General features: G+C 37.4%; 4 protein-coding genes and 1 non-coding gene across 30 annotated transcripts; 4 read left to right on the top strand and 1 right to left on the bottom strand.

Moving 5' to 3' along the window:
* Positions 1 to 6,302: 6,302 nt before the first annotated feature.
* Positions 6,303 to 39,382, bottom strand: HAAO (3-hydroxyanthranilate 3,4-dioxygenase). Its single transcript, XM_031594967.2, has 10 exons — positions 39,180 to 39,382; positions 34,659 to 34,737; positions 25,334 to 25,417; positions 23,788 to 23,894; positions 21,115 to 21,204; positions 20,314 to 20,357; positions 10,511 to 10,656; positions 9,330 to 9,398; positions 8,099 to 8,181; positions 6,303 to 6,881 (listed from the first exon to the last, which is right to left on the bottom strand). Exons 1-10 carry the CDS (start codon positions 39,257 to 39,259, stop codon positions 6,803 to 6,805), a joined length of 861 nt encoding a protein of 286 aa, XP_031450827.2. The 5' UTR covers positions 39,260 to 39,382; the 3' UTR covers positions 6,303 to 6,802.
* Positions 39,383 to 42,771: 3,389 nt separating this feature from the next.
* LOC149918897 (uncharacterized) lies at positions 42,772 to 44,295 on the top strand. The gene is made up of 2 exons (XM_090136682.1): positions 42,772 to 43,311; positions 43,416 to 44,295. Exons 1-2 carry the CDS (start codon positions 43,299 to 43,301, stop codon positions 43,793 to 43,795), a joined length of 393 nt encoding a protein of 130 aa, XP_089992808.1. The 5' UTR covers positions 42,772 to 43,298; the 3' UTR covers positions 43,796 to 44,295.
* Positions 43,773 to 43,867, top strand: TRNAI-UAU (transfer RNA isoleucine (anticodon UAU)). The gene is made up of 2 exons: positions 43,773 to 43,810; positions 43,832 to 43,867. It is a non-coding gene; the product is annotated as a tRNA-Ile (tRNA).
* A 42-nt stretch (positions 44,296 to 44,337) lies between the features above and the next one.
* Positions 44,338 to 361,636, top strand: LOC116230059 (uncharacterized). Of its 11 annotated transcripts, none has more exons than XM_090135138.1 (9): positions 45,589 to 45,735; positions 170,204 to 170,249; positions 179,487 to 179,681; positions 180,113 to 180,163; positions 185,871 to 185,945; positions 236,960 to 237,089; positions 358,872 to 359,018; positions 359,541 to 359,688; positions 360,984 to 361,636. In XM_090135138.1, exons 1-6 carry the CDS (start codon positions 45,671 to 45,673, stop codon positions 237,032 to 237,034), a joined length of 507 nt encoding a protein of 168 aa, XP_089991264.1. In that variant the 5' UTR covers positions 45,589 to 45,670; the 3' UTR covers positions 237,035 to 237,089; positions 358,872 to 359,018; positions 359,541 to 359,688; positions 360,984 to 361,636. The 11 variants fall into 11 exon arrangements, 5 of the variants coding, with proteins under 5 accessions (XP_089991263.1, XP_089991264.1, XP_089991265.1 ...); XM_090135139.1 differs by having other exon boundaries at positions 358,875 to 359,018; XM_090135137.1 differs by lacking the exons at positions 45,589 to 45,735; positions 236,960 to 237,089 and adding an exon at positions 44,338 to 45,574.
* Positions 361,637 to 362,191: 555 nt separating this feature from the next.
* LOC116230043 (uncharacterized) lies at positions 362,192 to 471,122 on the top strand. 16 transcript variants are annotated; one of them, XR_016464051.1, is made up of 13 exons: positions 382,740 to 382,830; positions 384,069 to 384,181; positions 400,351 to 400,423; positions 401,519 to 401,608; positions 406,564 to 406,752; positions 409,408 to 411,648; positions 413,211 to 413,332; positions 422,360 to 422,451; positions 432,953 to 433,010; positions 447,523 to 447,613; positions 447,800 to 448,509; positions 448,671 to 448,814; positions 449,075 to 454,108. XR_016464051.1 is itself a non-coding variant. In XM_090135142.1 (11 exons), exons 2-6 carry the CDS (start codon positions 369,748 to 369,750, stop codon positions 432,971 to 432,973), a joined length of 360 nt encoding a protein of 119 aa, XP_089991268.1. In that variant the 5' UTR covers positions 362,195 to 362,436; positions 369,671 to 369,747; the 3' UTR covers positions 432,974 to 433,010; positions 447,523 to 447,613; positions 447,800 to 448,509; positions 448,671 to 448,814; positions 449,075 to 449,163; positions 469,288 to 471,122. The 16 variants fall into 16 exon arrangements, 10 of the variants coding, with proteins under 10 accessions (XP_089991274.1, XP_089991275.1, XP_089991276.1 ...); XR_016464048.1 differs by lacking the exon at positions 413,211 to 413,332 and having other exon boundaries at positions 449,075 to 454,106; XR_016464050.1 differs by lacking the exon at positions 413,211 to 413,332 and having other exon boundaries at positions 411,515 to 411,648; positions 449,075 to 454,101.
* The last annotated feature ends 20,046 nt before the right edge of the window (positions 471,123 to 491,168 follow it).

Below are 491,168 nucleotides of genomic sequence, written 5' to 3' on the forward strand. Positions count from 1 at the left end.
AAGCAAGAAGAATGTTAGCATCTTCTACAAAGACTATGGTTTGTTTTTTTTCCCTAGCAAGCAACTTTAAGATGACCATGCACGTGAATCACACAAACTGTATTTATCTCCAGCTTCCACTGGACTGATGTTGGTGTTATGAAAGTAGTGTTTGTGACCAACTTGGTGCCAGCAAAGGCCAGCCTCTAATAGAGGTGGGGTTGGCAGTAATGTGGATTAAAGCACACAAATGAGCAAGGAGAGAGTTCAGTTTGCCACCCGATAGCTCCCCCTGTAGTAGATAAAAGGAGTACTTCATTCTCTGGAGCTTTCAATCTCTCTCCATTCACTATACTTCCTTTTAAAATTGAGTCTATTTAGCTTCCCCTGCCAGACACTCTGGCACAGTTCCTCAGGCACTTAAATATCATTGCGGATTTGGGTTTCTGAGCCTACATCTTATTTCCCTCTGAGGGGGAGGAAGCTTTGCAAGTAGAGTTAATTTTGCTAGAGAGGAAATAAATGCCATGAAACCTTTCTATTAGATTAAAAAACTGATAATAAAAAAAACAACCTCTGGCCCATCACTTGGTGTGCCTGTGAGCTGCAGAGCCCTCGCTGCAGGGAGGCTGTGAAAAGGCTGATTTAGGTGGAGCTTCTTACAGAGCTGGCTTCCAGTGAAGCCCAGGGTACTTCCTTCCTCTTCTAAAATCTCTTGCTTTTTCTGTCCTCCAGCAGCATGTATGGAGTGCATCCAACCCACAGAGAGCGCAGATGCAGCTGCTCTGTAAAAGCTTCTGAAATATCCTGTGTCTGACATAAATAAAAGTGACCTTTAGTATCAATCTCCATCTCTGTCTGCCAATAATTGGCTAGCCATTTTCTAAAACAGCAAGCATACACAGCACTCTTGGCACAAATTTCACCAGAAAAGAAAGGGTTTCACAATTGTTCATGCCTTCTGAGTATCTTTATGCAGTATATAGATGCTCATATACAAATCTCCATGTGGCTATATATGTGTACACACATATGTACAGTGTGCAATGGTATTTTGCAAGCAGCAAGGCAACACTTGCATTATTTTAGTGTACCAGCCTGATTCTATTAACATACTGGAATAAATCAGGGCAGTTGCACCTAAATTGGCCAATATGTAAGTAGTGACAGACTGCTTTCAGTGAAGAATTGGGTGTAGATTGCCTAGCTAATCCAGAAGAAGGAAGAAAGAGCTTTCGACAGTTGAACACTGCCGTCCATCTTGGAACAGAAGCCAGGAAATTGGTTAATTTTCATTTTGAACTCTACATCTGAAAGGATAAGGCAGTCAAATTTTAGTGCTAGCATGCAGCTTTCTGCCTTGATTTAAAAATAAAGCTAATCTAATAGTTTGTGGATGAAAAAAAAAAATTAAATTAGAAATAAATTCTTGTCACTGCAGTTCATAATATTGATGAAAATCATTACAGGATTTACTGTGTGAACTCTAGAAGCTGAAAATATTATTTGGATATTAAAAATATATTGTAGGAAGTTACACATGTTTTCTGTGAAATGCTTATGGCAATTTCATTTCCTATGGTTCCACAGTTATTAAATATCACTTTTTGTTCTCAAGGTATGTGATCTCTGCTCTCTGAACTGAAAGCATGTCTGGAAGGGACTCATACAGTATTCTTGCTTTGTTTTGTATCTTTACATAAAATAGCTTTGATTTCATTGCTTTTTGCATCATTCAGTGCTTTTGATTATCTGCACTTTTAAAGTGAGTTACTCTTGCATCACACTGCAGGTTCACTATTGTTAGTCTGTTGGGGGTCCTTGATTAGCTGCTAGCAAGTTCTTCTTTTCTTCTGCTTCCACTTCCATGCTGTGGTTGGAGAGTCAGTGATCCTGATAAGAAATCTTGGGAATTCTGTGTCTCTCATACATCCACAATGTCATAAGAATAGCAAGATACTATCCTATATGGGGACCTCTGCATTTAATGTTTTCTTGCCATTCTCTAATAAAGCATACGGAGTTGGAACCATAAGAGTTGATGGTCAGTATCAAGAAGCAATCTCAACATTTTTCCCAGATTGTTGTAAACCATGTTGATCTATCTGTGGTCTGACAAGCTGCTGATTATTTTTCCCAAGTCCAAATGTGATGTTCAGCTTCTGTTTGTAATGTACGCCAAGACACTGACAAACAGCTCAGATAAAATGTATTCAGCCAAATAATTGTCACTCAATCAATGGCTTTGTAACGATATGTGCTTTCTGTCAGTATTAGCTTTTGTTTTATAGGGTAACATTTTCTGTAATTCTCTCAGGGGAGTAGGAATTATCCTTAAGCTTGCTAGCAGTACTGGGTGCTCCTTTTATGGCTCAATTTGTCTTACTATAGGTAGTGAAGAGATTTAACAAGAAGGTGCAGAGATTCCCAAATAGTGTAGCCTATGGTGGGGATGTTCCCGCAGGTCAGCAAAGATGAGGTTTTTGACATTCCCAGGCTCCCCAGGGAGGTGGTTGAGTCACCATCCCTGGATGTGTTTAAAGACTGTTTGGATGTGGTGCTCAGAGACATGATTTACCGGAGGGTTGTTAGAGTTGGGTAGTATGGTTAGGTCATGGTTGGACTAGATGATCTTTAAAGTCTTTTCCAACCTGAGAGATTCTATGATTCCCACTCACAGAGACTGAAGGTGTCCCTGCAGCTTCTTTTCCTGAGACTATTGGGTAAAGTGAAGTGATAGCTATCTGGCAGTGATTTGCAAGAAGAGAATGAACTTTGCTCAGGTCTTGAAAAAAGTAGAAACCAAGTCCTGTCAGCCCTCCTCAGTGGAGGTGGCTCTCTGCAATGTTCAGATCTTCAAGCATGTGAAGATGCAATGTAATTTAATTATTTGGTTAAAGATCTTGGAGGTATATTTAACCTAAAGCAACAGCAGTTTAGAAATAATTGTCGTATAGGATTTACAGATTTGGGAAACTGTCTGCAGAAGTGAATCTGATTTGCCCAATGACTTGGCCATTTCAGTGGTTGTTTCTGCAAAGGTGCTGAATGGGAACTGTTTGATATATATTGATTTGATATATATTGTCCCCTTAGCTTTCAAGCTTTACTCAAAATTTCAGTAACAATAAAAGGGAGAGTTTTTATGCACTTCCACAGTTTCTGGACAATCACTGATAATATAACTGTCTGGAGCCAGACAGTGCTAGCACTTGTAAGTTAAGGTATTTAACCTGGAGAGTAGATCTTAGTTTTAACTTCTTCATTACTACTTTAAAATTAACAATTTTATTTTGGGTCCAACCAGCAGTTATGCTGTATACTTGGATGCTGAACTATTTATTTTCAATCAGATACAGACCAGGATACGATGACCTTCATCAGCCTGAAGTGTTCATTGATGTACACTCAGAATTAACTGAAAATAAAATAAATAAAAAGAATCCCCAACCCACTGAAAAATCTGCATCACAAGCATAAGCTGTTTTTCTAGGTAGTTGTTAAAAAGCTTAAGTATTTTTTCCTACTTATATGCAATGGTGGTGGGAGGATTGCATTTTGCGCATCTGTTCTATAACATTAATATGTCTGGAGAGCTGAAATCAAAGTACTATGAATGCTTTTAATGCCAAAATGAAAGTATTATCTTAATGCAAAATCATAGGATTGGCTTATAGGTGTGAGTAAATTCTACATGGGCCTGAAGAAATGGTTTATTACAACACACCTTACAAGTTAAATGATCCATCTCGTCTTGTTTTCTGCATCTAGTAGTTTGTATTTCAAAGGAGCAAGCAACACCTAAAAATAAAGCAAGAATGGAGGAAGAAGAGTTCCTCTCTTGACTTCTGCAGGCTGCAAATTTATGCATTGTATTTAGCATTTGAAATATAGCTAGCATTTGACAGTTAACTTGCCTTAATCATTCTGTTAATAAAAATAATTATACAACCTTGAGCTCTGCTGCTGATCACTGCAATCTGTTTCCAGCATGATCTGTGAGGGTCACTGTTTTCCTGTGTTTTGCTTAACATTGTATTTTTTTACTAGTGCTGATATATAATGTGATCGTGCTGACAAACATGTTTTGTTATTGATCCAAGAGATCTTTAAGATGATCTAGTTCCAACCTCCCTGCTAAAGGCAGGGACATCTCCCTCTAGACCAAGTTGTTCCAAGTCCCATCCAGCCTGGCTTTGAATGTTTTTTTCTTTCTCCTTACAAAACTTATCAGTTTTCTCACCGGGTTAAAGGCACTGAACCACCACAGTCTCTCTTGAGACTTTGTCCAACAACAGGCAGGTCTGAGCTCTTTGCCTTTTCCCATTTGAGGTAATGAGGAAAGCTCCTGCTGACTTCCAGGCTAGGTGAAATACAGCCTTGGGTAACTCTATGGATGGTTGTCAGTAGACTCAAACTCCTCTGTGTGTGCTTCTAAGCTTTCACATCAGCACCTGCTTGTGACTGTGGACAGTCCTGAGTGTGTAATAATTAATGAGATGTAGTGCAGGTACGTGTTTTTTCTGGTCCGTGTGGGCTTTATTGTATGAAATTCTGTTTAGAATGCGTATTTGTATAAAGGCATTGCTTCTGAGTCTAAGAGAAATTGTGAGCAACAGATGGACTGTCTATGTATGAATGTATGTTCAGCTCAAGCCTGCCAAAATGCAGTAACAGAGGTAAGATCATTAAGTATGGGATGACACAGTATATGTACAATTCAGATTGAAAATGGCTACCCAAATCAGGACAGAAGTGAAATCTGGAGCCAAAGTACCTACTGAGCTGACCATACATACATAGTAACAGTGCCTGACAGCTAAAAAGTCTCCAGGGCTCACATGAGCATTTGGACCCCCTACCCATAGATAGAGAAGCATAGGTGGATCTCTGGGACAGTTTGCCATACATAGTGTTGTATACATGTGTACACACACACACATGCATAACATACAGAGAAGGAATAAAGCACCTGAAAAGATTCAGTGAGTATCATGAGCCTTCTGGAACTATTTTGAATTCATAGAAAAAGAAGTTGCAGGTTTCTAAATTGCTGTTGTTCTAGAAGGACTTCTTCACAAATATAGTTTGATTGGAATCTTAATTTTTAAACTCTGAAGTCTTTCAAGGACAGCATTATCAATAATCTAGAGATGCTTTAACTTGTATTCTGAAATTTCCACAGCTCACAGTGCCTCTGAATGTATGAACAGCTGTTGATTACTGCAGATGTTGCCCTGCGTGTTACAGTATTCTATCTACTCATCATTGTGTGAAATATGTGTATATGAAATGTTCATGTGATATGAAGTAAAGACTGAATGAGCACTGCAGTGGTTACCTCCAAACTGATAATATAACACTTTGACATCCTAGGCCTACATCCCTCAACCAGAGGTGCTCATTCAGGGAGCAGGCAGCCCTGCAGGCAGACAGGCATAGCAATCCCAATGATAATTGGATAAACGGCTCCCTTGTTCAAGGGATACTTTTATCTGTTGTAGCTCACATCCTTAACAACTCCAAGAACAGGATTGTTTCTTAAATCAGGTCCCCTGTTATTAGGAGAATGTAGCAAAGTTCTTCTATATGCTTTAATAGGAAAGATAGTGAACCTAGATACAAGTCATAGGTTAAAGCCATGCTGCTTGAGTCTTTCTCTCCAAAAGTATGGACACTTGCATAATACACATATGAGCTTTGTAGGTGATGAGTTAAGTATGGTTAAGTATTTAGAGCTTATACTAGAATTAAAAAAAGACTTTATGCTTTTTCAAACATGTAATTGATAAAAATCAAGAATGTAAATAATCTGTTTTCTAATGCTAGTAATGTGAAAGGTAATATATTAAAAAAAAAGAGAAAACAGAAAAAAATGAAACAACAACAAAAAGCCAAACTAACATAGTTTCGAGAACAAAAATGAGGTAGACAATTTGACACTTATTCAAAAAGAAGTGACAATTTAGTAGAAAATGGTTACAGCACCTTTTTCTTCTTCCTTACCCCACCACACTTTGGTTATTTTGAATAGACATTTCCACAGCTGAAAAAACTGCGAAGATGCCACAATGATAGTGTAGCTCACAGACGGATCCCATGTGGTATGTCTGGTGTGTTACTGATGGCTGTGATTGATTCTGCATGGCCAGATCTGGTAAATGCATAACAAGTTACCTGAAGCAAGTACAGTGATGATCTATGTAATGTTTGATATCAAAGCTACTGTTGCTTCCCCGTTTCATAACACTCCCTCCTCTTTTTCCCAAGGTATTGAGATCCTCAAGCAGTAGAGCAGATAAAGTTTATTTTTTTTTTAAAAAAAAGGTATTTTTATCCAAAGCTCTCAGAAGATCTATAACTTATCACAAACAAAAGCTTTGTGCTCTGAGGGCTAACATACCCAGTTTGTCACAAATGGCAAAACTGAGGCAAGGAGATAAAAAGAGTGTTATCTTTTTAAGTAAGAGTAGTAAGCAGGCACAGCGAGACTTGCACTTGAAAAACTTTTAATTTATTCTAGATAGTATCATTTATATTACTGTATATCTAATCCCGTTACTTGGATCTGTTTTCAGTTGCTTTCATGTAAGAAGTATGGCTTTGTTTGTTTTTAACATAATTACTGGTTGAAGATTTTGCTAAATTTTTACCTACTTGGGGAAAAAGAAGTTATTATAAGGCACAGCACTTGATTACACTTAATTCCAGTGCAACCATTGTGTTAGGTTGTTCATATTTCCATGCATTCTGACTAAAAGATGATTAAGATGAGACAAGTGGGTTAAAACTTCTTTATCTTCAACGTCAAGTGTTATAGAAACTAGTTATAAGGCTGCTTGCGTTTTGGATCCTGAGCAATATAAAGAGCAACGCATTCCTCAGACCTCTTCCAGCAGTACCTGGAAAACAGAGATAACGCAATGTATATGGGGGAATATTGGAGGACAAACCATCCATACAAACAACGAATGTGCTGATGCTGCTGAGAAGCAGAGAAATTACAAACAGGTTCCCTTCTGCTTAAACTTGTTCCGTATTGGTATGTCTTGTTATATTTTTGGGAACTACTCTACATCATCACCCATATAAGCCAAACATCATGACACAGGGAAGAATTTCTCTCCTTACAGATGAACCAAGAGAAAAGGCATATGTTGTGATATCTGTGACATGAGGGTTGAAACAGAATCACATAAGCACTGATATTTTTTAACAATATAAGTAACCAAGAGTTCAAGAGTATTTGTTTCTTGTGGTCAAGCACTGTTGCATTAAGTGTTTATGTTTCAGAGATGGCCAGAGATCAGTATCAGTGTACAGTAGCGACACATACAATAACATGTACCTGCTGTAGAAAACTGGTAAATGTCTTAAACCAGTATGATCTGTGCTGGCGGATCTCTGCACATGCATCATACCAGGACTTTGAAAACAGCCTCATTCACTGGACTGCAGGATTGGGAATTAAATAAAGTGATTTCATAGAGGTGGAGGAGGTGAGTACATATTGGAATCACAGGTGTAGAGAGGCTCTATGCAGCTGGGCAGGTTCAGGTCTTTCAACAACTCTTTCTGGTGTTAGTGATTAGCAAAAATAATCACTTATAATCACTTATAATCATATACCTTTAATTTGGATTGGCAAATACTTTCCTTCTCTGTTCTCTCTGGAAACTGTTTTCACCAGTTTTTCTTTTACTTATATCATGTGTGTCATTACTATGAAATAGCCCTACGAATCTTACTCCAGTAGGAGAGCTGTGCTCTTGGCCTGGCACCCAAACTTTGCCATGTTTTTGTTGATCAGGGCTAGTTGGAAGCTTAGAGTATCTGCTGTAATTGCTTATGAGTGTATTCTCACTTCACGATATTTTGCACATTGTTTTTTCTTGACAATGTTTTTCTTGTATTTTCCCCAGCTTAATCATAAGGAGAAAGCTAGATGAATGCCTGGCTTTGTTTGCTCCAGTATAGACTTCTGCCCTAAGGAGTAATACAGACTATTGCAAATCCTGTAGAGGCTGCGTTTCTGCATCAGGTGATGCACAGCTTGGTATGGACTAAATACACAGAATTTATATTGTTGGAGTCTGGGAAATCATTCATCTCTACTCACAAACACTGGGCACGGACAAGTAGGCTATCACCAGCAGCTAGAGTCAGAGTTTTGCCATCCACGGTAACAGTAGATGCACCCTCCTGAAGGGAAAGAACAGATAGTCAGCTTTTTTAGTTATATGTTCTCTCGTGAGTAGGAAGAAAATTCTGCAGGTAAGTATGGAAATATTTTCCACTGAAAGAGCACTTCTAACTTGCTCAGTTTTATGAGGACTAGCTAAATATTCAGCTGATGTTCCCTGTCTGACACTATTAGCATCAATAAAAGCATGCTTCATGGTTCATTGTTCCCCATCACAAAGCAGCAACTTCTTGCTTGATATCTTGTAGATATGCTGCAACCAATCTAACCCAGAGGTGCAACTGTCTGGAAATTTACAGAGAGAACATTCAGGAGTATTTCAAACTCCTTTTCAACTTTTCAGATTCCTAATGCCTTTTTACATCTTGAAAAGTAGTCCACAAGTCAGCAGGGAGCTGACAGAAATCACTAATGGGAGTCCATCTACACTGGAACACGCTTGTCATTATCTTGTCAAGCAAAGGAACCAGATTCCTGCCAGCAACACAGTCTTGATTGCAGTCTGCTGCGAGCTGCAGTGTAAACAAGTGTCCTTCAAGATTGTTACGTCTTTAATTAGTAGTTGATGGTCCCTGTGAATTTCAGCAGAACGGGAACTGATAGAAACATCTGCTTCACAAGCTAATCTGACTTGCTTTTCTCCACAGTGTTTCCCTCAAGCTGCACTTCCTAGAAGCCAGTAGAAAGAGGGGGACGTGGATCACCTACTTCTGCACTTTAGTGTTCAAGTTCTCACATTGTTATTAACTTTGTCTGCCTGATTCCAGTTGTCCTACAGTATAAGGACAAATGCTTCAAGGCAGAAGTAACTGGTGATGTTTTTTATTACATAGAGGCATTCTTGTATATTTACAAGATATCCCCTAGCAGAAATAAAAATCCTCACCAAGACCGGATGGAGGATAGCAACAGTTCCATACTTAACATACGAGGTGAGGGAAAAGAGACTATGGTGGTAGTAATTTACAGTTATTTTTCATGAAAGTTTAAAGCCAAACAAAGTTTCCTGTTTATGATGATTTCCATTAGAAAGAAAGTAATAATCAATTTCTGTTGCTCTTTCCAGGAGGCTGTACTACTGTTCAGTTTGCTCTGACTTGAAATATGAACTCAAGGGTTAACAGATATAAACTGAATTGTCACATACCAGCTGCCATATCCAGATATCTGAATTCTTTTTGCTTTTTTCAGTTGTTCCTGATCCATAAACTATAACCTGAAAAAAAAAAAAAAAAAAGTCAAGGAAGAAAAGTAATAGATTCATCCCCATGAGTGAAGTGTACAGATTCATCTTCCTACAGCACTCAAACATTCTATTTTTAAAGAAAAATGTTCATAGAATCTGACATTATTTTTACGGACATTAAAATTCACATTACGTTTTGTATTCTCATATTGATTCCTCCTGATAAGATAAAAAGGGAACTGATCACACCTGCCACTCCTTATGCTCCTCTGTATCCTCACTTATCTATTCCCACTGCCTCCTCCCACTCCCAGCTTGGCATCAACATCCTTCCTGCTTCTGTTCTGGGAACAGGCACTTCCTCCTCGTGAACTCTGGGCCCCGTCAAGAACCTGCTGAAGTAAAAAAGATTCTCCCAACATTAAAAAGGTTGTGGATCAGACCTTATTTTTCTTCACTGCCTACCTTCTCTGTGTTCTTCTTGACAGAACTGTGCTCCCTGCCACTCCACTGTCAGATAGATTCGATTCTTCAGAGTGTGACTTCAAGTAACCCAGGGAGAGAATGTTTTGTAAACTGTTGTGCTGTCAAGTGGTGACAGCTTCATTTGCACCCAAACTGGACTGTGTTTGACTGGCCAAGAAATGCAATACTCTAGCATGGCCCTGGCCCTTGGGTGCTGTACAGTTCTCTTTGTTTCCATATTATGTAGGTTAAGAAGAGAAAAAAAAAAAAAAAAAAAACCACTGTGTATTTACACGTTCAAATTAGACTTGGCAACAAGAATGCTATAGAAACATACTGGGAAGCTAAGCACACTCGTGAGTAGTATTTGCATCATGCTGGTATTTTTGATTCGAGAAATATGGGAGCGAGGGATGGAGAGAACTGTTTTAGTCCCAAAGAAAGTGAATGGAAATCAGACTCAGGTTGATTCTGCACACAGCAATGGCTGAGATGGCAGCCCCCTGCCCTAGATTCAGCAGGGCAATGGACAACAGTGAGCTTGTACAGGGGCCAGGCATGCTAAGGGAGTATAGTTTTCTCTGTTGTGAGGCCTGGATTCATTAAGTCTGAATACAAGGCACCTATTATCTGTACCTTTAAAAATCTCACACTTTTATAGCAATTTAAACTCCTACCTCTGTTTCAAAAGTATCTCCAAACATTCTCAAGGATTGCTTCTGATTTATTTCTCCCCGATGATCATTCAACCAGCCTTGGAAGGAGAATGGCTCCATTACAGAAGAACAATTTAGAGGGAAGGGTGTTTCTTTCAGGAGCTCATCTGTAAAAATGGCAGAGAGTTGTCAGTGACATTTCTCTGGATCTTCGCAAACTTTTGCTGTTGCTTACAGCTTGAAGGGCTCAATATACAGACATTGTCTAATTAAAAGATCATGACCATAGCACTGTTGCCACATTTATCATGACAGTACTTGAGGTTAAGATGTGTGTCTTATTTGGAGTCTAGATGAGGTTGCTTCTCTGTAGCTGTTGTCAGAATTGTTACATGTCCAGGCTTCTTAAAAATACATTTGATAAGTATGCATATAGTTCTTCTTAATGTGTTCTTTGTTTCAGACAAGCTTTCAGACAAGCTTGTGTCTTGGTAAAAAACTGGTATGTCATTTCTGACCTTTGCTGAGTCGCTTCTTACACATCCCCATGTGAGTGGAATGAGACCATACAACCACCCAGTTCTAACAGAGTCAGTACTGGCTTTTGTGCTTCTTCTCCCCTGGGTGTTATTAAATACACTGTCCACACTGAAGCCAACTGGGTATCTCTTTAAGTTTAATAAAAGGCTTTTTTTGTGGTGTTCCTGCATTTGTAGGTGGATTTAATTTCTAATAATTTTCCTTCAGAACTGATTTAATTTAAAATAGCTGGAGGACTGAATGCAATTTAACTGTACCTAGTAAAATTCAAGCTTTGTGCTGTGTGTTACTGCTATATGAAATTAACCTTAGTCATTTTCCAGCTCAAAGTGAAATGCAGAGACAGTGCAGTCACCTTGGGGATTCTAGGTAGTTTGTCCTGAGAAGCCACTGTGGAATGCCCCTAGAACAATTTCAAGTAATTATGCCAGCCTAGATGCAGGAAAAACTCACTAGATGGCTGTCTCCCAAAGGCATCAAGCTCATGACCTCACAGCCAAATTTTAGCCTAAATCATAGGAAGAGTAGGTTTTATTAAGTATCAGTATATTCCTTATTCAGAGTTGTTCTGATTCTTTCTAAAGCCATCCTTCACTGCTCTGCAGTGTTCTGAATGCATCCCCACAGGCTTTCAGGAAAAGCTATTCCAGATGCAGCCACTGAACGATGTATGAAAATGTGGTCAGTGTATCTAAGGCTCAGCAGTTTGCTGCATAAGATGCTCTCATTTAATGGATCATAGTATGCACCAAGCATCTATATTGATCTTATTAATCTCTAGAAGATCTGGATGGGAATGCCTTTTTTTTTTTTCTTTTTCCAGTGGAAACAGATTTTGCCATTAGAATTTCTTTCTTTCTTTTTTTTTTTTTTTTTTTTTTCCCTTATATTAAACTAAATGGAATAAGCCAATAAGTTCCTGCAAAGCAAAGCTCCTCTTTAAGGAGCTACAGAATTTGTACATTAATCTGCAGTAAAAAATAATAGAAATTGGAAGCTTTTCTCCTTTCTATGTTTAAAAAAATATATATCTACTTTTACATCACTTAACTCATATTTAGCATATTGATGTGGAATAGCAAACTCCACCAAAGAAAGTAAGAAGGGAAAAAAAAAATATCTTTATATTAGATTTATTCTAATTTGGTCCTGGAAGCATTAAGAAGCTAAATCTAAATACTATATACTTTCTTGCTTTATAAGATTACAATTTTGGTGATTTATTTTCACAGCAGTATGCCTGTTGTTGTTTTCTCACTTTTCAGAGGTCCATCAAATTTCCTTTGGAGGTCATTAGAAACACTGCACTTTGTCCTTAAATTATGGATACACTCAAGTGCAGCTGTACTGCAAAGTAGTTTTTTGGTTAGAGACAGCTACAATATAAATGTCTAAAATACCATTATGATTCAGATTCTCACACAGATGAAAATAAAAAAATATGAATGTCTAAAAAATCATCAGAAGGCATATTCATACACAAGAAGAAGAAAAAAATAAAGAAGTTTAATCAAAAGGTTTAATCAGAGCAATGAGTTTTCAAGTAGATTTTAAAATACTTTCTTTCACCATTGGTAACAGTCTTAATTTTCTAAATCAATATGAAGACAGCAGAGATTTTTCTCTTATTAGAATAAAGCAAACCCCTTCAGTGTAGGAAAGCCTTTTTGAATATAAGAAAGTTAGCAGCTGGTAGAGATTTAGTAAAGTATATATACATATAGTATTTAGTAATACATATATGTATGGGAATTGTTGAGTCTTGGCCTGAACCACTGATTGATCACCTGGGGAAAGGACCCAGTCAGCCCTGGGAGCACAGGTGAAGGCAATTCAGCTGTGTGACCAGAAGGTGTGGAGCCTGGCTGCACCTCTCTTAGACCTCATTTAAGGGCTGACTGCCAAGGGAGAAGGTTTCTGGAGTTCCCTTCTTTTGGAGTTTTGTATTACGAGCCTAGGATAGGTGTGAGTATTTCATTTTTGATAGTCTCTTCCCACCATGATAATCTTTCTAATTATAAAGCTGTAAAATATCATCCTAACCATGCCACTCTTTTAACTGTACATTTCTTAATTTTACTATGTGTACACAAAACCATGAATATATTATTTTCATATCTATCAGTATATATATAAACATATATGCTATATATGTGCATGATATGTATATATTTATATAAAAATACCACTATGCCATAAGAATCCTGCTCAGCATTGCAGGGTGCATCTTCTTCACAGATCAAGTATTCTAGCATCAAGTAAAGAAGTCAGTTCTGGCTTCCTTTGCTGGAGAGTGAAAAGCAGCAAGCTAAATTTCTAGAGTGGATACTGTGATATCACAGTGGAAGGATACTCTATAGATATCGCATTCAGTTGCAAGGAGTTTGGGGGTAAAAAAGCTAAAATATTCCTTTGTGAACTAGGCAAGAAGCAAAGGGAATCTAATGATGAAAAGTAATTATATACTTCTTAGGTAGTATCTTAGCTTCTTACTCTTAGTCAGACTAGTTTTGCCAGTTCTTCCTAGTTCTTGGGATCTCTGACTCCAGCTGTGCTGTTCAACAGTGCATCTCACTGTACAGGACTACAGGAAAGTAATTTACACTTTGCCTTGAGCATGCATAACAAATTCTATGCTTATTATAGTGCACTGTCCTTTTCTTTTTCTTTTTTTTTTTTTTTTTTTTTTTACTAAGTGCCCATGAATCACAAGTACAATTTAATTCCAAGTGAATACGAATAATCTTTTAAATTTAATCCTTGCCCTAAAGAACTGATGATCAATCTTCTGATGCTTTCTTGTTAGTGGGACATAGTGATGAGTTCAGAGCTTATTCCTAATTCTGAAGTTAATAACACTTAACTGGTGACAGTGTAATGGCCTCTGAAAACTGAGTCTGGACAAAGTGAATGTTTAACTTGACCCATATAATGGTTCTGTTACTGGTTACGGAAGGGCAAATAGGAGAGTGCTTTGATGATGAAAAACGTGACGTAATATGTCTGATGTTGCCAGTGGTCTGCTTGACTGGATTCTCATCTAGCACTGACATGCATTCCTTGCATGAAGTGGAAAGCTGCAGATGACCTAATGCTTGTGAACTTGAGCTAAAGAGCTACAACGAGGAGGACATGATATTCTGTGATCTTGCATATACTGGAGTTGAAGCATAATGTTTTCAAAGGAACGGAGTGTTTCTTATCAGCTTAATGCCTTATATTTAGATATTTTTCATGTATATATCTTTGCTTAGTCTTGTATGTTAGTTTTCAATAACAAGAAATCTGAGTTGGCTTGTTTCCAGAGTTCTTATGTTGCATTAGTACTGTGAAACAAAGCATGATGGTGAAGGTGAAAATTATGCTAACAAACTGTAGGAAGATGGCAATTCTAAGCTAGTCAGCTGAAAGCTCTTCATATTTATCTCAGAATGATGAATCACTGAGTGAAAAACCAAATCTAATACATTCCAAATGTACTGGTCAGGAAATCCATTTAAATAGTTCCATAGTTAAGTTCATTTTTGGACTTCATTATTATCAAATAAACATCCACAGCAACGTTCTTTACGATTTTTACCACTCTTTTCAGCTTTAAATTAGAATGTGGTGATATTGTGTATGGGAACTGTTAGGTCTTGGCTTGAACTAGTGATTGAGTACCTGATGGTCAGCCTTAGGAGCACAGGTGGAAGCAATTCAACTATGTGACCGGAAGGGGTGGGGTGAGGTTCACTCCCTCTCACACAGACCTCATTTAAAGGCTGGCTGCCACAAGGGAAGCATCTCTTCTTGGTGATTGTTGTCTTTGGAGTGTTTGGCAAGTTCTGATGCTTGAAAAGGGGTTAAGTGGTTCCTTATATATTAATAGATAATGACTTCTATTTTTGGGGGGCTAATTGAAACTGGCTTAAAGCAGCTATATTTGTTACTGCATACATTTGTGTTATGTTAACCTGAAAAAATGTTGTGTTTGCTGAAAGCACTGTTCTTGCTCGTTGTGAACACCCCTCCATCTTGAGTGGTGCCTATCTCTGTGGGCTGTGGTCTTATCTCTATGCAAAGGCATCAGGAAAGCCCTTTTGCAATAGTGTCATTTTCTGTAGTAGCAATAAATATCCATATCCAAAAGGGAATGTTTAGATCCTCTTATCCTTTAACTGAGCATAAACATGGTCTAGGCAAGGGGTAAGGAGTTATTTTAGAATTATGTGCTGTTTTTTTTTCTATCTACTTTATTATTATCCCTTCCGTCTCTTAAGGGATGCTATATAATAGTGAATAGTTCTGATGTGACTTTTCTTACAGTTTCATGTTAAATTGCCAATGCTGGCAATAATATATACCCTGGGATGCTTTTCCCTGCATGTTCTTACCTAATTCCTGGAGTAGCCATTCTCAATGTTAATGGAAATGTCAATGAGGCTAGTAGGAGTTTAATACCTCTGCAAATAAAATTATCTAAAACATGTGGACTGAAAGACATAAATTTAGGCACCTGGATTTGGAAAAAAAAAAAAGTAGTTAACCTACTCCATATAAAAGTCTAGAGCTAAAGCACGAACAATTACTACTTTGGAATTAGTTGGTTCATTTCACTGGTGCTCAGTATAGATGCGGAAACATTCAGCTGAAAATGCAGCATTCACTGGCTGTAATCATTCTTTTTCCTGTGTAACTGTATTGATTTTTGTAGCGTGTCCTGAGAACTGGTGTGACTGCTAACTTATGACTTGTCCATGTAGTTATTTCTAGGCACATTTTTCTTTGTGTCATTAAATCTGTGCTAGAAAATAAACACTTTCTTAATTGAGACAGAAGTTTGATGTGTAAAGCTTTGAACAACATTACTGTAATAAAGAAATATTGCCTCTCCAAAAAGAGATATCATCTTCCAGAAGGAAGAGGGTAAATTAAAACAACAAAATTGCAAGATTTAGTTTATCTTTCTGCTTAAAGGCTTGTCACAATATAGCAAGGTCATTGTAATTAAGAATGCCAGGCTTTAGCCTTTGACCAGGATTTGGAGTACAATCCTAAAATTGGGAAACTTACCTACTATTTCTGAATCTGCCTTTTATGTGGCTGTGGGTGTCACATTGTCTCCTTCTATGGAAGAGGAAGTGCCATAAGCCCTCTCTACGTTTGTGGGATGAGGCTTTGTACAGTACGTGTGAGCTATTATTACTAAATAGCCTTAGAAACTCCAGTGAAAATGTCAGACTGACAGTGTGAGTTGTCTGTTTCGGATGTTGCTGTCTGGGGAATGTTTAACAGTGAGAGGGAAAAGGTAGCTACCTTATTAGGGAAGATGTACCTGCTGTGAGACTGCTCTGAGCTTTAGATCTTTTTAAAATACTAGATTTTTTTTCCTGAAGTCTGAATGGAAAGAAAACAATTTTATATGGCACTTCTCCCAATTTTCATGGCAGGTTTATTATATACATTATGCTCTTAAAGGTCAGAAGTGTCTTGCTTCCTATGGTGAAGCACAAGGAGAGCTCTCAGATTGCAGTTCATGTTCTGCCTTCCCTGCAAGAGACTCAGCTGAGGATACTGCAGGAAAAGCACTCTTCTTCCTGGAGACCTTGGGTTTTTCTTTGGTGCTGTCATTAGTGGTTCTGAGTCCTAAATCAACTCCTGGCTCCAAGGAACTTGCAGCGCTACTTGCTTTTGGATGATACATTTAGGTTTCGGATAGAAGAATTTAGCAGCAGTTTCATATGGCAGCCAGTGTACTCTGGATGATGTAATCCTTCTTTATTGGTCTACTAAATGTTGCTAACTTAAGTTAGTTGTGATCTATTTGGTTTGTCTGAACTCTTCATCTCTATCATTGGCTGTATACTCCTTGTGGTGGTATATATCTGTGTGGTATGGAGTGTTGTTAAATATAAAGGAAGGGGAACGGATGAAGCAAACGAGAGGTTGCATAGTTAAGTGGGATTGTATGTATATGTTAGATGACTCTAGTCTCTTCCAGGCAGCCTTTGGAGAGAGATGAATATGGCCTGGGAGATTCTTACAGTTTCCTGGGCAGTTATGGTTGGTTCAGGCAATTCAAAATGCTTGACTGTTTTTAGTCAGCTTGAATACTGCTCTGTCCTGTAGACTTGCTGCTGGCAGTTTGCAAAGTACATTGCCAAGGGGAGTATTCCTACTATCCAAATGCTTGAATGCTACTTGTTTTAATATGTGTATGTGAAGCAGAAAGAAGATGAGTAACATTACAGATATGTGGGAAGTACCTAAAAGATGAGAAAAGAGAATCAAAAATTCCCTAGGTATTAAATGTATTCATCCTCCTTGAAAAAGGAAAGAGAAGTTTTCTTAAGCCCTATTACAAATGGTTAACAGAAGAGGCTAATAATTTGGTACAAAATCTTTCCAGGAAAGGTGCCTCAAGTAAGGGTTGCATGCATAGTATGTTTCTGACTGATTATATTTTACTTAAATGTACTTGTCTAAAAGCAGGTCTTTTTAATGGTACTCCTGCCTCTTCATGTATTCTGATTATCCTGCTCCCCCCTTGGAAGGAGACTTTCCCTACTGTTGGCTAAGCCAGAAAGCATAAATAAATAAGAAGTCTGGACATAGGCATGGAGGCTCTTTTGTTGGTTTTACATTTAAAAAAAAAAAAAAAGGCAATTGGACCTTGATTCCATTTATAGCTTTCCTGTATGAGTGAGCTGCAATCAAGGTATTCTTTGAAAATGTTTTTCTTCCATTTATCCCTGAAGAGAAAAGGCAATATTTCTGACTTATGTATAAATTAAGTTAAGAGTACTTCAGACGGCACTTTAAAAGTGAAGGGATTCTGGATTTTCTGAAGAGAAATTGAAAGAAGAGGCTGAAATCCAGCCCTTTGCATAGACTGATTTTAATCTTACAAGTGTTATGCTGGTTATTGACATCTGCTTCTTAAGAAGGAAAAAAAGACAAAAAAAAAAAAAATGCTGCTGAGGGAATAGATCCAAAGCATTATTTCTGTCACTGCTATAACTAAAAAATCTGCTATCTTTATTTCTCTGTGCACAAGATACCACTATGACTTTCAGCTTCTTAGTGTTCAAGAAAACTAAACACTGAAAAAGCTGAGAAGCTACCTAGGCTGAAATCCAGCCATATAACTTTGCCTGCCTTTTGCTTGTAGCAACAGTTAGGATACAAACATTTTAAGTATTTGTTGTCTTGACTTAGAGACTAATGTAAGGATTACAGAATAGCAGAATGGCCTGGGTTGGAAGGGACCTCCAGGATCAAGGATCTCCAACCCTCCCTGCCACAGGCAGGGCCACCAACCTTCACATGTAATACAAGACCAGGCTGCCCAGGGCCCCATCTGATCTGGCCTTGAACACCTCCAGGGATGGAGCAGAATCCAACTGGGGGGGAAAAAGGTGTGTTGAGTTCTGAGCAAAATATGAACACTTACTTGTTTTACTTATTTACTGTATCTTTAAAAGGCTTTTTTCAACTTTAATTGAAGTTTCTCATGCCTTTTGGCCTTGGTAAAGTTTATAAGAAAAAGCTCATTTACTGGATTTATCATTAACTTTTCAAACTTTTTTAAAAAAAGTATTGAGGGCATCAACTTCTGATTGTCAGGTCTATTCTTTCACTCTCATCTTCTGCAAAAGTATTGTCAAAATAAATCTTTGTTCTTTTTCCCTGTTTTGAAATAGTTCATTTGCTTCTGATGTTATGATTATTATTACTAGATGATCATTATGGTGCTTTTCAACCAAGGCCGTTCTATGATTCTATAATATGATTCTATGATATAAGCACTTAGTTCACACTGGTGAGGGACACTTAGTGGAAATCTATGTATTGAACATGGATAGTATGTGTGAGAGAATATTCTTTTTATTACAGCAGCATCTAGAGGCTTCATCTGAAATCATACTTTCTGTGCCAGTCAATGTGAAAGCACAGTGAAAGAAAGCAGCTGTCCTATATCTCCTCATTTCCAAAAAGGAAAAAAAAAACACACCATGACTCAAAAAGCAACTAGGCAAAAGATAAATATAAGGGTATTACTCTTTTGTGTTTCGGGGTAGCAAAGCATGTCATACAGGTCATCTAGACCTGTGAGTACTAATGTAGTGCTTTACCTGTAATCAGGACTATCTCAGCTGTGATGGTAACCTTCTGGGAGTCTGAAAGAGCTCGAAGTAAACTAAATACATTTTGATGTTGCATATAAAGTTCTAGGAGACAAGACTTCTTTAAGAAGCACAGTTTTCTGAGAGGCACACTTCATAGTCATTCAGAGACACAATGTTAAAGGTACAGGTGCAGTCTTTCAGGCAGTTTTTTGTCTGGCTTAATGTTTCCTAAATGCAGAGGATTGTAAGGCTGCTGTTCCATACAGGACTCTTCTGTGAACTTATTATTTGAGGGAGACCAACAAAGGCACCTATGTTTAAGGAATGTGCTGTCACAGAAAAAATCTTAACCCCATTTTAGTATTTGAGTAAAAACTTTGCTCCCGTACCAATTGAGACTAAATAGCTATACAGCCACTGACTTTATGGTGACTGTCAATCTGAGAAATGCAGTAATATGGAAATAAGGCTTTTTTCTCTAATCTCTATCAGAGTAATTCATAAAAACCATTTTGTTTATGGCATTTGAAAATGGATATGGAGATTAAGGACAAATTAATTTGAAAACTTTTTAGAGAAGGAAACTAAAATATACCTTTAACTTGTGATGTGCTGTGTAATTTAAGTTAGCTGTCCTGCAGCTGTAAGAGTAGTATAACTGAGTATCACAGCAGTGTATGTGTGCACATCCACAAATTTCCTTGTTGGACTATCTACAAACAGAGGCAAAATAAAAAGAGGTCAAGATAGCGTAGAAATAAAATGCTAAATAGATCATGTCCTACGTGAACTGAAAGCGTGACCATTCGCCTATGTGTCATTATTTCTCAAGTTCATAGGTGAAGGAGTACAAATATGCAGTTTATACATTCAACTCACTAAAACCACATTTTCTATAGTTGGAAACAAATTTTTCTTGGCATGAAAGAAAGTTACAGATACTGAGATTTTTGTACAGTTATCAGATGTCTTAATGTGAACAGCCAAGATTTTTTTGGTAATCATGTATAAAGATTTTATTTATGATTAATGAAAGATTAGTTATCAAAATAATTTTCATTTACAAATCTCACAGAAAAACAAACTTGGCAATCTGTCATACGGTCATGGTCATACGTGGACAGAATCAGTGTTCAATCAGATGCAAATTAATTTCAGAAAAAGACATGTTACCTGGATTTGGTTTTCCAGTTTTATATTGCCTGGAATTGAAAAACCTACAATAATAAATATTATGCATCATTTAAAAAGTTATGCTCATGTCTGAACAGTCATAGAGATTAAGCAGTAATACTGAATACAGCTATGCCTGGTCCTCATGTATTATCACATGTACTCAGCAGGGCTATACCAATTTTATTGGCAGAGGGTTGGGTTGAAAGTCCTCAAATTCATATCACTAAAAAATTCCCTACTCTGGTGCTGTACTGATTTTTTTTTTTTTGCTTGCTCCTTGTACGATTTTACTTGGATGCAGTTCATCATTAGTGAACATTTAGCAAATTAGTAAGTTTATTGACAACTTCTGCATATTTCCTGGGAAGCAGCTGCTTTTTACAATACTTAGCAAATTTGCCACTGTCCTGATTATTCATGTACAATATGGATTAAAAATATTCAAAACAATGAGTGAAAGAAGCCCAGAAACAGTTCATAGCTTTACCTAGTTAAACTAGACCCAAATATTCATTCAGTTCCACTCATACTTAGAAGTGTGCTCTTATTCATTCACAAAGTATGTTACAGGTGGATATGGGGAATTCTTTTAAGATCGAATGTAATGAGGTTTGGGATATACAAGATATGATTAAAATCTGCGGAGCAACGTTTTACTTTTAACAAGTCAATGTAAAATGCAGTATAAGAAAAAAGTGAAGCACATAGATCAGAGATTGATAATGGTCTATTAGATCATTTCTAATGCTCTTCTAAAATTTAAAAGTTTTAATTTAGAAAAGAAATTAACAAGCTTACTCTTGAATTATTGGTGCAAGTTGAGTGCCAAGATCTTCACAGTGAAACCATTTTTCAAAGAGGACATCAGTTGATGTTCCCACATAGTATCTGACAAAGTGAAAACATTAGTCAGTCTTTTATTAACTAACAGATCAGGTAGTTTGAGTCTTTTCAGGAAAGCAGCTACTTAGTGTGCCCTATTCTCAAGATTGGTGTACTTTGTTTTGACACATGGTTATTTAGGGAAGTTTTACACTTCCCTGATTAGCTGACTGATGGGGTACTTAAACTTGTGTTGAGGGCCTAGGAGTTTTGCTGATCAATCATAGCTAATTCATGAAATTCTCTTCACACTTAATCCCAGGAATTTAATTGGTCCATAATACTTTAGGATCAATAGCTCTTGCTTTAGGTAAAGTTACTACAAAAACAACTGTTATCAAATACAGTCCCCAATAACTGTTTCTGTTAAGTATTAGATAAATATTCCTTTTAATATTCCACTTGCTAATTGTCTGTGAATGGGGTGATAAGAATACAAGTTGTTTACAGACCTGTTTGCCAAAATTTATATGGCTTAAAATTGCATAAATTTGGGAGATATTTAGTTCACCCTCCTGAAAAGGAACTCAGTATTTTACTTGCATTATTTTGTCTTAACAGTTAAATTGTGCAAAGATCAGTTGGACACGATAGTTGTAGTCCATGGAATGGCACATATAGAATTTACCTACAAATTTTTAAAAAATATGATAAGGCAGGGATATTTCAGTACAGTCACGTAATACAAGTGATTGCAAGTAGATCTTATGTGCCCTTGGGGTTAGTGACTGGAATTAATGTTTGAAGAGGTAACAAGGCTTATAAGACTATATACTCTGGTGTATTTATATTAATCATGTCTGTCATATGACTATATAAGTATTGCCAGAAATTTTCTACAAGCTCCCTAGTTCAAGTTTTGCAAAAAGAAAGTTCTTGGAAGTGAGAAGCATCATTAATGCCTCCAGTGTGGAAAAAAAAAAACTGTGCTATGAGCACAAATTTTGGACACCTGTAAATCTACAGAGAAGAGAAACGTTACAAATGTCTTAGTCAAAGAAAGTCTATGAAGGGCTTTACAACTTCTGAAGTACTAAAGAATCCAATCTAACATCTAAAACCAAACTTTAACTTCTTTACTACAGGATTAAGTTTTGCTAGTGCATTTTTATTATAAAACAAAGAACGTTAACATTAATTAGGCTGAAACACTGGGACATGCTCTTTCACTTGCACAATAATCAGCATGCTGGGGGCTCTGATTTATGACAAGCTTGTTGGCATGGTAAATAATGTAATGACAGCATTACATTAGTCCTTAAGTCAGCATGCTTCAGAGCAATCTTTTGCTGTTGATGAGTGGAAGTTTGACAAGAACAGAAGCTCTGGTTGTAAATCCTGTTTCCCCATAGCGTGCACAGAGCCAATGTCACTTCAAAAACAAAAAAAATTACTTCCTGAACTTCAGGTCTTTGTTCGTAATTTCAGTATAAAAACACTTCAGTGATTTATTTTCAGATACTTGATTAATATTTTCAATGAAGAGCATGCTTTGTTTAATTATTTTTTTCCACCTGCTAACCATATGCTAGCTTTTAATTAGTTTAAATTTTCCCCAAGAACATGACTGTATCACACTGCAAATCCCTACTTCTATCTGCCTTGGAAAGCTATTCAACATCTATTCAACTTACGCCATTCCCAAACTTCATGTACAAGACATGTTATTTTATTTGAAGTTACATAAAGCTACTTAGGTCTTTTATTTCAAGTAAACGTTGTTTTCCAGATCACTAGTTAGTTTTCAGTTCAACGTATCTTTTTTAATAATGCCAATATTCAGAATTCAGGCCTGCTATGAAAATAATAATAATTCAAAAACAAACAAACCAACAAAGTGCATAGATAAATGCTGTTTCAAGTTAGCTGTATTTGATTTCAGCTTGGAATCCATTCCAGTGACTTTCTGAACAGTACCTTTATTAGTTTCCCACCTCTTTATATTTTTGTTTGAATAAAAAGTATTTCTAGCTTGCATATTCATGGTCACCCTGCTATGATACAGCCCATGCAACCACCAAAACTGTAGGTGAAAGGACAGAAACATTACAGACCTTGCTGAAATTTTAAATCTTTGTGAATTACATGAGTAACTATAATTTCACTTTGCATGTCCATTTAATGAAAAAACAACCTTTCTGTCTGCTGTGACTTGCCCTCCTAGACTTATGAAGGCTATAAGATAGCAGAACAAGGCTTATTCCTGCTCCCACTAGAACACTAAATAAAACTCTCATTTATTTGAAGACATTGTTCTTATATAGCAATGAAATCTAGGCAGGTGTGTTTACCATGTAGAGGTGTTGGTGTTAAGAAAACTGACTTTTATTTCCAGCTACCCGCACAGTTGGCAGAAAAACTCATATTCATCTTTTTGCTTTCAGTGCTTAAGAAGGAATTAATGTTCAACTTGCCAGAACTGATAGAAAAATCTTTTCTGATTTGTGCTGTTACAAAACTGAGACTTTAAAACTTCAAATGATAGTAGTAAGCAATATTACCAAGGAACTGAAACATAGTACTGTATTGACAAGATAAATTAATTGTGCATTATGAATCCTAACAGATTTGCCAACAATTATACTTCACCTGAGCCCATCCATTTCTGTCTTTTGTCTTTGCCTCTCAATTACAAGACCTACAGTGTCTGCATATCTTTGAGGAGAATGAGGTATCCTGGCAGGTAGGAGAAACATCTGTTCAGACAGAAGAAATAGGAAAGCATCAATGTTAGGAGGTCTTTGTTTCATCTGTAGTCCTTCTGCTGCAACCAACCTGTAAAGTCTTTTGTTCACTGCCCTACTTTCCTGCTACTCTGTGTTGATCTATATTGTTCCTTGCAGCTGTATTTATTCAGTATCAATAGTCTATAAGATGTTGCTTCTTGCTTTCCCAGTGAATGATGACCATTGATTTAACAATCAGCACTGCCTTTATTGCAGTGTGGTGCTGTCCTTCCCAGTTCGATCATCATTGTTAGACACAATTAAAACAAAAATCTAACCATTTATTCTCTCTGAAATCTTTAAAAAATGTATTTACTGCAGTTTCTCAATAGCAGAGATAGAAACAAAAAGCAAATTGGTTGTTAGCTCAATATTTCTGAACTAATCATTCACAGGTGTCCCTGCAACTTTGCAAGACATGTGACTGCACAATGAGGAGTGTTATTCTCCAGAAATAATTAACAAATACGAGGGACTACTAATTCATGCAAATGTCAGAAAAAGAATAGGTAACGTTTGGCTGGGAGAAGCCTTTTACTGAAGTCTGAAAGCAAATCTCTTTCTAGCAGCTATGTGACTATGTAAGAAGGCAGTAAGGCTGTGCTGTTCTTGAGTGCTACAGATTCCTATCTGAGTTTGGACAAGTCACTTCAGTTTCTCTGTCTGCGAGGCAGAACTAACAGTAGTGCTTCGCAAGGATTGGTGTCAGCCTTTCCACTAAGGCTGTTGTGTGCTCCTTCCCATTAATTCTTCTGGTATATGCCAAGGTGGATGTACTTGCCAGTGAGGAGTCTATTACTGAAATCCTCTTCTATAGGTTTGAAAGCTTATATCTTGATTTGTCATTGAAAAGGTTGTAATACTTCCTTTTAGTGACATTAAGTTGTTGGGTCTATTACATTCCCTTCTCTTTAAAGAGTGGTCTCACAAGATCTAATATTTAATCCTTTCAAAAGCTGAATGCAGTTCAAGCTTTGGACAATAATGAGTAGCAGTAGTAAAACATCTTTAGCAGTAACATCAAGAAAAACATCAAAAAAAGTCACAATCTCTTTAGCAGCATTGAACTACGTGCTGTAGCAAGTCAGCTACTATCTAGAGAAACATCTGAATACAGTTGGATATGCTTTATTTATAAATACACTTTAAAACTGTTCTGATATTACAGTGGTTGTGAAAGCTAGTGATTAGAGATTAACTGTTACTGAAATCGTGAAATGTTGCGCAGAGCATTATAGTTTGTTGCTAGTTATATGGAATTTGCTATATTGCATCCAAGCTTTTATTACATATATTTTTTCCAGCCCAGTGTCACCTCTTACACGGCAGTGATAAATTGATCTTGAAATACTTCATAAAATATTAATATACCTATGTAAAACAATAAGAGAAAAACAATCATGTTTTACCTCCCCTTCTCTGATGACAATGTCTTTATGCTTCTTATTTTCAATTATCTTCAAACACATGTCACCTTTCACTTGGTAAAAAAGCTGAAGGAATAGGAAAACATCATTGGGTCAGATGCTCCAAAATATTCTGTACTTCATCTTCTGTATAGAAAGGATATATGTACAAATACATTCGGCCTGTTTGCAAATAGATTCTAACTTCCAACCTTAACTGTTTTTTAAAATTTTATGAAATATGTATTATTACATTATCTGTGCATATACATATATGACGGTCTGTAATTGCTTGAAGAGCTCTACTGTAAATGCAGTGAAACTCTGTTCCACTTTCTCTATTCCTGTCAATTACATTTTGCAGGACTGGGACTTTATGGTTGAGATATCTGTTAATTCAGCTGGATATAAAGCTCCATTTCTGCTGTTTTTCATTACAGATGCATCAGGGTCTTCACTGTTAAATTCAGTCAAATTAAATACCACTTTTTCCAAATATGCTCTAAGCATGCATGCCCATTTGCCTGAGGTGTGTGGTGTTTATTATTTTTTCCCAGAGCTTTCTCATGTGGGAATAATTGCCTGTATAGAAGCTGTTCTGCTTTATTTCTGTGGATACTTTGAAGCCCTGCAACAGCTGCTCCTCTGTGTGCTCCTCTGCCTACTGTGTATGTCAAAGGATTATGTCCTAAGCTTACATAAGGACAGGACCACTGAACTTGTAATTCTGTCTTCAGTGACCTTTCCATAGTTCTGTTTTCAGAGCAGCTTTGTTGGGGCTCTGAGGTGCCCAGATCTGGCCTCAAGTTTCATGGCAGATTGTGCTACAATCTGAAAGCAGGTCTCTTGTTGACCAGGAATAGGTCCCTCATTGACCCCAAAATGAGTGCATTTTTAATAATTTTCCGTAATGATGGACAGCAATAATCCAAACAATCAACTTTTCTTGTTTAGACATGCTCTGGCCAGCTTCTCATCTCATATTCTCTGTGCCATAGCCAGAAACCAAACAGACCAATTTATGCAGTTGTTGAAATTCAGGTTGAAATTGCCTGAAATCTGACTCAAGTTAGAGAACTACAATGAAATTTTTGATTTATAGTCATTAACTAAAATTAAAACTAAATGGAAATAAAGAGCTGATGAAAAACAAAGACAAAAGAAACCACCCAAGTATAACAAAAACCACAACCAAGCCTTTTCCACCATTAGAAAAGATTACTCAAGTTTTTAAATCAGGGTTATTTTCTGAAAGTTTTGAGGTATTGATTGATGTATTTGTCTGAGGATCCAAGGAACTCCTTTACAAATGTAAGAATAAATACACTGGCAAAGGAATGAAATAGCAGGGAGAACTGAATATACAGAATATACACTGAAAAAAAGCTCATGCAGAGAGCTCTTATGAGCTCACCTTGTACCAGAGAGATAATCATGGCTAAATTATAACTCTCGTCTAGGTAGCCACAATACCTGGCTACTTATCCTCCTTGTACTCTATGTTCTCCTCATATCATTTTCTTGTGTGCTACTGAATGACTCTATAAATGTGACAGTAGCACTCATTACTGAGCATGTCAGTCAAGGCTAGAATTGCTTACTGTAGAACATAAAAGGACTGGAGGAGAGGAATGACCTCTCCTTTTTTGTAAAGGCTCACCTTATCTAAAACATAACATCCTGATGAATTATCACGCAGGCCCTTGTTGGTATGGCACTGGCAATACAGAAATTGAAAGATTCCTTTTGAAATGGTGACTTTTGGAGTGGTATCTTACCTATGGCTACTGAAGGAGCTACTCCTGGATGCTTTGAGGGAAATGCTGATGAGGGGAAGAACAAAAGGAGAATTTTGTTGCTTGTGATGGATGAGCATCTTTCTTGTAATGGAAAGGTAAGGGGAAAGGGACCATTCAGCTCAATAGTAGAGCATTGCAGTCAATAGGAAAGATTCGTCATACAACACTAAATTTCAATTTAAAGAATTGTTTTGTGGTGGGAAAGGAGCAGTGAGATGGGCTATGCGTTGTTAATAGAAGTGTTTTTCTGTCTGAATTTAATACTACCTTTCATTGTAAATTATGGTCTATTCTTCAAACTTTTTTGGAGGAAATGTCAAAATGATTTAGTCATCCATAAATTATCTGATGTCACTCTGCAAGGTAGTGATTACCAAACTTACTGATGTGCTTATATTATACCTGAACTTTATTGAGGAAACTGTCAGCTTGTTCAGCATGTCAGTGAGTTACAGTCCATGCCCATTTCACAGGACGGTTTGCCAATAGAGTATTATCCTGCTATTTTGCTGGAACTTAAATCTTTCCTCAGTGCTTACTAAGCTTTGCATTTCAACCTCTTCTGATGTGCCTCCACCAACCCTTCCCCTCCCTCTCCCCCCCCCAAAAAAAATCCACACCTAAGTAACCAAGTGCTGGTGGGTGTGTATGATAATGCTTCAAACTGGATAGTGTGTTTGTTAAATTTCAGTGAAAGGCAGCAGGATCAGTGCTGAATCAGTGTCAAGTCTGTAAAGAGGTATTCCACCCCAAACATGCAGACTCTGGCAGGCATTTCTAGCAGAAATTAGGTGGAGATATGGAGAGGTAGGATGTTTACTTCAGTGAGAGAGTAACCAAAGCTACTTGTCTTGGTAGGAATTCATTTCGCTAGGGGAGCAGAAAGTGTAAATACTACCTTCAAAACAGCAATATCATCCCTGCCATATGAAAGTGGTGGAACTACTGTCCTTTCATCCAGATGCATGCATCTTAGCAGAATAATAAAGCAAGTCATAGGGGAAGAACACATTATTTCTAAATGGTTTGCACAGACCAGCAACAAGTCTATTTAATGTAAAGCTGTGCAATAACAGTGAGTGTACGGCCTGCTAATTTATATCCAATATTGACATCTAGCTCTGCCTAGATATAGTAGCTCACAGTTTCGCGACTGCTTCTGTGGCTGAGCACTTATAAATAAACATCTGTAGATACCTGCAATTTGCAGTGTACTTCGTGTAATGCTTCTGAAAGTGGAATTTGGGATTGCTCAGCCACTTCAGGGATTAGACTCTGACTAGGCATATTCTGGCTTGTGTTGCATGTTAGATTGTTAAGTACTGAATTAATTTGAGGAGCAAAGCAAATTCTGATGTGGGAGTAGAGTCTCTGTATTCTCCAGACTTCAGTAGTGACTGATCCATGTGAGAAGGGAAAAACAATTTTTCTCCCTTACTCATTACAAGAAAGGTAATCAGCCATCAGAAGTCAGGGAGGTAAACAGTTGTGACAGGCAGAGAAAACTACATTGTTTTTTCTTCTCATTTACACATCACCTGTGAAACATGAATACTATCCAAGTCTCATCCCAACAACTGTATGCAGCAAACTTATTTCTAATTCGCAATCTTTCTGATGTGAAAGGATCATTATTCTCACTGCTTTGTAATAATAGAAGCTTTGTTTCTTGTTACAATACTCGAACAGTTTTCACCAGATATAATGTGCTTTTTAAAATACAGGTAGCAAAAAAAGGTTTCTCTTGCTTTGACTCATGTTCTCAATTTTATTAGAGAGAAAAGCACTACAGTACCATCTATGGCATTGATGTCCAACCTTTTGTTTTGCCTGGGCCTCACTGAGTAAACAGGAACTGTCTTGGGTTGCATATACGTGAGCTGCTCTGAAAGTAATATCTGTAATTTCCATGGAAACTACACCAGATACAAAGAGCACAGTAAGGCTATTTGATAGAGCAAATTCTCAGCTACAAAACACTATTTTCAGTACAGTCACCACCATTAGCTGAGCTTTTTCAGTAGTGGTGAGGAAGAGCCTGCATGCTAGACTTATTTAAAAAAAAAAAATCTGCACCAGTGAAGGTGACCCACTGTTGCTACTGCTTAAATGCACTCCCCCACCACCTCCCTGTGTTAACATCCATTTTTTGGTCTCCATAAACATTCAGCAAGCATTGATTAATGTCAGCAGGTGCCATTTTTTCTCCTTGGAGGAATTCAATAATGCACCTTTGTTCCATATGTGCTTCCATGTCAGACACAATTTTCTCAGTCTGCCCTTCTGCTGCCATCTGTCACATAGAACAACATGTAATGGGATATTGGTGGGAAAGTTCAGCATTTCCTGCCACACCACCAGCATCTGCCTCTGAAATTGTGACGAACATAATAAAAAAGGAGGCACTACTTTTGGAGCAGCCCTTGTAAAATATACAATACCTTTAATATTTAAGTAATAAAACATTTTGATTTTTAATATTTTTCTTAAAGCATTAGAAAGAGAGGAACCCAAACAAAACTGGTGGGATAGGTGACCCTGTTTTTATGAAACTAATGTATCAGTCTGGTTTGATGGCAGTAACTACAATTCTTAGTGACCTCTCAAGGTAATCATCAGATTTCTGATAAAATTTTACTCTCCCTATACTTCACCTTTGAAAATTCATGAATGTGTGTACTGCCAGAAAGTGATGATGTGAATAAGGTGTGGTTGTGAAGTGAAGAATATTTCTCTCTGTAAGAGAGGTTGAAATGGAAAGCGTAACTGCCTATCTTTGCTGTTTAGAGAACTGTGTATAGCCAATGTATCAAAATGCATACAGCTGTATTTGCCATCTCTTGAGTCAGCACCACCCTGCCCATGCCCTGTTTTTAGTTGACATGGTATTAATAGCATACTGATGGTTTAGTCGTTACTGAGTGATGCGTATGTGTCTGGGGAAGAATCTATGCCTTTATAGTGTGGGGCTGCAGGTTGGATGTGGCTGACCAACTGGAATGACTGTCAGAGCCCCTCCCCACTGACATCCATAAAATCTACAAGTCAGTCAAAGTTTCTAGGGGAGAGTTTCTCAAAAGCATGCTACCTAGAGAGCAGCATAAGCTAGAAGAAGGGAACAGCCTTCATTTGAGCAGATTTGTCAGAAATTGCAGCCATGTTCTGCTTGTGGTATGTATGTGAGGGGGAGAAAAAGAGAAAACAAAGCTCAGGTTGAGAAATGCAGATGAGCTCTGATAGACACATCTATGTCATATTTCAGAGACAAATACATCTCAAGCAGAACGGATAAATATGCTGGAAAAAGCTGAAGGGACTGGCCCAGGTATTCAGATGAGAGGGGAGCTTTCCATCCTGAGACTCCTCTTCAGGAGAGCGATGCCAAAGCTCTGATCTTTGGGGCTGAATCAGTATGTGCCTGGTTGTATCTATAGGAAACAATCTGGCTGCTGAGAACAAAAACTTTAGGTGGAATATAGCACAATGAGAAGCAGGGCTTTTAAAATCTAGTGCAATATTGTGCCAATGCAAATGTGTTGCAGGTGGCAGATGAAAGGCTGATTTGAATTTCTCTGCGTGGAAATGCACAGTTATCTCTAGACTCAACATCAGGTGTGAAGAGAACATGAATTGTAACAAAACTAAAAGCAGTTATTTGAGATTCATTTTGTTTAAGTGGTGGACTGGAGTAGGCAGAGAGGAGCCTAACTAATTTTGTGATACTACATTTAGAATATCTCGCCTTCCCCCAAAGCAGCCCACACAATGCAATAAATAAAATCTGAAAATGATTTTACTACAGTTAAATTTTGTTATGATCATGGTTTTTTATGTGCCATTAACTTCCTCTGAAACAAATTGTTCCCTTCAGTTTTCACTTACCTTATTTCTGGGAAGCTATAAGATGAATGAGATAAAATTAAGCTCTTCCCCCCACTCAGGCTTCTCAAGTAAGCAAAAATGTAGTAAATACACAATGAATTCTGTGAGCTGTATAAACACCCTAACTCTTTGTGCCACAAATACGTGATGTCAGGACTGCTGTACAAGCTTTCAGTACTTCACATAGGATTCATACAAAAACTTGCTATATAGAATAAATGCTTTCTTTTTAGTACAAACTAAGGAAACTTTTTCTGCATAGCTATCTAGGTGCTTTCTCACATGATTTTGTCACATTTTAGGAGAAGATGCATTTCCCAAAGCAATTCAATTTTGCTTTTAGTCTGTCTGAATAGATGTATGGTATTTTTTTTGTTATCCCTGTCCTGACAGAGAAGGCTGAAGATGGAGCTTAAAATTTGTATTAAAAATAAAAAAAACAATGAATATGACAGTCAAAAATTCAAGCCAAAAAATGTCAATGGTTTATCTCTTGTAAGGTGCAGCTTAGTTCTGCTATTTATAAAATTTGTCCAATGGAAAACAACATCCTGTGTAGGAGACAGTATTTCTGTGCAGACAGATTGCAGCTCAGTAGTGCACAGAAAATTAGGAATGAACAAATTGTAAAGCTACATATATAGGAACTACTGCTTGCTGAGAATAGGAAAAAATTGTGATAGACCAGCCACTGTTTTAGTCTAGTTGATTATAGACTCCAAATGAAGTGACCAGACTCCCAGCCATCAGAACAGATTTTTCTGATATACCTGCATGCCAAAGGTACCAGCAGACAACAGCTCGGGAGGAGGATTCTCCCAGGCAGTCATCTCTGCATGTCAACGGCTTCCTGCTGTGAACTGCAGACTGACTAGCATGCCTGCCATGAGGTACGAGCTGTGTGTGGTGACAGACATAAAATCATGTCTAAACAGATATAAACAATGCGGAATTTAACTCTTCTTTCCAAACCAAACCTTTTTGCCACCAGGATAATGGTTTAAAAAAAAGTTCCAGGTATATCTGCCAAGACAATTATGGGGTTTTTGCATTCATGATTTGGCCTGTAAACAGTATGTCTCTATTTTGGGTATCAAATTATCACTTGGTAATATAAATAACATTTTGTCTGCCAAAATAATTGCTGTACACTGTTTTAAATCTTTTTTTTCCTCTCTCTCTCATTTTTTTTAATCCCAAGTCTAATTCAGGAATATACTCTTATACTAGGAAGATCTATTTTTTTCATTGAAAAACTTGGCCTTAAAGGATTAATTAGATCACAGGAAGTCGCAAATGTCTGATTAAAAAGCTATCGTAAAATGCAACATTTGAGCATATTGCATCTGTGTAAAAGCCATGGCCCAATTTATTCTGATACTATGAGTTCTCCTATGGTATGGAGTACAAATTGGATCTGTGATGGGGCTCTTATGCTTCCATTTTTAAACACTAACTAATTGTAGGAGAATTGCTATATAAAAAAAAAAAATGTTAGGTATCAATACACCTGCAATGACTGAATTAGTAATAATTTACATACAGTAATAATTTACAGACATATTGATGTAAATTATTTCTCTATGGGTGTGGCTAAATTTTATACTGCTAAAATGTCATAGAATAGATTTAGGCTTATTAAGGGCAGGCCAAATTCCTCTCCAGCACATCTAGCAAAGAAGAAAATGTGATGTAAATGATATTCGATAATCAGTGTGGGTCCCTTTCAACTCCAGACATTCTATGATATTCATCTGAATTCTGTTTTAAGGAAAGAGGAGGTAAGACACATATTTAAAATGAAACCAGACAGGAATTGATTGGGGACAAAGGATAAAGTAGCATAAACTGAAAGATGCAAGGAGAGATGAGGCCATAAAGAAGAGGAAAATACATAATTATTGTCTTTATATCCCTTCTATGGAAGATAGCCTTACCCCTGGCAAGGGGTTGGAACTAGATGATCTTTGAGGTCCCTTTCAACTCAAACCGTTCTGTGATTCTCTGATATTTAGTATTGTAGATCAACTGTTATTCCAGATAAACTTGATCTTCTTCTTTTCAGTCTATAGCTCTCACATTTTTTCAAAGCTAGAAAATAAAGTAGTTGTACAGAACCTGAAAGGCTAAGTTAAGGACAAAAAATTATTTGGAGTCATTCACTTCTGTGCCTGACTTGGTTTTATGCTTTGCTAAACCTTTATGTTACTGACCTTTAGAAAATCCACTCTTTGTAATCTAACTTGTCAATGCTTACCCTCCTGTTATGGCATATTGTTACAGATGAGATTTTCTTTTCAGTGTTTTCTAAGCAGTCAGGCTACAGAATGTGGTACACAACCATGTTGGCAAAAACACATTTTATTTTCTTCAGCTAAGTATCTCTGGAATTTTCTTGTTAAATGCATGACAGATGAGAAATTTTTTCTGGCTAACAACCACCACTTAGTACCACACTGCCCTGCTTCTCACCCCCAAACAACTTGCTGGCATGACACCAGGTGTGGTCAGGGCTGTCCCTATGTAGCTGATGAGATTGAAGCCAGGGAGCAGGGTCAGACAGGGCTGTGCCCATAGCTGAGAGTGGGTGGTTGGTCTGCTATGGTTGTGCAAAGCAGGCAGGTGTCAGACACTGATAAGATGGCAACTGATCTTTCAGGATAGTAGTTATAACGACTACAGACAACTAACTATGCACCACAGCTTTAACAGAAAATGAACAAAGGTTTCTGTAAAATAATTGAGTTGTTCCTGTGAGAAATGATTTGGTGGTGAGTAAATTTTTGTTTCTTTTTAAAAGTAGTTATTGAACTCAACATAATTCTCCTCAGAAGTGTATATAAATGCCTAGGCTCAATTTTCCAAAAGTGCTTAAAATAAGGTGGCCAAAATTTATTGGAAATGCATGAAATTAAGGTACTGTACTGGGAAAAAAAGGTAAATAGTCTTCCATCCTAAAATCCTCATTGCCAAGCCTCTATTGTCCCCTTTCCATTAAGACTGCTGCAGAGATGCTTCTGTTACCTCTATACTAGTGCAAGCAGATAAGTCCGTAGGCCTAGTGAAGAATTTCATTATAAGGACAGTAAATAATGCAGACTGTAACAATTTTCTTTGATTTTACTCTTTCTTCCTATATTTCACATTTGGCCCAATGACTACTCACAACACAAAGAAGTAGGATGACTTTCTTTTATTACAGAAGATATGCAGAAAGAAGGTTGGATTTGATTCTTAAAGAATCTCTGTTATATACATTCTGAGTTGAAGAGGCCCACAAAGGTCAAGTCCACCCAAAATTCAAACCCTATGTCTGAGTGTTGTCCAAATGCTTCTTAAACTCTGGCAGGATTGGTGCTGTGACCACTGCCCTGGGGATCCCATTCATTTTGAAGTGTAAGAACACTTTATCTAGTTTCCCTTTGGAAGCTAATTATAGCAGAATAGATTTGATCTCATTGTGTTTGTTTAAAAGGAAGTGCACAGACTGTGCTGTTCTGGTACATAATTCTGTTTAATTATTTGAATAAACCTAATAAATACTACACCACCGAGATTGGTATTGCTTATTTGTAGATTCAAAATTAGCAATGTTCTAACCATACAGATCAATTAAAACAACAAAATATAAATGAGTTATTGGTTACCTCCTCTCCTTCTTCAATATGATAATCCTTTCTTTCGTTAGGCCCTCCAACAAACATCACATTCAGTTGATATCGATGCCTAGAAAAGAAAAGTGACTTTTTAAAGCTATCTCTACACATAGAGTTCTTTCTTTCTATCTAAGTTTTGTGGAGTGGCTTTTTTTTGTTTTGTCTTTTAATGTTTTGAGGACAGTATATTGGTGAAACATGAGCGAGGAGCAACATCCAAAATTAAAAAAAGACCTAGAGCATCTTCCCACTCTGCCACTGGCCACCTACTTCTCCTAGGAGTTTCAGTACCTTCAGCTATGAAAAGGGGACAAAGGTACTTATCAACAGCGGAAAGAACTTTGAATTGTAAAGACAGAAAATGGTATGCAAGAGGCACAAAACAGGAAAACGTCCTTTAAATGTGATCAGCCAGGAGAAGAGAAGGCTCTGAGGTAACCTGATAGTGGCCTTTCAGTATATAAAGGGGAGTTAGAGGAAAGAAGGGGACAGACTCTCTAACAGGATCTGTGGTGGCGGAACAAAAGGAAATGGTTTCAAGCTCAGAGGGTAGACTTAAGTTAGATATAGGGAAAAGATACTTTACAGTGAGGGTGGTGAGGCACTGGAACAGGTTGCCTGGTGATGCTCCAACCCTGGAGACTTTCAAGGTGAGGCTGGACCAGGCCCTGAGTAACCTGATTTAGCTGTGAATGTTCCTGTTCATTGCAGGGGAGTTGGGCTAGGTGGCCTTCAGAAGTCCTTTCCAACTCTAAGGATTTTATGATTCTATAAACTATCAGCTTGTTTCTCTTTTATTTATATTGCCTTTGCTGAAGTGAAACAGCATTGCAATGTTTTCTTTATGGCTGTGGATGATTAAAAAAAAAAAGAAAAGGAAATTCAGGTCCTTTATCTTAATTTGGTTTTTAAGAGTACCAGAGAATGTTTCTCTCAGTTTCCACAAAGAATAGGCATCACCCCAATTATCTGTCAGTCTGTCTATAATAAGAAAGAGATAACATAAGTTATCCATTCTCTTTGTGTGGCAAAACCTCCTATAATCCAGAATTGTTAACTGTGACTCAAAATTTGTCCTAAGACTTCTTTGATGTGTGAGCCAAGGGATGCTTACATCTATGTTTCAGTAAAAAGATTTTGCGTTGTACTAGAAATCATAATAATGAAGATCATAATAGTACAGAACCAGCAGGTCAATGGTCCACTGCAACACAGGGAAGAAATATGTCTCTTTGTCAGCATTTCATAAGCCTTCATTGAGAGAAGCCAAGTAACTGTGAACAGCTGAATGTATATATTTGATCTGCTACTGCTGTCATGTTTACTTTGTAACCTTAAATGCTTTACTTAAATGGTAAAGAACACCACAGTAAGCATTAGTAAAAGAAAAATCACAAGTAATAGGTACAAACATCTCCTTGATCAAATTCAAGTATAAAGAATTAAATTAGGTTACAATACTTAAATTGACTATTAACACCATGGGACACACGTTATAGCGCCTGGCTTAAATGTCAGTAACTTAAAGTAAGAAACCACAATCAAAGCTGTTTGTATTAGACACATTTAATGCTTGTGTTCAAGGACACATCAAAACTTCTGCATTAATGAATCTTTCTACTGAAGAAGGGTAGGAAGACCAAAACAATAAAAACATAGTGAACAGTTCATTAAATAAATTCAAAACAATGCTGGACAATAAGGGAGAGGCTATTTGAATATCTTGTAGCCTATTTTTAAGGTGAGTAAATTTTGAGAACCCCCCCCAAAAACAATTTTTTGAACCCCATGGTTCAAATCATTAATTTTATTCAGTCAATAATTACAAGGGAAAATATTGCTCTCAAAATCATTCTTTTAGTTACTTTTTGGCAAACCTGATGTTGGTTCTGTTACTCTATGGATTTAGCTGTTTTTTACATAATAAGCAGGCACTCATGAGTTAATTCTTCCTATTACTAACAATTAAATAATGGCCCCATCAAATTCTTACCATCAAATACAAGTAGGAACTCCAAGAGGTTTATTTGTTCACACTGCTAAACAAAGTTGTCCAGTTAATATAATTGCATTGAGTTAGGAAGAAAAAGCCATAAGAAATAAGAGGTTCAGTTAAGACCATCTGGGATGTAGTTTCAATGTCAAAGGTTTCAGGCATGTGGAAATTACTTGATTGCATTATTTTTAGATTTTGAATGAGATGATAATCAATGGCCTATTAAGTTTTACATACTCTTATTTCTCTTCCTAATCACATAAAGAAAATGTAACCAGCAGGTAACCTTTTAAAAATGTCTCAAGACTGTGGAGAATGAGATATTTCATGACTACAATGAGGTCTCTTTACTGTAAGTACCATACTCTGAACTCAAAGAGCTTTAGAAACGCCTTAGTGACCCTGTACAAATCAGCTATGTGATACGTTCTGATCTGGCACAAACTGTTCTTTGAGTTTGGAGGTAGTTCAGCTTGCAAGGCAGTGTAATTAAAATATATATCATTAAATTGCAGCTCTTACATTGTGTTGTTTTCTTGACTCTGGTAAAACTCTTAAGTAGATGATGATTCAGGAATTGAGGTTTTTTTTTGAAATCCCAAATAGGTATTTAAAATGTTGATTTTCTTAATTGAGTGGAACATAAAAGAATAAACGTTTGAAAGCCGTAGCAAATGTAGAAACAAAAAGTCCAACTGATGTGCTGTAAGACTTAGACTTTAACCATTAAATATCTTTGAAATTTAAGATCATAAGTTACTTAAATTTATTAAGACGTAGGCCACCATGTAATATAAAGGTTATGAGAAGATTTCTTTGCACAACTGTACTCAGCACATAAATGATCAAGTCCTTGAAAATAATCTTGGGAATCTATTAGTTAAATCTTGGAAAACTGCCTAAAGCTTTTTGGAAAATCCTTAAAGCACCAGAAGCAGGCGATGAAAGACTCAGAATCTATATAATACAAGGCTTGTCTCTCCTCCTCCGCAGACTGAAGTTTCAATTGGGGAGAAAAAAAAAAAAAAAGATTTATTTAACCTATACAAGTTTTATCATGAAAAATATACTTTGTTTCAGTGTGGCTTTTTGTAGTATTTATGGGGGAGACTCATCAACACTGACAGCTTTCTAACCGCTGATAGACCTCGTGTTTCACAGTTACTCCATGATTACACAGAGCTGCTGGTAAGTTGTGCAGAATAGTTCAGTAATAACAAAAAGGTTCAACTTACTGATGAAGAAATTAAAACATGAATGTTTCACATAGAATTTTACTGACATCACTGGTAAGCTTTAGAAATGACTGTGCTTTACAAAATGATTCCTAAATCCATTCTGAATGTGAAAGAAATGAGAGCATTCATAAAGAAAACTCACTGCAAAACTGCTGTGGTGATTTGTTTCATAATTTCTCAGTCAGAACATAGAACCTCAGTTTCAACAGCAACATCTCAGTAAGGATGTGCATTTTACTTTACTTATGCCTTGCGACCATAAGTTTGAAAAGCAAATGTAACTGTGAACAGAAATTTGTCATTGCTACAGTGCTGCTCATCCAGCTTTTGATTAGAGGTAGCCTTTCATGATAGGGCAAGACAAATTCTTTGCTTTTTTAATAATTAAAATTGAAAAGTAAGGAGAAAAAGCAAGTTTTCTTGCTTGCAGGTTTTCTATCATTCCTTATAGATTATTCTCTCATGAAAATTTTACACACAGGTAGTTTTAGACTAAATATAATGTCCCTGAATTCAGTGACAAAGGAAATCCCTGCTAATTTTACAACCAGAAGTTGTCACAAATTTGACTATTTATACTGAAATTTGTTCAAGGGCTTTGATACTGACAATATGCATGCTGTAAGCCTGTATAATGCCCATGGCTTTTTTCCTCTATTAGCTGGATAATTATTGAGTATACAGTTCATGACTCTAACCTGCTAATTAGTCCCCTGAAACATTTCCTGTTCAGCCTCATGCAGAACAGAGGGTCCTTCCCTGCCTTGTCAGCTCTGGAAATGCCCTGGAAACTGGCAATTCCTGCATTCCTCCTCTGCTTTTCTCCTTGTCTTCACATGATATATCCCATCAGTTCTGATTGCTCCTGCATATCTAGTCCCTCTGCAGAGTCAGAATGAACCCCAGCAGCTCTGATAGCTGCTTCAGGTTGTAGGACAGTACAGCACTGTCTAGCACTTGGTTTGATTTTACCATTTATTGCTGGGATGCCTCAGAAATCTCCTCAGATTTCTATGAGTTTATTTCAGAGGGCCTGATGCAAAGTTCCTCAGTGGCCTAACTGCCTACAAGCTGAAGTCAGGCAAGCATGCTCAAATTGATCTTCTGCATAATCACCACGAAATACATGCAAGTTACTTCCCGTTCTTCAAAGCTGCTGTATGTGTGACTGCTGTCTTCTGAGAGGAACTACATTTTGTTCCATTTTAACAATTTCCTCTTTTAGCTAAGAATATTTATACATCTAAGAACAACATAAAATTTACTTCATTTACTTACATAAGCTTGTTGCACACAGGTGGTAAAAAGGCTGCCTTGTTTTCTTCTATCCATTGTCTGACGTTCACAAGAAGCTCCATGGTCCACCAGCTACTACGAAACTTCTGAAGATGTTTGAGTTTGCACAGTGCTCTTTCTGTAAGCAAACCACAGACAACTCGGTCCCCAGAGCTCAGGATTGGTTGGTAGAGGAGGTGTCTTCAGGCTCGAGTGTCAAAGGGGACGGGTCCATCAGCCAAAGGTTACTTTGGAAAGAGTGCTAATGCTCACACAACTCAGCTAATAATTGACCAGTGTTTTTTAAAAATGTATTTTCATCTGAGGCTCATTCTACTCTAAAGGAGGTCGCTTTATTTTCTCAGCTGCATCAAATGTTACCTCTCTACAGAAATTGTCTTGTTACACTGAGTTATGAAAACTTGGGCACGTCTAATATAGAAACAGCAGGTTTCAAAGCTAAATGTGAATTGAGAGCCAATGCTCAAAGTTCAGTTACATGCATAGAGTAAATACATAATGTATTTTTGTACATTAACTATCTATCTCTGTGTTTCGGGCTTAATAACAGCCCTATTTCCTTTTCCCACCTCCCCTCAAGCTTCTTAGGCCAAATGATTGGGTATGTGACTGAAAATACTGGGAACCATGTTTGCAAGACAAAAATAAATGTCTCTTGCATTTTTAACACTAAAAGGAGCTGCTCATAAATGTTCATTTTAATTAGTCCCACTCCTTTCCAGTACCGTGGCAGGGCTTGTTGGAGAGCTGACTGTGGTTCTGTGATGCCCTTCAGGAAAACATAGCATGCTATCACAAAATTAGCAGGCAAACAAGAAATGAATTATTATCAGGCTTTCCTGGTCTGTATTAGTCTTTACCTCCCACTAATTTGTTTTCTGTATCTATGAAGTTCCTACTGGATTGCTCACTGCTTTCAGACCATCTCATTACTCCATTTTAACAACACTCTTTTCAGGCTTTGAATATATGAAATGGGTGATTGTAAAAAATAAAATAAAAAAAAATACTCATAACAAAATGTCACAGCTTTTTATTTGCTCTTACTGCAGCTTAGTCTTGTGACAATATCTATATTGTGCTCAGTGTGTCAGTGTGTGTGGGAGTAAGAGTATAGTATGATTTATTTAAAAGTGGACTATATATCCTTGATTTCCTATGCCTATGGGCTGTACAACTTCTGGATTGAAGAGTCAGGATGCTGGAACAGTGCACGCTGGGGTATTCAGCTTATACCAATGTAACTTTCCTATGAGAGGGGGGAGAAAAAGGCAACAGAGTATGAGTTGAAACTAATTCTATAACTCTTACTTTTGTAAGTATGAGAGTGACTCTGCTTTACTTTCATCATTACTTTGCAATTTAGTTGAAATTACTTATGTAATTGATCCAAGAAAATTCCACTTATTTTAGGAAAAAAAAGATTCGCATGGGGCTTATAGCTCTGTTACATTATTATTGTCAGTATGGTATTAGCAATACTTTCTCGTGAAATAAGCACAAGGTACTTATTATTTCATTCAATTATTATTAAAAAAAAACAAACATTATTTATTTAGTATGTGAAATTTCCACTGTTAGAACAACTAATGGTCGTGAGACATCACTGCATGACAGATTCATTACGCACAGTTTTGGACCTACAGACAAGAACATTTAGGTGCTTTTTGTTCTGTAGGCTGCTGGCACCCTATTTAGCTGCAAAGGAAAGTGATCTTCTATTTAAAAGGCACTTTCACTGAGAGGATTGTGACCCTGCCAGGAGAACTGAAGGCACTTTTAATGACAGTGGTTTTGTAAAGCTCTACCTCATCATTAGTAAAGGATTGCAGAGCAGGACTCCATTTGTCAGGCATGAAAGCAAAGAGACTGTCCAAATTCACAGCAGGGAAAAACACATACTGGATCTGATAAAGCCAATATTAATGTGCAAGTTTTAACTGCAGGGTTATTCTGTCTCAACCCCCTACTCTCATCTTTGGTCTCCACTATTTTTCCCACGAAGCAGCATCCAAGGCATTATTACCTGCAGAGAACACTATCTCAGTATAAGCTGATAAATCCATTTTATGGCTGGAGTGAGATATGAAAAAAACAAAATATTCAGGAAACCAATGAAGTTAACCTATAAAATTTACCATTGCTAGGAAGTGGAGGTGACTGTAAGAAGGCAGCTTTTTTTGGAACCTTTTGAAAAAATGCAATTAATGGGCTCTCCATTTTGTAGTGAATGTGAGGGAATGCTGCAATTTTTGAGGAGAGATAAGAAATGGTCTGTGCAACCTGGAAGTAGTGGGCAACAAAATACAATTTCTGTGCATTGGAGTGTATTGGAGAGGCAAAGACCAGACCTAGTGCTGCAGTCTCTGTGAGACTCAGTTAAGTTCGTATACCTCATGACTAGAATTGGACCTGTAATTTTATTCTTGCTACTCTGCTTTTCAGTAGCTCTTCCTATCCTTCAAAGTCTGTTCCAAAATCACAGGTTTCCACATCTGCTTTTGGCTCATATCCTTCCCTGAGGAGGGAGGGCATAGGTAATGGCTCAAGATTTGTCAGGTTTTGCTGAGAGAAATGCAAGACTAGTAAAAGTACAAAACTAAAAAGTAATCAATCTACCTTTTGCATTATGGGTGTGGGAAAAAGTGTTAATAAGGAAAAAAACACCTGAACATGCTTGCTTTTTTTTTTGTTGTTGTTGTCAGCTCTGTGCTTTTCGTGTCCAAAAACATTCTTCAAGAAACAATATGAAGGAAGTACATTTTAAACTGAAAGCATCATTTATATATTTATATTTTAAAAACCCTGCATAGTTGGAAATAAAAATTCAAATTGGTACTAGACTTATCACAGCAGTCCAAGTAAAGTTTTGTTCCTGATTGTGAACTGGTTCATGTGGACAAGTTTTCACTGTTTTATGTATTATCCAAGGCCTCAGTCAGTGCATGGAGGGACAAATGTAAAAAAAAAACAAAAAACAAAAACCAACAAGTGGATCACATTGCAAAGCAAGAGTTAAAGATCCTACAGCATCTGCTTGGATCTTTACTATCGCTATCATTTTTTATGGGAAGGCTGATTAAAACACAACAGCGCTGATTATATTCTGTATAAATATCACAGGCAGATTCATTGAGTCCTCCCTCTTGTCTAAGGCTGAATCTGCAATAAAGATCTTGCCTGTACATTCACAGCTTCAGCTTTAATTCATACTGACAATTTTGTACTTGCCAAAGATGCACCTGTTGGACGAAATTATATTCATGGCAATCTTTGCATAATTTATTTTATTTGGTAGTGTACTGATGCTCTAGTAAGGGTGATGAAGACAATTGCAGTGTTCTCGCATGCCATCTAAATATCCACAATGATGTAAAATTCCTCTGAGAAATGAACTGACAGCAGTTTCTTCTCTCTGCCAGTCACCTTCATCAGTGGTTAAGATACAGTGGTTGTGTGTTACTTCACCTGTCAATGCTGTATGCTACTGAATCATTCTAAGTAACGGCCACAGTAATGGCACCAACAGGAGAACAGCTGTCTTGACAGGCAAGAAGAGCCCTGTCTCCATTCGGCACAGCCTCTAAAGGTTTCAGCTCATTTACGAATCTTCTGTAGGGGAGGAGGTAATGAAACCACATGTACCTGACACTCAACCTTGGAGATCAGTGCCATCTACTTAAAGCTGGTTGAGTGCCCGTCACCTGTTGTGTTGGATCAGGAATATTTCATTTTAGAGGCCATGGAAACCCAAGTGCTCCTGTAGCACTGCACAACCATGCGCTCTGTTATGACAGGTCTGGATTGTTGATTTGCCCATAGTAAAGCAGATGCAGAAAACAACCTTTTCTTTCTGGTGATTATGTCAGCAGCCCAGCAGAGCTGTCACACATCTAGGAAAGTAAACATGATGTCAATGTGTAATGATAGGAGGAAAAATAGAGAGATTATGTCCTTGTGTCAACGTGTAGCAGTACTGGAGCACTGCTTGTGTTTAAATGTCTGCTGATGCCAATTCTGTTTACTATTTTCCTTCCAGATATAAAGTGACAGAGCTGACTGCAAAACCAGTTCACGTTAGCACTGTACTTCAACAAAAAAATGCATGCACAAGGTAGTCGGTTTTTCTAATAACTGTTTCTAAGTAATAAATCGTGTATATACTGTGCTGTTTCTGGGCATAAATAATGATTACATTCAGTGTTTTCATCTCTGCAGTGCTCCCGGCGTCCGGCCCCGCTTCCCGCTCCGGGGAGAGGCCGGACTCTCACCGCGACCGCCATGCAGCCCCGCAGCCGCCGGGGACCCGGGGTGGGAGGGCTTTGTGCCGGCGCCGCGGCTGCTCTCCGCCTTTCCGCGCTTCGTGGCACCGCCCTCCCGGGGGCGAGAAGACCGCCAGCCCGTTTCTCCCGCAGGACTGTGTCGCTGGTAACGGCGAGAGTGTTGCGTTGGCAGGAAGCCGGGGCGCGGCGGGGCCATGGCTGGACGTAGGGCACAAAGAAGCAGCTCACTGCCCTTCCCCCGCCCAGGCTGGGCGAGTGCTTGATAAAGCGTTCGGGAGAAGTTGGTGTCAGGGCTCCAGTGGCGCAATCGGTTAGCGCGCGGTACTTATACAGCAGTACTAAAGCCGAGCAATGCCGAGGTTGTGAGTTCGAGCCTCACCTGGAGCACAGTGCTTTTTGAGAGAAAGAAAGGGCTTTTTTTGAGACTGCTCGTGAGGAGGAAATGGAGGAACTGATAAGCTTATGGAAAAATTATATGCGGGCCTCTAAGCGCGTCCCTGCTGCCACGGACGTGTCGAACCATGTGGGTGGGTGGATCCTTTCTGCTTGTTCTAGAAGCGGGGGAGAAGTGGACACACAGAGGGAGCACTTGCATGGGGCACTTTTTCTATACATTCGGTTGTGTAGACACCTGCTTACGTATGCTTACGTAGATGCGCCTTTAATACTTTTATAGAACAGCTTTTTAGTGTGCAGTCAACGTTGTCCTGGTAAAGCTGTCTGTATGTGCCTCCTTGCAGGAAGTAAAGGTTGCTTTATAGTAGCTTATTTAACACAGCGCCGCCTATTGCCTTCTGCGATCACTACAAGCGATCCCTTCCTTTGCCTTCTTCAGTATGCATATTCACCGTAACTGCTCACTAATATGATAATGTTTTGCAAATGTGTAGTCCAGAGAAGGAAGGAAAAGAACTCAAATAGTTTTAGATTTGCTTTTATAATTGGAAAAGTGGCAACGTTGGAGAAAAAGGGCAGTTTCTTCTGGAAAGAAAATTGGAAGATACCTCTCAAGCATTTAGGCCCAGAGCTTGTAAAAATGCCTGTTAGCATCTATCTAACCTACTATTACAGCACTGTAACTTATATAAATAGTTAATTATTGAGAACCTTGGGATTGTGCAGCCAGAAGCATCACCATTGCCCAAATCAGCCCACAGGTGTGTTATGCAGGCACCTAATTCCTTGAAGCTTCTCTTCTAATTCTAGTTCTTCAGTTACCACATCTTCCCTCTCCTAGCGACCACCTTGGCTCCTCTGAATTTTTCAGGAAACTTCACCATTGATTTCAGTGATGGTACACTTGTGGCTGAGGTGTGCACCTTATCAGCGTGATGAGGCCTAAATAAACAGAGTAGAGATACAATTCACCTGCTTGCTGTTTCATGTTTCCTCCTTTGTGGATGAGTACATCAAAATGATGGGGAGTGAAGACAGGATGGAGTAATGTTTACAGAAGTGTTAATGTAGTAAAAAAAAAAAAAAAAAAAAGAAAGAAAAGAAAGCGCTATTTCTGTGCAACTGAAAAGGAGAATAACAGAAAGCATGTTGTTTGTGATGGCAGAGGCAACCTGCTCCCAAGGTTGGACCCACCTTATGAAGACCTGGGAAAAATACAACTTCCTCCTCTTCCTAACAGGTGCCTTCTGTTTGTAATAAAGGTTTTGGCTTGGTTTGCTGAGGGTGATAGCGCAATTTTTACCATATCCAAGGAGCACAAAATGGACGCTACTTACTGCATTCACAGCAGCGGCCCAGCTTCTCTGTAATGTGCTTCTGCTGTACCAGAGAGCAGCAGGACAAGCAGTAAGAATTGCACAATGCAAAGACTCAAAGACCAAAATTGCCATGTGAGCAACACCTGTTTGCATTCCTGCAGTAGAAGCTGACATTCCTGATTGCTTAACACCTGAGAGAGATATGAGATGAGGATTTCACACTGGAAGTCATATAAAATCAGGACAGTTAAGGGGGAATTCACTCAGCTTGCACAACAAAAGGATGTTATTTACCTGTGTATAACGGCTGTTTGTGAAACAAATTGTACAGAACTTTTACAAAAGACTTAGTACATCCTGAGGAATGCTGGACCATGAGGTAAGATAAATTAAAGCATCTGGGGAGGGGTGTGACTCTTTATGGCCTGTCTGGGGACACCTGGTGGTGCTAGGATATCCTTTTGTTCTGGTGTGGATGCCCTGGGCCTTGCTGCTAGTCTCTTGTGGCATAAGGAAGAAGGGTGCTATTTTGGAGCAGAGGTTAGTGAGTTTGTTTGTTTGCTGCAATTTGTTTTTCTCTGCTCTGGTGAAACAGTGAGGCTGGGTGCCTTGGGAAGGTTGCTCAGGGTGTGGGCTTGTGGAGCTGAGGGCTTGGGAAGCCCTGGTCTTGCCTTGTGTTCTTTCTAGCTCTGACGAAGTGCCCCAGTCTGCCTACTGTTCCTCCATTTAAAAGTATTTTTCTGAAAAGTGGATGTCTTAAGGCTTAAGAAAAAAAAGTATGTATTTTTGTTTATCCTAAAGGTTTCCTTTTTTGGTTGAGCTTCCAGGTCCTAAACTATTGGTTACTGCTTTAATTTTAGTTGGCAGTGGCTTATACATACAAGCATGTGTATAAGTGTTCGTGTATGTATGTGTGTGTATGTAAATCTACCCTTATGCTACAGTGTCTGCATATGATTGGTATTTTCTAGAACTTTAGCATAAGTATTACATTGCACAAATGTTTTCTAGTATAAGGTGCTAGATGTACTAAGGTGATGCAGAGAGAAGTAATTGCTCTTCTCCTTCCTGCTTCTTTTCCCTGGTAACAGTTTGTTCAGCTGCTTCTCATTCTCCTTTTGATAAGTAGACAGCCAGATGCTCTTTATGCCCCTCAGACCTGCTGCTGTGTGTCACTGTCCTCATAGGTGACCTCAGTTTGGCTAGAGCTGCAAAAGCTGTGGTTCAGGCTGTTCCCTGGGCATTCCTGGAAGTATTTTCAGAAGGGAGGGTTTTTCTGTTTTGGCACTGTGGTTTCTCCATTCTGGCCTGTTTACTTAGGGATGCAGGTCTTTATCCTATAGCACACTTTTTCATTTTTCCACATGTGAACATCATGCTTGCAGGCCTGTAGCTCCCTAGCTCTTCTGAAATCCTTCCAGGGTCCCTTTTAAGAAGGTCCCTCTCTTTTTAATTACTGTTGTTCTTCATTCAGTATTAAGGATGGTGTTACGCTCACTCTGTAGTGTTTCTCTAATTGCCTTGAGTTCCTTCCTGCTGACTGGAAAGAGATAATTTTATAGATTTATAGAGAAACAAAATATACCTGTTACTTATTTCTAGAGGAAGAATTTTATGAAGATCCATCTGTTGAGTGGTTATGAATGATAATTAAAATCATCTTATAGGACAGGTTTTACGTTTGCATATTTCTTGCATGGGATGTCCCATTAGAATGGGAGATGCAGGATGGTAGGAGAAGGTAGTACAGAGTTATTGCATGTAATTATTTATTATTTTGATACAACTTTTTGCTGTTTATTCTGCCTGTTGCATGTTGTTGTAGTCCTGATTTTTGTGAGGCTCTCGAGTGTTTGCTTAATACAATTTGAGTGTATTGATCTTGAAATTTCCACTGTATTGAGTTTTGTCTACTCCAAAAAATGTCTATAAAATATTATGAAGACTTGGTCTGCTTAATTGTTTTGAATCTGAAGTAGTATTTTAGTCTTAATAAATAGCAAGTAAGAATATGCTTTTCTTAACTTTTCCAATAGATGGCGCTGTGATTCCACAGTGAAAAAGGAAAACCCAAGCAAGTGTTCCCAGACATCCTAAAAATAGAAATTGCTTGCAAATGTTTCGTTGTGTGCAGCAGAGAACAATAGGCAAAAATTCCAAGGGTAATTCCAAGATAAATCAAGTCAACTGGAGGTATAGGTACTTTTTTGCTAGTGATTTGTTTTTCTTTTGTGTATAACATCTTGAGGAACTTTCTGAAATTAAAATCTGTTGATTAGTTGTGTTGAGAGTAACAAAGGTGTATAGGATGTGTCATGTTTTTTGAAGTCCATATGAATTCAGTACTGTTTCAAAGTGCCAGCACAGCAGGCCCAGCTTGGATTCTTCTAAACAAACCTGCTCAAGAAGAGCTGCTGTTAGAGACTCTCTTGCAGAGCTGCCTAAAGTCCAGTTGGCTGCTTCCTGTTGAGGATTCCCTGCTATGGAGATAGTAAACTAAGAAATAACAGCTGGGAGGAGAGGAATAGAGCATAGATGCTTTCAAACCAATGGGAAGGACTTGTTTTACCCAGATCTTAGTATGCAGCTGAGGGAAAGGATAAGAAAGGGCATTCCAGTTGAGAAGCTCATAAGGAGGACTTGTATCGCTCTTCGAACCCCAGTTTGTAGAGGTAACATGAATGATATGGCAGAGTGTAGGAAGACAAAGAAAAACAGAAGAGAATGGGAGGGGAGGTTTAAAAAATCAAAAACATAGATGAAGAAGCTTTTTGGGGAGCATTGTCTGGTTATAGGTGTATGAACATGCTTTTTTGGAGAGTGAAAAACAAATAAATGAGCTTGAGCCAGTTATTCTAGCTTAATAGATCCCCTACAGAAAGCAAATTAGCTTTCACGTTTTGCTTGAGCAAAGAGTGATCTCAAGAGGCAGTTTTTCTTTGTGTATTTTGAGCAGTTACTTCAGTGTACCAGTGTAAGAGAACCCTCAGCCTCTCTAGGGATTAGAGCGGGTGTGGGAGGACTGGAGAGCTCAGCTTTCTGGCTTGGAAAAGGAAGGAAGTGGATAATCAGTACTGGTGTTTGTGCCCATTTAATTTTTTTGCTTATGCTGAGTTTCCTGTGTTAGGTTCTGCTTTTAAGGTGGAAAAAGACTCCTGTTTTTTCCAAATAGTTTTGGTTCAGCCTAAATATTTGAAACCTTGGAAAAGGCTCAAGACACAGCAAGACAAACTAAACCAAACCCAGAGAAAGAAAAAGCTGGGAAAGTAGCTGAAATGGCAGGGGGTAGAGTCTGCGATTACAAATTCTGGTGGAGGCATGTTCCCATGAAGGAGGGAATCAAGCCTGTACTGCCTGCTTTAGCTGAGAGACCTTTCATTGTGAGACAACAGATTTAGGGTATTGTTAGGAAATGTATCTAAAAATTTTAACACAAAATACAGATATGAATGTTGTTAGGGAAACAATTTTTAATGGTTTATCTTTTGGGGGGGAAAAAAAAATGTATAAAATACCTGGGACACTGTGCCACAGGCCATGCGGGTTTGTAGTGTAGCTCGTAGTCGGGTATTTTTTGAGTATTGGAGAGAGGTTGTCAGATTGATCGCAAACATCAATAACTAAAATTATTTGCAAGGTAGAGGATAATAAAACTCTGAGTCAATTTACTTCACTGCATGCATTTACTTTATGTATATCCTAGCCACTGGGGTAAGCATTATAGTTAATCAATTCTAATCCTTAAAATTAAGTACTATTTGTTCACTGTTTAACGAAGGACATTCATCTGTCTTTAAGGAGAGTCACATCAGACTTGTTCAAGCAAGCATGAAGCTCAGTTAATATTAAAGCTGTTATTAATGCAATTGTATGTAGTTAGTGAACTACGTTCTGGAAAACATATCTTCTGCTTTTGCAAAAACTCACTTGCAGGATGAAAATATTTACAAGTGAAGATGAGTCCACCTCATTTGGGTGGTGGAGGGGGGGGGTTGTAGGAAGATAATAGATTTGAGGGTGCTCTCAGTCAAGGGGAGTAGGGAGTGTTTCTGCGAAGTACCTAGGCCTGAGGCTTGGGGATTTGCTCTTGTGTATGCTCAGGGGCACTTGCAGAAGGGCTCAGCTTCAGTAGGAGAGGGATGCCTTGAAGCTGGTGCCCTTCTGAGGAAAGCAGGAAGCATCCTTGCATATCCTTCTTTCTCTCTCTCTATCCACATTTTCCTGTGTGCTTCCTGCCTGCTTAGACTTGTTGCGCACTTGGGACAACAGCTCTAAGGATTTTACATTACACTGCAAGATCTATACCAGCTGCCTCATGTCAATTTGGCTGCAGATGTTGTCCTGTGAACCCTTCTGTGAATTGCTTTGGATGTACTGTGTTTCCCAGGGGGCTCAATGTGGACATGCATGGCTGCAGAGTGGTCACAGCTGGGGTCTTGAGCCAGCTCAGTGGCCAACCCCTTCAATTAACGTATTGTGTCTCTTATTCTAGTCCTCTAGAGCTCGAGACTTCTGTTTCCTTAGTTTCAAGTGCACTATGGTTTCTCTTCATTCTTGAAGACAAATTTATTTGACAATTTAAGGTATTTGTCCCAACACCTTTAGATGCCTGATTACCAGAATGCCCAACTGTATACTCTTGATCTGTATACTCTTGAAACACTTGGCCAAACTTTCAAGGTTGATATTGATGCTGGTCTACTTAGTTCTAAGCATCTGGATGTTGCAAAAACTGCTTTTCATTGCAAATATAATATATTTGAGGTGTTCTTATGTGCGAGCATTTACACTGAGGTTTGGAAAATCAGTATTTGCAACTCGTGCATTCTTTTTGCTGTTTCTTCTCTGTACATCAGGCTCAATTAGTGTCGGTACTCTGGGCAGTTATTTCACTTACCACTGCTGAAGAATGCTGACCTGTCTGAAAACTGTGGCTATCCCATGTGCTCTTGAGTACCCAGACTCACCAGCTGGGGCTTGCTGTTTCTGTGAGGCAAATGTAGAAACTGATCAAATAGCTTGCACGCGGGTGTGTGGATGTGGTGTGGATAGTTTCACTTTTTCAGGTGCATGAAGCTCAAGTCTAGTGAGATGGTTGAACATAAAATCGATGTTTGGATATCTCAGCATTCTCTCATGGATTACTGAAAGCTGAGGAGCATTCCAATTACAGCCTGTCATCTAAATGTTTCCAAAAGTAAAGATCAAACTGTCAAGCAGCTGAGATGAACTGTTTTTGGAATATAGTTTTAAAGTATAATACAAATGAGTACATTTTCACCATGTCAGTGTATTTGCCTCATGCTTTAGAAGTGGATGAAGTTTGGCCAAAAATAATGGGAAGCTTACATCTGGCTGAAAGGAAACCAGAAATTTAATGGGACTTTAAAGTATGACCCACTGGTTCATTCAGTATATGTGTTTTTTGGCATGATTCAGCAGTAAATACTGGTTGAAAACAGAATTGCGAGTTATAGGATAAATAACTCTGACCAAAGGAAAGCCTCCTGCTTATGCATATACAATACAGGTAATGGAAGTTGTAAAATACAATTGCTGGGAAGAAGAGCAGCAGTTTGGATCATATTAATTCACCATTAGCTGCTAATACAACATTGAAATGATACTTGGGGATAACATCTGAAATGAGAGGGCATAATAAACTCTTCTGCATCTATATGTGCGTACTGAGCAGTAAAAAAAATGTGAAGACTGCTGCACTTAGCAGGCATCATTTTGGATGAGACTTTCTGTATTGCAGACACCAGGTTGCCAGATATAAGTGGCATAATGCTCCTTTGATAGATGATCTAATGAATGACTGTGAATTGACTTCTTAAAAGCGTTATTTTTGAAAAAGTCGACCACTGGGCTAGATGCACTGTACTCTGGAAGAAGAGAATTTCTTTATACTTAATTGTTTTTCTTGTCTGATTCTTTGCATTTTATTTAGTATTTTACTGGGTAGATGGCACTGGTTACTGACCTAAAACTTGTCTTGTTGTAAATACATAGCTACCTGAACTGTGTTCTTGCATGTGATTTGAAATGATAATGCTTTTTATTTAGGCAAAAAAGAGTCAAAATTGTGCTGATAGAAGTATTTGGGTAGCACATTGCCTGAGTTGTCTGGATTTCATTTGGTTCAAGGGGAAAGAAGGAGTTGTTCAGAAATCCACAGGATCTTTGCTCAATTGCAGTGCAAATGCAGAATGAACTGTTAGCACAATAACTTCTCTAGTTTGGGCATATTTGAGTTGGTCTTTGAGCTCAGATTGCCTTGGTTTACTGTGCCCCAGGCTTTTCACGATGGGGGTGGGAGGAGTATCAGTGGGGCCTGACATCTGTAGAGCGACGGGCTGAGGAGAACAGCTAACAGTGCTGATCATAAATGGTCCATGATGAGCTGCTCCTTCAAGATGACTTCCTTTTGAAACATGATAATTAGAAGACTGCAGTTCCTTGATGTCTCTAATGAATTCTGGTTTGAAATACCAACCTGACTATTAATTTTTACATTGAATATTTCTGTGTATGAAGTTGCTTGCTTTCTCTGGAAGCTAATCCATTGAATAATGGAGTGAAAATTCCTGTAGCTTACTCTATTAGATGGCTACTGGACAATATAAGAAAGTAGGGTTTAAGGATCAATTTGGAAAGATACTTAAACCAGAAGTTTCCAATAACAGTTGTGGTTTGGATACAGTTGAAATAAGAACAGTACAACTGAATTCAGTTGTACTTGCATTGACTGAGTAATGATCTTAGAGTAGATGTGAACAATACACATTGGATACTAACAAACCATATCCTGTAAGAAAGCTATAACCAATACAGACAAATTAGAGAGGAAAAACTGGTAATCCTTGCTTCAACTTAGTGCTGCTGTTGACTGTATTTCTCTTTGTTTGTGCTTTTTCTGTTTGTGCTTTGCTTTACTGCTAAACTTTTTCCATCCTCTTTCTGTGTTTGATGACCTAACGATCATAAATTATAGTAAGCTGACATTTTACACTAAATTGATGTTTAATTTTTTTTACTTTGTAAAATCTTTTTTCCAAAATTTGGCTTTCTTCATCCCACAAGTAAATGAAACTATGGATGAGTGTCTTAATCTCTGAGCAAAACCTTCTCCCCACCCTGCTAATACTGCTAGAAATAAAACTGTCTTAAAATACACAGTGATAGTATTTCTTGGTATGCGATTCATCCTGTAATCAAACTGACAGTCATCAATGGAGCACTTAGGAGTTTATGCTTGGAATTAAGTTCAGTTAAGTGCTTCTGGAATCTTCTGGTAATTTCCTTTTATCAGTGTAAGCGATGCAGCATGAATCCATCATAATTACTGTGGAGCTATGTCAAATTAGATGATATGATTGAGGCTGAATTTTTCCTAAGGATTTGTCAAGAAATGAAAAACAATAACAAAGAGGCAGGCTGCTTGCTGATCTTGTTTGCCATCCTGTATGTAAAAGGGACCTACTGTTTTCTGTTTAGCATTCTCCCTTAGAGTTCTCACAGCTTGTTCAAAAAGAATATCAGGTACTATTCTAATGCAGTAGTGTTACGATAATTGTGTTCTTGTTTACTTCCGTGCAAGACATGGAAAAATCAGACTTGCATTTTTAGGCATCTATCTAGTAAGGCCATGCGTAATTAAAATTTGGTGTACAGGCTTTCATCCTTGATTTGTCTACACTGAAAGAAATGGAGGTGCATGTTCACTATATTGTTAAGTGGAGTTATTCAGATTTATACTGGTTAAGTGGGAACAAAAAGATCTGGCATGCACTTTAAGAGTTATACTAAGATAAACAAAGCTAAGGAGTTTACCCAAGAGGTAACAATCAAACACTGGAGAACAGCGCATGAATTGGAGTCTGCTTCATTGATAATACTTGTGCAGTACAGACCATGACAGAATTCAGTACTTGTACCTAAATTTGTTTGCTATAGCTTGTGTGGGTCACAGCCAAAATGACATAGGGGTACTTTAATAAAATTGCAGAGAGGATCCACAGATAACCACTGTGTATGACTTCAGACAGGACCACCCAAAACTCAAACTGAGAACATTGTCCAAACACTTATTGAACACTGCTCTGGGCAGCCAGTTCCATGCTCACCACCCTCTGGTGCAGACCCTGTCCCTAACCCCCAGCTGCCCTCCCCTGACACAGCTCCATGCTCCCTTGGGCCCTGTTGCTGTCACACAGAGCAGAGCTCAGTGCTGCCCTCCTCTCCCTGCGAGGAGCTGCAGCTGCCATCAGGCCTCCCCTCAGCTCCTCTGCCCTGGGCTGAGCAAACCCTGGGACCTCAGTGCTCCTCATACATCCTGCCCTCTAAGACCCTTAACGATTTTTGTAGCCTTTCTTAGGGTGTTTTCTGATAGCTTTATGTTTTACGTTGTGGCACCCAAACTTGTGTGCTCAAGGTGAGGATGCACCATTATCCAAAGCTTCGCTGAAATACAAGATCACATCTTTTGCCCTGGTCTTGTTTTTGTTTTTCTTTAATACTGTTTGGTGAGCAACTTGCATTATGCACACCTAAAGGAAGCTACAGATTTGGATACCTTGTTCCAGAGTTGTCACACTGTGCATGAAATACTAGTTAAGGGGCCTGCTGCTGACAGGAGCAACATTCAGCAAGGCTTTGGTGCTGTGTTGCATGCATTACATGCAGATCTGTGGGGTTTTAGTGAGTGTTGGGTGGTCATCACATTAGTGGTAGTAAAGCTGCTGTCCTTGGCTGCAGTTGAATCAATGCTTGACCTAAAAATATTTATTTTCCCCTCAACTTGATCAAATTAAAGAGGTGAATCTTGAAAAACGTGTGACTGAACCCTTGGAAATAGTAGAGAGAAGCAGTATTCAGCAGATGGCAGCATTGTACTCTGTAACTTCATTTTTCCAGCTGTGATTCTGAAGCTCTTTACTGTTGACTGGTAGGAGGAGGTGGCCAACTAAAAAGCAGTCCAAAACCACTTCTAAAATGTTTTGGAATACAGGTCTTAATAGATGATGATAATTAGGTATTGTTCCAGACGCACGGCTTTCATATGGAAAATACCATCGTGCTGTGTAAGAAAACACTACACTAAAAAGCAATACAAGCACGCCTAAATTTTCGTGTTAACTCTTTAAGTAATTGTTTTGAGATCGAATGAGGCTGTGATAGAAATGTTTTTACTTGTGAAAATATTAGCAAATCTCTTAAAGTTGCCAGACTTCAAACTGGAGCCATGTGTGTAGAGCTGTAAGTGACTATCCTGCGTATTGTGTCTTAAAGACTACAACCCCGTTTCTTCTCTAGAAAAAAGTACACTGACTTTCTAGTACTTTTTTTTGTTTTTTTTTTTTTTTTTTACTATTACTTACAGACAACTTGCGTGTGGATTGTCAGTATCATAACTAAGCAGATGTTACTTCTAAAAGCTACTGATTCACAGTGGTTAAAGATTCAGGTGCGATGAAGCAGTTTCATTTTCTTCGTCTGAGAAATCAGCTGAAAACATTGTTTGTACAATCAAGTATGTGCTTTGTGTTCATTGTATGTGGTCAATTTCTAGCACTAATGGCAAATGGAAAGGTTCCTCAACACCAGCCTTTGCTGATTTGTGGGTGTTTCAGTAAGTGGATGAAGGAAATAAAAGCTGTTGCTGCTTGCTACAGGACTGACTTCACTGTCTTCTTCAGAGAAAAACTTCTTGTTGCAGATGAACATCTATCTATGATGAACTATTGTATACCTAATCCTGAACTCTCTAAATAACCTACTTTGTATTCTCCCCAAGAGAACACATGAAGAGTTATTTTTAGGTTTGGCACAAGATAAATTTTGAATGGACTATATTGCAACCAGCTAGTGCTAGTGTAAATGGCAACTCAAAGCACAAAGCAATAAGGAATGGAAATCAGGTCAAACAAATGCCACTATTTAGATAGAGGTTAAAAACGTACTTATCTTGCTCATGAAACTGTTGGGCAGAAGCAAATATTATGAAATGAATGGAATTACAGTGGTCTTTTCTGGAAGCTTTATGAACCTACTTTAGAGTTTGGCATAAAAGTGCCTGAATGAGGAAACCTTCCTGCTTTTCTTTCCTACAGGTTTAAAAAAAAAAAAAAGTATAAGCAAAGTTCAGGCTGAATCATTTGAGTTACTCTCTGGTACAGTTCTGCCTTTTGTCATGCAAGTGAACCACAATCAAAATTATGAAACTAATCTCCTTGTTTTTTCAATCAAAGAGCAGTGCTGCAGGTGCCAGACTTACAGAGATGAACAATTGGTTCTTCAGCAATATACTACCAAAACATGATATTGTGGAACAAATTAAACATACATAAATTTCTCTTGCATGTGAGAATTTTGGGAATAGCAGCAGCTTGAGAAATAGACTGCTCTTATGTTAGTCAAGTCCTCAAAGCATGTTTTGGTGGTCAAAGCAGTCTGTAGTTGAAAATAAAGGCAGCAGTGAACAAAAATTGTGCTTTGTACTATGAGTCTGCGTTGAGGGGCTTCTTGGCCTCCCTGGGGATCATTTGCAACTTGAGTGGAATAATGAGAATTGGAATTAATTTCGCATCTTCATCATGGTTAAATGGAGCTTGCATAAGCCTTCTTAAAATACAAAGCAAAAAAAAGCTTTTGTTAATGTTGCAAGAGGAAATACTTTGAAAAGATTAGCGACCTTTATTTTTTTCCTTTTAAGATGCATTGGGAGACTTGGATTCACTGCTACTTGCACGCATACTGTGAAAGTGTATTAGTAATTATCAGTCACGTTGTAAAGGTTTGGCATAGGGATTCTGGATGCTTTAAGCAGAGTCATCCTTTAAGTCGTTAACTGCAGAGAGCAGAATATTGCTGTATTCTCATGTAAAGGAGAAATGTGTGTTTTGTAAAAAGGAGTCAATATTGTTTCTTTTGTATAGTAACGTCCTGTTCGCAAAATAGAGAGCTTTAAGCTCTTAGCTAAATCTGCCCTTAAAAAAATCTTGCAGAAAGCCAAGTAATGTCAAGAGTTCTTTTTGTCTTGGAATTAAATCGGGCTATCAGGCTCCTATGTCTGTTTTGGAATTATGCTTGTGAGAGAAGTCACTTGTTCTAAAACAATATTCACACATCACTCGAAGTAGCTCCTGTTGATGTTACTGCACGAATGTTTCTTTTTTTAATCACACACACTTAACAACAGAAGTCAGGTCTTACTTTAAGACTTGTCCTAACTAGGTGAATTCTCTTCCTTTGCTTTCTCTGAATGAAGGCAGTTTCTTTGCGTAGCTCATTCTGCTGCTGAAATTTTTTATGGAAGAATCTCTTCCAGAGTCTGTCACTGTGGGTTTTGAACAACATTTCTTATTAAGAAGAGTTGCACCACAGTAACAATGAGCTTAATGGGGTGTTGGTTTCTTGTGCTACTTTGGCAGTAGTTGAGTGTATTCTAAATTTGACGTGAAGTCTCGAACACAAAAGTGATCTTCCACATCTGGGATATGCACTTACATGTGTTCTTTCAGGATTGAATGACATACTTGCTTCTGGTCTGCTAGAATGACCATGTGTTCATATTTTAATGAAATACTGCATTTTGTGGCTCTGGTATTCCAGAAGATCTTACAAACTACTTAAATCTGGTTTATCTTTGAGGTGCTGAGCAGCACTGACGGTTGAAGTGTGTGGATATCCAGCAGTTCCCAAATCCTTGCTCCAAATTAGAGCTGATGTAGTAATTAAGGACGAGTCTAGATGATTTTACATGATACTTACCGTTCTACAAAGGGAATTCTGGGCATATGACCCATAATGTGGAGTACTGGCAGGCCAACTGTGTGTAGTCTCAGTATGGCAGAAGATGCCATCAGTTTCTCTTCGATGTTTCGGTATTTTAATGGCAGGTAAGCCTCCAATTTTGAAGGCTTGAGGGTTTGTTTTTTGTTTGATAAATATCTTTGTAAGTCACTGTTGCCTATGCTTCCTGAATACGAGATAAGTGTTCTTTATTTATATGTTCAAGAAAACAGTATGAAAGATATTTTTCTGTTGCGGCCCTGTAATTAACCTATTGTGTAAATTTAAATAGGAACCTATTCAGATTGTTATGTAAACCATTCAGAAAGACTCCCTGGGCTCCTTGTTTGCTTTTAAAGGGCAGATAATTTAAGAATTGTTTCCTTTTTAAAGGATTAACAGCTTTAAGAAAGTGCTTTCTAAAGAATTGCTTTTGTTCTCAAAGTGGAATGAAGTCAGCTGGCAGACAGTTTTCAAAGCATCTCGGTCCTGGTGTACTTTGGAACTTGCAGTCAGAAGTTTGCCTAACGAAATGATTTCCTGACCTGTGTCACCAACATTTCTTCTCGAGGAAAATGGCCTTTGAAAGCTTGCTAGGGAGACTGTGTAACATTTGGAAAAAAGAGACATCTTTATAGCTGTTAATAATAATGTACTGGGCTGAGAATGTTACATGTGTTTAACATGTTGAAACTGGACAAATATAGTCACAGAACTTAGTCTTTCTCGTTTCCAGAAAGTAAATCAGTGTTCTGGGATTTTTGTTGTGTGGTATATTGTTTGTGTCTGTAGTGCTTTCAGTAAAAGTGTTTAAGTATATGAGGAAGAAAACCTCTGCCTACAAATTCTGTGTACATCTAGTAATTGGTCTAGTGCAGCTGATAGAAGCAGACCAGATTTTTTTGGGTACCTGAGGCCATGTATCTTTTTGTGTGGGGGAGCGTTAGGCTTTAAAGTTTAGTACAAGGGGAGAACAGCACTGCTTAGATCAGTTCTGTCTGTTGGACCACTGTGTACCTCTGGAGCAATGGTGACATATTGGATGGGATATTTTAGGTGGTAATAAGGAACAAGCTGTTTCTGGTTGGGAAAGAGCTCTCAAACGTGAGAAGATGCAGTTTGTCTTAAGGAATGGGAGAGAGGCTGTATGTGGGAAAGCGCAGGAACGATGTCCCATCTTTATCGAGTGTGACGTGTCCAGCACAGCTGTGACTCTCATGTAAAGGATTACTGTTTGATGTGATAGTGTGAAAGTGCACTATGACAATGTATGAATCAGTTCTTATATTTTTACAAAATGAAGAAATGTAAAGGATTTCTAAAACATCAGTATTCAACTGTTTAGTTTGGTGGAATTAGGGGGTTGACTTAATCTACTCAACAAGAAAACATTAATGATCTTCACTGGTGGAAGGGTCTCGTTGGGACTTGATGCTGTGTACATGTCTGATGGCCCCCATTTCTCTCTGAGTGAGAAGTGAAGTATAAGAGTGCTCTGTTTCTCAGATGGGAAGAGTGATGGGCATAGCAAGAATCATCTTTTTAGGGTTAATTTTCAGCTAAAGCAGTAGATCAGACTAAGTTCTCTGTGGTCCTTCTCATCATGTCTGCAGATGTTTTGTATTCATCGGCTCTGTTTCCTTGCTGCTTAACATCTCACAAATGTTTAAAAGATTCATCCATAGTATCCCTTCAAAATGAAGTCATAATATCCTCTTCTTGCAGATAAGGAACATAAGCAAATGCATCTGTGTCTCCTTGGAGTCAGAAATTTAGCATGTTAAATTGTTCTGTTCTTGCCCAGAACAAGCGTTATAAAATATTTACTTCAGTTTAGGATTTTTTTCCCCTCAGTACAGTTTTAAATTCTTTCATTTTTGTTATGTTGGAGGCTGCAGTTATACATAGAAGTTGCAAAGAGAATAAAGAAAAAGGAATGTTTATCACTCGTGACATATGCTTTTTAAATTTGTACTTGGATGACTGTTTGTGTCTTCCAAAACATCCCATTTACCAGCAGGATAGTATCTTTATGACAGACTCGGCTTCTAAATGAGAAAACAGAGCTCTCTGCTATCTCAGTTGCTATCGTGGAAGTAGAGACCGTATATTTAGAGTGAATTGCTCTGGAATTTGTTTAGCCACTTGTTTCAAAGTAGTATTTTTGCTCTCTAGGCTGCTTGTTTTAAAGTCTAATTAAAGCCCTGTGTTTCAGATTGCCTGAATTTAGGTTAGACTCTTGTTAGGGTTTTGCGGAAGTACAAAACTGTGCCTACAAGGTTATCATTGCAGGAGATGGGAACTGGAAAGCTGTTCTTGAATAGTGAAATTATAAATTAGAGTGGGGAATTTCAATATTATCTAGTATTTTCTGAGACTGATTTCCTTTTTTATTCTACATTCTGGAATAGCAACAGAGCAAATCATTGTATAGGGAGCTTTGTTGTAATCGTACTGCTGTAATCCCTTGTTGCAATTCTTACCTGTATTCCTCTTTCACGTAAATGAAATCTTATCCATTGAAGTCTGATCTGACAGCTGCTTGCTACAGCACCCATTTCACCCATCCTTTTAAAAAAATTCCCTCCCTAAATAAGCATAACAAACAAAACTCCTCCAAAAATCTTAAGGAATTATGACAACCCTTATGGCAATTTTAACATTAAATCTTGACATTAAAATCAGAAGTGCGGAAGGGGAAGTGCTGCTACAAAAAGATAACCAGATCTGAAGCACTAGCAGGTCTTGTGGCTGTAACGCGTCCTAGAGCCAGAGGTTTCTCAGAAATAGAAATAGGGACACTCCTCCATTTAGGAAAGCAGGCAGATCCAGCTGGCCTTCTGAGAGGCTGTGGAATTCTTCTGTCCAGAGTTTCACTCTTCTCTGCCTGCAGTTAGAAATCAAAGTGGATGCAGCTGTGATTTCATTTTCATTGGTGTGTTTGTCATGGGCCTCCTCTGCAGATGGGGAAACGTATATGGGAATGAGACTGTAGGCTTTTCCTTTACCATATGGCTTTAAGCAGAAAACTAGATCTTATTTAACTGGCATTACTGTTGCACTTCTTTTCCAATACTATTAAAGTGAATTCCCAAGGTCCAGTCATTCTGTTCTTTCCAAGTCACGTTTTTTCCCTTGTTCTACTGGAGGACCTAATATAATGGATAGCTCATCTGCATGCTACAGACTTTATCAGTGCTCATGCTCTGCACTTTAGTGCGACAGCAGCCCTGTGCCTGCTGGACTTGAAGGAAGTCTGTATGTTTGTTATTGTCTATAGATTCAGGTATACCAATACATAATCTGAAAGTTCAGAAGATGAAACAGGTGATGATTTCAGTTGTGTCACTCTGCTTAGCTTGTCAAAATTGGTGGGGGTGTGATATATATTTGGATTTATATAGATGTGTGTGCCTTCCATTTTACTTCAGCAGATAGAAGAACCTGGCTGAAAAGTGGAGCCTGTTATTATGCAAGTTTATTATTTTAAGTGATCTGTAGCACAGCTTTGATTAAATCTAATGCTTACTCATCTATTCTATGTACAGTGATACTCAATGCAGACTTATTACTCTAAAGCGTTTTAGTTTTATGTTAGGGTTTCATCATTTTTTAAAAGCTCTTAAAAACCTAATAAATCATGATTTGAGGTATCAGTCCAAAAGATTATAAACGAAATTTGAGGCAACTGGGTGCTGACAGTCACTTACTTGACACTATCTTCTAAGCATTAGAAGGGGGGGAAATATGCCACCAACAAAAACCTTTGAAAGTTCAGCTATTCTCTGGCAGAGAAGTTGGTAAGATGTTAAAATAGGCCAATGTAAGCCAGAGTCTGGCAGTGACTTAGACTTGTGGTAGGTAATATTTATGAGAACTCACAAATGTCTAAGCGGTTCTGCCAGCTTATTACTTATCCTTTCAATCCTTAGAAAATTGAAGATGTTTCTTCAGTGTTCTGGCACTAATGGGCCATACAAAAGTGTTCATTTTTGTTTATTTTTACAGAATGCAATTTCTACAGCTTCTATGAGAGAATGATCATGATGGGATTAGCATTTTTTTCCCTTAATTGTTTTCTCTCCAAAATCTTCCAGTTACAGTTACAGAATGTTCTTTTGGTTTTCTTTTCCCTCCTTCCCTCATGACTCCAAGCAAAACTTAGTTTCGTATTTCTCTTTAATGGTAATACCAATACTGTACAGTCTCACTGGCTAGTCTTTTCAGTAATGAGCCTAGTGATGTCTAAAACCCAAATTCATGGAAAATTCTGCTGGAAAGCCTGAGAAAGCTCATGCTTCTAGTTTCTGCATTTTCTGAACGTATTCTGTGGAAATATCAGCAGAACATCTAACCAACTGCTTTACAGAGATGAAATAAAAGTGATAGGATGTAATAGGCTTCCCCAAGCCATTGATTTGGATTTATTTTATGCACTCTGTAAGCTAGTTAATGATGTTGAAGGCATGAAGCTAGGCAAGGACCTGCCACATGGCTGCTCACATTAGATTTGGACTTGAGCCTCCCTGGTCTTCCTACAACACTGTTGGTTGTTCTTTTTGTTGTTAGTATAGCTTCTTCATGGCAGAGGAAGCTGAAAAATGCTAAAGCTGTGCTTGAAGCTCAGTGAGTTCCTAGTCAAAAGAGAGACCCAGCAGCACTGGTAAATAATACAGGGGAGCTTTCGGTATCAGCTGGGAGCAAAGGCTGCTTGCTCCTTTGGCAGTGTTCCACTGAGATGCCCATGAGCAGTAATCACTGTGCAGGTCACATCCAGAGATGTAGGTGGTGATTCTTGTAATTGCACACCAAGTTCAAGAAATCTCTGAAGTTTAAAAATTGATACTCAAGTTGCGGGTGTTGAGCAATCAACAGCACCCATGTTTGAAGTTTTCTAGTAAATACTAGAAATTCTGCATCTAACACTTGCAGAAGAATTTTCATTACTTGATCCCTGTGACATTTCTAGACGTAGGTAGGTGGCTTGAAAAAAACACATATGAGGAGAAATGCCCTATTTTAAAGAATGGTTTAATGTTCATCTTGAGGTAGTGAGTACTATATCTACTTATTTACAAAACACATAGGAAGCCTGTAATTATATGGACGAGAGAGAGCTTTCTGATTTGAAGTGTTTACAGTAATGTCAGCTTTGTGTATGGTTCCCATACCGCATCTTTTTAAAAGTGGGAAGAAGTGAAACAGTGATGCTCTTTATGGACAACTTAGTCTAACCTTGCAGGGCGAGCTGATGTAGTTTGAAACTTTACATCCTTTATCTCTGTGTTCTGAAACATTCTCTATTTATGGAAAGTTGATGTTTCTCAGGGCAGCTCCACTGACCGTAATGCAGTTATCCCAGAGAAATACTGGACAATGCAGACTCTTCAGCTCAGTCCTGATCTTGATGGAAAACAGAGGGGCAGACAATAAACCCATTCTTAGCTTATTCTAATGCATTTAAACATGAAGAGGCTCTTAGTTGGAGTGACAGTCGTTGCAAAGAGTCAGACAAAGTTGCCCTTGTATTCTATTTTACTTATAAAAAGTGAAATGTGTAAAGTGCAGCTTTGCATTAGTAACTGGGCTGCTTAAAGCTTTGCTACATTTGCAACTTTGCAACAAGCACCAGGCTAGTTTATTCTGTATTATTGCTGTGTATTGGATGCAGGTCAGTAAAGAGGAACCGAAGTGAAGACCAGGTATTTTATCAGTTCAGGCACAGGACTGGCACAAGGAAGAAACTTGCTTAAGGTAGCTGGAGTATCTAGTCAAAATTAGATGCACAGGTAAATTCATCGGTATCTGTTCCAGTGAAGTTTAAGGGAAATGAAATTTAATAATTATTTTCACTTTCTTGGGCAAAGAAGTAAAAGTAAAATGTGTTACTGGATTCTTTGTCTTGAGTGTGCACACTGAACTCCTTAACTGTTTATGTAGAAGAGTCATGAGTGGTACTTGAGCTGGATAGAAAATAATTTTCCTATTTCATGAAATCTAGAGTCTGTAAATATTTGAACAGTCTTAACGTCTCCTTCTCTGTGAAAAGATAAATTTATTCCCAAGTGCTTCTGTTTCATTTAGTGATTTTTATTCTTATCACTTATTACAGTATTTAAACTTAAAAGTTGCATAAATAAAGGTTTGTTAGAGAATGATGCATTAGTTTTCGAATTTTTTCCCAAGTTGGTAGGTCAAATTTGGTAGACAATCCCTTAATTAAAACTCTCTTTCCCTGGCTTGCAGTAAAGTTTGGATAAGTAGAGAAGGATCTTTGTGCCCATTTTAAATTATTAACTCTGATCTGTTAGAGGAGAACAGTATTTAACAGATTAATGAATTATGTGTTTAATTTGGTACTTTTTTTTTCTTGGCTGTAAAGTCACACTGACAAACAGTGTTATTTCCCTTCTCGGCATATGCCACATGCTGCTGGAAAATATGCAACAAAATGTAGCATTAACATTTCCCTGACACTTCTAGAATTAAACAAAACCTTCAGGGGAAGGAAGCTTCATGTTAATTTATGTATTCCTCAGCTTTCATGCTAGAGAGTGAGGGTGGACACCACCCATAGCAACAGCTTAAAGCAAAGTTATTTCAAATACAAATACCAAGTAAAATCTGATGAACAGAGTGAGCTTAAGAGGTGATTAAAACAAAAACAAGCAGACGCTTGACTAATACACATTTGTCTCCATATGTTGACTATATTCCTTAGTATTCTGTACTTCTAATATAAGGTGCTTTTTGAATGAGTGCTTTTAAACTGGTAGTTTATGGATTATTGAACAAAAGCCACATTTGTATTTTATTTTTAATGGGGAATGACTACCAGTAGCTCACATTGTTGTAGTGGTTATACCTCACATTGTTGGGTTACCCCAGCTGGTTTGTATGCCCTTAGCCTGGGAGAGACTTTCAGCTTTGCTGGCTGTAGAATAAGACAAGATAACAGGCTACCCTGAAAGGAAGGTAGGCTTGAGAAAGCCTCAAAGACGACTGGTGCCTTTTTGGGGGTGGTGGGACCATTTTGTTAGCTCTTCTGTCTGCTAGAATGGGTCTACCTAGAAAATGATCGGCTGTTCATCTTGTACTTGGAGCTTAGCACTTTTCTGAAATGAAAAAGCTGCAGAGCTGAAACGCTGCTTTCAAGGTACTAGATAGGTAGAAAAAGTAGTCACTTTACCATAGTACACTTATGCTGATATGACAGATTGTGGGTTATGTTTCAATAGAAATTTGTATGAGAACAAGTTCTTGGGCAGTGATCCTATTCTTTGTGTGGAGATCACACCTTGTTGTTTGGACATTAAAGGAAAGGAAACTTTTGCTTTCAAGTTGTGTAAGCCAGTAGTATATTTTGTGCCCTACCTTAACTTCAGATTTTCTGGGAAGACTCTCATGAATTAATGAACGAGCTATAAAACAGCCAAGAATCATAAATTACCTCCAAGGAACTGCAGAGCACTATGATACATCAAACAAGTCTTCAGCCAACTCTTTATATAAGCAATTGTAGGTGTTTCCTCTCTAGCACAGTTTTGTTCTAAATTTAGGAATATTCTCTCATTGGTGTATGTGGAAATTTGTGTAATTTTTGTTAATGTTGATGGATGTCAGATGGGGTCCATGGAACAGCTAAGAAAGAATAGATTCCTTCAGTTTTTATTTATTTATTTTTATTTGGATGTTGTATTTTAGCCATTGCGCACTGTATCCACCAACTTCAGTGCCAGTGCCAAAGGTTTTCAACCACAGAGGTAGTCTTGAAGGAGATTTTCCTAAAGTTCAAAGCTCCCGAAATGTTTAAAAAAAAAAAAAAAAAAAAATTTCCAAGAAAATGTTACAGTAGTGGCAGCATTCCAATATCTCTCTTGTGCCATTTGCAAGTTTCCCAAATGAAAGAGGAAGAAAGTTGCATGGAGACGGCCGCAGTCCCGCAGCAGCACAGTGTCTGCCCAGAGCTTTTCCATTTGGAGCCAGTGGCATTGGCACTTGTGGTGTTCAGTGTGCGAACAGAGAACACCTCTGGTCTGGCATGGCTCACGAAGGATGTGGTGCATTAATTCTGTGGAAGAAACTGTTTGCCAGGATTACTTGTGCCTTGTGGGCTGCCAGAGGAGCAACTAGTACAGGCAGGCCTGTTGGGGATTGATAGCGAGTCGTGTACTGAGAGAGTTCTTGTGTTTTGTGCTGCAGGTGTTTCAGGCACACATGGTGAGCACTTGTCCTTCTCAAATCTGTTAATGCTGTGTAACAGACTTGATGCAGAAGTTTGGGAAATTTGGGGATTTTTCATCAAGTGCTGTTTGTATGTGTGGCTTAATTCCAGGGTATTTTGTTAATCACCAAATACAAATGCATTGCTTTAAGGCTTTGTTGTATCTCACCAGATTGATGACTGAAGTTCCCCCTGTTCTCTGAACGATGAGGCTGTCAGGGCAATAGGAGCTCACTGAGTGCTTATACCACGGAATAAGCCCACCAGATGTGAATGTACCTGTGATGTAGAGAGAGTTCTCTTTACTTGGTCTGTGAAAGTCAGGCTCACTTACTCCCTGCGCTACACAAATTTGAACCTTTAGAGATGGGAGTTAGGGATGGAGTTGTATAGAAAGTCAAGGAACCAGCAGTCAGCAACTGATTAAAGTTGTGCCTTAGGGAGGAGAGATGGTGTATGGAAAAATTTGCCCATCGGCTTTGTTTGGAAGAACTAGCAAAAGTAAAAGGGGGGTATTTGGCACGTTTCCCAAGTTTAATATTAAATTTTGGAAGAGATTTTAAGTGAATGGAGTTGTTAGAGCAGTTAAGTCAATATGTAATAATAATTTTTTTTTTACATACTGATCTGTGACTTACAACGTGTGTGTTCAGTGTATTGAATCAAAGGGGAAGAAGGCAGGTAATAAAACATTGTGTAAGGACTATGAAACAACTTCAGCAAAACATTCAAGTAGGTTAGAAATGAAGCACACAACCACGGTGAGGCACTTTCAGAATGTAGCCAATTCATTTCTGTTTGGCACGCAAAAAAGATTTGTAACTGTGCATCTGCGTAAATGGTATCATTCTGTCAGTGTTTATGGGCTGCCTGTGGGTCTAATTATTAACCTCATTGTGAAATTGGTTTGTTTTTAATTCTGAAACATGGTCTAGACTGGGTCTTGAATACCAGCATATTGCAAATAACGGCAGAGATCTTGATAAAAAGAACCATCAAAGTTGTTCAGGTATTATAATTCATTTATGTCTACAAACAAAAACTGGAGTTGTGCAAGATTTGCTCGAAGTTTGCATGCTGGCACTCCATGTGTTAACATAATTATGTTAGCTGCAGCATTTTTAATTTAAAGTCATAATTGTACAAATTATTTACAGACCTCTCTATAGCCACGGAAAGGAGCATAGGGGGTAGAACCAGTAGTGGGCAGTTTCAGTGTTCTTGTTCACAAGGCTTCATGTCATCAGGGATATGGTTTTAATATGGCTTCCTCTTTAGTAATGTAGTGGAAGTGGAAGCCATATTAAAACCATATCCTTGATCTTTCCACTTGAAGGAAAAAAAAAAAACAAAAACATACATTCATGGGCATGATCATACTTCAAAAGTATGATGAGACTTCTGTTTTGTCTGTGAAGAATGTTGGGGTGAAAGAGACAGCTTCAGATATTAAAATGTAAATAAATTGAAGACAAGAAAGGGAAGAATACTTATGGATTGTTGTTTGTTGTTCTTTTTCTTTAGTAACTTCACTGCTTCTAGGTCAATCTCATTAAGTCTCCTATTCATGCTGAAATGATTGAAATTATTTTGGGTCATATTTTTTTCGTATAAACCTGTTAATGAGCTCATGTGTTCATTCCATCCCCTCAAAATAGAATGCAATTCAACAGAAAGGTGTATGATGAGCACCTGAAGACTTTCCTTTCAAATTGAATTCATCTCAGCTGCACTTTTCAGACTTGGCTTTTTGTAAATGTGCAAGTAAGACCAGAGTTTGACAAAAAAGTAATTCTGCAACAGGAGAATTTTGATGAGAATTTTTAGTTGTTGAAGGCAGTGCTATATCTGTTGATGTTGAAGGATATGAATGTGAGAGAAACCATGAAATTATGTTATATTCCTGGGAAAGAAAAATTCTGTACAAGAGAGAAATCCTAGCGGCAGTCTTCATTGGCTTCAACTGTGAATGAACTTAATAGGCTTATGGTAAATTATGGTATAGTGAAGTAATTTGACAGGTCAGGTAACGTGAAGCCTTTAATGCTTGTATAGTTTCCCTCTGTACTCTTACACGCAGCTTTTTACAGACTTAAGCCTTCTCAGTGCTGTAAAACAAGATTTCAAATAAAAGCACAAAGACTATTTGGTCTGAAGTTAGGGATTTCTGTCTTTTATACCTCTATGGAGATTTGCATGGGTATTGCTTTCCGATTGTCTGATACTTCTGTCCTACTCTGAAGAGTTTTGCTCAGCTGAGAAATGAATTTGGAGTAATTATAAAATAATGTACTTTCTAAATATCAGAAATACTCATTTTCTCTTCTTAATATGGTTAAGTGAGAAATTATAGAATTGTTTGGATAGGAAGGGAGTGATTAAGATCATCTAATTCCAATCCCCTTGCTGTAGTAACCTCCCTCTAAACCAGGTTGCTCAAAGGCCCATCCAGGCTGGATGGACATCCATGACTCTCTGGGCAGTCTGTTCCAGTATCCAGTGTTAATTTGGTTTTACATTCAAACATCTTCTGGATTGAAATGAGTACGCACCTAGGCTTCTGTCATCCTCATCTTTACTTTGTGTTCCTAAAAGAATGCTCACCCCATTACTTTTTTCATAGGGCAGCAAATAAGCACACAGACGATCAAATGCTAATGCTGAGGAGTACCCTGCAATGCTATGTGTCTTTCACCAAATAGTAAAAGGAGGTGGATGTGAAGGCATACAGTGTTTATATATTCTGAGCTCAGTGAACGCTGTGCAATTGCATATATGTTGTTAAATATATAAAAATTAACTTCTGTGTTTTTATACCGAGATTCCTCTAGATTATTCAATTAGGATTTGTGAAGGTTGTTGACTTTATTATTTAGTGTTCTTAAATTTGTTTTATAAGCATCTTATTATGAACTTCTAAATTCTTTTAGTTAACCTTCAGTAGCACTTCTTTGCGTGTCTGTGCTTGAAGTCGCCTACCTTTATTCTACAGAGAGAATCTTTTGGGAAGTGTGCAGTAGGTTACCACACTTTGAACTGATGGAGAAAGAGAAGTTTCAGGGTCTGTACTCTGACCAGATGGTGTGCAATTGAAATCCCTGGGTATGGTGAGAATGGAAACAGACCACTAGCTTTAGATTTCTTTTACTGGAAATGTTTACAAGAGACACATTCTAACGCTGAAAATCCATGACAGATTAAAAACAAAAAAGCCTGCTTAGAGTTTGTCATGGAAAACCTACAGATTACTTGAATTACACTGATGAGGTTTGTTTGTTTGTTAGAAGAAAAGCAGCAACGAAAACCCACAAAAAATTCCTGAAACGCTTATTCTGAAAAGATAACAGTACTTGAATTCATGTATGACAGTATCTTTGTATAATAGAAGCTGTTATAGACCTACTGATTGCAGACCATTAAACTTCAGGTTTTTGTTAATGAACTACTTGCTCGTCACATCTGCCCATTCTGAGAGCAGTAGCATTTTAAGGATTCCTTTGTATTTTGGTTTGGCTTTCATGGTTAACGTTAATCTAAGCACGTAGGAAAGATTAAAATAGAAGCAGACCCTCTGTCTACTTCTCTTGAGAGTGTTTGAAATTTGTATTTAGCTGTGTCACACCGAGTGGTTTGAAGGAAGTGCTCATTTGTAATTTTCCTCCAAAGTTCATTTGTTGGTTTCTTTCTAATGTAGGGTGAAAACAAATAAAAACACAGCTTTCAGTTATGTTCTTAAAAAATGCTAAATGTAGCACTGATTTAAAAACAGTGGGAGAACGTGCAGGTAAACTATTCACTGGGGAGTGACTCACTGCTGCATAAATGGTATGAGCTATGAGATACATTGCATGTGCCACTGCAGGTTGGTCTGCAAGTTTACTGATCACCAGCAGGCACAAGGAAATCTGGTAAAGCTGACCAGGAGGATCACAGTGCTGTCATCTTGCTTGTGACTAATTTGTGTGGTTACATGCTTTATTCTGAAGCAAGTTTTCTTGTTCTTTTCCTTGGCCCTGACTCAGTTAATCATCCACTGAGGGAAAAATAAATATAAGAATCACAGAATGGCCAGGGTTGGAAGGGACCTCAAGGATCACGAATCTCCAACTCCCCTGATACGTGCAGGGCCACCAACCTCCCCATTTGATGCTAAACCAGGCTGCCCAGGGCCCCATCCAACCTGGCCTTGAACACCTCCAGGGACGGGGCATCCACAGCCTCTCTGGGCAGCCTGTTCCAGTACCTCACCACTCTCTATGTAAAGAATTTCCCCCTGACATCCAATCTGAATCTCCCCTCCCTCAACTTAAAATCATTTCCCCTCATCCTGCAGTTATCAACCTTTTCAAAGAGTTGATTCCCCTTGCCTTTGTAGACTCCCTTTAGGTATTGAAATGCTGCAATGAGGTAACCCCGCAGCCTTCTTTTCTCCAGGCTGAACAAGCCCAGCTCCCTCAGCCCCTCTTCATAGGGGAGGTGCTCCATTCCCCAATCATCTTCGTGGCCCTCCTCTGGACCCTCTCCAACAGCTCTCTGTCTTTTGTATACTGGGGGCTCCAGACCTGGACGCAGTATTCCACATGGGGCCTCACAAGAGCAGAGTAGAGGGGAGCAATCACTTCCCTGTCCCTGCTGGCCACCCCTCTTTTGATGGAGCCCATGATACCATTTGCCTTCCGAGCCGCAAGGGCACACTGCTGGCACATGTTAAGTTTTTTGTCTATCAAGACCCCCAGGTCCTTCTCCACAGGGCTGCTCTCAAGGACCGCTCCTTCCAGTCTGTATGGATGCCTGGGATTCCTCCAGCCCAAGTGCAGAACTCTGCACTTTGCCATGCTGAACATCATCAGGTTCACCCAGGCCCACCTTTCTAGCCTCTCGAGGTCCCTCTGAATGGCATCCCTTCCTTCAACCGTGTTGACTGCACCACTCAGCTTGGTAAATAAGTGTTCTAAGGAGTACACTCTAGTGATATCTAGTTTTCTCAGTTCCTTCTCAATTTGAAGAACCATTTTTAGGCTTTTCTTGGTGTTTTAAAATGTACTTTTCATCTAATCCTCTAAAATTGGATTGAGATAATTTGTATAAATGATTGTGTAGAATAAGTTAATCATCTATTCCATTTGTTTTCAAGTGTTGCTGTATCCAATTCTTGAAAGGATTAGCTGGTAATTGTCAGTTCTGTCATTCATCTGTTCCCCTTCTACATTAGAAATATCATACTGCAGAATGATTAGAATGATTGACATCATTTCAGAAGTGTAGTGATATCTTAATTCTTCCTCTTGAAAGTCACTGGTGGGGAGACAAAATTATCTACAAAGTAATCATCTTGTAATAAGGATGCAGTGGTCCATCTTAATCAAATATAATTGCCCTTTAAATTCTAAGTACGACATATAAATAGTACTACTTGAACTAGCTGTCAAAGACATTTTCCACTGGGATGTCAACTCCAGGGCTTCCCAAAAGATCTATCTGGGGTACTGGAGAAATCACTGCTCATCAGCTTGCTCCTTGAGAGGGGGCTGGAGCTGCTCTATTTATGGAGGAATCCAGTAACAATACCAGGAGCTTTCTAACCTCTTTGCTGCTACATAGTAAGCAAATGGTGTGCATGTGGTTCAAGACTGTGAGCAATATTTTCTTTAAGATGCAGAAACTGGGGACTGCTCAGTAGTTGGGCCCTCAGTATAATGATCCTGAACAAACTCTTGGACCAGCCAACTGGATGTCTGTACTTAAGGCTGCAGAGCTGTATTGCAGGAGAGATGGGAGAGGCATGCAGGCTCAGCTCTGTTCTGGGGTTCTCCTTGGGGCAAAAAAGGTTCCTGGAGGGGGCAGACTGATATCTAAGGATGCCAGTTCTCCATCTAAAAGTTTAAAGTGTGAGTCAATGCAGCCTGCTCCAAACTGCTGGTCTGCTCATGCTGCAGTTTTACCAGGTCAAAATTGCCATTTTTCTCTTACTCAATTTGTCCTTGAACTGTGTGTGAAGGCTTCTGTGCTGCTTGAGCTTTCTCATTGGCTTTGACAGAATGGCCTTAACAAATAAAGCTATTGCTTGTTTGTTTTCACAGCAACAAACTTTGTGAAATTCTTGTAATGTGCTTCATATTCAGCAACAAAAGGGGCTACAGGAACCCTAGGAAGGACTTCAGCTGTGATGAATGGAGAAAGATAGAGACCTGATAGAAGAGCAAAGTTCTAATTCTGGAAATGAAATGCAGAGGGAAAACTGGGATTATAGTCTCAGTCAGGATTATGCTTTTGCAATTTAACGTGTAATGTACAGGTAGCTCATAGCTTTTCAAGCTAGAATGGGTGGGTTGTGGAAAACTGGGCAGATACCAACTCTGAGTAAAACCCTTTACACAGCAGAGTAGATAACTTTGTTTGCTGAATGGATACACATAAGTATCTGCTGCTGGTTTCTAGAAACTCCAAGATATGTTTTTGTTTTGCTTTTTAAAGCCCTGATGTTTTCATGTTTGTTTTTGTGTGTATGTGATATAGAGATTTCATTATTTATTGTTCTTCAGATTTTCCTTTAATATTACAACTTGAACAAGTGGTAGAGAATTTTGTGAGCTGATGGTTTGATTCATTGATTAAGTAAAAATTTTGTGTAGGAAAGACTTGGTAATGACAATTGAAACTATACACATAATTGCATAGTTTCCACTCAATAAAAAATGATCTGCCAAGCTGGAAGATATCATTAGACTTGTGTTTATAACTCAGGATGGCCTCATTTCACTAGCTTTTCTCGCAAATTAGTTCCCAGATGTCAGAAGGATTGTCTGGTTGCCAGTTATTGCGTAAACTCCTGAAGTGTTAGATATGACTTACTGCTCTTGCCCTGACCTCAACTGTCAACAGGAAAATAGACGAGAATGAAATGGATTGGATGAAGCAAGATTCAGAAAAACAAATTTAATATCTAATTTTTGAGTGACCTTTCATTATGCAACTATCACAGTTGTGTCTGAGATGCATATTTTTAATGTTCCTGAATTGCTTGTCCAATAATACAAAGCTTTTTACTAACAGAAGATCTTTCATACAGGTTGGCAGCCCAGTTTGAAATCTCTAATGCTCTTTGACTTCTAACATGACTTTATGTGCATCATATAGAAATGAAAACCAATACTTTTAAAGTAAACTTCGTGCTGAGGAAATGGCTCCCAAGCCTGTATTCCAGGTTGCTGATCTTGGCTTTCTAAGATGAGATGCTTTTTATGAGCGCCCTATGCATTTCATTACAAGGTTATAGAGTATAAACGCTCCTAATGTTGAAAGCAGTGTCTGATCCACTTTGTATTCCAAAGTCAGCTTCCAACAAGAGCTCAGTCCTCATTAGCTCGCATTTCCTTTGGATGGCTTTCCTTGGTTGGCTTCAAGAACACCAGGCTGCCAGCGTGATACTGGTTTTTTGCTGGCTCCACAGAAAGGGAAAGTGAAAAGGACCCTATCACACACTGAACTTTCTGCTTGCTCCCAGAGAAGCCCTAAAATCCATTTGGTGAGACTGTAAAAGGACCTTGTTTACTGAGAAAGCAATGAGCTATTGTACCAAAGGCTGAAGGGGTTCCATCATGTTGAAGCAACTGAAATAAGCTTCTGTTTGAAGCTCAGAACTTGACAGTACCTGTTGTTTCCTTCTGATTTCTCCAATTATTACTTATATAACCTGGAGATTGATATTTTGAGGAATGGAAGTTGGTGTGTGATGGCACGTAATGGTTGATTTGTTTTGTTTATTACAGATATGAACCAAGTCAATGAACTAGATACAATGTTGTTGCTTTTTTTCCATTTGATTGCAGTCCTGCAGAATCTGCCTGGGTTGCTGTTGTAAATTTCAGTACTCAGAAATCATAAACTCAGTCCTACTTAGTGTATTAGTTAGTGGGATTTTATTTAGTTTATAGTTCTTGAATTTGAGGGAAAAATGTCCTCACATCTTTGTAATACGTGACCTGAGCCTTAAAAACTATCTAAAGCAAGAATCTTATGAAATCTCTATTAACAGGAATGCCCTCTCCAAGCAAAAGGGCCACGATAATAATAACTTGCAAGTAGTGTTCCCAATGTTTGCTGTATGATAATTTGCTATGTTTATTACATGTGTTTCTATGTCTGATTATTCATAGCTATCAATAGTTGTGCTATAGCTAGGTACCTATAGTACATGTAGGTACTGCACTTGTCTGTAAACATATGAAGATGTGATTGATTAAGCCATTAGTAAGATGAGCAACATATAAAGAAAATATTTTGCAGTAACTGGGCTGGAAACTGATCAAAAAGACTCATTCTTGTTCCCTTGGCTGTAAGCTTTGTTTTCAACCACGAGGCTTGTTCTCCTAACTAAAAAATTGCTTTCTTGTGTTACTCAGCAAAAAATTCAAGGGAGTCTACCCTAGCTTGCAACAGCATTGTTTTATTCCAAGTTTGCGGGCTAAAATGATGAACAGACAGATGGAAGACTGTTTACTGCAAGAAATGCAGGGTTGTCAGCTCAACCAGTTATTGAATCTCAACTCTAAAAGTAACATCAGGTTAACAATCCAATTTTGTATAGGTAGAATTACATTCACAAAGTAGTTTCTCAGTTAAATCATTTTGTAAAATGACTCCACTGTATCCCTTCTTAGACTAATGTCATTTCTCCATTAAATGTATTTTGTTGACTATTTGCAGACTGTATGCATTTGATGACCTCATAATCAAATTGCAAAGTTTGTCCTAAGTCAGAATGCTGTGAAAAGTGGCTAATGGTTTCCCTTCTATCTGTAAGTTCAAGATGAAGGAGGTTGTTCAGAAGACTTTTTGAAGAAATACTGAGTTCTTTGGAACTGAGAAGATATGTGCTAATTAGAATTTATCAGCTTCCTTTTTTTGAAAACTGTGTTACTAGAGATGTAATATTAAAGCAGTGTATATAAGCTACTGCTTTGCTTTGGTTTCAACCAAAATTCCAGATCTTAATGTAACAAATCTTGGTGGTGTTATAGCTCAAGTACACAAGGTTTAGGTAAAGAAACATCTGCAAATGTTGCAGTGGATTTTGTAATGTTTATGGCCTGGTGATTTGTTGGTGGAAAGATGGTCTTAATATTTTCTGTGATAATATGTATGTGGCTAACTGGAGGCTGTCCTAGATGAGAGATTCCCAAGACTAGTTAGTGGATGGAGGAGGTCAGCCAGCTGGTTTAAAGAGTAGAGGTGCTACGGGATGCTGATTCTGCCTTAGTTTTCTGCTGGAATGTTTCATGAAATTACTTTAAAAGTTGAATACATACTCCTGCTAATTTGGAAGGGATGTGTGAGGAACTGTAATTAAATACAAGATGCCTCTGTCTACAGTTCACAGTTGTGTAATTTGATGCAGAAGTTTCCCATACGCGTGTTTTTGCCAAAGTGCTTCTGTTGAGTGGTGAGGGCTTTTTTTGTTGCTATTATTACATAACAATAAGATCATTTTAGTTTGAATATCTTGTGTATTCAAAACTGTCAACAAATATTTTAGCTTGCTTGGAGGAAAGAGAGTACTTTTATTAATTTTCCTGAAGTCAAAGAATGATGGCACTAGTGAGTATAAGTACCCATGTTATACCAGTTGTGGATTTAATTTGGTACATGCTATATATGAACTGGCAAAACCATAAATAAGCCTAGGCTAGCATTCTCAAGTGATAAACAGTGCAACCAGAATTAAGAAAAACAATCTTGAAAACAAATAATACCACACTGAACAAAAAGATCAGCATTGTGACCAGCAGCTGGTAAACTGCTGTACTGCTTATAACAATTTTGTCTTAACATGTTGAGGTCAGATTTGTCATTGACCCTTTGAGCCACGCGTTTGGTGCTGCAAGGATTGTCGTAGTTCAAACTGGGCAAGCAGCCTTTTGCTCACTGCTCCCGAGCTCCCAGAGGGATGGAGAAGAGAATCTCAAAGAAAAGATAAACTCATAGGTTGAGATTAAAAACTATTTGCTAAGACAGAAAATAAAGAGGCAAGTAACAGTAATGTATATATATAAAATAGTATATATACATTTTATTACATGAAATATATATATAAAATAGTGTGTGTGTGGTGGTGGGGTGGGGTATCTATCTCTCTGTATATCTATACAGATACCTGCACACACAAGCTGTGCGGAAGTGTTGAGAAGAGGGTGGAAATAAATCCTATCAATTCTTGAATACTTCATCAGGAAAGTACTAAAAATAAAAATTGTTGCAAGGCCCAAGGTGATATTAAAATACATAGTGTATAATGTTGCACATGCACATATTTGCAACTATTCTATTAGGTATTGCAAGACACATTTCATAGTTTGAACACCTTCATTGGGCTCAAAACCAGAAAGCATTGTGGCTTGTTTCTTCTGACACTCAAAAACTTGATTCCTTTAAGTGCCTAAAACTTCTCATTTCCTTCTTTGGCAAGAACTTGGTAATTTCTGGCTCTTCTCTTAATCATCCCTAATTCTGATCTGATTGTTCCTGCCACAATTGAAAAAGGTGCAGATAAATTATGTAGGAAGCTTGTTATGTCTAATGAGAAGTGAATTCACATCTTCATAATTATCACATGCAGATGGAGTAGCGTTAGTTAACTGATGTCTTAAACTTCCACAACTGATAACTTTTATAACATATATTACAGTTGTTTAATTTTATAGTTTGCACTGAGCAATTGTTTAATGTTGCAAATGCAGCTCTTTTTCCTATTTAAATATTTGCAGGATGGACGAAAGGTCAAGAGAGCGTTCCTATGAACAATGTCTTTCTGTCTCTTCGGCCACTTGCTTGATAACATTGATGTGGCTGTTTATTGACTTGGGAGCTGAAAATATGGAATGTAGTTTTCAAGTGGCCCTGTAAATAGCAGGCTAGTGATGGGGTGGGAGGGAAGGGGACTACAAAAAAAATCAGTACTTAGAAGTACTGATGAAATCTGTATGCTCATCTGGGCCAGAAGTTTGTTCATTTCATTCCTGGCTTCACAGCAGGGGGGTTAAATTAGGCAGCCTCAGCAAATGAGATCTTGATATCCTAGTTTGTAAAGACTAATTCCTCTTAAATCTGATTCTATGATTCCATGAAATCTGCTTCAACAAAGAGAGTGTAGGTAATTGTGAGCTAAAGTGCCACAGAATGTAAGTCTATCCAGGTCTAATACAACAGAAGTAAGACCATCAGATGCTTGTACATTTTCTCAATTGAATGGAAGAGCTGCTAACAGCTGATATGCTGCTGCAACCATTGGACAGCCCTGAGCATGGACTGTAGCATGTAGTCAGAGCTGGACCTTTGGGGGCTTCTTGGAGACATCTCAGACTCTATGAAAGTTGTTTAAAATCTGCTTTCATTCTGTAAGGCCATTTATGTGATAGTGGTGTTGATCTGTGCAACACCATGTGCTTTATACATCATTCAAGTTGAGGCAGGGGAGAGAAAGCATTGTGGTGTATGTCCAGTCAAAAGTGCAGTGCTCACAGGGAGTGTAAAATTGCCTCCTGTGAACTACAGAGCCAAGAGCACAGCAGTAATCTTCCAGGATAATTATAATTCCTCTCACACTGATTTACTTCTTACAAGATGCTTGTGGTGTAATATGAGAAGAGAAAAACACATACTTCACTTGAACAAACCAATGTCTTATTTTGCTGCCCAGACTAAAGTTTCCATATGATTCTGTAGTAGTTCATTTTCTTATACAGCCTGCATTTATCGGTGGTCTTTGTAACTGGGGAAAAAAAAAAAAAGTGCCTTCCTTCATTCTACTCCTTTTAATTCTTATTGCACTTATTCTCCCCTCCATCTGTCCCCCCGCCTCCAGGTTTATTCATTATAAATCAGTATTGCACATATTCCAGATTCTTGTTACCCCTTTTTTGTTATCTTACATACTTCATGGCTAGATGAAGATACAGATTCGAATTCCATCTGTCCTCTAAATTATACCTCTTGGTTTTAGGAGTTTACTTGGTAACAAATACCAGAAGGGCACAGAAAGCTTTTCCCAACATAATTATCTGGTGGGAGGAAAGAAACACTAGCAGCATTTCATCACCCACATTTTCTCCTCCTGTTGGGGATGGATGTACATGGCTATGCATGAACTGATGAGAGGTGCTAGAGCTGCCATGGTCTTGGGGATGACAATGTATGAGAACTCTAATAAATTTGGCAATGCCTATATCCTCAGAGTTTTTAAGGAAGAAAGCTTACGAATGGAAGACTAAATCTTCTGTAACAGTAGCTATCTCAATTGAGATATTATAACCTCACAGAAGGCAGCATTTGTATGGTTGTTTTCTGTGCTAAAAAAAATATTCCACTCTCACCTACAGTGAACTTTCCCAGGGCAAAAACAGAAGAGGATACGATGCTTTTATGCAAACAGCTCCAGTGGTGTCAGACTTTTTCAGACAACTACTTAATTACTGCTCACAAGGCTGTGATAGCACTGCTGAGACTCGCTGTTGATATGATGTCTGTTTTCAATCTTTCCTTACTATTCCCCTATTCTCCATCATTCCTCAATCATGCAGAAATATCAGAAGTAAGTTTTGTCAGTCAAATGAGAGTTTCTTTTCCCCTCTTGCACTGGCATACCAGATCCAGGAAAAGATTGTTCTTGAAGAAATTTTTGTTTTTAACATTCCCTGTTGTTAATTGTAAAAGAAGTACATACCATGAATCTTCTAATAATTATGCCCATAATTTGCAAATTGCATGAGTGCGTAGCTTTACTAAGCGGACAGTCAGGATGTTTTTCTACAATGTATGCTTTCCTGTATGATGGGGCAATCTCTCATGACTGGTCTGGTTGAAATTTTCTTCTAGCTTTTTTCTTTTTGTTTTTAAGCAGTTTCCTTCCTATTTTGTTTAGTATGGTTATAGAGACTATAGTGTATTAGAGCAAAAAAAAAAAAAAAAAAACAAAACAAAAAAAAAAAACCAAAAAAAAACTGTCAGTGAAACGTGTTTCCTGAGGCTGATATTGAATCATTCTGTGATCTGGAGTGTTCAACAGAAAATTGCCTGAAAAATCTCGGTAAAAAAAGAATTCTTGCATGAGCTTTTAGCTGAAATCATTGAACTCAATGGAATATCCTTGCGGGCTTCCACCTTGTGAACATGTGAACATGGAAATGAACTATAAAATATATCTGGTGGAATAGGAACCAGAATCAGGTTTTCAATGTCCCTTTTTTTTTTTTCTGCCAGTGGCAGTTTAAGAACAGAAAACCTCCCCAGTTTCTAATAAGAGCATTGGCATTAGTGTATGTGAAAAATATAGTAATCCTTTAAGAAAAATGACCTGTTCACCTGTCGTAGCATCTGACAAACTTCCTGAAGCGTGTTTTCCCTTTCTAAAACTATGAACTTGGGGTAAATGTCTCTTGAGAATTCTCATCCTTTGCAGCAGACAGAGACTTGATGTTTTCAATAAATCAAAAGCTTGGGATACGGCAAGCTTGCTTCTGATGGAATTGATCCTCCTCTACAATAAGCATAATATTGTGCCTGACCATAGCCTATCTGCAGTACTGTGCCTCTTAATGTATGGATGGGTTTTGAGCGAGAGAGCAGTGTTTAGCAGTTGAACCTTGAGTGTCTAATTTAATAATGTACTAAGGAAATGAATAGGCTTGTTCATAACTTTAAGACAGGTCTAATAAGTGCATTGTGCTCTGTGCAAAACTTAGCACCTTTCATCTGACTTAAGCTTTGCAGAAGCACTGAAATTACTGTTTTGAGGGCCGAAACAATTCAGCATTCCCTTTGTATGAGCAGTTGTGCTTAGGAAGAGTTTGAATGTCATGCTTTGAAGTCATTAATGATCTCATGAAAATTCATTTTTCACCGCTGAATGAGACTTAATGTCTGGTGTAGGGTTGTTTCCTTTGCTGACTGAAGAATATCTTCCATAACACTGTGACTTCTCCCTCCAGTTGTACTAGAACAGCTCTGTCCTTCAACTTGTACTGCTGAAGCCTTTTCTCAAGCCCCGGGAGGCAACTGACATTTACATTCGTCTCATGTCAAAGCTGGGTGTTTCAGTGACTGGGGACTACCAGTGAGTTGGAAGAGCTCTTTTCTGTCATGTCCTCAGCAGGACAGAGCCTCATTATTGCCCTATGATGATAAAGCAGATGCCCATGCTTACACTTCCAAGTGTTCTGGCACTGTCTTGCAGTGCTCCAGTTCATACTTGCCTCATTAACTTGAGAGTTAAATACCTTATTAATCTGTTGCTTTAATTATACAATCAGCGTAGGACCAAAGAAGTACAATGCATCTTATGCTGAACTTTGTAGTGCAGTTGACAGAGGACACAGACAAACATATCTAATGCAAACACGTAATAAACACGTATGTCTGTGGCTTATCACTGGTATTTTGTTGAAACGAGACAAAATACTAAATGGTCTAGTATTCCCCCCTTCTCCCCTCCCAGTTTGCTTTTAAATTTATTGAGACACTTTACTGTGTTTTCCTTAAGTGTTGCTCTCCAGACTGTTGTGCACTCACAAATGTTTTTTGATTGTAGGTCATGTTGAAAAGTCTTTTCTTTTTTGCACTAGCAAAGCTACTTTGAAACAAACCTTGAATCGAAGCAGGGGTAAGTTGTTGTGCATGCAGATAGGTGCAGCTTTGTCTCCTCAGTGCCACAAACGCATTCAGTGAGTAGCAATGACTGGGGATGCGCAGGAGTCTTCTCATTGCTTCCTTCTAGACAGCAGGAGGATTTGCAAATCATGACAAACTTGCAATGCAGCTGTGTTTCCTAGGCAGTAGAACTGAATAATCAGCCTTTAAAGTGTCTGGTTTTGTAAATCCTTTTAATATTGGATGATGAGCTTAAACTCTAACACGTATTAGTGCAGTTTGCTGCTTTGTTGGCTCATATAAGTGCTGTATGTTTCTTCTTGCCATCAGGATCAATTGCAACATGGAGAATACAAAATCAGAAGCTGAATTTTGTGCTTAGGCATGTTTTGCAAGATGCTGTATTATGGGGGCTGCTCTGAAGGTAATGCCTTCTATTTTATGATGTTGAACCACAACATCAGAGGCAGATGCTGGTGGTATGATGTTAGAGGTTGAACCATTCTGCCAGAATCCCGTTACGTGCTGTTGCTGTGTGAGAGATGGCAACAGAGGGACATTCTGACAAAGTGGTATCTGACAAGCAAGCATGTGTGTTGTAAAGGTGTGTCATTGAATCCATATAGAAAAATGACACCCACTGACATTCATCAATGCTTGCTGAACATTTATAGAGACCAAACAGTGGATGTGAGCACTGAGGCAGTGGGTGATGCATTTCAGCAGTGGTGACAGTGACAGTGGGTCATCTCTGCTGGTGCAGATTGTTATGAGCACAGCATGCAGGCTCATGTTCATCACTGGTGAAAATGCAAAGCCAGTGGTGGTGATCATGTTGAAGAATAGTGTTTTGTAGCTGAGAATTTGCTCTATCAAGTAGTGCTCTTGGGCTCTTTCTATCTGGTATAATTTCCACAGAAATAAATAGGAGGCATTATTTTCAGAGTGACCTGCAATTGCACTGGGGTAGACTTAGTGTTATTTCCTCCTTTCTAATTCTCTAAAGCCTTTTTCTTGAAATCACTTTGTTTCATTGTCTTTGGCTCAAATAATTTGTTTACAGGCTGGCACAATTTTCTTATTTCCTTTATTTCTTTCTACCCTTTATTCTGTGACACTGCTGTAGCACTGGAAGCATGCTGTGATGTTCTAACAATTTTGACTTTGTGGGTCTTTTTAAATTCAAGCATTTCTATTTATATTAAGCTTCTGCCAGGTCTTTTTACTGCCTACTATGTGCTTGAAGCAGCAAGCTTAAACCAAGACACCAAACAGAACTGCCAAGACAAACCGCATATGAACTGTAAACCATTATCTCTTCTATAACTCATGTGGATTCCCTCTCTGAGTAAATTGACTTGTGCTGCGTATGCAACATTTCTGTTTTATGGATATTTAACAAATAGTGAATATATCTACTGAGAAGATGTAAGCCAACCAGGCAATGTGTGGTGTCTCGGAAGCTGCTCTTGCAATTTGCATCCTGTTTCCACTGCCAGTTTTGTGGTGGAGGTTCTGCCAGGTTTTTGTTTCTGTTCTTCTCCCACTGTACCACTGCCTTTTAGAGAGTAGGCTGGAATTGAAGCGTGGAGTGCAAATACTGCTGTGGTAGTTCAAAGTTGTTTAATGTGGGAGAACTTCTGCACTGCATTCCTTTAAGTCCATTTATTCAATTTTTTTAATGAGAAATAATCTTTTTTAAATAGCATTTAAAATTTTAATTTTTTGTTTGAAAACATGCAACCATTTCTGCAGGCTGCTGAAGAGCTTTAAACTGCTAACCTGCTGTAGTGCAATTGAATTAGGGATTTTCTTTTTTTAAAGCCAATTCAAGTATTTTGCAGTGCATGTCAGCCGGATTGAAACCTCTGTTAATCCTGAGTAATTACTGCAACACTCTGAACAATTAGCTTCAAGCTTTCAGGTCAACAGAATAATTACATAAAAAGATGAACCTGTTCTATTCTAATTTCCATTTAAGTGGAAGAGTAAATTTGACTAAACAGATGCCATGGATTTTTCTTGGTTAAGAGATTTATGGCCTCATGTTTTCATGAATCATAGTTTCATGTGCACCTTTCCTTAAAAAAAAAAAATAATAATAATAATAATGCAGATGTTGATTAGTTGCAGAGGTTGGTCCTTTTTGCACCATCCTTACACTTCAGCAATTTATTACATAAAAAGAAAAATCACCATAAATGCAGAAAATATTAATCAGTCAGAATTCTATGGATATGGAATACAAAGAGCTTTCTTCTCTTCTGCAGCATTAGCTCTATGGCTGGTCAAATGAAATATTTTTATTAAGTCAGCTTAGGTTATTTTTCACACTGCAGCTGGGTGTTTGTGTTTCTTTGAAAAGCAAAGGTTGGGATTTATTTTTTTTATTTTCCTGCTTAATACCTTGGGAAAAGGCAGATTCTACTTCCCTTTTCTTCCTTTGAAATATATTTGTATTAGAGAGAGGAGGGACGTATTTTAAAATATGACTTACAAATGGCTGTGTTTCGGATAGTGTTGGCAAGTTTTATCTTACCTGCAGCTTTTGCTTAGGGAAACTCATCAGGCAAAGAACTGTTGCTATGAGCAAGCAGAATAGCGGATGTCTGTCTTGACTGTCTCCCCAGTGGTTCCAATATTGCTACAGAAGTGACTTCTAGGTAAATTAGGAAGAAAGTAGAAAGAAGTAAACTATGCTAAATTTATCAGTGAAGAGAATATAAGGTCTGTGTGTGTGTGTAAGTCTTCCTGTGGGTAGACATATTTTTCTACCACTGTTCTTCTCAATTTCCCTTAGGCTTAAGTTCCAACATGACTTGACAAATAAAAGACATTAGAAGTAATTTTAACGTAACTTTATCATAACATGTAACTAACCTTAAAACTCTTTTTCATATTTTGTATTTTTTTTAATGCTTTGGTTTTGTTATAGTACTAGTGTATTCCATCATACTTGTTTTGATTTGTCCAGTATTTAGGACTGTATCTGGATTCATAGTTTGAAAATGAAGACCAAGGATTTTGTTTGAACAACTGGCATCTGAGGGAGCTTTTTTTGCTTTATAGTTTTGTTATAGATGTTATTTTATGCAATGATATTACAGTAAATTATTTTATTATTCAGGTCTATGCATACTATCTCTTAAATCTGAATTATGCATAGTAATTTCATGCAAGCACTTGTGTTGTAAAAGATTTTATTCTTGAGCAGCCCTTGGGCTGTTGGAGTGCCAGGAAGATCAGTTTTTTCTGCTCTTAGCTTTATTCTTAGTCATAATTTTTTTCTTGTCTGCCTTCATTAATTTCAAGCTCCTTACCTTTCATTGAGAAATCATGCAGAATAAAATTGTAGTTCTGTAGTTTCGTGTAGTTGTGTTTTAAGTCGCTGGGAATTTTTTCCTTTTCTTTCTGCAGCCAAAATTCCTCCCTGGCAGACAGAGAGCATTTCTCATGGCACCAGTATCTCTCTGAGCTGTTGATGCTGGGAGAATAGCTGAGAGAATTTCTGGTGATTTTTCTTTAACCGCACTCAGCTCTTTGTTGTGCTTAGTCCATTGGAATTAAAAGCTAAAAAAAAAAAAAAATCTTAATCTGCAGGGAAGCGTCCTAAACCTTCCCAGTGACTGGCACATATGTGTAGAATGAGACAAGGCCTCATGTTCACCTCTTCAAATGTTCAACAGGAATCCTTCGGTTTGCCTTCACAGACCTTTTTATTCAGTGGTTTGGTATGTGTAGACTTCAGCTTTACACATTTTTAAACTTAGGAAAGGCATCTGTTTTAGTATATGCAGGTGATTTATTCTGGAAACACCTTTGTTTGGTCAGGTGCTGGTGCATTAATGAAATTAAAGCCTCTATTCATCTTGCCAGCCTTGTCTGAAACAATTTGAGATGCTTGACACAGTAGACTTCACATCTCTGCTAATCTAAAGAACAACTGTGTACTTAAAAAGCTGTTATCAAATAGAGTGCTTTGTTTATTTTAATGGGAAGGTGTGCTTATTTATAAAATGTTGTCTCTACAAGTAGCCAGTTTTGGGGGGCAGTTAGCGCCAGGTACATTAATGCTTAATGTCTTCCAAGTACAGCTAACCAAGAGGTCTTTGTGTTGATTTCAGCGCTGGTAAATCCTTTTCTATGTTTATTTGTATAAGACTATACACAGTTATTCTCAAGACTTAGCTTAGTTGCTTTCTCTGCATTGGACTTATCCTATACAGAGAATGAAAATATATTGCATTTAGAGAAGAATTTCCTTCTTAAGTGGTTGTCTAAGGGGTGCTAGCTGTTAATAAATGTATTGCTGTTAATAAAAAATATTGCTACTTCTACTGTAGTACTTCACCATTTTTTTTATTTATTTTGACTTCATGTAATCCTGGCTAGATACATACAAAAAATTTGAAGTGCATATAGACTTCCTTGAATGCTTTCCTCTGCCTACAGGTAGCTATTCAATATTGTTAGCCTATTTAAAATTTCCACTTATAAAACTACATAATGTGTTGCTGTGTTAATTCTTTCATATCTTAATAAAAATAACTGAAAGTTTGTGTTAAGAGATAAAGAGGAAAAATACTACCCTATGTATGTAGTTAGGGTTTACAATCATTATGAAGATAAAGCAAAATTTCTCCTGTATTCATAAATTCCTAGGCTGCCCACAGATATAAATTTAAGCAATCTGCACAGTGATTAGAAGCTTTTTTTCTTTGTTAGTCTTTTGGTAGTGTAAGCATTTCCTTCCCAGGTTGTTTGTCTAGCTTGTAACACAAATACTGTGCTATACAAACACTACATTAGTTCGTGTGGTTTCAGAATGACATTTTTGGGGGGCAGCAGCATAATTTATATTTTGAAAAGAGTGTAATTTCCAAAGCAGTCTTGGAAAAGGGTGTGACTTCTAAAATATACTCAGTACCAGCAAGTCTAATCTTTGACAGAACCAGTGTTTCTCTCTCCTGTCTTTCCTTCTCAGGCTGACTTGCTTCAGCCCCTGTTGCAGTCACATTTACACTGTTTCTGTGGCTGTGCCCTAAGAATCAGTTGGCTTAAAAAGAGAGCAAAAGCAAAGAACCTGTGGGGCTGGGATCTTCCTCTGTCACCTTCGATGCCAGTTCAAACAGTTTTTTTTGTCAGATAATAGACCAACAGGAGCCTTTCTTTACTAGTGTTGCTGGAATGTGACAGCTTTAACAGCACTAATTAATGGGCTCCTGTGAGTAGGTCAACTTTCACATTTTGATGTGTGCAGCCACAAAGGTGGAAGCAAAGGAAGTGTATGCTTGCTTTTAAGAAACCAAACCCCTTTATGGTAGTTAAGTGGAACAGGCTGTCTTATTCTTCCTTTCCTTTTTTTCTATGTTTGAGGGAAATCCCTTCTTACTTTACTATTTCTAATGAGGTTTGTGACTAGGACAGTTTTAGCAAGGATTATTCTATGCTACTGGAAGGAAAGCAGTCAGGGAAACTGTATTTGACCATCTGAATGCAAACGCAAACAAAATAAAATACCAGTTCCATTAAAATGCTGGATTTTCAGCCTCACTGGTGTTTCTCACAGAAACTCTGCTTTTTAATTTTTTTTTTTTTTAACATTATAGATGAGAACTAAAAACCTTTCTTCAGCTTTCTCGTGCCCCTTCCACTTGCAAGTTAACGCTTGTACCGCAAGCCCAGGCAGTCTGGTTGGTTTGCAGACTACAGTCACGCCTCGGATGAGCTCCTACCCATGTCAAAACCCAATGAAACAAAATCCTTCTTGAGAAGGAAGTTCCTTGCCAAGCTTCAACTTGCTTGGCTGAACTGACTGTGTGGTGTTAGATTGAGCCAGCGGCCAGAGCCTGGGAGTACTGGCATTACGTAGATGACTGTAGAAATACCACCACGGTTGCTAAGGAACAGATAATGGAACTGGTCTGCTCATTTTGAAGTGCTTACAGCCAGATCTGTTCAAAGACAGCAGCCTTTTGAAGCTAGTACTTCAAGTTGCATTGCAAAGGTGTGCAACTGGAAATGCATGTGTCTAGAATTTCTTGTGCCTCTTTTGTCTTGGCACAAAAGTTTGTGGTGTTGTCTAGGGTAAATGTGGAGATTGATCCTTTGACTAAAGTGAGGGATGGCTGGAAGACGAGCAGGGACAATGCTATGTTAAACTTCAAACTGTGTGATCCATAATAATTATGAAAAATGTTGAAATGCAATGGTAAGCAATAACAGGGGGGAAAAAAGAACCCTGAAACCTACTTTGATTTTAAAATGCAAACTGTGTTTTGGTGATCCTGTCTGTTTCTTAGGCATAAGTAGTGCATTAGCACCAGCTAGTTATTTCTACAGAATTGATCTGACTAGGTTCAGGCATGCAGTTAGTTGCAGTCAAATCAGGAAAAGCAATCAAAATAAAGATTGCACATCTTACTGTTGTTTCTTTTGTAGATTATGGGAAGAAACATAACATCTGATGTGACTAACTTTTTTCCCCGTCAGTAAGCTTTTGTCTCTCCATTAGTGCTGTGAGTTCATGGTGAACATGATGCAGCTGGAATGTCTTTTATTGGAATACCTTTTACCACAGTCCCTACAGGCCAATTTTCTCTAGCATTAAGCCATGGCTTTCCTGAATTTTTCCCCTCTTCATATAACTTAAGGCAAGAAGGAGTCTTGTGGTGCTATCAGTCTGGGTTCAAGGGGCTGTTTATCAAGTGATGTACTGTGACTACTGCATAAGGAAGTCAGTCTGTGTGTTAGAATAATATGAAAGCTGATTTCATTAGCCTTAAGGGCTAGCTGCATAGTGGATCATTGGGTGGAGAACTGATCACAATCTAACAAAGCTGTCTGTGGGATCACTTGATAAAAGGGAACAAAGGCTGGAGATTGTGATTTGGGCTGGTGGTATTTTCAGAAAAAAAGGCCCAGAAGCTATGCAGAAAAAGAGAGTGTGATGAAAATTAGGTAAAGTTGCTCTGTGCAGTAAGGTATTTTGATATTTGGTCAATTCCATTCACTGAGAGAACTGTTTAACAAAAGTAGAGAAGAAAACAGTATAAGCTGTGTTTAAAAAATCTTCTACTTAAGAGGAGTCACTCTGAGTCTGCTGAGGGGATCTTGGCTATGGAGACGCTGGATTATTTTGGTAAAGGGAAATCTTCTGAGTTTTGAGACCCAAGCCCCTAAATAGAATTGTCTGTCTCTTTGAGTTGCATTTTCTGATGTCGTTATTCTTCTAATGCAAGGAAACAGATGAAGCAGCCTGATTAGTAGGACCAATATTCTGAAAATTTGTACCTACAAAAAACCATGCATTTCCTCTGGAATCAGACCTGTATACAGCAATTTAGCAAAACAAATGTGTGGATCAATTCTGTCAACTATCTCAACTAAATATGAAATGAAAAGTTACATAGAGTTGATGACAATTATCCTTCAAGACAGCAATTTTTCACAAAAGATTGCGTTTATATGTATAGCCTTATTTAGTCGAAATTAACAGCTTTTTTCTTTAATGAATTAGTTATTTCAAATACAGTGGAGTTATTTGTAGTTTCAAAATATTCAGTAGGGTTCATTAGTGGATGTCTCATACAATTGTGACTGTATGCCCTTGGTATTTTTCAGATGAATGTAAGGAAAGAAAAAAGCACTACAGATAAAAAGTGTAATTTGTAGCTTTCATTTGAAAGTATTAATAAATGGCATCCTGTAGAAAGTATGAAGTGGGAACAGCAGCTGGTTTCACGGACAATATGAAAATGGTAATTTTCTATTTCTAGTTGGAGCTGTCACCCCAGTAATTTTTAACTCTATTGTAGTGAGTGAATGTAGAAAACACAGAATGGGTATATATATTATTTTAATTGCATGTAACTTCAGTTCCTGGTCATAGGCAAGTAATGAAGCTCCAACTACTATCAAACAGAGATCAATCTCTTATTCTGTCGCTGTATCTATCTATGTTTGGTTGCTGTTTGTTGTCCTATGAAGTATCGTAGTGAAATGAGAACAGGAAAATACTCAAATTCTGTTTAAAAAATAATTTACAATAGAGGTGGTATGACTGAACAGTTATTTATTTGGAAATGGAAACAAAATCCACAATACCTATAGATCTAAATCTGTTTTTTTACTTATATGTGAAATGAAACACTTGTACACTTTTTTTTTGGTTCTAACAACAATCAGACACTTTCCCACATATTCATTCTCATGCTATTGCTGGCTAAGCGAAGATTTAACTATTAGTCAAAGAATAAATAAATCAATCACTAGGAGGAGTTCTCATCTTTGGAAAAGATGAGCTCTGTAGCTTGTTGGTAAAGGTACTTGTCAAGTTCCATTATTCTTCTTCATTAGGGAAGGTCCCAGAGCTGATCTCATCAAACAAGTGTCCAAACCCCCATGACTGACACAGTAACAGACAACAACAGAAGACGTTACTTTTTTTTTCAGTGGAAAAGCATGACTAACGTCTTGGCCTGTTACAGGAAAAAAGTGGATTTAATTTCCTAATGAAAATCAATTCGTTATTCTTGTTTTTTTTTTTTTTTTTTTTAGGTTTTCAGTATTGCAAACATGACTCTTGCAGTTAAACAGCAATTAGGCAGATGAGCTGTGAAGAAAGCAAGAACATAACCCGAGCTTTAAAAGCAACATTAGAAATGTCAAATGTAAATAACAATCTGAGTAGAAATGTTAAATGCGTCAGTATTTTTTTTATGAAAGCTCCAATATCATTAACAGATAGCTGGAAACTTATGTCTGTCTTTTCTCCTAAGCAGCGCTGATACATTACAGCATCCAGGGAAAGAAAATTTAGGAATGGATTTTACTGTGAACAGGTTTCTTCTTTTATTTTTGTCACATCCTGACTCTCTCAAGTTATCTCATAGCATGTCCTCAAGGCTTTGCTGGAGAAAGTGAGAGAGGCAGAGCACTCAATTTGAGAGACAGAAATGTCTTGATTACTGCCAGTGCTGGATGTTGAACTGTGCTTTAAGCTTCCTATATTTTTATAGCCGTACAGAGAGTGGCACTTGGCTTCACATCAGAGATTTGTGGGTTAATTCCACAGGATTCTACTGTGTTAATACTGCAATTGAGTGATACTGAGATTGAGTTGCAGCCATCTGTTTTAGGCAGAAACAAACCCCAAAACGTGTAGTTCCACATCACACAATATTTTAGAAATCAAGTACTCTAGTGTTCCTGAGATACAGAATGGAAATAAGCTACCAAACTGCTTAAACAAATTGAGAGGTACCAGTGTGTTGCAAAACTGACACTGGAAGCCACTAAAGATAAGTAGGAAAGGAAAAAAAGATAAGGATGAATTTTAAGGAAGGACCAAAACTAGTATTAAAGGAAGCGTATATTTTCTTTACAGGAATATCTCTAGAGGCTTACTCAGCTGAAAAATGGAGTGCTAAATGATCTTACTGGGACTAATGTTAAGGTAGTCTTGTGTTGTAATTTAGTGTACCATGGCACTACTTTTAACTGCTAAATTCCTCTTGAGTGTCCTTTAAGAAATCATGGAGGCAGAAGAATAATTTTGGTTCTTAAAAAAAAATGTTAAATGAAGCATTACATTTTGTGTTCATTAGCAGGAGAAAAAAATTACAAAATTAATGCTCATGCTGAGAATGATTCAGATATCCGTGTTCTATGTTTATGTATTTAATGGAATAGAACAGTTCAATTGGAAGGGACCAACAAAGATCACGTAGTCCAACAGCGAGTACTGATGTGGTCAGGCAACCAAAGCTTAAGGCATATTACTGAAGGTGTTATCTAAATGCCTCATTAGCACTGACGGACATGGGGCAGCAACTACCTCACTAGGAAGCCCATTCCAGTTGCTGTCCACCTTCACGGTGAAGAAATGTTCAGCTTGACACTTCCCTGGTGCAGTTTTGTGCTGTTTCCATCATGACATTCTTTTCCAAGAGCAAGGCTGGCACCTCCTACTGCTACCTCTCCTTAGGGAGCAGCAGAGAGCAGTGAGATTGCCTCTTGGCTTCTTGCTCTCCAAATTGGATAAAACAAAGTGGCCTCAGTCTCTCCTCGCAGAACATGCCCCTTTTTACGCTTGCTCTATACGCTTGTACATGAAATTTCATCCATCATGCTGTGCAAGCCCTGTCCTGAAGTACTCTACAAAGCCAAGCTTAATTTTAGTTATAAAGCTTGGTTCCAATTTTTTTGTGAATCATGAATATTGTCTGTGTTGTACAGGTGAAAAAGTTTGAGCAATAGAAAAAATGTCCTTGAGATCAAGCAATTAGAACTGAGACAGCAGCTTGGCCCTTGTATTGCTTATTTGTGCTGCTGTACTGAGAAAAAGGGAACATAAAGAAAACAGAAGATACTTTATTTTAGATAGATAACTCAGACAGGGACATGTACCGTGCAAAATATAACAGGAATCATGAGCAGGCCAACACTTCTTGTTATCAGAGTTAGGTAGATATGTCTTTTTTCTTAAGGAGGCAGTTTATTACTGATATATCTTTTTTTCCCCTGAGGTTGACAGGAAATTTCTACCATGCAGGGTGAGGAAAAAAATCTCAGTTCATGATCAGAAACTTCTTTCCCTGCCTTCTACTGTTTTTCCTCATGAATCCAGTGCCAAAAGAATGGTGGCCAGGTCAAGAAAATCAAGAGAACTGTCTTGTCCTATAAAATAGTCTTTCTTGGACTCTGTGCTTTGGAAAATGCTATTCCATACTTGTCTCCAAATAAGTTCAATTTGGCTTTAATTAAGATTATATTCAAGCTCTTTGGTAGACCTTCACTGTTACAATGGAAATTTTTAGCAGTCATTTTAAAGCAGTTCTGGGTTTGTTTTAGTTTCAGAGAATTTCTTATGATACAGTTAGGCTCCTCGGGTCTAACTTACATCCATCAATTAGTTGTATAATCAAATCCAGGAAGTACTTATTTCTGCACTGTATCATCAAGGAAAATTGTAATGGGACATATTTCACCTGCCTTTCCATTTACTGGCAGCTGGAACAACATGCTGGAGGTCTGAACAAAGCATTCCTTCTGGGATAGAGCTTCTGGAGCTCATGGTACTTCACAAGTAGCTGTTTGTTGTCAAAGCAAAGAAGTGAGAAATGGGAGTACTCCTAATGGTGGATCAACCGGTCCATAACTAGTGGGCCAGTCTGTTGTAGTGGCGGGGAATTTTTCAAGGTTTTTTGTTTTCTTAATTCATTCAAAAAGTAACAAGAAGTAATAAGGAGTAGGATAAGGATACAGGCTTAGAACCAGGTGTGGCATGCTCAGATTTTCATTTGGTTCATTTGTTTGATTTGAACTTATACTAAAGCATTTATAATTGCTCTATACTGTAAAAGTATTTTTCTGTAATGAACTCAGCTGTCAGAAACAGTTGCACATATCAGAAATGTTTATGATATTCAGATGAATGTCATACAGGATGAAAACACTGTTTCTGACTTTCTCTACGCTGTAGTTAAATCCCCTAAAGCAATCAGTTACTGCCAAAGGAACAGGAACACAAATGCCGTCTCTTAAAGAATTGCCAGTGGAAATACGGATGACATACTGAAGAACTACTCTCCAGAAGTTTCATTAGAGGGCAAAGGAGTGTGATAAAGTCTTTTGGCTGTATCTAGACTATCTTGATGTTGATGTAATTTGCCAATTATATTGTTCCAGAGATTAAGTGAAGTTTTGTTTATGGCAGCTGGTCAGTCTGGCGGTGAGTGATTATTATTATTTTTTTGCAAGATTATTTTTAAATCTCATAATCTACAGAACTATTTCTGTGCTACAGTTGTTTATTGCTTGCTGTTGGCTTTATTTGTTTTCACAAGGGACTGGCTTTCAAAGTTTGCCTTTTTTTTTATCATGAGTGTATTCAACTTCAGTTCTGTCCTTTTTAAAAAAAAAAAAAAAAAAAAAAAGAGTTTCGAGGTACCACATCTGGAGGGCTTTTACCCAGAGGTTCAGAGGTGATGATGATGTTCTGTGAGTTGGGCCAGTGCTAAAAGACAGAGTTCTCTGAATTCAGAAACTGGGCAGAAATGTTGAACAGGAAATTGTGAGATTAAATGTAAATTATCAGTAAATCATTCTACTGATTTTTGAAATCCTCTTGTTAGAGGAAATGCCACTTATCAGAAGTGGGGTGTAGTGTATGGAATTCAAACCTGTGGTGTTTCTTTCTAGCATAAGCCAAATAACTATATTAAAAAAAAAAAAACAAAAAACAAAAAACAAAAAACAAAAAACCTGGCCCAGCTCATTAACTGTCATGATTGGCAAGCTTTGGCCTTCCAAGAAGAAACTGTTAAGTGAAAAGCTGTTCAGGTATTATGTGTGATTGCATAAAGCCAATGTTAGCTTTTTTTACTTTATTTCAAGTTATTTTTCTGATTTTACTTTTTAATCCCAAATTTTTCTAAGGTTAAAATTCTATTTTAGATGTGGTTAGTATCTTGATGCAGCAATGATATCTTCATTTTCATCACTTAAAAATCTACAATTTTCTAACTGAAGACAAAATAAGCCAACTTAGGTATGGGTAAGAAATGAGAAATTCTGGCAATGGTTCAGATGCTTTGCCAAGTGGCCTAGCTTAAAAAATATAGTTTTATTGCCAAGGAAAAAGCAGCTCACTTATGAAAATGAAATGAAAAGGTATTTAAAAATGCAAGTATTAAATTGCGTGCCAAATACCGTTTTGGCCAGCATGTAAATAACATGCTGAAATCTGGTTGGAAACAAGCTTTGGTCTTTCGGTGCTGTCATTTGCTACCTTGATCATAAATTGTATGCTTTGAATTTCTTTTTTTCCTACTTGCTCCATTCCTCTTGTCTGATGAAGCACTCATCCCGTTTTCCTCCCCCAAAAGACAAATTGTGTATATCTTTATTAATTTCATATTTGTATTTGGAAAGTCAAATTTGCCTTTATGTTAAATCCAGAAGGAGGAAACTGAGATGAAAAAAAATTAACTCTGAATTTATTTATATTTCTCTATAGATTTTTTTTTTTTAAAGACTGATCTTAAGACTGAAGAGTATTTCTAGCAATTAGCAATAAAGAAATATGAATTGTTTTAGGGTCAAATTAATTTTGTAGCTTGCATTCTCACTTGGCTACCTAGATCCTGATTTTCCAAGAGCAGAGCTGAAAAGCTGATTTTAAAAGTTCTGAAATTATGAGTTGTAATAGTCCACACATATGAAGTTGTAGGGTAGGGCTTTTATTGACTTAAGTCATGAAAGGAATTGACTTTAAGAAAACCACAAATGTGCAGATTCAGGTATTTGGAGATAATACTTTCATTGAGAACTTCTCTAAATTATACGGGGGGAAAAATAAAATCTTTTGTTTAAAATACTGTAATTTATCTCTAGTGAGAGCTGAATAGAGCAGTCATGTAAATCCATCTAACTACATAGCTGGGCACCAATGTATCCATTAGTGTGCATAAAAAGTGATGTTTTTTTTCCTGAAATCAAGTACTTCCATGTGTTTGCATGTAGGATGAAATGCAAACTAACAGTGCATTACTGCATCGTTATGCCTCAGGTGAAAAGCAGTGATATGGTGTATAGTGATTAAAAAAAACTTTATTTGGAGAAGAAAAATAGGAAATTGTTACCTGTGCATCCACTAGAAATATACATATATATATATATATGTTTAGTAACTGAAAAAATTAAGTCTGAGTGCAATTGGATAGTTGGATAGTAAAAGTTGATGTTGAATTAGAATATTTAAGTTGTTCCCCACCCCCATGGAAATGGATATGCCATAAAAATAAAAAAAATCATGTGAAACAAAATATTTTTATGTGGTGTGAGGTGTTTAAAATCAAGAGCTTGTGAGTTAGAAATCTTGTGGAAGAGAGCACCAGATGAGCTGATTGGTGAGATGGTGTCTCCACTGTGGTGTGAAATACAGGGAAGAAAGTTACTGCAAAATCACCTTCAAGAAAATGTAAGATGGCATTATACAGGAAGATGCCTCCACGGGTTGAAGATATTTGGAAGATATTTATCAATAGTGATTTTTTTCTCAGCCAGAAACTAGAAGAAGACTGCTCAATATTCAAGCAATGAAATCCCCAAATGGCAATCTCAGTATTGTAGTAAAAGTAAGAAACCTAGATGGCTTGAAATGGTGTTGAAATAAAGGTTATAAGACAGAATTGTCATTCATAGGATAGTAGAAGGGATCTCAACGACCATCTTAGTTCCAGGTCCTTCTCTGCAGGGCTGCTCTCAGTGAGTTATCACAGTCTGTATGCCTATCTGGGATTGCCTTGACCCAAGTGCAACACCTTGCACTTGGCCTTGTTAAACTTCATTATATTCACATGGGTACTTTTCAAGCTTGTCTGTGTCCTTTTAGATGGAATCCCTTTTCTCTGTTATATCAACTGCACCACTCCAGTTAGTGTCATAAACAAACTTGCTTAGGGTGCGCTCTCTCCCACTATCCAGACTGTTGGTTGAGGTGTTGAAAAACAGCAGTCCCAAGATGGATCCCTAGTTTTATCTTTTGAATACAAAAAGTAAGAATAGTTTAAAAATATATAGTTACTTTCCATTAAAAAAAAAAAAAAATCTCTTCAAAATCTATCTCCTTAACAACTTAGAAGTTAATAGGAGTTTTTATTAAATTGAGTCATCATTTGTTATTGAGTTATCTTCTTTGTCTGTCATTAGACCACAGAGAGACTGTGTTTTGTTCAGTCTTAATCCCTGTGGGCAATGCAAAATGAGAAATAGAATGACTGGGGTTTTTTTTCGGTTATTGTTATAACCAAGTTGTTTATTGAGAAAATGAAGACTTATCTTTAAAAATGCTTTCAATGGGAGAAATTAAAGTAAGCATAGCTAGATCTATGATATTAATGCAATTCACGTATAATTCAGTAATTCTTGAGAAACAGCTCTGTATCAGTGCTAGTGCTGTTTTGTATGAAGAGGTAACTTGAAGTTTGAAATTAGTGTCTCAAAACTCACTTACTTGATAAAAAATTTAAGAAAGTTAAATTGAACTTTGTTGTGGTGAAGTCCAACAGTGCTAATATCATTTATTTCATGCAAATCTTTTTCATCAGATTTTTAAGAATTTCTGATAATGATTTTGGGGGTCTGTAAAAACAGCTAACCACAATTTGCTTATACAAGTGTTTTTGCTTAATGCCTAATGCCTCTAGAAAACATGAAATTTTTCTGAAATAGAGCATTTGGTTTACCCAGAAATATATATGACCTAAGTTATGGGTAATACTGCAAACCCCATTAACTGATCACCCACGTGGAAATGTATGCTTAAGAAGAAGAAGTGAGCTGTGGACAGAGAGCTGCAGTTTGGAGAGTTTTCAAAGGCAAATGTCAGAGTCTGGAGCAGCTCTGGAGCAGCAAAGGTGCCCAGCCATTTTTGTTAATTGTATGGTGCAGCAGTGTGCACTGTGATACATTCCTGCTGCGCTACACTTGATGTGCCTATGCAGCTTGATTTGTCCATCAAAAGCCAAACATTTGTTGTTGTGCGGTTTCTCTGTGTGCTTTCATTTGCTTATGGCTAAATCCTGTCTTGTGCATGAGACCTGGTTATACACCATCTGCAGAGAATTTTACAGGTGTTTAACTGCTGTGAAATCCCTCCTGTTTAGCAAGGGCAGGAGCTGGGAGTTCTAACAACATTATCTAATGAAACCCTAAAGCATGCTTGGTGAGAGGACTTAAATCTACACAATTGCCAGTGGCTTTGTGATATTCTCTGCCTTTGCTGAGGACACTTCCATCAGTGCCCTATCAGTATTCATATTCTTAGAAAGGAATCTAATATTTGCCCAATTTAATGCACAACATTAAATAGACTTGCTGTTCAGGAAAAGTAAAGTGTACTCAGTGTTCTTCAAGTGAAATAAGCATGCATGTACAGCAGCACGCACTTTTACTTCAACTAAATGAATAAATAAAAGAGATGGAAGGAGGAGAAAATCTGCTTTCTAAACTAAACTTTTAAAAGTGCTTAGTTGAAAGAACTTGAAAGTGATTCTGTAAGTAGACAGACTTATTGTTACAGGTGTAAAACCTGGAAGTTGTATACATGAAAGTGCAGGGCTAAAAGTGGTGAGTGGTGTTTACATGTATCTCTATATAAATTTATGACGTGTTTGTGAGCATACCACACATGCATTTCCTTGCATCTCCCAGTATACCTCTCATCGTTTTAACTTTTATCCAGTGGAACTTCATATGAAGTCAGTTTTTTCCCCAGAGCGGACCGGCTTTATTCACTATTACTAGTCTATAAAAAGACTGCTTTAAGTACAGGGCAAAACACAGATAATTTGAGATGATGATATCAGGGCTCTCTCGGTGCTCTCTGTCTTTAGGATCCAGGTGATGGTGATGCCATGGCAGCCGATCTACTAAGGATCAAAAAGATACAGATGTTGGGTGAACAGATGTTTGTTTGCCTCTGTTGAGCATAAGATTGCTGCTCAGTTTTCCATGTATGGTACTATTTACTTCATTCTAGCAATTCAGTTGCTAGCTTTAAAGATGGGAAAAAAGAGGAAGAAGAGCAAATTGTGTCTTTTATTTTTAAGGACTCCCAACTATTAGCTGCATTCAATGCCAGTTTCTTTCCAAATTTTTTGCTAGACTATGCTATAAAACAAGTTACTTTTATGTCCTGTGAGCAAGCATGTAAATCTACTGGAACAATCATAAAACAAACATGTACATCCAAGGAACAGTTCTCTTAAAGTCTCAGGTATATGTGCATAGGAAGTGGTTCTCTAGTATGAAAATGGAGGAAAACTGTTGCTCTGGTGCATTTTGGTTGCAGCTTTGAAATTATTTCTTTTTATTACAGTGTTAATTTTGATAACAACTGAAATTTCTTCTTCTGATTCAGCTAAGCTCAGTAACAAAGAGTTCACTATTTGTGATAATTTTGTACATCTTGCATGAAGTAGTGTATCTGGTCATGCTGTCCAAGTTGCTTCTAACTGTTCAATTTGAAAATGATAGCCTATATATCTTTAAGCACACTGCCAGACACAGGGTGCTGTTCTCCTGCCTTGTTTGATGTTATGCTATGCTCAGATAGTGATGAAACATGGTGTTAAATTTCTGTGCAGCCCACTACAGTGCTTGTATAGCGGAACTGATCATAGCAGGGTCACAAAGAGTCCCATGCTCCTGCCAGGTATAACCTGAGGGGGTAAGTGGGTTCATAGCAGCTAGCTTTTGGTACCACCTGGGGTTTGAGAGCTTTCTGAGGGTCCTTCCTAGGTAAGGCATGTGGGAGAGCCAGATAAATGATATCTAGAGACTGGAGGATCTGGAGAAGCTGTTGCAGGTGTCTGTGTACCAGAGCTGTCAGTACAGCTGGCACCAAAATTCCATAGCTGTATATAGAATGTAAAGTAATGTGGATGAGTATTTATGCTGCTTATGTTGTCTTCCTGTCTTTTCTGGAATTCATGGTTTTAACTGATCTATTCATAATTAAGATGGTGAAAATCTTTTATAATCTTTTCTATGGTAACAGTTAGTGAATTTCCTGAAATCAAATAAATAGAACACCAAAAAAAGGAATAGGTTTTAAGCTTTTTTTTTTTTTTTTTTTTTTGGATTACTGTGTAGAAAGAAGCATTGGTAATGGAAGAAATTATCCTTGATGACACGCACTGGCATGGTCCAGTCTTTTGCTCTTATTTACAAGCAAAAATAGTAAGTCTGTTTTTTAATAGTTACTCAAGCTAAAAAATAAAAAGAAATGCAGGTGAAGTTTTAAACCTGACATTCTCCACTTGCCAGCAAATTACTGAGGGGCATGCTCTAGTGGTTCTACATAATCAAATTCACAAAACTGTTTTTCAAAAGTCAATAAATTACAGCATTTCCTATTTTCACAATATTCTAAATTCTTGTTGTTGTGGCTTGAGTGAATTCCTGTCTGTTTTTGTTGGCTGATATCATGCTGTTTGTCTTTAAAGGATATGCCGGTTTGTGGTGGAAAAGTTTTTTACAACATCCTCTGATAAACAAGAGAAAAGTCTGAGGAGAGCATCCAGAGGTAAATTCAGACAATAAATAGGGTAAACCATTAGAAAAATAGGAGTGGTTGATACCAATTGGTAACATAAAAGAAATGTTAAATATTTAAAATGGTAAGTAAACATTTGGGAAGCTAGTGATTAAAATGTGCTGTTACAACAGCTATTCCTTTCAGTGTTTTATAACTTTGTCAGAACTTCAGAGAGTGTTTTCAATTTTCTGATGAACTGTTTCTGTGGCATTTGGAAAATGGGAGAAGGAAACAGAAAGATGAAAGAGGACATGAAAACATTTTGTGAAAGTTGCTTCCATCCTGGGTGCACATGTATTCTGGTATAGAATGCAGAATAATCCAAGCTGTGTGTGCCAATAGTATGCATGTGGTACCTGACACAAGCAATTACTTTTTTTTTTTGAACAGTTTTCTGTTTGAGACCTCTTTCTCCAATACCTACATTGTCCTAATTCTCTACATCTAGAAGCCTGTTTTCTGGCACTTCATAACATAAGTAGAGACTAAGGAATACAATTCACATTAGTTAAACAGTTTCTCTACTAATCCTTCATTTATCACAGCAGTTATAAACTATTCTTATGATTAGACTAGTTGTGTAAGTAATCAGAGATAATCAGTGATGATGACTTTGTAACATAATCACCCAAATTTGCCAGTTTCAGTACTCTTTGCTTTAGGAAGGATGGACAGAGTGAAAAACAGGTTGACTTCATTATTATTATTATTATTACTTTTCTCCTAATCACAAACAAATAACCTTTTCTTCCAAAATGTCTGCAGCAAGTGGAAAGTCAAGCCTGTGTGGGAGAGCACAGAGTACTCAAATTAAGACTAAAGTTGTATGAGTTTCAAGAAATTGAACAGAAAGCATCATTAAAACACTATTCTACTTTGAAGTTGACTAAGGAAATTCATAAGGTACTACTCTAGGGAAAGGGCTATTGCACCTCTTGGCTGGTACGCTGGGAATTGCCTGTCCCTTTTTTTTTTTTTTTTTCGCAGAAAGAACACTAAATTTTCTGAGACTGCAGTAGAGATGGTAATATTCTGAAGTGCCTTCGTAGGAAAGTTTGGAGATGATTTTTCTCCAGAAATGTCTGGTACTGGAAAAGTTGCATTGTGTAGGAGTTCAAATGTTTCAACAGCAAAATGAAATACATACAGAAACTCAAGCTTATGTTCCATGGCAAAGACTCTGTGTTATCTGGAACCTTTACTTTTGTGAGCTGGAGAGCAATGGGGGGAAGCGTACAATTGTATACTGCTGGAAAATTCTTACTTTAAATGAAGTGCAGACTTTTGCTTAATGTGAACTCCAAAAAACCTGATTCATAATTTTTGTATTACCTAACTTCTAGGAGAAAAAGGGCTTAAATGCTCCTGCACATGGATGCTAGAGGTATCTTAATATGTGAAATAAATATTTTGTTCTTTCTTCATGAGGAGTGTTGCAAAGCAGTAACAAAAGTATGTTGTCTACCTGCTTCCAAATGGATTTTTTTTTGGCTGCAGACAGATGCTATGTGATTGGATATGGAGGCAGCTGAGGAAGAGGAGGACTTGGAAAGAACTGGTCTCAGTGCTGACATTTTAATGATTTTTATTTTCCTTGAAAACTTTTTTTGCATACTTTTTTCCTTCTTCTGCCTATTTGTCTCTTGGAAGAATGACATGTTGGTACATAGATTTCTACCTCTACAGTGAGTTCTTCCACTACTTTACCCTCTTTGTGGTTGTCCCCCTTGTTAATCTGGTATGCAGAAAGTACTGTAGCTCTCTGGATTTCTAGGGTCTACTTTGAAGTCTAATGAAGTAAAACCTGAAAACAATCCACCAGGCCAAGACCACCTGCTTCAAAGAGAGGAGGGAAAGAATAAGAAAGGAATGTTTCTAAAGCTATATGCTATGAAAGCATATTACTGATACCCGTGTCTTTTTCCAGTGATCATATTTCTTTCTTTAAGATGTAATACATTCTTGCAGTATAATCAATCATTGCAATGACCTTTTAGTTTTCTTGGAATAAATTTACTCTCAAACAATTAACAAAAATACAAGCATTGCAGCATGAATTGAAAGAAACTACAGTCTGTTTTACTGCAGCCTGTCATAGTTACTCATTTAAGTATGAATATGATTAACTAGTCTCCCACTTAAAACAGAATTATTCCCAAACTTTGGATATGTTTAATGCTACTTGCATTTTCATCTCTGTATTGAAGACTGTAGTTCATTATGAAATATAGAAAGAGTTGTTCCCGTTTGCACTTAACAGTGCTATCAACAAGTCTTCTCATGAAAGAAGAATCTTTAAAATTCATTGGTTGTGCTTTCTCATTTAAGAGACGCTGTTATTTTAGCGCTGTATTTTTTTTTTTATGCCTTGGATTGCTTTATGACAATGTTTCTATTGTAAGCTGCCTCACCTGCATTATAAAATAACATGGCTTTTTTAAAATTCAACTCCTTGCTGAAAGCTTTGCCATGAGAAGCACCAACTCAAGACCAGATTTTCTAATGAGTATCTTAATTAGTTCATCTATGGATTACAACCAGGGATCTATGTACAGAGCTGAATATCGGCTTCAACTGGAAACAATTATGGCAATGTGGGAATATTTCAACATTTGTGCCAGGTGGGTCTCAAATGTTTGCACAAGAACAGAAAGAACGTGATATGCAAGTTTATCAGGACCTATTGAACTAGTATTAGGCTGAAGTAGATGTGATATCACCACTACGAGCTGGAGTCAAAACAGCAGTCCATGGAGTGGTGACATGTGAATTCCCCATCAAAGAAAAAGTTCAAGACACCACCCTTGGTGGATAAAGTTGTGTGTGCTGTCTTTTGGGATAGGAAAGGAGGGATTCTTCTGGATTTCTTGTCAGACGAACCATTAACTCTGGTTGATACATCACTAGGCTGACTAAGCTTAAGGCTCAAAATTCCAGAATCAGGCCAGACAAACTTTCTCTTACAACACAGTAATATCAGGCCCGATATCAGTCTAATGACTGTGGAGCATGTTACCAGTCTTTGAAGTGTCCTAACACACTTACTGTATGTCTGTGTTTGGTGCCTTCTAACTTCCATCTGTTTGGGCCAGTGAAAGATGGACTGTGTGGGCAAAAATTTTCCTAGCAATGATACCATCATAGCAGCTGTGAAGCTTGGTTAACTGCTGGTGCAGATTGTTATGAGCACAGCATGCAGGCTCTTGTTCTTGCTGGTGAAAATGCATAACTAATGGTGTTGAATGTGTTGAAAAAAAAAATAGTTTTATAGTTGAGAATTTTCTCTGTTGAATAATGTTATTGTGCTCTTTGTAGCTGTTGTCGTTTACGTGGAAATAAATAGGAGGCATTACTTTCAGAGTGAGCAGCAAATACAGAATGTATATAGAAATAGATGCAAAATGTGTAACAACTACAGAGGCCAAAGAAAGTCTAGCAACTGTAAGATCTATTTCACCCTGCATATAATCTAAAACAACCTTGAGAACTTTGGTTCTGCAACTGCAGTTTAGCAGTGTCTTTTAACTGTTGGTTTAGAAACTGAAAAAGGCTTTAGAAAGCATAATAATTGATTGCATTTTATTATTTGGAGGAAAATTGCTTTGAAATATAGGCTGAGTCAGAGATTATAAAGCAAACAGAAAGCAGGAATCTGGAGTCAGGGAGCAAGATTGCAAATGGTTACAGGTGTGATGAAATAGATGGAAATGATGGAAAAAAATTCTGTTTGAAGTATTTCAGGTTTTCCTACTGAATGCCGCATTTGCTTTAGCTTTACCTTATGGGCCTTGGTATTCTTTTTTTTTTTGCAGTTACAGTTCAAGGCTTTTGAGACTCTTAGAATAATAGAATCATAGAATCGCTAAGGTTGGAAAAGACCCACTGGATCATCCAGTCTAACCATTCACCTATCACCAATGGTTCTTGCTAAACCATGTCCCTCAACACAACATCCAAACGTTCTCTTACACTCTTAGTAGAAGGCTGCTCTTTTCTTTGCCTTCATGCATCTCTAGATATACTACAACCACTTCCATGACACTTGGGAATGTTCTTGTTTTGAATGAACTTTGTGCAATGAGGTAAAATATCATCAGTAGGACTGGCTTACAAGGCATTTTGGTTACTCCTGAATACTTGGCATCCCTAGGTACTTAATGATCTTCATGTTTCCAGCTGGAACATTATCCCCCAGATTCCAGTGCTATAAATCTGTAGACATTGATTTGCAATTACATTTTCATATCTGCTGTAAAAAATTCAGTATTTAAATGAGCTTGCTCACTGGCTTTTGGTCCTGTTTCAACTGTAAACATTTGTGTATTCTTTACATTATTTAAATGTCTCTGTACAGTCAGCGCATTTGGTCACCTCATTCCTTACTCCCTTTCCAAGTCACTTACGAGTATGTTAAACAGTGCAGTTCCTACAGTACAGAACTCTGACTTGCTCCCTGCTGTTTCTTGTCTTTAGTCAATATTATACTCTTATACACTGCCTGTTTAGTGTCTTTAAAAGAAATTAGGGACATTGTTAAATGCCTTCTGGAAATTCAAGTTGACAGTTATCCTTACATGCAAATGTGTTGTTATACTCATTTTATCAGCTACGTAATAACCCCATCAGTCAAGTTCAGTAGCCTTGTTAAGGGAAGTTTTTTTCTTCACAGAAATCATATTAGTTGTTCTATGAACAAAAGCAGTTTAATAGGTACTGGAATAAATGCTATCCTTCCCTGGAATTTCTCTCTGTAAACTCTTTGAAGAGTATGACTATGTGCTATAATGTACCCAAATACTATTTATTTGCCTAATGTGAGGCTTGTAAGCCTGTAGCTAATACTGTCACTCTAACCCTGTTTTAGAGTCACATATACAGTCCAGTTACAGCTTGGGTTTTGAGAAATGATGTTATGCAGAGGTGCTTTTTTGTTGTTGTTAAGGGCAAAAACAAAAATGACTTATTGGAAGCTTGATGGTTTGTTGTGACTCTGACCTCAGATTTCTTTTTTTAATGTAGGAAAGATCCATAGAACATGCAGAAATGCAAATATCTTCACCATTTCTTCTTGTATTTAGCACTTCCAGACTTTAAGATATTTGCATTTAGTAATTAAGTATACCAATATTTGACTCGATTTTGTAGAGCACTGAAAATTTAGATACCTTGTGAGCACTAATATTAAAACAGCTTAAAGAGAAATGATCAAAGAGCACAAATATGAGAAAGCAGTAATGAACAAAAGGAGACTTGCTATTTGTTGTATTTACGTTTGTTTGTTTTCCTAAGGGCTTCTCATTCACTGTACTTATTCTTATATTCTCATTTTTCAAAGTCCATTCTTCAATAGTTTAAGTAGAACTTGTACCAGTGAGGAAATTATGTGAAGACCATAATATCACTCTGCTGTAACTAGAGCTGATGAGATTAAGGGACGCTTGGCAAAGAGGTAGACTGGCAGTTGTATCTAACAGTTGAAGTAATTTCTTGTTCGAGTGCACAGATCATGCTACTTAAAAATTAATTAACTCACAGGAACTTAAGATTTTCCATGCAACTAAAGCAAAATGTGACAGCAGGAAAATAAGGGTAGCCTGGTAATTCTAATTGCTGATATTTCCTAATTATGTAATTACTAACTACCTTCTGTAGTAGAATTTTGGTAGAACCGTTGGTTTACTGTGCCAACTAATGTGAAGGAAGTGACAGACATCAGTGGATTGTATAAGGATATCTTCTTAGGTATAGGAATGTTGCAATAGCAAACATATATTAAAAAAAAAAAAGCACAATATTGGCATGCAACTACAGAAATCTAAATTTGTAGTAAGAAAACCAGAATTAGTTTTACAGCTTGAAGACTTTCTTGAATGAAAGTAATAGAAAGTAAACATAAGACTACTAAAGCATTCAATTTTTGTTTTCATTATGACCTTAAAGGGTTTAATGATAGATGATGCATAATGAAATTAAGTTACAGAAATGAAAGCCAGAAAAAGAAGAGCTATTTACTATCTGCTAAATGCTTAGTGTGAACCGGTAGTAGAGGTAGTAGGGACATATGAAGAATTGGTGGCTCAAAGACCTGGATAATGTCAAATCTTTGATTATTTTTACTCTCATGAAGCAGCAGCAGCATGACAGGTGGAGAAATATCCTGACTTTGGCTGAGACAGTGTTAATAGCTCCCCAGTATTCTGGTTGTTGCTTAGTATGGGAGCTTATGCTGAGCTGGGCTGGGCCAGGCTACTTGTTGGGGAAGAGCTGCTGCCTTTATGGCAACCCTGGGGGCAGAGTGGAGCCAGGACAGCTGGCCTAAATTTGGCCAGGGTTATTCCATACAGGTAACATCATATGGAAAGCTATAAAGCTGTGGGGAGTTGGTGAGGAGCTGCCTACTGCTGGGGGTTGTTGGGCAGTGAGGTGCTGTGTTGCTAGCAGGGTTGGCACTTGTGTTGTTAGTGGGTGGCAAGTGACTGATTGTATTGTAGATGTATATGGTTATCAGTGCATTGGTTTTTTTCTACTTTCCTCTTCTGAATTATTAAATAGTCTTTATCTCAACAGACAAGTTATTTTTTGTTTCTCTTCCTTATTCTACTTGGGGGAGTGATCAAATGGCTCTGTGGTGTTTAGTTGCTTGCTGGAATAAGGTGCAACAGGAGAGAAAAGTAAAAAGGCAGATCTGTGTACTAATTATTTATAAATGCAAACTGATGAAAGATTTTGTACTTGGAGAATAATAATATTGAACATAGCTGACTGAACTAATTAGTTTTTGACAAATCTGATAGCTTTTTTTTTTTTTTCAAGAATAGCATATCTAGCGGACAGAGAAGAACTATTGTGAGATACCATTTTGAATTTGACAGCATTTTCAATACCTTTGTGTGGTGGTGTTCTCCTGAGCAAGTTAAGGGAATATGAGTTATGGTGTACTTCTAATTGGAAAACAGTTCTCTCCCAAATGGCTTTTGGTGTTTAAGCTATCAACTCAGAAGAGTATCTTAGCGAAGAGTATCTTAGCTTAGGTTGGGTCTTACAGGGCTGCATTCTTAACTTTTTCTTGATCTTATTAATGATTGGGATTAATGGAACAGAGAAGACTTGTGGGAATTGCAACACTTGAGAGAACAGAATGATACTGTCTTCTTGAGAAGATGGTCTAGACAAACCAGAATGGTCATCTGAAAATAGGAGAACTTAAATAAACACAAAGATTTCTCCTTAGGATGATGGGAAGAAGAAAAGGAGAAACAGGAGAAGTTGAGTAACTACTTTTCTCATTAATAACATTAATATGAAACAGTGAAGCAGAGAGAAACTGGGCTTAGGCTAGAAGTTAAAATAACCAATACACGTAAAAAAAAAAAAATATTGGGCAACAAAATGTACAGAAGAGGAACTGATTATCCTCCTTCTAGTGGTGACTGTGAAGTCTCGGCTGGGAATGGTGTTTTAAGAAATGCATACCAGTTGTCCAGAGTCCAGAGAAGAACTTTATTAAGGAACACATTGGAAAACATGAGCTATGAGGAAAGACTGAAACTCAGAAAAGACAAAACAAATTGTCGTGGATGGATTAGCATTCCTCTTAAGTGAAAGAGTTGGGATAGATGGTTTATTTGGATTCTTTTGGTCCAACGTTTGAATGAATGGCAGTTGTTTTGGACTCCTCGATAGCCATATGTGTATGGTGTCAGCTACTTCAGTAGAATGAAAGAGTAGGCAAGAAGAGAAAGAAGAGAAAATAAATAGTGGTGATCTAGGTGCTTTTTAAAATCTGTTTTGTTCCAGCCCTAAATCTCTAGTCTAAGGTAGTCTTTTTCATATTTAAAGCCAGAGTTCTTAACCATTTTTGACCTCTGGGTAATTTTCAAAGATTCATGCTTGCTTCTTGTGTATAAAATGAATAGTAAGCACATAATATTGATATGATTAGGTAATAAAGTTTATTTGCATATTAATTGGCTATTCATGCTTCTAGCGTCAGGATTTTTTTGTCTGTGTGCGCGTATGCTTTTTTCCATTGCATCGTTAATGTGATCCACAATCAGATTTGATCTTTGTTCTGCCTTTCTCAACATATGTAAAAGCACATCCAGCAGTTACACTGTATGTTTTCTTTACCTGCTTTTTACCGGCTTAATGAGAGGATTTTTAAGAAAACAATCAGTTGAGGTAGAAGTGTTTGACATCCTGGAACTGAATGGCTATTATTAAAAAAATAATAATAATAAAATTAAAAATCACATATGTTATCCTGGGAATTCACCATTTGTATCTGTATGTGTTATGATTGACTGTTCTTACAATCAATCAGTGTGATACGGTCTTCACTGCTGTTATGGAATGCTTTCTGGAGCAAATAGTCTTGCATGTGAATTATCACTTCACAGAAGACTGTCAATATGGTCTCCTGATCTTTCTTTATGTAGTTCTAACTTGTTCAGAGAATGCTTACGGTTTTGTCAGAAATAATTTCCTGTCTTACCCACAAGTGTTTGTACATGTCTGTGTGAGTTCTAAAGAGATTGGAATTGGGACATATGGGGGACTTTTTGTTTTAAATACTCAGCAGGAACATGAGGAAATTCCTTAATCGTGTAAAACCCCTCACTATGTTAAAGTATGTAGGCTTTGTTCTTCTGGGATTGCTTTAATATTACTGGAACTAATCAAGGAGATACAGTAATATAACAGAAACAGCCACAGTTTTAACAAGTGTTATTCAGTGCTGAAGTCAGGTTACGTAGCATTTCAGAAGAGAGAAGTTTCTTTCAGGTATTGACAAATTCTTTAGTTGAAAGTCTAAATTTATTTTTCAGTGTTTGTGCTACCATAGGTACTGCATTTTGAAATTTTGAATAAGAATAAAAAATGCAGTACTAGGATACTAAGCACAGGTTCTGGAATACTGTTCGACATTAGCCTTTTTTCTTCTACAAAATTCTCTTTGGCAGTTCCTTTCTGTCATATTTTACTTCTGGGTCTTCTAAATGTGTTTGGTTTACATTTGTTCTCCAAAAAAATTTTTCTTTTCCTTTTACAATAATCTTGTGCTTCTCTGGAAATCAGCCCATTACTATATGCCCATTGCTTATAAATTTTTTCATAATGCTTGATACCCTCCATTTTTGGCCTAATCTCACGTGTTGGCATTAAAGTTATATATGCCAATGTATTCATGTAAAAATGAAATTCTCCATGACTGACATATCACCTATGTAGGAGAAAAAAGTTTTTCTGCCCAAATAATGTTTGTCTTCTCTTGAGAAGTATAATTCTCTCAGACTCTACCAAAACTAATGAATGCATTTGCCCAGAGGTAGTTCTCCCCTTTCTTTCTGTCCCTCATCCTTGTAACCTGAGCTCTGGGTTCTAAACCACAGGAAGTGCAGTGAAGTCTGTGTTAAAGAACTAGCATTTTTATTTAGAAGTTAACAAGCACTGAATGACTTATAGGATGAAAAGATTTGTGCTGATCCTGGTGGTATTTGGTTTATGATGAAATCTTGTGTTCATAAGGTCGTTGTTCAAGCTTTAAAAATGCCCCTCCTAGAGGTCTCATTGTTTGGTAAAGCATTTCAAGTGTATTAGTGATGCTGGTTTGTAGAGCTCTATTTATCTGACACTGTAGTTTTCGTAGCATGTTTCTAAAGCAGAATGCTGTAGGCACATTTGCTGACATCATTACTGTCTGGTATATTGTGAAAAGCCATATAGCTTTAACAGAAAGCAGATTGTGAATCTTTCGTTGGTGGAATTAATAAAACTACAAAGGCTTTTTATAATTGTAGGTAAGAACTTGCCTTGAGCTTATCCAGTCTTCCCTCAACCATTTTTTCGTACATCTTGTCTTTGTGATTTAGATAAAATCTTGATTCCTTTTATTTGCAGTTCTGAATATGAATGTGAATACAAATGTTTAGTTTGTTCAAAGTCCATTAATTTTAATTTTTTCTTCAAAACTAAGAAAATGGATGGAAGAATGAATGAATGGAATTCAGGTCTAGCAGTAGTTGTATTTTAACGGTAGTATTTATGATTGTTCTTAAATATTTTGTGAATTGCATGTTGTAGTTCATGACAAAACCACTCAAACTTAGTTTCCCAGAGCAAGACATTAATGTACATAAATACAGAGATGTTTGAGAGAAGAAACTGCACCTAATGTAGTTAGGGTTATTGCTGTAGCCAAAAGATGTGGTCTGATTAAAAACCCACAAATGTGGGGGAAAATGTTCGTATCTTTTGACTGCAGTATTTCTGTGATATTAAGGAATCTCTTCAGTGTGCCACTAATCTTTTTGTAAAAGGCAAAGGCAGAGCAGCAAAAGCGAAGCCCTTGTGAAAGGAAAACAATGGTGGAGAGACAGCGCAGAGGTGAACAGTTCTATGCAGGGCTGGAGCTTTGCAAGGAACCACCAATTATTGGGCAGTGAAGTTTCTGTTCTCAGTTAGCCTTTGCAGAAAAGTGGGAAGTTCCTCTTTTGCTGCTAACAGAAGAGCTAGTTGGTGCCCTAGATGCTCAAGATAATGGGATGTTTTTCACAGGTGGGCACAGTGTTGCTAAATTAAGATTCAGAAAGTCAGTGCTCATGTTTCTCCTTACCATGAATTGAATTGCTCCAAAATTATTTTTGTAAAATTAATTCAGTTCTCATATGCACTGACTGGTAGGGCTATCCAACTAATACATGCAAGCTGGGGTTGAATTCAGAAAGCTTTTCTATGGAAACGCAAAAAGCCTATTTGTTACCAGAGCTTTGCAGATGATTACACCTGGATATTCTGTGCACCATTCTACGTTTAGCATCTTAGAGTTAATCAACATAGTTGCCACCCAGATCTGTGGGAACGTCTGATGTTCTGATCTAATCTATACGTAAGTGAGATTGTCAACCTACAGAATGCATTTTCTTTTAGCGGAAGGAATGTTTGGAAAGATGAGGCGTTGGTCCGATGGAAAAGAAAGAAATACAATTCACATAAAATGCGACTCCTATTTCTCTCTCATGAACGTGAAGCATGGTTGCATTTTTCATTCTTTGCAAATCCAGCCTACTGAATAAGCTTAATTTCACCCTTCAACCATTTTTAAGGTGAGGCTGAAATAAGTAAAATCTGTTTCCTTACCAAAAAAAAAAATCTCAGGCTCCCCAACAAATTTTATTCAAGTCCAATCTGAACTAAAAAAGCCCTTGTGTAAAAAGACTTCATACTTTGAGAAGATAAAGTAATTGGAGGAATAGTACTAGATCTCTAATGAGAAATAAAACTGTGGCATGTTATCTATATCATATTATGGCAGAAGGGGGGTATTTTCTTGTTGGACTCTGTGATGCACCAGCTGTCTTAGCTGGCCTCCATAGAAATAAATCCTTAAGCTTCATGCTTCCATGGAAAAAAAAAATTGTGTAACGAAGTTTTGAGCTTAATTTGTCCAGAAGCTTTTCAGCAGTAAAGGCAGACCTGCACACAAGTATAATAATTCAGGAGCAGTAAACAAGCAATAAAAAGAAAATTTACACAGGAGTATCTAATCGGGCCGGGTATAAGCAGTATTTGAAAAGACTGAGTGTTCAGCAGCTCGTAACTGGGGCAGATGAAACTTCAGTTTAGCTCATGCCAACAGCTTCTAGCCTTAGAGCCTTGAATATGCTGATAGAGATCTAAAAATCCAAAGCGCGTTATAATGAAGTCTCTTCTCCAATGCCTCTGCAACTTTTTAATGAAGTCAGAAGGCAGTTCTGTAATGGTTTGATGTGACTAGAGTAAAATTGGTTTTCTCAGGACAATGCAAGCTCACTTTCATGGTCCACTAACTTACATTACAATCAGAAACCTGGTTTCTAGAGCTGAAAAGAGGTTTAGTTTCCCTAATGAAACTAGTAAGTCTTTGTCCCAGATGAAAATCTTTCAGTGGTGATGATTGCAGGGAAACAGCAGGTGTGGGTTTTTGTTGATTGCTTCTTTTTCTTTTTTTTTAAACATATATAAGGTATTAACTGCTCATCTCCGCTTACTTCTCCTATCAGTGAGGTATTGTAAATAGTGTGGTGTATTTTTTTTTTCTGTGCCCTCCCTCCTATGTCTCCAAGAATACATATATTTGAACCAGTATCTAGTTTATGCTTGGTGGAAGCTGCCCAGAGGGTAACTGTGGCAGAAGTTAAACCAGCCTTTTCAAGGAGATCCTTGCAACTCATAGAATATAAGAATTTGCCTTATTGCTTGCAAAAGGTGGTGAATTATGGTAGTCCATTAGGCTAATTAGGCATTCATATCTGAACGGAAAGACTAAGATTTTTTTGAAACACTGAATAAGTGAAAAAGGTTGTCTTGGAGGAGTAAACAGAGAAGCGTATTTACTGAATACTTCAAGTCTCATTTTTAGTAATTGTGATAAAATATAATTTTAGTAGTTATGTGAGAAAGTAATTATGTATAGATATCTCTACATATATCAAAGTTATGTGTTTTAAGATACTGATTGGATCTATATATATTTAGAAGCAGCACCTTATTTGAAAGAGAATAGTAGCACAGCCACTTAACGTCTCTAGATTTATATCTGCATGTCTCTTAATATAGCAGTAATGTAATGCTAAATGTTCAAAGTGATTTACAAGCTTGCCCCAGACATCCTACTGTCTTAGCTACAAACTTAGGTAATGTCAATCAATAAGTATGTCATGGTTAAATCTTTCCAAAACTTGGATTATCGTAGAAATCAAATAATTGTGTTTAACAAGAACAAACACTGAACAATCCAGGTACTTACCAGAAAATGTGTTTGAAAGGTTCCTGAAGAAACAACAGAATGGTCTGAGAATGAGACAGTATTTTTCCCTAAAATTCTACTGAGCTTAATTTTGGCTAAAATGTAGTCATTACTTTTAGAAAGGGAGAAGCTAAGAGGTGGACCCAGGAAGTGTCTTGACTTTCCTGTCTGTACAGAATCCGGTATTCTTTTTCTTGCTGAAGACATTAAAAAAATGTCTGGCAGTTTTTCCATTTCCCTTGGCTTTCATGTCTTAGAGAGTATTCACACTGGGAGACTGGAAGAGAAATTAAGGCAGGTGGAAAGCCTATTCATCATCTAGTTGCTGATGGAAAATACTGAATAATCAAGTGAAAGTGTCTTAAAATAACATGAATGCAGTAAATAATAAATTTCTTCCTTTGGCAGAAATTTGTTAAAGAAATCTTGCAGTTTTCTTGTCTAGTCCTTCAGTGTTCAGTAGAAAGCTGTAGATGATACATACATTGCCATAATGCATTGCTTTGGAGTAATTAAGAACTCTTAAAGAAATCCCTTATCTGATATGCATTCAATTTTATGGGGAAAAAATTGTATTATTGTGTCTGTACTCTTTAGATAGGAATCTAAACTTGTTTTTCAAGAATTAAAAAAAAAAAATTCCTTCCAATCTTGTAAATAAAAATAATTTTGCAAGTTACCAAGTAACTTGTGATGTCTCTTGGTAGCTTTATCAACTTAAGAGTGCAAGCAAAAACAACATTGGAAAAAATCTCGAGAGACATCAAATCCTGCACTGAAACTGTCAACTCATCAGCGTCATCTGCATAAATAAAGGATATGTAGTCCATTTTATTATAGCCTTTCTTCTTACTCTTGCCAGTCTTCTGTTTCTCACAATCTAAAGGTCAGGTGGTAGGAATCCTACATCTAACCTTGCTTTCTGTGTCTCCTTTGCATTCACAAACTGAAAAATGGTGTTTGCTAATAAAGTCTACGGTGTTTTAAAACCATTTTAGCAAATGTTCCAAACAGATCTGCTGGAGTCTAATATTTTGCTGGCAGTTAATACGTTTAATTATTATTGTTTTTAACCACGTGCTACTAAATTCATATAATTAGGTAATTACCATTTTTGATAAATGCCAAAAGAGGTGTCTCATTCTCTTATCCGGCTACCTTAAACACAGCCATGCAGAAAACGGGGACTGCGTACCTGTACTGTGTAAAAGTCAGTACGCTGTTGATGTAATTATTCCTAAAAAATAAAACTGTCAATAAATTAGAATATCATATGTGTGCAGGTAAGCTAGCAGCAGCCCCAGAAAATGCTGCAACGCTTCAGGCAGTTATCTTAAAAACTTGCTTTGTACTGGCAATATTCTGCTGTTGGGATTTAAGGTATAATTCTTCAATTTATAGACAACACAGCCTAGAAGTTGCTGTTGTAAATACTACCTAAATCCCATATTAATTAGGCCTAGGCCTAATGACACCTTAAAACTTCAATTTGTTATTTAGGGTCTAGAAGACAAAATATTGTAACTGGTTAGTCAATGTTGAGATAGATGAGAAGAAGAACTTGAAAGTCTTGGAAGAAATGGAAAGGAAGTGTTTTTGAAGGATATATATGAGCTGATTTATCTAAAATAAAAAATAATTTAAAAATTCTTGTTTTTCCTTTATGAGGGGTAGGGATGGAAAATTTTATTGCCGAAATATTTGGAGAATTTCTTGCTACATTTTTAATGCCCTGCCCAAATTGTGAGTGGAAATTGAGATTAAACTGTAAAAGCTTAGAAGAACTTTTGTTCTCTAGTCAATTCTCTAAATAAGTCAAGTTTCATTTTAACACCATTAATAGTTTGCAAGCACATGTAGAAGTAATTTCCTGTTAGCGTATATCAGTTGTACAGATACCATTCATCAGCCAATACCATTTGCAAGCAAGTGTGATGGATTTTTAAAATTCTAACTTCTGAAGTTAAAACCATTTGTATAGTAGAAGCTACATTTGGAAATTTGTATTCTGTGCATGTGAGCTCTTGGGAACATGAACTGATTTAGGCATGGTTGTACAAACCCTGCTTGATAACTGTGTTCATGGGCAGTGCTGTACTTCCAAGATCAGAGAGATACTTTGCCAAGCTTGTTCAAAAAAGGAGGATAAACTATTTTCAAACATGCTAGTTCCAATGTAAAAATGTCGGCATAGCTATTGACAGAATAGGAACTGATTTTGGTCAAATATTCTTGCTTGTTTTTAATCAGTGCTGTGTCTATGTCCTGAATAGGACTTGAACTCAAATGATTTCTTTCATGCAAGATACCTCTTAGGAACCTTTTTGTAAGCCATCTTAGGGTCTTTCTCAGAAGATTCTGAGAGTTTTATCCAGTATTTTTGAGTTGTATGCCTTGCTTAATGAAGAACAGAGTTGATTGGAACAACCAGTATAGGTTTGGGAGTTCTATACGTAAATGAGGGAGAAGTTAGTAGTTCCTGTACTACACTTGATGTCTTTGTAGACTGGAGTGCTGTGCTCTGCAGCATAAGAAACTAGGCATGAAAGAACACTTCAGATGATGAAGGAAGAAGTGAAGAGTTTTGTTGTATTTGTGATTTTGGATCCAGCCACTGTTGGATTTCATGGAATTAGTGAGAAGTGTTTAAAAGAAGATGCCATTTCCATCATGTCTTGAATGTGGTCTTCTGGAAATAGAATACCTTGATTTTTGATTCTGCCAGTTATGTACCAAAGGGTGGTCTATGTGCCTCCTTTCTTAGCAGCCTGCAGAAAGAAAGCTTTATAAATTCATAAAATATAGTTCCTTTCAGTTATGTTCATGTGACATACTGTACAACCAGAAAAAAATTGCTACACCTCAATAGAACACCTCATTATCAATACTGTAGATTAATCCCTTGAAATTCCAGCAAAGAAATTTTTGCCTTTTTTTTTTTTAAACCAGAATTTTGCCCCTAAAAATTTTGAAAATACTCAACTATTTTAGCTTCAAAACCTCCTTTTTTTTATTTTTTTTAATTTTTTTTTTGCTAGGCCTATCTGGCAGTTTTAATTGCCAAGATGCAGACTTTCCTTTTTCCTGTAAAGTGGCAGTGACATAAGAAGTATACAAGCTGACAGGTAAGCGTGGCTTTTTGAAGGTGTGAAAAATCCAACAGACTTTCTTTATTTTTGAAACTGGACTTCCAGAGATACAAAATGCAGTAATGGATTCCATGAATTGGATTTTTAAATGCAATAATCTTGGTAGGCTAGATACCTACGTGCTTAGCTAAACAATGGTTAGAGGCTAAGAATAAAACCAGTAAGGGCAAGTTAAACATCATTGTCTGATCCTTACTTGGACAGCAGGGTTGGATCCATCACAGCATAGTTCATTTACCCTATTGTGACTAAGATGCTCTGCAGCAAGCAAAGTATTCTTGTCCTGAATAGATTAAACGTAGCCACTACTGGTTTTGATTGCTATTCAATAAGTCTCATGAGGGATAACACAGTGAATAACAAGCTCCTATTATTTTTTACTGTGCTAGCAATATCACCTTTACAAAAACTTTCTTAGACTGGAGTAGAAAGCACAAGTCTGTGTAATCATTTTCTGTGTGTGGGTTGTGCTGTGCCATCGTAGTCCTCTGTTGGCTTTGTTAGTTCTACTGGATCTGTTTTGGAAAGGGAGAATCAAAGCAATTGCATGTTTGAAAACTTTCTGTGGGGTGAGGTGATGTGACTGTATTTGGAATAATTTGTGCCTCAAATGTTCAAACCACTTTGCTAAGGGAGAGAAGGGGAGTGGGAGGCAGAGGCTGTGGAGGTCACAATGTCATGGGAAAGTGAGATAGTTGCAGAAAACAAAGACAGATCTGTGCATGTATGAATGGATGAATGGAGGGGAAGAACACAAATAGTGCATGCATATGACAGAGAGCTGTTCTAGGAACCTTTGCAGTCATGATTGGTTTTGAAAGGAGTGAGTTTCTTCAAAGGACTTGTGTAGACTTCTGTTAGCTTTCTAAAACGTTTATAGGCTGAACTTGCCTTTAGACTCTCTCTTTAACTGTTTTTAGGATAGGCAACTCCACAGGATTAGTTTTCATATATTAGAGCTACTCCAACAAAATAAAATAGGAGGCATTACTTCTGGCCCATGATGTCAGAGGTGGTTGTTGGTCATACAGGAGTGGAGGTTGAACCTTTCTACCGATATTCCATTACGTGGTGTTGCTGTGTGGCAGGTGGCAGCAGAGGGGCACTCTGACAAAATGATGTGTGACATGGAAGTGTATATGAGCGCAGTGAGGTGGTGTGTGATATGTTTCAGGAGTGGTGATAGTGACTGTGGGTCATCTCTGCTGGTGCTGTTAGGAGCACAGCATGCAGGGTCATGTTCATCCCTGGTGAAAAAGCAAAGCTAGTGGTGGTGACTCTGTTCAAAAATACTGGGTTTTAGCCAGGAGTTTGCTCTATCAAATAGAGCCTAATGCAGCAGTTTCTGGTTATACCAGACAACAAGGTTTGCTATGTACCTTAATATGGAGTGGTGTCATCACTAGTGGGGTGGCAGCTATTTCTCCACGACAGTGACAGAAAGGTTCTGTCAGATAGTGTTATTGTGCTCTTTGTATCTGTTGTAGTTTTCATAGAAATAAATGAGGCATTACTTTCAGAGCAACTTATTCAACAGGAAAACTTGTCATCTTTTTGAAGATCTTATCTCTATTTTTACTTTTTGTTCACTGTTTGCTAAACTTAAACTTCTAACTTATGTATTTGTATCCTAATCTGTTGGTAGAAATTAATGTTAAGAAATTACCTAATGCAGATTGTACTTAAATCAGTTATATTAAAGGTGATAAGAAACATGACAGTACTTCTAGGACATCTGCATGTAGAATTTGTGTATTTTATCTAAAATATTTGTCCTTCAAGAGATCCAAATATTTCACTGCTGTAGCTGCAGAAAATCCCCTTGCTGTTATCATGTACTCTTTTCTTCCCATGTTCTCTGAGACTACATTGTCATACATCTCCTGGAAACTTTCCAAAGTAATTCTAATTCAGTCCTTACAAACCAAGTACACAGAGATTAAAATCAACTTTTGCATGCAAGCAGTAATATTCTATTTTGACCAAGAAAGTTAATTGGCTTCCATTCTTCCCTAAATTTGAAAAATAGGTAAACATTTTGGATTATGTCCACTGTGAAATGACACATGTACTGCAAGCTCACAGTAACATGCTGGTGTTTTTTTTTTGTTGTTTTTTTTGTTTTTAATTTGCAGATATCCTGTTTTCCTCTTGGTTTACAAAGAAAACTCAGTGTCAGGGGAAGACTGGGATGTGCTGGACTAATAAATTTGTCTGAAGCCAAGAATGACCCTGGTTTGGCTCTGGAAAGAGTACTGAGCAGCCAAGGACATTTGGATGGTCAAATCCAACTCAGTATGGTGAGCTTCCTGTAATGTGCTGCATACAGCAATAACTATATATGTAAATTTTATTCTGTCTATCCTGTCCTTATATCTTGATTTAACAGATAATAGTCTGCTTTCTGCTAAGTGTCAGGGCAGAGGGGAAGTAACTCCATGTATAACACAAACTGTATATTCTGCTTTTCTAGAAACGGGTTTCATTTGTTGTCATTGGTCCCCTGCTTTTTAGCCAGAACTGACAGTTTGGCTTCAGTTTGCCCTGGTCAGGATGTGGGAAGAGCTAAATCCAACACTCGGACTGTCCTAAAAAGTTACACTGGCACTAACAGTCAATAGGTTACTTATTTTGCAGCCGAAGTAAACTGGGATGGTCAATAAAATGAAATAGTTTATGTGCTTTTGTAATAGATCAGCAGACCTGAATTTCTTTACTCCTCTTTACTCTTTATTTTTGATCATGTTTTCCAGTAACAGTCTTCCTCTAAAACAGTTTTCACTGAAAACATCTAGCTAAAAAACTCGTATTAAAGTAGCTTCTGACTTCCAAAATTTCATCTGACTATTTAAGGTTACATTCTGCAAGATACTACATTTGCAGTCTCTATCACTGCATTTGGGAATTCATTAAATATTTACAGTGGAATAAAATGCTTTAGTCTGAATGTAAATAAGGGTCCTTATATAGTAACGTTCTTTAATTTAGTTCATGTTTCCTATTTTCATGAAAGGAAAAACATTCATGTGCAGACAAGTACTTAGCTTACTACTTATCCCATCTAATTTAGTTTAAACTGTTTTTGTCCTGGTTGTTAGCTGATCCGTATGCCATTAGTAATCAATTTTTCTCTTCCATGTTCTTCTCTCTCCTTACTTGATGTTATGCCTGAATTAAAAACATATGAATTGAAAATGTTGAGGTTTTCATAACAAGTCTGTCTCTCATTTATTTTTCTTGTAAATGCCACAGCATTCTATTTATATTCAGCGTCCAAGAAAGGTTCAGATATGTTGAAAGCTTTCACTACTAACTTATTTTTTTATAGAAGATCAGTTTTGATCAGTTTTTTTTTTTTTAATTTGAAGCTTTTACTTCCTTTGGAAAGTTGTCTTTTTCATTATACCTCTGAAAGGGAAAGCAAACTGCATCTTGTGAAATTTCAGTCTCTGAGTCTAGGAAATGAACATTTCAATCTATTCTCAGTGATTACATGTAATCACCATACTGCTTTCTTGCATGTGTTTTGGTATGAAATCCCGAAGGAATAATTGTCCACAAAAAAGAGTGTTTATAGAAGATGGAAAAACTACATTTTACATATCATTATGTGCAGGGAAGACATTTCCTTGTAACCAAAAGAAGGTATGACTGAAGGAAAATTAATGCTCATACTGCCGTCTAGCCAAGGATTCCCCCTTCAATTTTCACTTTGTGCCAATCTAACTATGTTGTGACCTGCCTAGGAATAAGGACACAGTGATTAGGGAAATGGTTCACTGTAGGTCCAGTGTTAGCACTTGAAAATGGGTTGTGCAGGTGAGTAACCTCCAGCTCTTGTTACAATTTCCAACAGTAAGGTTGGAAATTTCAAGTTACCGCAAATGCTCTTTAAGCTAGAGCAATTGCTACTGCAAAACAGAGATGGGTAAAAACAGGTGTGAATGGCAGATTTTCAGGAGAGTTTGCAGTTTGTTTACTGAATACCACAGACTTGAAATGGAAAGGAAATTGTTTTTCAGAAGTTTCCTAATTACTAATTCATTTGGAGCAACTTAATGCTTAGAGATTCTGAAAATTCTATTATCAGCATATGCTTCTGAATCTTCACAAGTTTCTGCAAATTCTGCTATTGCAATGGAACACTAGTGCAGAACTGCAACTGGAACTCTAGGATGTGGTGCATAATTAGAATCTTTATTATAGAACGAAGGAATTCTGAGCATGGATACTGGCTCATGAACATCATCAAAAACATGCTGCAGTCAGGAGGATTCTGTTCATGTCACATCCATTCCTTGGAATTCATACTGAACTTCTCTGAAAATGTGGAGCCAGAAACATCTGTGGGTTTGCCAGGGAGTAACTGCATGAATTTCCACTGGAAATTCCAGCAAGCGTCAGCACTTAATTACCATACCCTACCTTAAAGGCAAGAATTAGGTGATGTGCAACATAGCTGCCGCTTTCTACATGTCTTAATGAATCATGCTATAACTGAAATCAGAAGTTGAACTCCTTTACTGATAAGCTTTGCTTGGCAGCAGCTGCAAGTATATATAATTAATAACTGATTTCCAATAATAAAGCATAAATATCTGTGCTTTCTCAAGAGAATAATTGCCTATTAATGTAAATGTATTAATAAACATTAATGGTAGTGGAAAAACAATCTAATTTCCTTTTCTTGTTTATAAGGCTATACTTATCTGAAGGTATATTCTACATAGAAACTTAATTTGCCTTTGGATTTCATAAATGACATTAGTTTTTGTAAACAAAGAATGTTATTGTCTATCTTGTTTAAAACTGCAGTCTAGATATTGAGGTGTGACCTCATAGGAATACAAGGTCACCTTTCAGGATTTTGGCACTCTGCATGGTGCTGTGTAGTAAGGCCTTGAGTCCTCAGTAAGATCGTCCGTGGATTAGGTTTTGCTCACATTCAAGTGAGCCAGGCAAATAGTTTCTGCCATTTGACTTCTCACAGGCAGAGTTGACCTGCTTTCAATTAGCTCCCTCCCCATGTTGTCTGCCCACCCCAAGCCTTCTGGAGACAAGGAGTGGGGGAGGGAGTAGCTTTCAAATAGCGCAGTGACAAATTGATTCCAGGTCCTCTAGCCATGTTGCAAGCTACCTTTTCCATGAAGTTACTGTAAAATAATCTGTATATTTATTTTTTTCTAGCTTTGCTGTTACTAACTTTCAAAATAAAAGCTTGTTGACAAGTTACTGTTTATGTAGAAGAAGGGAAGGAGAGAGGATTTTAACACTGGAAAATTGCTTACTTTTCTAACAGCTAGTATCCTGAGTTCTGGAAACAGGCATCACACTGTTTGTCTTCTCAGGCCTGTATTTTGAACTGTTTGCAGAGGTGTCTGTGTAGGCAGCTCCTGGAACTGCTTTGACCAGAAACTGTACAGATTATCATCCTCTAATATTCAGGGATGGGAAGCGCGTGTGTGTGTGTGTGTGTGTTGTATATGCATGTGAAGTAAGTGCTAGAGAACTATAGTAGTAAAGACAACGTGAGATTTTGTGAAAGGCAGTTGATATGTGTAAATTCTTTGTATAATTATCATAGTAATTACCATGAAGTAACATACAATGAGTAGAAAACAATTTTGTCGTAACTGCAGCCCACAGCGGTTGAATGAAAAGTCATAGTAAGAAATTGCTTTGTCAGTAAATTTCTGTATTGTCAGAAACTCCTGAAGCTTCAGCAAGGGTGTTGCCTTTATTTAAATAAATAAATAAATATCTTTGAGTGTTCCAGGGTTGTTTTATCATGTTTTCCATTTTATATTCTTTTATCTCCTTTAATTATGTTTATGAGGTGCCAAGTGATAAATATAGTGTGGAACTGTGTTTTCCTAGAGAATGAATCTTTCTTGGTATATTTAAAATTTCTGTTTTGAAAGTAGGTTTTGAAAAGGAAAGTTTTCAGTGCAGAACTGGTATTGTGAGAATCCTGTCACCAACCTAAACAAGACGTATACCAGTCCTTTGTACAGAAGTCAAACGTATCAGTGTGTCCAGTTTTCTGTATTTGGGATATTCTGACTTCATAGAATAGCTCCAGAGAAGCTGCTTCCTTAGGCCTCTGTGAAAATTCCTATTGTAAATTTAAAACAAGCAACAACAAACAACAACAGCAACAAAAATTGCAGGAAAGTCATAAGCATAAAATAGATGTGATACTTGAATTTTTTCTTCCAAAACTGTGGCTAGGTAAAGTAAGAAGTCTACCTTGTTTTATTTTCAGACAGAAAGCACAGAAGAACTTACAAAAATGTCTATTAGTAACTTCAAAAGATTTAGAAAGAGCTTTTTCATTCAAGTGACCTCTGTGCATGGCAGGTTAACAGTAGGCTTTGAAACCGATGCTTGGAGTTGGCCAAATCACCCTGCAGAGACTGCAGGACATGGAAGGGCTGGGGGACAGTATGATGTGAAACAGCTGATGTCTATTCTGTGGGGAGTTTTTTGCTAAATACTTCTGATGCATGTTTTCAGTGGTGTATAGTCAACTACATAATATTTTAAAATCTAGAACCACAAAGCATATAAATTATCTTACATAAAGGATAGGGTACTATTTATATAACTGAGTATAATTCAGTGCTGACTAACCATTTCAATTAGTGTTTGTCAAACTAATGAATTTCTCATATTATTTCTTGTAATGGGTCCAAGCAAATGTAGGTTTATGAATAGAGGGTGAGGTGATTTTTGTGCTTCGTAGCTCAACTTGAACTTCATCCTGTGAACAGCAAAGACAGAATAATTAGGTTTCAATGGCAAAACTCAAAATCTGTTAATGTAGAAACAGACATTTTTGTGATTTTGTATTTGTTTTAAGACCTAAGAAAAACCCTCATCCTTAGAGACGTTAAGTGAGGCAGTATAGCCTTTTTTTTTCTTTTCTTGCAGTGCTGTGTTTAAGAATGAATATGTTCTGCTTTTTTTGTGCCAAGGGGAAATTAAGAAGTGGCACACCTTTATTCTGACTGTGCTTTTACTGTGAGTTGTAGCTTCTCAACGAAACAGTTTAGTATATAATGTTGTCTGCCAAGGATGGCTTAAATGGTGTTTTCTGAACTACTCCCCTGCACTCTGAACAACTCCTTAGACTTCAGTTATCTGTTTGCTGATGCTTGTAAAAGAACTTCTGCACTTGCTTTATCACTATATTGCTCTTCTGGTTGTTGTAATACTAAATTTTTCACAGGCTTAATGTAGCAAATCTGAAATCAGAAGCATCGTTTTTTATCTTGATCTTCTTGATGTGGTGTGAATGAAGAAAACTAGTATTATTCTCAAATCTGTTAGATTTATATACACACAAGTATGAATTTTGGTGTGTGTATCTACAAGTATATACAAGTATCAAGTATAAATCTCTTGTTATGAAAGCATGCAGAGCTGTGTCTTCCTCTCACCTGTGCCAGGATTTAGAATCTGTATGACCTTTGTTTCCATCTCTATTAATGATGCCTCGAAGATGCTATTCCACATATGGAACAAATAATAATTTTGAAGTGGCTGTTCACTGCAAATTCCTGGGCCACATTGGATTTCATGCTGGTGGAGAGAAAGAGTGAAGTGACACATTGAAAAATGTTTCATTTGTGAAATTTATCGTAGCTCTTAAAGAATCAAATAGTTTTCACAATGGTGTGTTTACTGTGATTCAAGGCTTGTAACGTTCTCCCTATGAGGACAGTCTGAGAGAGATGGGGCTGTTCAGTCTGGAGAAGAGAAGGCTTCAGGAAGACCTGACAGTGGTATTTTAATATCTAAAGGAGAACTACAAGAAAGGTTAGCAGAGTCTGTGGTGAATAGGACAGGGGAAAATGGTTTCAAATAAAAGAGGGGGATTTAGATTGGATGTAAGGAAGAAGGGTGTTTTTTTTTTATTTTTACAGTGAGGGTGTGGTAAGACACTGGAATGATTGGAATGTGTTCCCTGGAGAGGTGGTGGATGCCCTGTCCCTGGACACACTCAAGTCCAGGCAGAGGGAACTCTGAGCAACCTAATTGAATGGTAGGTGTCCCTGTTCATTGCAGGGGAGTTGGACTAAATGACTTTTAAAGATCCTTTCCAACTCAAATGATTATATGATTATACATATAATCTACATATACATATAATCTAATCTTTCTACATATGCATATGTAGAAAGAGAAAAAACTTCAAGTAGAGGATGTCTGTAACTGCAACCAAGTACAGAAAATGTTTGTCTATACAAACCTCAAGCTGAAATAGACCATTGAAAGTACAGATGAGTGTTATTCACCTCTGCCAATTCTGACTAGACTTTCTGAAAAAAAACAAGCATCTTCATCTAAATTCCATACCCTATTCACAGAATGTTACTATTATAGGCAAATATAAAAGCTTTCTCCCCACAAATTTCCTAGACAATAAGGTGGCTTCCAAAGTACTCTGCAGATTTGTACTAATTGCCGCAAGATTATGAAAGCTGTAACACAGAGACCAAGTTTAAAGTAAGCACTTTATTACTCATGTATGAATCCAGCTCTATTCAATCAAACTCTATATAGACTTGCCACCTCCTTGTCTAGAAAAGGATATAAAGTTCCATGTGTCCCATGGTAGCTCATCCATCATCAGCAGAAAGGGATTTAGCAAGACCAGAAATAGCTCATCATGTCTGACTAGTATGTACATATTAAAAGAAAGGGAGGAAAGAGTTTTGAAAAAGGCTGTTTTTCCTCTAGCTGTGTGAATACACTGCTGCCTCCTGTCAAAATTGGTGCTGTTCTTGCTGTTTTGGAAATTTCTGCATTGCAAATAAAGCACAGTGAACAGCAGAGCCTACCATTTCCCATGGTGTCTAGTCTGTTTAAAACATTATTTTTCCTCCTTGGGCACAGCACAGCTGTATGAATTGCCCTGGAGCATGTAAATAACTTAAGATGCCAGTTTAGGGCCTTTACTCAGTAAGTGCTTAGTCTGAAAGACAGGTGATGGTGCTTAGGTCCACCTAATTATTCTTTATTTTGTAATGTTTTGATGACCTACTATTAATCCTAATCTATGAAAGACAAAGATTGTAACAGCTGATATCCAGAAAATACAAATTAATGCAAATATGACCTGGATTGCAAAGAGAAGACAAAGCATAGCTCCATCAGCTGTGGAGAATCTTATAGGGAGAGAGGACATGTTTGTCTAGCTGAGACTATTCCATTTCAGCCTGTAGGGTTACATCAGCTAAACGTCCATTCCAAAGTTAGCAAGGTCAAACGTCTTCCTTCTGCCTTTCCCCAAATTGCTGTGACTAATGTATGTTATTGCTTTAAAGACTTAACTCATGTCTCATGATAGTATCACATGACAAGGGGTACTCCTGTTGATTAATAGCAAGTGCGATTCTTTAACCTGTACTCACCTTGATAGTCCCTCAGAGGAAATGATTTCAGGAGAATGACTCAAATGTGAGTTGAACATTCCAAGGTAAAACCTTGTTTTACCAAATGTAATCTGTTACAGCCTATGTGAATTTTAAATATTGCGTAAGACTGAATTTCCTAAGGGTTTTGTAGTGATACTGAATCCGGGAAGGCAAGGGAAGGAAAGGTTCTTTGGGTTTCACTAAACAAGCTAGTTTTACACGCTGGCTGCAAATTAGGATACAGTATGAAGGCTATTGAATTCTCCAAGTTGAACTAATCCTGTGCTGAGTTAACTTCCTCAACTAATTTGAAATTGTCATAGAAATTTAAAAATAATTATGATGTGGTCCAGCTCAAACATCTGGGAGAGAGATGGCAAGTTTTGTAAGACATCTGCTTTGTTTAAGCTCCTTAAGCTGTTTATGCATGTTGATGTTTGATTTGCAAAGATTTTTGTTTGTCTTTTTATGGTCTTTCAGTTGGTTGCATTGCAGAACTGACTTGCTGCTTACGTGTCTGAAGAATGATATGCTGTTTGGGGTCTGCCCCTCAAAGTAAATGTATGATCATTTAGGGTGAGGGTAAATAAGGCAGAGATACATCAACACAGTGGTAAGGAAAAGCAGATGTAGGGCAGAGTAGCACTCAAGGCTGAATTTACAAGCTGTTCATTACTGATGTGCAGACGACTGTCATTACTGTGAAAGTATCCTAGTGGGTTGAGCAGCACGGGCAGAGTGCTTTGAGTTGATCTGGGAGCATGTAGAATAAATCATGCTATTTCCTGGTCTCTTTGGCACTCATAACTGTGGGCCCTCTTGCTTAGTGAACTTAAAAGTTCACTAGCATTGTAGGCATCTTCACAAATGGAGCATGTTTACTAATTACTGAGAAGGAGCATGCACTGATGAAGAATACCTGCCTACTGCTGATAAGGAATACCTGCACTATGCACTCAGAACTGTTTCATTTGAATACAGGAGGATAAACACTTGCATTGTCTCCTCTGGCTACATACTTGTATTATTTTTGAATTGTTATTCTGTCCTGTGCAGTCACCAGAATAATGAAACCTGACCTAAGTAGAAGATCCACAAAGATACCATCAGATCTTTCTTTAAAGTAATCCTATTCAGAAGCAATCTCTTAATTGTGACTGATCCCAAGGTATATGTTTGGCTATCTACCTGAGCATCATGCATGTATTTGTAAGGTGATGTTTTTTGTCTCTATTCTGAAACTTTAGGATCCTTGCTTTTCCTGTGACTGTCATATTGCTGCTCAAAGATTCAGTTATGAATACTTTCTAATACTGAAAATTAAAGAGGTAGCAATAGATGCTTTTGTCTGCAACTCTATTACTCTACGTATAGCTAAAAACTAGAGCTGACCTATCAACATCCTAGGTATTTTTATCTTGACTGCCTTATTGGCCATAGCTGTCTTCAGCATTCACAAAATAACAGAGATGGGCACAATAGAAAGAGAGATGATGTAGACCTTTTCTTCACTTACCTTAAATATGAAATTTCAGCTGGATGAAGGACATCTCTGAGAGGGCTTTAGGGGCAATATATCTGTGAACAGAAGAGTAATGTGAAGAAGCAATTACAACCACATTTAAACCTTTTTTCACCTATTCTGTTTCTGCTCCATATATATGCACATTTAAATTACTTTATGAAGGGAGTTTTTTCTTCTCTCTTACACAAAATTTATATTTTTGAATCTAAATTTGTATTTTGGACCCTTTTTGTATTATTTGCTCTTGAAATGAGATTTGGGATGAGATGTGTATCTCATCTCAAGTTCCTGTTTTGTGACTCTAGCTGCATCCTGTTCATAGATCATAGATTTTATGTGGCTGCTCATAGTGCCATTCTTCTATAATTGTATCACTGAATTTAATTGTGATAAGTCTTTCTTACTTGTGTCCAACTTTTTTTTTAATTTCCTCTTTTACAAAGATTCACAGCTTTTCCTTTTGACCATTTGGTGCATTTAAGATGACAACTGAGCTAAGAAATACTGCTATACCATATGCAGTATCTTATCATAGTCACAGTCTTCAACTTTTGGTTTTGTTTTCCTATGGAGATGCAAACCTTTCCCTTGGTGAAGGGAGATTTCTACTCTAGTCTGTTTCTCTGCTTCTACAAGTGATACAGAATACTTTATTTTTTTTTGCCTTGAGAAGGATGTAGGCTGAATGATAAGAAAGCTGTGTTGTACCATACTGGTTCCAAAAATGATAAAATGTGAAATATAACAGGCTTACTCCAGGACCATGCAATCAAAGTAGATTTTGCATTGGAGATATAAAAAGGGACTTTGCAAAGCATTCCTGAAATAATTTATGCTGAGTTCAAGTTTAAAGCCAGAGATGTAATACTGTATTATGTGTACTTTTGTTGTTCTGTTTTTAAATCAACAAAATGATCTCAGCTTTTGTGCTTTACTCAGTGTGGTTATACTTTCAGTATTGTAGAGTCACAGTTATGGCCTACCAATCTCAGAAATAGCTCATGTTCGAAATTAAAAGGCTTTGTTATTTTTTTTAGTGCCATCTACCCAGTTTCTAGGGCAGTGATATACTATGACTGATTCAGTATCTGCTTCTATAATTGTTTTCCACTGTGTTCTTGACGTCACACAAAGTGAAGCCTTCCTATGCCTCTGCTTACCAGTTGATATTTTTCTGATTATATTTATGCCAGGGACTTGTGCAATATTACAGTTGGTATCCTAGTGGAGATACCTTGGACTAAAAAACTCACTGTTATGTTTGGTACCTGCACTGTTACTTTCGGCATTGGATCCAGAAATATTTTATGTTGTAAAGCTGTTCTGTCATACTCTAGTCATTAAAATAATATAAATCCTTAATTCTCTCAAATTATTAAAAAGAAAAAAAAAAGTGAGGAAATAATTCTCTTCATTCTCTTATTTCCCCTTTCAAAGTACTACCCATAATCCATTTTCTAAATGAGTTCTCTGTTATCAGTTTCTTTTTTCTATTTTTTTTTTTTGGAGTTTGCATTATATTTTGCACTGTTGATTCTGAATAAGAAGCAGATCATAACTTACTAAATATACTAAATTTCTAATCTCTAATCTACTGTCTAAAATAAGTTAATTTTGGCTGGTGGATTAGCAGTGAAAAGCACATTGGCGTTGTTATTATTGATAAAGTCCTTCCTTACCAGTCATCACTGCAAACAGTCTGCCTGGGAATCAGATGTTGAGGTACAGCATGCACAAGGTTACTGCTTAGTTACTGAAAGTGTCCAAACAAGGATTCCAAACAAGCAGCTCTAAAGATGGGACTTAAGAACAGCATAGATCCACAGAAGGCGAAGGTTGATTTTCTCACTCTGAACTCTACAGATAAAGGGACTACAGTAAGGGGGGCAATATATTGAGGCAGATTATGGATTTTGTTCATATGCTACCTTGAATTCTTCTGCTGTCCTTCTGGAGAGCGATTCTATATATTCATTTGCTTAAATAGACAGAAATGAAGTAGAGTAATAAGTTTAAGGCATTCTTTTCAAAACATTTTAAAATGTTTTTGGGAGTGCAGACACCAGTAAAAATCTACAGAATCAGGCATTCTTGCTTTGTAACCCATGATGAACTGATAAAACCAGAAGAATTTACAGTGCCTAGGTTCTGAATGTAGCCTTTCATAAACTCATAGGGCTTGAGAAAGTGAGGCACTACTGTTATCCTTTATTCTATAGATGAAAACGTAGATGCAAAAAATGTGTGAACTTACGCTATCACTAAGGAGGTAAAAATGTATATATGCATCAATCCATAAAGTAGAACCAAGGTAATGTACAAGCAAAATGGAAAATGTGTATCAAGAAAATGCCACTAGAAAATTATGACTAGTCATTAGGTAATTACTTTATTTATAAACTACAATCTGTCTAAAGCTGTAGCAATCCAAAAAGCACAATTAAGATCTGTATCTTTATATTTGCAAAGACTACTTGTGTGTCTATCCTTACGTTATATATGAAGTGTGTAGTAAGTTTGTACACAAAGAAATTTGTCTTCTTTCCACCCTCTTGACTAATCAGAAGACTTGCAGTTCCTGTTCTGTCTTGTCTTTCACGTCAGGATGAGTCAATATTTCTTGATATGATGTGCTAACATGAAGTACAGTGGTATAAAGTTGAGCTTAAAATGGATTACTGTCCTGAGACTGAAGTTTAAAAGACTTCTTGACTCTGGTAATAGATATAAAAGCATTTTGTGTTTAGACGTGGCTCATAAGCTTGCATGACATGCAAAACTTCTTAAAAATTATATCTGTTTTCCATTTTTTGAATGGATACTATTTCTGGATGTTATTCCTAATGTGTCAATCATTGACTGAAGAATGTGTTTTCCTGCCTACCATAGTGGGCATTCCAGAATTATTTTAAGTTTCAACTCCCATTTCATGCAAGAAAATATGAAAACTAGAAATCTTTTATGAAGTTTTCATTTGATTGTGTGAGGACAGTCTAATATGTATTTTGCATTAAGTTACAGAGCCAAATAAATAATTTAGCTTAGGAGTGCACAGATGTGAGAATAGTGATGTATCGCTTCACCCTTGTGTCTCTTTTCCTGCTTTTGAAATACGCAGCTCCTGTTGCTAGTAGGAGGGATGTGCGGGAGCTGCTGAGGAATAGTGGGAGGAAGGGGGAAACTTCTCTTTTGCTTTCCTGAGGCTCCATTCTTTCAGGACAGTGGATGCAGTAAGCTGCTGTTAAGAAGACGTCTCAATTATTAGGAGCTGAGAAAATAAGAATTGAAAACTAGTAGCTAGAGTGTAGAGTGTTCTCCGAATTTCTGCAGGCTCACTTAGAATCACAGGATCACGCCATTGTTAATGATTATTTGCTGTGGGATACAAATAATTTTTTCAGTATATTTAAACACTTCTTGCATCTTCTGATGTCTGCTAACTCTGATAACAAAGTAAATTCATTAGTAAGTTACATTAGTTTCAGAGATCTAAATTACTATTTAACCTTTGATCAGCAATTCATTAGCATGTTTCATTTTCATAGTGTATTTCATGTGTTGCTCAGTAGTTCGAATAATACATTGCTGTTCTCTATACTGGTATGAATAGCTTCTTAAGTACATCTGTGCAAATCATCATTGCCATATCAGTGGTGCTGGAATAGATTGTGTCCTGTTACTGGTGCGTGGTAGATGGAGGGCTGCTTTTGGTCTGAGTAGCTATTGATTCAAAACAGTCCTGCTAAAAGGCTGGATATTGTAATGGGAGAGGATGGGTGTTGGAGTCTAAAAGATTTTATTGTATGTGTGTGGTCTGACAAAGCCAGGTAGCTTGAGGGCAAGAAAGTGGTTTCTGGCACTGCTTAAATTAGTAATATAGGTATAGGGTCTGTGCTATTGCAGATATAGCACAGGGCAAAGGTCTGTCAGACCATCTCATAGGGCTGAATATTTTCATATTGTGAAGATATTTGTTTTTTTCCTTGCTCTACACTATCATTTTCCTTATCATTTGCAGTTATTTCAAGGAGGTATTTTTTTCCTTTTCAGCTAATTATTTTTAACTCTGCTTTGTCAGCAAAATACACAGGAGAGTGCTGTAGCTAGATGTGTTCAGTTAGTTCCTGTTTAAGGCCCATACAAAACCAGCGGCCAAAGGCAGGAAGCTAAATTCCCATACTAATAAAAATTATTAATCTGCAAAGTTGTTAAAATCACAGAAAAGCATGCAGAGCAATTATTTTAGAGTAGAGTTTTTCAGTTAGACTTTCTGTTCTGTCACTTGAATTTAGAGCCCGGTGCTAAGCCCGCTGACACATTTGGGAGTTTTGCTAGTGCTCTTAAATGGGGTTCAACTTGGCATCCAGATGCACATGTGCCTACAGCAAAAACATTACAGTCAAGTGGAAGTTACATTTTCTACTCAAAGAAGTTTCTCTTTCCTGAGAGAGTTCAGCCTCTAACAGTGTCCCAGAATGGAAACTTCACCAAAGAGTTACAGAAGTTCGGTGTGAAATTATGTATGTGTTGTGTTAACAAAGAAAATAAAAGCTGTGGGGGAAGTGTACAAAGCCAATGGCAGGTTGTTGCATAAATACTGGAGATCAAACTTAGAGTAATTGGTCTCAATTTATGTTCACTGCCTGGTACTCAGACTGGGATTCCTTCAAGATACATACATCCTGAAGATGCAACTATTATTACTTTTAATTATAAGAGTCTACATGACAGAATGTTTAGTCTCTTAAGAAAAAAGTGTTTTTATAGCATTTCAGTGAGATGTTGTGTTGTGTGCCATAAGTTACTCATGAGGTATTTGAAGGGACGTGACTATTGGGAACTTCTGGAAGACTGGTTCAGGCATGGGGCTCTAAGGTGAGCTGAGCTCCAAATCCTGATCCAACTGTCAGGAGTCTGGACTGAGCCATGCTTTCAGATTTTCTTCTTTATATTTGTCCTAGAAGGGAGGCTTAGAGACAGCTAGCATTGTACTTAGTGTGAGCAAACAGGGGCTCAGGAATGAGCGGAGGGTTAAATTACTTCATAGTGTAGATGTGTAGTCTGAGGTCAAAAAGATCCTGAATCAACCCTCAAATATTAGCCTAATGTAGGGCTGTGTTCTTTGTGTTTTTTAAATGTAAAACTGCAGCATAATGCTGCTCTATATTTTTTGGAATATAGTTGATCTTCAAAGAAGGCATAATCAAAAGTATGCATGTGTTCTGTCATGTTTATGTATGGAATAGAGGGGGCAGAGATTGAAATCTGATCTTGAAAAAACTTTTGTGCCACAACCCAAGTGGGCTGGTTGAACTCTAAATAGTGAGTTCAAATAAGTGATTATTAGGGTGTTAATATTGAGTTGGGGCTGTCAGTGCTTATTTAAGATTGAGAGGTGTTAGTGACTTGAGAATGTGCAAGTTAAAATTACTGGGCTGAGTTCATTCTACGTGTATTTTTGAGTTATAGAGTTTAATTATGCTACAGTAGGGGATAATTTAACTTGTCTAAAAAAGAAAAAAGTCAACTTTCTACCAAAGTCATATATCTGTGATGCTTTGGGTTAGACTGAGTTAGAGCCATACTTTCGAAGGGAAAAAATAAGTTGATATTTTTGCACTGCAAGCATATGATTTTGGGGACATGTGGGTAGGTAGAAAGTTAGTCAGATAGCTTACAATCAATTAAGGAGTTCAATTTTTAACAATATATAGGCTATTTATGGATACGTAGCCAGTATGCTGAATTTGTTGTGTAGCATCTCCTTGGAAGAATAACTTAAATATTCTGTATTACATTATTACAGCAGTTTAAGTATATATAGGCTGCTTGCTTTTTGACTGTCCTGTGACACCTTACCTTTAAATTTATGAAATCATCCTACTCATTGCAGCGGGAGGTTGCTTCATGCAAACAGTGAAGAAACAAGATATAATGAAATGCAGGAAAGTGTTCTGTGTGTGTGTGTGTGTGTGTGTTCTGTTATTTTTTACAAAAGCACGTTCCATATTTTCATGTTAAGACCTAACATTTGTAAGGAAATGAGTGAATGATTTTTTTTAAAGGATTTATTTTTTATCAAACTCTGGAAAATATACAACGTCCTGTCTATATAATATATTTCTTACATGTTCCATATGAGAAGAATCATTCTTCACATCCAAGCATTCCTCTATCCAGTGTTAATTCTGTTGTTTTACTACTCTGACTATTCACAGTATGCTGGTAAAGAATATAGTTTAATGAAAGCATTGCATAATGCTGTTAATTCTCTCTTCACCATGCAGCCTTTTTTGGTAGTCTTGAATGGTGAGGACAGAATAAAATCCAAGGTACATAACACAACAGCAACTTTCTATCATATGTTACTGGTCTCAGGCTTGTGTATCAACTCAGTCAGTAATTGAAGTGATGAGACTGGAAGAATTTGGCCCTGTCTCTTCTCTGTAAGAAACACTGGCAGTGGAGGTTAGTGATGAATTGCAATTTGTTTTATGATATGATAGGGATAGAAGAGAAGGGGGCCCTGCCTATCATGTTGTCTTGAAAGTCTCCCCAAGGTAAGCAGGAGGAGAATGGCATGTGTGAGGGAGGACAACCCCAGCCCTGATAAGTTACACAAACAGCCAATAAATTCACATCAAGGATGCCGCCCATGACATGAATTTAGACCTAAATCTGCGATCTGAAATACTGTGGTACATTTGGGAAAAAAAAAATCACCTTTGAATAAGCGAGAATGTCTAATTGAGATGCCAAGCATAGGGTCAAATAGTTACAGAGAGTTAAAGGGAGGGAGGAATTAATAATAAATAACAAACTTCTTGTACAAGATTGTCAGAAGACATTGCTCAGCATACATTGTGAAACATCCATTAGAATTGTTTGCTTCCTTTAGATATCTTTTAACAGCTGTCTCTTGTTAGCTATAATTTGTGACAAATGCTACAAGAAAAACACTAGTTTAATTAAAGTTCATCATAGATATCTGAATGGACTTCAGTTGGCCTTCAAGAGGCCAGTTAAGAAGGAAGAAGTATTGATACTATTTTTTTTACTAATGCAAATTTTGGCTGAAAAAGTGACCATAGAATTCATGAGAAGTACATCTTCCCGTACTTTCTAGTACACTTTATGTAAAAGCTCCCTGAGTTATTGCATGGTTCTTTTTCTCAGTTTATAAGCTGGAGTATTTTCTTTACCTGTGTCCAGGAACAACAGAAACAAAAGGTTGTTGCTAAGTTAGAGTAGAAATCGCAGCATGTAATTTGCCTTTTCACATGCTGAATGTGAGTGAAAGAAAGGAAATACCAACCAAAGAATCACAGATCAGTTTGAGTCGGAAAGGACCTTTAAAAACCATCTATTCCAACTCCCCTACACTGAAAAGGGATGCGTAAAGCTATATCAGATGCCCAGAATGCTGTCCAGCATGACCTTGGATGTCACCAAGGATGGGACATCCACCTCCTCACTGGGCAACCTCTTCTGGTGTTGCACCATGCTTATTGTGTAAAACAACAACAACAAACAAAAACAAAACAAAACAAAAAAGCTTTCTTCCTTATACCCAATCTAAATCCCCACTCTTTCAGTTTAAAACCATTTCCCCTTGTCCTGTCACCACAGGCTCTGCTGAAGAGTCTATCCCCTTCTTACTTACAGTCCCCCTTTAGATACTGAAAGGCTACTATCAGGTCTTGCTGGAGCCTTCTCTTTTCTGAGCTGAACAGCCCCAGCACTCTTAGCCTGTCCTTGTAGCAGAGGTGTTCCATATCTTGGAGCATTTTTGATGCGCTCCAACAGCTCTGTGTTTCTTCTGTACTGAGGACTTCATATCTGGACGCAGTACTCCGGGTGAGGTCTCACTAGCACAGAGTAGGGGATCATCTCCCTCACCCTGCTGGCCCCACTTCTTTGGGTACAGCCTGGTTGTATGGTTGGCTTTCTAGGTTGCAAGGACGTGTTGCTGGCTCATGTCCAACTTGCCATCCACATAATATAACAGCTCATAAACATCTTATTAGATGTAAATTCATTAATTTGTTAGTGATTCATTGATTTGTTAGCTACCAAAAGACAAATTGTTCTCTAGAGGTAGCCTAATTTTATGTTCAGCTTTAGGTCAGTATTTGCAAATGCAAATACATTTATTTTCTGAATGTTTTGAGGCTTCTTACTTATGAAAAGCTTTTTAAAAATGCTGATAGTTTGAATCCTGTTGCTAATTGACAACTGTATTAGGTTTGATCAGGCATTTCATGGCTAACCACTGAAACATCTGATAGGCCTGAAACATTCTTGAGAATTTGAATTACGTCAGAGACTTGCTACTTTATGAATCAGATATAGATAGATAAGCATTTGGCTGCTACATGGACTTGTATGACCTATGTTAGTTGGGATAAGTAAAGCTTTTTCAAATATAACTGGGTAGTGTTAACTGCCTGCATATAAGCGGTGGACATGACATGATATTCTGTTCCAAAATATTAGAACTGTTGATATAGTCATATAATGGGGGTAAATGAAAATAATGAAAATACTAAATATTTAAAATATTTACTTAAAATATATTTAGAAGATGAGTAATTAGATGTAGTCAAGTATCTTGTGGGATTTTATGAGGATGAGCAAACGTGTTTCACCTTCAGCTTGTGTTAACATTAAAGACACAAGTCTTAGCACTGCAAAAGTATCTTTTGTAAGAGGCCTCTGATAAAATGGTGAGTTAGTAGATCTAGCACTGTGTTGGCAGGAAGAGTTTTAATGAAGCACCATATTGTTTTGATTGTCAAAATATAATTATCCATTATTAAAAATCCAAAACAACTGCTTATGGACTTTTACACTAAACCAGAAAAAAAGGAAAAGGTCACAGTTTAAAAAAATTTAAAAAATTATAGAAAAAATGTGTAAAAAATACTTCTTGTGGAACTACAGCCAAACATGAAGTAAGAACTGATACCTAATTCAAAGACTGTTTGTTTTATCCTTACTTTTTTTTTCTTCCATCAGAGACTTTCCTTTACTCCTAAATGTTTGTCTATTTGTTTGCAGGAATTTACAGTTTAAAAGTGATTTAACTTACAAGTGTCTACAGTTTGGAATCCCCTTGGGTGGAGATTCAGGTGTTTTTTTTTTTTAGATGCTCAGCATCTTGTAAAAATTGAATTTCTTTTCTGAGGTATCTTGGGACATAAAAGCTGATGCGCTTGGAATTACTGATACACTTCTGAAAATTTCAACCTAGAAACTTACAGAGAAAGTATTTATGGGAATGAGTGGAGAAGTGATGTGTGTGTACAGCACTGAATCTGGTTGGCAGTCCAAGGGGAATGAGTAGGTAAGAAGTTGAATGAAGTTTCTTTACTTTTACAGGCTGAATAAAAATATTAGTACTGTGTTTTATCTATCGTCAATAACAGTAACAAGAAATTAAAGTGGATTGGGTACTGAATTGCATTGAATGCATTTAGAAATATGTTACATTAATCACATGATTGGATCAGACAAATGGCTCTTTAAGTTATTAAGAAAATTACAGACCTTTTACATGTATACTGAGAAATACAGAAATAAAAAGACAAAACAAAAAACAACAACAACAAAAAAACCAGAAGATAAATCCTTTGTCCATTGTATGTGGCTAAACAAAGAACAGATAGGTACAAATAGTCCTAATATAGAAATTCAAATAAATTATACTGTGATTTGCCAAGAATAAGCTGAAAAAAATATGGACTAATGAAAAGAAAACAAATTGGTCTTCTGATCTTCAATGCTTTCTCTTTGCTGTTTTACTTTGTTTTGGCTAAAACATTCCTGAAGATTGTATTATTCCAGAATACTTTAATTCTATGTTACTTCAACTGTACTCTGCAACTCATTTAATTAAAATAGACATTCAGAGTATGCAGATGATTTGCAGATTGTGTGATCATGTTTTTGGGAGATAATGCTTAAAATGGGTTACCAGCTGCCTTTGAAGCATTTCAAATTGGTTTAATTCAGGGTAGGCACAGCCACAAGCTTTTGATATAATTCCATCTCATTTCTATTCCTGATTGCCCTCAGAACAATCTGTAGTGCTCTCTCTGTCCTGACCACTATCTAATCATAAGGCTTATTTTGTGATTTCACAACTGTATACTATGTTTGTTCTCTTATCAGAAATGTGCATAACACTCAGAGAAGATAAGGAACAAAGCCAACAATAAATTGTGATGCACATATATCCTTAAGACCTACTAAATAGTGGTATGTGTTGATGCTGGGAAATTCAGATTTGGAATTTGGAATGTGTTTGTATAGATTTGAATTGCAGTCAGGCTTTATAAATGATAAATGTATATTGCAACATAGAATCATCAGTTGCACCCTGAATTACACATCTTTTATGATATGTTATCCCATATGCAGCTTTAAAGATTTTTGGTTGCTTTTTTGAGTTGTTGTTGCATTTAGACATTCCTACTATAAATACTAAAAGCTGTTTCTGATTTTTTAAGATTCATAGCTTAGCAATGTAGAAATAAACACACTTGGAGCATGCAAACTAAATAAGCAACTGAAACATTTCAGATGGCTGTAATACTGTCCTTTGAGATAAGAGACCACTGCAGATGTCCAACTTGAAGTCTTTGTTTTTGTTTTTTTTCCTAAGTGAGTGTGCTTTTCACACCATAATTTTTAATCTGGATTTTTAAACCATAATGAACTTTTATTTTAAAAACGAAATCTTTAAAAAAAAGAAAAATAATAAATGTGGAGGTTTTTTGTTCCTTAAGCATTCTAAACACAAAAGTTAAAGTTATTTTTTATTTTCACTAATTTCAGTGATATCAATTTGCTACTAATGAAAAAAAGTTCTAGAACTTAATATATACAGCTGATGGTTTCAACCTGAAGTAGAGGAATGTTGTAAGTCGTTCTCCTTGACTTTTTGAGGATGATGTTAAGATGGAAGACTAAGTCAAAACACTGGGAATTGTGATCCAATCTCCGGTGCTGTTCTTACTCCTTACTTAAATATTTTTTGAAATTTCACGTAATTTTTATAACCAAGTGAATATTCTTTGCTTTTGAATCTATCATTTGACTTTGAACCTGTCTGCGTTTCTTTGTATCTTTTGTTTTGTTTTGGTTGTTTTTTGTTGTGCCCAGAAACCGTCTGTTAGCCCTTAAATATGGTATATATGAGTCGGGGTATCGCTTCTGCAGTACAGAGTACATTATCATTCAAACTAACATTCACCTCTGGAGCTGATGTTGTTTCTGATAAACAAAGTTAAAGCTCAGGGTGGTGAGCATCACCTCAGTTATCTTTGAAAAGGTCAATCTGTCCCAGTCTCCTGCTGAGAGAACAATTCTGCCTGGCTGTGTAGGACTCTTCATCAACTCCAGAGTGTCCATATGGCAAGATTCTTACCCAATGCACTCTGTACGAACATGTAGTGATGTTAGCCTTGGATCTTTTACTTCTGCCATAGTTGCACTCAGTCTATGTGGTCTTGTTGCCTGCTTGCCTTTGGTTAACTATGATTTTCCCTCACAGAAATAGCTTTCTGATCCCTGTTGTGCAACAATGCATGAAACTGCAAACACCTGGAAAGATTTTCCATGGTGCAAGCATTAGTGTATCAGTGGCCAAACATCTGGAACTCATCAGGAGATTCCCATTGGGTCCTTCAAGTGCTGATTGAGATTTTTCTTTTATAAGATGCACGTCTCTTGAACGTTGATTCTGAAAACTCAGAGGAAGTAGGGGGGGAATTGATTGATAAATTGAATTATTTATCACTACATACTTTGCTAAAGATGTGAAATACCACAGTGCTTGCACATGATTTTTTCTAAATACAGTGTTCAGTTGTATTTGTAACAAATGACAGGATTTTGGATATCAGGTTGTGAGTAAACAGCTTGCATTTGAAATACAGTTTTTCATTTAAAATGAAGTACTTTTCTAAGAAGTGGTAAAGCTGAGGCAGGTCTTTTTATTAAGAAGGGAATTTCCTTGGCATGCTGGTTCTCATAATGTATGTTCTTGGTTTAAGTTCTATACCATTTTTTTTTTTTTCTTCCCCTGTGTAATGCTATGGATAAACAAGAGGTGAAAAGTGAAGAGAGCCGAGGCAGCCCCAGTGACATCTGGTATTTCCAGTTTTCAGATTACCCCCTTCCTGGTCTTTCACATGTGAGTCCTTATGCTAATAGCTGATGATATCACTACATGGTACTGTGCTGTTCTATACTATCTGATACAGCATTGCTTTGGTACACCTGGAAGATGATAAAAATTAATCTTTCCTCAAAACCAAGTCATTTTTGAATGGCTACAATGATATAACTTTCAAGATGATGTATGTGGGAAGTGCCTGCCCACACACCTAATTTTTTAATATATAATGGTTTTTTTCTTTTTCATACTATTACAGAGTAGGAATGCATCCTGAGATATTTTGATGTTGCTCAGCATAGAACATTTATTGACTTCTTCCTTGCCACACTGGATACTCTGGTAGTCAGGTTTGGGGAAAAAAAAAGCGTCTGTATCCTACACCTTTTCTCCTTAACAGCACACTCTGTGTAGATAAATTAGAGATTAAATACTTTGTCTGTATATTGCTCAAAAATGTCTTGCAGGGGGAGGTAATCTCCTAAGTCCAGAAACTGTTTCTATGGTCTCTCTGAAGTGTGAGAAACCAACTGGAGCTGTCAAAAGATTTATCTTCTGCTGTAATGTTTATGTTTAAAGATTTCCATCTGCATATTGCGGTCACTTCTTGTATTACTTTTTATGCTGGAGGAGTATACTGATTTTTTTTTTTTATTGTTGCAGACACAACTTTTTGAACAGATGTGGTTGAGTATGTACAGTTTCTCTTAAGCCCTCTAATCTAAAGCGCATACATGGAGTTCTCAAAGTCAATTCAAACACTGAAAGCTGAATAGTAATTTGTGTAATTCATTTATCTGTTACGTGGTTTTCTGAAGATGATCAACATTTTCAGGCTTTAGGTGAGAGCAAAAAGGAAGTATAGTTATTTAAACAGAAACTTCTATGAAACAAATGCACATCCTTCTCCTTTTACTTTTTATTTATTTATTATCCCAAATGTGTTTTCAGCAGTGATGCTTTCAGAGAGTGAAAGTTAAGTGCTTGAAGATTTATGAGTTGAAGACTGAGTTCATTGGAAAGGTAAAGGAAGACCTGGAAAATGCCTTCCTTCTGGAAACTGTCTCCCATTTCTATTGGAGGTCAGTAGAAGTGGGCTTGCAGGAGAAAACCATAGAATTGTGTGTGCATTTTAAGATGGTTTACTTCAGGCTAGCTTTCATGAGGTCCCAAGGACTGGAGTGCATGTTTGCTTTAGCTTCAGCTAAGGTGGATTCAGTTCACGTGTTCCAGTGCAACACTCGCTGTACAGGGACAGCTGGGACTTGCTTCACATGCATGCTCGTGATTCAAACTAAACAAGGAGACTCAGGCATTGCTGACTTCAGTGAGAACTGGTATAAAGCAGTGATAACTGATCTTGAAAATTTTATTGGTAATAAACAAGTTGGACTAGATGAGATTTTTTTTGAAAAAATTGAGCACCAGTTGATGGTTTTCTCTCTCCATCTTTTTTTCCCCCTCTGTGGAATTTATTATTTAATTTTCTGAAGCATGAAAGATGTTTGTAGCCTATCTTCATCTTAAAGTGTGCTTTTTTAATGCAGAAGTTTAATTCGTCTTAAACTTGAAAAGATAAAAGCTAGAGTACTAGAAGCATTTCCCAGATTCTTATGATTTATAATCAACTTACTGTACTGCACAGTGTTCCAAGCCTGCTCACCTCCAAAAGACACTACAGGGAAAGTGTCCAGCGTAATTTTGTGTACATAACAAAGATTGACCCTTTGTAGTATATATAGACTTAAAAGAATGCCTCCATTATCTTTTCTGAGGTAAAAGAAAGGTTTATTCTGAGTAAAGTGGCTAGAGTAACAGGAAAAATTTTGGTAGTTTAGGATGTCATGTGTGATTCAAGTCTTGCCAGAAACTGAAGTCACTGGGATATGTTGAGTTAATATTATTGGCCCAGCATCTAAGAGACCTTTTCAAAGTTACACAAGATCTTTGTGGCATATATGAAAGCTTGGTCTAGGTCTGCTGCCTTTTGGTCCAGTCTAGAGATTGCAGGAACATCATCCCTTCCCTGTCTTTATCTTTCTGTGCTGTTTTCTTGTATGTGAAGCAAGAATCACAACAGATCTATAAGTCAGAGATGATTCACTGGTATTATGTTCTGTATCCCATGAGTTCTGAATCTAAAATCAGTGGAAGTAGTTTGTAGAGATAATATTCACACATAGAAGTGATAATACTGGAGTTATCGTCTCTGATATGCTCTCAGATTTGCTAATCCAGTCTATATGTGCGGTTGGCTAGACCTTGCAGACAGATGTAAACTTCTAGTGCGCTGAGCCACACGAAATGCAGCGCAATTGAATTATAAAAGAGCCGTTGAAGTATTTTGCTGGAAAGCCAGACTACGTTTTTGAAGCATGTGTTTATAAACTCCTGGTTCTCTAAGTACAATGGCTGCATTATAAACGAGCGCTAGGGAATAGGCAGTGCTCCAAGCAGAGTCAGGAGTGGAAAAGGAGTAACAGCTGACTTCTGTTTATCAGAGCAGCTTGAGCAGGATGTGCTTTCACATATCTAAATATTTATGTAAACAGATGCACATTAAACCACTTAGAAATAAATAAAGCTTTCTGAAAATAGAACTCCACGATGACATCAGGAGCTGTTTATCTTCAAGAACTGTGGGAATGAGCTTGAATAACCAAATATTTTTTTGAAAAAATGCAATAAAACTAGCTTCAGATGTAATTTCTTAAGTTTATATGGCACAGGCCATCAGACTATGCTGATTGTACAGATTTACTATTAGTGTTTTTCTAAAACGAACCAACTTTACCTTTTTTCCCACTCTCACACAATGATTGATAGTTTACACTTGTTAATATAGATTTTAAGTGAGTTAGTTTGTCTGCTCTTCTGTGTACTAAGTCAGAGAAAGCCTTGTTGGACACAGTGTCTTCTACAGATGGTTTTTCTACAGTTCACTACTTTCTCTGGAATCTGAAAGAAAGTACACTGCAGCCACAGCTCGTAGCTGTTTTCTCTCTGTTTCTGTACTTACATTTTTTTGCTAGGATCAACTTGTGTGGTGTTTTTTGGTTTGTATATTTGACTCCCCCCCGCACTTTTTTTTGGTTTGTTTTCTTTAATCCTATTTTGGCAGCTGTGTGAAACATTTTATTGTAACTTGTTGCATGCATGCCCTATGTATCCCTCTGTTTTACTTCTTTGCACAAACTTGGGTAAACAAAGTTGACCAAATTCATAGGTTTCAAACTTCCCTCTGACTTTGTTTCCATATGTGCTCCAGAATTGCAACACAACTTTTATTATATATTGCAATATATCCAATTTTCAAATAGGTTGTAAGGCTGCATTTCAAGGGTTGTTCCAAAAGTAATGCCTCGTATTGTAATGTGTTGGCCCACGATGTCATAGGTGGATGTTGGTGTTATGGCAGCAGAGGTTGAACCTTCCCACCAGTATTCCTTTACATTTTGTTGCCATGTGACAGATGACAGGAGAGGGGCAGTGGGACAGAAAGAATGATGTCTGACATGGAAGTGTGTATGAAGAAAAGGTTTGTCATTGAATTCCTCCAAGTGGAAAAAATGGCACCCATTGATATTAATCGACACTTACTGAATGTTTATGGAGACCAAACAGTGGATGTGAGCACAGTGAGGTGGCGGGTGGTATGTTTTAACAGTGCTGACAGCAAAATTAAAGACAAGCCTTATTCTGGATGGCCATGTACCGCTGTCACACCACAAAAATGAAGAGCATCTCAATCAGCTCATCCACACAAAACAGTAGATTGTGACTAAGGAACTGTGTATGGAGCTGAATATCAGTTTTAGTGTGCTAGAAACCATGGTGGCAGTGTGGGAATACTGCCAGGTTTGCACCAGGTGCATCCCATGAATGCTGACACAGGAACAGAAAGAACACCTCATGTAAGTTTGTCAGGACCTATTGAACCAATATGAGGCTGAAGATGACAGGTTCCTGGATCACATTATTACCAGCAATGACCTATGTTGTCAACGCTATAAGCTGGAGTCAAAATGACAGTCCATGGAGCGGCAAAACGTGAATCCTTCATCAAAGAAAAAGTTCTGGATGCAGCCCTCAGTGGGTAAAATGATGGACACTGTCTTTTGGGATAGGAAACATGGTCCTTCAGGATTTCCTGGAACCCAGACAAGCCATCAACTCTGACTGCTGCAACAGAGTGCTGTCTGAGCTGAAAGCTTGAAATTCTCAGGTCAGAGAAAAAAGACAACCTTTATCTTGCAACATGATAACACCAGGCCCCCTACCAATTTGAAAATCCTCAAGACTGTGTGGGCAACATTTTCCTAGAAACCATGTTGTCGTCGTAGCATTTATGAAAAAGTGCGATTTTTTTGTGAGTGCATCATGCAGGCTCTTGTTCATTGCTTGAAAAATGCGTAGCTGAGAGTGGTGACTCTGCTGAAAAATAGTGTTTTGTAGCAATAATTTTCAGTATCAGTTAGTGTTGTTGCGCTTTTTACTGCTGTTGTAGTTTCCATGGAAATAGTTAGGATGCATTACTTTTGGAGCTATCTATGTATAATATGTTGTCTTAATACATATATGTAAATGAAACAGCTCCAACTTAGCCCAAATTTATATGAGAATAGAAAGGTCTGTTTTCCTTGAATTTCATTTTCTGATTTATTTCACGTACCTGACTACATTAGTTAAGATTTCTAATAGGTTTATATTCTACTGCCAATGATTGCTAATCCTGAGAACTTTTTAATACCTCAAGCTCTTTATGACTTCTTGACAAGTTGTATCACTAAAAGCTTGATGGAACAGAAGCTAATTAAAGAAACAATCAACAAATGGTTTGCTGTAAATTTGGGACAAATTAACTCTAGGGGGTACAATAACCATCCAAGATGTCCTGACAGATTTTTGTGATCATTTTACGTCAATAAATGCCAGTCCATGTTCCATGTGTTATTGTGAGAACAATGCATCTGGTCAAATGGTTAGAGTTTGTGGTTGGAAAAGGAAATTAGTTCTGCTCAATCTTGAGCTGATGTAAACAAAAGAAATTTTTTATGTAGTTTTTTTCTTCATTTCATGTGAAGAAGCATGTTTCTGAAACTTAGTGGGACAGTACCTTCAGTTTGTCTTCCTTCCAATAAATGTGAAGATATAGCTTCAACTAATTCAAGGATTTGTGTTCTGTGGTTTTGAAATCCTTGCAGTTTTTTTGCTCAGTTTCATTTTGTGACTGACAAATCTACAAGCACTTCTTTTGGACAAAATGCCCTTGGTTGAGTAGAGTTTGACGAGAAGAACATTTTATACCTTCTGACCTTGTCTACAGCTCTAAAATATCTCTGTTTTGGCACATCATTACATATGAGTAAGATGAATAAATAAAATGGAAAAAAAAAGTACAAAGTTATGACTAGTTATGTATGCAAAAAGAACCACATTTGTTTCTGATACCAATCTAGCCTGTTTACAGTTTATTGTTTGACTCTGAGATGGTACCCCAGACAGGGGTACTTTTAAGACTTCTTGGAAGTTGGTTGATATCAAATTAATCATCTTATTCCTGTGCTTTAATGGCCAAACCTGATATTTGATTGAACTATTGTTTCAGACTTTCTTTTAGATGTAAAGTTTGTTGGTTTCCCAGGAGTTTCTCAGGCATTCCCACGTGCTGTCTTCTAAATAGCCGATAACATGCATACTTGTTTTGGTTTCATTTGTACCTTCAAGACCTACAAAACTACACCTGTAGTTTGTAAGGAATTTATTTTTCCTGTCATGGAAGTAGAACTTTTCCGTTGTTGAACTTAGTAAGTTTTCTGTTTGATCAGTCCTCGATTTTATTGAGTCCCTCTGGTTTACAGCTCTGCTGTCTAATTTCTGTTAAGTGCTTGAAGCCCTTACAAAGATTCTTTGTTTACCATACACTGTAGGTTTCTGGTTTAGGAGAGCAGAGCAGTCACCACCTGATGTGGTAGTTCTGGTCTAGACAAAAAGAAACTAACAAATTTCAGCCAATATCTAAATTGCCTTTCTTTGTTTGTTTTTCAATTATTAAACTATCTTGAAAGATGTTTTGATTGATAGTAAAGGCTCTTTGAAGGCATTTCCACATAAATAAATTCCCAGGAGGCAGTCATCAAACTTGATGTAGAGAACAGAGAGGTTCTTGAGTATGAATGTTTCTTCTTAATGAAGTTTGCCTCTATTGCAAATAGCTTAGTTTGCAAATTTATGCTCTTGGTATTTTACGGTGAGATGAAAATACTTAACTGCTAAGAGTTTGTTTCAAAACCTTATTGTCAAAATCTTTCAAACATCTTTCATGGCTGTCTGACAAAGATGTTGTGTGGCAAAAGTCTAAATCACCACACCTTCAGGAATTTGCATGCATTTTGAATGGTGTGTATTGTAAATGTGCACTCCTCAGAATTTTGTACTGTTCCCTTTTAATTCTTAAAAGTGTCTGTTTAATAGTGTGTGCATAAAGTGGAATTCTGGGTACTGGGCTTTTTGTTGTTGAAAGAGTCAGCATACTATAGTATGCACTATGAAATATGAAGAACGTAAAAGTCAAGATGGCCATTAGGCTCCTGATGGTAATTCAGAAAAACTAGAATGTTTTTTGAGAGATTGCATCATCCTTCTGAAATCCTTCTCTCCTGCTGTGTTGACATCTTTGTTTATCTTCTGCTCAGTGTCTTTCTGAAGTTTGTGTGTGCCAATGAATTTGTCAGGTACATGGCTTTATCATGTGGGGCTCTTAACTGCCAAAAAACATACAGTCATGGAGAGGGAAAAAACTAATTTGTGAGTTTATGCTGTGTGTCTACGATTGTGGATTAAAAAAAAAAAAAGATTTTTAGACATTTCTGATAGTACTTGTGCTGATTTTGTGTGCTGTTTTAATAGTGACCATTTTGGTCTGCCTATCAGCAGTTTAGATGTTTGTAACAAGAAGACCATTGACCTGTTTATTTGGGGTCAGTTATCAATCAGATCTTTTTGGTAGGTAGTGTATATTGGAAGTATTGGTATGCTTAAGAAATACTGGCGTATGCATTCTGACATTCTTTAAAATAGATTTAGTAAGTTCTGTAACAATTTCTGTGTGATATCTATCCTTGTGTACCTTAAGTGAACTTCTAGCTACAGCTGGCTTCAGTGATGCATTTCTGACTGTGGAAATCTTGCACTTAAAGGAAAGAAAATGCATATAAAAAGGAAGTAATAAAATTTCAAAATTCTGAAATAGTTTCTAAGAAATAAGTAGGGAGAAATTAATTTCATAGCAGTTCTTCTGCTGCAGCTTTTGTTAATTCTGTCTGGTGCTATTCCTTTGCATTTTTTAAGTGCTAACATTTTGGGTTGTTGTTTTATTATCATTATTTTTATTTTTGTCCTGATTTTGGGAGTTATATAACCCTTGGCAGTAGACCTTTCATGTAAGCCTAAAGGTGTTAGTGTCATTTTTGGATACCAGTATGTTTCATCACAAGAGAAATTCCTGGTAAATCATTTTATAAAATGGGTGGAGATTTATTGCTCTGTTCATTTTTATGGTTCCTTAATCTGGCTTGAGTCACTGGGAAGGAAGCCACAAATTCTTTGGTATAGGGCCTTTGAGCAGCCTGTGTGTTATTGTGCTGAATCACAGCACCTGCATCAGCCTAAACAAAGCGTTTTTCTCAAGACCCTGGAGATTTTAGTCTTATGAATAGTGATTTTTAGAACATCCAATATTATTTTTAAGAATGCATAAAATACTTTGATTAATATTCATCTGATTATGCTTAGTCTGAGCACAATTAAATTGGACTTGATGTTTATGATTCACTTTATGAAGATCTACAAATGGTGTTTTTTGTGGTATGAGAGAGAACTTAATGTTGAATTGCTTTGGTACGCTTTCATTATTATTTCCATATGCACAAACTCTGCAAGTTATATTATCTATATAACTTCCAAAATTTATTACAAATTACTTAGAAATGATTTCTTAGGTCATATTTCATTTTCTCTAAAGTCGTTAAAATAGAACTTACGTAGGTATTTTTTTTTCTATTCTTGTCATCCTATGGATATTTTTTTCGTGCGACTTCCATTACTATAACTCAACAATTAATACAAGTAAATAGAGCGAAAGAAGAGAGGAGTGGCAGCACAGGTTCTTTCTCTCAAACTGACTCAGATTTCCTATGTGAATTTGGGCAAGTCGCTTAACTTCTCCATGTCTGTTTCCACATCTGTACTGCAGGAGTAGATTTCCCATGGGCTTTATAAAAATTAATAAATCTTTGGAAAGTACCTAGGAATTCTGAAGTGCAAGGGCCTGTGGATTCCCACATCTTGTAAATTACGTCATGATGGCCTCATTTAGCTTAGGACTTGGTCAAAAGAATGTGCAGATTATTAGTATTTTTGCATCAATAGCAATAAGGAGTCTTAATTTATGTTTCACAAGGCTGAACAATAATCACAAGCTCTCTGCATTCTCCAGTGTTATTTGCTGTCAGTGGTAAACCTGACAAAACTTAGCTCAAGAAGATTAACACCACTACTCGAAAGTTCAGCTACCAATAAAAAATTGGCTTGTGACAAAGAATTGTTTGAAAAAATAAATGATAGAATATTTATTATTAAAGTAAACTCTCTTAAAACTCTTTGGTTGTGTTGTACTCACTGTGGCTCTATTTTCTGTTCAGAACTTATTCCTTGCCTGTAATTGCTCAGTGTTTAACCTTTCCTTTTGGGCCACAGAAATAAAAAGAGTTGAGTGTCTGCAAAGCACTGTTACAGCCATCTGGTGATCTCTGCTTTTGGCCTCTTTTTGTATATTTTCATGGTAACTGTACTGTTTTTCCTGTTTAACCTTGTGATCAATGAAAGTCCAGAAATATCAATGCTGATTGTTATTTCAAATCTTACTAGAGCAAGAAAGTGCATTTCATATTTTTTTCAGATAGATTTTGGAGGATGGCTAGCTCCAACCTGAACTGGAAGCCTCAGAAATGCAGTTTTTCATCATCTTAGGGGGTAACGAGGCCGAACCTGATGATGTCTTTGATTCTTCTGTGTCCAGTCAACTGAAGCTGTCAGTCTGCCTTAGCCGTTGCTGAGGAAGCATGATTTTCAGGTTCTGAAGTCGACTCTGAGATGCAGGGCTAAAGTGTTGCAAATCATGGTGTTTCTGTTATTATTTTAATAGCAAGAACTTTTACCCACGGCCCTGTGAATGTAAAGCAAAATACAATTATTGACAGACAGCAGTAGTAACAAAATAAAGGCCCACTAGTAATTATAGAATCTTTTGCATTGGAAGGGACCTTTAAAGGCCATCTAGTCCAAGTCCCCTGCAATGAACAGGGACACCTGCAGCAAATCAGGTTGCTCAGGTCCCTATCCAGCTGGGCCTAGAATTTCTCCAGGGATGGAGTGAGTATCCACCACTTTTCTGAGCAAACTGTTCCAGTGCTTCTCTACCCTGCTTGTGAAAAATAAACTACATAATTACTAAAGGGTAGACCTCTGGAAAAGCCATTTTCTCCAAACCCTTTTCTTCCTCTTTGTAAATTTGCCTTTGCCAAATCCTACCTTAAAGCATTTGGCAGGCATAGCTAGTCAATCTCTTGCTCTGTATAAAAGTACCCTCCATTTGAGACGCACATATAGAGAAAGTTTGGGTAATGGTTGGCTTGGCAAAGAGATCTTTTTGGATGGATAAAAATTCCCAAGGCCTCTGTTTATTTATATAGTTCTTGGAATAACCCTGTTTTGAAAAGGCTGCTGGCCAGCTGCTGAGACAGCGTTCCAGCTAATATATTCCCAACGCAATCACCACACTTTGCTTTTCCCATCATGATATCCCCAAAGCTGTTTTTGGTTAAATCTCATGACTGGAATATAGAAGAGTTCACATTAAGTCAAAGCTCACAATACCACAATGTTACTCCACCCCACCCCCCCTCACCCCCTTCTCTCTTCTTCTAAGCAAGCCTCTTTAAGTGGAAGGCCTACCTTCAGCTTGCTTAACCCAGATGATTCCTCTGTCTGTGAGCAGTATAATACTGTATATGTCTGCATGCATAATGCCAATAATAGGTATATCACTATGACGGATCTCAAAATGTGTATGGGAAGAAGTTTCTTTTAGCAAGTAGATTAAACATTCTACTCCAGTGACTAAAATAAAAGCAGAGCCAGTGCTAAAGATCTCTTTGGCATAAATGCCCTTTTTAGCATTTTGTTGTTCTTAGCAACCAAACCACTAAGGCTGTAAGCCAGGACAACAAATTACTTTTTTGTTTGTTTGAATTTTTTTTCTTTTTGAAGTGAAAAAAATTAAAGAGCACTACTCACGTGTCTCATGGTGATAGTGCGCAGACAGCCCACAGGACTTAGAAATGTATACCAGATGGTTTTTGGTTGGTTTTTTTTTTCCTCATTGGGTGAAGTGCTGTCAATGGAGACGGTTCTTGCCCTTTTCTGTTCTTTTTGCCTATGTGAATTCTTACATTTCTTACATTTGACAAGGGAATAAATATAACACCCACACAAAGAAGTATAACATGCTGAACAGTTGATTTAGATCTATGGTGGTTGTGGATCCATTTGATGGATCTGAATGTTCCATGGATATAGCTATGCATGTGATACAGGCTGTACTCAAGGCTTAGTAGGCAAGACCAATTCACATATACTTGAACATCCTAATCTGACTGCAGGAAAGTTGGTTGTAACATGTTTCTCTGTGGGATGCAATGTCTTGAACTAAGCTTTATGCAGGGGTGTGTGTTGTTAGCAGAACATATTCTGCTGAATATGGGAAGAGAATTGGGAGCTAGCTAATCATTCTTGTAATACAACTGTACTCGAGATAGTTAAAATGTTTGTTGTCCTCTTGTCATTGCTTGAATACACTAAGGAGATAGTAGTACTCAGTAAGATTGTGGTCTGCTTTATGTTCATTTTCCTACGTAACTACTCTTCTTGATTTTTGTAACCAGGGTGAAGCAACTTTTCACCAATGATTTTAGCTGGCTTCTGTACCTTCAGTGACTACCTCCTATTTCTCTACTTGTTACAGAGAACAATCAAATTAAACATTTAAACCTTCCTTCACCTAAATCCATATACTAGGAGAAAATGCAGTTTACAGTTTGTGCAGTATTTCCTGAAATCCATTCACTTTCTTTTTTTCTTCTTATGTTTGTTGTGCTTAGTGTTAATGACAGCTCATATTGTTAACAAAAATAATAAGCAATGACAGAGTTGTCTGCTGCCAGTGATCACGGGTTTGGCTTTGTGCTCTGGGGTATTCTGTTGCAGACTGTGGTACAACAGAGAGGTATTGCCCAAGACAATGCTTCTAAATAGAAATACAAATTTTTAGTGCCCTAGGAAAGACACTGAAGGAAGAAGTTTCAGAAGGGAGGATATGCTGGTTAATGAAGGGACAGCCAGTACTACAGCAGAGGTGCATGAAGTCATTTCTGGCTTTGCTGACCTATGTTATTCACTCTAGATGCTAAGTTAGTATGATCCATGTTGGTAAAGACCAGTGCATCTACAGATCTCCAGTAATTCCAGGCTCCATACACAGGTGATTTAAAAAAAAAAAAAAAAAGTGATGAGTCCATCCTGAAAGGACTGATTGGGTGCAGTCCTGGTGGACAAATATTTTCAGTTTATATTTAGGATAACTATGTGAAACTTAATTGAATAAGTCAAAGTCAATATTTTAGGGCATTCTGACCCTTCTTCCTCCATTCCTTAAGTCTTGCAGTGAAATGTGCGTTATTCACAGAAAAGTATAGACACCACAGCTGTACTCCAGTGTTTCTGGACTGGTTTGCTTGTTTTCCTGCCATATATTGTAGACATTGGATGAAGAAAGGCTAGTGTATGAAAGAGGGAATAAAAAGATTAAAAATATAACATGATTTTTTTTGTGACTGTATTGTTTTGGAAAAAAAACTGCTACTATTGAGGAGCAAATGGTAGAAAAAGTGGCTAGTGGGTAACAAAGCAATGCCAGTTGACATGAGTGTCACGATGAAGTACGTGGAGGTACTTCTATCCTGTGCCATTGAGATGTAACTGCAGAAAAGAAGGGAAGCTCCAGCTTCCAGAAACACATTTACTTGAACTACTATTTTCATACTTCTAGAGAAGGGTTTATTGCCTCTCAGAGGTGATTATGCACATTATTACCTCGTGTCACTTGATTGAAGCTTTTTTCTCTTAGAGCTATTCATTTAATTTATCCTTTCTGAGTAGTTCTCTGAACATTTGGAGAGGTGCATTCAATTTTCCTAAAAGAAAACCTTCAGAGCTCTGCAAATTACTTGTGACAGGCAGAAGGTTGCAGTATCACTGTGTATCAAAGGTCCTGGCAACAGAACTCCAAGGAATCAACTTTTTTTTTCCATGAGAGTCCCACTGCATTTTATAGGTGCCAATAATAAAAATTCTAATGTTCCATTAAGTACACACAGGAAAGCAATATTTTTACTGGAAAGGAGCCCAGTTCATGTGCACAGTCTAGTCTGTGTTATCATCACTTACATCTTTTGTACTAAGAGCTTTTTGTAGTTCCAAAATCCTTTAAATTCAAATTAAAATTATATCTACTATCTATAAGATTGACTTTTTTTCTTTCTGTAAGACAACATGGTTGTCTTATCTTGTTCTGCAAGATACCTTTCGGGAAATAAGTAATCCTTGGTTTATGTTAGAATCTTTCAGAAATTAGAGAACTTTTTTCATAACATAGATTTTTATTTAAAAACAAAAAAATCAGTATAGCTATGGCTTATTAGTTGCTACATTAAAAAGTGTTGCCCTGTTATTTTGTTTAACTTCTGGACAAGAATGTGCGCGTGTGCATATGTATGTATATGTTTAATGAAACATATTTGAGCACTAGCTTTTTGTGTGTGCATACTGTTATGGATCAAAAACTTAGGTTTTGGTTTTTTTTAGTATCTTTAAATGGAATTATATTGCTTCCTTTTTCAAAATACATATGAAACAACAATAAACTCTGATGATATAAGGTATGCAAAGACTTCAGTAGGTCTTTCCTTTGAGTAGATACACATATATGTGTACCTAGCCTGAATGTTTCAGCATGAATAGTTGGTGTGTGAGGGAAGGACCAGTCAGGTATAAAATAGATAGATGTGATTATTCATTTAAAAGCTATTGGCTGGCCTACTTTAATAGCTAGGTTTGGTCAGTTATATCTGGTTTTCACATGTGTTTCCTGTTTTTATTCTAAATTCTATACTGCTCAGGGACCAGGGGAATGTGAGTCCAGGATTTTCCTGAAAGGAAGGACTGCTTTGTTCATTACCGCCATGGGAATGTGTTAAATTTAAGCGTGTGTAGTACAGGTCTCAACTGTGTTTCTCAAATAGCAGATACCAGCTTAGTCTCACTTAGCAGTGTGTAAGAGTAAAAAGAAAGCAGTGGTGGACTGTTTTTCTTTTTAATTTTCTTAAGGGGATACAGAAGAAAGAGGAGTGTGTGCGAATAGTATACTCTCATCCTTCTTTGCTGTCTGCCAAAGTCAGTTCAAGTAAATTAAGATAGTGACTTTAAAATACGCAAAATAAAGTAGCTCTGTTTTTTTATCCTACAGTAAACAATGTAAAATACATCAGTAATCTTGGACACTCATAGATAAAACATCCCCAGCAGAAAACCTGGGAACGTAGAAAAAATGTGTTTATTTGAAATCTGTGACAAGATGTGATTGTGTTTTTTTTCAGACAATACTGTTTTAATTATGAATAGTTATGTCTTTTATTGTGATAATCCACCATAAGTCCCTAGAAATTGCATATTAAGAATTAAGTTTGATTGTCCAGCTTAAAGGAACAAGATACTGAGTCTGTTGGTCATTAACAATATAATTTTTTCTAAATTTTGTGTGCAGATTTTTATTGGAAATACCATAGTGAAAAGTGTGTTTTTCCTGACTAGTTTGTCATGAGGGAGAAGCAGATTGTATATTTGAGCCTTAAGTACTAAAAGAAAGTGTTCCTACAGTCTAGCCCAGGCCTCTGGTTTTAGATAAGTCAGTGTGATTTCTCTAGAATCTTTAGTGTTACATGCAGTTACTGCAAAAAACAACTTTCACTTGAACATTGACTTCACATTTTATCATGTTAAAAATAATTCATGTTTTACTTCCTAACCTCCTAGGAGAGAAAACCAAGCTTTCCTACATTCAGAGTATCTTACAGTGGCTCCTAGGGATCAGGTCCTAGCACAACTCTAAAATTCTTTTTGCCTGGTAACACTCAAACACTTAACTGTGTTTGGGGTAAGTTATTTCACTAGCTTCCTCCTGACTACCCAATGGAGTAAAGGAGAAATTAGCAGCCTCATAGCAAAGCCTTCTTCCATGTCAACTCCAAATGAATTTATTTCATTGAACCAGGTGAAAACATAAAGGTGGTCTGATCTCCTCCCTTCTCGACTAACCTGTACAGTTAGCTCAGCTCCTTCCATCTGGACTAACCCAGACTGCCTTGGTGCTGACATTGAGGAATTGACCCAATACTTAGGCAGGTAGGAAGACAGAAGGGACAAGTCTTAACTGAACCATTTTTCTCCTGCACCTAAGCCTGATAGTGAGCGAATGGGTAGCAACACTTTAATATCAAGCTGGAAAAAGATGATACTCAGTGTTGAGCTGATGCTGGAGCCTCTATGTTATTCACTTAGTGCGAAATGAGAAGAAACTGATGTGATGAACTCATGTGTGCATGAGTACAGATTTAGGGAGGGGGAGATAAAATAATTCTTATAAATAATGCAGTTTTGTTCATCTGATTGTGGAAAATATTGTCCAATTTCTAGTTATATCAGGCATTAAGGAATCAAAAACACTTTGGGCAATATGGAACCTAAATCCATATTTTAAAAATGCAAAAATTGTTTCTGGATTTTCAATATGTTGTTTAAAAGCGTTTCAGAGAATCAGTGTTTTCAGGAGTCTGCAACTCTTAGAAAAAGAAGACAAAAGATTGTGTGTATATACTTAATCATCTCTTCCATGCAGAAGGTTTTGCAGCAAGTAAGTCATTGAATGTATTCTATCAAATTTCCTGAAAATATAGACATGTTTTCAAGGTATGTAATATGGACCAAAACTGATCACCTTGGTAAATGAGAAGAAATGTTGAGAACAGTACTGGAGAAAAACAGGTCTGAGAAAAGATTTTGTTCTTTGTTCACTGTTCATCAAGTGAGTGCAGAGAAGCCTTAGGAAAATAGTACATTTTTAAACAATTTTAAAAAGTTATTTAATGTTTTGCAGATAAGTACAGAACTGAACAAGATTAGGTGTGGTTGAGACAGGAGAAGCTTTATAACAAAGTGATACAAATCCTAAGTTTGTGAAGGAAATCAGTGTTGTTTTCTAATGACGTGCCAGGTTCAAAGCACCAGGGAGAGGAAAACTGCTGTTACTCAGGAACCAAGAACTCACCTCAGTTGCTTCCATAATTATAAAGTTGTTATTCTGCTACCTAGTTTGGAGGAAATATTAGAAGTATTTATATGACTACATTAGGCTTGCCAAATTATAGTATAAACAAACACGAACAAAACTGTGTGAAAGTCATTTGGCAATTGTATGTTATGATCTCTGTCAGATCTTTTCCCTTTGGACTTTACTCAGTGGTCTTCGCCTTTCTTCATGTAGCAATAGAGGTTTTCGTTCAATTCTAGTGGCCCTGAGTATTTTTGTAGCAGCTTTCCTTTCATAAGTGTTACGTTGTTTCTCAGTCAGTATCAATTCAGTTTCATTCCTGACAGATCTACACCTAAACACGTTACACGGTACAATACTGCTGCTTCTGTGCAGTTAACCTTTCTAGTTTTAGTACCTTGGTTATGTCTAACTCTGATAGAACAGAATTTCTTCTGTGTTTCAATTTCAAAAATTACAGTACTTCATTTAGGAGTGTGTTAGAGTTCCTTTCCTCTGTGAACTTTTTTTTTTTTTTTTTTTTTTTGTCCCAAGGTGAGAGGAGAGTGGGCAGAAGTTATGGGAAAATCTTTCTTTGATCTGAAAAATAGTAAAGTTACACACAAAACTACTTAATAGCTCATGCTGCGTGTCAGTGCAGGATATGGGAATTGTCACCATTCTTACTATCAGAATTGTTATAAGATTTATTGGTGCCACAAAGGTAGTTTGCATGAAATGTGAAAATGTTTGATACACAGTTTTAAGAAAAACTGACTCTGACTTGACATAAGGACTTGAACACAGATTCCAGAGAGCTTTCAGCTATGTTACAAACTTGTCGTTATCAAGAAGCATGTGAGCATGTGTTGTGTTTTACAAGAAGAAAAAAGAAATGTAAATCAAGAGCTCTTCTTTTGACAAATGCTGAATGAAGTACTGTGAAGCAAGCTGATTCAGAGATAGGTTCTTCTAAGTGTTTTGTATACATAGTATACATAGAATTATTTCAAGATTTCCTGGTATTGTTGATGTGTCAATGTAATTTTAGTGTTGCTAATAGCATATATTTCCTTATAATGGGAAAAAAAATGTATTTTCGTATTTTATAACTTGTAAACAAATATGGGAGGATAGATTTCTCACAATCACTGTATTTTAAATTTCCATTGAAAATGTTAGTCTTCCTTCCCTCTCAATAGTTAACAAGATGTCAGTTAGTGCTCGTTAATGTTATTAAATCACCAGAAAATAAGATAGATAATTGTCCGTATTCTGGTTTTCCTGCAATATGTGAAGAAGTAGTAGTTGAAATAAGGTTCTTAAAAATTGGAAGGTGTGCTTCAGCTAGTTTCTCTGAAATTTTCTGTTATTAAATAATACCATGCAGAATAATTGTCTTGCCAAAGGAAGGTAAGTATTTAATTGCAGCTGATAAGGTAATGAATGAAAATTGTGAAATTGTTTGAGGTCTTGTATTCCATCATAGTTTACTGAGCTGAAGCAGAGTCTAAGGGAAAGACTACAAAATTCTCTGCACTGAAAGACTCAGTTGAGCTCTCTAAGCCTACTGAAGGATTCTCAAAACAATCTGATGAGTTGACATTGTACACCAAACCAAATAACTCTAGATGAAACCCAAAATCTACAATAAAATGCTAAGTACATGGTGTTGAAGAACAATGCTGCCAGAGGTAGTCATTTCATGTAAAAATACTGAAATTCAAAGTAGTAATCGATATTGGAGTTCACTGAATCTTGCAAATTCTTTTTGTTTAGTTTAGGGATTTAGTGTTTTATGAAGTCTCTCATAGCTTAACAGAGAGCTACTATAAGAATGAAAATAATGTCAAACCTTTAGGGGATAACTCTGCTTCAAAGGATTCTTTAAGTTAACTTAAAAATTTTCCACTAGTAAATATCTTAAAACTTGGTCACAGTGCTGTGCAGTATGTTTCTGATTAAAAAACGTTGGCAGCTCGTTTATTTCTGTTATATTTGCCATTAGCTCTGTTATAAAATATACTTTCTTTAATTTTTTTTCTTTTGATTTTTGAAATGGCAATGCTCCAGGTACTTTTTAGAACTATGGATGTTGCATCTCTCTGAGCAGCATATATTTTTCCCTGGAGAATTGGACAATTGTTACAATGTGTGGAGAGTCAGGCTTTTTTGTTTGCTTTTTTTGTTTTGTTTTGACTATTTTTTTAAAATATCTTTTTCCTTTCAGATTTTTTTTTTTTTTTTTAACTTTAGTCCTGATGCACAATTACAAAGAGATCAAGGACAATCTGTGATGGAACAGATTATTTGTTGGCTTGTAAACTTCACCTTGAATGGAGAAAATAATTACTCTGGACAATGTCCTGGGCACACATACACACACAAGTTAAAAAATGGTTTACATGATTGAATTGATTATTGTTGGAAGGAAACCTTGTTTTGTTTTGGCTTGCAATGGAACAGAAAGCATGCAAGTTATGTCCAGTGATACATCCATCCAAAAGGTATATCCATCCAGCTGATGCTTTGTAGGTTTCATTAAAGAAGGAATTTGAATTGTAGTGGACATCTAGTTTGTTACAAATTAGGTTGCACTTACAGTTTTTTAAAGGAAAGAAATAGGTATTTATGGCAAATAATTTTTAGTGTACTCCAAAGAGGTCAGTAGTTTGCCCTAGAAATGACGCGTAGGGATTTCTTCTTTATCTTTTTATCTTTACACCTTTTATCTCCCATGGATCTACCAGTCATGGAGGAAAGAATGTCTCTGTTTTTCACTTGTGTTCTTCAGAAAGTCTGCAGCTATAGGCTTGAAGTCCTTGGAAGTGTAGTCTGTTTATGTCCTTTAAGACACAAGATTATTAAAAGAAGTTGATATTACAGTTAAGAAAGCTAAGCTACTAAAGAAAACTGAGACTAATAGTAAAAGGACTTACAGTATTTTCCAACAAGTTGCTGTTATAACTGATCATAATCACATTGTATTTTGTTAAAATGTCTTCCTGCCAATTTAAAGTGGTTGTTTCCAGACGTGATCAGATAGCTGTGCTGGGCCAGTGGTGTTACAGTTGTATTTTTGTTGCTATGCATCTCTCTCATACAGTCTGCTGGAGAGCTCTCGTAGGAGATTCTTTGGAATAAACAGAGGATGAGATAAATCTGGATTTTTTTTTTTCCAGATTGAACATTAATGTTGTTTTCCCCAGTCACGGTATCAACTTTCCTTTAGCGAGTACTACTAATAAAATAAGAACTTCAGAGCATTTCTTGATCTTTTGCAGAGATAGCTTTATTTTTACAATCCTATCCTCTTGACTAGAAGCATAGAAAGTTGGAAGTGTGGTATGTAAATTAGTCAAGCATGGTTGGCAAAGAAAGTTTTGCATAAGTTTATGTGGTTAGTCTGTTGTGCTTAAGTTGTATCAGTTTTTGTAGCCAATGCTGCGCAAAAGTGTGATGTGTTTACATCAGTCCTGACAGGCTTTGCCTCCTTACTTTTGGTCAACCATAGGAAACCTTAAGCAAAAGTCATGATCAAGCCTTATACAAATGCCTTTGGATCTATAGAAAGATGCTTAAATCTTTCTGAGGCAGGACTGAGACAACATTCTACCTGAATCCTGTAGCTTAGTTTCCACCAGAATCAATGCTGTGGGTCGTGGACATGGTTTGCTCATCTTATGCTCAGGTTCTTGCTCTATTTTATTTCATTCTGTAGCCCTGGTGAGCAGCATGGGTGTGCCTCCTTGCACCTTTTTGTGCCATGCTGAGCTTGGACTAGAACCTGCTGCAAGAACTGTTCCAGCAGAAAAAAATGTGGTCATGAATAACAACAGTCTGAGGTTAGAGTGGCAAATTACTCTACCTTGTAACTCACTGGAAGAGTTCTAAGGGCAACTGAGAGAAGAAAGTGTGGGAGAAGGAGAGGTGACGTTAACATGGCCAAACTATATTACTCATGTCTGCTGTTAAGCAGTCATTTAGTTTAATTGACCACAGTGACAAGACTGTTTTGTGTTACTAAGGTGTGATAAGGAAGGCAGAAAGGGAACAGGAAGAGATACTGGTGTAAGTTGGGTAGCCTTTTGAATAGTTCTTGATATGAAGGTAAGAAGGTGGTTATTGGAGAGCTGACATGTGCCTGCTCTGAATACTACAGCTGTGCCCCATGGGCTGAACTGCTGGATACTCTGTACCTGGTGCCTGAAGTTGTGGCCTGACCTCTTCAGGCAGCTGAATCTGAGTGGTGCTTCAGCTGCTTGCATTTTAGTTCATTTCTGTCTCACAGTGAAGTTGAAGAATTATGGAGGAAGCATTGTTGTTTCTGGCTTATGAATCCTATCCACTCTTAGTGGTATGAATTATTATATGAAGTTCTTGGCTTTATGATTTGGCATGTAGAATTAATAAGGTTAGCGATTCCTAACCGAGGGTGTTTTCAGATATTTGAAGGTTTCTCTTTATTGATTCATACTTTTTTTTTTCAGTAAAATGCAGTTATCCGATCAAAAATATTGGTTTCTTTTATGTATATTAAATCAGAAATAGATTCTGAAGACTTAAGTATGCTTATATGAAGGGAATCTAAAATTAATATCAGTATTGTAAATGCAATTTACTTAATGTCTTGTGCTCCTGTTATACATTTTATTTAATTATGTCTAGACCAAAACAACACTTGAATGTTATTGTTTGTGATTACTTCTAACGTACCAGTAAATAATTATTTGACATTTAAAACCATCAACTTTGGCATCCTAAGGTCTATGTTATATGCCATGAGATCCTTTAACATTGCGCTAGGATTTTGTATTCCAATTTTTTTCTTGTTTTTTGGTTGTTTTGTGTTCTGTGCCATGTACTTCTTGGAACTTAGATAAAAGGAGCTCCCCCTTGACCAGAAAAAAACTTTCATTTTTTCCCTTCAATCTAAAGATCATATATAAGATGCCATCTTCAGCAGAGATGCACAGTATTTGAATTAATTAGTGGTGTCATGAAATTGCTTTGTGAGCTTATAAACTTCAGTTACTTTGCACAATTATTGGTTCTTTTGGGTCGTCTTCAAGTTTGTAAATGCTGTATAGTTTAACCTGCCATCATGTATTTATGAGCTGTTGCTAATTGACAGACACTAGGTATAACAAGCATACAGCTATAGTATGATTCAAAATACATTTCTAGTTTTCTGGTGCTTTTCTGTACCCCATGTAGCTACTACTTTATGTATACATAAGTAGTATATGTATATATATGTATATGTATATATACGTAACATGTATACATAAAGTAGTAGCTTCATGGGGTACAAGCATAAACTAGCAATTGGTCAAGGATTCAGAGTCTCAGGAAGTATGAAGTGTTTTAATCAAAGTCAGTGGTAGCTGTCTGTCATTTACCGTGGACTTGTCAAGCCCACAAGAAAGAAGATAGAGTTGGTAATTTGTAGTATTTCCTTCCCTTAAAATATTTCATGCTTATAGTGTTGTTTACATCAGTTTCTTCTGACGTTCTAGTCACAGGTTTGCCCTGTTGTTACTGTGTTTTTTCATGGCATGAGCAGAAATACAGCTGATTAGATTCCTTTCTTGTTTTTCCTTTTAAATTACTTTTAAGAAGTGAGATGGGCCCTTTAAGCATTAAATTGCCAGTAAGGTCATACTTTCTATGAAGTCTAGCAGATCAGTTTATTTTTTTTTTTTTCCTGACAGCTCACCTGTCACTTTAATAGACTTCTGTTAAGTAAGGAAAAACAATTTTTTCCCCTTTGTCTGCCATGACACAGGTCAGGAATAGAATAATTAATATTTCATGGTGAAACATTCTGTTGTTGTAAGAAAGGCAGAAAACATCTGTAGCTACAGAATGAAGTATAAAAAGTCAGTTCCTGTCTAAACTCTCTGATGATCTACCCATAGTTGGTCTATTGCAGGGATTAGAAAGCAGAAAATAACACCAGCAATAAAAATCTTCACTAAAAAAAAAAAAAAAAAAAAAAAAAGACTCAATCTTTGGCAGCAAGTTTTCTTAGGCAGATTGCCAGTATCCTGATTCAGTGTTTATGGGAACATCTTGAAATGACTCCCAAATTAATGACTATATCTTCCATCACTCCAGTCTGATGTCTGAACATGAGGAGAAATAAACAATAGTTAATGATCTGGAAGCTGCTGGCAGTTACAGTATTAGTTCTGGTTCTTATTTTCACTTACTAGCAGCAAACTGTTCTGATCAGATGTTTATCTTTGCAAGACATATGCAATGGAAAATTGCACCTCAGATTGCTGTCCATTTCACAGTCTCTTTGACACACAACAAAATGATTTTGTTTTTATTTCACAGGTAACAGATCTTAAGATTGAAAGCTTTGCTTTCAAATAGAGGGTTTTTTCTTTCTTTTCTTTCTCCCTTTTTCTGCCTGTGACAGGCCCCAGACACCTGAATATACTGTACTGTGGGTTTCCCTTGTGAACGCAGCAGGAATATGTGCACACCTGTGCAAAAAGGATTTTTCCTGCCCAGTGCCATTGAGTAGGCCAAACTGCAGAGGAGAAGCAATTAGTTTTTTACATAAAGCAGTCAGGTGATATATTGCCTTCAGATTCATGATTTCTCATTGAGTGAATATATATGTGATACAAAGAGCTTCTGTGACATTAACTGTAATGGCACAAATGACTTTTAATTTTTGTCCCTATTGTGTATTTCTGAATGGAAATACTGTTTCATTGGGAAGTGTGGATATATATTTTTTCTTTTTATAAGCTTTGCAGTCTGTTGCAGTATATAATTATATGCAGAGGTAAGATCCATGTGATAGATTTCACAATTGTGATAAATGTTTTCAAAGTCAGTTCTGGATTACCTAATTCTAACATTGGAACAAATCTCTTCAGGTCCCTTAGCAGCTTCATAGACTCACGTGTTTCTGCACAGTGCTTTTTTATTTTTGTAAAGGAGTATTTTGTAGCAACCGCATGTTCAGTACTGGAAGGTTGCCTTGACTCGTCAAGCCTGAGCCCCTGATGTTACAAGCCACCATGTTGAATAAACCCTTTTAAGAGCTTCTTTTTCTTTCCTGCCTCTCTAAACGTGGAATTCTACCACCAAGATCAAGTGAAAATTGTTCATTCTCCTGTGTATGTATTCTGCAGCTTTTTGTGATATTCTTTTTGCCAAGGGGAGAGAGTGTGACAGAGAGAGGTTTTGTATTGTCATTCCTCTCCTAAACTTGTATTTCTAATCCTTAATGAATAACAAAGAATGATGCAAATCAGCATTGTAAAATTCTGCCTAATTCAATTTAAAAGTTAGTCTTATTTGAAAAAGTATCACATATCAATTTAATTTACCCTTTTTCTTCTACTGAGTACCCCTTTATTTTGACTTATGGTGCTTAAAGACTAAGACCTATAGCTGTATTGTACTGGGACATAGGCTGCTCCAAAAGTAATGCTTCCTATTTATTTACATGGAAACTGCAACAGATACAAAGAGCACAATAATTCTAATTCTCAGCTACAAAACAATATTTTTTCTATAGTCACCTCTATTAGCTATGGGTTTTCTCCAGCTGTGAACAAGAACTTGCTCACAACAGTCTACATGGCCATCCTGAATATGGCTTGTCTCTCACATCACTGTCACCACTGGTGAAGTGCTCCGCTCACCGCCTCTCTGTGCTTGCATCCTCTGCTTGGTTTTCATAAGATTTCAGCAACCACTGATGAATGTCAATGGGTGGAATTTTTTCCTCATGGAGGAATTCAGTGACACATCTCAGACGTCACTTTATCAGACTGCCCCTCTGCTGCCATCTGTCACAAGGCAACAAACTGTATCAGAACACTGGTAGGAAAGTTCACCCTCTGCTGCCATTTGAACAACGTCCACCTCTGATGTCGTGGGCCAACATAACAAAATAGGAAGCATTATTTTTGGAGCAGCCCTTATGTTTTTTTCATGTTGCTCTAATACTGGTCTCAATATGATGTCTCTGAGAAGTTCTACTGGTCTTACTGGTCTTTTTAATCATTTGAGATGATTTTAAAATGCTTTATTGCTGTGTGTAACTTCTCCAGCTAAATATTAGAATATATTAGTTTCTTATATACTTAAGTGTCTCTGCTGGCTTTCTTTCTACTTGCTCTCTTTGCAGCTTTTAATTCTCCTCCAAAATCTGTTACTGCTTTACTAGTTATGTTGTGAGGCACATCAAGTCTGATGATTGGCTTCAAACCCTGGTGGGGTGGTTGAAGAAATTGCTAAATGATTTAGTGAAATGTGATTCTTTATTGTCTTGATTATTGGTTTTTCTTCTTTGAATACTCTTCCCTGAAATATTCGTGTTATATGTTACCTTCAATTTATCATTTCTCAGCTTGAGACCCCTTATAGAGATTGCTTGCCAACACTACTGATGACATCCCAAGCCATTTTCAGTTCAGAATTTCAGAACTGTGATGTGCAGTGTATGTAGTCACACAAGAAAATACAGACTGTTTTAGAAAGATTAGGAAGTAACAGAATAGTTTTTTATTGAAGTGATTGCTGAATTTTGAGTAAGTATTATTTAATTTTGGTCAAAATGAAAAATGAGAATAATGTTCTGCTGGGGACAAAAATTTGACCATCATCTGCTGAGCATGGGTATAAATTTACCTGATATGAATTCTTTGAAAAATAACTTGTGTGTGTGTTGTAGATCTTAATGATACTCTTGCATTCCTCTGTGGAAATGTGGATCCTCTCTTCCCTTTTCTTCTCTTATGTGTCTGTATACCAGTGCAAGCAGCATGGGGAATGAACAGGAACGGCGATAGCACAAACTGGAACACAGTTCTGAATGAATGTGAGGGTAACAGAGCACTGGAACAAGCTGGCCAGAGATATTGTGGAGTGCCCTTCTCTGGAGATATTCAAAACCCATCTGGACACCTTTCTGTGTAGCCTACTGTAGGGAACCTGCTTTAGGTGGTTGGACTCGATGATCTCCAGATTTGCCTTCCAACCTGTGATTCTGTGATTATATAAAGCAAAAGTAATTAGCCTGGGTCTACACATGGATGCAAATTGTCTCTTTAAGAAACATCTCTTACAACTACTCAAAGAAAAAATGAAATTAAGTTTTCAAGACTCATGTATTATAATTTTATGTAGTAAGAAATGCTCATGAAATTAGGACTACTTGCCAGACCACAAAGACTTTTCCTATTCTGCAGTTTTCTCTGTGTTAGAGGAGAACTGAGATTTAGCCAGGCCTGCAGTTGAATTTAAAAGAGAACTTCTTTTGAGGTTTGGCAAATTCAATGTAGCCTCAATCACAACGGTCACATTCTGCACCTCTGCACTTTCTGGTATCTTGTGGTTTAAACTAATAGAGTAGATACTGTATATATGATCTCTGTGGCAGAAATAACTGTATTTTATAGTCATAAATACATCCCAGTCTTTGTGCAATTTATTCTTTCATCTTGATTTTTTTTTTTTAATTTTTGCTTTGGTTGAATTTCTCCATTTATGCTTAGAACTTAATTTGGCAATAATGTCCAAGGCAAACTACAGTTTGCTGTTTGACTCATTTAAGCCAGCCACAGAAATGAGATAAGCATTTATTATGAAATGACTTTCCAGGCATATACACATTCCCTTTCCCTATATAGGAAAGATTTATAGCAAAGGGTATTCAGGGCATTAGAGTGATGAATTCTGCTCTGGAATTACTGGTGTGCATTTATTCTTTCACCTGATTTTACACCAGCAGTTATTTCTATTTTATTCAGCTGTAAATAAGTGTACGTAGATATTTGGTGGCTGATGGTGGAGAGAAGAAGAATCAAATGTGCGTGGATATGATACTGTGCTGGGTATTTCTAGCACCAGAAATGATCTGGCCTAGCTGTTGTAGTTCTGGTTTCTTGGCTTAGTGTAGATCTTTTACCATTTTTATGGATGATTAGGTCCATAAAGAAATGATATATCCACATTTGAAAATCTGAGTTGGTGTCCCATATGAAGAGACAACTTCATAAAACAGATACAATTGAAATGGTCTAGCTATGGCCAGAGATTATTTGTGATTTATAACTTGAAATAGTAAATGTTTTCCTTAAGTACCATGGAATTGAGCAAAAGATTTGGAAAAAAAAAAAATCAGAATAAAAGCGTACTACATTTGAACGTGATCTATGTTATGCTGGTAAAAAGTCTCAAAGTCATCCCAAAAGTCATTTACAAGTAGTAGTAATTTTCAAATGCTTCTCCTTCTGCTTCTCTTCTTAAGCTTTGTAAGACTGTGTATTTTCCACTAATTAGAAGCTGGAATTCTGGACAAACTAGTCACAATTTTTAAATAATAAACATTTGATACACAATGTGCTTTAGTATGCAGAAACCATGTGCACTACTGGTAGTATTTAAGCTTGCCAGTGTAACTTTTGCATGTAATGAAGTACCTAGCTGTGTTAATGCATTTTACCATTTGATAACTTTAACAGAAGATCAGTTGGCATTTTTAATTCATTTCTTAAAACTTCAACAAAAGTAACTTTTTATTATGATAGCAACATCTTAATTGAAAAGTTAAACAATAATGTAATATCTATAGGGAGAAATCATAGCTAAATGAATGAAAGACCATACAGGATCAGTGAACAAATGTAGGCAATCATCAACTCAGCCTTTTCATAGTATGGCTGTACAGATATCATCAAAATTGGACAAGTGCTCATGGATTTTAAAATGGAAAGGATTGATATGTATCCTGTACTTGGATCTTCTGCCTAACAGATGTGAAACAAGCTCACCGTGTAGCTTGTTCAGTCTATAATACATCTAGCTATAAAATACTAAATCTTGGTTTCAAGTGATAGTGAACTTTGTGCACTTTTATTTTTTTAATAGCCACGTTTTAAAAATGTTTACTTCATTACTGATTTTGGTTTGATCTTTGGATCTCGTTAGTTCTTTCTCTGCTTGAGCTGTGGACTATTAGAAGTTTCCAATTTGTAGATGTTAGTCTCATTACTGCTTTTGGCTTTGCGTATGCTTTGCAATTTTGACAGTGCCAGAGTGCCCCCCACCTACAAGGCTGCTTCATTGCTCTGAACAGTAGAGTACCAGTCACTTCTGCACTCTCTGCTGACAAGCAACTTTGAGAAAAACTTTTAATGCTGTAATGAGGAGTGTCTTGAGTTTTTTTTACAAGATCTGCTTCAATTTGGCCATAAAGAATCATATTCAATATTAGAACACAAGAGACTGCAAACATTAAAGAGTATTTTTCTAGTATCAACTGATTTTCCCAGTGTATAATTATGCAATTATTTAAGTAATAAAGTCTTAAGCTGGTACATGCCTGTTACTTCCTTATACTTTTTCTATTAAAACAAAATGGCCTTAAGCATTTCACTTTGTTTTATATTTACTGCGTTTCCCAGAATAATTAAAGCTTAGTCATTCTTTATAATGTTACACAGGTAGCAGCATAGACCTGGTTCACAATCACAAGGGTAGAGTCAGATATTCAGTCTACTTTTGTAAAAGCAGCAAGTTCTTGACAAAATTCTCAGCTTTACGTATTACAGAATGTAAGAAACAGAAAATTCAGTATTAGGATATCTGAAGTCACATTCATAGTTGCATAAAGAAATATAATTCCCCTGATTGCAGTACAAAAATGAGACTGCACCAGCTGAACAACTGGGCCTATGCATTTGAGATGACTTTGTATTGTCTGAGCAGCACTGTACCACGTAATGTTAAGAAAAGCTGAGACAGATTAACTAGGTCATTGTTCTTTAGTTTTTATTCATGGGGTCTATGAGAATTTTCAAACATTGGTAAGTGTTTTCAAGCATTGCACAAGTATCTATTGTAGGGCTTGTGCCAACATTTGTAGACCAACTTGCATGAATCTTAGTAGAATGCCTTGGTTCACTTAAGTACTAAAGGCAGCTTTACAGCTTCATTTTTTTTTCCCCCCCTTCTGGACTGCGGTAACATTCTTTCAGACTTCCCTCTTACATTGTAAAACTATCTCGAAGCTTATCTAGTTCTGATCTGCGTCACTTAGGAAATGCTGCTTTCATCTGGGAACTCATAATATTCAGTCAGTGTGTGCCATTCATAACTAAATAGCCTCTGCTCTTCATTGTTCTCTTAATTAATAATTGTTGATTGGTTTGACTTGCTGCACATTGTTGCCAGTCGTGATCAAAGAAAATCCAAGATTAATCTGCTAAACTAGATGTCAGATTAGTAAATTCCTCTGTGTTATTACCAAGATTTTTTCTCCCTCAGTAAAAGCCTGTCAGGGAATGATGGCTTGGCTATACCTCTGGCAGGTCAGTCCAAAGGTCACTCTCTGAAAACATGCACACATTAATGCAATAAAGCGTGATGACTCATTTATATTCAGTTTATAATTCTGAACACCATCTTCATGAGCATTAGACAGGTAATGGTGAGAGAAAGATAATTTAATCTAATGTGATTGCTCCTGAATACAGCTGAAGGAGGAATTTATAGCCTTATCTATGGGTTTCTCCCAGGTCAGTAGTGGAATCAGTCAGTAAAAGAGACGAGTTCAGTTAGTAGTTCATTTAGTCCAGCTAGTGCATCTCTTCTGTTTCTTTTCCCTGTTGATCTGGGCTTTATTGACAAAAAGAGGACTAGGCTTCAATTTACAAGAGTAACAAATAAATAGTGGGCTGTAGCCCCCGCCAGAAACCCAAATAAATTTCACTAAATTCCCTGCTACTCAATCAATTTTTTTCCTCTTATTATGTGTATTTTATGAAAGGGATCAAAAAATCACCCACTAGCAAAAAACATAAATACAGTATCATATGTGTAACTGTTTTATAAAACACTCTTGTGCTGCAGAACTCTTGGAGACCCTGGGTTCCTCTCTGTTCTTCTGCAAGAACAATTTGCAGTCTGGGATTGTCACACCGTACTTGATAACAAGGATAGATTTCAGCTGGTGATGATCCTGTGGTGCAAGCTTCTTTCATCCTCCTAGGCGTGCTGCAAATCCTTCCCTTCTCTGTCTACCACCTTGTTAGCTGCTTCAGTTTTGGTGTTCAGCTGTTAGCCAGAAAGTAGAAAGTTTAACTTAGTCTTTCTGCTTAATAGCTAAAAGGTGTTTCAATGAATCTCCTGTTTTCAGCCTTTTTTTCATCTGTGCCATCTGCGTCTTGGTTCTGAAACCTATGGTTGAGATGACGGATTAAAATCATTCCCTCTAGTGACATAGAAGCCCAGTCAACCCACTACATTTTTCTTCCACTTTATGAAATGCTTTATTCTTTCCAGAAATACCTTTATAGTGGAAGAAAATAAATGTTTCACACCTGCCTGCTCGTCCATTTTATTTGTCTAATTTTGACCATGTGTCAACAGGACAAGTCTGTTTTGGCCTATTCCCCAGCACTTGATGGCTTTCACAATAGTAGAAGAGTTAATGTGTGTGGCTGCTTTAGTGGTAAATCTCTGTCACAACTTATACATTATACCATCCCTTCTTTCAGAGTTCTTGATTGCATTACTTTTCCAAGTTCTTATCTGAACACGAAGCCTTCTGTAATTGTTCTTCAAATTGTTCTTCAAATATAGACTTTGTGGTATCATTTGATGCTACAAAGTGGTATCATGAGCTGTTTCTAATTAATTATATTCAAATTAATTTTTGAGAATTTATGACCTCTTACCTAGTTTTGTTTAAGTTTAGGACTCTTATTATCTTGAGTACTTCGGTTTCATACCATTACTGTACTACTGACTACTTCAGTAGTCAGGAAAAACTGTGATGTCAGATATTTTAGGTAAGAGAACCCAGACTAATAATCACATGCAGTTATCAGTGTTTTAAGAGTATTTTCAGAGTTCATTTTTGGCCACTCTGCTTTTTGTGTTTGTTTTGTTTCATTGATTCTATGCATGACTAAATATTTAAACTCCCCTATGGTTGTTCCCTAAGTTGTTTTTCTTTTGCTACTAGCTCAATATCTTATTTAGTCAACAGATGAAATATCATTGATACTTCTATTAAATGATCTGAAAATATTTAAATTTTAATTCAAAGGTAAAGAAAGATAAATGGTTAGGCTGGTATTTGTCACGTTGCATACCTTGGTTTCCTTTGAAACTTCAATGCAGTTTACTCATTTTTCCTCTTCTTCTTCAGAGAATTTCTGGATATATTAATTTTTGCAGCCTGATTGCTTTCTACCATGAATAAAAATTGTTTTCCAAAATATCAGGGAAAGCAATGCATTTATGAAGGGGCAAAACACATAAAACATAATAAATCCTTTTTGTTAGAGGATGGATGACCCAGACTGACATTGAAGGAGCATCATAGCTGGAAAATTTGAAAAGAAATGACCACTTCTTTCATGTTATTGATTTATGGAAAAGTTATTTTATTAGAAATTTTTCTGCAGACAATTGCTGATATTCTTTGGGCAGAAATCTGCTGTTTGCTTTCTGTTTGTTTTATGTAGGTCCATAAAACACAACAAAATTAGAAGATTTAGCTCATTTTAAAGTTGGGAAAAAGGCACTATTCTCTCCTGATTTATGTTTTTACAGGCCACAGTACTTCCAGGGGCTGCAGTGCTTAAACGTTCCACGGATAGTATATGGTTTCCTGTAAATCTGCAAACTGAACTGAGGTCATTTTGCACCTGAACTTTTCCATGCATGTCAGCAGATTGCTGTAGTTTCCTTAAGACAAAAGAAAAAGCAGAGCAGCTGAAAATAATTAATATTGAACTTGACACATCAAAAATGTAATTTGTCACTTGTGATTAAAGCTTTTATCTTTAGTTCTATTTTTATATCCATCATGGGTCTCCCTTAGCTATCATTAGGCTCCACATGGTTGGAGTTAGTCTGACCTTTGATCCACCACTATAGACAAAGGGATCTTTAGCTGCTAAATTGGAGCCCGAGCTAGTCAGCAACAGCATAGATCAACAAAAGTAAGCTTGGCTAATAAAATAATGATCAGCTTAGCTACTCTGATTAAAAATTTTTAAGCCTGTGTGGCTAATACAGATGCTGATCCGCAAAAGAAAGATACATTCATAACAGAATTAAACATCAAGGATTCACATAGTGGTAATTTGATCTGATGTGAAAATTTAAGATGGTGGGAGTGTTATTTGTTTTCAGTATATGCATATGCTAATAAGTTGAGAAAAGAGTAATAATTTTACAAACAGTCGATATTTTTTTTACTTTCTCTGAAGCCATCTAGTTTTTTCTGACTGCTACTGATACTGTGGTTACTAATTTTTTAAACACTGAAATGTTTGACACATCCCTGTCCCATCACATCATTGACTTAGCATCACATATCCCCTGTGATGATCATTGTAAGCCCCATTCTCTCATACCGTGTACAAACTGAACAAAGCATAGAATATGATAAATGAGTGTTTCCATTATCATGTCTTTTTCTCCATACAGGTATGTATAGCTGGAAGTCACTAGTATTTTTCTGGGTGGTGTTTTTTCAGAAGCAACCATTATTTAACTTACACTTTTGTTACAGAGAAGCTGAGACTACAGTAGGAAGTCACATTGCCAGTTGTTTAATTTCAGTACCTCAGTTAAACCTAGACTAAATTTTTTGTGGTGCAATTTACTGTGAATGTGATGACAAACTCTATTTCATAACCCTGTGAGCTTGTGACTGAAAATGTCCTACCACTTTCCACAACAATAAAATCATAAGCGAAGTCTTAGCTTGCTCTTTTAAGTGCAAATTCCTTGTGAATAGAGTGAAGGCTATTAAATTTGTAGTCCCACTATTAAGTATTTTTATGGTAACAGTTTCATTATTCTAAGGTGATTAACAGGCTTCCTCTTTTTCTGCAAGTAATTGCGAGTTAGTCATTATTTTAGGTATCTACATTTTCATTATCAACATCTGATCATAAATAACTTGCAGTTTCTGATGATACAAACAATAGTTAGCAGAGAGTTATTATCCAGAAGACCAAATTCCCCTCTTAGACTTTTTTCAGCAAATGCCTCCATGCATGAAGCAGTACTTAATACAGAAATGTTGACCACAGAATTATAGAATGGTTTGGGTTGGAAGGGACCTTAAAGTCCTCCCAATTCCAACCCCCAGCCATGTGCAGGGCTGCCCCCCCACCTCGACTGCCCATCCAACCTGACCTTGACTGCCTGCAGGGATGGGGCACCACAGCTTCTCACTGCTCTCTGAAGGAAAAATTTCCTCCCAAAAGCTAATCTAAGTCTCCCTTATTTTAGTTCAAATCCATCCCCTCTTCAGATCATGGTCTTCACTATCAGACTATGTAAAAAGTTGATCTCCCTCTTGCTTGTAAGCTCCATTTAAGTACTGGAAGGCCACAATGAGGTCTCCCAGGAACCTTCTCTTTTTTGATGACTAAATGTTTGAATCTTAGCATTGGAAGACTGAAAGCAATGAAGTGGCATTGTGTTCCCTTGATGTGTTTTGACACAGGTATTATTTTCAGAGCAGGCGCCCATGCATTTAAGCTACATAGCTTGTCCTTTGCCATGACATATGTCTGTTCAGCTGTGGTGATCTTAGATCCCACTGAGACATCACCATGAATTGGACATTGGGCTCTATCACCAATTTTGTCTTTTGTTTCCAAGTTAAAAACTAATTTACTCTTGTTTTAAGTTCGTCTTGATACTTTGTAAGTATCAACTTTGTGTGTCAACAATGTGTATCTTTCATTCTTCTTATTCGGAGAATAAGAAGAATTATTCTTATTCTTACACACATAAAACTGATAGATAAAGTGAAAAGCTCATCCTCTGTGACCTTTAGAGTTTTTATTTTTGTAAATTATTATTTGTTGAGCCCTAATTTGTATGCAGTACTTGCCTTTTTCATTTTTTAATGTGTTAGTTTCTCTGGGAATGTTGCCCTGAGCATATTAATGCATAATTCAATGTTTCCTCTACCACTTCTTGTATCAAGCTAAATAACTTAAAATGACTTGGCATGGTTTAGTTTAATCTTCAGACTTCCTACAGAAGGTCAGAGAGAATTCAGAGCAAGGGCAAGGAGTGCGGGTTTCCAGCAATTTTTTGATCTACTATTAATAATTTTGATCAAAATTCTGTAGGATTTTTGGTGGTCATCTTCAATAGGCCAAGCTCCTCGTGCTATTTACCCCCAGCCCATACAAACCTCACAGAACCATGGGAATTTTTTAGTAATAGTTGAGTATTTTTCTGCTTATAGATGTGCTGTTGAAGCGTTTTAGCCATTTCTGAACAAAAACATGCCATGGGGAAATGTTATGACACAGTAAAATTTCTCATTCTGTGATGAAAATATTGGAAATGTAAAAAATAGCTGCATTTAGGATTTCTTCAGTATCAGACCCTAATCTCATCCCACTTGTTTCCCATGCAACTACTGTCCTAATTTTCCGTTTTTTGGTTCTCCTGTTTTTGTGTGTTTTTTTTTTTTTTTTTTTTTTCCATGAAAAATCAGTAGTGTTAATAGGTATTTGGAAAAATGTGATTGTTCACAATAACTGTTTTTATTTAGATGTATATATAAAAAACTAGGCAATTTTATAAATCACCTTTCATCTGTGCATTCCCTTCCTTTTGCTCTAGGTTTTAAGTTTATTACATGTTGTCACTAAACCTAATTTTTTTTTTTAGGTCTGCTGAGCCTGTTCCTTGCTTCTGCGATGTCACTACTGACACCAGTGAGTAAATTTGAGAAGGAAAATACTATTAAATACTTATTACTGTCTGAAAGATGGTGTAGTTTAAGATTTTTTTGTATTTCTCAACCAAGTAGGCTTAAGCAAGTTATTAAGGAGAAGAAGATTCAATTAAAAAGAGAGTTATCAGAAGATATATCTTTTCTGTCCTCTCCAATTTCACCAACATCAGATCTCATACAAAGATAGTATTTACCATGTTTTTGGTATTTTAACTTACAGATATAAAAAATATATGTAGAGAAATACATAATGAACAGTAAGTCCAGCTAAGCAATTACTTTTACAATTTTTGTGATATTGCTCTTCAGGTGTAATAAGTAGTCAAAATGAACCTAAAGGTTTCCATTTAAAATGACATCATACTATTTTTTTTTTCCCTTTTAATGGTAACAAAATTGTTACCACTCAAGGAAAATTCCTTGAGGAAAAAAAAAAATAATATTTTCTAAACAGTAAAATATGAGTAACCAGCACAATTTGTTTGAACTCACATATGGTTATACTTCAGTTGTGTAAGTGCTTACCACTTACTCAGCTTTGAAAGTGTGGTTCCAGTTTCATACCAATAAAACTGATTATTGCCCACTGATGATTTTTAAAGGGGACACAAGTCAGTTCAATTCATTTTGTTCTCTTCTCACTGCAATGTGGATTTCACCATTTTGTTCCCTTTACACCTGAAATGTGGGTGTTAATATGATTCTTTGGCAACTGGTGTAGCTAGCTAAAAACAATCTGCCTGTTCACATTGGAATTGCTGAAGTTATAAAAATCAAATGTGCATGGCAGTCTGAAAATAGTTAAGTAGACTGTATGTTGAAGTGCTTAATAGTAGAGGCAAGAATAAAGTGGTCTTTCAGGTAAGTCAGTGGTGTTCTTGCAGCTGCCTTCATTGTGGTGGAATTAGACCTTTCATTTTAGAAAATATGATGAATTAGAGAACGTATCTGCATTGGGTGTTCTTGAAAAATGCTTGCCTCTTTTTCACCCTGGAGATGTTTGTTAAAGCTGTCAGATTCTGCCATAACCTCTCAACAATGACCGGTCTACCATTTGTATTGCATTCATATAGCAGTAGAGGTTTGGATGTCTCCAAGTTGCCGCATCTTTTAGATGCCCATCTTAAACACACTGTGTGCTGTGAGACTATTCTCTTAGCTCTCAGCTAACCTGGGTTCTGCCATGCTCTGTCCCTGCTTTGGTAGTTCTGCTGGTGCTTCTGTGCTGTTTGCACATCTGAAAGGCGACTGAATTTCAGATCTTGAATTCAATTTTGAATGCTCCTACTGAGGAGAGGAGAATTTAAGAGTTGTACTGAGAGATTTCATGGCCTTAGGTGTTTGTGCTACATCTTAGAAAAATAATATTTGCAACTTTGTTATCATGCTTTTTCCAGAACAGGCTAGAGAGAAGCTGTAGTTGAATGTCACCAAGAATGAAAAAATACATTAAAATGTTGTTTTCTCTCCTCCCTCCCTATTTCATTCATTCCACCTTTGATCTTTTGGGGGTTTTTGTTTTTTGCTTTTGGGAGGAGGAAGGTTACAAATAATTTTGTTTTCATTATGAAATTACAGGACAAAACTTTAATTATACAGTTTGTACAGAAAGCAATTAAGATACCAAATGTTTTTCTCTTTCTAGCTGAATAGTTATGTCTTGTCTGAAGAAACACCAGTTGCAGTGTGTATTTGTGTAGGAGGTTAAATCTTGTGTCAGTGGTTTGTAATTGACAGTTACAATATGTTCCTGCATCAGTTCCAGTGTCATTTAAAAAAAAAAAAAAGATTTTGCTGTAAATCTCTCAGTAGGTTGGGGTGCATTTTCAACCTCCACAAATGCAGTCTACCAGGTCCCAATATTTTGCATTCAAGTGTCTTAAAGCATCTCAGAAAAACAGTAACGATTAGTTCCTAGGATGTTTATTATAAATGGATTAAAAATATTTAACTTATTCTGATATAAACTAACTCCAGTAGGAAACCTGAGGTCAAACCATATAGATTCCAGAGGACAAATACTTTAAAAGCCTAAGTCAAATTAAGAGCTGGAAGTTGCATAGGCTCCTGCAAGATTGTTGTGAGGTGTTTGCAATTTTACGGAAGCTCATTGGTAAAGAGAGACCCTGATTCCTCTGAAGCAAAAGTATCCTGTATCATGCATGCATTAGTTCTTGTTAATACTGTGGAAAGTTTCACAGCTGTAAATGGAGAGTAAAAATAAGAGAAAAAAAAGGTCGCACATCTGAACTCTTCTCACATGAAAATAAATCATACTGCTGCTAGTAAGCATCTTTAATACTGCAAGTTCTGACCTGATTGTTCTGGCATTAAAATGTAGGAGAGGATCAAAACTGGGAATTGTAATTCTCTCTCTCTCTTTTTTTTTTTTTTTAATGGAAATCTCTCCTCTGTATGAACAGTTATTCCTGTTGAACCTTGTTACAGAGTTTGCAGGTGGTATTTACGTAGTATTGCGGGGCTAACTCCACATCACTAATTGTGCTGAACTTACTTAACTTTGTCATGGCTTCTAATAGGGCAAAGGCATCAAGAGTCGTGACATTCTAGTGGGACAAATGCAAGGGTGAATGAAGAGACTGAATAAAATTCATGGGAACTAAATTAAAACCTGTATAAAATGACATTAGGAAAACCTGGAAGGTTTTGTCTTCTGTCTTTACTCTTTTGTGTTTTGGTATCTACTTCTGGGCTGTGGAGAGATGCGTGTGTCAGATGAACTCCATAGAACTGATTGATATATTTTTTTCCACCTTTGAAGGTCTATTTTATTTTTGTTATAGCTAAGGATCCTCATAGTTGTGGTGCAGTGTAGTCCAGATAAAATTTCCAAGAAGTACATTGTTATCATGAGCCAAAGTGTCATTGTCTAGGAATAGTTATAGTTACTATCGCTGTTTAGGACTGCGAGAGAAAGCTGGAGTCAAGAGGAACGTGTTTGGGCAGAAGCATGCTTTCCTGTATAATGAATTAAAATTTCTACTCTGGCACCCTATACTAAGTTATACCTTTTATAATTATCTGTAATACGCAAGGTGAGGTCAAGACTTTCAGCTTCCTATAACATCTAGGCTGAATTATCCAAAATTCATTTGTCATCTAAATGAGAACAAGAACAGCTTTTCAAGGAACTAGACAACAAACCAAGTCAAAACATTGTTCTTGTAACCTCTTGGTGAGAAATGGACCCAACTAAAAGCAGTAGTTTATACTCTTTGTGGGAAAATCGTGATATTTGTCATGTCGGTACAATTTTTTTTAATGCATAGACATTCCAAATTACAGTTGTTTCATACAAAAGAGGAGGATTATTTAAGATGGTGTAAATCACTGACTTTTGAATAGAACATTTTTCTTCTGGTTTGACAGTAAATCAAGAACAATAGGGATGTTTGTCTTTAACTTGCTCTGTAAAACAGCATTTGTCTCAACAAGTTTGTCAGGCAGTGTCTGTTGATTCATGACTTCAGACAAGTAGTGGAAGGAACAATTACCATTCTCCAAAGAAAACAAACATATACATAGGTATGTGGCAATTTTGCTGGGAATCACGCATCAGGCAAGTTAATATAGAAACAAAAATAGGAAATAAAACATAGAAATCCCCGAAGCTTAAGCCAGGAATTCAGAAAAGATTAAGTTGAGGTTGTTCACAGGAAAGCATAACACATCCGACTTCTGAGTGGTTAACAAGTACAGTAATATGAAGAATAGATGTCGCTGTAGCACTTTTATTTTTTGATTGTGATTGTCATTCCATTGTTCCTTTATGGTGTTTGTGTAGGAGATGAAAAGAAAATGAAGATGAGATTTCCTCAGGACGTGGCTTCTTTCTTTGTCTTGTTTTGGTTTTTTGCTTTGATACTGTATATGATAGAGCTTTGCTGTTTGTGATTGATGGAGAAAAAGATTAGTGAGTCAGAAGTGGTGGAAAGATTGAGTGTTCTGGTTGGAGGCTGTGCAGTCCTTCTAAAAGGAATACGAGAAGAAAAATCCTGTCCTCTTTGAGGTCAATGACAAAGTTACCTCTGACTTCATTAGGATAAGGATAGCTCTTCATTGTAGATGAAGAGCTAAGGAAGATAGAGGCAAGAGAGTCAGAGATCTTATGTGTCCAGAGGGAATGAAAGGTTTTAAGAGAAATAATCTTCACAAGGCCGATGCTTATTTCTATTAAGAGATAATAGGAAGCACTTGAGTACCACAAGATTTCTGGTTTTTCAATAGGAAAACTGTAACCAGAATGTATTATTTTTTCTTTCAGTGTATAGTGCTTAAAAACAATAGTGAACAACCAAGGAACTGGTGAAAAAAAGAATCAAAGCAAGAAAACTTGAGCTTTGTAGTACACAGTTCAATTTCAATTCTTGTAACCTTCATTTGGAAGGCAAGCAAGGAATAAATCTAGACATGGCAAGTATAAATGTGAGACAGTTTCTTCAGATTTCACCTCAAAAAAAAAAAAAAAAAAAAAAAAGATTTATTTATCAATACTTAGAGTTGATAAGAGTGAGTGACATTAATTATGTTGAGTGTTAGTTTTAAGTGATAGTTTCTGGAATCAGTTCTACCTTAGAATAACCTGGTAGCAAGTCAGAATTTCAATTTATAAAAAAACTTCTGGATGTTCCCCATTGGAAATATTCCAAAATAATTTAAAGTAAACATAAATGATTCAGAAAACTCCTCAGCTTGCTTTCTTAATGTTATCAAGTGGAGGTGATAAAGGTATGCTGATTTAGGAGCATTTTCTTTTGGCAGCATGCCACTTACTACCTTAAATTTTTTCAGTTGCTGACCTTACAGAAGAAACTCTTTTCTGAAAGGGTACTGAGAACAATTACTGAAATTCAGTTATGTTCCCTTTGCCTACTGCCAAATGGGAATATATACTTAAATCATGTGTGGACTGAGAGATTTTTTTTCTGATTAGTCAAAGTTTGTGGTTTGATTTTGCTTTCCATTTATCAGTATTTTTACATTACACTAGCTTGTCATATTATTGAATGCTTCCTCTAAGGCTTTTCCTTAAGATTAAGTACATTTTAATCTTTTCTACAGCTCTGATTTATTCTTCAATCTATCTGAACCATTGCAAAATAGAGGGTTTCATGGGGAATAATTATATTTCATCATGAATCAATTCTTATTATTTATTTATATTTGTCCACAATTGAAAAAAAAAAAAATACCCTTGCTTGTCAGAAGGAGTGTGTATGTGGCTTCTGTAGTGCATAACATGCAACCAAAATAAAATTGAAATACCATTTTTATTTACTGCAATATTAGCCAACATGCACTGGCATAGTTACCTTCTCAGTTTAAAAAACGTGTCTTCATGTTTTATTGAGAAAACATGGAAATCAATTTGGTATTCATGGCATGCAGTAACATGGATTGTTTTTCTTGGATAGTAAAGCTACTGAAGCTTGTAAACCAATAGTGAGAAGTTTTATTTACTGGTGTTTATTAATTCTTGTGCTATTTATCCCCTCATATGTAGCTCAGGAAGAACAATAATAACTTGAGTGCACCAATTTTCCAAGCTACTGAGCCATATTACATTTGCTTGTCTAAACATAAAGCTATAAAGCATAAAAAGCTATTTAAGAAATTTCTGCATTTAATTGCCATCTTAAAATCTTGTAACCATTGAGAAGTGTACCATCTCTTCAAATAAAAAAAAAAAAAAAATCAAGCAATTTTTCTGTGACTGTTCTTTGGCCGTAAAGGACAGGATCCAAAAGGCATAAACTTTTATAAATGACTGTCTCTAAGAACAATTAGTAGAAAACCTTAAGAACTTTCTTCAGATTGACATAAAACTTTGTTTTGTTGACATAAATAAGATTGTAGAAAGTCAAACACTCTGGAAGTTTCAGAAAATTGTGCTGATCAGTGAACCTATCAAGAAAGGATTTACCTAAATGCTATTCTCTCAATATGATAGTAGTAAACGTCTTGCTTATAGGGTGGCTATCTTTTTTTCGTAAGTAATATCACTCCATATATAATGATAATTAACTGTTAGAAAACCTCATGTACCCTCTAAAATTTGGATAAAGATTCAGACCTCAACTGTTCATGTTACATTACCTATTTTAGACAGGAACATACAGGAAGACCTTGTTCAGCTTCTAATTGTTTCTATAAAACACACAAAAAAAATTCTGTATCTGCATAATAAATTTAGAGCCACTTCAGAGCCAATTTCCTCCCGTTTCTGAGATTTATGTGAACATTCATGAGGTGTAAGAATTGCTGTGAGGTATCCTAGGATGCTCCAAAAACCCTGGACCCCATTTTACTTAGGCTTGGCTATTGTGCAACCACTGAAATGGTTTTATGGAACTCTGCAGGGGAATTGTAGACACTGGGCTATCCAAATGAATGAGCTGTGCACATCTGAATCAGAGCTTGTGTTATTTGTGAATGTATCTTTGTGGGTCAGAAAATCTCTTATTTTGTTATTACTTTTTTTTTTTTTTAATGAAAATTTAAATTCTTCTTAAAGATTCTGGAGATGAGAAAGAGGGAGGCGAGATAGAATCTGTGACAGAAAAATGGATAAAACTATTGTAGGAATTGGGCTAAGTAAAAAGTGTGCTTTTATACAAACGTCTTTTAGATAATCAACATATGACTTGTGAAAGTATAAAGAGGAAATATTGGGAGAACATTTCCCTGTTATTTTGCTATGGAATAAAATGCTGGATTCCTCCTAGAGATCCACCCTTCTTTAAAAGTATTTCCTTATCTCTTGGAAGGTTTTCATTTTAGTTACTATTCTGTCTTTTCTATTTGTCCTTGTCATTAATTTATAAAATATGAGAAAATCTTCTTGCATACGCTCATAACGGTGTGATAATTTAGTCTTTTTCCCTGACAGTCTCCTACCTGTCAAGCTTTTCTAGAGTGGATTACTCCTGATTGCTGCTTTGGATATTTTTCAAAAACTAATTGGATTCTGAATAGGTCACATGTATTCCCACTATTGTACAGAAGATACACAGGTTACAAACAGCTTGAAAAATATTTGTCAGCTTATTTTCCTGACATAGACATACATTATTTATATACTGTTTTCGCTTTACAAGTTCACTCCAAAAAAGACTATCTTTTAGTAAGCCATATTTTGTGATATGGTTTGGGTTTGTGCTGCTCCCCTTTCCAGTTAGTGCGAAGGTAATAAAGTAACCCTTAATGTCTGATTAGTTTTCTGTTTTCATGAGATTTGTAGGTGCTTATGGCAGGTTTGATCAAACTGGCTAATAAGTTCGGAAGTAGTTCACAGGTATGCCTAAATGTGTCTTTCTTCCACACCAGAGGGCCTGAAAATTAATACCCTAAATGCAGCCTTGGAGAAAGCTACAGGAGACTAGAAAATGCTAGAAATATATTCATCTCAATAAAAAATTCAGGAGTAAAATAGTTTTATTGTACTGTACAAGATGATACTAGTAAGTCTAAAACCTACAAAGCACAAAAAAAAAAATTCACTGACATAAATATTCTCAGTTAGTTTAATAGAGCAGTGTTTGCTGTATATTTGAAATTCATGAAGCTTTCATTTTATGGTTATCTGCATGTATTGGAAGTAATTTAGCTGAATGAAAATTCATTTTCAGTAATTAATTGTCAAATTATTCTGCTTTCAGTTGCATTTCCATCCTTTCTGTTCTGAGGGCGAGAAATATAGCTTCTCCTTTAGCACTGAAGACGAGTATAAAGATAAGCAAGGGTTCATTAACTCCTGTTTACATTTCAGAAACAGTTTTAAAGTGAAAGAACTATTGAGATACAGATTTAAAAAAAGCAGCACAGTTTTCTTCTAGTGGAGCAGCTATTTGCAAATCTATCCTCTAACTCTTGCTACAATTAAATGCAAATCTCTACTACGTGAACATATTGAATCCAGGTGTGAGCTCAGTCCTTCCTCTCTTCTGGGTCATACAAGGTTCCCTTTGTTGTTTGAACTTGTACAGCAGTTGTCATCAAACTCCTGATGATTTCAGAGGCCAGTCATTACTCAGACCAAACAATTTTATATTTGCCCAGAAATACAGCTAAGTGGTAGCATCACTGTGTTATAACATACTGTTTTGTATTTGTAAGAGGTTCAGCATAGCAAAGTGCAAGGTTTTGCACTTGGGCCGGAACAATCCCAGGCATCCATACAGACTGGAAGGAGTGGTCCTTGAGGGCAGTCCTGCGGAGAAGGACCTGGGGGTCTTGATGGATGAAAATCTTAACATGAGCCAGCAGTGTGCCCTTGCAGCTTGGAAAGCCAATAGTATCTGGGCTCCATCAAAAGAGGGGTGGCCAGCAGGGACAGGGAGGTGCTTATCCCCCTCTGCTCTGCTCTTGTGGGGCCCCATCTAGAGTACTATGTCCAGGTGTGGAGCCCCCAGTACAAGAAAGACAGAGAGCTGTTGGAGAGGGTCCAGAGGAGGGCCACAAAGATGATCAGGGGACTGGAGCACCTCCACTGTGAAGACAGGCTGAGGGACTGGGCTTGTTCAGCCTGGAGAAAAGAAGGCTGCGGGGTGACCTCATTGCAGCATTTCAATACCTAAAGGAAGCCTACAGAGGGGAGGGGAATCAACTCTTTGGAAGGGTTGATAACGGCAGGACAAGGGGAAATGGTTTTAATTTGAGGGAGGGAAGATTTAGGTTGGATGTCAGGGGGAAGTTCTTTACAGAGAGAGCGGTGAGGTACTGGAACAGGCTGCCCGGAGAGGTTGTGGATGCTTCGTCCCTGGAGGTGTTCAAGGCCAGATTGGATGGGGCCCTGGGCAGCCTGGGTTAGCATTAAATGGGGTGGTTGGTGGCCCTGCATGTGGTGGGGAGTTGGAGATTCATGGTCCTTGAGGTCCCTTCCAACCCTGGCCACTCTGTAATTCTGTGATACTAGAAAAATTTATACGACTGCTTTCTGTTGTAACAACAAATAAAACCACTTTGCAATAGCATGTTCTTCACTTGATGTAGAACTTCTGATTTCCTTTTAAAAGCCCATAATACACCTTCAGGTACTTCTGAATGAAGTATTGGGGTGTATTTCATTCAGTATGGGGTGGATTTTAGAAACATTAATATAATAAAAAACAAAGTCACTGACATAATACACATATTTCGTTATTTTGTAGCAGCAGATGAAATGGCCTCACTGTGTGTTTTTCTCTGAACATCACAAATTTATTAAACTACCATGGGACAAACTGTGCATCTTTCTGTGATGTCCAAGAAGAAATCCCCAAGACTGTCCTTTGCCACCTCACTTCAGGACCTTGTTCAGAATTTAACATCTGTGGTTTTGCTAGAACTTCCTCTATAGCTTTTGGGGGTGGTGCTGGTGCTATCAGATGTAATATTTCAGCTAATCATCTTGTGAGTACATATCTGCTTTACCTGATAGAAAGATGAGATATACATACCTTTTTTTATCTACCATAATCTAGCAGCATTTCTGATTCAGCAGAAGTGGAAATATCTTACAAGTTTGGTGTGATATTTGTGCAGTGTACCTGGATCTTCAATTAGACCTTCCATATAATTAACAGTATTATATTAGCATAGACTACAGCTAGGAGGAATCATTTTCCTTATGCACTAAAGCATTACATAGGTACAGTATGACTAGGAAAAGAAATTCTTTCCATTGTTTAGTTCCAAATAGCCACAGATTTGTGGCACCTTACTATACCTAATGTCATTGAAAGGAGAACTTTAGAATAAAATAGCATTGCAATAAAGTAGAGAAAGCATAGCAATGTATCATAGAGAGTGCAAGTAAACCTTCTTGTGGTTTTTTTTTTCAGAATTACCTGCCTCTCTCTAGCTCCCCCCATGGATATCTAAAGCTGATAAATGTGAGAACACATGAACAATATTCTCGGTATTTCTATCTGAAGTAGGCTGTTCCATATCTGACAGTGTTTTTTCATTTCCTAAGAATATTTTGGGGGAAAAAAAAAAAAAAAAAAAGGTTTTATTTGGTTTTCTGATCAGCAGAGAAGTTAAAACAGGAAATATACGGGATTTAAGGTTTTATAACATGATAGTAAACCTCTTACTGCTTTAGTGCATTTCTTGTAACCTTTTTGCAGATTTGGTTAGTGTTTTAAGCCTTTGACTTTCAAAATATTTTTGTTATTAAAATTCAGTAAGCAAATGTCATTAAACTCTTGCTTTTGGATAGTATATTCTTACACGCTGCTTAATGGAAAACTAGGAGTAGAATTTTCCTGCTAAGTTTGGGAAGATGTTCGTTAATAATACCAATCAAGAACTTTTATGAATATTATCATAAGGAGTTTTCTCTTTGTACACAATCTTTTTTTTTTTTTTTTGTTTAGTTGTTTTTTTTCTGTTTAAAAAATGTCAGTGGATAGGTTTTTTTTTTCCATCAGAAGTGCATCACAGTTCTTCAAAACATGTAATTTCAGAGTTTTATTTAAAAATAACCACCACAATATCTTAAGAGGGCTGAAAGCTTTTGTTCCTTTTCAAACTGTTTACAGTTGCATATCACAGCTGTTAAAAAACCTCATTATTGAATGGAAATATCTTGTCAGCTCAGGGAGTCGAACAGCTAAAGATAGTCAATGAAGTTTTTAGCCTGGAGTTTTACTCTAGATTCTTAAATATTGCCAAGACGCAGCCAAGGACACCCATTGCTCTCCCCTATCAGTCACTTGGGAGTAGTCAGAATGCCGAGTGGAACAGGCTGTAACAAGGTGAGGTGCTGATATAGGCTGCCCGTTCATTTTAAGGTCAGGTTCAGTGACAACACAGTGAGAGTCAGTCAACAGTAAAATATTGTCTAGTTTTGAAGAGGGCTCTTGTGTTTGTTTTTGTTTGTGACTGCAAATCACAGTTTGAACCTTTTTGCATTGAGAAAAGCAAAGATTTTGTCACTTGAAGATAATTTCAAAGGGAAGCAGAAACTGTAGGTTGTGTCAGCCAATAATTGAATTATCAGGCACAGCACATAACATCAAATAGCAGACGTAAGCAACCCTTACTTCAGAGTCTCTCATTACAATAAAACCAGTTTGAAAATTCCTATTCCTTTTGAAAGAGTAGCAGGTTTTGCTGTCACCTATGACAGGTCCCTTCTTCCTGAGGCAGAAAGCTTCAAAATGAGACCAAAGCTGTGAGAAGTAGATAAGTTCTGGATAGCAACTGGATCTCATTCACACAGGAAAGAAAAATGTTGTAAATAGGCAGACTAAAAGAATAATCTGCTACTTAGCAGATTATGGTACAGGACGTACCATATTTCTAGCTATCTAACTTTGTCCCTCTCCAGTGGTAGTTTACTCAAAAACTCCACATAAATTCTGTGAGTAAACATTCTTCTGCAAGAGTTATGTGTTCAAGATATTTAGGAGAGATGCTTCGGTATCTGTGGAAATTATTATGTTTTTTGACCTCAGCTGTGCCAGGCACAGCACATCCTGCACTGCCGGAGAATCAACACCTTGCAGTATCAGACTCCATGGTGATATGCCTTTATATCTTGGCAAAACTTCTTACTAAGCACGACCAGGCAGTGGTACACCACACATCACAGTTGTCAGCCAGTCAGCATGTGCTGACCACAGGGACTAAACAGTGGCTGGTTGAACATTTCTGCTTTAAAACCATGCGGTTCCCAATGCCTTAGCAAAAGGATAATTTCAGTAACGTGTAGTATGAGAGCTCCCTGCTATCTTGTATTTGGAGTGCATCTTATTTTTTCATGTGAGCTGATCTAGAGTATGCCATATAGACTAAAAAATTCCTTATTCATAGACTAGTTCTTGTCATTTCAGACAAGAGAGGACGTTACAGGATATCAATATCTAGTATTGCGTCTACCACTTCTAATCAAGGCAATGTAATTGTTCTTGAACAAGTTAAGGAAGTACCATTACCATATTCTCCTTCTTGAATTAACAATTCAACAATTTTTTCAGTATTTTTCCTAATGAAAATGTTGTCATTTTTATGTTCTCCTACAAACTAAGAATGTTTAATTATTTCTGAAGATCTCCCTCTTTTACAATAAAATATTTTTCAAAACTTAAGATATGTAAAATGGCTGTAGCTGCCATTTAACTGCCATTGGCATGCTGCCTGTGCACTGAGTATTATTGCTTTATTAGTAGGTCTGCTAATACAAGTAATGTGGATCAGGTAGCTTTCTGAACTTTTATTTATTTGCTTTAATAACAGCTAATACTAAATTTCACTGGAGGAATTTAAAAAAAAAAAAAAGTCAAGTCATGATGATTAATTAACTTTACTGTGCTAATAACGCTGAAGTCTTTAAAATGTTCTGTATATTTGAAAGTTTTATGCAGAGTTCTACAGAACGTTTGCTTAGAGCCATTCATACTCTTCTGCAGAGCGCACGCACTAACTTCTTGAGACAAACTTTTGCTTGTTTTGAAGCTGCCTGTGTTCTCAAATAAATATTTATACTGGCAGTTACCCTGTTTGTTTACCAGTCATTCACAGATTGAACTGCATTTGGAAAAATAATTGCCTTGTATAAAGATGTTGTTTATTCTTTGACTGCATGTTTTTGCATTGCCCCTGTAGATGGCATTTCTAAAAACAATTCCAGATGGAAGATATTCCTGTATTCTCCAGTTGCTTTAAAAATAGATGCCTCTTTGTGATTCACAGGGATCTCTGTGCACCTCTGAGTTGACCTGAGCTATAAACACGTTATAAATAAAGTATGCTGAAACAGTAGATATACATTTTTTTGCCAATTGTCTTACTGGTTTGCTTTTCTCTCCTGTGAGACATTAGAAGTAAATAAATCCTATCTAGAATTAGATAATTTTTAGAAAAGAGCATCTTAAGGGGCTTTGTGTGTGTTTTTTTAATTTGTTTACAAAAAAGCTGTAATCAGAATAAATTCATGAATCAGTTCGCAGTTGTCAAGCTACAAATCTTCGTTTAATGTACTGGAAGACTTGATTCTGTGCTTTAAGATGAAATAGCCTTTTATACACAGAAGCACGTCTTGTTCAAATCTGCAAATACTGTAGCATGGAAATATAAGCTTTTACATGGTGACAGACGATGGAAAAGCACTCCAACCTGAAGGCTATAGTAGATCAGGAGTCCTCCTGTTAGTGTTTCCTGCACTCTGAGCTGCTAGATGCAAAATACCCTGTTCTTAATTGGTTGTGCCCTTGAGAGTTCAAATGACAAGAGAGCACCTTGATATGGCTTATCTCTTGGTTGATGTGAGAAGAATCATTTTGACACATTTCCCACGTAGCTTCTAATCATGCTGTAAAATCTTTGGCTTTATCAAGCAAAGTGATCATCCATTATAACATCATCACTTGCTGATGATTTCCTTGAGTTTCCTGTTAAAAATGAGGTGTTCAGAGAGTCAGCTTTGGCATGCAGGCTCAAAGATGATTACTGTAAGGAATAATTTTTTAAGCTGGATATCCTGTTCTTATCAAGGCTATACCATCAGACTTGTCTTTTTGGTTCTTCAAATGCTAGATAACCTTTGTGTGTTTCCTAAACAGTTACTCATTAGAAATGTCTGTTACTTTCCAAAATGTTTAGTGCTTCTTAAATACTTCAGAAATGTTTAAGAACTAAGTATCTCAGAACTTTTAATGGACAGTGTCATAAAACGTGGCCTCTTTCTCAGTGGAAGATAAACAAACCAGTCTATTGCCCAACTAATTAAAACAAATCTGTAAGCTGCTGACAGTTTTCAACTTCTCTGCTAGAATAAAGGAAATCTGAAAGGGCATCTAATAATAAAATTAACCAAACTCCTCCTTGCTTTAGAAGCCATGTAGTTAATAGAGTTACAGCTGGGTGAATTCTCAAGTTGACTGAAGCTGAGAAATGCTAAGTTAAAACTTGTGTAGGCCTCATTTAATGTTAAAGTGTGGCATTTGTGAAGCAACAGTGTGAAATACGATCTGTGCCTTTCAACAGAACTGAATGAAAGAGAAGCAGAATAATGGGTTATGATTTGTATGAGCACTCTCGGATTGGTTTTGCTGTACAACTACTGCAGCCATAGAAGCTTCTCTCTTCTCTTTTCTGAGGCTACAGGCTTAGCAGACTTGATGAGGACTCATTTCTCTAATAAAGCTTTTCAGAATTTTGCTGTATGGTCATCATATAGGAAAAGTTGCTACCTACAGAAACTGCTGGGAGAAGGAAAGGTCAGACTGAGTACATTTTTGAGATAAAGGAAACGTAAGTTTCCTAAGAAATAACACCAAGAAGCAAGTTGCTTTATAAAACAGCAGGAGGGGAAAGTAAGAGTTTAGATATTAGTTTTCATATGAGATCTGCTTTCTTGGTTATCGTTAGGTAAGGAAGGGAAGATTATTTGGGGGAAAACAGATCTCACACTGCAGACGATATACATTAAAATGTATAACATTCAGTTATAAAGCATTTCATTACTCTATTCTGGGGCCTGATTTATGCTACATCTTCAGGCAATAGTTTTTGATATAATTTCTAGGGTTTACAAAGTAATATAATGTTTTCTAAATGTTTTCAAAACATAAAATACCTGGTAATGTGACCAAATAATTTACAGAGGATATGGATTGGTGTGTTTTTTATTTTTTTTTCCAAAAAGAATTTCTGTAGTTCTAACTATTGAAAAAGTTTAATGAGGGCTTGCTGTTTGAGTTCTGAACTTTTTCCACTTTTATAAACATTCTGATTTGCAAATGCAAAATTCCAGCATTATCAAGATGGTATAATTTTGCCTGCCAAAGTTTGATTTTGTCTGAAGAGCTTCTTTATTTTAAACATGAAGAGCTTGTCAGAAAACTAGGCACTTCGCACAGTCCCAAACATCACAAAGATTTAAGAGGTGGTGTTAGCTTTGTAAACATCCACTGCTTTATGTACACCTTGTTTTGCCCCATGCCCTGCCATAAAAGAAAGATACATGCAGTGTTACTTCCAAAGGAAGAAATATTTTTTCCCTTATCTTTCCAAGCCTGTAAAAGCAACCCCGGGGATATTTTAAAGAAGATTATAGCATGTCCCACTGCAGACTTCAAATGTAGTTAACAGATGGTGCGCTATCTGTTACAGTGGAATTGCTGTACCATTTGGGCGTCATTCAGTGGATCACTTTCATGGACAGAGTAGGTACTAAAGGGCATCTCTGTGTGTGTACTCAGATCATTGGAATAACTTCCTATGGCTGTTAAGAGAAAGAAACTTATCAACACAAAATTATATATACAGTACTATGGCAAATGTTAAAGAGGCAAAAATGAAAATGTCATTAGTAAGCATCCTCTACACCCTTGTTATTTCCTGACTGAAGCTGTAGAAGATGTAAATTTCTCTTTTTGTACCCAAAACAGAGATTGTGGAAGGTGAAATATCCTTTCAGCTCATTACCACTGTCTGCTAATGATGGATGAAAGGGAGAGGAGAAGCTGGATCAGATCTGATTTTAAAAATAACATCAGATATTCAATTCCGTGCAGAAAGAGCAGACATAAGAGACTCTTTTTGAGTAAGTTGCTGCTTAGTATCTAGGAAGTTTCATGTGTTGTTCGACAGGATTCACACTGCAGTCTGAGAAATAAGCTGCCAGGAATGATGGAACTAGATCTGGAATCACACAACAAAAATGAGGTAAGAAAATCTAAAACAGTGGAATGAAGTGGATCTTCATAGGTACAGACTTTTAATCTCAGACTTTTCTAAAAAGAATTGAAGGTTTATTAGAGCTCACAATCACTGTCATACATAGCAATAGTCGGAAGGACAGTTTCTGCTTTCTCTTCAATGCAGCTATCAATTCATCTATCTTTTGTACGCTCAGTTGTTTATCAACATTGTGAAATTCTCCTCAGATCCTCTTCCCGCTTCTGAGCCAGCATTCCTGATATGCTCTTTATAGCCCAAATGCCTAGACTCAGTCCCAGGCAATCTGAAACCAGCTGTAAACCTTACATTCATTGCAGTGGGATTTGGAACAGGCCCAGCAACAAGAACATTGCAAATTAGGAATGATGTGGAAAAGCGGGTGTCATGGCAGAAATATGTGCGTGGGTGCTTGTATAAAGCCTGCAAACAATATGCTTGTGCTGTGCTTTTCCAACTATTATTTCTTTTTAGCTGCCAGTTTTAAAATAATGCAATTAGAAACTTTATTATGGATTATAAACAAGGAGAATTTGCATGAAAATATTTTTCTCTTATTCTGCAAAAGCAGAAGGAATTTGAAGGCAGGGAATGATCTTGATTGAAGTACATTTGAGAGAGCCACAGGAATATAATCTTCCCTTTGAGAGAAAAACTGAATTACAGAGCTGAGCTGTATCTTTTGAAAGAGTTTCATACTAGGTTGCTTAGTCTGTGCCATATGTAATTAGTGCACGCTGGATTGATGACCATTTACACAATAAATCAAGTTTTGACCAAACAAATCTCTCTTCATGTTACCGATTTACTTTACTGGCCGCTTTCTTTTGGCTTCATCCTACCCCACTCCTCTATACCTCCTGTTTTCCTTTTTTCTGCAAGGACTTGGAAATGTCTCCGTGTGTGCTGAGAGCGCCAGGCATTCATTATGGGGAGTCTCACTGTGGAGACAATGAAACTATGCAGAGCAGGATGGTGTTGTCACTATCTTCTTCAGAGTCTGCCTTCAGTATGGGAAAAGTTCTCTAAAACAGCTTCTATCCTGGCTTCCCTCAGGTTGTTGTGACCTTTTGTTTTTGTGCAACTGGAGCTTCATTAGTTTGTTGCCGCATGCACAGTTTCCAAAGACTGCTTTGAAGACATGTTAATTATAGTAATAATTTCCAACTCATTTACTAGTCATTGCCTATTTTCTTGCAGGGCAAAAGTGGAAATAAGATCTTGCCCAAACCACTCCTTGCTGAACAGTAATGCCTTAAGTCAAATCTGAATCTGGATTTTTTTTTCTCCAATAAGTTTTGCCAGAAGCCGTCATTTTTCCAAGGCCTGTGCAAGTAACTGCTTAATGCAAACATTAATACTCTAGATCATTTCGCACGTTAGTAATAGGGGAAGCATTTAGCCATCAGAGGAAGAAAAAAATCTATTAGATAGAACACTTCATTTACTAGAAGCTAAATAAGCTGTTATTCTGTGCAAGTTCACAGTTACAGTGCCTTCCCTTTAAGCTTGTGAACAAGCCTTTGGGCTGCACTGCTTATTTGATCATCATAACCATCAGTAGCTTTACTGTAGAAACTCCAACAAGAACTCCCTGTTTGGGGGCTTGATTCTGTGAGGAACTGAGTACCACCTGGAAAGTATTTTATGTCCACAGTTTCTGGTGAAGACAGTTCCAACTGGCCTAGGCCTTTGGCCAGGATTTATCAAGAGAAATATAGGTATCTTTTCAAAAAGAGCCAAGGATAGTCATGTGTGAACTTAATTGGTAAATGCATGGTATAGTCCATTTGCACATGCAAATCTCCTAATGTAAATACAGACTTGCGTGTGTATTCACATATTTTATGGACTCAGCTTTGGCACCTATGTGAATTTAGTCCTCACTGTTACTAGTTTCTGTGATGGATTTGTGCGTTTTGACAAGATGTAACTCAAGTTGAGTTCTGGTGTTGTGTTTCACAGGGTGAGCTTGTTGAAACTTGTTTAAGCCCTATTCACTTGTGCAATGCACAAAGAAGAAATCTCATTCTGATCTACTGGAAAGAAAAGTAAGCATATGTCATCAGCCATTTGCTCCTGCTCTTATACATACCTACAGATGAAAGCTCTTTGCTGTGTATTTCCTGAGACCACCCTGTTTGCAGGTGATTTGAGTGTCAAGCTGCAGGAAGAACTGATATTTTGTGATAGTTGTAGGCATTTTACTTTAAGGAAATAACTCAGTGGTGAAGCAGCTATTGAGTTATTTTGCTCATTTTTTATGCTTTCTTAGTTTCCCACACTCTCTGGAATGGAAACAGACTTGCTTACAATATGGTAGCATGTCAGTCATGCGGTGGTAGTTAAAACTTGATTGTCAAAGGTGGCCACATAGGGAGAGATTGTGGAGATGGTCAGCCCCATGCGGGGGAACTGGGGAGCGTCCTCCTTCAGCTACAATGACACCACAGTGCTTTTGTTTCCAGTGCTTGGGGAATTCCAGTTTGAGAAATGCAGTTATGTTGAATAAGCCTAAGTACTCCAAGGTTTCACTCAGGGAAAGGAGCTATTGCTTTGGAGTTCCTCAAGCAGGAGCACTCTCACAAGCCATCATGCTGACAGTGTGCAGGACATGCACTTAAAAAAATACATTTGTTTAGGCAAGTGCTCTCTCAAATGAGAGGGAAATGCTCAGTGAGGCAAATCATATATTACACATTTCAACGTTGGATCGTTTGTCACAGGCTGAGCAAATGGCTCTGCTTTCTTTAAAGATTGAGGTTATTTTAGAGGTTTTTGTAAAGAATTTATTTGCACTGTGCTTCTCTCTTCTCTCTCTTTTTTTTTTTTTTTTTCTTTTTTGGAAATTAAAAGAAGTCACCTTAAATACAGAAATCTCCACCACTTTCTAGTTCAACCATGCCAGAAATGTTTAAAATATTGTAATCTTTTCAGACATTTTGAAGTCTCTACTTTTTGATCATAAGCAAGATCTGCAGGAGCCTTTAATGACAGTTACTGAAAGCTAACATTGATTTCATTTAGAACTGTAGAGGAGGATTGTAATTATTTGTTAGTTTTATTTTTGTGGTCTGCTGGAATTACTGATTGTTGGCAGAGGACAAACGTACATGAAATACAAGTTTTAAAAGGATAATTTCTTGTTCTGAGTAAGACTTCATAAAGTTTAAAAATTTCTATAAGAATTTTGTTTGTGTTATGGAAAAAGTCATTTCTAACAGAATTTTGTGTTTAGTTTCTTTCTGTGAGGCTGTCAGCTCATTTCTGGAAATTGAATACTGCAAGGGAATTCCATTCTTCCTTTTCTTTATCTTGAAAAGTACTGTGCATTTTGGTGTTGTTGGGGACTGTATTTTGTTTTCATGGCTGTAGGGCTGCACAGTGAAACATATGGGATCAACTAGCTGGTTTCTGCCAGATGAGTTCTGAAAACCTGTTATTTCAAATTTTAGTTGTGTACAATGAAGGGGGGATACTGTCCTTTATCTACCATAACTCTGTGAGAATGTATTTGTGGATCTGATTTGTGGTGCATATATGAATACACTCCTTCATAATTAGAAGATAGTGTTCAGTGCTTTCTTTAATTGCTATTCACGCATGTTAAGGCACATCAGAAGTGCGTATTCCTTTGGCTTCCACGTGCTGTCAGTTACTTTATAGCATAGTCCTTTGAGAAGCACACAGTGTTTATTGCCTGATTTCTCTAAAGAAAGACACACAGGCACGGACAGATTAAATGCATCCTTTTTTTGTGTATGTAAAAAAGTCCATGTTTGTTATTTTCTCACCATGTAGAGTATTTCATTGCTGTCTTGAAAAACAGTGTAAATGATAGAAGTGCCTGTAATCACATAAATAAGTTCCCACCTGTAGTAAAAATTTTCACACAGCTGTGCCAAGCTGTGCAATTTGACAAGAGACTGATTTCATTTTGCTGCATAGCTAAAAAAAGAAACCAGGTGAAACAACTAGATGCTGACATTTGAGTAGGAGCAATAAATCAAACAGGTGGGTGGAGGAAAAGGAATGTTCCTGTCTTCAGAAAGAAGCCTGCTTTTTTCCATGTGAAAATAAGATGTGTTTGCATAAGGTGGCTTATTTGCTCCCCGTATCATTATATATGGGGTATGATGTAAATAAAAAAATAATAATTTAATAATGGCCTCATAGATAAGCTCAGTAGTTTGCCAGTGTCGTGAATATCTAATTCGTTAGAGGAAGGAATTCAAAATGTTTAACAAAAATAATCATCTTCTGTGTGCTAGTAATTTCTACGTTTGTTTTCCTGTCAAAGCTGTCCTTTAATATCTGTGTTTGGCAGTAAGAGCTTTCATTGAGAGCAGAACTGATCAGTAGTCTCAAAGTAATCATTAACTGGGAGAAATCATTAGATCAAAGTTAATTCATCTGTAATAGTTTCTGGCATGAAAAGAAACGTTCAGTGCAGTGAGATCTTGTCTGCACAAAATATGCAAATATTGTCTTGAGGAATTAGAGGCAGGAAACTGTAAAAATGGTGAAAAGGCTGGCATAGCACAGTCCTCTACTGCCTAATAATAGAGTATAACAAATGAGTTGTTGGCTTTGGAAGAGTTTGTTAATCAGGTTTCTGTTTGTCTCACCCTACTGTTCAACTTTGAACTCTTTGCCCAGTTCTGTATTACTGGACTAAAGATTGTTCCTGTAAACCTGTGATGATTGTGGAATTTCTCCTTGGGAATGTAATTCTGTTATGGTGAGAAGGAAGGGAAAATACATACTTTTTTCTTTTTTTTTTCTTTTTTTTTTTTTTTTTCTGAGCAGGTAAATTCATGGTTGGACATCTGTAGTCAGATAATACTTCTTGCTGTTTTCTTCTCACAATTCCTACCTCTCATATGCTAAGGGATAAACTTAGTGACAAGCACTTTTAATTATCAGTGCCATCTTTAAATTTTAGCCTGAATTTCCCAAGACGAACTGATGTGTCTAGAAATGAGTAATAGCTACTTTTTCAAAAGCAGATAGTGGAAACAAAATAATAGTTTGGCAATGATAATAACTGCTTTCTGATGAGGGGTAAAGTATTTAAACTCAGACATAATCTTCCTTGAACTAGCTTATGGTCTAACATATTTTCTTTGTGTTTTAGATGATGGGTTATGGAACTGTGGCTGCTATGTGTTGGGCTTACCAACCTTTTGTATGATTTTGGAGTTATCACCCATAGATGAGTTATCCAAGTGACATATGCAATGTGTTTCATTTTAATGCTGTTTTTGTATGGTTTTATACACAAATTAGGAATCCTCTTAAATTAAGCTTTGCAAAAATGCCTGTGAAATTGATTTGTAAATATTAATCTGTTGGATTTACAGATGCACTTATGCGTTTGCTGACCAAGTACAGTTCAGCTGCTAACTCACAGAAGGCTCTTCAGCTTGTTGTTTCTTCCATGGGAAGTTTGTTGCCACTGAATGTATGCAATACAAAATAAAAGAAGTAGAAATGTACCTCCTACCTTGCTTGGATAGATCTGTTCCTTTCAGTCACGACATTTCAAGGACTGGAATGGATCATGGTAATATTAAGTCATGTTTATTTTTGTACAGCAATGAATGCATGCAAGACTTCAGTGCGTAGACGGATTATGTATATGTATGTATATATCTATATATACACACATAGGTATTTATATAAACCTGGGGAAGAGTCAAGTGACATAGGTTTGGAAATTACTTGAAAGTATAGCTGAATGCCACTAGCTAGAATTGCAGTCTGGTGTTACATCCATCTGGTGCCTTGAGGGACTCCTGAAATTAAAATTTAAGCTATTTCCCTCCATGTTCTGGTGGTGGCTCCATCAAGTAGAATATGCTCTGCAGTTCGTAGATTGATAATATATAATGTGATAAGTGAAGAAGTGTTGAAGTGAATTTCAGTGAGTTTTGTGGATCTACAGTAATACTTACAGACATGAGAATGGGAGGGGGAAAAAGCCTGTTTTACAGAAGGTCACTAATCTGTTCTCCCAGAAATACAATATGAATATTAACAATATTTTCATTACAATAATGCTTCTCTCTGGTAAGTAACAGATAAGATGCTATGGAGTAGCAGCTGTTGTGAAAGTAGTTTCTGTGGCACTTGTTTGATGGTAATGAGTTTGGATCATCTGAGTTGGACTTTTTCACCAGATTTTCACCTAAAAGTAGTCATAGGAAATCTGCTTGTGGAGCACACTGAACTTGAACAAGTCCAGATCCAGGACCGAAATCTAGATCTGATGGTAACGCAGAATTTGTTATTGTGCACAGAAGGCTATAACAAAAGATGGCAGTTGGTATCTTTATGTTCAATAGCATCATCTTCCTCTGAGCATTTAAAAAAAAATCTAATTGTATTGCACCTTCTTTGAATTCTGTTAAAGAGCACTGTAATTTGGTAATGTCTAAGTTAATTTAATGTACAGGTAACGCAGGTAGAAATAGGAAGCATTAAGGATGTGTAATTCTTTGTAAGACTTATACTCACTTGTTTATAAAGCTGCTAAAGTTTAGTAATTTTAGTTAATGTTTTCCATATGGGATATCTGCCTCAGCCTAAATAGTTCTGAAAAATGTTCAGCAGGAAGGGTGCAGCCGTTGCTAAGAAAGCATCGGGGGGGGGGGGGGTTGTTTACTTAGGTTTAAAGAAATTTAGCTTATACACTGGGATTTTTGTAACTTCGTGATTTTATTGACGTGGAGGAGGAGAACAGAATTTGGTAGTCATTACTATCTTCTTTTATTTTGGTGAGAAAGCTATCAGGATTTGGCCAAATTACAGAACTCTAAAAATCTCATATATGATGTACTTAGTCTGTTGAGATTTGATAGAATTTGGCAGTAGCACCATCGAAAATATCCATTCACGTTGAGCATATCCCAGCCTCCAAATGAGACTGCGTATCTGCTAACTCCTCTTGACCATAATTCATATTCCAGTTCAGGGCTATAAGGGCAGCAAGGTGATTTCTTATTCCTTAGCTGTGGAGATTCACTGTTATGCAAGTCACAGAAGAAAAAAGCAGAAAAATTGCTTGATACAGAAAAAGAAATGTCATCCCTCTGTTCAGGAACAAGATTTTGTAGCCTTTATTTTGTTAAAAGTGTAGACTTTATTTTGTTGTGTCCTAAACTGACTGAGCATATTTATCAACACAGTTTCTATGTATGAAATGGAATTCCAGCCTGGACCACACTTTTTCACTCCTGAAATTCACATAAAAAACCTATGAGCATATATAGATTTTCACAGTCATTTGCTAGCTTAATTATATATTACTTAATGATATTTTAATGTATTGCAACCCTTAAACGACAGTATTAAAGGTGCATGACTGAAGTTTGTGGTAAGTCTACCATCTGGAAGTCTGAATTCATAGTGAAGAGTACGGCTGGAGTGCTGAAGGATAACTTTCTCTCTGAGGTTAAAACAGTCTGCTACAGAGCAGTTTGGTAGTGTAACACATTCTACCCCGTGCTCCCAAAGTCTTGTCTAAGCCTGGGAACTGGAATGTGCTTTACTAGTTAGCAACGACTGATATTCTGAAGACACATATTAATTATCTTTACTTTCTATAACTACTCTGAAGAATGTTTTCCAGCAAAGTTCATGCAACAACATTCCTCAAGAAGGTGGTGGTTCTGTAATGACAGCAAATGGTTTTTCCCTTTAAAAAAAAAAAAAAAAAAAAAAAATTAAGCAGATTCTAAATTTCAGCTGAATACAAAACTCCAGCAAAAAGTCCTTTTGTTTTCTTTTTTAATGGCTAACCATTAGTGATTCTGAAAACAGAATGCATTTCAAAAGTAGTTTAAGAGCTGCTTTCATCAATCTTTATTATTTATTCGTTGACTTAGATGACAGATCTGAGCTACTTTATAGTTGGAGGTGTGGCTGATGGCTTGTGTGCCCTTCTTGACCTTGTCAAGGGCAAACATAGTTTAAAGTTGTTTATAAACTATAAATTTCATGGTAAAGAATGATGTGAAAAATAAATTCAGTGTTCTTCTGAAATGATTAAAAGAACATTGTATAAACAGGATACTGCAGTAGGGCAGTCTCTGAAGAGTGTGATCTATTCCTAAGACTAATATGAATGTGCATGTAGTAGAAGCTGATCATTAAAAAAGACTTCTATCACTATGCTTGGTGAGAATAGCGGTAACTATGCAGCTATTATCTGCATATAGCAGTGAATCTATTACGAGATGTTCATGCTTACCATTTTGAAAAATGAAACAAGGGTGAGCACCATAATTATTTCAAAGAAACCATTCACAGTAAGTGGAAGAGATTTCTCTGTTCCTGACCACTTGAGGGCTTAGAGGTATATGACTTCTCTTTAGTAAGAAAAGGCTGCAAAGTCAAGGGCATTCAAATAGGTTGCCTGTGGTTATTAGATGTTGCCCATTAATTACATTGATTCCAAGATTTGCCTTATTTGGATCTAGACTTCAGATTGAGATTTCTCCCTCCATTTGTTTTATGTTTTCCTGTATGCTCTTTCTAATTTCTGGATTATTTAGGATAGGAAGAATTCAACTTGACTCCCACTGAGTAGTGTCCATACTCCTCTGAATGAGTTTACAAAACAATTTTCAAAGACAAAATTATATTTAATCAAATTCAGACATTCTTAAATTATATTAGATGACTGTGTTCTGGCCATGCTTGTCTCAGGCGTGAAGGGGTAAAAACTCTAATCAAGGTTTTTTGTGCTACTTAATGTCTTGTGAGGACTGTTTTGACCCCATACAGGTTTATTATTATTATTATTATTTAACTTGGAAAGCAGGGACACTTCTACATAAACAAAACTTTTCATGCAAAGTTTTCATCCATAGTGAACCACGATGGTGCTGGTATTGGAAAATAAAAAAATAATTGGATGCTGAGTGTAATTTCAGCGTGAACAGGGACTTCCCTGAAACTTATTTAAGCCACCCGCATACACAGCTCCTCATTTCCTGGGGGAGGTGAAGAGATGTACTCTTAAGTTCTGCTGCTTCTCCTCTAGATGGATGGTGAATTTGCAAACCTACTACAGATAATGGGCAGATCTTTGGCATGTTGTAATGGAAGCATATGTAAGGGATTTTAATTGTGTACCTAAGACTTCATTTTTAGTTACAGTGGGGTAACGAGCCACAAGTAAAGGTGGCTAGAAATGGAAATATATTTTCAATCCCACAAGAGATACAAGTAATTTTAAATCTCTATCACAAATCAGGATACAAAGTGAAAAATATAAAGGTTTCTGAGGAAAGAGATTCTATCAAAGTATCACATTTAGCTTAACCTTACAGTTGTGCCTTTTTTTTGGGGGGGGAGGAGGGGGTGTTAATTTGTGAAGAATACATCTATCAGTGTTTCCTTCTACCTGTGTAGACAGTCAGGGAGCTATTGCTACATTTTTCTTTCCCATGAAAACTGGAGTCAGTAGTTTCTATTAAAAAAAGAAGTGTCAATTTTGCTAAATTGCTTCTTTTGTAACTGTATTTTTTGCAGAACGCTCTTGATGGCTTTTAATCACGACTAATTTCATCTACGAAATTAAAAGCCAATAGGCAATAAACAAAAGTTGAAGCAAAGCACATTGTCAATTTCACAAGTTAATTTGGACTTAGCAGAATTAGATCTTACCAAATTTCCTTATTAGCCTGTCCGAACCCAAACTGCCTTTAGTAAAGGCAATGGTAACAATTATGAAGAGCAACATGAAGATTCTGTCTTTGGACTTTAGGGCAGTTCCATGCAAGGGGGAGTGGAAAGGCAGTGGATGGAGGGAATGTATATAAAAAATTACAAAGTAATAGGTTACACTAAGCAAATTTATCTGTAGGAAAATTCGAAAATTTTTCCAGCTTCCTGTGTATTATTTGAAAATTAATGCTTTAGCATGAGTATGATTAAAACTGGTTGTGCTCCAGGTCTAGGCTGTTTGCTACACAGAATTTGAAATCAAGCTTTTCCTGTAATTTGTATACGCTTTATTGTTTAGTTGATGTGTAAGTTGAGTGTTTAGGTTAAGTGTTTAGTTCAATTTATGAGCTAGAAATTAGGGTAGAATACCACAGGAAAAAAAAAAAAAAAGGCCAGAGAAAGAGAAATTTTCTGTTTCAGCTTAATATTTAGAGCTACTTTCAGCCAAACCAGAACTTTATGATCAAATACTGAAACCATTTATAATATATGCTCAATTTCGGTGTATATATCCGGACTAGAATTTTTCAGCTTGGTCATTTTTTAGATCCAAGTTATGGTTCTGCTTTTCATTCCAAATACTATCATGGTCCAAAAGCAGTCCATTGACTGTTACAGATGTTGCATCCCATTAATTGAAAATGAAGACATGGGAAGTCTGTCCTTGATTGAGCAGCAGCAATGTAATCTTTTTGAATATCTTATGAGATATTAAATTAGCTGAGATAGGTACTGTGCTTCTGAACTTTAAGGAGCAAGAGTGAACATAAAAAGTGAAAAACCCACAAGAGGATGTAATTGATATCCATATAGCTCAGCTGTTCAAAAACATACTTTTGCAAATGCATAATCCAAGAACCACCCACACAGAATTTGATCTCAGCAGACTGAGCAGCATTAGATGATAATGATTTTTCCTTTAGTAATTTTTGTTGGTTAACAGTTGTGTAAAGAACAGTTCTTTCATATCCACTCTGGAATTCCCAAATAATTCTGTGAGTGGATAAAACTGATGAGTGTATGACACGTTTTACTTTGGAAAGGTTGCAGATCTTCTTAGATAGCTGTTGATGCGATTCTCTCTTATTTCAGTCCTGTTTATTAGTTATATACTAAATGTTGATTTTGGTTATAAGAGGAATAGATATATACAGTACTCTGAGTAGGTTAGCAAGATATGCAGGTTGTATTCTTTATTTGCATGTAATGATGATAAAATAATGCTATTTGGAACTAAAGTAATTATATAACTGTTGAAAAATTTTGATGTGAAATTGCATGAGAAATTTGAACAGCCTCTATCGCATTGACTTTCTATAATACTTTTATGAGATTGAGAATGTGGGTTCCATCTTGGCAAGTATATACAGTATATACAGTTCCAAGGGGGATTCTTTGTTTTGTGTTTCTGTTTTTGATTAAAAAAATAATCAGACATGATGCATAGACAATTTCCTGAAGATAAATGCATTGCTTCTTTTGATAGCTTTTATATTACTAGTTGTCTGTCGATAACTAAACTAATGCAGTGGTGTTGTTGCCTTCAACAAAAGACTTAATAGTTAGAATATCTCTCACCGTTCACTGCAAAAAAGGAAATTAGTAATTTTATCTGAAAAACTGCAGTGACTACTGTGATTTAGGGTTAAATTATTAGTGAAAGTCTGGGAGTACTTTAAACAACATATTTCTTATTAAATAATGCCTTGTTCCATGGATTGACAAATGGGCTCGTATCATGAGTTCAGTGGGCTGTGGCTGGAGCTGTAAAATCCTCTCAAGCTACATTTCAGTGGTGAATTCAAAGATGTGTATAAAATGTCCTGTTGATTCTGTCCTACTCTTTTTATTTTTTTCTAGTCTTTCCTATATTCTGTTAGTTACTGGGCTACACAATACTTGAAAGAAGAAACCTTTTAGTACTGATATAATAGAATCTTTACTCCGGTAGGCTTACTCAGGTACGTTCAGTTTTGTTTTGTTTTAACAAATTCTACTAGATTCTCATCGTATAGCTACTTGTAACCTTACTCCTTATCAGATAATAAAGAAGCCATATTATGGTGCAACTGTAATTAAAAAAAATAAAATAGAGCACACTGAAAAAAACATGTGCAAACATCTTGATGATCTTTGTTTAAGATGCATGTAGATGTGATGTAGCCTGGAGAAGAGGAGGCTCAGGGGAGACCTCATTGCTCTCTATAACTTCCTGAAGGGAGGTTGTAGTGAGCTGGGGGTCGGCCTCTTCTCTTATGTCATTAGTGATAGGACCAGAGGGAATGGTTTTAAGCTACGGCAGGGGAGATTCAAGCTGGACATTAGGAAGTATTACTTTTCAGAAAGGGTGGTCAGGCACTGGAATGGACTGCCCAGGGAGGTGGTGGAGTCACCGACCCTGGGGGTGTTCAAGGAAAGACTGGATGTGGTGTTGAGGGACATGGTTTAGTGGGAGCTATTGGTAATAGGTGAACAGTTGGACTGGATGATCTTTTAGGTCTTTTCCAACCTTGGTGATTCTATGATTCTATGATTCTAGATGTGACACAAAGAGGTAAATAAAAATCACCTAGCTGAATTGATACTTTTGAGACCACCCAAGGCTGCAAATATTTTAGTAAGTTTGAATAATATGTTATTGATTTTATGAATCAGTATTGAGAATGTATTATTGGCATTCACATGATAAATTTCTCAAACTTCTTGCATTTGAACTACAAGTAGTAATTGTATTCCTGTCTTGAACGTTCCCAAACCGTAGAATATAGCATATTTTCAAGACCTGGGAAATTCTGGGGCCTCCCATATGGTGTTATGTATAATTATTCCACATTATCACAGGAATTGAGGGTAATTAAGGCTGGATGGGCATTCAGGAGTTCTCTGACTCAACTATCTGCCCAATCAGCATCTGACAAGGTTGCTCAAAGGTGTGTCTAGTTGTACATAGAATCATAGACTTCTCAGAGTTGGAAGGGACCTTTAAAGGTCATCTAGTCCAGCTCCCCTGCAATGAACAGGGACATCCTTGGAGGCTGTAAAGAGCTTCAAGGAGAAAGTGGCACAAGGTCCCTGTGAAACTGATCCACTGTTAGCCTGCTCTCATTGGGAAAATGATTTTCCATATACCCAGTTTGACACTTGCTTATTTATGCTTGTCAGTGATCATCCTCCCACCACATACCACTGTCTCTGTCCTCTCAGTAACCTCCTCACAGGCACCCATCAAAAGCCATCTCCAGGCTGAGCAGACTCCCAACCTTTCCTCATGGGCTGAGTGCTCCAGCCCCAGCCATTGTAGTGGCATCCACTGAACTTGCTCCAGTTCATCATTATCTTTCCTGCACTGTTGGTACCAGAGCTAGGTGCAGTAATGTGGTTTAATGACGCTTACTGGGTCCTGCGCCAGAACAATTTTTTCTATCAACCTGAGAGAGGTACCAAAGTGGTCTTGTCCAAAATTGGGATGTGATAGCTGTGTGTGTGTCCACAGCTGAACACGGGTTGTTTTTATGATAGGTAAAAACTGATGATTCCTTTTCCTCAAGCAGCCTTATGTTAGGAGTCTCACTGTGGTAAAAAATTCCAGGAGCTCTCTGACGTGAGTGAGGTCTGTTCAGATGTTCCAGCAAACCCATTTCTGGGGCAGGGTTACTGTATTAGATATTTAAAAAATGTGCTGATTCTGCTTATTTTGCAGGAGATAATTTTTTCTCCTGAAGCTTCTCATTAAAATTATTTTTCCTTAAAAATAAAGATGTAGAAGAGGATTAAGATATTCACTCCAAGCAAATATCTGATACTTTTTGACTAAAAGCAAAATTGTTAGTTTTAAAAAGTACTGCTTAGAGTGTAAAAATCATGTCCATAAGGTATTTTAAAATATGGCAAAGTAGCCACAGTCATAATAAAAATTAGTTACTACCATATGTAAAATACTTGTACAACACTCCCAGTATGTGTGTCTCTGTATTAGTATTGTTTCAGTCTCAATGTATGGGAACTTCTCCACTTTTGATTCTCTTTATGGATATTTATATGTGCATGCTGAGACAGAGTAGGCTCCTTTGGATACTATAAGAGAGAATGTCTTGACAGCTTCTAAATCAGCCTGGTATGTGAGTAAAGTTATTGAGAATTCCTGTGGTCCAGGGACCATATAAGCAGTTGAAAGGCCACGGTGAAACTGGAATTACAGCATAGGAAAATTTCAATGGAAATGAAATTTAAATGAAATTGTGTTATTGTGTTATTTCACTAGTAGAAATAAAGAAGCTGAAAGGATGGAGAGATCTCAATGAATGACTCATTCATTCTTAGCTGGATGTTGCATAACAAAAACTTAGTCTCACAAATAAACCAGTTTTGGTTGCTAAAGAGAAAATACATTTTATGAGTAAGTAGAGATAATTTTTGCTAATAATAGCCAGTAGTACCAGTATTTTTAAATAACAAGCTAACAGTTCAGTCTGCTCTATACTAACACTGGTTCTAGACCTACATGAATAGATTTTCAGAAAAGCATGTTTTTTTTCTCATGTAGGGAGAACAAAAAGTATGCACAATAGAAAAGGCAGAGGAAGAGGCAAAGCTCCTTTTTTTAAGTACTAAATACAACATCCATATTTCCTATAGCATGGGGTTTGAACAATGTAGGACAAGTTTGCTCTTGGTCAGTCTTTGGGTATGTTTTTAATATTCAAATATTCATTTCTTTCCCACATTTTGTTTGGTACATCAATTTCATTGTTTCTATTGAATATTTAAAATGATCTTCAATTAAATATTCAATATTCAGTAATACTTGTATAAGCTATATAGTACATGCTTTTGTTTTCAATAACACTTAAATAATTTTGTGGCTTATTTTAAGGAAAACATCATAGCTCTGTTTAATGAATACAAGGATAACACTGTGTAGTGTTAAGATTCAGTTTAGAAGTCAGGCTTACTGAAAATGAAATATCCTAGGCAATGAAAGAGTTCCCAAACTCTTTCATCTTATCTTTCATATATAAGATATAACAATAATTAAAAAATAATAATCTAAGAAGTAGGGAAAAAAGATACCAAAATACAAAAGTTGTAATGGATTTGAAAATGCTTCTGCCTTTAGCAGCCTTGGCAGGATTTTCAGTGGGACAATGAAAGGCTTCCCATGGAATGTAAAGTAATCCTGGAAAACTTTCCAGTTTCAAAAGACTGTGTTGTCCTACTCTGTGCTTTGTATCTCCTTTCAGACTTCATTGAGCACCCCCACATGATATCACAGCAATGACTGCTGCAGGCTGGCCTCAGAAAGACTTTCTAATATATGCCAGAATCTAAGGACTGCCCCTTCCCCCATTACTGTCGTTGCAGGTTAATCCATCAGTCTAGTGTCCCTGTGACGTCTGCCATGCCTGGCACAGCTCTTGAAACTTTCAGTGTGATTGCTCTCTGCTTATATCTAACACTGAAAATGAAGCTATGTCTCTGGATAACATTTACAGCCCCGTGCAGCAGACACAAGGCTTGCATTAGTGGTTCAAAGCCATTGGAAAATACTAGGAAGTTGTTATTTTCTAGAGTTACTCTATGTTCTTACATTATCCTCTTGTTCCATAAACCAATCCAAGTAAAAAAAAGTTGGTTTTGTAGTTGAGAGGGTAGAAAGTTTAATTTGGAAAGTCTGAAAATTACTGTTGTGTTTCTTTTTTTTTTTTTATTTTTTTATTTTTTAAGATGCACCAAGAAAATCTGTGAGGATGGGTTACATTCAATCAAAAAAAGTTTTAAGCATGTGAAACTTAGAATTGCTCCCAACTCCATTTTTACTGTGCACAAGCATTGGATAGTAGTAACTTTGTAAAAATTTATATCTCTGTAAAGTCAGGTCACTTTCTTACTAAATATGGTCTGTGGTGCAAAGCCTGGAGAGGGAGGAGCTTGCTTGGTTACCTTTTGGTGAACCTTGGAGAGCCTGCAACTCTGTTAAGAGATCCCCATTGACATAAACTCTTTATGGGTGAGAAAGCTTGCCTTCATTTACTGGTGAATAAGCAAAAATGACAGTACAGGTCAGACCCTGTTGAATTTTGATATGTAACAGCTTAGCATTTTGGTCAGATGCTGTTAAATTTTAAGTTTTCAGATAAAATGCAGTTGCTGCTGAGTAATGTAAGAGCACAAGAATAAACTAAACATTCTAAGTGTCTGTCGTATCACTCCCCCCTCCCAGCTAATCCTTCTTTCTTTGTCCAAAGAAGTCTGTGCTGGTGTCAGAGCTTTTTTTTCTGTTTACCCTGGAGCCCAATGTTACATGCAGTTTTTTGAGCTTTCGAGGTGGAGTTTCAGATTTCTGTTATATAATTTATTTTGGGACAAAACCCCTGATTAAACAAGCAAGACCTATTTCACTGCTCTGAATAGTTGCAAAAGAGTTGTACTAGAAAGCTAAAATCATTGAAAGGACATACTTTTCAGTAATTGAGTGCAATAAAACAAACTCTACAGCTAGAACTGAAGAATCTCTAAAACTGACAAATGACAAATGATTGGTTCAGATCCTGTGTTATCAGGTAATTCCCGCCAGTAAAATCAGAAGTGATTTTGTCAAAGTAGAAGATATTCAGGATTGTAGCCAGTGTTCTAACAATGCCAAATCTGCACTGTACGTGCACTTCATTTTTTAAATAAATATTGACCAAGTCTAACATGTTCGTGTGTAAAGATTGGATTTAAATCAGATTTGGAATATGTCAGAATATAGGGTTTTTTGTTGGCCTGGTTCTTATTATTATAGTTCCCGAGACACAGTTTAGATTTTCAGAGACAGGAATGGAGAAAAAAGAAAATTAATATTAAGGAAGATTAATGGCAAATTATTATACTATTAGAGCAGTTACAGAGTTAGAATATTGCCACTTGTAAAAACATTTCAAAGTGGAAAACATTTTACGTCATTACAGAAATATATTCACTACAGCTTTGAAGAGTATTGCTTCAAAATAATGTTGGTAGAAATCATCAATATGGCTGGTAGGACATAGAAAATAAGGTATTCAAGATTAGCAGTGTCTAGAAGATTTTTTAAAGGGTATATCATATATACCCTCAGATTTCCAAAGAATGTGGCAGTGATATTTATCACAGTTTATGATGTAATTAATAATACCAAAATATGTTTCAGTAATATATATAGCTAAACAAAAAATTAACGAAAAATATGAATGTTAATTTAATAACAAAAGGTAGAGAATGGATCTTTTGGATTTACTTTCAGGGTCTCCTGTTTATTGTATGTTTTAAAGCAAGATATAATCAGGATAAAATTTAGTTCAAGTAGGAATAGGATGCTGTTTGTTGTCTCCAGTAAATGGTGCTTGTGGAATTAAGAAGGTAAGTGGAAAAGACACTGTGGCTGCAGGAATATCCTTGTTAGCCTTCAATACAATGAAAATTTTAGAAATGAAATATATTTGAGATACCATCAAACACCATCCAAGTATTTAGTTGTACAAAGCACGTCGCTGTTTCTCTGTCTGGTCTTATATTGCATTTTAAAAGGAGCATGGCAAAATAAGATAAAAATAGCATCACTGAAAGATTTAAACCTGTAAAATAAGATAACAGAAGAATAAAATAAGGAGTTGAGCTTAAGCATTTCAGCAAGTATATTCTTAATCAAGTAGTACCTCATACAGACTAAGCTGCCTGAAAGAGTCACAGAGATAGCATTGGTAATACCTGCAACATTAATGGCAGTGTAAGACAAATAGGCCTCTGTTGTTATTTTTTTTCCCCCATCTTAATAGGGAGGTATTAACACAGGAAGTGGGAAAAGACTTTTAGAACTAAATATTGACTTTGTTTTTTTTTTTCAGTCCAGTATCTGCTCTTGTGCAGTAGTTAATGTTTCAAGTGTAAAAAAACCACACAGTTCATTGCAACATTTGCCTGAAAGTTGACTGAGTTTGTTTAAGTGTGGGAGATAAGATAGACTTACTATGGTTATGTTTTTCCTCATCAGTCCCTTGCCAAGACTGAACTGCACAGCTGTGTCTAAATGACTGTGTGTTTGCTGCCTAGATTCTGATCAGAAACACTTCAGTGGTTGTGGAGTGCAGGTAACCACTGCCATAGAGGCTAAGCTGGGGTGGTGGCTGCCATTTGGTCCAGCAATGTCATTTGCATGGGATGGCTTCCAGCTGCATCCATCAGAGCAACATCTTAAGTAAGGCAAAAGGTCATGGAGGTTGCTATGGGGAAGGGCTTTCAGCAGAGTGCGGCTGCAGGAGTAAAAGATGAGGTAAACCTTTAGAGCAAACAGAGTTGGTTAAATAATGCCACGAAACTTCCAGTTCCTGACAATGATCAGAGATCAAGCTGTGTGTGTATGTGCAGGGTTGAAGGTTAACCAGTAACTGAAGCCTTCCCTGATTGCCACAGGTTTACACTGTCACTGGTGTTTGCCAAGTGGGATTTTGTGAGATTAGAAAGAATACAGCTGGGCAAATTGGTCTATTATAGAGCTTACCCAAATAGTTAAAAAAGAGGACCACATTGATGTGAGAACATGTTGTGAGTTCAGACTGGTTAAAGAGGTTCAATGGATCATGTAACAAGTAAGGGTTGAATTCAGACAATTTCAAAGGGCACTCTGTAGTTGAAAGACCTCACTGCCCTCTCATTTCATATTTCAAAGAAGTTACAGCAATACATAAGATAACTGCCATTAAAACAAGATACCAAGGGATTTTTTTTCAGTCTTTTTCAATATACTCTGTACCATTTGACAACACTCTTCAGAAAGTTAGTTTCACTTCTTGAATTCTTTAACATTCACATCACTTGCTGAGAAGATCCTAAAAAGTCATATAAATAACTCCTCTCTGCAAGCAATAACAATAGTATACATGTTATACATGATGTGTAATTATAATGGTTTTGCCTAGTAATTTTAACAGAACTGATAGCAGTCTGGAAGTTTATTTCCTTTATGGAAAAACTCTCCTTTGGCACTTTGTTCCTCTCCTTTCTTTCAACCAAGCAGAACAGTCTAATTCATCTTTACTCCTTATTATTCTGTTATTTCGACGAGCTCTGAACAAATGTTTATTGATGGCATATCCAGTCTTGTTTCTGCCACATTTGGCTGTTGAACTTAACCTGATAGCTGTTTACAAAAAGAATTATTTATTTTAGCCTACATTTTGTTGAAGTAGAATGTATTTCTAATATTAATAAATGGTCTGTTGCCAGCAACAGAAAAGACAATATTCAGATCTGTAAGCCTGCTTCCTATTCCAACATGTCCAAACATCCAGCACCCAACAGTGTTGCTTTTACTACAGTTGATAAGAAATAGTACGGATTGATGCAAAGAGCTTTAGTAATCATTTCTTGCTCTGAAACTTCATGCTCAGCAGTCAGTGAAAGTAAATACAATTTCTCATGTCCTGCAGCTGGAATTATTGCTTAGCATGTAGCAGGATAGTTTTTAAGACCAACTTCTGCTTAGATTAATTACTTTGCAAGAATAATTTTCTTTCCCAAAAATATTCCACACAAATACTGTGTTGAAGAACACATTATGTTCACATATGACAATATAAAGTTTTGCTTGTAATCTTTTATATGCATCACTATAATATGATGTTTTTACTTTTTAAGGTAAATTTGAGTAAATGAAGTCTCTTAAGCATGTTTGCAGTGTGATTGTATTAAAACCAGAGAAATAAAATAGAAGCTAACAACAGAAGTCCAAAATCTGAACTTAAATCTTGAATGATTGTTTCTTTTAAATACCATTACTGTACCATTTCTGAGACTCAAACTTTATCCTTACCCATGCTGTACAGTACTTTGCTCTGGACTCTCAGACACTATTGGCTGATGCAAGTAAGAATAGCAGACTATAGATGTCCAAAATATCTTAAATTTATTAAAATGCTGATCTTTAGAAATGTGTGAATGTGCTAAATTAGCAGCCAGTGTAAATTTCCTTCCTCAACTCAAACTTTTGCACTTCTTAGCTTCTCTAGAAGATGAATTGAGACCATGTGGATAGTATCAAATAAGATTGTCACAGAGTCCAGATGTGAAACACAGAGTTTTTGTTCTGTACTGGCAACAGAACTGCTTAACAATATATCAGACTGAGTTTTGTGCAACTTGTGCATGAGTAATTTCTTCATTATAGGCTTCATTTCTGTAGCATTGCTTTAAAAATAAGATTCTATCTGAACCTGACTTTCAGATATTTTGAATCATTTCCTTAAATTAAAAATGTTTTACTTGCTCTTTAATGTCTGCAGATCTTTTCCTAATTAATACCAGGTAGAAAGGTGTTCAGCTGTGTGCTCCTGTAGGAATGGAATGCAATCAGAATCAGGACCTTACAAGACTGGTATGAAGGTCTGTGTCAGTTTGGGTTTTGTATACTACTTCCAGAGAGCAATAGACTTAGGCACATATTTCTATTGCATGTGATAAAATATCTTAAAAAACTGGACCTGTATCATAAATTTTTGCTGAAACCTACTTGATAACAAACCAGGAAAAAATCAGGGGCTTAAGAACTATGAGGTCAAACTCCACCTATTGTAACATTTTGTTTACTGACCCTCACACAATAGGAAAAGATAAGTAAGTGATTTTTAAATTACAGTAATTATAACACTAATTATATCTTTCATCCTAACAGTCTAATATGTAGCCAGCAAAACAAAAGACCTGTAAAAACATCTAGTAAGTAAATATTTGTGCATGGACTAAGCAAACGTAATAAGAAGTCTGAGTTAATGTTAGCTGTTGATTATTAAGGAAAGTTGGATTCAAAAATACCTTTCAGAACACTTCAAAAACACTTTTAGTGCTGTCAAGAATTAAATAGTATTTCTTATGTACGCTTACCTTATTAGCAAAGGGTGCTAAGTTTTCAGTGTTAACAAAGATGAGCACCTTCTCTTAGTCATCAGGCAAACTTTCCTAAAAGGACAGTTAAATACTTATGAGATTGAGACCATTGAGAAAGCTGTCATTTTTCTCTGGTGCATATAATAAAGCAGTTGAGCAAATTTAGCTGCAGTTTTGTTGGGACTTGTGTGAGTGATGTCTTCAAAGAGTTGTAGTCAAGGCAATCAGTTTCACTTCACATAAGTGAATTGTAGAATAAGTTCTTAACTGTGGGTTTTTTTATGAGCTGGTCTTCCATGAGATCTCTTCCATCATTAATATGGGCAGACCTTCCTAATGAATACTATTGGTTAAATACTTCTGAAAAAAACTACACTATGTTGACAGATTTAATTATCAATTTATATTTTTGTGCTAAAAAAATAAAAATAATCATATTTCTTAGGCTGCTGATTAACACTTTGTTTCAGGTGCTCTTGTGGATGGTTAGAGAAGTTCTGTGTAAACACAGTTTACCTATAGGCATTTCAATGCTCTCTTTATGTTTTCTAAATCTACTGAAGATGTTATGTCTCTTCATTCTAATCCAATTTACAAAATGGCCCAATAATATTCTAAAATGTGAACCATTTCTGTTACCATGAACCATCATATAAAGCAACAGAAACCTGACTGCAAAATGTAGAGAGGAAAATGATTGGTTTCAGGGTTTTTTGCAAATCTGAAGGCAAGTTTAAAAGAGTTTACAGACTCCAACTGAAATATGTATTACAGACATAAAGAAAGCTGAAGTTTTTGAGACTTTGCTAAGTTTCCTCAGAAGTGTTCTGTACGTTTAGGTATTCCTAAGGCATGTTTCGATTTTTTGAGGAGCGAGTTGGTTGGCAAGATACCATGTTTAGCAGTTTTTTAATGTCTATTTAAGTCATGGGTTTTTTGGTTACTTTTTTTTTTAACTGAAATTAACAGTAATGATACCTGTTTAGAGTGTCATTTGATATAGGTTGTGGATGTTAACCTCTTGTAAAACACTAAAGATCACCTTTGGAGAAATCGAGGTTGCAGGATTTTAGATGATGTCAAATTTATCATGGTACTGACTTTTTTGGGCAATATCCAGCTGAAACTTACCAGGTAATGGCTGTGTTCTTTCCTTTAGGATTTGATCCATTAATTTTACTGTGATGTAGCTGTTCTTTTTTAGGGAGTGATACAGCTATTTTATTTACCCACCTAAAGACAGGCATTTTTCTTATAATGGTGTTTTGTTTTCTTTGCCTGGCTTTTATAGATTTAATTTGTTATTGATGGCATCCTTTTGTCATCCATTCTGTATATTTTTGTTTTTCACCAAGTAGTGTAGAAGAGAGAGACCCTAATAAGTGTAGTTGTTAAGCATATTTTAGTAAAACAGCGTGTTGATTTTGGAGGTTAGCTCTCTTATCAGTCTTACTGATTTCAACAGGATTGGTCTATGTTTGAAAATTCTGCCATACTATTGAATTACAACTTCCCAGAAAAAAAAAAAAAAAAAACAACAACAACAACAAAAAACCCCTCCTTTTAGGTTATGCAGCTGGTGCTAAGCAGCAGCCTGTTGAAGGAAAATGATCTTTATTTCCTGAAACATCAGAGATTATGGTATTCAAATTTTCTCCAGCATAAAACAATAGAGATTAATGACATTAATGAAAGTAGTGTGGTACTCATTACTCTGAATGTGGGTAACAAGCACTTCATGTCATCTTCAGACAGTCCGCATGGGGCATTAAAAAGAACAGCGCAACGTGTGTGTGTTTGTGATGTCTGTGAGGTAGGGGGGCCACACCTAATTTTAATTTAGTATCTGATCTGGGCCTTCATGAATGCATTTTGTCATCTTTGTAACTTCTGTTCTTCAGAGTGTACAAAATGTATTCTTAAGAAATTAGAAAGAAGCTCCAACATATCCATAAGGGTACTGACATCTCTTCTACAAGACTTTGTTATCAGCTCTGTGTGCTTCAAAATATAAAAATAAGGAATTTGGGGAGGCATTGTTGTATAAAGCTGTAACACCAGACAAAACTTATTTTCCACTGTTTCATTACTATTCTGATTGCTTTGTGGCTATGTTTCTGCAATCTTTTGGTCCAGTATGACTTTAACTGAGATGTACAATGAAAATTTAGGCTATACAAATGATCCACTCAAGTAGTGACACTGGCAGTATGATTAGCTATGCTACGCCATAATATGCAGTTACTTATTTTATTATTTATTGTTTTTTTCTTTTTATTACTGTTGTTAAAATCATTCAAGCTAGTATCTATGAAGAAGGAGATTTTGCTTATGAGGAGATAAATAAGGTTTTTTAGTGTATGGTCATCCTGTTGGAATGTTAGGAAACAAGTAAATAGAGTTGTTGAAATATAAAATAAATTTGAAAACAAAATAATCATTTCTGTGAAAAACATGTTTTGGTAGGCTGTGAAGTGGTTGTAGAAGCCAGGGCCCAGTTTCAATAAATAAATAAAAATAAGGTTTTGCCACACAGTGAGTGTAATGCTTTTTAAATAATTGCAGTCTTTCAGACTTGTACTTTAGGTACTAGGTAAAATGGGTAAAAATAAGATAAATGAATGTGAGATGCAGCAAGACCTGGCTCTAATGCATAAAGCATACCTTTATGCAATTATATTTCTTTAGATGTGTTACAACAGCAGGTAGATCTTATCGTATTTCTTTTATGAAAGATCTTGTGCTGCCATCATTTCTGTATCATCTGCACTGCTTTCTCATCAGATATTGAATGTTGTGTCCATGATGTGTATTTCATTCTGTCTTATCCTCTCTGTGAGCTGAAATTTGACTGGAGAGTGCAGTGTTTGGTTTTGGTAGAATTTGTTTCTAAAAGCAATAAATCCTTTTTAAAAATAGATAAACTGATGTGAGAGAAAGTCAGGACAAGAAGGATGTCATGCATTTGGAGAAGGAAGTGGAAATGCTTGTGATGACTCACAGTTTCTAATGGAGCTCATTCCTCAGTTTGTGGCTGGTCTCCAATAAAACTTCATTTTCAGCACAAACAAACTGTACTCTTGCATTAGAAGGTATCATGACAGAATTTTCCTGTTTGCTAACAATCAGCATTTTTCTCATTCTTTACGTGGTCTTTCACATTATCTTTGCCATGGGCCTCTATGTGTTTTGAAGGTAAAGACCTTCACTTGATTTCAAGGAGAAAGACAATGCAGAGCATTGAGAACAGGTGTGTTGGATTTGTAGTAATCAGTGCTGCTTTATGTGCTGTCTGGATAGGTATCATTAAAGAGCATTGTGTATTCTTGAAGTGGACACAAGAAGTACAAATATTGCATATAACTGAAGAGAAGATGGAAAAGATAGAAGAGTTTTCTCTCACTCAACGATGGTAAATATGTAATAAATTGATGTTAGTTGTTACATGTGATTTGTAACAAAAAGAAATGTAGCAGCAGCTGAAAACTGTGTGCTGTGTGCTCAGATGATCACAACCATTAAATACAAGTAGAGGTATGTGGCATCTTCACATTCTTGACCCGTTTATGCCTTTTTAGTTTGTGTGGGTGTTGCAAATATCTTGAGAGAGAATAGCTCTTCTTGGCAATGTAGATGAGAAGTATAGGGATGGATGTGCAGTTTCCTGTTACTGTTATTCGGGGGGAATTATTTAAATCATTTCGAAACATTCCCTTTGGATCCCTGCCACCTTATGTTGGATTATGATGGAACACTGGGAGAATGAGAATGGAAGCTCACTGACAACAGATCTTCTATTGATCTCTTTTAAGTTCGCCCTGTCCTCTGTGCTGGCCTTAATCTCAAATGTAATAGGTCAAGGTTGTTGGCTTCAACTGAATGAGTTAGGTTACTCTCTGGCTGCCATTTCAGACTTATTCAGATTTAATATACAAGGTAATGCTAAGACAGAATTTTTCTATCTGAAGATTTTTCAAATGTTTTCCAAATACAGCATGCCCTAAGGATGAAAGGTATGTATTTTCCATAACTCAAAATGAGTTATTTCCATAATGAGTGGCTGCAGTTTCTTGACATTCTTTTATCAGTTAGGCAGTTAATCCATTTGCAGAAACTTTCAGGGGAAGCACCTAAGCAATTTCCAGTATACCCTAAGTAGAGTGAATTCTTAAAACACATCAGGAGTGTTTGAACTCTGAATGCATGCTAGTTATGTCTTGCCTGATACAAAAGGAACTGGATGACTTAGGAAGCCTTAAATATTTGCAGTGATGTCACCAAAATAGGATGATAGTTATTTACACTAATATGCCCTTCTTATAAAAATTTCCAAGTAATTTACATCTCAAGCAGTCAAGTCTGCAAGCTCTGGACATGATCCAGAGACCTCTGACACAAGTCTTTCCATTGGTCTCACTGGACTTGGTAGTCCAAACTATCTGGATAACAATAAGTTCAAATGACATGTGCATGAAACTACCACTGTTGTGGCTTATGGCGGCTTGCAGGAGAAGGCATCAATAACATACAGCTATTTAGCAAAACAAAATAAATGTCGCAGTAATTGAAATAAAAATAGAAACGTAAGTAAATAAAGAGGAGAGTAATCCTAAGCTATCAGTTGCCTAAGGCTCTAGGGTTAACACTATCCTCTTGTAAAGAAAAATCCACAATATCAAGCTGCTGAAGTAGTAGAAAAGCTTGATGTTAAAATTCTACCTTATATTAGAAGAAATTCACGTTCTAAATCACCAGTTTTCTCAACATCATCACCATATCTTTGTGTGTCTTCTAACCAATTTCCAAAGTCAGTGCTGTCATTCTCGACTCATAATCTTCAGAACATGAAAAAATTGCATGAAAATGAGTGGTGACAGTTTTGACCTGCAAAGACTATACTACCAACTGATGAGACACAAGTAACTTCTGGAGTGCACATGGCAGAATTAGCACGTACTGTGCTTCATTGAATAATTTTTCAACCTCCCTAACATACTGAGCTGACAAATTGCTTCCCATACAAAAAATTGTTTTGTTTCCAATTATTTATAGTGTTCACAGAATGGCTTTCTTATTTAACCTAATTGTATAGGTATCAACAGCATCAAGAAAAATAATTTTTGTTCAGATTCTATTTTCCTTCCAATGGCAGTGCCTACAGAGTGGCCTTAGTTGCTGCTTTCTTTTCTGCTTTCTGCAGATTAATTTGGACTCTGTCTCAGCTTACAGTTAGCAACAGGGGAAACAAATATGGCCTAAAAGCATAAGGACAGATGCAAAATGTACTTCATACTTACTAAGCTTTCCTGTACACCCAAAAAGCATGTAAGGAATATGTGGTATACCAATCACATAACCACCTGCAAACGTTTTAGTCAGGCAATCCATGTTAGGTTACATTTTGTTTTTACATTCCTTACAGTATTTGCAATACATTTTTAAAATAATAAACTTGTTTTCATCCATTAAAACCAAATGCCTCCCTTCAGGAAGTTTGTTTACTATTTTCAATACTCATCATTATATTCAGTTCTCTTTCCAGAGTACACACAGCATGTCTGAAGAATGTTCCCTAACCAAGTGGAAACAGATTTTTTCTGACAAACTGTCACTAAAAATGACAGCTTGTATCCCTGGTAAACTAAACATAGAGAAGCAAATCCTCCACCTCAACTAGGTGAATGCAGTAGTATGACGGAAGTTAAGACAACACCTTCCTTGTCTCCTTCAGACCTATAGCAAAGCTGCTGCCATCTTCCTCACACGTCTCCTCCCCAACTACTGCCTTCTCACCACACACTCTGTTTTTACTTCTTTCCTGCTAATGGCAACTACACAGAATTCATTCATTTACTCACTGCTTCTGAAGGAAAATCCATTTGAGAGCCATATGATTTTTTTTTTTTTCATATTTTGCTCCCTGTGCTCCATGAAAAACATAAAATATTATATTATTGTGGTGGAAGTATCTGCATATAATGAATAGCGCATGACCTTCAATACACAATCCAATTAGTAAACACAATAGCATGTGTTGGATTGATTCTAAGGAATTTAGAGCATTGATTTCTAGTGTGAATTTCATCACCGTGAACAGAGTAACATTGAATATTGAAATATAAGTATATTTTTACATTAGTATCAGTCTTCAGGAGGCATATATTGTTGTTGCTTAATATTCATGTATCTTTTCAAAAACAAGGAATTGTATAGTTCTTTTTTCCTTGATTTTACTGGCAAGCTAACTGAGTTATAGGCCTAAGTGTACATGACTGGCTCTAGTTGTACAGTGGAAAGCACATCTGGTTTCTCACTCCTGTGAGACAGATGAATTCTTGGGAAGGTGTCGTATATGCCTATGCAGGCTGCTTTCTTTATGCCAGAGTTTATGCAAGCTTGGTCTCTCTTTGGCCTTCTTGCTTGTGTAGTTCACAGCTTCAAGATCAAAGCTAAGGAATGGCTTTCAGCTGAGTGTTTTTTGTTGCTTGGGAGAGAACGATCAGATAAAGCATTCATAGAGGGTGCAGCCAGGTATTTCACTTTCAGTACACATAGGGAAACAATTAGAGTTATAGTCAAGGGAAAGAGGCTATAGGAATGGATTAGAAGTGCCTATATAAATTAACTGGAGAAATTTAATGAGTAGAATGTAAATCCTGAGTTTTTTTGGATGTTTTATTAGGAGAATGTCACCATGGTAATGATTTCTACAGATCCTTGTATGTTGACCATACATGTCTGTTCCCAGTTCTTGATTTTCTGTTTTTTTGTTATTTTTTTTTCCTTTATGTCTGTTTTTAATGCAATGGAAGAGAAAAAACTACTGTGACATCATTAAATGTTGAAAAAGTACAGCAGTTCTGAGAAGTTCATCTTCTGATACACGTATACTGCATATAATAGTGTATATGCTGTTCTGAGCCCCAGTACATCAGTTTCTACATCACAAACCATTGCTAATAAACAAAATAAAAAATAAATTAAAAATAATTAGAGGAGGAATACGCAATATGATTGTGGGCATATGATGATAATTCTTCCACATAAATAAATGATTTCACTTTAAGTATATGTGCATCTATGACAGATTTAGGTGTCTCCAAGTGTTTGCTAAGGTGACTGTTAGTACTTAAACCATTAGAAAATGGTTTACATAGGTGTGCAAACAATCTGGATTTTTTCAAACCTATTTATGATACTTTCTTTTGATCTTCTTAAAACAACAATATGCAGCTTTACTCATGGTGTGGCTGGGTGCCATTTCTCTTTAGCTTTTTTGAAAAGAAGCAGGCAAACATGATTTACAATACCTGAAATATTCTGATTCTGGAAATATTAACCAGCTCCTATTTGCAAACAAATCTATCAAGTACACCACAGCTGAACACAGCTGACAGGTCATGAATTGGTATGCAACAGGACTGAAATGGCATACAAAGAACATATTAAGACTAAGAACTGTGTTTCACTTTTTTGTTGCCAATGCCTTAACCAATGGACATTTGCTGCACTTTTTGTATTGTACAGTGGAAAGTATTTACTGCAAGAAATGATGCAAGCAAATTTGTTATGTACTTAGGGTTCAGAAGCAGGCTTTTCACATTAAAGTTTAGCAGTAGTTGCCTCACAGTTTGAGTTTGGTAGAGAGGAAAACGTGGATGGTGCCCACAAGGGAGTTGTGCTTTAGCAGCACCCTGTGCAATGGAGGACACCAAAGCAGGAGGCATTGTGTAGAGCTGGAGCTAGTATGGGAGTCAGGTATTTTGAATTTTTGCAAGACTTTGTTTAAACACAAAGATATTTATTTACTTATTTATCTATTTGTTTGTCTAGCACAAGTGCATCTTCTTTTATGTTTTCAGATTTTTAATATTGTACCATGAATATTTTTATTTTTATATTAAGAATAAAACCTCCATGTTCATGGCATTCCAATACTTCACATTCATGTTAACGCTGAATGTACAGATTCTGAAGTTACCCAATTATGGTGTTACAAAAGCATAGGAATTGTTTCTTCCAAATAATGTTATATTGTGGGTGAGTGTAATAGAAAGCAAGTGAGGAATTGATTTCCATCCAAGACTAAACTGCTTATTGATATGATTCAGTAACAGTGATGTAAGGGGCAGATGCTCATTTGCCAGTGATGCACTTATTGATGCAGCGTTACTTTCTGTAATGGAACACTAAAGAAATATATTAAAAAAAAAAAAAAATAGCAACTCTGGGATGGGGTGGAGAGAAAAGGATCTGTTTTAAGTCCCTTCTCTCCAGGGACTGACAGACATCAACACCCATTCGATATAGATTACAGAGAAATTAGCATATCTGATGTGGTGCTGATCGTGTCCATCCTGATTCTATTTTGATCTTAGAAAAGGACCTGTAATCCTATAGATCCATGCAGAACAGTAAAGTTGCTATGTATCTTAATGAAAGTTTAGAAAAACTGTTTCATATTTCACATCAAGACTTCATGTTATACTCCAGTTCTGAAGGGTCAGGATTATTTTGCCATTGATACTTCAATTGAGGAGAATCAAGACAGTATTTTGCAGTATCAGTTATAACAGCACAAATTCTGAGAATTAAGGGGTCTAGGTACATTTCTTCTACTTGTTACCAAATAACAAACATACTTTAAAACTAACTTGCTCTTGTTTTTTAGTGTCATCTCGTAACATCTGAGTTGGTGGAAAGGAGTCTGGATTAAAGAAATGAATTTCACAATTCACATTAATTTTTGTTGGTATTTTGCATCTGTTTATTTTCTTCAAATTGGGGTTTTCTCTTCAAGAAAGGTATTTAGTTGCTTAAGTGTGTAGGGAAGAGGGATGAAGCTGCTAAAGGGGCCGGAAAATAAAAGTTATGAGGCATGGCTGAGGGAACTGGGGTTGCTCAGTCTGAAGAAAAGAAGGCTGAGAAGCGACATCATCAGCCTCTACAGCTATCTGAAAAGAAGTTGTAGCAACTACAGACATTGGTCTCAGGGGATAGATATCAGGAAACAGTTGCAAGTTAGGAAGATTTTGACACCTTAAAGCAGCTGCGAATATTGCTATTGGATATGTCTGTAATTCTGATGTTAGAAAAATGAATTCTACATTGACTCCTAAAGAGTTAGGTAGCTTAAATCTGCTTACCTTTTTTGCACTGTTTTATCATTTGATGTTTTAGACTGTGTGTGGGTGTGGGTGTGGGTGTAAATGGAAGCTTATGTGTCTAGGGTTGGATCTTGGAGCCATGTGATTGACCTGCCATTAGTAGAGTTTGAGGGCTTACATCCTTAATTATTTTGGTTTCCAATAAATTGTTCCTGACAATGATAAATGTATACTGAAAACATCTACACAGACTATTTTGTCTACCCAGTCCTTCTTCTCGTCCATAGCTGTTTGCTTCACTTTATTAAATGAGAGCAGTCTGTTTAAGAGGAAATCTTATCTTGGATAATGGGAAAGCTAGAGGAAGAGAAAAGTACATTTTAAAAAACGTTCTAAACTTGAGTGAAGGATGTTATGATCTGATTCTTTAACTGAGGATAAGTTGTGTGTGAAGAGGAAAGCGTGGTTCTCATTATGCTTTCATGCTCTTATGAAAGGATTCCAAGTCTTTGCTTATTAATCCAGCCAAACTGAGGAAGACTGTGCTGTGTTTGCACAAAAGTTACTAAGAGCAAGCAGTTAACTTGGTTACACTGGCAGTTGGCTGCACCTTGTGTACATATGAGCCTCTCCAAAAATTTATCAAGAAATCTTCCAATTAATTCATAGGAGAAGTTAAATATTAATGCAAAAGCAAACAGTCTGTTGACTTGCTGTGTGGCTCAGTAGTTAGGAACATAGCAGCAATGTTGAAATACCAATACTTTTGAGAAATGTATGCTAAACCTTACTCTCTTTTCACAAAATGTCTATTTATTTGAAGGAGATCATACTAAATTCCACAGTAATTTGCAAAGAGGAAGTATGGGGGTTATTCATGCTGTTCTCGCTTTGATAGTCCCAGGCTTTTTTAGGTTTGGAACGTATTCTGTAATATGGAACATGGTTATGTTCATTTGGTTGTTGTATGATGCATTTTCCTTTTTTGGATCAGTTGTGTTGCTTCTGTTTTTTGATAGAATTATATTGTAGTTGAGGTTGGAAGGCACTGCTGGAGATCAGCTAGTACCAACTGCTCTCCTGAAAGCAGAGACAGAAGAGAAGTTGTTCAGATCTGTGCACCCTGTCAGTTTTTGAGTATCTCTATGGATGTAGACTCTGCATCTTTGGGCAACCTGTTCCAATGTTTGACCATCCTCATATTTAAAAACAAGGAAACAGAAGTATTTCTGTATGTTTAAATGGAATTTCCTGTATTTCAGTTTTTTGTCTGTTGAATCCTGTCCCTTCACTAGGCGCTGCTGAGTCTAGTCTTTTCACTGGCACCTCTTCTTTACTGCCCTCAAGAATCTTGTTCAGAAGAGCAGATAAGAAGCAAGTTTCCATTTGTAACTGGCCAAACTGCTGGTGCCAGGACCGTGACTGGGAACTTGAGTAGATACTTGCTGTAGAAGGGACTTAGATGTAGGTGATGTGCAGATGGACCATGACACCGAGACACAGCATTTCAGGGTATGTTCCTTTATATATAGTGATGTTCACTAAAAGGAGTGATTTCTCCTCGATGGAAACTGGTCTCTGTTGAAGCCCTTTCCAGATGCCAAACTAGAATGTGTTTTGCAGTTACATGCAAGTGCATTTCCAGAGACTGCATCTATTTAGATCCAACAGACATAAGTCAAAATGTTCACCCTGTAGAAGACCAGAGAAAAAGAAATCAAAACAAATTATATTTTTAGCTTGTGGATTTTGATTGCTTGGATGCTTTTTTTTTTTTTGTTACCAGTTTTACTGCTTCGGAGATCACAATGAAGTGGTGTTACCTTCTGTCTATAAATATCTGTGCATAGAATGCCATTTTTTTTTCAAGTTGTGACAAAGAGTCTGGCAATTTAGGTGAAAACTGAAACTCTTAACGATTCTTTTAAAAACTTTTATTCAATATGTGTTCTTAAATGCGCTTTTTTGTTTTATACTGCTTTTACTAATGTCACTTCAGGGAAGTTGTTAAAAGACTTGATTTTGATTTGTGATTGGTTGTCTGATATGACCTTATCTGCATGCTTATATTTCAATACTTTACGCTTCTTTCATTCTCTACTGTCCGGTTTTAGGTTTTAGTATAGCTCAGAAGGAGAATGAGCCCATGTTGGCAGGGGATAAGCAGTAAATGAGCAAGCCAGACCTTGACTGGGTATTTTCACTACAGATTTACACTTTATTAAATATCAGAGTAGGGTTCTATGTATTCATTGAATCATTTTATTGTCAGATATATATTCTCTTTGATAGCATATTTATATAAAGCTGCTTTATATTTCTGTATTATCATAACCAGTCAGACTCCTGATACATATTAAATTAACAAGGATTTCAATTAGAAAGTGAAATTAAGAATTTGGCTTTGCCAATCATTGATCAGGGAGAAATTTTTTTTTGCCTAATTTGAATTATATGTGAGTTACGCTGCCTTCTGCTTAACCAGTTAGAAACTGGCTTTTCCAAATTGTTAACCATTTTCTTGTGGCAAAGATCCCGTGCAGTTTCCAAATTCCTTCATGGATTGTAACATTCTTTGGATTTTATATAAAATTGCATCTCCTCCTCTTTAAAATAAGTGGTCAAAAAGGCACTTTCAGTCTCCCGTGCTCTGGAATTCATTTTTATTGGAGTAAAACTTACTCAGATCAAGATATTTTTCTTTCAGTAAGGGAATTTTTGACCTTCCAACACAGAAAAATTCCTCTGAAGATTAGAAATCTCTCCCCTGCACCCATGCTCAAGAAAGGAAAGACCTAGAGAGCAGTTTAGAGCAGTCTTGCTGGCCTGGCAGCATTACAAATCTTGAATCCTGTAAGGTTAGTGCAGCATCCTTGTGATCCTTGTGCTCCCAAAGTACCCTATCTGAGCAAAAGCCATGGCTTTCCAGGAATGTCTTGCTCTGCCACCAGTTTATAAGCAAGAGCTTTCATTTTGGCTTAAGTCATGCTCCTGCAGTGGATCATCATGTACAGTAGTATACTGAGATCAGACAGAAGAGGCAATTCTGCACCCATCCAACTGATGCATCATGTTACATCGTGTCAGGATTTCTCATTCGTCCCCATGACCTAGGTGGGCAGGCTCTGCATTTGTTCCTCTCATCTGCAGCAGCGTAAAATCAGTGCTTCACAAAACCAGGGCTGCTGCCAGTTTGTCCACATTGAGCTATGGTTTCAGCGGTCATTTTACAGAACTGATCTGTTTGATAAAACAATTTTTGTGAAACATAATGGATGAGGCTCATTTATTTTGTCAGGGAAAACTCACTGTCAATGTAAAGCTCAGAGATGGAGACTTGCACAGCATAAAACATTTCTTAGGACTTTCAAACTAAATTGTAATGCTGGTTATATATTTAATTCCAGTAATTCCTATTACATATGTTTTTCCTGCAAGGAAATGCAGGAAATTGCATTCACTGTTTTAAATACCATTGTTGTCTTTCCTGGTGGCTAAAGAAAGTTGACTGAATCTGCATTCAGATGACAGTATGTACTGCTGTAGCAACAAATCAGCAGAGCTGACTAAAGAACCATTTTATGAAACCATATTCATCATTTCATATATATTTTATAACAAAAACAAGTCTCCTGCTTTATTTATTTGCATTTTCACTTTAAGTTCATTAGAAATTCTTATCTTGTACTAAAATAAATTAAGATCAACTGTAAGTACAAATGTTTTGAGTTCAACCTACATTTAATGTTTGAAAAGATTTTGTACTAAGGAAAGAAATTCTGCTGAAGTCATTTTCATTTACCTTTGCAGCTCATGCTGGGACAGGAAAAAGTCTCTTTCCTCATATCTCATTAATGTGTATTTCCACATATACTAAATTTGTATTTTTAAATTGCATTTTACTTTGTAACCTGGCAAAATGTTCCATGTCTACCATATCTCACAGGGCTGCAATTAAACAATGCTTATTGTGTGAGCAGAAAGCTGAGATGGCTTTTATTTGCTTGTTTTCAAGTTACTGATTCTGAAAATTGACTTTGCAAAGTGAAAGACAGTAACATGTAAGCAGCGAGGATTCTGAAAGTTGGTTGTGCCTTTAATAAATCCCACACAACACTCCTGTCCTTGTATTCTGCACTTGCTAGCATTGGCATAGATGCACTGCCTCCTAAAAAGGCCTTGTCCTGTAATTAATCTCAAATTGGGCCAGTGGTTTTGCTGGTGAGGTTTTGGATCTAATCAGTCACTTATCATGAGTACTGTCTGATTAAGGTTTGACTGAATAGTAAGACTTAGCGTCTCTAAAGTTATCCCGTCTGGTCTCTATAGTGGAATTCAGCTTCAGAGCTGAATTCAGACAAGTTGCTGGCTGACTAGGGAGTGTCATACAGTCATAGCTAAAAGAGGTGCCAACAGCATATCTGAAAACCAGACTCACCCAGAGTTTAGACTGTGTGGTACTCTGTGTCTGCTTTAGGCATACTTTTATCAAGGTACATTTGTTGCTGAAGAACTTGATGTGGTTCCTTGCAATGCATGAGCTAACTTGTATAAGGCTAGATCACGTATCTCTGAACTGTGCCACAGTTTGCAGAACATCCTGGGCAGATGCCTTCTTCACAACAGAGGTCTTTCTACCAGAGGAAAAGCAACACTCATTTCTGTTTCTTTTGAATCATGACCGGAGAAGTCTTGAATGTCTTGGTAGTTAGGACTGTCTCCTTGGAGGTCTGAATTCTATCTGTCTGGTGTGAATACATAAATCCCCATCCCATGTGAACATCATGCTGTCTCTTGCTCACTCTCACTGTTCTGTTTGATTTTGGTTACTATCAACAATATCACCATGTGCAACCAGTGTAAAAGGTTGGTTGCTGAGACCATAGGAGGTGAGACAAGAGGTTTGAATATCTGTAGGCTTAGGAGGCTATTAAACCCAGCCCTCTCACTTGCTGAATCTTGTAAGCATTAAACTGCTGCATGGAAGATTGAGATTCCCACCCATCCTTTTAAAAGAGAGTGAACAAGACTTGCATTATGTGCAGAATCTCATCTTGTCAGTGTGCTCTTGATATTATTCAGTAATGATTAATGTTTTTGATGCCTTAAGGAACCTAAGCATTCCTTTGCCAAATTTCTAGATCCTCTCTTGGGAGGGATGGGAGAAATAGGTGCTAAGCTATTTAGACTGGGGCAATTCTAAGCATGTAGAAAACAAAGCACCTAGGGATCTTTCAGGTCAAATGGGGAGGGCTGTTGTGAGTTTAAGCACCCTCTGGAGTAATAATATCTTACAAAGAAGTATTTAAATTTTGATTTGGACATCTGGGACTCAGACTTGGATTTGCTCTTTTTCACAAACTTGTGTTCTTCACTGGATGTAACTAAAGGTCATTGAAAATGGTTGTAATATTCTAGATACAAACAGGAAGCAAAAATGTTAGCAAGTATATTCCTTCTTATTTCAAATTTGAGATGTATTTATGTTTTGGCTATTCTACCTCACGTCATATATGCATGTGAGTAGTTACTGCTTTTTTGATGGACTTCCCAATACACAGTTTACAGACCTCTGCTTAATAATGTTGTGCTGTCTTCTACTCAGAAGCAAGACACTCGACACTCATATTTTAGTTGGGTCAGATATTAGCGAAAAAATACAGAAGAGGTTGAGAGCGATAAGCCATCAAGAGTCCTTAAAAAGCTAAAACATTTGGTGTTCTCATGCATCCATGTTATCAAATCAAGCCCAAGGTACAATATACCAATCCTTACTTGACTCTTCATAGTGCTTTCATAAATACTGCTTTGCAGTGAGAGGTCTTACACAATTTAACATTGCAGAGAAAGTAATATCGAGAATATAGGATAGATAAGGAGATTTCTGCTTCAGAAGACTTTTACTTCATCAGATCAGCATTTACACTCTGGATCCAGGCACTACGATTTGTGGTTTAATCTGGATATCTACTTCATAAGTTATTTCCTATGAATTCACACCCATTCACACAATGTCACAAAGTTGAGTATATGCTTTCCTGATTGGAATTATTTCCAGTTCAATTTCCCTAGGCTGTGAGATATCTCATTATTTTCTTTTTCCCACTGTTCAAAAGTACTTGGAGGGCTTTGTTTTTAACGTTTTTTTTTTTTTTTTTTTTTTTTTTCCCTCATCATCCAACTGATCCTGTTTTTGGTCAGTGGAAATCAGGTGCTATTTACTTGATTTCTGCAACACCCACTTCATGGGAATCTCTATACCAATAGCTCTACCCTTGGCTTATAAAAAACAAAGCTGTTCTGCTCTGGGATTGCCAAATGAGACTAGCTCAGGTCAGACACAAAGGAAGCAGGAAGAGAACAACGGTGAACAAGGAAACATTACTATGAAAACAATTTCACGTTTATGAATCATAAAACCGTTGGTGAAATTAATTAACAAATGTGTCCTGAGCACATTCAGAGAAAGAGTTGAAAGACGAAACATCTCTGTGTAGGTAAAATAAGTTTGTAATATTATTTGAAGTGTTCTCAAGAATTTCTTGTGTTTATTCTACACACATGGGAAAGGGGGGAAAAATGAAACAAAGTCAGGGCTTTAGGGCTGAAGTGGCATATTTTTGACGCAGTTACACTGGAGGAAACCAGTAGCACTTTTGAGCACATAACCCTGTCATCAAGTGATAGAAAGGCAAACTCTTGAGTCTCATGGATAGTAAGAATTGGCTTAGAAAAGGTTTTCTGTTTGTTTTTTTTTCTGACTGTACCAGAGGCAGTGTGATTGCTGCAATCTTTGGATAACTCTTGCTTGTAACCTTAGAGCACAGTCACTACAGCATTGTTCTTGCAAAACGGAAAGACTTTCAATCCTTTTCAGTCACTGAAAAATACTTAATTATATGCAGAGAAATTTAAAAAGCATTATCCAACAGAAATATATCCCTGAATATACTGAAATATAGTTTCAACTTCCTAGATTCTTCAAGAGGAAATATCTAAAATTAATATGATTGTGTGCAACTGTGTACAAGTTTAATAATTTTAATTTTTTCCTATAAAATAGAATAATTTCTGAGTATAATTATACGAACTTTAACACAGTAGAATTTGCCTTTTTCCTCTTCACTGTGTTTCAGATCTTTTCCTTTTTTTTCTACACAAACCTCTATTGGTTGAACTGTAAACTAGGCTTGAGACTTTATCTACTTTTTTTCTTTTCTTTTTCTTTTTTTTCCCCCATGCATATGTCTCATTTAACCACAATTAAGTATATATATTTTTTAATGTATGCACCTAAATTCTTGCCAATTTTTAATAAGTACATTAGGGATTACTATTAAAGTATACTACTAAATCAAATAACAAAACCATATTCTAAAATATCTTGTTCTGACCTGTGCTGTTTTGCATGTAAATTTTAAGTAGGATTATTTCTCTGTCATCTTTACATTAGCTCTACCTAATGGAGTGTATTACTCCTTTTTATTTAGTAACAGAACAGTATAACAGTCCTATATTTCAGTGCCAAAAAAAGTATGTATTTTAAAAAATGTGTTCATATATATATATATATATATATATATCAGTATTTGAGCATGGACGACATAAATGGTGTTACATAGTATATGTTTCATTGCTGTGATGGGCTGGAAGGAGAGAAGAAAGTGGTGTTTTGGGAATGGTAGGACAGAAGACAAGAAAAAAACATTTAGTTGTGCAGCAGAACAGCATTCTTCACCAAATTCCCTGTCACTAGGATGATGTTCTCTTCTATCAAGTACACATATCAAATATTATTAAATATTTTATGTACAACTGTTTCAATAATACATTATAAAATAGTTTTTTTTTCACTTTCTCAGAGTTTGATTGTTAGTTATAGGAAATTCCTTTTAACTGTTCTGCTAGCTGGACAAAGCATTAAAATAAAAACACCATATGGAAGAGTTTGCTAGACTAGGTTAGAAACTTTCTAGTGCCATTAAAGCCTTAATGATAAATGCTAATTCCTTAAACCCAAAACAGTGTATTTGAGCCATTTGGTTGATGGATTTCTATCAAGGCTCAATCCTCAAAGAACATTTCCTGAATTCTTTCTTGATTTTTCATGAATCTGGTGACATCCAGTGGGATACGTATTGTTTGGGGCAGATACATCTGGTTAATGTCTCCCAGGGCCAGAGACCTCTGCAGCTGCAAGTGAAATGGACATCCTGCTTGTATTAGAGCAGATGTTGATAAGAGATAAAAAAAAAAAAAACTGAGCATTTAAATAATCTGTGTTGGTCAGTCAGCACTGATTGATAGCTTAAAATGGGGTTAAAACCCAGATTTTTTTGACTTGGACTTTACTTGCAGTTTGTTGATTGTTTTGTAGACATAGGGAAAACCTGGCTATTTTCTTCTGACTGTATCTCCCTATTTTCATTAAGAGATTAAAATCAAGTATCAGAATTTCCTGCAGACTTGGAAGCACTCTGTGTTGTTTTTTTTTTTTAATCGGGTATGATTTTCTTGAACTTTTTTTTTTTTTTTTGACAGAGTAGCTTGAAGGAACCTCCATCTATGAGAGAACAAAGTCCATGAAGGTTTTATTGTTGCATTTAGTAAAATGCATTGACTCCACTGAATTCCTAAAACAGTTTTAAGTTGTAGAACTCACCAGATGGCTGTAACAAAATACTGCTAGGCTTCTTGTCTGTGGAAGAATTTTCCTGAATTTCACTTCTAGTCTTTCTTTTTGGCAGAGCACTGTAGAAGAAAGAATTTGAATTTTCTTCTGATTTTAGTATTTAATGTTCCCAGTTTCGAAACTGTGTTTGCATCTGGGCTGTCATATAAACATTTCAAGTTTTAAAATTGATAACTCTTGAGTCCAAACTTTCTTTGTGCATAGTGGAGATTGTGGGTATTCTAAACTATTGACATCTGCAAGTTACTAAAAGGAAATGAAAATTGTCCTTTTTCCCCCCATATCCCCTTGACCTCCATTCCCCAGTCCATATGATAAAAATCTATTCCATTTTCAGAAAAGCATGTGATACACTGAAGTGGGTAGGAGGGTTTCGCTGCATACCAGTTGTAGGACAAAGATAAATGAAATGGGTGTTTTTTGTTGTTTTTTTTTTTTCCTGAAGTCAGTCTGTTTCAAAGCGGGATCATCCAGTGTCAGCAAGAGGGACAAAACCAGGATAAATGATGGAATCAAAGCCTTACATCTTCAGCACAACCTTAAAAATAAATAAACCTGGAAGAGAGCCAGTATGCCTTTCCTTTCTTGAAGGACACTGCAGCCCCCTCATTCCTATTCCTTGTGCTGACAGCTTCCAGCTGTGTGGAATATTTAAGTTGGAATAGTACAAGCCTACCGCTAAGCTCTATACTCTGCAGTGAGCCTAATGCTTTCAGTTATATTATTAAAGCGTGTCGAGTAAAGTAAGGGGTAAAATACATAAATACATGTGGTTTGTTATTTTGAGATTGCTATTTTTTATTATTTTTAATTTTAATTACATTTAAAAATTTAAGAGATTTTCCTAGCTTTGAAAGCTCGTTGGAATAAACAAAACCAAACCCACTCTGAATCAGCTCAGCACTTTCCTCTGCTTTCTCCTGAAGATAGATAGCCTGTAATCGTTTGTCTTATCAGCTAACTTATCAGCACTTCAGATATTCTCTTTAAAGTGTCCATTAGTTATTTCTCATACCAGAAACCAGTTTTAGGCTGTTCCTCGAAGAAATCTGTATTTATAGCCAAAAGCCTTAGCAGATCTTGAGGTTCTAATGTAAACTCCGAGAAAGATACTGGGAGCCCCATCTGAATTCCTTTCAAAGCTTTAAATTCCTTCCATTTCCTTTTCTCCTTCCAAGAAAGACATTGTATTGATTTAGATTTTATTTTTTTGAGATAGGACACAGCTGACCTGGGAATTTATTATTGTAGTTCACCTGAGTGAATCAGTCTCAAGTAGCCCATCAGATTTCAGAGATGACTGTTGCGGGCATAAAAGGGTGTTCATATATAGACATATGGAATATATATACTTTCTCCATCTTATTGTGCATTTGTATATGTAGCTATCTGCATACACAGCAGGATCACTTTCTGTACACATGCGTATACTTACAGAAATATAAAAAAGTTTTACAATTTGTATTATATTTCAAATCAGCATAAAGAGTGTACAATTTCATTGAGCCATCAATCTGAGAAAATGTTTTCCTTTTGAGCAGTCCAAACGTCTCGTTTTCTTTGGGCTTAATATTTTTTGTGTCTTAAATTTCATATTGAAAAAATCATTTCAAACATACAAATGGGATATTTTTTTGTTTTGAAAATGTCAGAAGGGATTACTTCTGCAACTTTAGGAATTCTGTTACTGAAGAAGACATTAATTAAAGCTGTCTTTTCCTCCTTTAATTTCAACCAGCTGATGTTTTCTAGCAAAACAAATGAATTTGAAACAATAAATAATGAATGGGTGTGCTTTCTAAAGGATTCTGCAGTGTTTTGTTAACCGATGAGCAAAGTAGTGCAAACGACTTGGAGTTTTTGTCTGCAATGTGACATGTTATTTAAGGGAGAAAATGAAAAATACACATCAGATAGAATATCTATTCAGATAGATATTCACATTTTAGGGGGTTTAAACAAGTCTAATATCCAATGAAGGACATATAATCAACATAGTGTACTTCTACACTTAAGCCATATATTTATACGGCTTTATATATATATTTATATGCCTTATGACTATATTTATGTGGTAAGTATGTTTTAGTCTTTCTGGAATAAAAATAAAAGTTAAATTGTATAATAACATCTACATTTGTTCAAAACTTGAGGAGTGATTTTATATTGATGCAGATGCAGGAGATATAATAATATATATAGTATATAATGCAGGGTTATAATAATAGTTGGGGATATTTTATAAAAAGAAAAAAAAAGAAGAGTCAGGAGATGTAAGCTACCACAGAGTCTGCACCTTGTCACTATGAAGTTTAAAAAAAGGGTTTACAGGACAATGGCGTGATTGAGGATGGAGAGAGTTGTTTTACTTTTTATCTTTGATACCCTTGAATTATGTAGTTTTTGTGTCATTTTATGTAATTATTCATTTGAAAAATGCAGATTGTATGAGTGGTACTAGTACCAAATTGGAAATGAATTTCCCCATAGCAAGCACAAGGAAAGTGTGCCTGTGGCTCCTAGGTGTAACTGCTTCTGTTTTGATGTATGCTTTAAACACTTTTTATGCAACATGTGAACAAGAGGACAATAACTACTATAATCTGGAGAGTTTTCACTGGTGGTTCTTTGATGTCTTCTATTCTTGTGACAGTGAGGGCTGTACATTTAACTGAACTTTATTTAACGTAACTGGTTGTTTAAATACACATAGTTCACTCCAAAAGTAATGCCTCCTATTTATTTCCATAGAAACTACAACAGGTACAAAATGCACAATACTACTACTTGATAGAGCATATTCTCAGCTACAAGAAGCTATTTTTCAACACAGTTGCCACCATTAGCTACACATTTTCATCGGAGATGAGCAAGAGCCTGCACGATGTGCTTGTAAATATCTGCAGCAGTGGAGATGATCCACCACTGCTGTCACCACTGCTGAAACACACCATTCACTGCTTCACAGTACTCACATCCACTGTTTGGTCTCTGTAAACATTCAGCAAGCATCAAAGAATTGGACCCATTGGGTGCAATTTTTTTCCACATAGAGGAGTTCAGTTCCACACCTTTGCTCCATACACACTTCCATGTCAGAGGCCATTTTGTCAGACTGCCACCCTGCTACCATCTGTCACATAGCAACAACGTGTAACGGATGTTGGTGGGAAGGTTCAAACTCTACTGCCATGACACCAATATCCACCTTTGACATCATGGGCCAACATAGTAAAATAGGAGGCGTTACTTTCAGAGCAGCCTTATGCTCTGAGTAGGTATGTTTATGGAGGCTTTTTTTTTTTTTTTTTTTTCATTTCAGTCAGCATATACAAAAATAGGGCAGTTAAAATTTTGTTTGTTTTGTTTGTTTGTGGTTCTTATTGCAACCTCTTGAAGCAAAACATCTTCTTGCTTTCTATTTTGCTCAAACAGCTGTTTTCAGCAGGTCCAGTAGTAGTTTTTTCTCTAGTGAGGAAAAATTGATGGTAAAGTTCAGTGTCATTAATGAACCCTGCTTTTTTAGAAAGACTGCAAAGTTTGCTCTAGGAAATAGAGGAATCCATGGGGAGAAATGAAATTTCATTGTTTCAAGCATCAAAGCCTCCTGAGCCTTCAGGCATATTCCAAATGTTCCACAATTCCAGAAACATGCTTTCCAGACTTTTCTTAGAAAACAAAACTTGTATTTCTCTGAATAATGGATTGGTGTATTTCTGACTTTCTGTTATTCCTGTGACTTTCTAAAAGAGATGCCTGAGTGAGTTGTATTAGGCATCAGAATAGGATGCCCAGGCCAAAGCCACACTTTATCCCCTGTTCACTGCCGAGCAGGCAGTGGCCCTGGTCCAGCACAAGGGCATGAAGATAGTGACCTACCGCTCCCCCAAGCTGGGTTTGTTGCTAAAAGGCAGGAAAGTGCAAGGAGTTGGAGGGAGCAGGCTTGTGAGCTTAGGGGCACGTGAGAGGTAGTGAACATTTCCTAATGCTTTCTACCTTTAGCACTCTGTTTTCAGTTCTTTCCAGCTATTTTATCCTAATAATGTAAGCTGAAATTTTCCATGCATTGTTCCATCAATTTTTTATTTTATTTTATTTTAAGTTTTAACAAAAATGTCTTCCTTTTCCAAGAAAGAGGTGAAGAACAGGTGGCTTTGCCAGAATTCATTTTCTTCATTTGGTTTTCTGAACAGCTGTGTATTCTCTGTGGTTTGGAGATGTGTGCTGAAATTTGGCAGTGAAGTGCCTTTCATTGTTCTCATGAAATTCAGCCTGTTTTAGTTGAAAATGGACGGAAAATTGCCATTTTCATAAACGCTTTTTATATCTTTCTCATATTTGTTTGTTTTGCTAATGGTATTAGTAACATTAAGAAAAACATAGCATCCAAAACAAGACAAAAATTTTTCAATTAAATATAATAGATAATTGTAAGTTCTTTATTCTTTATTTATTCTATGTTCTATAAATATTCTAAATATTCTATATCTGTACTAGATATTTCATATATATCTAGAGTATATATATATTCTATATTCTAAATTCTTTACAGAGAGAGTGGTGAGGTGCTGGAACAGGCTGCCCAGAGAAGTTGTGGATGCTTGGGGGAGTCCTTGGAGGTGTTCAAGGCCAGATTGGATGGGCCCTGGGCAGCCTGGTCCAGCATAAAATGTGGAAGTTGGTGGCCTTACATGTGGCGGGGGGGCTGGAGATTCATGATCCTTGAGGTCCCTTCCAACCCTGGCCATTCTGTAATTCTGTGATAATTTGATATTAACTTCATTCTGAACTAAGACATATCAGCTGAAATAGAGATATAAAAATTATGTACATAAAAATCACGTAAAAATGTAAAAAACATTTCATTTTTGCCATGTTTGGCTCTTAAGTCTCCCAGAAATAAGATAACTACCCACAGAGATTTACTCTGTTCAGTTCTGTATAGCCTTTTTCTAGGAAGGAATGATTACCATTCGTCAAAACTGAGTTTAAATGGATATTGAAAGAATTAATTCTGTAGTGCTTTTAAGTCACCTTAAATGTAAGAATAATGTCACTGTTACTAATGAAGAATATGATATATTACTCCAAGAATGAGACTCAGATGTCTGAGAACTGCTCCAAATAATTTGAAGAAATCTTGGAAATCCACCTAAAATTAATTCCTGTGTTTTTCAAGCCTCCTCGCTATTTCCTAATCATTTAATGATGCAGACCAAGAACCAGTCTCACTAAGAAATTTCAGGCATCTGTTTCAACTTAAAATGTCTCCTTTGTTTCCAGCTTTCATCAGATTTCTTAGCAGAGTTTCTCTGTTGTGATCTGCATGAAATAATCGATAGCATTATTTGATAATCCGCAGCATGACGTACTGACAAATACAAACTAGACTAGGTGTGATATGGATCTCTTGTTTCTATAAATATTTTATGATTTCTCAGAGGACTTAAATTTTTTGGAGGCCTTAGAGAGATACGCCTGCAAATATAACACCATTTTACTGAATTCCAATTACATTTGAAGTTGTAGAAATTCCTCTGGCACTCATGCTGTCAAATGCTTTGTCTCTGAAGTACATGGTCTGTGAATTCTGGCTTCTTATAGTTTTCTTCTTCTCACTTTTAATTTTATCTCTTTAGAAGAACCTACATTTAAGCAAATGCTAATCAATACCAGGACTTTTTTTTTTTCTATAGAATTGCTGCTGAGGTGTATGTAAGTTATGTATGCTGAGGTATATATATGTAATCATAAATGCAATGGTGTAGGCTTGTGTGGGACTGGGAGAGCTAAGAAGTTAATCTTTGGTCAGTTTGAATGATGACATACAAGAAACTAGTTTTTATTATTTTTTTCTAAGTGAGTCTCCAAACTTAGACTAAATTTTATGTTGGTGCCGTGTAGACGTGGTGTTCTAGAAGAGCTATTAGCTTGGTCCAATGATCATTTTCATGTTAAGTTTTACCATAGTAAATCCTTTGACCTCTTGTAGTGTATGTGCACTCCAAGAACAAGCAAATGAAGAAAAGTATTTGACTTTCTTTTTTTTTTTTAATTTATTTCAGTGGGAGCTCTAGCTTTACAGGTACATTAACACTTTGTGCTTGCTCATGCTGAATAGGGCAATAGCCTCATCTCCGTACCACAAATATGACTCAGTTTTTCACTTTTTCTCCTCTTTCTTCTTGTGACGTGCATTGTACTGGATCACTGGAGTGTGGAACCGATCCAGTTTCTTGAGAACAGGAAAGCTTTTTTGAGAGATGACAGTGAAGAGTGTACTGTTTAGCTAGTGCTGGCATAGTGATGGTACCTGGACTGAGCATGGGGGGTGACTTTGTACCATCAGAAGCAATATGAATTTAAGCTAGTTTTGTCACGATGACGTTTATTTGTATCCTTAATACTCCTTGTCTAGGATTTCTATCTTAAAATTAGTTTGACTAGTCCTTGACTAATTACTGTACTGTTGTCTATGAAAACTCACACTATACAAAATTACTTGATTGAATCATTAATCTTACACTGGAAAACATTTCATATTAATGGCTGAAAAAGCACACGATGGCAGTACACACCTTTAGAACTTCAATTACATGAAGTAGTATGCAAAAAGTTAAAAATATAAACAGAATGAAACCTAGCTAACAGACTAAGTGATGACAGTGAGAAATGAAATTGTCAGGTATGCTTAAGAGTATGGTAATACAGTCATACAGTAGTACTAGTTGAACTCTTAGGAGTTGCTGCATTTGAGGTCTTTGTTACTGCCTTGGAAAAGGAGTTAGTCACTCAGAAAACTAACAGTTCTAAAATCTCTGAGTCTTCAATTCAGTCTGGACAATGATACAGAAAATATATCATAGTAGAATGGAAAGCTGTAGAAGAAGCAGCAATACAAGGCTAATCATTTATTAATAATAATAGTAATTAAAAAAAAAAATACAAGAAGAAGGAACCTATGCTAAAACAGATGATTTTTGGAAAACAGCAAAACTAAGAAGCAGTATGTTATATCTGGGTATGCCAAATGGACATGAATTTGTCAAAAAGTATTGATATGAAAAGACATGCAGTATTTGGGCTGCTTCTGAAATCATCTCATTACAAAAACAAGATTTGCTGTAATGACCCAGTACTGGAGTTCTGGACAATGTATTACCATAAACACACTGGAAAGGGGTTAACTGGCATTATTGGGTTTCTAAATGTTAAATTATGAAGTCTAAAAGGCTAAATTTATGCAGTTTCACATGATTTAAATTAGCAAAGAATTTAGGTCTAAAATACCTGGAGAAGATTCAATTTCCATCAATTGCCATAGCTCCATTTACTTAGTTAAGCAACTCCACTGACTTAGTTGAATTTCAGTCTCCAGTTCCAAGGTCAAATTATTTAGAATGGAACATGTAGACAAAAGCAATTACAGAGTAAATGTACATGGAAGGTGCTTGCACACACACACAGCATGATGAAATTGGCTGTGAAATGGATTACTTAGGGAAAAGTATAAATCCTGTTGTCTGCAATTTTCAAAGTGATTGTGAGGAAAGATTCATATAACGTGCTGAAGTGGAGTGATCTTCCACTAGCTGGAAAATGGGCTGTATTCCACAGTCTTTCCAAATACTGTTATTCTTTACAAGAAGCCACATTAGGAGAAGGGTCATATTTAAGTATTTATGTAACAATTAAGCCATAGAGATTCAAAATTACTTTCAAATCAAAACCAGATTTATGAATTCATATTTCTTTATTGTCTTGATTGAAGACAGCACCTTTGTAGATTACTTGTGCCCATCAGTGAGGTCTTGGTGCCCAGGTTTTTGTTCTGTAAGCTTGATAAGACCTTAGATAGTAAACTAGGGAATCAGCTTTTCGATTCTATACGAAGATCAGATTTGAAATCATGGTAAGCTAGAGCTTTCTGATCTTTTTCTTCTCTTTAAAGCAATTCAACTAAGGCAGTAACAACATAACTAAAAATCAACTTGACCTAACAAAAGACTAATATTGAAGATACATTAAGAAATTGAGTGCTGTCTGTCCTAAACATTTATCAGCTAAGGTCTGTTTTTTTCTCACATCTATTGTTTTTTCCCTTCTCTGACAAACAGCTACACAATTTTAATTTTATAATCTGAATAGCTTCTCTCTAGTGACATCAGTAGTTGTGTCCAAAGGTTATTTAGAGTTTCAGAAATATGTAAGCTCAGATTTTGACGTTCCTTTAGATACAGGAAACGAGATACTGTCGCTACAACAAAATGTTCTGCACAGTCACATGTAGTAGCCAAAACTAAACCAGAAGGAGAAAAACATGCTGCTTGGCAGAGATACGGAGTGACTTACATAAACAAGAGTTCTGCTCATAGCCACCAAAAAAAAAAAAAATTAATCTTCATGTTGAGATTCCTGTGCTTCAATTTGTTCAATATAGAAGCTGAAAGACAAACACATTTAACCAGATATCCAGCATCACTGGACAGTAAGAAAAGGGAAAACAGTACACAGAAATATTCTTGTGGTTCTGTTTTGTTCTCTGTGTTTAGCTTTGAGAAATAAGCTGTTCTCTCTTGATTTGTAGGGTATTTTGGGACTGCTAAATTGCACAATGCTGCACTAATGCTGAGCTTTAAAACTGGCTACATTAATATAGGTCATTCAGAATCACTGTGCCTTATTAGTGTTACCATTGCTCTGTGTTAAATCAGAGCTGCATGAATCAATCAGCATACGTTATTTTTGGATATAAAATAAAGTGTAATTTAGTAAGATATTTGAATGTGGTAGATACTATCTTTGAAATTTATGAGAATTCCTGCTTTCCACTCCAGTAATGGTAGTAAACAAGATGTCAAGGCTTGAAAAAAGATTTTTGATGATACTATTGCTTCTCACATTTCATCTTGCTGTACTTCAAAAAGAAAAGGGAGAGGAGGCAGGCTGCTGATAACCACTGGAAAACAAAGTAGCATGTATGATCAGATGGAGAATTGCAGTGAAATATGCTGACATTAATACTTGTTTTCACTAAAAGATAAAGAGAATTCTGTTTCTACATCTACAGTATTATCTATGTGCAGTCAGACAAATTAAGGGCTTTTATTGAAGCAGTCTTCTGCTCTGAAGACAAAATGTAGAGGGCTAAAACAAATTTATCAATTTCTTAGTTTCCTGCAGACATTAAAACCAATTGTCTCTGGCTTCAGGAAATTGGGTTTTCCTTGCAGGTCTACACATGGGGCAAGTGCCTGTTAAGTTCCAGGTACGTCCTACATTTGTGCAGGAGAGAAGGATATAGAGGGGTTTTATGCTCACCAGAGAAGTCTCCATCCTGCTGTTGACCATCCTTTCTTAGGCACTTTAACAGCTGAGATGTGTTTACTGTTACAAGAACAGCGCAGCGATGTGTGGTGTTAGAAGGTGCTCAGCCACGGATTGTGTGTGTTGGAGGATGCTCTCCTCCAACCCAAAAATTACTTACTGTCTGAGGTGATACAAAAATGTATGACGTGAAGAAGAGCTACACAGATAGATAGCTTTATTTTAAAAAATTAACTATTTTGGTGTTGTGTTGTTTGACCAGATTGCCCTGAAGTTGTGCCGAAGTTCATCGTGTTTGATTTTGTGTAATTGTGATGATGTGACATTGTGTGTAGATAAAAACCAGACTTTGTCCGGTGAAATTTTATCTGCTGATGCATTGTCCTAACACCAATATTAAAAAAGCAGTGGCACCTAGACAGCTTGCTGCAGGCAACTCAGTTATTACTACACAAAAGGGCATTTTTGACTGCCAGTTTCTTCTCTTGCTTGTCCTTATGATGAGCGTGGAGCCAAAGCCTCTCTCCGGCTTGCAGAAAAGCTGCAAAAAAGCAGTTGTCATCTGTTAAGAAAGGACTAACTGTGATGTCCCTGAAGTGAGCCAGGCAGGTCTCCTTGAAGGTCAGTGGTTATTTTCAGCAGAATAAGGCAATTTTCCCTGCTCCAAGAAAAGCAGTTTTCCTTGCTCCAATGTATTGTTTTTATTGTGATTCAGATTACAGTTGTTTTTCAGGGACTTAAATGCACATTTTGACTGGCAGGGTGAACATGATGTTCACTGAGCTCTGGGTATCCTTCATCAGCACGTTGTGAGTCTACCCTTTGTAAATCATCTAGCTGGGTGATAGGACAAATTATTTCTGGAGATTAGATTTCCCTCTCTTCTGTTAGCAAGTCTAAATCTTTTGGAGGTGTCTGCCTGCAAGTGATGTGTGCAATGGCATTTTCAGGACTACTACTTAGTGCTCAGTTCAGTAAAGTGGATCAATGCTCTGAATGGCATCACTATTCCAGTTTCTGATTGCTTCACTTCTTAAAGCAGCACATCTTCAAAAGCTCTTATGTGTCTCTTGTTGAAAATTAACTGAAAATAAATTGTAAGAACTCCCAAACAAGTCTGCCCCATCTGCCTAAGTCCCATTAGTGATGCTATGTCAACCTGCAAAATAACACCACGATTGCTGAAGGAGTTCATGCCGTTCTTCAAAAAAAAAAAAAAAATTGTCTTGTTTCTTTTAGCTTACACAGCTGTCTTTTGCTGTCTTGACATAACTTCTTGTTGATTAAGATTCTTGGCACAATACGGCCTTTCCTTCTGTGTACATCCTTTTGATTATTTCTATTCTTTGAGTAAACTGAATGCGTGTAATTTCAGATTTGTGAAGCAGTCTTGTTACAAGTATATCTTGTTTTATAAGATTTAAAATGATGACATATTTGGTACGTTCCTTTTATTTAGAAGAATATTGTAGTAAAATATGCTTTCTAACGGTGGATAGGAGATGGCTGTAGCCACAGATCTAGCCAACCACTGCACAGCAATTCTGATTCTTCTCCCCACCTCTACTTTGGTTTTGCAGTTCCTTTTCTTTTTTAAAGCAGTCTTTTCAGTATGCAGTCCCTCCTGAATAACAGTTATATGTACTGTGCTTCTGGACTCGGAAGTCACCAATTTCTTACAAAATGTGCATCTTGTCCACTGCCTGCAGAAAACTGGTAGTAGAACGTTATCACACCAGCAAGGGAAGCTGCATTATTAGGGTGCTTAGTTTAGGAGTTTAACTTTAAACACTAAGCTTTAAGAAAGCTCTCATTATCATTACACAGCTAACTTATAGAATCTCTCAAAAGACTCTGAGTCGATAAATGCTGTCCCTTTATTTAAAGCAGAGTTTTAGTTATCTATAAATCAAATTATCACCTCAGTGAGAGAGTGTGTGTGTTAAAATATTAACATCTTTTGTCTTGGCCATATTAGTCTTCTTAAAAGTTGGTTCAATTATATGCAGAAACTCCCATAAAATGTAGATGAAGTTGCGTTGTGCACCAAATTTATTTAGTCAAACGGAGACATGAGGTAATATTTAATAGAAAAAGAAATAGGATGGAACTGTATGTAAATTTAAATTCATCCAAAAAAGTTATGTTGTTGCTATTTTGATTGTTGTTTGATTATTTTAGTTGAACTAGAAATAGTTCACAAAAACAGTTTGACTTAGACGAGTACCAATTATTAAAGATCAAATAAAAGTAATGGCTACATCTTTAAACATTCTGGTCTGTTGGGTTTTTTGTTTTTTTTTTTCTCTAAACCAGTTCTTGCTGAGGGCTGAAACAGTTTAAAGCTAGCATGTCTTCAAAACAAAAATGTTTATTCAACCCTTAATAATTTTTCCCAGTTTAATTTCAAGACAAATGGGGATCATTTCTTACTGTTGCAGAACAAGAAAACATTCAAAATCTTGACATTTATAAAAGAGCATAAGTTTGATTCTTACATAACTATAACACTTATATACTTCTAGTATGGTATTTTTCTCATTATGTTGTTTTGCAGCAGACAATTTTACTCTCAAAGCCTGCATTAAGAGGAAGTTTACTAATAGATGGGTTTAGATCAGTGCTGTAAAAATCATAGGTGCTGTTGTCCAGTAAAACATTTCTGAGCACTTTTATACCCAAAAAACGTACCTTGGGTTTTCTGCTGAGAAATAAACAGTTCTTGTATGAGAAATTTAACTTGTTTTTTGTTTGCCTATGAAGCTAACAGACCAGATATTAACAGTCTTTGTAAAATAAATGGCATTGTACAGTGACTTAATTTATTTGTTATACCATTGACAAAAAAAAAAAAAATACACCATTTAGTTATCTCTTCTGAAGCATCAGCTTTTTGAGTTAGTACTGTCTCTGACAAAAAGGAGAAAAAAAAGAAAGATTAGATGAAGTCCATGAGCAGAAAGAAAATATAAAAGCAAAATAATGTCCAAGACCACATCTTGAATCATTGCTGGTATTTCAGCGTATCTTGTTCTATTCTGCATGCCAGTACTGATTATGCCAGTACTACATGCACAGCTGATTGCAGCCATGTATTTTAAGTACATTTTGATTATATAAAATGTTCTCTATAGAACAAAAGATGTGTTGCCATGAGTTCAAGAGAGAGGTGATCCTGCCCCTTGTATGCTGTGCTGGTGAGACCTCACCTGGAGTTCTACAACTACTCTGTTGTATTCCAGTACAACACAGACATCTCGGAGTGTGTCCGGAGGAGGGCCACAAAAATGATCCAAGGGATGGAACACCTCTCCTAGGAGGACAAGTTGAAAGAGGTGGGGCTGTTCATCCTGAAGAAGAGAAGGCTTTGAGGTAAGCTGATAGCACCCTTTCAATATCTAAAGCAGGGCTACAATAAAGAAGAGGACAGACTTTTTAGCAGGGTCTGTTGTGATAGAATAAGGGAAGTGGTTTCAAGCTTAAAGAGGGTAGAATTAGGTTAGATATAAGGAAAAAGTCTTTTACAGTGAGGGCAGTGAGGCCCTGGAACAGGTTGCCCAGAGAAGTGGTTGATTCCCTGTCCCTAAAGACTTTCAGGGGGAGGTTGGATCTGGTCCTGAGCAGCTTGGTCTAGCACTAGGTGTCCCTGTTCATTGTAGGAGGGTTGGACTAGATGATCTTTAAAGGTCCCTTTCAAATCTAGGGATTTAATGATACTGTCTTATGTAGAAATGTCTGCAAAGATATACGCCTGATCCGCATCCCCAGCGAAATACTTAGCTTTTAATTGCATTTGCTGTTGGAATAGTCTAGACTGTTAACAAATACTGTAAATGTTTCAGATCTATTTCACCTATAGTATGTTCCTTTTGGGGAAAAAGTAAAAATCAGAACAACTATATGAAAAGCTTATTTTACAAAACATAGTTGAATAGATAGTATCAATGATGACATCATGTAATGTGCTAAATTCTGTCTGAGGATTTATAAGCTTCAGCCAGGCTATTCTCACTTGCTTTTTATGTCTTGGACAGAGATGTTCCATTGTGTAAAACTTTACTATTGTTTTATTGAATGGAGGAACACGTAAAGAACAATCAGTGGGCATCATTAACCTCATGTTGCCCCACATAGGTTTTAAAAGAAAGCTAGTATTCTTTAGTAGAAAAATTAATAATAATCTCGTACAGCCTGGAAGGTGAAATGAGTGATTGAATCTGCCAATTCTTCAAAGTAATCACTGCATTTTAAGGTAATATACTGTAAATCAAGATATTCTGTGGCCCATTTTGTTTACATCATCCTGACAACCAAAGAGAGACAAGCATTTCATGATTTTCCTTATATCCTGTTAGAAACACTAAAAAGGTTTTGCCACTGTGTGAGTCCTGGTCAAGTCCTAAGGTATTTTCTGTTATCTCTTGGAGCTACTATATAACTACTATATAACTGTTGCCATAGTTGAGATCAGTGGGAGTTTTCTGAAAAACGTTTGCAGTGATAACAACCCTCTACTTTCTTAATAATGAATTCAAACTGCTAATAGCTCTGAAAGAAACACCTTACATCTATCTCATTTCCTCAGTTGTTGAACATTTTACTTAAATTGAAGAAGCATTAGCCTCTTAGCATTCTTATTAATAGATATCCTTGATCTCAGGGAAGTCTATAAATAGTATCCTTTTGCTGTCTGTGGTATCCAGTACTGCAAATCTGGCTTTCTTTTTATAAACACTTGAATTTCCGATATCTTCTTTTTTTTATTTCCAATATCTTCTTTTTTTTATGTATAAACACACACAACTAACTGGATTCATTGATTACAGTTAATGGTGGCATTTGTGATTTACTTAGAATTAAGTTTCAAGCAAGATTCTTTTGTTATGAAGGTAAAATGAAGAACTACAGTGATCTTTGTATTATGATGCACTGAAGCAGACACAAAGGCAACTGGAGTTCAATGTAGATGTGTCTAGGTCATCTCATTTTGGATGACACAGAGCAGAAACAGGTCAGAAGGGCATCAGGGAACTCTAAAATTGAAGAAAATGTGTTTGTGTGGTGCACTGAACTGCTGTGATTGATCTACATTGATCAAAGTTTGCTAGTTTAAGTACCTCTCCATTACTCTGAAGTCATTTGTGTCCTTCTTTCCTCTCACATGTATATCAAGCTTGCCAGGTTTCAAATAGTGGCTCTCCACTGTGCCTCTGTGACAGGCATTTGCTGCTTCTGCTTTCTATTCTAGAAGAAGCAACCTCCTTCTGCACTCTCACTAATACAGTGACTCATAATCTAGTGAAGTTTAAAATTCAAACTGAACTCAGTTTTCTCTAAACACATGTAAAGATTTTGTGTTATTGTTTGATCTCTGACTGCTAGGGATGTGATTGTTATGACAGCAAAACAAAAGAACATTCATTTTCAGATTGTATTTCCGTACTTTCAGCTTTGTGGCTTCTTTCTGATGGATGAACAAAACCATCACATACCAAGTAAATGTTACAGGAAAAAGTGACTTCTGAAATATATTAGCTGCCTACAACGATATCCCAGTTCTCATTTCAAAGAAAGTTGTGAGCAAACACGTTGGAATATGGTCTTCCTACATTCCCTTGTAACCAAGGACAGGACATCCTGCACCATAATAATAAGAGGCTATGGGTTTTCAGAACCAGAAAAGAGCAGCATTATAAGAGGGAAGAAAATATGTACTTGAGCCAGAAAATACCAAATCTTTCCACTAGACTACAAACTAGCAAACTCACTTGTATTTTCTATATTCACTGAAACATATTTAAAACTGTATAATGTAAGAGAGAGAGAATCCGTGATCTTTATTTTAGAAAGGAATTCTCTAGGTTAAACTTTTACCTTGAGTGGATTTAAGCCTTTTTATGAGTTTGTAATGAGAACAAATCAGATCTATTGAAATAAAACCTGTTAGCAAAATAGTACATTCTTGGCAGATAAATATAGATGCTGTGCTGTTTTCTGGTTCTCAGTCACGAAGTACAAGTTTATAATTAACCCTTCTGAGTTCTCTCTTGAAACCTAACTAAAATGTTTTGAAAAGCATGACGCTACCACAGTGTACAGAAATCTTTTCAAATAGCGAGTATTACTGACAGTGTATACTCTGTTCTCTATTACTTGTTTAAGCAAATGGCAGATCAGAAGCTATGGAAATGTCCATGGACATGCATCCAAATCCATTCCTGCTACCTTTGGTGAACAGCGGCTGTATACGGGTGCTGTTTACTTTGAATATAGAGTCAAGAAACCACCATTAAACTACATATGTCAGAGGTGTACTCAGTGTACTCAAACTTCAACATCTAAGAACTACTCATACTTTCCTTTAAATAAGTGTTTTCTGTTCATTATTTACTTTATTTTCTAAATTCATTGCAAATTTATTAAATGTTTAGTGCTCATTCAGAAAAAAGGAACATTTTCCCAGCTGTCATAGAAAGACTAAGAAATTGAAGTGGTAATAGTAGCAACAAGTAGTGTTTTTAATTATGTGAATCCTTTATAAAGTATATTAAGTACTTCTGGTAGTTTTCTAATTCAATTTTACTTGAAATCCTTGAAATCTTCCTCGTACTTTTCTTTCTCTTCCGAAATGTTCCAAAGTCAGTTTATGCATAACCACATTACAGGAGGCTCCGCTGTCCCTAGTGCCAAAAGACTGATGGTATCTCAGAAAGAAACTTTCTGACAGAATGCAATATTCCACTTCACCAAAATGAAAACAAAATCCTTTGATTATAGCAGAGTCTGTTACTTTTCTTATAAGGACTGAAGACATGTTAGCAGCTAGGCTGCTTTTTATATGATTTGTGGTATTGTTTATTATGAAAACAAATTGGCCAGCTGTTGGAGGATATGGATCCAGATCTGCTGATGTCAGTGATGATACTCTGCAACTGAAATGGGATTGTTATAATCTGTGCAGGAACTCAAGAGGCTTAGAAAACTACTGCAGAGAATCTTCCCAATTTTGCAGTTTTTGACCATTCTTAATTGGCAGTGCAGAGTGAAAGCAGGGGTCCACATTTGTTTTGGGCTTCATTCTTAAATGGAAGAGGTACAGCTGCAATGATCTCTATCATCAGCATCAGTCACCAAGAATAGAGGACAGGAGTCAGTCTATTAATGAACAGTGGCTTACCTTTGGTGGATTGGCACATACTTATACTGAGCTCAGGCTACTAGCTACCTCTCTCAGCATCAGGATCACTGAGAACAATCACCATGAATAGCTGAGAAATCATTCCTTAGCTGATAGGACAGAAATCTTAGCTCCATCTGAGCCTTTGCTCTGGTGAAGGTAGATAAATGCTAAAAGAAGAATGGAAAAGAACTTTTTCAGAATACTGCCTTCAAGAGACAACCAACTTCATGCTAAATCCTGATGAGAAATGCAAATTAACTGCTTCTTTCCATAACAGTGTAGAAAAGCAAATTTCCTCAGCACTGATGATTATTGCTGCTCAGTGGGGGAAGTGCCGAACCATAAAAGGTTGCATCAGAACTTTCCCAGGCAGTGACCAAATCAGAAAAGATGCGATCAGGGAAGAAGAGGAGGAAAACAGTTCATTTACTATCAGCACTAAAATGACATGGACCCCTTAGTTGTGAGCAATACAGTATTTCGTATTTTGTCTATTAAGAAGTATTAAGTATTATAATAACTGCTTGTCACTACTGTGAATTGAACTATACCACCACTTCTGTGATCCAGTATCATAAGTGTGTTGTGTAAAGAGAACATTTTCCTAGTGAATATAGCCTTGCTTCATATCTTGTTTTATTAGGCTGTGACTGAGTGACTTTCACAGCAATTGGTTCAGTCAGTTCCATTAAATATGGCATGTTAGAAGCCTTTCAGCTTCACTCATTTAAAGTCTGAGAAACTGACTTCTAAGATTGACAGTATGATAAGGAGAGACAAATGCCCTCTTTCACCTTGGAATATGGAAATGTAGTTTGTACTTAGTGTTATAATAAGATGTTTATCATTTATATATCCTGCCCTTTTTATGTAGTTTTATGTATGTAATCTGTGAATGTAATATGTTTTATTCCTTAAACATCTGATTTGCTGCCCCACTGTGAAGTCCATACTGACCATAAGGCTCCACTAGATGTCTGCTTTCTAGCTTTGTGTAAACTGGTCAAAGTCTTATTTATCTTTTTACTAGAAATTAGCTTAGAGCAGTAAAAATAGTTTTAAATTCACAAATGGACACTCCTTGGGAGAGTGGATTAGATCTTAGTTTCCCTCTCTCTTTAAGGGCAAAAGTATTTTAGCTGAAAATTGCATAATTATGTTTCTTTTACCTAAGGCAAGTTCTGCCAGTGAACCACCATCAAAGGCATGCATTTAAGCAGGAAACCAGCATTTCTGGCTGGAAAGAAAAGCAACATTATCTCTACTTTGTTTTCTTTAACTGGACCAGCAAGGATTTAGCATGAACATGGGAGCTTTGCCTGCGCATAGCTAAGGGAGAGAGTGCCTAGGCGAGGGGAAGAGATGAAGTCCATATGTTAGGTATGGATGTATGTGCCTTCATGCCTTGCTTAGAAGGTTTAATACACATCACTGAGCAAAGCTGTGAGATGTTATCTCATTGTCAATACATCAGCCTGTTTTGCTAGAATGAAAATTGACCACTTCTCAGAATGCCAAGTCATTTATCAAAATAAAAGACCCCAAGCTGTCTTTTGAGAGGCAGAGCACAGTGTGGGTCGAGAGCATGTGATGGAATGCATTTAATATCTTTGAACTTCATGCAAGAGAGCTAGAATACAGCTGCTATTAGCACTTTCCTCTCTATTCCTGTATGAAAATTTGTTCTGTGAAATTCAATTTACTGGAGAGCTACAGAGAGAGAACAAAGAAAGTGATAATGCATGGATGAAACTTTATCTGAATTTGTGTTAGAAATGCTAGGACGTGGTACTCAGTGTTACTGCTTTTATAACTACTGTAAACAGATTAAAGATTTTTGTTACTGAAACCATATGGAAAATGAACTCTTTGTCAAAGAAATTGATACTTCGTTCTGCATGCTGTTACAACATAAATCATTTTAAAGTGAAAATTGAACAGGTCTGAAAATTGTCTTGCTCTGTTAATGTAGAATGCAGATGATTGAATCAGACAGGAGTAGAATATATACAAGGAATTGTGAAAAAGGATTTTCTGGATATTCCCCGCAATATTTACTTTTGTGCTATTAGCTTACTATTAAAAGTAGTGATGTTTTCATATGTAATATAGACCTAATCCAGTTCTTAATGAAGCTGATGGAAAGAATCCCTTCAACTTCAAAGACCTTGGATTCAAGCCCTTACATAAATTGCTAATTAAACCGAATTAGTAAGGCGGGCCAATGGAAAAAGTTTACCAGATTTATCTCCCACTTGAATAATAGGTAGTGGAATTAGTAATAGTCTTGCAACTTCATTGCTGGAGTTCTGTTTAACCACAACACAGCATGAACCGTGGCTCTGTGTTGCTGTTCCCCATATTAATTCCCTGGTTGACAGAAGTAAGGCAAATGTTTCTTTCTAACGTGGATTTTTATTGTTTACATAAGACAGGCTTCCTTTTCATTAAAACTTTTGTTATGTTTCCTTTGAAAAACAATGATATAAATTAAGGGAAAGGGAGTATATCTTGCATTAATAGGATGAAATTAAAAAAAGGAAGAATTATGCAGAATATCAGGGGAAACATCCTGACAGCAAGATCTATTAGAACCCTGAATTGTCTCTTGCAGGAAGTAGAGGAAGTCACATTGCTTGAGACAGTTTAAAACCAGATTGAATGAAGCAGAGAGAAATTTAGCTTATAAATGAGACTTGGAAATGGGCTGGATCACTTAGTAGACCTTCTATGTCTCTGAAGTCTAGAAAAATTTTAGAAGCTGTATAGTGTTAGGAAAGCCTGTCTAGGATCATCTGTGGCAGTGACTGCACCAAAGAGTTTACATCAGTTAGTTTTCTGTAGTCCACATGTTCCACCAGGAAAATCTTCAAAGAAAAAAAAATATCAAAATAAGATGTAAAAAAAGCTCTGTAAATCTAAAAAGAGACCTGATGTGCCTATACCTTCTGATTTGTATCAGTTTGTCTTGCAGTGGTATAATAGCTTGATATCCAAGTGGGAGGTAACCTACTGGTATCAACAGAGGTCGAGTGAGATTTGGAGCCGGCCCAAGGTGCTCACTGCATTAATCTAGTTCTCTGTTCATCAGTATTTTGGTAGACTAAATGCTCTGGATGTGCACTGATCTAATGCTAAAAAAAATCAAGTATATTTTAGGGATAAATATAATTTGCTGCTGCATTTTGGTTTCTACTCATTCAGGTGCTCAGAGTCTGCATCTGCCTGTCTTATCTTATTTGGTTCACAGAATCACAGAGTTGTTTGATTTGGAAGGGACCTTAGAGGTCATCTAGTCCAACTTCCCCACAGTGAACAGGGACACCTACAGCTAGACTAGATTGCTCGGGGCTCCTCCAGCCTGACCTTAATTGTCTCCAGGGATGGGGTTTCCAACACCTCTCTGGGAAATCTGTTCCAGAGCCTCACCATCCTGCCTGATTGTAAAAGAATTCTTCCTTATATCCAATCCTGATCTCTCCTCTTTTTGCTTGAAACCTTTTCCCTTTGTCCTATCACAACAGACCTGCTTTTAAAGAGTCTGTCCCCTTCTTTCTTGTAGCCTGTCTTTATAAAGATACTGAAAGCCTGCTATCAGGTCACCTTGCAGCCTTCCCTTCTCCATGCTGAACAGCCCCAGCTCTCTCAGCCTGTCCTCATAGAGGATGTGTTCCATCCCTTGGATCATTTTTGTGGCCCTGCTCTGGACACGCTCCAGCAGGTCCTGTACTCGGATTCCATGTCTGGATGCAGTACTTTAGGTGAAGTCTCACCAGCGCAGAGCAGAGAGGCAGGATCGCCTCCCTCACCCTGATGACCATGCTTTTGATGCAGCCCAGGATATGATTGATTTTCTGGGCTGTGCAGGCACATGGCTGACTCATATCTAGCTTCCCATCCACCAGTTCTCCCAAATTCTTTTCAGCAGAGTTGTGCTCAATCCTTTTGTCTGCCAGCTTGTACTGATAGTGAGGTTAGCGATGACTCGGGTGCAAGATCTTGCAATTGGAGGTTTACCCGGGCATGCTGCTTGAGCTTATCCAGGTCTGTCTGGCTGGTATCCCATCCCTTGAGTGTGTCAACTGCACTGCACTGCTTACTGTCATCTGCAAACTTGCAAACCCCTCTGCCAATGTCATTTGTGAAATTGATATTAAAGATCACTGATCCCAGTACTGATCCCTGAGAGACACCATTCATCACAGATCTCCATCTGGACAGTGAGCCATTGGTGATCTCTCTCTGGGTATGATCTTGTAACCAGTTCCTCATCCATCAAACAGTCCACCCATCAAATCCACTTTGGTGTGTATTTGACCTCATTAAATGAGAGATGCATGCAATAAATCCTATTAAATATGGCGTAGATTAGAACATTACATAACACTCAAAGCTCTCCTAAACTCCATGGAAATACTATTTTCATTAGTATGAAACATGCTTCAGCAGAATGTATTTTGGAAGGAAAAAAGCTCTTTTCCTCATGGCTTACTTAAAATTATTAAGGTGTTCTTTGAAGACTATCACAGTACAGTTTAGAATTAATCAGCAAACTATTCCTAAATGCTATTTGCCAGGAATAATCAAACCAGAGTATGTTCAGTGCTCAGGAAACATTTTGAAGGATTAAAAGTTGCAGTGCGGAGAGGAATATGAAATTCTAAACCTTCCCTGCAGTCAGACAAGCAGACAGCCACATCATGAGCAGCTGAATCAGACTTCAGGAACTGCTTGCACAAACTATGAAAATGTCTGGCAAGATAAAATGTACCCTCAGCTGGAAGAAAATGATTCAGTGATCACATGATGTGCCATGGCCAGAGCTTTAAAACAAACTTTTAGAAACATATTCAACATGTGTTGATGATCACACAGATGAAAGCGTGCATTGTACAGATGGGAATTCCACTGTATTGCTCAGAGCCTTTAGGACTTATGAAAGAGAGCATTTACAGTGTACTTTTAGGACAACCACTGAAAAAAGTGTCTTTATCAGTCACTATGGTAGTTATGAAAGCCTTGTTTTCTTGAACATACTGAAGTATTCACATGTACACATATGGTATTGAAGATTAATTCATCTGTCCCTTGATGCATTCCTCCTCACTGAAACAGAAAAACAAAACAGAAGAAAATGGAAAAGACTGCTGTGGGAAGAAAAGCCCCATTTTACTTAGTTTTAGGCATGACAAAGAAAAAAAAAGATCAGGGTCTGTCTTTGAATAATTTTCTGCATGTCCTCTGGACTATAATTCCCCTAAGGTATTTCACCAAGCTTTATGACTGAGTAAAACATCTCTAGATGTTTATTTGGTAGATCATGGAGAGATTTTAAAAAGCATGTGTAAAAGAAAAAAGTCCACTTTTTCTCTGTAAATCTCTCTATACATTTTAAACGGTGTGTGCATTTCAATCTTTTAAATATTCTAGTTTATGGAAGTGGTTTTTTTGTCTCTCTATTTGTATATCCAGGGTACTTCTTTTAGGAGAAACCAGTTAAACCTTGAGGCAGACAAACAACTTTGCTGAGATTCTCTGAAGCTTCAGACTGACATTCCTCAATGAGTCTAAACCCCAAATCCTGCCTTGCTGAAATCAGTCTAGGTTCACCAGGGCTTCTAATCTTTCAGTTCAAATGTTAGATGTATAACAAACCCTCAGACCAGGCAAGAAGTCAAAATAAGCAAGGATCTTTCTGATTTTTTTCAACAGTATGTTCTTTGGAAACACATAAATCTCAGTATAGGTTTTATCAGGCATATTTTCCCTTGGATGTGACCTAACTTGATTTTTCTTATTAAGCTCCATGTTTGTATGAGGACATGGACATTTTTGTGGATATATTTGTTCATTAAGCTCATAAAAACAAGCAGATCTGTATCACAGACATGAACATAAAAATAGGATGGAATAAAGCATTTTGCATCAGGAAGCTATTTGTATCTGTGAATTTAAAGAAACAGTAACATTTTAGTACATTTTAAGGTTTTAGCCATTGTATATTTTGTAAGCACACAGGTATGATTTTCAGTTCTTTGGTGATCCAGCCGGGTTATGGTGAAGCTGTGAATTAGATATATAGGGTTAAATCATACAAATTTACTTTGCAAATATTCTCAGTTTCCAGGATTTTCTTTTCAGTTGACTTGTGCACATTTCTTAAAAGCAAAACTCCTTGAATTCTTTTAAAATGAATGACACAATTTGGGATGGGAAAAATTGTCAATGAAATGGCTTAAATAACATCAGAGATGAAATTGATTTGCTGTTAAAATTGCTAATGCAGGCCCAACATTTTAACTCAGTTCTCATTCAGTCAAAATTCTCATGGACCTTTGTGGCATTTTCACTTGCAGATGTGATGAAAAATGAGTTTGGCTACTTAAAGCTGTACGTTATTAAAATAAAGTCTTTGATCTTTCAGGTAGGTGATCACAGTGGCAATGTAAGACTTCTTGCCATGTTGGCTGGCAATAAGATTAAATTTTCAGGTTTAATAGTTAAAGTAAAAATTAGTTTTATCCAGGCTAGAAAATAGAGCAGTTTAAGGTGAATACTTTCTGTAGGTGCAGTCATTCTTTCAGAGATCAGATTTCCTTTGGAATCTCTTTTCTATACCCTATAGTTAATAACTTCCAGTTGGATGTTTGACAGCAGTAGTGACTTTCAGTGCCCCAAACAGGCACCCAGCCAGGGTGGACACTTTGCTCAAAAATACATATCTTGATCTCTGCTTTTAGAGCAACAGCATCACAAATTATAACAGAACATTTCATTTTGTAATTTATTGATCAGATTTACCATTGCTGTCTTTGTTGCTAATGCCTGTAACTATGTTTGGACTTAATGAAAATACCATGGCAAAATGGTCTAAGGAGCCCTGTAACCTGGTTTTCCGCATTCCTGGCCTTTTGTTTATTCCAGGATTTGTAACACGGTAATTGATAATGATAGGTGGTAGATGAGATAAGTGGTTTTGCTATAATGCCAGGAAATTAGTTTACTTGTACTCAAGGCCAGAAGTGTATTTCATCCAACCATTTTGTAAATATTTGCTATGGAATAATAATTTAAAAAAAAAAAAAAAAGGAAAAAGATAACCAGAAATTTTGCAGACCTGAGTAAAATTTCATTTCTCTTTGTTTAGGTCCTGCTTTAGCGTGTTGCGTGGTAATACATGAGCCAGGATAATCCCATAGAAGCTGAAAAATGAGGCAAATAGGCAATTAGTTAATAGGCACTATCTTTTTATCTGTGTTATGGTTTCCTCATAAATAACTCTTCTACAATTTCAGATGAACTTTCAATGTTAGTGCTTGCATTAACATACTTCAGATGTATTTGTATATTCAGACTTTTATGTTGTTTACAAAAATTCTAAGATACGTTACAAGATTGAAAGATACATTTCACATCTATGGTAAAGATTATATTTATGATAAGCAGTGAAGGAGGAAGGAGAGAGCCAAATACATTGTTAGAAGACATTTTTCATTCATTTAGCATCAGCAGTATCTAGCGTAATTTTGTGATATAATTCAGAACGTATCCTTCTAAGAACTGATCAAATTCTCATTGATTTTTCAATTCAGTATGTTGCCAAAATTTGAATGAAGCTGAAACAAGCAAGCTTCATCAAAGAGGCCACAAAATTTTCAGTGGAAACAATATTTGTGTGTTACTGAGAAAGGAAGAAGGTGTTGTGGCTTTGGAAAAGGAGAAATTTCTAGAAAGTCACTGAAAAAAGGTTACCAAGATCATAGAATGGTTTGGTTTGGAATGGACATTTATGATGATCTAGTTCCAACCCCCTGCTTATAGGCAGGGGCACCTCCCACTAGGCCAGGTTGCTCAGAGCCCATCCAGCCTGGTCTTGAATGCTTACAGGGAGTGGACATCCACAGCCTTGCTGGGCAACCTATTCCAGTGTCTCACAGTAAAAAATTTCTTCCTAATATCTAGTCTAAATCTACCCTCTTCTGGTTTAAAACCATTTTCCATTGTCTTGTCATTTCAAGATGCAAAACCAGTTCTTAAAAAGAAAAAAGACATATTAAAATTAATTGCTCAGCTGTTGTTTCCCAGTTTGAAGAAGCACTGAACTATATTGGGAGGACTTGTGGCTACATCCATTGAGCATATTTTCATGCCATGCTTTATTACTACTCATTTTTATAAGGCATATCCCTTTCTGAAATTTATCTGAGAGTTATAGTACTGTAGGCCACTGAAAAATCTATTTGTTTCTTGGCATTTAAAAAAGGTAGACTTCTCTGTTTCATCTTTCTGCTGCTCTGCCTTAGTCTTTGCTAATTAGCTTTCAGAAGGATTAAGCCACTGAATTGATCCATGGAAGTGTCCAACAACTTTAGCTACTTGTCTGTAAGTAACTGAAACTGATGGTATGAAGATTGAGTGGAATCTATTTCTTTGAGCAAGCAATATGTTATTTGATTTACTGTGTTTTGTTGATCCTAAGAGATGATGATAACTGAAATATTCTGGATCTCTTACAGTAATATCAGGATGCAATATTAAGGTCAATATCGGCTAATTAGGAAAAAGGGCCTGTATCTTAATTCCATCTGTGCCCTGGACTTTGGCATCCAATTATTTGAACTGTACACAACCACTAAATAGTCCAGAACTTGTAAATGACATGTTTATAGGTAAAACACACAAAAGGACATGCTCTGAGAGTCCCAGAGATACCCCCAGAAAGCTCATTGGTATTATCACCAACTATGCATCTACATGACATAATTGAGGGACAAGGTAAAATTGAATTTCTCCAAGAAAATCAGCAGAACTGAAAATAATGAAACATCAAATATAAAAGATATAATATATCTTCAGCTTAGTATGTAATACAGTTGGGAGAAAGGAGAATTATAATATGTGATGATACTGTCAGTATAGTTACTGATCAGTAATCCTCCTTCTCCTGCTCATTTTCACAGACTTTCTGAAATCACAGAGGGCAGAGTAACACTTCCAAGAAGGAACTGAGGATATTTCTTTTGCATGGAAATGTTATGATCAGACATCCAAATAAACATTCACACTTCTTTTTTTCTATGGGACTTGGAAAGATCTTAGGAAATGAGTAACTCTCCGGCTAGGCAAGAATTTACTTAGGAACTCATTAATTGCTGGACATTAGAGAAGTACTGGCATATCCATTATTCCCTGGGCATTAGCATTGCTCAGTCCATGTGATTAATGGAGTGAGGCTGGTCCAGACAATGGAGAGTGTTAACAAGACCTTTGCAGAGCTTGTGGAAAGTGCAGAGTTATTAGTGTTATACAAAGGTGCAGAGCGTTGAAGAATTTTTGTAGCTGTTGACATTTCTTGGGAGATTTCCACAGAAATCCACCTCTGGCAGAGGATACTTGATGCAGTCATTTCAAGAGTAGACCTGCAGATCAGATGCAAGATAGCTAACAAATGAAACAGAATGGTACTTGAGACTAACAAGTTATACTTGGCCAACAGTGTCATTTAGTGTGAATAAATCATGCACACTCAAAACTATCTTGGACTTTGTGCAGTGCTTATGTTCCTGTCAAACCAATGAATGCATGTGCGTTAGTAATACTCTCCAGTCCCTGCGTGCAAACAAAAAAGCTGTGTCAAAACCAAAGTAATTAAGAAGGCAATTAGATTTATGCATATCAAAGAAAGTCAAGAGTATGAGGAAAAGAGAAAGAAACAATGCTGATGTTGCTAGAAATTCATTATCATCTTTTAGAATGATTCCTGAAAGGGGAATAGCACATTATTTGTTTATGATCATTTCAAACAAGCAATATGATTATTTTCACTTTTTTTGTCTTGGGTAAAGTTTTGTGGTTTTTTTTTTTTTTTTTTTTAATTGATAAATGTATTCTAATATATATATATGAATATACATATTACCATGTGGGAGTCATATACATACATATAGTTCAGGCTGTCATATCTAAACAAAGTCGAATTACAGACGTCTTCAAAATTTATTCTTGAATTTCTGCCATCATATTATTGACTGTCTTTTATATCTTCATTATCTGGAACCTAAGCTTTTAGTATATGACTAAGACTGTTGTTTTAATGCATGTAAATGGGAATGCTATATGCTTTGTAATGAGAACTCAGAAAAAGGTGGGAGTTTATATGTCTCTGAAGAACTGACTCCAGAGGAAAATGATCTGGGGAATAGGCTTTCATGCATCTTGTACTTGCAGTTCTGAAAGTCAGGGGGCTTAAATTTTAATCATGTTGTTATCCTCAAAAAGGAAAAAGCTTGTGTTTTCATGCATTGATGTCATGATAGTCTCTTTTTTTTTTTTTCTTTTTTTTAGATTAAGTAGAGAATAAACAAAACCTTAATATAATTAAATTTCTTAGAAGCTGGCATTGTTTTACTCTGTGAATTCTATGATTAAGGACACCAGAACAAACTTTTAGACTACTCTAAACATGTTTGCACAACACTTTGCCAAATATTTCTACTCGTGCAAAGCTTCACCCAAGTGCAATTGTGTTTTCCTTGCATTCTTCCATAAGAGTTTTGCAAAATTTGGTCCATTAGGTAGCCTTAATTTTTATTTAAAGAAGGTCACTTATGGTTAGAAGACTAACCAGAAGAAATCCAGGACAAATTCTGAGAGAGAATGCACTGCATTTAAGGAGCAGCCTGCATGCTAGGGGCAGCCTTGCTTTTTTAAAAGCTTTGAGTTGTTTTTTCTTTTTTTTTTTTTTTTTTTTTTGTTGTTGTAGAGAACAAAGATTTACAGCCCTCATTAATGGAATTTGTAAGAGTAAATGACAAGCATACTAAAAGATCTGCAGCTGATCCAGTCAGCAACATGCAGATAATTCAGATTTGACCAACTTGGTCTTGTCAAGTCAAGCAAAACAAAATCAATCAGCAATGAGAAGGAGTGGGAGTACTTTTACTGAAAAAAGAGTCTTTTTCCTGCTAGGGGAGTTACTCTGGGCAGTCTGTGCTCATTTTGTTTGTACTGTAGAGAAGATACTGCAGGAATTGATTTTTTGTAGTGTTGAAAACCTGCCGATGTTCTCTTAGAAATCCCCTTTTTGTGTTCTTCTATGCTATCTTGAGAAGTGGCATGATGGCAGAGCTTGAGAATAGCTTTCTCAGAAAAAGTCCAAGTCAGAAAATTGCTGTTTGCCAGAAAGTCACATGTCCACCTTACAGCCACTAATAATAACCTACAAAAGTATCCACTCTGTTTTCACTCTCTTGTGCTGCTTGCTGCTGCCACCTAAATTAACAGTTAGTACAACTGGTATTTTCCCTTCAGCTGAGACACAGCCATAAGTGTCAGCCACATGTGCCCTGGCAGAGGGAGAGAAAGCAGCTCCAAAAGCCTGAGTAGAAGGCCTTATTTATTGTCCAGTCTCTGGATTTTCCCCCACCTATACTTCCTTTGTGGCTGCATATATTAGACTTGCTGCCTCATTAGCTGGTGGTTCTAACGTGCAATCACAGAATCATAGAATGGTTTGGGTTGAAAGAGACCTTAAATACTGTAGGCAGAGAGTTCTCTTACTAGATCAGTTTACCCGAAGCCCCATCCAAGTTTGCCTTGAACCCTGTGGGACATTCACAACTTTTCTGGGCAGTGTGCTCAATCTCTGACCACCTTCATAGACAAAGATTTCTTCCTAATATGTACTCTAAAGCTACCTTCCTCTTGGCATCTGATATATGTCAATGTACCTAGTGCCATGAACTAGTGAGAGACATGTGAGCCTGCTTATGAATAGCTCATTGGCAAGAAGATGGGTTTTGCTTTACTAGCCTTGTGTTCATGCTTGTCTGGAGTGATATACAATTAGATGTTTTCATCTGAGAAGTTTTAAGCTTTTTTAGTAACCAAACCTAATTTGTTTTGGCTATAAGCAGTAGTCACATCATGCAGTCAGTGGACAGAAGTTATGCACTATAATTTACATCTTGGGTCACAAAGACTGAAAAAGCAAATTGCTAATATCATGTTTACTTCCTAGAATAGCAAGGAGAAGTAGAAAAGGCTACAAGATGTTCATGAACAGATGCCTGGCTCCTTTTGCAGCTGGCTCATTAGAATGCTGTATAATCAAACTCCTTACAGGTGGATGGTTAGGAGCCAATCATTTTAATTAGTGCTTATTTAGACCTGTCTACCCAAGGATCTCTAGGAGCTTGATTATGGGCCAGGAATGGGTCTAATGTTTTAAGCTATTATGGTGCTTCTAAGATGCTTGTCTTGCTAGTGACTAATTTATGAATCATTCTCTCCCCATTAGTCATAGTATTGCAAGTTTCCACAGTGTTAAGCTGCAAATAAGAAAAGGAGGAACTAAGGCAGAGAAAATATTAGGGAGGAAAACTAAAATGGGAAAGGTTTAATAAGGTACAATATGGGTTGACGGGAAAATTAAACAGACTAACTGGACTTCTTTATAGTAGAATGTTAAGCAAGGTAAACTGCAAAGAACTGTTGCAGTTCCATGGACATACTGAGTATTTTTAAATTAATCCTAAATATTCTTGGGGAGGGGAGAAGGGGGGAGGAAAGATATAAAAGAAGGAAAAAAAAATACATTTATTACCATGAATCTTCACCACTTCAGTGGTGATTCTTTGCTCAGTGTATCATGGGTCAAACAGCAAGCCCTCTTTGAATAGCCATAGCCATGTTCTGTGGGCTAGGAGGAGAGGGTGATCCTTTACCTGGTTTCATTTGGTTACTCTGGTTATGCTCTTATCAAAATATTTTGGAGATCTTAAAATGTCTCATAGGAAGAAAAACCTTGCAGCTAACCAAAGTACTTTGTATAAGCAGAAGAAATTCATAGAAGAGTCTGGGGCAGAAACAATTATACAATTAATTTGTGTCCATCCACATGCATCCTATTAACACCCATAATGACAAGTTCTTTCAGTGAGAAGCTTTAGATACAGAGAATCTTGTGATCTCAAGAAGCCATTTGTAGCTCTAGAGATACTTTTTTCCCCGAAATGACAGTAAAGACTATGTGGGTGGCTTAAATTCAATTTAGATTTTAATGTCTTACAAAACCAGAACCTTTCTGTTACAGCTTCTCTGGAGCAGAGTTTGTAGTATCTGAGAGGCAGATCTTCACTTTTCCATTGTCTAAGTGATGGCATGTATGAAAATTTGGATCTGTTTTTGTCTGAAGAATTTATAGCCACTTTTCTTTTTCCTCTTCCCTTCCCTTCCCTTCCCTTCCCTTCCCTTCCCTTCCCTTCCCTTCCCTTCCCTTCCCTTCCCTTCCCTTCCCTTCCCTTCCCTTCCCTTCCCTTCCCTTCCCTTCCCTTCCCTTCCCTTCCCTTCTCGTTTCTTTTCGTTTGGTTGGTTTTTTTTTGCCAGAAGGTTTGGTTCAACATTGTTAGTTTTGAGCACACAGCAGAACAAACGGGTAGCATTTTGGATGAAAGATTTCTGTTTTTTTTTTTTAAGTTGTACGCATAGAAGTGCCAACAGCTCCTCAAATGAGTAGCAACCAACACTGAACCACAGAAAATTCAGACTGTTCAGGTCAGATAAGCATCCAAAAATTAGTCTGCTTAATCAAAACTTGTCCAAACCTCTTTGGTCTGGAAATAAGGCTGGAAACGTTACATGATCAGACTTTCTTATGAGTTTTCCAGTGCTCATTTCCTTCTGCCAGCTCAGAGATATCATGAGAGCAACTTCTTTTAGGATGATGTGTCTGCAATTAGGCTTCTGCTCTTGGCTGAAAAAAAAAATACGGTTAACCAAGCCTGTTTTGAACTTGTGCAGGGAATGGATTTCATACAAAGCCTTTCCTTAATAATTATAAATGAATGATAAATCATATGCTCTTATTCAATGAAACATGCATAGTATTAATTTCTTAGCAATATTTGCAAGCCATTTCCCTTCCTTTTCTGGTACAAAATCCAGTGGATTCGTTTTAAAATCTGATTTCAACCAGAGCTGAGTTCACTTAAAAGTGAACTGCACGTTCAGCCTATCAGTAGAAAAACTGCTAATGCAAAAGAATTGTTTCTACTTTTCCCGTTCGTTGTCTTTGATCATATAATCATATTTAAATCTGTATTACACACATTACTTTTTTTGAAAACCAAAAAGACGAGTTTTCTCATCACAGTTTTTACTGTGACAAGTAAGCTAAGTAAACTTAGCTAGCAGAACTGACCAGTGTTAGGAAAATGTATTGGAAAAAATTATTTCCTTAATAAAATATGTTAAACATACAGGAGCTAAGTCTTCAAGATGTCACAAAAACTGCCAGAAAAAAAAAAAATAAAGATGAGAATGCTTTGTTACTGGTTTGAAAGGGCTAGCACCACAGGTCCCTGTGATGTCAGTGATGCTGGTGCCTGTTTAGTCTTTTTAGAGTTAAGATGAAGAACTAAGACTTAAATTTTATAGACTCTATTCCTGCAACAAATCTTTATTGGAATCAAGCATTTCAAATGGCAGGAACTTAATGGATAAATTGTGAAGTGAGCTGGGTCAGATATATGTGCAGGTGGCTATAACAACTTGTATGTTCGCTAGCTGTTCCATGCTTGCCAAAGGTACTCACATGGGTGCTTCCCCCCAGGGATGTTTGGTATCATCTGCAATTTAAGCGTTGTTTCTTCTACTGACTGAAAAGTAAAGAAATTACAAATCACTAAGGGAAAAATTAATATATAAATGTATGAAAATGTAGCTTCAAAAGTAGAAAACTGGCCATTTCTAGATTGAGAACTAGCAGAGTTAGTGCTACATCAGAGTATAGTATTTTTCTTTTAGTATCTAATAGCTCTTCAGTCTGAAGAGCGAGGTATTGGAAAGGGACTTCACCCTTTACTCATCAGTAGCCTTTCCCATACAGACTTGCATGCCTTGTTTTGTTTGGCTTTCAGGGTTAATGTAAAGAGCTTCCACACATTGTGTGCATAATGCTTTCAGTTAAAAAGAGTTTTCCTGAAGTGCCTAAGGACTGATTTTCCAAAAATTGTGAGATGAGTTAGGTGCCATTTGCAGGGTAAACTATAGCATAAAAATAGCTAGAAGTAATATTCATATTAAATTCATTGAAAATTGAAAGTAAGCTCCTAAGTACTTTTTGTTTTTTAGAGAATTTTATCTATCCTTTTCTTCATGAGTATTTAACTTAATTTGTTCAACTCAAAGTCTCCATTTTCTTACTTACTTCATTTCAGTCCTCTGTATTCTGAAGAGAGCATACCAGTTTTATTTGTATTTAGCGTAGGTCTCGCTAGCTGTTCTATGTTGCCCATAGCTTTCAGTTATGTTAAAATATTAAGCATATATTATAGATTACTTTTTTTTTCCTTATTACCACTGGTGTGAATAGTATCCAATAGACAAATGTTCTGGTATTTCTCAGGAAAGAGATTCAACTTTTTTTTTTCCAACTGTTTTCTGGTGTAATTACCCAAAGAAGTAACCACAATGACAGAGGTTAGAAAAACAACTCTGTTAAATAAGATAAAAAATCGGAAGAGAAGGAGACATTGTGAAATGTAGTTGTTTCTCCAACTTCTCTCTCATCATGTAGTTTTCTTCTGGTTCTGTCATATCCAGGCTTTTGGGTTTTATATGAGGTGTTGCTCATAGTATCTTAAGCTGCTTTTGCAGAAAAAAGACCAAAGATCATTAAAAGATCTAATGATCCCAAGTAGTCTAAATGATCAGGATGTCATATTTAATAGTGCAGGAAATTTCTCTGACTAGTCATTTGCTGAATTTGGAATAAAATCACTGAGTTTGTGCTAATGGAATGTGAAACCGTGACTACCTTCTTCACCTCATCTCCATTATTCTTGAATGGGTGCCATACACATAGATAGGAGAGAGGGTAAGAATTTCCTGCTCTGCTTTCTCTGAAAACAGAACTTTTAGACTAGTTATAATAAACATTGTCTTTTTTTTTTTTTTTTTTTTTTTTTTTGGGTTATGCTCACCTTTTTATTCTAGGCAATTTAAATCTTTGGTAATAATGAAAGAAAGATTTTTCAGTCACAAGAGTTGTGGATGTAGGCTTGTTTTTGAGACTCCTCAAAAAAAAAGAGGACTGTCCTGCACCTTTAGCAGCTATGAGGCTGAGGCTGCATCGTGATAGTGCACCGGGTGCTTGTAACACTAATAATTTAGGCTTGAAAGTGCAAGTAAATTAGTCTAAGGATCTCTCTAAATCCAGGAGGAGCAAAATAATCAAGTAGAGTGCAGAGATTGTTTTAAAGTGTGTTGACTCCAATGAGCCCTGCATATAGAGATGCTTCCCACTGCCTCCCCTGACCTATGTCTGACTGGAACTCTGTCAGGCCACCCCTGTCAGCATGAATTTTCTACTTTTGAATCTGCTCTTACATTCTTTCTGTACAATGTTGCTATAGATAAGAACTCATTTTAACACAGTTTTCCCCAAAATAATCACTCTTAACAAGAATTTGCATAAGGTCTTTATACAGCTTATTTAAATGCCTATGGAAATCTTAAAAACCCTGGGAAAACCTGAAATACTTTTCTGAAAAGAACTTTTATGTGTGCTTGAAAGTGACATCAGACAGTTATAGTAATTTCAAGAACACTTTCCCCTTCTGGGAAAGTACATCAAAGAGCAAGGGTACCATTCTCTTCTGTCATTTCCTTCAATAACAAAGGAAGGGCTGACCTTAGATACTTTGATGGTGTTAGACAAAACTAAAAAAATACATTAATCAGCTCTGAATCTTGATGGAGCCCTTTTTTGCCATGCAATTGTTCTCTAAATAAACTTTGAATAAGGAAAAAGAGGTCAGAAGTTTAAATACAGAATGTGATCAGGCTAAAATGCAACTGATTACACTAAAAATAATTTGTAAGCACAAAACTTCATACCTGAGCATAGAGATAAAATGTAAATAGTCTGCCAGTAAGAACATCTTCTGAAAGATGAGAAGAGTGGAAGGGGAGGCATGCACCTGAAGTTCATCATTGTCCCTCCCAGTTGTGATGACTGCAGGTTTAATGTCAGCAGTGTAATTCTTGTTCTTAAATCAATTGTCATATTATTTGCATCATCTTTGTTTGCGTATACATTCCCAACCCTAAAAAGAACCCACAAAAATCCAGTAATCTTGTATACTGCTTTCTACAGGAGAAAGGCAAATCAGAGTAGAGACAGCTCCACCAAACTTGGACAAATCCAGAAATAGATAAGAGCCAGCACGACGTAACACAATCCATCATATTGAAATATTGTATTTTGGCCATTAAATAGAGATAAAATTAAAATGATAAATTTCCTTTTATAAACATCCTGAGTCCAGGTTGGTCTCATGTATGCACATGAGTAATTTTAATGGGCTTAGTTGGGCCATTAGTGTGCATTTATGATGATGTGACAATAATGGTTGCAAAACTGGATACATTAAGTGTAAGTAAATCTTACCTTTACACAAAGAAATGCCAGTTTGGCTGTACACAATTCTCCATCTACAAATCAGACTTCTTTCCCCTGCTCTGTAATGCCTTGTCTCCATAAAGGAAAATCTGCTAGGCTTGCCACATCTGTTACTCCCTGCATTTATGACAGCTGTGTAGGGATAATTTCATGAAGGTCCTCTGGGTACTGCTTTCATACTAAAACTACGTCCACTTCAGCATGTTTACCATAAGATCAAAACATTTTTCATTATGCTACTGAAATAGCAGGAAAGTAAATAGATGATGTGTATAGTTGCTAGTAGTATAAGCATGTTAGATTCTAACACTGAGGAATCCTTTCCAAGACCCTAACCCCATTTTTATCACAGCAAAGAACAGTTATTATTCTGAATTCACTCTGGAAAGTTCCAGGTGGAATCCCTTGCTGTATTCTGAGTCATCAGAACTACTTACATCCAGGTGAGGGACAGGGAAGAATGTTGCCTCTATGAGTAAATGTTGATTCAGGTAAAAGTACCTATTTTTGCAAACTTCTTCCCCTCACTCAAATAGAAATTAGGAATACTGGAATTAGAAGAGAACAGGCTAAATTATATTCCTTTCTGGGAATTCCAGTTTTCTATCTATTTTATATCTTGCAAGAGAGGACAGAAAACTTTGCAATGCAAAACATTGAACAAGTACTGAAGAAAAAAAAATCTTTTCCTCAAAATACTCTTTTGTTTAATTTCTTTCTTTTAAGAATTTACACCGTAACATTTTTAGCTTTCATGACAGATTTGGTGATGTGGGAAAATAGTGGAAGTTAGAAGCTAGTCTGTAGTCTACAGAAATAATGAAACTGTATGGCAGGATGTTTGAGACAGGTATGTGACTAAACCTGGTGTTCCTGAATCCATGTCCAGTATTACAAGTTATGTGTTATAAATAAAAACTTCTGACACATTTCACAGAGAAGCAATTCTGAGGATAAAATCTTAACTATGACTGTGCAGTCATTCAGTAGCTCCTGAACTGATACTTAACTGATACTTTACAGTTAGAGATCACTGAAGTGCAATTGGAGCCGGATAAATTTTGTAGGACAAGGCAGGATATGTGTAGGATGAAAGATCTGGTATTTAACTGAGGACTTCCAGGAGGACTCCGTAGGGGAAGCATACAGAGAACTGATGGATTAACTCATTTCAGTTGCATGAAATCTGCTGCAGTATACATCTAAACCATTTAGATCAGTACCATCTGAAGAGACTTGGAATCTTTAGTTTGCATCTACGCTGAATCCAGGTCACTATGGTTAAAATGGCATTCCAGGATCATGTTTGAGGAACTGATTGAGGTCTTGTATGAAACAAGGCTAGTCAGTATCTAATGTAGCATTGCTATTGTGTGAGCATTGGAGAAGACTGCCCAGGTCTGAAGAGGCGAAGGGAAACCCCAAATGCTTTCCTCAAAACTCAGTTGACTGAAGCTGATATTTGCTTGTTGAGACCTCAGTACTGAGATGGATTCTTGATATTTACAGTGCTTTCCCAGTGGCTGCTAGTATCTGGACAAGATCCAGCCCTGCAAATGTCACCCTCTGTAATTAAAATAGTTTTACTTGTTTGAAAAAATCAGTTCAAATGAAATTCATTAATGTCGATAGTTGGAACTAAAAATGAGGATGCATTTCCAATACCAGCTCTCTTTTCTGGCTGGGAACCATTTTTATTCTCACTGGGAAGAATTTCAATGGAGAAGAAAGTTGACTGGACTGAATACACAAATCGAATGCAAATGAAGTGTCCTGTTTGATGGGCAGGTGATGGCAGCAAATAGGATTTCTTGGCTTCCTTATTTCTTATATGAAGAACTATATTAACAACATGGTGATGCACAGTTTTACATGTACGGAAAGTATACAGAGGGTATAAAATGCTAGATCAGTCTCCTCTTCATTCTTAAACACTCAGTCATTGCTGAGTGGCACAGAGGACTTAAAAGAACTGGCCAACGCTGTCTGAACAGGTACACCTTCTCCCCGTCCTTTAATTTTCCAAGCTGTCAAAAAATGGAGAAGCTCAGTACAAATAAAAATACAGGACAAAAAATTGTGTCTGGAGTGTTCAGCAAGAGTTATAAACAGAAAAGGAACTTTTAAAATATGTATAAACCCAAACTGAAATCTGGACAGCAATTCACTACAGCATTTAAATCACCTCAGCCGCCCTGTAGCTCTTTTTCCATTCTTTGTTTTCATCTCATCCAACTTAGTGTTCCATAAAAAATTACAAAGGCGTGGTAGAATGAGGTCATGATCTCAGTATGCTGTTGTGGATACTGCAAGATTATTAGTGGTAATTAATAAGATCTTGTTTTTTTTGTTATTTTTTTACAGTGTATTAGAAATAAACCAGGGTGTAGCAATGATGTTTCTTTTCTTTCTGCAGTATAGAATTACCAATGACATTTCGCCATTTGACAAAGGAATAAAGATCCTATAATAATGTAAATGTGTGATGTAAAAATACAGTAAAATACACCAGTAAAAAGTATTCCCACATTTTCTGGTTTATGTTTATTAATGACAATAGACCCCATACAGAATAGTTTTCACTAAGTGACATTTTAATTTTTGAGTTGTTCCTTGATATTAGAATCAGAGATAAACATAGTATTTTTGCTCAGAGATTTTTGTTGATTTGGCATTTGTTTTTGTTCCAGTTGAAGAAAGAGAGAGAGAACTTTTGGAATATTCTATTAATGGGAACAGAGCTCTTGTATTACTGTGGGGAAGAACAGCTGGTGATCCACAGACCCTAAAATCCAGGTTCCCAGCAGCCTGCTGTGTGAGCTGCCAACAAGCTGGATGAGGTAGCCAGCAAGAACCCAAGTTTTAAAACCTGCCTGGCAGCGAAGCTCATATTGGAGCCTGCCTAGTGTCTGTCCAAATGTCTTTGAAATTAAACCATGTCTGTGAAAAGTTCTGTATTTGCCAAATCATCAAATTCCAATGAAATACTGTTTGGGAACAACTCTTCCAATCTGTAATTAAAAAGGAAACTAAATTGCCACAGCCACTGTTGTGGCTGTTCAATTCTCAGCTGTAGCTGTTGCCAGTGTTCCAGGTTGAAATGTTATATAGATGTTTTATATATGTATGTAGGTCTTCAACATATTTCTCAACCCAGGATGTCACTCTTTCCAAGAAGAAAGGAAAAGAAAAAGAAAAAAAAAAAAAGGCAATGTCCATGTCCAGACTGTTTATAGTTCTATCACCTCATGATTTTTCTTTGAGGAAAGTTCTTTAGCAGAAGAAATATTTCCCTCTACACAGTTTATTTCTAAGAGATATTATGTCCTGATGAAGAGTTTCAAAAAGGTCAGGCAAAATGTACTGTTCAGTCTGTCTGAAAAGGCTTGCTATTAAATATTCCTTGAACTTCATATTCCCTAGAAAATTAACTATCTTTCAAATGACATTTTGATAGATTATTTTAGCTATGAGGGGTTATGTATATGCCCTGAATTTGAAAGTTTGCCTGTTAACTCTCAAAGTGAATTGAAATAAGTAATTTATTTTGCTAGTATTTGTTGTGTTATGTGATTTCTGAAATATAAAGATCTTCTTTATAAAGGGGGATATAAAAGATACTGTGGAACCAGCAATACTTAGAGCTCCACATACAGCCATTCCCTTTTGACTAGGATATCAAAGGAAATTCCCAAAATACAAACATGGATTTTAAAAAGAAGTGCATTACGTTGACACTATGAGTTCTTCAGAAAATCCACTTGTACGTTTCAAAAGACTGCTGGATGCCAGAAATTATGTAAATCACCATCATTAGATACCTAATTGTGAATGGAGGTTTTCTTTTTCACCTAACACTGATGCTATGACGACAAAATCACAAACAGAAACATCATCTAGATTAACTGACTGCATTTCTTAGGCAAGAACTGATCTAATTCTTTACATGTTTTCTTCCTCAGCTTTGAAGCTAAAGGATGTCTAGTATTTAAGCTCTGGTCAGGTGAAGGATCCTCAAGGGATCCACAAAGGATAGTCTGTATTCAGTGTGTCTTTTTGCTCTGAGATCAGGGATGATGTTAATGCCTGTGGCTTCAGCTGTCCTACATTTCTTTATACTGTGAGTCTTTTTGCTTGTGTAGGGTCTTGCAAAGGTGTCTCATGTGAATGTCTGATCTTTGCAGATACAACAACAACCATCCTGGTATAAACTGCTCTTGCTCTCTATCTAGAATAATTAAATAGGAAGAGGATGCTTAGCAAGAGCAGTGTGGTAATTGAAATGACATTTGTTTCCACAAGCTGTGACTTGCTGTCTTTCAGGCTATGGGAAGAGTGGGTTCAGTGATACTGTTTTCTGTTAGGTTGAACAAGAGGTCAAATGCAGTGGTGTAGGGGTTTTACAATCTTCAGTTATGCATACTTCAGCATCATGGCTTTTAGAGAAAAACTTGACTTGTTCTTTTTTTTTGTTGTTTACTTGATAAATTTCAGCTTCTGTCTGCTTCAGTCCTGCACATGTGGCACAGTCAGTAAGTGTTTTGAGAGCCCCTTGCCTTACAAAATGTCCTGGAGATTATCCTATGCCTGATGTAATAAGATCTAGCTGACTGACAGAAACTCCTAGTTCCAGATTATGAATCTATCTGCTTAGCAATGGCTGAGGAGCACACAGCTGTTGTTCATGGGAAGGATTGGCCCGTCTCCTAATTATCCAGGCATAAAAAGAACCAGCCATTGGGATTCACCCAAGCCTCACTTGATCTGTGATGAGCTGTAATACTAGCCTTTTTTTGAGTGAGTCACTACCAAAACCATCTGGGAAACAGCTATTTCAGAGGTGAAGCTGGACTGTCTGAGTAGCATGTGGTATTCTGGGGAGTAATTTGTAAATGTTACTGTATGTACCTACATGGATACCTTCTGCCAGTATTGGTGGCCCGTGAGCTGGACAGTTTCTTGTCCATTCTTGAACATGAGGAGCTGTCTGTTTGCTGTATGTCTAAACAAAAGCAGTAGAGAGTAGGTGTCATGTTTCTGTGTAGTTTCAGTGCATCTTCCTGACTGTGTTAAAGTATTGGTCTAGTATTTACAGCTAACCTCACAGCTTTGGAAACATCTGACAGCTGTCTGATGGCCAAAGTACTTACAATAGAAAAGCTCGGTTTGCTTATTCAGCCAAGAACAATAATGGCAGATAGATGAGTCTACTAACACCCACCTGACTCTTCACTAACAGACCCTTTGAGACCCACAATATTTCATGTCATGATTAGGTCATGATGACAGTCTGAGTGAAGTAAGAAACTTCTGAAAAATCTCATAGGGCTGGTTATTTTGTACAAGCTGTACAAGCTAAGGGTTGATAACGAGGGATTGCTGGCCAGCGGGATACAAATATTCACTGGACAAATGCGACTATTTAACCTGCTAGTTTTGCTGGTGAGTAGTGTTTTTGCAGACTCAGAAGATAAGTAACCCAAATAAAAAGAAGCACTGTGGAAGCTTTGATGACTTCTTTCCAACACAATCTACTTTTTGCAAAGCCCAGATCCACAGGACCTCATCTGGATTTTGTTCATACAAACAACAGTCACTGAATGAGATGATTTTATGTCATGCAGTACTTGGCATTACAAAAATAATACGTTGCCATTTGCTGTTATACTGAGAGAGGGCACTGAGATGCTCCCTGCCACATCCAACTATATTTGATTAGGATTATAATGATCTGTAATGGCGTAATTCAGTCAGCATCAGATCTGCATGCCTTTACTAACATTTGATACTCAGATTTGCCAGGGTCTAAGAATGTACTCCTAGAAAATGACACAGGTTTCATTTCTTTAAGCAGTTGATACATGACAGTGTTGAGAAAACAAGCCAGTGAGCCAACGTGAAAAGAAGGTATGTTCCTGTTATAAACTAGTCCTTAGCTTGTGTCCTGTTGCTAGAAACCCCTGCCTCAACCTGATGATAAACTGTTCAGATTAAGAAAAATGAGCAATCATCCAAGATGCAGTGGTTGTGTCTCTCTTGTACTTCAGAGGATTAGTTTAGCTAGGCTCAGAGACTGTTTTGGGCAGGTGTTTTTGTTGTTTTTTGTTTCTTTTTTTCTGAGAAAAAATTAGGGGCTCTTAGTAAGAATTCTGAGGTAAGTGCTGTCTGATGTTTTTTTAAACCCACTGCTTCAGTGAGACATTAGAGGGAAAGTATTTTGTTTTGATGGCTTATTTTGGCTTTTCCTTGCTTGGATCCTTTACAGAACTCTAAAGAGGAGTTTGTAGGATGGGCAGTGCACCAAGTTCGCAGCCTGTACCATCTTTCAGTCCAGGAGAGTTCATCTAGAAATGTTATTAATGTTTTCTCTTCTGGATGCCTGGGGAATTATGAAGGAGAGAGGGGTGAGAGATGAGACTTCTGTGTAAGCAGAAAATCTGTTAGACTCTGTTAGACAGTTATACATGAAATCTTTTAGGACAAAATAGGAGCTATGGTGCCTCTGATGATGTGAGCCCATAGTGGGGCAGGAACATGGGCACTGTGCAGCATTTTTCTTGCCCTAGAAAAGGATGGTAGGTCCATGATACTTTATAAAGTGATAGTTTCCTCTTTTATTGAGGCTCCTCTAGAAGAGATTTTCAATTTCCTTATTTGGCTTTATACATTTTAAAAAGGGGTTGGTTCTGTCTATGATGTGATTAAAATATCTGCTGTGTATCAGAATGGAAATAAGGGAGAATCTTAATGCAGTAGTTAGTTCTAGTTTTGATAAGGGATAAAATTTGAATTCCTTGCTGTGAAACTGCTCTTACATTCTTGCCATGTGGCTTGGATTCATTCTTGGACATAACCTATTACTTCTGGTTCAAATACATGTAAAAAGTAGCAGAATCACTGAAAGAGATTCTCATATGCTCTTGAATGATCCACGTTATGTAAATGTCTATAAGCAGCTTTATTTTGTTTATTTTGTGGATTAAACCTCAGTCTTAATCTGGCATCCCTTTTGGCTTTGAGGAGGTATCTATAGCAGTCTACTGAAGGCATAACAAGAAATGAAAAGGCAGTTTCTGTAGTCATTCCAACATAACAGGAAGAGAACACTTAAAATTGGCCATGTGGTACTTGTGCACAGAAACTGAGACTTTGTGTACTTGGCAGTCTAGAAATGAATAGAAGGAGAATTGGAGCTGAAAAGATGACAACTAAGACCATAATTATGAATCACAAGCTCTATGGGCAAACTTTTGCTAGAAAAGCTGTAATACATAGGACACTCTGAAAGTAAAGCTTTCTGTTCATTTCCACAGGACCTACAACAGATAAAAGGCACAATAACACTATTTGATAGAGCAAATTCTCAGCTACAAAACACTATTTTTCTACATAGTCACCACCATCAGCTATACACTTTTCCAGAGGTGAACAAGAAGCTGCATACTGCACTCATAAAAGTCTGCACCAGCAGAGATGATCACTGTTTCACAGCTATTATGATGGTGTCACCATTAGAAAAATGTTGCCCATACAGTCCATCTTTCATCGATCCAAACAGATGGAAGTCAGAAGTCACAAAATCTGGAATATACAGTGGGTGTGGCAGGACAGTCCTGCTTACACTAACAACGCAGTGTTCAAACTGGTATGGAGCCTGGCATTATCGTGTTGCAAGAGAGAGTTGTCATCTTCTCTGGCCTGACTCTGGAAATCTAAGCCTTCAGTTTAGTCAGCATTGCAATGTGGTGGTCAAAGTTGCTCATTTGTCTGTGTTCAAGGAAAACCAGAAAGATCTACCTTTTCCTATCCTAAAGACAGGATATCTTTATCTGCTGAGAGCTGCATCCTGAACTTTTTCTTTGATGGGGAATTCACAGGTCACTGCTCCATGGACTGCTGTTTTGACTGCAGCTCATAATGGTGACACCACATCTCATCACCGGTAATGCTGTCACCTTCAGCCTGAAATTGGTTCAGTAGGTCCTGACAAACTTGCATGCAGTGTTCTTTCTTTTCCTGTGTGAGCATTCACGGAACCTGGCTGGCACAAATTTTGCAATATTCAACTCCATTCACAGTTCCCTGGTGGTAATCTACTGATTTACATGGATGAGCTGATTGAGATGCTCTTCATTTTGTGGTGTGACAGCTGTACATGGTCATCCAGAATGTGGATGTCTTTCACTTCACAGTTGCTGCTGCTGAAACACATCACCCACAGCCCTGCTATACTCACATCCATAAACATTCAGCAACAGTCGATGAATGTCAATGGCTTCCATTTTTTCTACATGGAGGAATTCAGTTCCACACCTTTGCTTCATATGTACTTCCACATCAAACACCGTTTTGTCAGAGTGCCCCTCTGCTGCTATCTGTCACATGACAACAAAATGTAACAGAACATTGGCAGGAAGGTTCAACCTCTACAGCTGTGTCTTCAACATCTGTGATTGTAGGCCAATATAATAAAATAGAAGGCATTACTTTTGGAGCAGCCCTAGTATTATGTCAGTCATGTATTGCGAGACAATATAAAAAACATCTTTTTATTGTCCATCTGTCAGATTTGAAGTTGAAGAATAATGAATTCGAACAACTGGCTCTTAATCGCACCAAACTAATTTGAATGTTTACTTGTTTTTTCTCAAAGCCAATCAATCAAGGGCTGTAGACACAGAACCACTCCGACAGAATTTAATAGAAATATTGTAACAGTTAAAAACTTAAAAAACTTGCAAGTATAATATTTCAAATTTTAATAACACTCTATTGATAAACTTTGTAGCTAATTTGCCAAAACTCCCCATCTGCAACAATAGCTCTCATCACAGTAATGTCAGTGTGGCGATCTACAATCCCAGACTCAGCCTGAATTTGTTGGGAACTTTAGATAAGTGTTTCATCTCTTCATCTTTCAGTCTTTATACTGCTCCTTACCAGGGGCACTAACAGGGACTGTTAGTTAGTTTGTACTGCTTAATGAAGTGTAATCATGTCCTCACTATTGTATATTCTGCAACAAAATGAAAGATCTTTATTTCCCATTCTCTCACAACCAAATGCAATAACTGTAAGCCATAACACCATAACACTTGGATATACAATTCAAGAATTTTTTTTTTATTTTTTTTTTCCCCATAGACATTGAAATCCCTGTGCAGCAGTTAAGGTGTCTTCTGTATGGCCGGATTGAAAGTCAGAATCACTGCTCCAGAATCACTGCTGACAGGCAAAATAAAGAATTGCAGTCAGCCTCAAAATTATATATTGCTGGTTCTCATTCTTATTTCCATTTCTTTATTTCAATCCAATTCTGAATTGTAGTTTTATCTTTCATTTCTCCTCATGTTCAAACTGGATGAAAGCTGTAGCTTCTTGCTTGCCTGCAGTGAAGTACCATGGCCTACAAAAAAAAAATCATTTTTAAATTCACAAATGAAATAATGGACTCCTACCTGACTGCTGCTTTTTAAGAGAGAGACCTTGGTACTGTGATAGACTCCAAAGACATCTTAGTGCTTAGCAATAGTTAATTATGCAGACAAAATGTTACACTTTTTTTTTAGGAATGGAAAAGAGAACAAAACAGAAAATGCTTTTACGTATGTTCTATTGACAACCTGAATGATATGTGCAATTTTAATCTCTCTAACTAAAAAAAAACACCCAATACATTAGAGCTGGTGAAGGCATAAAGAAGAGAAAAGGAGGTGATCAGAGCTATGAAGTGGCTTGTACAGGAAGAGTGATTGTGAAGTTTAGGGTACCTGCAGCCTCAGGAAAGATGTAGAAGAGGTTTATGAAATCATAAAAAGCAAGACAAGATTTGGTAGTGATTAAGAGCTCAAGCTCACACTTTCCTTCATTGCAAAAGTGGAGGTTGAACAAACAAAACTAGCAAGAGACTAGCTCAAATCTGAAGTAGTTAATTCACATGAGGGGAAGTGAATGGTTATCCAATGGATTGTGTTGCTGAAGGACATTGCAGATATAAGAAATGCACATGACTTCAAGGGAAACTGAAGAAGTATTTGAAACAGAGACCCTCTAGAATAGATTAAATCATAACAGGCTCAGAAAATGTGCTGAGTGTAAAGTATAGAGTTGAAGAGTGTGAGGAGAGGAAATAAGATCTACATTTACTCTACTATGCCTTTTTACATGCCCAGTTATGACCATGAAATATTTGATTTGCTAGACACTTAGTCTTGAACTAGTATAGCCACCTGTATATTTTTGTTCTAACAAGGTCATAACTGTTAATATGACTCAGAAACAAATACTGAACCTCTAGCTTATGCATTTTTTTTTCTGGAAAAAAATATCTGGATAAAGTGCTTTATTTCTTGGGCTATAGAGTGACAGGATCTGCAGTGTGAGTGAGATGATCATACCTATTCATACCTCTCATTACAAGCTTCCCTTCTTAAGTTTGAAGATTCAGTTAATTTCATGTCTTACCTCTTTGCAAGTGTACAGTAAAATATCAAACTAAGCTGGTGCTCTATAATAAGGACCTGTGAGGAGGAGTGAACTCTGCAGTGCATTTAATTGTCTCAGAATTTTAAACTATATGTGAAGTCCTGATATTTTCATTTTACTTGCTTCACTTGCATTATGGAAAGCCTTATAAATGTTTGCAGCATCCTTTTGTGTATGAAAAGTCAAGTATTATTAGAAAATCTATTTTCATCTAGTTGTGAACTGAATATTCTTCCTGGCAACAAAATCAACATCTAAAATTATAATTTGGAGAGAGGGAGAAATGGACTGCATATGGGTATCATTATGTGATCTTCTCTAGAAGTAATACTGAAATCACTACCCTGTTGAAAAAGTCAGGAATAACTTGTTTGTACAACATTTATTTGTACATTTATTTGGGCATCACAACACAAAAACAGGTCAGAAGAAATCTAATGCTTTCATTTTCTTTCTTGAAACTTTCTGTCTTGATTACTGGTTGTGAATATTGGTTGAGAAGTAACTTTCAGCTAAGACAAGCTTTCCGTAAATCCTACTAACCTGTTCTTTGAGGCATCACCTCTTATGGTGAAAAGATTGTTCTGTCTCTGTGCCCAGCTCAGTCCTTGGTTTCTTTAGTGAAATGTCCATTAAAGGTGCCAATTGTGGTGGAGGTTTTCGTGGTGTGGATTCCTATCCATGAGATCATCAGCTCACTGACCAACCATGACTTGGTAATGACCAGTTGGTAAGTGACCTACACTGGGTTTGAACTGGTGACCTTAATGTGGAAGACTCTGCATGCCACTTATAATCTCTGGAGGACTTAATTTCTGGTTGTTTTTAATTCTAAAATAAACTGTTCAACCTCAAACTTCTTTCTCAAGTGGTGTTACAACAACTTTTCTCTTTTACCTTGAATTCCTTTGTATCTTTCACAATGCTAAATCGATCACGTTCACCATTCAATTCAGAAATAATCTTAATATAGATTTAATTCACATAGTATTAGAAAACTGTATTTTTCAGTTAGTGTGGGAACAAAGAGAAAGAATTTTAATAGCTATATTGAGGACACTTGAGAAAACACCATGCACTGTAGCATGGGAACTGTCCTAAGTTCTTTATTCCATCAAAAGCCTAAATCAACAAGGCTTGTGCCTGAGGATGTACCACAGGGCTGGCCCAAATATTTTGACATTTCTGGTTACAGAAGTACACACAAAAAAAGAGGAAAAGTAAAAAAACCAACTCATTCTAAATTTCAGGACTGGTGCTTATATATTATTTTTTTTCCTTAATAACTATTATGGAAGATTAAACTGTATAGCTCCTATTGAGTCCAACTCTGGACCAGGTATACCGATTAAAAGCCACCAATATTTCAGTTATTTGGAAAAACATTTTAAAAATGGTGTTGAATTGGGGTAGATTTTTTGAGTTGCTTTTACATATTTATGTATTTACTGCAAGTATCAGCTTTTCACTAAAGTCTTCTGATTTCATCATTGTGGCCAAAAATGAAGGTGAAAACTAATATGTATCCAGTAGTCATTTACATTTCTAAATTGACACTAAGGATTTTGTTACATTCTAAACTGACATTAGAAATAAAATACAGAGCTTGATCAGAATGAATACAATATATCGGTGCTTCTTCCTCAAGTAACAATACAGAAAAAATCAATATAAAATATTGTGTGAAATTATACAAGACAAACAATTGGTTGAGCTCCTTTATTCTGAAATGTCTGCTAATTTATTAAATATACGAGGGAGCTAGACATACAACCCTTCTTCTATAAAAATTATGACTTGGATACTGTGACTTACCAAAGATTCCAATATTACATATTTTGTTACTGAAATTTCTCCAGCTCTTTGATCAAAATGGCCAGTCTTCAGCATCTGGTCAAATACTTAAAGTATCTTGTATACCCATACCATAGCCAGGAAAATATATATTTAATTACAGATCCATGAAGCCCTTGTGGTTAAGAAGGAAAAAGAATCAAAAAAGCTAAAGAATCATCTGAAGTCAAGCTGGCTGACTGATGAAGTGAAGTCAGATAGGAAATGAACAAATATATATATATTATGTTGTATATTTACTGTACAAAACTGAGAGCAGTTTTGGAAGACTGTTGCTCCAGACTTGCAAGACTAAGCAAATCTGGCAATAGTATGGACATACGCTGAGTTTAGTTTTCCAATGTAAAGTCTAGGCATTTTCTCTACAAATGAAAGTGTCTAGCTTATTAGGTATATGTTATGAGTTCAAAAACATTTTTGCATCATGTATATTCTGTATAATCTTAATCCAAGTCTGCTCTACTTCCTGCTGGAATACAAAGTGAAATTATTATTTCAAGATATTTTCAATTAAAATGAACCATTCCTTTTTACCACCATGATTTCTCCGCCCCCCCCAACCCCCACCCCCCAGTAAAATGTTGACTCCTTAAGGAAAAGTTCACTTTTCATTATTTTTAAAATGACCTGAACAGATAATAATGCTTCTTTCCAGAAACAGCCTCTGCTTTTCTCTTGAATTTCCTTGGAAGTTTTATGATAAATCCAAAGAATATTTTTTTTCATTTTTTCCCAAGTCTCTCATGAAAATGCTCACTATTTTATGGGCTGCTTCAGTATGGTAATTTCTGTTTAATTTAGCTTCTGGCCAATTACTTTCTGAACCCACAGAGGAACTCTATGTGTAGAATCACTGGATGTGAGAAACATCACTCTCATTCATGAGATTGCAGGGTTTGCTTCTTGTGGCAGCTGAACATTTTCAGGAAACTTTATTTTTGCTTACAGTATTTCCTTCCCATTTTTTCATTATAAAATACAAGTTTTGATAACTGAAATGCAGGAAAGAAGCTTGACATTCTATCTTCTGAGGAATGAAGTTATTATAGTCTTATTTCTGGAAGTGAGTATGATTCACTCTGTGCTCAAGTTTCTCAATTTTATTTTAGCCTTATGACAACCTGATAACATGACAATGGGACTCACTAAGTAGCAAAGTCTTTTTTCAGCTGATAGCTCAGCTGAATCACAGAAATTAGCTGTAACAGCAGCAACAGCTGCCAGATGGCAGCAGCATAGCAGAGTAGATACTGAGGATTGCTCTATCTTGTCACTCTCAGAAATGACAGTATAGCCACACATGGGTAACACAAGGCAGAGTATCCTTCCTATAAATCAAGGGAAATAAAACTACAGAAAAGATGTGGGTCATATGCCTATGCAGGGCTGCAAACACTTTGTGCCACTCTGTGCAGCACAAAGATGTCTGCCAGAGCACTCTACTATTAGGGGAGGATCCCCATTACAGGCAGGCCCAAGGCATCTTCTCCACAAATTGTGGACCAGGCTAAGCCTGGCCTGAAGGCTCAGCCCCAAGTGAATCCTGTTTTTCAAGCTCAAGCTGCTGGCCTGCTTGGTGACCTTGGGAAGCTTTTGTTTTTCTCTGCTTCTGCTTTCTGTGGGGAAGTTATGAAAATATTTCAGACACTGTTGAAAAAAAAAAAAATATATATATATATATATATATATATAAAATAGATGCTGTGCTGCTCTAAGCAGCTCTCCATTGTTTCCACATCCCTTGAAGTTGTCTGAAAAGACAATGCTTCTGCTGTGAAACAATAACATTGTATGGGAACTGTTGAGTCACAGCCTGAACAACTGATTGATCACCTGGGGAAAGGACCTGGTCAGCCCTGGGAGCACAGGTGAAGGCAATTCACCTGTGTGACCAGAAGGGGTGGAGCTTGGCTGCACCTCTCCTAGACCCCATTTAAGGGCTGACTGCCACTGGGGAAGGATCTCTTTTTGGACATCCCTCCTTTTGGAGTTTTCTACTATGAGCCTAAGATACAGGTGAGCATTTCATTTTTGATTGTCTCTTTCTACCATGATAATCTTTGTAGCTATAAACCTGTAATACTATCCTAGCCATTCCACTCTTTTAACTGTCGATTTGTTAAGCAAACATACACAGAACTTAGGTATGTTTAATTTCAGATCTGTAAAGAGAGAAGTTCATGGGATGATCCCATGTTTAGAATTACTTCAAGAGTACATCTGACTGTGTAAAGTGCTTTTGGATTCTTCTGAATGAAAAGCATTACAGCCTCTAAATGCAAAATGCTGATGAGTAGGTTTTTATATGTAGTGTTATGCTGCAGAGATTTCACTTGAAAGCAACTCGTACAGGAGAGGGCTGAACTTGGAAACCCTTCTGCCATAGATTTTACTAATTCCAACTTCTTTCGGACCTCAGCCTTCCTTTTGGTGCAGTATGTGGGCAGATCTGTTGGTCTTTGATCAAAAGTTCTTAATAGCTGAGGAAAACATTTCCACTGACTTGAGTGAGACTGGATGTGAGGTGTGTGGCTGTTTTTAAGATGGTAGTGTAGCTAATATACGAACAATGAGATTTTTCTCAATTGAAACTCTACTTAAAATATCACAACTCAAAAATCCTTTGTACTGGTGCTTGTGTATTCTTCCTGTAATACATATATAAATGTTTGCATTATAATGTCCTTAGTTACATTTAAAGTTGAGCAAAGCAAAAAGGAGTTATTCATTAATGTTTTAAAGAGAAATACTCAACTAATTCATCATGTTCCACAAAAGATTGGTGGATAATAATGAAAAACATTCACGAAGGTATTTCTTTCATTTTATAAGAAAGATGTTATGATGAAAACCGTTGCCATCTTACCATTTGTGTTATTAAACACTCAAAACCTAATTTGCTCTTAATGACTTCTACATTAGTTTCTCTGAACTGAAAAAATAGATACTGTAACACCCCGTTTCTCTAAGGGTGGAGGAAAAATCAGAATTTAGAATTCGCTTGCATTGCAAGTTTGTGATTAAGTCAGAAAAAGCTGTGTAATATGTCACTCTAGGGAGAATCTAGCCTTCTTAAAGTGCTGTCAGTGTTGTGGGAATTATACTGTAAAACTTGAACAACTTGTGTTCTATTGTTGAAAACGTTTGTGAAGTACTGGTATCGTAATAGGGCTGTTCTTCATACAGGCTATTTAGTTCTGTCTGTTGCAGTGCCCTGCTTTGTTCTGTGGTTTGGATGTGATCTTGCACTTCCTTTTACATAGTGATGTGAATCACCCTTTTGCAGGTACTAGTGTGGATGTCGCTGTGACTTCCACGTTAAGTTCAGGTTCTCTAATGTACTATTGCTTCTGACAGGACAAGCAAGGGGAAGGGGGCCCCTTCTTTATTCAGTTGGAAAGAGTAAGAAATTTTCCAGAGGCCTCTTTACAAACCCAAACAATGATAGAAATTCCCCTTATTACTTGATCTCTGTAAATAGTGGCATAACTTTGATGACTAGAAGGCTAAACAAAATGTCTGTTTAATGGCTTTTCTCCTATGTCCTGATGACTTTTTTCCATTATGTTCAAACTATTGTGGTAATTAGTATCTGCTGACAATTACTTACAATGTAATTTTATATAATGCTGTTCTAAACAGACTATTTCTTTCACAGAGCATAAAACATTAATCATGCAAATGTGCTGTATGTCACTTAACTTCCAGGTTACATCTGTTTATACACATATGTCTGTTTTGTTATAGAGTTTTATATAAAAGCCTTTAATGTGTACTCAAACTTTTAGAATATCTTATGTTCTATAAAGAAAAGAGGAAGAAGGGGACTTATTGCAAAGAAAGTATTCGAATTTGTGGAGGCTTTTCTTTCAGGCCCTACTGGCCTCCAAGTGTTTTTGTCAAGACTTTCATTCTCTTTTAAGGTCCAGTGCCAATGCACAAAAGCTCAGAAGCTCAGGCATGTAACTTCTCCTCTTGTGGTGCTGTATTGTACCAATTTGCAGTGTTAATAATGCAGGGAACCTGCAGACAATGGGCTGTACTCACCTAAGTCAAACTCTTCATATTTGATTTTCCCTGATAGCTTTCCTTAAACCTGTAGTACAGGAGAGCCAACTCTGAAATAACTTTAGTTTATTTTGAGTAATTGGAGCTTGTGTTTTGTTTTGTTGTTTTTTCTTTAATTGAAACAAAGACTACAAAAATGTTAATTTTGTAAAGAACAAAACATCAAGCTGTAGAGAACAGCAAGCTTTTCTTGGGATTTCATAGTCTTGACTGATCTTAATTATGCTTGAGGCAAAAGGATAGCATCAGGCAGAGGGACGCCTGTGAAAGGCTCTACGGTTGAAAATCTGATGCTTCCTGCAGGGAGTTTGCTCATCTCCCTGGCCGCCCACTTGTTTCCCTCTTCTACTCATACAAGGAGTCATTACCACATCCAACAGTGTTTGGTTTAGTGGTCAGGTAATGTTGGTATGCAGTTTTGTGCAGGGCTTCAATGTGCAAGGGAATTTACAGTCTGAATTTTGCTACAAAGATACCCATGTTCCTACTTACGTTATCAAAGGTGGCTCAGTCCAAATTAAGACTTGGGTTAGGCTGTGAGATCACAGCCACCAGACCTGTTTTCCTTCAGATATTAATTGGAGAGAAAAGAGCTGGAATTGGTTCTTGCATAGTCAGTCACTGGAAAACTTTTTAGAGAAAGCAACGAACGTGGCTCCTGTGTAATGACTTGCAGGACAAGACTCCATTGAGGCCCACAGGAAGATGGCATAACTTAGAGCAACCCTATTATTGTTGCAAGCTGTGTCCATGGCTGACATCCAAGCTGAGAGTCAGCAAAAGTAGATGAAAGCAACCAGCATTGTTTCCTCTGTGTCTCTTGCACTAATGAACCTTAATATTATTTCTCACTTATGATTTGAGAATGTAGTAATAATTTGAACCTTTTAGCTCTGGCATATTTTTTAGTATACTGTTCCCTGGCCAACTCAAATTCAGCGTAGCATAAAAAGATTGTTCTCAACAGCTCTTTTATGCTGTTGATTTGAAATACTTTGAAAATCATTAGATTGTTCCAGGCTCACTGGGACATTTCCATAAAAATAAGCTGTATGCCAAAGAATCTGAGATTCATATATTACAGGATATGGTCTCCTCACACCCTCCGCCTACTCATTTGGAAGTGTCTCATGGTTTTCCTGCATCATTTGACACATCTGTAGTCATTTAATTGTTCTAGCATTTCAGACTGTGTTGTGAAACAATTGCTTACAGGACTCATTAGAAGAAAATATAACAAAAAATTCCCATGCATTGTACCTCCTCCACAGTAAAGTAAACCTTGGAAACTTGTAGGGTATCCAAATCTTAAAAAAAAAAAAAAAAACCACACAACAAAACAGTACATTTAGACCTGTGCTAGAGTAGACAGCCAGTAGCGTAAATACTGGGCAGTATTTCCATATGTCAAACAAGTCATGAGAGGAATGAGCGTATGTTATACATTGCATGGGATATTTTAATTGTTATTTGTTTATTCCGCTTTTGGCCCTGATTCAAAAAGGTACTTAACCACTTTTTTCTTTGTGTCAGCCCTCAACTATGAAAGCCTTTACTTAAAGCCTGTTGAAATAAGTGGAAACTAAACATAAGCTCAGAGGAAAGCATTAGCGTGAGTCTTCTTGTTGACTGGGAATTGTCTTATTTTCTTAGTGTTTGGAAGTTCACTTGGCAGTAGAAGTTACTGGAGTTCATTTGTTTATCTCGATTAGTAATGTATCTTGCAGAACCACGCACATTACTGAATGCTTGAAATTCCACCTTTCCCTATTTCACTCCTTAGCAGTGGAGAGGACTCCTTGCATCTCTGGCTGAGATACCAAACATCTGGAAAATCTCTGAATTCCCAAGTGATTCAAGGTCATAGAACAAGACACTTGATACTGATGTAGATCTAGGTTTCTGAAACGTAATAGATGTCTCTACTTGCAAATGCTTAGAATTGATTGCAAAAATAAGTATTAAACAACTTAGTTTGAAATATGCATCTTTGCATACACAGATGTGATTCATAGGTGATGGGAGCCTATCTGGAGAGAATGTATAAGAATATATAACAATACTTGCATGGTTTTTGAAAAGACACATTGGAACAAGCTATCCACTCACAAATATTCATCATGAGAATCTTTTGGATGGAATTTGGTAGTGAGAATGGAAGTGACAGGCAAATCACTTAGTACAAAAAGTTTAGCAATAGAAAAAAAACAGAAACTAAGCATACTTCTTTGCTACCTTATTTTTTTACTGAGTTTGTTTTACATACTTACTTTCTGTGAGATAAAATGTTTTGTTTCTTTGAGGTAATGTTTTGGAAATATTAAAGGCTTGAGAAGACCAGAAAAGCTTTACCACATCCATAAACATATTTACCCTGACTTTATGACAGGATACATAACAACAGAATTTATCGTATTGGACTTCAAGCAGTGCTGGATGTATGGTTTTCTTAGCTTAATAAATAGGTCCCACATGATACACAAGCTTCTACAACAGAGGACTTAGTGGAATTTAAAACAGACCCAAAATGTATTGTTCTTCTCAGAGAACCAGATGAGTCCCTCTTTATTCCAATCTGTCCATACTTTTGTCACATTCATTACTGCATTTGCCTGGAGACTCAACTCTTCTCCAGTTTAGCTTTCCAGGCACACACTCTTAGTAGAGATAAGGAGAGGTGTGTTTTAGTTAAGTTCAAGTTCTCAGCCTTTGAAAATTTGCAGAGATCTATGGAGGTCTGTCGTGAGAGCCAGGGATCTCAAATGGTGACCCTGAAACAGCCTGCCTGGGACAGACAGGAGAAATCACAGCCTATCCTCCTAGCAGGAAGGCTGGTGGGATATGTACTCTGCCAGAAGCGATGAAATCCCCTGAGAGATGAGAGTTCTCCCTTCTTTCCACCCATAATCGTGTCTCCTCATTTTTACATTCTTCTACCTCTCAGCTCAGAACCATATGTTGGATTTGGCAAAGACCTCAGCAGCTTTAAGTGAAACACAGCAGGTTCCTCAAGTAATCATTTTCAAGGTTGCTTCATTCCATCAGAAAATCACTGGTTCTCTCTGGATCTATTGGGTCTTACATGGGGACAAACAAGAAAAATTATAATGTAATAACTATGAAAATAAGATGTATGATGAATATGAAGAATTGCAAGTAAGCAAAAACAAAACACTGGCTTTGCAAATCTCTCCCTAAAGCTTAGTAGTGTTTAATAACACAGGTGCTTTTCTGTGCACCTACTGTTACATTGTATGTCATATAAACCATGCCTCTGTATCTCACTGTTTTCATTGCATGCCTAATTTGGAGTTTAGACTGCGCTAGGGAAATGGTTTATGCTGCACAGACTTTATTGTACTTCCTGGCTTTCCAGGAGTAATGTGATGTAAGCACTCTGAGGAACAGTTTGGTTATGTTCAGAAAACAGATTTTTCTGTTGATTTGTTCTCAAATCATATTGTTTTTGTGTAGCTTCAAATAGGTCATGAATGTTTGACTTTTATAATCGAATTAAAAATAAACATCTATATATTGGCATAGGTATTATATGCCAACATATAGCCTGCACAGAACTGTGTGTGTACTGCAGTGGAGAAGTTTGGAGGACTGTAAAAGCTGGTGGAGGGTGCATGTATGTTCATTATCAATTTTTTTAGATTAAGCAAGAGGAGCTTCCTGCTTTCTTGTTGTATTGGTAACAGAGAATTAAATCTGATATATTGAAAATATCAAGCTTTAGTAAGATGAAATGGACCAGACTGGATATCTTCTGCAAAGAGAATCCCAGATGTAACTGTTCTACATTAAGTCATTTTCCTGGGGCCTGACACACAATGTGTTTCTATGCAGCAAATACAGCTTGTATCGTCTCTTCTTTCCTCTTAGCCAGTTTTTCCAGTTAATGGAAAGAAAATGTCATTGGCTTCATCTCTATTCCACCCTCATTCCTTCAAGCCCAAACTCTGAGTTGGATAACTCCCAGTAGGATCAAGACACATATGGTCAAAGCATATCACTTAAGTAATGCTTCTGAATCAGCACATGGGTTTATAAAATAGTTTTACTCTTTCCTGAATTTCTTTCTGAGTTCAATTCAATGCTCAGCTTTATGAAGAAAAACATGTTTGTATGTCCAAACATATATAAATTCTTCTTTTCCATAATATTAGAACTTCAGATTGTAGTGCTTCCAGCTCTTTGCATGTGAACTGCAAAGGAATGTTTAATTTTATATACACAGTGACAGGAAGTGGGATGTACCAGCTCACATCTGTTAGCCATCAAATACTGAAATAATAACAATAATAATAACAAAATATTATTTTAGCCAGGCTGACAAGAACAGGCATCAGTCATAGAAAGCTGAAGGTGAGTCAAAAAAGGGCCCTCATCCAGCTGATTTCTTCAAAGGCAAAATACTATGTACTCTTTCCTGGTTTTCAGTTCTACAAATACCACCTTCTTGGATCATCATAACATGCCATCAGAATGAGTGGGTTTGAGGATTTCCTGTAGAAAACTATAGAAGCATTCATTCTGGCAGCAGTACTCTGAGATGAACAAGCATGGCCCTCAGAGATTTTTTGGATTCAGAAAAGGAACATTTTTCTTATTCCTTTTCCCACTTAAATTTTACCCTTCATTCTGCTGATGAATGACTGTAATATGCACTACCTAGAAATGTGTGATATTTTGTAACAATTATTTAAGTGATTACCAAAGCTTTTTATTGTCTTTGTTAATAGCTCTTGCAGGATGTATTCATTCAGTCACTAGAGAGAACAAAAGAACTACCTTTCACTAAAATCCGATCAAGTCAATAGGAGTAAAAGAAATTTCAGAAGATCATGCTTCAAGACAGTGCCTCGAGTGATAGAATTATTATTATTATTATTATTATTAAAATCATTATTAAATTTAAAGAAAGAGCTGCATTCTGATAATAGCATATCAGCAAAAAAAGCAATCATTGCTGAAAACCTCGGCAAGCTGTGGGAATATCATGATTAATTGGAGGACTGGTATTCAGTGAAAATGGCTAGCTGCCAACGGACTGCAAAAGTAAATAGCATCAATTAAGTCAGCATAGCTAATTTTGTCCTGAGCCAGTCATTACACTCTATGTGCAATGACCTTTTTATTAAAATAATAGAATGCTGTAGAAAGTACAACTGTTGAGTACTATTCAGGCTACTTCTTGATGATTAAATAGATTAAAAGATGTGCACTGATTTTTACCCACTCTGGCAGATAGCTTGAGTTCTCTTTGCTTTGGTTCTGCTTGAGTTCTCTGTTTTTCCTGGGTCTGTTTCATCCATTTATTTGCATGTAAATAAAAAGGTGGAGTATTTTATAAACATCAAAGTGTAAATATTTGGTACAAGTTTAGATCTTAGTTTTAGGCTACTTGTTTGTTTTGTTTTCCAAAGTCACAGTGTGTTTCTCAAGTTTGAAGTGGAGGATCATGTGGTTGTCTGTTGTTGGTCATCCCTCACTGGAAGGACAACACTGAACTTGCCCTCTCTAGTCAATGTTCACATCACTGTGTTCAGTGGGACAGGACAAAAGGTGCCCAGGACAAACTGTTCTAAGCTCTGATGACCTTTGGTGGAAGCAGGCTAGCAGGAAACCCTTTATAAACCTCTGCTATTTTGGTAGGTATCACAGGGCTCAGTGAGTCAAAGGCCTCTTACAGTGGTTTGTATTCAATTCCATTTGGCAAGGAATTGTACGGGAAATGCATATATGTAGCCTTAACTGCTGAGCTCAAAATATAATATGGTGCTGGCTGTTCTCTGGAGAATAACAAAATGACCCCAATGACAATAGCACTGGTTCTTCAGGTGAAAAAGGAGTGGTCTGTTTGTTTACACAGTGTGATTAGGTCGTAACTGTGCAGACGTACATTCAGTATTTTAACTGTCTCATGCAGAAAGTCAACAAATTATCTGAATCCTGGGCAGACTTCAAAAGTTTAGAGGTTTGGTTCAGAAAAAGCAGCAGTCGCTGATCCAAGGTTTATAAAAGCTCTCCAGATTTTCTGAGACTGTGAAACTGGGCTGGAGCAGCACTTTTCCTGTAGCTTTCAGCACTTCTGTTTCCCATCCTAGCCGGACAGTGGAATTGAAAAAACACTTCAGAAATTCCAAGAGCTTAAGAACATTTGGTCCCAGTCTGATTCTCAAAATGAGTAAAGACCTAGGAGGCTGTCTGGTGGGGTCATATCTCACCTACCTAGTCTGTCCCATTTTGTCTGTAACTCTCTTCAGATTGAGTTGTAGTTTCATAGCTGGAATCCAACATGACACTGAGCATGTACCCCGACACATCTGCTTGTCTTCTTTTCCCAGCTGCTTGGAAGTTCCTAATATGAGAGCTCTTGATTCAGAAGCAGATCCTGTTTACTCTTTGATTGTCAGCACTGTATTCTGGTAGAAAAAGAGCCCAATGGTTTGACAACTGCAATATTACAATAGCAATGGGGAGTCTTAAATTTCAGAATAGTAGAAAACATGATCCTAATACCTTGGTGTTTCAGATAGGAAAATGCTGTTTATAATATCGCATGACTAAATCATGGTAAGAAAATAAATTTCAGTTCCTGTTATTAACTCTTTCATAATGCTGCTTTGCAGTTAACCTGTGCGGACCAGCTGTTCCTTTTTCTTCCTGCCTAAAATTGCTGTCAGTTCTTGTGGTGTTTTTTTTTTTCTCAGAGGATATTTACAGAAGTTGCTAAACCACTGCAACATGTTGGTCAGTCACTAGAATGCTTTTTGTATGCTATTAACCATCAGTATAGGGGCAACAGCCTATAACAAAAGACGCTTCATCGGGTTTGAAAACTACATTTGTTTTATCAGGCTAAATGAATACATAAAGAAGGAAATCATTCTTACCTAAATTTAAATCGTTTTAAATTCTTTGGTGCATTAGGAAAAGTAGACCTTTTTGCCAAGTCTTGGCTGGTGAGGATTAGTTTAGTCTTAGTTTCTATGTACAAAGAAAGAGAACTAAGATTCTCATAACAAATTTCAGATATGCAGAAGCAGACAAGCTTTTGCAAAGACACCTCAAATCACAGATTCCCATTCTGCCCTTTAAAAGACTTAAAAACAATTGAACTGCAGATATATTTGCATTGAGAGGAGAGAGAATTGTTAAGCCAATGACAAAGAACAGGAATCTTAACATTCAGTTTTGGAGTTGGAATTGGTTATTAACCAGTTCAGGAGATTCTGGCTCTAAGACTATGGTATGAGCTTGTGCCTGTTACAGTGTACAGTAAGAAACTTTCTACAGCTGTGTTCATGCCTTCACTGAAGAAGAGGTACTACACAGGGCTTCATGAATTCTCCTGCAGGTACAGGCTGCAGCCATGTGAGGCCTCTGATTCCTCCAGGGACGCCATATTGCATATTCCATATGAAGAAGCTCTGAGAGACATTTAGTCTTACTAAGACAGGAATTTCCTGTAATTTCCTGAAAGATTGAATGCAGCCTAAATATTAAAGTTGATTTCCCATGTACCTTAGAAGCACTGCTTGCAAACTTATCAGCAGCTTTGAACCACTTACTACCTTTCTTTTCATCCCAGGAAGGATTTTCTAAGTAGCTCTTCACTGTATTAGGAGTCCAATATACTCAGGTTTATACTACTGCAATGATATTGCTATAGATTTTGCCAGAAATTTCCTTCATCTGTCTTTCATTAACTATGGTAGTACCCTACAATAAATCAAATCATAATTCATTTTTGTGTAGTACTTAGAACTCTTTAACTTCAAGAGTGTGTAAGAACACAATGTTCACTTAATAAAGGTACATTTCTGACACTAAGTCAGGATAGACAATGAACTCTGGATGGCAATTGCTGCTTAACCATGTAAAAAAAAAAAAAAAAAAAATCAGTTAACAGGGAGATTTTTTTTGGAGTGACTACATTTTACATTGTTTTAAATATGACATTTTAAGCTTTATTTTCTATTAACAGAGAAAACTCATGAATAAGAAGGATGATAAAAAAAAATATATATATATATACAATTTGACCCCCTCATCACAATATATTTTTACTAATTAAATCTTACTTGATTTCTAAAAATAGGAAACATGGTCATTAATATTGTATTTGGACACTTAAGAGAGAACCTTTTACAGATTAATTTGATCATTATTTCAGCTGCAAAATGAAAACTATACTGTGAAGATAATACTTATTAAATACATTAGTATGCGTTTCATATGATGGAAAAAATCCTGAGGAATTTAATAAAATTATCTTGAAGAGCTTTGTTTAGAGTAAAGCAAGTAAAGGCCGTGATCACTCACTGAAGAGTAAGTCTAAGCAACCAACAGAACATGATTTTTTTGTGAGCACTTCTAATTCTATTCACAGAATGAGAGAGGAACTCACAACCAAAAGGAAAACAAAACAAAAAAAAAAGTGCCCACCCTAAAATAACCTGAATGTGTAATCATTGTATTATGTATTCACAGGGGGACTGGAATAAGGTCAGGGATATTGTCAGTTCTGACTTTCTGAGTGTTTTACTTGGCAACTTTAAGACTTTTTATGTGTCACATATGTACTGGGAGAGAAGTGCTATAAATTTGTGGTCAGGTTTATTTTTAGGGTTTTTTTATATTATTCTTAAGTCTAAATGTAATGAAATAACTCAGCACAGCCCAGTTTCACCTCAGTTTTAAAAAAATACTGTATTTTAGATGTGGTTTTGTACTTGTTGAAGAATGTAAATTTGACAGAAGAACATCAGTTCTCTTCAAGGAAAGGTTGATGCTAGCAGCTTTCAGAAATAACGGTTTCCTCTCATCAGAAGCTAAGTAAATATGAGCTACATTTGGAAATACTGCTGACCTTCTGTGAAGATACAAGCACTGTTTCTTTAAGTTTTAAGACAATATTGGGCAGTCAATCAGAAGGCAATGGGGAAAGGCATGGATGGAAGCAAAAACTTCTAGTGAAGAGGAGGGTGAGAAACAGACTGCCTCTGTAGGAAGTGCTGTTTTCCTCTTACAATTAATTTTTCTTCCTCCATGTTGAAAGATAATGTTTCCTTCTTGATTCTTCACCATTGTCGCTATTGCCAAGGGAGCAAGAAAAAGGAAATAAAGAAGAAAAAAAAAAAAAAAGAAAGCTAAGAGCCCTGGCCATGGGAAGGGGATAAGTACTTTAACAGATCTCGCAGCAGAAACCCACAAACAACCTACATGCAAATTGCCCTGAAACGGCCAGGCGTAGCTAAAGACACACACAGTGTCCTGCAGGGCCTCCAAAAAGAGCTCAGGCCTGTTCAGAAAGAAGTCTTCAAATTGTCATTCAGTTATCCAAATTACTTGCTTTTGCTCATAAACTAGCACCACTGTTCTCTTCTATATGATCTTACCTTGAGTTGCCAAGTAAGAGGGTCTCTGCAGATGTTAAAAAAAGGAATACTGTTACAAAGGTATTTAGACTCCTCTCAAAATCAAGTGGACAGTAGGGGGGCTCTGGGGTTTTCTTGTCATCTTGCATTTTTTTCTCCTGAAGAAGTTATTTTTGTGCATGAAACATGTAGGATCAGGCTGTTAGCACAGGTCTGCTTGTTGTAATCCCACAGCCTACTGCATAGCCATTCATTCTTTCTGTGGGAAGCAGTGATAGTAAGTAGGTGTGTTGGCACAGTTTATCTGACCAAAGTGAGGTGTAGTACTGCTTCAGGTATAATACATGTTAGCTGAGTATGGAATTCCCCAGCTTTCCCAATGGAAAGACAAACTCTCAAAACTGTCAGCTTTGTTTACTTCAGGCCAATGCACTGGAGGTACTAAGGTCTGGGAAGAATGGAAGGAGGGTGAGAGAAACTAGAATGCCACCTTCCTTATTTTCTGATGGATGTGTGATGAAACTTTGTGAAACTTTCTTTTTTTTCATGTTTAACTTCCTGGTTTAGTTTAGAAACAAAAAAACATCTAGAGTGTCTTCCATCACTTTAAGGGAAACGTTAACAGGAATATAACAGAAAAATGAAAAGATGTTTCTCTGTACTCACAGTGGTTCTGTATCTGTGTACTGTTGTGCAGTACTACGTACTACAGTGTTTTGTTGGAAGTAATTTATACTGCCACACATCTATATACTTTTTTCTAACTTGAAAAAGACTGTTTCAGATGGAAATGTTCCTTTATTGTCGATTTAAGATGATACTGGTTTTTTTGCAGGTCTCCTAAAATAAGAAAAAGGGATATGGATTTTGTTCACTCTTTTCTATGGTCCCTAAATAAAGGAAAAGGATGAGCAGAGATTATGCTGGTGTCTTTGTTGAAATCGCTGACTAAGGGAGTTTCCTAAAGGTTGCTTGACAATCTCTGTTCAACTGTTCAAAGTAATGAAGTGTCTAAACTTACTGTTGCTGAGTTCTTCTCTACTAGAAGACTGAACTAGGAGAATAAAACCTGCTCCTGGTCCTCACATACTAAATCCAGTAAGAAACTATTTCATAGATAATGGATGCTAATAACTACATGAAAAGTCCAAATATCATACAAAACCCAACTTTAATTGATAAAGCTGACAACTGACTGATCATTGTGAAATACTTACCTCCTCCTTGTCACTGTCTTTATATTCTTTGTCTGGCCTCACCAAACTGACAGTGCTTAGACCTCGTTTCTATGTAGCCATTTCTGTTATATACTCCATCTGTTCATTGGCTCAGATTTCTTGTTCTGTCTGCTTTGGGCACCAGGTTTATTTTTGGTGGTTGCATAAGCTGATGAAGCATATAACCTTGGATCAACAGAGTTTTTCAGATTTGTCTCAATATTGCCTGTTTTTCTTGTCTGGGGAAGTCTGAGGTAAATATTACATGTACTGGTAGTGAAATACATTAGTTTGCCCCTTCAATAGCTCTCACAGAGTATTTTGTTATATAAAAAATAAATAGATTGGGCAGACAACAAAAATGCTTACTGTAGTGCACAAGTTTACAAACTGAAAAGATTTGATTCCTACACCCTCTAGTTGTACCAAGTACCAAAAGATAATATCACAGCACAGTGTAATGGAAAACACTGAAAGTAAACTGATTTGATTTTTACTATTTTGTTTAAATTTATGCATACGCATATGCCAGTCTGAATGCTTATGGAGTTGCCTAAATAGAGTTTTGGCTGGGTAGGTTTCTCTTTTTTTTTGAGCCACAAATTATAATGTTTATCATGCTGATGAAGCAATGGTTGGAGGACAAATATGAAATTAAAAATAGAGTTGGATTTCCCAATCATCTGAAGCGTTGGCTTACAAGCCCATGCTGCAATGTTGATTTGTGGGTAGTTAATTTTCTTGGCCATTGTTTTTCCACTGTGTGATGCTGTGAGGTTATTTCTAGGCAAAATGAAATATACAGTTATACATAGTAAGAGAATTGTATAGTAGAAAATGTTCTTGGCACACGCACACTACTACTCTGAGTACATAACGTGCGCTTGAATGGACTAGCTGTTTTTTGTTTGTTTTTCCATTGGCAAGCCAAGAAATAAAGCACAATCCATTTTGAACTTATTTTTCCTTATTTTTTAAAAAAATATAATACAAAATCTTATTTTCCTTTGGACCCAGTTCCAGGACTCTGGACCAAAAGCTTACTTAAGTAATATTTCCATCACTTTACAGATGTTACTTTTTTACTTTTCAACCAAGTTAAAAAGCTTTAAAAGATCCAGATATTTGAGAAAATAAACAAACAAACAAAAAAATTTCCTTACGGCGGTGTTGAGTTTAGGTTTTGATCCTGATGTAAATATAGAAGTGAAATTCACCAAAGGACAGAGGCCAGTAGAAGGCCATGCATAAATACTGTTTTGCAGTGTTGGCATCGGCAGACCTACATACCTCCTCCATCATTTCAGGTTTGCATTACCTGGAGTGCAGACAGTATGTGGTTAGAGCAGAGAGTTTAAGCTGGGGTTGGACTTGGATTGTACTCAGTGTCTGAGGACTGGATTCAAGGTTAATTGAAAGAGAAGGAACCTTTTCCTTTTATTTCATTGGCCTTTGGACCAGCTCCAGATTATCTGGACCTAACTCTCTTGCTCAGGGGAGACAGACGCTGTGATTGCTGTTTTGGTATATGAACTGGAGTTGCTGATTCAGAAGAGCTACAATTTACTCCCAGGTTGTTTTTCTTCAAGACATCTACTTGTGTTGCATGCACAAGAAACAGATTTTTTTTAACTTTTAGAAAATGAAACTAATTTATTGTACAGCAAGTTAAAGAATTAAAGCATTTGTATTTCAACAAAGCGCTACTTGCAAGGCTTATTAAGCATTCTCTAGCTTAAGAGAAGCTGTGGCACAGCTTTCTACAGTATGAGATCATTTCTCATCATTCTAGGAATATATTCTCTTATTATTCAAGCAGGTCTGCCTTGAAATGAAATGCTGGAAGAATAATATAAACAGGTTTTGGTCCAGGCACAAAAAAGCCACTTCTCGGAAGAGGTAGCTAATAATTTCCTTTATGAAATAGGAATTAATAGCTAGAGAATTTGAGTGCAATGAGCAATTTGCATATTTAACAACATATATTTTCCTCGCCTTTTATCCTTATTACATCTAAACAGAGCAGACATCCTTTTTTACCTCAGAATTTTACAGTTATTCTCTGTCTAGTTGATTTTCAATTTTATATATAGATATATATGTGTAACTGTCTTCCTCCTTCCATTAGGCACAAAGTATCTTCACATAGATGGGGATGGAGGTATACAGGGGTCAGGAATCTCTGCCTTTTGTATTTTTTCCTAGGCTGGAAAAAACGTTTGTGAGTTGCAGAAGACAATTGGTTTTGCTCTTGTGACACAACAGTTGAAGATTTCTGCCTATCTCTGCTCAGGCTGTCAGATGTTCCTAGAAACAGGACTCAGACTTGCAGGAAAGGAGATTGAAAGAAAAGGTCCAAAATGAACACAAGTCAGATATCCAGAGAAGATAAAAAAAAAAAAAAGTCACTGATCACATGTATTCTTTGTAGAAAACAAGATGTGGAAAATCATCAATTTTCTAACCACCCTCTGCTCGTGATTTTGTAATTACAGGGTTCTTTTCCTCCTCCCTCTAGTCCCCAGCAGTGCTTCAAAATTAGCTATAATTTTCATGATTCTGTTATTAAAGTATGAAATGCATAAGGTTTGGCAGATAGCAGCAATGAACTCTGGAATTAAGCATTTTGTACTGAAATGCCTGTATTATCCTGGATAAATGTGCCTGTATTTTTGTTGGAAGTATTCAAGAGAGCTAAACAGGCTGAGAAAATCTGAGCTCTTCTGAAGCAAACTAGGTGAGGAGAAAGGAAAGCAGTTATTTGACCCAAATGGTGGCTGGGGAATGGGAAGAGCAATAAGGGAAAAACTGAGCAAAACACTTGAGAGGTGCTGTAATAAAGTTGGAGTATCAGGTTAATATCAGATGGTTAAAGGACATAAGTGCTCACTCTGTTTCTCCTTACACTCTCTGTTCCTCACTCTTTTTTTGCTGTGTTTTCTTGCATTCATATTTTCTGGACATATTTCACTCTTCTTTTTCCCTTCTTTCATTTTACACATCACAGTATATATTCTATTTCTAAACATCTTAGAGCAGCTTTTTATACTAGATGAAATGCGGATACTATTCTATATGTTATAGCAGAGGACTTCATCCTGTTCTGAAGGCTGCAACTACTTGGACAAGCATTTGTGTTAAACTTCAGGTGTCCACATAAGTCCCATATGGAGTCCTAAAGTATTTAGTGCCAGACAAGACTATAAATAAGGATTTTGTGAATATGGATGCAACACTGAATGGCTGCAGACATGAATGCTTCCAGCAGACCTTCTTCTGGAAACCCCTTTGGGCCAGGCATTGGGTTGGTGGTTCTGTCTCCATTGTGATATTCTGACTGAGGACAATTGTATGAGATAATGTTGTATGCAAACTGTACAAAAGCTTGTATTTGTGTTTGCCTCGAGCATTTTTCCTAGTCTTTCTCTATTTCAAGCTTGCATTCCTTTTTCTGAGAAGTTCAGCTTCAGCGTTCAGATATTTCTGATTGGAGACTCTTCCACACTTTGTTCTTCATCTGGTAACTCTTTCTTTTGTTCTTCTTCCTTCTTCAGGGGGTAAGCTAAAGAAAAAAGAACCTGTCCTCTGTACAGTGCTTTTGCTCATGGGAAGTTTTTCCTACCCATTTTCTTTCCCATTTTCATCTGGCTTTATTCTCCTTTTCTTGAAGTACTATTCTATCCAGTGCATCAAATTAACTTTTCACTTTCCATTTGTTCAACATCATCAGCTGATAAAATTCAGTGGGTCTGTGTTCTTTGTGTACCTCACTTTGTAGGATACAAAGCAGGGTCCCTTTCTCTGTTGCATAACTAAAAAGGCTGTGTTCTTTGCTGATCCAGGCAGCTTGGTTACACAGAAGCTACAATGGAAAACATTTCACATGTTACTTAGAAATAACGTAACAAAGCTGGTCAGGGTGTAGGGGATTGTTAAAATTAGTATCTTAAGAGCATAAATGGATTCCAGTTGCAGAAACACCAGAATGAGTGAACAATTGGAGGAGGGTTACAAGAATAGCCTATGTTGATAACAGCTGGATTAGCAGGTCATCAGGATCCTCACACACATCTGTGTGCAGCTTTTCAAGTCACCCAGATTGGAAGACATAGTAGAGTGAGTAAATCCTGAAGGCTCACAGAGGTGGAATAGGGTGGGGAGATTAATTGCTGTAATCTCCTGAAGGGCCTGAAGCCAGCATGCGAAAAGGGCAAGGAGACATGAGGAGTTGATAGTTGACAAGTTCTTTGTATCACTACAGAAAAGCATGGACAGGGCATCTAGATAGGAGCATCTGGGTACCCACATGCTGGGCAGGTACCCTCCTGGTGCACCAAGCCTTTAGAGCTTGTAAGCGTGGGAACTGTGAGAGATACATGGCCAGTCTCCACATTGTAAACCTGGAGACTGAACACCTTATTCATCAGGATGTCTGCTTCACCTTTTGTGATAAAACTGCTGCGTAGTGCCTAGTCTTGCTAGCCAGGGTTCTGGTGTTACCCCTTCTTCGCTGGCAGAAAAAGGAAGATACTCTTTTTTTGAATAAGTACTGGTGATTCCAGCTAGGGGATACTGACACAGTTTTATTAAATAATAAAGCAAGAAGAAAAGATACTTCTTTTAAGTAGAAAGAGAAGCGTGCCTCCCTCATTGACAAGTATGCCCTTAATGCTGTAACATTCAGTACGTGACACAGTTTGGACCTCATTTAGCAGGCTGGGCTTCCTTAAGTCAGCTGATTTGCAAGGCTTTACTGGCCTGAAAACTTAGCAAATTATTTCGTAAAGTCTTATTGCAAAATTGAAAATGGTGGAAAAACTGACTGTAGTGTTCTACATTATCTAAGGTAAGTGCTGTGTAGCCTGTGCCTTTTTAGTATCAGACTTCAGGTAAGTTATTAGCTGTTGGGTTTTTTTTGTTTGTTTGTTTTTTCTATCTGGACAAACATTTGATGTTTTCTGAGTAGTTCAGAAGAAGAAAAGCATTCAAAAATCCTCCTGTGAGGATCTGAAGTAAAAGATCTGGGTGTCCAGGGATTCTGTTAGATATCAAGTTTGACTCATTACTTAAAGAGAGGTAGGCTACAGAAAGATAGATGGGTGCCTCTCACCCTATCAGCATACTGAAGAGGGACTCTGTAGAAGCAGCACAACAGCTTGTATCCGGCTGATAAAAACCATGGAGCTCTTCCATTTTAATTCAAGGCTATGGAAACCTTACTTGTATCTGCTCTGAAACTCCAGACTGGAGCCCTGTTATAAGGATAGGTGATCTGACACTGGAAGACAGACAATTAAGCATGAGTTCCAGTTCCCAAGTTCAGTATTAGCTTAGCAGTAGATGGCATTTTGTGTTCAAGGCCAGTGCAATCCTAAAATGCAATTTTTTCTTCACAAACATGTAGTTGGCATTTCACAAATCTATTAGCTTACACAAAAGGGATCTCTTACAAAACATCTGTTAAAAATTAGCTCACTTTCATGGTTCCTTTAGAGGTTAGTTAAATTTAAGTCCCCTTAAGAGACATTAAAGTGAGACACTAGCGCCGTGACATGTCTGAGGCCACTTAGTTATTGGAACAGAATAATTAGTAAGAATAGGAAATGAGATAGTCTGGCTGTCTTATGTATTCATCTCAGGCTTCTTTCATTTCCACTGTCTCATAGTCGATTGTACGTGAGCTCAAACCTGCAAACACTTTTACCCAATTAGCAGCCTCTAAGTCAATGGTCTCATTCAGCTGTTTCAATTAACAGTGGCTTTTACCAGGTTCCTTTGCCATTTGGATTCAATAGAATATTTATGTTAAGTGAGAACTGGTGAGGGAATAGTAGGACTCTTGTGGGCTGATATTCCATTTTATGCCTTTATAACAGAATTTTTTTTTTTAACATTTGCTTCTCAGAAGGATCCTCTCCTTTTCTTTTTTTTTTTCAGCTGCTATTCTCAGTTAATAATTCTGTTTCTTTTAAAGTTAATGCCAAATCAGTGATCTTTTATAGAGTGTTTTCCTTGCAAATGGGGAACTAGTAAATCAGCATGGTTATTTCTGTTGTCGCCCCTCTGTGTAATTTGCTTTTGTCAGATGATTATCTGTTATATACACAACAGCATAGTTTCTTATTTGTCATTCGTCTCTCTCAGTTTTAAGGTATTTGTTGCACTCCTGTCTCAAGGCTCTTTGCTTACAGGCGTCTCAGTGCAGCAAGCTTATGGCTATTATTTATAAAACTAAAAGATATAATATTGTAAAAAGGGAAGAACACTTTAAATATAACTGTACATGAAGTACGGTTACTGAGTCATTGTTTCGGTTTTATACAGTGCATATTTCTGGCTAGTGTAAAATGCACTAAGAACCAAATCTAAAAACCATCTGCACCTCCTGTTTCCGTCTGAGATATTATTTATGTTTCTGGCTTTGTACCCCGAGCTAAATACAGAATGTGTAAAGACTGTTAATTAACCCTTTGAGACATGAGTTTCCCATCAATGTGTGGAACAGGAACATGTTTTTAATTAGGTAGTAAAACTCTCAGGATTTATTCTCGCTCAAGATTTGCTCCATAATGAAACCAAAGGGAGTGCATGTTAAATGAATTAAGGGGGTCAGGGAGGGAGGTAACTCTGTGTTTAAATAAAGCTAAATTTGTATTATGCTCCCACTAAAGCCAGGAAACTCCAAGCCAGCGATCCATTATTAATCCAAGATAATTAAAATGATCGGTTATATACATAGTTTTTCTCGCTGGAAGAGGCGGTCTCTTAGTCTTTACTTTTCTCTAACATTTTTGATAAGGTCTATTTATGCCCTTTGGAATTCACCAGAATGCCCAATATTCTCCTAGTATGGCAGATCAGACAACCAATTGAAGAGTGGGCTGTTTGAAGCTGAGCTTGGCCCAAATTCAGTGAAAGGCTTGAGCACTTGTCTAACTTAAAGGAAGTGAATAGTCCTGTTGAAACCAATGGAATTAGTTGCATATCTAATGTTAGCCACGCCCTTATATATATTAGTGAATTGTGGCCCAAAGAAACGGTTGCTGTTTAATGGTATAAGGAAACATTGATCTTGAGATATGCCATAGCCCAAGAACAAAATACTTTGATGGGAATATAATCTTACCTGTAGCATTATTTCAATCTTTGGTTAAAATTTATAGAGAGATTTTAATATTGATACATGAAATAAAACATGCTATAAATAAGCTTACCAAAGCACAGAGCTTGTGTTCTTATTCTGCTGTATTTGCCACTCAGTCATTTCAATTTTAAATCAGAAATTCCAGGAATGCCTAATTCAAGCAAAGGTCTTAAGGGTCTGGAAAATATCATGTTTTAAATAAAAGCTTGTTTAAGTTATATACACACAAGGGAGGGAAAACAGTTCAAACTGGGAAGCCTATTTGTTTTTCTTTGTGTGTATTTAACTTAAACATAATATGTCTTTTTCTTTTTTTTAAGGGATTTTTATGAAACCCTTCACACTCCTATATTGTTTCAATTTAAGTGAATTTTTATGGACAAGTGACAAAATACTAAAAATAGTTCAAACTAAATGACTCCAGAGTAGCTGAAAGATCTTCAGCTGTGTAACCATCAGGTACAGTGCCATTTTCACTCTTCCTAGATAAAATTTCCTCCCTCACTTCCCATGTTCTTTGTAATGATCCTGGTCAAAAGCAAGGCTTGATCCTTTTATGGCTTGTTAGGAGGACAGAGTCATGCTAGAGAAGGTTTGCAGATCAAAATCCTGTAAAAAATTAAAAGAATAAAAGCTGAAATTCAGTGAATCACCTTAACCATTATCTCTTTCCCAGCGCAGCTATTTGCAGCTACGCTACCTGGATATGGATAATAGGATCACAGAATCGTAGGGGTTGGAAGGGACCTCTGGAGATCATCTAGGCCAATCACATCTCTACCCCCTGACCTGGAAGTCTGGGATGGGGAGCAGAATAAACCCTCCAAGATTCATACAGACAGTTAGAGACTTTCTACTCCACCTGGCCAGACAGGATCTACACAAGGTTTCTGTGAGTTGGTGGAGATGATTGCTGAGCTGCTTTCCACCATCTATCAGAGAAGGAGAATCCACCTCTCTGGGCAGTCTGTTTCAGTTCTCTGTCACCTTGAAAGTAAAGATGATTTTCCTTATCACAAAATCACAGAACTGTAGGGGCTGGAAGGGACGTCCGCAGATCACTGAGTCCAGCCCCCCTGCAAATCAGGCCCCCTCCAGCAGGCTGCACTCATGTTCTCATGAAACTTCTCGTGTTCCAGGTTGTGTCTTTTGCCCCTTGTTATGTCGCTGGGCACAGTTGTTGACATTCTTATTTTTTTTATTCAACCTAGTATTTCATCCAAGGATAGATGTAAATGAGTCCTTAGGTTGAAAAGCTATGGCTAGACAGGTTCACAGAGAAAACAGGAGATATCTTTGGAGGATTATCAGTTCATGAGATTTAATCTGTAGTTTCAAATACAATTTAAATCACCATGAACTAGAACAGCTTTCAAAAGTAGCACCCTGTACCCTGCCACTAAGCTGTCCAAGCAGCTATGCCAATGGAGAGCTGTGGAGGTAGGGAAAAGAACAAACCATGCTCACCTTTGTCAGTCAGACTGCCGGCATAAACTAACTGTAGGTGAGACACCAGCTTTAGGAGATAAAACTGCTGTAGTATTGGTCAACCACAGAAGTGAAACATAGATGAATTAAAAACTTAAAACACAAATTGCCATTTGGATTATGTGCAAGAACATTTTTTATGTTTTCATGTTCAAAAATACTTTTGTATTAAATAAAATCACTGCATGCTAGCTAGCAAATCAGTTGCATGGCTCTGTACTTGTCCACTTATGACTTTCAGGACTCTTAAGCAGTGTGTTAACAGGACAAAGAATTTTAACGTATCTTGATATACTTTTAAATAAATATTTGTCAAATGGTTGGTACTTCAATATTTTCTATGTTGCAAGTAGAATACTCTTGAGTTGAATGTCAAGACTTCAATAGATGTGATTCTTTATGAGGAACATGTGACTTTTAATAGCACAATAATTAAAAATTTGAAACACCATGAACCTTCTACCCCTCCATTATCTTTTACTTTGGATAATCATTTAGACTTGTTTAAAGTGAGTGTAAAGTAGGTGAAAAATGCTTGCTCATCAACTGGTAATGTTTTACACAGGTGAAAATGAACATACAAGCTGCAGTGTTTTAGCAGGCCTCTTATCTTAGCTAACGAATGAGGAAAAACCATTACACTTTTAAAAAGATCTCTTGCAGGTGGCTCTGGTTTCTTAATGTTCAAGAGTTTCATTTCTTTTCTTACTCTAGTGCTTCTAACTCAGCAGTAAACCTAAACGTCTTTGTCTGATGTTTTATATTAATTGAAAGTTATTTGGAAATGCTGAAAAAGCTATTGTAGAAGGAAGGAGTTCATAAGTCAGAATTTTTCAAGTTATATTGACATATTATTCTTGTTTATAAGCTAAATATCTGAATTTTGTTACTAGGTATTGTGGTGTAATGGGAAACAGCACTGTACAGTTATTTGCTGTTTGAAATTGTTTATTCATCCTTCTCTTCGCTATTTTTCATATTGGATAATCAGAGGTGGCAACAGAATTAAGATCTGATCACTGATGGCTTTCAGATTCTGGCAATTAATAAATAATACTGCTCTTTGATTTTGTTGTTGAGAAATCTAGTATCAGCTCTCAGGTGTACAAACCCATTTTTATAGTGCCTTTTTGGTCACAGCTGGGCAAAACCACTTTGATTAATTCTAGAGCATAAGCAGACTACAGTAACATACCATAGCAGTATACTGAATTCTGTGGGCAGTATAGTGTCCTGCCTTTATCTTCCTCTCCTGTCTTATCAGAAATCTTATGTTCTTATACATTTCATATATATAGTGTTTGCATACCTTTGCTGTTGATTATAAACTATTTCTTGTTACAAATTATCTTGCATTCATTTTTATGGGATCAAAAAACTTAAATATAATACAAATATTCACTGTAGGATCAGAAGGAAATGGTAATTCTATACTCTATAACACTGAAAACAATTCTACAGAAATTTCATAGAAAACTTGGATGCTAAAAGGTCATGTTTGAATGTTGTTTGTTAATCAGAAGCTATATAACTTGGTAGAGAGAAAGCATGTAGGATAACTAGGACTTAAAAGGATGGTGAAGTGTTGGAGCAGTTGCTTGCAGATGCAGTGAAATACTCCATCATTGCAGGCTGTGTAATTAAAACTTTGCAGGTACTTATTGTTCTTAACGCAACTCTGCTTTGAATGTAGATCTGAAGCAGGCAAATAGAATTCTGTACCAGTCTCACTTATTCCTGGTTCCGTTGTAGAGCACGAGCTCTATATCTGCAGCCTGGCTCTTAAGTCACAGACTCATCTATTGTCGCAGAAGAGTATAATTTGTAAGCTTTGATAGCCAGACAGCAATGGTTTTTCAGTATTAAATGACCCCAGCAGATGACTATGTGCTGACATTTCTGTGCTGTGATATGTAGCTGGTATATTTTGGTGCTGCTGTCATGTATGAGATCAAGGATTAAATGAAGAGAATGTACAGACCTATATGTAATTCTAAGGGTAGACTACTTCATGTATGTGAGTGGCTGAACACTTATCCAACCTGCTGAATTCTGTGAAAATCCTCTCCCTATCTGTCACTTTCATTGCTTACCAGGACTTTATTCTTCTACGGAAGAAATATTCCAACTTTGAGAATTCTTTGTCATAAACCATGCTTCTAGGATTATTTGTGTGTGTGTGTGAAGGGTATATAATTATACAATATTGCATTGACTCAGCGAAAGGAGAGATTACTTATACCTGATCTGTTTGAAAATATTTATTGTGAAGAAAAAGAAGAAATGTGGCTTTTTCTTGTAGCAACTGAATTATATGCTGTTTGAATTTCCAAAGAAAAGGAGTTACTGTAATGATGTCAGATAACACATCATTCACTACTGTTTTCACGTGTTTTCTCTCCGTGTCTGTACAGCAACAGAAAAATAGCTTGGAATAGGACACTTGTCATGTGAAATTGGAATTCCTGTACGCTGCTCCCAGGTATTTGCCCTACTTGATATGCAGAGATGTCTAAGAACTAAATACGGGTTACGCTTCCTATAGATACGCAAGATAAACCACATGCTATGTAGAGCTTGTGCGTGCGATGGTGCATGGAAAGGCTGAAGTCTACACCAGGAAACTCAGGCGGCCCTGCTCATAGCCTTGAGCACTCTTCTGCAGGTGTCCCATATTGTTTTAGTTGCTGCCGTGTTTCCTGTCATGGTTTGACTTGTGCCAACTGGCAGTCTGCCAGGAAGTCCTTGGGCAAGCTCCAAGGAAGAGCATAGGCCAGGGGCAACACCCAGCAGGCAATGAGACGGTGGTTCAGCTGTATGGAACATGGAACTGTGCTTGCTACTTGCTCATGGGCTGTCACTACGTATGAAACGAAGTAGAACAACATTAGACAAAACACTTTGGACCTTGCTCTGTAAAATCACTTTACACTCGTAAACTGTTCAGTATGAGCTAAATTTTCCTCTGAGTTGTCCTCATCTCCTTTGAGAGGCTAGTGCTGTGTTACAGATGTCTGCCAGCATGGCTGCATCGCTCTGCATACAAATAGGTGTGATTCCTGACCAGCACTGCAATCCCATCAGAGCTATCCAGTGGAGACACAGTTGTACTGTCAAACTATTTTTTAACATTATAGTTTGTTTAGTTTGTTCGAAACAATGCATGATTTTATAAACTGTAATGCTCTAGGTTCCTGTACCAACAGAGTGCTGCAGCTCAGGATGCAGCCCTGGGCGGATTATGATCTAGAGATTTAAATGATATAAGGCACTTTGCAAGTGAGCTCTGTTATCCCACTATCCAACCCCTGGCAGATTCTACAAACAAACATTCATTACCCCTGCAAGCTCTCTTTGTAGCTTTTTGCATGCTTATTTCTCCTATGCAAGCAGGAGCGTGTTGTGTATTGACTCAGTTGCTGGAGTGAAACTGTTTGAACTTCCTTCCAATCCAAATGTGAAAACATAGCTAACTGAAAACTCACTTCTCAGTCTAAAGAAAAAAGAAACAGTTGTGCTTCCCCCTGCCTTTTCAACAGCATGCAAAAATATCTGCAAAGATCTGTGTGGGAAAGAACTGTAAAGGTTCCCGTTTAAAAGTTAATAGGAATTGCTTTTGTTGGTGGTTTGTACTCCACTGAAAACTATTTGCAATTCATCAGCATTCAAGAGTTATGTTAAAGAAACTGGTTTTTGCAGAAAAGATGCTTCTGTCAGCATTGAGCTGAAGCAGAACTAAAAGTGCTCCATTGTAAGTTAGCACGTGCCCTGTTTCAAGCAGCAACCTTGTAATGAAAAAAACTATTTCTTAGCTCCCAAGCTATGTTGAGTAATTCCTTCTGTTCCCTAACCTTACAGCAAGAGGCTCAGAGAAGTAGCGCCAAGGTAGCATTTCACAATGGGAAGGTTTTCCTATAGTGGGAAAATCTGCTGCTGCCTCTTTATACAATAGTTTATTTAGACACTGCAGTGCATCTAGAACTATCTGTTGAAACTGCAAGGCAGTGACCATTGCAGCAGGGCTAAGAGGTTAACAGGCTTTGCTTTTTTTAGTTTTTTTTTCCTTTTTTTTTTCTCCATACACTTAGTCTAAGGAAATACGGTCAGGAACCTTCAGGAAGTGATCTTGCTGATCAGTGTCTTCATTTCCACCTCTCACAGGTTGGCCAGATCCATTCATAAAGTCTTTTCTTGAAAGGAAGGTAAGACAGAAGTAATATACAGAGTAGAATCAAGTAGTTTTGTAGCTTGGAAGGTCAGAGTTAGGCATCAGATTGTGACAACGCCTGAGACTTACGCCAGCTATTTTCTGCTGGTGTATAGTAGCAAAAAAAAGGCTAGCATAGCTGCAAGTTCTCACTGTAGGACTGTTTGGTAGGAGAAGGGGAAAACGTTTTTGTAAGCAGTCTATTTTGACACAAGCAGTAAGAGTGCCCATCATGTCAGCTATACATCTCATATTTCTAACTTCCCAGATTTGGATCTAATGTTTTGGTCTTGCCCAACTTCTGCTTTTAGCATTTGGGATTTGTGAAAGGGTGGCAGAGACAGACAGTTCCAGTCTGGCTGGACTGCTGGATAAAGGGGTGACATATGTATAGCAAAAACATTCTACTAGGTTTTCTTTTGAATTTCTATCAGGAAGAATTGTTATGGGCAAAGACCTTATGGATGAAACTGCTTATTTTGTTAAGGCTGTCTCCCTCTCGTATGTCTTTTCTCCTCTAGATGGGAGCACTATTCAGGCAACTTTGTCTAGGAGTATGGGTGACAGAACAGATAACAAGATCAAATTTTAGATCTTATGCTCCTAAACGCTTTCTCTATGTCTACAGTGTGATAAAATGGGATAAATGTGAACAGTGTGCTCCTTTAGTCTATGAAAGTAAACAGAACATAGAGACATCTCAGAAGATGTGTACATAAGAAAATGTAGATGAACCTGGACCTTACCAACCCACTCTTCTATCACCTTGCTTTTCTTTGACGTGAGCCAAAAATAACGTAACATTTTCCATGAGTCTGAAAGCAGAAATTTTTGCTGGAATTATGATTCATTTATAGCCATAGTTAGATGGCAGGAAAGGCTGTCTGTGAGCCACATGCTAACTGAGTTGGCTTTCTATACATACATATGTTCGTACATTCCCTATATAATGCTGCATTTGTAAATGTGTGCGGTGAGTGTGTGAACACAGATACACCTATAGTAACTGATGTAATACTTGCTTTGGCAAGACAGGATAAGAAGACCTTATCCTTCTGACAGAGTCAGGATAATGGATATTCTACGTCTACTTTTTATCCAAGTTTCTGTTCATTTGATGAGTAGACCTAGTGCAATTTATCCACCAAATGAAAGCACAAATAGTGAAACCTGGAGAAACTTACTGAATGGATCCTTCATTCCTTTTGCTTCACCTTCAGTTAGTGGCCCTGATTTGAGATCTAATGGGAACCCTGCATGCAAAATCCTAAGAGAGAGATGTACAGCAGGACTGTTGCTAATAGCAGTGCTTGTATCAAGCCAATGAACACAGATTTTTAGGCTAGAGTAAGACGTAAATAATGGCATGGAACTCTTTTTGTATTACCGAAACCAAGATCCCCAGCTTTGCTCTGTTTTCACAGACCTACTAAAAGTGACCATGGTATGAAGATACATGCTTGTTGCGTGGATTAAAAGACTGGTCAATATGCACATTTATTCATAGGTAAAAAGTGACTGAGATGTGTGTAAGGCTTAAGAGAAGGCAAAATAACTTGAAGACTGGAGACTAGGTAGAAGTCATTCTCTGAGCTTCAGCTTTCTTATCTGGATTGCATTTCCCATTATATCCTGTCTGTAGCTGAATCATAAGAGATGGGCAATGGACAGTCAAAGATGTAATACTTTGTATAATTGGTAAGGATTTAAATGGAAAACTGCTTCTCAGTTAATATTGCTTTTCACATGTTCTACATAGTTCTTTCTTCATGGGATGTTTAAAGCACTGAGTATTACTCTAGCTTATGGAAAGGATGTGTAAATAATACAAAGAACTTGCTGACAGAAGTTAGAGGATTTTTTTTAATTGATCATACTTATTTACCCTTTTATAGGTTCTTTGCTGTCCTGCTTATATCGTGTTAACTGCTTGGGTGTAGTTTCATTACATGAGACATGCTAATGAAGGTGTGAAGACTGATATTTATGCTTACAAGGTTTTTTTTTCTTTTGGTCTTTGTCACGCATTTCTTCGGTATTGAACACTTACTGATAGAAATACTCAGGAGATTTAGTGAGGTTGCTCATGTAACAGTCATGAAGACAAGAAAAAAATGAAGCTTTTAGAGCTGTGTTTTCCTGTTCTTTTCCTGTTAACTGAAATCTGAATGGGGATGCTTGCTTGTGTCCCAAGAGAGAAATTGACTCCTTGAGCCAAGGTGCACTTTATTTTTTAATGTCTCAAAACCTTTTCTTTCTCTGTTTTTAGAGAGGTTACAAAATGGTACATCTGTGTATGTATGCATATATGTACCTATTTGGCAATTTTAACTTTATTTTTTGAGACCACTTCTGGCATCAAATCTCTGTCTTAAAAACCAAGCAGGTCTACTTGGACGAAAATAGTTTATTCAAGAAGGAAATAAGCTGAACTAAAATGAATATAAATAAATTTGTATACAAAAATAGGGCTATTGTTGCTCTGTCTGGACAGTACTCTCATTTGGCCACTTAATCTCTCTGGCCTGTTTTCAGTAGCTCACACATGGAATGAAAAAGACCTAGAGCCCTTCTTCCCTGGGTTGTATTCCAACCACTGAGTTATTGCTTTACACATGTCTTGGGGAACCAGCTTTCATTTAGAAGGACAACCTCTGCTTGACTGTATGAAAAGCAAGTCAGAGGTTTTTGTGGATAGATGTCCCAGACTGCTGATCTCATGTAGGGAAAGGTACCTTGCTTCAGCAGGGAGCAAAGGGCTCATGCCCTGGCAAGGATGATATGTAGTGCAATGCCTCACACTCAGTGTTTTCTTTAGGGTGGTTTCAAGTAGCTGCATGTTGAACACGCTTATGTCAGTTGTGCCTCCTGGTTCAAAGGCTGCTTTAGCCTATATTGAGGTTTATAACTCCTGTTAACTGTATAGAAATCTAAGACACCTACAGCCTCTGGATGCCAAAGGGAGGTAGGCAATATGCCATTTTATTTTAATTGGATCTGCCTTTAAATGACTCTGGAATGTGTGCCCAACTGATCTGTGATCTACTTTTCCAAGAAAATCCCAGCCATGAGGAAACATTTTCAGGGTCAGTCTTGTAATTTAACAGAATATATTTAAACTGAAACAGTTCGGACCAAATGTCTTCAATTTTCTGCCTTGACAAGATTTTCATGTGAAATCTTCTCTGATGGAATGTGAAGATCTCTTTGCAAATGTGACGTGCTGTAACCAGTGGCATTTTCACAGAGAAGAGAAAAAGATTGGTCCTTTTAAAACATACCTGTCATGTTAGTAACATGTGAATCAAGAGGCTGGTAGTACTTTCCTAGCCTTCAAAACAAGGCTTTCTGGGTTGTGTCTTTTACTGCCCATGGCTGTGGTTCAATTTCTGTATAAGCCAATGGGCGTTCTGGCTGTTTGCTCCAAGAGCTGCTTGGATTGCACCCAAAGTAAACAAGAGCAGCCATGGGGAGATGTTACAGAGAGTGAAATTTCTTTCTCGTTTAAAAAAAGTCAGGCTATTTCTTGTGGGTGCTAGTGAGAATGCCTCACAGAAGTAGAGCATAAATGTTTAACAATGTTTTCATGCCTGCAACTTATTTAAAGAATATTTCTCTTCCTAGGTTTTCAAACTGAAATTCATTGAGCTGAATTGAATGTAAGCAGCTTGTGCACAGCCTTTCTGTTCCTCTGCTGAGATGCAGTTTGAGTGTGAGCTGCAAGCATTGGTGTGGCAGGATGGTGCCGTGCTGCCTCCCAGACTGCTTGCTTCCTCCTTGCCCGGGCTTGGAAGCATGTCACCTCATTGCTGCTCCCTCCCTTGTGTGTGCCCAGGGCGCTGACAGGGGTTCCAGCCCTGCCTCTTGAACTGGTGCCAGGGCTTCTGTGGCATCAGTGTGTGTTCACGAGTAGAAAAGCCCATGGGTTTCTCTGGTGTGCTCTGTGTGAGGGCTTGTGCTCCCCATGTTCAGGCTCACACCAGAGGGTACTCGTCTGGCTCAAAAGAGAAAGTGACCTCCTGATCCCAGTCATGGCCAAAAAACAAATGGGAATAGGCCCTGAGGCAGTCCCTCTGTGGGTGTTAGGCAAAGCACCTCTCCCTCCTTTTTGCGGTTTATTTATAGATAGCCTTATTTGTTTGTATTGTCAAGAAGTAATAATTCCTAGATTGTTTCTTAAGTGTCTTGAGAATAAAGTTCAGATGCTGCCAAATGTACACGTGACTGATAAATGAGAGTATAACACCAGAATCCTCCTTTGTCATGGAAATTGTATTGGTTTCCTGTTAAGAAAATGAGAAGCAGATGTTAAAAAACACAGCCAGTGGTGTGTATGCTCATGCTGCACCAGGACAGCCTGGACTATAAAATGGTACTAGGGAGAGGAAGGGCGGGCTTTCATTGTACTTTATTTCATTTTTACATTTCTTTTGCTTTTTATATTTTTAAGAGTTACCATTCAGATGTCTCTGGTAAACTATGATCTGTTACCTTCAGCTGGTTTGTATAATTGGAAATACTAATGAGGATGCTTTCTTAGATGAGTGCATTCAGTGCTACTGCAAATGCTGGGCTTTTCTGTCTTTGCCAGGTACATTTGTCATGAACAAGAACTTGGGTTGGGCATAGCTATTTCTTTTTTTTTTCCCTTGGATTACCTCTAGCTGGCAGCCTACACTTGCAATCAGCTTCTTGAGAAATGAATCAGTCCTGACTCTCCTTATAATTTTGTTTCAAGGTGCAAGGCGGGCAGAAGGAAGGAATTAAAGCCTTCAAGGAGACAGAAACAGCCAGATGATTTCAGGGTGCCTCTGCAATGGAAAAACCCCCAACAAATAAGAGAATAGGTGAGATCCAGTCAGAAAGTAGCTTCTTCAGACACCAGCCTCTCCCCACCCTCCATAAGAGAGCTGAGTGCATTGAGCAGACAGCAAAATATCAGAGGCAATTAAGTGCTAGGGAGGGTGTCACAGGAAAATACACAGTGAATATATGTTGTTATTTATAAAGCTGCTTGCTCAAGTAGTTTCATGAAACACACCTCTCTTCTGCGAGGGTATGAAACTATGTGAGATCCTAGGATATGCCAACCATGGTGAAAAAGGCCTGATTTTTTTTTTTCCCCCCCCTCATTTTTCAAATGACTGTCCTGATTCTCGGTTACTCTGCAGACTTTTTAATGACCTGTTGCTGTGGTGCCACTTCCTGTTTGTACTATATGTTGACATATTTGAAAGACTGTTCTGTCTTCCCTGTAATTGATATTAAATATATATACATATTACACATGTGTGTACGTATAAACGCTCCCAACAGGAAATGGACAGGGTTGCGGCAGGCTTCAGCTTGAGGCACTGGAGCCTTCCACCAGGGAGCCTCTCCGCAGATGGAGAGAGCCCCAAGGAAGGGTGAGTGTGCACACCCTTCAGAAGCTTAAACTGATGTTTCTCCTTAAGCAGCTAAATGCATTTGGAATGAATGTTCCTGAGACCAAGGCAGGAAGATGAAGTAGACATATTTGCAACTTGCATGTGAATAACCAAAATTTTCAGAAGTTCTTGGGAGTCGAAAGCATTCTTTTTCTATTTGACAAGTTCTCATACTGTTGTATTTGTTGTTTTTTTTTTTTTTAATCTCTATCCAGAGGTCTTTTATTTTGAATGTCTTATTTTTCCATTTGAATTTTCTCCCCTTTATTTAACAACTAGTTACAGGTGTGTGTGTATATACATTTTTGGAAACATTTACAAGCCTAACAGTGGTGATCTGGCTGTAATTTCAGTGGGTTGTAAGAGCAAAAGGTAGACAACTCACTCTTTATATTTTGAGCAATGAAGTCACTTAAATTCATTGGAAGTCTGTACAGTTGGGTAAATAGGTAAGAGAGATTTTAATACTGCATGGAGTTTGCTCAACTATAAAGTACAATCTAAACTTCTTTATTAACGATAGGAAATCTATACTTTTGTGCACTTCCACAAGAATGGCTAACTTAAGCGTGCACTACTTTCAATTCTGCTTTGTGTCTTTGTTGTTTGTCACGTCTTTAATCCATGCAGTGAGGACTGGATTCCTGGATGCGATTAAAAGGTCACATCCTCTCACAGTGGTTGCTATTCCACTTCTAACCTCAGGATTGCAGGGGAGAGCAAGTCTTGAAATGCTCAAGCACTTTTTTTAAAAAGTAACCACCAATACTTATCTGAATCATCTGATGCTCTGCTATCTACAAAACTGTATTGGAAAAGAATAATCTGTGTGGAATATGTTTTCTCATTAAAGTTATATTTGGAACAGCAATAGATCATGCTTTGCTGCAGTACTTTGTTTCCACATCCAACCCAGGTTGAAATTGGAAAAAAGATGTATGAAAATGTGCAGGCTGTTACTTATGCTATCTGGTGACTGGAGTGAAATTGCATTGATGACATGGTATAAAGTGGTTCAGGGGATTAGATTTTTTTTTTTCTATTGAAGATGGCATTGAACGAATGCCTCAGGGGCAGTTGCTTCAGAAGAGTAAGCTGGAGAGGCTAAGAATTTTCTTGCCCAAAGTAGTATGTGTCTTTTCATGTCATATTTAATGCAATTTGGGACAGTAAAACAGAAAATATTCCTCTGCTGATGCCAACGTTGTACTCTGTAACTAACTAGCACATCATAGATCTAAGCACATCCAGTTTTAATAACATCCAGAATTCTTCGAGATGCAATTTCTGCGTTTCTAGTTCATTTCACACAGACAATATCACCAGTCACAGCCATGAGCTTTCAACACAGGAAGAAGAGATGGGTTTCCCATTGGGCTCTTGTCAGTGGAACTTTGTAGCATTTTGAAGGGTTCATTAGTCAGGAGCTTAGACTCTCTTCCAGGGAGCTGATGCTGTTTCAGTCTTGCTGACTAAACAGTGCATTGAGTTCCTGGTTGTTTGAGTTCCTGGTGATTGGGGATGGTTATTAATCTTTAAGTCCCACAAATATGATACTTATCCAAACCTACATATTATTCAAATCTTTTTAAGATCCACTTTTTCCCCTCGAAGTTACTAAGATAATTCATTTATTTACAAAACAAACAAAAAACAATAACAATAAAAAAAACCCACCACCAGTAAACTCCCTTGATGTCGGTGTCCCTGTTAAGAGCAGGGGAGTCGGAACAGGTAATCTCTAAGGGTCCTTTCCAACTCAAACATTTGTATGATTGTTGTTATTAGTTGTGGTAGAAGAGCTCTCATAAAACACTAAGAAAAGCAATACAGTTTTGAAAAGGAGGCCAGGTTAAGTGCGATTTTTTTTATTATTTTTTTTTAAAGAAGCTTCCTATGAGTTATAAACTCCTCTTTTGTAAGAAGGGTCGAGCAGTTCCTTCCCTGCACGTGGCAGGGAAGGTCTGGGGGCTGCCAGCCAGTGGGACCCCCTCCATCAGCTGCTGGTACAAACTGGGTATCTTCTGCGGCACTAGCAGGAAAGCCTTGCAGGTTTAGACATCAGCAAATGCAGAAGTCGCTGGTGCGCGTCTCGGTTTTCAGAGGCTGCGACTGAACACCTTGGCAAGAAGATGGCGCTGGCACTCTGAGATTGGGATTTCCCGCAGCTGGTGACTTCGGATGCGCGGGGTACCTTTTCCACTGGATGTAGCCTGTAGAGTTTGTTTAAAAACAACTTCTCTGCAGCTGTTTTATGTTGTGATTTTGTTGTTGTTGTTCTGATTTCTTTTTTAAACACTTCGGCACTTATAAACCCTGTTCGCTTGCAAATAGGGTCCTCTCTTCCCTTGTGAAATAAATGCTGCCTCAACTAGCTCATGTCTTATACAACCTTTATTGTACCCCAGCACCAACCAGCTCTGGGAAGCTTTCTGTTACAATGAGCTGCTTTGTGAGGAGTTTGTGGTGGTGACCTCTTGGAGCAAGGGTTGGTTTTGGTATGGTGGAGGGCATGGAGGGACTCTGTGCGGGTGTCAGCATGGGGCTCTGACTGGTTTTGTTGTGGTTTTTTTTGGCTGACTTAAGAACTCAGGATGTAACTCCAAACTTCATTCTGTTCCCAAACTCACTTTTTTTAAATGCCTGCCTCTTGTGTGTTTATATTAAATTCCATACATCAGGCACAACTTGATCAAGATCAAGTATTCCCTCTTTCCGAGGCTATGAAGTTTTAGCATCTTAGTGAATTGAGTTCACCTTACTCTTGAACTTCTTTGTCTACTTTTCCCCACTTAGTTGTATAACCAACCATTTTGGTGAGTGCTGGCCATCCATGTTACTGGGCAGTTGTTTTCAGTTTGCTTTAGGTATGCATACACAGTGCATTTCAAGTAAATAAGATGTGCTCCCACTTCCATGGGGCTTGTATTAATATTTCTCCTAAGTCTATTGCTTGTATACCTTGCTGCATGTACTAAGTAGAATTTTCATGTGCCATAACTGAAGTACAGGATATGAAAGGGTTAAAGTTTGTATTGCTCAGACTATCTAGATGACCTATGTGTACATACCTCTATTTTTCCATATTTTTATATTTCTGTATTTTTGAAAATTTAACTACCGCATTAAAAATACAAGCTCTTAAATCTTCTATTTTGCAAAAGGATTAATTTAATAATAATTTTAAATACTCTCCTACTAACAAATTTGCTCACGCTACATAATTTATACTAATTTCTCTTTTAAGTCACTGGGAAGAGGTGGGAGAGCCAGGGAGAAGGCACCATTTATGAACTCAATGCTGGGTTGGGTGATTCATCCCAAGCATTTCCTGCCGGTACAGTGGTTACCCCAGTATGCAATTTGTGCAAAACGGGTAGATGATTTTTCTTCGTGAGTGTTAAGTACAAAGGCTACTCCATCTAATTGCATAATCCCCTAGGAGTTCTCTGGGCATTTATTTAACACTAATTGCATGTGTAAATGTTCTTAATTTACAGCGTGTGAAAGTTGCAATGAATGCAAACAACAGAGGATGTCAAAGTGACGTTTCAGGGAAAGATGTAGTTAAAGCAGTGTTAAGTTACTTCTAAATAGGATTAATCATTTATTAAAGTTCAAAGCTCATCAGAGCACAGGAACAAGTATATGATGACTTATTCTTGTTTGAAAGTAACTTGCAGGGGGAAGTTGTTCTAAAATTTCTGATATAACTTAGTGCGTTGCAGTAAATGATGAACTTAAGGACTTAAAAAGTTAAGCAGGGCAAGCAATTCAGTGCAAGGCAAAGAATTTGGCTTGGCAACCGTTGCACAAAGCTTGCTTGGGCTTTTAATTAGAGTTTGCATTGTAATAGATCTGTGCAGTCCCAGGCACTGTATAGAGCTGTAGTCAGGGGGCCCTAGCGCTCCAAATGGAGCCTTGGAGAGTGCAAGAGTTTCATAAAAGTCTCAGGACAGGTGAGTAGAATTATTTGGAAAGGAACTTGCAGCCCCAGTGCCCTGTCAACTGTTTTCCACTGGTGGAGACAAAGCTGTAATCCTCTCTGTAATCCTGACTACCATCGTGGGTATACACATAGCAACACAAATAACAGCTGGCACTCAAACTCTTAGAAAAACTTTCAAGTACCAGGTTCACTCTGTGCTGGATTTTACAGGCCAAAGTAACTCAGGAAATAATACAATGAAGAAAATTATACTTTCTATAACAGGATTATACGCTCTAGAAACACCTTTGCCTGCAAGCCCTACTTTGTGGTGCATGCTGTCCAAGCATACAGAAGTAGGTTTGAAAAGGAAAAGGCACATGTTTTATGGTATCTGTTAACAGGAATAGAGTTCAAGAAGCTCATGCTCAGTCAGTTTGCCTGTCTAGCTTTTGTGGATGTGGACTTCTACCTCAGTCTCAGTACTTTCAGACAGGAAATGATTCCCTCAGGAACTAGAGTGTAATAATTCATGTAAAAAGGGAATCCAGCAGGATTTGACAGAATGAGTAGAAAAGATGAAGGCCAGCACACAAATATCCTTGTCTGTGAGGTGTCTTGAGTTCTTATTAGCTACAAGAGCAACACTGATTGAATGTGCAGGACTGCTCAGAATCTGGGAGCTCTCTATTCTGAAAATTAGATTGGTGTATTCATGCAATTAGTCATATTTTGTGAGAATTTCAGTCTTGATTATCTTCAGAGGAATGCTGTACAGTGTGTGATCATATCTTCTCCATCTATGCAGAGTTGTGAACATTTTACTTTCAGACGTCGTGGAAAGAATTTGTCTGTTTTGCCACAGATTTCCATGGTAAGGAGTAAATCTGCAAAAGAAGCAAAGCATCCTATCACCTTGTGCCTAGGTGTCTCCAACATAATAGAATCCACAACATAAAATCTGGTGTCTGTAGTGTAGAGGTAGAATTAAGTGTGTCAGAATAGGGTCTGACACTACCAAAGTACAGAGGAAAGAGTCATTTACGCTTTCCGGTGGGCATGCTGAAGAGAAGCATGTGTTTTAAATTTTGTCCGACTTGGAACTGAGCATTAAAGTGTTGTTTTTTTCAGCCATTCTCAAAGGAGGAACATGTCAGGAATGAACAGAAGAAGAGTTGATCATATCTGATTGCCAGAAACATAAATTAATGTGCATGTGAATTCTGGTCCAGGATTCAAGCCAGTTCTTTCTGCTAGACTAAATGGCTTCATCATCCACATGCGAAACTGCTGAGGAGAGCTGGAGGAAGTTCATGCATGATGTGGAAAACCGAGCATCTCTTGCAACTGGGCCCTTTGTGATTAATGGAAAGAGTCCAGTAATTCAAACATATGCTTTTGGTCTCCAGGGAAAAAGTGGTTGTGATTAAAAATCACCTTCTCTTCATTAGCTTCATCTGTTTTCCCAAGATGGGGCAAAAACCTGAAACAAGTATGAGCGGACGGAGCAGTTTAGTTTAAAACAAAACAGGAGACGGCCACAAACCTGCGCGTTCCCTGTATGCTGCACTGTGCCGGCAGGCTTTGGCGCTCTGTGAAGGGTTGGTTTGTCTCCTCACTTGCTGCTCGCTCTTTGGCAGGAGTTGCATTTACTGAGCTCAGTGTTACCCGCAGCTTCCGGAGCAATGAGACCACAGAGGGAGAAGCCTGTATGACACACAAGGAACTGTGAAGTCTGTGCTGAGGAAGCCTTTCAGGTGTGATATTCCAGATAAAGACACTTGCCAGCACCTCTTGCCAGCACCTCCTACAAGGCTGGTCCTGAAAGTGGAAGGACAACCTTTTGGCCCCTTTAACAAGCTATGATGAAAGTGGTCTCTGCAGGAGAAGTCTGCTGTTGTGGGAGAAAATCAAATGACTGATAACCTTGGAGGCCTTTGGGCCAGGTCAACTAAGGAGGAACAGTTCTATTGTCACCAGTGGTTAGTAGAGCACCAGGATGCATTTGTTGCAGGGTTTAGCTAATGTGCTGTGTTTAAACAGTTTAAGTTGTACCAAAATTCTAACAGAGACCAAGTTCTCTCTTTTGTTTCAAAAGTGCAGCCACTTGAGCTGGTATATCTTGTACTGGATTGTCCATCTCGTTGTACAGCATAGCTATATGGCAGACAGCATTTATTCCAGCCCGGGGTTTTGTAGGCTTGTGAACTATCAGTAAGAAGTGGTGATGTACCATGGCCCTGAAGGGAGGGGAGCTAGCTTTTCTAATGAGAAGGTGCTAAGGATGTTATAAAGGATGAGAACCAGGGACCACAGCGCTCATGAGTCATAGTGCAGACTTGGATATCATTGAGGAATATGAAGAAGACAGGGATCAGAGCAGGTGGGAAGAACCCAGCAAGGAACCAACAGGAATTGAGTGCTGCTGCTGCTCACAGACTAACTGGATGATGCCTAACCAAGTGTTTGTACAGGCCCCACCTGTATGGACCCAGCTGTTGAAAGAAAAGCAAAGTGTTAAATCTTTCCTGTCCTGTCTTCACTAATTATTTGGAAGGAGTTGTTCTTAAAGAGTTAACTGCCTAGATTTCATCATAATGAAATCTGGACTTTCTGAGTTTAGAAGTTTTTCAGTCTCTTTTGGTGAGCCCATATAGATTAAAGCACAAATCTGGCTGGCCCACTGTTTCACGTAAAAGTTTTGTAAGAATGAATATGCTGTGCCTTTTCGTAGAGTCTTTAAAAGCTCCTTATGCTCCCAAGTATGTGCTTGTGCAAAAGGAAGTGTTGACCAAGGGCTTATAAAAATGAATCCTGTGATTAAAACAAATATCAATGTAAAAATTGTCATTAGCAAGGACAGGTTCATTCTTTGTCTGAGATGTTTTTAACTCAAGTGTCATGGAAAATCTAAAAGAAATCTGCCATTAGTAGTACAAACAAACTGCCTATCATGTCATTTGAATACGTTATTAAGAACTATTCTTACTGAATGGATTAAGTTCTGCCTGAGGTAAAACATTATCCAAGATAGAGAGCATCCAAACTCATGTAATTAAGAGTTTCTAAAATTTCACCATTACATTTTGTGCATGCTTATAATTACCCCATTGACACCCTTTAAAAGTCCCCATTAAAATGTGATATAAGCTTTTAAGGTTCCCCAAATGAACATCTGAGTGGATGTATAATACAGAACTTTTAGAATTGAGGTTTTAAGAGAAGCTTTTGTTTTTGCATTGATTTTACTGTTGGTGAACTAGATTCTGAAGTAGACCTATTTTTATTTTTTTTTGCTGAGGCAACTGCTGCTCATTTTCATGGAGCAGTACTTACCTAACACTTGTACTTGGCTCATTTAAAATACCTTGTGGAGTACAGGTGTGTACATTTAACCCAGAGGGAAAACGGACCAGGAAAAGAACAATTACAGGATCTTTCTTCTCCCCCTCCCTTGCCACTCCTGCGTGCCCAAGAGGAAAAAGAATCACATTTCAGATCCAAGGAAGTCACACTTGCCCTGTTTGTTCTCTGATACAGGCCTGTAAACAGAGACATTCAGTCTGTAAACAAGTCAACCTTACAAAGTGACTGAAAGATAACAGTCCTCCATCTAACAGTGGGAGAGGAGGGTGGTAGCAGGGGGAGGAATGATAGAGAGGCTGCAATAAAAACAGGAAGGTCTCTGTTGGCCCTCTTGAAGTTAGTGGTTAAAAACATCAAAGCATGGAGTGTGTTTTTTTCAACCAGACTGCTGTGTCACTTTATAATTCTATGTAGAGCAACCGTCCAGCAGCTAACATACTGCAACTGTTAGTGCGAGCTGCGCCTTGATTTAGAGGAACTGTATCCAGTTTGGGGCATGTTAAGCTAAAGAGTCTCTTGTAGATTTACTTGGCATGCTGTGTGCCATTGAAGAAATTTTAACTTTTCAGAGCTGTTAATTGCAAGCTGTCAAGGATTTTTTTCCTTGCATTAAAAAAAAATATGCTAACAACAACAAAAATCCCTCACAAATTGCATTCCTCCTTTCAAAACCCAAATAATTTTCCCAGACTCTGAAGTCTTCTCAGAATTTCCTACCTTGAAATTTTAAGTGAAAACCAAGATGGCATTGGAAAGGAAGGAAAAACAAGTATTCTGTATATATCAAAGCAAAAATGTCCATATGCTCAGCACAGTTCTAAGAAATATAAATTATTCAACAGCTGCTTCAGCAAAGAGATTCTTAGAGTTCGAAGCCAGCAGAGTGCATCAGTTCTCTTAGCTGGGGGAAGGTATTTTGTTTTCTGAAAATAAAAGTTTCAAAGAACTGTTTGGCATTCTCATCTGCCCTTGGAAAAGCAGCCAAATAAAGATAGGTGGGAAGAGAGGCAGAGAAGGGCGGGAGCCTTTAAAGTGGGAAGAGGAGCAGCATTGTTCTAACAGGGGAATAACAAACTTTCATGTGCGCAGTGTTAGATGGCATCTCTCCAGTGTACTGCACAGACAGACCAGTCTGATTTAATATTATTCAAAAAACTGACTTGCACTGAACAACGTTTGTTCGAAGGTTTAGCATAAGAAGAAAAGACGTTCACTTTGCAAGCTGACACCAGGAACAACTCTGTAGATGGAGAGAGCAGTTGGAACTGCAGGGTTAGATGGTTGGTGCTGATGTGCTCCATCACCAGATACGATAGGTAAAATGTCAGGACCACATGATGACTTAAATTTCCTCCAGCTGCGATTCAGGATTTTAGCCTCCATTCTTAGCTACTGATCAAAGCTAATGAGCACTCCCAGCAGTGGTGAAGCTGCAGTGTAGATTTTAAATGGAGGTCAGCAGTGCAGAGCTCATTCAGAGGACGGATTTGCCTGGGGTTCCATTTACAGGCAGGATTTGAAGAGGCCATTGGTTGCATCCACTAGATGAAGCAGACCTTCACTCTTCTTTCTTCTGATATATCTTAATGATCTACACAGTCAAGCACCCTAGATGGATAGCTAGCGTGATATCTGTAAGCTATTTTAAAGGATCTCTTTTCTACTGCGAACATATCTTTGCATATACTCCCACTAAAGGGGAATTCTTTTACTCTTTGTAGCTTAATAATGGAGAAAATAAATAGAAGGCAATTTAATCTTACAAATCACTTCAGGTGAACCTATATTTAAATAAAATGCTGATACTGACTTCTAATAATGTTTACTTCATATATTATCAGCCATTCTTAAAATGTCTGGTCTATGTAATATCCCTAATACTAAGCAGCTCTAACAATGTGAATGCATACTCTGTAGAACAGACTAAATTAAAAGACCTGCAGCATTATTAGGTAGACTCACTTATGGGTGATAATATACTAAAAGAAAGACTGCAGTTGTTATTTGTCCAAACTTCCATTCATATCAGCTTAAATTGAGACTTTGCCTTTAACTGATGGGTTATGTGCCTAAAATATTACACAGGCACTTAAAAGTGTATGTGCACACACTGAGTTGAACGCTTTTTAAACAACTTTTTAAAGTGTAAGTGTGAGATGAGAAGTATGTCCCTGAGGAAATTTAGAAGTCTTAAATATTGTTTCTTCAAAAAGGTACGTGTAACCTTCTGCTGCTGAACACAGGTTGGGCACAGGTACCCCTGCATTTCCTTCATGTCCCTCAAAATTCCTTTAGACACACAGATAAATACACATAGATTTCCCAGTGTTTTCTTGGAACGATTGGTTGAACTCGACTGGTACAAGCAGTGTGTAACATTGGTGCATCAAAGATATTCAAGTGCTTTTGTGAAGATTGTAACTGTCATAGTGAAGTTTGTAACTGTCATAGAAAAGTATAGGTTTACCTCCTCTGTCTGCATTTCTCTATCTTCTCAATATTAGTAGTTTTTCAATATTTATGTTACTACTTCCAAACCTGTTTTGTGTTCCTTGCAAAAGTTCACAATCCTAATATCGCAACCCCAACCAACCATTGGTTAAGTCCCAGACGATTTTAAAAATTTCACTAATATAAAAAAGAGGTGAGTTGTTATTTCTGTCTAGTCTCGTAACTGGGGCCATCTTGAGAAACTGTGGGAATTTCGTGAGTACAAGCTTAAATTTTGAACACATACATGCAGTTGTCTTTTAGAAACTTTTTCAATCCACACTGTTACCCACAGGGGCTAGTGGAAAATGAGAATTGAGGTTGCCTGGCAGCTTAGAGGCTTTTTCCCTTGTGGAAATTAGCTGGCAGTGTGAAAAACTTGAGTGAATAATGAAACAAAGCATTTACAAGCATCCATCAGATAAAAGCCACAAAGTTACTTCAAAGGTATTAATGCATCTTTTTATTTGCTTTTTGTGCACATTCATATGCATGACGTTGTGTTTGGAAGACTGTCCATGATAGAGAAATTCCAGTGTGCTAACATGAATAAATATGAGCAAATGTTCATCAGATGTTCATACCACAAGTGGCTTGCTCAGTTCTTTTTCCTGTTTTTCAGTGCTTGCCATCCATTTGGAGCAGATAAAATATAACATGAATTTTAGCATTTGGTGTGGTTTGTTTGTTTGTTTTTAAGTAAGTGTCCACATTCTAAAATGTATTTCTGGAATATGATTATAGCAATATTATGAATAACAAATAAGTTTAATTTTAAGTTGCTTCATGGATAGAAAAGCCTGCTTTCTACTTGTAGTTCACACCTTTGTTGGATTAAAGTAGCTATGAATATTTGAAGTTAACTTAAGTGTATTGTATGCCTCAGAAATCTGCCATCTTTCAGGTAGCCAGGATCCTAAAATCAATTTTTCCTTTACGGTTTTCTTTTTTTCTTTTTTTCTTTTTTTAACCTTTTGTAACCTATTAACAGCCATGAAAGTTACCTTCAGAAAGAACTACTAAAAGTTAAGTTCATGTGTTGCTAATCATACAGATATTATGTAAACTTTATTGCTGAGTTTCTCTAGGAGTCTGTATGTCATCAGAACCATTAAAATCAATGAGAACCTTTAGTGGCTCGTCTGCTTTAGCTGAGGCTGTACAAATTTTACTGGCATAATGATTCACTTTTCTATGTGTTATATATTCAGTTCCTTGTGTCCATTCCCATTTTAAGGGACAATTTTCAGTGCAGCTGACAAAGCCGAGCTAAGCTAAGAGATGTCAGTGCAAATATGCTTGTATTGAGGTAGTTCACAGAGTATTTGGAAGAGTGGTGGCACATAATTTGTTGAATAAAATCAAGAACCTGTGTGTGATTATTCAGTAAAAATGTGGTGGGAAAACAAAAGTTTTTGATATTCCAGTAAAGCATTTCTTCTTTAGAGACTTGTATTACTGAGCACCTTTTTCCTCTTCCGCACTGTTCTCACATACTGAGAAAAAATATGATTATTTTCTTCTTGTCACTATTTGCAATTTAAATAATTAGCATACAGTGAATTAAAAAAATAATAATAAATTGGGTGTTTAGTTTTTCTCACTTGTGAGCCTGAAATTTCCAAGATGTATCACGTGTATGACAGCCAAATAAGAACAGTATCGCTGCAGAAAGGTGCGCTGATCTCTAGGTGGGCGCAGAGGGTAACAGAATTCCTTACGGTTGAATTTCAGCTTGCCAAAAGCCTGGAGAATTGTGAATTTTATATGGCCGGAGCACAGCAGCACAGAGTTTGTCTGGTTAACTCAAAATGACTAGATCATGCCTGGTAGCTGGTCCTGGAAACCTGACCCTTGTCACAGGCTGACTACATCAATTTGCAGTAGATTGATGATGTATAGACTTGGGATGCCCCAGGGGAGGCCTAAGAAACATTGTATTGTTAATCCATACCCCTCATTAGCTTCTGCTGTGCAGGGTTTAAACTAACTGCCAGGGCTAGATGTTATTGTTGATTGCCTTTTGAATGAAAGGATGTATGGGAGAAAGAAGGTATTCTAAAGTTTAAAGCCTAAAGAATGGCAAAATTCTTAGTTTTCCTCTATATCCCTGTTGTCAAATGCCAGGAATTTCTACATTTTATTAATTGATTGATTTGGCATTCTCTTTGACAGCATGAGCTTTCTCTCTTCTCGGTAACAGTCTCTATTCTTTTCCAAGTTGTGGCAGGCATATTATATAAGCTATAATCAGTTTACATTTCGCTACGATTCGTCAGCTCTTGCTCTGACTATGAACACCATTAGTCCTGCATTCGTTGTTTCTTTCTGTACTTTGAGAAGTGTTGCTTAACTATTTCTTCAGAGCAGTGTGTAGTTTTGAATGGAGGGAGGCTGTAGTTTTAAACGTGGTTTCCATCAAACAGTAACATCTTTGTCAAACTTCAACAGAATTAACCTTAACTGCCGAGGAAGTTTTGACTGCCATCATAAAAATGTTTGATTAGTGTTAATAATTTATTAAATTGGTTTGTCCTGACACTGCCAACATGCTGGAAATCTCTCAACCATTAAAACATTAACAGAGGCTGTAATACAATGCTCCTTCTGTTCCATGTTTTATTTCAAGACCACATTCTTATGAGTCTTGTTCTGTGGTGTTCCAATATGCTCTCATTAGGACTGCACTAAAAGATGAAATATGAAAAATATTAAAAAGCGTGGGAATACAGAATAGAGCATGCTGGATGTAGTTTTGTGGGCAACTCTGCTGTGATTAAATTTTGCAAAGCAAACCTGTTATTGCAATATGGGAAAATAAATTTTCCAGGAAAGTATTTTACTGAAGGAGGCCCAAAGTGTTGGATAACTTATGTTTCAGGAGGCTGGGCAAAGCGTAGTTCAGAATTTCTACTAAGATCTGAAAGCTGATATCAGCCCTGCTTATGTTGAAGCATGCTGATCAGTTATATAAGAAACAAGATCCTTTTTAAAACAAGCATTGATGCCTTGAGAATTGATTGATCACATTTTTATTTGATAGTTTATATCCGCACTTGAATTACCAATGGCTGGAGCTGTCCTATATTCTGCCAGAAACACCTGCTTTGGCTCATGCAGACTCCATAAATGCATGTGATGTGTTCTGTATATGGCCATTTAAATAATAAAAGTTTGGTTTATTTTCCAACTAGGTGGAAGATTGGAACAGAGGCTCAATTTATCCTTTGTGGTTTGCTGTTAATCTTGGTGAAATTCCATGAGTAATTTATTATTATTATTTATTGAGGAATTAGATTTTTTCCCTACTTAATACACACTTGGGAGCTCCAAATCTATCTTAGATTTGTTGACTGAGGCTGCAGATTATTTGAGGAAGCACAGAGACGTTGTCAGGTGAAAATAAAATCTTAATTTTTTCATGCCAGTCATGGACACGTATTGAGAACAGTTTCCATACTTATTTCGAAACTTAATCCAAGATTGTTGAGATCTGGGAACAAAATACTCCAAAATTATTCATAATAACTGGATTGATCCTCTCTCAGCTCATCTCTCCTTAGTACCTGAAAAACTATGGTGCCTTAGTGAAAAGTATTTTTTTATTCTATGAGAGGAAATAAGCATACATATATTTCCAAAACTCCATGTAATTTCAAAGTGGGAAGAGCAAATCCTTTGAGGAAGATTTGCATTGTTTCTGTATCTTATCATCCCCGGGTACTAAGCTGCAAGGAGTACCAGTCTGAAATAGTTGACCGTAAGTCAGAAGACTGATTTATAGTGAGGCCAACAATAAGAGAACTTGGCTTGTCTCCCATTCAGTCTCCCCTGATTTCTCTTTTCTGTTATGGGAACAATTTTCTGGAAATTATCACGTAGATCAATCTTTCTGCAGAAAGTCATTTTTAATGAACTAACAGCACTGTGAATGCTAATTTGTTTGAGTAAGTACTATGCCTTATAAGATGTTGGCAAGAACTATGTAGCAACAGTACATGAATATGTAGAAAACAATCAATTGTATCAACATCAGAAAGTAATATTTCATCAACTTGATAAAATCCCAATAGATCTGTCAAATATGCGAGTGTTCTGGGAACGGACTGAGTGTAAACATTAAAATTGTGGCTGTGGAACTGACAGGAATAGAGTTACTCCTGCTCTTTCATGTCGTTGTTTGCCTTTGTAATTGTTTCTTAATTACTTGCTGTGCTAATAATGAAAATTGCTGAACATTCTGAAACCTCAAACCAGTTCTACATTTATTAATTGTAAAAGGAAGATAAGCAGAGTACTTGACTACAGTGTGATGTGAGATGATTTGAGTCTTCAGACATGGGGATTTTTTTGTGTGTGTTTTATTTTTCTATAGCAAAGTCACCAGCAATCAAACAGTTTACTCATGATTGTTATTAGGAACATTAGTCTTTATATATCAAGCTGTTTATTTACCTCTGTTCTTGACTTCTGTAAGATAAAGGAAGGAAAGCTCTCTTACCAAGGGCTAAGATGTTTCCATCTAAAGCCATCCTCTGCTTCTCCTGATGGTTAGCTGCGCTTAAATGATCAGTGAGTCTTTTCAAATTGTAAACCAAACATTGTGTATTACCTGTGTAGAAAAGGGAAGGTGAGGAATATAGCGTTCGTGGTTAATGCATTGCCATGCAATTTTATTTCACAAGTAAAGAAAGTTGGGAATTTTTGAATTAAGTCCACAAACTAATTATTTTCAGTTCAAATGTTGTTTCTTCTGTAACAAAATGCCTGACTCAGTGATTTGTAAATGCCCTGCAGTTACATGCCCCTGAGTGTGATCTAATGAGGATTGCGGGGTGCCTCTTAGATCACGTTGGGAAATTAAAGGAACATTCTTTTCTTCTAGTTTTTTGGACTAATTATTCTTTTCTTTTATGTGAGAACAATTCTTATATATGTTTAAATCGTTTTCAATGGCACCATTTTCCTGTCCATAGCTTTGATGTACTGCACACACATACAAGAAGGCTATGTTTTAATCACTGTGGTCAATAGATCCTGTCACGGCCCTAACTGTTTAATGATGAATTCATATATGGTTGTACGAATGAACCAAAATTCAGCAGAGGAAAAGAAGCTCTGTTCTGTTCAAAACAAAACTATGTTTCCTGCTTTTCATCTCCAGTTATTTGTACCCATTTTTTATCCATATTTCCGTCTTTTAGGAACAGTGCAGTTAATGAATAAATAGAATGCAAATACCTCTGACCCCATTCTCTGCTTATGTACTGTGTGACTTGAAACTTGAGTTGATAGTGCCTATTACTGTTTTTAATTTCAATGTATTTGGTGACTTCGTTTATCATTCTGCTACAGCAGTTAATTCCAGCAAAACACTGTAAAATAATGTGCAAGGAAGGTGGCACATTTTTCACTGACTTTCATTCATAGCTGTAAACTCATCTTCATCATTTCTGGCCAGCCATAATAATAACAGTACCCTAAATACTGGTTCCTCAGAAGTGTGCATTAAGTATATTGCTTTCTAATACTCAACTTTGCCCAGAATTAATCTGAAAAATTGTAGAGGCTAACACTCGTGCTCTTTGACTGTCATGTAATCTGTAAATCTGTGCAACAGAACAAATTCTGGCTGTAATTCTGTATGTAGTTCTGACAGTTTTCTTCAGTTAATAGATTGTATCTGCAATTATTTCAATGATTTGTGTGACACTGAAGTCAGAGAGTATGCTGAGTGAAAACAAAAAACAACCTAGATGAAATTTGATTGACAGTCAATGAGTTATAAGCTAGTATAAAAATGAAAATTGAACAATGCAAGGGAGAAGGATCCAACATGTAAACTGTGATCCAGCACAAGGCAAAACAAGAAGATAAAAGGATTGGATAATGCTAGAGTATTCCTGGAGTGATAAGTGACAGTTTAGGAGGAAAAAAAACCAACAGCAGAAATAGCCTGTGTTTAAATAATGAATGAATAATGAGCATCAGTGTTACAGAAGCACTAATTTCAAACACAGTTTTGAATGTCAGAACAGCAAACAAGAAAGACATTGATATCTAAAATTGAGAAAGCCAGGCTGGCAAATTGAGATACAAGAATGAAAGAATGTCAAATATGGATCTTATTGTTTGTGGCTAGGAACTGAAACAGCCGTGTGCCGTGCTTTGTGTGCCACTCTTGTTGTTTTGTTTCCTAGATCAGTAAGGTTATGGATTCCAATCTTTTACAACTTCTTGTCTCGCTTGGTCTGTGTCTTTTTAGTCGTGAATTTAACTGCATGAAGAGTATGATCAGCAAACAGGGTGATACAAACTAATAATAACACCTGCTTAAATTACAGTCTCCAAGGCACTCAGGAGCATGACATTTCTAAAAGCAAATATTAGGTATTTTGTTACTCACAAAGCCTTTGAGTTGTTCGGATCAGTCTTTCATGTTTCTGAATTGTCTTTTGGTTCTACTTACCTTACTTCAGGTTAGTTAAAAACTAACATTCAGAGCTAGGCAGAAAAAGCAGAAATGTAGCTGCTATTTTCCCATCGTATATCCAAGCAAATAGTCATCATAGTAATGCCTTCATTTGAAACTGTAAATCAAATTGTCCTTGTAAACAGAGATGGAAAAAACAATAGGGACTCATAATTTTATCCTGTTTCTGCATAGTGACTGAAGTTTGACAGTTGTTGCAGCTCAGACTTTTGTTGTAAGAGTATATCATGTGCAGGGCTCAAGAATGAAAGCTGTTCCACGGATAGTCAATATTTAGCTATGTCTGTTTAAATTGCACCAGTATTGCATGGGCATCTTTAACAGGAAGTGAGGAACTTCGTTCCTTACAGAATAGATGTTATCTTTATTAAAAGAGCACTCAAAGCTGTAGCACACTTGTCTTTTTATATGCAGCTGAATTTGACCTGTTAGAAATCTTCATGGCATCAGCAAATAATTAATGTTGTTGCCTGCCTTGAAAAAAAGAAAAAAAAATACAGAACCCTGTACTTTACCGCCTTTCCTTCCTCCTCTTTACTCCAGCTCACTAACTGAAAATGATTTCCTGCTGCCCCAGTAGAGGAAATCTCTTTAAAGATGTAACATCAGGTGATTTATGAATTTTTTTCTGGTATAATAAAGATAGGGAACCTTTCAGCATAATTACTTAACTAGTCAAATATTTACTTCAAAGATATCGTAGTTTGTATTGCTCTGCACATTAGACAAAGTGTGTATTGTGTGAGTGGGTGGGATCTGGCAGCTACCTTCGTTCGTCCTGAACCCAGCCGTGCTTTTATCAATAACCGCTCCAGGGAGACGAGACTTACCACTCCCATGGGAAACTGCAGAAAACTTATTGTTCTCGCGGGAGTCAAATGGGAGTAGGTTTTCACTGGGACACGTGTTGACATTACCGCATCCTGCACTCTTTCTGGAGCAGCTGATTTCACTAGAGAGCACTTCTTAAGGGATTTGGTCTGTTACAAGCACTGGAGAGTTTGACTTGCCTCACGTTTGTATGAGTGTTGTGTTATTTAAAAGAAAACTGTGCTTAGTAACAGCGAGAATGTAGTCATGTCTTCTCTTGGTGGGGTGGGAGCCCAAGCGATAGGAGCAGGCCCACGGAGGAAGATTTCCATAGCTTTCTCTGGTACTTCTGTCTGCGGAGCTCCTGTGGGTGCCACTGAGTTGTAAAATGACTCTCCCATTATGGAAACCTGAAAGTAGTGCTGTTCTCCAGTTGAGAACTGTGTCCTTCAAATAGCAAGGCCAGCATACTGAAATTTTTTCTTTGTCCTAGATGTGATTAATCTGCATTGATAATGTGTTTGTACTGATCCATCCTTGGGTTTTAGAACACCTTGAAAAAATACCACACAGTATGTTCTGTCTCAGATTGGAAAGCACAAAACAGTTTCCTATTTGCTGCAGAGTTAAAGGTCAAGTGGGAGAAATAGAGATGAAACCTAGGTCTCCTTATTTTCATGGCACTTTCAGTAGCATCCCAGCCCAACAGAATATGCTAGTATTTAAGTTGGCCTCAGTGGAAAAACCCACTTGCTTATGTTTAAGTAAAACAGGTACTTAAATATGGTTTTGTGTTCAGATGTTGTCACCACAGACATGCCGTTATAACCTGACTATTAATACTTAAACAAAAGCCCATGAGAGTCATACATACATACTTTATGGATGTAGAAGAGAATTTTCCTTCTCTGGCTATGTGCTCGGTAAAGAAGTGAGTGGGGGGTGGAAGAGGGATTAACAGGGTGAGGGTGGAAATTGTATTTTAACAGCAGAAAGAGCATGCATAGTTATGGTTTCACAGCAAGAAATAAACATTGTAATCGTAAACAAATGTAACCTTTAATACAGAAGACAGTGATTTTATTGTATTGACATATGGCACATGGGCAACAATGGAGGATTTGTTCTTTTACATTAGTCAGGACACATTGGCAGGCAGGCCCTTTCTGTGGCCACTGCTTCCAAATAGTGTGTCACAGTTGGATTATAAAATGTCTAGGAATGTGCAGACAAAGGCAAGGAGAAAGCTTGCTCTAAGAGGGGCTGGGAAATCTCTTCACCTTAGGGCCTGCAGATGAACATTCTAAAAACAAATGTTAGAAATCAGAACTGTGAAGAAAAAAACACCTGTCTTCCATAACATACATGCTCTACCTTTATTTATATTACTTAGATTTATACTTTGCGAAGAGTATTTGCATGTGATATCTGAAGGCATAATAGTATGTACAAACCCAAACTCTGCAAACCTATACAGACTGTGAAGAGACAAGTGTTTCTTCAGAAGGATGACATGGTTCTTCTACACAATTCCACACTCTGTCCTACTGTGTCAGATTTCTGCTCTCAGTAGACTAGCCCAGATCCCATCACATTCCTAACAAAGATTGTATGGGATCGTGTTTCTAAATCTGGATCTGAGTGAGAGATAGGAATTGTTGTTTCTTGTAACTGAAGTTACCTTATAGTTGTTGGAGGAAGGAGATCCTTATTGTCTGCTCGTGAACACAGTCTGCACAGCACAAACAACTGAAAGTGTGTGCTGTGAAAGAATGTTAGAAAAGTCTAGGCCATGCAAAAATCCATCATTTTTTCAATCAAGCAAAATCAAGAGTATATTTGCAAGGGAATACATGCTCTTTTTCTTTATTTCTGTTCATTACATTTGCAGAATCTTTAAGTTTTCAATAACTTGACCACACTGGGACACATGCTGTAATAGAACAAAGCTCTTTTCCTGTTGAATTTTTAAGCCATCAAAGAGTGGCAAAAAGGTGATGCAAATTTCCTTTTGGAGGGGAAGACTAAGACAAAGAAAAACCAAGTATTGAGACTGATGTCTTTTTAGGATATCTGTGCAAGATCTCCAAGTTCAGTTTAGTGCCTATTCAATGTGGTGTTTGTATTTGCTTTAAGAGCATCTTCCAACTCTTCACTTGTTTGTTTGGAATCCAAGCTAATTCTAAGCAAAACTCCTGTTTTTTTTCTGAGATCAGATTAAAAATCCTTGGTGAAAATGAAGCTCAGATCCTGTCTGGGTTTTTCTTTGTTTCCTTATAGTTCTAACACTAGGAAGCCTTTTAGGAATATTTAAAAAAGGAACCAGAAAACAAAGCAAGAAACCAACACACACACATAAACAACTATTCTGTGCAGTGCAAGCATGAAGAGGGAGGATCAGTACAAGGAAAGAAAAACAAAGTCTACATCTTCCTTTTCCTGTAATGTGGTTTCTCTGTGGAAGTATCATCCTTTAATGGAAAAGCTGTCATTGGAGACAGTAAAACTACATTAATAGCATACGCAACAAATTATGAGGCAGATCTTCAAACCAATAATACTTCTTAATGCCCCACTAGTGTAAGAGACCTACAGAGGATCGTATAAAAGCTGATCCTTTATTGCTATTCTTCAGTTCTGTTCCTGTTTCTTGTTAGCCACTTTTCTAATGTAGTAGCATTGCAGCCCCAAATTCTCTCTTTGAGAGAATCGGGATAATTCAGCCTGAAAGGGAACTCTGGTGGGTGCTTGGCCCAACAGCCTTGTGTAGAGCAGACTAACTTAGAAGATAGATCCAGTTTCAAAGATAACTTGGGATGCTCAGAACTGCTTAGGTTTTGAACTTCTCCAATAAGTGGGACTCCTCTGTCACCCTAGACTCGTTTTCCAGTCTGTGACCACCCTTATAGTAAGGGGGGAGAAATTCAAATAATGAATTGGAATTTCCTTGCTTATGTCTGTTGCCTCTTTGCTTTCATCATGCATCTGCAGAAGTTTGCTTGTTTCTTCTTTAAAAACACCATGAAAAAAACATAAGATCTCCATTCAACTTCTCTTCTTAAAATTGAACAAACCAAGTTCTCTTAACCTCTCTTCTTATGTTATGTGCTCCAGATCCCATCAAGTTAGCAGACTGGTCTCTTCATCCAAAGCAAAAACTTAAATTAATTTGCAGCAGATATGTCTCAGCTTTCAAGACATGAGTGAAGGCCAGACACGTGGGGTAAGTTATTTCTGTTTGAAGGGAAACGTGTTGGCACATACACAAGATACCTTATTGCTAATGTAATTTTTGGCAGGTATGTTCACTCAGACAAGTTTGGTAGATGCCAAAAGTAAAGCATAGTGTAACTTGCATGTCTCACATGTGGCCTCACAAGCAGCTCTGTGTTCAAACCTCCAGTCAGCCTGCATTACTTTGGCTCCTCTCGTGGCACATGGCAGTGCATACCAAAAAGAAAATACAGTAAATTATTCAGTAAATAACAAGAGAACTAATTTTTGTGTATTCCTCTAACTTCAGACTAGAATTTCAGATGTACAAATGCTCAATTTTATTCACTTCACATGTGGTTTGAATTATTTTGTAGTGATTCTTCACTGATTTCCTAGATAAAATATATTTCAGTTTATAAAATTCCTTTCTGGACCTTGTCTGTCACCAGCTTTTATCACATGTGCTCCATTGTAACCTGTCTTCATCATAAGCAAGGTTTCAAAGATTTGAGGACAGATGGAATGTCCAAACAGAGAAAACAAAGCCTAATTGTGCAGGGTGTTTTTGTTTGTTTGTTTGGGGTTTTTTGTGACCTTCCACCCTCTCTTACTTTCAAAGTCAAATAGATCTTTACTTAAATTAATTGTTTTGAAAAAAGTTTTCTTTCTGTATGTTCTGCTGGATACCTGTAATCTGTATTTGTCCATGCGCTCCTGACAGGTGAGGAATGGGAATGGAACTAGGAAGTGCCTATACTGAATCTTAATGGCTGAGGAGAGCTGGAGATATTTTGTATTCCATGTCTATAACTGTGAACCTATGGGAGTTCAGCACACTGTCAGTAACAAGCATAGAATTTTTCACCTATTTGCAATTACCATTAAAACAGTTGCTTATGTAGGGAAATAGATGCTTTTGTGTCTCTTACTGATAATCTTGCAGTTAAAAATCTACTTGCTTACAGAGTCAGTGGAATAACATAAGAGCAATATGAAGAAGAGTAGAGTCTTTCTCAGAAAGAGCGATGAGGCACAGGAACAGGCTGCCCAAGGAGGTAGTGGAGTCACCATCCCTGGTGTTCATGTACTGTGTAGGTGTGGCACTAAATGACATGGTTTAGTGTGGGCAGATGGGCTAACAACTGGATCAGATGATCTTAGAGTTCTTTTCCAACCTGAATGATTCTATGAAATAAGAGTTGATGCAAGGAAGGAAGCATGCAATACTTTCTGTACTATAAAATCTCATAGTTGCTGCCTTCCTAATGAAAAGTAGTTGCGTGTAGGTTGTTACTGCCAGCTCAGCGAAGGTAGAAAGAGCTGTGTTTCGTACAACACATACTCATTTTGTCTTGCTATTACTGATTGAACTTGTTTTGGAATCTTCTGAGCCCCACTTTCCTCCTTTTGTGATCCCAAACATAGAAAAACAGCACACTGCAGCTTTTTAAAAATATGTTTGAGTACAAATAATGGCTGTGAATATTGATCATGTAGTTGTGTGTCAAGCACTTCAGTAGAGGATGCTGATTTAGAGTCATCTGTCTTGTCAAAATAATAACTTTTTTCTCTGACATAGTCAATAGTTAGTATGTTTTGTATCCAGAGAGGACAAAAAACCTTCCTAAGAATTGAACCATCCAGCTACTTCACAGATTTGAAATGAGGAGTATTAAACAAGTAATTGTCATTGCTCTAAAGATGGTGGTATTTACCTGAAGTGATTTTCAGTGATTCAAATAGATTTGCCTGATGTTTCACAGCATGCCAATGGTAAGGGAATGGCATATGAACATTTTTTGCTCTTATCTATGATATTTTTCAATTCAGTCTTCACTGAAGAGGATTCACTTGTGCTAAGCTCTGTGCAAACAAGATATAGAAGCATGTCAAGTTCTGTGTAGCACATTGCATTGTTTTGTGGTCTTCCAGACATCTGAAAAATCTGGAAGTGAGCTCACAGAGTAGTTAAGGATGTAACTGGCTACATGCTATTTGGTTTCCAAAGTTAAGTCTCAGATTACATGCTTTAAAAACAAACAAACAAACAAAACAACAACAACAAACAAAACAGTTCGTAATTTAAAGTCTCAAAGACCTTAATATGTAAAAAAAGGGGAAAAAAAGAGTTACTGGTTACTATACCAGAAGGTAGACACGTTGCAGTATGCATTTTAGTAGATGTTATGATGCTCTAGGTGCTATATACGTATGTGATATGAGTATACCTTATAGTTATATGGAACTTCTACATTAACTGTGATTGAACTGTATAACTGTATTTCTAAATTGACTGTAAATTTTTGACTCCTTGAAAGTAAATGGAGTTAAAGAAAGATTTGACGTAGTCTTCTGTAGATCATACGTGTCCTTTTAGGTAGCAACTATACTGATCAGTAGAATCATTTTTTTCCTGTATGGGACACAAGCCTGCAAATAAAAACTGAATATTCAGCTCTCATCTTTTAGGTGTAGCATGTCCATCATACAAATTAGAAGCAAAACCTTGCAAATGTATGTAGCCTTGTGTAGCATATCCATTGCATTCATCAGTACATATTCAGTAACATTGTCTCTGTGCCTGCCTGACAGATCATCTGACTTACAGCAATTCCCAGCCTGGGGGTTCCTCTGTTAAGCAAAAATGGTAGATTTAGGCTTTCAGTCCTAACGTTTCCTGCTGTGTTTATGAAGACCGGCCATCACATGTGCACATGACTAACCTAACCTCACTCATGTGAGCCATCCTATTTAAGCATGTGCGAAAAAGGATGTAATGCCATACCCTAAATGATCAAAGAAGTAATCCAAATCCCAAATTCTTACTTTCTTTCAAGTAAACATATAATCCTTAACATCCTAAGTAGTGTTTTAATTAGCCATTGAAAGCAGTAAGTGTTAGACTCTGAAACTGATTATGTATCTAAAAATCACCGGGGCTAATTAATTTGGTTTCCATTTGCATTCTGTTGGCTCCTGCCCTCTTTTCATTAATCTTAACCCACAAAAAAAAAAATCATGAAAATCGCCCCCAGTGTAAGTTCAAGCTTTCAGACTTTGCTCTAATCCCCACAGAGTTCCCCCCTAATTTCAACTCCAACCTAATTAACATTGTATGTTCTTTATTGAAATCAGAGTATTTCTGTATATTACATATAAAAACAGATACTTGTTGTGTGCTGTTGTTTTCGGGATATTATTGTGTCCATGTTTGGTACAGTCCTTCATTTAAGGAGGCTTTGCTGTGATTCTTCTGACATCACAGAGAACAAACCTTCATTTTCTCCTGTTTTCTCCACAGTTTATTTGTATTGTTTTTAAAACTGTATATAATTTGTAACTGGTTTGGATTCTTAAAAGGAGAAAAGTCCTTTTCAAAACTACTGGTGTCTCCCTTACCAGGGAATACAGGACTTGATGGTTGTTAAGTGGTCAGTCATGGTTATCCAGCAGTATTTAGAAGGTGACTACTACCAATAGCTCTGCTTCTGTAACTAGCACAAGGTTTTCATGTCAGCACAAAGCATAGGTTTGTGTTGAAATCTTCTTTGTACTTCAGGTGGAAAAAGACTGTGCTTTGCAGCAGCACTGCTTTATAGAAGATGGCTTGGATACTTATATGATGAAAATTACACATTTGATGAAGTGTTTCACTAGAGAAATGCCCAAAACTACAATTAACAAGTCAAATTAAAACATCCATGAAGAAGTAGCTAAGTGTGTATGCCTAAAAATTTTGAATAGCTGTAATGTTGCATCATGTTTATAGTCAAGATGCTGGCTGGCTATCTAGGTTTGATTAATGCCTTACTCAAAAACAAGGCTCACCTGCTTCATTGGGACTCAAAGAAACAATACTAATATTAGCACATCTATACCTGGATTGCTGAAGGCACAGAAAATCAGGATTTTGGTATCACCAGAATGAAATATATGAATCTAGATTTAAAGCCCAAGTTCCACTTAGTGTTCTTTTCAATGACTGTATCATACCATTTTAAGACCCTTCAAATCTGCATTACTGAAGTGAAGACATCAGAAGGACCACTTGTGGTAGTGAGGGAGGCTGTCAGTTAATTTAATTGTAAATGCAGTTGTGTGGTACAGCATATTAGAGAGATCAGTGGGATTCCGTGCTTTTAGCACCTCATTTATTTGGTTATTGGGACAGAATTGCAGTTGGAAGTCTTATTTCAAATGAATCATTGTTTGTTGCTAATATTTAGCAGAGGGAACACGATTTAGTAGTTTTACTCGTGGTTGTTTACCCTGAATGGATTTGTCTAGAATAGTAGAAATGTTTCTAATAAAATGACCGTGGATCCTGCATGAAGTCTGATTTTAAGAGTGAGAATCTTTTAGACATTCCTTGGAAATAGGCATTGATTATACTCAAGGTTTCTTGAGTATAACTGAATGCAGTATGTTAGGCTACATAATCTCCTTCAGTGTACATACTAAGATTCTGAACGCACACTGGTTACACGATTGAATGCGAGCTAATGGAACTTCTCTGCACAGTTAAACTTAGCCTGAAATGCAGCAAAAGTTTATGCCTTCAAACTGCACAAGAACTGCCGTGGCTGGAGATGATTCTTGAAATCCCTTTGTTAACTCCAAGACATAGAGAACTGAATTTTCAAAAGCAACTACTGGGTTTAGGAATTACCTCAACACTGCTCATCTGAATGTACCTTTCAAAATCTGTGTATGTTGTATTTTCTGCTAAAGAAGAGAAAAAAAAAGAAAAAGCACAAAACAACAGATCCTTTTCTGCTAGCTCATATCTGTTGCGTAAAAGTAGCTTAGATCACCACACCAAGTGAGTGCCAAGCCTATAGAGAGAAAACTAGGATAGTAGGGTAAGTTATCTGATTCTGTTTCAGGTGTGCCTGAAGCAGCATGGACAACTGCTTGAGCTACTTGAGGGACACCTGGATTTGTCATTGATCTGTTGACCTCAGGCAAGGTGCTTCCCCTCTCTGTTCTTCAATTCATAAAACAGAGATAACACTCAAGGCCTTCTTTGTCACATGCTTTCAGATCTTCTGATGAAAGAAGCCTCACAGAGATGAATAATAACTCTATTCACTGAGAATTTTATATCATGGCAAACATATTTTCCAGGCTAATGTAAATGGATCCAGAAGTTCTGGAACTTAGAAGCTCAATGCATACTTTAGTCTAGTTAGCTCTTATACAGAACAAATTTCAATCAAAACTTGTTCTGCAGAAGTGACATTTTGTAAAGGCTCATTCAGAAAAGTATTCTGAATGTCTGATGTGTTGTCCACTTATTCTGATTCAGAAAGAGTCACTGTTCTTTGTTGGCTGCCTTTTTTTTCACAAATCTTTCAGAAACTGAGTCTTTGAACTCTTAATTCCTGTCAAATCAGGCTGAAAGTGACCTACAGGATCAGAAGTTGCTATTGGGAGTGGGATGAGTGAATAGACAGCCTTGCGTAGCATGGTTGCTTAGGACTGCTTTAGGGAAAGCAGGGCAAAAGTCATGCTTTCCTTTATTACATTTGCTTTGAAAGCCAGAAAACAGATTTACCAAAACAGTATTTCCAAATTCCAAGCCGTCCACATCCTTAACAAATAGAGTGGGATACGAGCCAAAAAGCGAAGGAATACAATTTTCTACTCAAATGGGACCGCTCTATGTGTGAACGTAACAGGCAGCATATCCATTAAAATCTTCACCACTTTTTACCAGACATTTTGTGGAGGAGAGGGAAGCTTTTTATTGCAAAGGTCAAATGGATTGTACAGGGAACAGGAGGGACCTCTGTCATTACATGTTTTTGAGAATACAATGACACAAATCTCTTTCAGGAATGGCATAAGAAAACCTGGTGGCCTCCGGAACTCTATTTGAAGCATGTTTTCTGTCATTCTTCCATAAAGCTCAGGTTGCTTTGAGAAACAGATACATAATGATGTAAATAAGTTCTTTGTGCAATAAGCTGTTGCAGTTAAAGTTTGTCTAACCAGACAGACCAATAAGCTGAAAGTTTGGCTTGTGTAAATCAAACATGGTCACAGAAATAAACGGTCTCAAACAAGTCGTTCACTGCTCAGAGGAGGAGGAAGAGTAGCCTTTGAAAACAGCCATGATTTTCCAATAGCAGGACTCAGAAACACTTTCAGCAACGGTATCAGTACCACTCATAAATGCTAGCACAGTAAACATCACATAACACCATGGGCTTGCTAAGGCTACAGCAACTTTTACCTTACCTGGACAGATCCCAAGCAGAAAAAATTTTCTTTTCTTCGGATCCTGGATACTGGAGCCATGTGAGATGATGAAGTGTTAGAGAAAGATAAGGTATTTCTCATTAAAGAAGTGAGGTATTACTTGTTACGAACTTGGATGATAGAACGTGGCAAGTGCTGTTGCACCTAAGATACAGATCCTGGAGCTTTATTCATGCATCTTGGCTTTGTTTAATGTGTCCTGGAATCAAGTGCTGGTTCAGCCACATAATAATTTTCCGTGATACTGACAGAAGACTCAGAAGCTGGTTGTAGTATTGTATTCTGGTCAGCAGTACTGAATCTAGCAGCAAAATTGAAGCACTGAGTGCTGACCTTAGTTTGTATTGCATTTCACTGCTGCTGTTTCTTTGCCTCCCTGATGGTGTAACTATGTGTTTTTCCATGATTTCAATGGACAGTTATGGATAAAATGTCTTATCTGAAAGTTCTACACACACATTTTACTTGAAAAGAAAGCATTTAAGTGAAATTATGTTTTCCAAAACAAATAAAACATTTGACAGATACTTTCTATTAGAAAAATGAAAATCTGAAACTGCCTACTGATGTTTGATTACATTATTCTATTTTTCTTGTTAGTTAAACAAAATTTACTGAGAAAAGCCTCTAATTTTCCAGACAGCACAAGCTCCATGCTTGCAAAAGCATTTTTATTTGGCAGAAAAAGTGTTAAGAATTGCTTATGGTAAGATATTAACTTGTCACATTAAAGTTACTGAACCCGGGAGGTAGAAGAAATCCCAACAAATCCACTTATGTCACCAAGTATGACGAACAGTGACACTGCTGTCTTAATGTATTGCTGACAAAACTGGTGTACTCATTAACCTTTGATGAAACACGATGTCACTTTGTTCACATCAAATGCCCCTTGATGCCAATGCTCAGAGACTGTTTTTGTTGCTGATGCAGACATCAGCTATTGTTGAAAAACATTCTCTTCTCTTTTCAGTGTTCTACTGTCCATGAGGATTTGTAGGTGCTGATCGCTACCAATCTGCAAATGGACTCTGAAGCTGATCGTGTGTTTGATTTCTAAAGCTATTAATTGTTTAATTTTTAAAATGTTTATTTTAAAATGTAATATAGGTGTATCTGAGCATCCAAATATGTTACATTCTTGACATGCCACAGCATTGTACTCTGTATTTGAATCATCTAATCTGTTTTTGAGGCTACTTGGAGCTATTAAGGAAATACAAGCATAATTTTATTTGCTACATATTTAAAATGGGGGGCTTGGGAGGGCAGAGTCCTATATAGTAATGTATTTTGAACAGCTTCCTAACTAAGTAGTGGTGTGGCCTAGGCTAGAACTGAGGTCTCCTTATTCCTGGTCTGTTCTCTAATCATCTCCAGTCAGTTCACTGCCTCCTATTATCAATATTTTGCTCCTACAGCACTAAATAACATGTCTCTCAGAAAGGATATCCTGACTGACCATCTCCTATCTTGGAATAATTTATGCCAAGGAGTTTTCTTTTTGTTTAGTCTTTATTTTGCATACCAGTTCATTCATTCTGGTATGAGATAAATCAAGCGGAAGCAGAGAAGGAAGAATTTTAGTTTCCTATATAAATTTTATATAAATTTTTAGTACAGAATTATCAGATCAGAGAGCATATTTTCATGTTCTTACAGTTACTTCTGTTTGTTATTTAGTGAATAGGATTAAATTTGCCATTGACCTATAACTGACATTCTCTGCACTTCACAGTCCTCAGTATTCTTTGCCTTTGCATTAGGGGACTTTGTTTTTTGGCTTGTTTGAGGTGTATATATATTTTTGCGCAGTTACAATTGCAGTCATTATGGCATGTCATGTAGTAGTAACATCTTGGTCAGTGGTTGAAAATAAGAGCAGGGTTTCTTCTAATTTTCAGTTGTGAATATGAGGAGTCTTTTGAGAAGGTGGTGCTGGAATTACAGCTAATGGCCATATCATGCCTACAGTAGCACTTTATGGACTTAGCATAACTTCAGAAGAGGAGATCTTTAAAAAAATTTTTGAAGGAAGGAAAATGAAATCATTTAGAAACAAAGTTGTTTAAGGCATAGTTACAGTTTTAGACTCATGCAGTGAGAGGAGGAGGTGACAGAAGTAAATGATAAAGAAAGCGTAAGCAGATGAGATGCAGGCAGATGTGTTTTCATGGGGATGTAGGAAATGCTATTAGTTTGCTTAACACTAAAGTGCATCTGTCCCTTATTGAGTGATGAAAGCCCAGGAGACTGACTGTCCACACAAGTCCAGCTTTACAGGATGAGCATGTGAAATTCACAGAATAGCTAACTTACATGAAATATGACCACGCCACTAAACAGCAACACAATGGAAAGTGCATCTGAGAACACTCATGGAATACGATCGAGCATAGCTGATACAGAGTCCTTGAAAGGTGGTAGTAAATACACTCATTTAAAGACTTTCACCTGTTGCTTTAAATCATTCATACCCCACAGCATGTCTGCCAGCACTATGACCCTTGGCGCAGAGTGAGGAACATCAAAGAAAAAAGTGAGGAGATCAAGTCTCAGGTAGGCGTTGCACCCTTGTTGTGGATAAAAGAAATGTCAGTAAGTTATAAAACAGGCGGAATCAGGTCACTGTAACTCTGACACGAGTGACCCAACTCACATGACCCAAATATGGTAGGTCTGTACAGCATACAGCATCATAATAGATAGCATTTTAAAAAGACCACTTAGGATTTTTGTTCTGTTATCTCAGTGATGGAAAAACATAGGTTACCTGATGGTAGCTTACTCAGTCAAAACGCCTTGTGATTTCACTTTTTAGATTTTTCCAGCCAAGAAGAATTTGCAATCTGACATTACCTATAGTCGTAAATGAAAGTAAGGTTATTAGTTTTTATGAATTAGAGGTGTTTGTTTTTCTCCTTTGAGATGGACCACTGAGCCTTGTAACATCTCTGCTCTCTGCTGCCAAGCTGCTTACAGTTCAGTTTTTACTGTCAGGAACAGTTTCTGCTGAAATTGCTGCTTTTTTTTTTTTTCTTGCTTTTTTTTTTTTCTGGAAATATACAGATGCTATTTCCCTTCTCTAAATGTTTGTCATTTGCTTTTAGGTACAACATGTACAGACTGATTTTTAAAACAGTAGAAATTTCTGCCTGGAAATGAACTGTAGTTAAAATGGAAGACAAGCGTAATAACAATCAGAGCCAACAAGTCTGCAAACAAACGCTTTGGGTATCTAATATCAGGCCAATTTCAGTGGTGTTCGTTTGACTGTACTGCATAATCCATCATTACTGAACCAGAAAGGGCTGTTTATCACTTCTAATCATTATCATCAAAATACTCTTTGAATACTCTTTGAACAACAGTAAGAAGCACTTTTACAAACCTTCTTCAGAGGAAATGATAGGGTATTTTTCTGAACTAAGGGAAATTTTAAGTGTTAAATAAATAGATTCTTTATAATGCTGGCACAAGAATCTGATGCTGACCTCAGGCTCTTCAACATGGTCTTAAATGTTACTGACTTCACAAAACATTCTGTCACCATCACACCATGCCTAAAAAAAAATCTGTACTTTGACAGTAGTAACTGTGATTGTAAAACCAAACCATAACCGGTCCCAACTGTAACACCTAAATGCTTCTACATATTTATATCTGATCTACATCACTAATGCTGCCAAAACCCCTGGTGCCATCATTTTGAGCCCTTAATATATCAGTGTTCTCAGGGTTAAAATCCTAGTGAGCAGGGAGTTAGTGTTTGAAGTGGTGGTTGGTATTTCAGCTGTGATTTTCTTTTAAATTTGGAATTTTTTAAGGTTAACTTTGGTTGGTTTGTGTTGACATTTTTTATGGTAGAGCATTTTACCAAATAAATAAATAAATAAATAAATTGCAGTTTCTCCCAAATGGCCGGAACTTGACTCTGTCTAAAATTAATTGAAAAGTGATTTTGGTGACTCAGATGCTTTCTCTGGTTCCTGTGTACTTTTGTCTGGGCTTTGTGATCCTGTCTGTACCACTGGAGTTCAGATTTCATAGTGCCCTTGAGCACAGTGTGCCTCTGAGAACAATAGCAGTCTAGTAGTTGTACCAAAGTGATGAAGCTGAATAAATGCCAATGGCAAGTGAGCCTGGTGGAGACATGGTTGTTTCTGCTAAGGAGAGTGAAAGGCATTTTCTACTGAAACACACATCCTGCTCATATTCAGCTATGGTTGATTACCATAATTAACCCTCATTTGGATTACTGTGGCCAGTTGCTTGTCTAACAAGAAATGACAGTGTTTTCTGCAGAGTCTAGAAGCAAAAAAAAAAAACCAAAACCACAAAAACCTGAATTACTATCACTACCCAGCCATTCAAGTTAAGGCTTTCTGTCACTCCTTTGGAAGATGTTGTTTAGTGACAAAAAGATGACATCTTCCTTAACTCTTCAGAGCACTTATTGTTTTCAGTCAGTATCATTTTGATTTTTCCTGGGCTAATGTGAATCCAGAGACCTTCCTTCCAGAATGATTTTCTGTTATTTGCTTTAATTATTCTAGCCTGACTGGTCATAACAAAATCTTCACATTAAGTAATGGTGCAAAAGAGTGTTCAGTGGTCTTTCCTGTCAGTGTATGCTGTGAGCACTGTTCCAATGGACCTCTGGCTTATGTGCATTAGGGTTGAAAGGTTACTCTGCTATCCGAGCAAAGGGCAACACAATCTTGATAAGTTGATTAAGTTTGATTTCCAATTTTTTTCAGTCTGCTAACAATAAGGTGTAAGTTGTTCTATGTCCATTCTCGAGTTTCAGCCACCACTGCTATACCCATCAAAAAGGATGGGAGGAATAGAGTTATGCAAACACATGTATGTAGGGATATGGGAGAACTGTTGTGGCTAAAATTTGGTTTTAGAGGTTTCCCTGAAGTAAGCCCAGCGCGGACTTCTCAAACTTAGAGTATATGGGTATAGGCAACAAGCATTTCAAATGGATCAACTGGGACATTAGGCCACAAATTTTAAAGCCTCAATCTGAGGATGCTGAGTTAAGCCTATTTTTATGCTGTAGATAGAGTTATTGTAAGGTCTGGAAGCTAGGATTTTGCCTACTGCCAAAACTATGTTTGAAATTCCATCTTGTAATTTTTCTTCATCTCTTTTCACGCCACTGCTTGTTATTCTTGATATTGGCTTGGAAAAGGAGATACGTTCCTATGTAATCATGGACACACCAGTTTCCAAACATCACCAGGGCAACCTTTCTTCCTGCCATTCTCTACACAGTTTTGCAACTGCTACTCTTGTAGCATAGGCAAGTTTCATGGCATAGTGAATTAATGCCTGCAGACTTGAACTCATGACCCTAATGGTGAAGTTAATTACTTTCTACTAAGGTAGATCCTGACTCACAGAGACTTTTTCTGGTGACTTCAATATGGCTTGGATTTCACCCTTTAACCAATGGTGACTTAATAGTGTCTGGCAGCAGTCCTAAGACCTTACCCACCTCCTGGACTTGGCTTCATCTGTCCTATAACTAATAAGTAGCACATTATTTTATTCACTGACTTGTTTAATCTCTAACTACGCTGCACTGTGTTACTGGACAGTTTCATTTGTTGTAGGAACTTCATATTTTATTTTGGAAACTTGGCTTGTGGCAAACTGACCACAAAGGCTAGGAATAGCAAATAGCACTGTAAAGAATGGTTTGACAAAGTTGCTACAAATCACACAAAATCTGTGTATTTAATGTACACAAGGGGGGATTATTTTCTTAATGCGGTGGTTGGTTGGTCCTGTGTATTTTGAACATATTTTCCCTCTTTGATGAATTATCAAAAGCTCTTGACCTTAAGGTTACACTTTGTTCATGGTTACAAAGGAAATTCAAGACAATCCAAGTAAATAGCCTCATTGACTCACATTGCTAACAGTGATTATGTGCTGTCTTCAGCGCTAACTCCCAGTTAAACTTAAAATTCAACAAAAGTATCCACTGAAGTCAACTAGAAAATTTTCCAGTGTAGGAAGTAAATATAAAAGTGAGGAAAGTCTTGAGGAGCAGGCCCACATAAAGTAGTTCTACTCCTTGAATACAAACAGCTGAATGTTTCTGAATAAGCCAAAACAATCTTCAATTTTTTTTTTCACTAGCAAAATTTAATTTTTATCCTTTCATGAGATAAATACCAGTAAGGAGGTGTGGAAACGAAATATATCTGAAAATGATGAGTTCTGCCTATATTTGGTACAACCTGATTCTCTTTGTAACATATAATAATTTGTATCTAATCCCATATGCTCCTCAGCTTGTTCCAGTTTTTATTTTATTTGTAGTATATGGGGACAGTTGAGGCACTATGTTCTTTCCATTAAGTTTTACTTTTCTTAGCACAGTACTGTAATAGAACTAATATCAGAGGGAAAGTGTACTTCTCAAATGCCAAAAAGGAAGTTAAAGGTTTTAAGTTAAAAACACAAAGTTTAAACTTCAAAATTCAAATAACTTTTTTAAATTTTAAGTACCTGGGGCCAACTTTCAAAATCAGATTTTTCCATGTAAGAAAAATAAATAAAAATAGTGGAAACATAGTCTCCACAAATGTCCTTTTAATGCCCTTTTTTATTACCATGCTGTGATGGACGTTGTCTTCTCTGGCCTTTTTGCTCCTACTGGGAAGTAAGCCTAGTCTGTTAATCCTGACCCTTAAACTCTGCAACATTATAATTAACTTTCAGTGTCTCATGACTCTGATTTTAATGTATGAAATGCATGCCTTGTTATCCACTCAATACAGCATAATACACTAGTCTGACAAAGAAACAAATCTGGTGCTTGGAAGAGATCATTATTTGTTCATAGGACAAATAAACCTGATTTCCAGGACTTAAGTGACATTAACAGTATTGTTTATACTGAGAAATTTAAGCTGTTCAAATTCTTGAAAAAATACTCTCCACCTGAATTCGGACTTGGACTAAATCTCAACTGCTTTAAGTTGCAAGGATTTTTCTATGGCTTAACTTACATGATTTTTTTAAAAATTGTATACCATTGTAATTTTTATCTCAGGATGTGAATCAGTCCTTTCATGAGCCATTCATAAGGCAATGATTTTCAACAGGAAAATGGTGGGCTGGTTTACCACACAGAAAAAATTGAAATTGATGAAGCTGCATCAAGAGAGAAGCAAATGACTCATGGAATAAAGCAGCTTTCACACAGAATTGAATTCTGCATGTTTAGCACTGGAATTATGTATGGATTCAAAATTAAGGCTTCTGACAAATTGAACAGAGAAGGCACAGTCTTACATATCACAAAGCATGCACTTCCAAACTGTTTTTTTCCAAATAAGTGAGCTTATTGTTGTTTCCCCAGGTTTTGATGACAACAAGATCTGGATATTTAGTTTCTTGTTTCCATAGGAAATATTGTTTTATCTTTAGAACAACAGAAAGGTGCCCTTTAATTCATTTTTGCTAAACGTACTTTTGGCAGGTTGTTAGGAAAATTAAGAGAAAATGACTGTGTTGCCAAAGTGCAAAGACTTGGATTTAAAAACATCTCCACCAGAAATCTGCTTTAAACACAGTCTGGAAGTTTTTCTTCTCCCTTGGTTTTGATTAGGCCCCGTTCTTTCTTTCTTTACTTTAAAATCCAGAAGAACTCAGCTCATTTGCTGCTAAATTGATGGCTGGACTAGATGATTTTAGATTATAGATAGTCTATGATTCTATGAAATCATACAAAATGGTGACTGTATATGTTTATTGCAAAATCATGACCTGTCTTGTCACATGTACCCATACTTATGGTATCAAAAGAAAGAGATGCCTCTTGAGCAACCTTGATCCATCTGTGGATGCTGAAAACTGCAGTGAATGACAAGCCTAGGAGTCTGCTGGAAGAACGGCCCATTAAAACACTTTATAATTTAATGTTAAAGAGGTCCAAACACAGCCAGGAGTGGATGTGGAAGACTTCTGTGGGCCTGCAGAAGGGGAGTGAGCAGCTGTGAGAAGACAGTGGAGCCTGTTGCTCCACAGATGGGCTAAGCCTGCCTCTCTTTGAAAGCAGAGTTGTTACTTCTTCGGTAAAAAGAACAACTCTGGAAAAGCTGTAGGCACAAAGCAGGGTAAAGCAATAATATGAGCATTTCACAAGATGGTGAAAAGCCACTTAGCTCAGAGAAAGCAAAAGAGGAAAGCTGTACAAAAAACAAAGTGTTGAACGATGTAGGGTGCAGCTAGCAGCGGCCACCATGATGAGGAAGTGGCAGCCTATGTGTCTGTCAGCAGGATCATTAGCTCGTAGATCCCCAGTCTGCTTGGATAAAGCCAGGGCTTGAATTGGAGGGAAACTGCCTTGCAAAAATATTAAAATAAAGAAACTGGTTGAATGTTAGTAATACAAAAGGGAAAGGAAGTTGTTTTTGCTGTCTCAGAGGCAGAAAAGTTCCCTGCTTCTTGTCATTCTTCTTCATCTGCACTTGCAGAAAGAGGTCCAGCACAAATCAAAGAGCTTCTGGAGAGGATAGGTCTCCCTGTAGCTCTGGCTCCAGAGAGCACAGTTCTCCCTCAGCCAACCTCCTCAATCTGCCTTCACTGACCTGGCCAGCATGGCTGACCTCCCCTGCATGGCTGGCATGTCAGCATGGCCTATGAGAAGCAGAGCCCTCAAGAGCCTGGTAGCCTCACCACTGGCCCCAGGGCCACGCCAAGTTCTCAGACCTTCCCAGGTCCAAGCTTTAGTTCCGTCTGCAAGCACAGGAGTTTCAGGGAGAGCTTCTCTTTGAGAAGGCTGTAGAACAGGGTTCAACATTTTGGGATATTTACTGAGTTCAGCTATCTCAAGCCAGTAAATTCTCCTGGAAAAAGAAAAATGTTCATCTTCTACTTGTCTGAATCTTTGTGACTGAGATCTCATAAGCTAAATGCTTCAGGCAATCATTCATTTTCAAAAAGAGGTGAACACCCGTGAGCTAGCTTCTTCAATTTAGATTGATTTTGGACTAAAGGAACTGTGGTGTTTGTAAACATGAATACTATTTAAAACTGCTGTCGTTTAGCCAGCAAATAATGCACATAACAACCACTTCATTCTTGGCAAAAACAACATTCTGCTTTGGTTGTTTGTTTTTTCCTCTTAAATGTAACCTTGTTTAAAATAAAAGCTGTGCATATGGTAGTGATGTAAGTAATTCTTTCAGAAATTTTGAGAATAAATACCAGTTCTGCTAAATTCTGTTTCAGGAGTGATGTGAGCAAAGGAGAATGTAGAAGAAAAGTTGTGTGAGTTATGAAGTCTGTGTGTCTTATTTAAAAAAAATTAAAAAGAGCCAGTGACTGTGCCATAGTGATAATTAACCATTTTTTCTGTTTGTATGAAATTACAAGAAGACTGGTATTACTTTTTATCTTTTGCCATTGCAGGCATTTGCCAAATTGTTGGAGATGTAATATAATCCCCTGTAATTACATGTTTTGAAAAAGAGCATTCCTGGGCTGTTTATATGGATTAAAACTGACTTAAAAATGCTAGAAGACATTCCAACCAAAATGGTAACTAATTAGCAATTAATACTGTGCTGTGGTTTAAGAGTAATTTTTATGCCATTAAAATACAAAAATTCAAGTAAGCTAAGAACAATTTCATACTTTTATCTTGTTTTGCGATAAATTCTTTGTTTTTGTTTTTGTTTTTGTTTTTTATGATCAGTAGAAAAGTGTCCTGAAATAGCGATTAAAGAAAGCAGAATAGTGCTGGGAGAAAAAATGTGTGTTAAGCATCACTATAAAAAATCTGTATGAATAAATCAACCAATAGTTTGTTTCATTTCTCTGTTAAGGTGTTGGAATCCTGGAATGGCTAGACAGGGCATAAAGCTATACTTCATAGATTTATCCTTATATAGATCTATTCTGGTGCATTTTATTTTTTTTCTTTTCTAATTATAGGTTAATATGTTTCGTTTACATCAGTGGCCAAGTACGAGTACTTCTCTGAACTGCATCCAAACTGCATATGTTTAAACTAAGATATAAGACCATTTTTTTCCATTTAGTTCAGTTGGGTTTGGATCCAGTCCCTTTTGGATCTTCAAAGTCAGATTGGAAACCTTGTGAAACCATACCTTCTTATGCACCTTGAGCTGATTCCAGCCCTTGAGCTGGTTTATGTAAAGATTCCTGATAATGTTTAAGTGAGTCTGATGTGATTCTTTGAATTGTTTATGAATCCAAGTAAGTTGTTGATTTCTGAGAACCTAGAGAATGAAATTTAATGCTGTGTTTTCTTTGTTTTTTTGTTTTCTTTTTAGGGTTTTATTCCTTTAGCTTAATGGAATTATCATTCTTTGGTGTCATATGACAGAAAAAATCAGGTTTATGGGCATGTATGTTAACTGTGTGACTGACACTCAGTAGTGACAATCATTGTGCATCCAGTCTGTTTTACTAGCAGAGGTTATCCAACAGGCAGAAGGAAGGCCTTTTTAAAGGCTTTATTTCAAAGCTCTTTAGAAATATGTTTTCCCTATGTTATGTTTGCAGATATGATTTGGAAGACTGGCAGAAACAGATGGAAGAGAAATTTCATTCCAAACCTTGGCTGTCAGCTTAAGTTTCAAGTGCCTGTCTGTAAAATATTGTTGGTTAAAGTGCTGAAGAGTTCGAACAGAAAACTTGCAGAGAAAGTATCTTTTACATAAGTGCTCTCCTGCTTAACGAAATGGGTTATTATCAGATAACAACTTTATCCTTGCAACATTGGCTTCATGTGTTTGTTTCTTTCAAATGCTGTGGCTGAAGTGCCCGCACACCAGCCAACCCCCCATGACTCCCAGAAGGGCTTTCCTAAGAGAGAAGTCCCTCTCCAAGCAGGCACAAGAAACCTTGCTGCAGACATCTGACCTGAGATATTGGGGTCTGGAGACTTTAGGAGGAAATCAAGGGAAAGGAGCAAGGTGGGAGCATGCACAGGTGATGTCCTTAGTTGTTTGTACTAAATGAACTCTAGCCTTCCAAGAAAAACAGACAGACCTGAGTTATTTCCAACCACTGTCATGCAAAATATTCCTATGGAAAAGCAAAACTGTTCTCAATTAAATCCTTTCCACATTTCGTTATGTTAGAAAATGGTCCAGATTTTATGAGGAAGGGGGAGAAGAACTGTTAACATCCATGATTTTTTCTGGCTGAAAGGGCCAGGTTGGGGGATGTCTCCTTGTAAATATGAAAAATGCATCCCTCTGAAGTTTTTCTTAACCCATCCCCACTTGGCTTAAGGGAAAATATGAAGAGCATGAAACCGCATCACCAAACACTGGAGAATTAGCTCATAAACATGTAACTTTGTGCAGCATTCAGCCCTGCAAATGGTGTTGCCAGCTGCATTTTCCAAGAGGAAACTTTGTTGGAGTTTGCACAAATCCATGGTATCATGCTTCATTGTACCCTTTTGTCTGTTGTGGACTGTATGGGAACTATTGAGTCAAGGCCTGAACCACTGATTGATCACCTGAGGCAAGGACTGAGTCAGCCCTGGGAGCACAGGTGAAGGCAATTCACCTACGTGACTGGAAGGGGGTAGAGCCTGGATGCACCTCTCCTAGACCTCCATTTAAGGGCTGACTGCCACTGGGGGAGGATCTCTTTTGGAGTTTTTGATTGTGGGCCTAGGACACGGGTGAGCATTTCATCTTTGATTGTCTTTTTCCACCACCATCTTTCTAATTGTGAACCTGTAAAATGCTGTCATAACTACACCGCTCTTTTAACTGTGCATTTGTTAATTGTACCTGGAGAAAGTGGTCTGCATGGTCTGCACTGCCTGCCTGTCCCTGCCCTGCTACAGAGCACAGAGCCATGGGAACTGTACTACCACTCGCTGCTTTTGGGGTCAAATGACTGGGGAAAAGAGTGGTTTACTTGTCACGTTAATTCATTGCTGCAGTGTCAGAAGTGCTGCAGAGAAGTCCTTGTGATGTTCCATATGCTAAGAATATTCCTGCATACAAACTTCTCTCAGCCTCCAGCCTAGCTGCTAGCTTTAATGGCAGAGGCTGGATGTAATTCAGAGGATATACTGACAGAGCTTGGTTTTTCCAGTAGGCCATATGCTGGTTTGGAAATAAAAAAAAAATATATATATATGGCTTGTTTCTTCTTCAGTCTCTTAGCTGATGTGTGGTTGAATGAATTTCTATCGTGGGCTTTATCTCCCTTATGTTTTGAAGGCTCAGATCTTGGAGTTATTTTGGTATTTTTAGGCAATCCAAAGTGTTTAGGGGTGCTGGAGTTCTCTGAAGCAACAATTCTACATGCTGAATGCTACCTGCATGGCTCAGCATAAACTAAGTAGATAAACTAGATTTGGATATAGGCTGGAAGCTGCTTGTCTGTTACTGCATGAAGCTACTGCATATTATTTCACAATGTAGGTAGTTAGATCTCCAAATCACATCTATACTGCTTGACCATCTGTTGCAACACTTCTGTGTCACGCAGACCTTGAACTAGATGTTATGCAGTAAGTCCCAATCTGGTCTGGGAATGGTTCTGTTATACAGGTAACAAGAATCTCTCAGTGTGATTTGAGGCTTTGAGACACTGGGAATTATATTGTGGGACCATGAAGGGTAATAGCACATTTTTCATTCAAATTCTTCAACTTGGTTAAGAACCACTAAAAAATTAAATGGAATGAAGCAGTCATTCACCCAGCTTATCAGTCGGAGGTAGAGTGGCTTTGATTTCTAACCTGGATTTAAACTTTTGTCCTCAGTCAGACTGTTTAATTTGCTTCATTTAAACACTATAGGAAAATGAAAAGCAGGTGTTTCCTTTATTGAGTGACTATTGTTATGCTTTCTTTTCTCTTTTGAGTTATGGTCATAGCATTTTAAATAACTAGGATCTCCTCTTTGCTTTCAACAAAGTCTAAGGTATGCTAGAGGACAGGAATGAAGTTGATTCTCCTAGCAGTTACTCTCATAACAGATAAACCTCCTCCATAAACAGTGGAGGAGGAAAGGCAGATCCATACCTTTATTTATCATCTATGTGTCTTGGTGGTACGTGTAATTTCCCTTGGCTACTATGACTAATGAAAAAGTTCCTGGAATAAAGGAGCAGAAGCATAGCTCTGGCACCAGAGCACTGCAGTAGTATCCCAGATAAGTCTGAGCTCCTTTCACAACGTTAAAGGGCTTTACCAGAAAACTAAACAGAACTGTGTGAAGTGTAAGGAAAATTGTTGCGTCACTTGGCTGAATAGTTATTTGTTTCTCAGTTTCCTGGATTATACTTGTATGCTTTGTTAGCCTTTTATGAAGGTCAGTGGCTGATCGTGGGCTGTGAATACAAGAGCTTTTAATGAATTTGAGACAGACAAATAAACAGCCCATGTAAGTTATTTCAAAAGCATTGAGAGTTTGGAATATGCCATCTTTGTGTAATATAGTAGTCATAATCAAAACTGTAGGTATTTCATAAGTAAAGAAAAATTGGATGAATTCTGTGTATATGTTTAAAGAGTGAGAGTTTAAGGCCTGGAGAGCCTTAGCAAAACTCGTAACAGCTCCCAGCATTGGAATCAGCACAGAGTAACAGAGTGAGGGAAGTTTCTGGAACAGCCTTTTTTTGGTTATTCCAGAAAGAGAACAAATGCACACTCTAGAAGTTTTTTCTGAGAATTCTTGCTGAAGAGTTCTCAATCATGCCAAATGTTAGTTGGTTGCTTTTCCACTAGCAATGGATGAATTTAGAAGAGTTCACTGGTTTCATTCATTTTAGTGAAGTATCTTTATTGCAGCCTTACCCAAAATTTTATGAGATAAAAATCTTCTGTGATTAGATACTTGGATAACTTTACTGAAGTCTCAGTAAATGAGGTGTGATCATTTAATTGCAAACCAATTTGGCTGTCTTATCTGTATTTGATCAAAAACCTGCCAGGTTTATCAAATGCAGCACTAGATGCTGATCTTAGTTCTGTGTTGTAATTCACTCAGTTCATTTCAACTGAAGCACAGTGAAACTGGGACCAGAACATGCTCCGTAGTGGTCAGCCTCACTTTATGAGAAGACATTGAGTTATACAGCTAACACCATTGTTCATGTCTTTAGAGATAGGGAGAAGTTCTTGTAACTGATGAAATTCCACTTGCCATGCTAACATCACAGTTGCAATATTAAAATGGTGGTTTTTGGAGCCTGTTGTGGTTTGAAACACAGCTTATGTTTCACAGCAGTTGACCTTGATCGTACAAGACAATGAGCAGTGGCACCACGAAAAAGTCCCAGAATACAACTCTTTTAAAAAGAAGCAAAACAAAATCTGATCCAGTGGTAATCCTAGAAGGTATTTAATTTAGCAGGAGAGATGACAACTTCAATAGTGTTTAAGAAACTTCTGACGGTATGTTGGATCTAATGATTTTGAAGTACAAACAAGATTTCGAAACATATAATTTCAGAAGAACATTTTTCCTCTTCAAATGCCTTTTAAGGAGCGAGCTTCATCTACAGGAAAATATTGAATGTGGTTTTGCTATGAGTCTTCCAGACTAGATTCATGTATGCACACATTTAACACAAAACATGCATGAATAAGCACCGGGAAGGCTGTGCAAATGCCTCATTTCTATTCCATGTTGCTTTGAAGCACATTCCACATTGAAGAAAGGGGAAAGGAAGACAAGCCAATTCTGTTGCCTCGTATTCTTCTTTATAACATCTCTTCAAGGATTTTTTCTTATCTTGCATCACTAATATGAATGAATGAAAAGGAGCTCTTCTACAGTTGATAGTTTTGTTCTTCTGCCATCATTAGCACACAGTGCCAGCATGTGGTTAATAGTTAGGGGAAGATTAAATGGGCTTGCTTGTCAGTTATATGTGTGCACATACGAACAGAGAGGACAAGCTGATATACCGAGGCTCTTATTTAGCAAAATTCTGCAAGTGTGTGCTCCAGTCTACCCATAGTAGTAGGGCTGTTAAAAACATGCTTAAGTGTAATCAGATGTTCAAATTCAAAAGGATTTAAACATCTGCTTCTCATTAAGTGCATGCTTAAGAGCTTTGCTGAATCAGGGCCTTGGCCATTAGGAAATAAACAGAGACCACCAACTTATTTTACATACGCTCTTGAAGAGTGTTCGTATAGATAGTAATGACTTTCAGTCAGTACTGACCAAAGTTGGCTTTGAACTGCTGACCTAGAGGTGAAAGGCTTGTATCCTATTACCAATCCCTGGGGCAAACCAGTCTTACTTGTTTTCAAATATTAATGAATTAAGTCAAGTCAAAATGTAGCCCCATTGATTGTCTTTTCCCTGTATTTTTCCTGTGTCAGCATCAGTGACTGATGCTTCTGTGAAAAGTGTTAGGGAATCAGTGTTGTTCATACATCTCTGGTTTAAATCACTTGCATTTGTAAGCAGTGTCTTAATAACTGAAAGCTTCTAGTTTCTAAAAATATTTAGAAATGGACCTTCCCATAGATGTTGATAGTAGCTGTTCATCATGGCAAGTATACTTATGTAAGGGTCTAATGAATTATTTAGGTATCTATTCTCCTTGTTATATGCAGACATAACTCTCAGTGACACTAATAGCAGATTTCATATGCATGCCAAGAGCAGAGAAAATCCTTGGAGAGTATTTAGACAATATTCCTTGAAGGACTGGAAGCGGGACAGGAGGCCTGGAGGAAAATCATTGATGCAAACATGAATTTGTCATTTTTTCACAGAAGATATATGTATTTTATTTTAAAAAGACAGTGGGGACCATTAACTACCAAATATTTAAATTTTCACTTGCATCTCTCTGAAGGCGTAGATTAGATGAAGGCCACACACAGACCTTGAGTTGGAAGTGGAATTACATTAATATGAAGAAAATAAAATGCTCCTGGCAAGTGCTCTTTTTAAAATTTTATTTTCAGTTTTGGATATTTAACTTTCAAGAACCATTATTTCCAATGGAAGTAGGCTTATTGAACCACGAGTCTGGAACTGTATTTTTTGATCAGTGGATATGGAATGTACATTTGATTCAGATTATGAGTGGCTTTGGTCAAATGTTAAAAAGGTACATTTCCAGGAGGATTTCTCAGTTGCTGGATGACTTATGCACAGTAACATGCCATGCACATAGGTCCTAATGGAATGTACAGCAAGTCAGCAAACCAGGTACACTTGGAATCTAAGCCATGACACAACTCTGCAAATGCAGAAAATAGTCACGTGCTGTAGAAAGAAATGCTGATAAGTTCATTTTTCTTTCAGTGTCTTCAAGCCATTCTAGCATCTTGCAGAGCTACCTCTCTAAGTTTGTTATCTTAGAGCAATTTCACTCTGGTTTGGTAGTAATGGATGTGAAAAGTCATAATAGGAACAAAATAGCACAGTCTGTTTCCTACCTCTGCTGCCTGAACTATCTGGAGCTATCCTCTCCTGTACAGCTCAGTTAGGAGGTCCCCCACCTATATCAGGTGTGAATCTGAAAGCCCTCAAACTTAGCTTTACTACAGTGCTCTCATCTTAAAACCAGTTACTTGGAAGCAGGGAAGAACAACTCTGTAAATAAAGCTTTTGTTTATTTGTTTTTACTTGCTTTTCCCCTAAGGATGTGTTTTGCCACAGCAAACAGATCAGGAACTGAGAAGGGAATGATGCAAGGCACTGTTTTAACTGGGGCTTTCTCGATGCACACTTGTTGCATTTTCTGCATCTTGGAATTTAAGTCCTTGATTCCTCTGTGTGTTTCTGGTGCATGGCATGTCTGAACCCTGCCTGTAAGCTGCTTTGCGGGAAGGTTAATTCACTTCACAGGAGGAAATATTTCTGGTAAACAGCAATAGGAAAATAATTGTGATTTCCTACCTGCTGCATACCTGGCAGGAGGGCATCATGCTGGGAATCGTCACCCTGGGCTTCTCCTGAGTTTCCCAAGTGTGCCCCTAACTGATCTAAGGGGCTGTAGTAACATGAGGAGGAGCACAACTGCCAGACAGAAAAGCAACTTGAAGTGAGAACTATTTTTTTTCCCTGTAAACACTCTCCTTCAGTTCTGGAAAACCACAGAATAGCAATAATATAAAGTTACTGGAAAGCAAAACTGATTGGAAATTGTCCTGATACAGGAAAAAAAAAAATCTAAGTCACAGCAAAAGTGTGACACTTCTTAGGGAGAAATATTACATAAAGAGCAAGTAAAGTTCCCAGAGAAATATAGATTAAAATGTTTTAATAGTTCAATTAGCCAAAGATTGAAATAGTAATTGATGAAAGGGTGTCTTGAAGCTTTATCTTGGCAGCTTGTCAGCTGCTGTGGGGAAAATTACCAGACCTAGCAAAAGGTCTTGCCTGTAGGCATGCAAATATTTCTAGATCTTCAGTCTTTCTAGCCTGAAGAGACTGCAGATTTTTTTTTTAGCTGAACTGGCTTTCTGGAAACATTTAAAAGACGGATAAATTCTGCTACCAGGTATCTTATAATATTTTATATACTGCTGAAGATATTTATTGCTTTCTTGAATGTTGGATTTTTCAGGTTGATATATAGGAACATGAAAGAAATGTCATCACTTAAAAAATGGTCTCCTTAGTAAAGACTGAAAAACCTTTTTATGAGATGTTGACTTGGTTGTGCTGGATCACTAGATTCAGTTCTGGGTTGTGACAGTTTAGCTGGTGTGTCTTTTCACTGTAGTTCACGGAAAAATGAACAGAACTGATGTGAGGAAGAAAAATCACTAGCCAGTAATAAAACTGGTTGTGGATCTTTCTATGGAAAGCAAATGTTTTATGATTAAGCTTATATGTTTATGGAAATGTTTTAGGTTTCAGTCAAAAAAAACAAAGTAGCTCTCTTTTCCAGAGCTAAACAGATGTATACGTGGCCCTTCGTGTAAGCAGGTGCTTATCCATATGTGCTGTGTACTATCACTTTCAGTCCTCTCATTACTTTTCACCATAAAAAGAAGCTTTGAAATGTTAATGTAACTAAATAAGAGTTTCAAAACATTATAGTTCATGGTGCAGTTATTTCTTGCTCTTCCCTGGAACTGATGACTCCAAAACAGAAGTGAATAGGGAATGGGAAAATAATGATATTTTTAAGTATTTGAGGGAGAATTTTGGCTGGGCTGGGCTGGTTAGTGGCCTTAAACTCCTCCTTTGGGTGGAGATACAGTTGTTCCAGGTAGAGAAGTTCATTAGTCCTTTCGTTTTCACTTCATGAATTGCAGAAATACATTGAGCTGTCAATGAAGGTAATAGAGGTCATTTGTAACCCAAATGGGTTGTTTTCTCAGGGCTTAGGGTGGACATCAAGCTAGGTCAACTGGGGTAGCATCTACTTACATGAATAAATATTGATGACCTTTAACAGAGTGGGGGGGGGCGGGTGGAAAACAACAGATTGCAAAGAAATAGGGAAGAGGAACAGGGCAATTATTTTCAGTCAATCCCAATCAAAGGTACATGTCTCCTTGCAAACTGTCCTGCCAGAGAGCTGCCAGGTACAGCAGTGGCTGCTCTTTTGACAGGCCTACGGTGCCTCTACAGATTTTTGTCCCCTCCACTGCAAGACAGCATGCCTGGAGACTGCTGGAAGCCTGCGAAGCTTAGCAAACTAGTGAGGGCATGGCTGCCTTTTCTACTCTGCCAGGTAGGAACTGGGAGTGCATGGAGTCTCAGGTCTTGATAGCAGGGAGCAGCACCCACCCTAGGCTCCTTGCTTTGCCCTAAGGCTGGATGATCTGTGAGCCTGGTGATGCCCTGACCCTTTCCTCCTCCCATGGTGTGACCTGGCCAGGCTTGGGTCTGTCATTCAGCAGATAGAATCCAAATTCCCTCCTGATTCGGGAGCACAGTCTATCCCTATATGCTGATGAGAGCTCCTCTGTGTTTGGTGTTAACACAGCACAAGCCTTCCACAGAAGGAGTTCTGTGTGGTGCTGGGGTAAAACTTGGATGCAAGTTGATTTGCACTCCTCTGCCATTGCCTTCTCTCACCAGCTTGTCACTTTGCAGAAGGAAAGTGAATGTACATTGCTGAATCTGGGGCGAGGGGGCTTTTTCAGGGTGAGAGATTTACTGAAACCTGTTTTCTAGCAGGGGTTGTCAATGTCTATGTCTCTTTAACAAAGATATATGCCGGGATTAAAGGATCTTGAGTTAACCTCCCCAGTTTATTTAAAATGCGCTCTTTGTAAAATTCACATAAAAAGTGTCATGAACTTTCTTTCGCTCTGGGTGGCATGGGGAGGGGTGGGGAGATGTTATAAACAAAGTAATACAGGGTAAATTGTAATCTAAGAGCCAAACTTTTTCCTATACAAGGCAACTGAACCAAAAATGCACTCCTAGCTGCAGAGCCATGCTGAGGGGATTGCCTTATTATGGCTGTTATTGTATTGTTGCGCTGCTTCAATTGGTATTTTATACCCTTCTGGGAAAATATCTTGAACTTAAATACACCTTGTGTGTGGCTGAGGTTTGCTGAGCACTTCTGCAAGATGGAGTTGCAGGTGGCTTGCAGATTGGCATTTAACTGTGCTCAGCTTCTGCGGTTGGGCCTTTTGGGACTGGGGATTCACTAACATCTATTTATTTTATGGCAATTCCTGGGACACTCCCTTAAATACCAGCCTCTAGTTGTGCTTTGCTACACTTGTCAACAGATTTGGAACAAATTGCATAAAATTACAAGTGGCACAAATGCAATGCATAATTATCTACCTTGCTACCAGAAGACAATGATAATTATGTTTTCATTTTAAATCACACAGTGGGAATGACTGCATTTCTTATAGTTCTAGCGTTGCTATGACCATAATAGCACTTCAGGCTTCTAGGTCAGAAATGTGGTTTAATCTTTTCTTTCCCCTCCCCCTGAGAAAATTACAGCCTGAGAAGCAGAAGGCAAGCAAATGCCTCACTTTACACATTAGCATTAGTATTACAACAGGACACAGAGCAACAATGTTGCACGTACTGGAAAATATATTTGCATATTAAAAAAAAGTGTGTAAAACGAGAGAGGCTTCAAACTAAGATGTGAGGAATTAGTCTCACAACAGTATCAGAATTTGTGTTTTTAAACATACTACGTAGTCCATGTGCTCGGACTGCAGTGTTTGCATATTGAATACTCAGCAGTACTTTAGGGAAGGAATGAGTACAATATGGTAAGTGCAGCTGTGAGAGGGAAGGACAGGAGCTGTCAGTTGGCCCATCTAGCCCTTATGGCAAAGATGTCAAACTGCACTGCCTCTCGCCCTTTACACATGTCACACAGTCTACTGTTGCTGTTTGTTTGTTGCAATTCTGGGTAGGGCTTTGGGACCCTCACCCCACCTGCTCCTCTTCTTGGAGCATCAGATGTGCTGTTGCATCTGTGGCCGTGTAATTTGTTCCTGTCTGTTAGTGTCAGTCTCCAGTCATGGGCATGCTGTACCAGCCAAGAAGTCACTGGTGAGAGCAGCAGCCATATGGAGTTGAACTTGTGTGTTATTCTACTTCCTGACAAGTGTTTAGCTGTGGCCTGATGTTAACACTGCCCTTGTGCTAGGATGAGTGATACAATGCTGCTAGGACACAGTTGTCAGAATACAAGCTATTTTTGTTCCCCCTGCCAAACGGCTGACAGAATATTTCCAGTCACAGAGGAAGAAATGATGAGGAATGGAAATGACCCCTTATCTGAGGGCCTGAAGGGTAGGGGGAGCCACAGCCTAAAGCACTGTGCCTGCCACACACATGCAGGCGCACACGCACACGACGTGTTCAGAAGTTAATATCAATCAATGAAGGGTGTAAAATGCAACCGATAATACTCTTTTGGAACATGTGAAGCAGACTTGCACATAGGATTATTAAGATTCATTTTCTCCCACGAGGTCACCACTGAACTGATGTTTGGAATTATGAGAGGCTGACGACTCCCTGCAGCTTCCTGGCTTACTGAGCTATGTAGTATTTTACAGTTTTTTTCATCAGTGTCACTTGTCAAAGGCCTTTTCTCCATGTTAGATATACATTTTCTGTTTACTCTATAGCACCACCTTTTCAGGGGTGTTACACCACCCCATGTAATGTTTATGCCTCTGTAAGGTCACATTTTAATAAGTAAATGAACTTATTTGCCCTCTGTATATGATGAACACCTGCATTAGGAAAGGACTGAATTCTTTGAAGATACTCCTGAATAGACACTTGAATAGGAGTATCTCCTGCATCTCAAGACATGTGAAACCAATAGTCCCACAGAGTCAAAGGCACTGTATTATGAAATTTGAACATGTTTTGCTTGCATGAGTCTTAGGGTAAATCCTTTTTTTCTTTCAGCTGTGAAATCCCTCTTTCAATCCTTCAAATAACCTGTCTGAAAGAAATCATTCCAGCAAGGCCATTACAATTAATTCTATTATGTAAACCTGTAGTTTCAGATTTTCGTTAAACTGACAAATGATTCCTCAGAGCCATTTTCTAAATTACAAAATACATCTCTGCTGTTTTAAAAGACCTGTTATCACATGCTATCCTGTAACATAGGACTAAATTAGTGGGGTGAAATTTAGTCCTAAGCCAAGATTTTTAAGGAGTATGTTAGCTGCTGATGTCCATCTGTAGGCATGCAAACAGAAAGCCTAGTTTTAAATTACTTAGGGTCCGAGGGAGTTGATTGGTACAAGATTTTTGGAAGAAACTTTGTCTTTATCAGAGCACTGTGAGAATAGTACTTTTAGAACAAAAAGTCACAGAAACATTAGAAAAGAGGTTTCATGCCAGTCTTTTCTGGCAGAGCTATATGCATCTTCCCCTTCCAGTGAAGTCTCTTGTCTGTGCTGGTGCTAAGACAAACATAGTACTGCTGTGGATCTTAATGGAAGGTCTAAGAAATGGCAGAAGTGCCATTATAAAGGCAGGCATGGGAATTTAGCTGAATGGTGGCCTAAAGAAACTAATAATCAGATCATTTCAAAAGAACTATTCAACAAAACCTTGGATAAAATGACAGATTACTTACAACATTGGTTTAAAGCATTTATGCTGATCATTAAGAATAACAGACAAAGAGTATTTAGTAAAGGAGAGCAAACATCTAGCCAGTCATTAAAAGAATGGAATTTTTCTAATCCTCTTACAAAGATGCTGTTTTGGGTCAAAGTCCCTTTCTGCGTAAAGCAGTCACACCACATTTTTTAAGTGAATGAAGAGCTGAGAGCTATAGCCCAGACCCTCAAAACTTCTTTAAATGGACAACTCCTACTGAGAGACAAGCATTTAAATAAATCTGGGGACTTGGGCCCATGAGATGAATAATGAGAGTTTAGTTCACACCATATTGCAGAGCAAATAATTATGTAGCCAAATTAACTTGATATACTAGAAATTTACTAATGCTTTATTTGCTGGAGGTCTCCATCCTCTGTAGCGCACATGTTTTATCTCAGAGGTAAGAAATTCTGAGAAGTGCTTTTTATTAGGTTAAACTGACAGATTCTGTTTCATACAGAGCCACATTTATAGGCAACATCTGGTCTTTACATTTACTCTCTTTTTTGTTCATCAGTGATGGTTTGCTCCTGGGAAAGAGGGTGTGTGATTATTTCTATGTACTTCATAAGTATCCATTTGCAAACTAAATTTAAATTCATGCTTTTGTTTCTTAGATACCTGTGAAACCCACTCAAGCCTTCTGTTCTACTTGTGCAGTTCTGACCATTGAGTACTCCTAATTGCGGTTGCCCTTATTTGAGAAGACTTTTCTTTTGTCCTTTTGACCTCTTCATAGGACCTGTGAGGCAGAAAGGTCCGGTAGAAGATCTTTCAATACTAATCTCAAATCTTATCCAATTAGGCACTCTTGTAAGACATTGCTTAATGAGTTGGAAGGACCCCAAATTCTACTTCTACCCTATCAATCCCAATAACAACTCCCTAAGCTGCATAATTAACCTTCCCCTTAGCAACTTTTTCCACACTTGCCTTCATGTTGCCTTGATGGAAGTCTTCTCTGAAATGTCCTTATCGCCCTTGTTAGCCCTCAAGCTTAAAGTGAATTGTCTTGTCTCTAAACCTTACAGCACTAGCTGGCTTAGTAAAGTAGTTGAGTAGAAGGTACTGTATTTCTTGTTTAGGCATCTCCTGGCTTTGGTAGCAGAAAAGTAACGTGTATGAACAGTTAAGTTCTAAGTAAGCCCAGTTGATAAGCTGTCTCTAACACATGTGGCTTGCTGTTGGTATGCTCTACTGGTCTGAGATATGTTCCGGGTTATGTTTGCAAGCTGTTGGAGAGCATGCTGGCCAGAAGTGCTTTTCCTGCTTGTGTATAGACAGCAGAGCAGATGGACTCTCATTTCAGAAGAGGAGTTGAGAAGTCTGAGTGCAACCCTAATATTTTTGAAACTGCTCTTTCACTGTACTGGAAGTTAGGATCAGAAATGATATGGATTGCTCAAAATTACCCACGTGAAAACAATTCAACAGATATACAGATGTATGCATAGGTATAAGAAAGTTCTGTTTTAGTAGTATGAGATTTTGATCTTCAGTAAGTGACATATAGTGTATATATATATATGCAGATCAGTGGCAGACTGCTGGATCCTTCAGGGAGAAATGGAATTGAGCAAGTCCATGGAATTTGAAGGGATGCTCAAACAGAATTTTCCCCCAATCCCTCAGATTTCAGTCAGCGTTTCTGTGGTAAAATCTGATTGGTTGATTTTTTTTTTCCTCAAAAATAATTTTCTCATTTCTAAAATTAATATTCTCTGTTGAACTGAATAAGTAAGAGATTAACCCCTTAAATGTGCAGAGTAGGAGAGAAATGAGTGAGGTTTTTTCTGATTTTTGTGTACCATAATTACTTAAGACTTTTCTACACTGAGTTCTGTCCTGTAGCACCTTACAACTCCAGGAAAAATAAGAAGGAGAAAAGAGATTCTTCATCTGAATACAGGTATTTGTGCCACGTGCAACACTGTAGAGCTGTGGCTTTAAATGCTAAATTGCTTTGACAGATGGCCTATATTATGTCCTATAGAAACTTAATTTTTCCTGTGTAGCTTGTTGGCTCTGATTTTAGCACAATAATGTATTAACAAGCAGCTAGTTTCCTGAATTAGCTTTTGTATTAAAATAGGGGCTATTCCCAGTTATTTCATTTTGACCTTTACTTCTCCTCTTCCTCCTTTCCTCTCTTTCTCCCTTTTTTTTTTTTTTCCTTAGACACTAGCTAACACAGAGATTAATCAGGTGATAACATGGGACTAGGTTAGTCATGCTGAGTTTCCCATTCCACCTCCTTCTCTAGCCTCTTTAGACCAAGGTACAGTAGATCACCAATTACACAGTATAGAACTATATGATATCATAGTTGTATGGCTTAAGTTCTCCTTGTGAACCTTGTGAAATTCTGCTAGCGGATTGCTTAATTAGCAAGTCTTTTGGAATCAACATGTGCAGTAAGTTATGTTTCATATAAGATACTCTATTAACCTCTCGAAAAAGTTGTTTATTCTTCTTTTGAAAAAAAAAATCTGTGAGCCATATTTAATCATCTGTTGATTGGCAGTTAGCTCTGAGGAGCACAGAGATGATCATAGTTCACAAAGTGCCACAGCCTTTAAAAAAGCAAAGTATGTTATCTGGTGAAGTTGTAACTTTGATGTCATAACTATGATCATCTAACTAGCAAAGAACAGCAGGGAGAACCAGGTTCCATCTATGCCTGTAAGCTGCTAATGATACGTAGCTACCAGCTGCATGAGGGTGAAGTTTTAAAAATGCTTTCCGTAGCTGTTGCACAGACTTGCCACAACAAAATTAAGGTTCCTCGGTAAAGTGGCTTCTACCGCTTTCCAAACATAATGCAATTATTAACAAATTGAATGACCAGACTTATTGCTCAAAGCCCTTGAAAATGTCACCCAATCCAGTGGAATTCAGCAGATGCTCTATATCCTTAGGCATCTTCATTTTCATGAGTTGGGAGGTGGGGAGGATAAATTTTTCTCCTTGGAGAGGCTAATGAATTCTAAAGCATACTATGAGAGCAATTTATCTTAAAAGATCTGTAAGTCCACATTAAATTGTTCTATTCAGAACGGGGGAAAAAAATTCTCTCTGAACTGCCTGTACTAAACCTATGGTGCTTGGTGATACTCTGGTAATGCTGTTCTGTGAAAGCGTCAGGAGACTCAGGGGATTACTGGAATGATTTGAGATGTATCAACAATGTTCCTCTGCTCAAGTGTAGTTTATTCTTCACCAGCCCTTAAACATGATGCTATCTAGTTACACATACCACTGGGTGTTCTGGCAGCTACAGAGCAGACCCACTCTTATCACCTCATCTTGGCAGGCAGCAGGGAAAAATCTTCACTTTGGTAATTTGGAATCAGACAGCGATTAGAAATCTAAATTTTGCCAAATGCTGGAATTAAAATCACAAAGTGGAAGAAGCCAAGTTTCACTAAAAGGAGACCTGCCAGAAACATATGACATAGGAAACTAAGTTGGAAGTACATGCTGCTCTTTGGTTTTGTTCTTTCGTTTTCTTTCTTTCTGTTTCCAGAGCAAACAATGCAGATTGTTTAGATCATGCATATATAATACATGCTAACTTTATAGTCTTGTATATAAAAAGTTTGAGGTATTGTGGGAATACTCTTACACAATTTTCATCATTACCAGTATACATCAAAAGATCCATTTCTTTTAGTTTTGAAGTAATGAGTCCAATGTGTATACAACAAACAGGTCCTCCATCTAAACTCAGCATGTGCATTTGGTTGCCATGTGTTAGAGATGCTGCTTTGTGACTACAGTCACATGTAGGGCAATATCTAAGCCTCTAAGATTGCAAGGCACAGTTCAGCAAGTCGTCTTTACTTGTTTATTCAAATTCATATTGGAATTGTAAAATAGATTTGATTAGCTTCTAATGTTTTTGGGATACTTTTGCATGTCACATGTGATGGAAGCTTAGAAAAAGGCTCATGGTATTTTACTTTGTCATTTGCTGTGTTGTCTTGATTTGGTCCCTGATCTCAGACAGAAGTGTCTAGATCAGCACCCTGAACACTAAAATTGTTCAAGTAGTTGAAGCTATGATTTTAAATTCTTGAAATAAATTCTGCCTAATTATTCCGAAGAATAATTTAACCAGACCTGCTCTGATGCCAAGGCCACCAGACTGATTCCTGAAAGTATAGCCACTTGGACTGTAGATGAGAAGAGGACAAGGAAATTGGTTTGGATTTGGAATATGTTGTGTTCACTCACTTGCAAAACAGAACTGTATAGGTGTGTGTGTGTGTATATGTCTGTGAGAACCTTTTTCCCCACAAAAAAAAAAATCACAAACACTTTGCTAGACCCCTGCTCCAGCCTTGCTGCTTTGTTCACCTGTGGGTTTGTTTGTCACATCTTTTTTGGTTTGTTTCACTTCATAATGTTTCTTGCTGAGAGGCCATCATTACAAGCCCGACCTGAATACTGGAGTTATGAAGAAGAAAAAAGTCACCTTGATGAAGAATAGATAATGACAAAGACTTTATTCTCCTGTCCAGACCATCAGCTGAGTGGGACCTGCTATCAGCAGTAACTGAGCCTTGAATCGCACATTTTCAGTGCTGCAGGCGGGAGATGGTCTTGAGTTACAAAGCTAAGTCTCACATCAATTAAAGTCTGTGTGCACAGCAGCTGCATTCAGAAAGGTGGAGGAGATTTAATCTTCACCTTTCACCTTGGGTCAAAATACAAGGTTACCAAGAGAGACTGTTATTAAAATTGGATTGTTTCTGCCAGCTTAATGTTAAAAGTTTGCAGTTATTACCAAAGCACTTTATTACATGCTCCCTTTGTTAAGGAAAGTTGCAGTTAAATAGCAAGGAAGTAATAAAACAGTTGAAAGGAACAAATAAATATTTATGCCAGACTTCCAAAGTCTGTAGCAGTTTTTTTCTTTCTTCTTGATTAGAAATTAGAGTATTATTCTCTAGTGCATCTTATTGGTGAATAGGTGAATTATTATTGGTTGGGTATGTAGAAAGACTTCCAGGACTGAAGGTGAACTTAGCAAGAATACCCATACAGTGGTATCCAGCATACAGTGGAAGCCTTTTTTTTCCTTCTGTGAAAACATTCATTTAATAGTTAAATCCTATATGAAGCACCAGCTTCTCAGTTCCTTCTCAAAAGCTGTATGTTCAAATTCAGCTTACTGGAGTCTCTGGTTATCCTTTTGTTGTTTTTCAGAAGAAGCTGAATAAAACCCTAAGGGGAATGTTGCTGATCTGTGTTCCCATTTTGTGCTAAAGATAAATAAGGTGTGATTGATCACATCGCTATCTCACTGCCTTTTAGATGTGGTCTGTGATTTGAATTTGAGGCCGAGAATCTTCCTATTCAAATAAGCAAATTCCTATAGCCTTTGTGTCTGTTTGCACTTTAAAGAAGAAAGATATTTTCTGTGTTTTTATAAGACATACTTCCTAATGTTGTTAAATATTTCTCCACAAAACAAGAATATATATGGATTCTAGAGATGGGTGAAGGTCTGCTGCTGCTAAAGTCAATGGAATCTTTGTCGCTAACTTGGAAGGCTGTGAATAAGCTGCCTGTGAACAAGGGGAACTCTCACTGTCATTAATTTACAGAAATTTTGTCATTCCAGTTTTACGTCATTAACTTCAGGTAGAGTAAAGCTGTCATAACAGAACAGAAAAAGCAAGCTGTGCTGGTAGTGATTCTTTCTCTTTAAGGATAATGTTTGGAAAGACTGCTCACCCAAGAAAGTTGAATTTAGAGAAGGAATTTTCAACTGATGTAGGAGCTAAATACACAGTTTGATGTGCCTGTGCTGGGCTCAGTGGCACTCACACAGCAATGGTGCCTCTTTGAAAAGGGGATTCAAATTATGTCTTAGTTCTTCATAACAATGAGTGTGTATTTCATGGCATGCGTTGTTTGAACTATAATTGAATTTGACTTTTTTAATGTATTCCAGAATATGTTAGACAACAACTGAAAAAGTATGTGGAGCATGTTATAGTTTCTGCTCTAAAACACGTGTATTTTATTAATAATGTGGAAACGGTACAGTCATCACAACAATTACATCCTGACACTTAACTTCCTTTTATTCAAAAACAATGCCTTTATTAAAATTGCAATAGCATTTTTAAACAATTACCTTTGTCTATGGTTTTAATGATACAGTGTGAAACTGAGATATGCATTAGGAACAGTTCTGTTCAGTAGTTGCAGGACTAGAATAAATTGTAGACAGCTTCGATCTCTGGTGTCATATGATGGTTTTCATTCAAAAAGAAATCTAAAAATCTACTTGCATATATGATGATTAGATAAAGGTTAAAAATACGAATGGAATGTGGCTGTTAAAGTGTTGTTTTGAGTCTGCTCAAAGCCTAAAACTGTAGCCAATTGAATCCAATTCAAGTGTCAGAATTCTGCAAAAGAATTGTCTGCAAAAGGGCAATGTGAGGAGTCCAAGGGTAACTACCAGCGGCTACATTGCCGTGCTTTTTGGAAGGAAAGAAGCATAATAATCAGAGATGTAGAACTAACTGAGAGGCAAACATGACCTGTGACTGACTTCTTTCAAAAGCAGGAGGCCTCAGAGACTCCCAGTGCAGCAAGGAATGGCGTAGAGGAAGAGCCGTGCTGGGCCTTTGGAGAGTTGATTTTATGGTGTCCAGGATTCCACGGGAGCCTTCAGGTACCTCTGTTGTACACTTCTGAATCAAATGTCCAGGTAAAGACCTCTGAAATGCAAAGAATCTTTCTAGCTTGCGCTGCTGTCATGTATTTTCTAACAGTAGCCAAAAGGTTCCTCCATTATTTTGTCATGGAGTGAGAGAGTATTTTCAAAGAATTTAATAAGTGAGAAAACAAGCACTTTAAGTGTCGAATAACCAATGTTTTTAGTAAAAAGTAATTTGTAAAAATCTTAATGATTTAAAATGCTGAATGTGTATTTCATTAATTAAAAGTAGTTCTTTCACTGTTGTCAACTCTCAATCGATAGAACAAATTTTCCTCATCAGCTGTTGGTACAGTGAGAGAGAAATGCTTTTCTGTATAACAGTCTCTCTACAAGCCTGTGTAGGGGTTTGAAAATCTAGTGGGGAGAGAGATAAGGGGGAAAAAAAAAAGATAAAGGTGGGGGTAGGGGAAGGGGAAGCTACAGGGAAAGAGAAATTTGCCCTGCAGATGTGACTGCTTTTTTATTTTGCTTCAAGTTTTTTTCCTAAAAGCCCACTTTCTGCCTATTCAGTGTTGTTATACTCAACTTACAAAACAGACTTGAAGACACAAGTCTTGATTTTTGCAGTGACCTCCACTCAGGAGTCCCTCCTGACCTCAGGGCTTTGGCACAGCTCTGCATTGCACCTCTCCATATGCTTCCTCTTGGCTTCACACAGGTACTAGCATTGCTTGCATGCAACCTTGTACAGGGCTGTTTCCCCAGTCACCTGAAATAATATTGGCAGTGCAGAGTATAAACACATCACTGTGTGCCACCTTATTAAGCACAGATGTGGCTCTTAGCAGGGCCTTGTTATCTATAGGTGCCTTACCTTCATTTGCTTGGGTACCGGTATTCCACAAAGAGATCTCTGTTGTACTGCATTAATGCATTGGGGGCAAAACAGCTGCAGCTTCAGTTGGAGGCTACACAGATACAGGGCAGAGGTGTTCTTCCAGATCTGACCTCCTCAGCAGTTGGGTCAAAAGACTTGATTTTTTTTTTTGTACGGGTATAAATTATGTTAAACAGCTGACTTTTGTAAGCCCATAGCTGAACTGGTAATGCTTTGAAAATTCACCAGCAAAATCTTTAAGGCTTTTATAATTAGCATTTGAAAATATCTTCATTTCTTCCTGTTAATTCATTGAAGTAGGAAGTCAAGGGTATTACATTTGGGAATGTCAGAACAAGTACCAGAAATGTATGAAGGTTACACCTTTCTGGGCTTGGGAAGGATTTTTTCAGTGTTTGTTGTTAAAAGTCTCACCAACTGTGGTTAGTGTAGTTCGCTTCTGGTGAGAGTCTTAATAAAAATGGGACTAGTGTAAATGATGTTATTCTTCACTGCAATTTTAATACAAATTTTTCAATTTTAATTAAACTTCTACTAAGACTTTTCTGCCCCAGGGCAGAATTTATGCAAGAATAGGCTGATATTGATATTTTGGTAGCCCTGTATTCAGAGATGTTTCTTGGTCTAAGGGAAATGTAGTTACAGGTTTTTATTCCAAATCAGACAAATGAGAGCTCTGACCACCAGGCATTTAGCTCGGACGGTGTGGGTCTCTCCCAAGTTTTTGTTTTTAACATAAAACTTCAAAAGGCCTTGTTTTTCATCCCAACAGGGAACAGGAAAAGATTTTGCTTGAAAGCTGAAACAGTTTAATGGTACTGAAACACCATTTCATATCCATATGTAATCCAGAATTGAGTTTGTCAGTGTAGTTTGAATTTCGTCTTTGATCTCTAAAAGGGAAAGGCAGCCCATGAAAATACTGCTGAACTAGAGGACCATAAAGGCTTAGAATACCACATTCTGATTAAGAGTAAAACTATTTTGATGTTGCATATCTGACCAAATCCAAGGCCTGGTGAATTTAAATAGTAGACCTACAGTGCAATAAAAAGTTTTGAAATTTGATTTCATTTTTCTCTAATCCTTGTCTGAATTTCTTTGCTGAATTTTAGTCCCATTGTCTGATCCCAGAAGGATGGCAGGGCAAATCACTTCTTGACAGTCTCTAGAATGGTGCATAGATTTCTCTGAAGACATCTTTGAAGAGATAATTTGATGCTGATGGCCTAGCTGATTCTTGTTTAGCAACAGAATGGAGAGAGACAATGCTCTGCCTCTTCACATCCCAGAGAAGGACAAGCCAACCATGTTCCTTGTAGCACCTGTGAGGCAGCTTTGAGGACTCTCATCTTTTATAAAATCAACAGGAGCTCTGTGGAATGGAAGAACTGAGCATGCAAGTTTCTGGAGCAGGAGAATGCTATACCACTACAAAAGCTGTTACTGTTGAGGCATTCTCATCACAACTTAAAAAACTGGTGTTCTCCAATACTTCTTTCTGCTGATCCTTACTGAGTCCTGTAGGAAGAGATGTACAGTAGGGAAAAGTTCACATATCTGGCATAGATCTGTTGCCAATGGAATGTAAGGGAAGTATAGCATAGTTATCAAAAGAGCTGTAAAAACAATCACTGACCTTTCTACTGAGTCAGTGAGGAGAGATGGGGCTCTGAGTGACCTGAGATGGCTTAGCCATTTTCTGACTTTTACTCTGATTTTATTCATGGAAAACTTGTTTTCCTCTCTGTGAGCTACAAATAACCAGTCACCTAAAACATTAAGTAATGAAATTCAAATGTACTGAGTTAATCACTGGAAAAGTGCTTCATCTGAAAACTCCATGGGGGATCATGTTTCAGAACACAAGTGTCCTTGTACAGTATGCATTTCCTCTTTGGTTCGCAGGTTTGCTCATGCAGTGATTTTGAGTAATATTGAATTACTGCCTGAAGCCATGCCTGACTATCTTTTTCATTAATTACCTTCCATGGCTTTGGGACAGATTAACAGATAAATATATGGATCCCTGGTGTAGTAACCTTTACCATGTACTTAGAATAACTGATAGGCATGTAATCTCAGAATCTGTGATTTTTTTTTTTTCTTTCTTATAGATTACTACTATGCTCTTGCTATATGAGTAGCCTGTCCACACTGCCATATTGTGTTTGCTGTAAGGTGCTGCTAACCCAGCAGTTGCAACACACTACACCAGTCCAAAAGGGAGATAGGTATAACTTTGCAGACAATGGATTTGTTTCTTCTTCATCATCTTTTTTTTTTTTTCAGTGTGTTATTAAAGATGGGAGAAATTCTGTAATCTGGGCGATGGATACTTCAGAGTCGATAAAGGAGAGCATATCAAACAACCATTTTTGTGTGTTACTTCTCATTAAGTATCTCAGAAGCTGGTCATTCTGGAAAGGTGCTCACTTGTAACCCTTCCCATGTCAGACACCATTTTGTCAGACTGCCTCTCTGCTGCCATCAGAGGGAAAATGTAACAGGATATTGGTGGGAAGTTCAGCCTCTACTGCCGTACTACCAACATTCACCTCTGATATGGTGAGTCAAAATAATAAAATAGGAGGCAGTACTTTCAGAGCAGCCCTCACAGTTTGTTATAATTAATATGAGAGAAAACTGTCTTTTTGCCAAGAAAGGATCTCAGGTGAACAAAACTTTTCACTGCCATTTAATGAGTTTGTTCTCAATTGGTTATTTCTTATTCCCAATAATCTCAATGTCCTTATCATTTCTTGCATCTTTGCCACTAGAGCAGTTCTCACTCAAACAGTACCTTTTAAGAATTTTTTTGGCCTCTGTAATTGTAAGGATGGTTTGGAACAACAAGAGAGAGCAGTTCAGGTGATGCTAATGGAGAAAGAGACTAAGAATTGACTAATGTTTAATTCCTTTGGTAAAGCTGTGCTTGAACAAGCTACAGTTGCAGGTTACAACTATTGAATTCAAAAAGGTAATTATGCAAATATAAACATGGAACAGTAATTTACAGGACATGGATGAGTCTAAAAGATCTTGAATTTCACGGATAAAATTTTGAATGCATTTGGTATTGATCCATTAAAAATTGTTTTTGAGCTCTCAGCCATAAACAATTAGATCTAGACCTAAGTTTTTTTTCTTGGTATTTTTCCTATTTTCCCACATAATCAGTGTCAGAAAAAGGTTATTTGATTTAGTTTAATATGTTTCTATAAGGTTGACTGGAAAAGAAGGGCACTACTCAAGTCAGAAAACACTGAAGATACATTCTTAATGTGTGGATACAAAGCTATATGAGAAGAATAGGGAAAGCCAGTTAAACTGTCAAAGCTTTAAATATGAAAGAGAACCATGAGGAGGGTAGAGCAATCAGAGTCTTTTTGATTTGTTAATCAGATTTGACAGTGATACACAATTTCCTTAGGTAAAAGGTATTTAGAAAAATGCCAACTGACTATGTATGTCCAGAATCTATAAGAGTAATGTTACTAGTCTGCAGTTGCTTAGGATGCGGAGAGCTTTTATTTGCATGACCAAACAAGCAAGTCAGTTTTATGGCAACCCCTATCCTCTTGAGCCTGAACACTCCTATTGCTAAGCATCCATATAATTTATGCCTATAGAACTACAATTCCTCAGAGTAATTTTTCTTCCATCTGTTCAGCTTGAATGGAGAACATTTGTTAAACAGTGTTTGGAGGGATGTTGGCAGTAAAATACCCTGATGTAAAAATACCCACCCTGATGTTAGGCTAGTTAACTGGTCGTTGTAGGCACAAAGCTGACATTGTTAGGTTATGGGGAGCTAGAAGTAGTATAAATATAAGTGAAAACATTTTCTTCTTTTCTTATAAACTTGAATATTATCTCCCATTGTTCTTCTAAAAAGATTAAGATAAGTAACTAAATACCTACTTAGAGTAATTGAAAGTAATTGTGGTCCACCTGTCTATTGTATAAAGTTAGACTCATTCAAGACCTGGCAGTCTAATACTTTTTCAATTCAAGAAGCCAGAGCCATGTAAATATTGAACATGGTTACATCTGCTCATCTTCTTCTTCCATTTCTTTACTTTCTAATGTTAACTGTTAAAAGAAAAGAGTAAAGTTGAGTTTCAGAATGTCTGCCAGAAAGCTTTTGGGATTCCCTTGGGGATTGAATTTTACATTCTTCAACAAGCAGTGTCTGTCTCCAGAAATGCAAGAAAAACAGTATTTTTCTTCATCTAATATCAGTGTCCAAGCTGAGCAGAACTCTGATTTTTTTTTTTAATTTTATTTTCAAGCCTGAATAGCATCTTGTCAATGTTAACATGTGCCTTTTTTTAAAGCTTCATTTGTTATTATTAAGCAGCTGCTAGCATGTACACAAGTTCTTTTTCTTTTCTGGGTTAAAATAATGGCTTTTAACTTATCCAGAAGTTTCACTGCTATTGTGCTTGTTGGGCTATGCTAACAGCAGTGAAAGAACACTACTGAATGCAGCAAATGTTTGATTTATTTCTGAGCCTTTCTAAACTGTAAATCATCTGCATTTCTTTCCAGCCTTCTCTTTTTCCTTACTGGTTAAAAAAAATAATAATAATAAAAAATTACCTAGGAGACAGTTATCTGTGATTTTTGTTGAGTTCAGTAACAAAGGAGTTTTATGTGTCCAGCAGTGACTTTACAGTGACTTTTCATGTGAAACTCAAATATGATCTAGATTTTCAAAAGCAGTGTTGGATGAGCATTTTCAAGGAGTTTTGATTTCTCAAACTGCAGGAAGTACAGAACACTGTTCCTTCCAAGGTAGGTGAAGCTGAAATCTGACTTTGGATTATTTGTATACAGCAAATATGCACATTTCCCTTTCCCTCTACCATCCCAGTTCTGTAATTCCAAAATGACAAAAATTTTGCTAAGGTTAAAAAATATAAAAATTGTAAAAGTAAAGGAGAAAAAATATTTTTAAGCATTGTGCATACAAAGTTTAAAGAGCAGTGAAGTGTGCATAGAAAGAAATAGTTTCAGCTCTTAAAGTCACTTTTTGCGCTGTTTGCCATCTCTGTTATTGTACAGCTCATGTTCTGCAAAATCACTACTACCTCTTTGTCACTACCTGTGATCCTCTTTATACTCTCATAGGAAAACTTAAAAAAAAAAAAAAAAAAAAAAAGTAGTATTTGTAAACTATTCCTTATGGCTTTCTAGATTTTTTTTTTTTACCTTCTTTCCTTTTTTAACTTGTGTTCAGGTTGATACGCAATGGACAAATAATGATGATATTTACTTAATAACCCATAGCACACACCCAAGGAAATGCACAAATCTATTTTAGGGCTGAACTATATGCTTCTCCTTTACCTCGCACCACTTGAAGTGTAGATCGGGAGACTTCTGCCACCCTAAAGTCAAAAAGTGACTTGTCCTGTCTGGCATTATTTAGAATCACTGTAGGATCGCACAGAGCTATGTGCAAGCAACTTGTTCTCCAGCTGGTGGGCAGTTTTTTCAAACAGGAGACATTAGAATTGCTATCTTCCCTGTGATCTGTTCAGAAAATTATTCTATTTTACTCTATAGATTTTTGTTCTATACACTTTCATGCACTTTGCTGTCCTGCCTGGATATCTTCTGTAGTATGGTGAAGCATTACTGTTGTCCATTTTTTTTCTTTTTTGCATTTAGGTATCTGCTCTGGAATGAATGTGTGTTCTTATGCCTGCTTTGTATTTACACTGGAGAATAGAAGGGTGAAAGAAACATGCCTTATGCTGGAGCTAGAGTTGATTTGCTTATGAAACAAACTCCCTCAAGAAACAAAGTTTATTAAGCAAACTGTCTGAAGAAGCTTTGTTTCTTGCAGGTTGAAGAAGGTGGTAGGGAAAAACGTTACACCAGCTGCAAATCTCTTAGAGGTGCCTGGCTCTTGAGGGTGTGTACATGTATGTGTTTCAGGGACATGGGTGAAAAAGCCCTTCTGACAATATACTGCAGCAGAAGGGGAAAAAGGAACCTCCTGAATAGAGGTGTTATTTGTCAAAAGATCTCCACATTGCTACTGAACCAACTCTAATTCTTTTGGTCACCTAAGGAATTTTCCTGTATTTAAAACTTTCTGGGTCCTTTCACATTCCCTGCTGGAATTCCGCACTTTGTTTTTGCTCTATAGAACATTTTAGTAAGCATTAAGAGAGCAAAATAGCATGTCTTAGAACTGTCCTCAGTTTGAAAACCATTTTAAATGTCAGAAACATAAGTAGACTTAAATAATTTTAGCCTTGATACGTTGCAGCATCAGGAACACATTGTGCTAGGTAATGATTTTTTTTAATTCCTAAAGTGATGCTTTTTTGTGTTGTTTTTTTTTTTTTAATTAACATAGCAAGATCTAGGCAATTTTGGGATGGCTTGTCATTCAAAGTTGTAAAAAGTAATACAGTTCTATAACATTACCTGTGTTGCAAACTGTTACTGACGTGGGTTAAAATACAGAGCTAAACTAGATATCAAAACTACTAGAACTGTACATGTATAAAATGTAGTTAGGCATACTAAATCTCATTCTACTCATCCCCTTTGCCATTTTGGAAATTGTTTTGAGGAGCTGGCTTAGCAAATGCCGACTATTGAGAACACAGATGAGGACACCACCTCTGTCCTGCGTACCCAGGCTGAAGCTGTACCACTTGTGTTTGATCCTCCTCAGATTTTATAACTTCAGAGCACTGCTGCAGCAAATGAGCTGGCTGGGTGATTTAATACACAATTTTCTCCCCTTTGAGCCTCTAAAGATTTCATTTCACAGTAGAGGGCAGTGTGCAGTTGGAGTTCATTCTCTCAAGAAGTGCTGTGTTAACTTCTGATTTCTTATAGGCAGAAGGATTCCAGGATGCACTTCAAACTTACAATTTTAGCTCTGCTCTATGCTTATGCCTAATTAAGGTAGTTCTGTTTTACTTAAGCTCTTGCTTTAGTTTGTAATGGATTTTTTTCCCCCTTTGTCTGCTCTGCTGCCATGCATTTTTAAATAGCGGCAGCGTTCCATCCCAGATATGGCTATATTTTAGTGGTCAGCAAGTACATTGCTATACTGAGTATTTAGTTAAATGCCTTGTGGATCTTTCTGTCTAAAAAGAGCTCCATTGAGACTAAGAGGATATTATTATTCATAATGTGGTGACTAGTTTCACACATGGCTGAAGCAAAATAAATCATCACTGTTTTTAACAAAACAGTGAGTAGACCTCTTGTTGACCACAGCATATTTGTGGTCAGCAAAGAAAGAGTCTTTTATAGCTATTAATATGCTGCCAAGGTGCTTTAGCTGAAATTTTTGCCTTAAGGGAGGTGGGCTTCCACCACTACATATTCACGCTTCTCTGCTAAGCCCTACTCTTACACAGGGATTTGATACAAAATCCGGTCCTGAAAACAGAAAGTGATCATTGAAATAATTGATACAGTTAAATACTGCCTAAATGCTGAATCTGATAAGAAAATGAATGATGCTCTTGAGTGTTTAGGCAGTAATTTTTAGTATTGAGTGGTCCTAAACAAAACAACGGACATATCAGCACTTCTGTGATGCACACCAGCATAAAGCCCATTTACCTTGAAGGTTTTAAGCAGGCCTGAAGAATACCAAAGCATCACACTGATCCTCTAGTTGTTTTTGCTTCTGGTTCTCTGAAGTTAAACTGGAGTTCAAACATTAATTATAATTGATCTGTTTATTACTCAGACAAGGGAATGAAGTTGTTTGGGAATGCTGTCATCTTCTGATTAAGCACCGATACAATGCTATATGACTTCTGTGAACTGGCTTGGGGCAAAACAGCAATTTCCTACATGGAAAGTCCTGCTGAACAGACACTGATGGCAGCCAGCACTGGTTCATAAATGCTCCCTCTCATCGCTTTTCAGAAGTTAATTTGAACTCTTCAGCTTGCATACAGACATCTACCCTACTGAAAACCCCACCAGAAATTCTTAATTCCTTCTTCCAAAAAGCAGGAAGATGGATCACATCAATATGTTGCTTAAATAACGCAAAAGAAATGTAGTTTGTGATGGGAATGACGAGAGAAAAAGATCTCTATATGGTAGTATAAAAAGAGTCATGGGTTGTGTGTGAAAGGAGGGAGTATAAAATAGGAAAGCCCTTCTACATGGCATATCATTATGTAAACTGAAAGCAGAAACTCTTACTCTAAAGGCTTACATTTGACTTGTTTCTTTACATAACATTTGCAAAAGATCCTACTCTGATCTCAACCAAATGTAAAAAAAAAAAAAAAAAAAAAAAAAGCCAGTTCCACTAGACTTGGCGAAAGCTCAGTGCACTTCAGGGAGGGAAGTCTTCTGTGAAATAAGAAGCAGTGTCATCTTTGTGAATTTATCTAAACCTTGTTGTAGCTCTCCAGATGAACTTTGAGTGTTGCATATTTGCAAACATGAAAAATACAGATAATTTATTGAAGACATTTCTCAGCCTCTGGTGCATTAATAAATAAACTTAGATTGCATTTGTGTGGCATATGGCGTGCACTCCCAGTGTTTATATCAGTCCATAGAGTGAAATAAGTGATCTCTGTCATCTCTAAACCACACTGAAAACATCCATTGTCTAATTTAAGAAAATACCTTAAAATATTCATGTCTGACTAAAGGTTTTCTTGAATGTGCTGTATGCTGGAAGAGGGATAACTACTCAGAGGGACTGTTACTGGAAAATGAGATTCACCAAGATTTGGGATCTGTGTGTGAATTGAGATCAAGTTTACTATTTTATATACAAGGATAAATTGCTCTGAAAATTATCTTGAGAGGGGAAAAAAAGAACAGCAAACAAACAAAAACAAACAAACAAAAAAAAAAAAACAAAGAAAAATACCCACCCTTGTGAGCCAAAGTGTATTTTCATAAATAGATGTAGTAAAGTTGAGCCTATGCTCTGTTCTGCCTGTGCTGTGGGCTGGCCACGCATGAGCTAGTTCATAAATGAGATGACTGAACCAGCATCTCTATGAAGTGATATCCAGATTGCATACACTATTTCCATTTAGGACGTTTGTAGCTTACAGAAAAGTTTTGAATAAGAAATGGTTTCTTTCTGGATAAGTGCATGTGTAGAAATACACTTTAGAAAACTTCATGCAGCAACTGTGTCCTCAGCCAACAAATATGTCTCGGTGCCCAGCTGTTACATATGAGGGCTCCTGGCAATTCTCTGGAGAAATATGAACAGGAATTATTGGTCTCAAAAATGAAATTCAGCTGAAGAGATTAGATCTTAACTAATGTGATTTTCTGTCATCTGTGGTAAACAGCCACGGTCCACAAATAGAGCTTTTTTAAAGGCACTTAGCAAACAGTTTTTCTAAGTAAGGCCTAGAAGCTGTTTTCATAAAGTTTCCTGGAATTCTGTCTATGCCTGTAGCTACTGTAATACCCACCATCTTATTCATCATCTTGGGGCTTTTTCTTTTCCATGCTGGTGCTAAATATGGACTGTTAAAGAGGTCTTGATTAGTTCCTGCTGAAGCAGTTCAGTTGGTTGCTGTGGATCAGAAATTTTGAATGGCAGGAGCAGGAGAGTAGGTGACATATTATAATGCTTTCCTGTGGGGAAAATTTTCCCTCTTTTGCTGTTTCAATGCCAACTTTGTGCAAATGTAATTAGTTCTGTGATATAAAAATAAGAAATTTTTATGACTTTCTATGCAATCAGACACAAACATCAGTTTGTGTCTTTTCTATTATTCTGCCTTCTTCTGTATTAAAGCTGGATGTTTCTGTGCTTTTGTAGAAGCTGCTGCACTTTTTCCCTGGACAAAAGAATGATGGCTTCTCAAAGTGAGTCCAGAAGTCATCTTTGGAGTCTGGATGCTGTCTCTGCTTCAGAAGCTCTCTGCCATAAAACAAGCATCCACACAGCCTCCTTCCTCTGCTGCTGCCTGTGAGATGAAGGTATTGCTTTTCAGTTTCACTTGCATTCTCTGGGTGAAAGACATTTTAAATGTCTAAGTGTGGAAGTTTGTAATGGCCCAGTAAATGTTCAGCAGGGTTTCACTTCTTGTGCCTACTTCCAAGTGTTAAAATCTTAGAAACATACATGAATACTTTCAGAGGAAAATAGTACTGGCAGTCTCTGAGTTATGAGCAGAAACTTGCTCAACTGCAAGTACCTTGGGAGAGTCATTCAGCTGAGCTGAGAAACTTCAGAAGTCTGCCAAACTTGTTCCCATGTGTGACAGTTCAGCTCTTCCTCAGACAGCAGAGCTCCCTAGTAATGGCACCAAACATCACCTTCCTTCTCTTCCTCTGCAGAGCAGAGCATACCACACTGCTAGTGCCTTCAGCTTTATAATGTGAAAAGCAATGCTGGCCACTGAGGCAATTGCATTTTATCAATAAAAGCAGGATGAGAAACCATGCTAGGATACAACAAACCTGACCTTTCTGTTCATAGGTACCAGGCTGCTCAAGCTAGCCACGGATATTTTAGCTGGTATTTTGTCTAGGCCAAGCCGTTCTTGAGAAGTAAAGCTTGTTTATAAAACCTCCACTAAAAGCAGGTGTTGCAGACATCCCATTAGTAACCTTTGACTTACCTTCCCCTTTGAAACTTTTCATCCCAAAGGACTGACGTTTCAAAGCCTTTATTCTTTTTTTTTTTTTTTTGTCCCTCCAAGTTTGCATATTGTAAACATTTTTCTTCTCTGCTCTGATGGAACAGAGCCAAAAATCTGCACAATGGGGGAACTAGATGTTAATGAGCAGAGATTGTGGGAAAATGTGTACGGGGCTGCCCTGCCTGACCTGCATGATAATGCTACATTTAGCACATTCTTTTCCATTGGGGTAGCAGGCCTTGAAATGGTAGCAAACAACACATATTGTGAAGGTTTGTTTTAAAGAAAACTACTTTCTTCAGAGAGTGGAAATAACAAATTATTTATTGTATACAGTTGGCAGACTGACAGCTGGCCCTGGAAATATTTATGTACAAACAGAGGTGCGAAAATATATATTCTTCATGTTTTCAGTAAAATTGCTTTACATGAAAGTTTAAATGTTATAAAACACTGGTATTGCATACAGACTCATGCTGAATTGAGAAAGTTTACAATGACTATGGTATTTAGGAACTGATGAAGAAAAAATGGCTATTGGGTCCGTTAGGACAAAGCATATTCAAGCACTTTGGCATCTTCTAAATAGTTTTTTACTCTAGCTGTGCTCATGGCCCCTTTTTAATGTGTTTATGTCAGTGGAGTTTTGTTTGTACAAAACGCTCCTGAAAAATTAATTTTGGCTCCTCTGAGTCAAGTTTCATTTAATCATAAAACAAAATTTATGTCTCAACCATATGAAAATCGTTAGGGGCAAAAGGATTCTGAGAACATAAACAACACCATGTGACTTAGGCACCCAATTGCACAGCTTGAATCTATCAAGTGGTGAACATACTAAAATACTAAAGAGAACACTTACAGTCAGCATTTGGTGTTCAATGAGTAGAGAGAAATTTGTTTGCACAAAACTGACTAACAAAGAGAAGTACTGAAGGGCTTCATAACAAAAGACTGACTGTAGATAATTTCTGAGCAGAGAAAGGGTTTTAAATCTGTTGAACAAGCTATTCCTTGCAAACTTTTTACCCAGCTATCTTTTAATTATATTTTATATGTCCAACTCTATTCCTCCAGCTAGGAAAATAGTACTTCATGTAGTAAAAATTGCATACAAATGTGAACTGTTTACAAATGACATTCCAAATTCTCATCAGGAAATGCTTATTACTTCATAATCAAAGATTCCTAAAGAGCATTTCCATGGGGAAAGAGACTTCCTCTAATTACCTTAAAGACAACACTCTTATGGAGTGGATATGGGCTCAGAGCCATGTTTTGCAAAAGACAAAGCAAACTTCTGGAACATCTGCTAGGTAAAGATGACATACCTTAGAGTAGATTTACTGATGAATTCAACCTTGATCCCAGAACTACTTCTATCCTACTGTCTTAGTTTTGCTACACATTTTCAGGAACAACTTCAAACTCCAGCTAGTCCAGAGATAGTTGACAATATGCTTTGAAGCTACTCAAATCCACTTACATTTTTCATAGTAAAAGAAAAGAATGCAAAAACATCAGTTCCCTTTTCAGGGATCTTTAAAATGGTGAGAGACACATGTGACAGCTGATTCTCTGCCAATTATTGGATGGATTTATTTTCTCCGCAAATGTCTTTGTGCCATGAGCAGCCAGTGACTCCAGCTACCGTTCCCTCAGAGCTGCTCAGAGCAGCTAAAAGGGTGATAGTTGTTCTGTATGTTCTGAAGGCTATGAACTAGTTGGATATCCATGTAGGTATATCCACACTCATACCATAGGAGATCCTCTTGAATTTCAGGAGATTACTTGGATGGGATGACCTTGCAGTTTGTTCTGGAGAAATCTTTATGATCTACATGGATATCTGTTACCAAGCTGGGTACATTTAGTTCCTGTTTTTCACTCCCCTTCTTCATGCATCACTTCAGTTCCAGGTTTCCAATGTCCCCTACTACTTGGTGCAGCAACTGCACAACATCTCTGCATTGTCAGATATTTATGGATAATGATTTAAACCTTGAGATACTTTCAAGACAAGCGCTACTTGGTGACTGTGTCTATCCTTTCTTGGTTAAACTTGGCTTGTCTGCCATTCTCCTGGAGCTTTCATTTTATCATGTGCCTTCTGTTTGTCTTCCTCTTCATTAAACTCAAGGGCTGTTGTGGTCTACGCTTTGGGAACTGCCCCAAGTGAAAAAGTCAGGGAGTTGCACTGTGGCTGGAAACAAGAAAGCAGAAACAGTGTGTCTGTAGTGGAAGATGGAAGAGGACCCAGGAAAGTTACTTGTTCTATTCATTCTTCAGCACTTGTTGGGTTCTCACTACCACGTGACTTTGATTTTGATTTGTTAGCTGAAATTCTGCAACACAAAGACTATCACATCACAGCTCATAAATGGTGATTATGCCACTGCTGTTCAGGAGAGCTCCCAGCCAACCTCCCTTTGAATACTGGACTTACATTCTTGAAAGTTTTCTCCAGCTTTGCTTTCAAAGCCCTGCAGAAAGAAAGGAAAAAATATATATATCGTTCTATCTTCATAAGTTCTTTTTCACTGTTTGAAAATCCCATATACTTGTATGTAAATGCTTTAAGAGATTGCATCAAGGTCAGATAATGCACATTGGCCTGGGCTGCTTCTAGTTAATGCTAACTTCCCTTTGAGCAATTACCATCAGTTGGACTAAGTGTTTCAGGAGAATAGGATCAGATCTTAGTCTTTCCTGCACTGACTATTTTGAGAAATTGAAAGTGTTCATCTTACCTTCATTTCCCACAAGCTTTTGAGTACTCAGAGCACTCAAAGCTGGAAGAGTGACAGTTTTCGGCAGCAGCTGGCTGCCTGCGTCCGTGCTCCTCTGAAGAGATTAGATGGAGAGTTATGTTAAGTTAGATGTATTTCGGGCTGTTCTTTCTAAGCCTTTTAAGTTAAATGCGAGGCTTATTCAGAAAAACATCGCTATTAAGAAAAGCATTTAAGCACAAGATAAAACATGATTCTGGATAGGAATCAACAAGCCTTTGATTAGAAGTTTCTTAAATTAGGTCCTTACAGAGTTGATCTCGCATCATCTTTTTCTTTCTTTCTCTGCTGCAAAAAGATGTTATCTTCACAACATCTACTATAAATCCTTCTCCAGTACTTGTTTAATCCATTACCAATATCTTGCCACCTCTAGATTTTTAATACAATCCCCCATAATTCTCATTAGAAGTGGTACCAGTGTTGCTATTTTACAAATGTCCTGAATTACAGAGAGAATAATTTTCCCACTCTCACGAAACAAAAACAGTACTTACAGAGTCTGGTCATCCTTGCTTTCCTCACTGCATTCTCCTTCCTGAAAATGGAGAAAAAGATTTATTTTGAGACAGTGATGTTTCCCAGAGGAATTGCAGCTCAACTCTCAAGAGATTTGAGCTTTTGCAACCTCAGTTGCTGCCAAAAAACTCTTCTCTTTCATGACTTTAGCTATGGGTGATCCTCTATTAAAAGTTTTGTCCTGCTGTGATTTATAAATATATCTTAACTGATAAATGAATTATTTCCTTCAGTTAGACTATTGTTACATAGTTAAGATACATTGCAGTGTTAGTAAATTCACAGCACCGCAGTAAAATTACTAGTTTGTCAGTTGTCTTGTTTTCATTTCTTGTAGTTATGCCCTGTACATTTTTACCTTTCTAGCATGACTTGGACTCAGTTTGAGTAAGTGTTGTCAATCATTATTGCATGATATAGGAAACAATACTAGAAAACAAGGTCTTGCCATTTTCAATCTAACAGAACAGTTCTGTTGCTGATATTGTCTGACTGCATAACAGATGGTCTAGTGTCCCATGAGAAGACAGCCACTTCCTTGCATAATAAACAAAGAAGGAGAAGTTGTCTGCAAACCATTAGCATATTGTAAAGTTAGATGCAATGTCTTGATATTGTCAGAATGGGTTCCTCAAGCACATTTCTTTGATATTCTGTCATAAGTTAGATACAAGGCAGCATTAAATCCAAATTAAAACTTTAAAAGGCTGCCAACTGTTTGACTGTTCCCAACAAAAGAACGCCAGTAAAAATATCCTTCGTTTTCTAAATATTGACAACCAACTAGCTGATAATAAAGCTTTGAGTATGGGTACCTTTTATTAGAGGGGGACAAGATTATTCAGCCCACGTGTCACATTCCCAACAACGTGGGGGAGATTCCTTTCTCCTTTTTCCTTTTTACAAATCAAGACATTAGTTCTAGTGCTGCTCTTGCTTGAAGTGCAGATTTGGTGTTGTATAGTGAAAGCTTATGAAATTCTTGGCTGTTTTAAGAGTATTTTCCCTTAAAATCAAAAGTTAACATGTTATGTGTATATAGATATATATACACATAAGTATGTATGTATATATGTGTGTGTATATATATATATATAAAATGTATGTTGTATTTAATAATATATGTATAATGTAATTATATAGAGAGAATATACAAGGGCTACTCCAAAATTAATACCTTCTATTTCATGATGTTGGCCCACATTGTCAGAGGCAAATGGTGGTGTTATGGCAGAAGAGAATTTAACCTTCCCCCCAGTATCGTGTGGTTGCCATGTGATGGATGGCTGTGATAGCACGGTGTCTGACATAAAAGTGTGTATGAAGTAAAGAAGTTGAATTGAATTGAAAAAATGGCACCCACTGACATTCATTGAGGTTTGCTGAATGCTTCTGGAGACCAAACAGTGGATGTGAGCACAAGATGGTGAGTGGTACATTTCAGCAGTACTGACAGCAGATCACTTCTGCTGATGCAGATTCTTAAGAGAATATCATATAGGCTCTTGTTCATTGCTGGTGAAAATGCATAGCAAATAGTGGTGACTGTGTTGAAAAATAGTGTTTTGTAGCTGAGAATTTGCTCTATCAATTAGTGCTCATATTCTCTTTGTATGTCATAGTTTCTTTGAAAACATATAGCATGCATTACTTTCAGAGGAATCTACATGTCTATGGCTGATTGTTTTTGAAAAGAATTAGAAGTAGAAATAAGTGACGTGTTGCCATTTGCAGAGGAGTGAAGCTTTTTTGTGGGGAAGCAGGTTTTGCACCTTTTAAAAAGAGTACTAAATTTGGTGTTCCAAAATTAAGCTACAAATTATTCTTTCCGATTCTGCCAGGAAAACAAAACATAGCAAACCATTTTTGTACATCTTAAACTTTTTTTAACCAATGACTTATGGCACTGTTGGCACAGCATCTTAAAAAAAAATAAAAGGGGGAAAAATGGGAAAAGAAAAAACAAATCACCCAAATTCCAGATGTGTAATGCTATTTAAATTTGGAGATCATGGTGTTACTGAGCAATATGCTATTTACGTATTTGCCCAGATAGGTCTTAAGTTCTCCACCATAAAAGTTCAAAACAGAAATAACCCCAGTGATTTGTGGGGAAAAAAAAAAATCTAATCTGGATACATTTAGTTGAAGATCTCCTTTTTGTCTGTCTTGAAGCTAGGAAAGTTTTAAAGCTAGGACTTAAGTCTTTCCTGGGCATTGCTAAAGACATTAAAGGAAGTATTTTAAGCTGAAGCACTGCCAAAATACGAAGAGAAACACTGCAGACTGTTTCGGTTTGTCTATTATCAGTTTTATTGCTCATATTTCTGTTTCTAGAACACAGTCTTAGCAGAGAAAAGTTCAGAAGAAAATATACTGAAATTAATGTAAGCCCCACTTAACACTTTCTTATATTATGTGCTTTACACTGACAGAAATGGCTCTAATTTGCTAAAAATGGGTAGAATTAAGAGAGGGATTTTTTCAGAAAGAATAGTCATTTGAGTTTTTACATTCACAATATGTGAATAATATGCAGCATAACACATATCTCCTGAAGTGTTTTGACTTTTTAGATTGGTAGTTATGTGTACATTTTCCACTTGACCTCTTTACAGAATTTTCTCCATAATCTACAAGGTATGAAATTCTATACGTTTTTGGGAAGCACAAATCCTGAAAATGCAACTTTATTTTTCACTGCTTGTAACCAAACTTGCACTTTGTGCTCCTATTTCATTCAAAGATGTAAACTGCATATTAGTAGAGCACCATAAGCTATGTACATTGCTGATGATGTTTGTTAACTAGTGAATTCAGATCATCCAGATGTACTGTAGGAGTCTAACCTCCTTGAGTTTAACCTGGGGTTGTGTGATAATTATCAGATCATTTTAAAATTTCTGCTATTGATCTTCCATTTCTATTCATTGTTCTCTCTATCTTTACTTGTCTTAGGAAAAGAAATGAAACCCACTTCTCCATAAAGGCTATGTACATTGTAAAAGTAACAATGCCACGCTTACAGCAAACACTGTAATGGTAGGAAACAAGTATATTATTCCATAGCTCATTCTTTATCATACCGAATCTATGTATGTGCAGAGGACCTTGGGACAGTTAGTGGAGTACAAAACGGGGCAGGGGGCTCGAGGCAGGGTTTTGATGCTTTGAAGCAGCTTTCGAATGTATTTGAAACAGTACAAAGAATAGTAACTTTTCCTTAATCCTCTCTCTGAATAAAACAATGACGTTTCAAAGGCTGAAACAGTTTTGAATATATAATTAAGCTAAGCCCCTTTAACTTAGCACCATACTAATCCTATGGGATCACATGTAACCAATGGTTAAAGTGAATAACTGGATAAAGATTTGTGCCTCGAGTTTAGCAGGACCCCTAAATCATACTTTGAACCAAACCAACCCTGAGCATTTTTTTGCTCTCATTCATTCCCACTAGGCCCTTTTCTGAAAAGCACAGGCAAAACAATGCAACAACTCTTTTGAGCAGGGCTTTTTGGGTCCTGGAAAAAGTTTAAGAGAATAGAAATATTTGGGCTGCTCTGTTTGTAATGAGAGTTGTTGCACTGCCTTTTGTACCTGTTATCATCTTTTGTAAATTTGTAAGCCTGCTAGGGTAGACTACAGCTCGAATTCATGCACTTCTTCCAGTGAGGCCATGAAACAACAGTTTAGTAAGATGAGTGCTTCTACAATACAATACTATAATTGCAACAGTTTTTCTCATGTTGGTGCAAATAATTATTCTTAGTATCAGAAAGTCTTATAATGCCTCCCTCACAATGGTCAGTGATTGAGTCTGAGTCAGCCTTTTGGATTACAAAATTACACTGCTTAAGTGTTTGTTCTGTACATTGATTTCAATGCTAAACTTTCTCCTTTTGCACTTTATAACCTCTGATCTCATATGTCAGAAGAAAATGATGACATCAAACATGAAATCAAAAGCACTAATGCTACTGATAATGTGCTTCAAATGAGAGATTAAGAGATCTGGTTAAAATGAGGGAGGAGAAAGGCAAGAAAGGGAAAACAAATCAGAATCAGTGAAGGAAAGTTTTTGTGCTGATCTTAACAGCACAGCCAAAGTCTATGAGAGCGATTGTGTTCAGTTTGTATTAACAGATATGGGGTTCTGGCATTGGATACTGTGATCTGGTGTGTATAATGGGTTTCTTCAGAGATCTGCTCCATCTCTTGGCTTCTGCTGCTTCTGTTCTGGCACACTGGGTAGCAAGTGACGCTTGGTGCTGGAACTGAAGATCTCAGATCACAGCCCTGGCTGTGGTTTGGCAGTATGGTTGTCAGAAATCTCTAACAAAAGTGAGGGCTATGGCTCACCAACCCAGTTCCCTCACTGCAAACAAGAACATTACTGCAATCTTGTTTATAAATATATTGCCCTTCATGGTAAAATAGACAGCTTCTTACTTGCGCAGCCCTAGCAAGCTGCACAGGAAGCACATTGCCACAGCAACTGGGGATTTTCCCTAGTTTCCAGTCACATTGAGAGCTGTGCCAAGCTCTTTGCTCTCTGTGCTGCCTAGAGCAGATGAAATAATTGAGTACATTCAAGTCCTTCTTGGCCTACATTTTGTTGAGCTAATAAGCCAAGTTCCCTTACTTGTCTCTTGTTAGACAGGCTATCCATTGCTCTTATCACTGGAATTGTCCTTCTTTGTACATTTTCCAGTCTGAGTTTACCTTTCTTAAATGTCAGTGATGAGAATTTATATGCACAGCCTCAGGTGAATTAGTACCAGGGCATGGTGCAGGAGTTTTAATAATTCCCTTTTGTACTTTGCCTGAAGCCTCCTGAAATTGCATTTGCCTCTGTAAGTGCTGACTGATCAAATAAAATACCGTGCTCACTTTCCTCCTTTGTTGCGTAAATCATGGTCTTTGCTTGTAAAAGAAACTCTGTTTTTCTCTTGTTGATATAACACTGCAGTCTATGCAGCTGAACTCTGTTAAGATCATTCCTGTGCAATGCTCCTACATGGACCGGGCTCCCTGGCTCTATGTGGTCACCAGCCTTTGTTAGAGAGTACACTTACGTTGCTTGTTACCATACTCACTAATGAAAGTATTAAATACGTTCTGTTCCAGCCTGATAGCCTTTGAGGTGCACATCTAATAACCTTCCAATTCTTCAATTGACTTTTTGATGTAATCAATTATCCTTAAGTTTTTCTATCCGTAATAAAATGCTGGTACTTAAACTCACCGTTTCCATAATAAACTGATTTCTTCTTTTGGAAATGCTCCTAATGATTTCATGAAAGTCACTTTACTTCTTTGTGCAGACAGAGGTAATTCATCAGAGTGCTGCAAGAGTAGTGTGTCACATCTACCTTTGGCATGCCTCAGGTGTATTTTATTCTGTTTTCTTTTTACATTCATTTATTCTTATTTTAACCTTAATTCTTCTTCCTAGGTTCTTGTATGTTACTGAATTGAATAACAGCCCAGGCTGAGTTCTATGGTTGCTCATATTACTCTTTCCCCTTTCTGAAGAGGGTTTTTTATTCTCCAGTCATGTTGTATGAGGCAGTCAGCACTTTTGTATCGAGACTACTTTGTATTTTTGACTTGAGTGCATTTCACTCTGAGAATTTCCTTGTATCCTGTACAACTTTCACATTAATTACCTTTCTCTGTTCAATTTCATTAGAAAATGAGTTTCTCTCAACAGCAATAACAAGATCTTTGTGAGTAATTTCCCAAATATCATAATTAAAATCTTTGTTTCATTGTGTTCTCAAGTGCTTTGCTAACCCCAGACAAAGAGGGGATTTTCATTGTCGCAAGCAGGATTCAGATATCAAATCTCTCTCTTTCCTCTGCCTTTCACCTTTAGAAAATCTTCTCATGAAAGTGTATATGATTTCTGAGGTGGGAGCCAATACCTGACTTTTTTACACCTGCCAGCTTTGTAGCACCTCCAGCCTTTTTCTTCAGGGCTTCAATAATTAGAGCTGTGTGAAGTTTCACACATAAAATAGAACTGGATGATTCCAGCATCTAATCAGGTCAAAAGCTAAATTCCTCTGGTGTGCAACTTGTTGCTCTTGGCTGAATTGCAGCCCTGTAAACTGGAATTGTTAGATCCTTAACTTTAAAATATTAACTTTTTTTTTTTTTTTTGCCATAGATAATCACCACATCACACAGCTGGCAGTGTGGTATCGCTGCTGACATCTTTTCTCCGCACCTTGAAACCTAAATTGCAGGATGTCTTTCTACACTCTGTTGCAATGTCTCTTTGCTGTTCTAATTGCAGGAGAACATGTGGCTGACACAAAGCATCCAAAAGCCTTGACCCAACAGGCTGATCCACTGCTAATATAGAGCAGTGTAGCTGCATATTTGTGCACTCTGAGGAGTTGGCCCCAAAGGTGACAAACTCACTCAGGAATTAGTTGTGTGTTCAGTGACTGATAATACCAGTTTAAACAGGAATGTGTAGTCTGTCATGGCTGTTTTGAGTTGTATAAACTGACTGTGACATTGGTGCCTCTCCCATGAGAATTACCAGCTCCGATCATACAAATTAGGGTTCTTAGAAGAATAAGGTGAGGAAGCTGTGTGGATAAGTAGGCACATGACTACATGTTTTAAACAATGTCTATTGTAAGATTTCACATCATGCTGCGTGCCTGAAGGTAGATGCCTGTTTGCTGCCTACTCTAAAGTCAGAATGCCAATGCTATTTTGTTTTTGATGTACTTAAAGTACTGAAACCTTTCCTTAAGTTTCCTGTGTCCTTCCAAAGGGCACACAGTGGGTAGGCTAAGCTTGGCACGCTTTCATTCTGGCTGCACAGTCTGGCAAAATCTATGGATAATTGAGAGCACAGTTGGAAAATGCAGCTCTCCCACTTTTCCCAGATGAAAATCTTAATAGCAGTCTTTATTTTGGCAGTCGATCACTTCTATCAAGATAGAGTTGCCTTTGGCCAAGCCTCTGGGATCTCTGCTAATCTTTTCTAAGTCACAAATCATTTCTTCATTCAGCATGTCATTTGACATCTTCAATGTTATAAATTAGTTCAAGAGGGTGGACACCCAATTCACCTCCTCAACAAGGGCTCAGTTCTCATGTTTTCTGAAGTTATTTATCTTTGCTTTAGGGGACAATGCAGTTTTACTCACTTACTGCACTGTCAAGAGAACAAGTCCCTTTGAGCCAAACACCTGCTTTCCTTTTGAAAGAATGATGGGGAAATGCCTTTTAAAAAGTCTCTATTTATCTACTTTCTTAATTTACCAAAAGTTCCTGATTACTCCAATCCCCAGAGATTTAGTAAAATGCCATAGCAAACCAGTCAAATGGAAAAGGAAAATTAATGTAACTGCCTTTCTTTTGCCACAACAGAGACAAAACCATGGCAATGTGCCCTCAAGGCTACCAGACACTCATTGTGTCCCGGATTCAAAATCCACCCACGAATGGTCTCTAACAGTAGATCACTTAGAGCCTGTGAGATACGGCCTTGGGAGTCTCTGATGCCAATATAATTCGGAAGCCAGTGAGACACACTGAATGTGTCACACACTTTCCAGGCTCCTTACATAGAAACTTCCCCTCAGATTGTAAATAGAGATGGCCACATTTGTTAGGAACTGCTTAGGATATTCACAGAGGCTTTGATCTGTCATAATTTCACTCTTATTCATCGCTTTCTCTTCTCTTAACAGATTTCAGAGAATCAGAGAAAGAAGTCAGGAAACCTTATTCTTTACTCCAGTTTTGACAAGGGTTTAGGAGAGTTCAGCATCTAAATCTTATTACGTTACTAATTCTCTCAGTATATTTGAACGTCACATTTGCAGTTGTTCTTTTTTCCATAGATTCTAAGGTGGTGACTGCTGGTGTTCTGTTGATATGGCCTCTACGTACACCACATTCCCATTCTTGCAGTGTCCTGTAGTGCTAAAGGAAGAGCTGTTACTGTGGCACATCTGAGCCCTTACAGCACTAGGAAATCTTAAGTAAGAGATCATGTTCTGCCAGCTAGCAGATAAGGAGTACAAGTATTCTAAGCACGTGTTATAGATTTGACTCCAATTAAATTTGTTGTGACTTCTGGTAACTTTTATTGTATCGGTGTTTGTGAGCTCAATCACTGACTAAAGCTATATTGTGCTGTAAAAGCACACAGGAAGAAGTAAGTTGTGCTACCAAATGCTTTAGTCTTGGGTGATGATACTTATGTAATTTTGATCTAAGATGTGCAGAACAATATAGTCTAACTTGTTTCTGGTCTGACTGTCTAAGCTCAGCATAGAACATTGTCATGACTGTAAAAGTGACTGCTAAACTCACAGATAGGGGGCCTGTGAGCTGTGGCACATTCCTCCACTGCTGCCTTCACTGCTTCCAGAATCTTCCTTAATCAAGTCCTTTCTGGGCTGCAGCATGTCCACCTGTAGGCTGAAATAAAGAAATCAGCATCATCTTTGGACTGGATGTTTTCCAATTCAGTCTATGTTTTGGAAACTATTCACAAGTTATAGAAATAAGAACAGCTATTAAGAAATTACTTTAAATAAAGGGTTTTGGTTAGGTTTTTCCAGTGTTAATATGCAAGTTTTGACTGGATACTGTTGGTACCAAAATCTCAAAGATTTAGATGGAAATCTAAAGTCCAAGGTCATTTAGAACAAGGATTTGTCTCTTCCCTTTCTTGGGTAAATTCTTGGGTAAATACTCTAAACTGAAGAATATTGATGATTTTGTGGGGAAATTTTCATATTATCAGTAGAAGTTGCTGTGCTTCCTAAAAGAATAACTATAGGATGAAGAGATGGATCGAGTCTATAGAACTATTGAGGAATTTAGTAATGAGAACTGTTTTTTTTTGTTTGTTTGTTTTTGTTTTTGTTTTGTTTTTTGTTTTTTTGTAGGTCATTGCCTTTCAAGATGAGGCAGAGATCCTTGTCTTGCAATGCCCAGTGTGCTAAGCTTTCTCACTTCCAGCAGTGGGGAAGGGTCAGAGATTGGTAAGGATTTCAGACCACAATTTTTTTTTTTTTTTACGTCTGATGCAGTGAATAGTCAGAAAGTACATTGCAAATAAGAACGTATTGGCATTTGGATGATGGAAATGCCTAAATATTCATGATATGCTCATTGAGTACTTTGGCACAGCAGAACTGTGTTTTCAACTCTCAGCCATTGCACTTTAGTGTAGAATATGCAAACAGTAAATTTCATGTATTTAAGGTATCTTTTAACTACGTACTTAGATACTAATCCATGAGCAGTTGAACATATATATATATATACACACATATATGCTTACAAATACTTTCCATAATAGCAACTCTGACGAATGTTAAGTAGTTCAATATATAATTGCGCATCTAAATGCAAAAACTACTGCATAAGCAAAATAGTGGATTTGTTAAGAAATACATGTAATTTTACAGGCACAGCAAATTTGCAAGCATATTGTCTCTACCTGGTGACCATATATATTTTTGCTCATTTACATTCCCATTGTTGTACTGAAAACAGGGTCTTGAAGCTAGCAGAGCCCTTTTATATGAACAAACTAGACTCTGCAAGAAACTTCAAAATCAGTTGTTTGTGATGAAAGTAGTTTAGCTAAAAGAATATAATATATAAAGGAACAAGAGCCTGGTGCCTTTTATTCTGAAGAAAAACTTCCACAACAGTAATCTCGTGAACTCAGGCTTGATTGGGAATAGTAAGAAATAAGAAAATCTGATAAAATATGAAGTATATATGGATATAAACATTATTTTCATTTTTCTTTTTATCTCCTTGAAAAATTTAATTGGATTTTGACTAAAGATTATAGTGTCTAGGTACAGAAGCTTGATCTCAGAAGTATTAGGGAAATCATTTGTCTGTGAATCTGTTGGAGAGGAGCCTGCGCCCTGGGAGAGCCCTTGAGTTTTAAATCTATTTTTGTTCAGGTAACATTTTAATTTGCTATCTTTCTACTGGATTTGGTAAGGACTTGCCCCAGAATGGCTCAGTACAAATTAATTTTAAAAAATTACTACATTTAGAAAAATGGTAGTTCTCAAGACCAAACACATAATCTCATACATGAAACACACCTTGGGTTTTATTCATTTCTCACTGACACAAGGTGTAATTTAGTTGTCTAAAATGGAGTCATTCATGATTTACATCAATAACATGCCAACAAAGGCTATTTTTAACATGCAACCAAATGACATCTAATTTTTTCACATTCACTCTACAGTGTTGTTGTATGCATCCTCGGTGGCATTATTAACTGGAGCTTTTCAAACAGACGAAGTATGTTACTGTGGCTAAATTGTAATGAAAGAAGAGATGGCTGTTTGCCAATAAATGGTGAGTAGCTTGTAGAAGCATGTAATTACATAAATCACAAACATATGCAGAAGATGTTTTCTCTTTACATTTAACTGGTGTTGCCTGGAGCTATAGCTGCTTGCAACTCTATTTAATTACCATAATTATTTTAAATGTGTATATCTGGGCAATCTTTGAGCTTTATGAGAATGTTATTCATACCTTATCAGTAAAAATCTAAAGGGTCCCATTTTTTCTCCAAAGAGGCAGCAGTAACCAGGTTTCTCCAGATTTCAGGCATAAAGTGATTGCAACATTTATAACTTTATTTTGAATTACAGGTTTTTAAATAACACAAGCCTCTGAAACTAATCATGTTTTAGAATCTCAGTAGATGGCTATAACTTCCTGGTAGGAAATTAAGTGTTGTACATTGTTTGTGGAAAGAAACTACCTGGAGATATCCCCATATGCTTCTTTTACATCTTAATTTGCTGACTGGGTAAATGTTGTTTGGCCAAACAGGTTGACAAGTATCTAGGAAAGGTATTGACTGTTTAAATAAGCACTTCCTGTGGGAAATGTCAAAAGAATCTGTCAGACTAGCTGGGATTTTTCAGTTATTTTTATCAAGCAGTCAAATAAGATGGAGTGGGACACTTTTAAAATTCTCCTCTGTGCTAGAATAAACCCAATTCAGACAACTGATGCTAATGGAGTTGCCCCAGAATTACCACAGAATAACACATGCTTTTAGTTCTTTTCTCATTTATGTCAGTTTTCTCATTTATGTCAGGTTTATATTAACTTCATGCTATTGATGCTTGTCGAGCTACCTGTGGCTAAGACCAATACATTAGTTCTGATATATAGATGATTGGCCAAAGTGTACATGCCTCAGTTGCCCTAACTAATGTTAATTAGTGGGTGTAGAGTTCCTCAGTGAATACAGTGGAAATGGTAAAACCCTTGGGAATAACAAATTTGATAGCTAAATAATCAAAAGACCAAACAGTAGGAACCATAAGCAACCGTCATGTATAACTGGAGGAGAATGCTTATGAATACAGACATGGAATAGTTATGCACTGAAAGAACAAGAAAAGTAAGTTTTATGATAGAAGATAATATAGTTTATTAGTTCAACTCTACAATTTTTAAAAGAAACAAAAACCATTACATAAACAAACAAACACACACACAAAAACAAATGCCAGTAATGACTTTGTCTACACAAACACAGCACTTCTAAATCATTCAGTGTCAGGGAAATAGGACGATGGTTTGCATCTTGTTTTTTTCATCAACTGCTACAGTTAGCATTGCAAGTGATGTCTCTTTAAACAGCTTTTGTAAGTCATGAGGTCATTTTTGTTTAATTGTAATGTAACTTGCCAGCTGTAGATCATATGTGCAGTTTTGTGATATAGCTTAGTCTTTTCTTCCACCACCCAAGAGAAAGCATACACAAAGCATTTTTTTCAGATTAGTGACTACAAAAAAAAAAAAAAAGCAAGCCTATGGAATGTCAGTGAACAATGCACTTTCCACATCATAGAGTGGTTTGTTTAATAACCACAAATTATTTCAGGTAATTTGGCACCAGTTTAATTGCACCCACAAGGATATCCTCAACAACAACAAAAAGGTAAAAAAGAACCACCCCTACTATCAACACCATCAGGATGAGCTAAAGGCAAAATTTCCATTCATTAAATTGTGATTAGCTTTGGTACAACCTTGTCTATCAAATGCTCACACCATGCTGCAGACACACCACAGGGAAACATTTATGTGGAGTTGTGAAAAGGAAGCTGATGGAAAGTGATACTTTTCTCATGTATTAAAATGACAATAAAATCTCTCAGATGAAGGTACAAACTACAACAGTAAGTAAAAATGCAGGTTATGAATAGCTGAAGTTAAAATCCAGCCAGGGCTTTGTCAGTCAATATCTTTTATTACAGTGAAGAACACAAGAATAAACACAAGATTTCCTAACTTTGAGGAGCAATTAATATGGACTTGTAGTTTCACTTCTGTTCCTTATTATTTCACTTATTTCTAAATCACAGTGTGATTGAAAGACTCTGATGGTGACATTAACCTGCAATCTCAGTATTATCAGCAACTATATAGAGGGTGATATATGCCCTGTCAGTAGGTTACAGAGCTCTTTGATGAATAGCAGAAGAATGTGGGAATAGGAAATCCCCCTAGTTTTGCCCCCGGAAAAAATATTTCTTGGTAATTTTAAATCAAACACTGAGGTTTGGAATATTCATTTTAGTAGCAGATATTGCAGAACTGATGTGAAATTCCATTCAGTTCAAGCGTTTTGGGTTCTTTCTACAGTATGAAGAAACTTCCATACAGCCTCCCTGAAGTACGTTTTTCTGAGGCTTATCAAAGGTAGCATCCTACGGAGAACAGAGTTATTATTGAAACAACAGTAGCACCAAGCCATCATGTTTCTCATAATGAAAGCCACGCTCATTATGGCTTTTTTTTCACAGTCAATTTTCCCTATTTCATGAACCAGATAAGAGCCAGCAGACTAAATTTTGATTTATTTGAGAAATCTGACTGTATATAAGAAAAAAAAATCAAATTGATTTAGCATAGCTTTTCCTTAAAACACAGACAAAATTCTGTTTATACCTGATCTAGTATGCCTCAAAATAAAATAAAAATGTTTATCCCAAGTCAAAAAGAGACCATGTCCTGAGTGACAGTTTCATTGTTACAAGACTACTGTCCATGTCTCCAGCTTTGTTTCAAATGACTTTAGTGTGGCTCTGATTGCTACATGCTCCAAAGAGTCTATCTCAATGTGTATTTACTTTATCTGTGAGTATGCAGAATGAGCAATCTGATCTTATTTTGTTGAAATCCTGCTCTTTATCATGGTATCTTTTCCGTCGGGTTTATTAGCGATTAGTTACATAAATACTTCTACATTTAAACTGAAAAGCAGATCTCTACGTGATAAGAATTTTACACAACAGACTGCTTTGGAATAGTTTCAGCCTGAATTTCTATTGCATTTCAGTGGATTTCTTTGTATTATGACTGAAACTGTTGCATCATTGGTGGGAGTAAGGGAGGAATAAAAATAGGCTCTACATGTTGATTATAATTCAGTGACATCTGTGAGATAAACATTACTGCATGAAGATGTTTAATTTGACTTTGAAGTCTATGAGATTGCTGTAAAGTTTGCAAAAATCCAACCATCTGTTAAGAATACATGGTAAATTCCTCATCTTAAAATTATACAATGAAAGACTGTAGTTCCTGAGACTTGAAGGGGCTGGATATGATTACAAATTAAATTGTAATGTAATATGGACTCTTCCAGTCAAGTTTTCCAGTGAAAGTTGAGGTTGGCTAACTTGTTCTTTCCTGAGCACTGCCTATGGATCCGATCCTTCAGGGCACCTTGGCAAGAGACTAGCAGATATTTTAAACCTCTAATTAATGCCAAGTATTTCACTTCACTTTTATTTTTAAAACATGAAAAAAAAAAAAAGAAAAAAACCCTAAGCCAAAGAAAAAACAAATATTTTCCATTTGCCATTCATTACAGATGTCAGACAGCCATAAATATAGAAATGGTCAGCTGCAGGTGCAGCCCAGTTCTGCTGTGTAATATACACTCTGTTCTTGTAACACTACTAAAAATGGTCTGGCTGGCTAATAAATAGCACTAACGTTACATAGTAAAAAGTGAAAATTAATGTGAATGCTGCTGGTGAGCTAGTTATATTAACAAACCAACCGTGTAGTATCAGCAGGTATAATGACAGACCTATAATGACAACATAAACTTTTAATAGCTTCTGCAAAAACTTTCATTCCTTTCAGTACTGGGAATTTAAATTTAATAGTGTCATGTAACTTTATTTCCCTGTATTTAGGAGGAAAAACATGCAGGAATTTTTAAATTAAACTCACTATCTGCTTCTGAAAAAACTCTTTGGGCTTAACCTTGCATATATCACTGTTATCTTACATAATCTGCTGGTAAAGCCCTGTTACCTCCATCAAAGGTTCTGCCCCTTGAGCGATACCCTTTGATAGCTAACTGATAGAGAACTGATAACCCCTTGCTGATAATAAAACCTTTCCCACACCCAGAGCAAGAAGAGAGTGCAATCTAAAATGGCAGCGAATAGAGGAAGATGATAAACAAACAAAAGGCTAATTGATTTCTTCTCCCTAGACACAGAGCTATGTCTGACCAACAGTCATCTGGCCCCATATCCTTCTGCTGATGTTGCATGATACTTCACCACAGAACATACTCTATGTTCCCTCCCAAGCTTCCTTCCAGATCCTGTCAGCAGTTGAGAAAGTTTCTGAAGTAGACTCATCTTGACCAGTATATTTAATAACTATAAAAAAATCTATCAACTCCATATTGTCTTATCCTTCTCAGAATCCACTTTGATCTCTGCATCATCCAGTGTCAGTAAGTACCTCAAATTAATTGTGTCACAGCCTTTGCCAGGGTGGTTCTTAGGACCACTGCATTTAAAGTTGTACTTAAGTACTAAAATTACATGCTTGTTGTGGGAAGGTGGGAAATAAGGAAGGAATTCAAATTAGTACATTTTGTTAGATTTTCATCTCAGTCAAGTTAAAATCAAAACTAGGACTTAGTAGGAGATGAATAAATCCTAAAGTTATTTCATTATTGCTTGCACCTGTAACCAATCATAATTTCTCTAAGAGTGAACACATTGAAAAATTTCTTGTCTCCAGATGGATCCTCTCTGTGTTTTGAAGGACTTTGGTTTGGCTGGGAGTACTGCTACCCAAGACCAATTGTAAGTGTGAGGCCAAACACATAGACATCAGTCAGGAGCAGGGACCCAGCAGGTTGGTCTGTATTCTTTCCCCAACCAACCCCATGCATGCATTTTCATGAGGTTTGGTTCTTGTGGGCTTTAAACAAATAGAGGGAGAGAGAAGCCCTTTTCATGCCAAGCACAGGCAGCAGCTCAGCACCCACTAAAGAAGGAAATGTAATGTAGAGCAGGATTTGCTGTCTATGGGTTTAACAGCTGTTTTGGGAAATGGCTGTGATTTTACAAGCCAGCTCCACTACACCAGACAAAACGGCCCTTGGTGGTCTCTGCTTTGTGAGGCATTAGCTGTAAAGCTATTGAATTTCTTTGGTTACTTGTAGCGTGCTATGTCTGTGAAACTCAGATGAGATGCTGCAAGGCAGTATAGGGTGCACCATCTTTGGCAGTGTTCAAAACCAGATTGGACTGGGGTTTGGTTAATCTGATCTAGTGGGAGGTGTTCCTGTTCACAGGAAGAGAGTTAAAGATGAATAGCCTGTAAGGACTGTTATAGGTCCCTGTCCTATGATTCTGTAAGTATCAAGCTGGGTAGAAGGTGATAGCACACTATGGAATACCTGTTACCAAAAGGATCAGAAGTGTCCAATAGGGGAAAGATCATGTAGGAACTGCAGATTCTTGCATTGTCTTCTCTGCTACCTGAGATGAACTACAATCCATCAAGAAAACAGATGGCTTATCACTTTGAAGAATTAATGCTACGCATCAAATATTTGATGATTACCTATCATTGCTCAAAATGCAAATATTTGTGAAATGTTATTAAAGGAACTGAATGACAGAGAGCCAAAATGGGAGGGAGAAAGAAAGCATATCAGGGATGCATTAGCATTTCTATGCCTGCTCTTACATTCTGGAGTTTGGAACAGCCACAAATACAGTTTACTGTTGTACTTAGGAATGAATATAGCTGTAAATATAGCTCAGTTTCATAATTTCTCCAAAGTATATGTAAGAATTATCACTGTTCTAAACAATCTTTCTAGATAAAACTCTAGATAACTATATTCCACAAATGTTTCCTATTTCAGTCTTCAATTGTGACTGAAATAGTAGGAAACGCCCCTAAGAAAGCACTAGTGTTGTATCTCTGTGAATTATAAGGTATTTTCAGGATCCTACTTAGGGTCCTGTTTGGGATCCTGCTGACTGACTCAAAAACAAAAGATTACAAGAAACACAAGAAGAACAGATTTTAATTTAGACAAGGTAACTTCTGCATAGATAACCTAGTATTTTCCATCTCTACATTCTTCATCTTTCCATTAAGTTTTGTCTAGCTTTTTTTTTTTTTTTTTTTTTTCCAGAAACAAAACAGAACTTTGCACTAATCTGCCTCAGAGTAAAAGAGAATACATTGTGAGTAAAATACTGTTTTCTAAAACACATCAGTGGAAGAAGAAAGTGAAAAGTGGGAAAGAGACAGGGCTTTAAAAAAAAAGTCAGCAAAAAAAAATGGAATGAATGGAATGAGAGAAAGGAAAAATTAAATAGGACAGTATAGTAAAAGATCTGGTAGTCAGATAGAAGGATATCGAGATAAAAAGGAGACTATTGTGGAAGACAAAAAGGTAGTAGGCAAGGGAAAAAGATGGGAAAATAATTATGGGCAGAAGTGGAGGAGAAAATAAAATGATTAAAAAGCAAAAATAGGAGATGGAAAGATGTAAAGACAGGAAACATGAAAATGTAGGAAAGAAACAGAGGTGCTGTTATTTAATTAATATATGTTGTTACCTTATTTTGGAGGTAAGTAAACACGGGGCAGTCATGCCAGTTACAGCTATAGGATTGGAAAGTAGAGGCAAAGTTATACTTTCCTCTGATTTATAACATTCTTCTAGGCTTTTTAGCCTTTTCTTCTATAAGATATGAACATAGTGAGGACAAAGAGGAAACATCTAAAACACCAAATGTGTTTTGAAAGTGAAATGGAGATATTAGAGTCAACCCCTACTGAGAAAGCCCACGCCAACCACAGCAGGCACAGTGTGTGTACTGACATCTCCAAATCATTCCGTGCTTCTGAACTTCTTTTCCAGCACTTGTAGAGTTTACCATTGTTATGGTATCTTTTGTTATTTGTTACACTTGTTATGGTATATATTTTACAGAAGAGATGGCCTGATGGCATTGTCAGGTGTTATGCTGCTTTGTATGGCTGCAGATGGTTATAAGCAATCCTAATACTTGACACTGTGGCTTTGTAGGGAGTGTTATCTCTGCATTGATGCCATGGATGAATCTAAGCCAGACAACAGTCTACCAGATGCAGGCAATCACCACAAAACAGACTCTTTTCATTTTTAAGCCCATATTTTTCATGGAAGAGGTCTAGTGTTGGTGTGGTCACTGCTTCACAATTTTTTTTCTAAGCAGTTTTAATGAATACCATTTTAAAACATGAATTGCAAGCTCTTCAGTGAATGTGAGTGGGTGAGCGATGTTTTGTGCTGAAATGAATTATGATTTGTCTCTTCACTTGGAGTGATGAGGAGAGGTGGTGGGTCTGTCACTGGTGGTTTTCACTGGTGCAGATGGGGCAGACAGTCTTCCACTGAGCCATGGGGTCACTCCTGCAGCCAAAGGTCAGGCTAAGCCATGGACCTCTTTTGCTAAGCATTAGTTATCCTTGACTTCCAAGTAGCAATGGCAAGAGGTTTTTATAGGTCTAAATTAAAAGATCCATTGAGTTAGAAAGCATTTGCCAATTTTGTCCTTTTTTTTTCTCAAAGAAGGCTTATTAGACTTGAGTTCCAGGCACTGGCAGTCAGTGGAAGCATCAACACCAGAACCACAAAACTGAGCCTTATACGGGTGGATGAAGTCTCCTGATGTGCAGAGGGGAAATCCATAGGAGATGAAAACCTTTTCTTCTTTGGGCCAAGAGGAAGTCTCCATCCACAGCATTTGGAATATTTCTAATGTGTGACCCAAGCATAACAAAGGTGTGAAGGCTAAAAATGGGAAACACCTACCACAGCTCCAAAACAAGCAGAAAAGAACTCAGGAGTTATGGCTTTCAATGGCTTGTTCCTTAGACCTTTTCATATTTCTCTGGCATCCTCACAGACACTGGCCCACGTATATAGCAAACCCCCAAAGGATCTTAAAACTAACCTAGAAAAGAAAAACAAAAGCCTTACGGATCAGAGGCAGCTCCTGGCCCTAAATTGTGTCCTACATTAAAGTGCTTTTCTTTTTTGGTGATTTTTTAATATGTTTTATTTGAGAGAGGGATTTGGGTTTTGTTTCATACTTTCCTATTCTTTTGCACATTACCAAAGAAAAAATCAAATCATTGGTTTTGTTTTATTCTGTATTCCACTGAGAGAAGCTATAAAATTAGATTAAATTTTTGGTTTCTTGTTTTAATGCTAAAAGAGAAAACAACTGAAGAATTAATGTGGGCAGTGATCTGATTTTTCCAGCAGCAGATTTTCTTCTGGTCTTCAGATGGAAAGTCATTATTCACTTTGGTATTAGCCACTACCTTATTTATTTCTTTTCTATGGCTGTTAGTATTGAATCAAACTTTGTTTCTAAGGTTTGTGGGAGGAGAGGTGGTTTTAGTATTGACTGTAATTATGTATTTTGCCTCAAGCCACTGACACAAACATGTGTTTACTCAAGGGTCACTAGAAAAGTGGTTGAGAGAACCTAAAGATTTAAATTGGAATTTTATTTGCATTCGTGTTTGAGATTTCAGATGCTTGTCTTATCAGAACAAGAAAAGCCTTAAAATATTGAACTGAAATCTTGAGGGGAAAAAACTTTTTTGTGACATTTGCAAGAAGTTTTGGTCAGGACAGGACTTCCAGAGAAGCAGAGTTCCCCTTATAATTTTAACACTCCTATTTTAAATTTTGGAACTGCTAGCAAAGGACACTGCTCGAACCTTTTGGTTTTTAATTCAAAATGGTGCAAATTAAGTAAGTGGGCCTTGTATTTACTATAGCAGGAAGTGCTTTAGATAACCTTAGAAGTCTATGTTAACCTCAGCCAGCTAACTTGTGTGGCAGCTATAAATTTGTGTTTCTAGGATTCTATCTCAAGTAAACGCTTGTTAAGCTTATGTATTTTTTGTAGTGATGTTAGAGTCAAAATAACTGCTTTGCTTTTGCCATATCTATCTTGGAGCTGGATTTTTCTATGAACTTTGGAATTTTGTTACCACACTAAATGCCCAGCTTTCAGTAAATCCACACCTGAAGGGTAAGTAAATTAATCCTGAATTTTGCATTTGAAAGCATATGTGCTTTTCATGGATTTTCGCCAACTAGATTCTAGATTTAAGGAGGCATTGTGATAACCTCAACCACACTGTGGCTAGAACAAACCTCAAAGAACTTGTTCCTAGAGGCAGTGCTCTTTGAAGTGACATCACTGACAGTTTTAACTACTGTAGGTATTTATGAGGTACAAAATGATAAAGTAAATAGGTATAAAATGTGATTTTAACAGCATAAGAATCACCAGACTGGTTTATGTTCTTGCCCTCCAAACATATTTTTGCTTAAGTAGTTTTGTTTCCCCTCATTTTTTTTTTCTTTTTTCCTTTTCTCTCTTTTATTTTTCTCCATGAAACTGCCCTGAAGAAACATAGAAGCAGAGTTTGCCAACTATAACGGAAAACCTGTAAAAGTTTGGATGTATATATTTACTATGAATTGAACTTGCAGATCTTAACTGGTTCTATGTATTTAGGTTGTTTACCTACCAAAGTATTTGGAGGAATATCTGCGTTTTCATGTTGCTTTCAGTGTGCTGCTTTGCTTATTTGTGATCTATTAGTGACGCTCATGATTTATTACTATCATTTTATTAGATTATTTGCAAATCAGTGATGAAGCACTGTGTGGACCATGCCTTGTTAGTTATAAAAGCATTCAAGAAGCCATGAAAATCAGTAGAGCTTGAACCTATTGAATGAAAGAGCATAGTGCTGTCTATTGATCAGTAGCCTTTAGGTATGTAATGAATAGTAGGATTTTGGACACTGTGAGATAGTGTTTTCCTTTGGATCTGATAAATTGCACTCTTTTGTATTAGTGCTTTGAGATTTGACATAGAACACTCTTGTACTGGTATTTCTTTCACCTCTGGTGCTATGATGAACTTACATGACCAAGGCAGATAAATATAGTTAGAAAACCTGGTATTTTCTTTTTCTGTTTTATACACTGTGTTAACACTTACCTAAGTATGAGAAATGGCGGAAAACTTTCTCGTATGTGAATAATTCATGCATTGATTTGGACTGCAGCTAATTTCTTTATTAATATGGAAATTATTCTCAATTTCTTACTAAATAAGCAAGATGTATTTAAGTTTATGACCTCTCTTATTGGCTGGATAGGTACTATTTGTTTCTATTTTCAATATCAGGACTTTATTACTTCCCTCTTTGCTGATTTTTCAACCGCTATTCAAAAAAAAAGAAAAGAAAAAAAAACAAAACAGCAAAGCTGGCTTTTAGGTAGAAAGTTCCTACTTTTAATTGGATAGAGTCAAAGGCAGAGTTTGTGGTATAGCAGACCCCAAATCTACATCTGTAAGAAGGATACCCTCATTAATTCTAATAATAGTGAAGTATGAACATATACTCAGTAGTGTTTCCTCTGAGTCAGAGGGTGGGTCTGTCCATCTCCCTTCTGCTCCTGTCCCTATTAAAAAAAGTAAATAACCTACCATAATTATTGAGAAGAATAAGCCCAGTAGCCTACCATATTAACAGGATTAGGAGTAAACTTCCAGCAGCTTTTTGGGGGGGATGTTATTTTTCTAATGATCCCTTCAGTGTTTGCTCAGGTTATCTATATTTGAATTAGTTCCTCTCAAGTGAATGTCATTTCAGCACAGTAGCCATAGCCTCTGGGGACTGGCTTGGCTGGACAGAAGAACAATGATAGCAGCTTGTGTGTCAGTGGTGCCCCAGTACGTCAAGTACATTAAATATTCTCTTAAATTCAAGTTTAAGACATTTTGGAAGCACTTGCAGTTAGAGACAAAATCCAGTGAGACATCTAACACTGAGAGCAAGAATGAGAGTTTGACACAGTGTCTTGTGCTTTCTGAACGCACAAGTCTTCTCTCTTCTTAAAACTGTAACACTGTTCTGAAGGCTGAGGGCTGAATGTAAAAATGCCAGAGTAAGCAGACGTCTTTCTCAGTCTGGAAAGGCTGGGGAACAAGGGAAATGAAGTATTTATGAGCCTTTATTTGAAGATACTATTTTTTTTCAGGCTCTCTGGAACGTGTTTTGAGGCTGGCTCTGGAGACCCTCGTTGTATCAGCTCTTTTCTTCCAGCAAAAATTTCTCAGTAGGTCAAGCAGTAGTGACAATTTCAGCTCAGAAATAAAAAAAATGTTTGCTGAGGTAGATGAACTGTGACTTATCTGTTGGTTTAACTTCCAATTTCAGGACAGAAGGCCTGCAATTAATATTCTGACCCCTTCACTCTTTTCAGTTACTTCTGTAAGAGTTAATACAATTAATTCCCTTCTTAAACTGTTAGCAGATTCGAAGGCTTTCTTGGCAACACTGTTACGCAGTGACCACCTAAATAGTAAATGAAAACATGGCTAAAAAAAAGTCAAAGCTTAGCAACATCTGCAGTATATTAAGAAAGGTTTTGGAGCTCTAACATATGACCTAAGTGCCCAGCATCCTTGCAGAATGTCTTTTACTGCAGCCTGGCTTTTCTCTGCTCTTTCTCAGAATTGGCTTAAAGGGCAAGTAGCATCCAATGACCACATTAATTGACCCAATGGAAAGGATATAAGATGCATAAGTGTTTACCATCTCAAATCACTGTTCTGTATGTACATTTTAAATAAAAATGAGTCTAGGCCAATGTCTAGCTTGTTTAATAAATGTTTCTTATGTCACAAAAGTAACTATAATGAAGTTACAGAATTACAGACGTCTGTCTGAAAGGAAAATATATAGCTACAAAATATTCTCTGGTTAAAGTAAATAATTTTTTATGACTGTGTAGCAAGCAATCCTGATAAAATTTTTTCTCTGCTTGCTGTCACTATCAAATGCTGAGCCAAATCAAAGTCCCAGCACTTTGAATTTCGTTCCATAATTTGGACCATTTCCCATAGGCAATACTGAAATTGTCAACACCCAGATGAGTCAAATAATGAAAAAAAAACACCTCTAAATAATGTTTTGATTCCTGTTATAACTTGCTGTAGAGACCAGATAAACTCGACTGAAATTTTAGTCAGAAAAGTCTTTCCGTAATATGTTCCCAGTCTTCTAAATCCTGCCCAATTTTTTGTCTATCTGTATCTCTACTCATAAATCCTTAGCTACCCAGAAGAATCTCATCTCAATCACAGTTTCAAAGAAAATTATGTGTATGTAGTCTGTATGATATGTCATATTGTTCTATCTATTCACTTCCCATTTGAAAACTTGGTTCATTTTTGCTGCCCACTGGCAATGAGGGATGGATATTATCGTGTCCCTTTTTGAGAAAAATCCTATTCTATGTTATTTCCTACTCAGGAAATAATAACAAAAAAAAACAACAAAAAAATCATAAAAAAAAAAAAACCAAACAAACTGATGTCAGGCAAAAATAATATTTTCTGTTAATGTACTAAATTCCAGGGGCTGGAAACAAGTGTGTTTAGTGTGTACTGGAGGACACACTGAAGTTAAAGAAAGTTACAATTAAAATTTAAGTAGTCTTTTCTGAGAACCAATAAGATCCACTATGTATTCTGTGGTATATATCTTAGCTCCTGATATGGGGACTGGTTTAGATAGAATATAACCAAGCTTATTGACTATAACCAAGATTATTGACTGCTCAGTATTACCTGAGAGAGACATTAACATTCACCTAGATTGCAGTGTCTGCTGTTGTTAGCCTGTTCCTTAGCACCCAAAATCCTTCCCTGGGGCTAGCCAAAGCAAAACTTTCCTAAGCTGCTTAGTCCTGCAGTCCATGTTACTCCATGTGCCTCGTGCATACTAGTTTTTGTTCAGGTGTCTTAGGAGCTTTTCTTGGAAACGAGTGATGGGGAAGTAGTGAATAAGAATTCTCAGAAGAACTTTGGTAGACTGCCAGTGCTTCAGCATCTTTTTTTTTTCTTTTTTAAATAATAGAAATAATTAATAATGGCTTCATTGTTATTGTTTGATTGCAAAGTGAAAGTATAATCTAGATTCTAAGCTCCATCTCCCCAGGACTAGACTAAAGGGAATACTTTCACCATCAACACAGTGAAAATCTCTCAGCACCAACTTAATTTGGTTAAGAAAAGAGGATAGAAACATGAATAGGGTTGATTTCCTTAAGCAGTTTAACACACTGCTGATCATAGAAGTTTTAGGGAAAGAAGAAAAAGCCAACCAATATTCAAATAGGCAGCAAATTCGCCTTTGTGGAATTAGATTTTCTTTGTATAGCACTGAGGAATAATTCCATCCATAAAACATATACAAGAGACATGAGACTACAAGGGACCTCCTGAATCTTTGAATCCAGACCTTGCTATTGTATGACTACATTAGTAAAAATGATGTTAATAATGTAATTTCTGTATATTCTGCATGGATCAATGAAATTTTCATCTTAAAATTATCATTGCCCTAGCTGTTCTCTGTTCGAGGATCCAGCCTTACTGAAGGTTAGCTGCAGTCTTATAATTACAGATACTTATATACTTTATCAGACTGAGATTAAAAAACAAACGACAGCAGTGACTATGGCACAAAGTAACTATTATGTCCTTTAGGAAGGAAGTTTACATTAGAGAAGGCAGTGCAATCTTCAGACATTCCTGCCAGTGTTTTGGGTAAAAACATTTTCATTGGAAAATAGAAATGAAAAAAAAAAAAAAAAAAAAAAAAAGGATTGGGATTTGTTTACTTTGGGTTTGTTTGTTTGTTTGGGTTTTGTTTTGTTTTCTGATAAGTTCCAAAACTATAGGTTATATTTTACAAAAAACCTAAGTAAAACTAGCCAGAAAGGTCTGGGACTAAGCAGATAAAAAGACCATTCCAGGTGGAAAAGAGCTCAAGAGTCATTGCCTCCCAGAGTCCAGAATTTTCTGTGAAAATTAGGTTATATTAGTGTTGTCTTGAAAAGGAGGTGAGGCAGAGTTAAGACAGCAGTTTAACTATGTTTGACAGGCTAAATGGAATACATTTCCTAGCTCCAAATCACTGAGCAGTGCTCTTGTAATGGGTGTTTTGCTCCAAGCATAATGAGGGAAAATTATTTCATTTGTCCAGACTGTAATCAATCACTTCCAGGAAAAGAAATCTTTCATGATTTTCCAGTAGCCATAGGAATTGTTAAACATATTAGTTAGTTGTAGAAACTACCTTGTGAAAGAAGAAAAAGTCATGAGAAATGAGTAAGATGCACAAAATTACCCTGTAATTTTATGACCATTCTTAGTCTTTCTGGTGTTTGTGCCTAGATGCATGCTTTTTTCCTTAACTGTCTCTGAACTGCCAATAACTATAAATTCATGCAAGCCATAGAAAGGATGAAGAAGTCTCAAAAGAAAAGGGATTTTTCGTCTGGCAGCGTGTTCACCCCAAAAGTCGTAAAAGTCTTTCCTGAAACTTAGGATTGCAAAAGCTTACTGAGTCTTGCCAGATTTCTTGCTTCTGATGGAAATTCCCTAATGATTCATGTGGTTTCTGGATAGCAATATAAACAAAAGGTTATGGTAATCAAATGTTTAAAAAGATGATTAAAAAAAAAAATACTCTGCACAGCTATAATATCCAAGAACTTGAATATCTAAATGTGTGTTCTCTCATCTAGTAATGAGAATATTATCGCTCACAAATTTATAGAGCACGTAAGCTGAATCACAGGAGGGCGAGTCTTGTCCCAGTGAAGTTTATGCTAAAACGCCTGGAGAGTCTCCCTGGTGTACAGGATGCAAGACTGAACAGGGGTAATTAGGATTTCATTGTGCTTGCCTTTGTGTGCTTAAAAGTGTGAAGAAATTATCCTTTGTTTATTTTTACATGCCTGCTGTACGCTCTGAAAAGCTTTTTATTTAGGGAGTTTAAGAAAACAGATTCAGTTCTGCTACCTTTCCTGGACTCTCTGAAGGCTTGGACATTGGGGAGGAAAGAAAGGAGTCCGAAATAATCTTCTGGATTCAAAAGAAATGGTCCATGAAGCTAGCAGAGAGGAAGTTAGAGAGAACACTAATTATGAGCATCCAGTAGTCATTTGACATCTAGGAATTTCCTACAGGCAGTGTTGTGTCCAAATGCAGAACTCTGACATTTTGCAAAGATTCCCTGGAAGGTCTGCCTTCCCAGTAACAAATTAATATCAGGTAAATGTTTACTGAAGCTGCAATGGATAGAGTTTCAGCTGAGGACGTGCCTACAGGTTGCTCTCCTGCCAGAAATCAGGAAGGTTGTCTGTTTTTTATCATTCTTCTTTCAATGCCACCTGAGTCAGTCTGTTAAATTGGAAAAGATTGGGTTCATTAAAATAATAAGCTTATTCAGAAGGAGATAACAGTAATGCATAGGTTTAGATACTGTGGTTGGGCTAGATGATCTTAGTGGTCTTTCCAGCCATAACGATTGTATGATCCTATAGCTACACATCAACTTTATGGACATAATTCTTCAGTTTTAATTGGGCATTTTAATTTCACTTAAAAAAAATAAGCAGACTAAATTCTTTCAATCCAATTTAATTCCCATCCCTGTTTCCAGCTTCACTTTATGTTCCTTGTAACAAAAAGGCTTTTAACGTTGATAAATGGCTGCAAAGATTTTGCTTTTACTTTGTTGCTTTTCTGTTTATTTAACCAAGAGCAGTTCTTTTAGTCCTGACCTCAGTCTTGTCAAAAAGACTGTGTTTGTCAAACTGCTCATGCTCCCATTAACTCCTAGGTTTTTCAATTGTCATGTTTGATGAATGGCTCAAATACTGCTAGCATCATTAAAAGCAGGGACACCGAGTCCAAATACACACCATAAATAGGAAAATTTCAAGCAAAGAAAACCTTTTATTGCATAAAGGAAATTGCAAGCGATTTAAAAGTAATCTCTTTTAATGCTATCTTTCATACGTGCAGGAGACAAGAAGAAAACCCTCAGATTTTATGTTTGGTATTATCTCTTTATAGCTAGAGAACACTAGTAGCTTTATAACCATATTTACACAGGGGTGTCTGGGACTGTGTGTAGGAATGGTCCCGCTTTGTGTGACTAAAAGTCTCAGAGCCATCCCCACACTGCTTTGTCATTCCAAAAGGTCTGCATCTTCCCAGTGCGGAGCGTGAAGTCGTGCAGCACGGTGCTTACATGCTATTTTCTTCCAGACTGACAGTGGCTCCAGGGTGTGCGGTGCTGCGTGTTCTGGCTCAGTCCCAGCGATGCCCTTAACTCTACCACGTGAGTAGGAACCACCGCTGAGCTTCCCCTAATGACCTGCCGGTAACAGCGGTGCAAGCTCAGGCTTGCCAGAATTTGGCAGAGTGTAGTTCTCCAGTTACGCTCAAGCTAACATTTCAGTTTATATTGTCTGGTGCCCTTGTCTGCCCTTTGTCGTACTTACAGCACAGGCTATCAAGAGACAGAGTTCAGGATTAGTGCTGGAAAGTTGGGTAATGGCTTCAGCAGAAAGAAGAAAAGTTGTTGTTGTTGTTGTTGTTGGGGTGTTGTTTGGATGCTGTTAAAGTCTAGCTAAAGGCCAAGGAACTTCTGGTGATTTTTACATTCCTGAGCCAGATAAGTTTATTCAGATCAATATCTATGCAGATACAATTAAATTTACAGTTTATAAATCAATAAAAGTGATAGGCTTCTAGACTGGTGACATTTCTATAATATTCAGATTCTAGTCAGAGTTACTGTTATTTTTTTATGATTTTGTTTAAAAAAGCATTGTTCCAAACTGCTATATCTATAGGTGCATAGAGACACAGCTTGAGTCTAATATTGCTGAGTGCTGCTCATGTGGAATTTTCATCATGATATAAATAAATACACTGCTACAGTGTATTTTTCCTGGACAGTGATAGAAGCCATTACAATGAGGACAGCAAGCAAATCATTAAAGCAATTCTGAAATGGCATTAGAAGTAGGTCATCAACGTTTATACTTTCCTGAGCTACTGTAGATCACAGGGCTCTTTTTTCCTCTGCAGAAGATAAGGAGGGATTTATTGACCTCAATGTTTTAGAAAATGAGGAGAAAACAAAGAAACTCCTGGTTGTATCAGAAACTTTAGCATTACCAACGTTTTGCTTTCAGTAAATGTAACCCTCTGCTTGTTGACTGAGTGCAAGCAATGGTAGAAGTTGTCTCTCTGCTATTGTTTGTAACTCAGACTTTTGTCAGAAGGACCGTGCAGGATATCAGACACTGACCTTGAGGCATCGTTACCTTGTTACTGATTTGCTGCATAGCCCAATCATAAATTTAAAGCTAAAGTGAGAAGGATTAGTAGTTCATGGATTCATTTGAGTCCCTCTTCTCTTTCTCAGATGCCATATGCAACAAAGTGCAGAGATGGACTATAGGCTTCCAGCGAGTTACCACTGCCAAGGAGGATGCAAAGACAGGCAGTTTCCTGGGTGAGTAGTGCTTTTCTTTGTCTGGCTCTTGCTGGATTTGATTCCTAAGGTTTGTATGTTTTTTGATTGCAGTCACCTGGTCATCAACTATGGAAACTTACTTAACACTTTTCACCCATATAAACCATGAAAATATATTACTTTATTTTATCAGTAATGTTTGTTTCTGCCCTGAGGTGCCCCAGGTAACTAATGTTTGTCACCTAGGACCCTAAATATACGTTTGGTATATTAAGTATTATATATATTTATAATCAATAGAGTTCGTCACAATTCTTTCATTATTCACAGAGAGATATGAACAGAATACTTTTGTTAGAACAAATACTTTTCTTCAGCCTTGACTGTATTCTTGTTTCTGTCTGTGCCAGGATTACACATGAATCAAAACAAAGTAGATATGCTGCAGTGATTCCCTGCTGAGACTTCCTGCATTTTTAATCATTATTTGTTGGTGTTACTGTATTTCTGTAACCCTCAGGAGTAGTGAAGCCTACAGACTATGAATTCATTTGGTTAATAACATTCAAACTAGATCTATAGGAATTGGCTCTGGACTCAGTACTGACTTCTGCAGGACAGGCTTAAAACTGTCAGGGTAGCTACACCTCTGAATTAAACAGAAGTTTGTACAAAGCATATGTCAGTACTGAGCCTCCAACCCACGCATGCTCTCCCACTGAGGTCAGTGAGACTAGTGGTTAGGAGAAGATAGATGTGGAGGTCTGTAGGCTCAGTTAGTCTCTAATGAAATGGATCCAAAGCTGGAAAAGTGGGATTGAAGATGACAGTATCTACTCAATTGTAAGATCAGTAAAATTGAGAATTTGGCTCATAGTTCACTAAAAAGGCAAAACATAAGAAAAATCTTGTCTTCTCTGCCCCCTCGTTCAACATATAAAACAATACTGTCAGAAGTTTTGAAGGGAGCCCTGCAGACTTTTCCTGGAAAGCATCATTGGCAGAAAAAGAATTTTCAGCAGAACTCAACAAAGGAGGGAAAAAAAAACAGTATAAATCAGCTAGCAACTTGACCCATGGGCAGCCAAACCAAAGCAGCTTCATTTCCTATGGATTTCTGTCTCCTCAGCCTTGTCATCTGCTTTCCAGCCCTCCGCCACCACCAGCCCTGCTGGTCTTTCAGGATCTGGCAAAAAGGGCCACCTGCATGGCCAGGCCAGCACTGCAGGCCTTGTCATGAGCCAGAGAGAGCTGCCAGCGTGTCTTGGCCACGGCTGCAGGGCCAGCCTGTTTTCCTTTCCCTGGAGCACGATATTTGGCTCTTTTGATGTCCCTGGTTTGCACAGGGTTTATAAGGGTCTGCAGGTCATGAAGACATCTCTGTCCTTCTGTGAGATTTAGTTAAAACTGAGGGGAAAGAGCAAGCAAATGATAGACAAACATTTGCAGAACACAGTGCTGTTGTAACCTCATTTCCCTGAGGAACTATATACTTTTGTGAGCAGTTGGTATTTTTAGAGATTAGATATTTCAGTTATTTTTAAAAACAAGCAAAAAGATGCTTAGAACTAATGCCAGAGAGATGGCACCATGAGTTCTCTGGGGAAATAGCCACAGAGCCATTCCAGATGGTCATATCACACAAAATATACATCCCAACACTACTGGCTATACCCCATGGGTTAGGTAGGCTGCATACAAGATGCTGAGGCCCAAAAGCCCAGGATCCCTGCAGCAAGCAAGCCTGCCTGCCATGTGCAGCCATCCCCAGGACTGCCACCTCTGTGCCACCGGGGCCAACGTGTTCAAACAGAGAATTTGAAACCAAAGAGGTGAGTCCAAAATAAAATAAGTCAGCAGCTTCTCCCTGGGAATGGCACTGCTGGTGTTGGCGAACATCACTAGGTCACTCCATCATTTCTGAGCCGGGGATTTCTGTTTAATAATATATGGCAGATTACTTCTATAATGAGCTATTAAAATTCTAAGATTAACTCAACTGCTGCTATGGTATCTTCAATGTCCTGCAGCATACTTGGCAGAACAAGCACATGCTTTTTGTTTTCTTTACTCTGGTTTGCTTGCTTGCTTTTCACTTTGGTTTTCCCAACAGTGTTTGCCTTGTGCTGGTCCCACCCAGAAAGAAATGTTGGGCTGGGAAGTAAATGAGGCACAATGATAGTGTCAACATAGAGAGGGTTTTATATCCGTGGTTTGTAAGAAAGAAATTAAGAAATTGTGTCCTTTGAAAATTTCTAGCTTTCATTAAACAAAATACAAATGATATGTTTGTATTTTTATTCCAATCCGATAACCTAGGAGTAGCTTGTTTTGCTCAGTTCTGAAATTCATAAAGACATGCCTGAAAAGACTGATTTTTGCTAACATTAAAATATTAAATCAGCATCAGAATTTCCATTTGGGCTCATAGGCAATAATATATGTGTTTCTTGTTCTGTGTTTTACTTTTGCCTCATGTGCATCACGTGAGAGCCTTACTTTTTCAACAAATGAATCTTTAGTATTGTGTAGTTTGGACAAATTTAACCAATGGATTATGCATGTGAGTAGTCCTTGCTGGTTAGACCAAGGTTCTTGGTATTTCTCTTTTAATTTTTCCCTAGTCAACGTACATATCTCTCAAAGCTTGAATCCTTTGGAAAGGATTAAAAGTAGCTTAATAATTTTTTAGTATTTTAGAAATGTTAACTTGGACCTAAGTGTTGTTCTTCTCTTTCTTTTGAAGAAACTAAGAGAAATATTTCTAGCAGTGGTTAAGATATTGCAATTGTCAAACAGTGTCTAGAATCCATAGCAATGAGTAGTCAATGCAGATGATGAATGAAATTTTTAGCCAAGGTGTGTGGTCCTCTCAATAGTCAGCAAAGCTGGAGTTCCCTCATGTTGTATCTCAGAGCTGTAAAACATGATCTTGTCTGACTGCTGTGCCTGTAGCACAGCACTACTTTCTTCTTGTCTTCTTCATCATTGTCCCTCTGACTATCTGAATTTTCAGCCCACTCAGCTTGATTGAGCATCTTTGGAGTGAGTTTCTTCTAAGATGCTTGCAACTTACTCCTTTTGCTTGAGCATCCTAGAAATGTTGGGAACTTCTTGACTTTAGGAGATATAAAATCTACTGTAATCTTGTAAGCCATACTTTTAAAGGTGAATAATCAACTGCTTGTGGGAATGCTTCAGTTGACTTAGCTGTGATTCTGTGTTGCTGTTGTTTTGTTTCACTATTTCTAAATGCCCTATTATGGATCAGCTCCTACATACTATTTAGAGGCATACTCCGAACTAGAGTTTTATTCAGACCTAAGCATAGTTTTCATGAGTTTCACTGATAATCAAATCATTGCTTATTGTGAGAGAACCTAGCTATCCCACAAAAGCCAAGGTTGTCCAGTTGTTGTAGTCTGCCCCATAACTGTCCTAAAAAGTTGAATATGACAGAGTTGGGAATCACCGTGCCTGGGTTGCACTCCAACGACATTGGATTCTGAACCATCAGAGATATTTGTTTTTCCCCAAACACAAGCACCCTTCTGACCTTGCTAATTTTCTGATGGAAACTAAAAATCTTTTTGTTATAATCAGAGTCAAGTATCAGTTCCAGAAAGCCATTACTATGCATTATAGGCACTTAAGCACATTAGAAAACAAAACAAAACAAGCTATCTACCACTTTGCAGGATTAATGCTATGAAACATTTTATGGGTGGTCCTTAAGAGGACAGAATGCTGCACTAATGTGTGACTGCATGGCAATTAAGCTTAATTAGGGAAGGTTTTGAAAAAGACAGATGAAAGTAAATTATGGGAATGAAAGCAACTGTGCTTTTGGGGACCACGCTCTGTTACATTAGTTCAGTGAAGCGTTGCTAGTATTGTCCCCCGTCTATCACACTTTGACACGCATCCAGAAGTTTGTCAAATCAAGCATTTTTTTCTAGAAGAAGAAATCTCTTCGGAGCACATTCTTCACCTGGTCTCTGCTGAACCCACGGGTTTCTTCAGGAGACGGCATCGCTTCCATAGTAAGAGGAGTAGCTGACCCTTAATGTGACCATTCAGTTTAGTCTAGCATTGTCTCTTTTCTACATGGAGTAACAGAAATAATGATGTATGTGGATTTTGATTTTCTTATGTGTGCTGGAAGAAATTTTTCATAATTTTCTATTTTTAATGCTTCCTTAGACTCACAACTGAGCACTCAGAGCATCTGATTCTGGTTTTCCCCATTGACAAGACCCTGGTAAGCAGGCTTGGAGCAGCTCTCAAGCTTTATTCTGCATGGTTTGAGAGCATATCATCAAACAGGCTCTTTCAGAGCAGAGGATTTCTGTTCTTGGAAAAAGGCTGTTCTAAAACTAGGTGCCCATTCCCTCTCCTACAGAATTTTAAGAGAAACGAAGTTTAGCATACTGAAATCCTAAATGAAACTGAATTATTTTTCTCTGCCTTGGACTAAATGGTTGTCACTACGGACACTGTTATAGTTTGTAGTGTTACATTGGATTTTATTAAATTATGGAAAATAATTAAGTTGAAAAGCAGGAAACAAAGGCTATGCAGTCAGATCCTTTTTTAGCTCAAGTAGTGTCTGGTGTTGTTTTCTACCAGGACAGTGGGATGCTTTTTTCCCTAATGAACTTTTCATGTCCAAGATGAAATGCAGATTCTGTGGACAATTTATTAAGAAAAGCACCAGTTTCATGTGAGTTTTCAGTTTTCAGACCAACAGGGAATTTATATATGGAAATCATATATGAGTAGAGGGAAACACCTCATAAAAAGAACGACTACATGGTCAGCAGCTGTAATTTATGTGCATTCTTTTTTAATAAAAAAATGTGTGTTCAGACCAATCTTTTTCATTTTTATAGCAGCTCAACATGATAGTTTCAACTGCAGTTGTTTAACCTTCTGACTTTCTTTGTTTTGTTTTGAAAAAAAAGGAAAACTAAAACTAGCACTTTTTGTTTCAGATACTGAGCTTATTCTTGTGTGGAAAGTGCAGTAAAGACACCTTTCTACACTGAAGGAAGCTAAAGTGAGTGTCGATGGAAATACTGCTGATAAAAGTGTGTATTAAAAATGAAAATAGACAAGAGGATGTTAAGTACAAAAAAGAAGTTACTTCGATTTGATGGCTGAGCACAAATAGCTGCTTACAGGTAATCCACATACACCTCCATTTACCTTAACTCTGTATGTTAGATACATATTTACCTGCATGTATACAGATACAAAATGTGGAAGGTACAATTAAAAAATCAATTTCTTGCAAGGATGCTGCAGGCAAACCTCTACATGGGAGCTCTTAGTTAGCACACAAAGTTCTATTTATAGAACCACAGAATGTCTTTCTGGAGACAGATCCCCTTAGCAGGGGAATGTTACTCAAATCCCATGTTTTCCTCCACATCTGCAACTGGGAAGTGAAGGATCAGTCTTAAGAGTTTCTGGTATGTGAGGTAATACTTCGTAACAGAATACTTTCAGGGCAGCTGGCACAATCTCCTTGGTAGGGTTGTTACAAGCCCTCCATAGACTCATTCTTTCATGGAGATTATGAGATATTGGGAAAACCTGATGTAGTTAGGCAGTAGTAGGTGAAGAAGCCATTTTCCTGCTAGAAGCCTAAAACCAGTGTTTATTACTTCCTGCTAGGTCACAGAAACTTCACTCATCTGTCATTTTGACAATAGCCACTCTCTTTTAATCTTCTTCATATTCATGAACTGTTCTGCCCTACACTTTTTTTACACATCCTATAAATGCTTCATTCCAAAATGTTTCCCAAGGCCTGTAGTGTTGCTGCAGGCATCTTCTACAGCAACTCAGGCTCCAAAAGTCCCTGGAACAGGCTCAGGAGGGAATTCTCTGAGATGAATGAATAAGACTGGGCAAAGACTGTCATTCAGCTTTTTCTCAGTTACTGTCATGGAAAAATCACTTGGATTGATGCTGGGTTCCTGCACAGAAACCTACAGAAAATAGGGATTTGGCCTTCTGTGATTTGAATAATTTCTAAATTTTGTTGTATGCCAAAATGCTGCAATGTTATTTGTTGGAAGAGCCACAAAAAAGCAGTTTCTTTACAGCTCATAGAGACCTGCAGTAGTTGCAGCAACTCTCTCTACTTTCCCCTTGCACCAGAGAAATTGAGGCTTGCATAGAGACCTGCTGACAAAATAACGTGGAGCAAACAAGCCCATTATTCCCAGATTTCTAGGCGTTTTTCAGACTGTATGTACCACATTTCTGCAAGGGATATTTAATATGTACAGGTGAAGAAACTCAGGCTTGCTGGTTTCCTTGGATTCCTTTCTAACCTGCTCTCGTTTTTCTTTTTCCCACCTCCTCCCCTCTTTTGCGGCTTCCTGGCGTAAGTGCCCACAGCAAACCACTGTTCAGGATCCAGGAGCTGTACTCCATGGCAAGCCTAGTGCTAACCTCAGTGACAGCTGCCCAAATGCCATGATCACACGTTCCCCGCACCCTGCCTTGCCAGCAGGGGTAGGAAACTCCAGTTTATGTTAATAAGGTGTGGAAGGTAGCCAAAATATTTTCTGAGTTTTCCGGCTTGAAAGGGTAATGAAGCTACCTCTGTCTCAGTAAGCTGGCATAGATGCAAGCTAAACAACTGGAAAATGTGTTTTCAGTGAAAAATACAGTGCACAAACTCTGCAGGTTTAGAACTTCCACTGTAGGTTGAGTTTTTTCATCTTTCCACTTTTTTTCCAGCACAGCTACTCCCCTTCACACACCAAGAGCAATGTGGGGGGAGCAAACTGTTTCTGTAGATTAGTTTCACGCAGTTATTGCCAGTGTGAGTGTTGAACTCAGAAACATTTCTTATTTTATAGTAAAATAATGAATTGCTTAATATGAAGGGTAAACCCAAAAACTTATTTCTATAAATTTTGTCCAAAATCTACATATTTATTAGCAAAAGAAACCTCCACACTACTGTAAGCATGGTGAAATTCTTTAGGTTTGATTCAAAAAGCTTGCTCTTTTTGTCATTCCTCTCTGACCTCCTCCCTGTTAGTCCTGGGATGAAAGGCAAGCCAAAGATCTGCTGAGAAATGGGCCAAGCCACTGCTGACCTTTGCAAATCCAGTGCCTTCAAAGCGAGAGCTAATCGACATGTTCCCACGCTGTGTGTTGCTGAAACATACGATGCAATTCAAGGAATGAATTCACCATGGTGCAATCTCATTTTGAATCCAGTTTTCTTGCTATGTGTCAGAGGGTGAAGGAGGCAGAGTGCAGCACAGATTATAAACAGCAATCACACATGATAAGTTTCACAAACCTTGTAAGTCTGTCTTTGAAATCTTTCCTATTTTGGAGGGGTTCTTCACCTTAAAATTTAAAATGCATCAGCCCCTCCTTTTGTTCTTCTACCCCTCAGAAACAGAGAGCCATTTTGTCGTGATTTAAAGAAAGATAAGCCAGTGGCTAGTCAGGCTGAGAGTTTGTGATGAATGATCTCCAGCTGGAAAGAAGTAGTTCTAGAGTTTATGAGCTGACAAGTAACAAAAGTCTGGGGAGATGTTTGTGCACTAACAGGTGCTATAGGTGAATAGCACAGTGATGCAGGAAGAGCTTTGGAATTTGTATTTTAAATTCATCTCCTCTCTCCCACTTTGCATGTTCAGATTTGGTGTGAATGCTATTGCTGTTCCACAGCAGTGTGACCAGGTCCCCCTGTGGAAAATGTTTTACCAGTTCCACCAGGTATCTCAGGTGTATGTGCAGTTTCTGTACAGGAAAGCGTATTGGTGCTCCTCACCTAAATCTTACAGTCTCTTTTTCTACAGGTGTGTGCAGAGCAGCGGAGTCTCTCTGTGTCACAGGAGGTGAAGTTGATTATGTCCCTTGCAGTCCTTGCATGACTTGAGGGCCTGGGTAACGTGGTGCACCTACCCTGGGTACGGCACTGCACTGCAGCCTGTTTACGTGCCACAAGTGGTGCCTGTTAGCATAAAGTCGCTTTTTGTCCGGGGCAAAAGTGAGAGGACTCATTCCTTATTTAGCCACTGTAGGGCAAATGTCATAAGTAGTACATCTCTCATTTTGTCTGTGCCTAAGGGAAGAGTTCTGTTATTCCCAGTGCGTGGCTCAGTGTCCCTCTCCTGGCAGAAAGTCACCTCTCAGGCTGGGAAGCCATGGAAAGGCATGGCAGCCAGAAGACAAGCTGGTCTGCATTTGACACCTTACCACAGACCTCCTGGTGTACGGTTTATCCAGCTGTTTTGGTCATGCAGTGGCACCCGGAGATATTATGACCAATTTATTTCATTATCGTCTTTATTGCACAAATGCAATTCCATTAGAGCTGATGTAATGGAGAATCAGGCCCCCAGGCCAATGGGCTAAATTGTACCCTGGCTGTGTAAGCTGAACTTTCAAATGAAGCCTCAATGCTCTCATTTTCAAGTTGTCCTTAGCAAAGCAAATGAAAATATATCATTGTTCTCAAGGCTGCTGAATGAAGCAAGTCCTTCTTTTTTTATTTCCATAACCATGAATAGTAATTTCATCTATTCGTGACTAGCCTATAAAAGAGTTTGCTAACTAACCAGATTTGGTGAACTTTCTCATCAAGTGTTTCAATAAGATAATTGTTTGTATTTTTATTAATCTCTCAATATTTTTGTTATTTTCTGTCTCATGATTAGATTTTTCAGTCTTCTGGACATCAAAGATTTTGGAGAAGAGATTGTATAAACTGGATAGGTAACAGCTGTTACGGATGGATTTAACGGTGGGAAGGGGAGAAGGCAAATATAAGTGCTTCCTCCCACTGCTGGCACCTTTCACTGTGGCACTTTATTCTAGTCCTGTGGCAGAGATTATCTTTGCACAGAGGAAGCCCTTATTCATGTGATTACATCTACCTTTCAGTTTTGCTGGTGTTTATAAGTCAGTAACGAATGCCTTCGTGATAGCTCTTGGGCTTGGCCTTCCAGTAATTTTTTTAAAAAGAAAAGAATGGGAGAGTAGCTCTAACTTTGTTAGTTAAAAGCATTGATAGATTTTAATTTCTGACTTTTTAAAGTCACACCAACATCAAGTTTCATCTTACTATACATCATTCAAAATGCAAAGCATAAATAGTTAACACCTGTAACAGGTGCCTTATACAGTGAATTCCACAGAAAGAGATGCATAGACTGAAGTGGAGTTTCACCTTAAATAAATGGCATTTTCTCTGCTGCCCCCTCCCATTTACCTTGGGACTAAACATTTGTGTGAATCCTCTTTTGTTCCTCAGCTGGAGTAAAATTCCATGTGTTCTTCCTTAGCTTACCTACTATTTAGGAAAGATCTTGGAGAGGAATGGTGATTTGTGGTATTGCAAAGTACTAACTGATACAAACAGGCTGTGTGTCTAATAATGTTATTCCAGCAAACCACATGCCAAGAAAAAAAACAAAAAAAACCCTGATCCCGTTTAGATATAAGTAAAAAGCTTTAGACATTTGACCTGATTCAAAAAAGTTGCACTATGTCTTATTCTCCTCTTCCTTCTTCCTCTTGTTATTTTACGCGTTTTTGTTTTCTTATTTGCATGTTGTGGTTTTAAATAACTATCTTCACATTCTTAAAACTTCCAGAAAAAAGCCAGCATATGCAGTACATATATTGCCTACGAAAGGTTCCCTATGACCTATGAATATTGTAAGATACTCAGTTTGATTAAAGATTGAACAGCTTATTCTGAATACTGTCTCTAAGCAAGTGGAAGATGGGAAGGTTATCAATCAAGAGTAGTCATGTATTCACCAGAGGGAAATCATGATTGATCAAGCTGGTAGCCTTCTATGATCTCATGACTGACTGAGTGGACGGGGAGAGTAGCAGATGTCGTGTACCTTGACTTTAGCAAAGCTTCTGACGCTGTTTCCCATAACACACATGTAGGTAAGCTCAGGAAGTGTGAGAGACAAGTGAACGGTGAGGTGGATTGAGAACTGGCTGACTGGCAGAGCTCGGATAGTTATGATCAGTGACACAAAGTCCAGCTGGAGGCATGTGGCTAGCGGTGTTCCCCAGGGGTAAGTACTGGATGAAGGGATAGAATGCATCCTCAGCAAGTTTGCTGATGATACAAAGCTGGGAAGAGTGACTGACATCTCATCTGGGAGGGTGATTGCATCTCATCTGGGAGGGTATCATGGAGCTGTTATCCTGCATAAATGGTAGCTGGGCTGCTGTTGGACAGTGAACTGTCAGAGAAGAACAGAACAGAAGTCGTGTCCAAAAGCACATCCCTACTGTGATTTTGTTTGGTTTTCATTATGCTCTAGGCCTTCATTAATTTAAAACTTTTTTTCTTTTGTCTTCTCTCACTCACTGACTACTGCTTAATATATTTAAAGCAAATGCCTCCAAAAGACAGTCTTTTTAAAAGTGCTACAGAGCTTTTGTGCAAAGCTCAGATATTTTTTTCTGCATGACCTGTGGAGAAATAAGAACAGCTCTGTCCGTTTTGAGGTGAAATTCTCCAACTTTAGTAAAGATTTAGACTGCAACAAAGGTCAAATTGCAAAGGCAAAGGCAAAATCGTAGAGAAAGTTCATGAGCTAGGTGGACAGTTTGCAACAAGGAGAGTAAGCCCCATCCATCCTCTGGTAATGGCAATTTGCCACTCAGCTGGTACTATAAACATAACAAAGAGTTTTGTCACAAAGAAGAAGTCTGAAAAGGTGTCAGTCTGCAAAAAGGAGCTGGCAGGTTTTTTGATGCAGAAACAATCCTGCTATGGTAATTGTTTTCCCTTTTGTTCATTTTCTCTCATTACAGTCCAGAGCAAAATCATTTCAGTAGCTTTCAAAGCTGGAAGCTAACCAGGTTGTCAAAATGGGCTCCAGCTCACTCAGGGATGGCAAGAAACATACTTTTCTTCTTTATTATGTTGTTGAAAGATATGTGTTGCTTTCCAGTTTATTAAAAATTTTGAGAGAAGTTAGCTAATTGAGGAAGATCCTTATTTTCTATTTGAAGAGAATGAGTTTGCTGTGTACAAATAAAATTAAGGAGAAAAAGAGAGGTGTGACTAAAAACGAAAAGGATGGTGAAATCTAAATTATAGTCTACGTGCCATACACAGTCCTTTCACTGAGGACACGCTGGTGGATGTCTCCTTTGCAGCCTATATATGCTGAAAAATCACTCGTGCTAGTAGGAATCCTGGGTAACCTGAGATAACTACCGGAGAATTAGGCACACTGAGCATTTGTACCTTGACAGAGGTCAGTGTAAATCATAAGTCTTTGATGATATGTTGTATGTGATGCTTTCTTGCATCCAGAAGAGGAAGTCTTGATATTCCTACAAAGCAGCAGGAGCTTGTGCATCTGATAGTACTAAATGATTTCCAAGGTACAAAACCGATAATTCAGGTGCAGTATTACGCAGATTGCTATAAGTTTTAGGGTGAGCTGTGTGGTTTGGGCTCAGACTCGCACAGGTTGTGTATGCCAAGTTAAAGCTACGGGAACTTCAGACCATAAACTGTTTGCATGGGGTCTATACATCTATGTTATCAGTGTGCTATTGATAGAAATCACAATTGTTATTTTTTCAACTTTCTTACTATATTTTTGGAACTCTGTAGTGACAGCAATGAAAAAAAAAACCAGATTGGCTGAGTGTTGGCTGCAAAGGAACACTTATTTAAGTTGAATTTAAAATATCATATGATCGACAATCATCTGAAGCAGTACAGAAACTGTGAAGGTTAGTGTCTATAGCTAATAAAGTACAGCTCTATGGCTCTGCAAGTCCACTGTGAACACATAGTAACATTTTTCCTCTAACAATTACATCTGCATAAAGTGTATCAGACTGTGGTTTGCTGATTAAGTTTAAAGTACGGACAAATTAAAGTACAGTAACTTTGAAAGCATGAATTGATCTAACCAGGACTGTATTATTTACAGGAAAATGAACTGAGATTACTGACGACTCACTGCACAGGAACAGCATTTGCTGTAATAGAAAAGTGTATACCATGGATTAAAACTCAATCATTTTTGTAGTGGCCTGTTTCTCATTTTACATGCCCGCCACTTTGATCCACACTATAATGTAGGTACATACAATCCTGGGAAATTTGCTGCCCAAACTAAAGATGAAATAATTTAATCAGAGGTATTTTCACAGGGATTTTTCAAACTATTTTAATTATGCTTCATTGTTTACAGCCTATATCATTCTGTGAATATTACATCTAGAGGCAATTTAAGAATACAACCTACTTGTAAGCTCAGGTGTTTGAAAAGTTTGAAAGCAAACAAGAAATTGGTTAGTTGTTATAATTTATAGTGCCAGAATAATTAATCTTTGAATGTATTCTTCTTCTGTGTTTATTTTTGCCATTCCTCTACTAGTAAATATATTTTCAAGTACTTTAAGAATAAATGATAGCATTATGGTGTTTTTTGACAGATTTTGAGCTCTGCTATGTTTCTATAATGTCACAGAATATCCAAGGGCTTGAGAGGTGTTATTCCAGATTTACGGTTGTGTAATTCAGACTGAATGTTATCCATTTACATCTGCATTTAAAGATGATGCTATAGTCATCCAGATCCCTAAAGTGGTGATCCAGTCCAGTTCTTCAGTAGTGTTTTAATTGTTGTACTCACAACTTTTATGAATTTCATATAGGTTAGACTGTGGGAAATAGGTATAAAGATAAAATGAGCTCTTAGAGATGAAAACCACTGATATTTTTTACTAATTTCTAGATCTCTTATGTCATTAATGCTCTTTGGGAAAGTTCTGATTTACAAAATATGATCTCATAATGTGTTTTATCTTATTGGCTTTTTGCCATGTTGCCAGAATGTAGTGTATTCATACAGAGGCATCCAAAATGCATGCTTCAGTATCGCGTGCATGCAGAGAAAGAGTACAAAGCTGTTTTTCATTTCTATAAACAGATCCTAGTTATACCTCCAACTGAATTTTTTATTATTGGTTTTGTGGTTCTGATTTTGATTTTGTTTGTTTGTTTAGTTGGTTGGTTCATTGATTTTGTTAGTTGTTTATTGTATGCTTGCAGAAGAAGTCCAAGTTTCAGAAGTTTTGTCACTTTAATGCTTCTGAAAGGTTTACTGGAAACCATGATTGTCTGCTCACAAATGTAGTGCCTACGACACTTTCAGACACCTATTCAGGATAAATCCCTTAGAACATATTACATATTTTTCCACCCTTACTCAGAAAGTAGTACTCTAGAAAAGAAAAGATGGCCTGTTTGCTTCTATAATGATTTTCTAAAATTACTTTCTATTTAAGAAAAGTCAACTTAAGAAATAGCATCTCGAAGTACAAGTTATCAATAGCCTCTATAGAAAGATTTTTGGTTTTCAAACGTTCATGTAGTTCATCTGAACTGTCAATTCCCCTAGCTCTAGTAATTTAAAACCTATTTTTTCCATAGAACTATTCAGTCACATACAAAATGTTATTACCAGAAGGGGAAAAAAACGAAAAATGTGATCCTGATCAGAAATCAAAACTATATCAGTAAAAGGCAGGATCAAATATGAGCTGAACAGGGATTAAGTTGCCAGTTTTATTCAGTTGAGACCATTTTAAAGGATCCGGGTCTTCAGGAAAAACTGTGAAGATCAGCTATTCAACAGTTTCTGTTCTTTGACAATATCTTATCTTATGAACAAGGTTTTTCTCCTTGTCATCTTTTCACTTTGTTTTTCATTTAGCTATATCTTTGCAATTATGGATTAGTTATAGATGGATAGATGGATAGAGATAAAATCTTTGGTGGCTTTTTTTTTTTTTTTTTTTTTGGCAGACCTTTACATCTTGGCCCTTTTCCCTCCCTTGGCTTATTTGTTTCATTTTTTTAATCTCTGTTTCATTTTTTTTATCCCTCTGTTGAGGGAATGCAAATACCATTATACTCACTTATCAGATGGTTTTTCAAACAAATGGAATTAGAATGGCTAGAAATGAGAAAGTTGTTTTTTGCTAATCCTCTACTGCTATGCACTCCTGCTTATTTGCATTTAGATATGAGAAGTTATGAAACAAGATCTTAATTACCAAGAACCAGACTAATCTCTAAAACTGGAGCTGGAATATTCAGTATAACTTCTTAGTAAGAAAAGAGAGCCTTCAAGGAAATAGCAAGCAGCGTTTAACAGCTTTGTACAAAGTATTATTTTTCAGAGAGCATTCAACCCAGTTAGAGTTGGAAAATTTAGAAACTGTATATAAACTCATGCCCTCCATAGATTGAATCGCTGTCTAGGGCAGGAGAGGGTTTAGATAGAGTTCACATCCAGATGGTTTGGCATCCATTGGTGAAGAAGCTGATGCTAATTTGAGCGTCTGATATGTAGCTGATACACACAGTTCACGTGTTTCTAACCTTGTTAAGCACTGTCTTTTTAAAAATCTTCATCTTTTTTTTAGCCTGGATTTTACTCTTCTGGCTACAGCTTTTATAGGACTAGTGTTGTTCTTGTTTTTGTAGCATTTTTCAGTTTCCACCATAATACTTTAACACTTGTAGAACTCTAGAGTTATTTCAGTTTTGTAGGCTTTAGTTAATAATTGTCAATGACCTAGCCAAAGCATGAGAAGTGATACTCATTGGCAGAAGCACAGTATTTTACAAGTGCAAAGATGGTACGCAGAAATATTAAACTGTTGGGAATTTTAGTAACTTGCTTCTGGCATTCCTTCACATGCTTGTATAGGAGATGGATAACTGTGTGAAATAGGTTAAATTCTCTGTTCTACTCAGATAAATTCAGTGCGATTCTCCTGAGTAGAGTCAACTCGATGGTCTGCCTCTCTGTTTACTTGACTACAGCAGTGATGTTGTTATGAATATCAGATTGTGGCTTTTTGTTGTAATCAGACCATGTAAGCAAAGTGTTATCTGTACCTATATGAAGCATAGCTGGTAGAGACTCAATTTGACAACTTGTGTTGTGTCAGTTTCTCTCACTTTCTTTTAGAAAACATGTGGAAATAAATAAATAAATGAATAGATAGATAGATAGATAAGAATAAATAATCATGACAGTTCCTCTCAGTTTTGATAGTGATCTCCTAATTTCTCAGAATGTAATACATGCTTAGTACTTAGGAAATATGAATGTCATAGGCTACTTTGCTGACTGAGGAAACTTCAGTTATTTTTTCAATCAGAATATATACACACCCTTACCTCCTTAACTGGACAAAGTAGATGATAAATAATCACTTTTATCAGCTTTCTGAAATATTAACTTGTCTCCTCTCGTAGCAGAAAATACCAAACCATCAAACTAGAAAGCAGGCTTTGTGAATAGCCTTGCTGAATTCCTAGTTGTTTGCTCTGGCAGTTTCCAATGAAGCAGCTGGTTGTCTTTGGAAAGCTATGGCTGTTGTTTTGAGTTTGAACATCATGTGTCTTTAATTTTCAGCACTAGCCAGAGGGATAAGTATCACAAATATCTGCTTGTAGGCCTCTTGCCCTTGGGAACCAAATATATACTTGGCAGCCTCTCTGACTGTGGGACTGAAGAGAGAATCAAAGTTGACTCATTGCTTTATATTCTCTGAGGCAGAAGAAAGAATAAAAAGGGCAATTGCTGCTTCCTTCAGTTGCCTGAAGCAAGTCTTTCCTAGTTTGCAAAAAATAAACTAATGCCATTTTCTAAAATGATCTGCCCCCTATCTGAACAGAATATTCCATCCAGTCTCATACAGCTAATTCTGGGACTGTACTCTCCCTAGGCTTCTGTGTTTCCCAGTGCAGTCTTGAATAGGGTTCAGACCCTACTTGAGTTAGTCCAAGTTAAATGTAATCAGAAATGGATATTTACGTCTTTCATTCCACATTCACCTCTGATGGAATCTTGTTCTTCAACTGAACAAAAACAAACTCTAACTGAAATCACAGAATCACAGAATTGTAGGGACTGGAAGGGACCTTTAGAGATCATCGAGTCCTACAGCAGGCAAATCAGTTCATAGAATGCTATGTGCACTGTTGGGGGCACATCTGTGGAGTGAACCTTATTTTTTCTTCCTAAGCTGTTAACATGTTTTGATCTCCTACTGCATGATTAAGGCCAAAATAAATGAAGACCAACCTATGACTTTTAGTGAATCAATGTTTATTCCATGCCAGTGTGTATGCCTTCCAAATATTCCCAACTTTAGATGTTATGCTGAAATGAAACAATGATGTTAGCAACATCACAATACATAGGGGAAGCCTGAGCCCCAATGTATGCATTAGGTAAAGATCAAGCAGGATGCCAGATGATTTTTGATTCATTTTAGAAATATTGCTAGGCAGAGCTCCAAGCTCTCACCAAGTGATGCCAAGACATTTGCTCATGCCTCCGTCATCCCTTATCTAAAGTGCTGTAACTGCCAGAAATAATTTGAAAAACTTCACACATTGCACATTTTGCACATTGCTCTTTTCTACATAAATATTGTTACTTTGTGATTCCCACTTAAAAATAGAATTCAAATCTTGTATTTGAGATCAGCAGAGGATCTGTCTTTAAGACAGCACTTACATTTTTCTAGGAAAACTATTCTTATTATTTTATAATCAGCTCAGCTTAGCACAGAGGTCTTACATAAGAAGTAGGCAATTATCAACTGAGAAAGTCCAGCATTTTTTTCTTTCTTAGAATTCAGATTTGTTATTATTCTCTAAATTCAGTGCTTTATCAGGGAGTATACTTTTGAATTGTTAAGAGACTTGTTACACTACACAGATACAAAAAGAATTTTAGCTGAGGATAAGCTCTAAAAGATGAATGAATGTATTAGCTTAGCATGAATCTGAGCTTACCTTGTCTTGCAAAAATTGATACAGAACCCACTGGAATTTGTTGTTGTCTCAATGCTGAAGAAGACAGGGCTCAAAATGATTCTAGTTATTCCTGGTTTGAAAGGTAAATTGCTATGACTTTCTAGATGTTTTATTTTAAATATGCATATACATTATCTGATTATATTTTAATATATTTTTTATTCACTCTGTCTAGCATTGATTTATAAGGAATCCATACAACTTCAGGAGTATATTCAGGCGTCCAATTATGTAATTAATACTATAGGTCCATGATTTTTTGCTTTTTGACAAGTTAGATTATAAGTGATGATTCCATTAGTATCTTTTATGTCTTCTATCTGTAATTTATTGTTTTGGAATGACAAAGGCTCTTAAAGCAATGTAACTTACTTTGTATAGAAGAGCCAGAGAAAGGTGTGTTGTAATGCAAAGTCCATTTGTTTCTTCTTCCTTACTTCTTCATTTAGCTCTTATTTACACACTCAAGGTCAGGCTGGATCAGGCTTAGAGCAACCTGATATAGAGGTAGGTGTTCCTGCTCATTGCAGGGGAGTTAAACTAAATGGTCTTTAACAGTTGCTTCTAAATCAATTGATTCTATTATTCTGAAGGAACCGTCCTGTATGGCTTTTCATAGATATGGAAGGCACTCTGTACTTGAGCAAAGGCTGAAACAAGAAAAGCAAAGAGGAGTGATACTAAGAGGAAAGAAGAGAAGAATTCAGGAGGATCTATAAAAAGTTTAAATTGGTAAAACATGTATGTGGGTGGGTAAAAAAGGGAATAAAGCACAACTAAGTCATAGAAGCCTCAGCAGGACTCTGAACATTGTTCTGAACATTGTCCAGAATGCACTGCAGTTTGCTTTAAAGAAACATCAAGAATACCCACATCCTTAGAAAGGGGACTTTTTTGTTGTTTAGCATTTATTTTAACAAATGCATGAAGACAGCCCTTTTCCAGACCTTGTGTCATTCTGCTGTGGTGTGGGGAGTTTGTTGTAGGAATTTATGAAGGCAAAAAAAACTCTTCTGCAGAAGAGTTGAACTGTGCATCTTAGGCAGAGCTGAAAGCCAGGGGATGCGTTGCTACCCTTCACTAGAATGGGGTACTGGAGTACTTTTCCAGCCAGGGCAGGCAGCCAGCTCCCTGCCTCTCTGTCGTGATGGGCACAGCCTTCTGAGATGTTCAGGTGGGGTCCTTGTGTGCACACTGATACCCAGAGGAGCATGAATGAGTGAGAGGGGATAGCTTTGCTTCTTTCCCTTCGAAGTGGGATGGAGCAGAAGGAAGAGTGCCAGTCACAGAAATGTATATTCTCAGCTATTGGAGCAGCATTTCTAATTGCCATATAATGCAGACAGCTTAGGTTTGTGAGTGACCCAGACACTACTTTCTTCTTTCCTTTCCTGCCCCTGCTTGCCCTCCTATGTCCCTGCTGCTTCCTGCAGGTAACCCTGAGTCACCACTGCTGAAAGCCACCTAGGCTGCTCCTTTAAAAAACCCTGAGGCTGACAGAAAAAAAACACAAATGTGAGCTTCATGCAGCTCTGTAAATGTGACATGTTCTGTTGATTGAATTTATTTCTGCAGTCACCTCTGCAGATCCCATCTCCTGAGAGCACCCAGTCAAACTCAGGGAGCAAACCTGGAGCCAGATGGGGTTTTGGTCCTGACTTAGACAGACAGACTTCTGATAAACTCTTCTCGTGGTCCCAAGAACTCAGAGCTGTTAGGACCCAGTCCTGCCCCTTGTCAGGGAAGATTTCTTCCCCGAAGTGTCCTTATATATTCTGAATGTTCAGCTGACACTGTTGGAACAAGAGACTCCTCTGGCAGATTAGTGGCTGGGAAAGACATGAACAGCAATGATAATGGTGAAATTATGAAGACTAATGAGGAATTGAGCTGTTATCTATCTCATAAATACATATTCTAACATACAGAAAAACCACAGTGTTGACTGGAAATACTGTAATCCTCAGGGAAATAAAAGAAAAAGAAATTAGCCAGAAGTGTCACATATTTACATCTGGTTCACCTAAAGCAAATCTGACCATTTTTGAAATGGCTGCCAGCCAACATTTTAGTAATATTTGCATTGGGTTTCTGCTCATACAAAGTGATTTATGTCCAAGTACCCTCTGGTTCTCACATTACAATAATTATATTGATTGTTTGTTTACCATTTTATATGAACATTTCTGCCTGCCACATATCCTCATCTTGTTGATCAAGAAAATAACAGTTTTCAGTGAAATTATTCTGATGTGTGAGAAGGGAAGTCAGAATTAGGTCAGGATTCATAGACCCAGTGGCGTTTTTTTCCATAGGGACAGTTAATATAGTTTCCCAGGAGAGAGGTGAGCCCAGTTCTGCATGTTCCCTAGAATGTGTGAGGCAATCACTCTGCAAAGGAAGCACAGTAGGGCCCAGCTGTGGTGAAAGAGGTCATCTGCATGGGACAGTGCATAAAGAACATGCTCCAAGAGTTCAGACTTTGCTACGTGATGTTGTGGAGGTTCAATTCATATACTTAAGCTGAAAAACCTGTCTGCACAACAGGCTGCTTGCTTTGCACATTTAAGACCCACTATGCTAATTAATTGTACTTCCTTCAGGTGATTTGGCATGGATTACAGAGGAAAGGGAAAACATTCAAAAGGCTAGTGGTGGAAAAGAGAGTAGATGGTCAAACAAACAAAAAAAAAACCAACCTACAATCAAAATTCAAGAATATGCAGTTTATATCAATATAAATATGATAAGCTGTCTTTTTCAGTGAAGTAACATTGTTTTTTTGTATAAATAGTAAACTCCAACTGATATTTCAGTGTTTTTCCCACATGAGAAGCTGAAAATGTCTATCATCATTATGATAAAACAAGGTAATAATATATGTGGATTGCCTGTTGCTTTACTTTCCTCCTTGTAGATACATAAGACAGGTAAGAGAAAACAAGAAGAAAAATCACGGTGGAAAAAAAAAAAAAAACAACTTACAGTATGCAAAGATTTGTGTTTTTGTTGTTAGTCTTTGTGTTTGTTTTTTGTTTTCCAGAAAGTACCTTTGCTTTAAGTGTAGGTATTATCCTTTTCAAAATATATCAGATAAATCAGAACTAAAAAATGATATTATTTTCTTATTTAGCTGGGACTTACAGATTCACGGACATTGAGCCAACAGTGTGTTACGATCACTGTCTCATGTGACTCATACAAAACAGTCACCTCACCTGGAGCTTGGCTGTTCGGAGCGCTACTAATCATAAGCTCTGCCTCACTCCTTCTCTGCAGAAGGTGAAAACGCCTGGTGTCAGCCCTTCAGGCTGTCTCTAGACAGCACTGTGGGCATCAGTGCTGGCTGTTGCACAGCATGGTTTGTAGCAGGGCACATGGCTTGGCCACAACTGCCAACTCAGTGGTGATACTTGATCACTTGGAGTTACATGGGGAAACCTTCATGGTGTAACTGCAGCATTTGTCACAAGTGCTCATACACTGAGACAGGGAATCTGAGTCTTTGTTTTGCAAGAACCCACTGTCAGGCAATTCTTTGTGTTGTAGTTCTTTATAGAAGAGATTCTTTTCATGCTTTGCTGTGCCTCACACTACATTTCACACTGCATGGTTGCATGGATTTGCTACCAGTAGCTACGATTACACAAACATATAACAAAAAGTGTTAAGGATGCTCCAGAAAGACTGTGAAAATCATGACAGGAGTTTGTGATACGTACTTTACTCTCTGGATGATGGTACTTTGGTGAAACTTCATTTGGCACTCCCAAAATTTCAACAGGAAGAATAAGTGATTCTCAAAGGATCCCTCAGGAGCCAGCTTATTTGTTTTAGAGGGCTGTTGACTGAGCTCTTGTATTGTTGAGTCTGATGAAGTTTATCTTTTGTTCTCTTCAATTTAGCATCCCCTGCTTTCTTGAAGACAATGTACCATATCACCGTGGGGAAAAAAGAAAAGCAGATTTCTCTGGACAGCAATCATCCTTCAGCTTCTGTAAGTATTTTTTCTTTTCAAAAATTACTACATACTTGGAAAAAACAGTATGCTACTGCAAGCAGATATTCTCACTGATAAAGTAAGACCCCTGAAAAACAGGGATCTAGTCCAATTTGTGACATAGATTAGAGCTAAGGAGCTAGCACCATCAAGGAGCAAACCAGCTAGCAGCAGTCAAACACTGTAGCCTGTGTACCAGCATTAATTTTAATGACACAGCCTATTAACTTTTTGAAGGCACAGAGAATATTAGAAGTAGAAAGCACAGAAACTTTAGATACAGGGAAATGGCTTTCACAATTTTATAAGCTACCAAAAAAAAAAAAGCCTATTCCAAGCAGAGTTGTTTTGCATTATTCCATTCCTGTTGGCTCTTAGGGGGGTTTCATTAGATGTAGGAACTTCTTGCCATAGTAATATAGGTCAGGCATTATTGTGGCTCTTTATGATACTGACTAGCACAAGTCATGTATACAAACCTAGGAAGTATTTATTTATGTGGAATACCTACCAAAGTGGGCTACAAATCATTTAAAGATGCCTATGATATGAATCATACCACAATTTCACGGATAAGTGGAAACATTATGCAACTTATTGAGTTTTTAAAACACTAACGAATGTGAACTACCCAGCAGACTTGAGCTGGACCTTTTCACCCCTCCTAATATATGCCGTGGCTATTTAATATTCCTCACTAGGGAGTAATGCTGGCATACAAGTCAGCAATATATTAGACTCTGGAGCCATGAACCTAGTGAGAACACAAACTAAACTGATTTTCAATTTTGGTACATTACAAAAAGGGCTATTATTGTGGGGTTAGAGATGTCAAAGTTGGTGACCTGGTATAATGAAGTATTCCCTGCTACATAGTCAAGCATGAAAAGTAATTGGAGGCGGTGTAAACTTTTAGAAGCTTAGAGTCTTCTCCCCTCTCCCCCTAATTGAATATTCTTTTGCAAACATTTTTTTATATTTAAGTAACTATTTTTATGAAGCATTATAAAAGCCAAAGTGATGTTCCTGTATTATTTGCAGTTGATATAGAAACGTGTTTTTGAAAAGGAGGTCACATCTTAACGCTTGGGTTACTTACATAATGCACCGATGAAAAGCAAGTTGCTACCTGCCAGCTAAGAATGACATTAAAATATTATGGCAGCATGTGACCAGCTTTAGAGCTTAAAATCTTGAAAGGACACAGACAATGTCCCCTTTGAAGAAAATTCCTGAAGATCACTTTACAATTTTTGCTAAGCTTTGAAACAGACTAAAATACCCCATGTCCAAGCAGCAAAGATGAAAGTTGTTATTTCTCAGCTGCAACTTTTACATCTGATAAACAACCTCTTAAGTTTGCACAGGTCTTTCAACGTGTCTGTAAGAAGAAAGAGGTTAGTATTTATCCTCTGGAATTGTGTATGAGTACTGTAAATCCCATACTATAGGTTTTCAAAAGTTCTCCACATCCTAACTTACTGCGCTCGCTATGTTATTCCTGATTTCCCCTGGTACAATACAGTGTGAGCTGGCACAACATTGCTCCTGATTTATTAGACTGCAGAGGGCACTCCTATATAAGAAGGAATTGCAACCTCTAGGCTCATTTACTTTTAGTCCCAAACATTCATTGTTATTTTTTCTTCCTTAATAATTAATGACACTATTATTACACTAAAAGGAAAATATTATTATTCTTGACAGTTGGCTTTGTTGTGATTATTTAATTTTTCCCCCCAAGTTCATACAACTACAATGTCTGTCAATGGTCTTATCATAATTCAGGTCAATAGCCTCAGAAATTAAACATATACAGAAGGACTATCTCTAATATAGCATCCCTAGGCATAATTTGAACAAGGAGTGGAAGGAGACATCCTTTGTCACATGCCTGGAAAGTCAGGGAAATTCTCTCTGAGGCAGGTCATCCTTGGAGCAGTATGAAAACCACTTTCCTCTTTCTCTTGTTGCATCTCCTGAAAATGTTTGTTGGAAGCATTACCTTGGTGTGGATTTTAGCTGGGATAGATTACTGCAAGGAACAAAGTAGCCTCTCAAACAATAGATCATGAATTTTGGGTGAATCTTTGAACCTTGCACTGTTCCTCAGGGACTTGATGAATGGGATGTGGCCAGAGAGCTGTATTTTGCCCAACATAGCAGAAGCATGGGGCAAAATACCAAAAGCAGTGCTATGGACTGGGGACTTTCTGAAGTCCCCAGACGGGATACAGCTTCTGTAACGTAGACACCTCTAGAGCTGTTCTGTTAAGCCATTAAAACCTTGAAATGCCTTAAGATTAGGAGGAAGCAAGTGTAGTTTAAGGTGACTGTGGTCCCACCCCACCTTTCTGCTTTATGAGTAAGAGTTAAAGTCTGTAAGTCCAGCATCTCAACCACATGGCTGAATGGCTTAAACATTCCAACAGAACTAATGCTGGAAGTTCAGCTGATGGATGTACAGGTTCTGCACTGCAGTTTAAATGTTTTCTTCCAATATTTACCTTTTTTCACTGAGAACAAGTCCATGCTAGCTTTGGCTTCTGCATTGGATACAGCTCATGTATCAACCACAGACAGCAAATGGGACATTCTGTTTTCTGTGGGCAGTGGAAAGTGATCTGCCTTTTCACATTTACTTCTGGAAGCTTGTCATAAGGAAAGTGTAAGATCAAGCCACTGCTGTGCCAAAGCAGAAGAACAAAGGGACCTGGCTGTTGGAGTAACAAACGTGCTTCCACATCTCAGCTCTGATTCATGCTTAGTTTCAAATGGAGAACCTCACATTTCAAGTGAGATATTTGCTCAGTAAAATATATGCATTTCGTGTTTCATTACCACATGCTATATATCTCATGCAGTAGTTAAGAAGTGAAGGAGTGAGGAAAAGGTTGTAATTTGGGGGAGCTGTAACCATTAAGATTCTATTGAATGGGATTTTGCCTTGTTCTCTACTGTTATCTCACTAGATAAAAACATTGTGCTTTATGATTGAGCTAATTGTGCTGGACAAGCCTGTCTGCAGTCCTAGAAGCCTGGATTTTCAAATGCGCTGAGCACAGACAGTTGCAACTAAAGACAGTGGGGGCATTTAAATGTGCAATTAAACATGAAGTTCTCTAAAAATTCAGACCAGAGGCTGGTTGTAAGGTTGGAGCAGAGATGCTACCTGGCCTCATGGGTGCTATGAAAACTGTGGTGGACTGAGAAGTTACACTGAAAAGACTATGTAGAGATGAAGTCTTTCTTCAGAGTGGGGTTTGAATATTAAAAAAAAATGCCTTGAACCAAAGAGAAGAATAAAAAGAAAACAAGCAGGTATAGCTTGTGGACTGGATGTAGCATCTCATTCCTCCTCACTCCTCCCCCCCCAATATGTGTACTTAATATGTATACCACATGGTCTGAATTAGTGTTGTGCAAGCGTATCTAATTCTAGCATTCCCCACTCTTATTTTTTAATATATGTAATATGCATAAAGAATGTGTATTTGAGTAAGAAATCTTTATAGAATCATTGAATAATTCAGGCTGGAAGAAGTATTGGTAGGTCATATAGTCAAGCCTCTGCTAAAAGCAGGGTCAATGCTGAAGTCAGCACAAGTTTTTCAGGGCTTTGTCCAGTTGGGTCTTGATAATCAAGGTAACATTCATGACGCCTTGAGGCAGTTGGTTCCATTGTTTAACTTTGGGAAAGATCTGGCATTTTGAAGGCAGATATCTTTGTATAGGGTATTTAGCTAAGCTTGTGCTGAGGATATATCTAAATGTTGTTAAAATACAGGGTTGGGAAAACAGGAGAAAAGCTGCTTTTAGTCCTACTATACATATGCTACAAATAAATTTGAGTTCTTAAATGTCAGTATTACAAACCTGGGTTTCTGAGAGTTAAAGATAACTGGAATTTCATTTATATATTTCATATGCTTTGTCTTGTCATGTCAGTAATATTTTGGAATTGATTGCACTGTTTAAGTCTGGTAAAATTAAGTAGGACATTATACTGTAAGTATAAGACAGTCTTCAATGTGTAGAAGTTAGAAACTGCAGTCATCGATTTTCTGAATCGATTCTGCCTTTAGCAGAAGAACACAACCCAAGTACCAAGTACCTTGGTTTGGATCTGTCTGCTAAATTTCCCAAGTCACACAAGGTTTTAATTAACAGCTGAAGAAAACTATCAGCATCAAATGAACCTTGGAACAAATGTCATAATAATGGATGAGGACACTCAACATTTAAATAATCTTGACTTTAGCAAGGTTTTCAGCACTGTCTTCTATAACCTACTCATAGGCAAACTGATAAAATACAGGCTAGATAATGGCCAGTGGTGGGTGGACTCAAAACTGGCTGAATTGCTCGACTTAAGGAACCAGGTACAAAACCTGGTTCGAGGCCAATCACTAGTGGTATACCCAAGGGGTCAGTAGTAGGAATACTTTATTAATTACCTGGATGATAGGACAGGCTGTACCCACAGCAAGTTCTCTGAGTGGAGTGGTTGGTAGACCACATGGCTGTGATGCCCCTCAGGAGGCACCTCAGGAGGCTGGAGAAATGGGCTAGTAAGAACTTTATGAAGTTCAACAGAAAAGTGCCAAATCCTGCATCCTGGGAGGAATAGTGGCTGGTACCACTGCATGCTGGAGTGTAGGTGGCTGGAAGGCAGCATGGCAAAAAAAGCTCTGGGGGTTCTGATGGGCACCAGCTTGACCAAAGCCACCAATGTACCCTTGCAACAAAAGGCCAACAGTGTCCCGGGCTGCATTAGGAAGAGCATTGCCAGAAGGTTGATGGAAGGGATCCTTCCTGCCTACTCAACACAGATGGGACAACCTGGAGAGCTGGATTTAGTTCTGGTTTTCCCAGGGCAGCAAAGACATAGACATACCGGGGTATACCAAGGGCTATGAAGATGACTAAGGGACTGGAGCATCTGGCATGTGAAGAGAGGCTGGGAGCGGGGACTGTTGAGAAAACTCAGGAGGAATCTCTTTAATGTGTAGAAGTACTGCATGGAAGAGTGTAAAGAAAACGGAACCAGGCTCTTCTCAGTGGTATTGAGTGAAAGACAAGAGGCAATGGGCACAAACGCAGAAAGTTCAATTTAAAAAAATAAATGTATTTTTTCTATGAGGGTGGTCAAACTCTTGAACAAGTTGTGGAGTCTCTATCCCTGGAAATATTCAAAACTCAACTGGTCCTGAGCAACAAGCTCTTATTAACTGCTTTTGTCAAGAAGTTGCATTAGATGATTTTCAGAACGGTATTCCAACCTCAGCCATTCTTTGTTGAGCTAGGCAGTATTTTTTCCAGTTTCTCTTTTATTCACTTCCCTTGCAGTGTTGGCAGAATAGATACATTTCCATCCTGCTCTGGTTTTCTGCTTATTTTCTCCTTTACCAGCTCCATCTTTTCCTTTTAAAGGCACTGCTCTCTAATTTTATAAGTTATTACAGTGTTCTGCTATATCTCCTAAAGTCAAAATGTACTTCTTTTTCTGGGAGTGAAACTTCAGAGCAGCATCACCGAGTGTCCCTCTGTGAAAGAAAATAAAATTAAACAAAATATAATGTGGGATGTAGCAGGAACAGAAATTGAAGTATTCTTCCTTATCTCCCTGCAGTAGAAACCAAATTTATTTCATTGTACTATTCAAACTGAATAGGCTGAACACTTATAAAGGGAAAGAACTAATTTTCTCATAATTACATATAAACCAAAGAAGTGACCATGAATGAGAACCGACATCCTAATAATAGTGGTAAAGTGTAGTTATTATATGAGAACAGAAATTTGTAATTTAGATAATCTGAGGGAGAGGAGCTAAGGAAATAAAAATACCAAAGTTGAATACCTATAATAAAGATAATTAGAATTAGCAGTAAATATTGCCCTGAAGCATGCTGTTACAGCTGAGACCATTTTGTAATGTCTAAGATGCTATGACATAGTGATTTATATGCTTTTCAACCTAAATGTTAGAGGAAAACTGTATTCTATTGCCTTAATGCATTTCCTGTCTTTCAGCAGATGGCTGTGACTGGCCTACTCACTTTTCAGACAGCTTTGAGTAGGTTTTTGAAATAAGTATTTAACCACATAATGACATGAACTCAGCAGTGTGCCTTGCTGGGGCAATAGGAGCATTTTTAAATACCAATGCATAAAGCATGGAACTATAGCAAGCCATTTAAATGATCAACACTTAGATTCTTAGTAGGCTAGAAGAGAATTGCAGGATAATTGAAAAGGCTTTGTTTTTGTAATAGCTACTCTTACTAGGATTCTAGTAACATTCAAAAATTGTTCAGTACAGCCACAGAAGACCTTTCAAACTCTGTAATATTTCACGGGAGAGCAGACTCACTGTTCCAAATTGAACATGCTAATTATGGGAGGTCCACACATCATATATATATATATATATATTTTTTTTTTTGGTTTAGCTCTTTCTGCTTTTTTCTCTCTAACAAGCATTTTTAACTAGTTGTTCCATTTGGCCTGGTTTATTCTGGTTTCAGCCACCTGTCTAGTACAGCACCAGGGGGCAAGGAGGAGCCTGAACAGGTGGCCTGAATTAGGCCAGTGGTTATTCCATACCATGTAACATCATGTGGAAGGTCATAAATCTGTGGGTAGTTGGCTAGAGGCTGGCTGCCACTTGGGGGTTGCTGGGTGTCAGTCAGAGGGAATGAGGCCTTGTGTTGCTGGTGGGCTGTTGTATTGTTGCCGTGCCTTAGCTGGGCAAGTAATTGCATTGTGGCTCTCCATATTGCCATCATTGCAGTTTCGTTTCCATTTTCCTCTTCTGTCTTAGTAAATAGTTTTTAACTCAACCCATGAGTTGTATTTTGTTTCAAATTCTCTCCTTTGTCCTGCTTGGTAGGGAGGAGTGGGTGAAAGGCAGCAGGGTGTGGAGCTGCTGCCTTCAGTGATGGGTTTTGCTTCTATATACTATTGTATAAGATAAGACTCACTGGTATATTTACATAATGAGGCCATTAATTAGTGCTATGAGATCATATTTTCAAAAGTCTAAGTAGAATGGATCTTCTAGACTTTATCTGCCCAGTTTCAGCAAGGCCACAAGCTCTTATTTTTATAGTGATATTCAGGCTTTTTAAGTCTCACTTTCTTGAATGTTTTGTTTTACTCCTGAAGATATTGATCGGGAGAAAAACATCACTTAACTTCTACTAAGATCTAGGCTTCATATTTTTGGTTGGCTTTTCTCTACCTCTGTTTTTTTTTTTTTACATTTTATGTTTCCTCCTTCAAACAAATTAATAAATAGTTCTTTAAGATATTTTCTTAATATATCTGGAACCATCATAAAGATTGTTGATTTGGGTTAAAGACTATGTCACAAATGGTAGGAAGAGTGGAGAGTTTGCTCCACCTCTGTTCTGTACCATGCACAACTGAAAACAAGACCAAGATAGCTAATTTAAAAACAGCAGTTAAAGGATCCAAACATAAGTAATTTTTGTGCTCTCTTGGGCGTGCTTGAGCTATTTATGAAATGCAGATAGAGTAATTAATATTTCTAAATAATTCTAGAACAAATGATGGTGAGAGGGATCATTCTGGATTGTGCAACATTCTCTTCCATAAAAATATTTTCCATTTTATTAAGTGGAACATTTGTAACCCGAAGGATTCATGCAGAAATCCAAAGTATAATTGTGGCAATATAGAGAGAAATAACACAGCAGAATGAAAATTGCTTACCATGAAGTACAGATTAAAGTGTGGTCAATATCTGTGCTTGCTTTTAGTTTTGGATTGAAGGTATGGTTATGCCATAGAGTTAATACAGTGAAGGCAAAATTACATGCAACATTTCTCTTTCATCTCCCTAGCACTTTACAAATTGAAATAATTTATACTCAGGATGTTAAACCAAATAGAATGTACATGAAGTATGTATCTCTACCAACAAGATCCATCAAGGTGATGCTGGGGGACTTGAAGAGAAAAATGTCTTCATCAATATCAGTAGTACTGCACGCATACAGCAGCTGAAACCAAAACCTCAAGCACTGTAAAAGGCAGTTCTTGATCTTATTTTTTGTTTAAAGTATATACATCAGATAAAAAGGAGGGGGAAGAGGAATACCAGAATGGGACTGGAAAGTCTAGCAGGTGGGGCTAAGCGCCCGTCCCAGTATAGCTGAGGAGGCTGTACCAGAGGCAGGAACTGCTCCCCCCAGAATGTCAGCTAGCACTTCCATAGAATTCTCTTCAGTGAAAGAGAACTGGAAGATAAATAAAAAGATTAATGGGTTTATCTTGCTTCAATAAAGCATTTAGCTTGGTATCAATTTGAAGTTTGAGTCTTGTCTTATTCTATCTACATGAGTTCGTCTGTCTCATATCATGGTTTAACTTAGTTATGCATTTTAGCCGTCTGGTCTGTTTCATGCTAGGTAGTAAATACTGTCTCTTTTTAACAGTTGAAATGTCAGGATATGATTATTTTGAATGTGCAAGATGAAATCTGTGAAACGCTGCATTTCTTTTTCAGTGAGTTCTGAAAAGGAGCCCAACATGGTTTTCTTGTTTATAGGGCGAAGGACTGGAACTGACCTTTAGGGTCACAGAGTCCAGTGCAGTGAGTTCAGGCCAGTGCACAGACACTACATCTTATAATCTCTTTCACATGCTCACAGACTTGTTTTGTGGCGTGGGTTGTTAGATTTATTTTTTAGGGGGCTTTTTTTTGGCTGAGTTTGAACACTTCACTGCAAACAGACACTAAATTAGGAAACTAGATTTTGTTCTTTGGTGGAGACTGAATCCTGAAAGTCCTCAAGCAGAAAGTAGCTTAAAGAATCAGTTATATTTCAAGATGGTGATGCGCTGTGGAAGTGTTGTTACTGGGTTATGCCTGGTACCTTGGGAGATGCAATGTAGTCCAGTGGCCATTGCATTGACCTGTCCCAGTGATGCTGCCTGCCTTAACTTTTTGCATCCTAGTTTCCCCATCAGTACTTAAAAGACTGCAACTGCAAAGTGCCTTAAAATCTGCTGATGAACAAATTGCTTTATATGTGAGTTGTGCTATGTATGGGGCAGGCCAGAGCAGTCCTGTTATTGGTGATTATTTTACCAGAATAATCTTGATCCTGTCTTACTTTTTTATCATCATCAATTTAAGTTGAAAGGGTCACTCCTTTCCCTAACAATTCAAGTTCTGTCTTTTTGTTTTTATTTTTTTTCACAGTTCTAAAAGATATACCATATCATAGATGCCAGATACTGCACTCCTTCACACTGCTTAAATCATTCTCTTTCTATAAGAAACCAGAATTTTTTAGAAACCCATTCAGTTTGTTTTCCATTGAAAAAGAAAAAAAATGTGGCCTTTATTTTACAAAATATTTCCTCATCCTGAGCTTATTGATGCCTACCAGATCAAGTCTTAGTCAAACAGAGGATTTTTAACGGGGATTTATCACTCATTAATTTTGATCTAGAGATTCTCTTTTTTTTCTCAAAGCTATTTTTCATTGTCAGACCTTTTTTTTGGGGGGGAGGAGGGGGAAGGGGGGACACAATCAGGCTTTTTTGTACATAATGGAATAATGACATAACCTTCATTATAACATCTCAAATGCAACAATATAATACATTTACTTAAGTCTGGGAGAAGGAAACCAAACCAATTTATTATAGCCTGTTGATTCACACTCACATGCTGTGCAGTTCGTGTGAAGGCCCCATTTACTTTTTCACATGAACTGCCACAGCATGATTTAAATAGAGATTTCTCTAGCAGTAGTGTTAAGGCTCCTTATTAACATCATTTCTGGAGTCACTGGGCCAAGTATATCCCTAGTGCAATTCCACTGATCTCAGTGGGGTTATCCTTGAGATATATTTGCTCCATTGTTTCTACAGAATCTCTTTGTTCTTTTTTGATCTCTTTAAGAATTTTGTTACTTTGAAAATTTCTTGCATAGCAAGTCATAACATTAAAAAGTTCACAGCACTTGTAAGTAACTTCTTAGGTATTTTTTGCACTTTTCTACACAGATCAGAAATTATATCTAAGAACATATTGCTTGTTTCTCTTTTTTTTTTTTTTTAATTCCAAAACTTGGTGTGGCTACCAAAAATAGTCTGAGACAGACTCATGTGCATTTGGCATTATCTTCTGCCAGCTCTCTCTCTTGCAATTTTTGGAAACAAATATTTATTGAGCAATGAAACTCCAAAGCCTAATATATTCTCACCTGAAAAGTCAAGTTTTATGATGTTGTGTGTCAGTAAAGAATGTTTATCTTCGTGGTTATTAGTTTGGGTTTGGTTCGGTTTTCATTTTTACTTCTGTAAAGCATTGTGCACAACTTAAAAAAAAAAAAGTAGTAGTCAACTGACCACCAAATTTTTGCTCAAGTTAGATATGTAGTTAATGACCATTTTGTACATTACACATATATATGTGATTTCCATTATTTACCTTTTTTTTTTTTTTTTTTTTCAGAAGAAAGAACAGTCTCACTAGACAAGATGACAAAGAAAAGTGGCCCCTTGGATAAGCGGTGAGTAAATGGAAAATACATCTTGTTCTCAAAATGCTCATATCTCATATCCCTTTCTGTATATTACTGAAGGTTTACACAGACATTTGGTGGTCTCATTAATTTATATTAATTTTTCCAGAAAATGATCAGCTCAGCACATGCACCTCTTTATTTGACTTAGCATTCAAAGAGTCTGGCTCTGTCAGAAATTTTAATTCACCAAAATTAAACTTTGGTTTTCACCAAATCCATAATCAGCAGAGGAAAATGACTTGGACCAGGACCTCTGGTTCCCTGAGCTCATACTTATCTTCTTGTCAAGATCTTTTTATTCTTCAAAAAATAATTAAGTCCTAACAAGCATTTTGCAGGGAACAGCCTACAGCTCTAGGGTAATTAAACCCCTGCTTGTTAACTACTGCATGAATAAATAACATCTGATTCTGTTGATAACCAATGAGGACATGGAAAGTTCTAGTACCAAAATGACTTTTGCACTACAGATATGTGTTCGGGAAAGTGCTGCAGCAGAGGTGTACCTGTGAGTTGAGTTACCTGTTGAGATACAGCTGTAATTTTAGCAGATTTTCCAGTCTCTTCCAGTATGTTCTTCATGTTGAAGGGAGAAATGATACTGCCTCTAAGAAAGGATGTGAAAAACCCTCTAAAAGTACTCACTAGCAAAGCTTATTTTCAAACTGCATACACAGAATTGGTTTATATTTATAGAGATTTGCATGTGAGACAGAATGGAAAAATGTAATCTAGTTTTATTTAACATCTCTCTCAGAATCCTAAAAACTGCTTTCAGATGAATTAGGTGCCTGTAAGTACAGTGGCTGTGCAGGAAAACATTAACAGCCAAGCTTCAGTCAGCAACAACCCTGCATATTATATTATGTGTTAAGAAAGTGAATGCTACTTACAAACCTGGGGTTGTCTCTGTGCGCTTTTCAAAACTGCCATGTGATCATTTATGTACAAAACATTAGAGCTCAGATAAAGAGCTGAGGGCCTCATCTGAAAGCTGGCATTGTCAGGCATCACCAGGTATGTCAGTGAAATGCTTCCATTATACTTGTCCAATCGCAGCATGTTATTCATGTCTTCCTGATCTGCAGATTGCTAAGACCAAACAGGAATCTGTTGAGACAAATTTTAATTTTGATCTTTGCACTAAGAGTGATCCATGTACAAAAAGAAGTACAAAAATGAGGCATTAAGCAGTAGTATTTATTTCCTCATTAGCTCCTTGAATTTTCTAATATCGGCATCACAGATTTCAGAGAGTACGTGAAGTCATGATTTTGTATCATGTAACATCTGGTCTTGTGCAACACAGCCGAGCCTCTTGAAGAAGGAACACAAGAGAGGGGACATACAGTTTGTGCTTTGTGGTTAGAAACATTCTGCAGAATTTCCCATCTTTGGGATACACATCTTGCAAAATGCAGCACAGACAGAGAGTCAGGGTGCTATTTTGACATAATTGTAGGGCTCCTGGGTGCTAATGGCATCTTTTCTCCAGCCCCCAAGCCTCAGGGCAAACAGGTGAAAAGTAAGAGCACCTGGAACCTTTCACAAATAAGACCTTGCATGCATGTCCTGGAGGAACATTTCTGCCTGGCAGATATTCCTGGAAGATTTTTGCTGGGTCTACGTTGTGTTCCTTAAGGGCCCTCCTCCAGAGGCTGGTGCAGATGGAATCTCTTCACCAGGCCCTCAGAGAGCTTCATAAGACCATTGCACTCTCACTATCCTTCTGTGCAGGTGAGGAAGGACACCCTGAACAGCTCTTCACCATCTGGGGATACTGATTTTCACTGCAAAGACAAAAAACAGATTTTAGCTGCAGGGTGATGTGATGAGAGAGTTTGAATGAAAATAACTTTTTCATCCTGGGAGTATAAGAGAACTTTGCATTATGTTTTCCTACCAAGATAGGAAATAATAAATATTCCTCAGAGTATAAAGCCTCAGTTGTATCTGATTTACAAAGAGAGGAAAAAACAAGGACTTGTTGTCTTAAACTGCGTAGTGCAGTTCTGGACTATGTTGTAACCATCCTTTTCAAGGCACTGCTTTAATGTACTCTCCAGCTAAGCAAAATGAAACGGAAGATACCTCATCAACTTCTGTGTTTAATTTCATTTGCAGAAACTCTATGTGTAGAACTGTGCATAGCCTTTTTAATAGTGTTGGATCCACTGTCAGCTGAAAGATACTTGGATGAAGTACTGGAAATTATTTTAGTATTTTCAGCAAGAATCACAAACAGTGATGAGTAACTTCCTGGCTATTAAATGCATCAGGCAATGCACATTGTTCCTCAACCTGTTAAACTCTTAGCTGGGAACTTCCCTTCCCTGTGGTTGTTGATCTGCCCTGAGTTTTTTGCCTGCCTCTTCAGACCAGGCTGCTCTGTGTGATCTAGTCGAATGTTGAGCAATCAGTACCACCAGGGCTGTGTTTTTAATGAGAAAAGCAGTTAAGTAAATGGAATGTCATTAAGACATACGACTGTTTTGGAGATGATGCCAGCAGTATAACAGAAAGTTACTTTAAAATATTACTTGCTATACATTTATTTTTAATGCATATGAAACTGTAGAAACAAACCACTTTAACTAGCTGAAGAAATTGAGACTCTTTGCATGTGCTATTTCAAATCCCAGTAGTATTTCAGCCTCTTGGAGTTGTCTCTTGAACTGTCAAAGAGAGATCTGGACAGTTTCTCAGTGTCTCTGACTATTAAATCCTTAAGTGATGTGTCTATACGCTTAAGGAATGGGTCAGCTTGCAGACAGAAATGTACCAATGTTTAAAAAAAGGAACAGATGGGTTACTAGCATATTGCCATGAAAACCTTTGCCCTCAGCTGACTGGGTTTGTTCCAAGATTCAGTGTTCACTTTAACACTATATGAGAGAAAGTGATGTGGCCAAATATCCATATGTTTTGTTTTGTTTTTTTGGATTGTTTTGTGTGTGTGTGTGTATGTGTGTGTGATGCCTTGCTTTGAAAATGTTTAGCTCAGTGCATTCAAAAAGTTCTTTGCTGTACCATTTCAGTCAGCTTCTAAACACAATTGAGCATAACAAGAGGCAAGGAGGAATTGTTACAGCCTTGCTAACAAAGGCAATACTTCTTTTGGTATGTTTTTCTTGTTTTGAGTCTGTAGTGACACTTTCCTATTTAGAAAGAACGAATGTCCTTTTGTTGTGAAACCTCCACAGCATTTGTGGCTTATATCAGTCACACTTTTATTAATAAACCAGATAAGGTTTTGAAATGCTAGTACTCCAGCTAAGAGTTGTTGCCTGCTTGCTAGGTAAAATGAAGATCATCCCCTTCTCTGACAATCAGCCTTTAGCTGCTGGCAATTCACAGGACCTCATTTCTGTAAAGCACTGATTGCCCACTATTAGGCAGTAAGAGCTGGGAGAATCACTGAAGAGTTCATAAAGAAGAAAATGAAGGATTTGTCTATGAATAGAAGCCTCAGACCTGCTTTTTTGGAACTTTGTTTCTCTATTTCAAAGATACATTAGAAAGTAATTGGGCTTCTTGTTTTTCAAAGTAAGAGCACCAATTAAAGATTATTTATTTTGCTTTCATAGCAAATTTAAATGTGTTTAAAAAAAAAAAAACAACAACAAAAAACAGAGTAACACAGACAACAAGGTGGAATCTGTTGTGAGTCATCACTTTCATTCTCAGTCAAAGTTCTCTATTTCTCAGCTTCATGGCATCATAGATGTAATTCAATCTCATATCCTCTCTGTTTTTCCGGGAAGTTCAAAACAGCTCTGCAGGGACATTTTAGGATCAGGCGGGCAAAATTTTTAACTAACCTATGTGCAAACACATAGGTCCCTTTGCTTTATCCATAATCACAATTTATAAAGGAAGAGAGTTGTTCACATTTCTTGAAGCCAGCGTATCTTTTGGAATATAGTTAGGGAATGTAGCATTGGGTGATTTTACGTATTATAACAACTGCCACTAAAAAAAAAGTGTTAATAATAGCAGTGGTAGCTACTGCAACATAACAACATACAAAAAATAAGGATGTAGGATGGATCCACCATCTCAAAACCTACCAGATCTGTAGGAATAAAGAAGTCTGAAAACAATCTTTAATTGCTTTTTCTTGTTCTCTCAATTTGTTCCCTGACTTTGTGAAAAAAAGAAAATAATCAAAAAGGGAGAAGCCTATTTGTAGTATTGCTAGAAGAAAATCCATCAGAATTCTTTGCCCTTGGAAAAAATCTTCTAAAGATGGTAGCTTTGACACTTCTTCAGTAATTGGGAAACTTCAGGAAAGAATGTACAAAGAATGTTAATGAATTTTCTACATACTGAGGTTGAATTGCCTTAAACAATGTGATTGACATGTCTTGAAAGGAGGAAAAGCCGAACTTTAACTTTTGTGCTTTAGATAAGATGAGATCCTGCACAAGATATCTAACAGCCTCCAACCCATATATGTATATTGCTAGCAGCAAAATGCTTGCCATAGCTTGTTGAAATTGGCAGAGAGCGTTTTCATTTTTACCTGAATAGAAATTTGGTAAACCGTAAGAAATTTAATCAGTTAGAGGTGATATACACAGAAGATTGTTTATAGATACTCTTATTCACGAGACTTGTTATGTTGGGCACGTTAGAATCTCTTTTGCAAAGGATGACAGTGCCTGGAGAGCCTTCAATGCCAGCAACAGGAAATGTTGACCATGAAATTCCAGCTTTCTTTAAAACTGTCTTCATAACTCTAGACTAGCTAGGAGTGGCATGTAAAGGAGAAAGACCAAGCAAAGCAGTGTGTGAATGAGACTTTAAAGTAAGCTTTACTTGGAAGGAGAATGCTAGAGATTTATTCCCTACTTGGCTTAGCTTAAAATAGTGAACTGTTAATCACAACAGTCTGAAATATTCATCTGTCCCCTTCCAGGCAAGTTCCCTAACCTGAAGGCCAATGGCTTAACAAGTATTTAATTACTCCACTCAAAATGAAACAGTTTCCAGAGAAGTACTTGGAAGCCCCTATAATCCCAAGATTTCCCAAGATACCCTCCAGAAATTTTTTGGAGAGAGATTTCTAAGCCAGAATTCTGTTAGACAAAGGGAGGGAAAAAAAAAAAGCCAACAGGTTTTCCAAGTCCTAAGGGAATGATCATACTGCTGAGGTGTTGGGTAAAGCATAGAAGCAAGAACAAAAGCCAATGTGCTAAGAACAATCGAGAACTCCATGAGTCTTCAGATCTAAATTTTTCATGGAACACATGGCAGACTGAAATATGGGAACCACAGTCCCAAAGGCTCCTTTGAGACTTGTTATGGAATAAAATTTTGAATAGAGATTGTTTTAGCTTTACTTCCCTTTTTTTTCTTTTTTTCCTTTTTTTTCTTCTTCTTGGTTTTTACTCTTTTCAAACTAATTAGTTTGTTCTCTTTGTTGTTAAACATTCAGCCAACAGTTGGTTTTCTTCTCAGTACTTCGTGTGTTATTGCAGATGATCAGATATGTGAATAGGGTCATTTCCAGAATTCCTTTTCATCTCTTGTGATTATGTAGCCTAGTTTTTGACTTGTTCTCCTCAAGACTCTCCAGTTTTGCAGAGATTTGAAAAAAAAAAAAACAAACTAGTAAAGAAATTGAGAATAAGATTTCTGAGGAGTTCTCACAATGATCTTACAGAAAAAGGCAGAGGCTGTGCTTTGGAAACTGTTAGTGAAATTGTTTATATCCAGGACAATCCCGGAAGTTATTTGTGTTAATTGCATTTTAAAAACTTCTCCACAACCTGCCCAGGAGCTTGCCAGAGTGACAGAGTCTGGAAAAGATGAATTCTTAGAGGAGTCTGATTTCCAGAAGAGATATGCCTAGGCCTCCATAAAAGATCAGAGACTTCTTTATAGGTCCCTCTCAGCTGGCCAGCGGCTGTACAGAATCACACAAAATCGCGTTACATGAGACTCCCACACCAAATAACCTGAGTTAGGTTGCATATTCTAGATGAAAAAAGTACCCAAGCAACAAAGCACAAACAGGTGCACTGAGGGTTTGGAGATAACAGTCTGTTCACTCAACACTGTGATTTCTCTGACTTTTTCTGGGGCTTGATTGCAGAGGTGAGGCAAGTTCCTTCTCTCTGGCCCTTCTTGACTGCTTCTGTGGTTTGAAGGGAGTGTTACAAAATGTATTTTGAGGAAGAAACTGAAGAAAATATGACAGACAAATGAGAATGGATTAAAATATTGAGACCTGAGTTGAAGGACACAGAGCACTTTTTTCACTGGATGCTAAAGAAACATGATGAAAACAATGGATCAGTAATTTTAATATGGCCTCTAACGTCACAGTAATTGTGTCACCACTGCTAACCATTGTTCAGTCTTACCACCAGCTATTCTCTAACACACCAGGGCAAGGGAGGACTGCAAGGAGATGTACACAGAGTTCTTTCCAGTATAGTTGAGGCATGTCCTGGCTGCAGAGGGTAGGGATCACAGTAAGAGTTGGTGCCCCATTGTTTTTTGGTGAAAAGAAGAATTTCTGAGATTGAGGTGCCCTCCTGGAACTGGAACTGGAAAGCAGCAGCAGTCCCACGAATATAGAAAATAGAGAGAAAGGGCTGAGAACTGGCTGCTTTGCACATGCAAAGAACATAAAATCAGTAACTTATTTATACAGAATAATTAACTTGGCACAAAGGAAACCTGTGACAAAACTGGAAAGTGATCAAGACATGTCACAAATCATAGGACAGGAGAAAGAGAATAAGCAGTACTGCAGGCTACATCGAGTTGTATTGAGTGTTGCATCAAATAAAAGATCTGCATCTCATGCCAAAGATGAAAATGTGTCTGCAAAGGGGTTTCTAAAGAGGCTGGGAAGTATTTGAATAATGAACTGGTGAAGATCGCTGAGTATCAGTTTAGGATGCCAAGCGGTACCTCTGCTGTGGGTGATAAGCAAACACACTGCTGTGTGAGAAGGCAAGGGTGTAATACCCATTTCCATCCTGGGTAGTTTCCTACTCAGAACTCAGAACTATCAGGCAAGTTACCTCGTGTGTTCTTGTTCTTCTACAGTGTTTATGGCAAATGAAGCAAGTTACTGTATGATGTGGGTACTGAGCCAAAGTTTCAGTAGCTTCCTCGTCTCTTAACATTGTTATGTAGCATATTCCTGTAAATGTTAAGTGCTACAGACTGTTGTCCAGCTGGAAAGTCACTCTTCTCAGCCAAACTACAACATTCAAGTTACTCAGTGGTAGCAGAAATGAGTGTCTGTGAATTTCATGGCCTGGTGAGTGGGGCATCTTGCCAGGCACAAACAGCTTGTGAAATAAGAATGTTATCTGTAGGAAGTATAATGTAAATTCTTTACTGTTGCTTACAGCCTTAGTTTTCAAAGGGAAAAAGTTGTTAACACTAAACTTGGTTGTTCCTCTGCTGTTTAGAGCCGTACCCATTGCTGCCTTTGTGGTACTAGAAGATAGTGTAAATAAAATATAATGTTTCTGTATAATGTTTGTTTCAGTGCAGATTCTAAAGTTGGAGGAGGTGAGTCAACTGGAGTTTATTTCTAATAGTGTAAATGTTTTCCCAAAATCTGGAGTAGCTGAAAGAGATCCAGAAAGTTTAAATTATTAGCACTACTAAATATCATCAAGTCAAAGGCAGACTTTTCAGATAAAAAGGAATGCTGGAAAAGGGAGAACAAATTTGTTGACTACTTTATAAAAAATTGAAGCAGAAAAGCTATTTTGGGCTGCTCTAACAATTGTAGGAACCAAATAGTCTGGAAAATTTCATTTCATGTCTAACAAAGTTAGATAAAAAGTTCCTGTAATCCAAAAAGGTTAAATCTCCAAGTGATGCTTTTTTAACTGACAGAATTAAAAATGAAGAGATTTTCAAATGAAATTTTTTTTCCAAAAAAGAACCCCAAAAACATAAGAGAATGAGAGAAGAACAAAAAAAAGAAAAAGGACATAACAATAATGCTATTTGATAGAGCAAATTCTCAGCTACAAAATACTATTCTTTAGCACACTCACCACCATTAGCTGTGCATTTTTGCCAGCAATGAACAAGAGCCTGTATGCCATCTTCATAAATATCTGCACTAGCAGAGTTTTCATTACGATTTGCAATTGATTATCAGGAATAATTCTTAAAGCTACCATTTTTTAAAGCTATTTCTTTGTAAAAAAAAAAAATCTTGTTTACTGAATATGAGTTGTAAGCTCATTAATTCCATTTTCCTACAGAAAATAAACTAATTTCTTAGCTACACTTGTAAGAAATTATTTTATTTAGAAAGTAAATCTGTAATTTAATTGAAAGATTGTTCCCCTCTCCCACCCCCCTCCCCAACCCACCCCCCCCCCCAAAAAAAAAAAAAAAAAAAAAAAGAGGAAAAGGAAAAGCAGAGGAAGAGGATAAAGAAAAGAGTTTTTGCTAAAGCAGTATCTCTAACTTGTAAGGCAAAAATCCGGTATTTCAAATAACTTGAAAGTAATTTTTCTTGGGTGAGCTCAAAGAAACAATTCCCATTGGCATCTCTGAGGATGATTTGTTTTATTTGAAGTCTTATTTAATTTGCAAGTTTTTTTTCCCTTAGTAAACTATGTGAATGATTCCTTGTTTAAATGTGTTTTTTCAAAATGGTATGGTTAAATACAGACCAATGAGTTCCTTTCTAAGAGCTCCACATCTCTTCCTGCTAGTAACAAACAGTACTTCCTTGGGTGTACAAAATAGAAATAAGTCTGTTGCAATCTTTCTTGAGCAACAGAAGCCAAATTTTAAAAGGCACTGAATATACTGACAGCACTAAAACTAGAACTAATAATAATAATAATAGAGGGAAACCAATCATGCACTAGAACCCTAATCCTTCATCCATCTGCCCAGAGACTGGAAAAATAATTGCTTCTGCATAAAATTAGTAACTTTGGATCTTTGATAGCTAAGAATGGAATAAGAAAAAATGTACATATAAAAGCACTCTCTTTTATCATTGTTTAGCTTCATTTGCTTCTAACCCCTGTAGCATAAAAATTTATTTCAAGAAAACTGCTGTTTTCACTCTTTCCACTCGCTCCAGTGTTCCCATACTTTTGATATTTATTTCCACTGATGCAAGAAAGACAGAAAAGAAAGCAGGAAAAAAACAATTACTCATATCATCTGAAATTATGCAAGCAAGTAGCTAACAGATAAACAAGAAATGCACATCCTGTATTGTCCAGCATCAGACTTCAGAATGTAGGGCTTATAAGAGGGAAAAGCAAAGCTTCTTGCACTCCTTTTGAAATACTTCACTTCTAATGAAATTGGAATAACCTTGATTTTAGTTATAGTCAAAAGGCTGGCAAATGCCCATTGTCAGCCTCAAAGAAGAAAAAATAAGTAAAACAGTGTGATTTAATTCCCTTACCTCCATTTTCTCTTGGAAAAAAAACAAAAACACACAGAAAATGGTACTAAAGAAGGAAAGCTTTTTTGTATAAACTATAAGGACCTTAAAAATAAGGTGGTGGAAAGTATTTTATTTGACTCCTGGATTCTGCAGTTTGGAGGGGCTCCACTTTTTCAATTTTTTTCTGCAATCACAGAAGATAGAAATTTTTTTTAGTATCTTAAGTAAAATTGAGATCTTGACCATTAAAAACACTGTCATGAGACTCAAGTGAAGTAGAACCAGTCACATTCACGACAAGGAGCTCTTCTTCAGACCATTGGAAACACCCAAGAGCCCTGTTAGAGGAGAGGAGAGGAGTCCACATGAGCTGTGGTCTGGCTGGGGAACTGGCACACAACTGCTGTGAGCTATACTTAGTGGTTAGTTAGAAGCCTGCTTGGGAAGCTAGCTTAAAGAACTGCTTAACATAACATGCAACCTAACAAAAAGGGAATTAATTTATGGGAGAACGATTGAAAGAGAGCTATACATCTGCCATCAGGAAATATCCACTTCCCAGTCAGATTCCTAAAACTTGCTATACGGTTATGTAGTTCAGCTTAGTGGTGGAGCTGAGGAGCAGAATCTTCTCAAAGTAGTCTGTCTGAAAATGTTTGGCCTTGTACAGCCTCTGCTGACTTGTGGCACACTTGTTGATACTCAGCTGGTCTCCTTGGATGGAGATGTATATACGTAGAGAAGTTTTTCTACATGGATGAGGGTGTATGTTCTTGCACATCCACAAGTTGAAGGCAAACATGCATCCTTCCCAAGCAGGATTTAGTGTTCTGAAATAATACAGCATCACAATGTGAGTGGAATTATTTCAGCTGAAAAAGAAACTTAAATCAAGCCCCTAAGTTAAAGCTATGCAGACGAAGCCATTTTTAGTAGAGTGACCTTACTCAAAGGAAGCAGGACTGACAACATTTTACAAACCAGAAATCTTTTATTTGGAATTTTTTCTTGGATTGATTTTTGTTTTGGAACTTCTCTAAACACTATTTAACTTCAAAAACATTCTGACCAAGCTCTACCATATGACATGCTATAAACACAGACTCTACAAGAGCTGCTTTCATTCTTTTCTACAAGTCAGGCACTTTTATTTAGCGGGGCAGGCTTACAGATGTTTCGGTGGATCTAATGCTAGGAAGGAAAGAATCTGATGATGTGAGCCACGGTAAGTTCTCAATAGCCTTTCTGTAGGCACCGTTAGTACATAAAGCCCTGTGTTGTCACATGGCATTGAGGCATTGCTGTGCTAACAGAAAGTAAATTGGTGTATATACTGCACAAAACAGATAAATCTGTGGGTGCAATAAATAAATAAATAAATAAAAAGCAGTAACTAATCACAGAGCAGAATTAAAACAGAGATCTATTTTCCGTAAAGCCCCCAAGGAATTTTTACAGTCTCTTCAGTATGTGTGGCGTCAAACAGGGCAGCTCTGTTGTGGTTAGCAAACATTAGTGTGTCCTCATCATAATCCCATCCGTGCCTGTAGTAAAAGGGGCCGTATGCCAAAAATCTTCCATATAAGGCCACTGTCAACCCTGCAGATGTGGGTTTCTTCCCTTGTGAGCTGCTCACACCATCTTAACTTGTTCATCATGCAGCGGGAACAGAAATCCATCTGTCTTTACTGTCCCAAGGTGCAATCTCACCTCCACAAGCTTAAGAGTGAATGGGAAAGCTCAGTAAGCCCCCTTTTCCCTTGGAAGGCTTTTCTCACATGAGGACTCCTGCTTGCTGCCTGGCCTCTTTTTTCCTATGTGGCATGCATGAGAGCGCTGTCATTCCCCCAGCCACAAAGCAGGGATAAATAGTCAAAGAACATCCTCTGCCTTTGCTTGAAACACAGCTTTTTACAGAAGCAAATTTCTAAAAAAATAGGCCCCATCGAAAACCTTACATTTCCTCTCCCTGTAAAATATTTTCAAAGTAAATGCCTATCAATACATTTGCTCTATCCATAGGATAAAGGTAGGTGGTTTTACTTTTTTTTTTTTTTTTGTGGTATTACAGAGTATTCATCATGAATCCAATGTGACTACACTCATATTTTTAGTGAGGTGAAAAACTGTGACTGAGTATAGTTTTCTGCAGTCTTTATTTCCATTATCTAGGAAGCTTTTAAGCTAAAGCTATTTTGATTCTCATCCTTCTCTCAAACCATTTGGGCGACCTTCATCATACCTCTTTTCACACCACTCCCTTTTTGGGGGAATGTATAGTAATCACACAAAAGATGTTCCAGTGGCCAGTTTTTCAGTGTAGCAGAAATGCTGAGACACAGCCTGAAGCAGTGATTGAGCACCTGGTGGCAAGGCAGGGCCAACCGAGGGGAGCTCAGGTGCAAGCAATGTACCTGAGTGACTGGAAGGGGTGGAGCCAGGATCCACCCCTTCCCTGATCTCATTTAAGGATTGGTAGAGGAGGTGAGAGTATCTTACTGGAGATACCTGCATACCTGTGATCTTTTGAAGGTAAAGCAAGCTTTTTTTTTTTTTTTTTTTGTTTTCGTACCCACAGCTGCTACATTTGGGCTTGTTCTTGTTTGCTGTAGCCAAAGACTTTGCTACCCTGGTACTGTTGCTGTACTTTCCATTGCATTATAGTGTTACGCTGTAACAGTCACAGGTCTGTAATTAAAAGTAGGATTACTTCTTAGGTCTGTTTCCAAGTGCTGAATTCTCAAAAGCTGGTCATGCATTAGATGCTACTGGATACAAAACTCCTTCAAAATTCTGAACAGCTAGCTCTGCTCTGAAAGAAACAACTCCTGCCAACTTTCTTACACTACATGAATAACAGCATTAGTTTCTATATTTCTGAAGTTCTAAAATACTGCTGTGAAAATGGAGTTGTAGGATACTTCAACAAGCAGTAATTGGGCTATAATTTCTACTGCAGCTAATACAGCACCAAATTTAACACTGAAAGATGTTTGGTTTATTTTAAGGAGTTATTTTGTCATAGCAGTGACAAATTTTCACCTGCTCTGATTCCATTCTCTTGTGTGGATTAACGCGCTTTGGTCTTTAACAGTGTCTATACAGTCACCAAAGCTTTCTAATGCTGGCATGTCTCAAGACTGAAGCAATTTCACTTAACTGACAGCTAATGAACTCTTCAATATCATGAAATAGGAAAGGAAAGCCACCTTTTGCTAGTGCTTGTATGTTTTAATAAAAGAAAAGCTTTTTTTAATCTACAGCTAGTTACATAAACACAACATAAGATAAATGGCATAATTTCACAACATCTAGGTTGTGTAGAGTGTGTTCTCTAAACAGATCTATTTAAAAAATAGAAGTGAAGAAAGGACTTGATCTGGAATAACTGATATCACTGATTCCTTTTTAACAGCAGTGATTGTTTCCAGGAAAGTTTCGAAGTTTTTTGTTTGCGTTAGTGGAAAGATCATGAAGAAAAAAATGATCTTACTGAATAGCGTATCCCAGGGATGAAAAAACTTGATAGAACACAAAATTAATTAAACTTTCATACTGCCACTTAATAAGGCCTCATACAAGCTAATATAAAATATTTGATGACTATATATACCATATACGACATACCATATATGTTTTGCATAGTTGTTCTTTTTCAAGCTCCTTCAGCAACTGAAATCTCATCAATTAAATTCTGTAGGATGGTTTAAAAACCCAGAAAGAGTATTTTCTTAGAGATTGCTTTATCTATCATGTAAAGTGTTATTGATTTATGCAGTAAATGTCTTGTTCTATATATTATTTCCTTCTTCTGAAGAATTTTTTTTTTTTTTTTTTTTTTGAAAGGCTATGTGCTTAGGCCTGTTTTAGATGGCCTCATTAGTATTCAGTACTTTCAACTCCATCTGAATTAAAGGAGAACTAGGTCAAATTTGCTGTTACAACAGCTCCACATGCCATGTGATGCACAGAAGTAAAATCCACAATTTAAGTATGTTTGATATGGTAAAGTTTATGGTTTTGTATGGAATAGCTGGTGTGGGTTTTTTGGTTTTTTTTTGTGGTTTTTGGTCTTTGTTTCTGGTGCTACATGTAAAGGCTGCTGGTGTTCATTGGCATTAATCACATTGCTTGTGCTTTGAAGACCCAGGTAACAGAAAAATCAATACAAATAAAACCATACTTCCAACCACCACTTAGCTGCTGTTGCAGTGTTTCTGAGGAGTACAGGGGAAACGATTTAAAGTGTTTTTAGCATACTTTAAACAGTTTTATTGGTATTACTGTTTTGCCTTTCTGCAACTGTAAAATCAGTTTACCTCAAGTTGAAAATGTCAGCCAACTGGAAGAAAATAGATCTGTGCCTAATGAAAAATCTTAAATTTTTGCTGTTGAGCCCCTGCTTGAGTTTAACCTTGTCCACCAAATGTAGGTACATCTATCCTCTGTACCAGCGTACTCTGGGCAGACTTAAAAGCGCAAGGCAGACGCTGATCTGGACACTGTGCTAACAGGGCATCTCCATGCTGTGCCATAGACATACTGTTTCAGGAATATTTGAAATTGCTAGTTCTACACCTAGAAATGTGAAAGCATCAGAAGGGAGCTGTACTTAAGCCAATTGGTTTTGTTGAGAGCTGCTAATGTAGCCATAGCCCTTCAGGGCTATGAGCTTAGTGCTGACCCTCACAATCTGGCTGAGGCGATAGGAGTAGAGAAAGGAAAAATCCCCAAAAATATGTTTTCATCATAAAAGTTTCTTTTCAAAGCTTAGGGAGACAAATTAGTCAAACACTCTGGATCTAACAGAACATACTGAGGAAGGATTTCATCCCTTTTTAAAAGCTGCAACAGCTTTTCCCCAGCTCAGAAGATGGGTGCTGGAGGCACTCTTGTAGAGGGAAGAGGCCTTCACGAAGAGAAAATTCTTTTGTGTTCTGTAGGAGGTGCGTGTTCACACAACAGTCCATATCTGTGGATGCTCTTGCTTTTAACCCAGGCATATAATTCTGGCTCTGTTAAAAATGAAAACTTTGTAAATGGGAACTTGAAGTAGCTGGGACCAATGGAGTTTCTTGTTATTTTCTCACTCAGACTCATCACTTCTTCTGCCATCACTTCTCACGTTAATTCCAGTGACTACAGTACTACAATGAAAATGGAACATAGGAGTTTTCGTAAGCATGTAAGCAAAAATATCTTAAAATCTCTGAAAAATAAAAGTAGGATTTAGGTACCCTTTTTTGCAGTTCTGAGTATAATGTTTCACTGCTTATTTTGGGCAGAAACTGTTCCCATATTTCTTTAGATCTGGGAGTCCCAGATCATGAGTGTGACTAATCTTTTATCTCTGTTTAAAATGGTTTATCAGCTACTGGATCTACCACTTCTTCAGTCACCTTGTCAAGGACCAGTTACTGATCCCACATCACAACAGTGGAATTTATGAGAGGAGCAAAGAAAATAACAAATCCACATCTTGAGGGAAAGAAGACATTTGTCTGAAAGTCTGGCTTCATTTTTGAGATGGCAGCTGCTTGGAACTGTTGACAGATTGAGAGTGTTGGAAATTGTCCTGGGCCAGATGGATTAGTGATCTAAGTTCAGGTGAAGTGGTCAAAGATGCTTTATAAATGCCATTTCCAACATAGCTATCACCACTACATTGTGGTATAGGTAACAGAGTTATTTTAGAACATGAAACTGAGTTACTGTAGATAAGTCTCACCTAGTTTAGTTCTTATATCTTTCTCCCTGTCTGCTGAAACAATTGCAGTAATCTGAAACATTCCAGCTAGTTCTCCTAATTGAATTAGGGTGGGCTGAAGGCAAGATACCTGGGCAAGGGTAGTAAAGACCTTTTAGTCAAGCAATCACTTTCAGTCTTTTTCTGTTATTTCCAGTTATTCGAATACATTGATCAGATTCAGAGCCATGTTATAAGGAATTTTCCAAGGAATAAAAATGAATTGAGCAAGCAAGAAATGAGAAGGGGAGAAATCAAAGAGTTCCATGAGAATTAGGTGGATTCCTTTTCTCACACTGTTACATTTAATTTGTTATTGTGCATGCTTTCACAGAGTAAGTAAATTTTATTTAATTTTAAATGGAAATAATGGAAGAGTCTTTCTCTGTAATATTAGTCAATTGAATATAACATAAAAATTTACACATACTTTTCTCAGTATGAGACCTCTCTACTATCTTGTGTGATAACTGCAAAGGCCTGTTCTTCCCTGCAGTTGCCCACTGTTCCCTGATGGTCTGAGGAACATCTCAGAAGTACAGGTTCAGAGATCCACCTATCTCCATTGCTTCCATTTGTGCCAAAATCCCAGAAAATGCGTGGCAGAGACCTCTGTCAAGCATCGCTTTACCCAACACAGGTAATAGAGCTTCTATTGTGAATAATTACATATGTATAAGTGGCAAAACACAGAGCAAATCAGGAGGCTGTTATACACATTATGTTCTTCAGGCCACTCCAGAGTAACGTAGCAATGTTCTGGGAAGAGCTCATACATGAGCTGAGAAGAACTCTATTTTAACACAGTTGAAAAGAGCAACTCTTATAGAAATTAATTATACACCTTAAATGCATTTAGTTCTTTCTTTTAGTATTCTTGTTTTTGTTTGTTTTCCTCAGCTTGGTTTGAAAATAGTCCAGAAGATCTGTCTGCTGTTCCTGAACCCAATGCCAAACCAGGTCTGAGCAGGAAGGCTGTAGTTTTCAAGGTATCTTAAGCATGTTTTCCCCTGATTTTACTACACAGGTGAAAAAATACTTAAAACATCAGCCATCATTGTTTTGAACTGTTATGATGTAACATGCTATGTTAAACATGCTGTGATGTAACAATTTTGTTCAAAAATTGAAATAAATAGTTGACATATTTCACAAATGAGATTGGGTCTAATACAGTAAAAATAATATTTTGTGGAAACTGAGCAACATTTAAACTGGTTTGTAAGACATATAGACTATTTTGGGCTAAGTATCATTTTGAGACCAAGACACTTGAAGTATATTAGTTAGCCTCTGTTAAATTGTTATTAAATACAATATGTAATTAAGCTGAAGTAATCTAATTAGGCATCCAACTGACGAGGGTTTCCAGTTGACTGAGATTTTGCAGTGCCCGTTTTGTACATGCCAGTAAATGTTAACCTTCTTTGTGAGCAGCTGACCCTTGAAAAGATGCCCCACTAAGAGATCATATCATATATAGTATGGTCTAAACATAATCCTGACCGCAGAAAGGTCAAGATTTTCCACTGTCTTTCATGTAAAACCTTAGGGACAATTTATTTTTCTGTTTCTCAAGCAGAATTGTTTGTTGAGCTTCCTCTTCTTTGTTTCTGTTTTCTGAATCTCAAATTACTAATTGCATATGCAGCAAAGCTAAAGGAGATTCAATAGGGTATTCTGTACTTCAGAGAGGATTAAACTTCTTCCATATAGACCAATATTCTCAAAGGGTCTAATTCGTTACTATTAAGTGGGAATGTTGGTTGGTTGTGAATAGAAGAATTTCCTGTATATACATCTACATTTAAAAACTGTTTGGATATGGTGCTCAGGGGTACGAGCTGTTAGAGTAGTTAGTATAAGTAGGCTGCAGTTGGACTTGATTTTTAAGGTCTTTTCCAACCTGACCAATTCTATGACTGTATGTATATGTACATAAACATTTAAATACAGACTATGTAAATGTCCATTCTTGTAGATGAAATAAGGCTTATGCTTCTCTGAGGAAGGCAAGTGAGTGAGGCCTGCAGCACTATAAAGCGGTGTTCTTAGGGTACGATGTTAATAGCTTGCCTAATTGCCTGAAAGGGAACACTTTATGTAAACAGTGATTTCATGGAATTTATGTATGTCAAAAAGCAAAACATACCCAGATATGAAACTATATGTAGTGTATTGGGTATTAAGTGGGGTGCTGTATTTCCTTAAAAAATAGCCTGAATAAACTGTCTTCCAAGTGTGCAATAGCTAGCAGGTGGTGATTTGATTGGCAACCAAACATTCGGTAACATGTTCAAAAGCTCTTAACAGGAACCAGTTGGTAACTAAAAGAAAACAGGAAAAAAAACAAATGCTACAATATTTGCAATTTACAATATTACCTATAGACCTGAGAAAGAACTTCTGAAGACTTATTGAAACTGTATTTCACAGAGCTATTACAAGCACAAAACTAGGGTACATATTTAGCTATCTTCTCAGCTGAGTTCTTAATAATGGACTTCAGGGCCTTTACCCTACTCTTAGTACTGTTTTAATAGTTATATAGTGTGCACACGTACAAGGGGAGAGTGCTGGCATCCCTGTCTTTTTTTCTTCCTTTTCTAATGAAATGCCTGAACCTTAAGCTAGAGCCAGGTTTCTTCTTGGCTGTACTCCTTCTGGCCCATGATGCAGCATTTCTGGCTGTACTTCAAGAGAAAGGGTGGAGAACAAGTTAACCAAAATACCTCATGGCCTAAGCACTTCCATAACATATGAAAGATATGGGTTCAAGCATTCTCAGCTTGAAGAAAGCACAGAACTCATAATTCCTTGACGAATTAGTGGAATATTATATAAAAGGGTGATTACTGGAACATCCGAGTGCTTGTATGTTATCACATTTAACTTTGGAGGATATTAATGTGGAATTTATATGGCTCTCTGCCTAAACCTGGACTACAGCAGAATGCTATGAAGGGTATAACATACAATGTTTGCCACTCCAGAACAGGCTCTTTCAATCATTCAAGTTGCTTCTGGGCTAAGTGCAGAGATAGATTGTATCTGTATAGGTTAGTTTTTTCCCCGTGTATAAAAACCAATTGATCACAGAAGGTGTGAAAACAACAATGTTCAGTGATTGGCTGTTGTGACTTCAGGTGTTACCTGGGGAATTTTGCTGTTATTGTTTTGACAATATTATTTGTATTACTTTTCTAAGTAATACAGTAAGAAAAACTTGAGATTTGGAGAAGTTACATGTGGGAAAGGATATGATTTTCCTCAATTGATTGGCTTCACGGCTCATGTTCTTTCTGGCATATTTTACCTCTAAAATCTACTGTGTAAGCAATCCATGAGCAAAATAGTTTTACTCCTACAGCTTAAAAAAACCACTGTATTTGTATAAATGCATTCAGTATAATTTTGAAGTTAGTCATGATCAATACAGGGCTACCCTGTTTAATCATCAGATCAATTAAAACTAAGGATCTGGTTCTGCCACCACTACAAAGAAAAACAGTTTAGTCTGAGGGGCAGCATCCAGACTGCTGCTATCCCTACCTTTAAATAAAGCACATGTTCAACTGAATCAAGGCCCTCAGAAAGCAAGAAGTGCCACAAATACTTCTGCATTTGCAACATTTAATTTAGCTGTGTTTCCGTGGTCTTAATGTCCTGAAGCCATAACAGAAATAAAAGACTGCTGGCAGACTCCATTTGAAATATTAGAAGAGTAGCCAAAGGCTTACTGTTTATTTACACACCTAAACATAAATAAACCTCTCATGCACCACTTTTACCCAGAGGCTAAAGCACATAGTTTTACAGTAAGGTCATACTTGTCCTCATGTTTTGGAAGCGTAGTCTCTCTTTTAAGGTTCACAATTAATTTTGTTCCAGCTCTGGATTTGTAAATCCATCTACTTTCAAAGAACTCAAAAGCTTCTTAAAAAATGAAGATTGCTTTAATTCACATGCAGCATTAAGCCTGATCTGGAAAAAAAAAAAAGGCCATTTAAACCACATGTACACACATAATTTCTTAAGAATATGTCATAGAATCACAGAATTGTTTGAGTTGGAAGCAACTCTTAAATGTCATCTAGTCCAACTGGAATGAACAGGGACATATGCAGCTTGATCAGATTGCTAAGAACCCCGTGCAGCCTGAGTAGCTTGTACATGGTGACAGCCTCACTCTACTTGTAGAAATCATCCCCCTCAGGTTTCAATGACAGCATCTATGTCATAATTTTCTAGTAGCAGAATGTGTAATTTGAGAGGGCATTACTTGGTATTACAGAGGCCAAAGTACTAGAAGAACTGGCAGACAAAAACATCTTATTCTGAACGCAGATGAGAGGTGTAATACCCTTGCACATACTGCTGGGAAGATTAATATTTAAACTGAAAATCAGTATTGACCACGTTCGTATTTGAAAATAAATAGAATATCTATTCAGTTCAATTTAAACTTCTTCCTTCTTCGTATCTGTCTTCCAGTCCAACACTAGCTTGCAGGAATAACTGTAAGGTTGCTTAAATTATTTCTAGAGCCAGGAAGCTGTAGTACTGTGGACAAAGTCTGGATAAATATTCAAGCTACAGGATATTGAATATATTTAAGAGTTGGATGCTAGTCTACAATACATACCTCCTGCCGTTCTTCAGGCTGCAGGAGATATAAGCTGATTTAAAGAGTGAATTTTGGAGCTTCTCTTTGCATAGTGAGGTTAGCTCGGTGCTGTGTCCTTCTGTAGCAATGGTGTTCAGATTCAGACAAGTGAATGTTGTCAGGGTGGCATCTCCTCTATTAATTCCTGGCCAAACTAAAAGCCTGCATGGAACATAGCAACTGAGATTCCTGACCAATTTAATTCTACTGACCTGTCACTCAGCACTAAGAAACCCCTGCTTAATTTTAAGACCTAGTCTCACAAAAACACTGTATTCACTAAGTAGACCAGTCTGAAATGGATCTACTCACTAAAGGAAAAATAAAAGTCAATTCAATGCAATAATCCTCTGATTCCTCAAGTTATTTTAGTAAGTAGTTTGTTATAACCTAGAATATTCTGATCTAAAGCTAACCATTTATAAAGCTCAGATGAGTCTGACCTTCAGGGAATGTAACCCACTGTTTTGCTTTCTGTTGGTTCATCACCCAAGCACAGAACTAAACTTTTCCAAATCTGTCCTATGCAATAGCAGAACTGAGCCCAGAGATTATTTGTGCCTTATTCTTCCATAGGCTTCCTGGGTGCATTTTTAAGTTGTTTCAGTTCTATTCTTGTGTTTGTGAACTTCACTGGTTCTAATGACTAGCTAAGCTTTCCCTTGTCCTCTCTGACCTAGACTATAGCTTGCTGGGAGTATGGACTGACTTCTCTGAAAAACCTCTTCACAACAGCTAGCACAATGGAGCTCTTAATATATAAGGATCTAATACAATACAAACATTAGGAGACATAATATGTCATATAAGTGACTGGAGCTAAATTGAGTCACCCTACAGCACTGTCTGCAGACCCTGCAGAGACCTTGCAATAAGGAGGAATACAAAAATGCAGAGTGATCTTAAGTTTTCTGGAAATACAGGTTTACCCCTTTCCATTAAATAACAAGTAAGCAGAATGAATAGGATGAAGGCCATAAAACATGAACACCTTTTTGGGATTTTTTTTTTACCTAGTTGGGATACATATAGTAAGCTCGCTGTTCCTTTAGAACCAAAGACACTATTTAAAATGAAATCAGTTTGTTAATTCTTTTACTATAATAAACTGTTTTTTATTAGTGGAGTTTACCAATACTGCCTCTATCTGGAGAAATAGCTATAAATACCCAGGTGACTTACCAGCTACCTTGTTCTTAGTATCACATAGCTGATGAGGCATTAGCTTTTCCCACCTTTTTTTTTTTTTTTTTTTTTAATATGTTCTATCTTATGCCATTGAGACCAGGCCGTAGAAAATATTTTTTTTAACAGGATGTAGCATGTCCTCTGTTACATCACTGAGGTGACAGCAGAGCTGCTAATAAGAGGGAACATTTACCTCTGAGATTCTACTTATTCATTTCTCCACTCATTTACTTTAAATGGCTAAATCAACATGAAACTATGTATCCAGAAAGTCTAATACAGTAATATTCGACATATATCCCTCCCTGGCACATTGATAGACTGTATTTGGTGGAACTACCTCTTTTCTCATTCACACTAGGCTTCCTACAGCTCTGAGAGAGAAATTAAGGGAAAACTGGAACGCTTCAGTTCCGGGAAGATCCTAAGATCAGGATAGGGCTGTATTTTATAAATAAATTACATTTTTGAAACCTTTACAGTTTCTTTTATGGGATAGATTTGGCATCTTCCAAGTGCTAATGCATAAATGCATGACAAAGAAATACTTTCCTAATGATTATTTGCACCTTCCAGGAGTGCAAAGCCATAGCTTGATTTTACTTCTACACGTTTCCTCTTTGCTAGTGTGGGGATTGTTGCTGAATTTCCCTGTGCTTCAGGGACTTCCTCAGTACTGAAGTGTTTGGGGTTGTTACTTATTTTGCAAGGAGATTGTCTTGTAAGCTTACTTACCACTTCTGCACTTTTTCTTTTAGAGTGCAGAGATAAGGCAGCATCATGAAATGAGGACACTCTTCTTCTGGGTCTAAGTGGATCTCATCCTTTCCCTTTCCATGCCTTGGCTTTCTGTTCCTCCTGACCATAGGACTAGAAGATAATTCCAATTGGAAGGGATCTCCGGAGGTTTCTAGTCCAATCTTCTGCTCATAATAGGTTCAGTTCTGAGGTCTTACCAAACTTCTGTCTGTCTAGTGCACACCACCCTGATTTGAGCAAACTCATCAGTAAACTGGTACTGACACAGGCCTGTAGTTCCCCAGATCCTCCTTACAGCCCTTCTTGTAGATGGGAGTCTCATCAGCAAGCCCTCAATCCTCTGGGACCTCTCCAGGTAACCTGGAACACTGATAGACAGCGGAAAGTGGCTCAGTAATCACCTCCACCAGCTCCATCAGCACCCTAGGTGGAGACTGTCCTGTCCCATGATCTTGTGAAAGTCCAGCAGCTAACTGTCTCTTCCTGAATCACCAGGACCATATTCTGCATTCTATCCTAGATCTCCAGATCAGGGCGCGAAGTGCACCGAGGCTAATTGATCCAACTATTAAGATGTAAAAAAAATCATTGAGAACCTCAGCTTTTCCTTATCCACAGTGGTCACATTCCCTGCTGCATCAAATAAAGGATGGAAATTCTCCTTGGTTCTTCTCTTACCATTAATATATCTGTAAAAGGATTTCTTGTTCTCTTTCAGTGCAGTGGCCAATGGCCAACCTGAGTCCAAGCCAGACTTTTGCCTTTCTAACTTCCTCCCTGCACGTCTTGCAACTTCTTTGTAGTCTCCCCAAGTAGCCTGTCCCTTCTTCCAGAGGACGTAGGCTCTTTTTCTCCTGGAGTCTCAACAAAAGTTCCTGGTTCATCCATACCAACCTTCTTCCTCTCCAGCTCACCTTACAGCACTCAGAAACAGCCTGTTCTTGTGCCTTTAAGATTATTGTCTTGAGGAGCATCCAGGCTTCCTGGACCCCTTTACTCTTCAGGAGCAACTCCCAAAGGATCCCTGTAACAAGTATCCTGAACAGGTTAACATCTACCCTCTGGAAGTTCAAGATAGTAGTTTTGCTAGTCAGCCTTCTGACATCACCAAGATGAAAGAACTGCATGGGAACTGTTGAGTCACAGCCTGAATCACTGATTGAGCACCTGGGAAAAAGACCCAGACAGCCCAAGAGCACAGGTGAAGGCAATTCACCTATGCAACCAGAAGGGGTAGAGCCTGGCTCCACCTCTCTTAGACCTCATTTAAGGGCTGATTGCCACTGTAAAGAAGTTTCTCTTAAATACCCAACCTAAAACTTTCCTGGTGCTACTTATGGCTGTATCCCCTCATCCTGTCACCAGTGTGAGGAGACCAACCCTGCTCTCACTGCTAACACCTTTCAGGTATTTAAAGAGAGCAATAAGGTCTCCCCTCAGCCTCCTCCTCACCAGACTAAACAGTCCCAGTTCCTTCAGTCTCTCCTCAAAGGACATATTCTCCAAACCTTTCACAAACCTTGTTGCTCTTATTTGGACCTGCTCCAGCACCTCAATGCCCTTTCCATACTGAGGTGCCCAAAACTGAACACAATACTGAAGGTGGGGCCTCAGTAGTGCTGAGCACAGAAGGAGGGTTACTTCCCTAGTCTTGTTTACCATACCATTCTCAATACAAGTCAGGATGCCATTGGCCTTCTTCACCACCTGGGTATACTGCTGGCTTATCTTCAGAGCTGACTGTGCATCAGTACATCAAGATCCCTTTCCATCAGGCAGCTTTCCAGCCACTCCTCCCTAAGCCTGTAGGGTTGGCTAGGGTTGTTGTAACTGGTCCTTCCATCATCACACCTTTGTTGTAATACCTTTCCCATCATATTGATCCATCCAATTGATACAAGAACACTATGATTTCATAGTCACTCTACCCAAGGCAGTCCTCAGCCTTCACATCTCCCACCAGTCCTTCTGTTAGTGAAGAGCAGATCTAGCAGGGCACCACTCTGGTAGGCTCTCATACCAACTGTGTAAGGAGCTATCTTCCACACACTAGACACCTCCTCGACTGCTTCCTCTGCACTGTATTATATTTCCAGCTTATATCAGGGAAGTTGAAATCTCCCATGAGAATGAGTACTGCCAATTTTGCAGCTTCTACAAACTACTCATAGAATGCCTTGTCTGTCTCCTTATCCTACTTACCTGGTCCATAACAGACCCCCACCAAGACATCACCCCTACAAGCCTTCTCCATAGACAATCAACTTTACCGTTCCCAACTCCAAGCTCTGCAACATCAAACCACTCTTTAATATAAAGAGCCACACCACCACCCTTCTTTCCTCATATGTCCCTTCTGAAGAACCTGTAGCCATCCATCACAGCACTCCAGTCTCGGGGTAGTCCCACCATGTTTCAGTAATAGCAACTAGGTCTTAGCCTGCCACGCAATCACTTCCAGCTCCTCCTCTTTGTTGCCCATGCTGCATGCATTGGTGTAGATACACTTCATCTGAGACATCTGCCTCACCTCCAGCATTGCTCCCCTAGGCTTCTCTCTGGTGAGCCCTGTTTTGTCCCCTTTCCCCATAATAGCTAGTTTAAAGTTCCCTCAATAAGCACTGCTAGCTCCTGCACTAGGATTTGTTTCTCCCCTTTGAGAGGGGTGAGTTTCTCCCATGGACAACAGGCCAGGGGCCAAGTAAACTTCCCCATAGTCAAAAACCCCCAAATTCCTGCCTTGACACCAGCCTCTGAGCCAATCATTTATTACCTGTCTTTTCCTAGCCAACTCAGTGTCCTTCACAGCCCCAGAAGGTGTAGAAGGAAACACCATTTGGCTCCTGCTTCTTGAACTATTCACCCCAAATCCCTGAAGTGTCTTTTCATAGTTCACAGGCTTCTCTGAGCAATTTTGTCACTGCCCACCTGAAGTAGGAGTAATGGGAAGTAATCAGTGGAGTGAACCAGTTTCAGGAGTTTTCAAGTTACATCCCTGACCTGAGCTCCAGAAGGCAGTACACTTCCCTACAGCTTGGGTCTGGTCTGCAAATGGGACCTTCCATTCATCTGAGAAGGGATGTCACCTATTACAACCACCCCATTTCTTTCCTGGTAGAGGCAGTCTCAACACATGGAGTAGACTGCCTCACTCTTAGTAACCTTGAGGGGAGGCATGGGAAGGCTCCCCTAAGCTTACCTCCCTTTCAGTGTCCAATGCTGCAAACTTGTTACTTAGGGGGACCCCAGGGAGTGAAGAGCAGATCTAGCCTGGGGGTGGTTCACCAACAATATTGAGCAGTGACCCTCTCCCAACCCTCCCTATCCCTCAGGATGTAGATGTTCCTTGAGCACTTTCAGGGATGATGACTCTACCACCTCCCTGGACAGCCTGTGCCAGCAGCTAATCACTCCTTTGGAGAATAAATTTTTCCTTGACATCCAACTTGAACATCTCCTGGTACAACTTGAGGCCATTCCCTCCAGTCCTACCACTAGTTATACAGGAGAAGAGGCCAACCCCCCTGTCACCACAGTCTCCTTTCAAGTAGTTGCAGGGGGTAATGAGGTCTCCCCTGAGCTTCCTCTTCTCCAGACTAAACAATCCCAGCTCCCTCTGCCTCTCCTCTTGAAGCCTGTGCTCCAGACCCTTCACCAGCTTCACTGTCCTTCCCTGGACATGCTCAGAGGCCTTAATGTCTTTCTTCAGTAAGGGGCCCAAAACCAAACACAGTACTCAAGCTGCAGACTCACCAGAGCAAAGTAAAGGCTGACAATTGCTGTCCTGCTCCTGCTGACAACACTGTTTCTTATACCAGCCATGTTTCTGAACGGTTCTCCAGTTAGCAGATATCTTATGAATAATACTAGGCTCCCTAAAAGAAAAAATTAAAAAAAAAAAATTCATCACATCAACCAAACTGACAGGCAGAGTAATTTCTTTTAAATCATAAATCAAAAGCAGATTTTTCGCTTTTCAGCTGCAGATCTCTTTATATTACTTTCTTCTTTCCTACCATGCAAATTCCACACAGGCTACTGACTTTCTTTCCTAAATAAAAGGCTGAGGAATTCAATGCCAGTAGCTATGACAGTTTTCACCATGTTTTAAAACAGTACTAATGACAGCATTGTCAAAAGTGTACCATTGAACCATCATAAATATCACAGTTTTCTAAAAAAAAAAAAAAAAAAAAACTCTTCTAAAATAAACATCTAAAATGTTGAGTGTGTGTGTAAGTGTACCTCACTGAACAATATCCTCAGGTTTGTATTTAATAATGTATTTAATCTTTTTCCATTCATTTCTTCCACAGGTAGCTGTAGTGAGTTTCAGGGTAGGTTTGTGCACAGGGCTTAATAGGCATTGTAAATATAACTATTAATAGAGGAAATGATATCTTAAAATATTTTAAAGGATGTGTTTAATTTATCTTATCAGATAAGACCAGTGACAAGCTGCAGGCACTTAAACAAGAAGTGTCATTAACAAAAGTTAGTAATCAGCTAAATTGAGTTACTCTGCACTCAAGACACAGAGTCAGAAAAAAAAAAAAAAAAGGCAGAAGATGGGGCACTAACAGATGATCTTCTGAAGTCATATCTTCCTTCTGTTTTTATGGAGTGTAAATACTGGGCAGTTAACAGAATTAAAATCTAGTAGCAGCTCTTAGTATTTTGAGAATAAAACCTATCTTTTCTGCACTAGAATCACAAAAAAATTGTATAGGAAAGCTTCACAGGCAGGGGTATGCTTATGATCTTCTATGCAGCACTGGATTCACTAACTTTCTCCTTGCTTTATATTTTATAATGCTCCTCAAGGCTAAACAAGCTGAAATCATTCTATCACACTTTGTTTCTCTTAATGACTTCATTTTAAGAACAGTAACTATGAAATTGCAAGTAAAGTTCCCAGAGAGTGTAAGCAATATGAATTAATGTATTGCTTATAACTTAAACTGAGTCTTTCTATACTTCTCAAAGCAGAAAAAAAAAAAAAAAAAAAAAAATTGTATTAAGAATAAGAAATTCCCACAGCAGCTAAGTCCACTATTAATGGAATTAAAACTGTCAGACACTTTAGATTCTGAGAAAGCCAATGTGAACATCATAGTAACTTGTCACCAAGTGTTCTGGGCCAGTGCAGTCTCAGAAGAAAATGTTTCTCTTAACCAAACGTATTTCTCCTCTGTGCTGTAGCAAATGAACTCTGAATTTCTGAGTTCCTGCTATTCCAGAAGAATGACTGCAAAATGAACATTAAGCGTTATTGAAGCATTTATCCCCTTTAAGAGAAGGGCCACCATTCAGTTCTATTACAGACTGGTATAAATACCAAATGCTTTTGATGTTTTCTATATAGTTTCTTATTAATTTGCCACTAAAGTAATAATGACCCCTGTCCAGTCTCATTTCAGCAGGGAAGAAAGAGCCGAAGAAATTCCTTAGATTACCCAGGAAGCAAGTATGAATGGTGAGGTGTTACTTGCCTATGATTTTCTACTGCTTTCGCTTGGACTGCTGAAATATTTACATTCCACCTCAGTGTTATCAGAGGCATAGAAATGTCACTCTGAGTATGCTTATATTGATATTCTGGAGTTAATAATAAGCTAGTATTTACCCATGAAACGTATGTGGAAATGTTTCAGTCTGGTAAAAAACAATATTACTTTTTCCAATCATCAGTTCTTTTGATTTTACAGATATTCAAAACTTCTGGAATCTGAATTATTACTTATTATCCACCTTGAATATAGATCTAGTATGTTTCACATTATTTACCCTGTGCTCCAGTGAGCCTACTAATGAAGGCAATTCAGATAGCTCAGTTACCATAGACATTCAGATTTCTTCCTTTCTATGTCAGGAAGAAACTGCCTGGATTCATTCTTGAGGACATACATTGTTTACTGGCCATAAGCACCTCTATGAAGGCTCATTCAAGGCTTCATCCTTCTTGTGGATAAGCTAGCAGTATAGGTTTTCAACATCCTCTATATTTGTTTATTTTGTATTAGAAATGAAAGACCTCAGATGCGAAACCCTGGAACTCTCTTCAAGTGACTACATGAAAAACTGTCATAGTCAAGAAAAGGAGCTGAAAGTGTTTTCATACGAAAAAGAAGTGGGTTATAAGAGGAAGAAAATGGGGCTGCTGGTTACTTTTGGTAGAAATAAGGGAAAGAAGAAAAATTTGAGTGAACACAGCATTTGTAACAGGTCAAGAACCAGGAAATCACTTAGAGAAAGCTCAGATGCAAGAAAAAGAAATAGGAGCTGTAATGCTATAATGCAATGGACAATACAGCAATAATAGGAGAGCAGAACAATCCCAGGCTACAGCAAAAGAGAACAAGCTCCAGCACAGCAGTCACACACACAGCAACAAAGGAAGAATAACTACTTACCTTTGAAGACCTCCAATAGACAGGGATCTTCAGCCAGATACCTTTGCTTCCACTGCCGGCCCTTAAATGAGGTCTGGGAAGGGGTGGATCCTGGCTCTAGCAGGTGCAATCACTCAGATGCATTGCATGCACCTGGACTCCCCTGCCTTCCCATCAGGTGCTCAATTATTGTTTCAAGCCATCCCTTTGCATTTCTGCTACAGTAGGAAAAAAAAAAAGAAAAAAAAAAAAAGAAAATAAACAGAGATCGTACTTCCAGTAAAAGGTGAATAGGAGTGAAGCTTGGCTTAAAATATCTAATGTATAAGTCTAAGCTTTCTGCCAGGCTTTTTTCAGCTACTATTCTATTTTTGGCTAGAAAGGGATATGAGTGTTGTACCATTTATTTGATTGTCATTCTCCAGTTCCTACACATCTTTGATACTATGCTGTTATTCACAAGACCTTTGTCTTAGGGACCATCCTGGGGGTATTTCCATGTGGCAGTAGCAAAGCATACTCTCTCTTTGAAGGCCAAAGGCTTAAAAGTCAGGAAATGGTATATTACTGTTTGTCTACCAGTAACTGTTTTTCCTTAAAACATTTTAGTTTTCATGAACTTTAACACCAAATTCTACGCCAGACATATGAAGACACCTCCAAAAAATGGTGCAAAGGACCCGATTCTTCAGTGAAATACTGGAAAAAAATATGGAAATAGAAAATATTAGGAAAGATAAAATAGTCTCCTTCCCTAGTTAGTGTCTGCATTTCCAATTAGAGTTACTTCATCCTGTTCTAAAGCTTTTTGTGACACAAGATTAAACACTTTTCAGACAGCCTTCACCTGACCCTAACACAAATACTTTTTAGTACTGATATGGTGCTTTTTCCACATGTGGTTTGAAAAGTTTTTAATGAACACTGTAAATAAAAAGCTACATAAATGTGAGAAGGGATAACTAGCACTAATATAGTAAAGTCTTAATTTGTCTTTTTTATAGTCTTTTCAGAGAAAAAGAAACTCAGTAGGCAGTTTTATACAAAGATGAACCAACAAAGAGATTGGCTGCTGTTCCTTATCTGAAGATTGAATTTCAAGCACAACATAGATTGAAGCTTAAAAGAAAGGCTTAAGAATAAAACCGAATTAAATTTTTCCCTTTACCTTCCAATTTGATCCCAAATTTCTGGTCTTTTTGAGAATTTGAAATAAGAAAATTAAAATCTGATGCGATGGTAGTTGCTTGCATAACAAAATAATGCAAGCATAATAAAGAAAAGCAGAGCATCCAAGGAAATGCAGCCTATCTCAGCCAATTGTTTAGAAATTGTTGTCTCCTACTGAAACTTCATGGATAAAAAAAGAAAAGCTTTGAGTGTTATTTTTTTTTCCTTTAAAAAGCAACCAGCATTGGTAAAGAAGTTTGTCTGTTCAAGGTTGAAAAAAGTAGAAACTTTTATGTTGCAATTTTATTATTTTATATTCTCACTAGTAGGAGATAAAATAGATGATAAGACCCTACAATAATGAAGTTTTCCAGACTTTTTAATAAGTTTTCAGCTTCTTTTCTACTGTCCTAGTCAAATCAAGTACTTCATTACTTCTGGCACTAAATGTGTCACACATACGTTCTGCTTCTCAAATGAGCTTAAAAAACGAGCTTAAAAAACGAGCTGAAGAGACACCCACGGTGTTGATAAGTTCATACCATTTTAGCAGAGGAAGATATATGTTCTTCAAGCTACCCCGTGTTGTATCTGTGCATGACTATGGAGATGTGAAGCCAGTAGCCAATCTCTGCAGAATATAATATTACAGGGACGCTTAACTGATACATAGTGTTCCCAGCCCGTGTTGTGAACTTTGTGAAAAACAACCTGGAAAAACTGCTTCTTCCATTTCTGCCTCCCGGGAAATTTGCCACTAGCAGCTTTCTGAAGCTTTGACAAGGAAAAGCTGGGCCTTCACTGATCTTGTTTAAATGTCAAACAAAAAAAAAAAAGACGTAGAAAGTATATACGCTCTTCTTCCTATCTCCATAACATTAATCAGGAGTATGTGTGGATGATGTGGAATTGCTGTAGGGAATGAGGCTTGAAATGGAAGTGCATATCCAGTGCATGGAAAAAAAGCAGGCCTTTCACTGCTGCATTTATGTAGAAATCAAATTGCCGGTAAGTACCTAGCCTGCAAAATCCATCCTCCAACAGAATGACTGTTTAAGTGGCACTTAGCATTATGAATAATTCTCATTGCCCGTTGGTGATTTTGCAAGACCTTTCCTACTATTAAAAATCTACCCATGATTTTGATGAGACTGAAAAGCTAGCTCAGTAAATTCCAGCTCTGTTTTTCCTTCAATCTGTGGAGCATTGCTGAATAGCAGAGAAAGTATAGTGTCTCTGCAGGTGAGCTGTCTTCTATTTTTTTTTTATAGGAAGTGCTCTTTCTCTCTTCCATTCCCCTTCCTTATGACAGAAGACAGCGAGCCAAAGTAGCAGAGAAAATGTTGCCGGCAGTGGGAGATGTGGAGGGAACCGCAGTCTGCAGCACTCCCAATGCACATGCCTAGCAGTGGTGTCAGTATCATGACTCCAATCAACTGTTCCTTCCTATCACAACCCCCACCCCTTCCTTTTTTTTCCCCTCAGTGTTGTTCTCAGGCCAGCAGCTATGTGTAAACAGGATGTGGGAGCTGAACTGAAATGGATTCAAGTCCTGTACACCTCCGTCCTCACCTCTGGCTGCAGTGTGCATCCTGCCTGGAACATCTGCTTCAGATAAATATAGGGAGAGTTCAAGCTGTGCAGAGAGGGCACTGCCTGCAGTTCTTCAGCTGGTCTGCTCTTGTCTTTATTTTTTAACATTATGAAATACAGAAAAAGTATTTTACTTCTAACTGCAAAAAAATCACTGCTGAATGCTTTTATGTAACATATAGACACATATTTACTAAATAACTGGAAGATATTCTAAGCCTACTGTGAGTGATAAAGTTTACTGTTTGTTTACCTACAAGTTCTAATGATGCCAGGCCAACTTGCACTTTCATATGCTGTGGATATCCTTGAAGTAACTTGAGATGGATTAACACATTTGGCAGTGCAGCATTTAAAAAATTGCCTCTGGTAATCCAGCTAAAATAGATCATAGGGCTTTATAGCACATCCAAACAAAAAGGGATTTCATTACAACTTGAAAACTGAAAGCCAGAATCATGGCCATGTGCGCTACTTTTCAGTAGACTCCACGAGGTGGTCTGGAGATGCACACCAGATGTCACGGGGCCAGCTCAGCCCTGGGCACTTGCCTGCCCCAGCTGCTCTGCTCCTGCAGACAGGGAGCCCCCACGGATTGGCAAGGGGTGGTTGTGTGACAGCCAGCTCAGAGCGGGACATTGCTGGCCACGAGAGCTGGCCCGTATTTAGACATCCTGACCTCTAACTGTTCTTGTTGCACCATCCATGTACAAAAAATCCATGTACAAAAAAGTCCTGAGGAGACATTGATCTGGTACTGCCTGTACACAGATGTATAAACACTGAGAAATCTCCGTTTCCACTTTGACTTGAGAATAAGCGTTTTCAGAGACAGTAAAGGATGACTTTTGAATGTAACAGACTTTTCAGTTAAGCTCCCACTTAATTTACACATTTCTTGGGTGTTTATTATCTGGAGCTCCTGTACAAGCGCTTTGGTCAGCTCGTCTAATCAAACACCACCATCTGCAGTATCACCACTTACATCTAGACTTAACTGTCCATCACGCCTTTGCAGTGACATGGAAAGAAACAGCACTTGAGGCACAATTTTCATCCCTTGTTAAAGTAGGTCTCTAATAAGGGCCAGTGAACGTCCAGTTAAATAAGTATATCTTCAAATCACCCATTCTCTTCAGGGGCAAAAGCTGGACCTAGGAAGCTACACAGGAAATATTTTAAAAGACGTGAGAAAATTCTCACACACTGTCTGTTGTATTCATTTGCCAAAATTTTGAGTAAAAGAGGGATTCTTAAATAAATGAAATAAACTTGAAATGAAAACTGGCTCACAAGCTATCTTACAGGTGTGTTTTGTGAATTTTTTGTAGTTGCTATCATTATGCAAGTTTTTGTTTTGATTTAGTGTTCTCTTCTGGCAAGTTAAAACCACTGAGATAGATCCCATTGTTAGTTAGACTTAGGGTTCGGAATGACAGAGTCCCTATTCATTCAAATATTTTTATAATTAATATGCAATAATCACAAAGGTCTCACTTACTTTCCACAGAGAAAGGCATAACATCAAGGGAAGCAAGATATTTCAAAAAATAATATCATTATAAGATGGGATGTGACTCAGGTAACCTTATTCACCTGTGGAAGTACAAATATAAGAAAAGACGATGGTACAAAGTATTATCTTCTTCAAAAACATGCGCCTCTATAGAACTGCTGACTCTATACATTGCACCCATAATATGGGAATATTTCTTCCCTGCAGAGAAAGTAGGTATGGAAACTCAAAACAATTTCCACTTTTGTTCATCTTTAATTGGCTATGTCTCCATTTCCCCCAACTCATCCCATTCCAACCCACATTGCCTCCAAAGATAAATGCAGAATACCTATGTAACATTCATTCTTGGGTATTTTCCCCATGTGCTCCTGCACAAAGTGCTCCCAGAGAGCAGGACTGGTGCTCAAAAGCCTCCACAGAACACCAAGGTCTGTTTTCTTCAGCTAGACCGCTCACCATGCCCCACTTAAGTTACAAATTTACTGTGCTATTGGGAATATGGGAATGGACTTACTAATGCTAGATTTATGTTGAGATCATGTCCGTGGCCGCGTTGCCACGGGTACTTATGTAAATATCTCCAGCAGTAATGCCAGCTTAAGAGATTGTTAAGTCCTTTGTGCCAACTACTTCTTTTTGCTGCTGCATTACTAATATCTTGGTTGTGCTGATGCAACTACCTCAATGTTCAAGCTATAAAATGTATGTACACAAGTACATGATAGTTTTGTGATGGATTTGACTACCCTAAACTTTTTCCTGTCAGCAGAAACCCAGAATGACCAATGTACAGACAGAATATTTCAGGAAAAATAACCACATGTTTCAGGAAGGTATGATGGTCTGTTAAAATAGGCAGGTCTGAGAAAGAGTTAAAAATCTGCTTAAAAGTGTTTTTACTCTGTTGAATGTCCCAGGGTCTAACAGCCAAAATGAGATCAGGACTCATTTTATAAGGTGCTATGCAGAACCTTCCAGAATATTGCCAGGTACAAACAAAAAATCAATGGAAAACAGAGCCACAGCAATGTGAAATGAGCTGCTCAAGGTCATTCAAAGGGGTAGCAGCAGGACTCTAAACTGAGCACTTGGGGCCCACCAAGCATGTTTTATCTGCAAACAACTCTTGAGACATACTACCACATAAGTCTTTCAAATCAGGGTTTCATGCTTGTAATCCCCAAGGTAATAAAGTGATAAGTCTTCTTTCAAAAACATGAAGTACTTGATCCTTGCACGGGGAAGATCCAGGCTCTTGAGCGTGTGATAGTCAATGCAAATATAGTCTGTAATTATGAGGATGTGAAAGGCAGACCCACAGTAAGCAGCAACAGGTCAGCACACTGTGCAATGGGAGTTGGGGTTATCATTCCCTGTATAACACACACATGAACTAACACAGGTTCTTTTAAACATGATGTATGATATAGCAGATGATGTTTGTCAGGTCTTGCTTAGGTTCAGTACAAGGAGGTACTTTTTTACCGGATGCGGAATGCTCTATAGTCTCTTAATCTTAAGGTTTTTTTAAGGGTAATTTTAGCCTTCTCTTGTTGCTCCCTTTTAGTAGATGCATATTTAAAAGGAGTTGAAATTCAGTAGGCCAAAAAAGAAAATCAGCAGAAACTACAAAGCAGTGCGTTAACATGTTTTCCCTCAACACTTTTCATTCTCAAGTAGCATCAACTGTAAATGCTATTGCTTTTCTTGCCAGCTTCTCTGCAACCTCAGAAGCACTGACTCAGAGCCCAGTCTCTGTCATGCAGCTCTCCAGAAAGCATGAACAACTTCATAACTGTGTTTTCTCCTATGTCCAATACAGAATCCTCGTTAGTCTCATAAATTCCATCATGCAGAAGGTAGGGCAACCCACAGCAGTCACTACTGACCAAACTGGAAAAGGACAATGTTTGCTTTACATTTCTGATATGACACATCACAAAGAAATGTCAGATTTGGGTCAAATTACACTACGCTGCACTGTGCTTTTCAGTCTTGTGATATGACGTAACCTCTTGCAAAGCAATGAAAGAATTGTAATGTAAAGAAAGGGTTTTGAAAGATCGGCTAGAAGGAGATAATTGTTGAGAATGGGAAGAAACGTAAGTGGCTGGAGTTACCCAAGCATTCAGTGCTGGCTCCAAGCAATGTTTTGAGGTTGTGCCGAAGACCAATCCACATCTGTCATATCACCAGAGGCCACCCAATACCTCTGCTTGTGGACACCCTGTTTCCCAGCTGTGTGGGAGGACCTGCAGTACAGAGCCCATGGAGCCCATACAACCCCCTGGTCCTGTTAACATGCTCTTCTTTTTGTGACTCAACCCTCTTCCACGGCTTTTGTTTGCCAATGTATTACATCCAGTCACCCTGCTCAAGTCAGACGCCCATTAAGCATACACAAATAGGTTAATGCCAATAAAACTGTGGCAATACTGGCATAGCATAAAAAATAAGGACTGAAATGGGGACCCTACAGGTGTTCCTTCTCCACTCTTAGTTTTCTCAGCTTCACCCTCAAAGCCAGATGCAACAGACCTTATCTGTTCCAAACACTATTACAGATACACTGGCTAAAGAGGGTTATGAGATGTGGAAATGTGTGAAGCAGTCAGAGAAATGGCAGCTGAAAGCTAAGAGACTTAACTAGGGGTGGAAAAAGAGCTGAAAAGTAGTTAAGATTAGGAGAAAGATCACAGAAAAAGGAAGGACAGGGCACATTATAGTAAATGCATAAGAAGTTGTAGGAATTTTGCACTAACTTCATGCAAACTAGGGGGACTGGGCAAGAAACAAACGTAAATAGCACTGATAACTTGAAGCAAGCATAACTTGCAGTTATTACAACATTACAACATTACAAGTTATTACACTGATTACAACTGGAAGAGTATACAAAATGTTTGTTTTTTTGTTTTCACCTGCTGTAAATCTTACAGAGGCAAATCCATATTTGGAGCCATATTGGATAGGCTTTTTTAAGAGTTGCTTCATCTTTTACAAACACTGTAGTCTTTCAGAGAAAAAAAAAATACCATAGTTCCTTCTTGTATTTTTAGATTTAGTTTGTTTTCCTCTTTGTATTTGAATACAGGAGTGTTTATTTGCAACTGAACACTCAAGAAGCCATTAGAATCATGTGATGCCATACTGCATGCAGCTCTACAGTACTACAGATTAACTAACAGTAAACACTTCTGTTTTCCAAGTAAAACTGCTGTTTTACAGATCCTTTATTTCCATTGAATTATGTCTTTCAAATTCGCTAGTATGAAATATTGCTTTGCCATCATATTCACATGTTCACATTGTTGTTTTTTTTTTAATAACTATAAAATCTCATTAAAGCTAAAAATGAGAGTACGATTGAAATCTATCCAGCACGAAGCCATGTGCTGTTGCACACAGTAGTTTTACTGTTCAGGCTTCTTCCCCAATGAGTTAAGATGCCTGAGATAATCATCAAGTGACATTTTTTGAAGTTAGCTAACTATATTGGAATAAAGCTTTGCTGAATGTTTTGCGATGTGATTCATAGTGTTTTGGGTGAATCATTAAGCACTAGGCACTAGAAAAATTGTGGTTTTTACAGTAGGGCTACAATCTGTTTCTCAGAACCAAATAATGACAATGACACGTTATAACCTACGACAGTACATTCTATTCCACTATGCTTGAGCAATAGCTTGCAAATCATAGGGCAAGTAAAGTATGGTTTAGAAAGAGAGCACTGCTTCCTCTGAGCAGTACAGATTTTATTAAGAGTTCTGATTTATCCATAAACCCGACTTTAATGTCTTTTATGGCCTTTTTTTTTTTCTTCCAGACTAATTCACAGCAACTATCCAAAGAGGCCCATCTCTTCCTTACCGATGTGTGGAGAGGCACCTTCCAAAGAAAGCATCATATTCATTTTACTGAGAGCCCTAAGGGCAGCCAATTCCTGCTCCCCTTCATATGCCAGGCCATACCTCACCCATAGCCAAGGGCAAGCATGATGGTCCACAGGTGCTTCCCAGCTGCTCTGTGCCATGCCCCTTCCATGACATACTCGTCTATTTTAGGGGCTTTGGGGCTGGTTTTTCCAACCCCCCTGCTCCCAGCTTTCCAGGCAAAGAGCTTCCTTTCCCTGAGTCCAAGGGCCTGTGACCTACCTGCCATTTTTGTCCCCACGTGCCTGGTCTGCTCTGGAGGAGAAGGGCAACGTGCAGCACGCCAGCACTCCAGCACACCCTACATCAGCCCGACAAAGCTGGTTCCTTCCCGCCCACACAGCCAGATCAAACAGCCGTCAGGAAACAATCTGGGAGCCATATTCCCGCTCGGTACTGCCGCCGGGGCAGTGTAACAGGGCGGGGGGCAGTGCTGTTTCTAGCACATTCCAATTGACAACATCTGGGACAGCTCCGTTCTGAGCAGCTGCCTTTGCCACAGCCCCTGCTGCATTGCCTTTCTCTGTGGAAAGCTTTGTTTTGGCTAGGGATAGGTTTGTTGAGCTTTCGTGTACTGAAGTCTCACACAGAGACTTTCCCTTTGCCCGTGGCATGTGACCCTGCCAACTTACAGGCTTGCATCTCCAATAAGAAAAACAATAAAGTTTAAAAACAACAACAACAAAAAAGTAAAGATTAATTAACCTCAGGTCTGTTCTCAGCAAAGCAAAGCTGACATGGATAAATAATAAAAGTAGCTTCTCAATGGTCCTTGTGTCTGCCAGAGTCCCACTCTGTGATCTTTCAGTCAAAACCATGACAAGGGGAGGGGGAGGAGAGGCTGCTGCGCTACTGTCCTTTTCTTGTGCGGGTGTTCCCAAGGCTGCTCAGCTCTGTCCTTCAAATCATCTCCACCAGTAAATCATTTAGCTCAACCTGTCACTCCCGGCCATTGTGAGGAGACAAAAGCTACCCATTTAACCCCAACCATGGCTGATTCGCGCTGCAGGGAAGGCAGGCTCACAAAAGAAGGCTCGCAGGGAAGGTGGCAGTTGGGTTGGGTTTCATGTAGTCTGGTGCTGGTTTTCCCTCTCGTTTTTTCTTTCCTTTTTTTCTTTTTTTTTCTTTTCCTCCCCCTCTGTTATTTTAAATTAGCATCACCGCTCATACTGGGATTGTTTTTTGAAGACCACATGTTTGTCAACAGAGTTTGAGTAATTTGACCCCAGCCTGGCTTCAAAGGTTTGAAAGGGCAAGAAACATACATAACCCATATCAGCATACATCTATTACTCCTTTCACCTGAACAGCTTTTTGGACCATTTTTGTTGTTTTAAAAGAGGCGGAAACAGAATATCCAATTAGTCACAGGGAAAACAGAGCAATTCCAGTCAACCTGTTGTTTGGGGAAATCCGCACTGCAATTATCAAGTTCCTTTCACCTGAAGGATTGCTTTAACGCAACAGTATGCACTCTGCCACCTTGAACCCTAACCTCTGCCCAAAGTTCATATCTCAGATGGTCATCTCCTGCATTACAAGTTACTCTCTGGGTCAAGACCTCACTCTGCCCTGATATTTTAAAATTAAATGTGAACCCTTTACCAATGCAAACAACTGTTTAAGACTTCCCTTCTGTAACTGTCCTGGCCAAAGTTTAATATTCATGTAACAGTTGTTCCCACCCCAAGCAGCCAAGTCCATGAAAAACTGAGCAGGCCGTCAGAAAGCAGCAAATTCACATGGTACCGACAGTAAAATGAAATGCATACAGAAAGCAAGATATTCTGCAGATAGTTTCATAATTTATTATTTTCCTCTATCAAATTCCAGAACATCCCTAGTGAGCACAGTACCTAAAGTGAAATAAACAGTAATTCTTACATAAATTATACCTGCAGATAACTACAGTTTTGATTTCTATTGATTCTGTCATTCACCCAGAGAAGAATTCTTCAGAAATTACCAATAAAGTGTTGTACTGTGTTTTAAGAACTGGGCAGTGAAGCTGACAGACTAACAAGCAGAAAATACATCACATCTGTGTTTCTCCAGGGATATTCCTCAATATTTTTATGCATGTGAGATCTAAGAAATGACTGTGTAGTGTACATTTTTGTAATCTTTTTTATGTGCCTTTTAACAACAAGCAGTTCAGGATGTGGTTATATCTTAGTGTATTAGACATGTTTACTCTCCCTTTGGGCATTTAAAATGCCTAAAGTCCTCTTTTCATTATGAATTGTGTGTCAAAATGTTGGTTTGGATATCAAATTCTAGCTCTTGTAACCCTGTCATTAGGAAGAGTCTTTGTCTGCTTGGGTTGCTCTTTTGATTCCTTTGTTTTGCTTTTTTTGTGTTTCCCTGATAGGTCTATCCTACACCTTTCTATAGCTAGCAGAGTAATGCAGAGTTGGGAAAACATGTTTTGCATTACTGAGACTGCGGACTCACTGTAAGCTTTCTCACAGATTCATCTTCAATGAAAGGCAGAGGGGTGGGGGAGAAAACATGCTTTTCCCTGGGACTACAGAGTATGTGAATTGCCTTCTCTTTCAACCTATGGGGCACCCTTCAGATTTCAGCACAAATGGAAGAAATATCTGATTTCCCATTCCATCTGGATTCAGTTTCTTTCTTCCTCTTTGTATAGTTTCTTAGAGACATTATGGAGCTCACTGGAGGGGCTGCTTACAGATGACTATGGCTGCACTGGGCATAGTGCCAGAATTTCACTCCAGGAGGCTGCAACAGGAATCTTTAATTAACTTGAACCAAAACATTGAATGGCAAAGAACAAAAGAGTGGGGGTGGGGGAGAAGAGGAGGAAGGGAGGGAACAGAAAATAATGTTTCCCATACTAGAATCTCCATTTTTGGTCATGGAATGACAAGATCATAATGTCGTCCCTTATATGTATTTACCAGAGCAGAGGTAATAATCCTTAACTATTGTCTTAGTAAGTTTTGCCTTTCTATCTGTTAATAAAATTAATATCGCTGGTTGCTACTTGTACAAATTAGTGATTAGTATTCTATCAAATCTTACATTAACTTATAGCTTGATAACATACAGCCTCTGCATTTTACATTATTCTAAATAGGAGGAGACAATCTCCAGTATCTTGAATATTGCATAACTTCAATGCAGTAATGTGACTGTGCACAGGAGTTCCAGATGTTGAGCAAGACCCTATTTTGCTCAGCATAGTGCCAGTATGGTACATCCTTGTCCTCAAAAGTTTACATTCTAGGCATAAGAAAGAATTAGATACAGACAACTTACTGATAAGTACTCACTGAAACAGCATTATTCATCATTGTGAAATGTTTTCAAAACAGAGTGGATAACATTTCACACTTACTTTGGGGAAATATACAACATGCAAAACAGTAGAGAAGCAGACCCGAAATACTTTTCTCTCTTGAGATCAAGGGAACGAGTGCAGTGATTTCTTTGCTGTCCATTTCCTGGCTAAATATGCATGCAGAATAATTACTGTAAATGCAAAACTAATGGTGATTTCATGCATATTCATTCGAGGGACTTTGTGATCAAGGATCTGGTAGTGTTCTAGTTAATGAGGCTCAGTTGCTCAAATATTTGTGAAAACAAACATAGCAAAGATTTGTACATGCTCAACATGAATCTATTTACACACTGAAAGGAATATTCAAGTGTGAATTGGTTTGCTAGCTGGTTTTGAGTTTATTAGGTTTGCATCTTACAGCTTAATGAATTCCTGAAAGAATTCATTGTATTCATTGCCAGATATGAACCAACATGTGATAGATGGGGACAAGCAGGAGATTCACTTAAAAATTCTCAGTCCTGAGCCGCACTGAGATACTAATGTAAACATACCCAAAGTCAAAGAATTGTAGACTCGTAGGGGTTATAAAGTTATAAAGATGATCTGGAGATCATCTAGACCAACCCTAGTGCTAAAGCAGGTTCCCTATAGTAAGTTACATAGGAAAGTGTCCAGTTTTGAAAATCTCCAGAGAATGGGATACCACAGCCTCTCCAGACAGCCTGTTCCAGAGGTCTGTCACTCTCACAACAAAGTTTTTCCTCATGTCTATATGGAACTTCCTGTGTTCCATTTTGTGCCCCTTGCCCTGTCATTGAGCACCACCAAAAAGAGCCTAGCCCTATCCACTTAACTCCCATCCTTTAAACATTTATAAGTATCGATAAGATCCCCTTTCAGTCTTCTCCTGGTGGAACAGCTCCATGTCTCTCAGCCTGTCCTCAAAAGGGAGATGTTCCAGGGCCCTCATCATCTGTGTGGCCCTCCGCTGGGCTGTTTCTAGAAGATTCCTGTCAATCTTTGAATTGGGGAAGCCAGAACTAGACACAGTACTCCAGATACGGAACACCAGGGCAGAGTGAAGGGGAGGAATCACCTCTCTTTACATGGCCACGCTCTATTGAATGCACTCCGGATACCATTGGCCATCTTAGCCACAGGGGGAAAATGCTAGTTCATGGACAACCTAGGTTCTTCTCTGCAGGAGCCCAAAGAAACTCTTCGTGCTCAGAAGCATATATGCCTTTCATTGTTTCCTATTAATTTGCTGTTTTGTGCTGATATTTCACTTCTCTATAAAGTGATCATGTATTTGCTCAGTATACGGAGAAAACCTGGCATACACGAGCTCCAGCATCCACTTAAAATGGATAGGTTCCTACACAGGCCAGATGTTGTGTCTTCTTCAAATCATTTTGGGAGAATTTGAAAAAGAATTTAAGATCCCCAATCTGAACGCAACGTCTTCAGTAAGATCCTGCTCAGGTTTACAGAGAGGAGGGGATCTGGGTATAAGAAGCACTGAATGTGCTTTGGACAGTTCACTGGAACATTTTTGCAGTTACCTACATTGGAAGTCATTATGAAAACACATAGAAGACTTGGAGAAATATATTTTATACGTATATTCTCAAATATAGAAAAACTCTTTTATGAGTCTATTTGAATCATCTAACTTAAAAGGATTTATGTATGAGCTGTACAAGGAATACATTAGAATGATAGCAAAATTACTATCTAAAACAAAAACTCTGCTCAGAGTTAGTCAAGTGGAACTCTGCAATAACTCTATTTAAGTCAAAGATTTAATAGCACGAGAAGATTGTTTTTGGTCTCAGAAAGACAGTTATATGTGTCTCTGAGTGCATGTGTGGGAAGACAAATATAGATTCATAGCTGCTTAGATCCATAGAAACATAGATATCTGCTATGTTATTGAAACACAGTAAGTAAGTAAGTGAGCATAGTTATTGGATCCTGTGAAGAATGAATGTGATACAATAGCTATTCCCCACCTCATCATTGATACGCTGGCTCATTCTGGGTTACGTATATGATAGACTCTGTTTTAAACACTTAAAGATGTTACATATGTCTATACTGAAGTCAGCATTAGTTGTTTCTGGCCTTACTTTGGCAGATGGACTGATCTTAGCAATATAAAACCAATCTCTCGCACAATATATTCCAACTTAGAGGTTTCTCTATTCTGTCACTTATTATCCTCAAAAATATAAAACCAAGAAAATTGTTTCAAATTCAAACTGACAGCAGAATAAACCTTTTGAAATTCCTAAACCGCATTCATTCCTTGTATAATTAATTCTACTGAGGACAGTAGAGAGGGAACCGAGCGAAAGTTGATTCATGTTCCTTTCACATGGCAAATAACCTTCTTCTTTTGCCCGTGTCAGCATTCACGATTAGAATTGAATTACCAATGTGTAGATTCACAGTCTTTCACAACAAAGGTGAATACGGGCTATCCTGTTCCATTCTCTTTGACACAAACTTCCTGTTGGAATTTAGAAATTATCTTTTCTACTGAAAATGAGTAACAAATGGCCGTTAGGAAGTCTGAATGCATACATGCTCAATAAGGATAAAGTTACCATCATTAGAAATGTACGTCATACAATTCCCCAAGCCAAAAGAGGTCATTACATGGGAAGACTCACAGACTTTTTCCCTTAGCTGACTTATCCCAAACTCGGCAGACTTTCATGGGAGCTGCTCACTAGCGTGCCAGTATTGCTTTCCAGTTTGCTTCACGATTATAATTCCCACTAGTTTCCAGGCATTCCTAAATAAGGCCCAATACTTCTCTGCGTTAAGATTCTGCCTTACATCAGACTCCAGCAATTTTCACTTTAAAAAAATGAGGAGGATATATGAGAATTCTCTTGGAGCAGAATTTAAATTAAATCTCCTTATTAATGATGTATGGATTTCTTTCATTGTTTAGGAGGTCTGTGAGCAGTTGAAAGAAACAAGAAGGCTTTTAGTAACGGGCACTAACAGCACCATTGTGTTTGCATGGAAGCTCTTGGCCATTCAGTGTCACAGGGTCAAAAACAATCCAAGCTCCCACACCAAAGCAGTCTGTAGAAGGCCACACAGACCTCACAACGCTGATTCTTTAGAGCTTGGGTGGGTTTCTGTGAGTGATACGTTAAGTTCAACACAGGGAGTTACAGGGGAAATTAATTTTTACTGAAGTTCGCACTCATTCAGATTTCCCAGGTGCATTTTTTAAATTTTTTTTTCTTTCTTTTTTTTTTTTTTTTTCTTTTCCTGAGTTATGTTGGAAATATGATGGGAACAAACTGAAGTGTGAATATGAAATGTTATGAGATGATCTTCTTTCCAACACTTTTTCTTCTGGTCAGCTGGCACCTCTCTCCATCAAGCACTGAGTTACATAGTAACAATGTTAGTTCTTGCAAATAACAGTGACAGGAATCATAGAAATACACAAAGTGAGGGGAGGGAGGGATTTAAACAGGACTAGGAAAGGCATTCATTTGACTTCATTAACTTTATGAACCATTGCATTTAATTGCTAAGAAGATATTCAAACCTCGTTTTATCTGGTCCTCCTCTCCTTTTCCTAGCTTTTGCAATGTGAGACCTAGATGTATGCCTGAAGTTGAAACTGACAGTCAGCAGCCTTGTGTATTTCAAAGGAAGGTTGAGTGCATATCTGTGAAATAATCAATAAATTCTGCACTTTGCTGCATGATATCAGTCATGGGTTACAGATGTATATTGATTACATATATACGACTCCATTACATACATGTATTTAAACGTTCTAAAAGCATGCAGCTGTTGTGCTGTTACGAAGCACATAATTTGTAGCATTTTGTTGTGGCACTGAAAATAATTTTATATCCTGAAAGTCCCCAAAGTTGCCAAAACACTGATATATTATCAATTCTTTTTTCTTTCTTTTCCCAAGGAAATATGCTATCATACTCTCTCTACTGTAAGAGAAACTTAATAGGATGGGAGGAATGAAAAGCTTTTCAGGCACACAATACACTTCAAAGTTCCTATTCAAAATGCATGTAGAGCACAGTGCTTTTTCCCTGAAGTCTACCTTCTCATTCATGAGGATGTTTTACTTCTCTCCTGGCTTCACAACTCTGGCAAGACTCTCTTTTCAGCCTTTACTATTACCCTTTTGCAACTTCTACCAATCAAATTTGAGAGAGTATTTTTTTCCTGAGGGTTCAGAGGTTTAAAGCACGATTGTTTCAGTCTCACATCAAACCCATTCAGGAGACATTCAGAAGCACAGGGAGCAAAGTCAGTAACTGATTTTTTTTCTTTTTGACTGATGTTTTAAAGTAAAAGAACATTTACCTTATGCTTTGAGTGAAACTGATGTTAACCATAGCAGATCTGTTTGTGTAGTATACAGTGATGTTCCTAGATTAGAAGCAAAATTCCTTTGTGAGGGGGCTAACAATACTGCAGGGGGCCATCTTGCTTCACTGAACTGGAACATCCAGTCTTTTAAGAACACTCATACATTAGGTTGTAAGATTACTCTCACTATAGCAACCTTCTCCAATACAATCCTTTCTTTTTCTCTCTCTCTCTTTTTTTTTTCCTCCCTTCTTTTAAAAGAAGCAGCTTTATAACGTAGCTTTCCACTAAACATTTTCTTTCCTGGCATCTTCTATCCTTTCTCTTCCTAACCTCCTCCTCCACTGTCCCAGACAGTTTCTGTTCAGTTTTACACAGCGTTCAACATCTGCACTTCAAATTGTTTATTAAGGTTTTGTTTTGTCCAAAACTGAGCAAGAACAAGAAAGAAAGTAGAGCTCTCCTACAGTATAAGTAAAATGCTAAATCAGAAAATTTACAGCTTCCCTTGATCACTCTGATCCAATTTGTCTGGAAACTGGGCTTTATATTTGTATTCTCTTGTGAAGTGGTGGGACTGTTCTGAATGAAAAGTAAACGTTTTCAATCTCCTATGATGGGTGAAATTGCTGTACTGAAGGTATAAGACCAAATTAATCAGCTGGTTTGTATCAGAGCTCATTTCTTATGTCTCTCAAAGGAGTTAAAAATCTAAAATATAAAATAAGATAATCAGACAACAGATCTCTCCTCAGCTAAGAATACCTCTAACAGCAACATGTCTGAAGTCTAGAGAGGAAAAAAAATCATACCTTCAAAAAGTCTTTGAGTGCTCTATGAAAGTCATTTCTTTGTCTGGCCAGAGCAATGGATATTCCTATAAGGCTCATGGATCCACAATTTGTATCTGAACATGACTACCTGATGGGCCAGAAGCAGCACATGACTTTGCATGAGGTCTTATTTGCCAATTGTTGGTGGCCATACCATAGATGGATTGAAGGATACCTGTCCTGAATACACCTACTTCTGAATATTGGTGAGCCTTCAGTCTGTAGTGATACTTCAAAGACAAGAAACAAGATGCAGAACACAATTTATGTCTCTATTTCTATTTTTGACACAGGCTCAGACACACACACACACACACACAAAAACCTCTAAACACACTTACAGCAAAACATGAGATATAGTATGAGAAAAACAAAACCTGGTTATTGGTGAGCTCCACTCTATCTACCACAATGCATCTTGAACAAATAAAGCTTTACATTTTCCCCAATCTCTAGGCAGCTAGCTGGCAAATAAAATTCTGTTCAAGAATGTCAAAAGAACAGACCAGACATGTTGGGAGCAGCCTTTGTTTAAACTGACATATATGCTGCATGCCTAACCCAAGAACTGAAAGAAAAAATCTAGCTTATGAGACACACTTAAGAAGAGATTTTCATTGTAGAAATGAAGAGCCATTATCTTAGTGATGAAGTCTACTTTTGTCCCTGGAGAAACAGAAAAACAAGTTAGCCAACTTCATATGGGTTTGGGTCTCCGACCCTTGATCAGGTGTTGACAGAAACTAGGAAAAGTCGGAGGAGGAGGCTTTCTTGGTTATAATATTATGTTCTGCCAAAGCTATTTTGAAACTAAGTTGGAAATTTCCTTGCAACACCATATGTGATAACAAAAGTGACCTTATGGACAAACTATTTCACATGCTGCTTCAGGAATGCAGACTGCTGTTAGTATAGCTCAGCATAGAACACAACAGAAAGAAGACCATATATCATATCTGCTAAGCTGCATAAGGACATGAAAACTCAAAGAGTCATCCATCATCAGCATACAGAACTACAGACATCTTGGATAGAATTTCTAATGCTATTCCTTACTTCATTCTTCTTCAATTTTATGTGATCTTCCAGAAAAGTTAGAAAAGCAACTGAATTGGCTTTTTTAGCAAGTGTAATACAGGCTAATGTGTGGGTAATGCTATTGACTAGAAAGCATTCAGCAATATTTTTTAGGAAGTTATTCTATATGTGCAAGGGCTATCTTGTTCGCTACAGCTTTATTGGGTGACCACTGCTTGTTTTCTCAGAGAACAGTGCACTAAAGTTTGTTGTCTGGGACAGCCAGATCAATTTCCCTCTAGCTAGCACAGTTCAGTGTGGCAGGACATACCACTCCTTCACTTTTCTATCTATACTGTATCTGCATCAGCCCCTGATAAAGCTGCAGAGTTCAGATTATAATAGAGTTGGCAATGGCAAATCCTTGATTCTTCCATGTGAAGGTAAGTTTGATGATCTCAAGCTATTCCCTAAAATAGCAGCTACACAGCACAGAGTGATACCTAACTGGGCAGTTGAAGGGCAGAGTCTGGGATGTTTGTGACTGTACAGAATGATTTATCTATTAACCCTGCTCTCACAGTGGATGACACTACAAGACATTGGAAAGGCAGCATGAGAAAGCCTGTTAGAATCATAGAATCACTCAGGTTGGAAAAGACTTTAAAGATCTGTTGCTCTGCACCAGGGCCTGTTTGGTACTGGTTCTGTGACTGAACAGAAGTACCATGTCAGTGTTACAGCCAGAAGGGAAAAAAAATAAATTAATTAAAACTCTAGTTAATAAAGGGCACTTTAGATTCAGCTAACTTTGGTCACGCAATGAACTTGGAAGTCCTTCCCACCCAAGGGCTTCCTTTTTTGTCTCTAAAACAAAGTAAAGTGAAATGAAAACAAGAACTCCAGATGATATAGCAGAGCATTATGCGACTAAGCCAGCTGTTGTTCTGATACTATTATTTCTGTAGTTCAGTATGTTCTGGCAGAACGAAAAGCCTAACTATGCCTGTAGAACTGTTACTTGTGATAACTTCTCAGGGCATTATACACTAGTGCAATATTCTTTAGCCCTATGAACCTACACACATATGATAGGGAGTGTGAGTTGCCTACAGTATAGATAGTGTCTGACAAAAACATTCACTATTTACTTACTTTACTAGCAGAAAGGAATAATAGGAGTAGTTTAACTAATTCTATTGTTTAAATACTCATTTATTAGATGCTTGGTTACTCTGAACACTTCCAAAACTGCTGCAAATTATTTACCAAAGATACCAGCTTCAGCAAAGATGCCCTCCAGCCTTGTGAACTTACAGCTATTCATGCACTGAAGTTATAATGAAAGCCAGGCAAATATCTATCAGGACTGGGTTGAGGTAGTGGTGGTGGGGAGGTTCATATTAAAATTCAATACTGTACCAAAGACGGTGATAGAGACTAAACAAGTGGAAAGCCTTCCCTCTCCTGCACTCATTTAGCAAGCACATGGAAATAATTGTTGGCCCAGATACACATAACCATAATTCTCATTGTGTTCCAAGAGCCAGCATAGCAGCCCTGCGCACCCGTACTGAGCTATCCAAGTATTGGAATGCAAATCTGCAAAACCAAGCGTCAGGACTTGCGTAGCCACTATTCTCACAATAAAGCTACATTATAAATCAGAACAAGGCTCCATGAACCAGGTCATCTGCCATAGAGTCTACAGGAGTACGTCAGCATGGGATAGGCTTGTTTGAAGTGAAGCGGCTCTTCTGTATCTAAAACAATTTATTTACTATTCTTGCTTGATCAAGTTTGATTTTTATACAGTAAGTTAAATTAGGAGAAGAGATGCTTGTCCAAACAAACGCAGGCAACTCAAAATATTCAAAAACATGTTGTCGATATTGTGATGGAAATAGCTTTTTAAGAATTTCATAGCTATTTCAAAGAAAATGCTGTGTTACTTTTAACTAACTCATGGAGCAACCAAAGCAGAGATGTTTCCTCTGTATCATGGTCAAAACTACATGTGTCATGAAGACATGTCAAGCTGCTTCTCTCCCAAAAGATTTGTATTCTGAACTAGACCCCTACAAGGTTATTTTAAGAAGAAAGAAAAAAAAAAGAAGGAAAAAAAGGGAAGAAAAAAGATGTAATTACTGTGCATTTAGGTCTTCAGCTCTGTAGGTATTTTCCTGTTTTGGGATAAGGAAAGAAGAATCAACAAAATGGCTTTTCTAATTTTAGACTAATGACTGAAGTTGTTGCGTAAGCTACATAGACTCACATAGCGTGCAGTTGAATAATGTTGGTGGAAGAATAAAAAAAACATTTTTCACAGAAACAGAAAATTATTTCTAGATTAACAGGGAAATAATCAATTCAAAAATAAGAGTTGTACTTATACTGTCATTTTTCATATCATGCCCTTTCAGAAGATATATTCAAAACTGGAACAGATCAGTTAGCACCATATATACAGATACATATATACGTATCAGCAAATAAAGAATCTTAAAATGATCACACTGAATATGCAAGAATATGAAAGTACAAGCATTGGATGCTCTTACTCACAAAACAACACAGGAGATTAATAACATAAGGCTTTACCAACCTATCTGATAACAGAAACAGATGTCACAATGAACTCTTTTGGTAAACTTATATTGAGACTGTTTTCAGTGACTGGTGAGATGGAAAAACTTAAGGCGAAAGCAGGGTGGAGTTGCTTGATTTCTCTCATGTACTCTCTGCTATGCTGTTAATGTTGTTGCCTCACTATCTTGATCATAAACAGAGGTTGTTTATAACTTAAAGCAGGTAGCCACCATCAGTAATATGACTTTTTTTCACTGTGGGCTCTGAGGGATTGCTTTACCTCATCCTTCACAGCCCTCTCTGTGACTTCAACAAGATCTTCAAAATAAGTCAGAGGACTTTTTATAGGTTGGAATTATTTGGTTTCCCTGTCAGAAACGATTCCAGGAGTCCACAGGAGCCTAAGCTTGTAGTCTTAGAAAGATATGATAACATGCACTTGAGAGCATACAGACAAGCTGTTTGTTCAGAAGCCCAAAACTCCAACCCCTGTTAATGCATTGGTGTTCTTACAAATGATCTATTGTACTTCTTACTGTTTACCGACAGAGCACATTGAGCAAACCAGGTTTAAGACTGTGTGGAGACAGAGACTAGTAAACAACATTGATCAGATTATGCTCCACTATGTGTGGAAGAAGCTGAATGAAGAACTACCAATTAAAATCCTGCTAATGATAATAGGTAATCTGCAGTTAGGAAGAAGAAAGAAAAAAAGAAGAATGAAGAGAAAAATCACAGTTCAGTTCTCAGTTTCTTCCTCATTTCCTTGATAAATGAGTCTGCAAGTCTAATTTCATACATCACCTATATAACAAAGGGAACATCAATCCTGGAGTACCACTTTTGTCTTGGTGTTGCTCCCTCTGTCTCTCCCATACTCAGGCAGCACAGTTAATCCACAGAAGATTCTGAAAAGGCCAGTGCTACAGCCTAAATCTTCTCTGTCTCAGGGACAAACTCAACCTAAGCACAGTAATGCTGTACTGGCAGCAGTAACGTAGAACACCTGTGCTAGAGAGCACCAACGTGTAAGGAATTGCTGCATTCCTTCCTCACCACAGTTTCCTTCCATTTTTTTAAAGTCAAAGGTGTAAATACCAACCTGCTATTTCAGCTGTATGTTTTTGTTAACTACATATTTGTCTTCTACAACCAATTTCATTCGGAGATGATTGCCAAAGTCTTGGTTGTGACCACACTTCGAAGGTGTCACATCCTGTAAAGGCTCAGTCTTGATATGCCTGTGTAGGCTACCAGCCATGTCCAATTCTGGATCATTGCTTACTTTGCCAGCTAGCACAAACTTTTAAGGAGCAAGATGAGTTAAATGATGTAAAGAACTATTAGTAAGTAGTTTCTTATCCCCAACCTCCAATCTGCAGAACAGTAATCACTGAATCACAGTGTAAATTAACTGTAACAAACAGGAGACAGAAGAAAAAAAAAAAAAAAAAAGAGAGAGAGAGAGGGAAATAAAAAACTTACTGGGTTCAGAAGGGTCATCTCTCAACAGCAGAGTACTGTCACTGATGAGGGAAGAAAACACATAAATGTTTTTAGCAGGTTAAAATAATTATCTTCTAGGTGAATATTAGGTATTCATTAGTGTCTTTCTGTTTAGCCTATCCTAACATCTATTCTTCAGTTATCCTGTTACCAAATTAGGAAAGAGAGAGAGTCAGAAATAAAGAGAGATTTTCCCTTTAATTTGCTTTGCACTCTGATGGCTGCAACAAGAAAAAACCTTTCTGGCTCTATTGAATGAATGGTCAAAGGTACCTTTGCGGTTCCTTCACAGGGCGAACTAATCTGTGACAACTGTAGCTAATCTGATAAGAAGGCCTGCATATGTGCTAATGTGCTAATATGAGGGGATTCAGGGCAGGCAGCGGTAGTGAAAACCCACTGCTTCCTAAATGGACCCTCCTATGCAATAGCCCCGGCAACATATGCGCATTTTAACACCCGCTTAACACCGAAACAATGCGGTGCCCTTTGTTGTGTGACACAGAGGAGCGATTCCCATGGTGGGAATTTCTGCCTCTCAGGCAACGTTCTTTCAGAGGTGATAGAACAGGCTGGTGGCCTGGGCCAGGAGCTGGGGCTGGGTCGGCCAGGCTGCACGGTTACATCCACATGCATGAAACGAGAAGCTTTTGCTTGCTCCGTGGCTGAGAAAATGTGTGGGAGGGATTGGGAGAGAGAAGATGGAGGGGACAATTGGTGTAATCGTGTTGGGCCAGGTTTCTAGACAGGAAAAAATCAACTTCTAGACTATGGTGCGTTATCTAAAAGAGCTTTAATCAGGTTGACACCAGCGTGTAATCTTGTGCTATACTTCATATATTGTTCTTGGATTAAAATTTGTGTTCCACAGGAAGGATACATCACATCTTCTTGCTCCATTAGTTGTCATAATGTACCTTCAGGAAAATTCCTCTGAAAGACAGGCAACTTATTTTTAGTATTGATCATACAGTAGGGAAGAAGACTTCATGGATGTTTTATCTTCAGGAGACAGAGTGTCATGACACCTTCTGGGCCATCACTGAGCAGGGTTGGGCTGCATCTTTTGGACACATGTGTTCCCTGCAGACTGCTGTGGATTGTGGTCAGTTCACCATGTTCCATCATTTCCAGCTGTCCCACAGCCTACTACTGCAATGTGGCAGTAAAAGTGTGATCCTTTCAATAGGAATTTTTAAAATAAAATCTGATAAAGAGTATTAATACATATCTGGAGACTGATACTCACCTGAAAAAAAAAAAGAAATATTTACTAACCTACTCTTGTCATTGGAAAACAAAATCTTAAAACGGTGTCTTTGTTCTTTTGGTTCCCATCAGTGCTTTTTCTGTATGTCGGAAAAGCACAGTTATTGTGAGCTTCACAAAAGCGTATGGACAACAAGCACAAACTAAAATATTCCATGTTAATAGGAGAAAAAATCTTTTTTACTTTGAGAATAACCAAGCACTCTGGGCAGGTTGCCCAGATATGGCATCACCAACCCCTTGGTAAAGGTCAAAACTCAGCTAGCTGGCATCTTCAATCTGCACTCGCTGGCCCTGACCTATCAGGTGAGTGGATGAGATCTGCAGAAGGCTCTTCCAACCTCAGGTCTTCTTTGAATGTGGCACTCCAATAGGTCAGCAAATTCCCTGCCCACAAGGTGGGGACTGGCAACACAATGACAGTGGCAAAGGGAAAGTAATGCTAATATTAGCTCTACTACAGCATTTCAGTATGAAACAATATCTGTATCTTGCCATGAGAAGAAGAGAAAACTCAGGGAACACTAAACTCAGAAATATGGTGTGAGAAAAATGCTTATCCAGAGCACTTCAGATTCAGAGCCATTCAGTACAAAACATGGAGCAGACTTGGCCAAGTATTCCCATAAGAGCATGACCCTGGTTTTACAGCTGCAGACTGATTTTCAGCCTTCTGTTTAAACGTATTCCCAAATCGGCCACAGAGCACTAGCAGCGATGACAAAAGTCGTGGGATTCATCAAACACTGAGTAGCATCTTGAGCACCTTTAAAACGATAGTATTTGAGCTACTCAAGCCTTGTTTGCTTTTACCCAGGTCTCTGAAAGTCTTTGTGAGCAAGAACAACTTTTGTAAATGTTTCCAAATATATAAATGCATAAATCTTATTTATTCCTTTGCACTTTGTTGCATTCGGGGATACTATTTTATGTTTGAGTTCTGAATGCATAACAATTGACTCCTACTAAATGGTGACGACATTTCCTCTCAGAGGAAGTCCTGAGGGAAGGAAGGTCCCGCATAAACAAACTTCCACTCAGTACAATAGAGCGGCCCATAAATGTGAGCATTTTTTCAGGGTATGGGTGAGGCTGACACTCTCTTCCTGCTCATGCAGACCAGGGCTTATCGCAGTCCTGTTTCCCTGTAATTTAAATGTTTGCATAGCTTCTAGTTCATTTGTATTTTTCCCCACAAAGTGCAGATGTATCCCATTTTCCTGTTGCTGTGGAACATGGCGACAGTTTCCAGCAGTGTTACATAAATGACCATCTGTGGTTTAAGAAAAAAAATGCTGATGCACAAGATTGCAGTGTGAGAATTTTAGCTAGCTAGCAAAATTTATGCTATTAATACTTTTGACACTTCCTGGCAATAAAGGAAAAATGTCGTGTTCCCTCCATTTCAACATACTGTAAATATATGATAGATGGCCACCGTTGGTGTGTGCAGGATGAGACCTCCGTAGAAAAATTGAATAAAACTGAGATGCTTATGCCTAGTTTTCCTTAAGCTTTCTGTGAAGAGTAAAGGCAGGCTAAATTAATGAAAGTTATTTTACTGATCATGAGAGCATACAAGTAAACAGGAATAGCAACACTTCTTCAACTTCTTTTTAGCATCTTCGCATTTGTTGACTCCCAGAATCAGCAATACTGGAAACGCTGAAGTCCACTGCATAGATTTCTGCAAAGTGGCATGACAGTTGTTCTAGTAAGCAATGGCAGAAGTAAATTGCTGCTGCTAATGTGGATGGAGATTAGAGGAACTGAAAATCTTCTCAAGTGACTTTCACAAACATTTAGTAATGCCCCAAGTACTAGAGGGACACCAAGGCTATTTTTTTTTTGTCTGACCACCCTAAGACTGCCACCTTCTATATCATCCTATTCAAAATACTACTGTAGCAATATTTCCTTTTCCCTACTTTTGATTCCATGCTGTAGTCACTCATCTCTCTTTCCTTTTCCCAGGAGTCACCTTGTCCTGGCAGATAGTCCTGGCTAATTGCTGGCTCCATATTTATTTTTACTTCCTCTCATCCTTCTCATTTCTCTAAGTTCATTCCATATCACTGCCGAAAACTTCTCAATAGATCTTTATGTGCTATAGCTAAAAGGACTTGGAAGTTACATTTTGAATGAGCGCTTTCCTGTTCTGAAGCCCAAGAGCCACAGCAACACAAATGAAACCTATCCACGATGCCTGATAAGGAGTAAAGCAGTATGTGTTTTACAAGGTATTTTTCTTCCTTTTTTAGCAAACATTGAATTATTGTGTTTGAAAATTGCTGGGGGAAAAAAAAAAGTGCAGGCAGACATACATCAGGTAAAATTTTATTCCAAGTGAGTAAAGCTTATGCAGCCTATATACCAGGATCAGACAGGTATGAGCAATCATAATAATTTGTGCTAATAAGCACAAACATATATATGCACATGGCTTCTCATACTCATGCCTGAAGCACACTCACAAAATATGTGTATTCGTGCACTAACAAGTAAATGTACGTACAAAACAAAACTATGAATATTGCGTGTATCTGCAAGTGCTGTGACTTCAGCTTTCTCAAATGTGCATTTTGCACACGTACTTATCTTTCTGCTCTGACAAAATACTTTGAAAGTATATGTGCTCATTCAAAATGTAACTTTCAAGTCCTTTTAGCTGCAGCACATGAAGATCTGTTGAAAAGTTTTCAGCAGTGATAGAAAATTATTCCCTTGTTTCTTTCTACAGATGATTTCTGTGAACTGCAGAATGTCATTTTGTTCATTCATAAACAAAAGCAATGGGTAGATGTGGAAATTAAAAACAGACTATAATAACAGCAAACACTACAAGAAGGAGAGAAAGATTTTTCTTCATCTGTGAGATTTAAATTTTATTTCATTTGAATTTCCTTCTCTTTTCTTTCCTATTTTTTCCTTAGATGAGAAACTTTGCTTTTGTCATCCAAGGGAAAGAATGCGAGTGAAAAGTAAATCACACAGACACACAAAACTCAAGTATTATGTGTTCCTCAAAACTGTAAGCATATCTCTTTGCCAAGTCAGGCCAAATTTCCTTCTTACTTTGCAGAAGTGAATATGCAAACTTCTCCAGTTTTCCCAGTAGCTGCTGTGAACTATTTGTCATAACCTAAAGACAACTCGAGAAATCAAAGCACCTACAAAACCTCTGCTTTGGGATTACTGGAAGAATTATTTTGACTAAATTCAAACATCCTCAGTACGCAGTTCTGGAAAAACAATGAATATAAATGTCACATTCAGCCATTCACATTTAGTTCAGAGTAAGTGTTTTTCTGCCAAAGGACTATACATGCTATATAATCCTCAACTCCTTCAGGATTTTAATCCACCGTGAAGCATATGGTAAAAAGGTAAGTGTTCTGTAGAATCATTAACTTGCCTAAAGCAACGTGGATGTTCTTTATTTCTTTCTTCAGAGACAAAGAGCATCTGAAAGTAGTTAACAGCTAAACCCTATAGTTTGCTGAAGCAGCAAAAAATGAACCTGGAAATGTCCCTGCAGGGCTGAGTTTTATGTTAATTAGTCAATTCCCAGGGCAGTGCTTGTATTGACAAGAGTATGTTATTGTTCTGCTTCCTCAGTTAGTACTAGAAATGTAAGAGCACAACATATAAATACATTTATTTATCAGCACCAAAATCATCAGGGGGTTGTGGTAAATCAAATCTTTATTGGACAGAAAAATTGCAGAAAGCCCAATTCTGATCTCATCCCAATGCAAAAATAATTGTCCTTTTCATGTAATTACAAAAAGGATTTCTGTCTTTTACTAAGAGCTTTAAGACAAACTTTGCCTTGTAAAATGCCCATTCAGTGGCATTGATGAAGAAAGAAGTTATTAGTGGGCTCAACCAGCTCCTGTGCTGAGGAATGGGAAGCCAACAGAAGGCAGACCAAAAGAAAGGTAGCAAAGGATTTGCTTTCTTCTAAAGGAGCTGTGGAGCAGCTCAGTCTGGAGGAACTAGCCCTGCTGCTTGACTCCTCTCCCTGCAGCCTGGCTGCTGGGATGCAAGGCATGGTGGACTCAAGCTCTGGAGAAGCCAGTGCTTGGTGTGGCACCAGCAACATTTTGTTTCCTCACGTAGACTGTGGCATCAGGAAACAGAGGAGCTCTGGTGTGTATGGGATTTTATTGACCAAGAAGAGGCCATGCAGCCTGATCTCTCTACAAACCAGGACCTTAATTCTGTCCATTGCAATATATTTGGACAAACCATTTCCTACTACGATAAACTCACATGCTGAACAAGATTAGTAAAAAGAAGAGAGGGATGAGAAACTACATCTGGTAATAGTACTCTGGAATAAACCCACTTAAAAACAGTGAAATGTCACTGAAAAAAAGCAATTTTTGCACAAGACATGACAGCAGCCTCTTGTCTACTAAACCTTTGACCTGCTAACTTTTCCAAAACCATTCTGGCCCTAAGGATAAATGGTATAGCAAGGTTTGGGCCCACACTGCTAGCCCTCCCCTCTTTGTCCCTTAATCAAGTTAGCACTCCCATATCACCTGTTGAGAAAAGCCTTAGGTCCACAGCCAAGTACCAAATACCAAATGGTATTTGGCCATCAGCTGGGAGAAGGTAATCAGTCCATGCCAAAACTGAGCCAAAAAAAGTTCAAAGAAGGAAATAGATGTGCTGTCCATTTGCCACGGTAAACAGCACCTTTGGAAAAGCAAAACGTGATATGTTTCAGCCCATCCCAAGTTTTATGTTCAGGGATTGTTCCAGAATGGTCCTGATTCAAAGCACACCAAAAGTGTTTGCAGTTTTCCCAGTGGTTTCAACAGGTTTTGTGACCTAGACTTCAACATTTGACAATAATCAACATTTTCCCTAGAACATACCACTTAAATGCACAGAAATCTAAATAAAAATTGTTCCCATAATTTTGAAATCTTCATCTGGATCTGCTTCTGATTTAAGAAGAAATTAGATTCATTCTTATTTTGCTCAAACAAGTACATACATCTCTGCTTTAAATAACAAGAAAAGCAGAGCAAGATTTTTGAGGCGATATTTACAGTGATGACTTCCAAATTTTTTGGAGGGGAAGGCATGAGAGAACGGAGTGGGAGTTTATAAAGCTAAAATCACAATTAATCCAGTTTGAATGTTAATTGCGATGATTATTTTTCAATCTGAAACTTTCCAATATAAGTACTTTCAGTATGAGTGCAATATTTAAAAGTTTATTATAAAACTCTTTTATTTGGAAACTTATTACACAGCATAAATCCCAGCTGTGTAGGCTGAGTTGTTAGTATTTCTTTCTCTCGTGCTAAACAATGAAAAGCTACTTCCCAGAGAACTGTGACGCACAATATTTCTGTAATCTTAAAATAATTTTCTTCCAACCACCTTGTGTGTCCTCTTGCTTTTCTGGGATAAAGTTTTCAGAGGAACAAAACCCCCCAAAAAGTAATTAATCATCTGGTTCTGTTTAAGCAAATAGCTTGATTCTGTGACCTTCAAACTTCCCTCCCCCTCAAAGAAAGCAATAAGAATGTAAAGCAGAGAGAGAGAGATTTGTAGAGGTATAGAGGCTCTGACTCCTGCTGACTGTTAAAACAATCTTATCCTCAGTCCTTCACAGAATATAGGCTGTGTCATACAGCACTGGGCCCTTTCTTTCAAGCTGCATGTTGATTGCCTCTTATTGATAGATGAAAATCCTTCATAATTTCATTTTGATTTTTTAAGATATAATTTGATCGAGCTTTCAGGGATAGTTTGAAATACCTGATAATCAGATTAAAATTCACAAATCAATGCTCCCTAAACACTTCTTGAGAGTTGCACATTTTTATTGTGAAACGAAATTTCTTAACAATGTACTTTTAGACAACTGATTTTCCCATAGAAATGAACTTACTGGTCATTTGCATACAAAACTCATCTGCTACATAAATTCTCTCTTAACAAGTTGCTGAGGTACATCACCAACGTTCTAGCACAGCAGAGAGGCTTACATCCTGTTAGATGTCACTGCTCTGTATTCAGAAAGGACCCCAAAGCAAAGCAACACAATGTGATTTACTCGTCAGTGATGCCAATGATTCTTTGAGATGCACACTTTAGCACAAGTACCAGCAAGGTAAAGTTTTCAACCCAGCTCCATGGAGGATTCAGGCAGCACCATGGCAGTTTACAATCAGTACCAACTATGGTTTCAGTGTGGAAAACCTAAATAGATTAAAGTAATTTTTAGACTGGAAGACCAGCCTAAACTGTTTAGACTGGACTAATCAGGACACCATTCTCTCAACAGGAACTGAACTATAGGTAGTGTAGTTTACTTACTCAGGGATTAAAAGGGAATTGAATGACAGGAACTAGAGTCAAAAAGATTTTCTGTGCCTCAAATTAGTCCCTTTAGTACAAGACCATATTTTAAATCCCAACCTAGTGCAATGAACCAACTAATCTTCCAGTGCAGTTCTACATATCTTCTCAATATCTGTTCAATCTGCAGTAACAGGATTTAATAATTCACAAATAGTTATTGAGCAAAGCAGACATATTAAATTCCATGACTAGAGTGTAACCTACACTATTCTCACACGCACTTGGCCTTGAAGTGGGAGCTCTGTGCAGGGGAGACAGGATACACGACAGTAGGATGAGACCAACAGTTTCGTTATCACATATTGCGTAACAGATTTCTTTTCCTCCTTTTCTTCTTTTCATTATATATCCCTTGGTGAATTCCTCCAGAGCTATATTACCCCTTTGGGAAAGCTTATAGAAAAAAATCTCATCTTGAAGTGTAGCATGCATCTTCCCTCCAGATGTCTGCATCTCCAGTCAATCTGTAGACTCTTTGGCA

This window comes from Phasianus colchicus, chromosome 2 (genome assembly GCF_987193195.1).
Source record: "Phasianus colchicus chromosome 2, bPhaCol1.hap1.1, whole genome shotgun sequence".
Taxonomy (NCBI): domain Eukaryota; kingdom Metazoa; phylum Chordata; class Aves; order Galliformes; family Phasianidae; genus Phasianus; species Phasianus colchicus.

Coding starts and splice junctions, on each gene's coding strand:
- HAAO (XM_031594967.2), bottom strand. CDS start 39,259: ATGGAGCTTCTTGTGAACGTCAGACAATGGATAGAAGAAAACAAGGCA. Junction 34,738..39,179: donor CCTGTGTGCAACAAGCTTAT/GTAAGTAAATGA, acceptor TTTCTTTTCTAG/GCATCGATATCAACTGAATG. Junction 20,358..21,114: donor CTTGCACCAATAATTCAAGA/GTAAGCTTGTTA, acceptor TTATTATTGTAG/GTTTTTCAATTCCAGGCAAT.
- LOC116230059 (XM_090135136.1), top strand. CDS start 45,671: ATGCCCTGGGCCTTGCTGCTAGTCTCTTGTGGCATAAGGAAGAAGGGT. Junction 45,736..170,203: donor GGTGCTATTTTGGAGCAGAG/GTTAGTGAGTTT, acceptor TTTTTTTTTTAG/GTCTGCTGAGCCTGTTCCTT. Junction 170,250..179,486: donor GCGATGTCACTACTGACACC/AGTGAGTAAATT, acceptor CTGAACATCACA/AATTTATTAAACTACCATGG.
- LOC116230043 (XM_090135142.1), top strand. CDS start 369,748: ATGCTGTCTCTGCTTCAGAAGCTCTCTGCCATAAAACAAGCATCCACA. Junction 369,832..400,350: donor CTGCTGCCTGTGAGATGAAG/GTATTGCTTTTC, acceptor ATTTTCTTCCAG/ACTGACAGTGGCTCCAGGGT. Junction 422,452..432,952: donor GCAATCATCCTTCAGCTTCT/GTAAGTATTTTT, acceptor TTTTTTTTTCAG/AAGAAAGAACAGTCTCACTA.